Source organism: Xyrauchen texanus, chromosome 24, assembly GCF_025860055.1.
Source record: "Xyrauchen texanus isolate HMW12.3.18 chromosome 24, RBS_HiC_50CHRs, whole genome shotgun sequence".
Classification (NCBI taxonomy): domain Eukaryota; kingdom Metazoa; phylum Chordata; class Actinopteri; order Cypriniformes; family Catostomidae; genus Xyrauchen; species Xyrauchen texanus.
The window spans coordinates 21,142,378-21,719,093 of NC_068299.1; the positions used below are offsets into that span (position 1 = coordinate 21,142,378).

Consider the following 576,716-nt stretch of genomic DNA (forward strand, 5'->3'; position numbering starts at 1 on the left):
TAAAGATCTGTAAAGTTATTTGGATTTTTACAAAATTATCTTTAAAATACATTGTCCAGAAAAAGGGATGTTTCTTTTTTGCTGGGTTAAGTTTGTTGAAGTGCCACTTAGAATGATATGATGTGTTGAAATTTTCACTGCAGAGAGAAGAATGCTCTACACAAGTAATAAAGGGTGTATGTGGACAGTCTTAATGGTGAATGATGAATTTTGGTTTGTATTTTTCAATTTTAAAACAGAGCAAATACTCTTTCAAAACATTCAACATGAGGGTTGGTCTTTGTGTGCATTTATTCTATGATTTGTTTAATTGTGTGTGAGTGAAGCTCTGAAAGCACAGGTTCTGATGAATAATATGTTCTGTATATTGACACTGCTTGCAGTAACAGATGCAAAGCTAACTGAGTCATTTGCTCACAGATGTCATAGTGGCAAAAAGTGGCACAAAAACAAGCTGGTTCCCAGAAAAATACAAGCGAAACAAGCAAATGTTTGGGTGGCATAACAATATTTAACTATATTGTAAGTACAGTAGTTGGTTGCTAGTGGTTTAATATCAACCTAGATTTGAAGGGTTAGTTCACCCAAAAATGACAATTCTGTCAATTTTTACTCACCCTCATGTTATTCAAAACCTGTATGACTTTCTTCCCTGGAACACATGAGATAATGAAATAATGAAAGTGAATGGGGCTGAGACTGTCAGTCCTTAACATTCTCCTTTTGTGTCCCATGAAAGAAAGTCACACAAGTTTGCAACAACAATTTCTCACCACAAGGTGTTACCCCCACTTGTTCCAGTTCTACGGCCTCCAGATTAGGAGCTCTGTGCGCTAGAACAGTTTGGGATTTTGGCTTTGTGTCTGAGAAGATAGGAGTGCGAACAGACTCCGGAATAGTCCTCTTGTTTGTCGCCCTCCCCTTGAGAGAATGCGTGAGTCTCGTCGGACATGCTCTGGGGCCTAGCTCGGCACCCATTTTCTGATGAACAACACGTGCGAAAATCCATGCGCATCGTGAGCAGTCACCATTAAAAAAAAACGCTGTATGAGAGAATTCATCGTTGGACTTTTTTTTTGTGTTGTTCTGGGAGAATGCAATTAAGGCAAATGGAGGAGCGGCCTCGGCCTCTCTCGTTCCTCACTCCCCGTTCGAAGCGCTACTCGTGGCAAAGGTGATCATGCATGGACCGGTGAGCCTGGTCACAGAATGAGGGGGCTGGAACAAAAGAATATTCCCCAACTGAGTGAGCAAAAGTACTTTGTTCAAAATACCAGGGAAAAGGTTTATTCTGTTAGCGTCCCTGCAGTAAATGCCTTTCAGGGTGCTCATCATTTATGCATTATTAAATCCCATTCAACCAGCCACAGAGAGAATGCATTTTATGCATTTCCACTGATCAGTCTGCTGCACACAGTTCTGCAAAGGATTCGGGAGGATCTAGTTCAACTTCTGTTAGTGGTGCCATATTAAGTATGTTTTTTGATTCTGGTCTCTCTCCTGGGAAGAGACGCTTTCCAGAAAGAGATTCCAGTCAGAGCTAACAGCATTTGGAACCCCTGGCTGGACTTGTGGAAGTTATGGGTGTGGCCCCTCAATGGGGCAATTTTTTGAATGATGGGTTATCCCCCACTGTGGTTGATACCATTCTAAATGCTATAGCTCCATTAACGAGGAGGCTATATATGCTTAAGTGGTGTATTTTTGCTTCTTGGTCTACAGCGAAGTGAAAATCCAGTTCACTGCCCTGTCGGCAGTTTCGGGGCGGGGTTGCCCCAACAATGCTTAAAGTCTTTGTCGCATGAGGTTAAAGGGTTAAACCCTCCCATTTAGCAATTTCACATACAGTCATTATGGCGACAATGTAGATGAAATATTCAGACAAACTATCTACACCAGCCATTTAATCCAATTATGTCCTTTTTTGTCTGGTGGGAAAAAAAGATTAAGCAAAAAGAGGATCTATGACCAAGGAATTATTATATGAAAGCAAGATCTTACGGCATAGCATTAAACGTGATTGAGCAGTTATTCAAATTAAATTCAAATATTTGGATCAACATAGCCTTCTATTGCTCCACAGTACAAGGCCTTTCACACTTTAATAGGAATTCAGGGAATTTTTGGATGTGACACAAGTTAACCCTCTGGGGTCTGAGGGTGTTTTGGGCCCTGGAGAAGTTTTGACATTTGTGCTTTTTTCTGTTGCTTAAAAATAAATTAATGGCTAAAATCTGATAACACTGTATTCCGCACAAACTGGGCTACAATAATATGTGAGCATCATGTGTGTACATGTTTGTATTTTTTAAGAAAATAACGTTTATGTGTGGTTTCTGAAAAAACAAAATTTTTAAGTCATTGAAATAAGGCCATATAACACATACTAAACATTTGTCCACAAGAATTTTGAGAACTGGATCTTGTAGCCTAGTTTTTGCAACAAAATGATGTGAAAACCATCCTGATCACTCATTCATACAAAAAAATATAGTAATTGAACTTTTGTAAGACACTTTTAGTGTTAGAAAGATCACATGTGAGGAGGCATGAATGATCATGAATATTGAATGAAATTCACACCTGAGAAGACCCCTCCCCTGGGCCTATCACTGAGGAATGTGACAGGAGGAGACTTAATGATCAAAATCAAGTTTTAAGTTAAAAAGTAGTAATCAGACTATACATTATCTTTACATAAAGACTTAATTTTAGACCTACACTACCATTTAAAAGAAGTTTCTTCTGCTCACCAAGTCTGCATTTATTTTATCCAAAATACAGTAAAATAATTTATATTGATGCAATTTGTGATCAAATCTGTATTTTCAGCATCAATACTGCAGTCTACAGTGTCACATGATCCTTCCGAAATCATTATAATATGCTGTTTTTCTAATATGGGCATATTTACATCACATTTGACAAATTTACACCCAAACACATATTTGCAAGCACAAGCTTCGTTGATGATAATGAGGCAGCATAAACACTAGTTCATATTTTCATATTTTTATATCATATTACATATCATATTTATATCATACAGCATACAATTTGCCCGCTTTAGCTGAAACAACATTTCAGTGTAACTAAAACTTGCCTATTGAGACATATTTTCAGAATTTCAATACTCTGAATCCTGGTTGGCAAGTCTGGAAACAGTCCCACTAGTAAATGATGTACATGTTTATGTAAAATAGCATGTCAACTAATATGTAAGTAAAACTAAATTACTTATTCATCAGAAATTGTATCCTCGGCTTGATAAAGTCCCGCTCTTCTTCTGAGGAAAATGTTAACTCTTCGTCACTATCCAGGAGTTTCCTCGTCTGTGTATCGTGCAATCTTCCAAAAGCACAGAAAAGTGAATGAACTTGATGTTTTTAAGGCACAGTCGGGGGCGTTTACCATTTGCATTGATCGCCTCAGCACATTACCGTATTGAATAGTGCCCTCTGCCCGTGGTTGTGATCACATTAGGGATAATTAGCTGAGCCAGGAGAAACTGTACATCGCTTTGTTTACAGATTACATTTCAGGAGACTATTTGTTTTAAATTTGAATTGTTTTATTTAAAAGTAGACATTTTAAGCTTTTTTACATTTACATTTATGCATTTGGCAGACACTTTTATCCAAAGCAACTTACAGTGCACTTATTACAGGGACAATCCCCCGGAGCAACCTGGAGTTAAGTGCCTTGCTCAAGGACACAATGGTGGTGGTGTGGGAATCAAACCAGAGGAACAAACTTATTTTTAGACATATGTTTCATGTTTGTGTGATAAGTATTCGTGGAGTTTCAGTTCATTTTTGTGACACGTTTCAGAAATATGCTCATGAACACAGAGACTGCGCACCCTTTTTATTTTCTTTATTTTACAAAAGCACAAGGTTTTGTTGTTACTGTGAGTGTACACAAATAAAAGTAGACACTTTATAGTCTCTAATGATGTCTTACACATATCTGTATTCCCCAAAATGATGGAGAATGTTATGCTGTTTCCACTGTAATGACGATAAGTAAGGCATTACTGAATAGGCTAGAGAATTATGTTGGCATTTGTGGAGTTGCATTAGCATGGTTTAGGTCCTATTTAGCAGACCGCTACCACTTTGTCTATGTAAATGAGGAATTGTCAGACCAAACAAAAGTAAAATATGGAGTGCCACAGGGATCACTTTTAGGGCCTCTGCTTTTCTCCTTGTATATGCTTCCCCTGGGAGATATTATCAGGAGTCATGGAATAAGTTTCCACTGCTATGCCGACGATACACAACTTTATATTTCTTCAAAACCTGATGAGATTTCACAATTCTCCAAATTAGCAGAGCGTATCAATGAAATAAAAGATTGGATGGCCAGTAATTTCCTTCTACTCATTTACATTTACGCATTTGGCTGACGCTTTTATCCAAAGTGACATACAGTGCACTTATTATAGGGACAATCCCCCCAGAGCAATCTGGAGTTAAGTGCCTTGCTCATGGACACAGTGACTGTGGGGATCAAACCAGCGACCTTCTGATTAAAAGTTATGTGCTTCAGCCCACTATGCCACCAAATGAGCCACTAAAATATAATTTGACTCTCGATGGATGTACTGTTACATCATCTTCAACAGCGAAGAACTTAGGTGTTATATTTGATACTCATCTGTCCTTTGAAAATCAAATTACCAATGTTTGTAGAACAGCATTCTTCCACCTAAGAAATATTGCTAAATTACGGCACATGCTCTGTTGCTGATGCCGAAAAACTAATTAATGCATTCATGTCCTCAAGACTAGATTATTGTACTGCATTACTGGGAGGATGTCCAGCAAGATCAATAAATAAACTTCAATTGGTTCAAATTGCAGCAACCAGAGTGCTAACGAGAACCAAGAAATATGATCATATTAGCCCCATTTTATCATCATTACATTGACTACCTGTTAAATTTCGAATTCATTTAAAAATTCTGTTAACTACATACAAAGCTTTGAATGGTCTAGATCTGCAGTGATTAAGTGATCTTCTACCACGCTATATTCCATCACGATCGCAAAATTCTGGCCTGCTAATAGTTTCTAGAATATCAAAATCCACAAAAGGAGGTAGATCCTTTTCATATTTGGCTCCTAAGCTATGGAATAGTCTCCCTTACACTGTTCGAGATGCAGACACACTCCCTCAGTTTAAGTCTAGACTAAAGACACATCTATTTAGCCAGGCATACACCTAATTTATCCTCCAGCTCACAATTAGGCTGCTTTAGTTTAGTCTGCCGAAACCAGAACCATTGATCATGATCTATAACTCTGCAATAAATTGAATGGCATCTATGCTTATATAATCTTTTTTGTTTCCCTGTCCCAACCTCGGGACTCCTATCCTGAGGTCACCAGAACCGGCTGGATCCAGCTCCATTCCTTCTTGGTGTTGGACTCCACTGCTACGTGTCGCTATGTGATGATGACTAAATGCAGCCGGTGCCAGCCAAACATCACTTCAGTCTATTATGATGGACTTCAGAGGATGAACTGATGCCAGCTCCAACCATAAGACATGGAATAATTAATATGCCATTGTCTGAACCTTGGACTTAGGATGGACCTCACCGAAATTACCGGCCAGGTTGAACTGAGATCCACCACACTGATCTCTGCCTGCATCACCTCTGTCTATTGATGGACTAGACTCTTGAAATGGAATACATAGACTATCAATTGCCAACAAAAGCCTTCATCAGCCAATTAACAAGGACAATTGCATCTACGTGAACTTTTGCAGTTAATCCAGGATAGACTTCAAAGACAGTGGTCATACAATTCATTCAAAATCTATGTTTAAACACTGACCCTTAACACTTACCAAGTTTAATAATGTTAAACCATGACTTGAACTATACATAAGTAATATTGGCATTATATTCATGATGTTAGCCAGAGGGAAACTGGCCCCCACAGAGAGTCTGGTTTCTCCCAAGGTTATTTTTCTCCATTAATCAACATCTTATGGAGAAATGTGTTCCTTCCACGGTCAACTTCAGCTTGCTCACTGGGGTTATTAATACAATATTTTTTTAATTACTTATTTTTAAACACAATTAACAAATGTAGTTTATCTAATTCCACAATGATGATTCATCAACATTATAGACATTACAGTTTTATCTTCTGTTAATGCCTGATGTAAAGCTGCTTTGAAACGATGTGTGTTGTGAAAGGTGCTATACAAATAAAATTGACTTGACTTGACTGATAAGCAATCCCTTATAAAATGACAGTGTGTCCTTTAACCTTCTGCTTTGGATTCAATGAGCTGATCCAGGGGTAAGGTCAATCTCCTCAGGCACTGTTCAGCATTCATCTTCTGAAAGATACAATCAAACACATTGCTCAAACAAACTCAAATTGAGTTCTTTTCTGCATTAATTCCAGTACACTTTTTATGCTTTTCCACCAATGTCTGCCCCTGTACAAACAAACATTAACAAACACAAGTACAACCGCTCATTTACTGTGAGTTGAAATGCATTTCAAACAATGTTGGCAGTGACCTCGAGAAAGCCCTGTTACTTTGACAAGCATTTGTCAGTTTGATGCTGTTTTCTACAACCCTGCAATTATCTTTGCTTTCCAGAACAAATCTCTTTGCCGACTTTGTGAAGCGCATCGTGTTACAATAATGGCAGAGAATAAGAGCATGTAAGTGTATTCCTGCAAGCAGATGGTGTCATTGAATCACTGTCAAACCCCTGAATTTTCAGTCTGATTGCATTAATTGATTCTTCAATCATACAATCTTCACTGCTTTTGGAGCATGAAAAAAAAAAAACTTTGCAAGAATGAGACTAAATGAAATATTAGCTTTGAGCAATGTAATTTGTTCAAACTTTACTTTTGTGCAGTGATTAGGTTAGGGTGCTGTTTTACTTACAATAGTTTACTTACAGTAAATGAATAGTTTACCCAAAAATTCAAATTCTGTATTAATTTACTGTACTTATCCTCATGTTGTTCGAAACCTATTTTAATTTCTCACTTCCATGGAACACAAAGTGAAATCTAAGGCAAAATAAAAGCCCCAGTTACCATTCACTTTCATCTCATCTTTTCCCCAAACAATGACGATGACAAAAATTTTATTTTTGGGTGAAATATCTCCTTAATGTTCAGAGACTCAAGCATTGACATTGATGATGTATTTTCTCATTCCTCTTGGAAAAAAAATTAGGACCCTTCTGATTATATAAAACTAGATTTTAATCATATTTTGTTTTGGTGTTACTAGCAAGCTGTGACATTCTATATGCAACTTTTTACCCCAAAAAACTGTTGTGATAAAGTTTAGCATATCAGCTACTGTTGTTTTTTTACTGTTTATAATAAAAAGGTACTATTTAAATACTTTCAACAATCATTGCAATTCTGCTCTCTAAGTGTAAAACCTGTAAAACAGAAAAAAAGAGATATAACTAATCATGACATTTAATTTCAGTTCCTTTTTTAAGAAAAGACAAAACAATTATGTAATGCAAACCTAACTTAAAAAGTATCAATAGTTTCTTTATGTTTTTTAAGTTTAATAAATTGTAAAGTGACTGATAATATTGATGATAATGCTAAATGATATCCATTATTATAAGAGTTATAAGGAACAAATTTGTGGTTTTGTGTCAATTAAGGGGTACTTCGTGATAAGGCTTACTGATGGGGCTGTGAGGGTATACAAGACAATAAAAAAACACTAATTTAGTGAAAACATCTCGGGTTACATGTGTAACCCTTGTTCCCTGAAAAAAGTGGAACGAGATGCTGCGCTTTTGCCAAGCGCTTTTGGGAACACTCCTCAGTGTGACCAGCTGTGAATATGTATGCAACACGTCAATGAACATTGACTGGAATTTATAGCCTCTGCCGATGTAATCATTGGACGCACCTGGCGCAGTGGCTATAAATAGATGCTTCACCGGTGCATCATCAGATATTTCGTCTGAAGAGCAGTCCTGGGATGTCCCAGTGCGGCAAAGAAGCGCAGCATCTCGTTCCGCTTTTTTCAGGGAACAAGGGTTACACATGTAACCCGAGACGTTCCCTTTACAAAAAGCTTCACTATGATGCTACGCTTTTGCTAAGCGCTTTTGGGAACGCAATACCCACGCCGCCGCACTGGGGCTGTCCGGACCCCTACGGTTGTGAAGTGTGCTCACAAGAATGCGAGAGGTCTCAGACATGAGCTTGAGATGTCGACTCAAGGGCGTAAGAGCCCGGAGTGGAAAGAACATCCAAACTATAAAAGTCTAATGAATGTGTGCGGAGAGGACCAACCTGCCGCACCACAAACTTGCTGCAGAGGGAGCCAGCCAAGGCTTTAGAGGAGGAGAGCCCTCTGGTAGAGTGTGCCCTAAAACCTACTGGCGAAGCTTGATCGCGCGCCTCGTAGGCCCGGGCAGTAATGTCCCTCACCCAAAGTGACATAGTCTGTCAGGACGTGACCGCCACCCGGTCACGGCTTCCAAGTGAAGAATTGCTGCCCTGAATTTACGGGTACAGACTGGACAAAGTCTGAGAAGTCTTAGCTGCTCCGGCATTACAAACGGCAGGGAGCAGAAGGCTTAGAGAATAACCGGCCAAGGGTCACGAAAGGCACCTTGGGCAGGTAGTCAGGGTGAGGGTGCAAAGAATGCTTTTGGTCCTACCTGGGGCAACTCAAAACAGGCCGGCAAAAGAGACAGAGCCTGTAGGTACCCAAGTCTCCTTAGAGATGTAATTGCCTTAAGAAAAAACATCTTGAGAGTCAGAAGTCTACCAAACCCTGACTCTAGAGGTTTAAAAGGGGGGGTCTTACACTATGAAAAGGTCCTAGCAAGGATGCCTCTTAGAGGGCACCCCGCCCACCAAGGCGTGGCAAACCGAAGTGGAGGCCACATAGAACCTGGCAGTGGTAAGGCAAGTGCCCGCTGACAGTTCTTTCTACAGAAAATCCAGAACTGAAGCAAACTGGCAGTTAGCTGGTTCTGTAATCTGAACTTATTAGAAGGAAACGCATGCAGGCGGATTTGTGCCATGTATGCGCCACCACAATCAGCACCTCCGGGGACTGGGTGGACAGTAAATCTGCTCCCACATACGGGCATCCAGTGATATAACTGCCCTGTGTAACAGGAGCTTACTCTGGGACCTAAGGAGAATCTGACGCGTCAGAAATACAGCTGACAAGAACGTGGATCTCCCTGATGATTTATGTGAGAGGCTACCGCTGTATTGCCCACCTGCACCAAGACATGGCAGCCTCAGGAGGAAGTATTTCAGGGCCAGAAATACAGCCATCAACTCGAGACAGTGACTGTGACAACCCAGCTGACGACCCTCCTATCCCCTTAAGCTGGCCGCTACCCAGCCCATCAGGGAGGCGTCTGTCGTTAGCAGCCTGCGACAACAAGACACACCTAGAGTGGGACCCAAGGTAGAAAACCGGGGTCTGAACCACATAGAAAGGGAACGAAGCCCGAGGCGCGTAACCCTTATTAGCCTAGGGGGTTTGGCCCTTGGAAGAAATCCCCTGGCTTTGAACCACAACAAAAACGGTCCTATGTGCAGAAGGTCCAGAGGGATCACCGAGGACGCAGTCGCCCTGAGACGTAGTAGAACCTTGACCTAGCCTGACTTTGCTCAGCGTATACTGAATGGACTTGATTCTAGTGGGAGACAGTTGTGCCCGCATAGTGATCAAACTCCATACCAAATTGACAGTGTTCTGAGTGGGAGAGAGGATGCTTTTCATGGCGTTGAGCCTCAACCCCATAGAAACTAGATGAGCTAAGACGTGCTAATCACTGTGCTGAACTGCCAGTCGCTGGAACTGCGCTAGGATCAGCCAGTCGTCTATGTAATTCAGAATGCAGATGCCCCAGATTCGCAAAAGGAGCCGGTGCTGCATCCTGCATTTGTGAATGTGTGGGTTAAGAGGGCTAGGCCGAATGGAAGAACCCGATACTGGAAGGCTTTGCCCCCGAAAGCGAAACCTCAGGATCTTCCTGTGTTGCGGCAGAACTTCTAAGTGAAGAAGTGCGTCATAAGATCGATGGTGACCAGCCAAACGTGATGTTGGGCTTGTGACATGATCGACTTGATAGGCAGCATCTTGGACTTGAACAACCAGACTGGGTAGTTCAGGATTTAAGAGCTAATGCCAGACGCAACCCCTCACCCTCCATGGGAACCAGGAAGTATATGGTGTGATAACCTGACTCTCTCTCAGGAAGGGGAACACGTTCTATGGCCCCTTTAACCAGGAGATTATACGCGTGGCCAGTCTAGCTGTAGTCTGGCCACAGCCTGAGTAACCACCTCAAGTAATTTCTCAACTTTATTATTGTGGAATGTAGAGAGGTTCAGCGCCCCCTCGTGAAATGAAGAAACGCCGAGGCGCGCTTCAGAGAAGGATCAGCTGGATCTGGGGAGAGAGTTAGCGAGCGAAATGGGCGGACCCGTCTCTCGCTCCTCAGCCAGATACGTGCGAGAGTAACACGATGAAAGAGTGGGCGCTGACTCCCGGAAGTAAGCGAGGCGAGCGTGAAGCATTTCGCCCGAAAGTAGATCGAAATGCACGCACCCGCCCCAGCGCGAGAGCAGCATGCTCTTCCCCCAAACAAACAAAACAAAACTGATGCGTGTCCGTCTCAGTCATAGAGCGGATACAGGGATCGTTTGCCTTGATTTTCAGTCATTTTTTCTTAAAACAAAAAAATTTCAGAGGAAACAGAAAGGAGAAAAGGTTCACTGCACACTGCCTAACAGCATCTAACTCCTAACAGAGGAAAGAAAGTTTGACAGTTTGTGATAGCACACAGCACAGAATGGCTCTGAAGACGAAATGTGTGATGATGCACCGGTGACGCATCTATTTATAGCCACTGCGCCAGGTGCATCCAATGATTACATCGGCAGAGGCTATAGATTCCAGTCAATGTTCATTGACGTGTTGCATACATATTCACAGCTGGTCACACTGAGACGTGTTCCCAAAAGCGCTTAGCAAAAGCGCAGCATCATAGTGAAGCTTTTTGTAAAGGGAACACGGTTCAGCTTTCCTCTGCCGAAAAAGACAATAACACCATATGTCTAGTCTTGTCTATAAATCTCAAGTAAAGAATATATTTTTAACAAAGAATTAATAGACTCTTGATAAAATCAATTATGTCTGATTTGTCTTCATTGTAGGTTAATCTACCATACAGCAGGTATAATCACAATTTTTATGTGATTGGTATATGTGTGTTTTAGTTTTTTCTCAAATACCAAACTAGTTTATATAGGGTGATCTCATTTGAATTCATCTGTGTACATTTAATATTATTAATGTGTAATGTTTACGTTTAAGATGCTGTCAATTTGTTGATTTTGTTTAAGTGACTTTCCAAACAGTGGTGGTCCATCAGAGGTGGCAAAGGAGGCAATAATTTAATGATCAGGAATATGAACAACATAACTGCATGAGCATTAGAGAAATTAATTAGTCATTGTCATGTCTTCCCATGTCCTTGAATTAATGCGGAAGAATTAACTGTCTAAAACAGCTGTAATTTGAATGAAAAAGATGAAGACATGGGTGAGTGGTAAACTGATTACAAGAAAATAGGTGAAAACATTAAGGCTCAGTGCACTCTAAATTCACAACTAGGCGCTGAACAGTCTGGGAATGTGGCCCCTGGCTTACTTGGCTATAAGCTCAGCATGAGGATGGATCTGTGCAATGTGTCTGCCAAACAGCATAAATGACATTGGGACCCTTTACACCCCTGTAATACTAATGTCCAAAAATAAGCTTTAAAATAATTACATGCTATGCAAACATAGCTGCAACTCTATTTTCCCACATGCTGTGCTCATATAAGCTATAGGAGAGACAAGCGGTGGATGGTTTTCATACTGTAAGAGCAGACAGTAAGAGTCACAAATGCATGTCTTCCTAAAGTGTAAGAAGTGTTTATTAAATTAAGAATGAAGAAGAAAGTTCATTGGGAATCAAACACATGACCTTGGGATTGCTAGCGCCACCAGTTGAACTATTGCTACAGCTATTTTATTGAAAGAAAATGTAGGTTTTCCCCAGTAGACAAATATATTGTATCAGTCTTTGTACGATCCAATTTTTAAATTTTTGCCTCAGATTATAAGTTATGTCCAATATGTAACAGAACTTTAATTTATCCTGTGGTGCACTTGCATTGCTCCCGTAATTGTAGGTTGAAGTGATGCAGACAGGGTAGCTTCCCATGTGTTCATACAGACTTACCTGGCATACATCATCTGCAGTCTGTTTATAAGCAGTTTGTCAGCCAAATGATATGAAGCTCCTCACTTCTTGGTTTTATCAGTATGCTCCACATACCGACTGGAAAGCACCTGCAATGGCAGGGAAGAGATGTTTCTGAGGTTAAACAAATGGAACCATTTAAAGGAGAAGCTGGGAAAAGATTTGCTACTCTTGGCAACATGAAAGGCAGAGAGCTGGATACTGTAAGTGGGATTGTGCAAGTAGCTGATGCAACGTCTGTCATTTAATTGTCTTACCCTCAGAGATAATTTTAGTGACTAAACTTTAACCTGAAGATGATTGAAATGGCTTGAATATGATCAATGTTTACTTAAATAGGTAATGATTACATCTCATTTTTCATTCTCAGGCTTAATGAGAAGATACAAGGTTCATTGAAAAGTATTTAGTGGCTTCGTTTTCAAATCCGAAGAGGTACTAAGGAGCGGGAGCCTCAGACAGCACACCTTTTCATGCCGGAGACATACAAGTCTGTTTAACTGCCTTACAATGGCTTTGACTGAGGAATGACATAGTGGAAAACCAACATCACGGGAAAAAAAAAACAAAATAAGACCACATTTCAAAGGATGAAAGGCCCAACAGACTCATCACACAATATTTCATAGGCTGAACACCAATAAAAAAAAAAATTGGACAGTTTGTCAATTTCTCTTTTTTTTATAGTTAATTGCTTTATGTCCTTAAGATTGGTGTGTCTGCTTTCCAGCTGTTAAAAATCCAAAGCAATTCAATTACGAGACCAGCATTTAATGCATCCCCATACTGCCAAACAACCATTTTAACATTCAGTGGCATGTTCCTTTGTTGAGCACTGGTTAGATTAGCATGATGACATATTTGATAGAAAATGAAGGTATAGTTAACATTTGTTTCCTTTATATTTGGATCTTTTTTAAATCCAGATCAAATACACATGCAAAGAGCTAGAGAAGAGTTACAGTATAAAAAGGAGAGAGGTCAGGAGTGAGTAGGCAGATGGCTTGAAACCAGTGGGACTGTCAGTGTGAACAGATCCAGTCTAGTCGGGTTTCAGAATGTTTATTGTACATCCAAGCATGCATTTATGGGAGTATGTGAATGTGTGGTTTCTAATGGGAAAGATAAAGGAATACAAGGTTTTGGTTCCCAATACTTAAAGCCACCTCAGGGAAATAGCATCTGCAGATATTACATTAAACTGGGAGACTCACAGGCAATATATTTAGGTAAACTAAACGGTGCATGAAGCTACCAACTACATGTACCACAATCCAAATGCATATCTGAAACAACTAAAGCACATGCCTATCCAAGCAGGCAATCTAACAATGGCAGTGCTGAAGGCCAGTTAAATCTTCAAATATAATTTAAAATGTATCGAACATGCATGAAAATGAGAAGCGTATTTAGGCCGAACTCAAGACATACAAATGAATCTTTAAAATACAAAACATAAGGCACTTACATTGTCAATTACGCACACAAAATACAGGATACAAGGGGTACTGATCACAGTTCTCTACACTGTTCAACAAACAAGAAAAAAAGTAGAAACTGTGGGCACAGGTGCCGTTAATAATGCCTGTGAGGTTGTTCTAATTGGCCTGAGATTGAGTGGGGGGAGCTGGGTGCTGCTAGGGAAATGAAGGGACTAAGAGGGACGTGGCACTTGCTTTGAGGATACAGCATAGAAACAAAGGAAAACTTCCAAACGCAGTAGAAAGGTTAATAAAATGTAATCTAATCAAATAGGCAACAAATGTTTGTTGTTGCCGAGGTCAGGTGTGCATAATAAGCAGCAACTTGGTTTTACACAGCTCTTGCTTACCATAGCTCAGAAATCTTCTGAGAGATATACAGTGGCTCCAAAGTATTTGGACACTTGAGACACACTCAATGTATGGATATCATTGTATTAGATACAAAATATAAAATCAGGTGGTATCTGCAAACAAATTATGCTGATGATTTTAAGTCGGCTCACAAAAGTGTCCAATCAGAGTAACACAAGTTGTGGTGCATCACATTATGGACATGTTTTGCTAATTTAGATAACCAGAAAGAGTCCAAATACTTTTTTCTTCAATTTGAACAGTGCATCTATTGCTTTAATCATTTCAAACTGAGACAAGCTTCACACATTTATGAAATGTTTTAAAAGGTTTGCTTGTGCTATCTTAAATATGAATATATTTCTTTTCTTTGATCATTTGTAAAGCAATGACATTCATTCATGTTTAAGTGTGATTTGAGACTCCAAATACATTTTGGGGCCACTGTATGTAATTACTTGTCTTGATTAATTTTGTTTCTTTTAAAAGCAGCAAACACTACCTGGATAGCTACTGTAGGAGAGGTGCTTATGTAGTTTGGGTAATTCTTAATGTATAAAATTGTATTCTTGTTGTGGGAAAGCCAGTAGTGTTTTCTATCATGACTATATAAAAATAAAGTGTTTGGGGCGCAACTGTAAGTCTTGAACACAAACAAGCAACCCCCACTAAATGTGAAAAGATGTGATGATGGCATTCTAAAAGCCCTTTTGTTCAAATGACTCTTCATATCTGTCTCTTGCTCTCCGTGTGATGACCATTTCTGTCATAAAAAATAACAGTCATTTTCCACAGTGATGGAAATTCCACTATTATTTGACAATAAATTGAATTTCTTGCTTGTGAATAACAGTATCCCAGCAGATGAAAACATCATGCATTAATCTGTTATTGTCATTATAAACGCATTCTTTCTCAACACTGAAAACAAATGAAAAGACAAATGTAAAAAGAAAAATGCTTTGTGAAAATTATTGTGGCTAAAAAAGTGAATTTGCCTGTTGCTTATGCTGGTAACACTTCATTAATTTACAGCACATTTGAGATCAGTCGTAAACCCTTTAAGTTTGTTTATCTGTCTGAATGCAGGTCAAACATTCTCTAGCTCTTGTATAATCTTGTTTTAGACTTTCAGCTCTCTCATTTACCATGCTGAGAGGAACAGTGAAGTAAAGAAAAATGAGATTCTATACACCCAAGCTTCAAAGTCCACAGGTGACAAGTCCATGCTTAAGCCACTGCTGTGCAATGGCAAAGTCAGAACCTGTGTGGCACTGATTAAAAGACATGGCACATTTAAATTAGCAAACCTAAAGCCATTCAGAGTCATACCTGTCCACAAACCACAAATTCTGTTTAAATAATAATTTAAAATAAATTACATCCTACTTTACATAAAGTGGCCCCTAAAAGTATATGGACACTTACTTAATATTTAAAATGTACTGCATGAATTCCATTGCATTAACAACATATCAAACTAAGCAGCATCTGCAAATGATTCTAGAACTTTTCTCAAAACTATCAGTGTCAATTTTGTGTATTTTTAATGTATGAAGTTTCACTCAAGTTCACACGTTTGTCCTAGCAGAGTCACCACACTTGTAATTCATCATATATGTTTGACAACCAGAAAGTGTCCAAACACTTTGGTCTTAATATTAAACAATATGTTTATTTTTTCCCCCATAATTTAAAGCCTTACAAAAAAAAAAAATGTATTTCTTTCTTTCTTTGTGTGTGTGTTATTGTGCTATCTCCCTTTAAATGACACTTGGTTTAATATATTGTTATATAGTGTAATGACATTCTTACTTACATTATTAAGTGAGGCTAAAGCATCCAAAAAATAAAATAAAATTGGGGCCACTGTATAATAACTATGAAAACATTTTTATTTCATGCAGACCATTCATTACCATAGCAGAATTAATGCAACTAATAGCTTCTATATCCAACATGATCACATGGTAAATCGACATGCTGTTTCTGAACGCACATGTACCATGAAATGTATCTTATTCTACAGAAATATTGACAAGCTGCATTCCCATCAGACATTTCTCTGTGGTGCTAATAATAGGGCATTTTGTGTATAATCTCCAAGACAAAGGTTCTGTTCCCATGGAAACTAGGAAGTAATTGTGCTTGCATTAATAACGGTAATTGCGATATGGAGATCGCATTTTTGCTCAAATTACATTTTGACTCCACTGCCAGTTAGATTTAGGGTTAGGGTTTGCACTAGGTATACTGTATGCATCCCTGTTGACTGTATTACATCATTAACAACTAAAAATACAATTCACTTTTGTCACCATCCTTTGGACATTTCACCTCATCAACACTTCCATGTTCAGCCACTGGGGTAAGTGGTTTCGAATATCGGTTAAGGACAGACCTGGTATCGCTGAAATCACATTGTGATCAGTCTACGTACAACACCATAGCTTCTTTTGTTTTACCTTTACATTCTTAAATAAGACATCTGATAAGCATAAGAGATTTAATTGTCCTTTGTTGCACTTACAAATGGTTCTCTGAGTGAAAAAAACCCATCTGTTTGAGCATGCCCCTGTCTTGTTCTTAATTAGAAAATAAAACATTGATGACCTCTACAAAATACTTACCAAAATAATGCAACAATTGTCAAAAGATAACATAGTAATTAATGAATAGAATGACTAATATATGAATGCTGGAAGTACAAACAGAACCCAAGCTACCTCAAGAAAATTCTGTTTGTTGTATTGATTACCGTTTTTGTTTCCAGAAAGAGCAGGAAAGGGAAATAAACCAAACTAATTTATTCCAAAAGAGTATGATTTTTTTTATTCTCTTTCTGTTTTTATAGATGATATGCTTCACTTGTGTGGGACCTCCTACAGCACATTAATTCAAAGTGTTAATTACCCAAATGTTCAAAGCATTGTTACTGAACGCCATTTCACCTGAGGTCATACAACCAATGCTTTACACTTTTAATTATGTGTGTAATTAATCTGTGTTTTCAGTTTCATAAGTATGTATATTTTTTTTTGTTTTTGTCTTCAAGCTAACCCAATGGGATGCTCCTAGGCTAAATGGTTTATAAACTGTACAGTCACAACAAAATATTAGCAGATGCTCCACACGCTGACATAAACTCGTTTGCTTTGTGGTGGACCTTTGTTTTTGTTTTTTAAAACCCTTACCCTTTTTCTTTTGATCGAAAACAGTTTTGTGGTCAGGCAGCACAATACATGTGTTATATTGTTGGGCTAGTGATACTTTTGCAGCTTACCAAGTCAGATTCAATCCACAGAATCTCAGCTCACAGCAAGACTGGAACCTGTGGGATTGATAAATATTATTTAAGAAATTGATTTTGAGGCACATTTGTATAATGCACAAAATTATTAGGAGACAATGAGTGAGGATACAAGTCAAGATACATTTCCACTTGCATGCATTATTAAGAAATAAATTGAAATCAGTTAGAAAAGTATATGTTACTATCAAAAAAGTAAACCAATTTGTGGGGTAGGACAAAAGCTGCCAGAGAAGTATATGATTTGAGAGGAGCCATCTTTTCACCGTTTCTGGTTAAAAAGCGTTTAGCTGGTCAGGTATTACATATCAGTTTTAGCTTCTTTTAAAGATGTATTGCTATTTTTTCTTATGTGTAAGTAATTTTTGTAGTCTCTAGTTAACTTTATTAGCGGATTTAGAAGGCCGAGGCATTTATTTGGGGTTAGTGAGGGCAGGTTTACTTTTTGAAGTATAAAGAACTTAATTTATGACTGGCATTCGCAACATTAGAGTTATTATTAGGGTTACCTGCTTAATGTTTAGTCATCCTTTCGTTGTCATAATACGTGTCAGCATTCAGTTCTAATAGTCACAAAAGAGAGTTCAGGTATCTATAGGGCCTTCAATAGTGCTATATAGTGATATTTAAAAGCATTGGCATTACAACACAAATTCAGCCTTCTGATGTTCAATAACTTAAATGGCAGAAGAATATAGGTAACAGAGATAAAGCATTTTAACTGGATCCCATTCACTCCTATGAGTGATGAAATATCAGCCATATTCACATTGGGCACAGTGGCTGAAGGCACATCTTATTGTAATATGGGGACGTTCTTACCTCCTGAATCGCCATATCATTCTCAGTCACGCTAGTGCAGACACGTCAGTCAGAATTTTTGTTTAATGCGCTGAAGCTTAAAGAGTGTGTTAAAAAAATTCAATTTATTGATTTCAATTAACATGTTAAACATTTAAATGGCTAATCAATAGTCAATGAACAGTTTAGAGCTAATGTTAAAAATTATTTAACAAAGTTTAATTGTATTACTGTAGCTTATCTATTATTACACAAAATGACTTGACAATGTCTCTACAGTTAATTTTTGCTGCTTTCCTTTGTTAAACATATACTGTATATATAGATATATAAACATACTGTATTAGCCATTTCCTCAGCTCAAACAGGCATTTACTATAGAAACAAGTACGTAACTATCTAATTTTACAAAAATGATCTCATCCTTATTAGCAAATTATAGCAACACAAGTTTAACAACTATCATCCCCTATTTAGAGAAGCTTGCAAAAGGCGATTTACATCCTTTTTATTACATTTTTATGTACAAATACAAGCTACACACAAAGCAAAGTACTTGTATGTGGCTACATACATAGCCAATTGCTTTCAAAACGAATACTGATATCAAATCAAATGTACAAACTCAGTATTTACCATCATCAAATCAAGATGTATTAAGAATGATGGTATGTACAATGTGAGTTTTGATAACATTTTTGCAATAACAAATTTATTCCCAATGTCAGAGAAGCATAAATAATTCCATTCTTTACATTTGGGGGAAAACAATGGAAAACTAAAAGGAGCATTCCATGAAAAAAGTATAATCCCAAGTCCTTTGCCAGAATTCAATTTCAACCAATGTTCACAAAGTTGTCTTACAAAGAAGTTCACATTGTCAGATAGGAAAAGAAGGGACCATAGGGCTTTTTCCTGGGTAAGGGCGAGTTTAAAAACATGATTGAGCTATCACTTAAAAAATGCTTTTTTAGATGATTTAGGAAATAAGGTTCGCATTGTGCGGTGGTCACAAATTGTGGAGCACCTTTAATATCTACCATAGGGGTGATCTCTGTAGCCCCCTCGAGTAAGTTTTGATGTTGGAGCTTTGAGGTTGGGCCGAGATGATATCCAGTCCTCTTCTGCTGAAAGAAAATTGATTTCAGACATTGTAGAATACTGAGATATTTGTAACAGATGCATGCATGCCTAGTGGATTTTGAATGCAAACTAGTCAACTTCCAAAGAATAATGTTGCATAATTAAGGTAAAACAAATAAATAAATAATACAAATAAAAAACTATATTAAAAAAAGATGTTTAGTGTCTAAAATGCTGTGGAAGTAATCACCAACAGGTCTAAATTAGGCACATCCAATCAAATTGCACATTACTATTTGCTTTAAATTGAAAATTGGGTTATCATCTACACACCCTTATGTCTCTCAAACCTCATATTGCTTTTTTCTAGAACACCAACTGTGTTATATTATAAAAATATAACATATGCTCTTTTCCATACAATGTACTGCAGTGCAAGGGTTTTATATATATACGATTATTACACATATTTAATTAAATGTTCGTTGTTTTTTTGCCTTTGGTAATTTCTCATGTCACAACTATAGCACCTTATAAGACTTCCACTAGTGCCCACAAAATAATAATAATAAAACAAATAAAAATTAGGCACATAACACCCCTGAGATATACAGACACACAAAATATGTGTTGCTGTAACAAAGGAGAGGAGTCTCTTTAAATGGCTGAAACTCACTTCATGTGGCGATGTATATACAGTGAGGAAAATAAGTATTTGAACACCCTGCTATTTTGTAAGTTCTCCCACTTGGAAATCATGGAGGGGTCTGAAATTGTCATCGTAGGTGCATGTCCACTGTGAGAGACATAATCTAAAAAAAAAAATCCAGAAATCACAATGTATGATTTTTTAACTATTTATTTGTATGATACAGCTGCAAATAAGTATTTGAACACCTGTCTATCAGCTAGAATTCTGACCCTCAAAGACCTGTTAGTCTGCCTTTAAAATGTCCACCTCCACTCCATTTATTATCCTAAATTAGATGCACCTGTTTGAGGTCATAAAGACACCTGTCCACCCCATACAATCAGTAAGAATCCAACTACTAACATGGCCAAGACCAAAGAGCTGTCCAAAGACACTAGAGACAAAATTGTACACCTCCAGAAGGCTGGAAAGGGCTACGGGGAAATTGCCAAGCAGCTTGGTGAAAAAAGGTCCACTGTTGGAGCAATCATTAGAAAATGGAAGAAGCTAAACATGACTGTCAATCTCCCTCGGACTGGGGCTCCATGCAAGATCTCACCTCGTGGGGTCTCAATGATCCTAAGAAATGTGAGAAATCAGCCCAGAACTACACGGGAGGAGCTGGTCAATGACCTGAAAAGAGCTGGGACCACCGTTTCCAAGATTACTGTTGGTAATACACTAAGACGTCATGGTTTGAAATCATGCATGGCACGGAAGGTTCCCCTGCTTAAACCAGCACATGTCAAGGCCCGTCTTAAGTTTGCCAATGACCATTTGGATGATCCAGAGGAGTCATGGGAGAAAGTCATGTAGTCAGATGAGACCAAAATAGAACTTTTTGGTCATAATTCCACTAACCGTGTTTGGAGGAAGAAGAATGATGAGTACCATCCCAAGAACACCATCCCTACTGTGAAGCATGGGGGTGGTAGCATCATGCTTTGGGGGTGTTTTTCTGCACATGGGACAGGACGACTGCACTGTATTAAGGAGAGGATGACCGGGGCCATGTATTGCGAGATTTTGGGGAACAACCTCCTTCCCTCAGTTAGAGCATTGAAGATGGGTCTAGGCTGGGTCTTCCAACATGACAATGACCCGAAGCACACAGCCAGGATAACCAAGGAGTGGCTCTGTAAGAAGCATATCAAGGTTCTGGCGTGGCCTAGCCAGTCTCCAGACCTAAACCCAATAGAGAATCTTTGGAGGGAGCTCAAACTCCGTGTTTCTCAGCGACAGCCCAGAAACCTGACTGATCTAGAGAAGATCTGTGTGGAGGAGTGTGCCAAAATCCCTCCTGCAGTGTGTGCAAACCTGGTGAAAAACTACAGGAAACATTTGACCTCTGTAATTGCAAACAAAGGCTACTGTACCAAATATTAACATTGATTTTCTCAGGTGTTCAAATACTTATTTGCAGCTGTATCATACAAATAAATAGTTAAAAAATCATACATTGTGATTTCTGGATTTTTTTTTTAGATTATGTCTCTCACAGTGGACATGCACCTACGATGACAATTTCAGACCCCTCCATGATTTCTAAGTGGGAGAACTTGCAAAATAGCAGGGTGTTCAAATACTTATTTTCCTCACTGTATATCCTAAGGCCATAACTTCATGTGACACCAGCATTTGTTTAGTTTGTTTTTTATTCTGTTTTAGTTCAAAAGCATTGCAAAATGATAAAATGAGCACCAGCTGATGAGATTATACATACATTTCAAGAATTAGATTAAAGCTCCATTCCCATCTCCCATCTAGCTTTGTGCATGTTCGCGATTTGAGAAATATACAATGTCACTTTGCCCAAATTATCAGTTAGTTAGCAAAGGCAGATCAGATGAGGCGTGAACTCCTGGCTGAGCTCACAGTATGACCCTACTGTCATTTAAATACAGTATGCGCTGAAAGCCGATGCTCCATTAGGTTCTCAGAGTGTGATTGCTGGGCCATTGAAGAAACAATCAGTCTGCCTTCAGGGCAAAGAACCTAACCTTCATTGATGCCAACAACTGTTTCTTTCGCAGAACACAGAGTGAAAAACCATTACAGCTCATGACAAAATTCCTTATATTATAGTATTCTTTGAAATAAGCAATATCAAGCCAACACCCCTCCCTTGCACACAGTATATTTAATAGGTTTTCACTTCACATACTCCTTACTATGAAAAACTATCCTCTTGAAAAGACCAACATTGCTCATCACAAGCATTTGTTTTGTTTTGGATGCCTGCATCCCTACCAGGCTTCTTAACTAGCTTAACCAGCAAGCCTCCATTAGTCAACCAGCTTCATCAAAGAGACTAATATCAATGAATGCTTATTTTTACTGTTGAACAACATGGCTATGCTGGTGCACCAGCTACAGTGTTGGGTAACTTGCTGGAAAAAAGTGATCAACAATACATTTCTAATTACATCTATAAAATTGTAAACAGATTAATGTACTGATTAATTCATCTTATAGTAATTAATTAATAATAAGTAATTAATAATTGATGTTTTAAATTATACATAAATAATACTATTTTAGAAATGTTTAAACTAATGTACTTGAAAGTGATTAATTTAATTGAATGCCATAAACTGTAATCTAAATGAACCCTTAACCTAACCTTACTTGATTTACAATGTAATGTGTTACACTGCTTTTTTACAGTAACTGATTACTTTGTAATCAGATTACACCCAACAGTGACCAGATAGACCAGCACCAAACAAAAACAAACAGCATGTAAATTCATGTTGGTCTAAGTCAGTGTTATTATCATAAATTAAACCTAAAACTAACGAAAATGTAATTATATTTTTTTCACCGACTACTGAAAAAAGAAAAAAAGAAATAAAAATGAAATAAGTTTTAAACATGAAGTAATATTAGTTTAACTTTTAGCACCGTTAAACGTACATTTTTACAATTATATGAGCCAATCCATTTAACATTGGCAACTCTAAAATAAAAACTAAATATTTAAATTGAAGCTGCTCTATGTAAGATTTTTTGGTTAAAAATGAACAAATTGCCATTATTTATTGAGTACATAAACAACCAGTCTTCAAAACAATGTCCTTACTTTACCCCAATTCACTACAGAAAGCCTACATTAATTATTTGTATTTTGAACTGTCGGGTTCGTTTTAAAATGAAATTGCTGGCTTATAAGGTACATCCTTGCATCATTATGTCATGTCCTGAAAATATGAAAGAAGAACCAGCTGTCTCGTTCCCATGTAACAGTATATGGCAGTAATGCACTAGTTTACCAGTAGGCGTTAAAAAGAAGAAAGAAACTACAGTTCAGTTCAGTTCAGTCACACTCACGCAGTTCAGAACAGCAACGCTGCCGTCTGCATGAATGTTTATCTGTTTAGCAAAATTGTTTACCTGCTATAATGCTTGGATATGTTTTCTGGTAGGGTTGTTGAAGCTAATATTGCTTGTCATGCTTGTATGAATTGAACATAACTCGTGTTTTAATCGATCGCAATGTATCTACATTGATGGGGGAAGTTACTGTAACATGCTTACTAATATTTATGACTTCAGAAATTGACCTCTTGTAACTGTTATATTGCAGTTTTAAGCATATTATTTTCATGTTTAATAAAGTATATTTTATCCCCATCATGATTGAATCCTTGTTTTATGTTTTTAGTTTACTGTGTTATTGTGTGTATTGCATAAACATACTATTGTAGTATTACAGCTCACTCGCATTATCAACTGAGGCTGTACAATATAATATAACAATAAGAAAGTCTTCCATTGAACTCATATCAGCCATATCACGATTATCAGCTCAATTCAAACATTAATAGTAGATAAAACCCTTGAAAATATTTATTAAAATATACTATATAATCACTATATTGATCTTTTTTTAAAATCACATATAGCGTTCTTCTTTTAATTTACAACCACAGATGCCACGAGAGAACACAAAATAACGCAGTACAGCTTTAACTACAACTGAAAAACTAAAATTAAACTGGAACATGGAAACACTGAAAGAGATAAAACGAAACATCTAACAATTATGTAGTGACTAAAATGTATTAAACGCTATTAATTATATAAACGTTTAAATTGAATGGACAAATTGACAATAAATCAGGAATAAAAACTAAATAAAAATTCTAAACCATAATAACACTACACTGGTCTTTTCAGTAGGCTATATCTGAGCATGGCACCTGTTTGCAATACTATTTGTATTAACAGTAAAACAAGCCAACATGATCTCAATGTACAATAATGAAGTATTGAGAGCATCTAAATGTCATAATTTTACAGATTAACACATATTGAATACAAATGTTTACGTGCAGTGTTTGAATTGATGAATATTTAATAATTTGTAGAATAAATCAGTTAATTATATTTTATTTATAATCAATGAGATTAGTTAAATGCTATCATTTATTTAATGCAGTTGACATTATAATTTGACAGTTTCATTCAGTTCTGTGTGATTTCTGCAGCCCTATACAACATTTTAAAGGATTATATCACTTTAACCAAGACTAAACTTTAAAATGTTAAAATGAATAAAAACTCTGTAATCATTTAATAATTTATTAAGAATTTCATTTTATTTTTGTTTGCCATGGGACACAAAAGGGTTCAGAATATGCCCTTAAAAAAACAAATAAACCACAAAAAGCACATTACAACAATAATAAAATTAATCCATACCTTTGTTAGCTATAATCCAAATCTTCAGACTGCTTTCTGTGAGGAACCCAAATTCTAGCCTTTTATTCAACAATCTCCCTCTCTAACCGCCGCAGTGACATCATGCCCGCTGTAACCATCAACCCGTTTTGGTTTCATTTTTAAAATAAAAAAATTGCCGCCTCAAGCATTTCGACCAGCAGTTTTACGGCAGTGATGTCGAATGCTTATTGGCTCTCAAGTGTCTCGTGACCATTTGCGATCCCTAACCTGCTATTTATATGTTTAAATCAGGTATGACAGAGCTGTTATGGTGTGTATCAGGAGATTTGCAGCGATTATTAACTTAACTTTCACTCTCCACCTCACACTATGCTATTGTATGCCGTTAGGGAGCACATCAGATGCAGCGCAACTACTTTTGTACTGAATTTTGACATTTTCCTGAATACATTTTGATTACAATTATCTGCCTGCTACATGTTTTATATGCTTAATAAATGGTTATGTTAGGTTTAGGAGTGGATGTGGGATTAGTGGCTGTTAAATATAAATGTATATATTGTATCAAAAATGATTGCTACTGTACATTAATCTACTTGTTACATGTTTTATATTGTTGAAATGTGGTTATGATTTGTGGTTGGAGTAGGGTTAAGGGAACTAAAATATTAAATAAAATATAAAACAGTAAAAATATACAAATATATTTATACTCGATTTGTGTATTCAAAAATAGTTGTAATGATTCATCAATATTTTACATTAAAATTTTGATACTTTCAAATGTCCATATTGTAAGTTTTAGTGTCTATCCAAATGTGCATACATGTACATTTAAAAGTTACAAATATTAATGTATAAAATAACTATGGTTTTAACAAAATCTTTGTCAAAAATTGGCAAAATATAAAATTATTCCTGTTCACACAGAGACACTCAGCTGCACAATTTGTCATACTGCAAAATGAATGATCGGGCTCATCTACAATGTAAACTGGTATCAGTGGTATCAGTGGCTGCTGAGCCCTGGGCCTTGGTGATTTAACAACTGACAAATGCTGCTAGGTTTTTTCTTACATTTTAGCTGTAAAAAAAAAAAATTAACAGCAATATGAAAAACGTCTAGGTTACGTATGTAACAGAGGTTACATACGTAACCTAGACGTTCCCCGTCTGTCACTCACTTCGACATTGAGTCGAAGAAGCGACACTAGGGGTCCAATTTAAATCACGCCATGCGCTGAGCCGTGTACGTGTACTGCTGACCCAAGAGCGGACAAGTATTTCACGTGCAAAGGTGACCAGTTGTGTCAGGCTGCACGTACCCTTCCCCAATACCCCATAAAAGTCGTCAGAATCCTTCTGGTTACGCTAAACAGGGGAACAAGGCGATGCTTGCCAACCTGGGAACGGGCCGAGCCTAGCCGGGCCTCTTTTCTCTCTATGTTTCTCGCATAGAGCCAAACGGCTGGGGCCCTTACACGCATCGTGGGAAGCGGGTCTTACCCAGTTTCCTATTCTTTCAGGGGGAAAAGACCCTGCGGAGACCACAACTGCCCAGGGACGGGGAGGTAAAAGGCCACTCAGGTCACATGTGGAAAAATGGCACGGTGGTAGATCCAGCCTCAAGGGGGTGGGAGTTGCTAGAACATGGTGACCGGAGGGCAGCTGGAACTGCCTAAGGGAGACGCGGGTCCACTCGTAAGGGGACCGTACCGTGGAAAATACTAGAGTACCCGCAGTGGATTGGGTCGGCAAATTCCTCTGCTGAATTGCGGACCCATAGTGCTAGGGAGGAGTCATACAGGGATATGATTATACAGGATCTCCTGGGAGAGAAAGCGCACAGTTTTACCTCGGCTGAGGGAAAGGGCGCTAGGTGCAAACGATCCACCCAGCCAGTCCGTCAGCGTGGTACCGAGTTCTACCGGCTTGGACCTGAGAAAACACGGGACGATACTGACTCAACCCTGAGATTGTAAAATCTTGCAAAGGTTTTAGGTGTTGCCCAACCAGCTGCTCTATATATGTCTGCCAGGGAGGTGACCCTGGCCAGTGCTCATGAGGATGCACCATTGTTGAGTGTGCTCGGACCCGCAAGGGGGGCATGGCCTGGGTGTGATAGACCAATGAAATGGCGTCCACTACCCAGTGGGAAAGCCTCTGTTTGGAGACAGCGTTCCCAGGAGCTGCTCAAAACGTCTAAAGTTCTGTGTGCAGTCCAAGTAGGTACGCAAAGCACGTACCAGACACAGCAACGAAGGGGCTGGGTCTGCCTCCTCCCGGGGCAGCTTTTGCAGGTTCACTACCTGGTCTCTGAAGGGCGTGGCAGGAATCTTGGGCACGTAGCCCAGTCGCGGTCTTAGGATCAAGTGTGTGTCTGCAAGATCGAACTCCAGGCAAGTGTCGCTGAGAGAGATCGCGGCTCGAAGGGGGGGGGGGTCTCTGAAGGCCCGAGAGGACCACTGAGAGATCCCAGGTGGGGAACAGGCTTGGCCGGGAAGGATTTAACCTCTGGGCACCTCTTAGGAACCTGATGATTAAGTCGTGCTTACCCAAAGACTTGCCGTCTACTGCGTCATGGTGGGCCGTGATAGCAGCAACATACACCTCCAGCCTCTCCTGCAGGAAGAAGTGCACTGATCTAACTACGCACCTCTGTGGGTTTTCAGCCCGGGAAGAGCACCAATTCACGAACAAGCGCCACTTCAGGGGCGTAAAGTTGCCTGGTAGAGTGGGCTCTGACTAGGTTGATCATGTCTACGACGGCAGGTGGTAGACCAGCTAGATCTTCCGTGTCCCGTCCAGGGGACGGTAATGGAGGTTCCAGAGGTCTGGGTGCGGATGCCAGAGTGTGCCCCGTCCCTGAGAAATAAGATCTTTCCTCAGGGGAATTAGCCAGGGAGGGGCCGTTGCGAGGAGTATGAGGAGTAGGGAGCCACTAAGGTGACTTGTTCCTCGTCCTCCCTGACCTTGCACAGCACCTGTGCAAGAAGGCTCACTGGGGGAAATGCGTACTTGCGCAGCCCCAAGGGCCAGCTGTGTGCCAGTGCATGTGTCCTGAGGGGTGCCTCTTTGGGCATACCAGAGCGGGCAGTGGGAGGTCTCTCGGGAGACAAACAGGTCATGATGTGCAAATGTGCCATGACTGAGTATCAATCTCCCTGTTATAGGAACTACTGCTATGTAAAGATGATGATTCCCTATATGGTGTAGAATTCAGAACGGTTGTGATTGAAACAACAACCCTAATACGAAATATGAAAAGTAAATATGTAATATAGTAATATGAAAGTCATGTAGATTACTTAAATAACTTTTAAATGAGGATCTTACCATAACTGTTGTAGGTTTCATCATTATTTCCATGTCCATACTCATAATACTCTGAGACACTGTCAAAAGGAAAATATATATTTTTTTTACATTTCCACAGTTTCTCAGATTGAGAATCACTATAAATGAGCTCTTTGGAACTGAAAAAACAGTGGCCCCTTAAAGTATTTGGACACTTATGTCACTTAAAAAATGCTTAAATGTCATTGCATTGGATAAGAATATATAAAAACAAAAAGCATAAAACAATTCATAGAAAGATGCTTGTTATGTTTTAAATTATGAAATAAAGGAGATACTGTGTAGAATTAAGACAAATGTATTTGGACACTTTCTGGTTGTCAAACTTAGTGGTCCATATTTAATGTGATGAATTACTCCTGTGGTTATTCTGCTAGAACACCTGTGTGAACCTGAGGGGAAGGAAATTCATACATCCAAGATACTTTTTGGGGCCACTTTACCTGACAAATTATATTTTTTCTTAAATTCTAAAACTAAAAAATAAAATATATAAACGTGTACCTTTTTGACTGGTTGCTGTAATTGTCATCATAGGCCTCATAACTCTGGTCATCGTATTCCCCATCATAGCCATCATCATATCCCTGAAATTACAAAAACACAAAAGAATAATCACGCAGGGAGACGCCAGAGGAATGAATCCATCTCAAACCAGCACTCTAATTGTTTAGGGTTGAAAAATCAATGTTTAATTCCACCGCAAAAGGATTTCTCTAATAAATATACTCCCACAGTGAAGGACTGGCACAGCTGAATCATGTCCAACAGAAAATATTGATCAATGAGTAAAGCAACAATTGTCTCATTTGCCACGTCTGAAGAATGCCTCGATCAATACAGTCTAACCGACAAAAGAAACAATAAACAGATTAAAACTTCATAATTAGATGTTTTTAAAATCCAAAGGGACATCCCAAACAGCACACTTCTGCACTATTTTACAGCATTTTGAAAAGTAGTGTGAGAAGTATGCACTGAAAATGCAACAAAAAGAAGTATACCACGAGTACCCGGATGATGCACTTTTTCAACAATTGTAAATAATGGAGAATATGACAACTAGTGAAACTTCTGTGAAGACAGCACCTTACAAAAGTGAGATCAATGCGATACCATCATACCATGTGTGTGCATATGCATATTATTGAGATACAGGTCTTTAACTGAGGGTTGAACTTAAGTGTTACATTGGGGATGATATTACACTTTGAAAATTCATACACTACATGGCTGAGTGCATAGTACATTTTATAAGTCCATTATGAGGTCATCCATAACCTTTTTCATCCACATAATTAAAACTTGTATTAATATAGAAAGCAATTATCTTGTGTTGCACACTGAATGTGCAGTACATATATTAAAACATTACAAAATTAACCTATTTTTAAAATAATAAAGTTTGCATTGTGACATTATTTTCATTATAATGTGATGTAATTTATTTTATGACATTTAATGGTATCTCTTATTATTTTCTTTGATGTTTTGGGGAAATATGATGTATATTTGTTGACAGTTGTTTTTTTTTAGACTAGCAATTGGACTTCAGACTTTTTGTGCATTAGCTGTTCTGAATATTAAAACTTTCTTTTTTCTTCCATCAACATTTCTGCATATGTACCATGAGGTCTCCAAAGTCCTCTCTTTTTTCTGCATCAACACATTTTATGCAATGCTTGTTTTTGCTAACTAGTCCTGGGCCACTCACCTGTGAAAACATCATATGTTTGGTGAGTGAAAAAATATTCAAAAGAACAAAAGAGTCATAACATCCAATATGGTTGCCTTTTTATTAGGCATGTCCTTTTAGAAAAAACCATGACCAAGCAAAAAGAGCTATGTCGACCCAATATTCTCCGTTAACATTAAAATTCTGCATAACATTCTGGATTTAATGAGTATGAAAAACGGATTAGACAAAATTAAAGTTAAGGATTACGCCAGGGATTAAGTTGTTCAGGAGATCTAACAGAAAAGTTTCCCTCTGTTAGTTTGTGCTCATAGTAATAGGGTCAGAGATCTGTCCTCTCACACTAATTGACCAGTTTGTTAACATATCCTCTCAATAGAGTGCTTAAGCAGCAGAGTACAGAGGAGGCAGCATGCTTATTCCAGAACATGCAATGTCAATCACACTAATACCAAAAGCACTCAATTGAAATAGATTTTAGCAAAAGAGTAAGGGGAAGTGGCTGACATCCTTGTTTAATGGGTCATTTCAAGAGCAAAATGAGTAGCTTTCTTTTCAGCACTCACAGAAATGAGGATGTGATCTGCTTGTTAGCATGACCACATTTAACTTCAAAAATACGTCCAAGAGAAGTCTATTTTATTTATTTATTTATTTTTACTTAAAATGCACTTTATTCCCATGTATGTAGGGCTTGAAGACAAAGCACTCAATCAGCAGAACATGAAAAACACTCAAACGTTTAGTAGTGAAAGCATGCAATCATTTTTATCTACATAAAATTGTTGATAAAAATAGAGATAAAGTAAATGGATAGTAAACTCAAAAATGCATTTTCAGTACATTTATGGAAGTCGTTTCTGATTACACTAGCTAGATTATAGTATGTAAGGGAAAGATCTTGTACAGCCATGCAAAAATGTGACCAGGATACCACTTACTGTAATAATAATAAGAAAGTGCTGATTAAAATGTCCTTGTATCTGACACTTTTGACTTTAACATTCACTTACAAGCCACTCTACATAACTTGAGGAGACTCCAGTTAATGGTGCTTGATCATTACATTTCAACACTCATTTGAAAGAGCAATTAACTCTGGTCTTATTGAGCAAGCTAACAGGAAATAAATCAAGTGGTAGAGAGCCCAGCAAGAGTAATTAATACGTACAGCAGACAGTCAAAGGTCTTCAATACTCAGCTTCATTATCAATTGACAACCACCAAAACCTGTTGACAGTGACTGATCTCTGTATGGGGCAACAGCTTAATATATGTTTTGTCACTAAAGAATGGAAAAGGAAATGGATGGTAGAATGGAAGTATCTTTTGTCTGTGGCTACTATTGAATAAAGCCTTTTTGACAACCATTTGCTTAGTCTACACAGCATTTTCCAAATATTTTCTGCTTGAAGTATGAGCAAACATGGACTTAAGGCCAGACAAGATAAGCAATCCAAATTATACTGACATTCACTATCAAATAGGCTATCAACTTTATAGCCCATTATGATACTTGAAAAACTTAAATGATAACATAAAATGAGATTCAGTGCTTCCCTAATAATCATCAATTTGATATAAAAAGGGAAAGATATAAAAGTGCATTTCATACTGTTGTGTTTGGTGATTGCGAAACGAATTATGCGTTAACTGTTCAGTTTGTAGGACAGATTCTGTAGGCACACTAACAAAGAAAGACCACTGTGAACTTTCATCCAAACACAATGTGGGCTCAGTTTTTTTTATTGTTGTTGTTCTTGTCATTTATTTCATACTGTGTTTAATACCTATAAAGTAAGATATCAAATTAATTGGTCAAAACCTCTTGCCCAACCTTTTGGATAGAATTAACCAACACAGTTTCAAAATTCCTATGAGATGGCAAAATAATAAGTTCTCATACAACTTGGCTCGTACAAAAATGTATGACATTTATTCCCATAGAGACCAACTAAATCAACAAATAAAATACATGCATCAATTTTTAGCTAGCCTCCTTTCCTACACTTCATTTGAAGAAAGGAAACACCTATGAACATATTTTGTTACTCATTCCATTTTTTTATGCAGTTCAAACCAGTAAACTGTAATAAGCTTCCCTCATCATGTTCCAAACCACAAAGTTTTCTTTCTTCTATGGTACACGGAACTTATTTCCTTGTAAAATCATAGTTAGATTTAAGGTTTGGGTAAGGGTAAGGGTTAGTTAGGTATAGATTTGCGTTAAGGATGTAATGTAGCAAAATTTGTGATAACATTATTTGATGGTTCATTTTGTTTTATTTCTATGGGATTAAAAGTTTTCAGTTTTGTTTGAGTCTGTTATGGAGGAAGGTGAGGACCCAAAAGCGATATAACAGAAACAGAGTCTTTTAATGAAGTTCAGGGAATAATGTCAAACACAAAGTCTTCTCCTTGAGAGGTATGCAAACAAACAACCCGCAGAGAGGGCGAATAATAAACAGAACAAATAAGTGCTTCCTGGTAGTCTCAGAGCGAGTCCTTGGGTAACAGTCAGGGTAAGCGGGGAAGCAACTACAGGCTGTGGATCTCTCCCAAGGGCCGACCGGAGTCGAGGGTGGATAGCGGATACCAACTCTCCCGTAGCGTCAGATAACTGGGCACAAATAGTGGAGATGGTTAGCAGCGAACAGAGAGAGAGATGACAGCGGATGCCAACAGGACAGGACTCAGGACAGAGATAACGGGACTGTAGTTTGCTTAGAGTGAGAGAAACTCTAGTGAGAATCTGACAAAGAATGCAGCGAGAGCAGGGAGAGAAGTAGGGAGCTAATCAGAGGAAAGGGGGAACAGGTGGGAAGAGGATTAACGAGGAATTAAGGGGAGATGAGAAACAGCTGGAAGCGGAGGGAAAGGAGAGGGAAAGTAACATATAACGATCAGCAGAGGGCGACAGAGTAGAGGGAAAGAACAGAAACGAGACATACCATGACAAGACAGGACAAGACATGACAGTACCCCTCCCTCAACGAGCGCCTCCTGGCGCTTCCATGGAGGAGACCTGGCGGCCGCGGAGGAAATCATCGATAAGCGAACGGTCCAACACGTCCCGAGATGGGAACCCAACTTCTCTCCTCGGGTCTGTATCCCTCCCAATCCACCAGAAACTGATGACCACGACCCCGAGCGCGCATGTCCAGAATCTTGCGGACCCTGTTGATGGGAGCGCCTTCAACACGAACGGGGAGGGAAGGGGGACGGGTGGGAGCGCGAAGAGCGGGTTTAACACAGGAGACGTGGAAGACTGGGTGGACACGGTGAAGATAGCGGGGGAGAAGAAGTCGCAATCGGCAGGCCTAATAACCTGCGAGATACGGAACGGACCGATGAAGCACGGGGTCAATTTACGAGAGACAGACTTAAGGGGAAGGTTGAGAGTTGAAAGCCATACCTTCTGGCCGCGACAATATCTAGGGCTCTTAGTTCTACGCTTGTTAGCAGCTCTCACAGTTTGGTCCCTATAATGGCAAAGAGCTGACCTGACACCCCTCCAGGTGCGCTCGCAACGTTGGACAAAAGCCTGAGCGGAGGGAACGCTGGAATCGGCGAGCTGAGACGAGAACAGCGGGGGTTGGTACCCGAGGCTGCTCTGAAAAGGGGACAAACCGGTAGCAAGAAAGAAAAATTATTGGCGTAGGAAGCAAATTATGGGCGTATTCTGCCCAGGGAAGGTGCTCGGACCAGGACGCGGGGTTACGGAAAGAAAGGCTGTGCAAGATGCGACCAACAGTCTGATTGGCCCGTTCGGCTTGACCGTTAGATTGAGGGTGGAAGCCGGACGAGAGACTGACGGAAGCCCCAATCAAGCGACAAAATTCCGTCCAAAACTGAGACGTAAACTGCGGCCCTCTATCCGAAACAATATCAGAGGGGAGGCCATGAATTCTGAAAACATTTTCGATGACAATTTGCACCGTCTCTTTAGCGGAGGAGAGCTTAGCGAGGGGGATAAAATGGGCCGCCTTAGAAAATCGATCGATAACCGTGAGAATGACTGTATTGCCCGCCGACGCAGGGAGTCCGGTGATGAAATCTAAGGCGATGTGTGACCACGGCCGAGAAGGGATAGGAAGAGGTCTGAGAAGTCCGGCCAGAGGAGAGTTCCCAAATAAAATCAAATCGGGCGAAAAACAGAGCCCAACGAGCCTAGCATGCGTTAAGTCGTTTAGCAGAACGAATGTATTCTAGGTTCCTATGGTCAGTCCAAACGACAAAAGGAACGGTCGCCCCCTCCAACCACTGTCGCCATTCGCCTAGAGCTAGGCGGATGGCGAGCAGCTCGCGGTTACCCACATCGTAGTTACATTCAGACGGCGACAGGCGATGAGAAAAGTATGCGCAAGGGTGGACCCTGTTGTCCGAGAGAGAGCATTGGGAAAGGATGGCTCCCACACCCACCTCTGATACGTCAACCTCGACCACGAACTGTCTAGACAAATCAGGTGTATCAAGGATGGGCGCGGACGTAAAGCGGTTCTTGAGGAGATCAAAAGCCCCCTGGGCGGAAACGAACCATCTAAAGCACGACTTGACGGACGTAAGGGCAGTCAGGGGAGCAGCCACCTGACTGAAATTACGCATGAAGCGTAGATAAAAATTGGCAAAACCGAGAAAGTGCTGCAGCTCGATGCGCAACTTAGGTACGGGCCAATCTTAAACGGCTTGGACCTTAGCAGAATCCATTCGAATACCCTCTGCAGAAATGACAGAGCCGAGAAAACTAACGGAGGCGGCATGGAAAGTACATTTCTCAGCTTTTAGGTTCTCTAATAGGCGCTGGAGGACACGGCGAACATGCTGGACATGAATTTGGAGAGACGGAGAAAAAATCAGGATGTCGTCGAGGTAAACAAAAACAAATATGTTCAGCATATCTCTCAGGACGTCATTAATTAGTGCCTGAAAAACAGCAGGGGCGTTAACGAGGCCGAACGGAAGAACCCGATATTCAAAGTGCCCTAACGGAGTGTTAAACGCCATCTTCCACTCGTCCCCCTCCCTAATGCCTACGAGATGGTAAGCGTTACGCAGATCCAACTTAGTAAAAAACTTAGCTCCGTGCAACATCTCGAAAGCTGATGACAGAAGAGGGAGCGGGTAACGATTCTTAACTGTTATGTCATTCAGCCCTCGATAATCAATGCAGGGGCGCAAGGAACCGTCCTTCTTCTGAAAAAAAAAAACCCCACCCCGGCGGGAGAGGAGGAGGGGACAATAGTACCGGCATCGAGAGCTACAGATAAATAATCCTCGAGAACCTGAAGTTCGGGAGCCGACAGCGAGTAAAGTCTTCCCCGGGGGGGAGTGGTTCCCGGACGAAGTTCGATACTACAATCATACGAACGATGCGGAGGGAGAGAAGTGGCCCGGGACCGACAGAACACCATCCGCAGATCGTGATACTCCTCCGGCACCCCCGACAAATCACCAGGCTCCTCCTGAAAAACAGAGACAGAGGACACAGGGGGAACAGCAGACATTAAACATTTCACATGACAAGAGACATTCCACGAAAGGATAGTATTCTTAGACCAATTAATAGAGGGGTTATGTTGGACTAGCCAGGGGTGGCCTAAAACAATAGGGGCGAAAGGGGAGTGAAAAATAAAAAAATAAATGGTCTCGCTGTGATTACCGGAGACAGTGAGGGTCAAAGGGAATGTCTCACGCTGAATCTTGGGGAGGGAACTGCCGTCCAAGGCAAACAGGGCCGTGGACTTTCTTAAATCCATGAGGGGGATATCGTGTTCCCGAGCCCAGGTCTCGTCCATGAAGCAGCCCTCCGCCCCAGAGTCAATCAAAGCCCTGCAGGTGGCAGAAGAGCCGGTCCAGCGGAGATGGACGGGAAAGGTGGTGCACGACCTCGAAGGAGAGACCAGAGTAGTAGCGCTCACCAGTAGCTCTCCTCTTACTGGCGAGCTCCGGCTTTTACCGGGCAGGAGGTAACGAAGTGAGTGGCAGAGCCGCAATAGAGGCAGAGACGGTGGGTGATTCTCCGCTCCTTTTCCTTAGCCGAAATGTGGATGCCCCCCAGCTGCATGGGCTCAGAAACCAAGGTGGAGGAGGAGGATGGTAGTGCAGCGGAGAGGGGTGCAAAGGAAAATGTGGACTCCTGGTCCCGAACTCGGCAACGACGATCGAACCGTCTTTCTATGCGGATGGCGAGCTCAATCACGGAATCCATGCTGGACGGAACCTCTCGGGAAAGAATCTCGTCCTTAACCTCCGTGCAGAGACCATCCAGAAAGCGGGCGAGCAGCGCTGGCTCGTTCCAGTCACAGGAGGCTGCAAGAGTACGGAACTCAATGGAGTAGTCAGTAATGGACCGCTTACCCTGACGCAAAGACGATAGGACCCGGGATGCCTCTTCGCCAAAAACAGAGCGGTCAAAAACCCATATCATCTCTGCCTTGAAATCCAGATAACGGTTAGTACATTCAGCCTCCGCCTCCCAGATGGTCGTTCCCCACTCTCGAGCCCATCCGGAAAGGAGAGATATCACGTAGGCGACACGGGCTCTGCTGTGGGAATAAGTAGTGGGCTGGAGAGAAAAAACAACGTCACACTGGGTGAGGAACGCACGACATTCAGAGGGCTCACCAGCATAGCACAGCGGGTTATTAATCCTGGGTTCCGGAGGCTCGGGAGCCCTGGGGGTGACCGGTGGCTCAGGGCGAAGAAGGGGTATCTGCCTCGAGAGTTCGGAGACCTGAGCCGCCAAGCTCTCAATGGCGTGCCGTGCCGCAGACAGCTCTGCCTCGTGTCTGCCCAGCATCGCTCCCTGGATCTCGATGGCTGACTGGAGTGAGGCCGGGGTCGCTGGGTCCATCTTGGTCGGATTCTTCTGTTATGGAGGAAGGTGAGGACCCAAAAGCGATATAACAGAAACAGAGTCTTTTAATGAAGTTCAGGGAATAATGTCAAACACAAAGTCTTCTCCTTGAGAGGTATGCAAACAAACAACCCGCAGAGAGGGTGAATAATAAACAGAACAAATAAGTGCTTCCTGGTAGTCTCAGAGCGAGTCCTTGGGTAACAGTCAGGGTAAGCGGGGAAGCAACTACAGGCCGTGGATCTCTCCCAAGGGCCGACCAGAGTCGAGGGTGGATAGCGGATACCAACTCTCCCATAGCGTCAGATAACTGGGCACAAATAGTGGAGATGATAGCAGCGAACAGAGAGAGACATGACAGCGGATGCCAACAGGACAGGACTCAGGACAGAGATAACGGGACTGTAGTTTGCTTAGAGTGAGAGAAACTCTAGAGAGAATCCGACAAAAGAATGCAGCGAGAGCAGGGAGAGAAGTAGGGAGCTAATCTGAGGAAAGGGGGAACAGGTGGGAAGAGGATTAACGAGGAATTAAGGGGAGATGAGAAACAGCTGGAAGCGGAGGGAAAGGAGAGGGAAAGTAACATATAACGATCAGCAGAGGGCGACAGAGTAGAGGGAAAGAACAGAAACGAGACATACCATGACAAGACAGGACAAGACATGACAGAGCCAACATGTAAAATGTCTTACGATTTCGGCAGCTGCCCAGCTCGTACTATTATTATGATTTGTCATGAGACTGGGTTGAACTAACCATCACATTTTAGCAACTGTAACTGCTCTTAAACAACAGACTAGAATTTAGATCATAAGATCATTAGAATGTAGTCATTCTAGTACGTGCACTGCATTATTATAAAAAGAGTTGTTCTGACTATTCTAATTGGAAGAGCCACTTTCAAAGCTTGTAAAATGCAGTAAACAATAACTGTGACCATACATTTGACATTAATCTGCAAACTAGCTATGTTACTTGGCAACTGTAATCAGCCTGTAATACTATACAGTTAGGCTAATGAATAGTATTAGTTGGCTAAAGCATTGTTTATTTTGATTGTTAACAATAACAAATGTAACTATTAATAAGCACATTTTATTATGTATCTGTTGTCGCCATTTTCTAAAACCATTAACGTTTAAACTCATAAACTCTTTCAGTGTTTTACCGAAGAAAGTCATACAGGGTTGCCACAAGAGTGAACGTGAATAAATGATGATAGATCTTTCATTCTTGAGTGAACTATCCTTTTAAGGGGGACACATTCCCCCAATATTCAGTGGCTGATCAATAAGGCTTTTTTAGTGACTGATTCAACGACTGATTGGTCCCCCACAATATTGATTATTTGGTTATATATCCTTGCTGTAATGCACAGTCACTAATGGCTAACTGCTTTATTAAATATGCCTTTGCAATGTTACATTTTACCCTATGAAGTTATTGTGATTTGCTGAGGAACTGATGTTATTTCCTAAAACAGCTGCTCCCTGAGTTTCTCCAGGCAGATTTGTCATTTACCATGTGCTATTCCATATGCAGAGACAGCTCATATTCAGGAGCAAAAGATTTCAAACTTAAGAGACGAAATTTACACAGTCTTTGCCTCAGGTAATAATTATATCACAAATCATTTAATCAAGCAAATTGTGTGGCCAGTTTATTTATTTATTTATTTATTTCAGTTTTCAGAAAATTCACAAAATTCCCCCCGCCATTTATCATTTATATATGATGACAGCTTATTGAAAATCTTTACACCTTCCACGGACCCAAAAAATATCACATGAATATTTATGGGAATACTGGGAAAGAAGTCTAAAACCACACGTTTGAGTGACAGAACAATAAAATGTACATGCAAAGAACATAATGCAACATTTTTACAGTACTTTGTTTAAGAAGGGGGCAGCTAAAATTTTTTGAGTGGACTCTCCATTGAACTGTTATTAACTAGGACATTTCATTGCCAACCATCTTGTAACATCAATGCAGGAATATAGGAGCACTTGTTTCCTGTTTCATAAACTTTTACAATCACTCAAATAAAAGAACAAATTCAGAAAGCTGATGACAGTCAAGTAGGCCATTACTTTTAACCTTCAGAAGCTGCAATATCTCTTACAGAGTAATCTAGTGGGCATTTGCAAATCATGCAGCAATACATTTAAATAGGGGTTATTTCATACAAAACTAGTAGCTGTGATATCCGTAGCCACTGTTTCCCTGATTTCCCTGGAAAAAGTCTCCAAGAGGTTGTACTTCCTTCACCAGTTGAGGAAGTTCAACCTGCCACAGATGCTGCTGATACAGTAGTATATATATATATATATATATATATATATATATATATATATATATATATATAAAGTCTTATTGTGTATTCTATATATACTTTATTTTATATCCAGTTTTTATTCTTATTCTACTTCTATTTTTTTTTCTTATTATTATTATTATCTCTGTCTTGCTGCTGTATTGTATTGTTCTGCACTGGAAGCTACTGTCAAGGTGACAAATTCTTTGTATGTGTAAGCATACCTGGCAATAAAGCTGATTCTGATTCAGTGTTCACTAAACAGTGAATATCCTGTAGATTATAAAATGCACAAGGCCTGATATTTGCATGTATAAACCAATTTAACTGGTGCTGAATGCCATTTCCCAACCCCCTGCTGTTATTCCAATACCAAAAAAAAAAGTAAGTTCTAGTTTTTCCTCTTTTAGAACTTAGAATAATATGCAGAGCCTTCAGGCATAACACATGCCTCTGTCTGCGCAGGATATTATTAAACATTTTTCTTGAGGTGTGTGTCATACATCTGTTTTATTAAACGAGGGAGTTCTGCATGAAGAATTCCATTTCAATAATTAGTTCACCTCAGAAATGTCAAGTCAGTGGTGTAAGTGAGGCCCATTGTTGAAAAAAAAAACCAATTACAGCAGAGAAGAAACAAGTGTGACCCACCTGCGAAACATGTGTTAGCACTCTCATCTCCTTTAGTGACCTCACTTATAGCATTGTGGGGTTTCTGAACCTCAAAATGGTCTAAAAGGGTCGAGTGGAGGGGTTGGTTTACCCCTGTTTCTTTGGCCTATTGATGAGTTGAATATATTCACTAGTAATTGTTATAATCAAAAGCTAATCAAAGTGTTTCTAATCATGTGCATTTTTTCAGGTTGTGATATAATCATGGATGTTACAGGTAATTTAAGTATTTGATCTCTGAGAGTTTAATTGCGTTTAAGTTTTATGTAGTTAATTACTGACACAAATACATTCTTAGCATTCATCACAAAAAGTATATTTTTGCCTAACTTTGTTCTGTTGAATTTGGATGTATTGCTCTATTGTCACGTTTTTTTCAGCTGAAAAAGGCCTGTATCTGAGTGAGGCCTGACACAACCTTGAGGGAAAGATAGCCTGTGTTGTGTTCTGTCTAATGATGTCATTGCAGGGATTGTTTGTAGTTTTGAGAATCATGTGACTAAGCCTGAGTAAAGAAGCTGAGATCAATGGATAACTAAAAGAAGAATATCTAAATCTAAGGATATCTAAATCCTCTTTATGACAAACCTGCAACCCTTACAATACTTGCTTATGGTTTGTGTTGAAAGATGATGTAGCTCTGAATCATGGCATTTACATAGTGGTAGAGAACATCTAGGTTACTGTCGTAACCTCTGTTCCCTGAGGGAGGAGACATGGTGTCGATGTAGTGACACTAGGGGTAATTCTTGAGAGCCCAAAACACCTCATGCCTTTGAGAAAAGGCAATTTGCATGCCACTACACCAGACATACGGGTATAAAAGGGAGCTGGAATGCAGAGTTTATTCAGGTTTTGTACTGAGGAGCCGAGACAAGGTCCCGGACATTCCAGCTGGTAGTTCAGCCTGTGGCAAGAGGGACACAATGTCTCGTTCCCTCCATCAGGGAACGGAGGTTATGACAGTAACCGATACGTTCCCCTTCTGTCATTCACTCGATTTTGTGTCGATGTAGTGACACTAGGGTTCCCTATATGAAACGCCACAATGGCTGAACTGTGTTACGTGAACTGCCGGTGCAAGTGTAAGCATCAGAACAGATGCACTTGGACTGCACGTAGCCTTCCCAGACGCCCCAAAAAACGTTGTATAGTTCCCCACATCCCAGGGAGGGGACGTATCTAGTATGGGAGAACATTCCTATCTAAGTTTTCTCTCCACTGAGTAATAGATTCGACTTGGTCCATTAAATGCTCATAAAATGCGCCAGGGAAGGCATTCTTTTCCTTTCCCATTCTTTCATGGGGAAAAGACCCTGCATAGACCACACACTGGGGGGTAAACATGTGGCAAATAAATCACAGTGTGGCGTTAGGTCCTGCCTTTCATGGGGAGGAAATCTACAAACACAGTGACCGGGGCAGAGAGAGCTCTGCCCAAGGGACACAAGGGTCTACCGAAGGGATGGAAGACACATTACAGGAGGTTACCAGTGTAACCGACACCTGTGGAGCACTCACCCCAGTACAGGGCACATTAGCAAACTTACTGGGTCAGACTACGAATTCCTCCATTGAATTCGTGATCCAGAGGGCTAGGAAGAAAGACATCCAGGGTTCACGGTCCGCGAACTCGCATGGGAGAAAAGAGCGCACAACTTCACCCTGGTGGAGGGTTCACCTCTAGCCCAACGGCAGTCCGGGCAAGCATGGTGGTCAGTTCCGCATTAGCCTCAGACTGGGCCGGCACACCTGGAGGTGCCAGCCCAGTCAAGTCCTCGGAATCTGACATCACAAAGGCGCACTCCGATACAGCGATTGACATCTCATCCAACCACTGAGGTGAGCAACCTGTCTCATCCCAGAACTGGACGGGAGCAAACGAGCATGTTGGGGAATGAGCAGTCCGTGGGGGACTACTCGGCGGAGCCGTACCCATTGAAGCCTTAACCGGGGTGGCCTCATACCTATAGGTAGAAGGACCAGCAGGGTGACAGAAAGTGGCTTTCCCCCAGAAGAAGGAAAGCTGCAACCGCAATGTTGCCACTGTCATGTTCTCGCAGTGAGAACATGAACCATCCACGAACACTTCTTCAACGTGATCATGACCCAGACACCTGAGGCAGCGATCGTGGCCATCAGAGGTGAAGAAGTAATGACCACACACAGGAACTACACAGAGACAGAAAGGCATCTTTAAAAAGACGTTCAACGTCAATGTGTTTGCTCAAATAGAGGAAATATACTCTTTAGAGGAGAAATACACACTTTTAGCGCTGTCGAAGTGCCCAGGGGCGTACTCTGCACTGAGCATGCAGATGGAGATAAAGCCGATGGAATACGCTGTATATCCAACAGAAAATGCTTCTTGAAGAGGTGAATGGAACAGCAGTGGAATTCAGCATGCTGATACACAACCGCTTGGCTCCGAAGAAATAATCTGAATAAACTCTGCATTCCAGCTCCCTTTTATACCCATATGTCCGGGGGAGTGGCATACAAATGCCAATCGCCAATTCTCATTGGCCTTTTCTCAAAGATATGAGGTGTTTTGGGGCTCACAAGAGCGACCCCTAGTGTCACTACATCGACACAATGTCGAGTGATTGACAGAAGGGGAACACCATGTTTGTAAGATTTCTAGAATGATCTGTACTGTTCCCCAATCAGAACCCTGTACTGGTGTAAGAGATGGTCAATTAATTTGCATATGCCTGTAATTATGGTTGTTTTTGTAATCTAAGTTAAATCCTCATCTCATTTTCTCTTTCTATCTTTTGCCTTTGGAAATGTGGAGAACTTTATCTTCAGTAAACTCTCTCTCAACTGATAAACTTTGACTCATGGGCATCATTGTTCAAACTGGTCTCTTTATTGTGTATAACTCTATTTCCCTTGAGGTTGAACAAACAGATAGTCCCCAAAATCACACCATTAATTAAGGCCACATCCACACTAATACGTTTGAAAACGCATATTTTTCTCTACGTTTTGGCTTTGCGTCCACACTGATGATGAAGATGGAGCCGCAGATGGCCGCCTTGGTGTGGAGCTCTCCACTTCTTTTGTTGTTTTTGTTTGTCCTTTGTTTAGTAATTTTTTTTCAATCAGTTTTACCAGGGATGTTTTTTGACTATTCGGACGTTTTGCTGGACATTTTAGTGGAGATGCAGCTGTGTTATTTAAGTGCGCTATGAGATTCAGGTGAGGGAAGTGAGCTGGCGCGCTGGTCAAGCTCCGACAGCGCAGCTTTCAAACAGAGCTGCCAAGTATTCATCTAGCAAATCTTTGCACTCTCCCTAACAAAACGGACGAACTATATCTCCTCACCTGTCCAAACCAGGACTTTTCAAACTTTTCTGCCTTGTACTTCACAGGCTTTCAGCTGTTCAGAGTGGATTGCATTGCAGAGTTAATGGGGAAAAGGAGAGGTGGTGGATCACGCTTTTACATCAATGAATGTTGGTGTACAGATGTAACAATGTTAAAGAAGTCCTAATTTGGAAGCACTCGTTATCAACTATAAGCCTTTCTACTCTTCGCAGGAATTTTCCTTGTGTATTCTGGTTTATTCTTTATTCACTGCATGAATGCAATGCTGCAACAGCTGGCTGATCAGATTACAGGCACGGAACAACAACACCCATACTCACTTATAATTATTCTCAGTGATTTTAACAAAGCCAACCTCACCCGTGAACTGTCAAAATACACATAGCACATGTCTTGCCCCACCAGGGACAGAGATATACTGGACCACTGCTACACAACTTTAAAGGATGCATTCTGACCACTGTCTGGTTCAACTTCTTCCAACCTACAGGCTGAAACTAAAATCAGCTAAACCTATAGTAAGGACTGTAAATTGATGGACAAACTACAAGCCTGCTTTGACTGCACTGATTGGAGTGTTTTTGAAGCTGCAGACACCAATCTGGATGAGCTCACAGATACTGTGACATCATATACCAGTTTCTGTGAGGATATATGAATTCCTACTAGGACTTATTTAACGTTCAACAATGACAAACCATGGTTTAAAGTAAAACTCAGACAGATTTGTCATGCCAAATGGGATGCTTACAGTATGGGGATAAAATCTTGATAATCATATCAAAAACACACTGTCTAAGGAAATTAAAGTGGCTAAAAGAAGCTACTCTGAGAAGCTGAAAAACAAGTTTTCAGTAAACAAAACTGGATCAGTGTGGAGAGGCCTGAAAGTCATTACTAACTTCAAGACACCATCCCCCAACACTGTAGGGAACCAACAACTGGCTGATGACTTGAATGTGTTTTACAGTAGATTTGAAAAGCCCATCCTCACACTCCACACCCGCTCTTACCTTCACTTCACACAAACACCAACACCTCCTGCAACGCCCCCCTTCCCTTCTACTCAACCTGCTCTTAGCTGGTAACTGTCTGGTTTGGTTCAACTACAAAATAAGACATCAGAAAACTACAAAGTGCAGTTTGGGCCGCTGAGCAGATTTTTGGTTGCCCCTTGCCCTCCCTTCAAGAACAAGGGCTGGAAAAATCACTCTGGATACCAATCACCCAGCCCACTATCTTTTTTTAACTGTTGCCTTCTGGCTGACACTTCAGAGCACTGAGCACCAAAACAGGCACGAGAACAGCTTTTTCCCTCAGGCTATCCATCTCATGAACAGTTAAAAACTATACTATAATTACATGCAATACACAGCCAGTGTCTGATTTTTACTTTGATAGCACTGGTAAAGATAAATGTTACTTTGTACAACATTCACATTGCATTCCTTCAAAGGCGACGGGAAGTTTACCTGGATTTGGTGTCTGGTGATGGAACACAAGGACAATTGCATTTCAGACTGTACATGAACAGGGGATTTGAGCATTTTCATACATTTCAGTGTGGATGAGCAACTTTTGGAAAACGCTTAAAAATGGCAGTGTGGACGGAGAGCGTTTCGAAAATTAAAACGCTGTTTCAAATGTATCCTGATTAATGTAGACATAGCCTGAGCCAACACTGCTGTGTCTTTCTGGTCAGGATGCTCAATAAAAAAAGAGAAATGTTTTGATAGTGCCACAGAGCAACAGCGTTTACACTTTTCATCAGCCAATGAATAGCTCACTTTTAGTCTCCGAATATAAAGCTGGAATTCAGTGTTTAAATGTAAAAAAATTACACACTTCATCTTTAAAGGGCCACAACATAAAGTAATACAGATCAATGAGCAGCTTTGAAAATATTATTTTGAAATGCGAGTCCACAGAAATCTGTATAGTTTTTTCACATAGGCACATTCAGAAGTCTGTTTATCTTGTGGGAAGGAAAGGGGCAGAAGCTCAGACATAGAGGAGTGTCTGACTGGTTTGAAGAGCCCTTTGAGAAAGCACTTGTGATCTCTGAGTAAAGCTGTTGTGCTGAGAGGGAGAGGAGGAGGCAATCTGGCATGGCTCGGCTGATCTACATAAGAGCTGTGATTAACTGGATTCAAATCCCCACCAACAAAAAGAGCAGAACATTGCTAGACAACACAGTGGATGTTCATGCGTCTTTCCTTTCATACATCTTAAACCTGGTTAACAGTTTAAGTTTAAATAATAGCAGTGGGCATATTCATCAAAGAACCAGACAGATTATTTGCTTTGATTTGTTCATACACATCTACACACAAACAATCATATTCTTTCTTCAAAGTCTATTTCTTATTTGTCTCAGTACTTCATTAAACTTCTGAATCAATGTCACAGTTGCTGTGTCCCAAATGACACACTAAACAATAAGCACTCACACATATAGTGTATGAATAATGAATGAAAGAGAAGTATTATCCCACAAATGGAGACTTAACACTTTTACACTACACAAAATAAATAATGGTTGTTTTCAAACAGGTTTCCAAAGCACTCCCCCATATGTCATTCACAGACAAAAATGGTCAGACCCATCCAAACACATGCCACTGGTTAAGCCATAGTTACTATGTCTGGCTGGTCAGGATGCTCAAACAAACAGAGCAATATTTTTATAATGCCATTTATATAAACTTTAATGCTACTATTTTTTAACAAAAATGTCCAAAATTGCTTATTGTAATCATTCTGGTTGTGGGTATGATGAAGTTTATCACACAAGTATGTAATTTAGAAAGCTATTGAATACTCTCAAATTATTTTTACCAATGGTAATCGGTACACATAGCAGTTTCTAATAAATAAAATATGCAAAATTAGATATAATTTTCTAAAAACAAAACTACATGTATATTCTGGAATTCTCAATGTCTATGGAAAAAATACCTGAGAATGAGTATGGCAAGGTTAGCTTTTGAAAGGTGGCTTCAAATAAATGTTCGATGTAAACTGCTCATTTCTAAGTCCACCTCCATCCATACACCTACTCCAGACCCAATTACTCAGAAAAATATCCACGTTCTCAAAGTCTCCGGGAATACAGAGGCTCTCCAGTACAACTCAATTCACTTTGGTAATGAGTCTGTACTCTAACATTTCCCCATGCAGACAGACCAATTTGCCACAATGCTGCATATATAGGGCTTTTGCATTAGGAAAAATCTCAGTGGGAATCCAATACATTATATATTGCTTTTTTTCATTGGGTTGGAGTTTGATGTTCACTTAGGTGCAAATTCTCAAAAATGACCTTGTGCACACCTGGGTGCAATAGCCTGCAATGTGGATTTCATTCTTTAATATAAATGGTAAAAAAATAAATAAAACTAGAGTGTCTATTTGCAATAGCAATAGTTAATAGCGTCAGCATCTGCCACATGGCTGTTTGTACCCCAATAGTCTGGTGAAACCACAAGAATATACAACAGACTAGACAATAGATGTCTCTGCAGTGGTGTGAGGTGTAAAGAAAATGTATGATTGTGTAGTGTTGTCCTTTTGCCTTTTGTCCACTCTTTTTCCCCATCACATTTCCTCTTTCCACTCCTAATATTTCCTTTATTACTACTTAACATAATAGATACAAATTTATATAAATGTTGATTTGGCGATTTGGTCACAGTGAATGTCGAGGTGTGCAGAGAAGGGTTTGATCCAGAGGTGGGGTCTGTCGATTGCACTCATTCCCTCCCACGGCTCGTCATCGCTTGTGTGATTGCATCACTGTATTACTAATGCTAATACATTAGTAACCATGTTTTTCTTTTGGCAGAAACCATAGTTTTAATGCAGTTAACCATTGTGTTAGTACAGTAATATGTTGTTAATATGGTAACCATGGTTCACCATGTGGTTACAGCACATTTAAAACAAAATACTACTTTAGTAAAACCAAGGTTCCCTTTTGATTCAGTTCACTCAACATTGTTGTAAGCACTATGTGGAGTGTCCTTCACACAACCTTGTTGAAACTCTTATACAATCATGCCAATCCTCTGATTGGCAATGGTGTTTGAGCGCCGCCCCTATAGGCACGCAGTAGGCCTAAATAAGCGGGCGCTCAGTCACCATTTCTTCAGAATTTTCTACGAAAACCGTGGCCCAAGCATAAGCACATGCCATCTCAGCGCCAAAAAATGCACAGACGGAAAAACCCCGGCAGGGTAGCAGAAACATTCCTGACATGCCCAGTCCCATGAAGAGGAACACAAAGCTAGCTGCTATTCATGGCCCAGAGCCAAATAATTAGAGGGACACAGTGTTTCTCCTACAACAAGTGAATAAATAAGCCCGCTGTCACACTGTGCCAATGTGTGTCGAGCCCTCACGGGCGTGTCAGACTGGGTGTTAATAACGATCAAGCACGGTTATACAATCCAGTTTGTATGCTGGCCACCTTGCTTCTTGTTTTACCATCTGTAGTCCGACAGAAATAGAGACTTTCCTAGATTGAGACACACACAGCAGAGTTTATAGCCGTTATTTACTTGTCTCGAAGAAAGACGGCAGGCCATTCTAGATCTGAGACGCTTGAATTGCACGCTCGCGAAGCACCTATTCAAAATGTTAACTCAGAAACGGATCTTATCGCACATCCACCCACAGGACTGATTGTGTCAATGATGTGTACTTTCATGTACCAATTGCACTGTGTCACAGGCAGTTTTCGAGATTCGCATTTGAGTATCAGTTCAAAGTCCTTCCTTGCGGTCTGACTCTGGCTCCCTGCACATTCACGAAATGTATCGATGCACCGCTCGCCCCATTGAAATTGAACTGTGTGCGTGTTTTGAATTACTGCGCGATGGTTATTTCTAGCCCAGTCAGAGGACTACTGACAGAACTCAGAGACTTGATGCTTTGCCATCTGAAAAATCTGAGTCTGAATGTGAGCTGGGCCAGCAAATCTCCTTTTTAGGAGTTCATCTTGACAACCTGAGCATGCGCGTGAGCATTCTTTGTCTCTTTTCTCAAACTGGAGAAAACTTTGCCACTGAAGTAATTTCAGAGAATGCTGGGTTTTGTGGTAGCAGCATCCACTGTCATACCATTAGGTCTGTTACACATGAGGCCTCTCCAGTATTGGCTCAAGCGGCACGTTCCTCTTCACGCCTGGGGGCTCGGGTGCATGTGCATTGACTTGCCACTGTCTGGCTGCTCTTGCACCGTGGACAGCGGCGGCCTTCTACCAACAGGGTGTTATGCTGGGCCAAATTTTCAGAAGAAAAGTGGTGACCAGAGATTAATTCAACACAGGATGAGGTGTGGTGTGCGATGGATGCCCGATTTTTGGCACCTGTACAGGTGCGAAACGGGAATGCACATCAACCGCCTAGAACTACTGGCTGTCTTTCTAGCTTTGAGAGCTTTTCATTCTGACATTGTGAATCATTACATCATGATTCATTTGGAGAACACAACAGTAGTGGTGTACATAAATCACCAGGGAAGACTCCAAATGGACCAATTAATGAGCATGACAAAATTCCTCCTCCAATGGAGCGGGCATCATCTCCTCTCATTACGTGCAACACACGTTCCGGGCTGTCTGCATTTCGGAGCGGATCTGTTGTCACACCAGGGAGCATTACCAGGGGAATGAAGACTTCATCCTCAGATAGTGCTGAGGATTTGGGAAATATTCGGCAAAGCGGAAGTTGACCTATTCGCCTCTGCGGAGAACACATTGGTACTCCATGTCCAAAGCTCCGCTAGTCATGGACACGCTGGCTCACAAATGGCCAGCGAAATGCAAGAATGCATTTCCTCTGGTGTGCATCCTTCATTCTGTCATCAGAAAAGTCTGAGTGGACCAAAATGGCCTAATCAGTCCTGGTTTCCGGAGACGATAGAAATACTAGACTGCCCTACATGGAAAATACCGCTGAAGCAACACTTTCCCTCTAAAGCACAAGGCACTTTTTGGCATCCCCAGCCATAACTGTACAACCAACATTTGTTTTCCCTGAATGGAGAACAACGGAGCAGCCAGAATTGGCTCATTCATGATTAACACCATTTTACAGGCTAGAACACCGTCCACGAGACACCTCTATGCACTTTAATGGCGTGTGTTTGCAAATTGAAGTTCTTCAAGTGGCAAAGACCCAGTGAACTGTCCCATTGCAGAGATTTTGTCATTCCTTCAAGAGTGACTGGACACTGGTCTTTCCCCATTAACGGTTTATGTAGATATTATCACAGCATACCACGCCCTTGATGCTGGCTTGTCGATAGGCAAACATAATCTAGTCAAAACGTTCCTTAGGGGAGCGAGGAGTTTGAACCCCCCCTCACACTGCTATGGTGCCAACTTGGGACTTAAATCTGGTGCTGAAGGCACTCACAAACTCCTTGTTCGAGCCATTGGAATCAGTTGATCTGCGGGTGATTTCTTTTAAGATTGCACTCCTATTGGCTTTGGCCTCATTTAAACGAGTGGGTGACATACAGTCGCTGTCGACTGCCAGTTCATGCCTGGAGTTTAGACCACATCTGTCAAAAGCCACCAATAAACCTAGAAAAGGATATGTGCCTAAAGCCTTCTTTCCCCCACTATTTAATTCAGATGAAGAGCATTTTATGCATATGTGATGCCCGGTGAGGGCATTGCATACATATATTGAGCGCACCCGTCAATTTAGGCTGTCGGATCAGCACTTTATTTGTTATGGAGGACAAACAAAAGGAACGTCCATATCCAAACAAAGGCTCTCTCACTGGATCGTTGATATGATCGCCCACACTTGCGATTCACAGGGTGTGAATTGGCCTATTGGTGTCAAGGCGCATTCAACTAGATGGCTTCTTCATGGGCATAGACAAACAGTGTGTCCAGTATGTCTGGCAGCAGGATGGTCCTCACAAAACATGTTCACGAGATTTTATAACCTGGACGTGGTGTCCATCTCCTCACAAGTCCTCTCTGTATAGAGCGCTTCTTACATTCAAGTGGGAGAGCCCAAGCCCTTATTACGGGTTGCTACCGACTAGAATCAACACATCCACCTAATTATATGCTGTTGAACTGCCTCTTTAAAAGTCATAAGCACTCCCATAAGAAATAAAACCTACTTTTCCAAACATGTTGTGAGTGGGTTAATAATAAATATTGTGTATATCTACTGTATATGGTTCACTACATTCATTTCCATCTGGTGTCCGCTACGTGGAACTATTAATAAACACTTTAATATAACATAAATCATCAGCCTGTGGCCTGTGATTCCCTATGAATATCTCTATTAAGTGTAATAACTCTGGGAATGTGTAACGTTGTTGACAAAACAGGCAGAGATGAAGATGATGAAGTTTAGATGAACCCAAGTGCAGTTTATTCTCAAACGTGGAAACCAGTATCCCAAACTATAAAAATTAATGAAACAAAAACAAGAAACCAAGGACCTAACTACACATGACAAAACTAGACTTGACTTGACTTGACTTGACATGACTACAACGAAGACTAGACTAGAGCAAAACAAAAACCACGAGGTTACAAGTACACTGACTTCACTAAACTTGAACAAAACAACAAGGTTACATGTACAGTGGCTAGACTAAACTTTAGCAAGACAACAAGGTTACATGTAAACTGGCTAGACTAAACTTAGGCACAACAACAAGGTTACATGAACAATACCTGACCACCGACAAAGGCAAACATGAGGGTTTAAATACACAAGACGTGTAACAAAGGCCAATGAACAAACAGAACTCTAAAACAAGATAACAAGACAATTAACTAAGACCAATGACAAACTAGAACTGAATCAAAGTAATCAAACAATGAACCAATGAAAACCAGACACATAAACATGGAGGGAAAACAGGACAAATGAATACGACTGGGGAACAGGAACTTTAACAAGAAATTTCAAAATAAAAGTACACAAACAAAAGTCAACTGAGAATATATCACAGAATGAAGTGCAGTGGGTAATAATGTGTTACATTTACTCTGTTACATTTACTTTTTGGGAAAAAATTACTTTTAGAGTAGGTTTAAAATCTCAAGTAAATTTCTAATATTTTTTTTTACTTTTACTTCTTTACAATGTGTGGAGTTACTGTCATTACATTACTGCTTTTTTTATTTTTTATTAATGTGTAATTTATTGAGAGATTATTGAATTGGACTTTTTCAAGAGCGGAAGTTCACAGCTCCGCTAGCCTTGAGTGATGAGACCGTGACTTAATCACTGCTGCAGCATCAAACTCTTCAAAGTTAAACATTTTCTTCGCTCTGCACAGTGAAAAGAATTTTTTTTATCATGTAATGCCATCATTTAACACCAAGACAAGCTGATATTTCAAGATTTAAGTCACAGCTCTAACTTCAGGCAGGTAAGAGGAAAGTTATGGCTCTAATCCTAACGCGGGCTTTTCTGTGTAATGAGATTTTCAGGGTGATTCTGTAACTGGGCTCTTATGACATCAGTTTTTAAGTGTACATTTTTAAATTAGTGGAGCAATATATCAATGTGCTTTTTCCTGCATGTCATAAGGAGTATTTATGCATTTACTCCGCGCCCTCGCAGGGGTACTGGAAACTATCGCAGCTACTTCAGGCGGATTAACTGTATAAATCCATGTAAACATCCAAGTTAAGTGTAAATCACTGCCATTCGCGTGATCAACAACTGGAGTGCGAACAGACATCATATCTGTGTGTGCACAACGAGGTGTGCGAGTGATCGTGGCAACGAGTGTGGCTGTGTCCACAATCGTTCACTTATTCACTATTTCCTATATAGTGAATGGCAGTTAGTGCATTATATCTCAGCAGTAAGTGAACGAAATTAGTGAATTCGGACGAGATTGTCGCAGCTCTGGGGCTGGTGCAGAAACGTCACAGATGAAATTTTAAAATACTTGGGTCTTGCATTTTATTCTTATTAAATTATATATTAATACAAAATCTTCATTCTGTTTGTCATTTTTAATATATAATGTGTGTTAATATAAAGAGTAAACACATTTGATCAAATAAAGAGTACATTTTAAAATGTGTCCGTATGTTTTGTCTCTTTATATGTTATTACGTTATTTTAATCCAGTAATTATTTGTCAAGAAGTAATTTACTACATTCAGCATAAATCATTGCAGGAGTGAAGAAAGCAGTAAACTCTTAGCTCGTACATCTTCCCCCATGGTGGATTGTAAGAAATTAACCATCATGGAGTGTATTTGAAATGTACACTTGAAATTAGAGTGCATTGTGGGTAAGAATGAGTGAACAAAAGTAGGGAACGAGTGGCTCACTCACAATTCAGACACTCCAATAAAATAGCGAAAAGGAAATAGTGCACTATATAGTGGATAGGAGGTGGTTTCAGACACAGCGAGTGTTCCACGATCAGGGTTGTGTGCTCTGCATTTAGAGAGCGGCAGTACTGCTGTACAGAACTAATGATCTAAATACTTACGACACTGAAAATTGTAACTACACTGAAATAAGAATCCACACAGGACTTTAAAAGCTATGAAATAGTGAAAGAAGGCATTATATTTCAGCATTATATATCTATTATAATGTCCTTGTCAGACATTTTCACAGTAATAATTACTAGAAAATTTTCCAAACCTCTCCTCTTATTGACAAATTCATCCAGATCTGACAAGAGCACTTACAGGGTTAGTTCACCCAAAAATTACAATTCTCATTATTTACTCTCCCTCATGCCACCTCAGATGTGTATGACTTCTGCTGAACTTGAATGAAAGAATTTCTCAACACTGTTTGTCCATACAATGCAAGTGAATGGGTGGCAACATTTTAAAGATAAACAAACAAACATAAGTCAGCATAAATATAATCTATAAGACAGTGGTTAAATCAGTATCTTCAGAAGTAATGTGGTAGGAGTGGATGAGAAACAGATCGTGTTCACATTCTTCTTCTTGTGTTTTTGGTGATTCACATACTTCTGTGCATATCGCCCCCTGCTGTATAGCAAAACATTACATATTGATCTGTTTCTCACCCACACCTATCATATCACTTATGAAGACATGTATAAAACCACTGGAGTCTTATGGATTACTTTAATACTGCCTTTATGTGGTTTTTGGAGCATCAAAATGTTGGCCTATAGAGCTAAAATATTCTTTTAAAAATATGAATTTGTGTTCTGCAGAAGAAAGCAAGTCACACACATCTGGGATGGCATGAGGGTGAGTAAACGATGAGAGACAGTTTACCCAAACTATCTCTTTAAAGTTATAGCTCAACCATAATTTAATATTATGTCATCATTTCTTTACCCTTGTGTTGTTCCAAACCAGTGTGAGGCTTTGTATTATGTGGAACACAAAATATGTTAGACAGAATATTATGGACTGACAGTCTCGGTCACCATTCAATTTCAAAATATATATATAAAAAAAAATATTGTGTTGCATGGAAGAAAGTAGGTCATACGGGTTTGGAATAACACAATAATAATAATAATAATTCTGTAATATATGTTCAATGTGTATTATGTAATGGAATATAGGGGAGTAAACGTCTACTATGTCAGTCTATTATTTTACTTCTACTAGAGTAATTATGTTTTTGAAGTAATTGTAATTTTACTGCACAGTAAAAGTTTTTTGTACAGAGTACAGTTTTTGGCTACTCTACCCACCTCTGATGAAATGTCACGTAGTGCAGCGTGATGGGATATCTTTTCCCATAGTGCTTACAACAATGACGTGTGAACTGAATCGAAAGGGAACGTCTCCGGTTACACATATAACCTCGGTTCCCTGAGATGAAGGGAATGAGACATTGTGAAAACTGGCTGCACTACTACGAGTGACTCACTCTTGTCCCTCAGTTAGAAAATTCTGAAGAAATGGTGACTGACACCCGCTTATATAGGCAGACTACGTGTCTATAGAAGCGGAGCTCAGACATCACTGCCATTCAGAGGATTGGCATGATTGTATAAAAGTTTCAACAAGGTCGTGTGAAGGACACTCTCCATAGTGCTTACAGCAATGTCTCGTTCCCTTCATCTCAGGGAACCGAGGTTACATGTGTAACCAGAGATGTTATTTTTTCTAAGGTAAGGTTAAGGGGTAGGGGTTGATGTAGTGTGTCTGTTGGACTTATAAATAAATAATCAAACACAGTGCAGTGATGCCCATACTGTATTTTAGTATTTAAATATGGGTGCAAATAGTATATGACACTATTTGCACCATGGTGCAATTAGAATATAACATTATTTGCACTGGGGTTGGAGTGTAAATAATATTTGCCAGTATTTGCACTGAAGTGTAAATAGCATGCAACATTATTTGTATCAGGGTGCAATTAGTATCTACCATTATTTGCAACGGGGTTGGGGTGAAAATAATAGGCTGATGCTATTTATAATGGTATATACTACTTACACCCCAGTGCAAATAGTGGTAGATATTATTTGCACCCCAACCCTGGTACAAATAATGGTTGATACTAACTGCACCCATATTTTCTAACATACAGTATGAGCATCACTGCATTGTGTTATTGTGTTTATTTACACAATACATTACATTAACCCCTACCCCTAAACCTAACCCTAACCTTCCCTTAGAAAAAAATAACCTTGGTTTTACAACAGTAACTATGGTTTCACCATGGTAATTTGTTGTAAATTTACAGTAACCACAAAATTAACCATGGTTACAATATTACCAACATATAACTGTACGTGGTTCATTACAATAAAACTATGGTTTCTGCCAAAAAACATGGTTATTACAATATTAGTCATACCATGATGCAATCTAACACAAGCAATGCCGAGCCGTGGGAACGAGTGCGATTGACAGACCCCGTCTCCGGATCAAAATCTTGTCTGTACTCCCCGACATTCACTGTGACCAAATCACTGTGATCAAATCAACATTAATATAATTGTATCTATTATTTTAAGCAGCATTAAAGGAAATATTAAGAGTGGATACAGGAAAATTGGATGGGAAAAAGAATGGGACAAAATGCAGATTCCAACTGTGGTTACTGGGACAACACTACACATTCACACATCATCTTTATACCCCACGCCACAGCAGCGACATCTAGTGTGTAGGTTGTTGTATATTTCTGTGGTTCCAACAGACTATTAGGGTGCAAATAGCTGCACTGTGTGCCAGATGTTATTTACACCGGGGTGCAGAATGACACTTATATGAAAATAATATCTGCCACTATTTGCACTGAGGTGTGAATAGCAGGGCTGGGTATCATTCAAAAAATGTTGATATCGATACCGATACCTTGACTTCCATTCCGCTTCCTACACTATACTTTTTTTGATATACATTTTATGAAATCCGTTTTAACAATATTACAAACATTACACATTACCTCAAAAAAACTTTGGTTTCATTTTTTCAGTTTGTTGACTTTTTTTATAAACTCAAAGACTCATATCCTGAGCCTTTTGGTCTCTCATGCTAGGGTCGGTAGGGGCAGAGGCTATAACATTAATGTGAAGAGGAAAAAAAAAACAAGAAAGCTAAACTGTGCCAACCCTAAGGATAAGTACGGTTTAACAAGATAACTAGTTTAATATACGTTAAAGTTACAGTGAACCTTAAAGCATTTTTTGCATCGATTTAGCTAGCTATCTATAGCAATATATCCAAAGAATATCTAACGTTATGTAGGTCCCAGTTTATAGGACTATGTCACCGCACACAGAAACCTTAATTTAACATGTACACAAGCATACCACTACAAGTTAGCCGATTTTGTTTGTTGGTTTGTTTGCTAAACGTTGACCTTACCTGTCGGTGTGTCAGTCATAGCGCCACTGCATTCATCAGTAGTTTTGAAGGAGGACTCGTGTGGTGGGCTTGTTGAAGGAAGCTCTGTGGTATGAGGACGCTGAGAGGATGACTGCACCGGCTCGGTCTCTTACATTCGAAGACGAAGCAACTTTCTGCTCTTAAGTTTATTCCGTGCACTGTCAAGTGCTTCATCAGATTTGTTATGTTGCCGGTCTTGCCAGCAATTATCTTGTTGCATATATTGCATTGCGCACTGTTGGCATCGAGCCTGGTGAAACGTAGCCACACTTTTGATCTTTTCCACATTTTTCCATCTATGGGGATTGGGACACATACACACTACAGCCTCACGTGTGAGCCGTGTCTCTGGGCGTAACCGGCGTAAACTACTGTTGTTCCTTGAAGCCACCAATCACCGGCACTTTTAGATTTGGGCACATGAAGCATGCTACATGCTTATCACTGACGTTGATGAGATTAACCCCTTAGGTATCGAAATTTGGCACCGAACGACAAGACAGTTTTTGATACTCGATTGTTTAGAGGCAGTTCGGTCGGTGCCTAAAATGTATCGAACTCGATACCCAGCCCTAGTGAAAGGCATATACCATTATTTGCACCTGGATGCAAATAGCATGTGATAAAATAAATAAATGGCTTCATTAATCATCACCATCATCAATAATTATATTACTGTATTCATCATTATTAATAATATATAAAAATATCATAGTTATAAATATGCTCTCAAATATTGGGTGGTATTGGGACTATCCCCACAGATAACTGTAAATGGAGTGAGCAGATGCTTTTCTCTTGCAGCACCAAGAAATTCTTTGTCAACATATGGACTAACATCTTGTGGTTTTCTATCTGTCAGAATGGGTTCTCCCTTCACTGATTACTTTATCCTTTGGTAAATATAAAGGACATTCATGTGAGTGTTTTTCCCCATTAACCGCAGTGGATTTGATTTAAGGTATCAAAACCTTTCCCATTTCTAGCTTTTTATTTTGTGTGTGTTTTAGTGTTTTTAGTAATTACCCAAATGTATGCGCAGATACCCCACTGAAGAAATAGCTTAAACCTGTCTAAGCTGGCTTAGTTGGTCTCCCAGCCTGGCCAAGCTGGTCTTCTGCTGATCTAATCAGACTCACAGCCCTGAACAGCTGACAAAAGCTAAAACAAAATATCTAAAGAAACACCTAAAAAATCATTATTAATGAAGAGAAATGAACTGTAGTCAACTTACATGGTCATCGTATGATTTGTGCGTGGCCTGCAGTGGCGGAGGTCTGTATCCAGGGGTTCCTGGGGTTCCTCTAGCCCGTGGTGCAGTCACTCCTCTGGCAAGTATGGGTGTGGGAAGGGAGGTTCGTGTACCCCCAGTTCCTCTGGGTGCTGCTGCTCCTCGTCCCGGTGGAGGAGGTGGAGCTGCCCCTCCTCGCCCTCTAAATATCAGTTTAAGAGATAATGTCAAAATTATGACACCATTGTATGATATCTTTATTGTGATCTCTGAGACCTCTAAGTTAATCACAAAAATCAAATTTTTTAGGGGAGTGGGGGGATTTAATGTTTAAAACATCATTTTTAGTAGGTTAATTTTATGTTAAAAAATGCAGTAGTTTAGCTAATATATCTAAAAATCTCACAGAAAAACAAAACAAAACAAAAAAGTGCTCTATATTAGCAGAAAATGCCAAATAAAAGATATATAAGTATTTAAAAAATGTTATGCACAACATGAGCTGTGGACAAACACAAGAAAGTCTGACAGACAGCCTTTTACAGTGTTACAGTCTGTCCATTACTTTATATATATATATATATATATATATATATATATATATATATATATATATATATATATATATATATATATATATAACTGCAATGCAGCTCTTTCATGGATTCATAATTTCTGTAATGTTGCATACTAAAAGCTTGATGCTGTGGCAACAAGATCAGTGCAGTATTGAAAAATTAGCATTTTGTGAAAAGTCAGTTTCTGCAGTATTATAACAGTAAGCCATGTGAACCATAATACTAGGCAGTAGAGTTTCCAAACATATTTCAATCTTCACCTATCTCAGCTCTTTTAACTCTGGTTACACATTGTAGCCAAGGCAGTGAAGCACATTCTAATAGGCTTCAAAAACCAGCCTGCATCCACCTTTTTCCTGGGGTCTTACTGGGGAAATTAATGTGGGTGGGACTTCCGCCAGAAGTCGTTCTACAACATTCTACAACATTCAGCTCTGGCTGTAGTAATTTTAAGATCCTGTTTGAGCTTGTAACCACCTCTCACCAGTCAATCAACCGACGATCAAATGTTTAAACTTATGTGCGGATTTAAAAGGAAAAATCCATCTGATCGGAAAACTTGGCAAAGTGATTACATATCCAAGTATGAGAACTTCACAGCTCTTCCTAAGTGTGTCTGTCTGATTTGAACATGCAGGGTGACAAGATGACAAGCACACACATCTGAAGCTGAACTAACACAGGTACTCCACAGAAACAACCAATAATTTTGCTCAAAATGTTGCGTTTGTGGTTAGATTAAATCTCAACTGGATTTACTAGAAACAGCATGCCGGTTTTGTTCACGCTTTCTTTGTTTTTATTACTTTTTTGCAGTTTATTATTGTTATGTAACACACGGATATAGTAACTGATAGATGTCCATACAAAATCATACATGCTCTGCTCAAAATCCCAACACCACAACGAAAGAATGAATGGACGTACAACGCAACAACAGCTGTTTTAACTTGACAACGGAGGTAATGCCCATATTTCTCGCTAAGCATCATGGAACATAGGAAAGTGTCTAAAGAAAGATCTATGGGATTTAGTGCTAGAGACCTGTGAAAGGCCATCACTGCAAAAAGTAACTTTTTTTTTTTTTTTAAATCATTTTTTGTCTTGTTCTCCAGTAAAATATTTAAACATCTTTATAACAAGAAACTGAGTAAGATAATAAGACTTATTTTAAGAGAAAATATCTTAATATATCTTACCACATTATCAGATGTTTTAAGAAAAATCCTCACTCAACTGCGTTAGATTTATGCTTAAAACAAGTCAAAAATGTAAGTGAATTAAATCAAGTAAATTTGTCTTTTTGACAAGGAGGAGGGTGGGGCCAGGCAGTGTGAGAGAGAGAGAGAGAGAGAGAGAGAGAGAGAGAGTGAGAGAAAGCCAAATGCAGCTGCATTGTGTGTGTTTGTGTTCTTTGTCTTTTTTTCTCTATGGGGGGAAACGGCAGCATCTCTCAAATCCTCGGCGGCCAGCAGTGGCGTCTCCGTCCCCGGAAGGATGGCCGCGGCTGCTCCTCGGTAGGCTTGTAGTGGCAAGGATTCTACGACAGTGCATTTCTCCACCTTCCCGGGCTTCGGCACCAATGTAACAATGTTCAAAATGGGAAAGGAGGAGGTGGGAACTGGCTGAACTGTCAAAATAATGGTTTAATGAAAACTTAAACAAAAAGACTGAACACAAATGCACACACTCTGCAGTTGCATGTGACACTCTCTCTCTCGTGAACTGACACATTCCGCTGCACTTATCCCTCTCTTCGGCTGATTAGCCTGATTGGGGGCCGGGCTTGCATAGTCATGGCCCAGCCCTGCCCTCCTCCTCATCACAGTCTTACTTTAAAGGAATAGTTCACCAAAAATGAAAATACTCTCATCATTTACTCATTTTCATGCCATTACAGATGTGTATGACTTTCTTTCTTCTTTAAAACACAAATTAAGATTTTTAGAAGAATTTCTCAGCTCTGTTGGTCCATTAAAAGCTTTAAAGCTACAAAAAAAAGCACACAAAGGCTTCACAAAATGTATTAAAATGACTCCAGTCATTAACTCCATGTCTTCAGAAGTGATATTATAGGGTGTATATTGTGGGTGAGAAACAGATCCGTATTTTTTTTACTATAAATTCTACTCCCTGTCGAGTAGGTAGTGATATGCACAAAGAATGCAAACTGCTATAAACAAGTTAAGAAAATGTGGAAGTAAAAGTGGACATATAGTAGGGTACAATGGGGATACAGGCTCAGCGGGGTAAAAGGCTCCTTTGATTTGATTGTATCCCAAAACACTAATTAGCAACAAAATCTACCACAGTACTTTCCTAAACACCTGTTTGTCACTATGCACTGCAAAATATTTGTTGCATGTGGTGTCTAAAGTTTGATTTTGAGGCAATTTGATCGTATTTTTAAACTTCTAAACCACTGTTGTATATGATTTACTTTTATGCTGCCTTTATGTGCCTTTTTGACTCACTTGCAGTGAATGGACAAACAGGGCTGAGATATTTTTGTACAAATCTTTGTTTGTGTTCAGCAGAAGAAAGACAGTCAAACACATCTTGAATTGCATGAGGGTGAGTAATTTATGAGAACATTTTTTTTGGGGGAACTAATCCTTAAAGAATGTTTAGATATTTGTTACTGGAAAGGAAGATAAAATATACTGCCATGCAAAGGCAAAATGCAGTACCTACGCATTGTGTCAAAACTGAATTATGACTGAATTATGATAATAACTCTTAGACTATGATCTGTCTGCTCAGATTCAGAGAAAACAGAGTGAGACAGTGTGAGCGTATTAACTCCGTTTTGGCTTTGTAGGGTATGGTACTGATTAAAAAAAAATAATTTTTTACACTGTTTATCTGAAAGTATAGATTTGTTTTACTCTCATGCCCAGGTGTTTGTGTTAGTATAATAGACAAATACATCCTTACAACACCTTTGTGGAATAAAGGGGTAAAGTTGTCTTTTTCTGGACCTGCAGAATTTCTGTCCTGCAAAAGGCAGAAGATGGAGTTGGCAGCACTGCTGAATGGCAGATGTTGCGGTCGGTAGAGATTTACATTCCATCCATCCAAATCCAAAGATACTTCAGAGACTAATGCCCCCATCAGTGTTGCTTTTCCATGCTGATTTGTGGCAATGACTTCTCAGGGCACCACAAGGAGCACATCAAGGGGATGAGGCCCTTTATAGCTTTATCCGTCAGCAACGACAAGTAATAAGACTGTATTTTTAATCTATTATTACTACCTGAGGTAGTGCAAGCTGTTGTTGTTGTGAGGGAATCCTAGAGGGATCTTCAGAGGCTTAATCAAGCCAAAGTAAGTGTGGAATTTATTAAATAAACATCAAAGAGGCAGAACATGTTTAGGATATGACATTTGTAAATAATGTATGACAGTTATGAGAACAATTATAGCTTCACCTGCAAACCTGATTCACAACACTGAGCCAGTGGGGCTCAGGGCACTTTCATCATCCAATAGTGCACAGATGTTTGGAAGTGAGAATTGGGATTCTGTAAGAGTTAAAGGAATAGTTCACCCTAAAATGAAAATTCTGTCACCTTCACATTGTTCTAAACCTGTATGACTTTCTTCTTTCCATGAAACACAAAAGGAGATGTAAGGCAGAATGACAGCCTCAGTCACCATTTACTTTCATTGTGTGGAAAAAAGATGCAGTGGAAGTGAATGGTGACCAAGGCTAACATACTTCCTAACATCTCTGTGTATTTCACAGAGAATGAATGACATATAGGTTTAGAATGACATGAGGGTGAGTAATGATGATAAAATGTAAAGTTTTGGGTAAACCATCCCTTTAAAGTTTCTAAAGTTCTGAAGAGGGGTGGTGATGTTTAATGTACCGTGTGGAGACGGTGGAGGTCACACGCATGCCACGTCCTCGTACAGTCCTTCCTCTGCTTGGGTCATCTGAGCCGTTTAAGTAAGATAGTTCACGAAGCTGCTCCTGCCTGATTTCATCATTGTAATCCTGTGGGGGTTAAAATGGCATACTTTACATTATACATTAATTTACATACTTTACTTTACATTTTCATTTCCAAAACTTTATATACAAGTTAAAAACCACTCCTAGCCAACTTAAAGTTGTATATGCATATTATTTTGCACACTTGTTTTAAATAATTGCAAAAGGCAATTATAAAACTGGATACACATCTTGCAGACATCAGCGTCAAAGCTATTGAGCTTTACGTTGGCAAGGAGCGTTAAATAGATTACCAGAAAATTTAGCTGACAAGGATAAAAAAAATTTTTTTTACCTGTTTATCTTGTTTATCAGATCTGGAGGAAAAGATGCATTTTTGCACACATATTGACCAAAAAAGCCACCATATGAGACATACTCCAGCACACACTGAAAATATGGTGTAGAATTAGGGAATGTAATGCATGTACATCTCTCATTTGGACTAAGAGAAATGATAGGGGCAGGAGATAAATAGGGAGTGGCTGCTTATTAACTTTGTTTAACATCTATTAGTGCATTGTTGTGAAAGAATAATTCCACTTTCTGCATTTATAAAGTTCCTCTCTCATTTGATTGAACATGACAGTGCCCTGAATCACAAAGCCGATTACAGAGTAGATAGCACTTATTCTATTATCATGTCAGTGCCACAGGCAGATAAACGCAGGCTCATATCCACCAGCCACTTATTTTCCTTCCTGTTTGGCACAACAGCTGGGTACAAGCAAATATCAGACATGGCAGTAAGAAGAGAGTGGCCTTTTGAACAATAAATATAGACTGAAGCGCTGGGATAGAGAGCTGCTTGTATGTCCACTCAGTTGACTTTCTTTTCTTTTTCTTTTCTGTTCAATTCACAAGATACAAGCTTAATGAAGCTTTCATATTTGCATAAAGGACGCATACTCGTTTATGGTAAATTCCAGACCTTTATGGGAAATACAATCATTTTAAAAAGAAAGGTTTGACAATTAAATTCTATATCTTGATATTTATTGTATTTTTCAAAAAGGATATATTTTAATAGCTACAGTATGACTATGAGATTTTGTTCTAAACATCTGTGTGGTAAACATATACTGTATAGAAATATAAAAATCATTAAGATTCGTTACACAAATATCCTTCATACTGTGCAGCATGTAGTCAAAGTACTAGTAAAACTGTTTGGAAATAGGTCTTAGACATGTTTTAAGGGGGTTATTAAGTTGTTTCTTAGTAACCTGAGACATTTAATCGCAACATATATCTCTCAGACAAACTGATATAGGTTTACTTTCATTGCAAGCTGCACAGGGACTCACAAGCAATCTGATTGCATTTTCCCCTTCAACTGAGAAATGACTGAAAAGAATGGACAGACAGTAATGTATTTTATGCTGATTAGATGTAATAAGCATCCTGATGGAATCATTATACAGAGTGTCTGTCTCATGGTGAAGCTAATTATGTTCTGAAAATACCAATAGTAATTTATGATTTATTATATAAACAGGGAGCCTTAGAAACATCAGGTCAGGCTGTGTCCAGCCATCAAGTCAGACTAAAAAATATAATAATTTTTTGTCTCTTTCTGAACATATAACTTTATTGCATAAGTCTGAATATATAATAGCAAATCTTATTGATATAATTTTAAATATATAGTTATAAACCAGGTTGACATGAAACACAAAATTGTGGGACATGCTACAGGATCTAAAACAATGCATTGTAGCAACTGGGGGAATCAATGAAGGAATCATTAACTCGGCCGGTTCCGAACAAACAAGAACTTACTGTTGAAACTCCCCTAATTACTGAAATAGTGCCAACTAGTCTCCACAAGCACAATAAATGTATTGACAAAGAGACAATGAACTATTGACAGAGAACCGCATGTGACATCCGCATGCTCACCACGTGCTTATCATGTGGACAGGAAGGGGGAAACTTTGAACGTAAAAATGTGTGTGTGTGTGTGTGTGTTTTTCAGTTAAACACAGAACTGCATATTGCTAATGAAATACGTGTAATCCCTGTATGTTGTGTATTTCTGAGGTATATCAAACTCGTTAGAACTGTTCCGTTGTGTGTTTTAAACTCTGAGGCCTCATATTTAATAGCCTCAGTGTATATTCCCTTTTTAAGTGTACTAAACACACGTTTCTTGGTATCAAATTAAACCTTACGATTTGTCCGAGCTGAATTCGAATATAAGATCTCTGTAGAATGATATTACGTGATGTTTTACTATCTTTTGAGTCATTCAGCCCAAAATCTCTTACTGTCATAAACATGCAAATGAGCCTTGACAAAGGAACTCTCTCATGCCCAGAGTAAGGGAGACTTTTACGACCTCCAAAGGAATGTTCAGAGAAGTGCTGACCCTCACTTCATTCTCTTACGGAGAAAGAGAAATGAACCCTGTTAATCCTATATATATATTCTATATATCCATGTGATAAATATTGACATGTATCTAATGTGCCATCTCACATTTTCCCTTAAATGTGCTTGATCTATGTTTTCTTGCAAACTAATGGGTTAATGTTTCAGACTTTGCATACCATGGTTACCCGAAATCATATGTGTGGCATATTTGGTCTCTATAACTTGGTATTTCGAAGATTGAAATGACTGTGTACATGATATGTCGATAACAACAACATATTAGTATTACAAGTATATTTCCTAGTTTTCTTTCTTGCACATGCAATGAGAAATGTGAGAACAAAGAGCAATAAACCAAATTCCCGCCTGGAACCCAAACCCTTCTCATTGGTCGAGCCAATGAGAGGTGGGACATGTTTTCTAAGGGTATAAAACTACTGCGCCCACTTCCTTCGTCCTCTTATCTCTTCGCGCTCTTAGCTCTCTCTTAGCCTCTCTTGCTTCCTGCCTCTCTTGTTTTCTGGTCCTCTGAGCCTTGTGCTCTCTCACTCTCTCGCTGAATGATGCCAAACTAGAAGGCCCCAAGGACTCCCAAGCGTGCGCCAGGCTACGTCCTTGTCTCTGACTCCCACTGGTTCTCTCTCTCATCAAGACAACATCATCAAAGATCAACTCAAGCCATCAACAAATTGCATCAGGACAGTTTAATTCAAATGGGACATGCAAGTATCAAACTTAGTCTCATTATTTGATACATTAAGTATCCTTAACCCCTTTCTAAAAAGGGCGTGTCAGAACTAATATGATGGTTTGCTCAGGCTGTTGATCTGCTGAACTTCAAACAATGCTATAACTTCTTGCCTTCCTGTATTCTGCTTCAGCCCTCTTTCCCTTGGTAAACTGTATGAATGTATGTATATGTATGTTAGAGTAGTTTAAATGTTTAGTCTAGTTAATAAAGTCTTGTTCATGTCACATGTAAAGTTGTCTGTGTCTCAAGCTCATATCTAAAGTCACTAATCATAGATTTTGACTACTTGCTCTTAATACGTAGTAAGAAAGACATTTCCCATGCCCCGGAAATGTACCTTTCTATTAATTAATTAATTAATAACCAATATTGAGTGTTCACGGGATGAACCGAGTATTTGGTTGTAATGTTAATGTAGCTACATCAAGTTAACCCGATTAACTGATCCAAATATTCATAATCGATTATAACAAGTTATGATTGATTATTAATATTTCATAGAGCTGATTCGCTACATAATGGTGGAGAATGCGGGCATGATTAAACAAAGGTTATGAGCTTGAACCACTGTCAACCTAAAAGTGTGCATTGAATAATTCCGGTCAGAATAGGACATGACATGCGAAACGGCATTTGCTTCACTAGTTGCTGGCTTGTTTGGATGCGGATAAAGTGATGGCTTGATTTGACATCTCTACTGTAATTGAAAGAGTCTTAACACATTTAAGCATATTTTCAAAAGGCATCAGTGTACGAGTAATATGATTTTAGCGGAGAAACCCTAATTTCAGTATTAAAGTGTAAGTCTGTTTTGATGAAGGTATCTCAGCTCAGCGGCATGTAAATTTTTCCAGAATTGATTGCTTAACCTGTTTCTGATGAAGAAATCTCAGTACAGTGTTATATAAATGTAGATTTGGGCGATGCTCCCCTTTTCACAGTATAAAGGCCTTACAAATTATAGTTAGATTGATGTCCTTCATCTAAACTTTATCTGTGCATCTAAAAGGCTTAGCTTCCTGGTGATCAAAACTGTGTTTCACTCACTGAAACGCTGAAGTGCATTGGTTCCCATGACAACGACTTGTCACAGGAAGTGCTCACTCCAGATAGCACATGTGTTTCCTTCCGACGCCATTTTGTAAACAAACCAGCCTAGGTGGCTAAGCTAACCCAACTTAGCAGCCCCTTAGCTTAGGCTAAGCTAACTAATAGCTTCAACAGTTAGCTGCTAGCATAATTTACATGAAGCCTTTATCTACAGCTTGTGTGCATGCAGAGTGAAGTGATCTAAACCATTTTCCTTTAACCCCATTTCTGGTTTCTGAATTCTCACTTTCTCTTTCCTTAACTTTAATTCTTCTCATCTAACTTCGCCTGCACCTTTCAGGTGCATCCCTTACTGAACGCTGTTCAGCTAAATTTGCAGTTACTTTGTTAATTAAATCTAAAACTTAATTACATGTAAACTGTTTAGATAGAGAATAATTTTTATAGTTATTGGGAACTTTCAATGGCACGTTGACTAAACTTTATAGAGGGACAAACACATTGTGTGGTCTTGAACACGCAACAGCTGTGACCAACTATAGAATGATGCCCAAAGCAAATCTAATTGTTGATCATAAGTGCTATTGATTATTCCCAATACAAGGTTATTCTGCTAATTTAATCACTTCTTCAAGTCTTTTTATTATTTTTACTAATAATAGAAGTCAGCTATTCATTTTCCCATTTAACCCTCTTGGTCTAGTGTAGTTTATTTCCCCATAAAACTGCAAAAGTAACTAGACATACTTTTCTTCTCGATTTTGTGTTTATTTGCAACAAGTTGCTTAAATTTTATGAGCCAGCTACACTAGTAATCTAGACGATTTCTATGGCATAATTTTGAGCACCACTAATAGACACAATCTAATAGGAAAGCTCTTTTCTTCCTCTTTCTTTCTCCTCTTCATGTGTTCAAAGATCAAGCCTGTTGTATGCTATCAGTAAGTGCTGATAAATAATTTGACCCAAAGAAACATCTTAAGTCATTTATTAAATCTAGGCTTACGCTCTTTTAGCAAAGCCACTCAGATCCACACAAATCTGAGCACCCTGCTATTTGCAGCTAAGATAGTAATAATCAGGAACACATTTCAATTGTTAACCACACCTAGCAAAACCTAGCTGTACATTATACACCTTGCTGTCTCACTTTGCCTTTAGCTCCAAATTCTGTTTGATCTTGCATTAGTCTCTTGCCCTTACTCTCACCAGAAGTGTGCCAAAATGTTGCAGATGCTTAGCCTAACTGCCCAGATGGCAGGCCAAAAGGACTGGCTAGGTGTTTTGAGGAACACCCTTTTATCCATGGCTGCTGACGACCTTCAGCAACAGAACAAAAAGCAACTGGAAAACGAGGGAAAATAACTAATGACAGACGACTCAAACCAGAGGTATGAGCACAAATATCTGACTGAGGTTATCGTCCTGGCCCACAACCTCACAGGTTTGAAACAGGAGGTAAACAACCTCCAACGCCAGATCACTGAGTCCCAAACGGAGCTGACACATGCTAAAAACCGCATAGACCAGCTAGAGATGGAGGCTCAGGACAGACACAAGGACCCTGGCAGAAGGGAGTCACAGGAGGTAATCCACAGACTTCAAACAGCTCTGACAGCTGCTAAACAACAAGAGCAGTTGGAAAAGACAGCCAGAGAGCACCTGGAAAAGGTACTTTTTCACAAAGATTCACTGTTAAAAACAGGAAATTCTGAACTCTTGGACAAAGATGCCAGAATCATGGCCTGTGAAGGTCAACTGAATGTGTCCAGAGCTGGAGTTAAAGTGCTGACTCAGCAGCTGGACAACACCAAAGATGAACTTGACATGGTCCAACGAGAACTGAGAGACTCTTACCTGCTGCAAAAGGAACCACAGCAGGAGAGACATCTCACTCCCCCACTTGCAATCAGCAGAGAAACCTCCCCCAGCCAAGCACAGATTTACAAAGGGGGGAGACAAACCCCTATGCTTAACACGTCATCGGACAGTTTCCTTAAAGCTTCTGCAGCCGCAGAAGGAAAAGGATTGATTCAGACGAATCTTGAAACGACACGTGTAGCGACACTCAAAGACCTCAACCGAATGGCCAGACATATCCCTGCATTTACACCAGAGCTTGCAGGAGACCACGACGTCCACGCTTACCTGCGAGACATTGACTTTCACCTGCAGTCTTTGATGAGTGTGAACCATCAAGATAGACTCCATCTGATCTGGATCACGTCCAGCCCAGAGTTGCGACGCTTTCTGGCTCGACAGCCAGAAAACATCCAGTCTAACTACCAGCAGATGAAACAAGCCATCATAAGGGAATTCTCAGAGTCTAACAATGGACTGATCGCTGCCCTAGACACCAAACAGGGTCGGCATGAAACTCCCTATGTTTACTACCACAGACTCAGACGAGCTTACTTCAGAGCTCACAACAAACCTGGGATGGAGGAGGACACAAGCTTCAAGAGCCTTTTCCTCCGAAACCTCCATCCTATGGTAAGTCACCATTTAGGCATTATGGCCTGCCCCCACACAATGCCTATCCAACAACTGCGTGACCTGACACAGAAGGCCTTTAACAAACACAAGGCCTCACCCAGCAAACACCACAGGACGTCCCACAGCAGTCTACAACAACATCCTCCTGTACACCTTTCAAACAGGTGCCAAACAGAGGCTGCACAAAGACAGCTAGAAATGCCTGTTTCTGAGTTACAAGAGCTGCTAGCACTAGCAAAAGAGCTCCTGGAACAGAACTCCCCTGAGGAGTACTGGGAAGAACAAACCTCTGACTCTTGCCCAACACCACTCAGGCAAGCTCAAGTCAGCACTGCTGCCAGAGCAGAGTAACACTGCAGACTTCAGACACCTGGTGACTGGGTGCCGAACCAAGGGCGATTGGCCACCTGCTGCCCTTTTGCTACCAGTACTAGGTCAGTCTGGAACTCTCTCCACCCTACACAATGCCCATAACCACTCCCTGCAGCCACAAACAAGCACCTGCCTCAAACGAACTGACTTCATAATGACAGGTGACACACTGTCAAGGCACCTGCTGCCTCTGCACCTGCTGCCTCTGCACCTGCTGCAGAGACCTGGATGTGGCTACTGTCTACATCACCCACCGTGGAACAACCACCTTCTACAAAACCCTCATGATTCACCTGCCATCCGCCATTGTGATGATTGTCGCCCGATGATGTCTCCAACAGGGACATCACCTGGCGAAAAGGGGGACTGTAGCGACTGGGGGAATCAATGAAGGAATCATTAACTCGGCAGGTTCCGAACAAACAAGAACTTACTGTTGAAACTCCCCTAATTACTGAAATAGCGCCAACTAGTCTCCACAAGCACAATAAATGTATTGACAAAGAGACAATGAACTATTGACAGAGAACCGCATGTGACATCCGCATGCTCACCACGTGCTTATCGTGTGGACAGGAAGGGGGAAACTTTGAACGTAAAAATGTGTGTGTGTGTGTTTTTCAGTTAAACACAGAACTGCATATTGCTAATGAAATACGTGTAATCCCTGTATGTTGTGTATTTCTGAGGTATATCAAACTCGTTAGAACTGTTTCGTTGTGTGTTTTAAACTCTGAGGCCTCATATTTAATAGCCTCAGTGTATATTCCCTTTTAAGTGTACTAAACACACGTTTCTTGGTATCAAATTAAACCTTACGATTTGTCCGAGCTGAATTCGAATATAAGATCTCTGTAGAATGATATTACGCGATGTTTTACTATCTTTTGAGTCATTCAGCCCAAAATCTCTTACTGTCATAAACATGCAAATGAGCCTTGACAAAGGAACTCTCTCATGCCCAGAGTAAGGGAGACTTTTACGACCTCCAAAGGAATGTTCAGAGAAGTGCTGACCCTCACTTCATTCTCTTACGGAGAAAGAGAAATGAACCCTGTTAATCCTATATATATATTCTATATATCCATGTGATAAATATTGACATGTATCTAATGTGCCATCTCACATTTTCCCTTAAATGTGCTTGATCTATGTTTTCTTGCAAACTAATGGGTTAATGTTTCAGACTTTGCATACCATGGTTACCCGAAATCATATGTGTGGCATATTTGGTCTCTATAACTTGGTATTTCGAAGATTGAAATGACTGTGTACATGATATGTCGATAACAACATATTAGTATTACAAGTATATTTCCTAGTTTTCTTTCTTGCACATGCAATGAGAAATGTGAGAACAAAGAGCAATAAACCAAATTCCCGCCTGGAACCCAAACCCTTCTCATTGGTCGAGCCAATGAGAGGTGGGACATGTTTTCTAAGGGTATAAAACTACTGTGCCCACTTCCTTCGTCCTCTTATCTCTTCACGCTCTTAGCTCTCTCTTAGCCTCTCTTGCTTCCTGCCTCTCTTGTTTTCTGGTCCTCTGAGCCTTGTGCTCTCTCACTCTCTCGCTGAATGATGCCAAACTAGAAGGCCCCAAGGACTCCCAAGCGTGCGCCAGGCTACGTCCTTGTCTCTGACTCCCACTGGTTCTCTCTCTCATCAAGACAACATCATCAAAGATCAACTCAAGCCATCAACAAATTGCATCAGGACAGTTTAATTCAAATGGGACATGCAAGTATCAAACTTAGTCTCATTATTTGATACATTAAGTATCCTTAACCCCTTTCTAAAAAGGGCGTGTCAGAACTAATATGATGGTTTGCTCAGGCTGTTGATCTGCTGAACTTCAAACAATGCTATAACTTCTTGCCTTCCTGTATTCTGCTTCAGCCCTCTTTCCCTTGGTAAACTGTATGAATGTATGTATATGTATGTTAGAGTAGTTTAAATGTTTAGTCTAGTTAATAAAGTCTTGTTCATGTCACATGTAAAGTTGTCTGTGTCTCAAGCTCATATCTAAAGTCACTAATCATAGATTTTGACTACTTGCTCTTAATACGTAGTAAGAAAGACATTTCCCATGCCCCGGAAATGTACCTTTCTATTAATTAATTAATTAATAACCAATATTGAGTGTTCACGGGATGAACCGAGTATTTGGTTGTAATGTTAATGTAGCTACATCAAGTTAACCCGATTAACTGATCCAAATATTCATAATCGATTATAACAAGTTATGATTGATTATTAATATTTCATAGAGCTGATTCGCTACAGCATATTACCTCAAATAAACTCTACATTAAATATTTGAACTTAAAAAAATAAATATAATATATATATATATATATATATATATATATATATATATATATATATATATATACACTCACCTAAAGGATTATCAGGAACACCTGTTCAATTTCTCATTAATGCAATTATCTAATCAACCAATCACATGGCAGTTGCTTCAATGCATTAAGGGGTGTGGTCCTGGTCAAGACAATCTCCTGAACTCCAAACTGAATGTCAGAATGGGAAAGAAAGGTGATTTAAGCAATTTTGAGCGTGGCATGGTTGTTGGTGCCAGACGGGCTGGTCTGAGTATTTCACAATCTGCTCAGTTACTGGGATTTTCACGCACAACCATTTCTAGGGTTTACAAAGAATGGTGTGAAAAGGGAAAAACATCCAGTATGCGGCAGTCCTGTGGGCGAAAATGCCTTGTTGATGCTAGAGGTCAGAGGAGAATGGGCCGACTGATTCAAGCTGATAGAAGAGCAACTATGCCTGAAATAACCACTCGTTACAACCGAGGTATGCAGCAAAGCATTTGTGAAGCCACAACATGCACAACCTTGAGGCGGATGGGCTACAACAGCAGAAGACCCCACCGGGTACCACTCATCTCCACTACAAATAGGAAAAAGAGGCTACAATTTGCAAGAGCTCACTAAAATTGGACAGTTGAAGACTGGAAAAGTGTTGCCTGGTCTGATGATTCTCGATTTCTGTTGAGACATTCAGATGGTAGAGTCAGAATTTGGCGTAAACAGAATAAGAACATGGATCCATCAAGCCTTGTTACCACTGTGCAGGCTGGTGGTGGTGGTGTAATGGTGTGGGGGATGTTTTCTTGGCACACTTTAGGCCCCTTAGTGCCAATTGGGCATCGTTTAAATGCCACGGCCTACCTGAGCATTGTTTCTGACCATGTCCATCCCTTTATGGCCACCATATACCCATCCTCTGATGGCTACTTCCAGCAGGATAATGCACCATGTCACAAAGCTCGAATCATTTCAAATTGGTTTCTTGAACATGACAATGAGTTCACTGTACTAAAATGGCCCCCACATTCACCAGATCTCAACCCAATAGAGCATCTTTGGGATGTGGTGGAACGGGAGCTTCGTGCCCTGGATGTGCATCCCACAAATCTCCATCAACTGCAAGATGCTATCCTATCAATATGGGCCAACATTTCTAAAGAATGCTTTCAGCACCTTGTTGAATCAATGCCACGTAGAATTAAGGCAGTTCTGAAGGCGAAAGGGGGTCAAACACAGTATTAGTATGGTGTTCCTAATAATCCTTTAGGTGAGTGTATATATATATAGTCACACAACAGGACCATTAAAAATAGTGAAGACAAAAATGTGATAATTATTATTTTTTTTATCCAGTTGCATAAAACACACGTTTCCTTATATATTCATCAAATATATCTGCTTTACAGATTTAAGACAAAGGAGGCTCCTAATTTTAAAAAGTAGGTCTTAATGCTAAAAGTTTATAACGGTCAGTCAATGTTTCACGTTTGTCCACTTATGATCAGATCACCCGAAATGCATATTTACAAGAAGTGTAAATGGGGCCTATGTCTCAGCAGCATTGCATTTATGGTAAATGAATGAGACTTCCTCCTCCATAATCTAGTCAGTTTCCTTTTTAAATGAGACTCTGAGGAGAACCTAATCCACCTGCTAAAATGCTGTGCTTTGCATGAATCACTTTTTCCAAATGCCTATAGCAATGTGCGATGTTGCATAATCATATCTACATAATGCTTTCTGCAGGCCTCATCAACAAAGGTATATCAGCAGTCCAGACTACAGACCCCCTTTTTTTTGTCAAATGTATTGTAATTTAACAATGGCTAATCTGGAATTCCAAAATAAATTCAAAGCAACTTCACATTTCATAGTGCAATTTAATCTATGACAGAGGTGCCCACACTTTATTGTGTGATGATCTACTTTTAAATGACCAACTCAATAAGATCTACCAACTAAAAAAACACAGTTTCATTTAAAATAAGACAATGCTTGTTGGGACTACTGCATGTATCCCTACATGGAATTCATCTTCTAATTAATAAAAAAATATATAATAATGTTCAATGTTGATATCATTCAGTTTTGCCTAATCCGGGCAGTAGCATCGCAATTTCGCGCTCTGTTCTCAGAAGTCCTTGGAAGTCGCATATGCGCAAACCTAGTTGTCATGGCAACTGAATAAACAAAACCTCGCCTGGTCAATATTTACTCGTCAAGTGCAAGTCAGACAGAAACTAAAAGAAGGAAAGACATTATATTTATTTTTATTACAATTTAACGAAAGTACATTTAAATTTCGTGCGATCTACCAGCATTGCCTTTGCGATCGACTGGTAGATCGCGATCGACGTATTGGGCACCCCTGGCGTAGGACTACTGGTAATCTGTGTGTGGTTTTATTTTAATGACAAAAAGCCTACACCTATGAAAAGTAAATCTTGCAAATCATTTTACTAAAGCAATGCATATCATTGTCAGTGTTGTTTACTGTTTGTATTACACAGAAATATATTTTAACTGATTACCCGTATTTGCAAAGCAATGTCTCTATAAAATGAATATTGGGAACACTTCACCATAAGATTGTATATGTTAATATTGGTTGAAGCAATATTCTGGCTTCAATACAAGTTAAGCTCAATTGACAGCATTTGTGGCATAATGTTGATTACTACAACATTTTATTTGAAAAATAAAAAAGTATCAAATCTGGGTTACAGTAAAGCATTTACAATGGTGAATGGGGCCAATCTGTAAATGGGTTATGCCGACCTACTTACTATTTCAAATGTAAAGCCACAAAAGGTAAACAATATGCATGTTAACATGATTTTAATGTGATAAAATCACTTATTTACCTTTTATGTGTAAAGTTATAGCCAATTTTACAACTTTGTTGCTATGACAACATAATACTTTAAACCATACAACGACCATTAAAACATTGATTTAAACAAATTTATAGAACCAATATGAATGTTTTTGCTTGTATCAAATTATAAGCTTCACATATCTGCCTTTAAACTGTCCAGAAATTGACTCATTCACTTCCATTGTTAGTATGTCACTGTAACTTTGATTTTTGTGTCAAAATTATTTTAGGGAACTTAAGAGAAGCCTGCACAATCTTTTAATCCTGTCAGGAATCAAATAATTTCTGACAATAATAAGTAAATCAGTAGAATACTGTAAACACATTCTATAAGACATTTAGATGGTCAAGGCTTTACACCAGATCAGCATGTCCATTCTGTAGCAGGTACAATAAATATAAATAAAATAAAACATGGAACATGACTGAAAGTATTAAAGATGGGGGATGTGAAAGATCAGTGCTGCGGACGATGCAAAAAAGTGACCCTAGAGGCTAAGTGGTGTGTTGCAAAGGAGAGGTGAAAGCAGAATGGAACAAAAGGGAATTTCCCTTTGAACACTTCCTCCCTCAGGCCAACACCTCATAGAGCTACATTAATATTTACAGTATAAACAAAAAAAAAATTCTAAGATATTCAGTTTACACTTTAATTGCAGAACCTCTGAGCTCCAGGACTTACTAAGACTATCTGATGTTATACATCACTACCTTATGATGTAAGAAAATCGCAAAATAATTTAACTTTTGTCCTAATTGTCATAAAAAGGTTTTTTTTTTTATTTATTTTTTATTTCAACCAGTTTTACAAAGAGAATTCATGCAGACTTAGAAAAAACTTAATCAGCAGCTTAAAGCATTCTCTCAGGTTCCAGTTGATTCCAACTTATCAAATATCCAATTTTCTTGGACTGATCCCCAATGTATATATTAAATCACATGCATAACTCTATAATCTCTTTTTTACTTGTCAATATACATAGACACATTTATGTATGCAGGAGAGCAGGGCGTTTAGTATTGGGATGGGGCAAAGCCATCTCATCTTCACTTCTAGCTCACTATCCCTCTCAAACAAACCAAAAGTATGAACTTACTGGAACGAGGAACTTCTTAATCTCCTCCAGGGCATGGCTCATGCGGGAGTAGGCCTCTCCAGGTGGTGCAAAGACTTCAATTAAAACATGTAGATCGTTGCTCAAATGGGCATACTTTGCCTCTCCACATTTCCTCAGCTCTTCCTCCTGGAAATGGAAAAATATAAAGTCAGGAGTTCTGCCTGATTTAATTAATTAATTAATTAAATCAGGGAATTAATTAATTTATTTAATTAATTAATTAATTAAATAAAAACAGTGCTTATTAAAGGGATTGTTCACACAAATTTGAAGATTCTGTCTTCATTTACTCACCCTCATGTAGTTCCAAACCCACTTTAATATATAATTTTTTTTCAAAGATTAAAGTAGACGTAAGGCTGAAAGTCATTACAATTTCATTGCATATGTTGCCATATGATAGTGAATGGTGATTGAGGCTAACATTTTGCCTAACATTTCCACGTTTCACAGAGGAAACAATGTCTTATGGGTTTCAAACAACATGAGGTTGAGTAACTGACAACAGAATATACATTTTTGAAGTGATTTATTTTCTTATTTTATCATCATTCTCATAAAAGCATGTGAAACCAACAATGAAACCTATCTGCACTCCACAAATAATGGATTTGTAGGTAGTGTAAATTACGCTTAAAGCTTTTTGTCAGAAATAAATGAACATTTTCAATTTCTGACATTCAGAAGAGCAAAAAAAGGTGATAATTCAGAGAGGTACTTAGTTCTTTCTGATTGCTGAATGTGTTCTGTAGATGTTGAGAAAAACTTGAAACTTCAGATAGCTTGTAATTATCGCAGCAAGCATTACTATCTTATGTTGATTACCACTCAACTGTGGCTTCTACTTAAACAGGAAAGCTTTGCTGTATGGGCCATTCACTGTTGCCTGATCACTGATGCGGGCTCTTGTCGCCCCTTCAGCTTTAATATACACTTACTGATGCCATGCCTCTATCATGTCAAAGTGACCCAAACACTTTTTCCATCATCCTTTGAATAGACAAAAGGTCAGTAGACACTTAAGCTTTCACAACATTTCTGAGAGGCATAATCATATTTTGTGAGGCCCTGGTTCAACTGCAGGCAAATTGTGCAGATGAGATGGTTCTGATGGCAAATTTGTGGGTAGACATGCAAATAGATTAGTTAGATATGGATGTACTTGTCAGGGCCATTTCGTTTACATTCTGTGAGGTTTAGAGTAGGACATGGCATAGAACATTAACTCCAAATAATAACTGTTGCATATGAGATGTTCTGACTAATATAGTAAAACAAATATGTGTGTGTGTGGGGGGTCTGCACGTTGACTTCAAAATGAAAAGACAGAAGATGAGGCATGAGACAGCAAAAAGGGTTCCTGCTGCTTCATTTCCAGTCCTCTGAAAAACATCAGGTGACACTTGTTCTGTTTCAAGTCTGGGAGCTTTAAATTTCATTTCATGTCAATCCATGAAGAAATTAAACTGTTTTTTGTTTTTCTTTCTAAATGTAGGGCTGTCTCATTGGATGTACGTCAAAAGGCACTCAAGAACAGCAGAACCTTCTTCAAATATGACAAAATGAAGGGTTTTACACTTACACTTTTAAGCCTGACTGTTATTCAGAACCCCTATGGAGTTAAAGATCTTAGTTATACATTTCAAACAAAGGCAATTAATGAAACATCACACACACACACACACACACACACACACACACACACACACACACACACACACACACACACACACACACACACACACACACTTGTTGTGTTTCCATGTTTTATGGGGACTTTCCATAGACATAATGGTTTTTATACTGTACAAACTTTATATTCTATCCCCTAAACCTAACCCTACCCCTAAACCTAACCCTCACAGAAAACATTCTGCATTTTTACATTATCAAAAAACATAATTTAGTATGATTTATAAGCTGTTTTCCTCATGGGGACCGACAAAATGTCCCCACAAGGTGAAAAACTTCAGGTTTTACTATCCTTATGGGGACATTTGGTCCCCACAAAGTGATAAATACATGCTCACACACACACACACACACACACACACACACACACACACACACACACACACACACACACACACACACACACACACACACACACGTTGTGTTTCCATGTTTTATGGGGACTTTCCATAGACATAATGGTTTTTATACTGTTCAAACTTTATATTCTATCCCCTAAACCTAACCCTACCCCTAAGCCTAACCCTCACAGAAAACTTTCTGCATTTTTACATTTTCAAAAAACATAATTTAGTATGATTTATAAGCTGTTTTCCTCATGGGGACCAACAAAATGTCCCCACAAGGTCAAAAATTTCGGGTTTTACTATCCTTATGGGGACATTTGGTCCCCACAAAGTGATAAATACACGCTCACACACACACACACACACACACACACACACACACACACACACACACACACACAAAAACGTTCTCCTTTTACTACAGTGAATAAATAAACATTCTCCTTTTACTTCTACACTTAATACTCATACAAACAGCACAACAAAGAGGTTTTCCTTTCCTTTCACATACATTTAAGACATACATTAAATATTTTCACTACAACATTTATGTCTGTCCCAAGATTAAAATGATTTACAATTCATAGAAATGCGATTGTAATTTTATGAAATGCTGTTGTTTGATTCAGCCAATTATCTGCCCTCAGAGATATTTATTTACCTGCACAGAGTATCATTCCAAATAAATAAATAACATAATATTTCCTGGTTTGTTGATCCTTTACTGTAGACATTCTTTTGTAGATTGAAGACTTCAATTGGACTATGAGATACCGCAGTACATAGACATAAATCTAGAGCCAAAAAGATGTATAATGAGCATGTACCAACTCAAGGTGACTCTTTATAATGGCATATGTTTGCATAAATGGTTGCCTTTGGGATTTAAAACAATCCAACAGACTCTTGTTTGAGGTTTACCATAAATTTAAATGTAATAAGTTGAGACTGCAGTTAATCTGCATGTTTAAAAAACGTGTTATTCTGATCAAAAGTGTGTTTTTCAAACTGTATTTTGAATTACAGAAGATAATGTTATTTTAAATTTATTTTGATTATATATAAAAAGCTAGAGCTGTAGCTCAAACTAGCATATACTGTATAATGCATGTATGTCTATATTAATAATATGGTTAATTTTAACTTCACAGTAATTAATGTTGTTAAATAATGTTACCAACTGGATCTTTATTGTAAAGTGTTACCCCACAATCGGATTGTAATTTGCATGGAGCAATTAATGGCCAGGCAAATGTATAAACAGACGCAAGGCAAATGCATGTGCATGTCTGTGTATATGTGGAAAACAGATGGTGATAAAAATCTCCAATGGGACAATGGTTTAATATATTGTTCAGACTGTGGGCACTATTTTAAGATTGCTAGCCCTAAACTATGCAATAGGCATGACCATGACGTTTTTGTATTTTTGTGCACTCGTGCATGCAATGTGCAAATAGGCTGGGTGAAGTGCAATTTAATTCTGAGGTTCTTCTCTGGTTATCCCATCATATGGATATAAACAAAGACAGCACATTCATAAGTAGGGTTGGTAGTGTAAATGGACTGTATAAAATTTATTGAAAATGACGTTCTCTTGTGCATTAACTGCATCCTCGATGAATGGCATGCATATTTCTAAAGCAGTGACATAGAAAAGTTATATATTTATATGTGTGGAAAATGTGATTCTTGTCAGAATTTTGATGTGTGCTCCATTACATTATGGAGATTGTAAGTATTATTAATAATTTTCATCTACTGACACAAAAATCAAAGCTAGTATTTACAGTGATTGTATCGTCATACACTTCACTTCTACTGGTCCATTTTGAAAAATGTAATACATTTCTTTTTTTTTTCAAATGTAACCAAAAATGAACAACACATCAAACAAAATAAATAAAATAATCTAAATAATGAAGTGGTCAAAATAATCATACCAAATCCAAACATTTTACCCTCTCCTAGTTCTTCCACCGACCTGTTTTTGCATTGACTCTGCAGCAACAGTTGGAAAAATACCAATACATTTTAGATCATAAATATAATTTTAAATATAAACAGAATAATAATATTTGAAAAATAAACAAAAAATAAGTCCTATAAATAATTGAACGCACATCTCATACATTTTTATTTCATAAAATGGCTATGACAGTGCTTGTCAGTGACTTAATTTGATGTTACACTATATTTTAAGATATTAAAATAGCAAATTGCGCTTTGTGCCGCTTCATTACCATACAATACACCCACAGATTGCGCAAACAATCCCACTCAAGGCCACTTGCACTTCGCGCTGGCACGAAAAATGCACTTAAATTTAGCGAATTTTTGGAAATTAGATTAGACGTTGACCACAGTTATCTTATATGGTGTGACAGGGCGGAGGGCGGGGCTGGGTGGTGATTCTGCACACCCGGTCCCTTATCAGGCTAATTAAGCCTCAGAGAGGGATAAAGGCCGACTGCAGATGGTGATGAGGGAGAGAGAGATAGTTTACGGGCAGCTGCTCCGTCATGTGTGTGTTTGTGTCTTTTGTTTATGTTTATCATTAAAACTATTATTAATATCATCAAGCCGGTTCTCGCCTCCCCCTTGCCCTTGTCCCCTTTACACTGGTGCCGAAGACCTGGAAAGGAGGAGGGATATGCCGAAGTAGAGTTCCCTATCGAGAGGTCTCTCCTATTGCGTAAATAGCTTACGCTATGGGAAAACTCAGTTTCTCGAGAAATATTGAAGTCTTTATGTAAAACGCATTGCAGCTGCACAGCAGACAGTGATGAGTGAGGCAGCTCGGTCATTGGCTGTGCTGCGGCAACTGCTTGAACCAGTGACGGGGCGACTTAGAACGCGCGACTAATGAGGGCGCGTCCCGCATTCGCGCGCTCAGAGCCTGCTGAAATTAGCATATGAGGGCTATATAATGAGCGTCCCGTCACGCCAGTTCTTTTAGATTTAATCTCCTTCAGCGAAGACCTTCTCTTCGCTGGATCCTCCGGATTTTTGGAGTCTTTCGCCGCTGTGGACAAGCTTACAGCGGGACTGCTGAGAGGACGCCGGCATCTTCAGCCGCCTTCGAAGCCTTCTGCTACGCAATCCGGCGCGCATCGCATATCCTTTTACTGAACAAGCGTTTGCCCCGGCGACGCTTTTTAAGAAAGTAAAAGAGTTATTTTCCAGGCGTTGTTTCAAATGCCTTCAGCCTGCACCTCGTGCAGAGGCCCTCTTTCCGACGGAGATCGGCACATCATCTGCACTCGCTGCCTGGGTCTGGACCACGCAGAAGCTGCACTCATTCAGGGCGAAGAAAGCCGCAGGAGCAACGAGGCCCTCGACCCAGAATCACCCTGAACACAGAGCCTCGTAAGTCTTCCTAGCAGCAGGAAGAAAGAGAGGGAGTACGCGTCTCGCAAATGCCGGACCGCTCCCTCGCAAACATTTAAAACATTACCCAGTCCCCTTACAGGCGGCTGGAAATGTCTATACAGCAGTCAATGGGCCAGTCATAAAACTCGCTCACCTGCAATCAAACGCCGTTTTCACGGCGACACACAGAAATCACCAAAAGAGTAATTTTCTGCCTGTGTCACTAAGGGTTCACATGTTCACACTAAAGTGCGCATTCCCACATATCAATACTGTCCAAACAGTGCCAAACACCTCCCCAGCTCAGGCTGGATGTCTCAAAAATGTAGTTCGTGTGCCTATTGTCATGTAAACGGGAAGTGCTATAAGTGTAGCGCGTGTGCCTGCCGTATTGCACGCACCCCTACACACAGCTACCCACACAGTTTCAAAAAGCTATGCCGCAAACATCACAGATGCAATGCGCGAGCTAAGAAACTCCCCGCTAAATGCGGAAAGCTTTATGAATGTGGCGCGCGTGCCCATAATGATGAATGCACCCCCACTTCAAAACACTGTTCATACAGTTTCAAGCACCTCTCCGACTCATGCTGTGAGCATTTCGGAAATAGCGCATGTGCCTGTACTCTCACACGCACCTCTGCACTCGGCACTCAATACGGCTGCTCAGCGCGCACCTGCGCCTCTGAGAGCCGTAGATTCTGTGTTAGCACAAAGCGATATGCCGGCGGGGCCCAGTCACTGCGACACGCCCCCAGCCGGCATTCAGCCCATATCTGTGCGAGCAGAAGCCTGGGAAAAAAATCCCCGACATGCCGAAATGGGTTTTGAACATAATAAAACACGGATACTCACTTCAATTCGCTCACAGACCACCCCGCTTTTCAGCGGTGGTCGAGACGAAAGTGAGGAAAGATGTGTCACATGTTCTACGCACCGAGGTGCTCAAACTGATAGAGAAGGGCGCTATAGAAACTGTTCCTCCCTCTTTGAGCGAGGCGGGTTTTTACAGCCGTTATTTTCTCGTCCCGAAAAAGGAGGGTGGCCTTCGCCCCATCCTGGATCTCAGACATCTGAACAAAGCGTTAATGATTCGCTCGTTCAGAATGTTAACAACCAAACATATCCTCGCGCAAGTTCGCCCCGGGGATTGGTTTCTATCAGTGGATTTGAAAGACGCTTACTTTCACATCCCGATAGCGCCTCACCACAGGCCCTTTCTGAGATTCGCTTTCGAGGGACAGTCATACCAGTACACAGTACTACCATTCGGCCTATCATTGGCCCCCCGTACATTCACGAAATGTATGGACGCGGCACTTTCCCCCCTGAGACAGCGGGGAGTGCGGATACTGAATTACCTCGACGATTGGCTAATCATAGCACAATCAGAGGTTCAGTTAATGACACACAGATCTTGGACTATCAGCCATTTACAATGCCTGGGTCTGAGAATAAATTTTGCAAAGAGCGTGCTATCCCCCAGCCAGAATATTTCTTTTCTGGGAATAGTGCTAGACTCAGTGCAGATGACAGCGCGCCTCTCATCAGAGCACGCGCTCTCTATTCGACGCCTTGCAACATCGTTCAGAACGGGCGCGCACGCCCCCGTCAAACGATTTCAGAGAATGCTCGGTCTCATGGCCTCGGCATCAGCTGTACTCCAGCTAGGATTGTTGCACATGTGTCCTCTCCAGCGCTGGCTCAAGAGCCGTGTCCCCACTCACGCGTGGCGCTCGGGCCACTTTTTGATCAGAGCGAATCACGGCTGTATAAAAGCCCTGACGCCCTGGAAAGCCATAAACTGGTATCAAACCGGCGTGAGTCTGGGCGTGAATACGCGGAGGAAAATGATCACGACAGATGCCTCCAAAATAGGATGGGGGGCCCTTTACGAGGGCAGGCCTGTTTCCGGCTTTTGGTCAAACCCGGAGAAGCGCCTACACATAAACTGTCTGGAAATGAAAGCGGTCGCCTTGGCTCTCAGAGCCCTGCTTCCGTACCTGCAAAACGAACACGTCCTGGTCCGAACGGACAACATGACGGTAGTTTCATATATAAATCGCCAAGGTGGACTCAGGTCGAGCTCCCTGCACTCTATGGCCAGGGAGCTCATCCTATGGTCACAACACCACCTGCGCTCGCTAAGGGCAGCACACGTGCCAGGCGTCCTGAACCAAGGAGCGGACATGCTATCCAGAGACAAAGTTCTCCCAGGAGAATGGTCTCTCCACCCTCTGACGGTTCAGTGGTTATGGCGAACCTTTGGCGAGGCAGAGGTCGACCTCTTCGCCTCCAAGGAAAACGCGCACTGCCCTCTCTTCTTCTCAAAAAGCACGGACGCGCTCGCCCAAGTTTGGCCGAGCCGCCCCTTGTATGCTTTTCCCCCGATCGCGATGCTGCCTCAAGTCATCAGTCTGATCAGGGAGGTGAAATGTGCAGTGCTCCTGGTAGCCCCACTCTGGAAAAACCAGACGTGGTTTCCAGAGCTGGTACAGATGATGCAATCTGCCCCATGGCCGATTCCGCTGAGGCAAGACCTCCTCGGACAGGCCAGCGGGATGATTCTTCATCCCCGCCCCGATCTGTGGGCCCTCCATGCATGGCCCCTCAACGGGTTCCCGAGAACCTCCCCAGTGGAGTTCTGAAAACCATTACTGAGGCGCGAGCCCCCTCTACGAGGCGCTTGTATGCCCAAAAGTGGAAAGTGTTCAGTGACTGGTGTGATACCAAGAGCTTGAACCCCAAAACGTGCGAGATACCAAGTGTACTCGCCTTTTGCAGGAGCTGCTGGAGGCGGGCCGCACACCCTCCACGCTCAAAGTCTATGTGGCTGCCATAGCGGCGTCACACAATCCTGATAAAGGACATTCATTAGGAAAAAACGATCTGATCGTTCGTTTCCTAAGAGGCGCTAGGAGGATGAACCCTCCTCGCCCACCTTCAGTGCCGATCTGGGACCTGGCCACGGTCCTGGACGCACTCAAAGGTGCCCCGTTCGAACCTCTCCAAACCGTGCACCTCAAGCAGCTCTCGCTCAAAACCACGCTCTTGCTGGCACTCGCTTCAGTTAAAAGAGTGGGCGACCTGCACGCGCTGTCATCAAGCGCTGCTTGCCTGGAATTTGGACCTAACGACTGCAGAGTTGTCCTTAGGCCAAAGCACGGGTATATTCCTAAGGTGCTCTCTACACCCTTCAGAGCACAGGTGATATCTCTGGCAGCGCTATCGTCCTCAGCAGACGAAGGTGATGCAAATTTACTCTGCCTGGTCAGGGCGCTCAGAGTATATTTGGAACGTTCTGCCCTGTTCAGACAGACGGAACAATTATTCGTATGCTTCGTAAGCAACGAATATCGCGCTGTATAGTGGATGCTATAGCGCTAGCTTATGGAGCCAAGGGCCTTCAATGCCCCTTAGGCGTCAGAGCTCACTCTACGAGGAGCATGGCCTCCTCGTGGGCATGGTCGAGTGGGATACCCATTGAAGATATTTGTGCAGCGGCAGGCTGGGCCTCGCCTTCGACATTTATCAGGTTTTATAACCTACAGATCCCCTCACTGCATTCCAACATTCTATCAGTCTGACTGTGGAATGAACTGGAGTATGTATATGCTGGGCATCATCTCCTCCCTTATAAGGTCCGTCTCTGACCGACTTAGAGGGTTTATTATGCGTACCAGTACACAAAAGCTCAGTACATGAGATATGTGCTTGTGTTTGTACAAGGAGCGCCCCACCTTGAAGGCAAGGGCGCCCTGTCATACTCCACTATATAGCTCGCCGCTGGCCGGCTCGTAGAATATCACTTTGCTTTAAGGCTCAGGCACCTGCCTCTGGCTTTATAGAGCGAAGTCAGCACGCACGGCATTTTACATGGTGTTCCCATAGCGTAAGCTACTTACGCAATAGGAGAGACCTCTCGATAGGGAACGACTCGGTTACTGACGTAACCTCGGTTCCCTGAGAGGAGGGAACGACTATTGCGTAAGTAGCTTACGCTATGGGAAAACTCCGTTTCTCGAGAAATATTGAAGTCTTTATGTAAAACGCATTGCAGCCGCACAGCAGACAGTGATGAGCGAGGCAGCTCGGTCATTGGCTGTGCTGCGGCAACTGCTCGAACCAGTGACGGGGCGACTTAGAACGCGCGACCAATGAGGGCGCGTCCCGCATTCGCGCGCTCAGAGCCTGCTGAAATTAGCATATGAGGGCTATATAATGAGCGTCCCATCACGCCAGTTCTTTTAGGTTCAATCGACTGAAGCGAACTGACCAAGCACAGACACGGCAGCTTACGCAATAGTCGTTCCCTCCTCTCAGGGAACCGAGGTTACGTCAGTAACCGAGTCATTCTCGCCACTACCATCCACCCAAATGGAGAAAAAATTTAACTAGACTAAACAGATGCACAATTCCCTCCTTTTATACCCGTATGTCCGGGGGAGGGACATCCAAATTCTGTCTGCCAATTTCTCATTGGCCTTTTCTCAAGTTCAGAGGTAACAGAGGCCTTCAAGATAGACCCCTAGTGTCACTTCATTCGACACAACATCTGTAACGCATGGCCTCTCATGTCTTATTATCCCATTCTATTCTATTCTATTCTATTCTAGTATTGACACAAATCCAGTTGTAAATGAATTAGGATCTTTGTTATAACATAAATACAATTGTGAAAGTGTCATATGCTACAAAAAATAACTAACATTTTAAAATTAACACTTTACTGAATTGGGAAATCTAGGATGGCGTATTACGAGATGACAGGAGCAGCAAACTAAGAAATATCACATTTGGAATGACTGAGTAAATGACCAGCATGTCTCTTAGGGCAACTGTTTGGATCAAATCACAAAACTGCATTTCTAAACATTATATTCACTGCCATTAATCCAAATGATTAAAAAACATGTTTAAAAAGATCCACTGACACATTTTTTTAGCATACTGTATCTATTATGAAGTCTGGGGAGCTGGTAGCTGCAGCTACTGATGTTGTGTTTTCAGCATTTAGATGCTATCTTTTTTTTTTTTTTTTTGACAAATTACACAGTTTGTTTAGCTGATGTTAAGCCATTTACCCACTCACAGGGGGATCAACATTGACAATGAAATCAGTAAACTGCTCTATCATGCAAATGTATCTCAGTTATTCTACCAGTCCAATTTATAAGCTTCTAATTCATAGGTCAGATGTGGTACCTATTTGTGATTTTGTTTATCTTTTCAAGAATATGTACAACAGCAGCAAATGCTAAAAATAGCAGCTCCTTCTCCATCTATATGCATTTATTGCAGGCAATGATCTTCAGTCCCAGCATCATCTTACACTTTGCTCTGTCAGCCACTGCTGATGCTGTGTTAGACTCACACAAATGAAAGGTTTAAGGGATTGTGGGTCAGGATGAATAAATGACTGTGCTTGGGAATAAATGCAGAATGCACAGCATGTGCATTATACTCTCTCAATAGACAACATGATAACACTTTACAATGAGGTTCTATACATTACATTGAATAATGCATTAGGTACGATGAACAAACAATCAGCAATCATTCATGTGCTAAAATATATATTAATTAGTCTGATTCTGGTCAAAAATATTATTTATATTGAAATATTATCACTGAATCAACCTGAAACTTGAAACTAGCAAAACTTGACATGCAACGTTCAATATTAAAAATGTACATGCAGAAATAAAAAAAAAAACAACAACATATTTTTCATTCAGTACAAGTACTGCATTATCCAATGTAAATGTATACAAACCTTTTTAAGTGTTATCAGTCTAGCAAGGGAGGATTTTTATTTTCTTCATTAGGAGTCATTTTCAGTTATTTTAGTAATATAAGCAGTTTAAGTTATGGCATTTATGTTTAAAATCAAATCAATATCAATAAAAACAATAGTTACCGACATGAAACATATTAATTTAATTTATACAGTACACAAGAGGACAAAAAGAGACAGTTGTTGGCATCTCACCTTGCCTTTATCTCTCATTGAACCCTTGCCAAGGATGGACATCTTTGCTCCGGTTTCTTCTTGTAATCTTTTCATGGAATTGCCCCTGGGTCCCAGCAGCTTCCCAACAAAATTAAACTATAATAGAAGAGAGAGAAGGCAATACGGTTGGTCTCTCACACTGCCTGCTTCCAAGACGGTTGCCTCAGTTATCTCGCAGTCAATAAAATACATTTGAAATACGTTTGTTTTTCTCATCATGCACAAAACCATTTACAGCTAAAAAATGACAAATGATTTGTCCGGTTCAAAATGTAACCTGTATCCACTCTCAATCCAGCATATTTTGTAGTTTTCACAGGCTTTTGTGAAGTTTGTCAGAATCGGTCAAAAACCCTTCTATGTGAGAGTGCACACCTGTTTCTGGAGGGTACTGTAGTCACTCATGTGCCTAATCAATGTTTGGGGTCAGTGGTTGGGCTCTGCTGCTTTCACAGTTATTATAACATGTACCAAATACTAAAAAGGGATTTTCAAAATGATCCAAAAGTTCATGCTTACATGAGGTGAAACATAATGACTTAGTTTCCAATGCCAATTCAAGTAAAACTGCCCAGATGATGAGCTATCCAATTGCCTTGGGGCAGCAACTAACATTTCGGATGCACAGCAGATGAGCGGTCAATGAGAACACTTGGCACTCACCATTTTTCCCACCTTCTCTCTGTTTTTTTTACTCACGTCTGTGCATCCTTTGCTGAGTACGATGCTATACTTTTAAGGCATTCCTGTGTATTGTAGTGTAAGCAATCAAATTTGGCCTGCTGAAGATTTTCTAATGACCAGGCCATGCTGACTACAGATCTTAAATAGTAAATAAATGCTGTATTTTTAAGAAAAGCATCCTTGTATAAAATTATGCATCAAATTCCCTTTATAACTATTTCACTTCTTCACTGTCTGCTCATCTTCAGTGTTAATCAATTTCTCTGATGTGTTACCACAATCCCCTTTTCCAGCATCCCCTGCAAATTATCTTTAGATTTTACATGTTTTTGAGAATCTTTTCTGAGGACAACACAACAGAAACAAAGGTTAAGCGTTCTCTGTGGAACTGATTCATACAGTCTGATGTAATTGTAGGTCATGTTCACCATGCAGTTAAATACAGTTGTCCCTGAGTGCTCTGAGTACTTAATCCCATGCTATACACATTCAGTTTGCTAAAAGAAATTCTTTGTGTTCTGTGAATGCTATCGGGTAAAGTGTGAGGAAGGGCAGCCGCTAGAACTTTTGGTGCCCCCATAGGGTAAGATGGTGCCTCCCTAAGAGGTTTACTGCATAAACTTGCTAGCAGATTCTGACAACAGTCAGTTTCTTTTTACCATCATTTTTTCAACAAGGTCCAGAGAGAGAACACGCTGTTAAAAATCAACAGCTTAACACATATTTAACAAAATGCGGTACCTCTATTGAAGGTAGTTTACTAAAAATCGGCGAACATTAATAATAGTAGACTAGTATTACTTTGCTCAAAAAGGTGCATGTTAGATGGGTGTAAGTAAGTAAAAGTAAGTAAAATTTATTTATATAGCACTTTTCACAGATAAACATCACAAAGTGCTTCACAGTAAAATGTAATACAAGAACAATTTAAATACATTCCCCAAAATACAAACAACAAACACTACAAACAACCACAATAAAAAAAAAACTTGATTAATCAAAAGCCTGCTTGAAGAGCAAAGTCTTCAGTTGTTTTTTAAAAGAATCAACTGAGTTCGCGCAACGTAAAACAAGAGGCAAAGCATTCCACAGCCTGGGGGCGACTGCCTGGAATAAATGGTCCCCTCTAGTTTTAAAATGAGTACGGGGAACAACTAATAACATCTGATCTAAAGACCTGAGACTCCGGGTAGGAGTGTGCGGCTGTATCAGGTCAGTGATGTAGGTAGGGACTTGGCCATGCAAGGCTCTAAAGAACTAGAACTAGTAAGAACTAGAATTTTAAAATGAATTCTATACTGGACAGGTAAAGGATGGGCAAGGAGGAGGAGGGAACTGGCTGAACAGTCAACATAGAGTTTTAATGCAAAGCTCAACATAAAACAAACATAAACCATAAGACACATAGACACACACACAACACAGTAGTGTGTGTCTCCCTCTCCCTCAAACTGGTGCCTCCGGCTCCCCTTTATCTCAATCTCCTACGGATCAGCTGTTTCAGCGCCGGCCGTGCATCATCACGGCCCAGCCATGCCCTGCTCCTAATCACAATGTCTTAAATTGTTGTCATCAGTTTCTTGTTTAAAGCAGCGAGACCAAAACATTACCAGGGTTATCACTATATCAGTCATCATTATTTCAAGAGTGACTCCTGTATTCCATACACACAGAAAAAACTATTCAGTGAATTCACAGCATTTAAATGTAGTTGTCACTCCCAATATTTGAAATATGTATGAGGCCTGGAGGAAAAAAATAAACCAGCCTAAGCTGGCTTGCTGGTCTTAGTTTGTTTAAGCTGGTCTTCCAGCCTGGCCGAGCTGGTGCTCAGCTGGTTCAGCATGACCAGCTGAAAAGTGCCCAAAACCCCTTTAAAACCAGCCAGGTTAAGAATTATTTAAATAATTATTTTACTGGGTGGCCTAGAGATATGGCTGTTTACTATAGTCTGTTGTTAGTTTCCAGCCCAGTGAGCCAAACATTACTAAGTAAAGAGTTTGCCCTTCAAATGTTTGCAAAGGTTAGCTGATGTGTTGTGGCCAGAATGAAACAGTTGGCTATAAAATATATTGACATACCCTGCCTGGCACATGGCTGGAAACTCCTAAACACATGCTCCTCCTAGCCAGGCTGTGGGTGCAGCTGTAGGAAACTGTAGCTCATGGAACACAGAAGAACTGTCAACAAATTTGGCCAGATCCACAAAGCAAAAGAAGGGAGAGGCGTGGTCAGACCAGTATATTTACACTGCAGTACTGCGCCAAAGCATCATGACCATTTCTCCCTGATCGGGTGAGCTGGAGGTGTGCTGTTTGCCTCCCCTCCAACAGGGTGTGTATGACAGCTGGCTGGGTGCCTCGCAGCAGATGGTTGCCTCAGCTACAGTGTGAAGATGCTTGATGGGTGACTGCAGTGGAGTGGCCTGTTTTCATTAAGCTAATGAATGTCTGGAGCCACTCTCTTACTCCACGGTGGGCAATTTAGGCTATATTAGGGGGCACAGTTCAGTGCTGGATGAAGTTTGAAGTGATGCAAGCTGTCCCTGGCTGAGGCAGACCACAGAATGATGGACATTATGCAGCCTTGATGGGTTAGGGGTGATAAACCTGACAGCCTGAAGCATAAGTGTCAAGCTGCATTGGCTTATTTTGAGCACATGCAACTTCTTGGTGCACATAGTTTGTGTGATGGAAGCTAGGGAGGATTCACTAAGAATGAATTGTGGCCACTGAAAGAGCTGTTTACTCTATTTACACATGCAGTCTGCATTGTTTTAGCACCCAATTCTCTAAAGGTATTATGCAAATCAAGGAATGGCACAACACAGCCAAAAAAAATCTATGCTGAAAGCAATTTGCATGTCGTAATATCTCATCTTGCAGGCTTACTTTGACAGATAGGTTGTGAAAGATGTGGCAGGTTACTGTGATCTGTCATACTTTACTGGAAATGTACATCACTCTACTACCGTGATCTAGGCCCCTGGTGGATGTTAAAAATTATAAAAGTACTTGGTTAGTGAATACGACGCAAGTTTTTGCTCAGAAACCATGGCTATTATAGTATTTCATTTTTATTTTAGTTTTTATTTCTATTTTATTTTCAATTTGTACTTTAATTTTAGCTTAGTTTTGAATTGATCTTTGCTTCATGACTGTTAGTATAAGTACAATTTTAGTTTGTGTGTTTTTTATTTTCAATAAAGAGTGTTTTCAATCAAGTGTTTAAAATGTGGAGTGGTGGTGGTGTAGTGGTCTAAAGCACATAACTGGTAATCAGAAGGATGCTGGTTCGATCCCCACAGCCACAGACAACACAATGGTTGTCCTTGAGCAAGGCACTTAACTCCAGGTTGCTCCAGGGGGATTGTCCCTGTAATAAGTGCACTTTAAGTAGCTTTGGATAAAAGCGTCTGCCAAATGCGTAAATGTAAATTATTGTCTATAAAAATAAAACAAGTCGTTTTAATTTTATTTTATTTATAGTTTAGTTTGAGACATGAAATGTTTTTATTTAGTTGACAATAATAATACTGCACTCTTTTACATGGACAACGGAAAGAAGTATATTGTGATGAATCTGCTTAAATTTGGAATATGCGTTTACAGTAACATGTACTGTGCTATCGGCTTTCCCTTTACTCCCTTATACATGCAGCACGGACAGTAAGCAGCTTTCTCCACAGCAATATATTTCCAATGCAACACTTGTGTAAATAACAAACATGACATCCGAGGAATAATTTTATTCGCTGTTGCCTTGCTTTATATCCAGATATCCTGGAATCAGAGTTGTTGCTGTGCTTGTTTTATTAACTTTCTATTTCTATCTGCAGCGGAATTGTGCAATAGTGGGGTTTCCCTCTTACATCCAACTCGGGGATTCCCCCAATGAACTTGAGCACACCTATTTCTACTTTCTGTAAAAACCCAGGAATAATTCATTTTAAGTGCATGTAGGGGGTCACTGATTCCTGCATTCAAAAGTGGTTCAACTGTTTACTGAATTCATCCCTAGATCCCCAGACTTCCAGCATCTGCAATAGTTGGTACTTCCAATGTCTGAGAAAACTTCAATAAGAATGGGAAAGTACGCACTAGCACAGCAGTGTTTACTGATAACTAAAGAAGCTTGGATGGCTATTCACTGTTCAATTAATATTTTTGGACCCCATAGTGGGTTCAGAGTGTGTGTGGCTGGCTAAACAAATTACTTTTCACACTTGAGTCCCTTTGACAGGGACCTTGACCTATGCTAGACACTCTCTGATGTGCATTCCATTGATTTCCCTTTCAAAATCTAAGTAGAAGCTATTCAAGTCACTTAGACCACTGAGCTCTTGATCACCACCATATTAGCACAATCTCCAAACACATTTTAGCATCATCATATAGAGTAAGATTTTTCAACCTTACAGGATGTGTCCCTTTCCGTTCATCTAATTTGAGCTTACAAGAAGGGAATATGTGCCAACACCAATGACATACAGTACTATTTAAATAATATAAGTAAGGTTATGTATAGTGTATGCAGACCTTTGCTTACATATTACTTTTAAAGGTTAAACTTGAGTCTGTTTCTGCGAGTGAATCACGGCAATCCGTGGTTCAATCACAGGTACAACATCATCCTCCAGTCTCAATAAACCTAAACGGTACTTGATTTTGATTCGAGTTAGTATGGAAAAATGGCTTCGCACTGTGGTTTGGCTGGTCATTGTTAGTTTTACTTGTTTGTCAACCCTGACTCTTTACAACCAACTTATCTTTGAACGTTGAGTATTTGATTTTTGTTTTACTTTAACAGGTTTTAGACCTGCCATTTGCAAGTGCTGGAAAACAAACAACACACTGTAGATGTGAATCAATTTTTTTTGTCAGCCTACTGTTCATTTTCCACAATATCTTTTTCCCCTAGCAGTGTAAACTAATCCTTCTCATTCACTTCCAGCGTTACGGTCGTGAACTTACTGTTTTTTAAACAATCAGTTGAATCAATGATTGGATGGCTCACTTGACAAATAAAAGACGTTCATTTGTCACCACTTGCTAGCGTCAAGGTGTAATCTGCAGGACAAATCCTTTTGGTCAACGGATTCACAAGACTGTGATAAATCAAAATTCCCACCACTATTAAATGCTGTAATATTGCTGGATGAAACCAGAGATATAGAGACAGTCTTTCTCCCTTTTTGTTTTGTTTTTTCTTTTTTGTAGGTTATTTAAAATGGTCTTGGGAACGTTTACAATGCTTTATTTAATTTGATTTAGCTACTCATCAAATGCATTTCATGTATTATACATTATATTTTTTTTGTTTTACCCATGAGAACCACTCTTTACTCTTAAGACCCAGACTTTCAATCTTAAATTATGAAAAGCCAAAACAAAAATATTATTATATTTTTAAAACAACTATAATCTTATCAAAGAGTGAATTATTTGTTTCTCTAACTTTACTGTGAAAATTATTTATATCAATTTATAAAAAAGATTTAATATTATTTAATTGTATTGATGTACATAAAAAGCTATGAAAATAGCTTTAGCAAGATAAAGGAAGCATCCAATTTACTCCCATCCCCACTCATTTCCACCCCTGTATGCTATTAAACACAATACCAAAATTGGAGATTTTTGATAGATAATTCTTTTGATAGAAATGACACTATGGTGGAATTGATTAAGACTTTCAGAAAAGAAAAAGGCTAAAAATTATGGAATTTTTCTGTGATGCATGTACACTTATGTCAACTGTAGGACAATGTTATAAATATAAAATAATAAAATAATCTAGTGAGAGTTAAAGGTGCATTTTTATGTGTTTTTTTTTTTTTCTAAAAGTTCACAGGGCCAAATGAGCTTAAGAAACATCCGTTTCCAGATAATGTTTTCAGCTTACCTATTGGAAATAACAACAGCTACAGAAAAAAAGAATCAATAAAGACAAATCTCTTCTTCTAAGCAAACTCATGTCATATTACCTTGAGGCTAGCATAATTTACACTTTCTCAGAAAGAGTCTTGAGAGTTAAAAATCTGTCTAATACTTTGCAAGGCATTGTATACATCATTCTGAATTTCATTCTGTGGTCCATTAAGAGTGCTGTGTAACAAGGTTTAAAATGGGCAAGGAGGAGGTGGGAACTGGAAGAAGTATCAAAGTAATATTTTAATGAAAACTTAAACAAAAACACACAAACTGCTGCATCTGGCTTGGCTTTGTCCTTCTCCTCCTAGCCTGATTGGGGGCCTGGTATGCGCACTCACGGCCCGGCCCCACCATCCTCCTCGTCACATGCTGTCCTAGAGCATTTTTCTTGGTGACACAATTCCAACTAATATGACGCAAATCTGTCCTCAATATTTATGTATATAAGACTTTGACTTTTTTATTTTTATTTAACAGTACTACGCTGATTTTGTGCATCTCATAATGCTATTAAAAACAACCATATTGCTGCCAATTTATGATGAATGAAAATGATATTGAGTTGGATACATCATTACTTAATCCTTTGTAAATCAAGGTCAAGGTTTTTGCTAAGAGTCATGATGACATTAAGCTGAAGCACAACCCTGTTGTAAATACCACCTCAGATCAGCATGAATTTCCATGCTGGTCCAAGTTGACATCTGCTAGTTAGTGGACCAGCATAGATGTGGTGTTCACCAGAATTATTATTATTATTATTATTTTTTTTAAAGCTGGACAACCAGCATGGTCTGTCCAATGAAGCTAGCTGACCAAGGGAGGCTTGCTGTTTAAGTTACTTAAGAAGCCTGCAGGGATGTCAAAACACAACAAATGCTGGCATCTTACACTTTAAATTACTTTGATGTCTAGGGCCAAAAACATCTAAATATCCTCAAGGCTGTTTCAGCAAAAATGGCATTAAACTCTTCTGGCTTCACAGCAAATGTGCTGCCAATCAAAGTTGGCAAGGAGAACATTTAACATTACCATTAGTAGCAGTTATTTTGTTTGAGTTGGGGGTTGAAACATTGCCCCCTTTGCCATAAGCTGTGGAACCAGATAAGATCAGCAGAGCTGCCAGTTTAGCCAGCTGTGCTGCTAGCAAGGCCTAGCACTGGCTGATAGCAGGATTATTGCAAGGGACTATGACTGGAAGAGAAGTAATAATAGCCAGGAGAGATGCCTTGGCCACAGTCAGTGGACACAGACATTGGCGGTGAATGGTTTAAACAGTGGCAGGGAGCTTTGGTATTAAATAGAAGAGAAAGACAAAGTGCCAGTTCGGTGTTAGTGGAGGCTAATGAGTAGCTAACCAAGAGAGAGAGAGAGAGAGAGAGCTTTGATACTTGTCAATTTCATTAAGTGCAGACCTTTAGCTCAAGAAATCTAAACCTACCAAATTCACAGTGAGATCAGCCAACAAATGTCATTAAATGTCATTTTGTCACTAGTTCCTGCTCTGACATGGATGAGGCCACATTCAAGGCCACTGTACTATATCTGATATACTCACACCTGTGATTGTACATTATTTCAGATGCATATTAATGTGCCAGGGGCAAAGCATAGTAGATTATGTATATATCTGTTATTTGTGTAAATGAAAGCAAATTGTGCAAAAGACAGATAGATCCAATTTACACCTGGTAGGTGTAACACATTAAGATGTGTTATGCATTGTGGTTGCTGCTAAATACAGGTCTAAATGGGTCTAAAACGTTTTGAGATCAGGGTCTGGTTGCATAAAACTGTTTTAGACTAATCTTAAAAGTTAGTTGTCTAATATTTTGGTCTTAACTTTTTCAGTCAATTGCATAAAGGCTAATTTAAGACAAAAATGTAAGACTGCAGACCCATATCAACAGTCAGCTGAACTTGTAGGGGCTTCACGTGAAGGATAGAATGGCTTGAGTTGAGACTTTGAAGATTTTACTTCTACGTTTGTAGTAAAATTTTAAATCACTAATTTGTTCATTGAAGCATTGAATTCTTCTAATTCTTCTAAATATTTTCCAGCAAAGGAAAACTGTGTTGAGCATCCACTGTTGGCCATTTTATTTAAGCTGTTCAGTGTCTTACTATTGCCACAATGCAATGGCATATAGACTGTCTTACTAAAGACAACTGTGAGCTTTTTTTATGCAACAGGCTTTCTATGGGTTCTTTAGCTAGTCAGACTAATTGTTACACAGTCTTTTAAGGTGTAAATGCTCTGTCCTGTGTGTGTCCCAGACAGCAGTAAACCGCCACCCCTCATCTGTCAATCAGCCGCTGCGCTAAAATAAGTTTTTAAACTTTGCCGGTTACATGCTGCTTTAAAAGCAAATAACTGTCCGATACATACACAAGCATGAGAACTTAAAGGATCTTCTCCAGTGTGTCTGATATCAACATGCAGGGACACAGATGAGAAGTATGAACTTCTGAAGCTCCTTTAATACAGGTAATCCACTAAAATAACAGAGATTTAGAGGACAAAGTGTTGTTTGTGCTTAATCATGCAACTGCATGTTTTTGTTTTGCACTTTCTTTGTATTTTCTGACTTTGTTGCGCTTTAATGTCATGCAGTAATATACGGACCTAGTGATTGATATATGTCCTCATGAAATCAGAGACCCTCCCCTCGAAGTCTGAACACAAGTGGTCACAGGAGACCCATTTAGTGACCAGGTGTAAACAGACATTTTTCTTGCCTGACCACATGTGATCAGATCACCCGAGAGACATCTTAATACCAGGTGTAAACAGAACCATTTACTTTACTGTATACAGTACATACTGAACTTTGAGTTTTTATCATGCACATCTGGCACGTAAATACCTGTCAGAAATCATAAATCAACATAGGTGTGCATAAAGTGAATGCATAACAAATGTGTAAGATACAAATCTTACCATGAATGTACCAAACAGTTCTGTTTAGTGCAGCTCTATTAAAGGTAACAGCCTTGCATTCTGAGCCTGAGGAAATTTTATGATGGATTCTTTGCATTACAGAACCAATATTGAGCTCTGACACTATGTGGCTGACTGCACAGATGCGGGAGTAAACAAACAGCACATTAAGACCATCTCAGAGTTGGTTGGCTGTCAGGTTACAAGACTGTTATCCATACAAAAACCTCCACCCCCTTCCGCAGCCTACATTTCCCATGTTACTTTGGCGTCGGCTCTTAAAAACAAACAGTCGCCCTGAAAAGGTAAAAAAAAAACAGAAAGTCATATTTACAAGTTTGCCAAGAGCATAAAGATTTGTATGCTAAAGACTATGGCACCAACATCAAAAAATGAATGCCTCTCCATTGGCTGCTTAGCAAGTATTATCCTGTGGGGTGTTGGTCAGTTTGAAACATACTGGGATAAGCCATCTAAACCGATTAGGGGAGAAGCCATATTCCCATAGGCTCCAAAGAGACGTTTCGTCTCTCCAAATCTTGAACCAACCACTGTGCACCACGAGAAACCCATTTTATCTTAGCCTGTATTTACAGTTATATAAATAACCTTCACAAAACAAATAACAGGGCCTCAGCAGGCTTCCAATTCATTATGAAGACAAAACATCCTTGCTTTTTTTTTTTTTTTTACTTTTCCTTCCCTAATTTTCGATTTTGAATCTGTTCTGCAGCTTATCTATGTTAAACACCTTTGACAAGGTTGATCGGCCTCTGGGACCAGGGAATTCTTTAACAAGACAACAATGGGATTATCTTTGTGTGCAGAGCTTGCCTACACCTCTATGTAAAGGTCACATAACTGGAGACAGATAAGCCAGAATCTATGGGGACAGCAACCACAGGCGTTACTATTCAATGGATTAGTCATGTATTCAAAACTAAAAAGGCAAACCTTAGAGGTGTCTCGAGTTGGTGGTAAATCAGATGTTCTCATATCTGACTGTCTTTAAATGTTGTAAATGATTAGCAGTATACTGAAACAGAAAACCACAACAGGATGTGCGTTACAGTGATTTTACGACAGTTAAGGGGTTTTCTTTAGCACAATGTAAAGGGGAATGCCTAAAACATCTTTAAAGGAATAGTTCACCAAAAAATTAAAATTCTCTCATCATTTAATCACCCTCATGCCATCCCAGATGTGTATGACATTCTTTCTTCGGCAGAACACAAACAAAGAATTTTAGAAGGATATCTCATCTCCGTGCAATGCAAGTGGATGGTGACCAGCACTGTAAAGCTCCAAAAAGCACAGATAGTTGTAGTAAAAGTAATCCATACAACAGCAGTGATTAAATGAATGCTTTGGGTGAGAAACAGAGCAATATTTAAATCCTTTTCAATAGGGCTGCACAATTAATTGTATTTTAATCACAATCACGTTTTCTGCCTCTCACTGTTAATTAAGCATAATCGTCTGTGATATTAGTGATCTAGAATATAGAAGGTGTCAGCCAGGTAAAGTTGCAAATTCTTGATCATTTTCATTATAGGCTGTGTCTACGGATGATAGACCAAATCACAAGCTCTCTCCTAGTCCGATTTCATCTCACCTGACCAATCATGCTCTCTTTAGAAGTTCACTACTGACCAATCACTGTTTCTCTTGAGCATATGCTGAAATACAGCTGCACTGCAGATATTTACAAGTCTCGTGTGTGAGGTACACAAGGATAATGATACGGCATTCTGTGCTCAATGCACATGAAATTAATTTCACCTATAATGTATGTTTTATACAGAACAGCTGTGCTAACGTGCGCTCACCAGGTTATTTTAAAGCGCAAAGCATTTACCTCAGTTGCACATTTGCCTATCTCAAAATATATGTGGCCATAACAAATGTGTAACAAATCTAAAGTAACCCCATGGCCCTGGGGTTGTGTGGAGCAAGGAAAAGTTGAGAGAATTTCTCCATGTATAGAAGGAGCACAAAATGCCACTGTCACCTCTGCTGGTAACACACAGAAACAACACTGTCTTCATTCAAAATAAAAGGCTTGATAAAATAATTAGGCTTCCTTCAAAATAGACGCTTGAGACTGTATAGTAATTCTGCGTGCTCAGTTATTACAGAAATATATTACTATAAGCCTATATATTACTGTAGGGAATGAGGATATAAGAATAATGTTAATAATAATAATTTTAAGTATGGATCTTAAAAGAGGATGGAAGTGTAAACACCTGAGTAACATCATGGTTACTAACGTAACCTCCGTTCCCTGATGGAGGGAACAAGACATTGTGTTGATGTAGTGACACTAGGGGTTGCTCCTGAGAGCCCCATACATCTCTAATCTTTCAGAAATTGCAAACACTCATTCAGATTTCGCACTGAATCCCGGCCACAAGGTCCCGGCCATTTCAGCAGGTAGTTCAGTGTTGTGGCAGGAGGGACACAACGTCTCGTTCTCTCCATCAGGGAATGGAGGTTATGTTAGTAACTATGCCATTTCCCTTCTGTCACTCACTCGACATTTTAGAGTGGGAATACATCACATGGTCTTACCGAGTCCTTGTAAAGCTCTGCATGCGATCAAAGTAGATGTGAAAGCACGCACCAGACACAGCAAAGCAAAGGCTGGGTCTGCCTCCTCCTGGGGCAGTGCTTGCAGGTTCATCCCCTGATCCCTGAACAAAGTCATGGGAACCTTGGGCACATAGCCCGGTCGGGGTCTCAGGATGACTTGAGAGTAACCCAGACCGAACTCCAGGCACAGTTTGCTGACAGAGAATGCCTGCAGGTCCCCTACCCTCTTGATGGAAGTGAGCACCTTCAGGAGGGCAGTCTTCAAGGAGAGCGCCTTTAACTCAGCTGACTCTAGAGGCTCAAATGGAGCACCCCGTATGCCTAAAGGACTACGGAGAGGTCCCATGAGGGAACGAGGGTGCGGTCTGTTGGGGTTTAACCTCTCAGGAACCTGACGATCAAGTCGTGCTTCACCAAATACTTACCATCTACTGCATTGTGATGTGCCGATATAGCGGCTACATACACCTTCAAGGTGGAGGGGGACAGCCATCTTAAGGAGCCCCCCCCCCCTCCTTAAGTCTTAATTAGAATGCTCTGAAAAAATCAGACCACCAACCAAGGTTGTTTGGCTACCTTGTAACCCTGCTTGATATATTGTAGAAATAGCATAAACCAGCCTATTAGCTTGTTTGCTGGTCTTAGCTGGTCACCTAGTCTGGTCAGGCTAGCTGCTTTGCTGGTTTTAGAGGGAGTTTTGGGCACCTGTCTAGTTAGTCTTTCAGCCTGGCCAACTAATCAATTTTCCCAATGATTATAGTTGATCAAAAGAATATCATACCCTATGGGTAAATGTTTTGCAGAAATAATCTGATGTGAAACGCCCTTTGATAGACTGTCTAAATCCATCGCTTTAATTTAAATACAGTGGTTTCTATGGCAACCCTGTGTTTGACTTTCCTAGACGCCAATGCAGGTAAACTTAATCATCTTTTGGCCTTCCTTTTGGTCTGTGTGTGATATTCCCTTGACTTTCCTTGACTATCTATGTCAACAGGGACTATATAACACTAAGGAAAAAACAAGAATATTGTATGGTTTTGTAATGTCACAATGATAAATAGGCAGGTCCTTGTAATAAGATCTAAGGAAGAAGTACTGCAAAACAAGTAAAAACAGGTAAAACCAGCCAGAATAAAAATAACCGGTGGTTCAGCATTTGGTGTAAACCATCCAAAACATATAGTTGCATATAGTAGCTGTACTGCCAACAAGTACCTAATGTGGTGTGCTTTAGCTGGCTAGATGCATAATAGCCATGCAGAACTAAAAATTATTTTAACATCATGACAGGGTCAACTGTAAATATAGCCAATCTCCCTCCATTACACACAGATTATAGCCTCTCATTTATGTCACTCACAAGGAGGGTTGTGGATACTAAGAAAAACAAATAAAAAAATAAACAATTATAATCTATTTATTAGCAAATTAATAAAGTTTGTTTCCCTGGTCTTCCTTAACCTTGACACCCTTGCATGCAGGAGCCTGTAATATCCGACAAAATATTCACTGAATAAATTAATTTAAACTGCGCCTACTGCTAGTCCCAATGTAATTTCATTCCATTTGTAATTTTATATTTCTAAAAAGTTAAAGCCATGCAAAACTTTCGAGGAAATAAAAGGAACATTTCATGAATGTTCAGCATACACACATCATCACATTATATAGCACAGAACAGAGATGTGCAATTAATATCTTGTCATGAAAAACGAAGATCTTCTAACTAAAAGAGCAATGCTTTTAAAACCCTCATAAAATCAAACTTGGAATTTTGTGGCTTTTAGTAGATCTATTAGCTTTGAAGCAATCTATATGCTATATATACTCCTAAAAACTGATTAATAAAGTAACCTTTAACAGATACAAGCACTTAAAAACTGTCTTTCTTTTTCAGGGAAAACAAACCAAAGGTTTTGATGATTCATGTTGCACTACATACATTTATGCCCAATCACATGCTCTCTAGAATAAAAATGGCCCTACTCCTTATGTCATCTTCAACCAACCAGCAAGTGACAAATAATGATTCATGCTGTGCTGTAACTTAAGGCTATTTGCTATGTGAAATTTCAATAGGAACACAGTAAGAAAACTGCTCTCTTAAAGCGAGCTGAAAAAATGCCCAAAATGAGAGATATCATTTACATTTATGTATTTTGCAGATGCTTTTATCCAAAGCAACTTACAGTGCACTTATTACAGAGCAACCTGGAGTTAAGTGCCTTGATCAAGGACACAATGGTGGTAGCTGTGGGGATCGAACCAGCAACCTTCTGATTAACAGTTATGTGTCAAGGACACAATGGTGGTAGCTGTGGGGATCGAACCAGCAACCTTCTGATTAACAGTTATGTGCTTTAGCCCAATATGCCAACACCACTCCTAATATTGAGTTGGAAATTAATTTTAAGGTCAGTATATATAACCAGGGGCAGTTCTAGGGTCATTGGATTTTTTTGGGCTTACCCTACACCTCTGTCGATACATATGGGGCCATATTTTGTAATCCTTTATAAAACTGTTTTAAATTTTACATCTGTGAGGTGTCATTTTTAACTATAAATCTTAAATAATTGCTGAAACTAAAACTAGAAGGTCCCACTAACTTTTGTCTCAGTTTCAGATACACTCAAAATTTAGAAGTTGCTTGCTTATAACACTGTGTACTTTTAAACATGATTAAAATATACATATTTTTTAATAGTCTGTAATAGATTGGCCAGGTGTTTAAATTTAGTTTAGAAGATTGCAAGCTGTAAATAGGCAAAAAATAGGTGATTATGAGAAAATATTGTTTTTGTGGCAGTCAAGATTGAAAGGTTCTTGGCATCTTTCCTAAGCTTTCCTAATAAAGAAATTTTGCAAAATTACCTGTTTTGTTACTCAAAGTTTGCAAATTCCTTCAAATACACTATCGTTCAAAAGTTTGGGGTCACTTGCCGGCAATGTTTTTCATGATCTTAAAAATCCTTTGATCTGAAGGCATATGCTTAAATGTTTGAAATTAGTTTTGTAGACACAAATAGAATTGTGCCAACATATTAATTAATTTAGTTAAAAAATGTAAATTTTTGTTTTAAAAAAATATATATGTTTTTGAAATGGATTACTTGGAGCAAATAATTAAGAAAATGAGCTACTAAGTGCTCAGCATGTAGATGGGAACTCCTTCAATACTGTTTAAAAAGCATCCCAGGTTGATAAGGAGTTGGTTGAGAAAATGCCAAGAGTACATTTATGCAAAATCTAGGCAAAGTGTGGACACTTTGAAGATGCTAAAATATAACACAGTTTTGATTTATTTTGGATTTTCTTTTATTCACAACATAATTCCCATAGTTCCATTTCTATTATTCTATACTTGTGATGACTTTACTATTATTCTAAAATGTTAAATAAATAAATAAAGAATGAATAAGTGACCCTAAACCTTTGAACGGTAGTGTATACATATACACTCACCTAAAGGATTATCAGGAACACCTGTTCAATTTCTCATTAATGCAATTATCTAATCAACCAATCACATGGCAGTTGCTTCAAAGCATTTAGGGGTGTGGTCCTGGTCAAGACAATCTCCTGAACTCCAAACTGAATGTCAGAATGGGAAAGAAAGGTGATTTAAGCAATTTTGAGCGTGGCATAGTTGTTGGTGCCAGACGGGCCAACAGGGATTTTCACGCACAACCATTTCTAGGGTTTACAAAGAATGGTGTGAAAAGGGAAAAACATCCAGTATGCGGCAGTCCTGTGGGCGAAAATGCCTTGTTGATGCTAGAGGTCAGAGGAGAATGGGCCGACTGATTCAAGCTGATAGAAGAGCAACTTTGCCTGAAATAACCACTCGTTACAACCGAGGTATGCAGCAAAGCATTTGTGAAGCCACAACATGCACAACCTTGAGGCGGATGGGCTACAACAGCAGAAGACCCCACCGGGTACAACTCATCTCCACTACAAATAGGAAAAAGAGGCTACAATTTGCAAGAGCTCACCAAAATTGGACAGTTGAAGACTGGAAAACTCTTGCCTGGTCTGATGAGTCTCGATTTCTGTTGAGACATTCAGATGGTAGAGTCAGAATTTGGCGTAAACAGAATGAGAACATGGATCCATCATGCCTTGTTACCACTGTGCAGGCTGGTGGTGGTGGTGTAATGGTGTGGGGGATGTTTTCTTGGCACACTTTAGGCCCCTTAGTGCCAGTTGGGCATCGTTTAAATGCCACGGCCTACCTGAGCATTGTTTCTGACCATGTCCATCCCTTTATGGCCACCATGTACCCATCCTCTGATGGCTACTTCCAGCAGGATAATGCACCATGTCAGAAAGCTCGAATCATTTCAAATTGGTTTCTTGAACATGACAATGAGTTCACTGTACTAAATTGGCCCCCACAGTCACCAGATCTCAACCCAATAGAGCATCTTTGGGATGTGGAACGGGAGCTTCGTGCCCTGGATGTGCATCCCACAAATCTCCATCAAATGCAAGATGCTATCCTATCAATATGGGCCAACATTTCTAAAGAATGCTTTCAGCACCTTGTTGAATCAATGCCACGTAGAATTAAGGCAGTTCTGAAGGCGAAAGGGGGTCAAACACAGTATTAGTATGGTGTTCCTAATAATCCTTTAGGTGAGTGTATATATATATATATATATATTACTCTTTTTTGCATTATCTATATCTAAATATTTGGTACTTTCTTCATCTTGATAGAACAACTCAACACAGTTTCCAATACCTCAACAAAAAAAGGCATTTTTACTATTCACACAGAGCTGCAATCGCCATGTTTGTAAGTTGCCAACAAGACAGCATGTGAGTACTGAATTAAGTCGGTAATTGCATTTACCAGTTACTGGACAAAGCGGTTCAAGGAATGAAAACAAAAACTGAAAACGAACAACTTTTTTAGCAGAACGTAACCGAAATTTTCAATTGTTCCAGAGTGAAAACGCTAATTTAAATGCTGATACTGTAACTGGTTTATTTTTATTCTGATAAATTTTTCATGAAACCAAACACCAATGGGAAATCACAGTTTATTTTTGGAACTACAGCACTTCATGTTGCCTTGAAAAAATAAAACACATGCTTTGATCCTGAAGGAAACTGCTGCATAACAGATTTCTTTGCCTAATTGCCCATTGTGGATGTCACATTCTCTGAATGAAGAACAACTATGAATAATTATTACATATACATACATGGTTAATTCAGATACAAGGAAAACATTATTAGAGGAAAAAAGTACTTTTCTCATCTCAGTTGTTTCCAAGTCTTCACTGAATTATTTTAAGATATGATGCATTAATACAGTTTTGACGCTGCCATGTTTTGACTCAGAAGCAGATCTGTAAATAAAATGACAGTATACATAACTGTTAAAGGTGCATTCAGTAATTTGGGTCTAATTTAAAAGTTTTACACATTAATTAATTAATTGTGTTATCAGTTGTGTACACTCACATGAGATGAAGACTGTACTCATAATGGTTTTCTATAAAAAGCGTTTTTATTATACATGGTGCAGGTCACCCCTTCAATGTGTTTCGACATGATGAAATGACATGACCCACTGTGTTTCACTAAACGTTGAAGAAGAAAATCCTCATTGGCTGCCACCTGTGTATGCGTGTCTATGCTTAGTGCTGTGTTGTTTGGTGAAGCGAAGAGCAAAAAAACACAATGCAACATATTTATTATCTTGCTTTTGAAGCAGAGACAACAGGAGATCCAGTAGCTGTACTGCCAAAGAAGCGAAAAATGAAGCAAGAAGACAGAAAGACCGGCAAAGGCAAAACACTTGGGTAAACATCAATACGGTATACAAAATGTGGAAAGATTTGATGATGGGGAAAAAAATTAGTAGTAATGCTGATGTTGCTTCTTTTTTGTTGGACAGGTATGGAATTATTAATTGTATATACCACTCTCTAAAATAGCATCAGTGCAATTTACAGAAAAAACTCAAATTGTATGTGTAGTCAACATATGTTAGTAATGGACAGTTTTTACTCCCTGATTAAAGGTATACATTTGATCAGTTTGTGCATTACCTGGGAATGTAACCTATGGTCTTGGCATTGCTAATGCCGTGTTCTACTAGTTTAGCTACAGGAACCCCTAATGGTATTGCATTATCAATACTGTAAAAATACCGGAATCATTAATTTATATATTAATCAAAATCAAAACATATATTTAATATACATTTTATACTGTAGCACTGCTGCTTTTAACATCATTACAAAGAGTCAAAGGTCAAGTAACAACCTACCATTCAAGATCCAGAAAGGCCTATTCATCTTTATGCAAATCTATGAAATCCAACCATCCTAGAGCATCAATGAAACCCAGATCAACTCAAACATTTTCTTCTTGTGAGACTATCAAGCATTATTAGCCAAAAGACTGAGACAGCGCTGTCATCACAAGGATTAATTAACGGCACATAGATAAATCCTTTGGAGTTGTAATGGAGAGCATAACATAAAGTCTCGACTCTGGAAGCTTTTATCTGTCATGGCCCACAAGTTCATTGAACTGGTTTTGAGGTAGGGGGTTGCTGCAATTCACTTAAAATGTCTACAATCATGGTAAATTCTGAGAAAAACTCTGCCACATTCAAACAATTAGAAGATGTGTCAAGTGCAATTAGATGTAAAGAATGCAGCGTGGATACTATACATGGATAATCCTATCAACTGGTGGCCAAAAAAAAAAAAGGCTTATAAATTATTATTATCTAATACATTTAGAAGGCAATTTTATCCAAAGCGACTTACAGTGAAATACATGTGTAGCGAACACAAGTTGAGACAGTCACAATGTCGGGGAAAAACAGCTTTATTCACAAAGCAAAGCAACAGTACAAAACAAGGGCAAATCCAGTGAAGAGTAGTCAAGGGGAGCGTGAGGTCGAGAGCTGGGGAATCAAGATATAGAAACTAGTGGGAGCAAAAGACAGGGGAACAAGGGGAGCTGGCAAGCTAAGAGGTAAACAAGAGGAGAGCAAAACTAGACGAGACTAGCGGGGGGCAAAGACACGGGAAACTAAATACAATAACCAACACCCGTGCAGCGAAAGGGTGGTGATATATATAGGGGTGAGTGCAGGTGTAAACCATGACAAGTGATGAGACGAGTGCAGGTGAAACTAATGTGCAGGAGTGCAGATGACGCGAGTGCAGGTGGTCATAATGTTCTGGGGATTGGAAGCGCGTGAGAAACTCGAGGAAGGGAGATTGCCTACGAGCATGTGAGCGAGTAGGAGCAAAGTGGGCGTGAGGGCTCGAGCGAGCAAAAAGAGCGTGAAAAGCTCGAGGGGGCGGAGTGAGGGAGTGTGCGTGTGTGTGCTAGACGATGCGGGGAGAAGCAGAGGAGTGGGGTTCGTGACAGTACTCCCCCCTCTGAATAGGACGGCTCCTGACGGCCGCGGGAGGCGGTGCAGGATGATCGGGGGACAGACAAAGGGAAGTGAGACAGTCCATGGGCAGTTCAATGTAAGGTCAGGGGGAACATAGTGGACAGGCGGGTGGTCGGGAGATCTAGGGGGCAGCCATAGGGCAGAGACTGGGTCAGGGGGTCTGGAAGGCGACTGGAGGACAGGGACTGGGTCCGGGGGTCTGGAAGGTGACCACCGGACAGGAACAGGGTCAGGAGGCCAGGGAAGAGGCCACAGGACAGGGAGAGTGTCAGGGGGCCACCGCACAGGGTCAGGGGGCCAGGGAAGAGCCGTGAAAGGCGGAGCCGTGGAGGACTTGGGAGACGGAGCCTTGGAAGATGGAGCCGTGAGAGACTCGGCAGGCGGGGTACTGAGAGGCTGAGGAGGCGGCGCCATGGGGAGCCCAAGAGACAGGGCAGAGGGAGGTGGAGCCGAAGGAGGCTTTAGGGGCGAAGGCCTGGAAGGCTCAGGAGGTGGAGCCAATGACGGTGGCGCCGTGGGCGGCTCCAGCGAGGTAGGCCTGAAAGGCTCTGGAGGTGGAGCCGAAGGCGGCTTTAGGGGCAAAGGCCTGGAAGGCTCAGGAGGTGGAGCCGATGACGGTGGCGCCGTGGGAGGCTCTAGCGAGGTAGGCCTGGAAGGCTCTGGAGGTGGAGCCAAGGGAGGTGGCGCCGTGGGAGGTCCCCGAGGCGATGACCTGGCAGGCTCTGTAGTCTCGGGGGGGAGAGCCGTAGCAGGCTCGAGGGGCAGAGCTTTAGAAAGCTCTGGAGTCTTTGGGATCAGAGCCATGAGAGGCTCGGGAGGTGGAGCCGTGGGAGGCTCTGGGGTGGGAGCCGTAGGAGGCCCGAGAGGCGGAGCTGTAGAAAGCTCTGGAGTCTTTGGGAGCAGAGCCGTGAGAGGCTTGGGAGGTGGAGCCATGGGAGGCTCTAGAGGGGGAGCCGTAGGAGGCCCGGGAGGCAGAGCCGTAGGAGGCTCGGGAGGCGGAGCCGTAGGAAGCTCTGGAGTCTCTGGGAGTAGAGCCGTGAGAGGCTCGGGGAAAAAGGTCGTGGAAGACTCGAGAGGCTCTAGAGGTGGGGCCCTGGAAGGCTCGGAGAGGCTCGAGGGGGGAGCCACGAAAGACTCGAGAGACGAAGCCCTGAGAGGCTTGGAAGGGGGTGGAGCCCTGAAAGACTCGAGAGGAGAAGCCCTGAGAGACTCGAGAGGGGAAGCCCTGAGAGGCTTGAGAGGGGGAGGAGCCCTGAGAGGCTCGAGAGGCGAAGCTGTGAGAGGCTCGAGGGGAGGAGGAGCCCTGAGAGGCTCGAGGGGAGGAGGAGCCCTGAAAGACTCGAGGGGAGGAGGAGCCCTGAGAGGCTTGAGAGGGGGAGGAGCCCTGAGAGACTCGAGAGGCAAAGCCGTGAGAGGCTTGAGGGGTGGAGCCATGAAAGACTCATGAGGAGAAGCCCTGGGAGGCTTGAGGGGAGGAAGAGCCCTGAAAGACTCGAGAGGGGAAGCCCTGAGAGGCTTGAGAGGGGGAGGAGCCCTGAGAGACTCGAGAGGCGAAGCCGTGAGAGGCTTGAGGGGTGGAGCCCTGAGAGGCTCGAGGGGAGGAGGAGCCCTGAAAGACTCGAGAGGCGAAGCCGTGAGAGGCTTGAGGGATGGAGCCATGAAAGACTCTAGAGGAGAAGCCCTGAGAGACTTGGAAGGAGGGGGAGGAGCCCTGAGAGACTCGAGAGGCAAAGCTGTGAGAGGCTTGAGGGGTGGAGCCATGAAAGACTTGTGAGGCGAAGCCATGAGAGGCTTGAAGGGTGTAGCCATGAAAGACTCGTGAGGAGAAGCCCTGGGAGGCTTGAGGGGTGGAGCCATGAGAGGCTTGAGAGGCGGAGCCCGGTGGGGCTCAAGGGGTAGAGCTCTGGCAGGCTTGAGAGGAGGAGCCCGCGAGGGCTCTGAGGGGCGAGCAGAGGCTGGCAGGTCCGTGGAAGACTCTGGGGGTGGAGCAGAACCCGGCAGAGCCGTGGAAGACTCTGGGGGCGGAGCAGAACCCGGCAGAGCCGTGGAAGACTCTGGGGGCGGAGCAGAACCCGGCAGAGCCGTGGAAGACTCTGGGGGCGGAGCAGAACCCGGCAGAGCCGTGGAAGACTCTGGGGCGGAGCAGAACCTGGCAGAGCCGTGGAAGACTCTGAGGGAACCTCTGCGGTCTTGAGCACAAGACGAGACTGGGGAGAAGGGGCCCTCTTCCTTCTCTGACATCTTCGGCCAACAGGGGATGTGGCCATGGGGGCGGTCGAGGCTACAGGCGCTGGCTGGCTGACCGTGGCCGACATGGGTGCTGGCTCGTTGGCCGTGGCGGGCATGGGCGCTGGCTTGTTGGCCGTGGCGGGCATGGGCGCTGGCTTGTTGGCCGTGGCGGGCATGGGCGCTGGCTCGTTGGCCGTGGTGGGCATGGGCGCTGGCTCGTGGGCCGTGGGCGCTGGCTCGTTGGCCGTGGCAAGCATGGGCGTTGACTCGCTGGCCGTGCCAGGCTTCGAGGCTGGGACCGTGACAGGCTTCGGAACTAGGGCCGTGTCCGGCTTCGGGACTAGGGCCGTGACAGGCTTCGAGACGGGGGCCGTGGTAGGCCTCGAGACGGGGGCCGTGGTGTGGAGCGCTGGTTCAGTATCTGCCTCCCCCACAGTAAACGAGGAACCAACGCACAGCAGGGCGAGGTCAATAAACTGAGCCAGGTTGAGAGAGCAGCGACCACCAGGCATGTATGATGAGGCTGGCTCATTCAGTCCATATTGAAAAATGTCTTTCAGAACCACCTCATCAAAATTCACCTGGTTGGCCAGGGCACAAAAATCAATAACATAAACCTCCAAGGGTTGACTCCCCTGACGCAACCCCAAGAGTCGGGCGGCTGGCTCCTTAATGTCGAGGGCGGGGTTATGAGTTACACAACCGCTGCCTCGCATGAAAACCCCTTGGTCAGCATCCGAAGAGCCATAAAACCTCTCCGGGGGTGGAGAGTGCACAGCGCTCAGAAATGCACTGGAGGCATAAACGGACTCAGGGGCAGACACAGGTGAAATAGGGTGAAACAAATCAGAAATAGCGCATACCTGCTGCCCCTGGGCCGTGAGCGCGTGGTCATCTCTCCACACTGTAGCTCCTCACGCCGAATGTGACGTGCTTCTCCGCTCTAGTGAGCTGCGCGAATCCTTAGCGTGGGGCATTGTGACTGTCAACGGTGAGGTTGGTTATTCTGTAGCGAACACAAGTTGAGACAGTCACAATGTCGGGGAAAAACAGCTTTATTCACAAAGCAAAGCAACAGTACAAAACAAGGGCAAATCCAGTGAAGAGTAGTCAAGGGGAGCGTGAGGTCGAGAGCCGGGGAATCAAGATATAGAAACTAGTGGGAGCAAAAGACAGGGGAACAAGGGGAGCTGGCAAGCTAAGAGGTAAACAAGAGGAGAGCAAAACTAGACGAGACTAGCGGGGGACAAAGACACGGGAAACTAAATACAATAACCAACACCCGTGCAGCGAAAGGGTGGTGATATATATGGGGCGAGTGCAGGTGTAAACCATGACAGGTGATGAGACGAGTGCAGGTGAAACTAATGTGCAGGAGTGCAGATGACACGAGTGCAGGTGGTCATAATGTTCTGGGGATTGGAAGCGCGTGAGAAACTCGAGGAAGGGAGATTGCCTACGAGCATGTGAGCGAGTAGGAGCAAAGTGGGCTTGAGGGCTCGAGCGAGCAAAAAGAGCGTGAAAAGCTCGAGGGGGCGGAGTGAGGGAGTGTGCGTGTGTGTGCTAGACGATGCGGGGAGAAGCAGAGGAGCGGGGTTCGTGACAAATTGTATACATTTGATCAGTTTGTTTAATCCCTGGGAATCAAACCCATGATCCTGGTATTGCTAATGCCATGTTCTATCAGTTGAGCTACAGGAACCCAGGAACCTAGTAACCTAGAAACCTTTTGTGCTCAAATATATTATCCATCCTCAGATTATAGAAGCACCATTCCAGGAATATCACAAGAGAATTTAACCAAAGAAATTACCATGACTACAAAGCATCAGAAATCCTCTGGAAGGAGAGATTTGGAAAAACACAAATCCATTGTTATAACTTGAACAAGACATGTCAAATCTAAACCTAAGGCATGTTTTTTTTTTTTTTTTGACAGCACAAATCTACTAAAACCATCAAACAGTCTGCACACATTTTAATTCTCTAGGGTTTTTTCTTCTTCCCTAAAGCAGAATAAATGTAAACAGTAAAAAAGGCTTCCTAGAGCTGTAAAATACTTGTGAGAACATGAGAAGCTCAGAAGCTTTATGGATTCATCTGTGCTTTGCTCATCTGTGTTTTGCTCATGGGCTTTTCTCTATTCATTTTCAAAATATCAATTTAAAACAGCAATGTGGAATACAAGTGTGCCTTGTATAACACGTAATAATGTTAAAGTGGTTTGGAGTAAATAAACAGTTACTGAAATAAAAAGTCTGTATTTGTTTTTCAGATGACTTATGCTTTCATCAACAATATAGCACTGACTGAGTGCAGAGCTCTATAATTTTTGGCAAAATGTAACCCTAACCCTACAAAGCAGATTTTACTACCCATAGCTGATTTCCCAGAAGCTGAATCTACCTCCAAACAAAGATTGGTACAAAATGTATAGTGTTGGTAAATAAAATGATTTTATGCACTGGTGTTGAGAATCTGAAATATCTTGACAGATGAGATGCAAGAGGCCAGCTGGTAAAACGTAAAACGTAAAATAATAAAAATAAATAACATAGTTATCTTTAAATATTTAAAAAATTATATATATATATATATAATCAAAAATATTCAGATAATTAAAATGTATTACATTCTTGTAGCAGAAGTGTTATTCATTGATAAGACAAAACAAAAAGCGGCTTTAGAATACAATGTATTGTTTACTACCATATTATTGAACAAAAGACAATTATTGGCATACAGTTCACAGCAATCCATTTCACAAGTGAATTTGTCAATCAGTTTGAGATTTATTATTAGGGCTTGATTAAAAGCCTGTCAATTTACACCTTCATCAGATATGCTTGTGTGGTGTCTCGGGTGCGTTGCCTCATAAACACAAAATGTTTAGGTCACTGTTTCAAGTTAAATATAGTTTAATACTCAATCTTTAAACACATCTTGAGATCCCTTAGTTCGCATTTGCACTCCTTCAAGTGTTTTGAACACAAGAACGTAACGCATGTTTGTGTTGTTCTGCCTACTGAAGTGTTTTCTTCACTGTATAAACTACACGTTGCTCATACAACTTAAATGCCACTTACTGCCCTCTGGAGTAAACAGGTGGTACTACAAGTTTGCATTTCTCAGGATCTTCCGTATTATGGTCAGGGGGCATTGCGATTAATTGCGTAAATTTTTTAACGCGTTATTTTTTGTTAAATTAATCGCACTGAATTAACACGTTAAATCGACAGCCCTAATATATATATATATATATATATATATATATATATATATATATATATATATATATATATACTTAAATAAAAAATACTTTCCTGATCACAAAATTAGGCAGGTTATTGTTTGAACAGGTAGAAACAGATGTGGTGCCTGTTAATCTGGGAGAGCAAGGAACCATTTCAACTAGGACAAAATAACAGCAGATTTGCTGTGCAGTACAAATCAGAGTCTGACACCATCTAGTTTACTCCTGCCTGATATAGTACATATTGAGTCATTACCACAAGCACAACAATCCCATAAAATGTATGAATTGCTTTTATCCTCTCTGATCTCCACATGACTATAACATTGATTTGGCTGTCATATCATCACTCCACTTTCATTTCTTTGTACTTTGTACAGGGCACTGAGGTGGATGAGCTCTTACCTTAGGATACTGCTGTACTGGGATCAACACTCTCTCCGACAGCTTGATGTTTTTGTTGCTGATGATATCCAAGTATTTCTTCACCTCTCCATCTTTTCTCAACTCGTCTCCTTCAAACTTTTCAATTTCTGAATGAAAAAAATGGTCTAGGTCAAAGAATGCCATGCTTTGCTCCAATGCCACACGGCAATACACACATAACAAAATAATTAGTTATTTTGCCTATAAGTGATATTTGTACAGCCCAGAAAATCAGATTGGACATCACTACAAAGAAAAACTTGGGGAAGTGAGGAAAATAAGTCTTTACGTACAATGAATGGTGCCAACGGGGTCTCGTTATTAACAACAATTAAATAAACACTGTGTCAATGTAACTTGTCAACATAAGCCTACTAAGCCCTTATTGGCATGACAAACAAAAACAGAAAAGCAGCTGCACAGAACAGTAATATTTTGTGCTCAAAATATTTTATGGTGCTTGAGCAAGAGATTTAGCAGCCACACGACATTAAAGAGCCTTAAAATGAAGCTGTCACCTGAGTTCCTCCAGGGATCCCCTTCTGTTGTCGCTAAATTAATGCTCAGCAGAATTGAAAATGATGAACCTGTGCAACTCTTGTAAGACATGGAATGGGGAAAGGGGATCGGGAAGGGGAAGAAGGGTAAAGGAAATTGGACGAGGAGAAGAGAAGAGAAAAGATGAGAAGAGAAGAGAAGAGAAGAGAAGAGAAGAGAAGAGAAGAGAAGAGGGAAACGAAATCAGCAGGTGAAAGGAGGCCATCATTTCTCATCTCACCTCTGGTGAGATGCTCTCAGCTGCTCAAACCTGCAGAAAATCACGTTCTTTCACTCTCACAGGAGCATACTTTCAGTCTTGATTTTAATGCATTTTTTTGCATTATCGACAACTTATTGTTGTAGTAGCCTGTGTATACACCGCATGTTGCCTGTGGCAGTCAAGAGATGTTAAAGTATTTATAAGGCAACATTGCATCTGTATGCTGCCTCTGAAATTATCACCTCTGTACCTCTAAATAAACAGCTTATTTCCTCAGCTTATAATTGATTTGCAATAAATAACTAAAAATAATTAGAACCTGTCTGGTAAATATGTATTAATAATAATCCAAATGAATTAATAATATAATCTGATGGTATTATGCAAGGTCGGATTGTAGACTGGACCACTGTGGACACTAGCCCAGGGTCTAAGACTACTTAGGGCGTCAAGCTGTTAGAAACCCAGAAACAAGCCACTGCTGATAGGAAGCATGCAAGGGTGGACGGCTGGATGGCCGTCAGACAGACAGCCATATGGGTGGGTTATGATAAAAAATGACTGTAGATTTTGACATTTTATAGGTCACTAATCAACTACAGAAAGCAATTTGTGAAATTGACCATGTTAACTCGTGTATTAAATGTAAAAAGCACACTAGATGCTCTCTGAAATATTATGAAAATCCCCTGCTACCTTATGCTTGCAAGCTCAAACCTTGGTTGTGCTTATTTTTTTATTATTTGGGAGGGGGGATCTACGCCCCTGGGTGAGATTCATGAATGGGAGAGATACAGAGACTGTACTTCATTGTTGTCCCCGTAAGCAAGACACTTAAACTCAGGTGGTTGCAGGGGGACAATACAATAAGTTCAATCCAAGCTACTAAGTGACAAAGGATCTGCAAAGCAACAAGACCAGGAGATGAAATTTAAGTAAAGTAAAGCATGATGTGGCCTAAGTAAGAACTTGCCACATTTTGATTATTGATTTTTGAGACAACCATTTTTATTATTTGCCACATTCTGAATATTGATTTGAGACAACCTTTTTTTGTATTGAGCTATTCTCTCTCTCTCTCTCTCTCTCTCTCTCTCTCACACACACACACACACACACACACACACACACACACACACACACACACACACACACACACACACACACACACACACACACTCTCTCACTCTCTCTCTCTCTCTCTCTCTCTCTCGCTCTCTCTTTCTTCTTTGCCGTATCTCTTTGCCAAAAGGCACCAAAGAAATCAAACTGAGCTGAAAATGAGAAACACTTGGCAAGTGAGACCTTAAAATAAGGGATGCTGAGAAATTATTTCAGGGGGAAGCGTGGAGGGCTGTGGCTATAAACACAACAGCCATACAGCATTAATGTTCCACACAAGAAAGATATTGCACAACATTCAGAATTATTATTTGTTTCTGAATAACATACAGGGGTAAAGTGTAAATTCTCTGTTCTCTTGCTTGTAAATGTGATTTGAGAAAGTCCTTCAGCATTGGCTCAGTAGATGGAAATGTATCTCATTGTAATCCACAGGGGATGGAGTCATATTCTGCAAGTCAATTCAATGCTGTTGTTTTTGCACAAAAAATATTTGATCAGACCAAATGCTGCTCTACTCCTTTGACTTTTTGCATCATACAACTGCTAAGTGAACTGAAAACAAACAAACACAACATTAAACAAACAACAGCTGTAAGACCTCTGTGTTTGTTTCTTTTTTCATTGGTTTTGGATAACCAACACACCCCAAAAGCCATTCCTTGAGTATGCATTGTATGTCTGACAACCCTAACTAACAAACACCTCTGTTGGGTGCTATTTAGGACCTGGCGGTCTGATCTCATTGAGTTAAAGACCAAAAAGTCCACAAATGGGCTTTTAGTTGGTGAATATAACCATTTCAAGGTTGAGTGGCTCTGTAGAATTAGTAGCACATCCTAAGACTTCAATTCTGGTCTGGCTTTTTTTTCTGACATCTGTTACTGTACAACACACCCCAGTTTGTTTAAGAAGTTGCCCTTTACTGATGCATGCATAACTGAGGGGCATTAAAAAGGAAGAGAGAATGAAATATAACACATAAAGAACTGGAATACTAACTGATGTGTTATGAGCATATAAGCCTTTATAAGCCTTGTTGCACAATTTGTTCCATTTGAGATTTTAATAACCATTTCATTAAAATAAGCAGATAAAGATGCACATAACAATATCAAACTGTCAAAATATTTTTATTTTTATTATTATCATTATTTTTATCAAAGGGCTTTGAGAGATTTCACTTTGGTTTTAGTTCATAAGAAGTAGAGAGACTGTACTGTACATAGAATTCTATTATCCTTTCAGCTCAAACCAATTGTGTATAATTTAATGGATTCTGGATTTATCCAAGCTCACATAATGTTTTCAACTGAGAATGATGTTCATGTTGTAAAATACATCAATCTGACCTCATGATCGTATGACGAAATTCAAAACCATCCACTTTAGGAAAATGTGGGTATGAAAAATTGATTAAGGTTAACATCCCTTTTGTTCTCCTAAAACACATGTTCTACAAGATGCTACATTTGTTACAATTCCTCTGTCATCTTTCCTTTGTTCTCTTGTTTTGTATTTTTCTGTGATCTATAACATAATCAGTGCAAAATTGCTTTGTGCTCTCCACACACACACACACACACACAGAAATCTACAAAGATGTATGCTAATAGTGACCAAATACATAAAAAATGTCACAGGACATGGAGGCAGCAACTGGCAAAAGAATGAGAGATGCATTTAAATTTGTTTGGACTAAATCACACTTACTGTATGTTTCTCAAACTAGCCATGCTCTTTCCCTGCAATATTTCTTAAGAACTTGTATGGTTTATAATGTCTCGATTGCTGTTGTAACCTGCGTTCCCTGATGGAGGGTATGAGATGTTGTGTCGATGTAGTGACACTAGGGGTCACTCTTGAGATCCCCAAAACACCACAATCTTTGAGAAAAGGCCAATGGGAATTGGCAAGTGGAAATTGCATGCCACTCCCTGGAGGTTACGACATTAACCAAGACATTCCCCTTCTGTCACTCACTTGACGTTGTGTCGATGTAGTGACACTAGGGGTCCCTATAGAAAAACGTCAAAACAGCTGAACCGTGTTACGTGAACTGCCAATGCAGGTGCAAGCAAGCTGCTGCATGCATAATAGCAGGTGCATCAGACTGCACGTAACCTTCCCCATATCCCTGAGGGGGGGAGCGACGTAACATGAGAAGGCCGCGCCAGCCGTGGCCTTTTCTCTCTATGTTTTCTCTCCACAGAGTATTAGATTCAGCTGGGGCCATCTAATGCTTTTATATGCATCAGGGAAGGTGTTCTTTTCCTTTCCTATTCAATCAGGGGGAAAAGACCCCGCAGAGACCACATCCTGCCCAAAAGGGGAGGTCAACATGTGGCAATAAGACATATGGGTTCACCAGCCGCACATGGAAGAGGCAAGATGGTAGGTCCAGCCTCGAAGGGGAGGAGCTCTACAAAGACAGTGACCGGGTGACGCTGGTCTGATGACAGGGAGACCATACTGCGGAAAATACATCACAGGGGGTTACACAAGTGATACACACAGCCAGCTGTTCTGTATTACCTGTTCGTACCTGAATGTACATGGGACGAAACAAGCTCAACCAGGAGATTGTACAATCTTGCAAAGGTATTGAGTGTTGCCCAGCCAGCTGCTCTGCAGATGTCTGTTAGAGAGGTGCTATTGGCCACTTTCTCTTCCCTTCTCTTCTCATCTTTTCTCTTCTCTTCTCTTCTCTTCTCTTCTCTTCTCTTCTCTTCTCTTCTCTTCTCTTCTCCTCGTCCAATTTCCTTTACCCTTCTTCCCCTTCCCGATCCCCTTTCCCCATTCCATGTCTTACAAGAGTTGCACAGGTTCATCATTTTCAATTCTGCTGAGCATTAATTTAGTGACAACAGAAGGGGATCCCTGGAGGAACTCAGGTGACAGCTTCATTTTAAGGCTCTTCAATGTTGTGTGGCTGCTAAAGTCTTTAATGAGACGGCCTTTAACTCGACTGACTCTAGGGGCTCGAACGGGGTTCTCTGAAGGCCCAGCAGGACCACAGAGAGGTCCCATGAGGGAAATAGGTGCGGCCTATGAGGGTTTAGCCTCCTGGTGCCTCTTAGGAACGTGATGATCTGGTAAGGGACTTACCTTCAACTGTATTGTGGTGTGCTGCTATAGCAGCTACATACACCTTTAGGGTGGAGGGGACAGCCGCCCCTTCTCCTGAAGGAAGGAAAGCACTGACCCGACTGCGCATCTCTGGGGGTCTTTGCTACGGGAAGAACACCATATAGCAAACACATGTCACTTCAGGGAATACAGCTGGCATGTAGAAGGAGCCCTGGCCTGAGTGATCGTGTTTACCACTGAGGTTGGTAGACCACTTAAGTCTTCCATGTCCTGTCCAGGGACCAGACGTGGAGGTTCCAGAGGTCTGGGCATGGGTGCCAGATGGTGCCCCGTTCCTGAGAAAGAAGGTCCTTCCTCGAAGGAATTTGCCAGGGAAGTTCTGTCACGAGGAGCGTGAGGGCCAAGCTGGTCTCATCTTGCAACTTAACGGGGGCAAATGAGCATGCTGGGGAACGGGAGGTCCGTGGGGAATTACCCGGCGAGACCGAGCCCATTGAACACCCCAAATCGACTCAAGGGCCAGCCAGGCTGGCCTCGTACCTGTAGGTAGAAGGTGCAGTGCAGGGGGCGGCTGGAGTGGCTTTCCCCCGGAAGAAGGCAAGCCACGTGGCCATCGGTGGCGGAGAGATATCGACCGCATCCAGGAATCATACAAAGACAGAAAGGCATCTTTATAAAGACTCGTCTTTAAAAAGACGTTCACGTCAACATGTTTGATCTTAAAGAGGAATATACTCATTTAGCAGCAATAGGTATAAGGGGCATAATCTGCACTATGCGCCGTGTATCCAACAGCATATGCTTCTTCAAGGTGCAATCAGCAGTAGTATTCAGCTCGCTGATACACAACCACTCGGCTCTGAAGAAAAAAATCTGAATGAGTGTGGGCATTCCTTCTCCTTTTAAACCCATATGTCCGGGGGAGTGGCATGCAAATTCCACTCTCCAATTCTCATTGCCCTTTTCTCAAAGATTGAAGTGTTTTTGGGCTCTCAAGAGTGACCCCTATTGTCACTACATCGACACAACGTCAAGTGAGTGACAGAAGGGGAACCATAATACCCATTCTATTGGGAATATCCATCCTATTGAGAAAAGTCAGTTCAGGAAGAGCAGCCTTATGGTAATCCACCAGAACACAAATTAACAGAGCAGAAGCAATCCCAGCTGCCAAGGCCCTCTGTGATTTTATTGTCCTATTCCATACCACATAAATCCCCCTTTGAAGGATATGCATGATCTGTAATAAAACCCAGCTTGAATACCTTCATTCCAAAGAACATAGACAAAGGAATTAACACTGAAGTTTGTGAATTGCCCTGCATTCCAAGGAAAAGTCTACTTTACTACTACTCGAATTACTAGTCATTGATACTAAATAGAGCAATGAGCATTTTCATTAAACTCACATGCAGACACACTTTATACTTATAAAAAAAAATTGTCAAGTAATCAAAATAATGTTCTTCATGTGGTAACATCTAAATATACTGGTTTTATTTGATTCAACAATCAACAAATGTCATTTTTATAGATTTAAAATGTTTCACAGATTTTAAAGGTAACAGCTGGTTACCACAGGTTTTCCGTGCAGTATCCATTTCATTTTGGTCTAATTGGAATGTATCTATTAAAAGGTACTATTAAAAGCCAAGCCTGACATATTAAGGTCAAGTATGACACTTTAAATTAAAACAATTAACATCTTTATGAGGTAAAATAAGGAATTGCTTATTATTATTATTGCTTGAAATTTTGAATGAAAAAAAAAAAAAAAATGCATGTAATTGAATTTAAAAGGTTTGAAAATGTAACTTCCCAACACCATGACTATACACAGACTTCGCAACATTTGTTTCAGATAAGTTTGGGAGGGAATTCCTTTCAGTTTCTGCATATTACTATTGTTATCTTCTCTTCAAAAATACCTTAGTCATCACCCTATTTTTATTTTATTCAGAGATAGTATTTGCTGGTGATAAAGCTCTGTCTGAGACATTGATCCACTAATAAAATGGTATAATCTTCTGTTCTCAAAAACAATTAAAACATTTATCACCTTCAAATAAGTACACTTCAAAGTCAAATAAACAGGCTTCTGGATAATAATGTTTTTTCCTAGATGTTTCTTAAGTCACTGTACGTTAACCTCCACACAGTGAAGGATATTCTGTCTTTTGTTCTATTTAAAACAGAACTGAGCCTTACGTGTGCTGCATCATTCCTATCGTTTTCTCTCTGAACTTCTAATAAGGGGTGTAATACACTCTCAGGTCTTCTGGAGAGCTGGTCGACAGATGTCAACACAGTGGGCTCCTGCAACTTTCAGGGGATGCCATAATGAAGTTAGAACTTAGAGCGATGCTAAATGAATCAGCAGGGAAAATACATCAAACACTTTTTTTAGGAGATTAGCATTTGAACATGTTTTAAAAATATCAGAGATTGAAAACACATTTGTTTACAGCTATAACACCAGAATGTGAAATTTCACTCAAAATTCACTCACTGATTTTTTAAAATACAGTTTATTCTTTGTATTTATTGTTTATTATTCTAGGTATTGATCTTTCCATGATCTTCTGTGTCTTTCACATATAGAACAATATAATGATTCAGTGAATAGATTTAGTGAATATCGAGAAACTGAGTTTGGAAAAGTTTTATAAACCAATACATCTGCACAATTTGAGAAAAGACTAATTCGTTCATTCCTTTCAGTATACATATTACCACAGATCACAAAAAAAAAAAAAAGACTGCCCACACATACACTGTATTTCATGCAGCTCACCGATAATGGAGCAGAGACAGAAATAAAAAATGGTTTAAATCATTCTCATGCTTTTTAGCAAATCTAATTTTCCTTTAAAATTAAAATAGCTCTTCCAATCATAATAAGATTCATTAAATGAACTTTTGCCGTGGGCCTCATATTATACACGAATAAGGAAATGAGAGAGCAGTCGTCATGCACCAGAAGGAGAGACTCTGCTCTGCTGGGTCTTCTGGCTCATGGTGTTACAGAAGAGGATAAAGAAGACCAATGTAAAATAGAGAAAGCATTAGTTTTAACTGTCTAAAACCCCCAGCGAATTTAAAAATGAAGAAATCAAACACAATATTACTTTTGTACTTGTGCCAAAATGCACATTACCATCTGCATGCAGGGGTGAACTGGCCATAAGGAGAACCAGGACTTTCCCGTTGGGCCGGCCACGAAATGGGGCCACGATATACTGAAGGGGGCCGTGATATGCAGAAAAGGACAGCAACAAACACTAAGTAAATTCTATACTTCACTCAATTCAAACATGTAAAAATAATGTTCTAGCTTATAAGTAAAGGTTATTTATGATTGTTTGTTACCTTTCAATGTGTCATCATGTATCAACCCTGAAATAGAAAACCTTGTCATACTTTTGCTAATTTGAGTACATTTCACAGGTAAATAAAATAAGTAAATTTAACTTTTCAAAGCTGGTGTTCCCAGAATGCACTGTGATTAAATTATTAATGGGCTTGCATGGTTTCACTGTTTGCAAGATTTTGGGAACCATTTTTTTAATACAATGAATTAATTGGCATATTATGTAATTAATTCAATAAAACATTTTATTCAATTGACAGCCCTGTTAAACACATTTCAAGAGGCCAACATGTTTAAGAATCATGATGCTGAATGGCAAATGTACAGTGAGGTGTACATTGACTACAAACATACATTTTTTTTAAATTAAATAAAATAAAACGCCCCTTATTATTTACAACAGGGTGTCAGGCCATCCATCATTTATAGCTGTGGAGCAACATCAACATATTTATCAAAATATTAAGGTAGCTGCCATTAACCTATTAGCCTGCATGATTACGCTGTGATAGAGAGCTATGGCTTGATGAGTTTTAAAATGGGAAGCTGTTGGGAACAGCTGATCCTATTAACATGCATTTTAAATAGCTCACATTCTACATACTAATGCCCACTCTTTGGAAGATTGAAGTAGTTGGTCTATCAATGTCTGTTATATGCAATCTGCAGGTCATACTTATATTGCAAGAGAAATAAATCAAGTTAAAAGGCTGCATATGAAAATGGAAACATATCATTAAATATTCATTCTATCATGAGACGCATTTCTCTGTCCTAAATGATTGAAGTTTGTCACTAAGAGGTTTGATCACACATTTGATAAACTGCATACATTAGCACTAATTTAAGCTCTGATAGACACTTGTATTAAACCTCAAGCATAAATAGATTCACTTAAATATGAACTATGGAACTTGGATTGCAAACAGCTATTTGGAAATAAAACCATACTCTAAACTCAAAGCAATACGAGCTGGTTATGAACTTTCTAGTAGTGAGAAGCAAACAGTTGAGGGTTTCTTCTTAACAAATCTACAAACAGTCAATTGTGAGTTTGTTTTAATAGTAAAGGGTGATTAAATGATCAAATACAACACATATGTTCCATTAAAGAAAAAAAAATAATAATAAAAAAAAAAAATATATATATATATATATATATATATATATATATATATATATACCCTTGGACTATATGAGCATAGGGGTAGAAGGGGCTATACTGTAAGTGCATAGTGGTAGGATTTGTTTTATGAAACTGCTCAACAAGGACTTTAGGATATTACAGTATAGATTTCTGTAAAGCTGCTTTGTGTATTATGAAAAGCGTTATACAAATAAAAATTATTGACTTTTATTTTCCAATCAGGCACAACAATCCTTCTGAGTCTTATACTGTGGAAATGTTTTTAAACCATATTTTAATCAATACACTTGGTGAAAACAGGAAATAATAGATGTAAAAGCATAATAAAATCCTTCTTTTCTAATTAAACCACCATTAATGTTAAAACAATCTGCTGTGTAAACTCAGCAGTGAAGATTATTGCTGTATTTTTATTTGAGTCACTGTCTAGCAAATTATGACCAGCAATGAATGACTAGTTACTTATATCATATAATAACTATTTGTTGCAGATTTGTTTTCACTGTAGTATTTAAAACTTTTTCAGGGAAGAAACATTTCAGCTAAATCCTACCTCATCTTTATGACCACCATGTAATATCCATTTGTAAATTTGGTTGGTAAGCAATTTTTTGTTTTTATCCCTATGAGGCAAAAAAAGCACAATTTTAGAAAAAAACAGACACTGTCCTTTTCTAAAGTAAGTAGTTTGCATCCAGTCACCTCTATAAAAGCAATTCAGCAATGTGCTTTACAAGATCAAAATGATAGACTGGAACTTTGAGCATCCTCTCGGTTCCCTCAAGAGAAACAGCTATTCCCATTTCTTGCTGAAATGGTTTCACCTGAAATTTGAAGGTTGGAGAAGCTGCATATACTTTAAACAGTTCTGGTCTCATCATGACCAGGTACAAACTGTGATGAGTAAAAAACAGACTCTGGTATTCCATGGAGTTCCTCACAAATTAGGAAGAACCCATATTTATATTCCCACTAATTATAATCTTCTTCAGGCATCTCCTATTTCTTCTAGTTATGTTGTGGGGAGGTAATTTTACAGTACAACACACCCCAATAGTGACAAATTGCACCAACCTGATATTTATATGAAGAAAAAAACTGACTTTTGGTTAAAATCAGTATATAGACGACCCTTGCCTAAATGTATGCCAGTGTGGATTTATGTGTTCACTTGAATTAAATGTTTAATCCCAACATACAAAACCACTGCAAGAGAAAACATAAATTTCTGTAATTAAGCGTTTGACCATTAACAATTGACTTTTGACCATAGAATCATCTTAGTATTAAGATATAGCCCTTGTGACAAACTCCACAAGTGATAACTATCCCCAGATTGTCCCCTATATCAAAATATATATTCATGAAGTTTTAAAAAAATAAATAAATGTACTGTTGTGAAGAGAAAGGTGTACAGATCTTATCTTTAGGAACAAATAAAACACTATTTTTCTAAATAAATAAATAATACGGTAAACTGCACAGGTAGCTTTGTTGCGAGGCAACGCATATTTTCTGATGGAAAACAGCCACAGTTGAGCATATTAACAAAACTGTAAAGGAGATTAAGGGAAATGAGGCGAGAACCGGCTTGACAATATAAATAATAGTTTAATGAAAAAATTAAACAAAAGACACAAACACAAACATGACGGTCAGCTGCCCATAAACGATCTCTCTCTGTCGCACCACCTTCCACAGTCGGCATTTATCCCTCTCGGATACTTAATTAGCCTGATAAGGGACCAGGTGTGTATAATCCCGACCCGGCCCCACCCTCCGCCCTGTCACAAAAACCTTCACTCATTTTCTACAGCTTTGAAAAAAAGAAGCTAAAATGCAACTACAACAGAAAATAACTTAACTCAATACTTTAGAACTAGTTCAGTATGACATGGGATTACCTTAGATATCTAGCAGCCTCTCACACTGAATGTTCATTTATACAGATGCTGGAGTTGTATTGTGAGCAAACCATTCCATCACATAGGAGACAGGGATCAGTGACAGTAATGCACAGTGGCCACAAACATTATATCCTACAAGCAACAAGATACTATATATAAGTAGCAAACATTTAAAGCATATTTAAAAAATGCAATGCTCTACAGAAAGCCAGCAGCTATATTAGTCATAAATGATCCTCTAAAGTCATTGCTTTGTTGCAATGAAATTAATCTTGAAATAAGGATCACTGCTTTTTTCACATTATTAAAACTTTTCTAAAATAAGATATTCTATTATCTGTGCAAATTATGCAAATCTGTTGTACTCAAATTCTGCAGTTTAGGAGATGTCTAGGCATGAAATTTACGCAGCAAGTGTGGGCCATTAGATAAAAAGCTTAGTTGTCAGTTGTTTCCGGGCCGCATGGTGTTTAGGATAAGTTACACTTTTATTGATCACTGCTGTAGTATTAATCACTTCCCTCTTAAAGGCTGTAACAATTTTTGGACCAAAATAACAAGATACTATAAGAGGCTCTTAGCCTGAACTGTGTCCTGATTCACAGAAACTTTGAGTAATAAAGTTTTTGACACTATTTGCCTTCGTCCAAACGGAACAGCAAAACGTAGAATTTTGAATTAAAAAATATACCCTGACAGGGGCGGATCTACCGGGGTGGCATGTGGTGGCAAATGCCACCCTAAGAAAAAAGCATTGATGCCCGATCTGCCACCCCAACATAAGTATAAACATTTATTAAATATAAATGTAAATATATTATCAATGATATTGACACAGTGTAGGGGTTTATTCATGTCAAACTGCCTAAACTCTCACCGTACAAACAACTGACTGCAAACCCATTGATTGATTACAGCAGCAACCAATCCCTTGATTGTTACAGCAGCAGGCAATCACAGCATCTACCAATTGCCTACCTACTATTGCAGCACATGTACAGTGTTTGGGCTCTGGCTGGTTGATGAGCTTATTTCCTCAACAACAATGACCACACGGACAATACGTGAGAAAAAAAAGCTAAAAGATGAATTTCTCAGTTGTTTCCAAGTATTCACTGAATGATTATTAGATACATCACTGTCAGTTATGGGTTGAGACTGGTGGGATGTGTCTTCACCACTTTTTGAAATAGCTTTCGTCAACATAAAACACACAGACACACACACACACACAGTGCGTCTCTCTCTCTCTCCCCCTCTGACGTCCCTCTGACGTCCTTTATCTCTCTCTCGCTGATTAGGCAACTCAGTGCCGTGCGTGCATCCTCATGGCCCGGCCACACCCTCCTCCTCGTCACAGTGTATAATCCAGATGAAACATCTCCAGTTCTTGAGATGGAGTTTCATCTGTGTGTGTTTTGACTGGCGACCAGTGTTCTCACTTCTGGTGTGGAGAGTTTGTGGTTGTGGTTATCGCTGTCTGAACTTCGGAGTTCGCCATTTTTTATATACAGAACTATCAATAAATGTGTCTTTGTTTCCGTTATTCTTGTCTTCCTGCATCTTTTATTGCATTTTACTTTTAAAATGTAACACCCATCCACCGATGTACAGATGCAATCTTGTTTTAAAATAAAAAGCTTAAAAAATATTTACTGAATTAGAATGCAAAACCTCTATAAACTAGAGGCAAAAAGGTACTACTAGATAAATCAGTCATATTTTTTATCAAAGTGCTGATCTATGTGTTCATCTACTGACTAACAAAATCCCAAGACTGATAGTGGCAGATGTAGAAATTAAATGACCATATTATGTGAAATATTTATTTGGGTGCTTGAATCGGTTGACTGTTGAACAAATCATCTTGGTTCTATCGTAACCTCCATTCTCTGATAGAGAGAATGATAAGTTGTGTCAATGTAGTGACACCATGGGTTGCTCTTGGGAGCCCTAAACACCGCTGATCTTTGAGAAAAGGCCAATGGGAATTGGCAAGTGGAATTTGCATGCCACTCCCTCGGACATACAAGTATAAAAGGAGCTGGCAAGCAACCACTCATTCAGGTTTTTTGCTGAGGTGCCGAGACAGGGTCCCGGACATTTCAGCAGGTAGTACAGCATTGTGGCAAGAGGGACACAACGTCTCATTCCCTCCATCAGGTAATGGCGGTTACGACAGTAACCAAGACATTCCCTATCTGTCACTCACTCGACATGGTGTCAATGTAATGACACTAGTGGTCCCTATACAAAACACCACAACTAGCTAGTGTTACGTGATCTGCCGATGCAGGTGCAAGCAAGCTGCTCTCCAGACTGCACTCACGAAATCCAACAAGAAAGGGAGACGCGGGTCTACCGATAGGGAAACCATACCGTGGTGCAGCGAACACAAATAAATAAAAGGGAACACAAGATTCTCCTCCCGGTCCTCCACAGAGGGACGGAGTGGTCTGGACACCAGCTCCAGGGTTCCGGTGGATGTCTTCCTCCCTGGGTCGTCCATCTCACGGCACTTATGAGCCTTCCTCTGGGTCTTAGCGGCAGACCATGAGGCGGGGGGCTCTACGCTGGGGCCGAAGACTTGGCTTGGGCTGCGACGGACCCTTGGCGAGCAGATGGGGTATGGGATCTTGAGCTGTGCCGGGGCAAGATGTGTTGTATCGCCTCTGTCTGCTTCTTCACCACCAAGAACTGCTGGGTGAAGTCATCGATGGTGTTGCCAAATAGGCCGCTCTGGGAAATGGGCATGTTCAGGAAACAAACCTTGTCGGCGTCCCTCATCTCAACCAGATTCATCCATAGGTGGTGCTCCTGGACCAACAAATTAATCAATCAATCAAATAACTTTATTGTCACACGACAATATGCACAAGTGCAGCAGTAGGTGAAAGTCTTGTGTGCAGTTCTGAGCAACATAGTAGTCATGACAGTGACAAGACATATACCAATTACAATAAACAACATATTTACACAACACAATTTACATATCTAATGTACACATAATTACACAACTCAATAATAATATACAATGCACAGTAAACAATACACAATACAGAACACACATACACATAATATAAAATACACATACAAAAATATACAGTATGTTGTATTGTAAAGAGAATATAATTATGACAGTCCAGTGTAAGATTAATAATGTGCAGTGCTGATGTATATTGATCGTGAGAAATAAAGTGTTCAAAAGTCTGATTGCTTGGGGGAAGAAGCTGTCATGTAGTCGACTGGTGCGGGTCGTGATGCTGCGATACCGCCTGCCTGATGGTAGCAGTGAGAGCAGCACATGGTTCGGGTGGTTGGAGTCTCTGATGATCCTCCAAGCTTTTTTCACACACCACATTGTATATATGTCCTGGAGGGAGGGAAGCTCACCTCCGATGATGTGTCTGGCAGTTCGCACCACCCTTGGCAGGGCTCTGCAGTTGAGGGCAGTGCTATTGCCGTACCAGGCAGTGATGCAGCCAGTCAGGATGCTTCTACAGTGCTGGTGTAGAACCGTGTGAGGATGTGGTTGTTCATTCCAAACTTCCTCAGCCGTATCACGAAGAGGAGGTGCTGGTGAGCCTTCATCACAACGGCCTCAGTGTGGACGGACCATGTGAGTTCCTCAGTGATGTGGATACCAAGGAACTTGAAGCTGTTGACTCTCTCCACCGGTGCTCCATTAATGGTGATGGCTGTGTTCTCTGTCTTTCCTCCTGAAGTCCACTACAAGCTCCTTGATCTTACTGATGTTGAGAGAGAGGTTGTGCTCTATCAGGAACCAATCATCAAGCCGCGAGCTTCAGGGGCAAATGAAGTGTTTCAATCCAACCTGACACTCGTGGCGGCCCAGGCAAGCATGGCGGTCAGCTCCGCGTCAGCCTCAGACTGAGTGGGCACACCTGAAGTTGGCAGCCCAGTCAAAGTCCTCGCCATTTGACATCACCAACGCGCTCTCCGATGCTGCTATCGAAACCTCATTCTGTTCGCAAGCTCCGAAAGAGACATTAAGCTGGCACTTAGGAGAGCTGCCTGTCTCATCCCAAAACAAGGCCGGTGTAAACGAGCATGCTGGGGATTGGCCGGTCCACAGGGATTACCAGGTTGAGCCGCGCCCCTTGGAGTCCCCAAATTGCCTCAAGCGTAAACCGACCCAGCCTCATACCCATAGGTAGAAGGACCGGCGCGGGGGCAGCTGGAGTGGCTTTCCCCAGGAAGTCAAGGAAAGTCATGACCGCAACATTGCAATGGTCATGTTCTTGCAATGAGAACATGAACCATCCACAAACACTGCCTCAATGTGATTACAGCCCAGGCACATGAGGCAGCGATCGTGGCCATCAGAATCAGAGAGATAGCAACCACAACTAGGAATTATACACAGACTGAAAGGCATCTTTTAAAAGACGCTATCCTTCACTGCATGCTCTTTTAGAGGAAATATACTCTTTTATTTGCAAGAATATATACTCTTTTAGCTGTCGAAGTGCCCAGGTGCGTACTCTGAATCAATCGCGCAGAGGGAGAGAAAGCCGCTGAAATGCGCAGTATATCCAACAGCATAAGCTTCTCGTTGTGAGGTGAATGGACAGGTAGTGGAATTCAGCTCTCTACTAATCAACCGCTCAGCTCTGAAGAAAAAATCTGAATGAATGGTTGCAAGCCAGCTCCTTTTATACCGGTATGTCCGGGGGAGTGGCATGTAAATTCCACTCGCCAATTCCCATTGGCCTTTTCTCAAAGATCAGAGGTGTTTGGGGCTCCCAAGAGCGACCCCTAGTGTCACTACATCGACACAACATCGAGTGAGTGACATATAGGGAACAAGTAATTTAAAAGAATCTATTACTGGGCATAGCACAATTCATATTCATGAGTTTTGCTGCACTGCCCTCCCACAGTACAATTTTCTGTACAGTTTATTTTTATTTTAACTTTGTGTTAATCTTTCAAATTGATTATTCCAGCTGTTACAAAGGTGATAGGCCTAAAGGACTTTATTATCAGAATAAACTGGGATATGCATGCATTTTCCATCCATGTGTACAGTTAACAAAGTTGGTGAAGTGTAGTCCAGATTGCCGGTTCTAAATGTCAAGCAAAGGAACATTTAGAATTTGTTGATGTGTTTAAAAGACAGTGTCTTGGTGCTCCGCACATTTTGTAACTTATATTTTATTGTGCAAAAAAATACTATATATATATATATATATATATATATATATATATATATATATATATATATATATATATATATATATATATATATGCACACAGGTGCTGGTCATATAATTAGAATATCATCAAAAAGTTGATTTATTTTAGTAATTCCATTCAAAATGTGAAACTTGGATATTATATTCATTCATTACATACAGACTGATATATTTCAAATGTTTATTTCATTTAATTGTGATGATTAAAAATGACAACTAATGAAAATCCCAAATTCAGTATCTCCGAAAATTAGAATATTACTTAAGACCAATACAAAAAAAGGATTTTTAGAAATGTTGGCCAACTGAAAAGTATGAACATGAAAAGTATGAGCATGTACAGCACTCAATACTTAGTTGGGGCTCCTTTTGCCTGAATTACTGCAGCAATGCGGCGTGGCATGGAGTCAATCAGTCTGTGGCACTGCTCGGGTGTTATGAGAGCCCAGGTTGCTCTGATAGTGGCCTTCAGCTCTTCTACATTGTTGGGTCTGGCGTATCGCATCTTCCTCTTCACAATACCCCATACATTTTCTATAGGGTTAAGGTCAGGCGAGTTTGCTGGCCAATTAAGAACAGGGATACCATGGTCCTTAAACCAGGTACTGGTAGCTTTGGCACTGTGTGCAGGTGCCAAGTCCTGTTGGAAAATGAAATCTGCATCTCCATAAAGTTGGTCAGTAGCAGGAAGCATGAAGTGCTCTAAAACTTCCTGGTAGACGGCTGCGTTGACCTTGGACCTCTGAAAACACAGTGGACCAACACCAGCAGATGACATGGCACCGCAAACCATCATTGACTGTGGAAACTTTACACTGGACTTCAAGCAACGTGGATTCTGTGCCTCTCCTCTCTTCCTCCAGACTCTGGGACCTTGATTTCCAAAGGAAATGCAAAATTTACTTTCATCAGAGAACATAAGTTTGGACCACTCCGCAGCAGTCCAGTCCTTTTTGTCTTTAGCCCAGGTGAGACACTTCTGATGCTGTGTCTTGTTCAAGAGTGGCTTGACACAAGGAATGTGACAGCTGAAACCCATGTCTTGCATACGTCTGTGCGTGGTGGTTCTTGAAGCACAGACTCCAGCTTCAGTCCACTCTTTGTGAATCTCCCCCACATTTTTTAATGGGTTTTGATTCACAATCCTCTCCAGGGTGCGGTTATCCCTATTGCTTGTACACTTTTTTCTACCACATCTTTTCCTTCCCTTCGCCTCTCTATTAATGTGCTTGGACACAGAGCTCTGTGAACAGCCAGCCTCTTTAGCAATGACCTTTTGTGTCTTGCCTCCTTGTGCAAGGTGTCAATGGTCATCTTTTGGACAGCTGTCAAGTCAGCAGTCTTCCCCATGATTGTGTAGCCTACAGAACTAGACTGAGAGACCATTTAAAGGCCTTTGCAGGTGTTTTGAGTTAATTAGCTGATTAGAGTGTGGCACCCAGTGTCTTCAATATGAACCTTTTCACAATATTCTAATTTTCTGAGATACTGATTTTGGGGTTTTTCATTAGTTGTCAGTTATAATCATCAAAATTAAAAGGAATGAACACTTGAAATATATCAGTCTGTGTGGAATGAATGTATACATTATCCAAGTTTCACTTTTTGAATGGAATTACTGAAATAAATAAACTTTTTGATGATATTCTAATTATATGACCAGCACCTGTATATATATATATATATATTTTTTTTTTAATGTTGGCAATTCAGTATCGAAATGGTTACTACAATGTGGTTCCTGTGGAAATGCAGTTGTATTACAAATTCATGGATATTTATAATTTGATAGTGACTCCAATTAATGAACTAGTACTTGTTGCAATGAAGCTTGGTACCTTAATCCATAAGAACTATGCATGGGCGCTTGCTTTTATTGTTGCCACCTCTCATAGTCTGCATGCCACCCCATAAAGAAAATTCTAGATCTGCCCCTGCTCCCCGATAATGGGTCGGATTACTTTCCTATTCATATTAAAGTCAGGATTACAGTTCATTGGCCCTAAAGGTACCTCCAGTGACATGACTATACTAAAACATTCTGAAATAAATAAAATATGCTTGGGTAAATAAACACTGGCAGGGTGACAGTATCTCAGCATGAAATGTAACAAACCACTTTTTTTTTAACCCTTATCACTACTGCAACAGTCTTCTAAATGTGTTACCAAGGTGAGAGATAATCAAATTTATCGTTTTTATTTCTTTATTTTCGAGTTAAAGGTATATCACTGTAAAAAAATGATGAAAGCTGAAAAATAACAAAAATACTCAGATAAACAAATGCATATGCATTTCTCTACATGTTTGCACATTGCATTAATATGCTAATTATTAATATGACACTGAATAGGACAATTTACCATTTTTGTTTCTAAATGTCTCTTGAATGTTGATGGTTTCATGCTCTTGGAAATTATTTCTTTATTTATTTACGTCAATAAGCCTATTTATTGTGCTATTCCAATTACATAAAATGATATGGTTAGTTAGATTTTATTTGTTGCATTTAGATTTTTTTTCTTTCTGCCGTCTGCGACACTAGACGTCTCACAAGCTGAGAACCACTGTCTTAGGAGATGTCTTTTAAGACAGTATGTGTACTTCAATTAAAAGTGATCCAGAGGAGAAGAGTCTGTTCCTCCACTTCGAACAATCTTTACTATACTTCCATTGCCGTTAATTCCAGTGAAATAAGTATTTTTGTATAGCCTGCAGAATTTCATATCCATGCAATTTAGTTCATTAAAAAGACAGCATGCAAATTACTTACTGTATCCCTTTTGTGGAGAGACATGTTATCTGCTTTCAAAATGATGATTAATTATTTTGGGGACTCATAAGAAGAAATTATTATTTAGTGCATTAGCTCTAAATTAGCACATTTGTTACTTAGCTACTGAAAATCCTGGTGAGAATTCCCCTTTAAAAAATGAATAGTCTGTTTTAGCTTCAGCTGCACCTTTAGTTTCCCATTCTACCTTTTAAAACAAGGCAGAACAGAATTGAAATACAGCATAAATTACTAGCCTAATCATAAAACTGAATGAGACATGATGTGAATGTTCTAGAAAAAAAAAAAAAAAGATTTAGGCATTGTCATATTAACATGGGTTGCGCTTTGAGAATTAATGGTTTTTGATTGGACTGAAGTATGATGAAAACGTATTTAAACAAGGCATTAACTGCGCGAAAACAAATGCATGTGCTGCAGGTTTTCAGAACACTTACAATTAAGAAACAAACAAACAGTGCATCTTAAATTCCCGTGGCATATCACATATTGTTTAAAAATATGTTTTACTATTATTTACAGTTGACTGATGACTTGGACCAGTCAAAACCATTGTCATTTAATTATATGCATTCTGAATCAACAGTGCACACCCCACTGCGCTCATCTGCACTTGAGCTAATCTGAATCAGTGTGCGCACTTTGTAATAGCCATAATTACCTCTTAATTCCTCTGCTTACTATCCGATGAGTTGTCAAGGACTGCTTTTATCTTATCTCAACTATAATGAGTTCAGATCATATGCAATGTTGCCATGTTTGGACATTATCCTTATGACCTCACAAATTAACAACACAGTCTGACTGGGATAAAGCAAAGTAATATTTTAGCCAATTGCCTGCACTGACAATTAAATCTATAGCCTACAAATACTGCAAACATTTGACAACACAGCTGCTGCAGGAAAAAACGATTAAAAGCTTGACTCCATCATCATTCAAAGTGATCCTCAATGTTCAGCAAATTGAGATCTCATTTAGAACAGATAGGCTAAATGCAATAATCCAGACTTGTTAAAGACAGCAAAAGTGTATAAGGAACCAGTGTACATATTATAGTACATACTACATGGAACGAGTTTAATGCTTGAGGTGCAGTGTGGTTAAACCACTAAAGTCGGGGTAGTATAGTCTTATTTTCGTGATAACATTTTTCAAGACAATTACCCACCTCAGGAGCGCCGCGTTTTTAAGACGTCGCGTCAAGTTTAAAATAATTTAAACCTATCAACGCTGCGTCTAGCTTTTTTTTTTTGTTTTTGTTTTTTTAACGCAAGAACGCTTTCGGTTTGAACGTCTCCTACTTTTTTTTACTTTAAAGCTCTCTTCAGTCTGAAAACGAAGTTGAGCACAGTCCCAATCATTAATAAAAAATAATAATAATTAAGTCACACACAAAACATTATCATAAAGACCAAGCCTGCCTCTGAAACAATTCCCCTATTTTATGAATGATAAACACCATTCTGCCATGGTTCAAGAGCGAGCGTACGTTCTATCTCAAAATGATTCATGAATATTTCATAAACGATATATCAGAACAAACAGGGTACAGCTTCGACGCCACGCCAAACAGATAAAATGATGGCTCAAAAAATCCTAGTTTACCTTCCGCGAGAAGGCGCATCGCATGCATGAACGACGGGTCCAAGCTTTCCTTCTCAGCAAGGAGCTCTGGCAGGTACTTGTCCTGATCCATCACTGGATACCTCTCCTGATCACCGCGAGAGCAGGTGAGACGACCAAAGTGGTGAGTGATGGAATGAGTCGGTGGATGTTGCTTTTAAATAGACTGTGTACTATCTGGGAGGGATCACGCACGGATGAAGCACACAATGTGGAAGATCTCAACGCCGTGTACCTTTATCCTGAAGCACGATATAAACGCAAGTCTCTCATGTAAAACCTCCCACCTCAGTCACAGAATCTACTCCCTCTCCGCCCATCTATTGCTTGGTTGGTTAAGGCAGAGAGCCAACTGCATGCATATATTAGCTAGATATTGTCTGTATAGGATGACTACACGCCAAGGTACTCGTTCAGTGAAGAATTGTAAGCCCTGTCCAAGGTTCTGAAACCCCTATCTTCTATGCAAATATGATGGTTCCCTTAGGACTCAGTACACTTGACATTGCATAACAAAGCATATAGGGAGTGCTTTCTTACACAACCTAGTTGAAACCTCTCTACAATAAAGGCAATATTCTAATATTGGTTATGGTGTTTGAGCCCCGCCTGTTTTGGCGCGAAACTGTCGCGCCAGTATTATGAGCCGAAAATCACAATCTCATCAGGAAAAACGTGATAGAGATTGTTCCAAATTGTCAAGCACAAAAAGGTTTTTACAGCCATAATTTTTGTGTTCCATAGAAAGACTCCAGACTTCGGCCCATCCTGGATCTGAGACTTTTAAATTGCGAACTTATAAAGCGTTCATTCAAATTTTTACTCAGAAACGGATCTTATGGCATATACACCCACACGACTGGTTTGCGTTGGATAGGGAACAGCATATCAATTCAAAGTCCTGCCCTTCGGACTGTCTCTGTCTCCTCACACTTTCTCAAAGTACATCAATGCAGTTCTCGCCCTGCTGAGACTGAGCGGCGTACGCAATTTGAACTACCTTGACGATTTGCTGTTACTGGCGCAATCAGATGCTCTGTTATGCCAGCACAGAGACTTACTGCTTCAGCATCTAAACAGCTTGGGCCTCAATATAAACTGGGCGAAGAGCACGCTCTCCCCCAGCCAACTCACGAGCGAGCACGTTCAGGCCATTCTACAGTGTCTGTCTCAGTTAAAACTGGGGAGAACACTTCCACTGTAGCAGTTTCACAAAGCATTGGGATTTATGGTGGTGGCATCCGCCATCATCCCATATGGTCTCTTACACACGAGTGCTTCAGTGCTAGCTAAAGCATTGAAGCGCCACATGCCACAACATGCTTGGCACCAAGGGCGCATGCACATCACTATATCCCGCCACTGTATAGTTGCTTTAGCACCATGGACAGCTCCTAAGTTTTACCAGCGAGGTGTCATGCTGGGTCATGCAAGCTGTCTGGCGGAAAGTTGTGACACAGGCTGGGGAGCGGTGTGTGATGGACGACCGATTTTCAGCACCTGGACAGGTGCGAGAATTCATTCGCCACCACTGTTGAGACTGACGCGTCGCCTTCTCCTATGGAGCGGGCATCATCTCCTCTACCTGAGTAACGGTTCTCCTCTTTGGGTTGCTGTTCCCCCTCCAGACCAGCAGGGGGTGCGTTCCTTGAACTGATACATTCAGTCATGAAAAAATATTTTGCAGGCCAGTGCACCGTTCAAGAGTGTTTAAAATGGAAGGTGTTCACTGATCAGTGTCTCTTACATGGCAAGGACCCAGTAAACTGCCTCATACATGAAATTCTAAAATTTCTTCAAGAGCGATTAGATGCAGGACTCACTCTGTAAATGCTCAAAAGTGTATGTGGCAAATATATATCTGCATATCATGCACATGAAGCCGGTGTCTCTATAGGTAAGCATAATTTAATCATGAAGTTCCTCAAGTGAGCAAGGCGATTAAACCCACCTTGGCCAGCTACAGTCTCAATTTGGGATTTAACTTTAGTCCTAAAAGCTCTTGCAGGGCCCTCCTTCAAGCCTTTGGATGCTTTGCATGCTCTCCATTAAGACTGCACTACTGCTGGCTCTGGCCTCATTAAAACGAGTAGATGACCTGCATGCACTCATCAGTCGACAATTCACGTCTGGAGTTTTTCAAGAACCAATGTCAAACTCAAGAAAGTCTATGTATCCAAGGTCCTAACCACACACTTGCAGGTGGTTCACCTTCAGGCCTCCATTTTATTCAGATGAGGAACAATCATTGCATTTTTTATGCCCTGCGTGGGCACTACATACATACTTTAAGTGTACTTTCCAGTTCAGACAGTCTGATCAGCTCTTTATATGCAATGGAGGATGCACAAAAGGATCTCTCACTGAATTGTCAATGCAATTACCCTGGCTTATGAGTTGCAGGGTAAGACTCACCCTATAATGCACAATCAATTAGAGATATTGCCTCCTCATGGTCATGGACTAATGGTGTGTCCTTACAAGACGTATGTTTTGCAGCAGGATGGTCCTCTCAAAACATATTTGCAAGATTTTACAACCTAAACATAACATCTCTTTCTTCACAAGTCCTCTCTGTTTAGAGCACTTGCTACTCATTGACCAAATATATGTAGTATGCCCTTCTCTTTAAGTATGGGCTTCCCATCATTTACACAACCACCAGCATTCAGCCCGTTTTAATTTACCGTAAAGTCACAAGCACTTTCATTATAAATAAACTTCCTTCCTGACTGGGTTCATAAGGAGTTAACTCAAACTAAATGACTATATATATATATATATATATATATATATATATATATATATATATATTTGTTATGAGTACTCTCCTCCTGGCCAACATGAGGAACACTCACTGCAGCATACTCATGTCGGTCGCCGTGCCACAAGAATGCGGCACCATGTTTCCTCTGTGGGAAGTCATGTCGTGTAGTGCGGCGTGATGGGATTCTGTTCCCTATATGTGTTGCTACGCAATGTCAAGTGTACTGAGTCATAAGGGAATGTCTCGGTTATGTACGTAACCTTGGTCCCCTGAGATGAAGGGAACAAGACATTGTGAACGCTATCCGTACTACAAGACTCAGAGTTCTTGAAGCATGAGCTATCCGCTCCTTGTTCTCAGTAAAAAATTCTGAGGAAATTATGTCTGTGCACCTGCTTTTACAGCAGACAATTTTGCGCCAAAACAGGCAGGCTCAAATACCATAGCCGATATTAAAATATTGCAGTTATTGTAAAGAGTTTTCAACTAGGTCGTGTGAGAAGGCACTCCCCATATGAGTTGCTATGCAATGTCTCATTTCTTTCATCTCAGGGAACTGACGTTATGTACGTAACTGAGACGTTTCGTGTTCTCAGAGACTCAGCCATCAGTTGCATTGAATTTTCTTTGCATACTTGGTTTGCATTGATGATGTATATGCATCCATTATTAAGGCTTGGACAATGAATCCAACATTAAAAAAAATGGCAGCAGTCGTGAAAATAATTCTGTTAATTAAAAATGTGAAATAATAAATAACTGCAACAAATACATGTTATGCATTGCGAATGGCAGAGTTGGAAGTTAAATTTTGTAACATCCATGGATATTAATCATTGGATTTCCCATTTGCCTCAGTTTGCCAAGATAGATTTAGCTGTAGTGACAGATAGTCACTGATAGTGCAAACACTCACAAATACACACAATAACACTAGCCAAGCAGCAATGGATGTATAGGTTGAAAGAGAGAGGAAAGAGAGGGGGATGGGGCAGGAGGAGGGGCACTGAAAGGAGGAAGAGGGACAGGACCAGCTTGCCTAATTAATAACTGAATGGATTACTGTGCTGTAGGCAAACATCTGCACCCCAAGTGTCATATTTACTGTCTGCCTGTGAACTATGAGCATAATTACAGACTACTGGTCCACACTGAGAGTGTGTTGAGTGTTAATGCTATAAATTAAAAACGTTTGGCCCAAGCACTCATTAAATTAAACATCAAAAAGTCTCATGGGAATACTGATATTGTTTAACCATAATATTTCATAATACATGGGTATGAAAATAATTAGAAGACATTAATAAATAAAAGCCTAAAAGGCATGCACAAAAGGTCTATGTATGCAAGAACTAATATTAAGTGAACTCGAAAAAAAAATCAAGAAAAGATCTGTTTCTGTTTTGCGTTACTATACACATTAAAGGTTTGACAAAATTCCAACATAACCGTCTCAATACTCTGATTTGTCTTAGATGTGGACCTATTGAAATTCTTTCTCGTTCTTTCTCCAACCTATACATATATATTGAAAGTGAAAGCTTTTGAATCCATTGTACTTTAATTTCCAAAATAAATGAGACACTCTCTGAAGTTATATTATCTACACTGTTACAGGAACTGCAGGAGCTTTATTTAAAATAGCAAAAATACTTAGAGACAAGTGGAGTCTCACTTTAACATCTGAATTTCTTCAACTGACATTTGAGTCAGGTAGCTGACTGACTCATGTTATAAGTGCTTTAGCAGTCTGGTTGGAATCAGTTTGGCAAATAGGATAATCAAATGGATTTGGAGCTTCTATATTGATTTTTGAGTGTTGTGAATAGGAAAGGATTAAAGAAAAAGAAATAAGGTTTTGCGGAGGATCGACACCTTCTATACTTCACTCATCCCTCAATATAATTAAATTCTTTCGAAGGGCAAAGGCTATCACTTGCTATGATATTCGCTTCTTTTGTCTTTTTTTTACAAGATGAAAACATTTTCAATTTAAGATTGAGCTTAATCTAAAATCATCTCAATTAGGCTTATTGCTTTCTTCTGTGTTCTCATTTTATTTTCCTGTTTTGTTATATTTGACGTCTTTGATTTATCAGATTTAAGGTGATAACGGTAGTTATTCCACAATTATCGAAACCCTCTACATCAATCATTTCCTGCCTGCTTTGTGTTGATTCTGTAGAAGCATATAACTTCATGCAATGATACTGAACTTTTGAGGCCTTTGATCATGGGATAAAATTAGAGCAGCCTTGATTTATAGCTATTCAAAACAGCTTGGCGTAATTTACTCTATTGCGTCACTTGTTAAACTGGTAAGAATGGCTTTTTGCAGCACTCTAGTGGCCAAATTTAACACTACATGAGCTATTAGATTAGGCTGTTTAATTGAAAATCAATGATTTGCAAGTTCCATTCTTCAACTCCTTTAGGAGGAAAGCAGTCATAATTGCTCCATCATCAATAATATAGTGAACAGTGTTCAACTTGAATAGTGGTGCATTTTAAAAACAAATCTCAGCTTTTTCTTAAGTAATCTTTTTTTACAAGTCCTTAAAGAAAACAAATTGTTATAACATCTGTTAAACAAAGTCTTTGACTTTAATAATCAAACTACAGCTCTAAACATGTGGGACCATTACATTTTGTAAACAGTAAGAAATGTTCAGAAGACCCAATCATTCATTATGGGATAATGACACACCAAGCACTAAAGGATAATTAAACCTTTTTTTTTTTTAAAGGTATTTTTTTTAAATTGCTCTCAGCTAAGAAATTTCTTGAAGTGGTGAATTGCAAGACTTTGACAGTTAGAAACACTCATGCTTATGGAAATAAAAACAAAAAAATAACATTTAAAATACTTAGAACTGGTCACAGTAAATTTAATTTACACCTCAAGAGCAAGATCCATAAAATCCTTATAAAAAATAAATAACATTAAATAGTGTACATGTGTTTTGCATGTGTGTGTGAATAACACTGGCAAACCTGACATTGTGATACATTTGTCTCTGCTACTTTCTTTCTACATTGCTATTGTTAAGAACATTTGAATCTTTCAGGTGTTTGAGACCTGAGCATCACTTTCATGAGAATAAAAAACGCTGAGCAAATCTAGCCAGAATAGGAATAAGAGCTTTGTTATTTTAGCAGAGTCTCCGATTGTGGAAATGCAATAGCTGAGAGTGTGAATTATTAACCAGCACAATGGAGAGAGAAATGAGGAGAGAGGAGGAAATAGTATTGTAACGCAATTCAATGGAAAGGAGGAGGCGAGAACCGGCTTGACAATATAAATAACAGTTTAATGCAGGAATATACTTCAGATATATTTTACTGATAAGAATTTCTAAGGGTGCCAATAATTGTGGTCAACATGTTTTGGAGAAAATGTTTTATTTATTAATGGCTCTATCTGCACTCAGACCTCTGGAACCTCCATGTCTGGCCCCTGGACGGGATGCATAAGATCTAAGTGGCCTACCACCTGCTGCCATAGATACGATCAACCAAGCCAGAGCTCCCTCTACCAGGCAACTTTACGCCCTGAAATGGCACTTGTTCACAAATTGGTGTTCTTCCCAATCTGAAGACCCGCAGAGATGCGCAGTCAGGTCAGTGCTCTCATTTCTGCAGGAGAGGCTGGAGGGGAGGCTGTCCCCCTCCACCTTGAAGGTTTATGTAGCCGCATTATCGGCTCACCACAATGCAGTGGACGGTAAGTCCCTAGGGAAGCACGATCTGATTATCAGGTTCCTAAGAGGCGCCCGAAGGCTGAACCCTCCCAGGCCATGCCTGTTCCCCTCATGGGATCTCTCCATGGTCCTTTCAAGCCACTAGAATCAGTCAATCTCAAAGCCCTCTCCTTGAAGACAGCCCTCCTGATCGCTCAAGAGGGTTGGGGACCTGCAAGCATTCTCTGTCAGCGACACTTGCCTGAAGTTCGGTCCGGCAGACATCCATGTCGTCCTAAGACTGCGACCGGGCTATGTGCCCGGACCAGGAAGTGAACCTGCAAGCGCTGCTCTGTATCAGGTGTGTGCTTTGCATACCTATATGGACAGCACGCAGAGCTTTAGATGTTCTGAGCAGCTCGTTGTCTTTTTGGTGGAGAGCAGAAAGGGAACGCTGTTTCCAAACAGAGGCTTTCCCACAGGGTCTTTGATGCCATCGCCTTGGCCTATCACACCCAGGCTGTGCCCGTGTTCTCTCAGGTCCAAGCACGTAGAACGTGGGAATGCGGAACGTTTGACTGGGTGTTTCGCTTGAACATAGCGCCTTTCCCCTCCAATGAGGTGATCACTCTTTCCCCCCAGGAGAGTCCACTAGATTCACGCTCCCTGGATGTTCTTCCTCCCTAGCCCAATGGTCCGCGAATTCAGCAGAGAGAGATTCCCTGACCAGACCCACTACGGGTACTAATATTATTCTGTACTGAAATAGCTGATCCACAGGATGGGCGGTGGATTAATCCCCCTGTGTGTATTTTCCCTGGTACGCTCACCCTACTGATGGACTCGCATCTCCCTTGGGCAGTCCGTGTCACCATGTTTGTAGCAACTCCTCCCTCACAGCAGGTAGGAGTTGGGGGAAGGGACATAGACATTCTGTCTGCCAAATTCTCATTGGCCTTTTCTCAAGTTCAGAGGTAACCGAGGCCTTCAAGAAAGTCCCCTAGTGTCACTTCACTCAACACAATGTCTCATTCTCTCCATCAGGGAACGGAGGTTGCAATAGTAACCTAGACGTTTTGTGTGCTTAAGGGGATTTTTTAAGGCAATGTTAGGAAAATGCATCAAAATTAGGCTTTCTAAATTAGGAATAAATAATGTCTGCCACTTCCCCTGTCCATAAGAGTATGCAGCCAGTAGGGTTAAATAGTGAGTCTGCACTGACAAGCCAAAACCCTTTGTCATCCACAATAATTTCAACTGTGAGCTCACTTATAATGGAAAGTTTAATAAGAGCCTGTAGGCAAAAATAATTTACATTACCAATTGAAAGCTTTTTTTGAAGCACAGGGCTACCTAACTTCAGCAATTATTATACTTTGCCTGTTCTACTGAGAAAGTTACCCTTGATCAATTAAGATTAACATATTTTACTGCTCCTCAGGCACCTTTAGTACAGTGCTGGATGTCTTACTATTCAAAAAATGTCATGGAAAAAGGATAGGGTAGGATATAGGTTTCAAAATGTATATGAATAGAAGGTATGTGAAAAGACTGATCTTAGCTCCATGAGTACATTTTAAGAATGCTATTGAAATGTCTGAAAAAATATGATTCGATTGGAATCTAAAGTAGATCAGTGGATCTTCTTTTGTGATAATATTATAAAGCCACAAGTAGATTTTCTAATTCATTAGAATTCGTTCAGGAAACTTCCTCCATATTTATAGAATGATGATAAGCAAATGTGTTTTTATTTCTATCTTATTATCAGTGTGTATACCTGGTGAGAGGAATACTAGAAATAAATATAGAAATAATAATAAGGAAAGTCTGCAGAATGTAATTTATGTTTAATACAATTTGGCATCCAGTTGAAGCTTTATCTTCATTGTGTGCTATTGCATAAGCAATACTGATCATCTATAGGAAAATTACAAATTGACAGTATTGTAAAATCATGGTGAAATTTACAGCACGCAGAGGTCAAAAAATAATGAATGGTCACGATTAATGCCATTACGAGAATCACAGCAGCTAAGAAAATCTCTGCCATTTTTTTCATTCACCTGTGGTGGGGGAAGCCAATAAATGTAATTTGCACAAATGCACAACATACAGAATGTTTTCAGAAATATGTGGCATTGATTCTAAAAAAAACCTGAATGGTTCTAGGGTGCAAATTAATTGGTGAGTGGAGAGCAATACATCACAAAGTATATTTCTCCCCATATATCGAATAGTGTATGTCATTGGGAGAGTCTGGCATTAGTTTTGCAGTGTGACAGAAAGGGAAATGAACTTGCAATCATTCTCAGGGACAAACAACAGCTAGTGTTTCCCAACTCATTAGTCACAAACCACATGTAAATAAAGTATCCATAGCTTAAGTGTTTGATCTCCCAGATGTCTTCTTAAATACACAAGCAATACTCCGATCAATGGGTAAATAATCTAGGAGAAATATGATGCGTTAATTCATCATTAACCCAATGAGATTGGGTTTATAAGTGTCCTTTGGACACTTGGCTCTAGTGTATTATTTTTACACTTTTGCTGCAGAAGAAAAATCAGGGTTGTAGCAGTCATTTTACAAGTGTGTGTGTGTTGGGGGGGCACACCTGTCAGTAGGTGGCTCGCACAGACCCAACACTTACAGTGCATTATTTATATATTACAGTATATATTAAAATACAAGTATATTAAAAGTATTATATACTTGTAGTTTTTGTAGAATTCTAGATTAAAATATTGCAAATTAAGTGCAAAATGCAGCAAACTTAGCTGCAAAATAAAGGGCATCTTGTGGAGCGCTTGCTTCTGTTTAACACATGACAATAAAAGATTGATCACAAGATGGTCCTGAATAAATAATTTAATCAATTACAATTATGCCATTTGTGCATGTGCACATTTAAATGTTTTACTCTGTGCTTGTGCATTGTGGGATTTAAATGGATCCAAGTGGCTCAAGTGTTTTGACTATGTTCACCAAAATTAGTCTTACAGATACCTAATATCTTACAGATTGTCGACTGCACACCAACATAGAGTTAAAAAAACAGGAGCTGATATTAAAAATAGCTTTGCATATTTAAAACAGATCTAGTAATTTGATTAAATTGACAAAAACAACCGATCAAACTATTATCTCACAAACATAATGTAAAAAGCATAACTTAATGAAGACTCAGGCACTAATATAAACTCCACTTACAATGTGTGCTTAAAAGAAGGATTGTCCTTTGTTTTTGTTTTCTGCATTGCATTTCATGTAATGCTCCCAATAGTGAACGATATGCCGATAAATAACACTTGTTTGTGTGCTCCTCATCTCTACATTATTAATTTAGGTCAACATCAATGCCGATAAAAAACATGAATAAATGAGCACTGTTGAAAGCAAATTTCACACATTTTGCGCAAAGCATCACAGGGTGTAGGAATAAGGTGGATATGCCTTTTTCATGCTAGCATCATGTTTGATTTTTAATGAGAATGACAATGAGGCTGTGAGGGATAGACTTACCATCTCATCAATGGCACGACCGTTATAAACATCTTAGATCTTAGATCAAATTTGATTTTCCACAGCTAATGCTGTTTGGAATTCTTTGTATACTGAATGTTCTTGGAGAGATTTTTTGTCCTGTTTGGAAACATCATCATGTCTTCTGAAGTCTCTCAAATCATTAGATGATGAGCACAATGGTAAAACTAGAGAGTCAAAGCCTTATTTTCTCTTCAAAAGAGATGTTGTTTGTAATTACCATGAAAGTTAAACAATCTTTTAAATATTTGAGTTTAAATGAGTGTAAAATACACTCAATATATATTTTATTTCTTTATTTATGCAATTTATCTGTTACAATAACACTATTCTTTTGAATATTTTCAACAGAAATTAATGATAGTGTAATTTATACAGCGATGGTGCTGATTCATAACAGCTGCACTTCTTCAACAAGCTCTTTAAGATGTCACAACCTCGTTGTCATTCCCATTACAAATCAAAGATGGTGCTAGCGTGAATAGGCTGATTATGGCTGTGTATCGTTTCAAAGGCTGTGTATATATATATATATATATATATATATATATATATATATATATATAACTGAATTGAATATAGAATTATTAATATTGATGGAGCAACATAAATTGGGTGATAATAAATAATAACGGAAGGCTGTTTCAGTAGTGGCTTTTGACACACAACTTTTAATTATACTGAGGTGATGCCACAGCACCGTTGAGTGAAATGTGATTATTGTTATTATTATTTTTTATATGTTTACAAATATTATCTTCATGATGTAGGATAATTGGTACTGATGAATTTATACGGGAACCGTTAAAGTGTCGTTAAAGGGTATTTGGTATGCTAAATTTAGAAGGGAATTTAGGGTCATGAAATATGTGAGCTTTGAACTAAATTAAACTGTCCTTATTGTACATTATTAGGTAATGAAATGTAAATATAAATATAAAATGTAAATTAAATAAATGGAAAATAACTAGATTAGTTAGTTAGTTGCTGGGCATGGTATGCCATGGTGATGGCATCGATAACCCAGTGAGTGATCCTCTGTTTGGAGACAACGCTTCCTTTCCGCTGGCCACCGAAGCAGATAAATAATTAATTCATGTAGATGCGAAGAGCACGCACTGGACACAGCAACGCCAAGGCTGGGTCTGCATCCTCCAGGGGAAGCGCTTGCAGGTTCACCATCTGATCCCTGAAAGGTTGGGGAAATCTAGGCACAGTTCGCTGACAGAGAACACCTGCAGGTCCCCTACCTTCTTGATGGAGGTGAGCGCCGTCAGAAAGGCGGTCTTCAAAGAGAGCTCACCTGACTCAAGGGGCTCGAAAGGAGCTCCCCAAAGGACCACAGAGAGGTCCCATGAGGGAATGAGGTGGGGCGGGGGGTATATCATCCTCGCACCTGTCACAAACCTGAAAATCAAATCATGCTTCCCCAAATACTTACTTTCCAATGCGTCGTGATGCGTCGATATAGCGGCCACATACACCTTCAATGTGGAGGGGGACAGCCGTCCCTCCAACTTGACTTGCAGGAAGGAGAGCACTGATCCTACTGCGCATCTCTGGGGGTCTTCGCCTCGGGAAGAGCACCACTTAATGAGCAGACGCCACTTCAGGTCATAGAGACGCCTCGTCAGGGAGGCTCTGGCCTGAGTGATCATGTCTACAACTGGAAGTGGTAGGCCACTTAAGTCTTCCGCGTCCCATCCAGCGGCCATATAGGTCCAATAAGGGGCCACTGAGAGGATCTACTCCACGTCTGTGCAAGTAGGCTCACTGGGGGGAACACATATTTCCAGCTGTGTGCCAGGGCATCTGTGCCGAGGGGAGACTCGGGCAGAGAGTACCAAAGTGGGCAGTGGGAGGATTCTGGGGAAGCAAACAGGTCTACCTGTGCTTGGCAGAATCAACTCCAGATCAGCTGGACCTCCATCCTCCCCTGAGCTGTCATGACAGCGCGTCTGCTGTGCTGTTGAGGTGGCCTGGGATGTGAGTGGCCCGCAGCAACTTGAGGCGCTCCAGAGGAGACGACAGGTGAGTTGTGACATTCGATGAGAGCATAAACCACCTTGGCTGTTGATGTATGCAATCATCGCTGTGTTGTCCATCCGGACCAACACATGTTTGCCCGGATCAATGGCAATAACCTCCTCAGGGCAAGTAGTACCGCCAGCAACTCGAGGCAGTTGATGTGCCAAGACAGTTGTGGGCTGGACCAAGGGCCAGCGACTGAATGCCTGTTGCACACGGCACCCCAGCCAAGCTGAAAGGCAATGTCGCAACCACGACGTGCCTGGAGACCTGGCCTAGGGGAACTCCTGCCCGTAGGAATACGGTATGTGCCGTGGCGCCATGCTCATCTCTCGACTTGGGTCTGTAGCCAGTGCTGAAGTGGTCTCAAGGCAAACCAGAGAAAGGGTCTGTGTCGAGGAAGACTCGAGACATGAAAGTACACGTCCTTCCGTGGAAGGGTGGCGGTCTTCGCATGTAAGATAGCGTCATTCTCGATTCTCACCACAGTGAAGGGGATGCCGTTGAACCTGGGCAGGCGCCTAGCAAACTGAATCGCATAGTCGAGTCGGACGGTCCTGATCAACCAGCGTGACGGGTTGGGGAGCACAAGCCATGCCTCTAAGCTCCGTGTGAGAGGGACCAAACGGACTACCGCATCAGACGTACCAGCAGACAGGGCCTTGTGACGGGGCGGTGCCCGAGGTGCTGAGTCTAGCAACATCAAAGCACTTACCTGGCTCCTTGTGACCACTCCAGGAACAGCCTGGGACGTGGGGAGGAAGATGTTCGTCCTCCATCGTGTCCGCCTGCGACTGAGCTACCGCACTCGAGAGTTGGAGTCCAGCCGAGTCCTCAGCGTCAGACATGACGAGCCCGCTCTCCGATGCCGTGATCGATAACTCTTCTTCGTCACAAGCCCTGAACGAAATCACGGGTCTGGCGTAAGGCAACCTCGCTCCAGAGCTCAGTCGGAGCATACGAGCATGCTGGGGAATGGGAGGTCCGAGGAGGAGAGGGTCCCATTGATGTCCCAATGTCACCCCAGTGCTAACCAAAGAATAAGGATATAGGAAAGTTATTTCACTATACACAGAAATAAAAATATTTGCATGAATAAATTAAATAATCAGGGGTGTAAAGTAACGAATTACAAATATTAATGTTACTGTAATTAAGTAGTTTTTCCCAGGAATTTTACTTTTTTAAGTAGTTTTAAAATTGCATACTTTTACTTTTACTTGAGTACATTTTAAGTGCTGCAACTGTACTTTTAATGTGCAATTTTCTCACCATCTGTGTTGGCTACTTCCCTGTCCTGTTTTTATTTTTAGCTATCAACATGATTGGCTAGGGAGAGTCTCATGACTCATAATACGTAAAAAACTTGAAGGGCAGTTGCCGATCTGGTGCCAACTGTTAAGGATGTGGAGGATGCCTCAAGCACAGTTCAACACCTGAACATCACGGCCGGACCTGAATGGGATTTTCGCAGTGAAAAAGGGCAATTGCTTGACTGTTTCATGTGAGTTTAACTTGCTCAAGCCAGATATCAGTATTAATCCTGCCTCTAATTGAAGAAACATACATTTCATAATTCTGTTTTCTAGATTCAGTGTGTCTATAATGTAGCCTGTAAATTAGCTATCTATCACTGAGATTATTGGATTGATGTGAAAGATTAAGGCAATGATATCAATAGGGCTGGGCGATAAAGCAATCTTGATGTTTATCTGAGGAAAAAAAAAAGAGATTTTTTTAGTAATTTTCTATGCTTAGGATATGTTATACATCTAGAACAGGGGTGTTCATTACATCGATCACGATAGCAAGACAACCACTGGTTGGTTGATCTAGATAAAATATAAAAGATAGACTTGTTATTTCCAGGCGTCTGTAGCTGTGTGCTGTTTGGCTAATGCGGCTAATGCGCTAATGCGGTGCACCTAAACGGTCAAATACACTTCATAATTCTGCCAATGCCCATCTTGATGAGGTATTAATGTAAACACAGTCGGATTGGTCTAGTGAACGTAAACAGTGGGACAAAAAGAGTATTTGCTTCAAAATCTCGGATTTGAAGTGTGCACGTAACCGAATTGAGCAGTGTCCATAAGGCTATGTCATATAAAGGCTATTAATCAAACAACAATAACAACGAAATGAGGAAACGAGAAAACACTCACTACTTTTGGCTGAATAGCTTGAGTAGCTTTAAAAATCTAAATATACTAGAATAAAACAGTGACATTTTTAACATTATTAATAATATTGTTAGTTTTTTTAAATAATACCGACCCCTGATGTAGAGATTGTGTTAATTTGTATAATAAATTACAAGGAAAGTAGAGATGATAAAATATTTTATAATTATGCTTAGCCTTTATCATGTTGTTTCTAATGCTTGATAGAAAAGTATCAACCATTGTAGAGCAAGTCCATCTACATTGGGCAAGAGCATCACCCCTGTTATTGTAATCAATTGCCTTCATTACTAAAGTTCATATCTAACTGGACTTGGAGTTGTTGTGTACGTCTCTTCACGGATCCACACACACACATAAGAAGCACAGACGAGCACGACAATATATAAAATCCCATGACTGGAGGCCTATACAGTAGAGTGTTCACTTACCGAAGTATACAAGTACTTATCTTTTTTTTTATTATTGTACCATCCTATGTGTTATTGTTACTATATAAACCATAATTAATTAATTTGAGACCTCCTTCAAACAGTCTTAGAAGCTTTCAGAATCTTTTTATAATTTTTTCTTTATAGATGACAGTGGCTAATAGCAATTTCCACAGCTTTATTGTTGTAACTTTAGTAACAATGGTGTTTTGTCAGTCACTATGGTTACCATGATCAGTTTTTGCAAGGGCGTTCATTAATTTAGGGATGGCATGTTTTGGTTTGTTAAGTTGTTTCAGGTATACCAAATGGAATCGCTCCTTTCATACGACAACTCTCAGAGCCCTCACTTTAATAGAGCTTGAGTAAACATGACATGGGCTTGAAAATCATCTTTCTGTAAACAACCCCAGCCGCCCTTCTCATGGAGATGAGCTGTGAATGTTGCATTTACCCACTCTGTCAGCATTCATCTGAATAAATTACACTACTCAGTATGGTCTAAGGGCAATGTATTACAATGCACTAGCTCTTAGCAATGTTTTCTCTCCTGACAGTACGGGTTTCTTTCTTCAGGGCTATAGGAAGACTGAGGATGAAGACTGCAATTGTGGTGCATGGTGGAGATTGGGCCATATCGGACATGTTAGCCGAAGCATCTGTGGCTGGAGTCAAGGCTGCTGTTTGTGCAGGGGATGCTTTCCTTAAGAATGGGGGGGAGGGCACTTGAAGCTGTAAAACAAAAATCTAGTAGAGGCACTTATTTGGTTCCCAAGCTAAATTTACAATTTTAATCATAGTTTTTTTAAGAACCCATGCAATTACTTGACAAACAGAGCTTTCTTTCTGTGTTGATTATATTTCCTGTTGAAAAAATATGTTTGGGTGTGACATATGGAAGTACTTGTTTCTTGTTTTTAAAAGTAGGCTTTTGTTATGTGACAGCCATGAACCATGATTTTCTACTTGCTAGTCAGTTTCCAGTGGCATTGTAGAGAGAATTTTACAAACAGAAATCTGCATATGTAGTGCAAGATGAGTCATCAATATTTTGGTCCATTTTCCTGGAAGTCTGTGCATTTTAAAAGCATACATCTGTTGAAAACTAATTTTGTTAACACCTAGGAGTGAACCAGCAGATTGATGGCTTCAGCTAATAGACTTTGAACCTGTTTATATGCACACCAATAGAGTGCCGAAGTTATGACGTCACTTTGTAGGCCAAAACGCAGAAGTGAGTTAGCATTTTAGCACTTCCGGTTCCCTCGCCCTAAAGTCTATGGGTTTTTTGAATGGGTTTTTGCTAAATCGCCTGAAATAAGGTCTGTGGTTAACAAAGCCTCTAAATATTTTCACGTTTTGATCTATGAAATAAAACACACCAGTTATAACCTGCTTGTGGTTTTTTAAACTTTATTGTGTCTTAAAAACGGTGATTGCTAACAAGTTGCTAAAAGGGACTACATCCTTTTGCGGGGACTTTAGACGTCATCATGACAAATAGGAAATCTCTCACTAGCCCGCGTTTCAGCCTCACGTTCTTAGAAGTTTACCTTTTCATCTCTCCCTAGTTTTACTTACCGAGACTCGATAAACCTTGTCCCTCATGCTGGCCCTTACAATACCGGCAAGTAAACCAGCATCTAATCTGCACTGTTCTACATGTCCAGATTTATAGTGGTTCTCTCCTCGATCTATGGTTTTTCTATCGTCTAAGAAAAAGGACATAAGATTGGAAATTGATACGGCCATAGCTAACGTTAGTGCTTATGAGATGGTAAAATCGCGGGTTTTTTTCTGGCGAATTAGCAAATGGTATGCAAACATACAATCAAACATAATACTGTGAAAGATAATCTTTAAAGTTTATTTGGGGCACAATGATCAGGCATAATAATCTTAATCACAAAGAAAATAATATTAAGGTTTATATAAACTAACAAAATAATAAACGAATAAATAAAACATTAACAAAAGATTTTTAAAAAATCTCAGAGAGACACGCATAAACAAATTAGTTTCTAACATTTTTGGAAAAAACGAATGGGCAATATTTCTCATGAAAAAGTGGATAAGTGTTCATACACAGCGCGGATCATAATGAGCGAGCGTGTTTTTTTAAATAAAGTTTGAGGAAGCTTGATGATGACGTTGAGCCACGACCATGGTGTGCTGTAGTCCGTTTATAGCCTACCGTTAGCATTTTATATCTGACGGCTTTATTTAGGCTTCAAAATGTATACATTTTGGATTAACTTGTAAATATTATCTTGATAGACAAAACGTGTAAGGGTCACAACTCTTTGTTGAACACAGATCTTATTTTTTGCGATATTCCAAAAGTCTATGGGGAAAATGCATAGCTTTTCGATCGAGGGAACCCATGCGCCGCTAACTTCAGAATTGTCCTACAAAGTGACGTCATAACTTCGGCACTCTATATGCTGATTACTCCCAAAAATAAGCTTATTTAGAGGTGTTTGGAGTTCCCAAGAGTGACCCCTAGTGTCACTACATTGACACAACATCTCATTCCCTCCATCAGGGAACAGAGGGTACAACAGTAACAAAGACTTTTTATTAAGATTTGAAATACTGGTGTTGTTCTCTTCTTTTGACTTCAAACTGTTTAGAGGCATGCAGACAACACATACATACATTGGATAAGCTGGTAAGAAAGCCGCTTATTACACATAATCAGTGAAAGAACGTGCATGTAAACGCACTCAACGTGAGTGGTCATGAAAACACATTAAATGCCTTTCCTTTATCAGTGTAAGTTCATAAACATCTTAAGAATAATCCATCAATACATGCCCAATTGCCCATTACCCCGATTTCACATGTAAACACCTTTACTGGCATTCTCACCTGCTTATCCAATGTACATTCATGTTGTGTGCTTGTCTCTTCACATTTTGATGTCAAAAGCAGAGTAAAACTAGATTATTTAAAATCTTATGTAAACACTGTTTTCTTGCTTTGTTGTTTTTTTTTTTTAAATAAGCTGATTTTTGGGAGTTATCAGTATATTGTTGTGCATGTATTTGGGCTCTGTGACTTCAAGCCATATTGCTTTGATGGGGTCTTTAAAGATAAAGATAAACATTACACTAATTTGTCCATGATACTGATTGTGTCAAACTACCAACTTCATTTTTTCCTTTTAAAGACTTCAATCAAATGAAGTGCAGATCCAGAAGTTAAGAGACTGTAGAGTAAGACAGTATTTCAGCATTCACCCTTGACACTCTGTTCCTGTAATGATCATACAGAGAGTAAGGTGAGAGGTTCTCAAATAATTATCAGATTACATGGAGGAAAGCAGGGGCAAAACAAGACACTTCATTAACACACCCGGCATGTCGGTGCCAATCTAATTTGTGATGGGTAACTGCCACCATAAGTGAAATGGCTAATCCTCTTCATATCAGAGGTGCACATTCAGCACCTCATCAGAGGATCATTTTATTCACTGGGGTAGCCAGAGTCACAGACTGATCAATAGACGACTAATGCAATCCTTTTTAGAGTACAAAGAGGTAGACATCAGAGTGGATAACAGTATGGAGTATATCAATGAAACAGGGTCCCTGGCTGGAACCCAAACCTCTTGACAGAGATAAGAAAGAAAGATTTGTGATTTTTTTTTATTGTCATAATACTCCTGAATAGTGTTTCTCCAAAAACTGGATCAACCAAGCTGTTGTGGTTCATGAATTCTGCCACTTCTTTACCAACACACAATGTATTTGATGCTCTGTTTGTCTTCCTAGCTGTTTGTCTGTCTGTCTGTAAATCACTCTTTATGGGAAATCTAGAGTGGGCTTCTTTTCAGACATCTGAAGATTGAGAATTGGAATGTAAAAGCTTTCTTGTGCAGGTCATGGTGCAGTCCTGAATACTGATGGAGAGGCGGAGCTGGACAGTATCATCATGGATGGGAAAACACTTGCCACCAGAGCTGTGTCCTCAGTAGAAACATCGCCAACCCTGTAAGTCTTGCTCGTGCTGTAATGGAAAAGGTATACATTAAATAACAGTAATATTTGTACAGTATTATTGATGCTATCATTGATGCAAATTGTTTTTGATGCATGATCATTTAAACGAGAAAATGAATTGAAAGATGTTCTGTATATGAAATTCTAAATGCTTTGTGTTTTGTTTAACCATATTTTGCTTAATAACATAATCAAGCTGGCACAGACTCCACTCCACATGTTTGTGCAAAACCTTATGATCCATGTATGTTATTCAGCATGATTTGAGACTGTTCCAAAGAGTGTCTTGTGTGCTTCAATTGAAACAGGGAAATGCCACCTTTGTACAAATTAGTTAACATGGTCGATGTCACAAATAAGCTTATTTGATTAGTGACTAGAAAAAGTGCATAATCTTAAATATTTCATATAAATTTTACATTATACCATTTCTTGGTTAAAACATTTTTTAATCCTAAAACTATCCATTTATTTCCAGGTTTGAATTAAATTTGGAATTCACTCACCAGTAATAGTGTAGTATAGTGAGTATTCAGCAGCGAGATCCTTTCACTGCTTGTTGAGAGTAAAAGTTGTTCCATGTAATGTGTGTCTAAAGCTGAAATCCACACAAATGATTTGTCATTGAATAATGCCTTATAGCTTTTCATACCCTTTCTGTTCCCACAGTCAATATTTTATCAAAAACAATGAAACATATACATTTCATTCTAATCATGCAATGCACAGATGAGATAAAGCCATTCGAGCCCTCTCTCATGCACTCATCTACAGATGCTCTTTTACCGAAATGCTGATTTTGTTAAAGAGACAGTATTGTGTAACAAGGAAGGACACCAGGAGCTGTATTCTTCAAACACAGGTAGGGAACTTTTAATTGACCTTTTCTCTGGTTTACAGCTTCACAATAACTCATCAGCTTCACACTAACTCTTCAGCTTCACAGTAAGGCTCTCAACCCAGTCTCTCTCTCGATCTGGCACAGGCATGGTCCTTTTATGCCACTCTCCCAAATCTCACTACAATTAGAGACAGGTATTAGTCATAATTTGGCTCAGGTGTATGCACACTTACCACTCTCTCTCTCCCGACGGACGATCGAGAACGCTGCCACATAGCGGTTGTTCAACAAATGTAAATCTTTAAAATTATGAAATGAAACAATAAACATGTAACAACAAATAATACTTGAAATATATTAGTTGTTGATTGAATACATGGATTTATTTATTTATTTTTTCATTTTTAATAAAGTCAAAATGTGACAAATTATGAAATACTAATAAAATATAATTAGTCCAATTAATATTTTCGTAATGTACCTAGTTAGAAGGTCCCCTGTATAATTAACAGCATTAGTTATTAGCAGAGGTGGGTAGAGAAAACTGTACTCAAGTAAAAGTACAATTACTTCAAAAACTACTTATTTCAGTTTTATATATTTCAAAAATAATTACTCATGTAGAAGTAAAAGTACTAACATAAATAATTACTTGAGTAAGAGTAAGAAAGTATCCAATTAAAAAAGTACTCAAGTAGTGAGTAACTTGTTACTATCACAAATGACATAATAGACATTTACTCCCCTATATTCCATTACATAATACACATTGAACATGTACTACAGAATTATTATTATTATTAATGGAAATTCTGTCATCATTCACCATCATGTTGTTCCAAACCTGTATTACTTTCTTTCTTCCATGCAACACAATAAGGAGATATTAGACAGAACATTTGCCTGAGTCACTATTTACTTTCAGTGAATATTTATTTTAATATATATATTTTGAAAGTGAATGGTGACCGAGACTGTCAGTCCCTAACATTCTGTCTAACATATTTTGTGTTCCACATAATACAAAACCTCACACTGGTTTGGAACAACATGAGGGTAGAGAAATGATGACAGAATATTAAATTATGGCTGAGCTATCACTTTAAAGAGATAATGAAAATTTTCACCCAAAAATGAAAATGCATTATTTACTCACCCTCATGCCATCCCAGATGAGTATGACTTCCTTTCTTCTGCAGAACACAAATTCAGATTTTTAAAAGATTATTTTAGCTCTGTAGGCCAAATTTTTGATGCTCGAAAAAGCACATAAATGCAGTATAAAAGTAATCCATAAGACGGTGGTTAAATCTATGTCTTCAGAAGTGATATGATAGGTGTGGGTGAGAAACAGATTTTGAATAACAATATTTGTCATTTTTTTATAGACAGTAGGGGGCGATATGCAGAGAAGAATGTGAATCACCAAAAACACAAGAACAATGTGAAAGTGATCTTTTTCTCAGTTTCTCGTCCACACCTATCACATCACTTCTGAAGATACTTATTTAACCTCTAGAGTCTTATGGATTGCATTTATGCTGACTTTTGTTTAAGTTCAGCAGAAGAAAGAAAGTCTTACACATCTGGGGTTGCATGAGGGTGAGTAAATAATGTCTAAAATGTTACCTAGTCTAAAAGTAAAATTTTCCCCAAAATGTTACATAAGTAAATGTAACGGAGTAAATGTAATGAGTTACTACCCACCTCTGGTTATTAGTTAACAGCATTTTGCTTAATATTTACGCAGAAGGGACATTATAACCCATATGAATCGATACCGAGTTGAATTTAATCAAAATCAGAATCAAATTGAAATGAAACGAGAGCTTGTGAATTGGAATCAAATCGAATCTTGAAATCTGTATCAATACCCAGCTCTAAAGTTTTTCTTCAAAACATATATCAAAGTTTATTTATAATTGCCCGCTTGCTTTCGAATCGAATTTCTACCAAGCTTACCTTTTAAGTAGGGCTGCAACAAATGATTATTTTGATAATCGTCTAATCTAACGATTATTAGAATGATTATATGACTTTTTGGGCAATTATTGCAACGATTAATCATTAGCTCTTAATCGACTATTCAGCTTGTGCCTTGATTTTAAATGTTGTATCAAACGTGCTAACTAACAATAAAGAGTGGAAAATCATATTTTAAAAATACCACTCAATGACTCACTGAATTAGAGAAAAAAAAAAAACGTTTTATTAAGTTTAACTCAGTAAAAAATTCACTGCAAACATTTATATTGTAATCAAGTGTTTTGTCCTGTTTTCGATTTAAACATTTCAAAAAATTCTTAAAACAAGATACATTTACTTGAGAAGCAACATATAAGATATTAAGAATTGCTTCAGAGAATGTATCTTGAATATTACTATAAGTGTATTTTGTATATAAGTGTATTATTTAACTGGTTTATACATAAGTGCAGAAAAATAAAAATATAATTATATTCAAGATATAGTCTCTGAAATAATATCTTATATGTTGTTCTGTAATATGTTGCTTCTTAGGTAAATGTATGTTGTTTTAAGGAATTTTAGATAATTTAAAATATTTAAATATTTAATATTATATTTTACATTCTCAGATAACAATTTTTTCTTCTGCAGTATAGCTGCTAAAGAAAATGCATGTTGTTTTAAAAGAGTTTTGGATTATTTTGGAAAACAAGCAAAACAAAAACAAATAATAAACATATTTTGTTGCAGTATAATGGGGCAAAGACTATCCTCTCTCACCTTTCTGTTCACTTTGATCCATCTTTAACTCAAAAAACAAACTCTCTCTTAATAAAGCTGCGTATTGTAGATTTTCTTTATGATAAGATACACACAGTGACACATATATTATGATTCATTACGTAGTGAACCATCACGTTATAGTTTAGCTGCATCAAGCGTGTGAGCGACAAGCTTCTCTCACGCACCCCCATTAGAGTTTATTGTGATCTCATGTTAAGTTAAATGAATATTTTTTGTTGCCCACGTTGTCAATAATGTTGAATAATCATTTCATTCCTATTTGTAAGAAAGTGAGCAGGGAGGAAACAAAACCCTTAGAATACATGAGAATTGATTTGCTGCAGCACCTGTCTTGACTGCCCCAAAAGACCTTGGCCTTACAGTGGATTGGCAGATCTCTTTATTAGCCAATATTAAAAATTCATCAGGTCTTGATCAATGCTCCGATCAAGCTTCACTGACCTCATACTCTTGCTTATGATCTAAACTGCACAGCATATGACATAAAAAAAGACATTAATAACCACTTTAATATTTAAAAGTTTCCTAAACCAGAGTTATGGTTCCTAAACCAGAGTTATAGGTTGTAGTGCAGTTGATCTAGTTCTTTAGAGCACCAGAGAACTGTAGTTTTGCTGAAAAGGTGTTTTGTGGGAGGTGTTTTGTTTAGTTGTTGGTGTTAAAACAGTATTCATGTTTGTTTGTTTGAAAAACAAATTTGTCCAAAATCGCGCACTAATGCAATTTTAAATAAAAACATAATTTTAATAATTGAAAATAAACCATGACCTTTAGATATTTTAACCCAAATCTCATATATTTTTGTTTCATAAGACGGCTTCAACTCTGATCGTCAGGGACATAATTTGATGTTCCAATATATTTTCAAAGTTTGGGCATTAAATTTAGAGTGGAATCTCCAAACTGCAAATGCAGGAACTGAGTTTTGACTTTGCTCTGAAAACAGACATGGTTTTGAAATGGCTTAGTGCAATGATTTCTCAGGCAAATAGTAAATCGCATATTGCGCCACGTCATTAACATACAATACACCCACAGGTTGCATGTATGCCCACAGGTGCAAACAATCCCACCCACGCCCACTTGCACTTTGCGCTGGCACAAAAATTGCACTTAGAATTAGTGCTCTCTCGAAAATTGGATAAGACGTAGTGCACGGTTGTTGCACGTAGTGCTGTGCTATGTGTACTCACGAATACAGTGGTCCTCAGAAAAAAAGTCTAATTATAAAACATGTATTATATGAACACATTATTATATTTTTCATCACTATATGGTATAGTCAAATGCTTTTAGGGCAGTGAAACAGTTGTCCTTTATGACATTGAGGCCATGAGTTGAGAATGGCAACATATTCGCATGCTGCCCCTGTTCAGAGCTCAGGTCATTCCCTGAGGGCCTCAGGCAGTGCAGGTAGAGCGGTGCGGGCTCCAGCAAAGCAGCCTATACCTGCCACCTCCACTTCCCCAGGCTGCGTGTTGAGTAGTGGTGGAGTCAGGGCCATGGTGGGGTGTAACCCCAGCCCCCAAGGGAGTCTGTAAAAATAGTGCTGTGGAGGTGCTAAGTGACAATTGGCTGAGCTACAGCCTTTCATCCCTCTCTACTGTGGCTTTGTTATTGATAGCCTCCCCCTGCTCACCCAGCACTGCCATCATTGGGATTTTAGCACACAGCCTCTAGAACTCAATTACCCTCCACATTCATTTAGGTGATGATGCAGCTTCTCTTTGCCCAGTTGGTTCAGCCTTGCTTTTGTATAAACACAGTCACCGATGTGTCAGTACTTCCCTTTAAAATAGTGGACATCACACCAGATTAAAGTGGCGGTTGAATATAATTGATGTAGTAAATAAGGGCACTGGTGTCATGCAACTATACTTTTGAGTGGGCACCAGTGGCAGTCCTGGCTCACTTGGTGCCCTACACACAGGGCTGGACTGGTAATCTGGCATGAGCCGAACATGAGCCGACTGGCCATCGGTAGTGAAACGGACCAAATGGGCCGCGATAAGCTAAAATGATCCGCAGAAAAGGACAGCAGAATTTTCATTTTAAAGCAAATGATATGCAGAAGATGTGAGTTGATTGACCAAAATTTTCTACTGTTGGTTTAACAGTTTTAAAGCTGATGTGTGTAATTTTTATGTTATTTTTGTTCACTCAGCTCAATACGCCGAGTCAACTATAAGTAAGCTATTTGTAGGTTGATTTTACCTAAAAGTAACTCTGTTGCTCAGTAGTGCTATCAAACATTCCTCTGTTTGATTGGCCTATCCAGTCCGGCCCACCAACATTGGCTCGAGCAATCTTGTGAGTTTGGTACAGTTTGTGCAACAAATAGAAGATGGGGTGAATTTACTGGAATCGGTTTGAATACTGTGATTATATTTGGCATTCTGTTTGGTGATGCACTTGTTGTTGTAGATATTACACACTCCAACTGTAATACATTATATATGTTTAAAAGTATATTTCATTATACATCTTTTGAGATCAGTCTGTGGGAAGTACATTTCTAAAAGTTGAGCCAACCACCTGTTTTAATTCCAAAGTCTGCACACTTCATTATATTGTTTATGGATGTGTGAAGATTTACTGCGAAACTCTGCGATCACTTTCAAGTGTGAAAAACAGACCACCGTCAAGCTGCTTTTCAATGCCATTTTCACCTGAACTGATGAGCAAAATCCAGGCATCGCTGGTGATTTAAAAGAGCAATCAAGCACCTGTCAAAAATGATTGATGCCTCGCTTGTGGAACCTGACATGTGATACTTGGCCAGCTGCTATAGACAAATATTATCCACGAAAAGCTTGTTTGCTCTCCATTTCTCTGAAGGAGAACTACATGGAGGCTGTATTATTTCATTTCACCTTGAACCGACATCCTCCACATGGCTTTAAACTCATAACGCACGCTTGTTTTCCGCAGCATTGGTGCCCTAATCAGAGTTTCATGGGATATAAAGCCTGTGAAATTCAAGGGTCTCTGTTCATCTCACATACTGCTCTCCATCCAATTTCCTTTAAAGTGAACTGGCGGGGAAGAATGATTTGCAGATCATAAGAATTGTGGTCTTTTGTAAAGAACAATGCATACTTTTTGTCTGTCTGTTGGAATATCAGAACTGATGCAATACTTTCTCTGCAATCTCTCTGTGTACTTTGCAAGACTAGCGACAGTGATTCCGGGTGATAAAGGGCACTTATCGTCGCTCTCTTCTTTTGTTGACAGGCAGATGGTGATGCATGCAATTTGACAGGCAATTTTGGTTGTGCTGGCACACTTAAAAATATTTGTGAGGCTGTCATTATTGGGCTCACTTTCAAACATCTCACACATGACCAGAAATGTAAAGTGTGCATTTTTGGGGCAGAAAATTCCAATAAAAACAAAAGTAATTGCTCAAAGGCTAAATTTGAAAGAGAGTCTGAGGCTTTTAAATTCTTTTATCTTCTACTTTATAAATGTACCATATTAGTTTGAATTCTGGGACTGAAGTCTGTCTGACAAAGAGGGACTGAGCTTCAGGCACATCTTGGAGTGTGATGAATAATAATGCTCTCTCTTCAAAGCACCTTTTTTAAAATACCATGTCTGAGACCATAAAATTATAGATATGAGGAAAAATAGCAAGGCTAATCTTTTATTATTCAACCTTATAAAAAGAAATTCTTGTAATTATAAGGGGCATGATACGGTTGGAGCCGTGGCGCTGGACTCTTTTGGTAATGTGGTGTGTGCTACATCCACTGGTGGAAACAGAAACAAAATGAAGTAGAAGAGTTGGAGATTCTCCTATTATAAGATATAAGATAATCTCAGTGTCACAGTAACTTTAATTCTGAAGCAATAGTATCACGGTAGAATGAGTCATTTTAGTTTGAAGGTGTCAGCTCTGATCAATACTCAATTGTCAGTGTTTTCTCCTGAGGTAACACACATTAAGATCCGACTCTGTGTGTCCTGCTGTCTTTTCTTGTGCGATAAGAATCTGGTGGATATGCAGACAGTAGAAGTTGCATGGACCACGCAGTTTCCTGTACTGGTCACGGAGAGTCTATTCTCAAAGTCACCTTAGCCAGATGAATCCTCTTTCATATGGAGTAAGGTATGAGCTAATCTTAATGTGTATGTGAGTGTGTATGCAAACTTGAATACCTTTAGGGGTACAAACAGTAAGTGTACATATATAGGTTTCTTAATTAATTCTTTGTCTTATCTATTTTTGGGGGATAGAACTGCTCAATTACATTTTCTTGGGTAATATGGTAATATTAAATACAATGCAGTTGAAATTAGTCACCTGACAGAGACATGGCACATTCCGTGAATTATTGAACTGGAATACAACAAATGTTTTTACACTGAACTTAAATTAAGTTCCAAGCGCAAGTTTGGGAGAAGCTTGTTCATCTAGGGCTGGCAATCATATCCCAAGAGTGTAGAAGTGGCTGCATCACTTGCAACGTTGACTATTCTTCTGGTATTCCTCGACCTCCACATCTCCACCTTTGTTTTTCATAATGCCTATACCAATTATTTCTAAATTGCATTTTTATTTCTTGCTTTAGTCAAATGGTCCAGGGGAATCTCAGAGCTCAAGCCCAGTCCTGTGTTTTGCTCCTAAATAATTTAATTGTCATTTTACTCTAGTCATATCAGTAAACTTATAAAAGCTGTTTTATTCTACATGGGGCAGGTGTGCCCACATGGGGGTTGCCATTTAAGAATCACATGAGCAGCTGAATACAGCTCGCTTGATCTCAGTAACGGTCTTGTTATTGGACACTTTCAAGCTTGGATTAAATGAAGCATGGTTGATTATGAATAGTGAATTTCTGCAATGGCTGATAGTAACTGAAAACTATTGGTTTTGAATTACGCTGTATCCACACAACTAGGTGCCACTGTAAGTCCAAGATGACACAAACAAAAAGTTACTGAGGAAGGATTCAAAGAGGAATTTTAATTCCAAATTATTACAAAGTAGAGAGAAGAGGTCAAGATTAATATGGCCTCCTCATTACCATCTTGATCATTTGTCAGCTCTGTGATGGATAGATTGTCTTCCATCTCATTTCGTTTATGTAACAAAAACAAATATGCAATCATGTTTAAATTAATTTCATTTTCATTTTGACACATTTTACAAAATGTGTCTTCTTTGTTTTGAATTACAATATGTTTATTTCTTTATCTCTTATTTCTTTATCCTTTAATTGTGTTTTTCCTATTATGCAATTTGTGTTCATATTGTTTTAGTTTGCAAGGTCTCTGTCATTTCTTTCGCTGTCCTTTCACCCACATTCTGCTATTATTATCAGATTTTGTATAACCAGGCAGAGTGAATGTCAAACTGCACTGCAATCTGTTGCTGCTATTGCCAGTCATTTTAATTGGAGTGTGAGGCAGGAAGGATCGGATGGGCTGCCACAGTGGGCAGATGATAATGAGGTGTGTGTGTAAACAGTGTTTAGGGGTCAGCAGGCTATTGTTCGCTTTCGTAGTCCATGTTAATGAACACTGCAAGTGTGGCCTTTCTGTTTTTCAATGGCAGTTCAAGTTTATTCTATCAATTGCTACACTTGCTATATAAAATAGAACCATTTCACCTAACTTTGACTAATCTGAATGGCTACATGTGGAACTCTTGTGTTTATTAAAAATACAGTTTCTTGGGTTATTTTATTTTCAAGTGGACAAAAATGCTGAGGTTACCATTTCTGGAGCCAGTAATGGTAAGAGTGATGGAAAGAGCAAACCACGAGAGCAGCATGGTTTTATTTTGTTCACTACGTGACCTGCTACATGTCCAAGGACACTAACTATGTGCAGTACTTCATCATACAGCACACAGAGATCGAACTCTCCAGAGTTAAATTCTGTTGTGCAGCATTCTAGGAAAATAATAATGCAATGGAAAACTGTTTTAAAGGAATAGTTCACCCAAAAATGAAATTCTGTTGTCATACTCTTACCCACATGTTGTTTCAAAAAACCGGTATGACTTTCTTTCCTCCGTTGAAGATAAAGGAGATGCTAGGTAGAATAGGTGGCCACTGTCATTGTATGGCAAAACAATGACTGAGACTAACATAACGCCTAACATCTTTTGTGTTCCACAGAAGAAAAAAAGCAATACGGCTTTGGTACAGTAAAATTATGACAGATTTAAAAAAAAAAGTAAACTCTCCCTTTGAGTGTGTGAAACTGTCTGTTTAAGAGAATATAATCAAACATCTCCAGGATGGACAATCAGAATGCATAAGCATATACAGTATAATAGTTACAGGGATGCCAGAATAACAAATGTTATTTTGTTCACAGCCTCATTTTAATCATAAACTTTTAAAATGTATTTATTCAGTTTGGTTTATACAACATGACCCAAAAGATGTTTTTGAGGAAGTACAATAAAAGTTAATTGTTTGTTAAAGCCAGCCAGATAAATTCTTTCTAAGTTTACTGATACTGTCAAACACTTGGGTGTTGTCTTTATGCAATACAGGGAAATCACATGGGATGCAGTAGAACTTCACATGGGAGAGAGAGTGCAGGGAGGTGGAGGGGCTATTGTTGTGTCACCCACGGGGGACTGGGCTGCCAGGTTTACTACACCACGTATGGCTATGGCTTCCAAAAATGGGGTTGTTCTGTGCTATGGGTTAAATCCTGAAGAAGAATTTAAGGAGATGCTGAAATGACAAAATAGTTTTCTTTCCTTCTTAATAGTTTTCTTTTCCATTTCTTAATTGACTGACATTCTGATTATTTTTGATTTCTTAAGACTTTATTTTTGTTCAGTGAATTTAATTTACAATTAGTTGATTCCAATAATTTGCATTAGTTTGTCTTGACTGACTGAATTAAAAGTAAAAATAAAAATAATTATTATAAAAAATAAAATATAGTACTTATATGATGTCTGAATGGTTTTTTTCATTCTAAAACTGACATCAGAGACTTTCTTCAGTAAGATAGGAAGACATAAGAAATCTGAATAATATAGCAAATAAATATAAAATAATGAATATTTTGCAGCATTCAGTTAATCAAATATCAGTTTCATTACATTTGTCAAAGTCAGCTTTATTAAAAGTTAATATGGCGGATACTAACCTTTTTGTCTTAAGTCACTTCTTTACAGATTTTTATATGCACCACAAAATTGTTGTTACTTGAGGATAAAATGTTTTTTAATTTTTTTTAATTTTTTGTGTTCCAGTTGTGGTGGTAGATCACATCATTCCTGTGCATACTTAAACTATTTTTGTTTTGCTTTTGTTTGTCTATAGAGCAGTGAAAATATTCTGCAATAGAAATGAGGGAAAGCTGTTAAATTATTCTCGGCATGGTAGCTGAATGATGAATAATATAATTATTTCCATAATTGTATTTCTCTATTGGGAAAAGAAGATTTTTAAAAATGAATTCAAATTGCCTCCTTAGTTTCACCTCCCATAAAAAAATAAATACAATTTTCATAAGGGTAAAATAAAAAATCATACAGAGAGTGAAGGTTTAAAAGAAAAAAAGTACATGCATGATATTTAATTCGAAAATCGTCATTCCCCGTCTGTTGCTCACTTCGACGTTGTGTCGAAGAAGCGACACTAGGGGTATCTCTTGGGCGCCGAATATACCTCTGATCTATGAAAAAAGGCCAATGAGAAGTTGGCAGACAGAATTTGCATGTCCTGCCCCCGAACATACGGGGTATAAAGGTGGGGAAATACGTCTGTTTCATTTAGAAATTTTCTCCGGAGCCGATGGTCGTGTATGCAGTGAGCTGCGAGTCACACACACCTGTTCCTCTTACTTCTGGCGATCTGCTGTTGGATGCACGGCAGTGCAGTTTGCCCTTGGGCGCTTCGACAGCGTGAACTAAAAGAGTTTATAAAAGAGTTTAATTTTCCTCTAAAAGAGCAATACACAGCGTCGTTGAACTTCCTTTTTTGGACGCGTCTTTATAAGGATGCCTTTTCGCCCCTGTGTAGTTCCTGGATTCGGTAGAGTGCTCTCCGCTTCATACGGCCACAGGCGCTGTCTCATGTGTCTGGGCTGCGATCACACCGAGGCAGCTGCGAGAACATGACCATGGCAACATTATTGTCACGGCTTTCCTTCAACCGAAGGAACGCCACTCCAGCCGCCTCCCCGCATCGCTCGGGTACACGGCGATTCCCCAGGTGGATAGGGTGGTTGCGATCCACCTATTCTCCGAGAACGCCACCACCTGGCGGGGTCACCCTGTGCTCCCATCCAAGGCCTGTAGGACGACGTCATCATTGGCCGCCAAAGCCTACAGCGCCACCGGACAGGCCGCTTCTGCCCTGCATGCCATGGCCCTCCTGCAAGTCCACCAGGCCAAGGCACTCAAAGATCTGCATGAGGGTAGTCGTGAACCCGACGTGCTGCAGGAACTGCACTCAGCGACCGACCTCGCCCTCAGTGCCACGAAGGCCACAGCGCAGTCACTCTGGCAGGCGATGGCCACACTTGTGGTTCAGGAACGTCATCTGTGGCTGAACTTGGTCGAGATGCGCGAGACGCCCCTGTCACCCAGTTCGGCCTCTTCGGCGACACCGTCGAGGACTTCAACCAGCAGTTCTCCGCGGTGAAAAAGCAGACAGACTCGGTTACGCAATTCAGTTTGCAGTACCCCCCCCCTCCGCCCCTTCGGGGGCGTCCACTTTACCGCACTAATTTCCTGCAGTAATTTTCCCTGCATGCAGAAATCAAGACCCTCTTACTCAAAGACGCGATAGAGCCTGTCCCTCCAACCGAGATGAAGAAGGGTTTCCACAGCCCTTACTTCATCGTAGCCAAGAAAGGCGGTGGCTTACGACCGATCTTGGACTTGCAAGTTTTCAACCGGGCTTTGCACAAACTCCCGTTCAAAATGCTCGCACAAAAACACAGCTTAACTTGCGTCCGGCATCTAGATCTGATGGACGCGTACTTCCACGTCTCAATATTGCCTCCACATCGACCCTTTCTACGGTTCGCGTTCGACGGCCAGGCGTATCAGTACAAGGTCCTTCCCTTCGGCAAGTCGCTGTCCCCTCGCATCTTTACGAAGGTTTCAGAAGCAGCCCTTGCCCCATTTCGAGAAGCTGACATCCGCATACTCAACTACCTCAACTACTCAAGTCGCTGCGTGCCACTCACATCCCCGGCAACCTCAATGTGGTGCCGGATGCGCTATCATGACAACGCTTGCCCAGTGGAGAGTGGAGGCTTCATCCCCAGTCGGTCCAGCTTATTTGGGAACGGTTCGGCAAGGCTCAGGTAGACCTGTTCGCCTCCCAAGAGACCTGCCACTGCCCACTCTGATATGCCCGAACAGAGGCTCGCCTCGAAGCAGACGCACTGGCACACACCTGGCCCACGTGGCTGCGCAAGTACGCATTTCCCCCAGTGAGCCTTCTTGCACAGGTGCTGTGCAAGGTCAGGGAGGACGAGGAACAAGTCACTCTAGTGGATCCCTATTGACCCACCCGGGCTTAGTTCTCGGACCTTGTACTCCTCGTGACAGCCCTCCCAGGCAAATTCCCCGGAGGAAAGACCTTCTTTCTCAGGGACGGGGCACGCTCAGGCATCCGCACCCAGACGGCCCCTGGACGGGACGCGGAAGATCTAGCTGATCTACCACCTGCTGTCATAGACATGATCAACCAAGCCAGAGCTCCTTCTACCAGGCAACTTTACACCCTAAAGGGGCGCTTGTTCACAAATTGGTGTTCTTCTTGGGCCGAAGACCCACAAAGGTGCACAGTCAGGTCAGTGCTTTCATTTCTGCAGCAGAGGTTGGAGGGGAGGCTGTCCCAGTCCACCTTGAAGGTGTATGTAGCTGCTATCGCAGCCCACCACGATGCAGTAGATGGCAAGAACATCTAAAGCTCTGTGTGCGGTCCAAATAGATACGCAAAGCACGTACCAGAAATAGTCCTTAGGTAAGCACAACTTGATTATCATGTTCCTGAAAGGCACCCAGATTCTGAACCCTCCCCGGCCTAGCCTATTCCCCTTCTGGGATCTCTCAGTGCCTTCAGAGACCCCCCTTCGAGACGCTTGATTAAGTTGAGCTCAAGGCCCTCTCCCTGAAGACGGCCCTCCTGATCGCGTTAGCCTCCATCAAGAGGGTTGGAGACCTGCAAGCATTCTCTGTCAGCGACACCTGCCTGGATTTCAGTCTGGCACATTCTCACGTTATCCTGAGGCTGTGACCGGGCTACGTGCCCAAGGTTCCTACGATCCCCTTCAGCGCTGCCCCAGAAGGAGGCAGACCCAGCCCTTCCGTTGCTGTGTCCGGTATGTGCTTTGCTTATCTATTTGGACCGCACGCAGAGCTTTAGATGTTCTGAGCAGCTCTTTGTCTGCTTCGGCGGACGGTGGAAAGGCGGAAAGGAAACGCCATCTCCAAACAGAGGTTAGCTCACTGGGTCGTTGATGCTATTTCTTTAGCTTATCACACCCAGGCCGTCCCCGCCCCCTTGTGGGTTCCAGCACACTCTACGAGAAGTGTGTCATCTTCGTGGGCACTGGCCCATGGCACCTCCTTAGCAGATATCTGCAGAGCAGTGGGCTGGGCAACACCCAATACCTTTGCTAGATTTTACAATCTCAGGGTTGAGTCAGTCTCGTCCTGTGTTTTGTCAGGTCTGAGCCGGTAGAACTCGGTAACGTGGTGTTCCGCTTGCACACAGCGTCCTTTACCAAGTTGATCTGGTGCGCCTTCTATCCCAGGTTAGTCATTAAGCATCGCTCCCTGGATGTTCTCCTCCCTAGCCTTCTGGCCTGCGAATGCAGCGGAGCAATTCGCGTCCAGACCCACTACGAGTCACAGGTGCTCTGTACTGGGTTCGGGCTCTACGGGCTTAGTTCCCTTTTCAGGCAAACTCCCCGTGATCTATTTCCCACGGTACGTCCACCTGTCGGAGGACACACGTTTCCCTTGGGCAGCCCCGCAGCCCTGGTCGGCGTGCTTGTAGAGTCCCCCCTCATTAGGCTGGACCTACCACTGCGCCATTTCACAAGTATGCTTCACAATCCTCGTGGTGTATTTGCCACATGTTACCTCCCCCTAGACTGGGCAGGATGTGGCCTCCGCAGGGTCTTTTCCCCCTGAAAGAATAGGACCGGGAAAGACCGCCTTCCCTGACGCATTTCATAGTGTTAAGATAGCCCCAGCCGGGCTTGCTCCCATGCTAGTCATGTAGCACCTGTTCCCCACCTCAGGGGTGCGGCGAACCTAAGGTCTGTATGTGACATCTCTTTGGGGGTGTTGGGGAGGGCTACGTGCAGCCGACACAGTTGCCTCCTGCTTGAACCTGTCTCGACAGTTCACGTAACATGGTCAGTGCATGGCGTTTTTAGATGGGACCCCTTGTGTCACTTCATTCGACACAACATTGAGTGAGTGACAGAAGGGGAACATCATGGTTACTGTTGTAACCTCCATTCCCTGAGGGAAGGAAGGAGACGTTGTGTCCCTCCTGCCACACCACTAGACCTACCACTGTAAACGGCCGTACCTTATTTTCGGCTCCTCAGGGCAAAATCCTGACTGGCACTCACTGCCCTGCTTCCATTTATTCCTGCATGTCTGGGGCAGGGCTTGCAAATTCTGTCTGCCAACTTGACATTGGCCTTTTCTCAGTTTCAGAGGTACGTTTGGCATCCCAGGAAGACCCCTTGTGTCACTTCATTCGACACAACGTCTCGTTCCTTCCCTTGGAGAACGGAGGTTACAACAGTAACCATGACGTTTTTTGAAACAGTCTACTCTAGAATCATTTATTTGCAGATAAGATGCCACTTGGTGTGATATTTTGATGTCAAATGCAGTGAAATTCATACATTTTAAGTGTTACTTTAGCATCCAAAAGTCTCCAAAATACTTTGTGGGGCCCTGTAATTATGTTTTAACTGCATTATAAAACAGAAGAAACTATTTTAGTACAAACTATGTAGCGGAGCAAAGGAATGGGGGAATTTCAGAGCCAGTAGATCTTTTCTTCATCTCCAAAAGCAGTTTCACACCTCTTCTTATTGTAGAGAGAGCTGAATATTCCATAATAATTCCCAACCTCCTGCTGAGTGCAGTACCTCTATACAGCAATTAACATTTTACCATGTTTGAACAGTCATTCAGACTACAAAAGAAAAAATAAATAATTAGTTCATGAATATTAGCCTGGATGCCTTCATTGCATTTGATCAACAGAGTGCCATTATATCAAAGCAACGCACAAATTATGGAGCGCAGGCATTTCAATATCTACCCAGCAGTGTAAAACAAAAGTGTGCTTTCTAAACTATAAAAGATAAACATTATGCAGAGAGCAATCCCTCTGTGGCACTTTTAAATGAACAATTCTAACTCAAACAGGGCTGAAGTAGGTCAGTATGGAATTTCTTGTTTCACACAGCAAGCAAGACAAGTTGATATGGAAAATACATATTGGATTAAACTTAAAATCCCTAAAAGACACGTTTTGAATAATACAAATTATGTATGAATTCTGCTTAAAAATAAGATTACAGCCAATATATATTACATCAAAGCTTAAAATGTTTTATTTTAAATATATGTGTCAATCGTTATTGAAACAGTCTGTTATTTTGGAAGGAGAGGATTGAAGACATCAAATGGCAATTGTGAGATTATTGTGCATAAATTCTTTACCAGTTCTACATTTATACTGATCTTTGCATTTATCAGGTTATCCCCTACTTTTTCAACAGTTATGGATTAAATGTTTGATAAAGAAATTGAAGAATTAATTAAACATAATCTCCCACCTTTGGTTGGGGTAAATTAGTTGGTAGTAATACAGTCACAAATCAGTCCCCTACTGTGTATGTTTTCGCCTTCTGTCAGTTTACAGTTCCCTCAATTATACTTTCATTGCAAACATTTCAGACTGCAGGGGTATTTACAGTATGACACACCACCCTTATCAATTGACTGTGTTTTCATTAAGGCCTAATTAGGGCATGTTTCTATTTTAAGCTCACTTTGAAATACAAAGGTAGTTACTTTACATGTTAAATAAGTTCATTTCTGTGAAAGATCCAGTTCAGGGAGATTAGCTGTATTTATTTGTGTGCCTTTGTATGCGTTGTTCAAGAAGTTATTTTCTTATCTGCGGTGCCCCTAAGTGGTGTTGGGTAGTATTGCAAATCCTATTGTTGAAGTAAAATGAGCTAATGCAACACATATTATTATTGTTTTGTCACAACTTGATTTCATTAAGATTCATTTACTTGAATTCAATTATTACATGAGCACCAGAAGCCATAACAACAACAAAAAAATTGAAACCTTAAATGCAGCCTGATGTCATTAACGTGATAGTTCACCCAGTCCCTTATGTAATTGTCATCCCAGATGTATATGACTTTCTTTCTTCTGCAAACATGTTATTGTTTTTAGAAGAATATCTCAGCTCTTTAGTGGATGGTGGCAAGAAATCTGAAATTCCAAATTATGAAATACAGGCTGGGGTTAAATTGGGATTTCAGAGGTGGGGGAACCCTAATATCAGGTGATGCCACAATCATTTATAAACTTTTAATAAAATATATTGCAGTCTAATTATGGATTTTTTAATAGGCCTGTATATTCATAGAATATATCTATTTTTTTCTTTCAGATGAATACATTTGTCTGGTATAATGATTTGTCCGTCATTATTTATGTATCATTTAAATAATCAACTTGATTATAAAAAAATACATAATAACGTGGAATATATGTTTGTACTGTTTTACATTAGGTGACAAAAAACTTGATTAAGAATTGTATTTTATACATTTTATAAAAATCAAATGACAGCTGGGACAAGTTACCTTCTTCTTGCCCTAGATTGGGGGCTATCTTATAGAACATGCTAAACTTAGGCCTAAATCTATTTATGTTACAATTTAAAAGTAAATGCACATTGTTCTTAACAGGGGAACAAACACCGACAAAATGACCTTTTACTCGAATTGTTGTTCTGTTATATCATTTGTAATGAAAACATTTGCATTAAATTATAAAATAGTTTACAATTCTACACTCACATATTTGTAAGAATTTTTTTTCCAAACAAAAAAGAAATCACACACACACAAAGTAAACATAAGTGCTGAATCAACATTTATTGAAGTACACAAATAAATATACAAATAACTTAACAAATAATTTTACAATGTGTTGGTCGAGTGGTCTTTTCATCTGAAGTGATATTTTGATCTAAGTTGATATTGCTTTGTATGTGAGTGATTCTGGATTCAAAACCCCTTCGTGTATAGGCAGCTTTAGTAACACAATGGGCATTATTATAGTCATTGTAATTGATTATTCAACTCTGTAATTGATGGATTAAAGTTTCAGCATAATCTACAGATGCATTCTTACACCCCTAAATTTATTAAGTGTAAAAACTAATTTTTAAATTGGGTGTGTAAGCTTTCATTGTAGTGTAAGCTGAAAATGTTTATATTTTTTACTTTTTGCCTGGATACCGTATGTGTGGATAAGCAAATGGATAATGTACATGTGGATAAGTGCCTGGATAACTTATGTATGTTTAAGCGCATGGATAAAGTCTTGCCTCCGATAGCATAGCAGTACATTAGCCTATATTAACCTATTAGCTTGACTTAGAGATACACTATAAGTAAAAGTCCTGTAATCAAGAACGTACATTATCAGTTATAAAGTATATTATAGTACATTATATATTATAATACATTATCAGTTAATAAGTATACTTTATATACTTAGAAAGTATTTAAGTATTATCAGCTAAATGTACTTAAAGAATTAAAAGTAAATGTACTCATTGCACAGTAAAATGGTCCCTGACAGTGTGTTACTATTATAGCCTGTATGATATTTAGGGATTAATATCACTGCTGCATAAATGTTGCATTTTACTGTTGTATATGTTTAAGTTGAGTTAATTGTAACTTCTTTATATACTGTGGGGTAGTTTAAACTAAAGAAATGCATCATATTCTTCTGTATGAGATCATCACGTTTATGAAAAATTGTAATCCGAAAAGTAACTAGTAACTAAAGAGTTCAGACAAATGTAGTGGATTAAAAAGTACAATATTTGCCTCTGATATAGTGGAGTAGAAGAATTAAGTTTCATGAAATGGAAATACTCAAGTTATTTATGGTCAAATTGCTTGTAGTTGCTGTTGTGGTTAATATTTTTTACTAACACTGTAACCTAGTTTAGGTTATGTTGTGTTAGAATTCTTACATTTATGGTATTTTATATGTGGCCTCGAGTGTGCTATAATGGGGTATTAGGGCAAAAAGCAAAGGCCATCCTCTCAAAATGTGCTCACTCCCTTAACCCAGACCTTTAATTTGTTACAATCTGGTCCACGTTTTAGTGCCCTTGTGGCCATGAACAAAAGTTGCCATCAGGGCCTTAAATGCTACTGGTTGAGGAGACAAATGCTGCCAGTAGTTTGTAGTAGCGATGATGATGATGACTAGGGCCGGGAAAAAAATCCATATGAAATCATTTAATTTGAATCTAATTGTAAAAGGGTGATCCGTACGTTGGTATCTTTCATGCAGTGGAGCCGTTGGAGTGATCGTGCAGATTTTTACCTCCCCCCTGCCTGGGCAGTTTGTGGTCCCCGTGAGGTCTTTTCCCCATGGAAGAATACGATATGGAGGGTAGGCTATCCCCCTTCACCTTGAAGGTTTATGTAACCGCTATATCGGCTCACCTTGACTCAGTGGATGGTAAGTCCCTAGGGAAGCACGATCTGATCATCAGGTTCCTTAGAGGTGGCTGGATGCTGAACCCTCCCAGGCCATGCCTGTTCCCCTCATGGGATCTCTCCATGGTCCTTTCAGGCCTCCAGAGAACCCCCTTCGAGCTGCTAGAATCAGTCGAGCTCAGAGCCCTCTCCTTGAAGATGGCCCTCCTGATCGCGCTTGCTTCCATCAAGAGTGTTGGGGACCTGCAAGCATTCTCTGTTAGTGACACTTGCATGATGTTCGGTCTGGCAGACACCCATGTCATCTTAAGACCTCGACCGGGCTACGTACCCAAGGTTCCTACGACCCCCTTCAGGGACCAGGTAGTGAACCTGCAAGCACTGCCCCGGAAGGAGGCAGACCCAGCCTTATTGTTGCTATGTCCAGTGCGTGATTTGCGTACCTATGTGGACTGCACACAGAGCTTTAGATGTTCTGAGCAGCTCTTTGTCTGCTTTGGTGGACAGCGGAAAGGGACGCCATCGCTTTGGCCTATCACATCCAGGCCATGCCCACCCCCTTGTGGGCTCACACTCGACGAGAAGTGCAGTATCCTCGTGGGCACTGGCCAACAGCATCACAATACCTTTACGAGATTTTACAATCTCAGGGTTGAGTCGGTCTCGACCCATGTTCTCTCAGGTCCAAGCAAGTAGAACTCTGGAATACGGAACGTCTGATCGGGTGTTCCGCTTGCACACAGCACCTTTCCCCTCCACTGAGGGGATCACGTGCGCTCTTTCGCCTAGGAGAGTCCACTAAATTCACGCTCCCTGGATGTCATTCCTGCCTTGCCCTCTGGTACCCGAATTCAGTGGAGAAAATCCCCAACCAGACCCACTACATGTACTAATTACGCTGTACTGGAATAAGTGCACCACAGGATGGGCCTTCATGGATTAATCCCCCTGTGTGTACTTTCCGCGGTACAGTCCCCCTACCGGTGGACCCGCGTCTACCTTGGGCAGTCCCCTCTGCCCCCTGGTCGGCGTGTTAGTAGCAACTCCTCCCTCGCAGCAGGTAGGATCTACCACCGCACCACTCTGTGGGGTTTTTTCCCCATGAAAGAATAGGATATGGAAAAGAACGCCTTCCCAGATGCGTGTTATAGCATTAAATGGCCCCAGCCTTGCGAGAAACATAGAGAGAGAAAAGGCGCAGCTGCCGCAGCCTGCTCCCATTCTTGGCGTCGCTTGTTCCCCCCCTTTGGGATGCCGGGAACCTAAAAAGTTTATGATGTTTTCTATGGGGCGTTGGGGAAGGTTATGTGCAGTCTGCAGTGCGGGGTGGGGGTTCCCACAGATATTTCAGATCATATAGAAACTGTTCTATTGATCAAGTGTATCGAGCTTTGATACAGCAATTTACAGTATAATACATTATGTAAAAAACTGTTCTCTGAAAAATCTTCAGCATGAAACCAAACTAACGGTGCACTTTCCAGTGCACACCGCCTGGTGTCAAGTTTCAAATTATGAAATAGATATTGAAATAAATATCCATTTTTCCTATTTTTATTGTTTGGACATTTTATTCAGTGTACAATTACTGTACATTATAATTTAAACCAAATTCTAAACAATAACTTATGTGTGGTAAAAGACAATTTAGATTTAGTGGTGCTTTTAAGATTATTTGCGGTAGTTCTTCGAAATACAACCGCATCTACTCAAACTTCTCTTAAATTTATCTCATGGGATTGAAGCATCTTGCTTAGGTGTGTGTACATAGGCCCTGATTTCATTTTAGAATGGACCTATTAATAGTAAATATTGTTCACGCTATTATAAAAAGTACAAAGATGTAGCGTCTGGAGGAATCAATGAAGGATAATCATTAACTCAGCAGGTCCATGAAAACAAGAACTTACTGTTCCAACTCCCCTAATTACTGCAATAGCGCCGACTAGTCTCCACGAGCACAATAAATGTATTGACAAAGAGACAAGGAACTATTGACAGGAAATCCTCGTGACTGCTAAGCCCCCTTTCCCATATGACTCAGCCTCACACCGCGTGCTTTACCATGTGAGATCTTAAACGTAAAAATGTGGGTGTGTGTGTTTTTCAGTTTTAAACTTAGAAATGTATGTCTAATGAAATATGTTTTAATCCCTGTGTGTTTATTTGTCTGATGATAGATCAAAAGTGGTTGAAATTAGTTAAGTAGTGTAGTAAAACCTGTTATAGTTAATAAGGTGATCTTATATTTAATAGCCTAACAGTGTATATCCATGTCTAAGTGAACCAAGTACATCTTTCTTGGTATCAAATTAAACCTTACAATTTGTCCTAGCTGAAAATAAATATAAGGTCACCTTAGAATGGTATTTCGGCTATGTTTACCATCTTTTGAGAAATTCAGCCCAAAATCTCTTACCTTCATAAACACAGTCATAAACATGCAAATGAGCCTGACGGGACAAAGGAATCATTCTCCTGCCCAAAGGAAGGAGAATTTTACGACCCTCAAAGGAAGGCTCAGTCAGGGCTGATTCTCACCAAATTCGTACTGAGAAGGAGAAATGACCCCTTTTAATCCTATATATATATATATATATATATATATATATATATATATATATATGTAATCCATGTGATAAAAATATTGACATGTATCTTATGTTCCATCTCATAATTTTCCTAAATGTTGTTTGGTCTATGTTTCTTGCAAACTCTAATGGGTTAATGTTTCAGACTTTGCATACTATGGTTACCCGAAATCATATGTGTGCATATTTGGTCTCTATAACTTGGTATTTCGAAGATTGAAATGACTGTGTACATGATATGTCGATAACAACAACATATTAGTATTACAAGTATATTTCCTAGTTTTCTTTCTTGCACATGCAATGAGAAATGTGAGAACAAAAGAGCAATAAACCAAATTCCTGCCTGGAACCCAAACCCTTCTCATTGGTCGAGCCAATGAGAGGTGGGACACGTTTTCTAAGGGCATAAATTGCACCAACAACGGACCTTCGCTCTCTTACTTCCCTCATCTCCTTACAGCATAGTTCTTCCTCTTAGCTCTTATCTTCTTCCTCTCTCTTCCTTTTCAGCTTCTCTCCTCTTACTTCACTTCTGGACCTCCCTTGGACTTCTCCCGGATGTCTTCAAGCCATCTTACATTTTTCTCTTCTCTTCTGCTGAACATTGCAACTTCTCGGAACAACCCTTCAACTCTCTCTCAACAAGTGAGTTTCAACTCCACGCTCTGGAAACACCGAACCGAAATCCTCCGTCTCAAAGGACGCCACGAGGACCCGACATACGTGCAGACTTGCTCAGCGACACACAGAGTTCCTTTATGCAAGTATTATTTCACCTGAAATTCAAACGCGTTAGAGTGTGTAATTTCCTTGCTGGCTTCAAAGGGTTAATTGTTGTAATAAGTTGCTATCCTTAATAATCTCTTTATTTTCCTTATTGCTTCTACTCTGTTTATTTTATGTTTATTTTATGTTACATGTTGAGTGTCTGTTTGTCAAGTGTAGTGATATATTCTAGTTCCTTGTATTAAACCCAATTATATGCTTGATTGTCTGTGTTTGTTGATCATAAAACAAGGCCTCTTTAATGTGCGATTTTAAGCTACGAGCTGATATTATCAAAGTAAGTTAACGTGCTTTGATGAGTAAGCTTATAACTAAGAATAAACCTTCAAGAGAACTGATCAGAAATATTTAGCAAAGCTGTTCAGCTGGACGAACTGACTGGTTCGTGTAGCCTCACGGGTCAATTCCATTGAGGGTCTAATTAAATTAATATAGCCTGTCTGCATATAATGTATATTCCTAATTAATTATAATTCGTGGTATTTAATTATCTATATATATTTGAAGCAGACTCCTGGACTATATAAGCCCTTTTTGGGGCGTTTTTACAATGTGTATGGTATCCGGGTCAAATCGTCTGATTAATCATTGATTACGATCATTGAAATTAATTATACATTTCCCCAAACCTGACCTGCATACCCTACTTATTAATGGTGGAGATTAATGCGGGCACATTTTAAGCTTTGTTTTGTGAACGAATGCATTGTCAATTTTGTGTATTTTTGTTGTTAATTTTGTACCCGAACGTGCCGAACTGAAAGGCACAAAAAGCCTGTCTCAGTTCAGCATGATTAACAAGTTGCTAAATAATGTCTAAACATTTGGTGCCACTGTTGAGTGATAAAGTAAACTGCAGTTCATAATATTAAAATTGCTTCTGTGAAGACGCGCTATATTTTAATATTACAAACCAGCCCTGTTCAGAACGATGCTCTTCTGTCAGGGCGATAGAAGATTGGGTGAAGCGATGCTCCTTCTCTCATCTTAGTAAGGCCTGAGATTATAAACGTTATAAAAATTACTCCTGGTTTACATTGACGTAGCTAATCAATCGAAAACCTAATACATTTTGAATAAGTGCTATATTTCTAATGTGTATGGGAGCCGAACACAGACGTACAATTCCTGTTGTTCCACATTTACTCGTGCAGAAAAAAATAATCTGCCACGCCATTTATGTAAAGCATAGCACCAGAAAGAAAGAAAAAAACAGACCCGCCGAGGTCTCAATTGAATAATTGTGATTTTGCAGAAAATCACAGCATAACACGCGCCCAGACTTGAGTCACACTGAAATATAGGGTGTTATTTTACTAACAAACAATAGAGGGCAGCCTGTAAAAGCTTGACTAGTTTTCAAGTTACTCCCACCCCATGACGTCATCTTGCGCATGCGCAAGTACGCCATCGTGTGGGCATTAACAGACAGGTCATATATATTTATTTAATTTGCTTTTTCAAATTACTCCCACCCCATGACGTCATCTTGCGCGAGCGCAAGTACGCCATCGTGTGGACATTAACAGACAGGTCATATATATTTATTTAATTTGTTCCCAAATTACTCCCACCCCATGACGTCATTGTGCGCGAGCACAAGTACGCCATCGTGTGGACATTCATTGTAGGTCATTTTTTTTTTTCCTCAAACCCTTTCTCCTTGTGAAGATTTACAGGGCGGTTTTGACTGTCAATCCATGTTTGCAGTTACAAGCTTTGCTTGTGCTAATATTATTGGATGTTAAACAATTCTTCTACCTCCGACTGTTACACTTAATTGGTTTCAAACAAAATTTGAATTTAAAATTTAAAGTTAAGTCTCATTCCAGTTGGGTCATTTCAGATACCATCACTGATATCTCACAGCAATCTGATTATCATCGGACACAATTCTGATCTCTAACTTTTCTTACACTTATTCAAATTTGGTTTGAAACAAACAAATTTCGAATGTAAATTTGAATTAAGTCTCTCATTTCAATTATTATTAATTAATGTGATTTAATTATTATTAATTATTATTAATATTATTTTTAATTTTTTTTAATTTAAAAAAAAAAAAAAATGTCCTTTATTTCTTTTTTCCTCTCCCTCTTTGATACTTTATTACGACTGTATCCTTACTATCTTAGATGATACTTGACATCCTTTTACACGCTTATTTAAATTGAGTTTAACAAGTTTAAATTTAATTTAAATTAAGTTTGTCTGTCCATTGTTTACTTCTGTCTTTTCTTGTGGTTGGATTGGTCTGATAATTAACATCATTATCAAATTTCCCCTTTATTTATCATTATTTGGTAAAGCTTTTGCCTGTTATTTCTACGCACATAATTACTCAATTTGGTTTAAACAAGGAAGCCTTAATTCACTTTAAGACTTTCACTGGCTAAATCCTGTTCTGTATTTGCATGTAGAATTCCCTAGTGTGCTGTGGTGATTCGACAGTCATCTCTGGTGGTTCCCAGCAAGCTGGTTTGTCCGACCGGCGTTACCGACGCTGGCTGTATGTGAATCTCGAACTCTTCTGTCTCTTTTCATTGGTGCGGCACGCAACGACATCAGCAATTTGGCACTCCAAAGAGAGTCAACCCCGTCAGTCGACACACACGGCAAGTTGGAATAATTACCTAAACCAGGGCCTAAAGAGGGGCCACTCTTACGAGGGTTCTAGGGAAAATCCAATCTTGTTGTGCCGTCTGACAGTTGACACCTTGGTGTTGCCGGTTGTGTTTAAAGTCAAGTTGTTTGAGAGGGCGCACCGTGATAATAGCAGAGGGCCCGGGGACACTGCGGTCCAGTGTTCGGGACCGTTGGAAAGACTGACTACACGCTGGTCCCCAGCAGAGTGACACCGATTCACCCCAGGCAAACTAAAAGAAGGTAAAATCCATCCACCAGTATAGGCCACATAATAGTAGACATTCCCCCGGTCATTTAAGCATTTGACCCATTTCTTTTCTGTTCTTTCTCTCCCCTAAGCCACACCATCTTCCTGGGCTTTATACCTCGATAGCGCCCCACCCTGTTGGTCCTATCATAAACCCTAAAAGTAGTGGTAGACTTAGGCCCTTTTTTCTCCTGCCTACCTATTCCTAACATTAATTGTGCTCTATTTTATTCTGCTGTTCTGTTCTGTCGTAGTGTGTACTTCCAGTTCACATTAGGACAGAGCCTACAAGAGCCATCAAGGAAAACTGAATAAAGAGACAAACAGGCAGCCCGCATCCTCAGATAACCCTTGTGGGCTGCCGCCTTGTCAAAAACCTTTATTCAGACCTGCACTGACCCGCGAAATTAGGCCCACCTAACCACCTAACTGTCTACCCCAGTTAGTCAAAATTACGGCTTATAATAGCCACTTCATTGTAACTCGCTAACCCTACGCGTACTTGCATTGGCCTCTTTGTGTGTGCTGTTCTTTTCTCTCGCCTACAGTAAGCCAGTATGTCCCGTTCGTCCAGTCCCGCAGCCCACTGGGATCACCTCGAGACCTGGTCGAGCGCAATGACGGACACCGTCCTACCCTAGGTCAAGAGCAACTGGACACTGAATTGGACAGCCTGATGTCCCACGATCCAACACAGAGCTACAACCACAAAGAATGGACCAAGATCATCGGAAGTCTTGCCCACAATCTCATCGCCCAGGCACGGATAAATGAGCAAAGCAACCTCGACCTGGAGCAGGAGGCCGCAGCGCTAAAACTCCAAGCTGAGGAGGCCCGTAGGAACCAAGCCAAAACTCAGAATCATCTAGATCAGCTACGCCTCGAGACCAAGGAACAGCAAGAGGAAGTAGAGAGACTTCAAAATGCCCTGGAAAATCTTCTCCTGGATACAGACCAAAGAGAACAGATGGCGAGAACAGCCAGAGAGGAACTCGATGAAAAGCTGCAACAAGGCGAGTCTCTCCTTGCAAGAGCAGAGACTGCACTAAAAGACAGAGATGCTAAAGCCAGAGCCTGTGAAAAACACCTGAACATGGCCCGAGCTGAAATCCATGAACTTATTCAGCACAGAGACCATCTCCAATATGAACTTGACACTGTTCACAGAGAACTGAAACATTCTTATAGACTGCAAAGCGAACAGAAAAGGGAAACGCACACCACAGAGTTTCCCCTGACCAGTGGGCCCAAGCTTTTCAGCCAAGAGCTCAGAGCTGAAAAGGGGGGTGAAAGCCCACTGTTCAACATGTCACCAACCAGCCTCCAAGAACCCCCGTCAGCAACAAAAGGGTGGGAGCCCGCACACCAAAGCCTGGTCACTAACCACGGCATGGCTCCCAAAGAACTTGACAAGCTGGCCAGAAACATCCCTACCTTCACCCCAAATCCTGCAGGAGGCCACGAAGTGCACGCCTACCTGCAAGACATAGACTTTCACTTGCACACTGTACCCCACGTGACCATGCGGGACAGATTGTACTTGCTCAGAATTACGTCTAGCCATGACGTATGCAGCTTCCTAGACCCTCAACCAGAGACTGTCAAAACAGACTACCAACAGATGCGGCAGGCTTTCATCAGAGAGTTCTCTGATCCAGAAACTGATCAAGGACTCACCGCTGCCATGAACCTCAAGCAGGCTCGGCGAGAAACGCCACAGGCCTACTACGAACGAATCCGACGAGCCTACTTCGGAGCACGAAATGAACCGGCCATGGAAGAAGATGTCAACTTCAGAACCTTGGTTCTCCGAAATCTGCATCCCACAGTGAGTCATCACTTAGGGGTCCTGGCCTGTCCTCACACCATGACTACCCAACAACTGCGAGACTTGGCCCATACAGCTTTCATCAAGCAGAAAATTGCTTCTGAAAAGACTGTAAAAATTCCATCCATTTGCCCTGTCACTGATCAGCGCTCAGAGCTGGCACCAGAGGGCGCCCAACAGTACCACAGTAACAGAACTTTTAACAACAAGCCAAGACCATTGCAAGCCAGAAGAGGGCACCGCAGCTGTGATGGTGCTCGTCCTAAGCACCAGAGCGGGCGCTTTGAAACATCCTATGGCAGCCCACGGCCCCCCCACAACCAAAAGGGTGGAGCCACGTGGGAAGCCAGCCAACGGCCCAGAAAGAGCCGAGCCCCATCGACTAAAACATCCAGCCCAGACAGCCCGCAGCGGAAACCCTTCCGGCATGCCCCAGCCAAGTCCAAGTCTGAGCCTACCCCACAGAAAAACAGTGAGGCCACGGCGGAGACCGCAGAGATCCTGAAGGTTCTGAAAGAGCTTCTTCACAGAACACCTCACAAGAAAGACAAAGAAGGCAGGCCAGACACCTCATGACTAAGTGTGAGGCCTGAAACCAACACCCTGCCTGACTGCCCTCCTACTGAACCAAGCACCCAAATCACCGCTCTTCAGAAACAGACTACCGAACCAGCTATCACATCACCAAGTGACAGCGACACCCACTCACTGCAGTTGACAACCACACATCCTGCAGCTGACAACACAATCCTTCACACCAGTGACCAAGCCCCTAATATACCAGAAAGTGCTGTTTTGGTTGTGTGTCTCTGCACCGAGTCACCCGACACCGACCCTAACTGCTTATCGATCACCACACAAGCCCCAACACCAAAACTCCTGGGGAATCTGATCGAAAAGGGGGTAGCACAAAAACTCTATCTCGCCATCACTGTGGAACATGAGGTGAGACTCGAAGCCCTGGTAGACACCGGAGCAGACCTCACCTTGATGTCAGCTGAACTTTTTGAAAGACTCAAATTTGAAGCTAAAACACAAAATCGAACTCTAAAATATCAGAATTGTGTGCTGAATGTCCAGTCATACAGCCAAGATGACATCCGGCTTGAACAGGTAGCTCCCATTCACTTGACAATTGGTCCTTTGAGTGTGGTACACCCTGTGTACATCTCGCCGATGAACACATATCCCCTCCTTATCGGGGAACATCTACTAGACCGCTTCGAGCCCCTGCATGGACTTCAGACAGCTGAAGATGTGGGCTCAAGTGCGAGAACCTCTCCCCCTTTCAGTCACTCCGAACACCTGAACCAGACTGTCAGGTCACAAAGGTCACGGGAACTCTCACAGCCAACCACAGTGACACAGCATCAGCACCAGAGCGAGATTCAAGTTCGCTACTCTGCACATTTCAACTCACCCAAGACTTTGACTCCTTCTGCCCCAAGGTCACAGCTGACCTGTACTTGAATGGTGTAACTGCCACTGACATCATACTAGCACTATGGGCATACAACTCAGCCATCAGCCTCTCATTATACAATGCTCTCATTGAAGACACACCGGACCTTCCATCTGCCAGCAAGCGCACCCGCTTTCCTTTGAACTCATGCCCATCAACAATGGTGACAGCCAAAAGGATCTGCGCCTTGAACTTGAACTGGAAGAACTTCCAGTTCTGCCCCACGATGTCTACATTGGAGCAGACATTCTGATTCACCTCAACGCTCATGTAGACATTATTAATGAGGTCTTGTGGGCCCCACTGACTTTACAGCCTCCTGTGATTCCAACCAATACTGCTAACCTCTGGTCAGGCCAGACCATTCCAGAGGTCTGCACCTTGGTCAACGAACAGGAAACTGTAGTACCAGCATACACCAAAGGGGGCGCTGTTCGGCTCAACATGCGCTGTGGTCAAACCCTAAACCACACGCTGGGTTTCTTTCAACCTTCACCCGAATGCGTTGAACTTGGACTCACGCTGGAAGCCACGCCCCTCACTGAAGTGTCATCCCGTGCTGTTTACATCCTCTTCAACAACTGCATGGCAATGGACATCACAATTCCAAAAGCCTACCGGGCAGGATGGCTAGTGAGCCACGACTTTCATGACTTTGAACTAACAATACCAATTATTGGGCCCATCCCAGCTTCAATGATACCCGAAGGGCACACAGACAACACCGTGCTCACAACCCCCTTCAAGATCATCTCCATAACTTCAGTCATGCCAGTGGACAAAGACCAGGTATGCAGAACAGAACTGACAAAGGACCAACACCTTGCAGTATACACAGTCTCCAAACAGCCTACATCGATGGATGTTCCTACAACCAAGAGGGCATTCGTCAAGCAGGAGCAGGTGTAGTATGGGTAAATGACCTGCCGTGCCCACCACAACACTTCAAGCTGGGCCCGCAGTCATCACAGAATGCGGAGGTTGCAGCCATTCTCATAACTCTGCAAATCGCATCGACCCATAACATCACAGAACTCCTGATCTGCACAGACTCCAACTACGCCAGACTCAGTTTCACATGCCACCTTCCAAACTGGAAACAAAATGGCTTTAAAACTTCGAACGGCAAGCCTATCAAACACCAACACCTGTTCCAAGAATGTGATGACATCACAAGAAATTACAACATAATTGTCTACTGGAAGAAAGTGAAAGGACACTCAAGGCAACCAGGCCTCGACAAAGACTTGAATGACCAAACCGATGCACTTGCCAGGACTGGCGCACTGCACGGTACTCTATGGTCACCTCCAACCCTCCCGACCACCTTGAATATTGCAGTGATAACCCGTAGCAAAAGAACTTTTCCTGCAACAGTACCACCCTCACAGCCTCTAACGCTGGCTCTGCAGATGTCAAACAACGACATAGCGGACATGCAAGCCTCTGACACATCCATAAAGACTTTCCTAAACCACCTCTCTGACCCCACCAACCACCCTCTACCGCCGTCTGACCTCACTGACAACCCGTGCCTGGTACGACTACATGACATAAAGCACATGCTGCGTGTGATACACAACATCTTGTGGTATGCACCTGATGACATCACAGCGCCACGGCTTGTGGTGCCACAGTGCCTAAGGGGGTCATGCTAAGTTATGCCCACAACGCACCATGTGCCGGGCACCACGGCACCAGAGCCACTTATGAGACACTGAAGCAAGTGGCATACTGGCCCCACATGCAGGAACATGTGACAGAATATGTCAGAGAATGCCGGGTTTGCTGCCAGTTTCAACCGGCAAACCCAAACCACAGAGCTCCACTGCAACGCAGGAGAGTAACATTCCCATGGTCAGACCTCCAAATCGACTGGGTAGGACCTCTGCCCAGGTCGACGAGGGGCAACAAATACTTCCTCACAGTCGTGTGCCAGTTCACAAAGTGGGTAGAGTGTCTTCCAGCACCCAACGACACTGCCCAGACCACGGCATACCTCCTGATGAACTACATCTTCTCCAGGTTCGGACTGCCCCTGAGAGTCAACTCAGACAGAGGCATTCACTTTACGGCCGAAATTCAGACTGAGATACCACAGCTAAAAGAGCAACTCACCACACAAAGTGCATCCCTGCAGACCATCGGCAAGACCTTGAGCGGAACTGTGGTAATTCTCAACACTCACAGCGTTATGCTGAACCAGACAGTGAACTCCATGAAACAGCTGTTTACTGTCTTCCAGAACGACTTTGCTCAAACGCAGCTGGTCACAGCCCTGGTGACAGACATGCTGCGGGAGGTGAGCTCCTCCATTGACAGCCTAGCCATGGGTAGAATTCCACCGTACCTGATACCCTTAAGCCTTGTACAAACCGTGCTGGCTTCCACCATCACCACCACAACTGACCCGTTACAACTACACCTTGCCTACTCTCTGGGCAGCGCCATCCCACTCTATGTCGACCCCGAACAGAGGAAATTGGGTTTCCTCCTGAACCTACCCATCATAGAGTCAAGCCAAATCTACCGGCTCAAGGACATTGTCAACATCAGGTTTTGGAAAAGTAACACGCACATCAAGATCCACACCCCAGACGTGGTATCACGACAGCGACACACGGCTGTACCTGGCCCCAAAACTGCACATGTGCACGTTGACCAAAGACATTCACTACCTCTGCCCCAGTAAACCCTTCCTCAGAGACAACACTGACGGAATCTGTGGGCTGCAACACCTGGGCAGCGATACCCGCTGCCCCGCCGATGCCAAGCCTCGCACACAAGTCACCGAGACACAAGCAGAGATTGTAGGCGACAGGTGGCTCGGTAACACTCCGGTGCGCACAGCTACACTCACCTACGACCAGCATGACTCCGCCACCCATCTCACCTTGCCCAACCAGAGCATGTGGATTCAAGTCCTGAAAGGTGCCATCCTCCACCTCGACGACCTGGCACTGTACCATCTCCCAGGCAAAGAATACGAAACAGAACTGGAAATCCCACCTTTTTCCAGAATCAAAACCTCACCCTAGATCCAGAACTTGAACTATGGATCGAAAGAGGGGGCTCCCAGTTAATTGACATTGCTCCTATCGACACAGCCCTCCAAGCCTTGTCACGAATGCCCATCTTGACCACCTCACCTGCTGTCCGAGCCTGGACCGCAGCTGACACTGCGCTGTGTATCTCTATGGGAATCAGCCACCTCCTGACACTAGGCCTAGCCTTCCTCCTGTACAGGAGGCTCAACGAGATGCAAACCATCCACAGTCAAGCTCACGAAAGCCATGTCTGTAGGTTTCCGACGGAACCCCCGGAAAGAGGGGACCATGACAGAGACCACTTTGAACCTCATCGAATTGAACCCTCCGTCCGAATAACCACCTGCTACAAAACCCTCATGATTCACCTGCCATCCGCCATTGTGACGATTGTCGCCCGATGATGTCTCCAACAGGGACATCACCTGGCGAAAAGGGGGACTGTAGCGTCTGGAGGAATCAATGAAGGATAATCATTAACTCAGCAGGTCCATGAAAACAAGAACTTACTGTTCCAACTCCCCTAATTACTGCAATAGCGCCGACTAGTCTCCACGAGCACAATAAATGTATTGACAAAGAGACAAGGAACTATTGACAGGAAATCCTCGTGACTGCTAAGCCCCCCCCCTTTCCCATATGACTCGCCTCACACCGTGTGCTTTACCATGTGAGATCTTAAACGTAAAAATGTGGGTGTGTGTGTTTTTCAGTTTTAAACTTAGAAATGTATGTCTAATGAAATATGTTTTAATCCCTGTGTGTTTATTTGTCTGATGATAGATCAAAACTAGTTGAAATTAGTTTAGTAGTGTAGTAAAACCTGTTATAGTTAATAAGGTGATCTTATATTTAATAGCCTAACAGTGTATATCCATGTCTAAGTGAACCAAGTACATCTTTCTTGGTATCAAATTAAACCTTACAATTTGTCCTAGCCGAAAATAAATATAAGGTCACCTTAGAATGGTATTTCGGCTATGTTTACCATCTTTTGAGAAATTCAGCCCAAAATCTCTTACCGTCATAAACACAGTCATAAACATGCAAATGAGCCTGACGGGACAAAGGAATCATTCTCCTGCCCAAAGGAAGGAGAATTTTACTACCCTCAAAGGAAGGCTCAGTCAGGGCTGATTCTCACCAAATTCGTACTGAGAAGGAGAAATGACCCCTTTTAATCCATATATATATATATATATATATATATATATATATATATATATATATATATATATATATATATATAATCCATGTGATAAAAATATTGACATGTATCTTATGTTCCATCTCATAATTTTCCTAAATGTTGTTTGGTCTATGTTTCTTGCAAACTCTAATGGGTTAATGTTTCAGACTTTGCATACTATGGTTACCCGAAATCATATGTGTGGCATATTTGGTCTCTATAACTTGGTATTTCGAAGATTGAAATGACTGTGTACATGATATGTCGATAACAACAACATATTAGTATTACAAGTATATTTCCTAGTTTTCTTTCTTGCACATGCAATGAGAAATGTGAGAACAAAAGAGCAATAAACCAAATTCCCGCCTGGAACCCAAACCCTTCTCATTGGTCGAGCCAATGAGAGGTGGGACACGTTTTCTAAGGGCATAAATTACACCAACAACGGACCTTCGCTCTCTTACTTCCCTCATCTCCTTACAGCTTAGTTCTTCCTCTTAGCTCTTATCTTCTTCCTCTCTCTTCCTTTTCAACTTCTCTCCTCTTACTTCACTTCTGGACCTCCCTTGGACTTCTCCCGGATGTCTTCAAGCCAGCTTACATTTTTCTCTTCTCTTCTGCTGAACATTGCAACTTCTCGGAACAACCCTTCAACTCTCTCTCAACAAGTGAGTTTCAACTCCACGCTCTGGAAACACTGAACCGAAATCCTCCGTCTCAAAGGACGCCACGAGGACCCGACATACGTGCAGACTTGCTCAGTGACACACAGAGTTCTTTTATGCAAGTATTATTTCACCTGAAATTCAAACGCGTTAGAGTGTGTAATTTCCTTGCTGGCTTCAAAGGGTTAATTGTTGTAATAAGTTGCTATCCTTAATAATCTCTTTATTTTTCTTATTGCTTCTACTCTGTTTATTTTATGTTTATTTTATGTTACATGTTGAGTGTCTGTTTGTCAAGTGTAGTGATATATTCTAGTTCCTTGTATTAAACCCAATTATATGCTTGATTGTCTGTGTGTGTTGATCATAAAACAAGGCCTCTTTAATGTGCGATTTTAAGCTACGAGCTGATATTATCAAAGTAAGTTAACGTGCTTTGATGAGTAAGCTTATAACTAAGAATAAACCTTCAAGAGAACTGATCAGAAATATTTAGCAAAGCTGTTCGCTGGACGAACTGACTGGTTGCGGTAGCCTACGGGTCAATTCCATTGAGGGTCTAATTAAATTAATATAGCCTGTCTGCATATAATGTATATTCCTAATTAATTATAATTCATGGTGTTTAATTATCTATATATATATTTGAAGCAGACTCCTGGACTATATAAGCCCTTTTTGGGGCGTTTTTACAATGTGTATGGTATCCGGGTCAAATCGTCTGATTAATCATTGATTACGATCATTGAAATTAATTATACATTTCCCCAAACCTGACCTGCATACCCTACAAAGAGCACTTTGTAGTGAGCTGTTTATAATGATATTTAACAGAATCGAAAAAATTTGTCTGGAATCGACTCTTGCAATCCATCGATTACAAAACCAGGAATCGGAATCTGAGTCGATTTCCCAAATTTCTGTAATTGAACAGCCCTATGGCAAAGTGACCTGGAACAACTTCATAGCCCTGAGTTTACTTGAAAAATAATTGCAAACCTTAGAATTGTGTCAACCAATCTGAATCAAGCATTCAACAGACCAGTTGTATAAATAGTAGTCATTTGTATGGATGTAGTACTCATTTGACTTGTAATAAATATAGAAATATATACCATGTGATAGTAAACTTATATAAAAATTAAATATCTATTCTCACATTCCTTCTCAACATTTTATTATAGCACTTATCTTGTTACTGCCTCCTTAGGATGAATCGCTTCTAAAGACCCGAGTTATGCAATAAAGTGTTAAAGATATATGTGAAATGAAATGAAATTCTGTATTTATTTATTTTATTGTATTTATTTATTTTTGAGTACAGACAGGCAGACAGATAGATAGTAATATTAATAAGGATAAATTCAAACTCAAAATGTAGCTCAGTTCCTACTCAGCTTAGCTGAAGATAAATACATATCTTGCATAGCTCTGGCTTCCAAATATAATAAGTTACAGTTTTGTGGTATGAAACATTATTTTTGCACACAACTTCAATCTTTGACTAAAGGTGTTATCTACAGTTCTCTCTGCTGGACATACCTAGTATTGCACACAAATAAATTAATTGTACATCAAGACAAATAAACAAACTGTATCAGTCAAAAGCTGTAATATTGTTTATTAAATATTGCATAACGAGGAACTCACAGCAGTAAATAGTGTTTTAAATTAATTGTAATTGTAACAGCACTGCAAATAAAACAAACAAAAATATTGCTAAATTTGCCTCTACATACAGATCACAAAGTAATAATTATACATTACACATCTTGGGTGTCATCTCACACTCTTGAATAACTCAGGTGATTGCTGTAAAGAAGATTTTTATTGTCTCCTGTGACACAATTGGGCCAAAACACTAATATCCTTAAACATAACCTCTATTTACCTCAAGGCAGAACATAAAATGAGGCACAGTTCAATGAAGCCATGAGACAGAAAGGCATTTAAATCCCAACAGTGTCAGAATAACTCGTTCAGTCACATGAGACAGCCTGTGTTAAGCAAATGCTTTCCTAATATTCTTCATATCATATAAACTGTAATATTTATAGAGGTTGCTGCAACTTCAATCACTTCCATTTATTTATACTTTACATATTTACAACTATTATAGAATAGGAAAACTTTGAATTTCAACTTTTTTTCATGTCCAAGTTTCAGGTATCTCAGAAAACTACATTCATGTATACTATGCAATCTTATAAGGGGCCAAAACACATATTTTCAGGTTCATATTCAATAGAGATCATAACTGTTTCTAATACATGATTACTACTTGACAAATGTTTAAGCAGCAACATTTGATTTAAAAAAGCACAAATATGATCATAAAATACATGTGTCTGCTCATATGAGATTTTCCTATGTCTCTTTTTGAACTGGACGGAAGGCTTTCGCAAGTGTAAGGGTCTCCGTGTAAGAGTGAGTTAGACTTCATTCGCTCTAGCAGCACATTTCCTGGCATTATATGGAATGGACCATATAAAACTTAAGGGGAATTTCAAAAAGATTAAATTATCAAAAGGTTCAAGAGGATCATCAGAAGAAGGAAACTCATAAGACTTATGATTGGTAATTCTTCTTCTTCTTAAACGGAAGCAAAAGCAAATCTACAACCAAAGTAGATGTAAACTATACATTCAGGTAAGGAAGACTAAAATCTAATCAATGGAGACTATTCCACATCAGAGTTTCAAACAGAACACAACGGTCCAGATATAGCATCCTCTACTGTTAATGGCACTTTAAAAATGAGGTACGGACAGTCTTATATGGATCATCGATTCCATATTCTGACATATTACAAGTCATAACACTATGTAAATGTCAATTTCATTGGGTACCTGGATTAAGATCAAACCTTGTTTTAATAAAGGTAAGAACACTGCTCACCAGACTCTTAATTCACTCTTCAGAACAACCAAATCAAAAATGGAAGATTAAAATAGAAAAATATACACCACTCAGGCAAATAAATAGTATATTTTGCGCCTAAGCGAACCATCTAAATATGAGTTTGGTTTAGTTTAGTAGGGTTTAGTTATAGCCCTTCATCTCACTACATTACATAGTACTCAAAAAAGCTTCGCTTTCTCTCTCTCTCTCTCTCTCTCTCTCTCTAATAATTACTAAAATGTATTTAGATCTGCAGTTTTTAGAGTTGGTCAATGATTTGTTGTAATCTCATGAACCTTAAAATGTGAGAGTACAGGAAATGCTGTTAAGCTGAAATCATGCTGCATCAAAACTCTCCCTCAACGGGTTGCGAGTCTGCAATGCAAGTTGCAGTTGAACATCATATGAGCTAAGAGTCTACTATCCTTAACATTACTAACACTAATAGACCTTTCATCATGTTGATGTCTACAAATGGCTTTGCAAATACAGTGCAGGAATTGTTGTCTCTTCCAATACTTTAAGAGCATTTTGAGGCCACATCGGAATACAAATTCAAATCAAGCTCTTTAAAAGAGTGCACCATAAATCTGCATTTCAAAAGCAATGGCTGTGAAAAATGTAATATATACACTTAAAATTATGTTAAACCTAATTCCAGAACCCATCTCTGTAACCCCTAATACAGACATCTTCGGGTGCTTTCAATACACTGTCATCACCACATATTTATGTCAAAAATAAATTGTAAAATGTCATTCATTTTTTGTAATCTTTTGTAATGTCAGGTATGTGAAGGTAAAGTTACACACTGTATTTCAATACAGTCTGCAGCTGTAAATTTCTATTTTTCTTTGAGTCAGATATAAATGGATTTTAGCTGAAACTGGGCATGGCAAAAAAAAAAACAACAATGAATGTACATAAAACTAATAGACATTCCTTTTTCTTCTAAATTAAAATGCTTTTTTGACACTATATGTTCTTTATCAACATGCCTCAAACCTTACTGATCACATAACAAAACATTCACCTGGGCAAGATACAGTTTTCAAGGGGAGGAGTAGTCTTCATTTGTTGTCAATAGGTAGCGTCCCAAACAGGTCAGGCTGCTTAAGCATAGAGCTAAAACATCTATGAACCATAATGTGTTAAATTATGTCATGACTCATGTCATAAATTTACAGCTTTTACATAATTTCCTGGGAAAGTGCCAAACCGTTTTGTCCTCTTTGATGTACCTGAACAGAAAAGACAATATATACAGTATATGACAGAAATATTTAAGTCTGTGGCCAGAAAATAAAAATTAGGAAATTGTACAACTCCCAAAACAAAGCTTTAAAACAATGTTCTGATTTAGTAGCACTATAGTGATATGGTAGTGAAAAGGTGCAAGGCATAGATTTAATATAAGAGAGATGACTCTCTCTGGAAAATGACACATACCCACAAACCAGCCATCATCACATTTCTCCATGACGTTGACAAGGTCTCCTTCCTGTAGCTCCAACTCATCATCATTCTGAGGCACATAATTGTACAGAGCCTGAAATCTACACCAGAGAACAACACTTCATTACATATGGAGCACATACTGGAACCTATAGCACAAATCACCTTTTATTGACCAAATGTAAAGGCATGTTCAGTATTACATCATTTGACCACCTAAGCATAACCATTTTGTCAGTTTAAATAAAATAAAATAAACTTTTTCAGATTCAATTTAAAAGCATTGCGCAAATACTAGTGTCTAAAGATAATGTGATTTGTATTATTTGACGTCACTTTTCCCCGCAGCCGCCATATTTGTGACCATAAACGGGAGGAAACAATGGCGGTGAATGGAAAAACGATATCAAGAAAAACATAAAGAATTTCTTTTGATCCATGCCAAATCCCAGGAAAAGTTCATACAGGTCTGAAGACAGCTCAAATATTGCCAAATTGAACTTTCACGAAGATTTAAAAATAATTTATCCACGACTCATCTCTGTATGCCGGCGAGTCTGATGTGCGACCGGTGAGTACACATGCCCACCTGTACATCACAGTAAACATTATTCAATCAGAAGTTACAAATGTTTTTGTGTTGTTTTCTGATCTGATTTAGTCACAGTATTAAAAAAAACATCCTACCTGTATGAATGTAGGAGCTGCTTTTAACTCCTAGTGAAGGTTTTTGTCGCATCTCACAGCACAATGGAGGTATATGGAATATTGGCCACAAACATGGTAGCGATAGTCATACAGTGATGTCACATGAAACAAATCAGTAATTCTGTATAGCTGATTAAGCGTTGAAACTTGTAGTATTAATCTTTGAAGAGTTGAAAAGCATTATTTTAACGTTAAGCATCAGGGCTGTTTCTAGCTATAAGCGGTATAAGCAGTCCGCTTAGGGTCCCAAAAAAAGCAAGGGTTTTTTTAAATATACTACTAACTGCAAGTAAGACTCAGACAGATATAATGGATCAATTCGACCATCATAGGGTGCCCCCTTGTGGCCCGAGATGGACGGGAGAATGTAACTGCAATGAGAGAGTTGTAGCTAGATGTGACAGGCACGTATGTGCACAGTCAAAGGGTTTTTTGTCATCATGAAATGTGTAATTACGTCAGCGTCATCATTTTTTTTTTTAAATGGGCAGTGAAAGGAGGTGCTTAGATATTTGAGCTCTTTTATTTTCGATTAATTTGATTGAATAGAAAATACATTTTTGCAGTTCTTTCTACCGTTACAATTTGGGACATATCTAATTTTAGTTAAATTAAAAAGTTTATAGATAAATAAAAATTTTTAAAAACATAATAATAAAAATAAAAACATATACCAGAACTGCTATCAAGTAACAGGGTTGCAAATGCATCCTAAATTAAGCTATTACTCACTAGAGGTTAGCTAATTAGGGACGAAAAGTTGGTTTATAGTTATTGATAATCTTACATTTCCCATTAAAGAATCATTAATAATTCTTCTTACAGTAACTTGGGTAACGGTTGAATGGTTTGAATTGACATGATGGAATAAATGTTTTGGTGTGCAGGTCAGTGAAATCTCCGGAAAACCACATCAACCCAAAAATGCACAAAAACACACAGAGGTAGATCATACTTACATCCCACAGCTCATGCGTCCAGGCTCAGGGCTGCTGCTCTGCGACAGGGGTTGCTGGGAAATGATGAGAGAGTGTTTACTGGGAGGAGGCAGGAGTCTGTGGGTGGAGTCTACAGGGCTTGACAAAGTGCTGCAGTACCTCACTGAGGTCTCTGCAATATTCATGATCTCATTACATACTGCCTTCTATTGGTGGGAGAGGGTCGGCAAAAGAAGTGGCCACAAACCAGGATGTGGGGTCAGTCATTCAGATGGAAATTTGAGTTTGAGGGAGGGGCATGTGGTTAGAGGAAATAGGAATGGAAGTCCGGTGAGTAACAGGGCAGAAAGGAGGAAATGTCCATTAATACCAGGAAAGCCAGAAGTGATGGTAGTGTCCAGTGGATAAGCATGGAAGAGTGAGACAATAGAGAGAGTGCATATGGAAAGAGTGAAAGATAGGCCAGAATCATAAAGGACAGGTTTATTTGCAAGGCGCATAACGAAAGAGTTCATTCATCGTGCATTATATGGGTGAGTTTCAGGATTAGATATCACATAAAATAATACATTAGGATGAGCCTGATGATTGGCTGATCTGTGTTTAAGGACCAGTCAATATAGATCATGAAACTGATATTCACCATTCATATTCACTTAATACAGGTGGCATCAAGAAATATTTATGGACCAGTAGCAGGGCTGGACTGGGAAGAGAAATCAGCCCAAGAATTTACATAGCAACATCGCATGGGGGGGGGTTCGCTGTCCTTTTCCAGCTTATCACTGGCCCATTCGGCCCGTTTCACGCTCGACCCACCGGCCCCCTCGGTTCTCCCGATGGCCAGTCCGCTCCTGATCGGCCACAAGTGCGTCTGCCCACCGGGAAAATGCCCAGTATGCCAGATTACCAGTCCAGCCCTGACCAGTATGTGTCATGTAAGTGGATTTACTATTACTTCATGAAAGTCAATTTACCGTAAATGAATTGGCATTCATGTTGTTGTCTTGGATGTCAAACAGCATGATAGGACTTCTTGAGGATCGGCCATAATATTCTACATCATTCTTCAATGGCTGTGGGGGAAAAGGACATCAATGAAATAATCTGCCACTTTTTCAGACTTACACCTTTAAATTAAATGAAAAACAGTTAATGTTCATTCTTTCAGGCTTAGTTGTGAAGTATGCACAAAATTACAGTATAGTTTGAATTTTTTTTATCTCTGTTCAGAGGAATTAACCATATCAACCAAACAATCAGAATAAAACTGAGTTTGTAGCAATCACAACGTTTTCTATAAAACTGCAAACAAACATTAAACAAACATCAGTGTCAAACCATGCTGGGATGCTTCATATAATACAAACAAGAGGATTTTTTTCCCCATATCAACCTACTCATCATCAACTGTCACAAAAATGTAGCATTTCTTTTAGTTTAAGCGTAGACTCAAAATTTTGGAATTTGTTGTCAAACAGATAGGCACGTTGTTGTTTTTTTTTTTGTTGTTGTTTTTTGTCTATTTATCAATTACCAATTGCAGATTCTTGCTATAAATATAATTATTTTTACATTAATCACTAAAAAACAAAAACCTGAATTTCACTGGATCACTGAAGATATCACTCCAGAAGTGCTGTCTCTGTTTGGCGCAGTAATGAAGAGGGTAATTAAACACACCTCTATCTCTATATTTGTATCGGAAATGCATATTTTCAACAATCAGCAACAGGAAAATAAATATCCACATTCAAGATTCATGCTAGCAGAATTAGAGGTTCATGCAGTAGTTCCCATTTAATTGTGTTTCAGCCTGTTAGATCAACTTGTGCCAAATGGTGACCTTCCATAGGGATAGTTCACATAAAAATGAAAATTCTGTGATCATTTACTCAGCCTCCAAACCCATATGACACTCTTTTCTCAGTGGAACATGAATGAAGGACAATTGTAAGGTCAAAAGTTGCAATGACAATGAATGGTGTCTCATCTTCTTTTGTGTTCCACAGAAGACAGAAAGTCATAGTGGTTTGGAACAACATGAGAGTGAATAAATAAACTATCCCTTTTAGTTAAGGTATGACTGGCACCTTGAAGAAACACACCACACCATGCAGAAGATACCTCTGCTGGGCTATTGCCCCTGCTGTATGGAGCCTTGCGGAGGCTGCCAGCCCTGTCTATTTCTGCCCCATCCCCTTCCTGTAACTCCTGATCCAGCCTGATGCCCCTAGTAAGCCAACCCTCAAGCCCAGCACCCCCACAGGGACTCAGGCTGCGGGAGAGGCGAGGAGAAGGTGGGGAAAGTAGAAAGTCCTCTGTTTGAGGTGGAGTAAATGTAAGGAATGGGGTGGCCGAGCTGGGGCGGGGTGGATAGGGTGGGGGTAAAGGAGAGCTGGATGGAGAAGCCATTGGGGAGATGAAGTAGGGGCTGCTGCTGATGGGAGGCACAGGGCTGGCGGACAAGGAAGGGGGCAAGTATTCACCCAAGCGGTATAGAGTGCTTGGCAGAGGTGGAAGTGGTGGGGTGGGTGCGGCTGGGGGGCTGCTGCTGACTCCGCCCACAGTGAGAGAAATCCACTCATTGGAGATGGCATGGACTTCAGGGGAGATAGATCGGCGAGGAGACCGCGGCAGAGGGAGGGGGGAGGTGGTGAGACGATTGCGGATTGGCTTTTGGGGGACAAGGCCAGGTGTCAGGAGAAATCAGATGGAAAGAAATAATAAAGAGAAAGTTGGAAAAGGAGAAATGAAACATAAAATGTGGTGAAAAACAGGAGGTTTTAAAGCTGAAGTATGTAATTTCTGCGTCTCTAGCATCACCAATGTAATTGCAGAAATGATTGCTTTCAAACAGTTTTCCCAATTATTCCACCGGATCTGCAAATGGTCAAATAAACAGATCGTCACGCCCCAAACTCACATGAATGAGTAAGATCATAAATGTTTTAAGCAAAAATTTCTATGATTTCACCATGCATGTGAAATCTTTACTGCCTTAACCAATGTGTACAGATTTTGTGTGCATGCCTGTTTATTTTTTAATGTCGAAAGCAGAGAACAACCTGATCATTTCAAGTCTCATATAAACGCAGTTGTTATGTTTTGTCTGATTTTTTTAATAAGCTGATTTTTGGTAGTTATCAGCATATTGGGATCCATTAAACATGCTCAATGTCAATGTTGCTGTGTCAGTATGATGAAACAAACATTTAAATTAAAAGTTTTAAATGTGCCAAATAGGCAGTTTTTTCACTTCTCTGGAAAGTCAACCTTCAAATGGTTTACTTGTAGTTGTTGGGATAGAAGAATGTATTTTAACATTAACAAAATTACATACGTCATCTTTAAATATATAAAAATAATGGGAAATGAGTGATGAAAATTATTCACAGAACCTTAAAGAAAATGATCCTCTGGTTGGGACAAGGATTTTTTTTACCTGTGGAGAGGCATTAGTGCTCCGATTTGGTGACTGGCTGATAGGGGGATCTGGGTAGTCCACTCCATTTTTAACTCGGGGTCTCTTGTGCACCTCTATGTAGGTGACTGGGAAAATGCCCTGCCGGTTAGTGCCAGAAACTTTGCCTTCATACCAGTTTTCATCAACTCTACGAATCAGTATAATACGCTCCCCCTAGAGTCAAAGAAAAAAGTATGAATCAGATCTAACAGACTACAAATATATTAAAGTACAAATTATAATAAGATCCAATAAAATACAAAAACAGCATGGATTACTTTTTTGAAAGACATCTCAACTGCAGTGTCACCATTGAAATTGAAACGAGCAAGGGCTTCTCCATATTCTAACACCTGGACTGGAGCACTCTTTTTGGGCTGAGCCTTCTCTGTTGGGGGCAAGAGCTGGAGAAATAGCATGACAGGAGTGAGAGAGGTTACTCTACACAAAAACACTCTTTAGATATTTATAAATGGATAAAGTGAATGTACCTCAACATAGCTGCGTGGAAAAATCCCAACTCTCCCATGATGTTCTCCTTCAAACCAGTTCTGGTCAACCTGCCGGTAGATGTATACAATATCTCCCTTTTGAAATGGTAATTCCCTGATAAAAGAGAATCAGGATCTGGTTAGATTACATTTCTAATGCAGTGTAAACAAAATGACACTCTTGAATGTAAGACTATGTGTCAGTATTTACAGGTGAAACTCGAAAAATTAGAATATCGTGCAAAAGTTCATTAATTTCAGTAATTCAACTTAAAAGGTGAAACTAATATATTATATAGACTCAATACAAGCAAAGTAAGATATTTCAAGCCTTTATTTGATATAATTTTGATGATTATGGCTTACAGCTTATGAAAACCCCAAATTCAGAATCTCAGAAAATTAAAATATTGTGAAAAGGTTCAGTATTGTAGGCTCAAAGTGTCACACTCTAATCAGCTAAACACCTGCAAAGGGTTCCTGAGCCTTTAAATGGTCTCTTAGTCTGGTTCAGTTGAATTCACAATCATGGGGAAGACTGCTGACCTGACAGTTGTGCAGAAAACCATCATTGACACCCTCCACAAGGAGGGAAAGCCTCAAAAGGTAATTGCAAAAGAAGTTGGATGTTCTCAAAGTGCTGTATCAAAGCACATTAATAGAAAGTTAAGTGGAAGGGAAAAGTGTGGAAGAAAAAGGTTCACAAGCAGCAGGGATGACCGTAGCCTGGAGAGGACTGTCAGGAAAAGGCCATTCAAATGTGTGGGGGAGCTTCACAAGGAGTGGACTGAGGCTGTAGTTACTGCATCAAGAGCCACCACACACAGACGGGTCCTGGACATGGGCTTCAAATGTCAAACGTCTTACCTGGGCTAAAGAAAAAAAGAACTGGTCTGTTGCTCAGTGGTCCAAAGTCCTCTTTTCTGATGAGAGCAAATTTTGCATCTCATTTGGAAACCAAGGTCCCAGAGTCTGGAGGAAGAATGGAGAGGCACACAATCCAAGATGCTTGAAGTCCAGTGTGAAGTTTCCACAGTCTGTGTTGGTTTGGGGAGCCATGTCATCGGCTGGTGTTGGTCCACTGTGCTTTATTAAGTCCAGAGTCAACGCAGCCGTCTACCGGGACATTTTAGAGCACTTCATGCTTCCTTCAGCAGACAAGCTTTATGGAGATGCTGACTTCATTTTCCAGCAGGACTTGGCACCTGCCCACACTGCCAAAAGTACCAAAACCTGGTTCAATGACCATGGTATTACTGTGCTTGATTGGCCAGCAAACTCGCCTGACCTGAACCCCATAGAGAATCTATGGGGCATTGCCAAGAGAAAGATGAGAGACATGAGACCAAACAATGCAGAAGAGCTGAAGGCCGCTATTGAAGCATCTTGGTCTTCCATAACACCTCAGCAGTGCCACAGGCTGATAGCATCCATGCCACGCCGCATTGAGGCAGTAATTAATGCAAAAGGGGCCCAAACCAAGTACTGAGTACATATGCATGATTATACTTTTCAGAGGGTCGACATTTCTGTATTTAAAATCCTTTTTTTTTTATTGATTTCATGTAATATTCTAATTTTCTGAGATTCTGAATTTGATGTTTTCATAAGCTGTAAGCCATAATCATCAAAATTATATCAAATAAAGGCTTGAAATATCTTACTTTGCTTGTAATGAGTCTATATAATATATTAGTTTCACCTTTTAAGTTGAATTACTGAAATTAATGAACATTTGCACGATATTCAAATTTTTCGAGTTTCACCGCATAGTATAAGCACTTAAAGACTACATGAAATTGTTAGACGAGGGCAGTTTTCTATCCTGTTGATTGATCTCCTATTGAAACAGGAAGCTGAAGGGCTTGTCCCTTTTAAAAAAACAAAATAATAATAATAATAAAAAATGCTTTTAGTTTACCTCACAGCTATAAACCATAATTTGCTACTTGTTATTGCTAGTCAGAAGTAGCTGATATTGGGGATGTTTCCATAATAAGAGCATTTAATTGAGCAACAATTGTCCAATTATGCAAGATGTGTCTTGCATAATGTTTGCTCTGTTTCTCTGGAAGAGAAAGACTGTACATTTTAAATGTGTATCTACTAAAGGATAATTTTGTCATATTCTAGGAAATGAGCATTTAGAAGACCTAAAAGCTAACAAACATAGACTAAATGTCACACACACACATACAAAAAACCCCAAAAAACAAACAATTGGCATCCTTAAATCAGAGTAACGAGACACTTACTTTAGAGTCTCTGCTCTGAAGTCAAATTGTGCCAGAGCAGGAGTCCTCTGAAAAAAGAGGCATTTTAACCATTAAAACTATAGAGTGCAATCATTATTTTAAAGAAAATCTATTTGTAACACAAAAAGAGAGTAAAACAGAATCATAAAAAAAATGAGAGAGATGATATCTCACCTCTATGGTTTTCCTCTTCTCTTTCTCATTAATAACCAGCAGGTCACCAAAGCGGTCATTAGTGATGAACTGTTGATGAGTCACAACAAGCCCAGCATGTCTCCGAGCGGCTGTGTCTGCCTCTTCCTGCTCGCGCTTCAGCCGTCTCTGCTCTTCCAGTATTTTCTGTACAAAATTGGATTTTAAATCACTTAAAGATGTTATGCCTATTATTGTACATTAGCAAAACAATTCTCCACAAATGTGACACAAACCATTCATCATACGTCCACCCTTATCATCAGATTGTTGATAAATTAATTAATTTAAATACAGTGGCCACAAATACGATTTGGACACTTATGCTATACTAAAACTTTATGAATGTCATTGCATTACATAACAAAATATTTTAAAATAAATATAGCACATGTACACTTTTCAGCAAATAATGTCACAAACATTTGTTAGGTTTTAGTTTATAAAACAAAATATATATTCTATCTTTAAGATATAAGATTACACTGGTTGTCAGACTTCTTGTCCACAGGTAATGTGTTGAACTAGACCTGTGGTTACATTGTAGTATTAATTATTACTTTATTTATATCCGCAGGGAAAATGTTTCAGTGAATTTCTAAACATGGGCATTATTGACAGTAAACAAACAACTGGTCAACATAGAAACACATCCAACATCTCTAAAACATGCATAAATATTATGTACACATTCCACAATGCACTGTGGACACCTGTGTGAATCCGAGGGAAACTTCATACATCGACTAAAAATCACTTTTCAACCAGCTGTTTAAATGTAATTTCAAAAATGCCTAAGAAAGGTGAGAATAGCTCTAGTTTACCGATGTCACTTGGTTTGACATTTTGATAAAGGAATGAAATTCAAATATTTTTGAGTGTGTTTAAATACTTATTGGCACAACTGTATTTCCCAGAGCTAGATCAGAAGATCCACAAATCAGAACCTAAGGAGTTTTATATTTTAAGAAATATATATATTTTTTTTAAAAACAACAAAAAAACAAGCTTGCTAAATTATTCATAAAAATCACTAAAAGCCTGCAAAAAAAGTCATAACAATTATGTCACCTCTTTATCTCCGTAGCGTTTCCGGACTGTCTCTTCTGAGTTTTCTCCATGATCTCCTTGGCTTAAAGGCTGTGAAGAATCCGAGTCTGTTTGAGAAAACACAGAATTCAGTTTCTGTTCTCATGATAAGCACAAATACTGTACATGAAGTATTTTCAGTATGATAAGAGTAATTGTCATGATTTAAGGCAGTCATTGTGCAACACTTGATTTCTTACAATGTAAATGCCATTTCACAAAGAGCATTGAAAGAGTCTGTGTGGATGAAATAGTTGTGGACACACTGGATAGGACAAAAATAAAACAAGATGTTCAATAAAAAAATATCCAAATTATGTGAATGTGCAATGGCTTACACATTTTATACTTATAGCTTAAAATGACAACAATCCATGCATCTAAGTATTTATTTATGTATTTAGTGTTTTGAGATCTATAGGATAAATATAAGCCATGGTCTGTCACAATAAAATGGTTGAGAGAGTGCATCAAAACTTAACAGTATGAGGAGGTATGGAGTGGCTTAACAGTGTGCAAAACCACAACATTATGACAATCCTTTCACAAATGTGATGTGGTGTGTGTTATGTAGTTTTGGAAATAGAATCTTAAGTGTGACCTCAAGTGTGTAATAATAATAAAAAATAAATAAATAAAAAACAATTTCCATTTGAGTGCACTGGCCGTATCCAGGTCATTGCAGTTACACTCAAATAAAATATTTTAACCTATTTTCAAGATGTATCCATTTCAATTTAATAACAAATTTCCATCTAAGTGAATTGCCTATTCTTTTTTTTTTTTATCTTTTAAAAGTTTTATTTATTACATTTTCTTCAAGACTATTCAATTCAATTTGATGGAAATTTGTTATTAAATTGAAATGGTTACATCTTGAAAATAGGCTAGAAATATTTTTGATGTTTATTTATTTATGTTATATTTATGTCTTTTCATTTCATATCAAAGTTGTGAGGCTGTTATTTGCAAGTACTGTGATCACACCTCTGAATTAAGGACATTTTTGTAAGCTATTAAAGTTGTAAGTACATGGAGTAATGTTATGATATATGTCTGTTTTATGTACATACTGCATCTATTAAGGAGTAACATGGGAGGCCTGAAATCTTTTCTCAAGCTGACAACTAAATGACAGGTGGATCCAGGCCCAAAATTGTTCTACGGTTTCATTATTCTATGAAAGGGTGACAGACTATGATGTGTTTTTAAACAGAAATTCTGGAATATAGTAACAGTTTGTAAACATACTGTCAACAAGGATATATGATACAGATTCTGTCATCATTTATTTACCCTCATGTCATTCCAAACCCATCTGATTTTTCTCTGTGGAACACAATAGAACACAATAGAATATTTTAGGCAAAAAGTAAGCCACACTCACCATTCACTTTCCTTGTATGGAAAGATTATGCAATAAAAGTGTATGGGGATGAGGTTAACATTCTACCAAACATCTTTTTGTGTGTTCCACAGAACAATGAAAGTCATACAGGTTTGGATTAAACTATATGGGTGAGTAAACATTTTTGGGGATAGACCAAAAATGAAAATTCTCTCAACATTTACTCACCCTCAATGCCATCCCTGATGTGTATGACTGTCATTCTTCTGCAGAACACAAATTAAGATTTTAAGAAGAATGGGTGCCAAATAATTTATGCCACAAAAAGCACATAAAGGCATCATAAAAGTTACTCATACAACTTCAGTGTTTTAATCCATATTTTCAGAATTGATATGATGTGTGTAGGTGAGAAACATATATATAATTACAATATATTAAATATAAAACAATATTATCAATATAAAAGTCATTTTTTTATTGAAATTCTTCTCCTTGCCCAGTAGGGGGCGGTATCCATGAAGAATGTAAATAAAAAACAGCGATCTGTTTCTCACCTGCACCTATCATATCACTTCTGAAGATATTGATTTAAACACTGGAGTCTTATAAATTAATTTTATGCTGACATTCTTTATTTTATGTGATTTTTTTTTTCAAAATTTTGGCACCCATTTACTTGCATTGTATGGACCTACAGAGCTGAAATATTTTTCTAAAAATCTTAGTTTGTGTTCTGCAGAAGAAAGAATGTCTTACACATCTGGGATAGTATAAAGGTGAGTAAATGATGAGAAAATGTACATTTTTGGGTGAATATCCCTTTAAGTCTCATCTTAGTTTGTTGCTAATTTTTAGACACAGAACTGTAAATAAATGAAAATCAAATGATAGTATTAAATGGCTGACGTGGAAGTTTGAAAATAAAAGAAATGATATGACACACAACACAACACAACAAAAATAAATAAAAACCACTTTGTTACAAATCACACAAAGTTGGCCGCATACTGCAGAAATTGAAAAAGTAAAGTAACTTGGTGATGACAGAAGAGCAGACAAGAGAGGGAAAGGCTGGAGGAAGATGAGTGGTCACAGACATAGTCATGCCCGAACATGAGTGTGGAGAATCTGACACTCAACACTCTCAGTATAGCCACCTTCAGATGGATCTTTACTGGCTTCTGTGCATTCCACATCTGTAAGGTCATCTGAGTTGCATCCCTCACAGGGAGAGCTTTCTCCATTACTGAGCCTCTCCAGAACCTCCAAGGAGGATAGGCGCTGCGGAATGACAGGCCTTGGCCTGGGAGAGAAGAGACTGTTCTCCATCGTGTCTCCAGCCATTGGCTTCATGGCGGAGAGAGCAAAAGTATTTTTGGCCTGTTGACTATGTAGTGATCTCCTTAAGGAGAAAGGGGCTGGGCCCATTAAAAGCAAGTTCCTTGGAGGAGAAAATCTCTTCTCTTGCAGTGTATTGGTCTGTTGGCGCTCATGCCTAAGGATTGTGGTGAAACGTGTGTAGGAAGCTGGGCAGGTGCCTTTGCATTTGCTTTGTTTGAGGTGGAGCGGGAAGTGATCGTGAAGATATTGGTAATGGTGGCCAGTGTGTTCTGAGGGTGTGTCTTTGGCAGCATCATGTATCCAACTGTCTGTCTCCTCCGATTTGTTCTCATTTTTCAAAGGAGAGTCAGTTCTTGAGTTGTGAAACTGCTCAGAGGTGATTAAGCACTCTGCTGAAACAGAAGCTTCCTCTTTGGGGGCTTGGTCCTCTGTATCCATTGCTGGGAAATCCTCAGTGTGTACAGGCCCTGGCATGACCAGAGTCTCTGCTGAGACAGCAGGTTGGAGGAAACAGGATGGTGCAGGGCTATGGCAAGGGCTTGGGTTACTAGGGAGTATAGGCATTGAGGCAGAGCGGGTGGGGGCAGAATTGGTACGCTGAATGATGCGCTCAAACTCCATCACCCGGAACGTCACGGTTTCCCGAGGGATGATCTCAGTCTTCTCCATGGTAATGTCACCCCCTGGCTTCTCGAAAAGGGAAGCCAGGCAGAGGACACTTCCATGGGAACCAGAACCTAGGGAGCTTGACCTCTGAATGTTATGCATGTTCCGATAGAGAGCAGAGAACTCAGCCGTACTCCTTACAGATCCCACAGCAGGTCCATTTTTATGAAGGTTCCTGCTTTCGGGAGAACACTTGCCCTTGGATGCTGAATTTAACCAGTGATCGCTATCTGTTGTATCTCCATTCTGATGCAGATCCACACAGCTGTGCGCTTTGGGCCGCTGTGATGGCTCAATCCTTCTCTCCTGGCTCTCATCAGTAGAAGGCGATAGCTTGGGCTTAAACTTGGAGGGAAGAATTTGAGGGATGCCGGCTTTGGCGGCGGATAAGGACTTTTTAGCCTTATATTGAGAAGCTAGTGCATTACTGGCAAGAACTGAGTGACTATTTACAGAAGAGCAGGCTGAAATCACACAGCCATTCCCACCTTTATAATCCACTGGCAGGCATGCAGGATAACAGAACAAACAGTGCATTAGATTTCAATTGGAACAAGCATAAACACAACAGTATCATACAACTACAGTATCATACAACTAGTAAATAAGGTAGAAAATAGCACATTTTCTTAATTTGAGGAAATATGAAATTGCTAAAGAAATATTCATATTAAGCATTGCTTTACTCATTGCCAATCAACTGCTGCGCTAAAACAAGAGTTTAAACTTTGCCGGTTATGAGCGTCTTTAAAAGGAAATAACTGTCCGATTGTAAAATTTGAAAAAGCGGATACAAACACAAGCATGTGAACTTCACGGATCTTCTTCAGTGTGTTTGATATCAACACAGATGAAAAGCATGAGCATCTGAATCCCCTATAATACAGGTAATTCACTAAAATAATAGATAATTCTGCTCAAAATGTTGCATTTGTGCTTTGATTAAATTTCAGCTGTATCTGGGAGAAATAATGCACAGTTTATTTGTACTTTCTTTTTCTTTTATGACTTTGTTCTGCTTTAATATCATGCAGTAACACACTGACATAGTGATTAATGTATGTCGTCAAGAAAAAGAGACCCTCCCCTCCAAAACCAATCACAAGCCATCACAGGAAACATATTTAAGCAACCAGGTGTAAACAGAGATGTCTTGTCTGACCACATGAGTTAGGATCACCTGAGATGCATTTTAATACCTGGTGTAAATAGGGTTTCGCTTAGGGATTAAATTAATCTTGGCTAATTGTGAAAAGTAAATTTCAACAATGGCATCATTACCTAAAAATTTCTGCATTTAAATGATGCTTCATCCATGCCCTTAGGTGTCAGTGTAAGACCAATATGACATAAACAAAAAATTACTGAGAGCACCTTTAAGGCAGGGTTCTGTAAACTTTAACTGAGTTTAGCCTTAATGTAAGAGATGGTATAAGAGGTATCAAAATAAAAGTTTTTTGGAATGGTATAGACTGAGTGGAATACACACCCATTACTAAGCAAATTAACATTTATAACAGTGGAGAAACACTAGCTCACCTCTGTTGTTTGTTGTTTTTAACAGTTTTTTTATGTTGGATATTACATGACAGCCAATAAACTATTATACAGAAGATAATGTTTTCCCCAGAGAACTATCTTTCCCTTCCCAAATGCAACAGCATAGAAACTATGATCTTTCAATCTGGACAGATTGAACAGAATGTTCTGTATCTAAAATTAATTTGACATTAACTGTCATAAAACCATACAAATATATCTCCCTTTCAACCAGAGTTTAAAATAGACACTGTACAATACAATACAATACAATGCAGAAATAGTAATTATTGCTGCTTTTGCTTACAACACTATAGCTCACTGAATTTGTCCCACTAACTACCAAATCAGTTGGAAAAGGTTATACTTTTGCAAAATGCATGTGACTTGCATGTTTGGCTGGGCGATATGGCGATAATATCACGATAATCTTTTTCATTACATTTACACATTGCACTTTCTTTTTTTTTATTTCAAAGTTGACGGAAGAAAAGAAGAAAAAATATATTCTAAACAGTCAAAATAGTCTCTACAAAACTGCACAAGGGGTCCAGAGACAGCCAAAGCAGTGGGGTCTGTGGGATCTTTTACCAATTTTACCATCTTTTACCATTTATCAATTGAAAATGAAATTAAAAGATCATCTGTTTGTTCTGAAGCATAGTTGTCATGTTTATTCTGTTGGTTCCTTTTTTTCATGTCTCTTATTTTGAAAAGTTCATGTCATGTTTTGTTCTTGTTTCCTTGTCATGTGATCTTCCTGTTTCCCTCCATGTTCATGTGTCTTGTTTTCATTGGTTCATTGTTTGATTACTTTGTTATCAGTTCTAGTTTGTCATTGGTTTTAGTTTATAGTCTTGTTATCTTGTTTAGAGTTATGTTTGTTAATTGGCTTATGTTTCCCCATGTCCATGTATTTAAGCCTTCATGTTTGCCATTTTCTCTTGTCTAGTATTGATATATGTATATGTAGTCATGTTTAAGTCAAGCCATGTTTAAGGCTAGTCATGTTTATGTTTAGTTTATTTCATGTTTTGAGTTAGGTTTTTCACGATTGTAAATAAACTGCACTTGGGTTCTTCAATTCACGTCATCGTGTCATCATCATTGCCATTGCCAGCTACAATCGTTACAATAGTGACAGCAGTCCAGTATTTGTTCAAATATTTTTACATTAACATGAAATATTTTTTATATTTCTTTAGATTCAGATACCCAAGTATGGGACATAGAAGCCCTTGTGATGTGGGTTCAGGGGTGTCCCAAGAGAAAACATTTTAAACTTTTTTTTTTTATTTAAAAAAACGTTTGTATATTTTCATTAAAGTGAGAGACTAGTCTACCAACTAGTAATTTTAGTCTTTCCTTATCCATTCCAGACATCTATTGATTTTCACCAAATTAGAAAAGAAATCGATTTGTTTATTCATTTTGTTTATTATTAAAGGCTCATAACATGCTGATTAAAAAATATACATTTAGAAGGGAAAAACGTTTTGGTCTAAAAGGTGCTTCGAAACCATGCTAACTCATGTGGCGCTTCATGTCTACACACATGCAGGGAAAAGAGGCAACGCGTGTGGACCGGGACAGGGCAGAAATTATGCATGTTTTGTGCTAGAGAACAATATTCAAGATTACAGTGCAGAAAGATCAGAGTTGTTGTCCACATCACTGTTGTTCTGTCGCGCTCTTCACTAGAGACGATGAGAGGGCGCAACCGTTGTCGTGAAGTCTTGCGGTGCTGTTGGAATCAATCCTGTGTCCGACGTAACCTAATTGTTAGCAGCTAGCATTAGCAAGTTTATCCAGTCTGACCCTACGTTACCACTGGCGCATTGTGAGCGAAGCTGAGATCATTTTCAATTCATTCCTATGAAAGCTGAGCGTCATGCTCGCAAGGTGGATTTGCAGCGGTTAGGAGCAAGCTCTCTCCTAGTGCTGTGAGCGCCTTTGAGCGGATTTCGTCCGCCCCAGTGGAAACGCAGCCTGAGAAAGCCGAACTGCTTGTGTTTTAGCGGCACGCAGTAATTCCTCAAAAGCTAATCGTGGATTTTCTTTATCGTGATATATATCAATATTGTTTTATCACCCAGCCCTACTTGCAAGGTAATGCATTAATTCATGTGTCATGCACATAATCTTTTTTATGTTCAAAGTCTGCTAAATATTGCATTTACTTGATGTTTCTGACCTCCAATTACCTAGTCTAATCAAATGCATCATCTGTTTCCTATTCCAAAGTTCTGTCCAAATGAGCATATTTGATTTCTACTTTGAACTTTCAGACACCTCCAAACCATTCCAAGGCACTTACTCCTAATGTTGTCAATTGCTCATGTAAGTGCTACTAGAGAGCTCCACAAGTCTTGGGATTTCTCACCAAAGAGCCTCTAGAGTGCTGTGAAGTCACTAAATCCACAGAATATCCACAGAAAATACAGGCAGAGTTCATAAATTAACTTGGAGTACAACACAGACCTGAGTAACCAATTTTTTTTAATCTACATTTATCTGTACTACTGATCACACAGAGTAGATCAGTTCAGACAATTAAATATGTTGGAAACACCTAAAAGTGTTCCTTAAAGCTATACAACAACAATGCCTCCTTACCAAAACATCAAGCCCAAAATTTTTTTTTGGAAACATATATTAAAGTTTTTATGCAAGTTCTTTGCATGAATAAAACAAGATAAACACTATAACTTCACTGTATGTTCTGTATGCAAAACATGTTCTCTTACTCATTCAAAAGAGAACAGAAACAACAGTTAAAAAAGATCTTCACAAAGCCACTGTCTAAAAATGTGGGTCATGTTTGCTATTAACAGATTCAGTCATCATCGTCAACCCTTGTGTGTGCCGCTTTCTTCCCCCCTGCATACACAAGCAGCCCACGCGCCAGGTCATATGTGCTAGCATTCCAGTCACTGACCTTACTCGTGCCAGCTGACCCCTCATGCCTGACGACCCCTGAACAACACCCTGCATGTTTATCTACTCTGCAGGGTGAGTCTCCACCCTCAGATTGCCCCATTACTCTCTATGTTAGAGCAGCACAATTAATCACATAAATAATTGAGAGTACAGTTACAGCTGCCACAATTCACTAATTATGAAAAGAGTCAATTACGGCATTCTATTTAGTTCTACTTCTGCTGTGTCAAAAACATGTTTTTTTTTATTTATTTTTTTTTGCAACAAAGCAATCACAGACATATTGCTTGCTTTATGTGTGTAATTTATAAAATGCTTTTCATGCAGCTAAGTGAATTGTGAAACAATGTGAAGTTCAAAGTTTATGTTGATTTACTGATATGTAGAACAGCAATTAAGTAATTCAGGAACAGCCTTCTCAGCTTGTTTTGGATGTGTAGCCTAAAAGAATGTGGCATGCATCTGCCCCAAACAAAATAAGTATTTTAATGTCAATTCTTTAAATCTAAATTGATCAAAATTTCATCATCAAAGGAAATAATCGATTAGGAAATTATTTTATTTATTTTACATTATTATTATTACACTCCTTTCCTCTTCATCCACAACCTGGACTGCTATCAAAGCAGTTGGACACCCAACTGAGCAGAGCCTCATGTGCTCATTCACTCAACAGACCACAACAGCTTGTGTGGAGAGAATGAATAAAGGTCAAACCTTACATCTGTTATGTGTCAGGGGTGAAAAATGGCCAGCTTCAACAAAACACAGAAAGACAAATGAGTGTTATTTGTGTTGTATTGTGAAGGAAGGAATGTGAAAAATGCTGTGAAGGATTGGCTTCACAATAATGCAGCTATCATAGTTCAACCAAAAAAAAAGAAAATTTGATCATGATTTGCACACCCTCGTGTTAATTTATTCACACAAAAGAAACGTTTTTAAAATGATCTTCATGCATCTACATTCATGGTGCTTTGTGGTGTTTTATTGTTGTGAAGAGGAGGGGGTGTGGGGCCGGGCCGTGAGTGCGCACACCCGGCCCCCAATAGGGCGAATCAGCCGAGGGGAGGATAAAGATGAGCCAGATACGGCAGTTTGGGAGAGAGAGAGCCACACGCAGCTGCCATATGTATTTATGTTTGTGTCTTTTGATGAAGTTTTCATTAAATATTACTTTGATGGTTTGTCCGGTTCCCCCTCCTTTCCTATTTTAATCCCCCCTGTTAAAATTGTCATTTTTGGAACTTAACAGATCCAGTGGACACTTTGAATTGTCATTTAACATGAAAATAAAATGTTTTGATGTACATAAAAAAATTATTAAAGTATTTTCATTTTGGGTGAACTATTTCTTTACAAAACAGATAATTAATACCTAAAATCATAATAACTTAAACTTGAAAGAGTTTTAGAGTGTCAAATTATAATATACTAAATTAATCACATAAATTATGAATGATTAACATTAATTACTCAATTAACCTCTTGAAATTGTTCATACTTAAATTTAAAAGCTCCTCATTCACACATACAGTGGACTAATTTCACAAAAATTAGCATTTTATAGATAGCTCCCTAAATTTTAAGAAATGTAAGAAATTGAAATCATTAATAAACAGCATTTTAAATGTTTACAATTCTATGATACAAATATATATATTTTTTATTATTTAAAAAAACAATTTTAAATAATCTTTTTTTTTAATGTCTAAAGTTTAAAAGCATGCCTTTGCAGTTCTGTGTCCTCAATTTTTAAGCAAAAACTCTTATTTTTTTCCACTGGATGGCAGCAAGTGCTAGAATTTTTTTTTTCTCCTCCATCACCTTCCTTCACATTATACTGATCTGAAATATAGGTGGTGCTCTAAAGCAATTTAGCCCTCACTCATAAACAACCAGTAATTTTTTGAAGTGCTGAGATCTTTCAGACTGTCATGGCATCTGTGTTTTCTAGAAGCCCAATCTAGGTGTCATTGAAAGGCAGAGAATCCCAGCTTTACAATGATGTGTAACACTTCATCTTCTTTAGATGATAACCTCGTTTCTCATAATTTAAAAACTTCATATTTTGTTATAAATGTTTTTGACACAACATTTGATTATTCTCCCAAGCAAGCTAACAAACAAGTGAACAAGTAACTCATTGTAAAGCTAACAACCCACGGTAAGATTTGATATACATTTTAAGGCTATTTGAGGCTTACAGATCAGTAGTCAGCAAAGAAAAGAGACTTTGCATTTTATGCCTTACCGAAATAAAATTGATTAAATGATTCAAACTGTGGTATTATGGCAACAAAATAAACTTTCATTTCATATATGACTTGTCTATTTAAGGGCTATGTGAAGGACTTATGTCTAGTGGGGTCAATTTGTGACACAAATGTTTTCTGGCCTTATTTTGTTATTTTATGTTACTAAATGTAAAAGTTATGGGGTTCTCTGAAAATGTCAGATTCTAAGCTTTCAAATGATACCACATATGCCTAACTTATGCATCCATGGACTTTAGGGTATTAATTCATTAGTTCAAATATTAGTGTTACAATAGCACCCCCAAGGGCCCGCCGGTGGGCCCGCATGTTTTAAGAGGTTGATTACTGGAATCCTACCTTTTGAAGACGTGCTGGGGTGACGCTTGTTAAGTGCTCTCAAGCCCTGCAGTGGGATATCGCCGCCCTCCAGGACACTCTTGTAAATGTGACGATCACATTCCGGAGCTGCCTGCCCACCGGCAGACAAGCTGTCCTTCTCTGCTTCACTGTCGCCTACTTTACAGGCTGAGCTGGGCACAAATAGAGATATGAGACTGTGACCAACATCAATCATCATATTCACACGACATATCTGAATAGAACAGAGTTCTAGAGTTCTTTATTAGATTGCAGAAATTGCTATTAAAAGAAAAGTTATTAAAAGCAGAGACTTTAATGTACACTGATGATTTATTTGAGTACACACTAGGTAAACCACCTTTAAAGTGTGACCTTATAATCCTTTTAAACATAAGAATATTTTGTACTTTCCCCTATTTTTAATACTTACATTTTGTGTTTTTAAGTGTATTGTATTCTTTTTTATGTATCTAAATATATATATTTTTATAAAAAGTTTAATATATAAAATATTAATTTATTATTTTATATTTCTAAAAATATAACATACCATTTTCTACATAAACTTTGTATCAAAACTTTTGTTACTAAAACAAATAAATCAATAATAGAAAAAAGTTTTTAGTTTTTTTTACAGTTATGAATTTTCAGATAAACATGCAAATAACTTGGCATACTTGTAATGTTGGCTAAACTATTTAAACCAGCCTGAAGTTTGTCTCTGTACATAGTCAGCCTGTGTTTCCTCTTAGATATAGATGAGACAGCACCATCTGTTCTGGCCCTTATCAGAGCATTCCACATAGGCCTGTGTGGCATCCTTTTCAAAGCATGCTTGAAGCTTTGCACATGGAGCAAAATGATAATATAAAACTATGCTCTTACAGGAAACCATGAAGCCAAGTAATATTTCAGGGATGCACATGCTAAATAAGTTGCCATGGGTCTGGTCTGCAGTCACAGTGTAATCTTTACAATTGAGTATGTGGTGGAAAACTGAATTATATCATGCTAACTTATCTATATGACACTTGGCAGAATGCAATAAAACAATAATAAAGCCTGTATTAAGCCAGGCAGCAGAATTTTAGAACACAACAAACTCACATGGGCTACATATTTACAAGTGATTGGGGAAGGAATTTTAAACATGACAAGAATTTTAAATGGTCACAATGGTCTTACACATAAGCATTCCTGTTTCGGGGGGAAGCATATTCACAGTCACTAGTCAACATGCAAGTAAAATCCAAAGGGCCCTAGCATACTTTCCTATTTTTTATAGTTGGTACAAAGCTATTCAATCATACTGTATATACAGTATATACTGTTAAAGTAATCATGATTGACATAACTCCAGGAATGCATCAGATGCTTTCCGCTGGAGAAGTGTGAGGTGGACACATGTCATTCCAGACTCCACTGGCTCCAAACTCAGCAACCTGAGCAGCTGTCTGACAACTGCTGGAGCAGAGATGGTCTAACCAGATTTATTTGACCATCAGTATTCCCAGCTGCAAAGCATTCTCATGCTATTCAGCTCATTTTCAAGAATAGCACCTCAATCTGTTAGGCATAAAGTAGAACTATGTTTCTCTCAGGGTTTCACTTAAAACAGGGTTTGTCTCTCAAGACATTCCTCAAGTCATGAGAGCATATTTTTGGTTGAGTGTTTTGGCTGGACGCAAGCTTGCCTCCTGGTTTTTAACAGGATAACTGAACTGAACCATGTGGCTTTAGAAGAAACAATAAACTACACATCCCAAAAAACAAACAAAATAACACATTAAAGAGAAGAGCACTAAGCTAAAAACCACATGCCATGGATTCTTAAAAGAAATGTAAATACCACAAAAGTGTTTATTCATTAATTTGTATGTTTTAACATTGCATTTTTGGAGATGCAGTAAATAATAAATTGTAAGTCTGGTTTAACTACTGAATATATTTATGTTCTGTTAAAAGTGTAACAGTATTATTTTTAAAGTACTAGAATGTAATGAGGCAGCTTACATGGCATTAAATTGATTGCATTTTTGCTGGGCATGCTTTAGATGTTACTGTTAGTTTTTTGTAAATATTAACATTGAGAATGGCATATTCTGCCCACAGGCACTGTAAAATGTTTCAAAATCTTCAAAAGTTCAAAAACTTTTAAATAATACATTTTGTCCCAGCAACCACGAAATCAAATCAGCAAGCCTGTAAACAAAGTTAAGTAAAGGACATAATAGTGTCCACCTAAATGCCACATTTCAAGTACACCTCCAATGAAAAATAAGCTACATGTCACTTTCACAAATGACACATTTAAATTTAAGGGTATTTCTGCTAACAAAGTGGGGTGAGGTTTCTCTCCTATAAATTATCACAATATGCCCATGCCCTCTCCTCCAACTAACCCCCTCCAGAAGCTTTCGAACACATGTATACAAATATATATTCACATGCATGCATACAGTGGACAGCCTGTAATGCAAATGGTCGCTCAGGAAACAGAAAGGGAAACGAGGGAAATCTGCACAGCTCCGTGACAGCTCTCCCCGAGAACAGATGGGTGTAGAGCGATACAGACACACACACACACACACACACACACATTCTACAAGGGCGTAAGAAAATGGTGGAGAAGAGAAACATTTGTATAGGAGAAAAGGAAGCATGGACTTACTATTGCTGTAGATCGGAAGATGTTTCCAAGGGGGTGAAAGAGGGGGCACTCTGCAACAAACCAAACAAAGAAGTCATTGATAGCTCCACTGGCTTGAATCTCTGGCAGGCTAGAAAGGGAGAAGGCGCATTAATCAGTCAGGCTTGCGATTGCCAATGCCTCTGGTCTGCTGTGTCCAAAGCTCTGAAACTCTTAGGTCCTCTGGACGAAGCGTAGCATGGAGAAGTAAGCAAGTATTTTGGCCTGCATGCAAGTTAAGTGGGGAAAACAAGCGGCTGGAAGCAAGGGGTGGGATAAGAGGGGGCTGTGAGGGGCGCCCATTTTGGGAGGGGGCTGTCAGCTACTCCACCAATTGGCTGCTGTCTCTTACTGAGGCTCTCTTTTGTCTTTTATTGAGTCACTCTTTTTACTGGCTGACCAGACTGGGAGACAATTAGCCAGCTGGTGTGGGAAGCAAGCCAAATTACATGGGCAGACACAGGCACACACAAATAGATATACACACATGTTTTGAGAAGATCACAAGCATTGGACATGCTGTGTGATTTCACAGGGGTGATATTAATAGTGTCAAAGGAAGTTCACATAATGAGCGGTTGGCATATGCGCCGAGCCAATAAGGAGAACGGCTGTTATTGTCGGGCAGCAACTCCAAACGGCAGATCAGAGAGAGCCATTCACTGGGGCCGCTTATACCCCTTTGCATTTTGAATGGTTTAGAGCTGTCTAATTTTAGGCCACTGTTTCTGTTGATTTTCTCCAAGTGCACGTCACTGACTGTAAAAATAGTGTCCGTTACAGCACAACTCCGGAAAAATACACAAGTGGTGTTTGCAAATATGATTGCACAATCCCAGCCTGTGTGTCCCTTTGGAGGAATGCTACACGCATACCTACACCTCCTGGCAACAACAAAAGAAAAGCATAACTCCTGACCACAAAATGCTCACCTCATTGGTTGCTAGAGGGGAAAAAAGATCACAAATAACCTTCGGCAATGAATACAAGCTTTATATGTGAATATCAATGTCAGGTGTATCGACTACTATTTATACAGCATCATGTTCTAGAAGTTTTGTTCCAGAGGAACACCCATTGACATAACACATTGCTATTACGTGTGCAAGTGTCCCCTACTATTTATGTTCTTTTTCCTTCCCATTTTGCTCTCTCAAGTAAGCAGCCAGCTCTGCATCCCAAGAGGCTTTCACACGAGACTTGGCACAAATGCAGAGTAAGCAAACAGGAAACATGCATGAAAGCCTTATCTAAAGTGGCACACTTGTCATAATTTAAATACTTGTGACAGCCAGTACAATACCTTAGTGTGATGCATCTGATGAGATTGAGAAGATGTGATAAGTGAAATTGGGTAATAATGTTTGAACAGCGATTGTGGCAGATATAAACACTCTCTTACTGCACGTTATTAAAAAGAGCATTATAAGTACAGAAAACCTTATACAAACCCATACTGTACTAGACAGCAGATAAATCTGTGTTTAAAACAGTATGGTATAAAAACAGTGGAAACAGGCCAGTTGATTCCTTTTCTTATCTATGACTTGAGGGTCCTTGAGTTTACAGGCCATAGACTCACAACCAAGCAATGCAGCAAAGCTCAGCAGTGATGGGGAAGCTACATTAAAACTGTAGATTGACAAGCTACTCATAATTTTAAGTAGTTAAGGTACATCAAGCAACTTTAAAAAAAAAAAAAAAAAAAGGTTAGCTACCCTACAAGTTACTATCAAATATTACCAACTACATTTAAGCTAATTAATGAGGCAATATTTTTTAAATGTTACTATCAAACCAATAATATTAATAACAAAATTTACACTAATGACATTTATTAATTAATGTATTAATTAAAAAAAAAATGTGTTTAATTAAATATATAAAATGTATTTAATACATTTATGAATAGTAACATTAATACAGTTAATAATGACCATAAAATAAAATTCAACAGTATAACATTTCTTGACATGACCATGGACAGATGTGGGTAGTAACGTGCTACATTTACTCTGTTACATTTACTTGAAGTGGGTACTTTTTACTCTCACTCAAGTAAATTTCTAATGAATTGTTTTAAATTTTTACTTTGTTACAACGGGTGGTATTCCTATCGTTACATTGCTGGGTTTAATTCATACGAAAATTATTAAGAGATTATTGATTGGAACTTTTACGACAGCAGAGGTTCACACAGTTGCACATGCTGTCACAGTCACTCAAGCCGAGTCCATCACTGCTGCAGCATCATACTCTTCTAACTAAGGTAAACACAAGAATAGTTTCGTCATGCAACACCATTTTACACCAAGTCAAGCAGATATTTCAAGATTAAAATTGAAGCTCCAACTTAAGGCATCACGTTGAGTTGAATATGTGCTAATGATAACGAGGACTTTTCTGTGACATGGTGTTGGTCATCTTCAGGGTGATTCTGTAAATATGGGCTCTTGTGATATCAGTTTTTAAGTGCAAAATGTTTAATTTGCTGAAATATATCAGTGTGCTTTGTCCCATATCCCACACGTCATTAGCAGTATTTACCCCGCACCCTTGCGGTGGTACTGGAAATTATTATCGCAGCTACTTTGGGCTGATTAACAGTATAAATCCATGTAAATATCCACGTTAAGTGTAAATGCCTTTTGCTCTGCTGAACATGTAATTGACAACTGGAGGGCGAACAGACAGCATTTCTGCATGTGATGCCCTACGCAGGGTGCATACTCTGCATTTACTAGGGAGTGCAGGTACTGTGTACAGAACTAATCATCTAAATTCTTTCGACTCTGAAATATGTAACTACACTGAACTGACAACTAAAAGCTATGAAATAGCGAAAGTAGGCATTTATAAAACATGATCTTGCTTTGGTTTATATTTCAGCATTTATATAAATTTTCATCATAATAATTATTAGAAAGGTTTCAAAACCTCTCTTCTTATTAACAAATTAATGCAGATCAGACAAAAGCCCTTAAAGGGATAGTTCACCCAAAAATACAATTATCTCATCATTTACTCACCCTCATGCCAGATGTGTATGACTTTCATCTTCTGAACTCAAATTAAGATTTTTAGAAGAATTCCTTAGCTCCTTTGGCCCATTCAATGCAAGTGAATGGGTGCCAACATTTTAAAGCTAAAACAAAATCAATATCAATATAAATCAATATCATCAGAAGTGACATTCTTCTTTTATTTTTGGAGATTCACATGCTTCTCTGCATATTGCCCCCTGCTGGGCTGGGAGAAGAACCTTTAGCAAATAATTACTTATCCCACACCTATCATATCACTTCTGAAGATATGGATTTAACTACTGGATTACTTTTATTGTACGTGCATTTGCTTTTTGGAGCATCAAAATATTGGCACCCATTAATTTGCATTGTATGGACATACAGAGCTGAAATATTCTTCTAAAAATCATAATTTGTGTTCTGCAGAAGAAAGGAAGTCATACACATCTGGGATGGCATAGGGGGAGTAAATGATGAGAGACTTTTCTTTTTGGGGTGAACTACCCCTTTAAAGTGATAGCTCATCCATAAATTAATATTCCATCATCATTTCCCTACCCACATGCTGTTCAAAACCCATGTGACCTTTTGTATTCTGTGGAACACAAACTATGTTAGACAGAATGTTAGGGACTGACAGTCTCTGTAACATTCACTTTAAAAAAAAAAAACACACACATTCACTGAAAGTAAATACTTACTAATGCTAATATTCTGTCTAAAATCTCCTTTTTGTGTTGCATGGAAGAAAGAAAGTCATATGGATTTGGAAAAACATGATGGTGAATGATGACAGAATTTCCATTAATAATAATTATAATAATAATGATTTAATACATGTTAAATGTGTATTATGTAATGTAATATAGGGAGTTAAAGTCCATTATATCATTTGTGAAAGTAAAAAAAGTTAGTCACTACTTGAGTATTCTTTTAATTGGATTCTTACTCTTACTCAAGTAATTATTTATGTTAGCACTTTTACTTCTACTTGAGTAATTATTTTTTTTAAGTAATGTTACTTTTACTTGAGTACAGTTTTTGGAAACTCTACCCACCTCTGCCCATGGAGATGGTGAGTTAAAGTGAAGTGCAATGTATGTCACAGAGGATAATGTTTCAAAGCCTTACATTATTTTAAATGCTATCCAAATATAGCATTTATCATTAAATTTATCATTAGTTTTGCAATTGCGCACAGAAATTATACACTTTCCCTTTAAAATAAGCATAATTTGTTCCAACAATGTGTATAGATACAATTATCAATGAAATCAGTGTTGATGCCTGATGGGGTTCATATACCTCATAGATAATATGCATAATGAACTTCAATATGTTTACCACAATATTTCCTAGGACATAAATTCCTTTCCCCTGGTTGTTAAGGCTAGTCAGTGGAACAGTGCATTAATATTGTTTGCTCATTTTCATGTGCTTGTTTCCTAACAGGTGCAAGAGATGACTCAAGGAAATTTACAACTTTTCTGTTATAGAAATAGCATACAATGTGAGTGAGGGGGCTATGCAACTTAACCACATGGCCAAATGGGGCCTATGACATGTTTTAAATTACTTAAATAAGCACAGTTTTTCTTTCATTCTGCTATTAACTGCTATAATCAAAGTGATATTCCTACACCATATTAACAACGAATGTTGCCATGAATTCAGATACTACCGTGCAAGTTAATATGAACTCTACCGGACACATATCGGAAATGGAGAAGTATGCACCAGAGATAGCGTTACATATGATGGTAAACACAGGGCACGTCATTTAGGCCACTGGTTGACTGTTTGTCACTGTCATAGGGTCTGGTGTGTCGATCACTGTGGAGGCCAAGTCACATGCTTTCTCAAATAACCTTCGACACACTTAGACACACACACAACTTCACACTTAAAGAGTCATAGAGCTTTGGAAGTCTCGTTCTTGTGAACTTTGAGACTTATTTGAACAAGTATAGTATATATGATTTACACTTCTGGTATTTGTGATATTCTGACATAGTGATTGACCAATATCGGTCTGGCCAATATATCAGGTCGAGATCTCAAGCCAAATAATTGGCTAATATTACGTTATATTACGATTATTTCATTGTCTAACAACATGGCCATTTGGCCAATTAAGTGGTAGAAGTGGTACCTCCCATTAGCGTCAATTCCTTTATCTTACCGACCTTGTAATTGGATAATGCACATATTCTGTTTTCAAATATTCTTAAATAAATATTATGTTAAAGAAATTAACACATCTTATTTGCAATGTTTAAACACAAGAATGCATCGAAATCATTTGCTGTCACTAGAGTTTGTCAAGCAAGCATGAGCGTGGCATATATTGCCTACATAGCTAGAGATTCACTTACTGCCCCCAGCTGAAAACGGGTAGTATTTCAACCTTGAATTGCACTGATGACAGGAATATTCCTTGTTATGGTCCAAAGACATAATTAATTATGTTTATTTGTGTGTAGTTTTTATATAATTTATAGCACTGAATGAATGCGTTAAATCAACAGCACTATTATATGTATTAAATATATTAGATATACAGACTTGGAGACACCCACTCTCAAGGGAGGTGACTCCTCGCTTTCTTCTCTAAACAAGATCTGGGGAGAGAGGGGGGAAAATTATATAGCTTAAATCATAACACTGATGGTGAAATGTATAAGTTTCCCTATCCGGAATGCAGCCTGTTACTCAATGATTTGGTTTCACAGTCAGAAGAGTTCTGAGGGCTTCACGTACACTCACTAGAGGCAGGCTCCAGTTATATCAGTAGCTTCATAAAAGCTGATTTATGCTACATTCCAATTCCAAAAAATTTTGGGCAGTATGGAAAATGCTAATAAAAAAAATAGTGATTTGTAAATTCTATTCCCCATTTTGCCATATTGAAAGCACTACATCAGCACATTATTTGATGTTTTTCCTTGTGAATTTCATTGTTGTTGTTGTTGTTTTTATGGACAGTCATTTTACATCAGATTATAGCAACGCTCCAAAATTTGGGACAGTCTAGTGTTTACCACTGTGAAACATCACCATTTCTTCTAATAACACTTGTTAATCTTTAGGGCAATGAAGACACAAGTTTTTTAAGTTTAGCAAGGGCAATTTTCCCCCATTCATCCATTATAGATGTCTTCAGCTGTGCAATTGTACGGGGCCATCATTGCCGTAATTTGTGCTTCATAATGTACCTCACATTCTCAATTGGAAACAGGTCTGGACTGGCCAATCAAGCACCCGCACTCTCTGTTTATGCAGCCATGCACTTGTAATCTTGGCAGTATATGGTTTGGTGTTGTGCTGCTGGAAAACTACTTCTGAGTGCACAAGATCTCCAATCCCTCAGACATCATGGTCTTAAAAACCGCCATTCATCTGTAATGGACTGTAACAAGGTCTGGTCGGTGTAGGACAGAGGGAGCGAGATTTAGGTAACTATTTCTTAAAGAATGATAAATCAGCATCAGTCAGCTTTTCAGAACATCTGTACACAAACGCGTCACATTCTCTCCCTCCTCCTCTGGCGTGGGCTCTACCTTTATCACTCTCCCTGGATTACTGCAATGAAAAACAACTGTTAGATATAATTATCACCCAGGGGTGCTTACCGCTTTCCCTCTCCACAGACGAATGCTTAACCACGCCCTCGCCGCCACATAGCACCCCCCCATTAATGGAGAGGAAATCCACGACAGCCATCTGTGCCCCTGGCCTATGAACCACCTGGAACTTAAAAGGTTGTAACGGCAGATCCCAAAAGGTGATCCGCAAATTAGTATCCTTCATGTGGTAGAGCCACTGGAGCAGGGCGTGATCTGAACAGAGGGTGAAGGCCCACCCCAACAGGTAGTACTGGAGAGTGAAGATGGCCCACTTGATGGCTAAGCACTCCTTCTCAATATGCTGTATTTAGTTCTCTCAAGGAGAGCTTCTGACTAATGTACAGCACTGGTCGTTCCTCCCCCTTCACCACCCGTGAGAGCACCACACCCCAACCCACCATCCGATGTGTCTGACTGTAAAACAAAAGGGAGAGATAAGTCAGGTGTACGTAAAAGCGGTCCACCACCAAGTGCAGCTTTCACCTGCATAAATGCCTGTTGACACCGCTCCATTCACTGGACCGGATCTAGTGCTGCCTTTTTAGTAAGATCATTCAGCAAGCTGGTGGTGGACAAATAATTAGGTACAAACCTATGATTGTAGCCAGCCAGCCCCAGGAACTGTTTCACCTCCTTTTTGGTCTTAGGTCTCAGGCAAGCTGCAATCACTGGGGTTTTATCAATTTGGGGCCACACCTGCCTGTGACACAAGTGAAAGCCCAGAAACCGTACCTCCACCTGCCCAATTGCACACTTCTTTGGGTTTGCTATGAGCCCTGCTCACCCCAACGACCTCAGGACAGCCCTCAGATGCTGCATGTGCCTATAGATTAGTCTATATGATATAATCTAAATAGGCAGCGGCATAAGCAACGTGCGGTCTGATGATTCTGTCCAAAAACCGCTGGAACTCTTCCAAACCGAATGGAAGAGTCACAAATTGGTGTAATCCAGACAGTGTGGAGAAGGCCGTTTTCTCATGGAACATTGGGGTTAAGGGCATCTGCCAATATCCCATTGTCAAATCCAGTGTTGAATAAAATCGAGCTGTGTCTAACCGATCGAGCAGTTCATCAATACGAGACATTGGGTATGCATAAAATGTAGACACCGCTTTTTCTTTCCCGTAATCCACACAGAACCGGACCGACCCATCTCACTTAGGGACCAGAACAACCAGGCTGTACCATTCACTGTGGGATTCTTCTATTACTTGCATATCGAACATAGCATCCAATTCTAACCGTACCACTTTTTTTGTTTAGTAAGTCAGTAGGGACGACTACTTACCACTACCCCCAGGGTGGTGCTCTATGAGATTCGTATGACAGAGTAGAGGCGAGAATATGTCTGAAAACTCTATTTGCAACTTGCCCACCTCCATGATTTGAGACGGCGAGAGGTGGTCTCCGCAAGGTACCGGGGTGATTTGACTTGTGATTTTGGACCTCACCTCCGGCCCAAACTCCTCCTTCTCCAGAACTACTGTTGCCAACATCACAGGCACCATCTCCCTCCATGCTTTCAGGAGGTTGAAATGGTATATCTGACGTGCATCACCTCTATCTGTTCGTTTCACCTCATAATACAGATCTCCTACTCAGCATGTGACCTCAAAGGGCCCTTCCCACTTGGTGAGTAGTTTAGAGCTCGATGTTAGGAGTAATACTTTATCTCCCAGTGCAAATTCCCTTTGTCAAGTATTATACAGCCGGCTTTGACGTTCTTGAGCCTGGAGCAAAAACGAACGCTCAACCACCCCATCGCTGTCACATGGACATCATGACAAGGGCTCAGGAATACTTCAGTAAAACTGTCAGTCAACACTATTTGCCGCTGCATCCACAAATGCAAATTGAAGAAACTATGCAAAGCTGAATCCATACATCAACACTGTCATGAAGTGCAACTGACTTCTCTGGGCTCAGTCGCATTTGAGAATGGAAAGTAGAACATTGAGATATTTTTTGGATAAAACAGCTTTTGCATTCTCCAGGCCAAAGAGGAAAAGGACCATCCAAGCAGTTCTCAGTGTCTTGTCCAAAAGCCAGTGTCTGTCATGGTATGGGGGTGTGTCAGTGCCCATGGGATGGGTAACTTGCACATCTGTGAGTGCAATATTAATGCAGAAATATATGTACACATTTTGGATCAACATATGCTGCCATCCAGATGCTGTCTTTTCCAGGGACGTCCCTGCATTTTCCAGCAGAACAACGCCAAACCTCATTCTGCCTGGATTACAAGTGCACTGCTGCGTAAACAGAGAGTGCGGGTGCAAGATTGGCCTGCCTGAAGTCCTGACCTGTCTCAAATGAGAATGCTTGGTGCATTATACAGTCTGATATATGGCAACGAAGGCCCTATACAATTGTGAGGCTGAAGACCTACATGGATGAATGGGGGAAAATTCTGCTTGCAAAACTTACAAACATGTGTCTTCAGTGCCCAAATGGCCAAAAATTTATATAAAGTGATATTAGAAGTAATAGTTATGTTCCACAGTGGTAAACACTCGACTGTCCCAACTTTTTGGTGTTGCAATCATCTGATTTGAAATGAGAGTATATTAAAGAAAGAATAATAATTTACTTCACAAGGTAAAACACTAAATAATGTGCTGTTTTAGTGCTTTCAATATAGCACAGGGTGAGTAGAATTTACAAATCACTCTTTTTATTTTTATTAGTATTTTCCATACTGTCCTAACTTTTTTGCAATTTGGGTTACTCATGGATTGATTCACCCCACAGGGGCCGACATTTTGAGATAACATGTCCAGGCAAATTCTGTCAAATTATCGGATGCTTTCGGTTGCAAAATAAATAATCATGGCTGACTGCTAATAGTGCATTTCCACAATGGCACAGCTAACCAGAAACTTTTGCTTTTGCATGATGCTATATCCATGCCACTAGGTGTCAGTATAAGTCTAAGACATCTGCCATGTCAGCCTGCGCAACATAAACCAAAAATTACTGAGAGCACATTTAATACCTAATTAATAAAAGATTAGTGAGACATGTGTATGGAATTCAAAGAGTCAAGCATTAGCACATCAGGTTACTAAGAGGCATCCATAGTGCACTCCTAAAAAACAAAAAGCTGCAACAACCCAATCACCTTGGACTGTATCACGGTACGTGTCTCTAAGCAAGTAAGTGTGAACAAATGTGCCATTTACGCACAGGTGTTGAGTTGATGACAACGCTGAGCAGACTCTGTGCCACTGATCTATCTATCTGGCCTATCTATCTGTCACTGAATGCACTGACAACATGCCAACAGTACTTTACAGTCCTTTACTTACACACAACTGGTGTCAAGGTCAGAAAAAAAGTTTACCCAGCTAAAATGTAATCACCGTGACTGGATGCTGGCAGGATGCTATGTCCATGAGTTTAGGTGGATGGAGAAAATCTGACAACCAATAATCTGATAATGCAGAGGCCAACTTTTCAGACAATGTTGCCAGGCAAAAGGGTTAAGGGATATTTCACCAGAAAATGAAAATGTTGATGTCATGTCCTCACCCTCATGTTGATCCAAACCTATGTGACTTTCTTGCCTCAGCAGAACACAAAATGTTAGGCAGAATGTTTGCCTCAGTCACCATTCTTTTTATTGTATGAAAAAAATTATAATAAATAAATATGAGTTTTGACTGAGTCTAACATTATGCATAACATCTCCTTTTGTGTTCCTTATTTGAAAGAATGTAATGCAAGTTAGGAATAACATGAGGGTAAGTAAATTACTTTTCACTTTTGGGTGAACTATTCTGGGAATCATTGGTATGTAGAATGTGCACTCAGTAACTGGCTCTTACAGGTTCCAGTGGTCTTATACTTTATACAGGTGCAGACATTTTTGTCTATAAGACACTGCTGCATCCAAAATATGTCCCTTCTCTTTATTAATATTTGTATTTATTTCCTATGTAAAATAATGTTCCATGTATATTAATTGCTAGGCTAATGATATGGAGTCTTCATCTGATCAGTGTACATATTTGTTTGGGTGATATACCTTTTATAGGAAAAAATACTTACGATAACTTACTGTTATCTTTACAAAACTAGTTGCATCGCAACTTGCTATCGATTTCAGTCTGAATGCTCAATAAAACCTACACAACGTCTTCTGTGTCATCAACTAGAATGACTAACAATAATAAAAAATGCATAACAAACATAAGAACTCAAAATAGAGGCCAAAATTGCAATCGCAGATTAGTTTTAATTAATTTAGACACCTATTTAATATTAAATCACTCAAAACAAAAAGCTAACAGATAGAGAGATACAAAATTATTTGTATAGAAAAGGCAAATATGAGACAGAAATTATAGGTAAAAAATAAAGAGACACACTTTAGATTAGGTGGCCTTAACTATACTAACATTGCATATATACAAGACTATGTATTTACTGTTTAACTACACGTTGTTCTGCAAAATGTCCACAATTGCTGCTACTGAGATTGAGGTACAGGTAGGTTTAGAAGTAAGATTAGGATTAGGGGTTAGATTTAGGTTTTGGGGTAAAGGTTGGGTTAGGGTTAGGGGTAAAGTTAACAATGTAACTACAAATGTAATTAAATGCAAGTACTTTAAATGTAATTGCAATGCAACCACATGTATGTACATAATATGTACGTTGTATCAAATGGTTAAGTACATACTGTAGTTAAGGCCACCTAATATAAACTGGGTCCAAATAAAGTTCAGGCAGATCAAGACATTAGAAGATTATCAAAAAGCATACTGGGAAATTAAAAGGTGGTCTAGTGGTCCAAGGCACTCAGAGTATGGTTTACATTTTTGAAAGCCTTTATTAAGTCATGGCTATTGGATTAAAATACCACAAACCTGGGGCGGACTGGCCATAGGGAGAACCAGCAAGTTTCCCGGTGGGCCGGCCACAAAACAGGGCCGAACAGGCCGCGATAAGCCCCGCTCAACAATTTTTGGGCCAGTTTCTATGTAAAATCTAGGGCCCCAAATCCACAAACCAACGCGTTGTAGCTTACAAAGCCGTCATCAGGGGATAAAGTGCACTCAGTTGTGGTTTTCCAGCATTAAGAGCTTGTGCTTGTCATGTTTAACAGCAAACATTTATCTTTTCACTTATTATTCTCTTTTCTCTTTCTCTTATCTCTTATTAGAATTCCAAAGCACATAGACAGGTTTCTACACACTGCATGTGTGTAGAAACCTGGAGAATGTATTTTACAAATGTTTAAATGTATACAAGTTTTATTAATTTTAAAACAGAACCTCTTCTATACAATGTGCATGTGCTGCAAAGAATTTCTGTTTTTGAGAAAAATGGGCTAGAAGAGGTACATACAAATTATGGGGACTGTGCACATTTACAGACAAGAAGTGACTTATGGATGGTTCTAACAGACAGACATAAAAATATTGAGGGTAATGAATAAAAAAGGGATGACATGCAGTATTTTGAATTGGGTCGCTTTAGTACCACCAACTTACCGCTTTGCCAAACTCCATCTCTGAAAAGAACCTATACCAAGGCTCATTCTCTAAATCTACATCTTCTGGACTTAAGTCCTGATTCTACAGAAATACGGCAACAAGGAAAGGAGGAAAAAGAGAGAGAAAGAGGAGGGTTCAGAATACAAAGACAATGAGACTGAATGATGATGTTATATGAACTGTCCCATAATGATCTCATAATCTCAGACAGTGAGAAAGGACCCAGGCAGAAGAAACAAATGTAAAATTGATTTGTTTCCCTCTGGATGACTTATTGTAATTCTAGTCTGGTTCAACAGGAAGAATTCACAGAAGCATAGTGGAAACCGGATCCATCTGATCTAGGCTGAAATCTATAACATAAACTGTTACAGAAAAATACGTATATATTCAAATATTAATTAATACTAATAATGTTTTGCATTGTTGTTTGTTTGTTAAATATTATATTAAATAATATTTATAACATAATTAAACAATTTCACATAAGTGAGAGTAAAGTTGAATATATTGAATGAAAATAGTTCTATATGAAATCAAAGTATGATCAACTGTTTCATGTCGCCGAACAACACACAGACTGGCAGCCTGTTTAGAACATTATGAAAACAAACATAAAAAACTGAGTGATACAAACAGTGAAGGTACTCAGTGCTGTTATACTATAATATCAGTATTCTTGGAAAGCAGTTTTCTTTAGACTAGAAGACCAAAACTATCTGCTGCATGATAAATAATATTCAAAACATAATATGGTATACAGTACATACTCAATAACATTATATAATGTTTATAGTGTAATACTACCTATAATACAGACCTAATCATATGAAGAGGCACAGGCAGCATATTATCTTCTGCCCTATAAATTGGGCCTGACTAAGAGCCATTATTTATTACTTTTCCTAACTATTTTAAAAAAATGTTGCACTTTCTCTGTTTCAGTTTTTTCATTGACAAGGGTAAAAAAAATGCTTTTCTTGTTCTTCACAACAAACCCATTACATCTGTATGTCATCAGAAAGACATTATGTAATAACTAAAGCTCCCAGAATGAGTCATGCTTCCAAGATTTGAATCATACTATCAAAGCCTCCATGAAAAAGAGCAGTCTACAGACACACACAAGGGCGTAGATTTGGCTTGAACATTGGGGGGGTTGCAGCGTGAAGCATTTACATATTTCCATTTATCATGGTATAAATAATGGGGGGGTTGTACTTGCTTGTTTTGATTATTAAGGGGGTTACCTACCCAACATCCTCCCTGGAATCTACGCCCCTGCTGGAGTTTCTATTCTCAACTGAGTGTGGTTAATACAAGTGTGTTCAGTCAGCATTACTTAATGATTATCTTTTGAATTGAGGAGTCCTCCTCCTTTCTGTATTTGTGTCTTTAAAAGGACAGTTCGCCCAAAAATTCAACTGTACTCACCCTCATGTTGTTTCAAACCCATATGACTTTCTGTCTTCATTCAAATACAAAAATAGATGTTAGGCAGAATGTAAGCCTCAGTCACCATTCAATTTAATGGCCTACACTGAAAGTGAATGGTGGCTAACATCTTCTATATGTTCCACAGAAGATTGGAACACATGAGAGTGGTTAAATGATGACAGACATCTAATTTTTTTGTGAACTATCCCTTACTGTACTATACTATAATGATATGTGTGCACTGTATTCATCAACATAGTGTATGAAATTACAACATGTATGCTTTGTATATGTTGCACTAGTTCCGACAAGGTCATGTGTAAGGCTAATAAGATTACCAAGAGACGCAGCTATGTGTGCTGTCCTTGTAAGTGAAACAGGCAGTAACCAGCGTTTGCAGCATCACAAAGCATGCACAGATCTCCACCACCATTAAAAGCACTTGGACAACATGCATGTAAAGAGCATCATACCGGTTTCTCCAGCCTCAGAACAGAAGACTTTCCTGGCTCATACTCAAATATGCTCCTGGGCTCGGCGCGGTACTTCCTAGTGTCTACTTTCTTGTCAGGGGGCTCCCATTCATTCCTGCAGGGATGCATGGAGAGAGATATGGAGAGCTATAGCAAGGGAGGTGGAGAGTCACCATGGCAACCAACAAGGGCATGTTTTGACTGAGCGTTCCTGTATATGCAGCATATGTTTTCAAAGCACAGGATTAACTCAAATAATCTAAATGACAATGATGAATTTGAGGACAATACTGCAGGGTTTACCCACAAGCAAACACAAAAAGAACACAAAAAATCACACACATACAGTGGTGCAATTATACAGTATAGTATATTGTATACATTGTAATAATAATAATAATAATAATTTGGTTATTCATTAAAATATTTACATTTAACATATTGTATATTAAATAATTTGATATGGATTTTATACATTAAACAAATCTACAAAAATACTTTGTAACAAAACTAGGTAAAGTGAAAAATAGCTATTGAAATAAAAAGGTATCTATCGTGAAAACAGCCAGGTCTCAAAGATAGCACATACTTGTTATGGCAGTATGACAAATGACAAAATATAATGTTCACATATTGTGGTCCGGTGAAGAAATATTCTCATCTCTATTATGGGCAACACAAGCATGGTGTAAGAATTCACACTCTAATATGAAAATGTCAGTACATCAGTCACTAAATGTCTCCAGTGCTAAAATCTACTTCATAAATCATCATATTTGTTTAACTCACCTTTGGGGTTTTAGGGAAGATGTGCGTGTTGGCACAGGCAGCTGTCCTCTTGAGCTCCCCATGTCTACTGCACTCTTTGAGCGAGGAACAGTCCGCACTTTAAAATAAATACAAATAACAGACACTCATGCATGATGAACTGAAACAGAGCTTTCTTCTATATAAGAATACATTGTGTACTATGCATTATACTTCTCTCAAAGTATAAATCACAGCCACTTACCATCTTCAGCAGCATATGATGGACTGTCATCTGAATGAGAAAAGACGAGGCTTGTTATGTGCAACGCCAATAATTAATAACAATGAGTGATTACAGCACTATAGAAAAACAAGAGCTGATTATTATTTAAAATTTTGTGAAACTTGTATATGGGTGGTTTACATTAAAAACGTTTGGGAATACTCCATCTAAAGCTAATTTATACAGCATTTTGTTAAATATTTATAATGATTATGCATGCAGATTTATTTCCTCTCATATTAATTGAGAGACTAATTTGATTTAATATTTTTACTTAAAATCGTTTGAAAACGTAAAAGTACAAAATCTGAAATTGACATACACTTTCCCTTACATATTGATTTAAATCTTAATGTTGATTTAAAAACAGTTAATAAAAAGACAACTACCCATTTACAAAATGAAAAGGGTACAAAATATTTAATGTATCAAACACATATTTAAATGTAGCTTGTAACATGTTACACGCTAATGCAGCTTCTCCGAGGGGTATTCCAAGCATCTAATATATAGTAGGTGAAAATGACAGGGATGAGTGTGCAATATATAGAAGTCATTATCAGCTAATTAGCAGCACCGGGACAAGGCCACATTACGTCTTCTGTCTAATCCAACCAATAGATGGCACTAACATCACAGCAATGTATTTTTCTGATGCTGGAATATATTGTTCAAATCACTCATTACTAAAATTTACCAAGGATAGATTTATTATATATTTACAAGATATATATACAACTGAGGTGGGAGATTAGGAGATTAATACACTTCTAGTTGATTTTTTTGTATTTTTATTTTTTATTTTATTTTTATCACACTCAACATAATGCAGGCATTTCAACAAAGTAGTGTGGAACACACCATTACAAGCTGAAAATATTTTTTCAGACCAGTCCATCGCATAGCTAACTTTACATCCTTTACACACCCAATGGAATCACAAAACCCATTAGGTGTGATGTGGCTGCTTTAATAATTTAGCAGAATGGCTCTCTAAAAGCAGACCATCAAACACACCACAGAGGCATAAAAGCTTTTCAAATGGATGTAATCAATCTATAAGTTTTAAGTATAAGTTGGTGTGGTCTTCTTCAAAATAACCCTATTACCACATCACACCTTGAGTGCTACGATGCCTCTGTAGAACACTCTATTTGTTGACACTGCGTTCACACTGGAATTAGTGACAGAATGGAATTTAAGTGTAATTAAATTCTTAAAATGTTAGTAGTATTGCATAGAGAACTAAGCCTGGCCAATCTGGCATTTTTTCTAAAAAAAAGAAAAACAACTTATTGATTAAAAAGAACTGTGAGACTTTTAAAAGAATTTGGAGACTTTCAGAAACAGAGTTCATTCATAGTTTTGGTGGGTAACAAGTGATCTTTGATCTTTGTTTCAGTAGATTACACAAGCGTTCTAGTGTTCATTTATTTAGCATTAAGTTTGTTGTTGAGGGTACACCTATTAATACTCTATTAGTACATTATTTTTGTTTAACATATCAAGTAATAGCAAAAAACTTGAGTAAATACACAGCGGGGTCCAAAAGACTACTGGTGAAAATAGATACATTTTAATTTTAATTTTACATTTTTTTGCTCATTACATTATGAACAAAACACTAAGTGAAAATGTGCATTTAAAATTTATTGGATTTGACAAATATTAGGAGCAAAGAGCATTCCAAAAATAATTTTGTGTGCTTTTCTGTAAGCAAGGAAACCTGACCTTTTGTACAAATGTTAACATGGTCAATGCCATATAAACAATATGTACAGGTATAAGTGCTGTACATAAAATTTACTTGACTTGAATGTTTGTCCACATTTGATGTCACCAATAGTGCAGAATCTTAAACATTACTTAATCATTTACATTAAAATAATGATAATGAGCAACAGTTTACTTGAAAAAAGTCCTGGATTTACAATGTGGTCTCAGACTTTGGACCCCACTGTAAACAATGTCTTTTACTAAATGTTCCCCCACAGACAGTTATCCTCAGATGTGGCAGGGAGGCATTTTCTTAAAGGTGTCATGACATGAAGAATAACATTTTCCTTGATCTTTTAACATACAAAAGGCCATTGTAATATAAAAAATACTGTAAGTTTCTCAACTCAAAACTTAATCACTGCAAAAAGAGCATGTGTTGAAAGCTGTTTTTTGAAGCTGTTGTTATTTGTTGAAGCTACCAAAATGATGTCACACTGTGGAAAATATTAAAATCTGACCGCCTCCAAAACAACAACACATCAATGCCTACTTTACCTTTCGTAGGTGGTGAGCAATGATATGGTAAGGAGAGAGCAGGTCAATCAAGAGCAGAGAGCCAATCATATCAGTGGGTGTTTACTGTCAAGTCTTGAAGGAAAGTTTTGAACCAAAACCGACCGTTTCTGACAGAGGGTCAGAATGAGGGTGGAAAATGTACATTTTTTACAAATAGAAGTGCAAAAATCTTTACTAATATTGTAAAGGAACCTAAAGAAACATATTAAAATAATACAAACGGCATGCCATGACCCCTTTAGAAGATAATATTATAACTATGACTAAGGTACCTCTGGTTCTCACAGGCCTGTCATTGCTCTCAGGGAACATATAGGTGGGACGATATGGATTTTCTTCAACGGTCTCTGAGTAAGTGAGTGAAAGGCAAAATACACACTAACAAAGATGAGTACGCACACAGATACATGACTGAAATGCAACCTGGACACATTCTGACACATTACACACACAAAGGTGATACACAAACGTGTTGAATGCATGTGATACCTAAGGAACAGCTTTACCTGGGATTTTGTGGATCTGTTTAAACATGTTTCTGTACCAGTCCTTTGATATCTCTGTGTTCTACAAAAGAAAAATATCAAACAATTACACATGGTCTTTTATTATTATAACACTCTGTTGACATTGCGACATTTGGATTCTTAAGCCGAAGTATGTCATTTCTGCACTGCTTTAGACACAAAACGCAATTGCAAAAATAATGTTTGTTTACAGTTTCCCAAACACATGTTGCGCAGACAAACAGAGATCCTGCCCCAATCTTGCACCAGTGGTTGAGCTGGTTGGTTTTGTTTTAATGCTAAGACAAACAAAGCAATGTTTTGATAACACCAAAGTGCTTGTAGGGGAAATCATCCTACAAATGGCTTCCTTATAATAATCTCTGCACATTAAGCTGGGATAAGAAAAAGAATGCACACTTCACCTTTAATACAAGTAGTCAAAGCTCTCACGTGTTTCAAGAACACTAGATGTGGGCATGTCTCAGGGCTGTAGCTAATGAGGTGAAAGGTGGTAAAGACTCTGGGGCCCATAACACATTTTAAATTGGATTCTTTTGTGTGTGAAAGTGGCACAGACCAATGTACAGTCAAGGGGCCCAGAATTCCTTTTCTACGGCCCTGCAGTGTCTTACCCGTATTGGGACTCTAGGTGCTGGTAGAGCAATATGTTCAGACAGTCTCAGTGTCTTGCCTTCCATGTCTGCTGAAGTCTCAGTGGGAGTTCTGTTCTGTATGATGACAGGGTTGCGATTAGGGCCGCTGCGCTGCTCCCCAAAAGCTTCTGGAATACACAATTATAAATTAAGATTACAAACAATCAGAACCAAGATGAAACGACCTGGTACTTTCAGATGACAGTCATCTAGGAATCCCAGACTAGGATTGTCAATATAATGCCTTCAATGGGAGTGTTTGAATGATTAAATAATTTAATGTTTGAATGAATAAGTCATGGCTACATCCCTACTCAGAAAGTATTAGTTTTCCTGAGGCGGTTAGGTAAATTTGTGTTTCACAGACGTACTTTGTGATTTTAGTTCCGTATGAATCAAATAAAAAAAAATAATAATAAAAATAATGAAGTAAATTACATACTGTTTTATTTGTTTATCTATTGCAAACTTACTGTATCTAATCCTATGTCTGTAAATGTCTGTTATTGCATTTTATTCTGGTTTCATAGCCATTTCTATTATTTTGACCTTTGTTGAATACCATTACAATTAAAGCTAAATTTCTCATTGCACTGCCTGGTGCGCCTTCATTGTGGATTTTGACATTCTAGGTAAATCAAAAGTGGGTATGGGCATCCCGTCTAAAATAAAAAGGTAACTGAATCAATAAGGCGAGACCATTAGTGATTTTATTATTATTATTATTGATTGGATAAGAATGGCTAAAGTTGTCTCAGATATGTTCCTCACCTTAATTTAGTATTTCATGTAATTATGTACTTAACGTTATAATTATATAGTTAATCAAATACAATATATGCACACATCCAGAGCACATGACCTTCAATATCCATACAATACTATACCACTCCCACCTTAGTAATCACTACATAGATCCCAACCTCGTTTGCATCGACATACATTAAATCAGACATGTTATTTTAATAATTGTCACTAAAATGTCATTTAGGATCCTATCCAAATATGGCTTAAGAATGTACTTGAGCCACTCTATCCTCTTTCCCTTTATATATCATGAAAGCATTTTGCATGTCAATCCACTTAGTACTTTTCAATACCACCTGAAGTATTGAGAGGCTAGTATTTACAATACCTCTGTTGTGCTGCAGCAGGACGATTGTTGGATTCACACTGCTGGTGGGGGGATAAGAAGAGGTCACTTTGGCTGATGAGGTAATTGCACTTAGTGGATCAAGGCAGGATGTGAGCTGAGACTCACTCTCATTTACAGGTGAGTCCACCTGGGGAGGATACACAAAAGCACAAAGTCTTTTATCACATCTTAGTTGTGCGATACAAACTACTTTGAATTTCCCAGGATTCCCTTTGCACGAGATTTGCTTCACTTAACTTTTCTCTCCAACCACATGACTGTTACAAGCATTCTCTTGCAATGCTGCTGAAAGCAATGATGATAAAATAAAACAGCATTTCACTCATTTTTACTTCCAATTATGTATCCTATCTTGAGGATTTCATCTACACTATTAAAGAAGATGTAAACTATTAAAAGTGAATGTAAAACAAGAAATGCCGTCTTGATTGTGTAACGTTGATGACTTTTCAGTGAAGTCAAACATTTAAAAAGTATAACCTCTGTTTGAAATGAAGGGTGAGGTGTTTGTCAATCAATTAGATAGGACAGTGTTTCCCAACCTTTTTTTTCTGCCACGGCACACTTCTTACACCTAAAAAAAATTATACGGTACACCACTATCCCACATACGCTAACCATCATCAATTTTTTCCTTATCAAGAACTTGTCCATGTTTTCTGTCTGTCTCAGTAGCGTGTTTACTTGTAATGTTTGAAATTCGGCTATGCAAATTTTTTTTACATTAACAAGTCACATAGGTAGGCTAATCTGTGTGAGGATACAGGTGGAAAGAGTGCTAAATGGGTAGTGATTTTCTAATTTGTAGATTTGTTCTTGCAATGCCACAATAAATTACAGGGATGCAAACTCATCCCGAAAAAGGGGGCGAAAAAGGTAAGACAATCAATGGTCCACAAAAATGATTTCTGGGGATATTTTTTTTAAAGAATAAACTAAAAGCATCAATTCCAGCTATTTTAGTGATTCAAGTTTATTAAAAATTACAATTGTGCAGAATTAGCTGCAAAATAAAGAGTATTTTGGTGAGGCTTGCTTCTGTTTCACACATTTTTTCAATTTTATGAACTGATTAGTTCAGTGACCCGTTCTGGAAATGTCACAAGGTGGCAGCAAATGAGTGTCTTATGTGCAATGAGTGAGTCAGTGAATCATTTGAGTTGTTCATGACCAAAATCTACCAAGAGACTTTATAGTGTTTAAGCATTAAAAGAACAAAGCAGATCTATAGTCTTTCCTTCAGACTGAGCATTATTTTTCATCCAATAATAGTGAGTTTCAATAACACAGACTTCCATATAAAATTATAAACACAAAGCAGATCTACGGTATAATTTTCCTACAGTATCCTATTTAAACTGCTGAGCATGGCTTTTATCAGAAAATAGTTCTTAATTTAAACACAATAATAGATAAATAATAATAATTTTAAGTTTCATTAAAGTTCTTTCGTCATTGTAAAACGCATTTCATGAGATGAGTCGAGGCGTCAACACTCCATTCAACGGCAGTGTCAAGCGCTGCATTGCACTCCACATGACAAGAGTTGCAGAAAGTGTCACAAAGGGGCGATTTTAAGAGTTTGCCACATAAAAATGTGGGAGGTGTGCACAATAAACATTGAAAACATGTATTTGGAAGAGAGAAAAAAAGCATGTAGTTGCTTTGAAAGCAGAAAGTAATAAAAGGACTCGTTCATGTTTAGGTCGAAACGTTTTCTTGGTGAATTTAAATTAGTTCAATAACTGGGGTCTCTGATATGCATAAACAATAAGGTAATATTTAATTAAAAGAAATTATGAGACATTCAATTTCTCTTCACAAATTTGGACAGTTTTTAAATATTTCTTGTTGCTTAGTACTCTCAAAGACATTACTGGTGAAGCAAAAACATGTGTGTGAAAAACACTTTGGTGTAAAGTCACTTCATAGACTTCAATGTATTCTGCAGCTCTGATGAGAGTCATGTGAAAGACCCTTAATGTGTATAAATATCACTCACATATGCACATTAATCATTGCTCTTCACAATCACAAAAGTGACCAATTATGGTTTCAAAACAGCTCGGATCCCTAAAATAGTTTTTTTCATACATTTATTTTGTGGAATTTTATAATTTTACACGGCACACTAGTGTGCGCACAGTGGTTGGGAAACACTGAGTTAGGAATTCATTTGTGTTCAAGTTATACTACAGTGATATGGCTTGCAATACCAAAATGTTCCACAGTGCTGTATCAAGTCCAGAGAGATCAGGAACTCTCACATTAATTTCACATATCTTTAAATGACTTTTATTTATTTATTTAATTTATTAATATTATTATTATTTTTACAGCATTGCTAAAATGGAATGTGATTTTGAGAGGCTGACTCACCTTTGTTGGTGTCTCATTGACTTGTGTTGAATATAAATCAGCTCTTGTGTTGTTTACACTTGTCTCAGCCAGACTCGTTTCTGTGGCATCTCCATTGACCGCACCAAACCAACCACCTGTAAAGAATCCAAACAGTTTAGATTCTAAAAAGATCTGTAAAGGATCACCAAGGAACCTCTGAAAACCCCAAAAGACATTAGCATGAAATAGAGCTGCACGCACTTGGCAATGAACCTGTTTGTTTTCAAAGCTAACCGCAAATTATGCCACACAGATTCCTTAATCCTTCATTATCCAACGAATCACCAGCCAGAATCTCTCAGAACTGAACACCACAGAATGTCTTCATCCACAGAGATGCTAATTTATTACTGGGAAAAAAAGATTCTCTGAACTTTTTCACGAGAACAAGAGGATCATTGAACCCACTGTACGAAATGTTTGTTTCAATGGCCTTTTTATTCAGGCACAACAACAATTAAAGCATCTCTCTCTCCCAAGTGTTGGCGGTCAGCCAGGATAGTTATAACATGGAGATGGTGAAAATGTCCACGCTGAAAGTTCCCATTTCCAGAACTCAAAGTGGGCGTGAGGACAAAAGACATCTTTGATTTTTCCCTGCAAGTGTGAGTGCTCACTGAAAGTTATCTGGGAAATGAAGTTGACTGTCAGACAATGTTGTATATGTTCTACATCAAAACACTTGTAAAAATTGTAATGCTCAATGTATCCTGATTTAGCAACTTGTTGAACCTGGTCCATCGATGTAAAAATAATATCAATATCACACCATTAAATATGTAAAGCCTGTCATTAATAGGAAAAGAGGAAACTCAAGAAATCACTCTTCCTGTAAACAGAGATCTTTCTGGTTAATAAGGGTTAATGTGCATTAAAGCCTACATTATCTGCAGCTAAAAACACTAGAAGTACCATTATTATATAGGACAATTAGTCTGCCACTGCTTTGTACAATATATTCAGAGCACATGCACTTTTATTGATGAATAGCTTGCATTCTCCGTTTCCAACTCACTTTTGGCAGAGTTCATGGACAGCTCTTGGCATATGCCGTTCTCATCATCAATATGCACCAGTGTGGCTCTCAAAGTAACAGCACCCTTTCCTTTGCAAACACAGGTAGAGTCCAGTTCTGTGTTCAGATTTAGAGAAACATCATGTAGTTGCAAATAAAATTATTGATTTTATATTTTAAAAGTACTAAAAAAGGATAGTTCACCCAAAAATGAAAATTGGGTTATCGTTATCCTTACCCTCATGTTGTTCTAAACCAGTTTGACATTCTTTCTTCTATGAAACAAAAAAGGAGATATAAGGCAGAATGTTACTCAAAGATTCAGTCACCTTTGATTTTGTATATTATTTTTCCATACAATGAAAGTGAATAGTGACTAAGGCTGTCATTCTGCTAAAATATCCTTTTGGGTTCCACTGAAGAAATTAATTCAGGATTGGAACAACATGAGGGTGCATACATTTTAATAGAGGTTTTATTTTTGGGTGAACTATGACTTTAATAACCCCACATAAATAAATCTGAAACCTTAACTTATTGCTCTTACCAGTAGGTATGAGATCAGGGGAAGTCTTCATGGCTCTCAAAGGTGTTACTCGCACAGCAGATACAGTGTGTTGACAGGCTGAACGGGCTTCAAGACAAATACAATGATGAGCGAGTTTTTAAATAGTGGAGAATAAAATTAACTGTCAAATTAACTAAATATGCCTTGTACTTTATTGAGAATAAAACATTATTGTGGACTAATAGAACTTATTCTCTCTTCTAATGCTATAGGAATTATTGTAAATACGAGTTTCCTACTTGGAAGTTGCACATGAATGCTCCTCAAGTCATACTTACTGGGAACTGGGAAACTCTGAGATCATTTAGATCATTTTTATAATTTTTTGATTGTCCAAGTTGGTAGAAGACATAAACATTCAACATTTCGGGGGGGATTGCAATTACAGTATTCTCTGCTTGCTGGCCCAAATATCAAGGAAAGATTGATGAACGGAAGGAAACAGGGGTCCTGGCAGTGAGAGTAATGATTCAACAATGACTCAAGCCAGAGAGGAAGACAGAGGGAGTTTGTTTCTGATTGCTTACTCATGAGTCTCCCTGAATCAAGGCAGACGGCTATTATTCTTTGCTACTGCCATTTATGTAATGTTGCAATGTTTTAATATGGGCCTGGACAATGCTCTATAATGCAATATTTTTAAATAAAAACACATGTACACTAATCTGCTATTCTGAACAATAAAATGATATACAGTTCATTCATAAAGTATTCAGGCCCTTCCATTTTTTTCACATTTTGTTATGTTGCAGACCCTTAACGAAGAACTTAGTTGAAGCACCTTTGCAGCTATAACAACCTCAAGTCTTTTGAGGTATGATGTGATAAGCTTTGCACACCTGAATTTGAGGATTTTCTGCCATTCTTCTCTGCAGATCCTCTCAAGCTCTGTCAGGTTAAATGGGGACCATCGGTGGACATCCATTTTTAGGTCTCTCCAGAGATGTTAGATTGGGTTCAAGTCCGGGCTCTGGCTGGGCCACTAAAGGACATTCACAGAGTTTTCCCTAAGCCACACTTGTGTTGTCTTGGCTGTGTGCTTAGGGTCATTGTTCTGTTGGAAGGTGAACCTTCGGCCAAGTCTGAGGTTCTGAGTGCTCTGGACCAGGTTTTCATTAAGGAAATCTCTGCATTTTGCTGTGTTTATATTTTCATCAACCCTGACCAGTCCCCCAGTCCCTGCTCCTAGAAAACACCCCCACAGCATGATCCTACCACCACCATACTTCACCAGTGATTGGTGATGAGCATTGCCTGGTTTCCTCCAGACATGATGCTTGTTTCTCACAGACTGAGAGTCATTTAGGTGCTTTTTGATGTCTTGCACTGAGGAGAGGAAATCCTGTCTCTGAGCTCTGCAGGCAGATCCTATGACCTCATGGCTTGGTCTTTGCTCTGATATGCATTTTCAGCTGTGAGACCTTACATTGACAGGTGTGTGCCTTTCCAAATCATCTCCAATCAGTTGAATTTTCCACAGGTAGACTCCAATCAAAGTGTAGAAAGATCTCAAAGATGATCCAGAGGAATGGGATGCACCTGAGCTAAATTTCAAGTGTCATAGCGAAGGGTCTGAATACTTTTGTCAATGTGATATATCAGTTTTTTTCTTTTTAATAAATTTGCAAATTTATAAAAAAAAAATATTTTTTTGCTTTGTCATTACGGCATATGGAGTGTAGATTGATGTGATTTTTTGTAAAGCATTTTAGCACAAGGCTAAAACAACAAAATAAGAAACAAATGAAGGGCTCTGAGTACTTTATGAATGCACTGTATTTTAAACAGGCATGTAGACAATAACAGTGTCTATTGAATAAGTTTTGTTGTTTATATCTTTCAATTATTTCATTTTGTATGTTTTGCTCATCCCCATATTATTCTAAAACAAACGTCAAGCTAGGCCAGTTAACCACATAGAACTGGATGGAGATACAATAAGTGTGGCATGCTTACCAGGGGCTGCATCAAATTTCACTGTGCCCTCTGCTGGAGAGCCCTGTAAATGAAATCGTGTTAAAGCAGAGATGCTAAGAAATAAAACGTTGCTTTGCATGTCATTTTAAAAGAGAAAAAAAGAATATATAGGCTATAGTTTGGCAATCAAGATGTGAGACTCCAACAACAACATATTCTCCACACTGCCATGGTATGTTTCTTTGTAACTAATGTGCTTAGAAGTTTTTGAATTGCAAAAAGCTGTTGCCAAATTTTTATTTATAAATGTTTTTATTTATTTTATAAGTTGAAGTGTGCAATTCTGTTACTTCACCTTTAATTGAGAGAATCATGTGACAAACAATCCTACAAACATGGTGAGCATGAGAGCACTAATGCATAAGGAGTCTGATTGTCCTACACACTCTCACAGTGAAATCGTAAGGATTCATACGACCTTTCTAAATTCATATGATATCGAATGACTTACACTTCAGCTAATGACGTCACTGTATATTGTTCCATATAATGCATGACAATGACTTGCTTTTGTCACACACACCAGCTTCGTATCATGTTTACACACTCTACTGATCGATTAGGTTTATAAAGGGTTTGGGTAAGGGCATAATATTAATAAGCATGTCCTTAATGCCTCAAGCACGAAACCCACGCTTACTTCCACATTAGACATCCAAATAAATAAAAATGTTCTGTTACTATAGACTGTACTTTACTGTTACTGTAGACTGCGTAATCTGTGTATAGAGATCTGTGGAATTACAACTATGTACATATCGTAAATGGGTCATTCCTACAATTCATTGACATTCCGAAAAATAAATCATACTTTTACAAGTTTCTTCATTTACATTTTTCATCATTACAGAGACATATTATAGATTGTATTAGTCATACTGGTCAAGCTAAATTACTAGAAAATTCAGATGTCCATCCAGTTAAATGGGCAGCATCAGGGTGGACAATAACAGGGTGGACATTCAGTGGATAAATGAGCCACTAAATGGCCTGTGATTGACATCTAGGAAACATATTTTTAAACAAATATTTATGATTTCATTTCTATTAACATAAATAGATTTATTAGTACATTTAGAGAATGTAACAATAAACTCTTAACTGTATGTGGGGGATAGAAATCCAACGATTTAGCATTTATTTTTGTCAAAGATGTTTGACATGCAGTTTTAGGTGGCACACTGCAAAAAAAAAGGATTTAAATTATTTAAAATTGAACTTTTAAGCCCACAGGGTCACTGTGAAGTTTTAAAGGACTCTTATACTGTATGGTTTTTGTCCTCTGTCTTTAATTTTCCCCCAAACTATGTTTCCCATGATACTTTGCACCCATCATAGCCATGTGTTCCCCATCTTTGTTCCCAAGTGTTCTGTATTCGTTCATTACCCTAGTTTGTATATATACCCTTTAGTTTCTATCATGCTCTGTCAGATCTTGAACGCATGTCTTTTGGTTCCTGAATATCTGTCAGTTTACTTGTATATTGATATGTAGTTTATAGTTTATTTGGTTCTTTGTGTTCTCCTCGTTGTTTGATATCTTCACTACCTGCATTAAAAGCCTGCGAATAGATCCTTGCCTCTCATCTACATAAACCTGACAGAAGAACTGACCATACAAAATGGATCTAGCGGCATTGTTTATTCTGTTGAGCCAGGAGCGTTTACCCATAAGGGAATACTCCCTTCGTTTCTGGGCACTATGGTGTTGAATGCTGAGCTGTAGTCTACAAACAGCATTTGCCACATATGTGTTCCTTTTTTACAGATGGGAGAGAGCAGTGTGTATTGTAGATGCAATGGCATCATCGGTGGAGCGGTTGTTGCGGTAGGCAAACTGCAATGGGTCCAAAGAGGGGGGCAGAACAGAGCAGATGTGATCTCTGATTAACCTCTCGAAGCATTTGCTGATGATGGGGGTCAGAGCAACAGGACGCCAGTCATTTAAGCAAGTGATTATAGCTTGCTTCAGAACAGGCACAATGGTTGATGTTTTGAAGCATGTGGGGACTACAGACAGGGAGAGGGACAGATTGAAAATGTCCGTAAAATCACCAGCCAGTTGGTTCGCGCACGCTCTGATGACGTGGCCTGGAATGCCGTCTGGACTCGTGGCTTTACGGATGTTCACCCGTCGGAATGATCGGGTTACAGCCACAACAGAGACGGAGAGTGAATCAACCTCTGTAGCGTCAGCCGCGAGTGCTCTCTCCGCGAGGGCGGTGGTGTTGTCCTCGAAACGAGCATAAAATGTATTAAGTTCGTCCGGGAGAGATGCAGCGGTGTTCATGGTGGAGACTTTATTCCGTTTGTAGTCCGTGATTGTGTTAATTCCCTGCCACATACTTCTGGAGTCAGTAGTGTTGAACTGACCTTCAAGTTTGTGCCTGTACTGGTGTTTGGCTGTACTGATAGTGTTACGGAGGGCATAACTGGCTTGTTTACGCTCCTCCGTGTTAGAAGAATTAAAAGCGGAGGTCCGCGCAGTGAGTGCTGCGCGAACATCGCCGTTAAACCATGGTTTCTGGTTGGCGTATAGTTTTGGTCGGAACAATGTCCTCTACGCACTTCCTGATGAAACACGTTACGCTGTCAGCGTAAACCTCGATGTCGTCATCAGAGGCGGACCGGAACATCTCCCAGTCTGCGTGATCAAAACAGTCTTGTAGCGCAGAGTCTGATTGTCCGACCAGCACTGGATCGTTCTGAGGGTGGGTGATTCCCGTTTTAGTTTCTGCCTGTAAGCAGGTAGAAGTAGAATGGAAGAATGGTCCGATTTGCCAAATGGGGGGCAAATAGTGGAAAATGACATCTGTTTTGTTATATAAAGCAACTAATTTGCAGTTAATTGTTATTTCTACCTCTTTCCAGTCACAGAGCACTTTATTTTGAAAGTTGTTTAAGTGAGAGAAGATCCTGTAACTTAGTGCAGTTTGGGGGAATTGTAATGTTTAATAATTTATTTTATTATGAAAATCAAATTTTGCATTGAAGAAAAGTAGATTTTTGTTTGTATATGCTGTCAATTATAGTTCATAAAAAGAAAATCGGAATTGGGAAAAATCGGTACTGGCAGGTCACACTTACAAAAGAAATCGGATAAAGGAATCAGCCAAGAAAATTGCATTCGGTGCATCTCTAGTCCTTACGTTACCTTGAATACCTTAAATGCACTGCAAGTCACTTTCGATAAAAGAGTCTGCCATATCATATGTAATATTTGTATAATAAGTCACTTTGGATAAAAGTGTGTGTTGAACTACTAATTGGCAGGAAAATTAAAACTGATTAAAACTTGAGAGATCCAAGATTCCATAGAGGCCCTAGATGATTGCAGATGTTCCTGTTACATTTCAGAAAGATCTGAATGTATACATTAACCATATGTCTTTAGTGAGATGGCTCCTGTCTCATTGACTTATTATGGCCTAACGTTTCTATCAATACAGTTGGAAAGTCCACAAAAACTCATAGCAATCAGAACAAACAAGGAAAACCAGAGAACTTTCCATAGACAATTTTATATAGCCTGATTAAAAATAACACTACTACAAGGCTCCTTCTCAGAAAAATCTTTTAGCATCTGTTTTGCCCCACCTTGAAAATGGATAGCATTCTAAATTTGGAAGTCTTGTTGATTAGTTATGTAACAGCAATTTTGTAATCCAAGAATATACAAATATGCTGTTTATATTACATGTTTATGTCTCTCGTTCTGCATTATGAATCACATTCCATTGTAAATTAAAAAAAAGTTCCAACAATGACAGCTGCATCATTCAAGAGCTCAAGGTTGGAGTATCCCTAATACACTTAATTCGCTATGGTGCTCAACATGTATGCAGTATAGAAGATATTCTACTAATCCTTTAGTTTCTTAATCCAAAAGCCTATAAAACAAATTGGTGTCTAAACATATAAATCTTTTTAATGCATACTCATCTTATTATTATCATACGGACTCACAATTACCCCTAAAAGCAGCAAGTTTAAACCTTTGATTGAAAAGACATTCAGCTGAGGTTAACTTGGTTTAAAGCCCTAACAAACACCCCAACATGGAGGGCCCTCCTTTAAATGCCCTTTTATTGTGGCCTATTATACTAATCCAAGCTATCATGTACTGCTCTCTTCAAAGACATCAACCTTAACCATGCTTTGCCTCTTTCATCACCACGACTACCAAGATGGACTGGTCAACACCTGCCACATGGGAATGTGGCACCCACTCAGTGTGTAATGAACGAAATACAGCATCCTGCTTTCCATCCACCTCTTCAACCCTGGCATGCCATGGGGTATGAGGCTATGAACTAAACTGAGGTAATTGTACGATAATAAACCAAATATTAATTTGTCCTCAACATCTGGACTTTTGTCATTCTTATATTAAATGTTATGCCTGTTGATAGTGGCACATTTGAAGTGTAACAGAAAAGGCCACAGGCCAGGCTGGACAAGATGCAAACCTTCTCAAAGTTAACAGTGACCTGAGTGGTCTTGTCAAGGTGAAAACCAGCCTCTCATGAGCACTGACAGTTTAGGCCCCTCTAGTGTATTAGAGACACGTATGATGATTTTTGTCTGATACAAAAAAAAAAAAAAAAACAATGGATATAATGTAATTGTACAAATAGATTTAAAGGTGAAGTGTTTCATTATTGCACCAGTAGCGGCACCAAATGGAATAGCAATATGTTTGTTTGAGTGTCATGACTGAGCCACACATAATATTTTCTCAACCAATGGCTTAATATTTGGGTAGGACTACCTGTTTTGGCTGAACAATGCAAGACAGGGTGTGTGATTGAAACAACCCAATCTCATGGCAAGTTGTAATAATGGTATGCCCAAAGTTTAATAAAAGGTGTAATAGTAAAATATGGTGAAATCATAATAAATTGGCTCATACAAAATTGACTATTCCTGCCATAGAGAAAAATAAACAAACCAATGAACAAAGTCTACCCCCTTACCCAAATCCTAAACCTAACCTTGATTTTAAGAGGAAAATCACTGTTGTGTACATGTAAGAAAAACATTGGAGTTTGAAACGAGACGAGGGAAGAATTTAACAGGTTATCAAAGTGATTTCTCTCAAGCAATAGTGCTGTATGGCAATTTAACAGCATGGCTGTGATTTGGCTGTAGGCATGAGGCCACAGGCTGATACACAGTAATGCGGAAGCTGTTAGTTTAGCTCTGTTTCTCAGCAATAGTGTAGTATTAATCCAAGCAATCAGGGATTGAAAGACAATGCTGTATGAAACTCATGCACTGACTAACAATGCTGTTTGTCAGCATCAGCTCAACTCGCTCATGGCACACACAAAAGACGATCTTTTGTTGCCACCTGCTGGCTCAAATCTTTAATGCCACATCTACATGCTCTTACACACCTGCACTGCTCTTAAGGGGGTCGCACATTAAACGTGTCTGGCAAACGACATGGCACGTTCTAAAATTCGAAACAACTGTTTTCAATGCAGGTACGCACACCGCCCCGGCGCTTGCCGTCTGTCGCCGGTGCTCAGCTATGACTCCGGAAGCTGATTCAATTTCTGCCACACCACGGAGCGCATCTATACCTGTATAGCATTTGATACCTGTGCTGTGTCTTAGCTGTGACGCGACTCGCTGTGGTGCTTCTCATCCGGTGTTTGGCTGCCTTTACAATTTCATTTGGAACACCAAGAACACAAGCAGGGTGATACAAACAGTAAAGCATTCCAGTGCTGATGGTCTGAGCTGTCAGCGCTCTTGGAACACCTCTATTCCAATCAGATTTGAGGACCAGAATGAACTGTTGTATAATGACATACATCAGTTTCATTTGTATTGCATTAAACATAATGGAAAAAGTAACTAAACTTGTTCACAGATATTTCCTAACTTGAAATAAAGCATTGGATCAAAAGCCAGCAAAAATGTGATGCCTATATCATATTGATTTGAAATTCTTTTGTTTGGCTTTTCGTATGAGCAAATGTGTACAATATATTGCAATTTTACCATCTTCTACGATTTATTACAAGTTGTCATGAAACTGTGTTGGATTGAATGTAAACAGATGTGGCTGCATGCATTAAATAATCACACTGGTTCAGCATGTTGGCACTGTGTGTATATGAATTTTAAACTGTTATCGTGGTGCTTTTGTGATAGTTTCGCTGTCTATTTCAGAAAACAAATGTATTATATTCCAGAAAAGACTGTTTAAGTTGCTGTTTGTGTGAATGAAATTAGATTAAGTAGACGTGGCTGCGTGCATGGGAAGATCGTGTTTAGATACAATGGCTGGTCATATACAAACTGTGAACTGTTAACGTGGTACTTTGGTCCAATTAGGCTGTTTATTACATAAAATAAACATATTATGTTCTTGAAAAGACTCTTTGAGTAGCTGTTTGTTTGACAAATGACAACCGCTACTAATGTAAACAAATGGCAGCATGCATCAGAGGAAGATTGCGTTTGATGTACTGACTGTGCGTATAAGAGCAGTAAACTTTTTATTGTGGTACTTTGGTGACAAGTTGGATGTATGTATATAAAATACATGTATTCTGTGGTTTAAAAGACTGTATGAGTAACTGTTTGAGTGAATATAAATGACAGACCCTTGACTAGGGAAGCCTGTGTCGGCATGAAAGCTGACATTTGAATCTGGCATCTTGTAACGTAACTGGCTGTTGCAGAAACACATATGTGTGAGGCTACTTTGTGGGGTCCAGTTATTACTTTTGAAAAAACTAGCATACGGAACAGAGTTGTCATAACAAACTAGTGGAGAGTTTAGTACTACTTAAGATATTTTTGGTTAAAAATGAACAAAAGTACATAATAGCAAGTATAAAAAATCTGTTCAAAACCCTGCCCTTGCCTTACCACTATTAACCATGGTAAGTCAACAAAAATGATTGAAATTTTGAGCTGTTGAGTCGAATTTGGTGACAAATTGCAAGGATACCTTATTCGCCATTGCATGTCTACGTAATGTCCAGAACCACAGAAAAAAGGCCGGCTACTTTGTCACGCGTGTGTGTGGCAGTTGGAGAAGCTTGACAGTTAAGATTTAAGGATAGTAGTGATTGGACAGCATTCTACGAAGTTTAATTGTTAACTTTTTGGTGAAGTTGATTACTTGCTATAATGCTTGGATATGTTTTCTGGTAGGGTTTTTGAAACTTATATTGGTTGCCGTGCTTAAATTAATCAAACATTACTCATGTGTTTGCCAATCGCAAAGTTTTAAATAGACTACCTTTTCCAGTGAAGTTACTAAAACATGTTTACTAATATTCATGACTTTAGTTGTAGAAATACACAAGTTGTTTTATCAATACTCATTGCCCTGTTAGCAGATTGCGGGCTCTTTTTCATTAGTGCGCTAGGTGCAGCACAACCTGAAATGACATTGCGAAATGCCTTATCACATTTTTGTGAGAGCACTAATTCTGAGAGCAATTTTTGTGCCATAACAAGTGGCCATGGCTGGGAGTGTTTCCACTATATGTGGTGTATGCGTGCAAACTTTGGGTGTAGTGTATGTTAATGAAGTAGTGCAAAGTGCAATTAGCTAGTTTCCTGAGAAAACGTCTTTATTGCAAAGTCTAAAATCAGTTCCTGCATTTGAATTTTGGAGGTTCCACCAGCATGTGGTAATACAGTTAATGTCCAAACTCTGAAAATATAATGGAACATCAAAATATGTCCCTGACAATCACTCTTGTAGCCATTTTATGAACTAAAACTTTATGGGATTTAAGATCTAGAGATGTAGAGGGCATGGTTTATCTTTCATTTATTATCATCATTATTATATTTATTTTTGTTTTATTTCTGTATTTATTATCTAATTTGTATTCATATATATTTTTTACCCCTGTTGTTTTATTGATTTTCATGTCACTGGAAAAGAGGCCGGTGGAAGAAATTGTATTATAGGCTTATGGGATTATTTTTACCACTACATTATTTGGATTATATTTTATTTTGTTTGAAGTGTAAATTGAAATAAGAAATATATTTGGTTTAATATTTTTTTGTATGTGTTTCAATAGTTCAATAAAATTTTTAAAACAAAATCAACTGGTAGAAGTGAAACAACTGGAAAGGCTGACACAGTCCCTGTTACCGTGTGTCAGTTGATTAACAATCTCAATAATGTCTAAATCCAAATCCTGACTAGAACCACATTTTCCATGTGTATAAAGGACCGTGTCACTGTCAGTTTAGGATGCAGTTTAACTACCAACTTCTTATGAATGTGCTGTCTTTGTTTATATTGCTGGTGCTTGACATGTAATTGACTATATAATATGATGCTGAAAATGAGAAGAACCTCCGAATTAAATTGCAATTGACCCAGCCCATAAGTTCTTTGCACACCCAATTTCAACAAGCCCACTTGTGCCTAGATTTAGTGCATATTTGCTCAAAAATACCCAAACTTAATGGCCATACCCTCTGACTTTGTGCGTTGACTTAACGCATAGCCCTGCGCTTAGCGCTAGTGCTCTTAAAATAGGGACCTGCCTGTTTAAATAGAGTGGACCATTTAAAATAACATCTAAAAGCCACTATATACAAGGTACTACAAGGTGTAACCTATGAATGCATACTCATCTCAAATTGTTGAAAATGTTCTGATTTCATAGCACAGTATTACACATATTCATTTGTTTAGCATGTAACCATCTCTCTGTTATAACTTTACTGGCAAAAAAATGCTTAAGAATTAAGGAAACTGTTTAATATAATTGTTATGTTGCATAGTTCTGCATATTATTTAATGTTTGATAAAGTAAAATGTAGTTAATAATTTGATCGATTAAGCTTATTGATTGTCAATTAATTAATTTCAGGATAAATGAGTTCTGAAATCAACCCAGCAGACCTTGATTAGGCTGTCTATACAGTCCCCCGCCACTAGAGGGAGCTTGCAGGCAGCATGACATTATCCGGTTCACAGAAGAAAACGCACAGATGCGAGATGAAGCGGGATCAATGTAAACAGTGTTGGAGCGTTTCTCTTTAAATGAACATTAATGTTTTCTGCACACACCATGATAGTGTGTTAAAGTACATGACAACATGCACAGTTGATCTTCTTGTTTCATCCCAAACTATAATTATGTCAGCGATCAGCGGGAAACCACGAAGGTACATTCAGCTAACATCTCACCATAGTCACCTTAGAAACGGTATGTTAGGTACTATGTTTACGCAGCAGCGTGTTATGATTTGACTAAATTTCAAATAAAAAAATAAGCCCAAAGGTCGAAAATGTCCACGATCCACAACTTAAAGTTTTAATGAACTCAAATATGCATAACCCTTACAAAAAATATAAACTAGCTGCAAACTTGCTGCAAATTTGTCACTTGTTATTTTCACATGCAAATTAGCATTAATTATTTTGACAAACATGTACAAAAATCTAAAATTAATTTGACTTACCGCAAATGTTTGCCAGAAGTTTGCAGCTCCTCACCGGTAGTGGTGAACCTCCAACAAACCTTTGGCAACAATGGACAGTTTGCTGTAAAGCTCATTTGCATGAAGAAATTATCAGTGGCGAATTTGTGGCAAGTTTGCAATTAATTCTCGATTGTTGTAACAGGAATGATATAGCTTGTTTACAAGTTATTTTTAACAGTAGCCTAATTAATTTACAGTAATTAAACAATTAACAAATTTGTACTAAATGCAGCCTAAATGTATTAAAATACACTGAACTAAGAATATTTTAAGAGGAAAATGCCAATACTTGCATTAAGTGTATTAATGTAAATTATATTTAAATAATATGCTACATGCACATATTATTTGGAATCCTCAATGTGTGTTTTGCAATATTAAAGATAACAATTAATCAATTAATTGATCATTACTTTCCACGACAATCGATTATTAATATGTCCAAAAACTGACATCCCTATTTCTGAGTTACTTGCAATTTTAGGTTTCAACCACAAATGGCGATAGAGATACCAAAGTTCTGTGTTGCAGCTTTAAAGGGATAGTTCCCCCCCCAAAAAATATTTTCTCATCGTTTACTCACCCTCATGCCATCCCAGATGTGTATGACTTTCTTTCTTCTGCAGAACACAAATTAAGATATTTAGAAGAATATCTGAGCTCTGTAGATCCATACAATGCAAGTGAATGGTGACCAGAACTCAAAAAATGACATAAACAAGGCATAAAATGATTCCATATGTCTCCAGTGGTTAAATCATAGCTCTGTTGGTCCTCACAATGTAAGTGGTGATCAGACCTTTATAGCTCTAAAAAACACATAAGGGTAAACATAAAAGTAATCCATATGACTCCAGTGGTTAAATCTATCCTCAGAAGCTATATGATAGGTGTGGTTGAGAAACAGATCAACATTTAAGTCCTTTTTTACTCTAAATCTCCACTTTCACATTCACTTTCAGATGTGAATGTGAAACTAAACAGGCACCACATGTTACTTTCAGATGTAAAAGTGGAGAGTTAGAGTAAAAAAAGGATTTAAAGTGATAGTTCACCCAAAAATTAAAATTCTCTCATGCCATCCCAGATGTATATGGCACTGGAGTCATATGGATTACTTTTATGTTTGCTTTATGTGATTTTTGGAGCTACAAAGGACTCCGAGGTGGATCTGGAAGAGAAATTGGCCTGGTATTTTCCATAGAAACTGGCTCAAAAGTTGTTGAGCGGGGGGGAAGAGTGTCGCTGTCCTTATCTGCATATCGCTGCCCACTTCGGCATATCACGGCGCTGTTTTGTGGCCCATGCTGAATAACGCGGCAGCTCACTTCAGCTTGCCAGTCCGCCCCTGATTGGCCCCAAAGTGTGTCGGCCCACCGGGAAAATGACATGTATGCTAGATTACCAATCCAGCCATGAAAGGTCCGATCACTATTCACTTTCATTATATGGACCTACAGAGCTGAGATTCTTCTGAAAATATTTGCTTGTGTTCTGCAGAAGAAAGTAAGTCATACACATCTGCATGGCATGAGGGAGAGTAAATGATGAGAGAATTTTCATTTTTGGATGAAACTATCCCTTTTATACTGTGTTTTAATACTAAGACAACAAAATATAATAATATTAAATACTTTAATACTAATAGTAAAATTTCTCTGTGATTAACACATTGTTTCTTGGCAAAGACTATGAATTTTAATTATAAATGTAATAAATAGTTTAAAATTAAACAATAATTTACTGAGCACAACATTCCAAAAACACACTAGGGGTATAGCTGCTGAGATCTTCACAAACATACAAAAGAAACTTGGATCACATCCCCTAAAATAGGGTGGCATTTTTAAATGACAGTACAATATTACGTCATGGAACACAGAAGCCCATTATGCCTGGAAGATGTGAGCAGTTCACAGCTGTGTATAGATGAGTCAAAGTCTCCTGGCTTCGCCATCACAGGTCCCAGCATTTGATGATCAGGACAACATACAGACAGAGGGAGTGGGATATGGGCACATGCACACCATCGAGCCAGAAAAAAAGCCTTTGTGCACAGCATGGATGTTCCAGAAGGACAGATGGGACAATGATAATGAGTTTCACACTTGTGCTACAAAGCAGTGCGTAATGAAAGGTCTGTCATGAGGCTTTTGATATAGAATGACGGACAAAGCTCATAAGGCACACAAATATTTATTTTGTGGGTAATGAGAATAAAAATGGACCAGACTGAGATTTGGCATACTGAATTTTGGCGCCTATGTGTACAGCTCAGTATGTGAAATATAAATGTATGTGTACTACAGACTATATTTGTATATTTAATATCACACAAGCAAGAGTGATGTTGTAATAAATATCAGCATGGTTTTGAGATTATTACAGGTAATGCTTACATACAGTACAAAAGCATGATTGAGGATTTATTATTTATTTTATGTAACCCAGTGGTTTTCAAACTTTTTGTTGACTCGCAAATATTGCAAGGGACCACCTTCCAAAAATATAAATATATTTTAGACTAACATATACTATGTGAGAAAAAAGGTAAGTGTGCCTTATAAAGGCAACAGATGTTAAATAAAATAATTTTGTTCTTTTAGGTTGGTTATTTTCCATAAATCATTGAACCAGTTCAAAAAATTAGTCGGAGTCCATTAACATTTACATTACATTTATTCATTTAGCAGACGCTTTTATTCTAAGCGACTTTTCAAAATGAGGACGAATACAACATAAGCAGTGATTCATTAGTAAATCAGTCTGCATCAAAATGTGAAGTGTCCTAGTGCTGTTATACTGAATATCATCACTCTTGGAATGCTTGTTTAATCAGGTTAAAGGACCAGAACTAATTATTGTATATTAATTTACATAACTCTATGCATATAGCATAAGTTGCTATACTGTATGTTATGCACACAAAGCATACACTCAATGAACAGTGTAAAGCATTATAAACAAAGATATTTATCTCTATGAACATCTCTATGGCCGACAACTCGTCAATAATATTCAAACCATTGGAGATTTCTGGAGTCACACTTGGAATGCAGACAGAAGCAACTGTTTCAGACCTCTCAGTTGTGGCTGGTGCCTGATAATTTTGTCAGGGGATGTCAACTATTCCACCACACCTAAAAACAGCTCTGTGATAATCCAGACATTTCAAGTGCTTCCCTAATGGTGGCCAACTTGGCAGGATGATGGAGGACCCTAAATCTCAGTGTTGAGCAATACCACCAACAAAGCCTTTATAAAGAATGCTAGGCCCATGCTACCGCAAAGCCATACACATTTACAAACACACACACACACACACACACACACACACACACACACACACACACACAAACAAACAAACACACAAACAAACACATACACACAAACATACACATATGTGGGCTTTACACACTCTTGAAAGGTCACAGTTCACAATGATTTGGGAGAGGAAACAATATTAAAATGTTGTTGATACATCATCTCGATATTCATAATGTGTCCTAGCTATGTGTTAGCAAATATCTAAAGGAATAGTTCACCCAAAAAGGAAAATTATCTCATCATTTACTCACCCTCATGCCATGCCAGATGTGTAAGACTTTCCTTCTTCTACAGAACCCAATCAAGATTTTTAAAGAATCTGTCAGCTCTATAGGTCCATACAATACAAGTGAATGGGTGACAAAATTGTGATGAAAAAAGCACATATAGCCATTATAAAAGTAATCTATATGACTCCAGTTGTTTAATCCATATTTTCAGAAGTGATATGATAGGTGTGGGTGAGAAATAGATCAATATATAAGTCCCTTTTTGCTTGAAATGCTTCTCACTGCCCAGTAGGGGGCGAATGTGAATCACTAAAAACACAAGAAGAAGAATGTAAAAGTATCTGTTTCTCACCCACAATCATATCATATCACTTCTGAAGACATTGATTTAACCACTGGAGTCTTATGGATTACTTTTATGTTGATTTATGGGATTTTTGGAGCTTAAAAATTTTGACACCCATTCACTTGCTTTGTATGGACCAAAAGAGCTTAGAAATTCTTCTAAAAATCTTAATTTGTGTTTTGCAGAAGAAAGAAAGTCATACACATCTGGGATGGCATGGGAGTGAATAAATGATGAGAGCATTTTCATTTTTGGGTGAACTATTCCTTTACAGGGATAAATCAGTCAAAATTTAAATTCTGTTGTTATTTACAGCGGAAATAACAACAGTCCCATTTCCAATCCCATATTACTTTTTTCTTCTTCTTTGGAACATAAAAGGAGATGTTAGGCAGAATGTTGAGGACTTTGAGACTCAGTCACCATTCACTTTCATTGAAAACAGATGCAATGAAAGTGAATGGTGACTTAGACCAACATTCTGCCTATACCATCTCCTTTAATGTTCTACGGATGAAAGTCATACAGGTTGGAACAACATGAAAGTGAGTAAATTATTAAATAATTAACTATACCTTTAAACACAGCCATATATTTTAACATTGGAATGTAATTTGAATTCAAATTATGAATTCTCATCAGGCAAACATCATCATAACACTGACCTCATGCCAGCTGGTCAGCAATCTGTCAAACCAGCAAGAGGTGAAAAGAAAAATCTATCAGCATCACACAAACTGAACCATAGTCTGCACAAGTTCTTGTTTGCATTAGCATGCTGTTTTGTGCACACAGACCTTGAAATGTGTAGCACTAACAAAACATTCAGACTCACACACACTCCCAAGTACCACTCAAAACCACACTGCAGCCAACAGGGTTTACGGAACGTAAGGGGGAAGATGTCGGTTGCTGAGCAACACGGGGTAGCATTGTGGATGTGTCTGGTACTAACATCCTGTCAGACACTCCTCAATCATGGAGTTGATGTATATTTACATTTAGAATATAAAAAAACATCATGCAGAATCTGTACTCTGTATTTAATGGGAAAACAATAAAACATCTTTATCTGTTACTGGACATTCATGATTGAATCATATCACAAAGCATTTGAAATCACAATGATGCATTAGGAATTGCACCAATTTGCTGGGGAATCTTTTTTACAATCATTAAGATTCATCTGTGGGGTGTCTGACAAAGATCACAAAACACATAACCTCATAATTAGGCCAGAGTACGTACAGTATAACCAACAAAACCAAAATACTATTAATTGGTAATCCCCTCAATCCCATGGTTGTGAGTGGCTCAAGGACTCCATACACCAACATGAATGGGAAGCATTAAATTGTAATCCCACTCATAGCTCTTTCTCTGTCCACTGTCCACTTTTGGAGCTCTGTTATATGTGTATGTCTGCCCTTGCTCTCTAACCCATTCCTGGCTGTGTGTATTCAATTTGAGTGAGCAATTTACAAATACGTGCCTAAAGCATACAATGACAAATAAAAGGATTCATTTTTGGATTGCGAGTGTCTGAAATAGAAGTGAAATGTGAAGTGAAATGGTAGCACATTACGCTAGGAGAATTGGAATAATGGCACTTCATGCGCAGTCAATTCATGCTTGGGTATTACTGTGGTGCTTGAAGCAAGGATTTGGCTGACTTTACTAACATGTAGAATATTATTATCAGTGCATATAGGCCTACTTCAAACTCCTGAAATATCAGGGCCAACAGAACCAAGTTGTAACAATCTTATGATCCACAGGTCTTAGAAGGGCACAAATGCAACAAGTATTATAGTTTGTCATTCATTCTAAAGATAAATCATTTTAACATTTAAACAGTGTTTCATGATTAATCTGTTGGGTGCCTGTTCTCCACACTAGACAGTAACATGATTCTACACCAAGGTTATAAAATATTAACCACCCAACACAAATTATTCATTCTCTTTGTAAGGAGACTACTTTCAAAGTTGATGGCAGGAACTTCTCCCAAATGTTGCAGTCTCTCCCCTGCTTAGGAGTTTAATGGCATTCACTTCCCCGTTGCTGAAATACTATCACCTGTGCCAGAGGAAGATGATAACGTCACTATATTTTAGGCACAGGTGTTGAGTTGAAACATCTATAAACATAGATTTTCAAAAGAGTGCGGGTTTAAGGTTTCTCTATTTGTACAGTGCCATCTTCTTGCCAATGTACTTTTACTTGCATTACAACTACATTACAATGACACAACTGTAATAAACCATTTCATAAGGTATACTCTCTCTTTTCTAGTGTTTGTCCCACGAAGGTGCAGGGTCCGCATATATATATATATATATATATATACACACATGTATATAAAACTTGTGCCAAATCAAATATATATATATATATATATATATATGCCCTTCCATCCTGACACAACCCCAAGTGGCTGGGAGACTCTCACTAACACACATACACAACCAGAGCAAACCCACACAAACACAGGGAGAACATGCAAACTCCACACTAGCTGAGCCGGGACATGAACCCAGGACTTTGCTGTGAGGCGAAAATGCTAACCACTGAGCCACCATGCCACCCAAGAGCCCATAACATTTTGCACGAACCACACAAATACTGCCATTTCCACTGATCCCACACATCCACTTTATGATAAACTGACAGTGTTATGACAAATCTGATACATAATTTCCCACACATGTACAGCTCATGTTAAGAAGAGATGATTTATTTAATTAGATAAGATTTATGTTTTTTTTCTTTTCTTCTTTCTTTTTAGGATTCTTTTATAGGAATATTCCAGGTCAAGGGAGCAATGCAATATAAACTTTACAGTTCAAATAATACACCAGCATTAACAGAAAATGTATGTACTTTTATAAAATTATAAACGTTATGCCTTTAACCCCTCCATTGTAAGTGCCTCACTGTAACTTTATTAAGATATTTTTTAAAGTAAAGGAGGGATGAGTCAAAATAATTTTTATGGTAACAACATTATGCCACAAATGCTGTCGATTGAGCTAAAGTTGCATTTAGCCTGAAATATTCCTTTTATGAATTCTAGAAATTTGTTTAAAAGAAAACAGTTTTTAGAATTATTTTAGGGGATTTAAAAATGTTGGTTAATGTGTGGTATCAAAGTCAGTTTATTCTGGCAAGTTTAGCCTACACACATTCTGCTGCATAAACAGTATTCCAACTCATCCTAACATTTACACCTCTAGTCTCACATTCATGTTTTAAACACAGGCAGGCATGCTATTGCACTGTGCCAGCCATCGAGTGCTGGATAAACTGCCTGATGTGTCCTGTTTAATGTTTCACTCCATCTAAAATGCAATGGATTAAACTAAAGTCTCGTATAACTTTCCATTCCCTTGTCCGCACATCGAGTGAATCCTATTCCTTATTTGGATGTCAAGCGCAGCGCACAGATGAGCAAAGCTCTTTTGGCAAATCACGTACATCGTTTTCCTTGCTGAATACAAATGGACGGAATCCTCGTCCCATCTCCTTCAACTGACACTCTCAAGTTGGCCTTGAGCTTCGTAACATATTTCAATAAGAATCGCCATTCTCACATTTTCAACACATACATCCTTCAATATGCCAATTATGTCACTACATAAAATAATAATAACAACACTAGTGCTCAACTGAAAGACAAACCCAGTTCTGCAAAGCACTGCAAATTGGTCTGTAATGGATGGCCGCTGCGGTTACAATAAGCCCTGGGGCAAATAACATAGTAAACACGCAAACTTTCAGTTTCAGTTAAATGTTATTCAGGCATTCAAATATGGAGAACATGAGTATGCATGTGCGGCGTGTAATCCTCACCTTTCCAAGGAAGCGGTCCAGGTTTCCGTATTGATAATTCTGCTGCTGCACGTTGCACAATTGAGTGACCGTCACTGCACGCTGCGAGCCCGTGCTTGGAGCCTCTCGTGCTGTCATTACAGTACCACGAGCTCTGCAGTCACTGGAGCGGATGGAGAGGGGCGTTCCGCACCGGCATATACGTCTTTACATCGCACAATAACGAAACTCAAAGTATATAATTAAAATGTATTACAGTATACATTTAAAGTCCATTAAGCGCATTATAAATTACAATTATACGTTTTTATTATATATTTTATAATATAATCTAATTTTTATAACATTTTCCTATTCTTACAGTAGGCCTACCCAATTTAACTAATTTCTTTAACAACCAAATACATTTTTATCAGTTTATTCCCCAATACTGGAGTCTATAGGTAACCTACAATAAAAGCGAAACGGACCTGTTTTTGAATTTGAGAATATAATACAAATCACATTTTTAAATAAAACATCTAATTTAATATTACTTAGACAATAAAATAATACTCTTTCTGTTGCAGCAAATTGGTTGCTCGGTTTCGATTACGTATGTAAACTCGGTTCCCTGAGACGAAGGGAATAAGACATTGCGTTTATTAATGCATATGGGGAGTTTCTTCTTACATGACCTAGTTGAAACCTCTCTACAATAATGCCAATATTTTAATATTGGCTATGGTATTTGAGCCCAGCCCGTTTTGGCACAAAACTGTCTGCTATAAAAATAGGTACATAAACAACATTGCCTTAGAATTTCTGACTGAGAACAAGGAGTGCATCGCTCGTGCCTCAAAAACTCTGAGTCATGTAGTGTGGCTAGCGCTCGCATGTCTCGTTCCCTTCGTCTCAGGGAACTGACGTTACGCATGTTACCGAGACATTGGGGAACAGAATCCCATCATGCCGCACTACACAACTTAAACTCCCAGAAAGGAAGCATGATGCCGTGCAGTCTCGTGGGACGGCATCATGCAGTCTCATGAGTATGCTGCAGGGAGTGACCATCGTGTTGGTCATGATGGCCAGGAGGGGAGCACTTAGAATGAATAAATGAACTATAGTCATATAGTATGAATTAACTCGTTCGCGAACAGGGGCGGCGCCAGGAGTTTTTCACAGGGGTGACCAGGCAGGGGCCAGCGATCAGTCTGTGGTGGCACAGAAATTTTCGGCCAGAACATGTTAAGTCTTGTGCTCAAAAACGGCAATTGCGAGTGGGGTGACCACTGTTCACAAACCCAGTAGGGAAGGGAGTTTATTTATAATGTAAGATGGGGAGCTCGTCCTTAAATGGAGGAGCATAAGTATGAATGTGTGAGCACATTGTGCATTTGCAACGAGTGCTGTATTCTTTATGCTGTATATTTTTTGCATTCATTGCAATTTATTGAATTCTGTATGTGCAAGACACAGAATCAACATTTTTAACAATATTGTGAACAACAATATTCCTTTCCCACCAAACAGCATTGAGGAGATGGGAACAGTGTTTTGTGTCTCCAATTGAGCCTTCTTTGGGGCAGACCCGGAGGGAACCACGGGCTCTGCTTTCTGCTGCATAGGGCTGTGCCCATCAGGGACGCTTTTACTACACGGAGGGGTTTGTTCTGCTGGCTCGAGGCAGGTACTGACACAGCTGCTTCCGTTTGGGCCATGGCTTGCATGGCCTCACCGGTGGCGGCAGGTGTCAGCGCTGAGGCAGCAGGAATGGAGATTATAGTCAGGCGCTGGCTCTAAACAGAGTGAGGGCGAACCGGCTGTGATGTACTCCATTTGGGCATAAAGTGTCTCATAGCCTGTAACTGCAGCTGAGTCGTGACGTAAAGCTCAGCAAACTGCTGAGCCGCCAAAAAGGCCAGCTGGAGACACTGGAGCATCCAACAGAGTGGCTTTTTCACTATCACTCATTTCTGTGAGGGTCAGCCATATATTTTGATTCAGAACTGCCAGGTTGCCCATTGACTTGCTGATGGCCTGCGCAGTGAATTTTGTGGCACGCAGCGCTAAGTCTGTAGTGGTGCGGAGCTCTTTGAATGTCTCTGGATCTAAGGATTGCTCGTCCATTTGCTTGAGGAGCTTGGCTTGAAATACCTGGAACACTGCCTCTGAGTAACCTTTCCTAACCAGAGTGGACGTATGTCAACATGGCTTGGACGGATGTATGGGGCGTGATTTCCAACCCCAGTTACTCGCTGGGCAGAGGTGTGCCACTACCACCTCCCCCACAGGGGGTTGTTGGGCATAAACGTTTTCTTCCCCATGATCCACTTTAGAGAGGATGGCGTCACTGCATGAGCGTGCTGAGAGGGGCGCGTGCCAGGACTTAGACAGTAAATTATGAACTTCGGGGAAGAATGGGGCAGGAGTTGCAGAAAGCGGCCACTTGACGATGTCCGGACTACAGCAACCGTTCATTGAGGCGAGACTGTTCAGGTTCCTCTGGGGACACCACTGGAGGTTAAGCTCTATCGACAGCCCTTGTAAGGATGCAGAGCATTTCCCTGTCAGTGGCGCGTGCATGCTCCTCACCCTTGCAGGGGGAGGGGCGGCAGCATCATCCACTGACTACTTGCTTGATGCAGCGAGATAAATTACATCGTCTTTATCATTCCCAGCATCAGAACTGCGGAACGAGACGAGGCCGCTCGCTCTTTCAGAGGAACAGAACTCGTCTCACAAATAAAAAAACATGCATTTCCTAAAGATTGAAAAAAAAAAAAATGCATATACATGGTGAAATTATTTATTTTTCACATATCCCAGCTAAGCTGGGGTCAGAGTGCAGGCGCCCCTGGAGCAGATAGGTTCAAGGGCCTTGCTCAAGGGCCCAACAGTGGTGTCTTGGTGGTGTTGGGGCTTGATCCCCTGACCTTCTGGTCAGTAACCCAGAGCCTTAACCACTGAGCCACCACTGCCCATTTGAGGGGCTCGCGGGGCGTGTGCCGGCACAAGGACCACCTCAAATTCATCCTGCTCAACCTCACGGCCCCACCGTGCCTCCTAGTGAATCCTCAGGTATCACACAAGAAGCGGTTGGGAGGGCGCAAGGCTGAATCGTCCCTCAAAACGAGGGCGATTCGTGAGCAAAGCGTCTTGAGACTCATGCCCATTCAGTGAGGACAGTCTGACTCCATGAAAGCTAACTCCATGGCTCAGACAGTAAAACGCAACTCTCATGCTGTTCTGATGGCGGAATGTGACTCTCGCACAAAGAACACTTACAGAATGACATCTTTAAAAAGACGCGGACACATAAGTGACTCTTTTAGATATATAAATAAATATCTATTTATACCACACAATATACAATACACAATATACAATTGCTTTGTAAAGATACACAACACCTGCCATAGCGCTGCGGGGAATCAGGATGCTGAGGCCCGTTCACCAGCGAAGCGTCATGTGGCGAGGCCGAGTGATGTTCGCCGGAGCACTACGGGGGAATGGGGAGTCTTCTTGTTGCCGAGAAGATTACACCCACTGACTCGTGTATATCGACGGCGAATGGTATGGGGTTTCTAGACAAGAGATGATTGCTGTCTTGAAGGAAGAAATTCTGTGGAAATGGTGATTCAGATATTAGAATATTGGCACTAATATTGTAGAGAGGTTTCAACTAGGTCGTGTTAGAAGGCACGACGTGAATATGCGTTAATAAATATGAAATGTACTGAGTTGTAAGAGAACATATTCTGTTATTGTTTGGATCAATATTAGCGATTTAGCTTGACTAAGAATGTACCAAATAGCCAGTAGCACGCAATTGCATGGGGCCCCACACATTGTGGGGGGCCTGCCCCTTTGGGAAGCTCAGGAAAAAACGCTTGAAGGGTGATGTTATTTTGGGTACAGGTGCGGTGCGAACACGATGTTGTCCGCACTCTCACAGCGGCCACTTAAGAGGTCCGCCGGGTTTTCAGTCAGTTTTTCAAGTAGGATTTTGTAAAAAAAGTGAAAAGTTGATTTTTGTTTGCTCAAAGTGAATTCATCTTTGCAAGGAGATACATTGCTTTACAAAACACGCATGCAAAATACATTTTTGTGTGCTCAAAACATAATTTTGCACACCCAGAACATTTTTGTGTGCTCAAAATAAAATTTTGCACTCTCAAAGTATAATATTGTGCAAAAATTTAATTGTTGTACTATCAAAATAAAACATTGAACGCTCAAAGAATAATTTTGCGCACACTTATGAGCACAATTGTGCTCTCAAAATATCATTTTGTGCGCACAGAAATGTGGCACACATATAACTCCATATTGGTGCACTTCCTACAAATTTCCACAAGAGGTCCCAAATTACCAACTCATCCTCGATGAAAAACAGTATTTTGAAAATCAGGCAAAATAAAAATCCAAAATGCATGAAGCCAAAATCACACCAGCTGATCGTGTAAATTAAAATAATTATTTATATTATATTTATATATCAATAACATATTAAAAACAACAATAATATCACTTATAATAATTCTTCTTATTATTTAATCCTTGTGTTTTTAAAACCCTACACACGCACTTAAAATAGTTTTTATGTTTATTTTCAGGTTCATCCATTCAGGTTTTATATTTATCCATCCACTCCGGGCAAACACAGAAAACATTTTATTAATCAGTCATCACGGATCAACAAACATTAACAAACAGAACAGTAACACATACACAGACTGTCCCTTGTTTTCGTCACACTATGCACTCACACATTTTGTGCTGTAAAATGCACTACTTTCATTTTCTGCTTAGTTTCACGCACAATGCTCAGTTTAAGGTGATAAAAATACTGTAGCCAGGAGTGAAAAGTTCATTCATTAATAAATGTTGAAAATCAATCAACTTTAAATCTGATTTCCACTGAACACAGTCAACACAAAGAGTACTTCATTGCACAGAGTTCTAATAAAAAAGGTAGGTAAGTTCTTGATTTTGATGTTTGCTATAACTAACTGTATGCAGAGAGCACAAAATGAAAAGCTGCATATTGTAGCAAACAAGCAGCCATATCAGTGAACCCAAATTGCATTGCTTTAGCTGAAGACATTTTATAAATTAACACTTATAAAAGTTATAATGGTTGTTTTCATTGTAAGTCAGTCTAGATCAGCTCAAACACTTGAAGAATTGGACACTGATCCATTGTCTTTTACCCCTTCTTGAATATACTTTTTCAGATTTGAAAGGCTGGACACAAAAATTGCACAGTCATACAGATCGAAAGCCACCCATTTTGAAGAAGACCATCACCACATCCGTCTTGGTAGTGGTGGAGGTATCATAGGCCTTTGAGGGGGTGCCAGAGGAACAGGACGGGTAGGAGTTGATACATAGCGCTCGTTCAGCATGCTCTCCGTGTTCCTAAGAGACAGTGGGTTAAATTTGAATGAATTCTTGCCATGAATACTTTATTTTCTAAATGAGCTCCATTCAAACTTTATTTTGTAGATAATTTCAGCTTTTTCAGCCTTAGGTGTGCAGTATATTTTAGGGTTTGTAAACCTGATACTTAAAAAAAATAAAAATAAGATTACATTTTGAAAATCTCTCTTTGACTTAAATTGATAGAATTTGTGACAGTGATGACCTCATAAAAATATTTGAATGTTCTAAAATTAGAATCTAGTTATTCTTTACTAGCAATTAAATTGTGATTGGTCTTATCTCCCTTGTTTAAGTATTTAAAGCCGCCTCTAAACTACACAGTGACTATGTGTTTATCCGTGTCTGCAGCTGACAGAAAGCAAGGTGCATCTGCATTGCATTTTGTGGAACCAAACTCACCTCTTCACATAATTTAATGTTTTATGTGTATACATGATAAAGTTACTGATGGAAAGTTAAGCAAACTCTGAGTTTGTGGTTGGAAGAGTTTGATTGATGCTGTGGTTTGTCACATGGGGAGGTGTAGAGTTTCATATTTGAACCATCTTTGCTTCACCTACAAACTTATATCCAGTAATCTGGTACATCAGATAATACTTCTCGAAACTTTTCAGAAAAAAAAAAGTTCAAGGCCAAAACTCTCTGTTAACAGGTTCCCATCTGAAGACTCGCTGTGGAACATGGCTCTTCTGTTTTTAACTTACTTCTAAAGTGTAGTTACAAGAGCACTTCACAGTACTGCCATGACAAGACTAAAAACTATGTCTTAACTTATAAAGTGCAGTTGTTTGTAACACATACCGCTCTGTTGTGCGTGGCGGGACTCTGGGTGGAGGGAGCACTGGTGGAGTATCCACTATAGGGCGGGATGGCCGTGGTGGAAGAGGAATATCTGGAGGCTCCTTAAATCATGCAAGTGAACACATTTTAAACAGAAAAATATATATAAAGGCATAGCAAATATTAAGTGTACTGCAATTTCTTATATGGTTCATTCAAATTTGTCTTTACTGCATTTATCTTCATGCAAAATCAAGGAAATCCTTCTCTACTGTAAAATGATCTGTACACATTCACCAGATGAAATACATTTTAACAATACAGTCTAAACCTTGATTCAGGTAAAAGCACTTATAATTATTGTAATCATCCAAATGCTTGAGAAAAATTATAAAAGTATATGAGTTTACCTCACATTCACCATCTGCCCCACTGCTGTTGCTGACAGTGCTCTGAATGCTCAATCTGTGACTGCCACAACCTGCTCATGTCAAACACTTGGAATTACATTGTTGAAATGCTCTATAGTTGTAAACATGAGTTCTGTGACTTAAAAAAAAATGGTATACCCAAATATAAAAATGATGTCATAATTTACTCACCCTCATGTTTTGGTAAAGTCATGCTGTATGACTTTCTTTAAACACAAAAGGAGATGTTTTGATGAATATCTCGGTTCCATCTTTTCTAGATTAGGAGAATGTTAGTCTCAGTCACCACTCACTTCCATTGCATCTTTTTTCCACACAATTAAAGTGAATGATAACTGAGACTAACATCTAATATCTTTTGTGTTTCATGGAAGAAAGTCATACAATTTTGGAAGAACATGAGGGTGTGTGAATGATGAGTGAATTTCATTTTTGAATGAACAATTCAATTAAGTTTTAATAAGACAGTTTACAGATAACCTGTTCTGCTAATACCTGTAGAAATAAAACATAAAGGCCATGCTATTCATCTCTGGTCACACTTCTGTACTTTATGATATTCATCAGGTAGAAAGATCCAATAAGTCTCCACTAAAACCCATATCTGGACATTCTACCAAATTAAATGGCAGAATGTCTGTAAAGAATGGGCTGTAAAGCAGGGTAAATTGCACAGTTTCTGTTATTACTAGTATAATTTTCAAACGATATTATTGTGTGAGATTAAAGAAGTTATTCATTACATACTAGAAGTGCTGGAGGTGCTTCCTGTCTGCCAGGTTCCTCTCTGCAGCGGTCTACTAACAGGAGGTTGTTGGGTAACCAATCGAGGTGCATGTTCATATACCGCGCAATTAATGTTCGTATGAGACACCCACTGAACATTTGTTTGCATTGGTGGTGTAATCTTAAGATCTAATGGTACAAACATAAAAAACTGTAGTGAGATTTGCTAACAAATTCTGTTGTGCCTTTACAAAGTAATACTGAAAATTCTTGCACGCTATAACATAATATAATTACCAGATATTGTTTACAGTGGTGTTCCAAAGTTAAATTCTGACAATACTGTTAGCATTTTTATAATTTAATATATATTTTTATTATAATTAATATTATCAGCTCCTCATTTGCTTTAATGCAGGGGTGGGGAACGTCAGGCCTCAGGGCCGTATACAGCCCGCGAGAGACCATTTTACCTGGGCCGCGAGGACATTAAAAGCAAAAAAAAAAAAAGGCCTTGATTTTTTAAATTAACTATAACAAAAAATACAATTAAAATAATTATTATAATAATTTTAATTGAGTGCAAAGCAAAATATTGTAGAATAATAGGTATGGGAAAATATGTTATCGAATTTGGATATATCGCAAACCAAAAAAAATGACAAAACATATCGCGGCAAAACAGTTTTTTATTTTATTTGGTACCTTGATCTCTGTCCATGTGATCATAAATTGAATGACCTGTCAAATATAATAATCTTTCTATCGCTTGATTTTACCCCTACCGCTCCATTTTCCAACACTGTTTACTGAAGTGCTTAAAGTGCTTAAATTTAGTTTTAGAAATATAAGTACTGGAATAACTGGAAAATCGCCTTGTTATTTATTGAAAAGTGCTTGAGTTTAAAACAGACCATTTCTTCCATGTAATGTTTGTCCATCAAAGATAAGATACTGCACTTCACTTTCCTTGAAAAATTTGTCTTTTAATATCCTTTCTGTTCTTTACTGTCAGATAAAAAAGTAAAAAGAAATATTACTTTAATTACAGATGTGTTAAAAAAAAATTGGAAATTATAATGTGCATTTTGTGCAATGGGAGAAAGGTTCCCTACCCCTGCTTTAATGAGAGCATGCATTTGAGTGAGCATGATTCTACAAGTTTGAGAAAAATGTTATGATCTATTTTTTCCTGGCATGATTTCAGAATATTCAAAAAAATAAAAAACTTCCTGTGCAGATGCAAAAAAATCATACTTTTTGAACAAAATAACAGTCAATTTCAAAAATTTGCTTAGCTGAAAAAATCGTATTATTTTGCATCAAAACGTTAGTTTAAATGTTTTCAAAACTCTAAAACTTCACATTTATTTCCAGGTTTTTTTATTTAGATTTTGAATGCCAGATGTGGACAAAGACTTTTGAACCCCACTGTACATAGATAAAGAACATGTGCGACATAAGTGTCCTGTGTTTCCTTACCAGTTGTCCCCTTGTCTCTACAGCGCCGGGTGATGCTGTTTCTTAATCTCTGCAAATTTTCCTTGAAGTAAAATGTCACACATTTGCAAGGTTAAAAGTTGCTGTTGTCACAGAAATTGCAGAAACAACAAAAAACACACACACATAATTCATTTGACAGACTTCTATTTCAACAAATATCATGACATTTTTTACCTGTTGAAAGCGGAGGGAGTGTGATCTTTTATCTTGATCAAACTGCCAAGCCTTGAACTCCTGCACTGCCTCTTCAACGGTCAGCTCACCCACCTTGACCCTCTCCTGCAGAGAGATGAGCTGCCTCTGTCCAGGGGTCTTCATGCCTGCAAAGGGGTCATGGTGACTGCTCATGTCCCTATCTCGCACCAGCGGTACAGGTTCTAGAAAAGACAAGTGTGACAATTCATCCATCTTCTATAGCCGCTTGTCCTATGTACGGTCACAGGTAGTGCTGGAGTCTATAGCAAATATTGCCACACATAGGCCCAGTCGGACTCAAACTCAGGACCTTCTTGCTGTGATGCAACAGTGCTACCCACTGAGCCACCATGCTGCCCCCAATTGACAATTAATTATCATATTATACTTTTATTTTCAACTTAATGAAGCCATGCTTATGCACACCTCCCATAACATATGGATGTCATTAAGGCTGATACACTTTCATACCTAAAGACGAATCTCTCTCTGGCTTTTTACTTAATGTGTATACAGAGTCCTTGGGGGAAAACACTGTAAAAGATGACAAATGTTATTTTCTCATAGTAAAAACACTGTTGTGAATCACAATTGTGAATCTTAAAAAGGTGACTAGTACACCTGTTTTTCAAGTGTCAATAACTTGAAATTGTAGCAAATCAAATTAGATCAGCTGTACCTGAACCGTGGTTCACTTTTGTTTACTACCTTTAGAAATGTAGGTTGCATTATCAGGCTCTGGCAGACTGGGTGGCCGTGGAATGGGTGCAGGTGGGCGTTTGAGAACTTCAGGACCAATGCTGAAAGGAGGCTCCACGGTGTCATAAATTTGCTCACTGTAGCACACGTTATACAGGTCGTCCTCCATTTCCCCACTGATTTCCGGATCAATGCCCATGTCATGGTAATCATCACCATCCATGTCAGGATATCCACCATTGACTGAATTACGTTCCAAGGATTGTAAACACTTGTCCGGTTGTGCTAAAAGAGACTTCAAGACTTAGTAAGGTAACAGTATGTCACTTTGGTTTTCAAATTAAGAAAGTATGGTGTCATATTATTTGACAGTTAAAACGTATAAAAGGCTCAAAAATGGTACATAACAGGTTGCACACTGTGCAAACTTAGATACAGATTCAGTAAGGCTAGGCCAACAGTCTAATCTAATCAAGTTTTGATTGATTCCTCATATCCCTGTGTGTTGCTATACAAATATGAGGATAATATTGTGGGACTTCACAAATTATGCTTCCTTGGTGATGTTTTTAAATAATAGGTTTCCAGAGGCTAGAAGAATTTAGGCATATTCATATCTACATTAAGGACAAGTGGAAGGGCGTTTGGACATTTTTGTATTATGCCCTTATTAAATTATAGATGCAATTCCATGACAATGTTAGATCTTTGCAGACATAAATGACTATTGTGTCCAATGTCTCGTATTGTTGTACCTCCAAAAAAATTTCTCAGCATTGTCTCCTCAGGGTTGGAGTTCTTCAAAACACATTCTAAGTCATCATCTGTAAAAATATGGATTGTTTGTATGTACATATTTAATTACACCTTTTCACAACATCTTAAATGTATTTACATGCAGTAAGCCTATTAAACATGTCCCGTCATGTCTACATATGTGACTTTATTATCTGCCATTTGGCATGTGCATTTGATGTATAAAATTGCAAAAAATGTATACTCAAGTTTTGAATGAGAGTGCCATACCCAAACCCATATTAGGATTCAGATTCTTCATGCACTCGTAAATGTCCTCACTCTCCCCATAACTTGTGATGAAATTATGGGAAGTTGTCAACATATCCTCATAGACATCTTCATTTCCAGGGGTATTCTGGGACTCCTCCATATGGGCCTTCATTAAGTCCACTGTCTCCTATTTAGTTTAATGAAACAAATAAATAGCATCATGGAAAAAAAACATTTAAAAATAAAGGATATCTCAGAAAATTGCTATAGGCAATAATCAATCAACAAATATTGCTGTATCACTGTATATTGATTATAAAACAATCATATAGAGTATATAGCGTAACGGCATATTAAGATTTCCATTACTAATATTCCATGCAATGAACTTGCCCATAATACTTCTTTCGAATTCTAATCTAATCATGTTGTGTCAGGATGTCTTTTGCATGACAAGGATATTTAGTTTAGCATGCATTGATGTTATTAGTTGCAGGAGTCATCATGTATTCAAAGCATTAAGCCAAATATTTATAAAAAATGTACTCAATGAACTCACAACATATTCATCCATAAACTGTCTTAAATCTGAGAAGCCACTCTTCTCTGCCAGCTTGTTAGGGTAATCTCCATCTTTGTTCATCACGCTGTAGGCCTGCAAGGCTCCAGGGCACCGCATTAACAAAGATGTCAATTTCTTTAACCCATACTTGGCTGAGAAGTGAAGCAGTGTTGGGAGTTCCACGTCACGGTGATCTGAGGGGCAAAAGATAAAAATAAAGGAAATGTCAATGTTTCCTGCTTTTGAGATAATTATCCATCCGGCCACCGTTCTTGTAAGTCACTAGACTCTTATTAGACTTTGGCGAAAACAGTCCACAAAACAATTGCAACATCTCATTCTTGCTTTCTCCAAATTTCAAGCCAAATCCCAAATCATTTTGAAAGGTGATGTACATATATCATTTACTGATACGCTTTTTTCACATTTTAAACAGCCTCTGCAAGCAAATAACTAAATTTGACATCTGACAAACACAAGAGGTTTGAAAACATTCCTTCTGTTGACACGGTTTATTGTCAATGGCCTTGAAAATAATGTCTTTGATTAAAAACAAATAAGAAGTCCAGATAGAACAAATAAAGTGTTAACTTAGTGTTATAATCAATCTACCTTCATAAGAAGTAAATACAAAATTAGCATTAAATCACTTACTTGCTGATGTGTTCTCCTGTGCAATTTGACTAATTCCAAATATTTGTAATCCATTCAGAGGCATTAGTTCTTTGAGAGAGTCAGCAAGCAAATTATCCAGGGAATCTGGCACATTTGATGTGATATCAAATGCCTGAAAATTTCATTTTATAGGATCAAAACATATTGTGAAAAAAACAAATCTCCATTGAAATAAAAGTTATTAGCAGACGTTTCCTAAATGAAAGGATTAAAAGGTGTTAGGAAAATCTTATGGTGGAAATGTGTACACAAAATAATTTATAAAACGTTTTACAGTCTTTTTAATGTATTTTTAATTTTTTATGATAAGCTGTTTATTTTTAACAGCTGTTTCTTTGTTCCTGTTTCAGGACAGAAAAGTATTTATGGACTTTTATTGTTATAGACTAATCAATTAATTATGCAGAACTGATCAGAGTTACTGAGCCATCCAGACATCTGTTGTTCAATGCCAGGCCACCTTTGAACCTGAGGGCTCTGTCACTTTTTAAACTACTTCAATATTACAGGGTCTTTGTAGATTATGTAACCTATTTTATTGCAAGAAAGACTTTTACTGAATGTTTTTTACTAACTGTTTTGAAGTTTCATCATTACCTGACACATGAACTGCATAGGATCAGTTGCTTTCTCTAGATATCTGGAAATTTCCTCAATTTCTGTGTAATAATTTACTGTCGTTGAGCAGATCACAGACTCGTTATTATAAAGAGTTAAAGACACATTTCCAGCTGGCATATCTAAACGAAGTAAAACAAAACAACAGAAACTTTAGAAAACAAACAACATATATTAGAAAACAAAACTAGACAAACTTTAGAGCACAAACATAAGCAGATTATTAAGAAAACAAACATCAGATGAACTTTAGAAAAGAAACAAATGTTGTTTAGAAAACAAAAAAATTTCAAAACCTCAAACACACTGCTTCTTTTATAGTCAATGACCACATACACAGGAAACAATATTTAAATTCAATTGAAAGTGAAAAATGGAATGGAGGAACTGACATAAAAAGTTCCTCTTTTTGGTGCATTTGGTCTTACCAGGTGACTGTACAGTAACAATGCACTCGTTTACAAGAGTTCCAGGCATTCGTTTAGGTGTTGAGTGCTGAGAGTGAAACTCCACCTCCACGCTGCCCTCACCAGTGAATTTCTTAACCAAGATTATATAAATAATTATGCAAGTCTATATAGGGACAGACAAAAGATGGGAAAGTCATGAGAAACTGTGGTTTGAGGTAGAGTAACACTGGCTAATCCAAAATTAGTCTAATGTCGATTCAGCAAATGCTTTTAAATGCTGAGTGAGCAAAGAGCTAGTTTACAACATCGTAAACCACTTGGATTTCCCAAATTTCAAAAAGTAAAAAACATTTAAAATATTTTCTACCACATACTTTTTAATTGTAGAGAAAACTGAAAAAAAAAAAAAAAACAAACAAACGTTGACACAATGTTAACAAACCATCTAATAAATGTCACATTAAATGCTGAAATTCTGTCACACCGCATGACCTATAAAGCAACTTTTCTTTTATGGAATTAAATTAAGCATTTAATTTAAGCATACATTATCACATAACCAAAACTATTACAGATCAAATATTAAAAAGTACAAAATTACTTCATGGTGTATTTTAGAGATTAATAAAAACACAGAGGATAAACTTTGGCAGACATGAAAAGAAGACAAGAATAATGTCTACAACATTATTCTTTCATCAAATCATTGAAACGAGCGTCGCAAATCGTCTCATTCAAGCCTCTTTTAGCCAGAGGTCCCAAAAACCAATGTTGTCTTTCAATCTGATTTGAAATGCACAAAAATATGTGATCTCAAACCATGTGAGTTATATTTAGAATTCGCCTGTGCCACCTCCTTATGTGTTAATGACATTTATACTCCCGTCTTTATTTAAGGAAGAGTCTCTTGTGCTAACCATCAACATAATTTGAACTTGAATGCAAAATAGAGTTGTCACTCATCTTCAAACTGCTAAAGATAATTCTTCAAAAATACTTCAGCACTCACCCCACAAAGTATTCTGTCTGGTTGGACGGTGAGGCAGGTCTGGTCGTCTTGTGTCTCAGGGGTACTTAAATAAGTTTGCTCATGAGTGGGACAAACATCATCATCGTTCACCTCATGCCGCTCTAGTTCATCAGGTAAAGTCACGCTCTCAGGAATGTCAGATAATTTGAACTCATCCTTGTGTTCTTCCAGTTGAATTTCACCTTTCATCTCCTGGCCATGGTGTTGAATTACACATGCTTGAGTGAGAAATGATATGTTAAACATTACAGTAAATCTGGTAGCACTTTATAATAAGGTTACATTTGTTAACATTAGTAAATGCATTAATATCATGAACTAACAATGAACAATACATTGTTTACAGTATTTATGAATCTTTGTTAATATAAGTTAATGAAAATGTAATTGTTCATTGTGCATTCAGTAATGTGTTAGTGTATGTTGACAGGTTAAAATGAATAAATGCTGTAGAATTATTGTTTATTGTTAGTTAGTTCATTTTAAATAATTTTATTAACTAATGTTAACAAATAGAACTTTACAATATTTAAGCGTTACCGTAAATACTAAATTATTAGTTTATAGGTGATTTATTGTTTTGAAATCATTAATACATTAATAGGATTTATACGGATAAAATAAAATTAATTCATATTCAGTGTAGTAAACTATTTTATAACTGTTTATAAAGTGAAAATAAACTACTACTTTATAAATAATTTATATTGTGTAGTTATTATAAAATGTTATGTATAAAGTGTTATAAATTGTACTTTTTTATGATGGATATTTATCTTACAATTCATTCAAAAATGTATTACAATTAAATAGTATTAAAATAAAATAAAATATAAATCTCTCATTTAAAAAGAAAACACGAAATGATATTCATGTGCACTCTTTAGCAGGGTGTGAGTCTCTGCTTCAGGCAAGCTGCATGATGTAAATGGAGAGATGAAGTAATAATAATAATATCCAGGTATTAGATAGTTATCTGAGGTGATCCATATTGCAAATGTTAATATTGTCTTATGCTGAATGAGGCATTCTACTGTCAGAGAATGTTTAGAATACATACCATCATTAATGCACTCAAGGACTGTCGAAACATATAATGAAGGATCATCTTCTGAACTGAGTTTTCTCCAATGATCCCAGTGTTCAAAACAGTCTGCTGAAATTTCACTTTCTGATACTCCACACAAAAACGCAACAACTTTTTCAGGGGGTTGAAGAAGTTCCCGGAAAGTCTCCAGCACTTCAAGATCTCTCTGCATGTCCAAAAACACAGTAGACAGCAAAGGCATGATGCACTTGCTGACACATGCAAAGTCAAATAGCTCCTGATTTTCCAGCAAATTCTGGTCAAAAACATCAATCAAAAGAATGGAGCCTTCTATAAAGTTACACGATGCCACTAAGATTTGCTGCAGATACTTGGCCCATTCATTGGCCTCACTGGTATGAACAATTAACACCTCGCACATTGTGAAGTATCCAGGGTTTCCTGCAAAACAATGCAATATGCTTTAATTTAACAAATGCCACTTAACCTTGAATCTGAAGCACATGTGGAGCACATGAGCCTAAATAGTGCAGAAGATATAGTATAGTACAGTAATTCAGAATAGTCTCTTGGTTAGACTTTACTACATTTAAAAGCTATTTAAGCCCCTTCAAATGTTAAGGGAACTAAAATTCATTCTTTTCATTCTTCAAAACTGGGTAGCTCAGTTTGTAACCTGTGTTTTGTCACGAGAATGAAATCCTCATTGTTTTAAAATTAGAATATATGCTACAGTTGTTTAGAATAAAATACACTCCAAGCCATTTATTTATTTTGTGATTAATTCATTTTTGAGGAACTTCTGCTTTGTTAAGGGGTCTCAATGGTGAGCTGTAGGTCTACACTTTCTGTCATGTGAAGACGGAGGAATAAGATGGTTTCTTCAACCAAAAATATAGCCACAATTTAATATATCATCTTCTGTCTGCTAAAATCCAGGCTCTGTCTGACAGTTTGTCTCTGTGTTAATTTGGATACACAATTTTTAATCCAGATGCTCCCAGTGAAATTTCAAGCTTGCTGACCCTGAAAGCATAGCAAAGTAAGGGAGATTGGCACTTGGATCTTCATCCACTACTAACCACATCAACATAACAGATGTACGCAAAAGCAGAGCCTATTTATTACAGTTAGAAAAAAAACACGAAACTACACCAAAACTAATCAACTGTGTTCCTGCACTATGTTATAGTTGAGGTACTTGAGGGAACTTAAATGATTCCTAAGAATCAATTTCCATGTACGACTTCGAACTTCAATGGGGTTCTCGCTGTTGTTCTTTTTTCCGCTGCTTTGAAATAATCAGTTTTTGTGTCACGTTTATCTATTTTAAATATTCTGACTAAAACATGTCTGTACTTTTATTCAATTTGTTTTTATTTTATTGATTTTATTTTATATTTTATCTTATATATATATATATATATATATATATATATATATATATATATATATATATATATATATATATATATATAAACTGTAAAGCTGTAAAGCACCTTGAATGACTTCTGTGTGTGATAGGTGCTATTTAAATAAGCTTGCACTTGCACATTAGATGTCCTGCAGATGTAAATACTGCTAACAGCAATTGAATTTGCATTGAGTTAGACTGCATACAAAAAATATGTATCCTATGAAAGGAAAATAGATTTCATTTAGTTTTGTATCATACTCAAAATAAGCATTTTTGTTTATTTCCATCAAAACTTTAAAAGTTACAGTGTGGCTACAAGTAAGCAATAACTTCCTTATTGCTTTCACTATAATTTTTGTACTGTATAAACACTGTCTACGTATTCTAATCTTTATCACTTTCAAAAGAAAACAAATGACATTTAAGTCTTCTAAAATTAATTCAAAGCTAAAACATGTACATTTCTTTGGTTATAATCGAAAGCTGTAGTGACTGCCTTATTTATTCAAACATAACTTTTTAGCATTAAATTAGATCTACACATATAAAATTACTCACCTTGATAAGACACTCAGTGTAATAAATGCTGCCTTCCTTCAGGCAGTGTACAGTTGTTGCACCTTCCTGCAGTGGTTTTATATTTATCTCCTTTCTCGGTCTACCTTATGATCAAAATACTTTCTGTATTTGACTGTGGTACATGACCGATCTACCCTTCCAACCATGACTTACATTTACTAAAAGAAGCAGTCCATTTCCTGATGGTGGGTGGTAGCGTCACTTCCTAAAACACTTTGCAATGCGCTGCCTGAACTGACAGCTAGAGCTGCTATAAGCTACTGTAATTGTGAAAACAGTGAGCAATGTCCTAGAGAAGTTAAAATACTGAAGTTATACACCCGTTTAACAACATTTCACTGTAGGCGTGGCATAACCATTCTTTTACAGTTTCATACAGCATTGGTTTGCATTCAGTTGAGGACGTGTACAGTTCTGTAGACTAAAGTTACTCAAGAAGGTTTCAAATAAATTTCCAATATCTAAGTATTGGCATTATCTTAAATGTTATCCTTTTTCTTTTCATCATTTGCATTATACCATTATTATTATAATTTACTAGATTATTGTGGACCCTAAAAACTGCTTGCCAGGTAATAAGTATATGCACTGATTACATTTAAAAGAGCTGCCCTGTAACTGTTTAACTCTATGGGCAAATAAAGATGCAGCACTGCACTGAAAAGTCCCTGGCTTGATTAATGCCATTATTCAGCCCACCATTGACTAGAAAAAGGAAGTAAAAACTAGCAGTCTCTGCCATGACCAGGTACTTTTGAGTCAGGTTATAGCAAAATAAGGAAATTAAACATACTGTAGCTTAAGACACAGTTTCACCATCACTGTTCTGCTGGCAAGTGTCCCTGTCACTGTGTACAAAGTAATATGGACAAAATGTACTATATATGATTTCACATAAAGTAACATAGGCATTTCTACTTTAAGAAAAATCTTGAAGTTGGCTCACTAGCTTATGGCAGTTGAGGATGTCATTGACCCCATAAGAGAGTCCAAGAGAGAGGGTCAAGTGAACAATCTTTTTTTTTTATTTTTTATTGATGTGAAACATCAATGGTAGGTGTTATGGGAGACTGACATTGCATGGAAAGGATAACCTTAAATGGCTAGGGAACATTTTAAACAAAAACACCTCAACATAAGAAAACCAAGATACCATATTTGGCAAATAGGCAGCAGAATATAAAGAATATTTGTATAAAACATGTTACACCTACACACTCTCACAGCGAAATCGTAAGGATTCATATGACTTGGCTAATTCATATGTTATTGTACTGCACTCATATGAATTTGTACGACTTTCACTACAGCCAATGATGTCGCTGGACATCGTTTGCATCTAATAAGCGACAATGACTTGCTTCTGTCACACACAACAACTTCTTATCATGATTACACTCTACTGATCAGTTAGGTTTAGAGAAGGAGTTTGGGTAAGGGCATAATATTAATAAGTATGTCCTTAATGCCTTGTGCGTGAAACTCATGCTTACTTCCGCATTAGACATCCGGGCATTTGCATGTGATGAAATCGTAAAAATGTATATGAACAAACTCGTACGAAGTCATACGAAATTGCCAAGTCATAAAATATGTCAACATTTTTACGAGATTGGGTTGGTTACACACACAAATGCTGACAATCTACTTATTCATAAAGTGCCTGGCACATATCGTGCTACATTTACTCAGGGATCTTGCAGTTAGAAATGATGGTTTTAATCATTTCATAAAACTTTGTCTTTGCTGGTAACTTCCGTAAATACATTTTCAAATAAATAAATTTCTCTGGATTTAACATGTTTCGAAGTGTCACCATCAACCTTTATAACTTTCACACTAAAGACTACATTTGACCAGTTGACCTTAACTACAGGTTAAGCTAACATTTAACAAGTTAATATTTTACCACTGTACCATACAATTTTACAGGGATATTTAACTGTCAATAGAGGCAATGAATGTATTAAAGGTCAAATGATTTAACCACAGCATGGCTACTACAATGAAAGCAGTTAAGCTTTATTTCAGTGCAATTTGAAAACTACTGTCAACAACAGTGCACAGTGCAAAAGAAGAGTAATAGCACCGTCATTTTGCAGAGTAACTGTTTAGTAAGCCTGTTTTTGAATTGGATTGAACAACAGTTCCACTTCCTTGAGCTTAACTTCTACTGCACTGAACTTAAGTCCTAAAGCTATGCTGCAAATGTCTTACAACTAGCTATATTTGTACTTGAGTAAACTGGGGACAGTTCACTAAATGGCAACTGTACTGCAATGTACTACAGGTTATACTATGGTGGATTACCAGTATTCTTTAGATATGAGTACAGCTTAAGTACAATCACAGTATAGTTTTTCATTGTGTAGTCATGGAGACAGCCCAGTCATGTAGATTCAGAATATTAAACCTTTCCTACTGACCATGCAACACACAGGGTTGAGCATTTTTAATCCTTTAACATGGGATGTTATACATGGTCACACCGAGGGACAAAAGCATGAGATTTTTGCACCGTTAGAAAACAGCAACAATAGGTCAAATTGGCTCTTCATTTCAGCAAAAGTATGGGACATCCAGTCTCTTATAATTCCTAGACTGAACAACAGCAATGCTCCTCTCGGTGGGTTTCCTGGATTCTGGTGCATCGGGTCTGCCAATTGCTGCTCACATCATATTAAAGATACTGAGCTTGCTTTTGTTTGCATATCCACCCTTTTCCTGAAGTGTTAAATTATTCATATTCTGTTTTCTTTTGCCGACCTCCAGTGTTTTCAATTGCATTGGCATATTTTCTTAGTGCTGCATTGGCTCCACGGTGCCAATCCTTTAGACAGTCACAATGGCTGTTTATTGACAGTACCTCATCCAGCAAAGTTTAAGAAGTGGGTGGATAAAGCTATGAACCAAGATTAATTAAGCTGATACCATAAACTGAGTTTTTATTACAGCCAACAACTGAAAAGTTGGGCTTGAAGTAATTTTACTCCAACTAACACATAATGGTTGTTGTTCTCCATCTGAAACACTTGCATTGTTCGTTTTTACATTGTTTCTTATGCAGGCCAGAGGCCGCAACAAATAAACAGTCCAGCGGCAATTAGAATCATCATGGCGGCACCCAGTGTTTAATCAGGAAAACTTTAGATAGAAAACCCACTGGTTCTGCACCCTCCTTACTCCACTCTCTTTTGAAAATCTATGTTCTCTCCATAAGTTTGCGATCTGTGAGTGAGTGGCACCTTTGGTCCAATACAAAAGGGCAAAAAATCACTTTCCAGAACATTTACTTTCACAGTCTGATTGCAGGTTTTAAGAAACACCCAGAGACATCTCTTCTATGAGCAATTTGACTCAATTCTGTTAATGCAATAACTTGTTCAAAACTTTCAGGGACTTCCCAGGCCAAAAACACCATTTACTGAAAAGCTTCAGTAAAGTTTCAGTAACTGCTAATTCTGAACTACCGCAACTTTGTGATGTCACAGATGAATACATTTACATATGACCAACATGTTTACATGTCAACAATGCCTGCTGAGAGATCAGAAACACTGATTACGCAGTCATTTGTGGTGATAGGGAGAAAGGAGGATACATCCTATTATTACTAAACACCAGAGGACTGCTGATACACAAGTAAAATAAGGAAAAGGAGTGGTGGTGGTGTAGTGGGCTAAATCACATAACTGTTAATCAGAAGGTCGCTGGTTTGATCCCCACAGCCACCACTAGAGGCGTTTCCAGCATTGAAGGACATCTGGGGCTTAGCCCAGACAATTTTATTTGCATACTAGCAACCACTTCTCTGTAGTCCAAAGCCGGTGGAAGGGTATTCTTTGAGTTTTGCGCTGGCTGGGCCTGTTTCTACAGTTCCTAAATCTTCCAATCTAGTACTATCCTCGACTAACTCATTCTCTCTCCTCCCCAGAGGCGTTTCCAGCATTGAAGGACATCTGGGGCTTAGTGTATATTTCAAAAATCAAAGTGTTTATTTAATACAAACTAATATCACATAACAAGTCACGCATACATTTTATGTTAATGCTTATTGGTTATCCTTAGAGAAAACAACACCTTATAAACAAGAAAAGTACACTCCGAACGAGACTCGAACTGACGTCTCCGGCGTGAGAGACATATGCGCTAACAAGGAGCGTCAGTCATTTGTACACCTTTTGAGGTCAGGAGAGTGAGGTTTACACACTGCACAACTATCTACCTGCTGGCTCTCGTTACAAGTGCAGTGTGATAAAACTAGTGTTCCTGGTTACCCACTGACTTCTTTTGGAAAAATCCCCAAAGCCTCATTTGCTTCATTTTTGCTGTCTTTCCTGCTAACTGCTGTTAACTCGCCACTAAGTAACGTTAGTTGATGTCAACTCCTCCCCTACCTGCTGCATATTCAACAGAGGGAAGAAACGGAGTAGCCCATAGGCTACCGACAGCAAAGAAACTTATTCTATAGGCTAGATTATTTTTAAGACCTATATCTATTTTTACAGGCTGTATGCAGTATGTGCAAAGCCAAAGCACAATGAAATAAGGCAACTTGTGATTTCGGGGGTTTACTATTGTCCGGTTTCATATTTGTCAGTCAACATTTCAAAATACATTCGGGGCTACACTCAAAACACTTGGGGCTGAAGCCCCGGCAAAATCGGCTGACGCCGTGTCTGGCCACCACCATTGTGTCCTTGAGCAAGGCACTTACCTCCAGGTTGATCCAGGGGGATTGTCTCTGTAATAAGTGCACTGTAAGTCACTTTGGATAAAAGCATCTGCCAAATGCATAAATGGAAAAGTCAAACCTTTTGTGCTGTCTCTGGCTGGGTGTGGGGACTACTGCTCTGCATACAGTATCCTTTTGAAATATCCCAATATTAGAAACAAGTGGTTTAAAGGTGCACTCAGTATCTTTTTTTAATGTATTTTTTTGTGTCATCTTGCACTTACACTGACACCTAATAATATATATTTTAGTCACTGATGCCATTGTAGACATTTACTCTTCACTCTCATCCATAATTAATTTAATCCATGAGTGAAAGTGTCCAATAATAGGGTGTTTATGCTGAAATTAAGCAAGAAGTATTCAGCTGGTCATGTGATCGAAACATGGCCGCCCCAATGACTAGACCCTTTCCATGTAAATTAAAACAGCTTTTATTTGGTTACATATACAACTAGAGTGTGAGTGATCATGTCTTTATACACATGTTTCAAAATTACTATTTATTTCTTTAGGAGTAAAACTTTTTTTTAAAGAAGAAAACACCTTTAAGTTTTTTCTAACAAGGTCCCTGATCATTTCCGTCTGGTTAAATAGGAATGGTTCACTAAAAAATTAAAATGTTCATTATTAGTGCACATCACCACCTAATGGGCTGTTGTGCAATATGATTTATTTATTCTTTACCTTTTCTTCATCCATCCTTTCTTTCTTTTCTTTCTCCTCCTTGCTCAGTTGGTTGATATATGTATGAAGTATGCAAATCACCAAAAACAAAAGAAGAACTCCAAGGAGAGAAGAGAGCACTTAGGAGGGCTGGTCGAAAGTGGAGATTTATAGTAAAAAAGGACTTAAATATTGATTTGCTTCTCATTCACTCACTCACTCACTCACTCACTCACACATATCATATCAATTCTGAAGATATGGATTTAACTACTGCAGTCGCACAGGTTAATTTTATGCTGCCTATAAATACTTTTTAGAGCATCAAAGTTTTGGTCACAATTAACTTGTCTACATTGTATGGACCTACAGAGCTGAAATATTCTTCTAAAAATATTTGTTTGTGTTCAGCAGAAGACAGAAAGTCTTACACATCTGGGATGGCATGAAGGTGAGAACATGATGAGAGAATTTTCATTTTGGGGTGAACTATCACATTATCAGTTTAAGTGCCCTATTTCAGTGTGGTTTGTTTTGTGAACCTGTCACAATGTTGTGCAGGCTTTGCGAAGTGTTACTGAAGGGCCTGTTAAAACTATGTTTGACATGACAGTGTGGCTTGGACTTGGACCCTACTGTATATAGAAATAGATAGATAGGTAAATATATAAACAAAAATAAAACTCCCCACTTCCAGCAGATGGCGACAGACAATAAGCCTCTGATATCATCTTTTGGTTGTCCAGCAGCACTACTCATCACTGACCTCTGCTGGTGAACACTTGTAATAATTATAGCTAAAGGAAAACATGGCTGCCTACCAGAGTGCCGAGTGGAGGGTGGTGTGCGAGAAATTTCGCCATGCCCAAAATCTCTCAGAAGTAGAGTCAAGAAAAGACCCTGAGAATAACCCTTTCCGATCGAAATACAAAGCTAGAGAACTACTGAAGGAAATCCACTGTTCTTTAAAAAAAATCAAGACCGAGGAAGGAGGAGGGGAGGTTGACAATGAAGCTGACAGTGAGTCCGATCAGATGGTGCATAGAGAACCGGAGAATGATGCTGAGAAAGCGTGCGCCGAAGAGTCTCCAGCCGGGCTGCGAGCGGCGAGGCTCGCGGTGCTCCAGTACTATCTCGGCGTAAACCACATCGAGACAGAGGAGCTCTCCGCCGGCGAGCAGCACCTCATGAACTGCATGAAACTGATCGACAAGTGCACAATAACACGGGAGAACGTCTCATTGTTTATACAGGCCCGGGTAAATACGTATCCACGGCCTATCCGTATATTTCTTCATAAAAGCTTCACAGTTATATTAATTTGCAGTATAGCTTGCTGGTTTACTACTACGCCTTGTTGTTTATCTTCGCAGAACCAGCTTGGGATTTTGTGGGCTGGAAGAGATGAGACCGAGAAAGCGCAAGGATTTTTGGAGAGCGCCGAATCAATGTATTTGCGCTACATGAAAGAGGTGTGTATGATCTCGAAATGTAACCTATAGCTTTATAGTACTTACCCACTCATGCTCTCCTTACGAAACTTTTAAACTGTGTAGCTAAGTCGTTTTTATTTGCATAGCGCCTTTCACAATCGTTTTAAAGCAGTTTAACAGAAAGTCATGGATTAACAGAATATTTTACTGTAATATGTATAATGTCTTGGAGTGATCGTTGTGTAGTTTGATAAAATACGATTGTGAAATGTGTTTAAAAATAAAGAATTCAATAATAATTGCATTAATAACCCAAGTGAGCAAGCTGAAACTGTGGAAGGAACACAAATCTCCATAAGATGTTGATTAATGGAGAAAAATAACCTTGTGAGAAACCAGACTCACTGTGGGGGCCAGTTCCTCTCTGGCTAACATCATGAATTTAATGTAAATATTACTTATGTATAGTGCAAGTCATGGATTAAAATTATTAAACTAAGTAAGTGTTAAGGGACAGTGTTTAAACAGAGTTTGTATGAACTGGAAGATTAATGACTAATGTCTTTTGAAGTCCATCCTGGATTAACTGCATAAATTCACATAGATTGCAATGGATTTGTTGGCAAATAATTGATAGTCTATGTATTCCATTATAAGAGTGTAGTCCATCAAAAGACCAAGGTAATGCAGGCAGAGATCAGTGAGGTGCATCACAGTTCAAACTGGCCCGTAATTTCGGTGAGGTCTATCCAAGTTTCAGACAATAGACATGTCTTATGGTTGGAGCTGGCATCAGTTCATCCTCTGAAGTCCATCATAATAGACTGAAGTGATGTTTGGCTGGCACCGGCTGCATTTAGTCATCATCATTCAGCAACATGTAGCAGTGGAGTCCAACACGAAGCAGGAATGGAGCTGGATCCAGCCGGTTCTGGTGACCTCAGGATAGGAGTCCTGAGGTTGAGACATGGAAACAAGTAAAATAATATTAGCTTAGATGCCATTCAATTTATTGCAGAGTTATAAATCATGATCAATGTTTCTGGTTCCGGCAGACCCAACTAAAACAGCCTAATTGTGGGTTGGAGGATAAATTAGGTGTATGCCTGGCTAAATAGATGAGCCTTCAGTCTAGACTTAAACTGAGGGAGTGTGTCTGCATCTCGAACAGTGTAAGGGAGACTATTCCATAGTTTAGGAGCAAAAATATGAAAAGGATCTACAATATTTTGATATTCCAGGAATTATTATCAGGCCAAAATTTTGCGATCGTAATGAAGGACACTTAAGTACTGCGGAGCTAGACCTTTGAAAGCTTTGTATGTAGTTAACAGAATTGTAAAATGAATATGAAATTTATCAGGTAGTCAATGTAACGATGATAAAATGGGGCTAATATGATCGTATTTCTTGGTTCTCGTCAGCACTCTGGCAGCTGCATTTTGAACCAATTGAAGTTTATTTATTGATCTTGCTGAAGTTTATTTATTGATTACTGATCTTGAAGTTTATTTATTGATTACTGATCCTCCCAGTAATGCATTACAATAATCTAGTCTTGGGGTCATGAACGCATTAATTAGTTTTTCGACATAGAATCGGACTCTGAGCTGACCATGGTTCAAAACTGAAGCGTGCTGCTTATAGACCGCATTATTGTTGCACTTTATGGGCTGCTGGCACGGCACCTCAAGATTCACAATAGTATTTAACAGTCATGATGGTTTGCCTAAATAAAAATCAAAACAGAGCTACATTCCATATTTTGTCGTCTTTTGTTGACATATTTTACACTTAAGGTCTTAAAGACTTACAAACAATACAAACTACTGCACATTATTTGCAGCTAAACTAACAGTAGTGGCAAAACCATTTGGCAGCTGTTTTACATGAATTAACCACTTATTCTCTTTTGACTTAACTGTGCGTTGCATTTATATTCAATAAGGGGATTCATTAAATGCATTATAATTTATTTCATTTAAAATCCGTTAAAGGATAGTTCAGCAAAAATGTAAATTCTCTCATAATTTACTCACCCTCATGCCATCCGTGAATTTATTTTTTCTGCAGAACACAAACCAATATTTTTATAAAAATATCTCAGATCTGTAGGTCCAAGTTCCAGCCACTGTTTTTGTTCTGCAGAAGAAAGTCTTACAGAAATGGGATAGCATTAGGGTGAATAAATTAGTGAATTTAAATTTTTTAAGAGAAAGCTATTAAGCAAATAGTTGTTCTTGGTTTCCGGAATTTTGATAATGAAATAGTGCCTACATTAAATTAGTAAGATTGTGCCAACATTTGTTCCCTTTATGCATATTAGGATGGTCAACCACCAATGGATCTTCAAGATTTTTTTGTGGCAGAGGGAGATGAATTATCCCAACAAGAGAAGATAAGAAGGTAACATCCATTCCCTTAATCCACTATCAAATATTATTACATTACCAGGACCTTTCTCAAGCCTCCTTTTTCACTTATCTGCCAACAGGTTTGAAATGGCATATACTCACACACTTTATTACCTTGCTCAAGTGTACAAGAATCTGGAGGAGTATGAGAGAGCTGGACAGTACTGTCACAGCACGCTACAGAGACAGCTGGAGTACAAGCAGTTTGTGCCGCTCGAGTGGGCCATTAATGCAGCCACACTGTCTCAGTATTACATCACCAAGGTATGAGTAATGTGTGTGTTTATTGAGCTCCCCATGACGCTGCAGGTCAAGATAAAAGTAATTAATTGTATGTTTCTGTTGTTATTGAATCACAGACACGATACATGGAGGCTCGTCACTGTTTGGCTGCGGCTAGTGTCATTTCTACACTTGCTGGAGAAATCCCCTCAGAAGCAGCTGCCAAAGAAAGTGGGTTCTTGAGTGGTGTTTGTATATTATAAAATATTGTTACAATTAGTTCTGCATTTTCCTCCCTTGCTTTACTGAATGCTCTGTGGGTGGTTAATAAAGAAAAAAAATATTCCTTGTCAGTTCACATGTGGCCTTAGTTTCACTCATATTGAAACTTTATCTGTAAAGAGACTGTCCTTAACTTTAACTCTCAGAGGTTGACGGAAGCGCCGGCACATCATGCTGGATTTATTTCCTCATAACAGCAGAAACAACTTAAAATACTCTGTCGTTTTTGAACATACAGATAGGTGTAAGACATCATTAGAGACTATAAAGGGTCTACTTTTATTTGTGTACACTCACAATAACATGGAAATCTTGTGCTTTTGTAAAATAAAGAAAATAAACAGGGTGCGCTTTCAGCCAACTCTGTCTCCTCGAGCATCTTTCTGAAACACGTCACAATAATGAACTGAAACTCTGCGAATACTTATCACACACACATGAAACATATGTCTAAAGAAAGCTTAAAATGTCTACTTTTAAAATTTAAAACAAATATTCTCCTGCAATATAATCTGTAAGAAACAAAGCAATGTACAATTTCTCCTGGCTCAGCTAATTATCCCTAATGTGATCCCACCCACACGCAGAGGGCGCTATTCATACGCTAATGTGCTGAGACGATCAATGCAAATGAGAATGTATGAATGAGTAATCAAATCATTTTGTAGCAAAAACTCTAGGTTACAAGATCAGTTCTCCAATGTCTTGTCAACAAATGTTTAGTATGTGTTATATGACCTTATTTCAGTTACTTACATTTTTAAAAACCATACCTAAACGTTATTTTCTCAAAAAACAAACATTTACATATATGTTGCTCACATATTATTGTAGCCCAGTTTGTGCTGAATACAGTGTTATCAGACATTAGCCATTTATATGTTTTTAAGCAAAAAGCACAAAAGTCAAGGCATGTCAAAACATCTCCAGGGGGCCGTCTCTTGTGATATTCTGATGTGATTCCATAATCATGCTTGTCAGTTATCTTCTATTTCACCAGATCCTGAATTGGTAATGAGCCTAACTGTGAATGTTTGAGTATATGAATGCTAAATACTTCGTAAGAGAGTGTTTTTGGCCTATTTCACAGAACCTTGTTGATATTAAGAGATAAATGTACAGGTAAGTTAGGTGGCTGAGACTTCATGAAGGTTCATATATATTACAGCAACTAAATATCTTTGAAATTCAAAGATATGGAGAAGTTAGCAAGAAACAATTGAATGTATTACAACTGCATATAATTCAAAAACATGTCTGAAGTACTTATTTTGTTTAAGTCTTTTTCTGCTTGCCTTCTATCTTAAGTGCTTTAAACTTTTTAAAATGTAGATCATTATTAAATCCAATAAGCTTACAACTGATCTTTCCAAAGGTGAGGCTGAATGTGAAAAGCGTGAAGAACTTCTTCAGAAGCGATCTGAAATTGCCAGATGCTGGATCAAATATTGCCTTAATCTACTGCAAGATGCTAAAAAGCTTCTGGAGGTAACCCATGCATTCTTTTAGACTTTGCATGAATTTATGGACTCAAATTGACAGTTATTGTTTTGTATTTTATTTACTTATTTTCCATTGCACAGGATAATATCGGAGAACTAGACTTGGATCGGCAGGAGGAACTTAAGAGAGCACATCGGAATGAAGAGGAAGAAAAAGAGAAGGGAAGAAAGAGCGCCATCCTTTTTGGTTCAAGTGATACATTCGACTCCATTTGCAGCCTAGAGGAGAAAGTAAGCAGTGTCCTTCCATTGGACTTTGAAGAAGCCCGTGCCATCTTCCTGGTGGGTCAAGGCTACATAGCCCAAGCCAAGGAGTATTTTGCGATGGATGGTCACGTGACTGATCATATCGAAATCTTGCAGGACCATAGCGCACTCTTCAAGGTCCTAGCCTTCTTTGAACAGGACCTGGAGCGGCGCTGTAAGATGCACAAGCGTCGTGTTGACATGCTGGAGCCAATCTGCAAGGATTTGAATGCTCAGTACTATCTGTTAATTTGCCGGCAACTGCAGTTTGAACTTGCAGAAACGTATTATGAGATGATGGACTTGAAGTTGGCTGTGGCCGACAAGCAAGATCAGCCAGATGTGCATACCATTAAAAAGTTTAACCACTTGTGTTCCTCCTCTATAAAGTATTATCAGATGTTTCTTGACTCCATCCGCTCCCCAGAGGGCAAATTTCCAGAGAAGCTTGAGGATGACGTGCTGAGGCCAGCTTTAGTGGCCAAATTCCGTGTGGCCAGATTACAATCCAAGTTTATCTCCAGTAACCTGGCTACTCAGTTGGAGAATCTCACCCTCTCATTAGAGTCTTACAACTTTGTTGTGCAATACTGTGAGGAACACCCAGAAGCCAAGAAGGCAGTTGAGACAGAGTTAGAGCTGAGTGAGGAGATGGTCTCACTGCTACCTCTAAAGATCAATAGAATCAGATCCACGATGTCCACCTCCAACTAAATGATAAGCTGTAGATTCTGATGTGTATTGAGTGTAATGCCCTCACATAAATATGAACCACTGACACATACACTACCCTTTGTTTTGTGCCTGTCATTATCCCATGATTAGATGTATCTAATGAGCATTCACAGGACAACATTGGAAGAAATTCCTTCATGCTTTGCCTTTGTAACCCTGGGAACATTTATGAGAAGTCTTTATGAACTGATGTATTTGCATGATTTACAGCCACTAATTTATTTTTAATGTGCAATGTAAAATTATAATTAAGAACAATGTTCTAATAAAAACAACGTATGTTTACTTAGCCTAAAATAAATAAATGCAAAATACAAAATTGACTTTCTTCCGTTTGTCTTATTCAGTCAAAACCAAATTTCACATTATACATTTACATTAGTCCATACTGTATAAATATATAAAATACTCATTCCATGTATGTATGTTTGTTGTTGGTGCTCAGGAAGTTGTTGTCTTCCTGTCAGGCTGTAGTTCTTAAATAGTTCACCCAAAAATGTAAATTATCTTATCATTTACTCACCCTCTTGCCATCCCAGACGTGTATGACTTTCTTTTTTTCTGCAGAACACAAATGAAGATTTTTATAAGAATATTTCAGCTCAGTAGGTCCATACAATGCTAGTAAATGGGTGAAAAAATGTTGATGTCCAAAAAGCACAAAGGCATCATTAATGATCCACATGACTCCAGAAATTGACTGAGCAAGGAGGAGAATTTATATTTATAAAGAAAGGCCTTAAATATTGATCTTCTTCTCACCCACACCTATTTAACCTCTGGAGCCTTAAGGATTACTTTTATGCTGATTTTTGCAAGTTTTGGAACTTAAAAATGTTGGCACCCATTCACTTGCATTTTATGGACCAAAAGAGCTGTAACAGGATTCTAAAAATCTTCATTGGAGTTCAGCAGATGAAAGAAAGTCATACACATCTGGTATGACATAAGCGTGAGTAAATAAATAGTGCCATAAATAGTTTTCAGTTATCAATTAATGTCAAACAAAGTACAGAAAACATTAAAAAAAAGTTCATATCAATATTTGGTGTGATGATCTTTGCCTACAGGTACACAGTTTTTCTTGGTTTTTGGCAGGCATGTCATGATGTTCCAAGCTTCTTGAAAAGCTTGCCACAGTTTTCTCTATTTAGTCTGTCTCGTTTGCTTCTGTCTCCCTATGTAATCCCAGACTGACTCAATCATGTTGAGATCCGGGCTGTGTGGGGGCCATAACATCTGTTGTACTTTGCAAAGTGAATATTGAAATCTAAAATTGATATTTCCTACTGATACACTAAAAGCAAGATAGATCAAATAACCATTTTAAAATAACTGTCTTGTGAAAAATATAATGCACCTAAGACTTTTGCATAGTACTGTATACACACACACATACATACACAAACTTGCAAAGTAGCCATCAGGATTGTGCAGCCACAATCATTATAACTAGTTAGGCTGAATGCAATGAGGAAAGTACCTACAGTGCCATATTGATAACATTTAATTGAATTGCAGCTAAAACTGAGACAGCGAGAACTTTTAAGCAGTTAATGTTTAAGTACATTTAGTTTCATTATTTATCAAGGATGTGGTTGTTGTAGCAGGTGATAATTCTGCATTGGAACATGAGTCGCATGTGCTCGTTTTTTTTTTTTTTTTTTTAGAGCAAGCTGTGCAACTAACGGTTATTTTCAATAGCCTATTGAACTAGAATATGTAGAGCAGTTGACCCACAGAGTATAATCCAAAGTTATTGCACTTCCTAAATACTGAAGGAATCCCATGCTGCTGTTTCACTTTCTTATAACTTTCTGGCATGCATTTAGAATCAATCTTGTACATTAATATGATGAATATATATATATATATATCCCTTAGTTTCCATCCATCCATCCATCCATCCATCGTCAACCGCTTATCCTGTGTACAGGGTCGCGGGGGGCTGGAGCCTATCCCAGCTAACATTGGGCGAAAGGCGGGGGACACCCTGGACAGGTCGCCAGTCCATCGCAGTCCCTTAGTTTCCCAAAATTGAAATTCAGAAGACCAGTTGTTTGCAGAAATTCTGTCTATAATTAATACTTTCAGTGTGTATTATCAATAAAAAGGAAGGATTGGGTATTTCTTGCCTGCTTGGGTTTGACAAGAAATAACATCATACACAAGTTTCATTTCTGAGCAACAGAAGAGAAAATACAGAAAGTACAGCCTTCCCCTCAGAAGTAATCAGACTTAGCCATATAAATAATTTAGTCGGGTCTTAAAAAAAGTACAGACCATATGAGCTAACTAGTTCAGTGGAAGATCAAGCCAAAATTGCACACTCATTTGTCTGGGGATGTAGCATCTCATCATTATATTTGAAATATGAGAAGTAAATCCTGTGGATGTGTGTGCATGCAACATTCTCTTTGTCATTTTCAGTCTGAGAGACAAACAAATCGCAGACCCTTTACTTAACCAAAAGTAAAACCTAAAGTTCGACTCACTACAAACTCATTGTACATTCCATGTCAGTGCCTGTTGAAAATGTGAAGGTTGTTTTGACTATCTTTTTGAAACATACCTTTTTCATTCATAAATGGATCTTTGAGTTTTGAACTGGGGCTCTATTGTACTTTACTATCAGAATCTAATGTTACATCACTATCGTACTGTACATTAGATTTTCAATTAACTAATTTAATTTAATTACAATCCACCGATCAATACACCATGAAGGCCTGAATAGATATGATAATGTTTTCTTAGAAAAAATAAATTATCTGTATGATTGCTTTATAGAAAAAATAGCCATTTAAATAGAAATGTGAGAAACTCCACTGGAGCCACCTATGTAAAACAATCTTTGTAATTAAAGAGAATTTCCCACACTTTCCTTTAGCTTATGTATGCAATGGAACACTCCTCTCTGTCATGCCATACTGTGTACAATAAAAGGAGAAAACCTTGTCATTTCCTGTGTGCAAAACCACTTCCTGTAAATTCTGACAGCTTTCTATCAGCTAAAATTGTGTTGACATGTTCATATTGTAATAGAATAGGGCATGCACAGCACTGTTCCACCATACATTCCCTTTCACAAACCACAGTAATGTATTTATGTTTGTATACATAAATATCACATATCCATGTCACAAAAGAGAAAAATTATATTTCTTATGTATGTAATTTCTTGCCAATGACTCATATCACCCAGTCTGTGTGTTCAATCAAGTTTTGAGTATATCATTGGCAGGGTTGGGAGCAACAAAATACATATAATGGGATTACATATTTAAAATACAAAATATAAGTAACTGTATTCCACTAGAGTTAAATTGATTACTGAAGAGATTACTTTGCAAAAATAATATTCTTGATAATAATTTGTAGTATTGTTTTCCTGTAAAATATTTTAAAATCCTTAAAACAAGATCAATATGATTTATTTTGATTTAGAAACGACACTGCATAAGATATTTATGTTTTTTCAGAGAATGTATTTTTAACATGTGTATTTTGTCTTACTGTACTGGCAGAATTTTTATTATCAAAACATGTGAAAAAATCTACCAGTGCTGAGAAGTAATCCAAAGTATTTAGAATGCGTTACTGACCTCGAGTAATCTAACAAAATGTTACAAATTAAATTTTACAGCATGTATTCTGTAATCTGTAGTGGAATATATTTTAAAAGTAACCCTCTCAACCCTGAACATTGGATAGTTCAGTCTTTCGTGGCAATGCACGGCTCTCCCAATGACTGTTTTCAGTACTGACTATAAGCCAAGACCTGACCATGTGTGAGGTCTCACAGCAGAAACAAAGAATACAATGGGTTATTATTCATTTTTTAAATGTTTCAAATTGTGAACTATTAAAACAAAGTAGCCATAATTACCATTTAATTCTCTGTAAATCTTTCATAATACACATCAACATCGAATCATGTCTCTCAAAAGCTGATACATCTGCAATCACTCTTATATTTTTTGAAAATACACAGTAATTGTGACATTTGTACATGTATTGAATATCACATCCATCTTAGTTGAAGTAAGCCTAGTGAGAATTACTATACTAACTGATTCCCACAGAAGGGTTAGGTCTTAGATGTGAAAATAACCTTGTACTATCAATTAATGCGTCATTCGGGACAATTTAACCCTAGCCCCTTTATTCATAGCTCAACATTCCATGCAATTTACAGAAGTCTACAAAAATAAAATGTGTGATTTGGTATGAACGGAATATCACAGAAACTGTCAAATGTCAGTGTCCTTGCATGGGGCAGTGTCCTCCAGGATATGACAGCAGACGATTTGCAGCATGTGTTGCTTAAGTCTGGGCCTTAGTGGTGGAATAACTAAATCAAGGCACCCAAGTACTCTTCAAGGGGGCTAGCTGTTAAAGGGACATGAGCAGAAAAATAATTATATAACTGGATCGCTGAGGCAACGGTAAACTCCCAGCAGGAGGTAAAGCCACCTGAAGTGTTTGAGCGGCCATCTTTGTATGCCCAAACTGTCATAGTGCATGAATGACTGACAAACACCCCCGTTTCACTGTCTCTGACTTCAAGATAGAACAGTCGCATTTCACCTTCTAGTGACAATCCTGTTTAAAGCTTAATTTGCTCGTTCTGGATAATAATCATTATGAGAGAGAAGATAAATTTAGATTGCGATGTCAGAGCATTCACCTGCCATGGTGTTCAGCCTATCAATGCAGCACAATAATCACCCAAAGTAGGTAAAGTGTAATAAATTACATGTTTGTTTGCCATTTTAACCAAGCGTATCAGTTTAATTTAACTGAGAGGGAGCGAGTACGCGCTCTTATTCAAGTGACCGTGAGAACAAGGACACTTTGATGAAAACATAAAACTAAAAATTTCTGAAAACGTCTGTTTGTTTACATTCAGCTGATCTGTTCGCCAATGAAGTTTGTTAGAGGTAGACTGTTTGATATAGATACACATAACTTGCTCAGGCTTTCAAGAAACAGGAACATTTCCTGATTTTAAATAAATAAGTAATTACATGTGTAGGACGTTTGCATTGTAATGATGTACATGCAGATTTCAGATTTAAAATCAGTGATTGAATGACTGTTTACTTGCTGAAATGAGATGATTTCCTGTTAAGTCAATAGGGACATTGGCAGGGATGGATTACCGACCGGGCCAATGGGGCCAGGGTATGGGCTGAAATATGTGCCACCAGAAACTGAATTTGAACCATTTATATTTGAATTTGAATGGCTAAACTTAAATAATTGCATTGAAAAACTGAATTTGAATCACATAATTTGAAATTGTATTGTTTAATTAAAATTGAATTTATTCAAAAACTGAATCTGAATTGTATCATTTGAAATTGAATTTATTCGTTTGGAACTGAAGTCCAATAAAATTTGATCCTCACTGAAAATTAAACTCTCTATATATCTTCACATTCACTTCTCACAATTCAGATTCAGTTCTCAAATTCAATTTCAAGTTACTGAGACAGACATCCGGGTAGTTGGAGGATGAAGGAAGAGCAATCGAGCGCAGATCGATAGATAGCGTTCATTGGCGCACAGGACTCCTCTTGGGCCAATCAGCACCAATGTTTTGGAGCACAGTACGTTACCCGCCATGAAACAAAGAAGAAGTGCTTGCCTGACTTGCGTGACCACCACCACCACAATGGATTCGGCTGGGACAAATACGGTAATGATTTTTTTTTTTTTACGATCTAACGATCTTTTGTTTAACTGTTGTTAATGTTATAGCTATTTTGTAGAAACAGGGGAAATTAAATCTTTCTCCCGACGTTGCAAACAGTAGCTATAATCCCACGTTTTTATGGTAGCCTACTAGCTCTTGTAACAACATTTTTGCCTGGTGTTTATTATTTCTAAGCGTTTGCCTCTTCCTCCGGTGAAAATGTTGTTGCAAACGTAGCTAGTGTTAGCCGCCAAGTAGACTGGTCATGTCTTCAGTGTGATTTTTTTCCCGATAACTTCTCCTCGTGGTTGTCATTGTCAGAGTAACGTTACTGAGAGGGAGAGAGAGAGAGAGAGAGTAGTAAGCGTGTAAGTTATGTGTCGCTGTGTTTGGCAGGTGCTAGCATAATGTAAGGCCATAAACTTCAGGGCAATTACACCATAGCACTAGCCCTATTCATTTGAATTGAATGCATAAGTTAGTTAATTCCGTTTGACTAGAACACAAAAATAGCACATTTACACTTCGAAAGAAAGCGATACAGCTTCCTGCACAACAGAGCAGTGCAAGTGGCTGATGCCATCACATGTAAAAAGGTAAGGTGACACTGTATTTTTTGGACACTGTAACTGTAGGCTAAATTATGATGTTAAATTAATGTTTATATTGTGCCCCTTTGGTTACTTAATCAGGCAGATTGCTTGTCTTCATCTAGCCTACATTTCATCTTCTTTTAGGGGATTTTCATTATATTCCATCATACCTAATGTTGGGGATTATTAAATTATTTCTATTCTATATTCTGCCTTAACATGTGTAGCTTGTGACAATGTGGTCAGTCACAATTTCCCTGTTGGACAAAGAGAAGCTAAGACAGCAAAGACCCACATAAACACAGTTTGGCATCTCAATCCTGTGATGATAGCCTTACCTGTTTTGCTCACAGCCATAGGATAAACGCCAGATTTATACTGCATATAGATATGTTATGGTTATGGACCACAGAAATGTGGACTTAATGATCTTCTTTGTGTTAACTTATTTTCAGATTCCTGCTGCTCCAGTAGCTCTGATCGACTTCTCTGCTAAAGCCAAAAAAAAAAAGCTTGACCGTTCTATTGATGGCAGGACAACTGAAAACCAGGTTGGGAAATCACTTTCATGCCCAAGAGTGAAGAGAGGGTCAGAAACATATGCTAGTTTTTTGAGACTTTAAGCAAAAACTGTCCAAGGAGTGCAGCACTGATGGCTAGGGAGCCTTACTACAAAGAATTCATCCCCAAATCTAGTATGCTTCCTAAAACTGTTCTTGAATACAGAACACCAGAGACTCTGCAGCTACCCCCAAAGAGCTTGGAGAGCTATGCCAGGTATTCCAGCTAGAAGAGCTCATCATGTCCCAGGTCCAGGCTGTAGAGAGGGCAACTCGAAGTCAGAGTGCAAGCAGGATTTGGTTTAGGCAAAGAGCTGGACGCATAACTGCTTCCAAGCTGAAACAAGCTATTAAGACCAACCCCAGCAACCATCCAAGAGCTTGATCAAGGCCATATGCTACCCAGAAGCATATAGGTTCACCACAGCCGCTACAAGGTAGTTAGGGTTTGAATTAGGGTAAGGCAGAGGTAAGGCCTCGTGTAAACAGTGTTTATGTCCAGAAAAAGAAACACTGACAACAGAGGGTATAATTTGGATAAAAAGAAGCTTGTCTATTAAGTAAATGTATCTTACTGGTGGAATATTAAATGAAATGTATAGTAACACATTGCTTTGGTGCACGTTAGTTATTAGTTATAGGGTTATAAGACTATGGTTATGCAGGAGTAGAACTAAGTATAGGGGTTAGGGAAATGGCATTTAAATCACTGAACTGGCTCTACACATCCAATACTAAGTAATCATTTCCTTTTCATGTTTTGCATGTGTACTGTGTACAGTTATGGATGCAAACATGAAGCACAAGCCAGAGGAGTCTATGAGAAGCTGATGGGTCGGGAGCATGCAGGCTTCTCCTGTATGGACAGTGGTCTCTGGCTGAACCCCAAGTGGCCATACATGGGGTCCTCCCTGATGGGATTGTTGCTTGTGACTGTCACGGAACTGTCATCTGCAAGATTAAGGTAATATTACAGTCTCTGTTGTAGTAAAGTCCCTAAATCTCGAGACTGAGTGCGTGTCTCAAGTCCTAAACTGAGCAAAAAGGCAGAAAATATATTTGTTAATCTATTGTTCACGTGTCCTTCTCTCTGTGATTTTAGTGTCCACACTCTCACCAAGATGAAGCCAATCTAAGCTTGTGTGCTGGGGAAAAGGGCTTCTGCCTCATCAATGATGGGGATAATGTCATGCTGGACCGGACTCATGACTACTACTACCAAGTTCAGGGACAGCTTCACATTGTAGATGCTGAGTACTGTGATTTTGTTGTGTGGAACCACAATGACATTTTTGTTGAAAGGATTTTGCCCGATCTTGAACTTTAGGATGATGTTAGGCTTTTTTAGAAACGGTATACTTCCAGAAATACTGGGACAGCAAGTTACAAACTCACATGTGTAATGTAATGAAAGGATCCAGGCACTCTTGAAAGTGGGCTGTGTGATATTGCTGTTATATCAATACGGTTGTATGAGACAAGATTACATTTTGACTATTGTATAATTTAAATGAAAAGATTAAATGCCATTGAGAAGACAGAATTATACATGGTGGTTTATTTACAAGATTAGATTTTTCAACAATTGTTATAATAACAAGAACATGGTGTGCAATAACAGATTAGAATCCATTTCATTACATATAATACATATAGCCAGTACAATTGGACTAGTGGATAAAAGTATTACACTTGTTGAAAACATATTAACAGACTGATATGTGTCGGGGCTCAGGTACTACTACTCCATGTCCTCTTACTTATCATCATCAGAGCCAAGAAGCAGGGATCAGGTATTGACACTACATGTGTGAGGGCTCAGGTACTGGACTGACTGATTATTATCCCTCTCCTCCTCCTTACTCCAATGGGACAATAGACTCCGAAAGATTAGACAAGCGCTAGGGCAACCTAAAAGCCCCAATCAAGTCCATATTAGACTACCGGTAACTTAATAAGCATTACTAAGTAAATGAGCATTTAATGACAACCTAATGCTATATAAACACAGACACAAAAAACACGTTGGCTAGCTAACATACCTCCGACGAAGTGGTCGCTGCAGACACGGGCATTAACAGACTCTGCTCCTCCCGACCGCAGACGTACGTTAAAAATCAACTTTTACGGCGTTGTTCTGTGAGCTTTTACATTTCTCACCTTTATGAGTGACAATCTTCGGTACTCTATAAAAACCCTTTCCCTTTTCTCGATTAGAACGATTGGAGCAGCCGTAAACTACACAAAACATTGGCATTTTGCCAGACGGCAGATCCTAAGCTATTTCACTTCCTGCCCTCCATCTGAATTGCGCGCTCTCGCGATGCAGCAGCGTGACGTCACGTGAAACCAACCTATGAACGCTATCTATCGATCTGCGCTCGATTGCTCTTCCTTCATCCTCCAAATACCCGGATGTCTGTCTCAGTAACTTGAAATTGAATTTGAGAACTGAATCTGAATTGTGAGAAGTGAATGTGAAGATATATAGAGAGTTTAATTTTCAGTGAGGATCAAATTTTATTGGACTTCAGTTCCAAACGAATAAATTCAATTTCAAATGATACAATTCAGATTCAGTTTTTGAATAAATTCAATTTTAATTAAACAATACAATTTCAAATTATGTGATTCAAATTCAGTTTTTCAATGCAATTATTCAAGTTTAGCCATTCAAATTCAAATATAAATGGTTCAAATTCAGTTTCTGGTGGCACATATTTCAGCCCATACCAGGGGCCCTTGACTGCCCAGGAAGGCTTTGTGCTTCAAGGTTGCGTGATCTAATTTGCCGATCCCACCACTTGAAAACCCATCAACAATGAATATGAGATAATTGGCCCCGGGGCCTTTGCATGTCATAATCTGTCCCTGGACATTGGAACATATGGCAATATAGCAGCGCAGTGGCTTCACTGCTATGATGTCATGAGCAATCCAGTTCTATATATATATATATATATATATATATATATATATATATATATATATATATACAGTATATACTGTATCAGTGATTTGGACACTTTCTGGTTTTAGAACTTTGTAGAACATGTCCAAATAATGTGATGAACCTTACCTGTGTGAATTTAAGAACAATTACTGCACATATACAAAAAAATGACCATGGCACCTGTTATTTAAAACTAATAGCAAAAATGAAAGAAAATAAATGTCTGGCATCATGTATTTGCAGATGCCATTTTGTTAGATTTTTTGTTGTGTGGTTTGTACATCCTAATAGTGTACAACAGGCACCCCTTAAGGAAAATAGCTTTTTTTTCATGGTCACAGTGTGTATCAAGATTAAAAAAATGTATTTCTTTTTTGGACATGGAGCAATGTAATTTGTGTGAAAATAAATAATAACAGAATGATGTTTTGATTAAAATAAAAAGTAAAAAAAGGTGGCGAAGGGACCTTTTACCCCAGGTATATGGGGTAACAAAAACTTAATTGGGGTAAAAGGACTTTAAGGGTTTTACAGTGAAATTGTGTATACAAGGGCAATAGTAATAGGACAAAATATGACAACTTATGCAAATACTTTTAATAAAGCTAAATGCTTTTTGAGTAAAATATTAACAGAATGATTATTCAAAATAACTTGTTCAGAAAAGTGCGCCCCATTTCCTGTTAATTTTCATCACATTTGGCAATTCATAAAATTTGGAATATTTTGAAAGTCCATAGTGACAAACAGGTGTTTAGGAAAGTGCTGTGGCATTTGTTGTTGTTGTTGTTGTTATTTTATGTTTTGGGAGATGTGACCCACACACACACACACAAGACGAGACAGTCACAATGAGAATCAAAACTGCTTTATTTGCAAAAAGCAGGCGAAGGTACAGTGGGGAAAATCCAGATGGAGAATGGTCGAGGAAAGCGTAGGGTCGAGAGCCGGGGAATCAAGATATAAACAAGGGGGCAAATCCGGGAGAGAGAAGTGAAAGGGAGAGTGAGGTCGAAGCCGGGGAATCAATATACAAACAAGACAAGCGAGAGGAAAAGACAGGGGAACAAGGGGGGCTGGCAAGCTAAGGGGTAAACGAGAGGAGTACAAAGCTAGACGAGACTAGCGGGGGGCGAAGATGCGGGGTAAACTAGAACAATAACCAACACCCGTGAAACGGATGTGCTGTGGTATTTATAGGGGAAGGTGCAGGTGTAAACAATGAAAGGTGATGAGACGAGTGCAGGTCAAACGAATAAAGGGGTGATTGAGACGAGTGCAGGTGGTCATAATATTCTGGCCATAGGAGCGTGCATGAGAGCCCGAGGGAGCAAAACGAGCGTGAGAGCTCGGGGGAAGAGATAGCGTACGAGCATGTGAGCTCGAGGGAGCAAAACGAGCGTGCGAGCTCGAGGGAGCAAAACGAGCATGGAAGCTCGAGGGGGCGGAACGAGCGTGTGAGCTCGAGCGAGCAAAACGGGCGTGGTAGCCCGAGGGAGCAAAACGAGAGAGGAAGCTCGAGGGGGCGGAGCGAGGGAGCGGGGTTCGTGACAGGAGAGAACATTATCAAATGTGCCTTTTACCCTGGGGTCCTTCAGACCTAAACTCTTGAGGCCACTGTATCCTATATAGGGTCCTGACATTACTTCAGTTATAAAACTTATAAAACAATGGCCGATTTTGTCACTAATTTTAAATTAACCAAACAAAGTATTCCAATATGTATGAATAAATTAATAACATATTAAAAGGTCTAATTCAAAAACAGAAAGAGTTTATGTCTGTTCTCTAATTGCAATTGTCTTTTTACAGAGTTTGTTTTCTTTTAATCTGATTTCTTTTGTCATTCTTATAAATTGTTGTGCTGTATCAGCAGTTCATGGTTGTTGAAATCACTCTTCATGTGTAGCCCCATCCTTTTAGCATGATGTTTTCCGAAAACATTTCTAAACCAAGACGAGGTTGATTTCAGGAAACAATGACGCACATACAGGGGCAGGTTCTTTTACATATTGTACTGTGGATAAGCTCTTGTTTGAAGTTCGCTGAGACATTTTCTTTCGCATCTTCTGCTCGACAGGGAAATAAAATGAGATTTTACTACATTATAACTCTGGCACTGGCAATAATATGCCTTTTTGGGGAAAGTGGAATTGGTAAGTTAAAAAAAAAGAAGTATTTTTTAGCTTTTAAAATTCGTTGTTTTATTAGTTCCATAATGCGATATTGGAATATACGATATTATAAAACGTCACTTGACGGAAGAAGCAGATTATTGTTAACGCAGACATCGCAATTATCTGTAGAGAAACTGAAAGTGTCTCTTCAGGATGTCAAACTCGACATTATATTTATATATTTATAAAAAAATAAATAATAATTAAGCCATTCGTGGTAGTTAACTGTAATAAACAATTAAACTGCCAGAGGAATTTACAGTAACACCGTTAGGGGCCGTTCACAACGAACTTGTTTTTGCGTTGCGCGGATGACGAGGGACACTTCTAGACCACCATTTGTGCTAATGACAAATAAACCTAGTCTTACAGTGATATGATTTGGTGTAATTTCTTCATCAGGCCTATAATAAAGAGATTTCATACTCACGCTGTCATTGCTAAGAATGTCTTAAAATATTTTTTTGGTCAGATGTTTTGTGAATTTGGGGAACAATTGAATGATATCTGAAAAGCTCCTCATCTGTCCCTCTGTGTTTTCCCTGAGCACAGGAGCCCCAACCAATGGCAGGTGCAGGTCTGATAACCCACACTGTGCCACACAGGGATCCTTGATGCCACCTCCTGCAGCAAAAGCCAAGTAAGTTACTTATGTATTCATATATAGTTTTATTGAGAATTTAGTACAGTATTATGCCATTATGATTTTGAAATGATCAGTCTGTTTCTTCATGTATAGGTGTAGTGAAAACTAAAGGGTTGAGTGTTTGTTTAGGAAATGTATTATGTTGTAACAGGATGTCACCAGGGTAAACACTTGATTAGATTTTATTTCAAATTCATTTTCAAAATTATCATTATTAAATAATAATTATTGTTAGAACTATCTGGACAATGAGAGGACAAGCCACTCCAAACTGACAAGACTGTATCACAGGACTTTTTCTCAAAAAAATGTTCACCAGCAATGCAAACGTAATTTGATTTCACAACCAATAATCATGATTATGAATGGGATGACTGGGGTTACATTACAGCTTAATATAGATATTATCTTAATGATTTCAAAACCTGCAAGAGAAAGCTGTTTTTTTTTTTTTTAATTTTATTTAGGGCATAGGGATTCCGTAAGGTGTCAAACAAACAGCAAGGTTTTAATCTAAAGCTTTGAGCAAGGGGAATGAAAGTAAAATTGAAAAGTCAGACGAGGTCTTACAGACTGCTGTCTCGGAAAGTATCAATCAGAAAATTGTGACCACAATGTAAAAAAAAAAATTTTTTTAAATAGGTTAAATTTATGGTAAAATACCAGGTTTTTTTCAGTGATTGCCAGAAATTTACCGTAAAAAATATAGTGACCATGTTTCAGGCTGTATGGGATGTAATTTTGATGCCTGCATATTTTATGGTTAACTACCATATATATTATAAAATTATATAAACTTGATATACTAAACTTCTGGAACTACAAAAGTTTACTTTTCATTTGCGTTGTTAATCACGGCCATATAATGACTTAAAGTTTATCAAGAGTGGCCACAAAACACCATCAGGTTAACACATGTGACACAAAAATAATCCAATGAACGTTAACTAAACTACATCAAATATAACACTGAAGACCCCAATGTGCGTAACTGAAATGTAAAAATAAGGAGCAACATAATTATTCCCATAAAATATAACACAATGAAATGTAATGGGTCATGCAGGGACATCTGGGAACGCCCAATTATTGTTTTTCAGCATAATTCTAACAGTAGTTTACCATTTACATTTATTATTTGTTAAACATAATATATATTTTCTGTTAATTATACAGAAAATCATACTTTTTTCATCTAAAACTTTTTTTTTTACAATGTTTTCTGTCAAATGTTACTATTTACCCGTAAATGTTAAGGTTAACCAATCTACTTTTACTGTAGCATTTATACATGTTTTTAAATTAAAAAATATGAAAAGAAAATGAGTTTCAGAGATCTTTCTTACCAAAATATTTGTGAGAAGTTCTTCTTTATCGGGGGTATTTCCTGAATCATTCATATGCAATGACTTTGTGAATTTGACGCTTTATCAAATGTTTCAAATCTCTATAATCTTTTTCCTGGCAGTGCAGCTCTTAGGAAAGTGTTTAAAGTCTGTGTCTTTTATCAAAATGAATATATTCAAAAGGCTGTACAGACATTTCCTTAAAGGTCTTTGACTTGTAAAATACTTGTTTTCATTGCTAGAACAAAATATTTGTGTATTAGATAACTGTAGGCTAGTTTCTTTAAGGCACTTGAATTTCTCAGAGATGTGATACTCGATTTTATTGGATCAACTTCACTCCATTAGACATTATGAGAATATGGTCTCATAGATATTTACAACATCACATCAATGATAAACTTCCTTTTTTTTTTGCTTTATAATTTTTATCTACCTGCGGTGTGGATCGTTTTTTGCTTAGCATAAAATCTTTATAATTTTTCATGCTGGGTCACTTCCTCCATATTGACGTCAGAGCACAAGTAACTGTAGTATCTCCTCAAATCTTTTCTAATAGATCAACAAGATCTCACACATTAACATGTCACTCACTTTTTGCTAAAGCTCTGAATATCATCTTTACACCTACTTACCAGAAAATGTAGACTAAAAGTAGACACTTTAAGAGACATGCGTATAAGAAAATAAATATTTTTGGGAACTATTTTATTTTTTAAGAAACATATTATTTAGGGAAAATGCCTTTATGCTGGATTTAGTTCAGATTTGTGGATAATGTGTTTTGCTTGTAACAAAGCATAGAGTGGAGAGGAAGAAACTGGCCCTTTATGTTCTCAAAAAAATACAAGAAAGGCTGAGAGGATGTCAGACTATTTTTGAATGACTCTGTGCTTTTGTTTTCTAACAGAGTCCCAGTTAGCACAGATGAAGCCACTCCTGAGATGGAGGAGCAGTCAGGAGAAGGTTTGGGCAACTCAGACACAAATCAGCCATTAATGAGCAATGGTCCAGTGCAGGCTGACAAGAATGAAGAGGAGGGCTCAACTGTTGGGGAAGAGACCAGTGCAGACATCAGTTACTCTCAATATGTCTTCCCTAAGAAAATAGATAGGCTTTCTTCAAAGGATCTGAAAGAGGAAAGTATGATTCCATAAAGACCTACTTTCCCTCATATGTTATTAAACATTTTTGACAGCACAATGTGAAACATGCAGGATACTGCTTTTTGGTTACAAATATAATTACAAAATGTATATTCGTAATTGAGTTTTCTGCAAAAGTGGATTGTTTCCCACTGTACATTGAAAGGATCATATAGGATATATATATATATATATATATATATATATATATATATATATATATATATTTGCACATCAAACTTTTATATTATTATTTTATTTACTCTCATTGTCTGCAGTGTGACCCATGATGGCATCTGGCTTAACGATTTCATTTTCAGTTTTTGGTAATGGAAATACAATTGTGTTTGGATAATAAGTAGTGAAATGTTCCAAAATCCAAGCATATTTCTTCTTTTTGACAATATTGTATTGTTTTTTTTTAATATATTTTGGCCATTATAAAAAACTTTTAAACTGTATTTGTCTCTCATTGTGACCATGTTACATCAGCAATAGGAGGAATGAACTGTATGCCTTGTGTTCTGCAGACGAGATGAGGTCAGCCATTCAAGCTTCCTGTGTTAACAAGAGAGCTATCACACTCAGGCTGACTATATCTTGTACATTTCCTGACTCCTACATCATGACCTGTTTCTCAGCGTCTGTGGCATAAAAAGCTGTAATATTACATTTATTTAATAGCCTATAGTCTGAAGACATACAGCTTATAATGAATTGGCAAAATAGGTTAACAATTCACTCATGCAAAATTTTACATAATGTTTACACACAACAGAAGACATACATCATACATCTCTCTTCCTGAAAATGTTTCAGCCATCTTAGAGTACGAGTTACAAAAGTTTGGGCACCCCTGATCAAATTTTCAGTTGGTGTTAATAGCTAAGCGAGCAAAAGATGGCCTGATTTCCAAAAGGCTTAAAGTTAAAGATTAAACATTTATTTCATATTTTAAGCAATTTTACTTTTTTATATTAATCATTTACAGTTTCAAAATAACAAAAAAGGAAAAGGGCCCGAAGCAAAAGTTTGGGCACCCTGAATGGTCAGTATTTAGTAACACCCCCTGGCAAGTATCAGTTTGTAAAAGCTTTTTGCAGCAAGCTAGGTGTCTTTCAATTTTTGTTTGGGGGATTTTCACCCGTTCTTACTTACAAAAGTCTCCTAGTTCTGTAACATTTTTGGGCTGCCTTGCACGCACTGCTCTTTCGCGGTCAATCCACAGATTTTCGATGATGTTTAGGTCGGGGGACTGTGAGGGTCATGGCAAAACTTGAGGTAGTCCATTGTGGATTTGAGGTGTGTTTAGGATCATTATCCTGTTGTAGAAGCAATCATCTTTTCATCTTCAGCTTTTGCTGATATGTAATTTAATCCATTTTTTCCTCTACCAGTGAAATGTTCCCCTGTGCCACTGGCATCAACACAAGCCCGAAGCTTGATTGATCCACCCCTGTGCTTAACAGTTGGAGAGGTGTTCTTTTCATGAAATTCTGCACCCTTTTTTCTCCAAACATACCTTTGCTCATTGCGGCCAAAAAGATTCTTCATCTGTCTGCAGGACTTGTTTCCAAAATGCATCAGACTTGTTTAGATGTTCATTTGCATACTTCTGATGCTGAAATTTGTGGTGAGGACGCAGGAAAGTTTTCTTCTCATGACTCTTCCATGAAGGTCACATTTGTGCAGGCATCGCTGCACAGTAGAACAGTGCACCTCTACTCCAGAGTCTGCTAAATCTTCCTTAAGATCTTTTGCAATCAAACAGTGGTTTTGGCAAGACCTGAGGCCTTTCTAGCAATCCTACAAGGAGTTCTCGCTGAAAGTTTTATTGGTCTTCCAGACCTCAACTTGAACTCCACCATTACTGTTAACTGCCATTTCTTAATTACATTACAAACTGAGGAAATGGCTACATGAAAACGCTTTGCTATCTTCTAATAGCCTTCTCCTGCTTTGTGGGGATCAATTATTTTAAATTTCAGAGTGCTAGGCAGCTGCTTAGAGGAGCCCATGACTGCTGATTGTTGGGACAAAATTTGAGGAGTCAGAGTATGTATAAAGCTTTGCATCACCTGGCCTGTCCAAATGATGATTGTGAACATGCCATAGCCCTAACAAGCTAATTAAGTCCTGAGACCTTGGTAAAAACTTATCTGAGTGCTCATATCTCTTTGGGTGGCCAAACTTTTGCATGGTTGTACAAAATAAAAATAATACACTAATATTGCTTAAAATTTTGAAAAGAATGTTTCATCTTTAACTTTATGCCTTTTGGAGATCAGTTCATCTTCTACTCACTTAACTATTCACAGCAACAGAAATTTTGACCAGGGGGGCCCAAACTTTTGCATGCCAATCTATTCTTCTCCCAGTTGTCTCATTTGCTATTTTCACACTAATAGAGACAACCATGCCACCCAATCCAATTTGCATTTAAACACTGAAATATTTAAAAAGGGGGCAAAGAGAAAAATATGGCAATAATTGTTTAAAACAAAGGTACAAAGTTGTATTTAAAAGTATTCAAGTATGTCACATAGTTATAAGATGATAAACAGTACCTTTAGAAAGTATTTCAAATATCAAAACAGTGAAATAATTTTCTCCAATATCACACATTCAATAGCCTACTTCAAAAACAGAGTTAACCCGAACCCTAATGGCACCAAAATTAATAATTGAATACATTTAATTTAATGAACTGCCATTTACAAAAGTATTTACACAAAGAGAAATATCCATTCTAAATATCCATACTTAGAACATAATTTTAGCTATAACTGTGTGAGTCCTTTTGTGTGAGTGTGTGTGGACTTTAAAATTCATTCTTCTAGCAACTAAAAAATGCACCTGTGAGGCATTCTTAAAAGAGGCTACTTGGGGTGCCTGGGTATCTCAGCATGTAAAGATGCTGACTATCACACCTGGAGTCACAAGTTCAAATCCAGGGCGTGCTGAGTGACTCCAGTCAGGCTTCATAAGGCCTGGTTGCTATAGCGTTTATAGAGTCATGTTGGGTTAACCTCCTCGTGGTCATGTGGTTCTCGCTCTCAGTGGGGCCCGTGGTGAGTTGTGTGTGGATGCCACAGAGAACAGCATGAAGTCTCCCCAGTCGTCATAATCCAACTACCATATTTTGATGGTCTATTATTAATTTATTAACATGGCTTATTAATAGCTCTGCCTCACAGAAATCATGCTCACGGACATCACGCAGTTACTAATTACCAATTACTAGTGTGACCAAGGATAATCTCATACTTTGACTGACTGACTGGCAACGAACTAACGAACGAATAGATGGACGAATGAATGGTTCCATTTGGTTATCTAAGGAGTAAAATACCCCAAAAATAGGAGTAAAATGTACCCACTTAGCTGGGAAAAAATCAGGACTAAATGGGTTAAGAATTGTGGATACGATACAACATATTTAGTGCAGATGGTTTAATTTAATTCGGAGATTCATTATAAATATTAACGAATACACGGCCAAAACCAAGAAACTATGAACGAAAACATAAAGTACCATCATCGTAATATTTCCACAAAAATGTATAAATGAACGATGACTTTTATTTTGAATTTAAATGTAGCGCGCTCGCAATGTTTCAGTGTTCACTGTGTTCCTGTCTGTCCCAGTTCAGCTCAGAGAAACAGGAATCCAGCGCGAAGCGTATTCAGGAACACTACTGCTAAAGCCACGGAGCTGAAATGGTGAGCAATAAATCAGACTGCATTGAGCGAGTGAGATTTTTGCTCGCTTTACACCAGTTGCCATTCATCTGGAGCAAAAGCATGTTTTTAGTTCACTAAGGGAAAAGTAGGCCATGGAAGTCGTGAAGGATTTGTTATGGGTGGGAAGAGGGTGGGTCAGAGATAACACACTGCTAGTAAACTCAACTGTTCTGCCCCTACAAATGGGCCCTCAGTGAGAAGTTATGCAATTTGTGTTTGAATAAGGAACTTAAATCCACGGAATACCTACAGGACCTTTAGAGAAAGATGTAAAGATGAAGGCTCATGCAAACTAGCTGTTGATAAGAGTCCTGTTAACGAACCGCTATCAAATTCACGTTGTTTCTCGTAAAATAAAGATGTTTGGTAACTAAGCATTTTGCACCCGATGCTGTTTCAACAGTGCACATGATTGCTAAAATGTTTTTGCACTGTGTCAGCATTTCTTTGCAATAAGGGAGCCTTTCTATATTGTCTGTGTGTCAACTGAAGTGTAAAATTACTCCGATGGACGTGGAATGGTCCACTTTAGCGCTAGGTTGAAGTATGATGTATTTATTTACTAATGGTGAAGTAGGACCAACAATTGGCAAACCATATAAATATAATAATAATAAAATAATGTCTAATGGTTCTTCTTAGATGATTTTATTTCATAGGACACATTGGACTTAATTGACTGCTTCTTAAGATATTGGAGATTTCATCGGATTTCTTCCTAACACACCAGAAGACTTTGAATGAAGTCTGCCTCAGCAGCTTGCACATTTGTTACCACGAGAATTTGACTGTTTCAGAGTTTTCTTGGTGGTCTGTTTGGTCCTGTGTGTGAAGTCGATGTCATTCTGAATGACGCTGAAAGCAGAAAAACAGCAGAGCTGAAGACGGAGGATGGGAAACTGGAGAAGCATTATCTGTTTTATGATGGAGAATCGGTTTCTGGAAAGGTGAGCAGACATCAGCTCAACTCTTTTCTTAAGTCTCTTATTTTGAAAACAAACTGACACAAGTTGTCTGTCTTATGTCACCCAAAGGTAAATATCAGTGTAAAGCAAACAGGCAAGAGACTTGAACATCAGGGAATTCGCATTGAGTTTGTAGGACAGATTGGTAAGTTAACTAAAACATTCTGTTATTCTCTTGCACTCATGCAGTAATCAGGACTCAGTATCTCAGTTCTCATATGCCGAGGGCTTAGGAGAGCATGTGGTTGTCACATGGAAGGGAGCTAGTGTGCTACACATTTTCAGAGAGGGAGACAATCTGTGATTGTGCCTTACAGCACAGTTGGATGTAGTGCTACAGAACAGAGGTGGGTAGAGTAGACAAATTCTGTACTAGAGTAAAATACAATTACTTGAAAAAATTATTACTCAAGTAAACTAAAAGTATTGGTGTTAATTACTTGAGTAAGAGTAAAAATGTATCCAGTTAAGAAATACTCAAGTAAAGCACAGTGGCTCAGTGGTTAGCACTATCGCTTCACAGCAAAAAGGTCCTGGGTTCAAGTCCCGGTTCAACTAGGGCCTTGTTTGCGTGGGTTTCCTCCGGGTGCTCCGGTTTCCCCCACAAGTCCAAAAAACATGCAGGTTAAGTGAATTGGAGACTCTAAATTGCCCTGTATGTGTGTGAGTGTACGTCCCCCAGCCACTGGGGGTTGCGTCAAGAAGGGCATCCGGCGTAAAACTTGTGCCAAATCAAATGTATTTGTGGACTATCATGAAGCGTACCCTGCAACTACGTGGGACAAATACTAGGAAAGGGAGATATCTTGATTTAGATTGTGTAAGGCTGAACGGTCAATGCAATAAAAATACATGTTGTTTTTGTGTTATTTTGGGATGCATGCTCTTTGTATGTCATCACATTCGATTCAGACTGCAAGCTCACAACTTGGATATCATTCTTTGGCATGGTGCTGGAGATTTAGTAGCAGCAGTATTTAACTTTATTAGTAGTTAGAATTGGGGCAAGTCTAAAAAAGATTTCCTTTATACATTTTTAGTATATCATTAGTGATTTTGATGGGACATTCATATTCAACTTTTATGTAGTCTCATAAGACTGGTGTCAGATTGCTTGGTTTTAGCAATCCCAAGATTGCTGCATGTAATTTGTAAAAAGCACAGAACTTTATTTGTCCAGCCACTACATAAGAGGTTGTCTTTATTTCACATGCAGAGCTCTTCAGCGATAAAAGCAATACTCATGAGTTTGTAAACCTTGTAAAGGAGCTTGCTCTGCCTGGGGAACTTGCACATAATCGCAGCTATGACTTTGAGTTCATGCAGGTGGAAAAGCCATATGAGTCTTATGTTGGAGCGAATGTGCGACTGAGGTTAGTGAACTCTTTCTTTGTTTGCATAGTTCTGCAGCTTTAGGACTAAGTTGAACAATCACTATTGAGATGTTTAAAATAAAAACATTGCCATTCGTTTGCTTTAAGAAACGATAGTACTTGTTTTTCCAGAGTAAATTTGTCCAGGTTTTCATTTGTACTGTTTAGCTGTGTTTTATAACAACTGTTTATATGTGTTTAAATCATACAATGTGGTGTGCTTTTGATATCTCTGCAGGTATTTCCTTAAAGTTACAATTGTGAGGAGGCTATCTGATATGGTAAAGGAGCATGACCTCATTGTCCATCAGCTGGCCACTTACCCTGATGTCAACAATTCTATCAAAATGGAAGTGGGCATTGAGGACTGCCTACATATTGAATTTGAATATAATAAGTCCAAGTAAGTGCACTTTTATCTCCCAGCATGAACTTCGCTATAGTCGCTTAACTCATAAGCTAAGGTGGTGGAAAAGGCAAATAATAGTAAAGGAAAGGAATGAAAAGAAATAGGAAAGGGACTATAGTTTTTAAAATCAAGTTAAAGAATATTAAAAAATGTAGTTTTGACAGGCACAAACATTGAGGCTACAAAAGTCTAAAATGAGAAAAATCCCAGATGCAGTTTGTTGGGCAACAAAAATAATCAGAAAAGAATTGGAGCATAATGCGGGATTACGAACACACCCGAAATACACTTACTTATTTCGGAACTCTTCTTTTGAAATGACAGAGACATTGCTCTGTTGTAATGAATGTAATGCAACTGTAAGTCGCTTTGGATAAAAGCATCTGTTGTAATGCATTTACATTTATGCATTTGGCAGATGCTTTTATCCAAAGCGACTTACAGTGCACTTATTACAGGGACAAACAACCTGGAGTTAAGTGTCTTGCTCCAGGACACAATTGTGGTGGCTGTGGGACTCAAACCGACAACCTTCTGCTTACCATTTTTGTGTTTCACTATGCCACCACCACATCACAAAGCTCTTTTTTTTATTATTATAATTTTTAACAAGATACGATGTATGTGCTGATGGGGCATGTTTCCATATAGTCGCATTTTTCATGCCTTCGCTTCAATTTAAAATACTTGATTATCTAATAAAATGTAACAAAAAATGCACTGAAGTGAGAGTAAAAATATTGACTAATTCTGTCAGTCAGTTTTATTTCTCTTGAGGTGACTGTTATACTGTAGAACCAATGTTTGATGATAACTGACTTTTGGCACCAATTAATCTATAAAACCAATGTATCTGTCTACCTTTAATGCTAAGTACTAATGGCTTTTTGATAGAATTTACAATTTATAGATTTTTGGCCTAAATTTGTTATTTCGATTTTGAGCTAACAATATTCTTCTTATAACATGTCAGGTACCACCTCAAAGATGTAATTGTGGGTAAAATCTACTTCTTGCTTGTACGGATTAAAATCCAACACATGGAGCTTCAGTTGATCAAGAAAGAAATGACGGGAATTGGTATGATCTGAGTATTTTAATCTTTCTGTAATTCAAGAATGACTGTTTGGATTGCAATATAATTTAATTAAAAAGAATTCTGATAAGAAAACTGACAAATTACTGAAACATCTTCCCCCTCAAGCACTTAAAATTCTTTAGTTTCTTCCTTTTCGCTGAATATGTGAAAGATTTATTAAATGCATCATTTGACATGCCTCTCTAGGGCCGAGCACAACTACTGAGACAGAGACTGTGGCCAAATATGAAATTATGGATGGGGCACCAGTCAAGGGTGAGAACTGCACTAGATAAAAAATAATTTAGACAGTTTTAATAAGCATAATATGCTGTTGGTATTATCAATCTCATTATTCTTAATCTGAAAATGCTTTCCTTTTATGATCTGACTTATTATTAGGGGAATCCATTCCTATTCGTCTTTTCCTGGCTGGTTACGACCTTACACCCACAATGAGAGATGTAAACAAGAAGTTTTCTGTGAGGTACTTTTTAAACTTGGTGCTTGTGGATGACGAAGACAGGAGATACTTCAAACAGCAGGTACATCGTGTTGAAGATAATTTGCCATTTAAGTAAACGTACAAGAATCGTCCTCAAAGTGTTATAAATATTACATTTCCTGATTGACAGGCTGCTTGAATTGTTATATAAAGTGATAAATATCCTTTTAAAATGGCTCCTATTTATCAAGCAAGAAATGTTTGCTTAGTTTCAGAAACAAAGAAGCTGAAAGCCAATGTTTCATATTCCTTTGTAGGAAATTGTTTTGTGGAGGAAGGCACCAGAGAAAATCCGAAAACAGAACTTCCATCAGCGCTATGAATCACCTGAGCCTCGGCCGAGTCTATCTGCTGAGCAGCCAGAAATGTGACCGGGGTTTAAAGAGTAACCAGCCAGGGGCACGTGTGCTTCTCTGAGACCAGTCACAGGAGAGGAGAACAACAACTTACACTGAATATACATACAGATTGCTGTTCACATGGTCACCCTGAATTGGCTCTATCCACCCTGCCATCCACAACAAGCAATCTGTTAGTATACAAGGACACTTTTTTTTAGAAAGCACTGGAAATAATAATGCAAATCTCATAGCACATCTTTAAGGTTGCACGCCTCCCTAGAAGAGGATATGTTTTTAAGAGTGCACTCACAGGTATACTCCATGATCCACATAGAGTGAAAACAAATAGGCCTAAGACACATTTTTAAGAGCTTCCTGATGCATGCTGGCTGGTTAAAGTGAAACAGAGTTCATAATAACAGTTAATAAAGGCTATGGGGCCAGTTTAAAACAGGCAAAGAAATGTATTAACATGCATTCTGGACATCACCCAGGCCATACTGTATTTGCAATCAAAAGTTGTAAAACATTTCTACTTAACTTATTTAGTGTCTTCTTTGTTATTTTCTTTTTTCTTATTTTTTTTGTTTGTCTTTATGTGAAGAGAATTCTGTTTTTGAAATAAAGTATATGTCTACATATATATATATATATATATATATATATATAAGTATTTAAAGAGGCTTTAGAAGGACGCGTTGGCCTAGAAGCTTATACAAATTTGGTAGTTTGAGTACAGTATATGCAGCTTCTTAGCACAGTTATGGATAACACACTGGCTTAGTAGTAAAAGAGGGATACTTGAAATTCCTATTTAGTTTTCTGAATGTATTAATCAACCTCTAATTTGACACAAAATATCAGCTGCATTGCACTCACATTTCATATTGTCTAAATTTTTAGACACCCTGTAGAGAAACTATGGAATTGTTTTGTTGTATCCCTTGCATGTCATCCTGTTTGAAGGTTTCTTAACAAGAGGGGATGTTAACAGTTTTTCACTGTGCAAATGTGCTCTGCATATTTTGTGGGCTTTGAGGAGTAAATTATTATTATTTGGAGTTTTCAAGACAATGTTCTCTGCCCAATGGGCTTAAAATGTAATTCTGAAACTGTTACATTTTCTTCTAATGTTATGATTTTAAAATTCACTCTACATTACTAATGGAATGTTGGAGTGCCCTATGTTAAAGATATAATGGTGAGTGTTTGGGAAAACGGATCGAATAGTTGCGGTTAGGCAACCAAGTCATTTGTATGTCTTGAAAAATTGTACATATCCAGCCATAGTTTGTTTATCTGCAAATCTGTCAAATAAAAAAATGCAACTTTATACTTAAAGGTGCACTCAGTAACTTTTTGTCATTAAAAAAGTGTTACTCCTATAAAAATTATTAATAATTTTAATAAATATGTGTAAAACCATGAGGTGAAGACTCCAATCGTAGATCAGTAACATTATGAAAGCTGATTTATTTTACATTCAAACCGTTTCAGCTTTTATTCATTCACAGGATATGAGTTGTTGATTTCAACAATTCAGTTTCCACTAGTAAAAATCATAAGTTATTGATACTGTAATTTAATTTTCACAAGTTGAATTGAATTTCACTATGATCTCTGATACTTGCAAGCCAAATATACTTAATAATTTGTAGGATATGTATTGTTGATATCAACAATTACATTTTCACTAGTTAGAATTCTAATACTTGATCTCAGGAATGTGATTTCTACTAGTGGAAATGCCAGTTGTTGATATCAATAACTACATTCCCACTAGCAGAAATCACATTCTTGATATCAAAAATGTGATTTTAACTATAGTTAGAACCATAATTTTTTATATTTATCATTTAATTTTCACTAGTAAAGTTTTACACCAATATGTTATTCACTCCTATTCAAATCACAATTATTGATATAATAAATATTTGTTTCTAATTAGTTGTAATTCAAATTTCACATATCAACAATTCAATGATATCAAGAATGTAATTTCTACTAGTTGAAATACCCATTTTTTATATCAACAATTGAATTACAACTAATAAAAATGCACATTTTTATATTAGATATTCAATTTTCACAAGGAACATTAATTTCTGATATCTGTAATGTAATTGTTACTAGTAAGAAATACATTTAGATATCATTAATTACACTTCAAATTATTGATATCTGAAATCAATTTCCAGATATCAGAAACACCAAATGTTGAAATATATTTACTGATATAAAAAATTACCATTTTCACTAGTTGTAATTCAATTGCTGATATCAAGAATGAACATTTTACTAGTAACAATGTAATTATTGATATCAGGAAAGGGAACTCTTCTAGTAACAATTATTGCCTTGATATCTAAAATAGCTTATACAACTAGTGAAATTAGAATGACTGATATCTTAAATGTGATTTTAACTAGTAAAAATACTACTATAAATGTCTAGAAATACAATTTTAACAGGTAAGCTATGGTAATGAGTTTATGAATATTAATGAGGCCTGGTTTTCCCATGATTCACTTTTGGCGCCAGTAGTAGCAGGTTAAAAATGAAGGGAGACATGTCAGTTAAAACAGCTGTTTTTTTTTTTGTTTGTTTGTTTTTTTTAGAAATGGAAAATGAGAATTAAATTTACATTTTCTTTTTTATTTACTGTTAAAAAAATTTAAGCAATATTAGATTGGCATATTTGGGCGCCAATGCAACGCCCCTTTCATCTGATTGGTCTTCTGCACTGCCTTAATCCTTTTAGCCATAATAAGGCCTTGTCCAGACTGCTGCTAAAAATGTGAATTCAGATTTTTCCAAATCTGATTCAAACCACATTGGGAGGTGTTTTCAAATGCGATTGAAATCAGATTTTCTTCAGATGCGTCTTAGTCCGGAAGCTCTGGCTGCTCAATTCGAATTTCAAATGGTCTTTTGCATTACTCAAAGCAATGGTTAATCAGTATCTAGAGCAGAATTAATGCTTACAATTTTTACTATCATAACAGCTATAAAAGGGAAATGGCAAGAACTTTGGAATGAGGTGGGAAGAGGAAGACATCTTTATCATATTAAAAATCAAGTTGGAGGTGAAAGAGGGAATTTTGGTAGTAGAAGAGAAGACACAATCATTACATAGCCTTGAAAGAGTACTACTGTTGGAAGAAATAAGAGAAATGGGGATAGGAAATCTTACTCTTAAAACACTGCTGCTTAATGACTTGAATCATCATAAAATATGTAATGCATTAATGAGATACTTAAGAAAGGTAGAACTGTTTTATAGGATTTAAATGGTCCATCTGGAGTTGGGCTGGAGTGTGTCCGTCAATGATCCACACTCCAGCCCAATAGGTGGCGGGAATGCGCCTATCGTTTGTTTGAAAACCACCATAAAACGCCAAAAGAAGAAGAAGAACGCGACACACAACGATGACGTCAAAAATCGGTTACTGCAGCACGGAACATCACAATATCATTCACAAATCTAAGTTCTCCAACCATAAACCTTCCTTTGCCATCTTTGAAAACGAAATCAAACAATACATTAAGACAATCCTATACTCTAGAAACAGGAAAGCTATCAAGACCTTGCATCTATTTACCCTGTTTAACATCTTTCAGTGCTGATTTGTGATTTTTGTTTGGTATTGTCTGCCTTTGTGAGTTATATGTTTTCCATATTGTTTATCAATGAATGCATCAATAAAAAATAAAAATAAATAAAAAAAAAACATCACAATATATCTCCTCCGTTGCTGAGTTTTTCTTGCACGAGGTAGTTCTGCACCGACACTGGACAGGGCGCTTATTTCGAGAGTAAGATGATGCGCCTCCATTTTTCCCGCATCTGTTTTGAAAGCATTGTCACGTGGGTACGCCTACGTCATTACCAAAGCAACCCATGCTGATAGGTTGGTTCCCTCTCGAGAGGTCTCTCCTATTGCGTAAGTAGCTTACGCTATGGGAAAACTCAGTTTCTCGAGAAATATTGAAGTCTTTATGTAAAACGCATTGCAGCTGCACAGCAGACAGCAATGAGCAAGGCAGCTCGGTCATTGGCTGTGCTGCGGCAACTTGCTCGAACCAATGACGGGGCGACTCTGAATGCGCGACCAATGAGCGCGCTTCACGCCCACGCGCTCAGAGCCCGCCAAGATTGCCGTGCTAAGGCTATATATTAGGCGCCCTGTCATGAGAGTTCTTTAGATTTAATCTCCTTCAGCAAAGACCTTCTCTTCGCTGGATCCTCTGGATTATTGGAGTCTTTTCGCCCGCCGTCGACAAGCCTACAGCAGGACTGCTACTCAGCCGCCTTCAAAGCCTTCTGCTACGCCATCCGGTGCTTATCACCTTATATCCTTTACTAAGCAATAACTTTTCAAGTGTTCGTCTCTGCGACGCTTTTTTGTCCTTAGTAAAGAGCAAATTCGAGGCGTTGTTTAAAATGCCTTCAACCTGCGCCTCGTGCAGAGGCCCTCTTCCTGACGGGGACCGTCACATTATCTGCGCTCGCTGCCTGGGACCTGACCACGCAGAAGCTGCTCTCACTCGAGGTGGATGCCCCGAATGTGACTCCCTGGGCCTCACCGAGCTGCGCGCTCGCTTTGCCGCCTTCGCCGCGAACAAGCCTGCTACCACCGTGCTGCCATCCCCTCTGTTCGAGCCGCGCAAGAAAAAGCGCCGCTCACGGAGGCCGCCAGAGCACGCGGACTTCAGTGATGTCACGCCGGGCCAGTCTCCGCGTGCTTCACCACCACCCGAGGACTCCCTGCCGCCAGTTCTATTCACGCAGGCAGACCAGCACCCCTCCGGAGCGCTGAGTCTCGTCTCGTTCAGCGCGTCAGGGGACGACGGTGAAAAGGATGACAGCCTTTCCATTGACGCTGCATCCGACGACTGGCCGGGCTCGGTTTTCGACCCAGCGCCGTCGACACTAGCGGACACGAGCAGGGGCACCAGCATGGACTCAGAAATCGTCCCCATACTGGCCAAAGCCGTGGAAGACCTCGGGCTCGACTGGTCTTCTCCGGAAGAACCCGCCCGCAGCCAGCTGGACGAGTGGTTCCTGCAAGGGCGCCGGCAGGCCCCTCGACAGAGACCCTCCCCTTTCTTCCCCGAAGTTCACGACGAACTCACAAAGTCGTGGAAAGCCCCACACTCTACTCGCCTGAAGCCTTCTTTCTCTTCCTCGCTCTCCTCGGTGGACGGCGCGAGAGAAAGAGGCTACGAGGGAACCCCGCCCCTCGAGGAGGCTATGGCCAACCATCTGTGCCCACCCTCCACCACTGGATGGAAAGCCAAAGCTTCTCATCCCTTGAAGCCCTGCAGATCTACCTCAGCTCTAGCCGGTCGCACATATGCCGCCGCCGGCCAAGCTGCGTCAGCGCTTCATTCCATGGCTGTTCTGCAGGTCTATCAGGCCAAACTTCTCCGCACCATGGACGAATCTGGACCTGAACCTGAGGCTTTCAAGGACCTGCGCAGCGCCACTGATGTAGCCCTGCGAGCCACAAAGGCCACCGCCCAATCCATCGGCCGGGCCATGGCTAACCTGACTGTCCTTGAGCGCCATCTGTGGCTGACGCTAACAGAAATGAAGGACGCGGATAAGGCGCCATTCCTTGACGCGCCTATCGCCCCAAGTGGCCTGTTCGGACCGGCGGTAAAAGAGTTCGCTGAACGCTTCACTGAAGCCCAGAAGAATTCACAGGCTATGCGTCACTTCCTGCCTAAGCGCTCCAGCTCGTCACAGAGCCGCCAGAGACCGCCTCAGCTGCAGCAGTGAGCCAGGGCGGCGCCTCCCGTCTCCCAGCCCAGACCTGAAACGGACGCTCGATGCCGCTCGCGTTCCGCTAACCGAAAGCAGCCGCCTGAGCGACTGGACCTCGGCCCAAGATCGTGCTGAACCCGGAGCCTCGTAAGCCTTCCTAGCCATAGGAAGAAAGAGAGAGAGTGCGTGTCTCGCAAAAGCCGGACCACTCTCTCCAAAACGTGTAAAACATTACCCAGTCCCCTTACAAGCGGCTGGAAATGTCTGTACAGCAGTCAATGGGCCAGTCACAGAACTCGCTCACCTGCAATCAAACGCCGTTTTAACGGCAACACGCAGAAATCACAAAAAGAGTAATTTTCTGCCTGTGTCACTAAGGGGTCAAGTGTCCACACTAAAGTGCGCATTCCCACATATCAATACTGTCCAAACAGTGCCGAATACTTCCCCAGCTCAAGCTGGACGCCTCATAAATGTAGATCGTGTGCCTATTGTCATGTATGCACCACTACACACAAGCACTGTTCCCACAGTTATAAACACTTCCCCAGTAAAAGCAGGAAATACTATAAAGGTAACACGCGTGCCTGCTGTCATGCATGCACCCCTACACACAAACACTGTATGAATGCCCAAAAACCCCCCGCCGCGAGCGGGAGGCTTTATGAAAATGGCGCCAGAATATCTCTTTTCTGGGAATAGTGCTAGTCTCAGTGCAGATGACGGCGCGCCTCTCATCAGAGCGCTTCGCTATTTGGCGCCTTGCAACATCATTCAGAGCGGGTGCGCACGCCCCCATCAAACGATTTCAAAGGATGCTCGGTCTCATGGCCTCGGCATGAGCTGTACTCCAGCTAGGATTGTTGCACATGCGTCCTCTCACTCACGCGTGGCGCTCGGGCCACTTTTTAATCAGAGCGAATCACGGCTGTATAAAAGCCCTAACGCCCTGGAAGGCCGTCGACTGGTATCAAACCGGCGTGAGTCTGGGCGTAAACACGCGGAGAAAAATGATCACGACAGATGCCTCCAAAATAGGATGGGGGGCCCTTTACGAGGGCAGGCCTGTCTCCGGTTTTTGGTCAAACCCGGAAAAGCGCCTACATATAAACTGTCTGGAAATGAAAGCGGTCGCCTTGGCTCTCAGAGCCCTGCTTCCGTACCTGAAAAACGAACACGTCCTGGTCCGAACGGACAACATGACGGTAGTGTCGTATATAAATCGCCAGGGTGGACTCAGGTCGAGCTCCCTGCACTCTATGGCCAGGGAGCTCATCTTATGGTCACAGCACAACCTGCGCTCGCTGAGAGCAGCGCATGTGCCAGGTATCCTGAACCAGGGAGCGGACATGCTGTCCAGAGACAAGGTTCTCCCAGGAGAATGGTCTCTCCACCCCCTGGCGGTCCAGTGGTTTTGGCAAACCTTGGGCGAAGCAGAGGTCGACCTCTTCGCCTCCAGGGAAAATGCGCACTGCCCTCTTTTCTTCTCAAAGAGCACGGACGCGCTCGCCCAAGTCTGGCCGAGCCGCCCCTTGTATGCTTTTCCCCGATCGCGATGCTACCTCAGGTCATCAGGGAGGTGAAATGTGCAGTGCTCCTGGTAGTCCCACTCTGGAAGAACCAGACGTGTTTTCCAGAACTGATGCAGATGATGCAATCTGCCCCATGGCCGATTCCGTTGAGGCTGGACCTCCTCAGGCAGGCCAACGGGATGATTCTTCATCCCCGCCCCGATCTGTGGGCCCTTCATGCATGGCCCCTCAACGGGTTCCAGAGAACCTCCCCAGTGGAGTGTTGAGAAACATCACTGAGGCGCGAGCGCCCTCTACGAGGTGCTTATATGCCCAAAAGTGGAAAGTGTTCAGTGACTGGTGTGATACCAAGAGCTTGAACCCCAAATCGTGCGAGATACCAAGTGTACTCGCCTTTTTGCAAGAGCTGCTGGAGGCGGGCCGCACACCCTTCACGCTCAAAGTCTATGTGGCTGCCATAGCGGCGTCACACAATCCTGATAAAGGACGCTCATTAGGGAAAAACGACCTAATCATTCGTTTCCTAGAGGCGCTAGGAGGATGAACCCTCCTCGCCCCCCCCTCGGTACCGATCTGGGACCTGGCCACGGTCCTGGACGCACTCAAGAGTGCCCCGTTCGAACCTCTCCGAACCGTGCACCTTAAACAGCTCTCGCTCAAAACTGCGCTCTTGCTGGCACTCGCCTCAGTCAAGAGAGTGGGCGACCTGCACGCGCTGTCATCAAGCGCTGCTTGCCTGGAATTTGGACCTAACGACTGCAGAGTTGTCCTTAGGCCAAAGCACGGGTATATTCCTAAAGTGCTCTCCACACCCTTCAGAGTACAGGTGATATCTCTGGCAGCGCTATCGTCTTCAGTAGACGAAAGCGACCCTAATTTACTCTGCCCGGTCAGGGCGCTCAGAGTATACTTGGAACGTTCTGCCCCGTTCAGACAGACGGAACAATTATTCGTATGCTTTGGCGGCCGCACTAAAGGTCTCGCAGTTTCAAAGCAAAGAATATCGCGCTGGATAGTAGATGCTATAGCGCTGGCTTATGATGCCAAGGGCCTTCAATGCCCCTTAGGCGTCAGAGCTCACTCTACGAGGAGCATGGCCTGCTCGTGGGCGTGGTCGAGTGGGATACCCATTGAGGATATTTGTGCGGCGGCAGGCTGGGCCTCGCCTTCGACATTTATCAGGTTTTATATCCTACAGGTCCCCTCATTGCATTCCAACATTCTATCAGCCTGACTGTAGTATGGACTGGAGTACATATATGCTGAGCATTATCTCCTCCCTTATAAGGTCCGTCTCTGACTGACTTAGGGAGTTTTTTATGCATATCAGTAAAAATAAAAATCAGTACATAAGATATGTGCGTGTGTTTTTACAATGAGCGCCCCACCATGGGCCACCTTGGGGCAAAGGCGCTCTGTATTATCCCATTATATAGCTCGCCGTTGGCCGGCTCGTTGAATAATCACTTTGCTTTAAGGCTCAGGCATCTGCCTCTGGCTTTATAGAGCGAAGTCAGCACGCACGGCGTTTTGCATGGTGTTCCCATAGCGTAAGCTACTTACGCAATAGGAGAGACCTCTCGAGAGGGAACGACTCGGTTACTAACGTAACCTCGGTTCCCTGAGAGGAGGGAACGAGTATTGCGTAAGCTGCCGTGCTTGTGCTTGGTCAGTCGCTTCAGTCGATTGAACCTAAAGAATTCTCATGACGGGGCACCTAATATATAGCCTTAGCCACGCCAATCTTGGCGGGCTCTGAGTGCGCGGGCGTGAAGCGCGCTCATTGGTCGCACATTCAGAGTCGCCCGTCATTGGTTCGAGCAAGTTGCCGCAGCACAGCCAATGACCGAGCTGCCTTGCTCATTGCTGTCTGCTGTGCAGCTGCAATGCGTTTTACATAAAGACTTCAATATTTCTCGAGAAACGGAGTTCTCTCATAGCGTAAGCTACTTACGCAATACTCGTTCCCTCCTCTCAGGGAACCGAGGTTACGTTAGTAACCGAGTCGTTATGTCTGAATGCGCAAATCTGATTTGATCACTTGCAATTAATAGTGCGGACAGTCTGCCTGAAAAGATCTGATTTTGAGAAAAAAATCGGATTTTCCTGCAGTCTGAACATAGCCAAAATGACGCGTAAGAGATCGTAAGCCTCATCAGCTTGACTGGGAGTTTAGTCTTACACAGATCTGGAAAAAATTAAGAGACCACTCCAAATGTTTCTTAAATCAGAATCTCTACTATGGCAGCCATTCATTTCCAGTGTCTGTTGAATTCCTACTTTAATTTTTGCACCAGGAGTGGCGTAAAATCACCCAACATTTATGTTAAAGAATAGTAGAGATCCTGTCAAGACACGTGAAAGCTGTGATTGAAAATCAGGGTTATTCCACCAAATATTGATTTCTGAACTCGTCCTAAGTTAAAAAATGTGTATTGTGTTTTTTATAATTAATATTAACTTTTTTCTTTGCATTATTAAAGGTCTGTGTGACAGGGCGGAGGGCGGGGCCGGGTCGTGATTATAGACACCCGGTCCCTTATCAGGCTAATTAAGCATCCGAGAGGGATAAAGGCCGATTGCGGATGGTGGTGAGACGACAGAGAGATCTTTACGGACATAAGTGTGTGTGTGTGTGTGTGTGTGTGTGTGTGTGTGTGTGTGTTTGTCTTTTGTTTAAGTTAATCATTAAACTATTTTTTATATCGCCAGGCTGGTTCTCACCTCCTCCTTTCCACTGAACTGCTTTGCAGTCTGAAAACACTGCATATTTGTTATTTTGACCAGTTGTAATTTTCTGCAAATAAATGCTGTAAATGACAATATTTTTATTTGGGAGAAATGTTGTCAGTCTTTATATAATAAAACAAAAATGTTCATTTTACTCAAACACATAGCCTACCTATAAATAGCAAATCCAATAACTAATAATTTGGAGTGGTCTCTTAATTTTTTTCTTGAGCTTAATATAATATATTATATTTATATTGAATAACATGTATGATTTTGTAATAATAACTTTTTCGTTAACATATTGATAAATGTATCAGCAAATGGGATTAAGTGGGTACAGAATGAGCAGGTGTACATTTTATTCATTCCAACTAACATTTTATAAACTAAAACCTTCATAAATAATGGTCATTGTGAGGTCCGTGTGCCGACGGATTTACAGCTGCACTGTTAAAAATTTAGTTTTAACAGTAAAGAACTAGCAGCAGGGTTTCCAGCAAGTTACTGTAAAATTAACGGTATCTTGCTGTAGCTGAAATGTACAGTTTGCTACTGTTTTTGCAAATACAGCTTAAAGCTGGTATTTTTATTCATTTACAGTAAAATACTGACAAAAGGATCAGCAGATAGTTACTGTTTATTTGTACTTTTTACAAGAGGTATATTTGCAGGATTTTACTGTAAACTACCTTACAAATACAATACATGCTACTGTATAAGCTATTGAGAAATGGACTGCTAGCAAAAAGGACTACAATGTGTTCACTTTTTTCTAAACCTTTTTAATACAGTGTATAAATGTAGCATTTGATATCATGACTTAAATTTTTAACACAAATAATACAGCTTCAAAGTGTCTTCTCAAAACATGTCTCTCTTTATTTGCAAAAACCCATTCTTGTAAAACATCTGTACAAAATTAGAAGGCAATTGGTAAAACAAAACCCAAAGCTGATTCTAGTAAATAAACTTATTTCAGTTATATAAATAATAAATACATATTATAACAAATAATGTAAATAACTGAGAAAGTGTCTGAATGAATGACTAAAACTGTGTGTCTGCCCTCATTCCCACCCACTCCAGCACCGTCCACCACCCATCCATCCAACCTTGTGTTGCTCACTCACTCACTGTTTAGGGATGCTAGTCTCTCTCAGTGTACCTGCTCTGCGTGGTGGGGATGCTTGTCTCTCCCTCAGTGTCTGATAGAGGGTGATACCAAAGGAAGAGATATTTTCTTGCTGACTTCAGGCCTAAAAATGAGCTAATTGTAAGCTTTAGTAATGAGAAGCAGGTTGCAGTATAATTGCCTTATAAGTAGGGATGGTATCGTTAGGATTTTATCAATACTATTACTCTGATCGATACTCCTTATCGGTTTGTTTTTTCTTAATTATTAAATAATTGATAAAAATGTATATTCTTTTAAAAGAATGTTGTTTCTACTGCAAAGTCACTATATAAACTCAGAATCTCACTGGAAACAAATCTGAAATGTCAATAAAATAATTGTATCCAATGGCTGTGAAGAAAGCAGGGAAGGCTGTCATCAAGGGGCTGTGTTTGATGTCAATCAAACTGCGCACATGTGGGTGAAGTGCAGGTGGGCCTGTCACCGTCTTAGCTGCCTACATAGCGCTGGGGAAAATTGTGATGTTTATTTTTTTAATTTAGACTTCTCAGCATTGGTAACATGTCCCAAATTAACATAGCTACTCTTTGTCCCACATTTGGTTTGTTGGGATCTGGTCACCCCTGTGTGTGTGTGTGTGTGTGTGTGTGTGTGTGTGTGTGTGTGTGTGTGTGTGTGTGTGTGTGTGTGTGTGTGTGTGTGTGGAGCGCAGCTCTGAATAGAGAGGCTGCAGCAGCGTGATACCTATCTATTATATTGATATCTTATCTAGTTAAGTGAACGTGCTAACGACATTTAAATGTTACGCTAGCTAGCTGCAGTTTTATTTGCTAGTCTACACTCGCTCCTCGCATATGTCCACATGGAGGCAGTGTAAGATTTCTAAGCATGGGTACACTGTAAAACCCGATAAATTGAGAATACTCCAAACTTTTGTTGTAAATGATTACCCAAGAATATTTGAGTACCTGTTATACATTTTTTAATTAAACTGTCATTAAAAAAATGAAATTCAGCTATTTAAGACATTACATTAAGAAAAGTTTATTGTTGGGTCAACTAAATAAATGGTTTTGATTGCTACACCGATAATGTTTATAAGTTAGTAGTACTGTTTAGGTTTACAGTGTAGAAGGCTTAATTTTTAGTTTAACTTTGGAATCAATTTTTATACCATTCTTTTAGAATTATATTTGTGTATTTTATTGTATTTATTTATTTGATGCAATAAAATGTAGAATCAAATAATCTTGGAATGGGTCTGTCAAATGCTTTAATGAATTTAGTTTTTATTTCTTGAAATATTATCAACTATAATATATTTTAAAAAAAATATTAAGTAAGTTATTGACAATGTGTCAGATTTAGCAAATAGAGCCAAATGTTATCCTCTCTTGTTACCAGATTTGAAAAGATGACCAGCGGAATGTATTTGGGAGAGATTTTAAGTCAGGTCCTGACTGACATTACAAAACGAGGTCTTCTGTTTTGTGGTCACATCACAGAGCCACTAAAGACAAAAGGCATCTTTGAGACAAAGTTCCTCTCACAGATCGAGAGGTAACCATTTTTGACATAGAATATATTGGCCACATGACTCCCTCACATGACTGTTGAACTCAAATTCACAAATATTTTGGCATCTACTTTAGCTCACTTTTTGTTTACATATTTGTTTATGAAACCTTTAACATTTAAATTCAGTTAATCTTCTTACTTTATTACTGCTTCTTGTATATAGTTGGCAATTATTTACTTAAGTGGCTGTAGAAGATTTATATGATATATTTATTATGTCTCAATGGCCTTTTCTATTTACTAAGTGACCATTTAGCACTGTAAGTGAGTCCATTCTGCAGCATCTGGGCTTGGACAGCACATGCGATGATAATATTATCGGAGCAGTTTCCCGCAAGACTGACCAGCACTGTTGAGCAGGAATGGCTGCTGTTGTGGACAAAATTCGAGAGAACCATGGGCTCGATCATCTGGAGATTAATGTGGGAGTTCATGGCACCCTTTACAAGTTGCATCCACAGTAAGTAAGATCAGTGGCTCATTTCACAAAAATAATTTTGAAGTGTTGGATTCAAATTCTAAACTTGACATTTCCCTTCTCATGACAGCTTCTCCACAATCTTAAAGGATACAGTCAGACAGCTTGCCCCTAACTGTAAGATGGATTTCATCCTGTCAGAGAATGGCAGTGGGAAAGGTGCAGCCTTGATCACAGCTGTGGCATGGCAGTGTAAAGACAAACAAGGACTTTACTAGACCTTCAGACTGCTTTTCTGAGAGTACTGCTGCTTTTGTTTAAAGAGGATTTCTAAAAGTAATCAAAGATGATCAAATGTTGATGTTTCACATCTTTATTAGGTCTTTTTCCATATTAAAATAAGTTCCATCAAGACCATTGGCAGAAAGGTGTTCATTTATTATTATCATATTATAATTATTATTTTATTTTGAATGTCTTGACAAGTGCAATAAAGATTGCATCAAAATGAGCCTGTTTCATGCTCATGTTCTCTACATTGGCTCTTTGCGGGGTATTTTTTCATTCACTCTCCTATTGTTCAGACTCAGTGAGTGGTTTTGCATGGGCAGTCAGAGTGAATGGTTTACAGAGGCCAAACTAGAGAGGGTGGTAGCTGTGTGCAATGGAATGTCATGACAGTATTTGGCAGTAGTGATGCTCTGTGGTTGTGACGGAAAATCTTGGAAACTATGCACCCGGGGCAAACAAGAACTACACTTTACTTTAAAAATGTATTTAAGCATTTGATTGTATTTTTTCTACTAATACATTTTTTTCTCTGGATAATATTGTGTATCTTAAAGGTGCACTCATTAATTTTTTCCACATTAAAAAAGTTATACTCCTAAATAAATTAATTGTCATTTTGAAACACGTGTATAAAATCATGACCTCTCACATGAGATGAGGACTCTAGTCATATCAGTAACCTTATAAAAGCTGTTTTATATACATGACCAGCTGAATACTACACGCTTATTCTCAGCAACCATTTTGTAATTGGACACTTTCAATCATTGTTTAAATTAATCATGGCTGATTGAGAATAGTGAATTTCTACAATGGCATCTGTAACTGAAAACTATTGATTTTGAATTATGCTGTATACACACCAATAGGTGTCATGGTTAGTCCAAGATGACACAAACAAAGAGTTACTGAGTGCCAGTGGCGGGCCATGCATTAAAAGTCTAGGCCTTCAGTGTGATTCATGCCATTAAGAAAAGTTTCACAAAGAATAAGAAACCCTATGTCTTTGGCCATCATACATTCTTTCACAGCTAACTAGTAATACCAATTGACATTTTAAAAACACGTCCACACACGAAAGCCAGAACTTGAAACGACACTTAATGGTCAAGCAAGCCTAATTTTAACTGCAGCCTGACTGTTTTGTGAAATGAACAAATCTACCAAGGAGGTCCATAATACCTGGAATATCTATCTAATAATATTTGCGATCTAAATGTTGCTTGCAATACATTTTATATCATCAGGGTACATGGTTATGCGGTTATGCTGCGTTCCATTCAAGTTGGATGATATATTCCTACTTGATATCTCTGACCGTAAATGCATTCCATTCCTCGATATTCGGAACTGCAATGCTCCTGTTAGCTTAGCAGGGGTTTGACTCTCATTCGTGATGTCTCCTAACAACCCAACTGATAAAAAATGCTACAGCGCTAGCATTTGTGCTTCAGGTGTTCGATTATAAAAAGAGATTATAATGTTTTATACACCTGTTTCTGCAGGAATTTCTTAAACAAGCTTTAATATCATGTAATGTGGAAATTACTTAATAAAATTAATATTTATCACTTTGTATATCTCCCTGTGTTGACATGTTTGTGAGACATCATGCCCCTGCATCTCAGCCAAATCGGAGTTGAGAGTTTCTGCATGAGCCTACAAGTTGTAATTCTGACTTTAAGATGCATTCTGCTGCACTTTTCCTAATATGAATTTGTAAAATCTGACTTTCCGAGTTGAATGGAATGCAGCACTACTTTTCAAAACTTGATCTGACACTGAATGCTCAAGCAGCCTAATTTACACTTAAAAAAACTCCTGTCCTGATGTTCCTATAACAATACAAAAATCACTTACCAATTTACTTGAAGTGAAAATCAGCCCTTCTTTCCTGTTTAATAAATTAAATCACACGGTCATGCAGAACATCTCGTGTTTTTAAATCCATAAGGATCTCAATGGCAATAACAGCAGTGATGACAGCCGAGTCGCCAGACAGCTTTATCTTACACTTTTCGCTCTTGATTTTTGTATATCAATTAAAGTGTGATTGTGTCACTCAATGCCAGCTAGAAGGCCTCAACTGGGAAATATCCTAAAGATCACACCCACCAAAAACAAATAATTAAATCTGGTTGGCTGATGAATCTGACTTTAGTTGCCCATTATTTTACACTGTTGAGGGATTCTGTGGAAATTCTGAAGGCCTGACAGGGTGGAGCTCAGACTCAGGAGGGTGTAAGAACACAAAAGAATGCACACTGAGACAGCCTTTCTCTCAGACTTAAAGGTGCTCGCAGTAAATTGCTTGTCAGAAAGTATGTAAAAGTGGCTTACATTGTCTTACACTGACACCTAGTGGTCTGGATACTCCATCATTCAAACAGCAGTTTTCAGTTACCAATGCCATTGTAGAAATTCACTATACACAGTAAGCCAGAGTTAATTGAATCCATGAATGGAAGTGTCCAGTAATAATAGGACAGTTACTGAGATTTAGTGAGTAGTGTTCAGCTGGTCATATGATCCTAACAGGACTGCCCCCATGAAGTGCCCCTGCCCCATGTAGAATAGACAAGCTTTTATAAGGTTACTGATATAACTGAACTCTTCATCTCACATGAGTGGTCATGATTTTATACATATGTTTAAAAATGACTGTTCATTTACTTAAAAGTACATTTTTTGTAATTTTTTTTGGGATCCGGCTGAACAGTAAACATAAACTTTAATGGTAAACTTAAAACCAACATAAACAAATGTGCAGTGCGGCCGCATGCATCTCCTCTCTCTGTCGAACCAGCGTCTCCGACCGGCCCTTTATATTGTATTCCTGCTAATCAGTTGATTCAGCGACCGAGCTCCATCACGGCCCGGCCACGCCCTCCTCCTCGCCACACTCCTCCTCCTCCCGATGCAGGTCGGGGAGATATATCCAGCTGCAGACCCACAGCACCACCAGTTTCAGAACCCCAGCGCCAGAACCTGAAGTGAGGGGCGGAGTTATTGACATTGAGACAAGCATGGCGGAGAGCAAGGTGAGTTGTGTAACGTTGTCTAACGTTTTTGACATCAGGTGGTGAAAAATTATCGCATATATTAAGTTCAGCGTTTATCTGCTAAATATTTAATTTGTGCATAACTTTATCATCTTATTGAAGCTTGAATATGTTGTCATACTTTATTGTATTAAAAAAAAAATTCTACGGATTTTCATTCGAATGAACGAAGACGACAAGGAAAAGGCCCGCAACAATCTCCTGGAACAGTCAGAAGCTTCCAGAGAGCCCTTTCTATTTCATTTTGTGTTCAGGGATGACATGGAGTTATTTTTGCAAGAATGTAAGGACAAAATGGGCCTGAGAGTGAATTCCTCATTTGATACATTTTACGTTTAATTTATACAGGATTGTCATGATAAAATGGGCCTAGGGGTGAATTGGTCATTTGTTGTATATATTTTTATTGTTTCTTTTAAAATTATGCTAAATTTTCTCTCTTTTTTAGTTTTTTGACATGTTTTATTTTACATAAAGAAAAATGCATGCTGCACATGTTCTTGTGAAATAAAGTGTATTTTATATAAAATGCCCATAAGTTTCAAGCATTATTTTTCACCATCATGATCAGGAAGTAACTCTCATAATACAATGAAACGGATAACTATATACAATTATATTACACAAGATCAATGTTTTAAAATGCTTATTGTACTGTACCTTAATGTATCATTATAACATACGAATAAAGTATGATGTTTCGTTTGTAATAAAAGCAAACTACGCTCCAAAACGTTAGGTGGCGCTACTCGGTTTAGAACGTAAGCTCCGCCCCTCACTTCAGGTTCTGGCGCTGGGGTTCTGAAACTGGGGTTCTGAAACTGGTGGTGCTGCGGGTCTGCAGTTGGATACTATTGGGTTGGGGAGCGCCACCAGTCTGACTAACACTGGTCCTCAACCACTCCTCAACCCTCTGGCAGATGCCAGATCACACCTCCACCAGCAGACGGAAGGGAGTCCTCTAGCCACTGGCGGATGGAACCGCTCACCCCCTTCTCAACAGACGGCCGTTGATTTTCCGTCTCTCAGCGGCTGGCAGCAACCCCTCCGTCCCCAGGCAGAGGGCCTTGGCTGATCCCCTGGCGGATGGCAGCGTCGAGGACTCCGCGACAGCAAATCCCTCCTCCCGGAGGGATGATTCAGTTCTGGCTATGCTCCACCATGGCCCAGCCACGCCCTCCTCCTCATCACAATTATGTTTTAGTACACTTTTTTCCCGTTTTTTTTTTTTTCAACTTGCAGTTCAGGTCTTCCGTACTACAGCAAAGTAACATTACAAAAGGTGTGATTTACAATGCTTAGAAAGTGAGTTAATATCTTGGAAACATAGTATAATCAGTGTTTTGACTTCAAATATATGATTTAATAGATCCATTAGCACATTTCTCTTTGTGTTTGCTAATTTAATCCCCTAAAGGATTAGACAAAGCAGTTAAACCAGGCCAGCTCCGTCACAAATCCTCTTGGAGCAAGAGAGGAAAAGTTTACTCACTATAATCCTTCCTGTTAATACTAACTAGCATCCCTGCAGAGGAATAGTTTGCTGAAGCTTAAGCAACAGAGAACAGTAGCCATGCACACCAGCACGTCACCATACCTGTACAAGCCAAAATGCGTGCTCACATTCACATGTACAATCATACGTGCATGCAATCACTAAAGGAGTACTTATCTTAGGTTGGTAGTTGCTAAACTCTGCTAAAGTTAGCGTAACAACAAAGAAAAAACTATGCAATTGATTTCAAATCTTGATCTAATATTTGCACACTGTGTCAGCCAAGCAGTATAATATACATAGTACAGACCTCTTAAATTAATGTTGACTAGAAAATAATAGCAAAATATTGAAAGGATAATCAGAGATCTGTAAGAGGCCTTACAATATAACACTTTTCAGTGCAGTGGCATTTGTTGGGTTATGTAAAGAGCACATTTTTAATCCTGATTGTTCTCAATAATGAGTCAAATGTTTCAACTGATTTTGAGATTACCTAACCGACTTTGTACAGTAACCTACCTGCCTTCAGTTATGGAAAGTGATGAGGTGACTGAAACTTCACAAAATGTACCAGAACCTCATCTATTTGTCTGTTGTTATCCTAGTCTTGTGTAGCCAGACCTTTGACAACTTATTCTGGCCAAGAACCACCCACTTGAACAGGAAAAGCCACCTGACTGGCATGCAAAGCGATCAATCACAGTTTATATAGTTTTTAAGTGTGGTTTATGGGAGGGGTTATCTGAGATATATTATAACATAATAATAGACATTAGTGGAAGAAAAAATATTCAAGTAATGGTGTGGAAGTCACTGTGACTGATTGCTCAGAAAACACATGGAAAAATAACAGAAAATGTGTAATACAATAAGACAGTTAGATTAGCACTTAATAGACTGCAGAAATGTTTTCCAGTTTTGTGGACAATATGCATCATTTTTTGAATTATTACATTGTTTTATTTATATTTATTTTATATGCAATTTAAATTAATTACTATCTTAAAACATTTTATTATGTTCCGGCATTTACCATAAACCTCATGTGAGTCTAAAGTGAATGATGAAGAAATAAACGTATTGACATTAAATAAAAGGGACCTTAAATTGTAACATAATGGCTAAAACTAGTGTGTCTATCCATGAACAAAATTGACCTTTTGACTGCCCTTGTGACTTTGCTAATTCATGCATGAACCTTTTGCACTCAAGGACTGTCGTCCCTCCTGGGTAGGTCATTTATGAATAGAGCTTTGCCAAAGCGAGACATTATTTCCCACTTCTGCTGTAACAGAGTCTAAGTAAACACAAACACTCCCAGTATATCTGCAGGAAGTGATGTCATTATTCCACCTTGTAAAGTACTTTATCAATTGTAAGTTGTTCCTTTGTTAATGATTTTTCAGGGATGTAAGATACAGCATTTGATTGTGTTACATACAGTCAATTTTGTTTGTAGTTAAGTTACATTTCCTATAGCAGAAAATGATGTGACACTGCGTACTGTAAATGAGACTTTAAATTACCTTCAGTTATTTATTTATTTTAACAATTTTATTTCTCCCCTTTTCTGCCCAATTTGGAATGCCCAATTCCCAATGTGCTCTAAGTCCTCTTGGTGGCTTAGTGACTCGCCTCAAGCCGGGTGGCGCAGGACGAAACACAGTGGCCTCTGCATCTGAGACGTCAATCTGCACATCTTATCACGTGGCTTGTTGAGCGCGTTACCACGGAGACATAGCATGTGTGGAGACTTCATACTATTTTTTGCCGTATCCATGCACAACTCACCACGTGCCCCACTGAGAGCGAGAACCACATTATGAGAACCCATGTGACTACCCTCCCTAGCAACCGGGCCAATTTGGTTGCTTAGGAAGCCTGGCTGGAGTCACTCAGCATGCCCTGGATTGGAACTCGCAACTCCAGGTCAGCGTCTTTACATGCTGAGCTACCCAGGCCCCAAGTACCTTCAGTTATTAATGTCATGAGAGACTCTAGTGTCTGTCCACTATAAACATTCTTGTAATGTCACTAGGAATCACTGTTTTCCTCATCAAAAGAAATTTCAGGGTAAATTGTACATTTTGAGTACTAAGGGAAATCGCCTCTGTTATCTTTCAATATATTTCGGAATGAATCAATATGTGTACTTATATCAAAATGAGCAATAATACATTTTTACACTACACAAAAACACTACATTTTTACATACCACACACATTTTCTTCATGAAACTATTGCTCTATGATGTAAAATAACAATGTTGCTCTAAAATATATATATACTGTATATATTATATATATATATATATATTATATATATATTTATATATATTATATATATATTATATATATTTATATATATATATATATATATATATATATATATATATATATATATATATATATATATATATATATATATATATATATATATATATATGTGTGTATATGTGTGTGTGTGTGTGTGTATATATATAACCTATTAATGAAGCAAAAATCTAATCTATGTTTGTTCTGTGACATATCTCTGGTGAAACTCTGCTTTGATTGGCTGGACTCAGAAAGAGGATGTTAACAGTTCACTCTCACATGCCGCTCTGAGGGGGGAGGATGGGCACGTGCCTTGGAGCACGACACACCAAAAGCTCATCATCTGCCTTGTGTTATCACTTCACCCGCTACTGTAACATTCCCATGTAATAATGTGAAATATGTCCTAGCACACATTTGTTACTTTCTTCTGCGTTGAAGGTGTTCAGAAAATAATAAATTGTACAAATGATTTTTGAATAATTTTGGTATTGTATAGCTGTTTAATGTTTAATGTAAACATTATTAGGCTAACATTCTAGCTAATATCTTCTTTTGTGTTCCAAGGAAGAAAGAAAGTTGTACATATGAGAGTGAGAAAATTTCACTGAAAATGTTTTCAGAAGAAAATGTGCAGGTAATAGCAAGAATTTAGCAAACCAAGTTGGAGAATTTATTTGCAGGTAATAGCAAGAATTTCGCAAACCAAGTTGGAGAATTTATTGCCACAGTATTTTTAGAACCTCAGATGTTGTAATGACCATTGTAAAGAGTGTTTTAATGGTTTCAGTGGCAATTGCATTGCATAGTGACATACTGTAAAAGAAGGAATACATCCTGTTCATACATTTCGGTCCTGTTTGACCCCCCCAATGTCACTTTTTGTCTCCCTGCAAAACTACCCCTGAAATTACATCACAACCCTTGGTATCTCCTTATTTTGTCCTGCTTCGTACGAATAGGCTTCTTTAAATACCTATGCTGTCACTGAACTGTTAAGAGCGCAAGCAGGAAATTGTGAAATACATGGCTCTCTGTTGCTATGACTTTGACTGGAGAATTACTCAGCATTTTTACATAACCTGCACCAGTGCTGAAGACCTCAGGCTATGTGTCCCTTTGAGGATGTGACACAGTGGGGACGTGCTTTACGTGCCCCTCCAAGTAAAGCTCCTTTTTGTCCTCAAGTCTTCTCGTCTTAAGACAAAAAAGATGAGAGAGCAGTTGATTGTGAGCAAAGAAACAAGAGCAGAGGGTGACTGAAAAGGAAAGACAAGGAATAAAATGGAAGGGGGAGGAGGTATCTGAAGGATAGAGGAGAGAGAAAGAGGCAGGAAGAAGAAGAGGGAGGGGTGCCTGTCAGCTGTGCTTTACCTCACAAGCCTGCCCATGTAGCTCAGCCAATAGGAGAGGAGTAAGTAGGCAGGGCTTTAGCTGTTCCCCATCCTAGCCTCTGCATCTCATGCAAGCGCATTATATGCAGCTTGACTTCCTAGGCCAAGGAGAGACAGCCAGTACCTTGCTATATTGCTGGAAAGGAACATCTGTACATGTCAGCTTCTCTTTTTACAGCTGACCCACATTGCTTATGAGCCTCTGATTGTTTTCTCACCCTATTGGAAAGGATCGTAAGGTTAATCTTCTCCCTTCTGTTGCTTTTTCACCAAAGAAGAGAAGCAGGATGATAGCTGCACAGCTTCTGGCCTACTACTTTACTGAGCTAAAGGATGACCAGGTCAAAAAGGTGAGTTTCCATTATTTATGTTAACCATTGCAGTTATGGTAAACATACGTTTCAACTCTTACTCTAATCATTGGGGTGAATGACAACAGTTCTCATGTACTGCCATAGAGTCGTGAGATGTGCCCTGTCTCACGTCTCCCTCCTGCTGCAGCGGCTTACGTCACACTCAATGCGACGTGATGAGGGTTGTATGAGGTATATTCTTGTGGGTGACAACACGCAGGCCTACTCAGTAGAGTGTCGAGTTTGTGCTGCAATGTCCTTGAAAGCAGGATGTGGGGCATCAGGGAGTTGCCATGAGGAGAGTCATTTTGCTCACTGGAGACTATGACTCTGCGTGGGGGAAGGTGGCCATGATCATCTGAAGCCCCTCCCCCGCAGGAAGAGTCTCTGGTTACAACAGTTGACTGGCAGCATGCCTTTATGGGATATTTTTGACTGTTTGAACGTAATTGTGGAGTTAGGGAAAGACATGTAAACAGAGAGAGGAAATACATGTATGCACATGTCTAGGAATCTCAGTTTGAGGCTGTGTATTGTTTACAAGTTAACTCTTTAAGTGAGTTATAGTTTTAGATATGAATGTGTCATAACTTGAGTATATAAAGTTGTAACTGAAGTAACTGAACTGAGGAGTTATGTAAAAATTTTATAAATACTAATGTAATAAAATGAGAAGTAGAGAAGCCTACTCTAATATGAGAATATGAAATCTTCTTTGTAAAAAAAAAAAAACTATTACATTTGTTAAGTAGAAATTCTACCATTTTAATTGCCTTATTTTGTGGTGAATTCTTATATATGCTAGGCTACTACATAGAAAATGTATCCAGCCAATGCACTGAGGACTGGATGTAGCCTTCCAAAATCTTTAAATTTTGTCAATTAGCAGACACTTTCATCCTAAATGACTTAAAAATGAAAACGAGGAACACATTGAGCAATTTATGATTCCTATAGTAAATAGTAGAGTCTGTGACACTTCCTCAGTTGAGCAATATTTGTGCAATAAAATTACATTTTATTGGTTCCATTATTAACTTCAACAGAAGCACATTTTGGCTTATCACAACGTCAGTGGCAACAGTTGCATTGTGTAACAACATGTAACAACATGACAAATCAACATGAAACCATATCCTATGCAGTGACACAGCTTTACACCTGGGTGCTGCTCTTGCCTGATAAGAATTTTATGACCTCTGATGACCTATGTATAATTTGACTGTAACAACTTTTCTTTACTAATGTGATTACAGACATGTTTCGTCAGCAGGTGAACATCTTCCATAGTGCAATTAAACTTTAGAAATGAAAATACTTTTTGTAATCTTTTTTCTTCTTATTACTTTTCAGTGTTATCTCACATTACTGTGAAAAGTTTCAAACGATGCCAGTGCTCTTAGCATATAAAAAGATAATGCCACCATTCAGGATTTAGGCAGCTTTTCCACTGTTTTTACCAGGAAGCTGGGATTTATTTGAGCTTGTTACAACCTGTCTTACACACCCTAGTCATAGTAGTTCATTTTAACATACCAAATGAAAGAGCTTGAGACAGACTGTTTTATTAGAGTGTTTGATCTTATGCAGAGAATCTTTATGCAGACATATACATTTAAATACACCCTGTTGTGGTAATGTTACAATACTGCGTGTTTGGTATTTGTAAACAGTAATGGGTTAAAAAATGTCAATTTCTCTACAGTTTAGAAGACAACAACTATGTCTGATTAACATTTATTTTTAAAATAAAACAAAAACAAAATAAAATTATGCTTGTCAGCCACATCACTATTTACAGTGCTGTTTTTAACAAACCAAATTCCTCATAAGTAACTACAGTTATATGGGCCAAAGAAAACTTTGAAAGTACCTTGTGTTATTACTATACTCACATAGGCTTATTATTAATCTTTATATTGTATATTTTCATCCTAATGAAAAGCATCACCAAGTAAAGCACGTAAAGAAGTTAATCAACAATATTGTGTATCAGCTATGTAAATATTTATTCTACCATGGCATCACATACAGAGACCAACCCATAATCTGTGCTTATTAATCACGAGTCTGCAGACGCAAAAGCAGGTGCTCGCATTTACTGCTTTAATTCCCTCTCATTCCATTAGACTTCAGTGAAACGTTTCATTAGCCTTTTTCTTGACAAATATCATCTGTGTTTATAAATATTTCCCAAAGATTTCTGGTATGTCTACACATTTCAGTGACATACCCATATTGTTGCTAACTCACTATATATTTCAAGGGCAGACTGACCGTGCCAGAGACAGCCTGCATTTTTACCTCAGTATTGGGAGAATGTGTCACGAAATGCATTGGCATAAGTCAATAACATTCTGTATTCATTGCTATTGATTACTATCAAACACATGGGAACATAGGAAGATAGGGGGAAAAAGTCAATGGCAATTATTTTTAATATAACACACAGATGTGCTCTAACAATGCTCCCAATGATTTGACTCCATTTGTTTATTGTGCCACCATTTGCATAGATTGACAAATACTTGTACTCCATGCGGTTCTGTGATGAGACGCTGCGAGACATCATGTCCCGCTTCCGAAGGGAAATGGAGAATGGACTGTGCCGAGACACCAACCCGACAGCCACCGTCAAGATGTTGCCCACCTTTGTAAGGTCCATCCCTGATGGATCAGGTAAGCTATTTAAAAATAAATAAATCTGTTTCATGTATAATTATATGTACACACAAAAATTTGACTTCTATTGTACCTCAAAGTCCTTAAATAATTCCAAAATCTTACTTCTGAAGTAAATTTAATATGTGGGTTTAATTCATTTATACCATTTGTGTTTCTTTTGAGTACAATTTTTCCTTTTCAAATATGCATATGCAGTGTATAGCAGAAAAAGAATTGGCCTGGGCACAAGGTAGTGTCAAGCAAATCATAAAATCTGCAATTATGTCCTTTAGAGCTAGTCTCAAAAACCAATATCAGCCTTCTTCATTGTACCTATTTTAAATGCTTTGACAAAAGAATTAACAAAATATGTTTTGAATTGAAAAAGTCAAATGCACACAGTTGAATTAAAGCCTCAATGGAAAGGAGCACTGCAATCAAAAATTGTTTTTGAGTGTGATCACAAAAGTTTGTGTTGTGTATTTTGAGTAAAGTTGAACCTCAGAAGGTATTCATTAAAAGCTGTTGAGAAAGTTGTTAAGAAAACTAGTTTAACCAGTATTGCTGCAGGTGTAGACTTACTAAAGCACAAACATTTTTGTTAGTGACCTACTTGTTTATAACACTATTTGTTAATTCCAATATTAAAATGCATATCTAGTACCCTGTACATACAACAAACATCATCACTCAGGATGTCTGGCAATGAGGGCTAATTTTTTACTTAAAATATTTATCGTAATTATACTGTACATAAGCCCCTGATGTCATTAGAGAAATTATATTTGAAACGTCACAATTCTGAGTTGTCAAAGGTTAGATTTTCTTAACTAGCATTTAGGAAGAAAATTGCCCACCCCTTAATGCATTTACCATGCAAACTTTACCATAATCTTTGTAAAGCACAGAATGGGGTGAACCCTGTTGCACTGAGCGGTCACAATATTGAACCAATTTTCCCTGAACCACAACACTTTCTGAGCTGCACTGACATGTGATTATTCCTTTCTACATGCCCTGCAGCCTCCAACCAGTAGCACAGGATTACATCACAGATTATATGAGCTGTAATCCCTCTATCAGATTGGTATGTGAAAGTTGACTTCAGGGCACTCTGTTAGCATGCCTACATACTGCCTTCTACAAGCAGTTGTCTCTGATTGTGAGTGTGTCCTCACAAGGATGACAATTAGGTGCCTTTTTAACATTCTTTGTGTTATTGCATGACAGCTACATTCCAGTTAATGCTGTCCTGTACCAACAGAGTAATTGTTTAAAAACATTGACAAGAAACAATCTGTAGCATATATATATATATATATCAAAAGTATAGCTGTCAAGAGTGCTGCTCCCTGGTCCTAAGGTATAGGACACTGCAATATAAGCAATTCTTAAATGTATATATAGATTCTGACCTTCAAGCATTCCACTGATAAAATGTCTTAGTGTGTACAGCACTAAAGTCTGTTTTTTATATATGAAAAAATTCACCAGAACAGAGATTGCCCACATGTATTTGATTGATTTTATTTAAATTTCAATTGCAATTCTATATATTTTAGTGTACATTCTACTGTTTTATTAACACTTCATTCATAGAGCAAATGGGAAAGGTCACATTTTGCTGTAAATTGCACTTTACTGTGTGCATCCTATTAAATCTATGCTAGTATAGGTTGTTTAATGGCCGATGTCAATGTCTAGAGAGCAGGTTGGCTGATTGCGATACAGTGTGTTGCTGATAGAAGCAGTAACTAAATGATAGCAAATAAGATACATTTGAAGTTGTTGAATATTAACAGTTTAAATACTACAGTTATTGGCTGATGCATCTCAAAATTGCCAAATATCGGCAGATTAATTGGTCTGGCCCATATGCTATGTAAATTAACAATTCTTCTAGGCTTGGTTTTATCAGTTGTTAAAACAACACATTAGGTTTACAAAAGATCAGTTGCCATACAAATTGTAAATGTTCACAGAGCACTTCTCTTGACACTTTTGATACTGTATGTATTCCTTTAATATTATTAACATTTTACTGTAGTAATCTGGAACTGCTATAAGGTAACGTCTCATAATTGATCTCCTGAAATTGATTTTAAAATCGTTATTCTCTCAGACACCTTATGTCCAACCAAGAAACAGGAGGCATGGAAAAAAGACATGCATTTGATTTTTGTTGTTGCTAGGCAACAAGAACTGCAAATAATATCGACAATATGACACGTCGCGGTACCCTGAGAGCCAAAAGAGATGGTTATAGAGAATATTTAGACTTAATGCAAACATGCTGACTCCTGCCATTACTCTTTCTCTGTTTAATCTAAGGCACAAACAGACTTGTAAATCACTGTTTTATTAGAAATATTTACTTAAGAATCTATCGGCAAGTATTCATGGCTAATTGGGTTTTCTTGCTGTCTGTGCTCAGCTCAATAAAGCATTCCTGATAAAGCCCCCTTGGTCACGACCAAAATACATTTTGTCTCACAGTCTCGCCATTATGGAATAGTACACTGTATAATCATGACTTGGTCATGGTGTAATACAAACACTGGAAGTTTCTATTTACATTGATTGAAAATGGCATATGACTTTCAATTTTATACAGAACAAAAATGTCTAAATCTAGTCGCTTTTGGCGTGCTCATTAGGGGCCTAAAGACTATAATTTTAAGGTGTGGTTTTTAATATCATTATTTATTATAAACACAAAATGACTTTAATAGCATCGATTTTTGTTACAGCATCATTTTCTGTAAATCTGCTTTGAAAGGATGTGTGTTGTGAAACGTGCTATACAAATAAACATAACTTGACAAAAATTATATTTGTGGTGAACTTCTGTATTCCTTTCATGTCAAATTTTGAATTTCATCATTAACATTCTATGGTTACTCATAGTGTAGAAAACAAAACTTGTAATGTTGATGATTTTTGAATTTTCTTTTCAGAGAAGGGAGATTTCATTGCCCTGGATCTGGGGGGCTCAAATTTCCGTATTCTCCGGGTAAAAGTGTCACACGAGAAGAAACAGACAGTGCAGATGGAGAGTCAGATATACGAGACTCCAGAGGACATCATCCATGGCAACGGATCACGGGTACACATCCTTAACAACAGCATCAGCAAACCAATTTTTGGGTTCGATTGCAAATGTTGAGAATATACTGTACATTGGGGTTCAAAAGACCACATTAAAAACTGGAATTTCAAAATTAACTGAATTCTGGAAATAAACAAATTTATAGGATTTATTTTAAACAATGAAATGGTATGATGTGAACTGATATGAATAATGTTTCTTTTGAACCCCAAAGTATCTAGAATAATGTATATAAATAAACATTTAACTACAAACCAGTCAGTGTTCTGAGCAGCTGAGCATTTTCTTTTAATTATTATTTTTTGTGTGAGATTAAAATCTTACGATCAACAATTTTGTGTGTGTTATAATCTTTATTGCAATTTAGATAACTTAAATGAGGTGTTTTGATCATCAGAGGTCCCTTCCTTAACCTTCCTTGTCTCTATTTTGCACCTGCTTATTATTTTTTGCAGCTGTTTGACCATGTTGCAGAATGCCTTGGAGACTTCATGGAGAAACAAAAAATTAAAGACAAAAAGCTTCCTGTGGGGTTCACATTCTCATTCCCTTGTGCTCATCGTAAACTGGATGAGGTAATAGAGCATTAAAGTCTATACTGCATTGGTATAGTTTTATTGCTGTGTAATATAGATCCAATTAATTTTTGTATTAAATTCTGCATGCATTCTCATGACAATAACATATTTATACCTGTTGTATTTTTGCAGGCTGTTTTGCTGACTTGGACCAAGCGCTTCAAAGCCAATGGGGTTGAGGGAATGGATGTAGTAAAGCTTCTAAATAAAGCCATCAAAAAGCGTGGGGTGAGCTTTATTTTCTCCATAATCCTTGATTTTTAGCCTACAATTAAATCAATACTCTGCTTAAATACCAGAATGAGATTAACTGGTAAAATTCACAATCAGGACTATGATGCAGATATCATGGCTGTTGTCAATGACACTGTTGGAACTATGATGACCTGTGGCTTCGATGATCAGCGATGTGAAGTTGGCATCATCATTGGTAAAAAAACAATCCAAATGTCACATTCTTACAATAGTTTTTCTCATGTTAATGAGACCAGGCATTCATAATTGGACCATAAATTAGTAAAAGCTCTGTAATGCTCATTTGAATTATTATATACATTAACGTTTTGCTCTCAGTAATGTTGTGAAATGTAATTATTATTTCCTTAAATGTACTTGTGGAAAGCAAATACCACTAATATACTTGATGTTAAAAATATTCTTAATCAAAGATTCTGGATTCTTTAACATCTGTGATGTTCCTGTTGTCCTACAGGTACAGGTACTAATGCATGTTACATGGAGGAGCTGAGACACATCGACCAGGTGGAGGGAGATGAAGGCAGGATGTGCATCAATACAGAATGGGGGGCTTTTGGAGATGATGGCACATTGGAGGATATCCGAACTGAGTTTGACAGGGAGATCGACCGTGGGTCCCTCAACCCAGGAAAGCAATTGTAAGCAACTGAAAAAAGACTTGTTTACATGGATTGCTTAGTTTGGAATTCTAGTCTTCCTCTGCACAAGTAAAGCTTGTTAGTTGTCAGCCCTTTAAATCAAGTTTGGTCAAGGTGAATGTTGTCTGTTCTCAGGTTTGAGAAGATGGTCAGTGGGATGTACATGGGTGAGCTGGTGAGACTGATCCTGGTGAAGATGGCTAAAGAAGGGCTGCTGTTTGAGGGGCGCATCACTCCAGAGCTGCTCACAAAAGGAAAAATTGAAACCAAGCATGTTTCTGCAATTGAGAAGTGAGTCATCAAATCCATCAGAATGGAAATAAAATGTAAATAACATTTATCCAATTAAAAAATTATTCAGACATAATAAATATAGTGTTCAAAGGAAAATGTGGGATTTCAAATATATATATTTTTTGCAAGTGGACTCAGACTACTGCACATATTGATGACACAAAACATAGTTACAGATTATTTTGTACATATATTGAAGCAAAACATGAAAGCCAAAACAAATAGTCCTTTTTGACCACAAATCATGCACCTAACCTCACAGATCTACCACTGTTTCTCCAGGAGCAAAGAGGGACTGACCAAAGCCGAAGAGATTCTGACCCGGTTGGGTGTAGAGCCATCTGAAGATGACTGCATTGCTGTGCAACACGTTTGTGCTATTGTTTCTTTTCGCTCTGCTAATCTAATTGCTGCCACTCTGGGTGCAATCCTCACACGCCTGAAGGACAATAAGAATGCCCCTCGACTCCGCACCACAGTGGGCATTGATGGCTCCCTCTACAAGATGCACCCACAGTGAGTATTACAATCAGATCAGCAGGTTCAAATTAGACTACAACCTGATCCGCTGATGTCTTGAAGCCAGAGGAACATTTTAGATGTCAATTTTGTCTGAGATGTTTTTTCCTAAAACTCTTTACAGGAGAAATAAGTTGACATACATTAAGCGTATTCTGCTATAAAGTTAATGTGGATGATATAGGCCAGATATTTTTGTTTAGGAAAATTAATATCAAAATCTGGACATTTAATTACAGACTTATGGTTGTTTTGCAAATCTGATTACAGTTTGAGACATTGTTGAGATCTCTTCTGAAAAGCCAGAATTTTTGTACTAGGGTCTATTTCTCAGGAGAAAAATCTGACTCATTTGTGATTTTTCTTGATGATCAGAATGTAGAAGCAACACAAGAAGAATATGATTTTAATATCATTAATTTTCATTCAAACTGCATTGCTTAATGTAACAGGTGTTTTAGCCTTATTAACTCATAATATATAGCCATTATGCATAGTAAGCACTCACAGAGAATAAATTGTGAATAAAACTGCTGGTGCATTTGACACTCTCAAACCCCTTAAAGGGAGTTCTGAACCCCCTTATGAGCTCTTCTAACAAAGACAAGGTCTATTAATATACATTGTGTATGTTTCCATAGAAGCAGCTGTGCCTCCATTTTTTTGACATTATGGACATACTCATTAACCTTATTAGTGTTCACACTGCACACTACTACGGTTAAAGAAGCAGATATTTAAATTGCAGTTGATATCAGATGAACTTCAATGCCATTAATGTCACCTCGTTCATCTTTTCACAACAACTCACAGTGCGAATAGACAGTGGGTCTTTAAATAGAACCTTTGAAAGAGATAGCAGCTCTCTATACTCTATGAACTTGAGAGAGATATGTAGGCAAGTGAGATATGACTACAGGACAGTGTGTTATTCAAAAACATTGCCATTCAGCTTCCTTGAACAGTAATGGTCAACCTAGGCTATCACTAAAAAGGATCTTTTATTCAAATGTCTTAAAACTTTAAGTTGTTCAAACATCACTTTGCTTAACATCACTGTTCTCCTATTATTATTATTTCTTTAAAATAAACTATTTTGATTGGGCAGTTGTGGCATTCTGCAGTAAAAGTTTTTTTTCCAATGACCAATTAACTGCACATTTGACTTGTTCCAGACAACCAATCTTTCTTCTCACGTCAATTTCATATCTATAAATTCATTTATTTGGTAAGTAGTAAGCTATGTAAAAGCAGAATAATGTTCAGTCAGACTGAATGGCTGGCTGCCTCTACAACATTATCCTTTATTTGAGTGGTTCTTTTCAGTTTTAAATCTCTCATTGTGATCTACATCCTTCTGTGTGTCATAGGTATGCTCGCCGATTGCACAAGACTGTGCGCCGTCTAGTGCCGGAATCTGACGTCCGCTTCTTGCTCTCTGAGAGTGGAAGTGGCAAAGGTGCTGCAATGGTAACAGCCTGGGCTTACCGCTTGGCCGATCAGACCCGTCAGATTGCTGAGACGCTTGCAGAGTTCAGGCTGACCAAAGACCAACTGCTGGAGGTGAAGAAGAGGATGACAATTGAGATCCAAAATGGATTGAGCAAGAAAACCCAAAGCTCAGCCACAGTCAAGATGCTGCCAACCTATGTGCGGAGTACACCGGATGGGTCAGGTATAAGATCTATGATTATCAAATTAATAATGGAACATCCTCTTTAAAGGTGAAGTGAGTAATTAATAGGGGTGTAAATCGGATGTTTCATTCATGATATGATCTTATATCGATTCTCCTGGCCTGCGATCATATATTCGCAGATACTTTAAAGTCTGCCACGATTTTGGTTTGATTCGATTCAGGGCCCTGCGATCGATATTCTAATATTATGTGCCTTTTTTATCATTTTTTTTGCCCTCAAATGGAACCAAAATATAATTTGAATATTTGATGAAGCTCTCTGAAAAGTGCAAATTTAGGATCCACATTTGGACATCCTAGCAAAATAAGGTAATTCAGATGTTGATAACAATTACACAGATAATAATATAAAAAATAACATCACAAAAAGTGATCATCAATCGTTTGATTACAACTTATTTTTCAGTTTAGTCCATTCAAAATACTTACATACGTCTTGTTTCCAACTATCCGTGCCATCCGCGTATTTCTTGGCTACAACTTCCCCAGTTGTAATGAAAAATTCTGTTACGGGGGGGCCTGGGTAGCTGAGCAAGTAAAGATGTTGACTACCACACCTAAAGTCACAAGTTCGAATCCAGGGCATGCTGAGTGACTCCAGTCAGGCTTCCTAAGCAACCATTTGGCCCAGTTGCTAGGGTGGGTAGAGTCATGTTGGGGTAACCTCCTCATGGTCGCTTTAATGTGGTTCTCGCTCTCGGTTGGGCACGTAGTGAGTTGTGTGTGGATACCACAGAGAATAACGCGAGCCTCCACATGCACTAGGTCTCCACAGTAACGCTCAACAAGCCACTTAATAAGATGTGCGGATTGACTGTCTCAGACACAGAGGCAACTGAGATTCGTCCTCCGTCCGCCACCCATATTGAGGCTAGTCACTACGCCACCACAAGGACTTAGTGCATTGGGAATTAAGCATGGAAAATTGGGGAGAAAAGAGAAGAAAAAAAAAATATATATATAAGTAAAATCTGTTACAGTTAACTAAGATAAATGTTAGTGAGGGTGTAGATGTGTAAAGTCTTTTGACTTTTAACTGATGCTAGTACTGGGCAGATGTTTCTCTTTCCCTCATTAGTGCTGTTCAGAATGTCAGCATTGTCGAGATGTTTCACATGATGGTTGAACTGCTCCATGGAACTTTTAAATGGCAAATTCCCATGTAAAATTCAAATGGGACACATGCGCAAGGAGACCTCACATTTTAAGAAGCACCAGGTTAATGTGCTCGCATGGATAACAGAGCGCAATTTATCTTCACAGACCACTTGTCTCACATGAAAAGTGGATTCAGTGCTCTTAAAGTTAAATGAATGTAATAAGGTTGCTTCATCGCTTGACGGAAATGCATACGGAACTGGCTGATGTGAGAGAATTTAAATAAAGGTGAATCTTAACAGAAATGTCTATATCAATATTTACGCATTGTATCGATAACATTGGATCGTTGGTTATTGGATCGATGCATCGTTCCAGATCGATGGATTGTAATTGCAACATTGGCTCAACCAATGGTGGGATTGTCTGTTTTTTGATCAATCGAATATGAGAGGAGTGTTTGGCCAAACAGTTTTTCAAATTTAAAAAAAAATAATTTGCAATTCCCAGATGGTGATGCTGGTGGTGCAAAAATGAAACAAATCACCTTTAAATTGAGTTGACTTCATGCATTTTCCTAAAAATGGCCAAATAGGCCACGGTAATCCTACAGATGCAATGATTCTCCTGATATGATCTGACTTTTCCCCTCTTACTAAGAAAATGCCATGTCATGTGTGGCCACAGAATAATTGCATTCAGCTAAATAATAAATCCATTATATTTCAAAGTCATCTGACTCAGTGTTCCCCTGTTATAAGCAAATTAAATTATCTTTATCCCTGACCGTTGAGTTGCATCAAAATATAATCCTAAACTTATTCAATACAGGCACATGATGTTGTATTGTATCCCTAATGGTGATTTTAACTAAAGGCTTTCAAACTGAAGCCCAACTAAGAATTTAACAAGCTAATGCAATAACATTTTAGTTCTCACATTCAGATGGATTTTGCCATTGATCAGCAAATGTGCAGAGAATTCACAACTGTCAGACAGTAAAAAATGAAAAGAAAGCTCTAAGCACAAGATGTTTTTTAAAGTATATTAAGCCACTATGACTTTATTCTGTCATCTGTGGGACTATTTCTGATTCTTGTCCATCTTTGATCTTCCATCATTTCCTTCATAGTTGCAATTCTTTTCTCTTTGTGTATGCATCATTTAGTTATTGTCCTTTATTTATGTCAAGACTAAGTTTCTGTATATTCTCTGTTATACAGAAAATGGGGACTTCTTGGCTTTGGATCTTGGAGGTACAAACTTCAGGGTGCTGTTGGTAAAGATTCGCAGTGGCAAGAAACGAACTGTGGAGATGCATAATAAAATCTACGCCATTCCAGCAGAAGCAATGCAAGGAACTGGAGAGGAGGTTCATAATCACTATTGCATAATTAAACCTAGTTAGAAGATTTGCGTTACGAAAAATGTATCTTTTTAATGTTGCATAGGCGCTGAACTACACTACATACAGATATAGAAATCCTAAATATATTTTTATGGTATTTGATTTGCTGTTTAATAATAGTTAATGACATTTAATGATTTTTAATGCTTAATGCTAATTCATATCTTGAATTGAATAACAGCATATGCAATATTTCAACATTAAATTATTAAAAATACATCTCCACAAACACCTGCAGCTCTTTGATCACATTGTGGCCTGCATATCTGACTTCCTGGACTACATGGGAATGAAGAATGCTCGCCTGCCTCTGGGCTTTACTTTCTCCTTCCCCTGCAGGCAAACTAGTCTGGATGCGGTGAGATGCCTTTTGACTTTTTTTCTATTTTGCATGTGCACATCTATTGAATTAAATCCTGATGATATTTTCCTGCTGTGCTAATTGCAGGGAATATTGGTAAATTGGACAAAGGGCTTCAAAGCCACAGACTGTGAAGGGGAAGATGTTGTCAGCCTCCTGAGAGAGGGCATCAAAAGGAGAGAGGTGAGTTATAGTATACTGCCACACAAGTGACATGACCATAAATTATTTGATTGATTTTTAAATCTTGACTCAATCTTTGTTACTTTGCCTGTGCATTACAGGTTGTGTGCATGTGTGTGTATATGTGTATTAATTCTAATTCATTTTGTGTATGCTTTACGGTTCACAGGAGTTTGACTTGGATGTTGTAGCTATAGTGAATGACACAGTGGGTACAATGATGACCTGTGCATATGAGGAACCCACGTGTGAGGTTGGGCTTATCGCAGGTAAATTCATATTTTTCCATCATATCATTCACTAACAAACTTAATCAATAATTTTAAAACACACTAGCAATATTCATAACAAGCGCTTATGATAAAATTGAACCTGTATTTTTTAAAGATTTGTATCAAGTAGAAAACACAATTATAGCTAGGAGTGATTAAACTGTCAATTTCAGTGAATAAACAGTGATGTCTTTTAAACAACTTTAACTTTGTGTGTGTGGTTTTAGGAACGGGCAGCAATGCCTGCTACATGGAGGAGTTGCGAAACATAGAGACAGTGGATGGAGAGGAGGGCAGGATGTGTGTGAATATGGAGTGGGGAGCGTTTGGGGACAATGGCTGCCTGGATGACATTAGGACTCAGTATGACAATAATGTGGATGATCTTTCTCTCAATGCCGGCAAACAGAAGTGAGCACTTTTTTTAACCAGTTAAAGGTGTGATTGAAAATAAATCGGTGCAAATAAATGAATGGATGAACAAAATGGATGATTAAGAAATTTTAAAGAAATAGTTCTCCCTAAAATGTGAATTCTCTCATCATTTACTCAACCTCATGCCATCACATATGACTGTATGAATATTTTTTTAAGAATTTCAGCTCCATATGTCAGTACAATGCAAGGGAAATGGGTACCAAAATTTTGAAGCTCTGTAAGCAAATAAAGGCAGCATTAAGTCATTCATATGATGGTGTAATCCATGTCTTCTGAAGAGATCTAACACACACACAAAGGTGTCAGACAGCTGTCCTTAAATCTCTCTCTCTCTCTCTCTGTCCCACTTCAGTCTCCAGTCAGCCTTTATCCCTCTCTGAGACTTGATTAGCCTGATTAATTGCTGGGTGTGTGGAATCATGACCCGGCCCGCCCTCCACCCTGCCACATTCCTCCCGCATTCTCTCAGGCCGGGGAGCCCCCTCCCCCCTCTTTCCCTGGGGAGGGGCGTGCCTTCTGCCCCATCTGCCGGCAGGTCATCCCCGCCTACCTGGATGAGGGAGTGGACAAGCGTAGGGAAACAAATAAAAAATGTGGCACCTACACACCGTAACGGCGATTGTGCCAAATTAACAAAAATTTTTTAAAAGAGAGGGGAAGGCCAACACGGAGCGGCAGTAGGAGAGAGAGAGAGAGAGAGAGAGAGAGAGAGAGAGAGAGAGTAAAAAACACTTACTATGCCATAGCTTGGTCCTCGGCCACTCCTCAAACCTCCAATGGACGACAGCCGCGCCTCCCCGGGTGGATCGGAGGCAGTCCTCTGGCCCCTGGCGGACAGAACGCACCGCCACATTCTTGCGTAACAGAAGGGTTCTCTCCTGCCCCTGGCAGCGGTACTCCCACTCCAGGCGTTTGGCCGGGAGCCCCTCCCTGTTCGTGGTCGGCGGTCATCACGACCCCGCCGCATTTAGTTTGTCTCCCTCCGCCCCTGATAGTGGCTGTTCGTCCGCTCTCAGGCGGCCGGGCTCCTCCGTCCCCTAGCAGATGGCCGCGGCTGCTCCGTTGGAGTGGATGGTAGTGGCGAGGACTCTACTACGGCGCATCCCTCCTCTTTCCCGGGTTTCGGCACCAATGTAAAGGGGTTACAGGGAAAGGAGGCGGCGAGAACCGGCTTGACATTATAAATAATAGTTTAATGAAAAACTGAACAATAAGACAAACACACACACAAAGGTGTAAGGCTTGATAAGCCTGATTAGGCCGGGTGTGAGGAATTACGACCCGGGCCTGCTCTCCGCCCTGCCATATGGATCTTGACCCCATTGAGATTTTGTGGGATCAGCTAAACTGTAAGGTACGTGAGAAGTGCCCAACAAGCCAGCCACATCTATGGCAAGTGCAACAGGAAGCATGCAGTGAAATGTCACATGAGTATCTGGACAAACTGACAGCTAGAATGCCAAGGATCTGCAAAGCTGTCATTGCTGCAGGATTTTATGATGAGAAATCTTTGAAGTAGTTTAACTTTCAAATTTTAATAGTAATTGTTCATGTTATGAATGTCCTGACTATATATTGTGATCAGTTGAATGCCACTTGGTGAATAAAATGACCAATTTCTTTACATTAGAGCAATATCTGTACATTATTCCAAACTTTCGTCCGCCAGTGTGTGTGTGTGTGAATAGATAGATAGATAGATAGATTATTTAGTTGAAAATGGCAAAATCATGTTTTCCATATAACTGAAATGTTTTGCATTTGAGATTTAAATGTTATTTTGTTTGTATGTTTGTTTGCACTTTTAGATATGAGAAGATGTGCAGTGGTATGTACCTGGGTGAAATTGTACGCAACATCTTGATTGACTTGACCAAGCGTGGTTTCCTCTTCAGAGGACAGATCTCCGAGACACTGAAGACCAGGGGTATCTTCGAAACTAAGTTCCTTTCCCAAATTGAGAGGTACTGCAGCAATTTCTAATATTTGATTATCACATTTCATCATGAAAACCAGACATTTCCATTAAACAAAGATGTTTTTCTCAGTACCAGTAATGCACATTTTAAAATACTGAAATCCCAAAAAAAAAAAAAAATTCTCTCATCATTTACTCACCCTCATGCCATCCCAGATGAGTATGGCTTTCTTTCTTCTACAGAACACAAACAAAGATTTTTAGGAGAATATTTCAGCCCTGTAGGTCCATACAATGCAAGTGAATAGTGGCCAGCCCTTTGAAGCTCCAAAAAGTAGATCAAGTCAGCATGAACATAATCAACCAAACAAATTAAATCCATGACCTACAGAGCTGAGATATTCTCCTAAAATCTTTGTTTGTGTTCAGCAGACGAACGAAAGTCATACCCATCTGGGATAGCATTAGGGTGAGTAAATGATGAGAATTAAAATTTTTGGGTGATCTATACCTTTAAGGCTAAACCTGTTGATCTTCCCTCTAGTGACCGATTGGCGCTACTGCAAGTGAGATCCATTCTGCAGCATCTGGGCATGGACAGCACATGTGATGACAGTATTATCGTGAAAGAAGTGTGTGGAGCAGTTTCCCACAGGGCTGCCCAGCTCTGTGGAGCAGGAATGGCTGCTGTTGTGGACAAAATTAGAGAGAACCGTGGCCTGGACCACCTGGACATCACTGTTGGGGTGGATGGCACTCTTTATAAACTCCATCCACAGTAAGTGTTTGCAGAAAGGATATATTTACAAGTATAATTCATATTCATACACCCACATGTATTTGTGCTGTTGTGATTTATTTACATCCAATATTTTTCTTAAATAGATACAAATCAACTGACAGTGGCCCATTATTTGGTGTGAATTTGATTTGAGTGTGAATTTGATTGGAATTCACTTCATACATCCATCCACTAAAAATCACCTTTACACCAGTTAGTTAAAAGTAATTGCAAAGCGGTTTAGTGAAGATAAATTTTATATATAAATTTTATAGTATATATATATATTTTTTGCAAATGTAATGCAATGCCATTCATACAAACTGTAAGTGTGTCTTAAGTGTATTTGGGAAATTGGTACCACTGTAGGTATTCTGTATATTCTTCTAGTAATATTTTTTAATTGGTCTGAAATGAATTATTTAACTGCTGACTCCCTCCTCTCAGTTTCTCACGGATTATGCATCAGACTGTGAAGGAGCTCGCCCCCAACTGCAACGTAAACTTCCTTCTCTCAGAAGACGGAAGCGGGAAAGGCGCTGCCTTGATCACCGCTGTTGGGTGTCGTCTGCGTCAGCAAGAACAAATGGGCTGAACTCTCATCAGAACAAGCCCTTAGCCCTTTCTGTGGCTCTTTGAGAGCCAATCAATGTCCCCATGCAGCTGTGACTTTGCTCTCTTCCATTGAATCCAGCACATCCATTTGCTCATGCTCAGAGCTGTTATTTGACCCCTTCTTGCTTTGTATTTCACTCCTTTTCAATGTTCTCGTTACTGTTCACCTTTCTCTGTGTACGTCTAAGTGTGTTACTAGGGGTTGGTCAATTTCTGTCCACCCAAACTAAATAAAGATGTTCTTTAAGATGTTCAACTGCTGTTAAAGTATTTATGGATGTATATTGGGAAAAGGGAAGAAATGTAAACACATTACAATCATTAAAAGTTAAGATATTACCATAAGTTAAGATACACCAATATTATGAAGATATTATTTATTTTATTTTTGTATTTGATAGGTTCATTGTAACATACTAGAAGTGGCAAGAGTGTATACTTGAGCGAAATTAAGTATTTTGTTGAGATTATGCCAAGCTAATTACAAAATTTTGTGTATCGTCATTTGAAGGTATATGACAGTTTGTGGTGTCAATATTGAGAAATGCACAATGTACGCTAACCATAACAGTCTCCCCGTGATATTGTCATGGTCAAAGTGGGGAAGACATGCAACTTCAGTCTCACAGTCGCAGCTGCCTTCCTGTTTCTTTCTTCCACGCTATCAGCATCTTTTTGTCTAATTCTGGGATACCCTCTTATAATGGGCACACAAATGAACAAAGAAAGGGAACCATATGCCTTTGCTTATACACCCTCTCTGAAATAGTTGTACCCTTACCTGAAGGCTTTAGCAGATTGTACCATGTATATTGCTTTTGTCAGCTTTTTGCTGTGTATGTATGCAGGTTATCAGCTTTGTAAACAGCGGTACCAATAGCCAGTAAATGTCTTTCTGTGTGCCCTGGCTGGTTATTTGTGAGTGATCGTATGTAGTTAATGTGAGTGAATCTGTGTAGTGGCTCAGAGATTATGATGAATGCATGCCTTATTTGTTAACTGAGGCCTAGCATCCATTGATTTTGTATAAATTCATAGTTGCACTGTATAAATAGATGTTCCTGGAAAACCTATAGGAGAAAACCATAAAAATATTTTGATGAACAACTGATTTTGTGTTCTGTGGTTTCCTTTGGGTTGACCAAACATTGTTGCATTGTTCATTATTTAACTCCTGTATGATATTTGTTTGTGCAATAAATTCCTTTTTCTATCTAAAGTCAAGGTATGTACTGACTGAGGATTATTTGCAAGGTGATAGATACACAGTAAGTAGACCTGAACAAAGTGGTAAAATGTTGGATGTATCCTAATATCACACAGGCCAAATATTCCTGACTGACCAATTTAGATAAATACTTTATATTACAATTTATAGATCATTATTCATGTCCCCATCCATACCAATGCTTCATCTGTGAAACAAAATCTGAAGTTTATATGAAATTAAGTTTTGAGGGAAAGCTGCTATTTCACTGTTTGTTCTGGAATTTCAGGTAATTTTCTTTTTATTTACACATTTACAAAAACACAGACGAAATTTGAACAACTGGTTTTAAAACCAACCACATTTTATTACATTTTTTTAATTCAGTAAATAAAGATTCAAACTTTACCTCAAGGAAGCTGAATGTGAGCATTATTGCTTGGAAGCCACAAGGTGTCTGCTCCTGAGACTTGTGTAAATGACTTCAAATCAGATTCTTTTTTACCTCATCTCTGGGGTATGTCCCATTAACAATGTTTCATTGCTGTAAAATCAATTGCGCCCCCCTATGGTGTTTTATCTATATATTGTCTAACCACCATATACTGTCATTGAATTCATTGTCTTAATGACAATCATAACAATTCATAACATCATAACAATTTGTTTTTGCCCCAAACAGGTTTATCTACAGTGGTGGCCAAAAACATTGGTAAATACGCACAAAGACTGTGAAAAGAAATCTGCATTGTTTATCCTTTTGATCTTTAACCTTTAATTGAAGTAAAACAATTGAAAAATGGAAATATCTAATTATTAAATATATATTTAATTTTCTCCTAAATGTATTGGCCATCGTTATTGGCACCCTTTTATTCAAAACATTTTCAGACTCTTTTTGTCTAGATCAAACGGCTCTGAGTAAATGCCTAATGAGGTTGGAGAACACCTGGCAAGGGATCTGAGACCATTCGGCCATACAGAATCTCTACAAATCTTCAAATTCAGAGGTCCATGTTGGTGAACTCTCCTCTTCAGATCACCCCACAAATTGTCTATGGGATTCAGGTCAGGGGACTGGGATGGCCATGGCAGAACCTTGATTTTGTGTTCAGTGTACCATTTTTGTGATGATTTTGATATTTGTTTTGGATCATTGTCCTGCTGGAAGATCCAACCAGGGCCCATTGTAAACCGTCTGGCAGAGGCAGTTAGGTTTAGATTTTTATTTTTCTGTTGGTATTTGATTGAGTCCGTGATGCCATGTATCTGAACAAGATGTCCAGGACCTCTGGCAGAAAAACAACCTCACAACATTAAAGATCCAGCACCACATTTAACCATGGGCATTGGGTACTTATTCATTTCTGTGTACACCAAACCCATCTCTGGTGTTTGCTGCCAAAAAGCTTTTGTTTCATCTGACCATAGAACCCGGTTGCATTTGAAGTTCCAGTAGTGTCTGGAAAACTGGAGACGCTTGAGTTTGTTGTTGGATGAGAGTAGAGGCTTTTTTCTAGAAACCCTCCCAAACAACTTGTTGTGATGTAGGTGATGTCTGATTGTCAGTGTGTGTGGAGAAAATATAGACATGCGTCCTTTTCCAGGCCAGTTCTTCACATCTTCATTTGATTGGAACTTGTTAATTATTGCCCTGATGTTGGAAATGTGTATTTTCAATGCTTTGGCTATTTTCTTTTAGCCACTTCCCATTTTGTGAAGCTCAACAATCTTTTGCCGCACATCAGAACTATATTCTTTAGTCTAACTCACTGTGATTTATGATTAATTTATGATTTGGCCTGTGTGTTACCTCATATTTATACCCCTGTGAAACAGGAAGTCATGGCTGAACAATTTCTATATAATTATACTATAATACTAAAATGTATTAAATATGAATGGGATATACTTCAGATATATTTTTCTCATAAGTATTTCTAGGGGTACCAGTAATTGTGGCCAGTGTGTTTAGGAGAAAAATATTTAATAATGAGATTTTTCCCCTGTTTCAATTGTTTTACTTCAAATAAAGGTTAGATATGTGTGATTTTGTTTTTAATGAAAAATCAAAAAGATAAACAATGCAGATTTTTTTTCACAGCCTTCTTTGCTCATATTTACCAAGGGTGTCAACATTTTTGGCCACCACTGTACACATGTTTAAGAATCAGTGTGCTGATTTGGAATGTGTTGGATGATGAATATTTTTTTTATTTATGTGTCATATAAATCAAATTAAATCTCACTTAGATCTTAGAATTAATCTCTGGGCTAAAATGGAGCTAAACTTCACTAAGAAGTCTCTTTAATCAATCTAACAAAATACTTAATTTACATCAAAACAGTATTTGTATGTACATGCAAACATATATTAAATGAAATACATGATGTATACGGTTAGTACCACCGATTTATGAGCTTGCTTGTCTGTACAGTACAAGTACAATGTGAAAATGTCTGTTTGGTTTAATTTATGTGTTTGCTAGCCTTTATATGATTTTTTTTCTCTATAGATAATTAAGCAAAACATCATTTCCCTCCTCATTTTCTCTATTTTTTTCAGCACAACCATATAAACTGATGGTCACAGTACTATTTATTCTTAAATGTACATCAGTCAGCAGTCCATAAGCTTGACCTAGGGTATAGGTGCACAGACAAATCTAATGTTATATTTTTTAACTTAAACCAGTATTTACAGATAGAAAAATGAATTGTTATATGGTTTATGAAACAACAATACTGGGTACAGTATATTTTATATAAGCCAATGCGGAACACAAATATGCTAATACTCTAAGCAGCAACAAAGAAACAAATAAGGCTTGGTGCTCTTGCAATGGGAATATATTAATACACCACCTGTTAAAGCCCATCACAGAACACTATTAACAGAAATACAAATTCTGAACGTACTGTGAGGTATTGAATGCAAAGTGAGGTCAACAGGCGTGTCTCTCTCTCCCTATCTTTCCCTTCCCATCTCACCATCGATATGGTTATGGACCACCACGCTGGTGGTCTCGGTACGATAACTACGTCTCATATGGAAAGTTCTCATGTGTTGCAGCTCCATGTTGTCCTCCTCAGAAATCTTGATGAAGGGGCACCACTGGAATGCTTTGCAGAAACCTGAGCGGAATCTACAGAGACAGAAGGTCCTAGATGTAAACTTCCTATGCATTAAAAGAGCCATTGTAACCATATAACATGCACTGATAATTAGTAGTCGACTGATATGGGTTTAACTAGAGAGCAGGGTGGGAGATGGCAATTGAACATACAACAATTGAATAATGGTAAATAAGATGTATAAAAAAAATTCCTGAAGTAGAATGAACACTTGTCTTACACAATGTTTACCTAAAATTCATCAAAAATGTTGATTATCCAGTTGACTTTGTGTATAGATTTGGAACTGACACTATAGGCAGAAGGACCACTTCTAATAATTAGACAATTCTGGACAAATATCGTCCAATCCCGATAATTGAAACAGCCATTTAAAATGTTAATGTAAATTAAATAGTGCCCATTGTATTAGTCTATTACTTCTGATAGTATTTTAGTAGTAACACTTTACATATTGTTTGCTTTGTTAAAGGGATAGTTCACCCAAAAATTCAATTCAGTTTTTGTTTACTCAACTCTGTGTTGTCATAACCCCATATGAAGGGAGAAATTGTGAAAATATTTTGTGCTCAGTGATGTCATACAATAGCATTTTATGGTGACCATCTCTTCAAGCTTCAAAAGGACATACAATTATAATACAGAAGTCTAATAAATTAATTCATGAGACTCGTGATTGTTCTGAAAGCATGCACAAAGGTTTGGTGAGAAACAAACCAAAATATATTCTATTATTTAGTGGAACTCTTGACCGAGCGTTGCTGTCCTGTGCATGTTCATAAAGACTGCACGAGAGCAACAGTTATGCTGTACTTACTCATGAGATGGGGTGTTCAAGTGAAAACTCATTTTGTTTATTTAACAATAGGTTTGCCACAGCGATAGTGACAACAGAACACAACACAGCTGTACACAAACCATATAACAGAACTTACTAAACATGTCTGAAGAGTGGTAAAAGTGGTAAAATATTTGCATTTCTATGCCCAGCCTTATTAATTTGAAACAGAGTACTCTATCAAACAGCGAGATATAGGAGGGTGAAGGCAGCTACAAAGACAGAGTGAACTGAAAGAACCCGAGAGAAAGGTGGATGATGGTGCTGGTATGTGTCACCTCTTTTCCATGCTGAACCACTCAGACTGAAGAGAGCGAGACCTCAGCAAAACATTCTGTAAGTATAAAATGATCAGCCAAATTCGAATCATTTTTAAATGGCTCATGAGATGCCGGCATCAATATACTGTTATGAGAGATTTTGGACCGGATCACAATGGACAGGCTTACACGGCGCAACGGCACAAATACAAAACAAGCGATCTGCAGAATGTCTCGCCACTTGTCACGGCTGATTGGTACAAAATCTCTGATTAACTTGGAAAATATAACTTTTATCATGTGTCGTTTGGTCAGGTTAGGACACTGTGTGACTGTGGCTTCCTCAGCCTCATCAGTCCCTCTCAGTTTGATTTCTGAGTACTCAGTTTCAAACATAAAAGGCTGGCCATAGAAATGCATCTATACTTAGACTTTAAACTCTTCAGACATGTTTAGTTCTCTGGTTTGTGTGCAGGTAAGTTATGTTCTGTTGCCACTGTCGTTGTGACGGTAAGGTTTCTCACCAAACCTTATGATTTCAGAACAGTCATGAGTCACATGTAATAATTTATCAGACTTCTGAATTATACTTTTGCATCCTTTTATATCTCGAAGAGGTGTTCACAATAAAACTACCGTTGTATGACATCACTGAGTACAAAATATTTTCAAAATGTCAAAGTTTATTTAAGAAAAAGAAAGAAAGTCATATGGGGTTATAACATCACAGAGTCAGTAAACAATTACTGATTTATTTTTGGGTGAACTATCCCTTTAAGTAAAGGCCAGTTCACACTGCACCGACAGACACCAAAAGGTTTTGTCGGATCAGTATGTTAACCCTGTCGGCATCTGTCGGCGATTGTTGGCATCTGTTGTCGGGTCGTGGAATGTCTGAGCAGTGTGGTAGGATTTTCCAACAAACTCTGAAATAATTTGATATGGCCACGAACTGTTGCCATGACAATGAGGGAAACGTCCCCGAAAACACCATGGAAACGAAAGCGTGTGAGCTAGGTGCTAGCAGGAGGTGTGCTAAATCTCTGTTTAAAATATAAAAATGGCAGATTTCTGGATGTGAAATTACTTTGTTTTGTTCCCAACACATATAAACTGTAAAATTGTGTTAATAGCAAAAAGGAATGAAGCATTTGGTTACAGCATTTGGAAGTGTGGTGCCATTTCTCGCCAAGTGTTCAGCTGACATTTCTTTCTTATGAAGTCCTTATGACGACATCACGTGTAATCACATACCATGCATTCATATAGCATGCATCATTGATCTCTGTGCATAGAATAGCATTAGCACTATTATTAAATGACATAGTGCTGAAAGCTTTTACCTTGTTCAGCACCACTGGACCTGACAGCTCCGTAACGATGCGCATATTTAAAGCACAAGAGCGCACACCAACATATTATTTGAGAAACGGTAATTATGTATTGAAGTGTTATTTAAATAAATTTGTTTATTTTGGTACCTGGTAAAGATCATCTCTTGTGTTTTGGTATCAGTCGGGATCATCCACTTAACCGTATGCCATTTTTAGTATTCTGATGTATGAAGTAAGAAGCGACATCGCAAATGTTAAATGTTTATAACTTACAATGTATGATCTAACAATGATCGTATCTTATCACATAACCTACTGTAAAGGGATTAATGTAAAGGAGGAGGCGAGATCCGTTTTGACAATATAAATTATATTTTATTAAAAACTTTAACACAAACACACACATATGATGGACAGCTGCACGTAAACGCTCTCTCTCTCTCTGTTGCACCACTGTCCAGTCGGCTTTTATCCCTCTCGGAGGGTTGATTAGCCTGATAAGGGGCCAGGTGTGTAGAATCACGACCGGCCCCGCCCTCCGCCTGCCACACCTACCTTAAGAGGTCTTTCTTGGATAACATGGTAGATGGCTCTACATGTTTTGGGAATAAGTTCAGTTAAAGTTGATCATCCATTAGGAAACAATTAGAGCAGGTTACAAAAATTTTCCAATAGGTACAACATAGCTGTTTTTCCACTTAAATAGCTGTTTTTCACTTAAATAGCTTAATTGATCTTGATTAATTACTGTAATAAATACTGTTATTTGGTTAAATTAACATTTCAAGGGATAAAATATGAGATTATTACCTGTTGCCAGGAAACAAAGTGTAATCATTAGGAGTTCACAGAGTGAAATGGCATCTCTAAAATGTGTAGTTTGCCTCTGAATTATTGGTGTTACCATCTGAAGTAGTTCTTGAAACTGATTGGGGGCATACCGAGCAAAATTTTGAAAGATCTGGACATCATCTGCTTGCAGTTCTCTGCATAAATTTAAATAAGTGCACTGTCTCTCACATCACAACTACCAAGGCTTCACCCACAACCTCTTTCATTTCATTTGTTGTTTTTTCAGGTAAAGAACGACACAAAGACATAAGACATCCACTCTGACTCTCCGTAACGAAGTCTGTTGGTGCAGTGTGAACATAACCATTATGTTTCCAACATTCTAAATCCAATGGCCAACTTTAGAATGTTGGTAATTGTCGGCGTTGGTTGGTGTAGTGTGACTTGACCTTAAAGTAGACACTTTTAATGCATGTTGTTATAACCGCATGTCAATGATTTATAATACATTTTAAAATAAATTACGAACCCCTTCATAAACCCTTCACAAAGGGTAAATTAATGTAAAGTTTTACCACTTTAATGTATATTTAGATCACTTGTGACACCAAGCCTAGTTCGACATTAAAAAGTCTATTTAAATTTTTTATGTAAATCTATTTTAAAAGAGATGAATAAATGCTTTATCAACAGTGTACCTTCAATTCAAGACTAAGTTCTTGAAGTCCAACCTTATAAAAAGAGTTCTTAATGAATACATTAAGGCAAATGCTGCACTAAATATCCACTTGTTTATACGACCAACATCTGATTTCTCACAAAGGAGGTACTATAGTGTGTCATTACCTTTGGTTCAGACAGCAGTAGATGATGGGGTTATACATAGTGGAACTCATGGCCAGCCAGAAGATGGACAAATAGACCTGCTGGATATAGTGCTGCTTGTATATATCCCTGTTGAAGCTCCCCAGAATGAAGTAGATGTGGTACGGGAGCCAACATATTGCAAAGGTCGTCACCACCACTATCATCATCTTCACAACCTTTAACAAATTGCAAAAATTGCATGAGTCTTTCTTAGCCTTCTACACTAAGAACTATAATCCAATAAAAATGCAGTGGCAGGAGCCAATGATGAAAATGGCCAGTGGATGGGCTTATCATTACGGGCACAAAAGAAAGAAAGAAAATGTGAAAGATGAAAAAGCGAATTTCCTGGCCAGAAGCCATTTTAATGTTTTGTGTCCGTTTTGTGTCCGTTGTAATGTTCCGTCCGTTGCAGATGTGGTTATTTTAACACAGTAGCGCAGACACTGTGAACAGCAATCTAGATGGATACTAGCATATTTCTCCTAAATACACAGCAGAAAACAAGAATAAAGTAAAGTAAAACCATCTTCATCTGTCTGATTTATGACTCAGCTAAGGCAGGTTTGTGACATGACAAGTTAACTATAACCTATAAGGAATTTATCTTGGTGGCAGAAGCTTCCAGTGCATAAACAATACAACAACAAGACAGAGATAATGATAAATTATATCAGACTTTTTGCACCTTTAATGTAACAATTACAACCTATGCAATGCCACTGAAGCCAATGTGATACTTTTCAGAGAAAAAACAAATAAATAAAACTTAGAATAAGCTAACTGCATAAATGTGCACACCCTGAACTAATAATTAGTTGAAGCACACTTTGATTTTAATACAGCACTATTTGGATAAGAAAAAATCCAAATAACTTTACAGATCTTTATTGTAAAGTGTTTAAACAATGTTTTAATGCTTTTTCAATAAACCATAAAAAATTAATGCGACGGTAGGCAATTAAAGTCACAGTTATAAAAACTTAGGACACTATAGAGACCTTTCTACTGACTCTAAAAAACACCAAAAGTAAGATGACCAGGGTCCCTGCTCATCTGTGTGAATGTGCCTTAGGCATGCTGCATGGAAGCATAAGGACTGCAGATGTGGCCAGGGCAATAAATTGCGATGCCCATACTGTGAGACTCCACGACAGTGCTACAGGGAGACAGGAGGTACAGCTGATCATCCTCGCAGTGGCAGACAACGTGTAACAACACCTGCACAGGATCGCCTGAATATCACACTTGTGGGACAGGCACAGAATGGCAACAACAACTGCCCAAGTTACACCAGGAACACACATCGGACTGAGCTTGTTGTCATTGCAGGTAATCTCAATGCTGTACGTTACAGGGAATACATCCTCCTCCCTCATGTGGTAACCTTCCTACATGCTCATCCTAACATGACACTCCAGTACCACACATACTTAGTTCTGACAGGAATGTCAGTCTTCTGCCATGGGAAAGTGAGAGGGCGTTTCTTTTTTGCTGAGTGTATATATACATGTATATGGGAATATATATAAGTATGTGGGAATTATAAAAAAATACAAAATAAGTAAATACAGAAGTACTCTCATTGTGAAATAAAGCAGAGCTGGAGCTGCAGTTCCACTGAAGCAAAACTTGCGTGTTGAGCATCTTTAAAGGAAACACCTGCTGTTATACATTTAATGCATCCTTTATTATAGTTCAAATAATAAGGAAGCAGGTCATGTAAATTAGTGCAAACTCCAAAACTGTCATTTCTCTGTGCAGTCAGCGCCGCTTCTATGAGTTGCGTGAAGTGACCTGATCTAAGGGGGAGAGAAAACTGCATCCCAGCTGATGCACACTCTCTCACATGCTTGCTGCAACTAGATTATAACGTGATGGCTTGCAAAATATTGAATCATAATATATGCATCACTCTGTGTTTCTTATCTTAAAGAAAATTGGCTATATGCAGCTTTATTACAGTTTTTCTCAATCGCTTTGGCTCATTTTTTGAAACAGTCTTAACATTCTCTAAACTGTAAGTGCAATTGTCACAACTGTTTTATGGGGCATCACAACTCTATTGCATGTCTGCAAAATGTAGTAACTCACCAAAAACATTTAATTAATTCTTCAAAACCTAGTTATTGTTCAGCAAATTGGCCAATGCCAGTGAGCCGTACTGAGGAAAATGTTTAGTTGTTTTTTTACCATGGCAGTCAACCCTGGAAATGTTTGTTATATACAATTTCATTTTTTGTTCTACTTCTTTGTTGACACTGACTGATTAATGTACTTTACAAGAATGCCAGTATAATAGCGGAATGCTATTGTGTATCACACTGAGCTTTTTAGATACCGATTTCAACAGTAGATAAAAACTTACGTGGAAAAGTCAATACTGTACAATACTGTAGTACACCGAAAAATGATATGCACATTTGTATGTATACAGTAAATTTATTTTTGTAGCAATGTGTTACATGTAAACAGAAAATTCTAATTTGCATGTTAGAATATTGCCACAAAATGACATCCATGCAAAAAAAAAAATTTAATAACAAAGCAAACCCCCTGCAACAATGAAAAAACCTGCAGTAGTTCTGTCAAAAACAATAAACTGTACCTCCTCACAGTACATACACTACAAGTTCCCATCTTCTTGGTCGACATCCTGTCGCTCTTGTTGGTCTGGCCAGAGATTCAGCAGACATCACAAACTTTCCATGTCATAGATACAGTATTTATGGAATGTACATGCATAGCTGACAGATTTCGATAATTGAATGGATCATTTTGCATGTGATGGCTCACACGATGAAGAATTTTTAGAAGTTGTGAAGAGTATGAAAATTTCACTGAGAATCAACTCATGAGTTTTTGTCAGCAAGCCATGTGCATTTAGTCATTGTGCAAATTGTACTTACTCTTTTGCACACGTGCCAAAACATGTGCAATTTCTTTAATATAATAAGAAATTAAAATCTGTTGTGAACAAGAAACTAAATGTTCAGAGATTTGAACGTATTGTTTTGAAAAAAATTATTATCATTCGAAAATTGAGCCAGAGTGACTAAGTAAAAGATAGATTGAAGTGAACAAAAAGGTGAGAGGGTAGTCTTCACCCCATTATATACTGCAACAAAATACGTTTTTGATTTGTTTTGGCTTATTTTCCAATATAAATATCTTAAACTATTTTACTTTAGGAGCTATACTGCAGAAGAAAAATTGTTATCTGAGAATATTGAATGTAATATTACAATTTAAAATATTTAAAAAATATCTAAATCCTTAAAACAAGATACATTCACCTTAGAAGAAGCATATAAGATATTTGGACTAGCTTTCAGAGAATAGATCTTTAATGTAAGTATATTTTGTCTTTACAGCACTGGCAGAAGTATAACCAAGTGAAAAAAATACACATATACAAAATATACTTATATTCAAGATCAGTTCTCTTAAAGCAAGTCTAAATATCTTATATGTTGCTTCTACAGTAAATATAGCTTGTTTTAAGGATATTTTGACAATTTTAAACAGAAAACAAGACAAAAACACTTGATAAAAGGATTCATTGCAGTGAATTTGTCACTGAATTAAGCCTAATAAAAAGTATTTTCCTCCCTTTCATTCATTGAATGTCATTTAAAGGTATTTTTAAAAGAGGATTTTGTCCTCTTTATTGTAAGCACGTTTAATACAACCTTTTAACTTGGTGCACAAACTGCATAGTGGGATAAGAGCTAATGAATAACAGTTTAAATAATCACCCTAATAGTTGAATAATCATTGTTATAATCATTAGATTAGTCGATTATCAATGTCATTAGATAGATGCAGCCATAATGTGTTGTTGTGGAGGCAGTCAAATACAAATGTATACCACAGTGTGACATCACAATATGGAGGAAGTAGAGCACGAGTCGTTTTGGCAGCTTGGTTTCAACAAATGCTCTTTTTGCAATAAGGAGAAAGTTTTGAGTTCTGAAACTTAAATAACATAGAGTACTCTGACATCAAGTTATGTTTGTTAGGTGTATTAGTGACTTAGGTTAGTTAGGTGCTATTCAACAATTTAATAAAATTGAATATGCAAATATAATAAATAAGATTTAAAGTCATAAATAAATAATAAGCTAATTAAATAAAAATAAAACTTTTAAATGATTTACAAAGTTTCATGTGCAAATACAAGCATTGCTGACCTTGCGTTTAGCCTGGATCTGGTTCTGGTAGTGGTCTGATGCTTCTCCTGGGATCTTACTGCCCCACAGCTTCTGGCCCACCAGACTATAGGTCACCAACATCACCAGCAGAGGGAGCAAGTAGATCAGGATAATCACAGCAATCTGATACCTAATCAAATTAAGCACCACATCATCAGTCAAATCTTTGTTTGAAATATACCTCATTAGCACAAGAAAAAGGTCATTGTTATTAACAATGACATATGAATCAAGGGGAATGGAGCAGCCATAAAAAATAGAAATACACTTTAAATTGTTAGTGAAAATTTTGTGACGCAATTTAAATGAATAAATATTTTTGGTCAAATTACTTACGAGAGCTGATGTTTTCCTCCATAATCGTCAGGCCATTCTACCATACAGACAGTCCGGGGGAAAAAGAACTTGGTACTGGCGTAATAACATTGGGGGAAAGCCAGTGAAAATGCCACAGTCCAGATTATGCCGATCAGAACTCTAGTAGTGGTGGAGGAGAGCCTGGGCTTCATGGGGTGGATTATCGCCATATATCTGTGGATGTCAGCCAAACATCTTAATGGAAGTGAATGGTGCCCTTCAAAATGCTTCCAGTAAGTTATACAACAAAAAGTGACATAATTGTGAAGGCTGCCAATAAAACAACAAAATTCACCTTGCTTGCTAACATATTAACATTCAATGTATTACATGGCTGTTGAGTTTTTCTACTGCATGCTAAATGTTTTGCTGGAGCACAAACACAAAAGGAAAATTGATTGGTTGAGTTATTTGCTGTGCTTAAGGAGTGGTGGTGGCGTGTAGGAGTGGTGGTGGCGTAGTGGGCTAATGCACACAACTGTTAATCAGAAGCTCATTGGTTTGATCCCCACAGCCACCACCATTGTGTCTGAGCAAGGCACTTAACTCCAGGTTGCTCCAGGGGGATTGTCCCTGTAATAAGTGCACTGTAAGTCGCTTTGGATAAAAGCGTCTGCCAAATGCATAAATGTAAATGTAAATGTAATTATCATCTAGTAGTTGGTCTCACGCTCTAAAATCGGATTTGTCATCAATGTAAACAGATTTTGATGTCATTAGTACAGACAAACTAAAAAGTCAAAGCAAAACTGTTTTGCAAGTGTGCTGCAAAACCCTAATTGACCATTTGCAAATATAAATTATTGGATCTGCAGTCAGATCAACACCAGCTTGACTTACTACGTACAGAAGATGGTAATGACATGGCTTTAAATGCAGGCTTTCTCGCTTCCTCTGGACAAAGACTTAATTTGTACATTGTAGATTATCTATGATGGTGACACATTTACATTTACATTTATTCATTTGGCAGACGCTTTTATCCAAAGCGACTTACAAAAGAGGAAGAACATCAGCGAATCATCTTAGGGAGACAGTGGTACAAAAAGTGCCATATTACAAAGTTTTACTATCATCATAATAGTATACAAAACAGATTTAAGTGCAACAAGAAATGTAAATATATATATTTTTTTTTTTTTTTTTTTTTTTTTTTTTTTTTTTTTTTTTTTTTTTTTTATTATTATTGACCGGTTAAGTGCTTTTGGAAAAGATGTGTTTTTAGCCGTTACAACATGGCTATAACTGTTAGCAATACCTAGTATCAAATATGGGCTTAATATATATTGAAGGTGTTGACAAAAGTGTAAATTATTAAAATGATAACCTGCAATTGTTACCTCAATGTGCAATTTCTTCTCAATCTAACCATTAAAATTATTTTCTTGGTTTTTAAAAATATATATTTTTGACTTTAGATGTTACCACTTAAAGCCCATTTCTTAAAGCACATGTCAGTGTTTTTTTATGTATGGCATCTTGGACTTACACCGATACCTAGGGGTATGGATGCAACATAATTCAAATGCAATAGTTTTCCATTACAATGTAGAAATTCATTCACAGCCAGTCATGATTACTTTAAGTGTCCAATATCAGTAAAGTTACTGAGATTAATCAAGTAGTATTCGGCTGGTGTGATTCTAACATAGCATCCCCCATGAGGGGATCCTCACCATGTAGAATAAATGTAGAATCACCGCTTAGGTGCTTATAAGGTTGAGTTTTCATCTCAGAAGTAATGGTTTTATACATTTTTATCAAAATTGCTATTTATTTCATTAGGAGTAAAACTTTTTTAAATGGTAAAAAAAAGTGACTGAGCGCACCTTCAAGTTCACTTTTTTTTTCAGTGTAGTTGAAAATTAATAATTCAAATCACTCAAGAGACGGAGCACTAATGTACTGTAGAATCTGACCCCTTTTTGTGAATATGCAGATCAACGCAGACTCAAACATCTAAGCTCTAGACCTAGTTCAGCATTTTAAGTGTGCATCTCTCACTATCCTTTTATGTCTGCTTAGCTACATTTATGGTTCCACATATATTCTGCAATATTCAACATATAGGGGAGAGTTGTCATTTGGGGTAATGAAAAGACAAGTTATGGTACACAAAGGTGTTTTTTCTGTTTTTCTAGCAGTGGTTTATGTTGTTTTTAAACAACATAAACACACTTAAATTAGAATCATTTATGTGAAATCTATCATCCAAGCTAAAATTCCATCACCATATTTTTTCTATAGTTGTTGCGAATCAAGTGAACACACTAGCAGCATACACTCAGGTAAGGGTCATACTTAAAATGAACTGTTCTCAGGACAAGGGTATTTTCATAAATGTTGACAACATGTGATAACATAGTTGTCAACAGCCCACTATTGGGTTTAATGAGCTGCATATCTTTTCAGGACTTTACTGTGTCTATATACACATTTACTTTCAAACATGAGAATGAGAATATTCACTAGAGTAAAAAGTGTGACAACTAGCCCTGTTCTCCCCTATGTAATAGCTTATTAAATAAATACAGGCTGGAATGTTAATGTTGCAGGTTATATGTTTGGGGGATATGCTGTTTTATACGATATACATGCACACAGGTTTTCAGTCAACAAGTCAGACCCACTGACAGTTAAAACAATATGACAGTCCTTGTTCAAATCGAAACATCATTTTAGAATTTACATGAGCCTAACATTTTCATGTATTAACAATGACTAATCTATATAACTAAAGGCTATATGAAATACATATAAGATTTTATTCCTCATCAAAATATGATCCAAATGCCCACACCAGTGTCATTCCATACTAGTTTAGTATATGCTAAATTTAAGTGATGGAATTAAATAGGCTACATAATGATACAGTAGATGATTAAACTTACATGTCCTACTTCACCTGTATTCAAACAATATTACTCTATAAGCTATATGACATATAAGTTGTTTTATTTCTCATTAGCAGGGGCCAAAGTGATGATAATGTAAGATGATGATGATGGAAATATTAATTTAGATATTTAAAAGTAATAGCCTATGTATAAATGCTTTGTCGTCCTCCTTACCTGTCAACAGCAATAGCTGCCATTGAATAAATGCTTGAAAACATAGCTGTTATTGGAAAGAAGTTTTGAAATTTACAGTATCCTAAACCAAAATACCAGTCATTGTGCAAAGCATACACGAAATTGAAGACCGTGTTAAAAGTTGCCATTGACGCATCAGAAAAGGCGAGATTAACAATAAAGTAGTTGGTCACTGTCCTCATTCGTTTATGTACCACAATGATCCAAATAACAGTGACATTCCCAACGATGGACACGATTACGATTAAAGTATATGCAATCGCCCAGAGTGCCACTTGCCAGTCAGGTTGCTCGAAAAGATTGGTGGAAGTCTCGTTTCCATCCTCCTCGTCGTAAAGAAAAGATGTTGAAAGGGGATCCAAAGTAGTATCCATTGCACTTGTCCGCAGTCACAGGGCATAAATCAATTGCTTACAGTATTTTCCATTTTTTATATCTGCGGAAGTGCGTTAATAGTCTGCAGTGATCGCAACACTGAAACTGAAGGAATGTGTGTGTGTGTGTGTGTGTCTGTGTGTGTGTGCGCGCGCGCGCGTGTATGCGCGTGTGTGCGCGTGTGTGTGGAAGGGTTTACGAGGATATTTTTTTAGGTTACAAATTGGTAATTACAAGGGTATATGCTATGAATGTGGTTTATAAGGACATTTTAAGTGTCCCCATAATTTAAAATACAGAAAGATGTTTGTGAGGTTAGGTTTAGGGGTAGGGTTATGTCTATGATATAATTATATCTATGGAGTAGGCGACCACCGCTCCTTACAGGCATCATACGCAGACTGTAGGGCACCAACTCCCTTAGGGGGTACCATCTTAACCAAGGAGTGCAGAAAGTCCATCGGCTGCCCTTAATCGCAAATTATACGTTATTAATGGACCCGAAAGCAGTTGCGTGACACAAACGATCGCTTCACGCTCATATCACGCGAAGGCTTATTTTTGGGAGTTTTTATTTGAGAGTTTTTATATAAAATATTTAATCCATATAATGTAATTCTACTCCAAGACCATTTGACTTAAAGATGTCAAACCAACAGCAAATTACTCAGAATGTTATTCTTTATATAGCACAATGCTTATTTTGGGGAATATTAGGCCTATTTGGTATTTGTTAGGATAGAATATATTTATATTATAGAATATATTTAAATAAGTTCAAGATCTTTTTACAGATTTGCAGAAGGTATTTAGGTATTTTAATATTTAGTGTTCAAATCCATGTTTAATTAATTGGTCTAAGACGCGTGGATTGATGGTCTCAGATGTGGAGGCAACTGTGATTTGTCCTCCGCCACCCAGATTTAGGTGAGTCAATTTACCACCACGAGGACTTAGAGCACATTGGGAATTGGGCATTCCAAATTGGGGAGAAGAAAATACAATGTCCCACAAAATTGTATCACATTTATAATTTGCAAGATATGATATATGCTTTATGCACATATACGTGCTATAAAGATATAAATTCATAAATACATCATATTAACCTCAGCCGTCCTGCCATTTACACTGTTATCAGTGTATTAGTTCTGTGGAGGAGATGATGGGTTTTCGGTCACCCGTTAAAGTCATGCAACTTTTGCCCATGTGTAGTGTTTTCACAAGAAGGATCAAAGATTTAGTCACTGAGTTAAAGATTTGATTATTGGCTGAGAGAACAGACTTGACTAAATCGGCTGTGATGTGTAATATACAGTAGGTAGATATTAGGCCTAATCTGTGAATTAACAATGTGTATATAACATGAAATCAGACAACTCAAACAAGACCTACACTGACTTGAGACATGTATCAGGTGTTTTAAGAGGATGATATGAAGTAGACTGTTTCAAATATTCATCTTCACCCTGCAGCTGAACAGCTCTAATAATAATAGCCTAATAGCCATAGTGATCGTGCTTCTTTTCACATCAAATGACATTATAATGTCAAATTAATGTTTACGTTTTGAAACATTACCTAATTAAATGTATAGGCCTACTTACATTTTGGTTATTGAGCAGCTCGTGATTTCCAGACACGTGTATAACTGGGGTTTAAAAGTTTATTACATCTCATTCGGTGCTTTATCTCTAAGGGTGAATAAATGAGAAAATGTGCCTTTACGAGAGCACATGCATGTTAAACAGACTACGCTGCTTGGAGAGAGATGATGATGAGACATATGCAAGGAGAGACATGGATTTTTCTTCATATAGAAAGAAACTGTTGATTTCTTTTGTTCGTGTGAATTACACATTTTCACCAACATGTAAAAACAAAAAATGTGGGGATTTTGATCTCTGTGACCACGGAATGTGTGGATACTTAAAATGTTGCACAGTTAAATCCCACTCTGAAATTCATTAAGTGGGTTTTTTTCCTGCTATTTTCTACACATTGGTATAGCTGCTGCTAAGACACTTGTAAAAGAGCGAGGACAGTAGGAGAGTGCGCTCTGTGTCTGTGTGTGTGCACGCGACAGTGCCTTGATGCGTCCAGTAGCCTATATTATGCATTTGAGCATCTTTGCAATATAAATATACTCGCACTCACTCCTTGGTTAGAAGACTTTGTTTGCTAAATGTAATTTTTGTGCTCTCTTGCTTGTTGTTTGCTTGCACTAATGTTATGAATGCAGCACTGGACCGACCGGGCAAGTGACAGTTCTAGCAACTGGCCCGAATCTCTCTCACACTGGCCCCAGGCCATCGGGCAGTCCTTATTGTTGAGCCCTGTATGTGTATGTGTATGTGTGTATATATATATATATATATATATATATATATATATATATATATATATATATATATATATAATACAGGGCCTAATTTACTGTAGTCTCTGTTTTCAGCAAACTTGAAGAGAGAGAGATCACAAAATCAGAGATTTTAATGGAGCTTACTGAAGAGTCCATGGCAGATTTTTATGGGCGCTAAGATAAAAAAACAGGGAGGCAATGAAAAAAGGGTCTAGCTACGCCTATGAGCGCTATGATTATTGAACCTGTTATACCCTATTGAAATTAAATATACATGCCAATAGAGGGCGCCAAAATGCTCATTATTGTAATTTAACATTTTCACTGTATAGCATTTATTATCACAGATAGGCTACTTATTGTTTTCAAACTTTCATTTTTAATTCATATTACAACATGTATTGAATATACAAATTGGCGATAATTGTCAACCTTTTTTTTTTGTATTTAGACCAAAAGCATAATAGAGCATTTTTCTCAACTATCATAACAAACTTTTCTTAATTTAATTTGAGTAGGCCATAGGAGGAAATAGAAATATCAAAACATCATGTTTAGATTAGAAGTTAGAAAAAACAACTTCGACATTCTCATTTTATAAAAGTGCCTAAAACTTTTCACAGTACAGTAGATTTACAGGTAGATTCATCCAAGCATCTTGGAGATGTTGTCACAGTTCTTCTGGATGTAGTCTGTCTCACTTGTTTCTATCTCTTCTTATAAAAAACATTTGGGGTGAAGAATCTAACATGCTTAAGATTTCTGCACAGTACTGTACATCACCAGAGAAGAGATGTTGTTGAAAGGGGTTGGTGCACGTTACTGTAGATTAAAGGTTAAAAGAGCAAACAATTATACAAAAAAAACCTTCTATACATCTAATATGAAAAAAGGATTGTGAATTTTCATTTCACAGTGACTTAAATGTTACAGTTTTAAATGGCTTTAACTGACCATGTTTTCCTTCTAGGTTAGTGTATTATATAAAATTATAAATGCTCGCATTATTGTATTGCAGTAAAGTAATAAAGTGAAATAAAACACTGAAATAATATTTCCGGAAATTATCTGAATCTTTATACATTTTCATAATTATTTTAATGTTCTGGTAAACATTTTGGGGCAAGCTATAAATGCATTTGTTGGTCAAAGTAAATCAGAAAACACTTTTGGTGTGGGAATAGGAACTTTTTATTTTAACAGTGTTCCAGGTGTCCTTACTATTGACAGTAGGGCTGGGTATTGTTAAAAATGTTCAATAAGATAACTTGAACATAAACTAAAGTAAAAAACTCCCAGGAAAAAAGAAAGGTGGTCCTATGGGGTAATTTTCATTAAGCAGGGTTAGTGTTAAGCTTACACAATAAAGCAAGACAACTTGATTTCAAACTTTGAACTTTATTTTTTATTTATTTTAACTAAAATGAAACTGGAATGTGTTGTTCAACTTTTTGAAAGATGGCTCTTACTGGTTTTTCCGACACATTCAGAATCATTACCGCTTTTCCCGGTGTCGCTGTGGCTCACTTCATGCGTGTGCTTGTAAAAAGTATATTTTAAAGGCTCATTATTATGGTTTAGTATTTCTCTGTAATGTAGAACAGTGTTCGCAATGTTACTGATACTTTCTCAGCCCTGGAACTCAAACCATTTTCTGATACCAGCACTTTTATATTTGGGCACATCCAGCATGCTACATGCTTTTCACTGACGTTGACGAGATTAACCCCTTAGGAATCGAAATTTGGTACCAAACGACAAGACCTATTTCGATACTCGATTTTTTAGAGGCAATTCGGTCGGTGCCTAAAATGTATCGAACTCGATACCCAGCCCTAGTTGACAGTGATACTTATGACCTTAAATTAGTCAAATGTGGCAATCATTGCAATTATAAAGGTCCAACGAAATGTAAAAACATTGTGGATGGGTCATAAAATAAGACAAAAATATGAAGACAATAATGTATATTGAAGCTATTTACCTGTGGTTACTCTCATCAGACTTATATGTTTAGCTCACCCAAAAATAAAAATGTAGGTAATAATTTACTCATCTTCATATTGTTTCAAACAATGGGTGGGACAGAATGTAGTCAGAATGGCTTATGTAATATATAGCTCTATCTACTATCTTGATCTGTGATCTTAACTAAAAGTTAGTTATAATTAATAAAGGCTATTAAATACCCATAAAAAGCTAACTTGCTAGAAAAAAGATTAATACAATATCACTATTGTAGCATTCCTGGACAATGCTGATGCTTTTTGCAACAAGGGATGCTTATTAAATGATGTTGTCAGCCACACCATATGCCAGTTTATTCTCAGACAACCACTCTTGAACCAGCGGGGAACTCCTCTGCACGGCTCCTGTTTTTGATGTCTTCATTTAATGTATATTTGAAGAGATTGTCTAATTCTGTAAAATAATGTCTACAAGTCATGCATACTGGTAAAGAAAAATCTGTTGTGTTCTTGCCTTATTCTGTTTTGTAAATCAATGGGCCATCAAGTCTTATGTTACAAAATGCAAATCTTTTAATGTGCCACTTACCTTGTTGTCCATGCTGCCTGTACGTGTTAACTTCTGCTATATATTCTGTTATGTCATGGAGTAACCGATCTGATTGCAATGCAAAATGAAGTTTCTTCTGGCCATCTGGATGTGTTTGTTTGGATTAAATTACCAAAATGATCAGTGATGAACTTGTCTGGTCTGACTCAGTTCATTGTTGATTGGGTGAGAACAGTTCAAACTTACTGGTTGTGGAAATCAACGGGCGGGACTCATTATACTATAAGGAAAATGCCGCAAATAATGCGCGTATTTGGAAGTACAGCTCGCTGCATCCTACGGTGGATATCCAACCCGGCCACATCCAAGTGTGACGTCAGAAGTCAAGTGATCAGCCGCACCGCACTGACCTCATTACAAATTATTATTAAAGTGATAAGAGCTGCTTTCAACAGGTAACATCTCATTCTCATACAACTAATTCGTATTATGTTGAACAGTGTTTATACTAAAACTGCAAGTGTGTTTTCTTCTAGTCTTCTCTTCTCGATGCTTCTTCCTGTTTTTAAATGTTAACGTTAATGAGAATGTGTCCAATTTGGGCACGGGCGTGGTGGCTTCTGACGTCACACTTGGATGTGGCCGGGTTGGATGTCCACCGCAGGATGCAGCGAGAGGCTACTCCGTATTTGTGCAACCAAAACGGCGTTTTAAACTGCGTGGTGTGGCAATCCAAACGGAGTTTAAAGAGGCGCTTTTCATACACAGGAAAACGGCGTGAAATACGGCGTTTTTAACATTTTTCGTTAAATCACTAATTTGTTTGTCACTAACGTAATCCATTTGCAATCACTACAGCGTATTTTACGGTGCCAAAGTCCCTTAAAACGCTGTTGAACGTGGGTGAAAAAGCAATTAGTTTATTGCGTATTGTGAGCATTTTGGCTTGCCATACCATACAAACAAACCAGAAAGTGTTTATGAGAACATGTTGAGCGACAGTTATGATTTGCGAAAGGCGCTCGTACCTCTTTCTCAAGTTCTTGCTAAACGTTTATGCAACACTCTTCTGGGTGAGTTTGAGTACTTGTTTTTTTTCTTCTCATTCTCGCCTGTGTGCTAAATCACTGAGGTATGGCCATGATGCTACGTCAGCAAATGTGTGCAATTTGTGTTTATAGTCTAGGAAAGGAAAGATTATATAGTTGTAGAATATTTGAAGTTTCCTAATAGTAGCATTTATAGTTCTATATTGGTTTATACAAATTAAACTGTTCCAGGGTTCTTGACCACGCCCTCCTCGAGACTAGGAGGCTAATTGTGTTTTTACTCATTTATTTATTTATTGATCTTTTTAGTAACTTGCTGCTGAACACACCAACTGTTTTTTTTCACTACATTGTATTTATTTGTTAATTTAAATAGTATTTTGGAAAAATTTAACAGAATTATATTATGCAATAAAAACCAAAAAGTGTACACTCAATGGCAAGGCCGGATTTACCACCGGGCCGATTGGGCCGGTGCCCGGGGGCCTCCGAACTGTAGGGGGCCTCCAAGACCCAACTAACTGTGTGTATGTGTGTTAACAATAATTTATTTGCATACAAAAAAGTATAATGATCAGTTTTTTGGCTGTGTCGGCTGTGTCTGATGATGACAATGAGTCAGGTTACCGCGGAAACTGTTGATAGTGGCAAAACCGCCGGTAGAAGATAGTGTGAAAGAGAATTGAGGACATCGAAAAAACAAACAACATGGATAAAAAACGGTGGAGCAGTGGAGCCACAAAACGGAAAGCTAAAAGGGAGAAGGATAGCAGATTTAATTAGGATAAATATTCCAACCATCTCCACTTTTCTCAAAAGTCGGCTCCTATTCGAGTGCCCCTCCAACACCACAGTCTCCGACTCTACTTGAGACCGAAACCGAAGCAGGCGCTTCGGAAGCTGCTGAAGGCGGCAGAGACCCGGCGGTGACTGGTAGGATAATGTACATTACCAATTTGTCTAACTATTACTTTTTCCCCTCATAAAAAACCCTGATTGCCCTTCTGTCGCTCTCTCCACGTTGTGTCAGAGAATCGAAACTAGGGGTCTCTCTTGAGCGCCGATATTCACCTCTGAACTATGAAAAAAGGCCAATGAGAGTTGGCAACCAGTATTTGCATGTCCCGCCCCCGGACATACGGGTATTTAAGCGGCGCAATACGGGAGTTCATTCAGAAAATTTCTTCGGAGCCGATGGTCGTGCATGCAGTCTGCTGCGAGTTACACACCAAGTTCCTGTTTAATCCTCTGATGCTCTGCATGCTGTTGGATCTGACGGCGCATAACAGCGGCTTTCTCATTCGTGCACGGCTGTGCATTCTTGCCCCTGGGCGCTTCGACAGCGCAGACAACTCGAAAGAGTTATTCTAAAAGAGTGAATTTCCCTCTAAAAGAGCAAAACACAGCGGAGTTGAACGTCCTTCTCAGGACGCGTCTTTTTAAAGACGATTTTCCGCCTCTGTGTAGTTTCTGGGAGCTCCCCGGCATTGGATGATGACATCACCGTTGCATCGGAGAGCGTAACAGCGGCGCCGGATGCGGATAACTCGCCTGGGCCGCCACCTTAGGGTCTCCGCCCAGTCTGAGCCTGACGCAAGAAGGTCCGCTATGCTTCCCCGGGCTTAATTGGTTCCGCGGGCATGTGCGCCGCTCACAGCCGCCCCCCCCGGATTCCTTCCCGGACGTGCATGACGAGCTGAGCAAGCCCAGCTTCCTCGCTCCTCCGCTCTCGCTACCCTCAGTGGTAGAACGGTCCCAGACCGCTCCCCCCTGCACGCCATGGCCCACTCCTGCAAGTCCACCAGGCCAGGGCACTTCAAAATCTGCACTTGGGTGGTCCTGTTCTTGACGTGCTGCAGGAACTGCACTCAAACAGGCGATGGCCACTCCGTGGTCCAGAAACGCAATGATGGACAGGCAGTACAGGAGGCAGACAAAGCACGCTTTCTCAAACGCCCCCGTCTCCCAGCTCCGTCCATTCGGCGACACCACTTGACGACTTCACCCAGCAGTCCTCAGTGGTGAAGAAACAGACGAAGGCTATTTACAAGCAAAAAAAGCATCCTGCCCTGCCGCAAACCTGCCGCCAGGGGCCATGCCCTGTCTGCTCGCCGAGGGCGTCCTCCTGCGGCTTTCAAAAAAGAAAGAAAGTGGTCCTCCGCCTCAACTAACAAGTGAGTGGGCCCAGCTCTCAGCCCCAGAAGTTGGATGCCCATCGTCTCACGGACCCCCTTGAGGACCCAGAAGGCTCCCAGGCACTCCTGAGATGACAGACCCAGAGACCGAGACGTTAGCTCCGGAGCTGGTAAGACCACTCCGTTCCCCGGTGGAGGGCCGGGAGGAGAATTTTTTGTTAAATTCTTTACACTCTATAGAGCTATTTATTTGTTGTCTCTGGGGTCACCTGGCCCGCAAATGCCATTCTCACGGCACTCTGCTTTCAGGCCTCAACAGTCCCGGCTCCATGGACGCGGTGTCCCCGCCTTCAGCCCCACGACTGTTCCCCGGCCGGCCGGTTCAGACGAGTCCAGAGGACGCCAACATCAGACCGCAAGCTACCCTGTACTGGTATAGGTGCTCCACAGGTAAGGCCTCCTTCGGACTCCCCCTGTGTGTAACACCATGGTTCTGTCCCCTCTGGCGAGCGGACTCCCGTATTTCCCTTAGGCAGTCACGGCTGCCTCGGTTGCCGTGCTGTATGTTCCCCCCTCTATGAGGCTGGATCCACCACCGCACCAACTTTTCAACATAGGCCCTAAATCAGGCCTCTGATGGTTTTGCCACTTAAACTTACCTTCCCTCTCGGGTAGGCGTGGCCTCCGCAGGATCTTCTCCGCCCTGAATAAGGGCTAAGACCCCCTTCCCTCAATGCGTGTAAGGGCCCCGGCCTTAGTTGCTCTATGCGAGAAACATAGAGAGAAAAGCGGCCCGGCCAGGCTTGGCCCGTTCCCAGGTTGGCGGCCAGCACCTTGTCCCCCCCCCCCAGGGTAACGATAAGGAATCCTGATGGCTTAAATGGGGCATTGGGGAAGGGTACGTGCAGCCTGATACAGTTGGTCGTCCTGCACGTAAGAATACCTGCTCGCTCCTGTATCAGCAGTTCACGTACACGGCTCAGCGCATGGCACTTTTATAAGTGGACCCCTAGTGTCGCTTCTCTGACACAACGTGGAGAGAGCGACAGAAGGGGAATGTCTAGGTTACGTATGTAACCTCCGTTCCCCGATGGAGGGAACGAGACGTTGTATCTCCCCTGCCACATCGCTGAGCCGAGCCACTGTTGTGACCGGACCATTTCTGGCTCCTCAGAAAAATCCTGAATGAACTCCCGTATTTGCGCTGCTTAAATACCCGTATGTCCGGGGGCGGGACATGCAAATACTGGTTGCCAACTCTCATTGGCCTTTTTTCATAGTTCAGAGGTGAATATCGGCGCTCAAGAGAGACCCCTAGTGTCGCTTCTCTGACACAACGTCTCGTTCCCTCCATCGGGGAACGGAGGTTACATACGTAACCTAGACGTTATTATAGATCGGCTCCGAAGCCTTCCGAATCTGCGTGCACCGACCCACCTAAATAAATATTTTTTCTGATTTAGCTAGAGTCCAGCACCCGCATTTCACCACCCCTCTGTCCCCGTATGATAAGTTGCATTTTAAATCATGTAACGTTGTTGAATTAATGTGGACTGTTCATTTTTATGAACAGATATGTGGTCTAGGTTTATCAATGCATAATATGTGGGAGTCATTCTCTAGTTCAGGGTACTTTAACGCAATATTTCACATAATATTTTAAAAGTAGCCTATATCTTTTGTCTTTTTCCTTCAATTCACTGCAGAGAAGATTGTTGATCATCTGTTTCTCCATGAAGGGGAGAGACAGTGAGAGAGAGAAAAAGGTGCTCAACAATCAGCTGTTTTTCTGAAGTCAGCTCTTTAGATAAAATTGTGGTCAATGTGGGAAGCTAGTTCGATTTTGACAGACTGTACAGACAACATACAAGCCTATAGTTATTCTTAGTTATGTTATTAGGCTGTATTTTCATAGATTTGAATCTGCTTTATTGCAATAAATTCTGTTGATTTTGTTCTGTGATAGTTTCCATTTTGTCTTTTTGTTTTATAGGTATTTATAGATCTCCTTTGCTGTCACTGTTAACATCACAAGAAATGGAGTTGGACAAAGTGGTTTTGTTTTAAACTAAAGACATTTTCTGTAAAGTTGTTTTGAAACAATGTCTGTTGTGAAAAGCTCTATACAAATAATAATGACTTTGCTTGACTTGACCCATCTATCATATTCCATTTCATTTGTATATGGTCGCAGCATAGGCCTACATTGTTGTATCAGTACACCATGAGATGAGCTTTGGTATTCAATATAATTTTAAAGGAATATTCAATATAAGTTTCAATATAAGTGAAGCTCAGTTGACAGCATTTGTGGCATAATGTTGATTAACACAAATTTTATTTCGATTCGTCGCTCCTTTTCTAAAAAAAAATAATAAGAAAAAAACTTCTAGGTTACAGCGAGGCACTTAAAATGGAAGCGAATCGTTAAAGCTGAAATACGTTAAAGTATGTCACTTTTTTTGTTTAAATACTTTGTCCTATCTCAGCCTAATGTGCAGAGATGACTATCAGTAAGCCGTTCATAGGTTAATTTTCTCGAAAACTGTATTGTCTCTATAGTCTCTATAGCGCTATGTAAATCTTCTGTTTGTTTTTAAGGGACCCATACAAACACAATTACATTGACTTGGCCAGTGGAGTGAGTTGGGGACGGGCCTATCAATTTGTTTGACCAATGGCAGACAGGGCGTATTTTTAAAGAAAAAGAGGGTCGAGTTGAAATGGCCATTCTCTGTTGACCTCTCTCATCAACAAGGCATTTCCATCCACAGAACTGCCACTCACTGGATGTTTTTTTGTTTTTGGCACCAATCTGGGTAAACTCTAGAGACTGTTGTGTGTGAAAATCTCAGGAGATCAGCTGCTAAAGAAATACTCAAACCAGCCCATCTGGTACAAACAATCATGCCACGGTCCAAATCACTGAGAACACATTCTTTTCCCCATTCTGATGGTTGATGTGAATATTGACTGAAGATCCTATCTACATGATTTTATGCACTGCACAAGAGAGGGCGAAGGAGCTAAAATAATTGATTGGCTCAAGGGCATAGGAGTGTGTGCATAAAGTCTGGATTCTGGATGCTACTTGAAATGTTTAAATTGTACATCTTTGCAGCTCTAAGTGGGAGTTTGATGCATAATGTGTCATGACATGTATTAGGAAAGTGTATATTTATTTTATGTTTTTAACCATTTTAGTCTATTTATTCATTTACTGAGTGTTGTGTCAAAAAATGCTATATACGTGTAATGTTCAATCATTCATTCATTTAAAATAAACTAAAGTGCTTTACATAGTAAACAGGTGGATCTCCTCAACCACCAACTATGTCCAGCATCCACCTGGAAGATGCAACTGCAGCCATACTGCGCCAATACGCTCACCACATAGCAGCTATTGGTGGAGAGGAGATAGTAGAGTGATAGTGCCAATTCATGGAAATGGTTCTGCTGTGTAATAAATATGCCATGTATTCTTTCAGTTAATATGAGATCATAAAAGCTGCATGTATAGGCGTAATAATTAACTAAATATATTACCAAAATGCAGGGAGTGGTGGTGGTCTAGGCTCCATTGACCTTTGTGCTGTCTTAAAAGTTGGCTATAAAAGGTCATAGCTCTGGTTGACACTTTCCAAAAAGGCCTTTGAAACTTTATTGAAGGATCTAAACATAAGACGCTTTTTGTTTTCATTTGTTTTTCAATCTATCTGTAGCTCCCACAGGGATTTCGTCACTGACATGCTTCTAAGTGTAAGCAACAGAAGGCAATAAAGGCAGTTTTGAAATATCTCTTTATATCCTGCATTAAAAATGCATTAGTTTGGTATTGAACCTTAAAATAATGCTCAAAGTTTAACACAGAATAATGGACAACAATTATATCATAAGCGTTAATTACACTAACTTCATAATAATTCTATAATGCCTGTAATTTTTTGACTATTTATACTTTAGTGAGTTAAACAGAGCTGAGAGTATTATGCTCTTATTAGTGGCCTAAATCATAATAAAATTAGCTAAAACATTTCATAAACAAAAACCTATGAGGCAGGGGGTGAGTAATGTGAATGAGGGGCAGACAAATTCTGCTGAAATCTGCAGTAAAATAGGTAGTTCAAGGACAGCTCAGAACAAGAAGGAATGCAATAGCATTTTGTATGCATACACACACTTGTACACACAAAGTGTGTTAACAGGCATAAAGGGGGTTTACTGCAATTATGAGTGTCCCATTATGTTGGGCTTTATTAGATTATGCCATTAAGCTATATCAGTGGAGCTTAGTGTTTATTCCACAAGTGCATTTGCTGTTCTCTGCCATTGATGCACATCTTCAGTGATATCTGTTTTTCACACATCTACTTTTCACGTAACACATTTCACAAAGAAATGCTTTGAGGTTCAGGCCATGCTTTAAATATTTAATTAGTGACTAACAGCTCAAGACAAGTAGAGTATGATAATCATGCAGAATATTTTTAAATGGAAATCAAACTTACCCCATCAGGGCTCAGGAGGTCAACATTTATCATAGCTCTACTTTGCTATTGTTTTACCCATAGATACTTTAAATGTATAAAGGAATACTAAAGAATATGCTTTTTTTAAATGGATAGTTCATCCCAAGATTAATGTTCTGTCATAATTTATTCACCCTCATTTTGCTCCACACCTATATGACATTTTTTCTTCCATGGAACACAAAGACGTTAGGTGTAGGCTTAATGTTAGTCTCCGTCACCATTCACTTTCAATGTATGGATAAAAAAGTTAAATTATAAAAAAAAATTTTTTGAGGCCCATGTAACCAAATTACAGTTTCACACTGCAGCTTGTGGTTTTTGACCCATGTGCCTTCGAAAGATTCTCGTTTCACTGAAATATTGTTGATCATCACCACTTCTCTGATCTAGTTTTGTTTTAATGGCAAATTCTGAGTTATCTCAGTTTATAGGAGGTTTCATTTTGACTATTGGCATTTATTCAGCATTGGAGCGGCAATGCTACAAAACCCTGGAGGGAGCATTTCTGGCTCCTGCCCTTATCCTCATTGTTCTGGGTGTGATCATGTTCATTGTTTCCTTCACTGGGTTCCTGGCATCTCTCGGAGACAATTTGTGCCTTCTCAAAGTGGAAAGTTTTAATTTTTCAATCAGATTTTTCGTGAATTTTACATGAACATGACAATATTACATGCTGTATGACACTTTTGGCTGCAGTTTTACAGTGAAATGTCCAGCTGGGGGTGCCAAAAGCAAGTAAAATGGTGTCAAAATCAGATGTGGTTTTAAGGTGAATTTTAGATATTATTTTTTAAACATATCTCCCTAACCTAAGACTTTTGACTGAACCTAACCTAATGTGCAGAGATGACTATCAGTAAGCCGTTCATAGGTTAATTTTCTCGAAAACTGTATTGTCTCTATAGTCTCTATAGCGCTATGTAAATCTTCTGTTTGTTTTTTAAGGGACCCTTATATACAAAAACAATTACATTGACTTGGCCAGTGGAGTGAGTTGGGGACGGGCCTATCAATTTGTTTGACCAATGGCAGACAGGGCGTATTTTTAAAGAAAAAGAGGGTCGAGTTGAAATGGCCATTCTCTGTTGACCTCTCTCATCAACAAGGCATTTCCATCCACAGAACTGCCACTCACTGGATGTTTTTTTGTTTTTGGCACCAATCTGGGTAAACTCTAGAGACTGTTGTGTGTGAAAATCTCAGGAGATCAGCTGTTAAAGAAATACTCAAACCAGCCCATCTGGTACAAACAATCATGCCACGGTCCAAATCACTGAGAACACATTCTTTTTCCCATTCTGATGGTTGATGTGAATATTGACTGAAGATCCTATCTACATGATTTTATGCACTGCACAAGAGAGGGCGAAGGAGCTAAAATAATTGATTGGCTCAAGGGCATAGGAGTGTGTGCATAAAGTCTGGATTCTGGATGCTACTTGAAATATTTAAATTGTACTAAGACTTTTGACTGAACCTAACCAATAGTGTTTTAAAATATAAATGAGATGTTTCAAAAAGACATCATTACCAAATCAATGCCTTAACCTAACCAATAGTGTTTTAAAATATAAATGTAATGCGAGTCCTCAACTAAGTTTAAAGTGCAAGCATACTCTAAATCTAAAGCATAATATTAAGATATTAAATTAAATAGCTACTGTTAAGGAAAAAATATGTTGTTATTTCACCCTCTGAAACTATGCAAGTCCAGACATCTCTTCACACAATTGTAATGCTTATTTTCACATAGCCACTGGTGAACCCATTATAATTATTGCTAAAGAGTAAAAGATGAAAAAAAAAAATACTGGTAAACCCACTCAGACATTTCAGATTTCTGTTTTAGTTGATAGCTTAAATCAACTTGAAAACCAGTGGCCATGAAGGGTTAGTATGCATTCTATAAGAGGTGTTCTTTAGGGATTTTTATGAACATAAACCAGGAATCACTAACTCTGCGTGCATTCGGCAATAACACATTTAAACCATCCTATTGACATTTGCTTTAGAAATAACATCTTGGTTACTGTCGTTACCTCCATTCCCTAATGGAGGGAATGAGACTTTGTGTCAATGTAGTGACACTAGGTGTCGGTCTTGAGAGCCCTGAAACACCTCAATCTTTGAGAAAAGGCCAGTGGGAATTGGCATGCCATTCCCCTGGACATACGGGTATAAAAGGATAAGGAATGCCCAGTCTCTTTCAGGTTTTGTCCTGTGGAGCCGAGACAAGGTCCTGGGCATTTCAGCGGCTAGAACAGTGTTGTGGCAAGAGGGATTCGCCGAATTCGCGAGCCACATGGCTAGGGAGGAAGGATATCCAGGGTCTACGACACATTTTCAACTCAGGGGAGTTGAAAGGCACTATATATGCAAGCTATACACCCGGCCAGCTGTTCCGTATTACCAAACTCTACCTGTTTGTACCTGAAAGAACACGGGACGAAACCGGCTCAACCCGGAGATGGTAAAATCTTACGAAGGTTTTGGGTGTTGCCCAGCCCGCTGCTCTGCAGATGTCTGCTAGAGAGGTCCCATTGGCCAGTGCCCATGAAGATGCCACACTCCTTGTAGAGTGTGCTCGAACTCACAAGGGGGCAGGCACGGCCTGGGTCTGTTAGGCCAATGCGATGGCTTCCATTATCCAGTGGGCAAGCCTCTGTTTGGAGACAGCGTTCCCTGTCTGCTGACCACCAAAGCAGACAAAGAGCTCCTCAGAGCGTCTAAAGCTCTGTGTGCAATCCAAGTAGATGCACAAAGCACGCACCGGACACAGCAACGATAAGGCTGGGTCTGCCTCCTCCCGGGCAGCGCTTGCCAGCTCGCTACCTGATCCCTAAAATGGGTTGTGGGAACCTTGGTCACATAGCCCGATCAGGGTCTCAGGATCACGTGAGAGTCTTCTGGACCGAACTCCAGTTTCGCTGACAGAGAATGCTTGCATGTCCCCAACCCTCTTGATGGAAGTGAGCGCGGTCAGGAGGGCAGTCTTTAATGAGATGGCCTTTAACTCGACTGAGCCTAGGGGCTCGAACGGGGATCTCCGAAGGCTCAGCAGGGCCATGGAGAGGTCCCATGAGGGAATGAGGCATGGCCTAGGAGGGTTCAGCCTCTCAGGAACCTGATGATCAGGTCATGCTTACCAAGGGACTTACCTTCAACTGCGTCATGGTATGCTGGTATAGCAGCTACATACACCTTTAGGGTGGAGGGGGAAAGCCACCCCTCCAGCTTCTCCTGCAGGAAGGAAAGCACTGACCCGACTGCGCATCTCTGTTGGTCTTCGCTACGGGAAGAACACCACTTAGCCAACACACGCCACTTCAGGGAATACAGCTGCCATGTAGAAGGAGCCCAGGCCTGAGTGATCGTGTTTACCACTGCAGGCGATAGACCATTTAAGTCTTCCGCATCCCATCCAGGGACCAGACGTGGAGGTTCCAGAGGTGCCAGATGGTGCCCCGTCCCTGAGAAATGCAAGGTCTTTCGAATGGCTGAATAAGTGGAGGCAGAGGGGCGTAACAGCCACGCGATGTGTGCCGCAGCGCCATGCCCATCTAAGGACTCGAGTCTGAAGCCAGTTCTGAAGCAGTCTCATATGCATCAACCCGAGCGGCGTGACCGCCGCTGAGTATGCAATATGCCCCAGGAGCCTCTGAAAGTGTTTAAGTGGAACCGCTGTTCCCTGCACTGACGCTTGTGAGGCACACAATCATCAACACCGAGTCTAACTCCATGCCGAGAAAGAGATGCTCTGATCCAGGGAGAGCTTGCTCTTTTCCCAGTTGACTCAAAGCCCTAGATGGCTGAGGTGCGTGAGCACCAGGTCCCTGTGTGTGCACAGCCAGTCTCGAGAGGGTGCAAGAATCAGCAAGTCGTTGGGGTAGTTGAGTATGCGGTGTTGTAGAAATTTTCGATAATCAATGGTCAAAGACTCAGTCAGCGCACAGGAATGCCATCTGGTCGTCCGATCTGGAAGGAGAGAAGACATTGGGAAATTTATGTTCGAACAAGGGACAGTATTTACGACTGAAAAGCAGAACAGAGACACCTCGGTCCAGGCTGAGTGGGGACCTCTGCCCTCTTCAGGTCAGAGGTCATGTAGTACAGGGGGGTACGTTTGGGCTGGTTAATAGTAAATCAGGCCTAGTAGCCTAGTCCCTGTATCAGAGGGAGAGAAGGGGGGAGTAAGATCTGCTTCTGCCAGTTGACCTCGGGGGGGAGAAATGTATAAGAACGGCAGCCCTGCCTGATAAAAACACTCTCTCATGACACAGACGAGTTGCTGTGTACTGACTGGGTCTTCTTGCAAGAATAAATAAGTGAAAAGACTGTTTGAGTCAGAGTTTCTCTTACGCAGTGATAATGGTTGGTTGATAATTTTTTGCCTCAACAGCGGACACCCACTTCCCTTAACGGGGCAAGAGCTGCCTCTGCGTCTTTCATGAAACGCAAGGGGACAGGGACAGGCTGAAGGGGAGGACCTTGTACTGATACGCCCGGCCGTCCAAAGCAAACTGTAGGAAGGGTCTATAAATATATATATAAAAACTCTAGCACTATATTTACTCAATTTCACAAGAAAAAATGTTTTTTATATTTTAAATGGTAGATAGCTGTTTCTTCAGATTTCTGTTTAATCATCATATTTTAGTAATTTATTTGCACATAAATTTGCACATATATTAGGAAGAAGGAAATTACAGTGCACACAGTAGTCCAGCAACCATGGATAGCATGTCCACATTAGCAATCTCATTTACTCAAATACTGAATCAAACCAATTGTACATACAGTGCATTGTGAATAAGACATTTACTCATACCACACGTGAAACGCCTTTACCTTGGGCTGCATCTGAAAACGTAGGCAGCTGACTTGTTACCTTGTTACCTAATTGGTTAATGGCTTAACTGACAGCTGTTTTGATTACGTGGAACTCTTAAGGAAAATGTTCTCCAAACAGTTGGAAAAGCACATTATTTTCATCCTACCTCCATATACAGGCAGCATCTTCCTGGTTTCGGACGCAGCCTTGCAGTTACACATACGTGCTCGTGCTGATCCAGTGCAAGCCTCAATCTCCTGACAGTTTAAACGGACTGGTTTGCCTGCTTGGATTGTCATAGGTCAGACCATCATGATTTGTGAATCAGATCAACTTTTGATCCTGATCTTGAAGTTTTGATTTTGGCTGATAGATTGTGCTTCAGAGGAAGCTATTAGATGAGACGATTTTCATGAGGTTTGTGAATTACATCTGTTTTAACAAGATATCTGCATATTTGCAAATGGTATGTAATACAAGTTTTATTGATATTTGCCTTTTATCATTAGAAAAGTTAAAGGTGACAGGGTAATGTTTAGGAGTGACTGTTAGAATAGAGGTAAATAAATAAGCACTCCACAGGATGCAGGATTTGCTGAAGTTGTGTGAGGTTGGTTTATTACATCTGTTTAAATGAGATATGCTCATATTTGCAGATGGTATATGATATTTTTTTTATTGATATTTGCCTTTTTATCATTAGACTAGACAGTTAAAAGTTAAAGGGGACTGTTGAGGAGAGGGAGGAAGCATGAAACAGGCGAGCACTTTAACATTATGAGCTCAAACGTGTCTGCTATGCTGACTGTTTAAATGTGACTTTGTTGCACACCGGTCTATTATTGTAGTAACACGATGGCATGTAACAAGAAAACAAACTGTGACTGGTCGTTTACATGTCTCAGTCACTTCATATACAAGCGGGTGATTCTCAGAGCCGTAAAGAAACATATCGGCCAAATGGGAAAATGTTACGATGTGATAATGAAAAAAGTCAGAATATTGGCCAATTTATCGGTCAACCACTAGTTTTAACCACCTTCACTACCTGCCACAGCTGTCTTTCACTGTGTTTTGTATGAGTTTTGTTCACATCTTTTTTCAGTATGTTCAATTCTTTGAGAATTTTTGAACTTTTTGCAAGGGCTGCTTTCAAACAGAATGCCCATAAGTCCAAAGCAACAAACAGTGTATTCAAGGTGTACATTTTATCCATTTGTATGTTCCATGGGATACAAACAAACAACCTCGGCTTTGCTACAGTAGCACCAGGCCATACCAGTTAAGCTACAGAAACTAGTGTTTTCTGCCAAATGGGACGGTGGCTTCACTCCTAAAGGGGTCTTTTTCATTTCTTATTTATTCATTTTCTGACATGCATCCCAAGCTGCTTAATTTTTTATTTTCTATCTGCAATATGACATGATCAAACAATTATATTCTCTGTTTAAACTGATAGTCATGTAATTCCCATGCATCAGTGAATATGTGTTTCTGTTGAAAGAATCAACCAATTGCTTAAGTAATTGCCTCAAATGTTATTCAGTTCCATTTAAATGAGCTAAAGGTCTGGAATATGAATTGTGCCATACAGCTAAAGAATACTGGAGCCCAATATTTATTCATGCTTTTCCTCTGAAAGCTGTTGGCTCAATAAATGAATGCAAAACAACTCAGATTATTCATATAACCTCACATTTGTTATGCCCTGTCAACCTAGGTGGAGTTTAGCATAACAACACTAAAAATTTCAACCCTGAACATATCCAACTATTTGCACATTACACAAAAATGTTTCTTTAAAAAATGCACTGTACAAATATTTTTCTATAGTCTTGTATTTCTTAATTATTGATAAGTGTGTTAGCAAAGCATAGCCTCAACAGACCATGTAAGGGCCAGACAAGAAAACAACCAGCTATTCCAAAAACAATGGCCTGAAACAATGCTGATATTTCCATTGAGAAGTTGTTTAAATGCTTTTTTTACCAGTTCAAATGTTGTGAGGGAAATGACTACAAGGACTGGGAGGTAAACATGTATCATAACTGCTCTGCTCCTGGCCCTCTAGCCTGTGGATTGCCTTACACCTGTTTTGTGAACAACTAGGTTTGCGCAACTGTCTGAATATTTTTAATTTTCTGTCCCAAAGTAAACATGCACCTATACCAATACATATGACTCAAATTATGTTTGTTTTTCACTCAAATTTTAAGGATGCAACAAGAGTCATTTTTATAGTATACAGTATGTCTCAAGTTGTCGTAAAACATGCACAAGTTACAGTTAGTTAGTCTAGCTAGAGTAAATGTACTTGGACACGGTCACATTTAAAGATGTTTGAATTTTATTGAATTAGGTAACAAAATGTCAATGAAAGTGGTGTTTGCAAACAAATGCTGCAAGGCCTTTTTCTCATGTAACCATTTTTGCAAATACTTTTAACCAACTGGTGTCAACATGTTTTTAGTAGATGTCCGTTTCCCTAAATTTCACACAGGTGTTCTTCCAGCAGAGTAATCACAGGTGTTGATCATAACATTAAAGGAACGTTCTGGGTTCAATTCAAGTTAAGCTCAATTGAAAGCTTTTGTGGTATAATGTTGATTACCACAAAAGTTAATCCCTCACATCCCTCCTTTTCTTTAAAAAAAAATTAAAAAAGGTTACAGTGAGGCACTTACAATGGAAGTGAATTGGGACCATTTTTGAAAATGTAAATACTCACAAGTTTTAACAGAAGAATTAATGTAAGTGCTTTTATAAAATAAGCTTCAAAAAAATAAAACATCGATTTTTTTATTTTATTTTGTTTTTTAAAGAAAAGGAGGGATGAGTTATGATTAATTTATGTGGTAATCGACATAATGCCATAATTGCTGTCTATTGAGCTTCACTTGTATTGAACACGGAACATTCCTTTAACTATGGGCATGCTCCACCAAAGTTTGTCCAAATTCATGTCTCAATTTTAAATGTATCCAAGTTGTATTTTTTAAATTATTTAATAGTATTTTAGTTAAATGGTTTGCTTGCTTGTGCAATCTTTCTGTAAAAAATGCCTTTTGGTTTGATATTTTGTTATATAATGCAAAGATATTCACATATTTTTATGTGCCTTAAAGGTCCAAATATTTTTGGGGCCACTGTTTGTGTCTAAATATAGCTGGATAATATAATTATTTTAATTTTCATTGGATGTTTAATTAATAGATTAGCTCATATAACTAAAGCTTGTTTCCCACAGTCCTAAGTCCAATATCTGATTGCAAGAGTTGCTTCTTAAAACATTTGCCTCTCTTTGTCATGTCCGTAAACTTTGTGGGTACAAGTTTGCCAAAAAAAAACAACTAAATATACAACTCGCTATAAGTTCTGAAATGTAATCCTGTGATAAAATGGACAATTGTGCCATGCCATATTTATCTATATTTATTCTGCTAATTTTTAGCTTGAACATTACAGATAGTGTTCACTTGATGAAAACCAGAAGCATTCAATGCTTTATAGTTAAGTCTTTCATTAAGTTACTGTTTGCTCACCTGAAGGGAGACTGAAGGAGTAAAAGGTAAAAGTGTGGGCAGATGAAAGGAATAAAATAAAAAAAAATTCACTTTGTGTTTCATCATTCCTCAGTCTTGTTCTGTTAATTGCTGAATTAATTAGCACATGCTGTACTTTACACATTGTACAATGCTGTGAATTTGGCTAGTACTTGTCATTATACAGTTCCACATTCTGTTTGTGAAATTATGTTGAATATGAATTATGTTCTTCTCGGGCTTTCCAGCTTTTATAACAGTCAATCATTTACTTTGATTTACTGTAAGAAATCTTTAAGTTAATAATATCACTGCATAATTTGCAGGATTTTTAGTCGGGGAGATTCGACAATGAAGATGCTGACTATTTTTGTTTATGTGATTCCCCGTTTATTTTCTTGTTAAGCATTCTTAACACTGCTCTGGGCATGCTCAACACAACCTTGCAGCTTGAAATTGGACTAACATGAATATTGTAAGAGCTCACTTTTAAAGTTACTAGGGACAGTTGAAAAACAGGACCCTTGTAGAACAATGCCAAAGCAGACTGGGATTTTGTGCAACACAACAAAGAGAACTTTAATTTTACATTATCTTTAGAACAAGCACTGAGCCTGTTTTCCATTGTCTAGCTCCAGCTGTGTGCAGATTACTTTTGGACAAGCATTACCTCATAATTTCCTCAGTCTAGAGAAAAACAACATATCAGTCACTAAACTGAAAAGATTACATCAGAATGTCTTTGCTGAAATTGAATGTTAGAATCTAATCTTTAATACTTATGAAATTAGTATGAATGCTACCCCCTTTGAAGAGAAGCCTGTTGGTTTAAAAGAGGGGGAAAGCAATTTGTTAATTGCTATTTCTATGCTCCTAAGCCAAATCACAATATGTGAAAGCATTTACCCAATGAGATCTAGAAATATTGTACTTAAAACAATAATTTAGCAAATAAAATATTAAAGCCTCAGTACGCATGCAAAGTTGTAACACAAGTAATACCATCCAGCTGTTATTTTTGTATTGATTAAAATTTTTAAAGCCATTATATCTCACCTTGTATACCTTTCTCTTAATATATTTATTAATGTTACCAATCAACAATGTACTGTCAACCATCTAATAGAGTAATTGTAGGATCTATGTTGCTGTGTTTTTACAAGTTAAATATTTTCTTAAATGGATAGTTCACCCAAAATGTTTTAAATTCTTTCATCATTTACCTTCTGTGGTCTCAAACACATATACGACTTTCTTTTTTCCAGTGGAACACAAATTAAGATATTTTGATGTGGATATAAGATGTGAATGTATTCATACAATGCAAGTCAGTGGGGTCCAACACTTTCAAGATCAATTATAATCAAATTTGCAGTGAAAAAGGAGTTATATTTTTGTTAATCAAAACCAATGGTATTGTTTGAGAGGACATGGATTAAACTGCATGAGCCATGGATTACCTTCGTGCTACCTTTTTGGAGCTTGGTAGCACGGGTCATTGTGACTAACATTGTGAGTAAATCCAGTTGAGCAGAGTAGCAAAGAACGACTCGGTTAATAACGTAACCTCGGTTCCCTGAGAGGAGGGAACGAGTATTGCGTAAGTAGCTTACGCTATGGGAGAACTCCGTTTCTCGAGAAATATTGAAGTCTTTATGTAAAACACATTGCAGCTGCACAGCAGACAGCAATGAGCGAGGCAGCTCGGTCATTGGCTGTGCTGCGGCAACTTGCTCGAACCAATGACGGGGCGACTCTGAACGCGCGACCAATGAGCACGCGCTTCGCGCCCGCGCGCTCAGAGCCAGCCAAGATTAGCATGGCTAAGGCTATATATTAGGCGCCCCGTCATGAGAGTTCTTTAGGTTCAATCGACTGAAGCGAACTGACCAAGCACAAGCACGGCAGCTTACGCAATACTCGTTCCCTCCTCTCAGGGAACCGAGGTTACGTTAGTAACCGAGTCGTTCCCTATCGAGAGGTCTCTCCTATTGCGTAAGTAGCTTACGCTATGGGAACACCATGTAAAACGCTGTGTGTGCTGACTTAGATCTATAAAGCCAGAGGCAGATGCCTGAGCCTTAAAGCAAAGTGATTATTCCACTAGCCGGCCAACGGCGAGCTACATAATGGGATAGTATAGAGCGCCCTTCCAAGGTGGTCCATGGTGGGGCGCTCATAGTACAAACACAAGCACATATCTTATGTACTGAGTTTTCTATGTACTGATATGCATAAAAAATCCTCTAAGTCAGTCAGAGACGGACCTTGTAAGGGAGGAGATAATGCTCAGCATATACATACTCCAGTCCATTCTACAGTCAGGCTGATAGAATGTTGGAATGCATTATTCTATGTACTGATATGCATAAAAAATCCTGTAAGTCAGTCAGAGACGGACCTTATAAGGGAGGAGATAATGCTCAGCATATACATACTCCAGTCCATTCTACAGTCAGGCTGATAGAATGTTGGAATGCATTTTTCTATGTACTGATATGCATAAAAAATCCTCTAAGTCAGTCAGAGACGGACCTTATAAGGGAGGAGATAATGCTCAGCATATACATTCTCCAGTCCATTCTACAGTCAGGCTGATAGAATGTTGGAATGCATTTTTCTATGTACTGATATGCATAAAAAAATCCTCTAAGTCAGTCAGAGACGGACTTTATAAGGGAGGAGATAATGCTCAGCATATACATACTCCAGTCCATTCTACAGTCAGGCTGATAGAATGTTGGAATGCATTTTTTTTTATTATTTTTTTTTTTTATATACTGATATGCATAAAAAATCCTCTAAGTCAGTCAGAGACGGACCTTATAAGGGAGGAGATAATGCTCAGCATATACATTCTCCAGTCCATTCTACAGTCAGGCTGATAGAATGTTGGAATGCAATGAGGGGACCTGTAGGTTATAAAACCTGATAAATGTCGAAGGCGAGGCCCAGCCCGCCGCCGCACAAATATCTTCAATGGGTATCCCACTCGACCACGCAAAATTTACTCTTTTACTCAATCACTGACGCTCGCGCCTCAGTGATGGTTCTCAAAACTCCACTGGGGAGGTTCTCGGGAACCCATTGAGAGGCCATGCATGGAGGGCCCACAGATCGGGGCGGGGATGAAGAATCATCCCGTTGGCCTGCCTGAGGAGGTCTAGCCTCAACGGAATCGGCCATGGGGCAGATTGCATCATCTGCATCAGTTCTGGAAACCACGTCTGGTTGTTCCAGAGTGGGGCTACCAGAAGCACTGCACATTTCACTTCCCTGATCCGACTGATGACCTGAGGTAGCATCGCGATCGGGGGAAAAGCATACAAGGGGCGGCTCGGCCAGACTTGGGCGAGCGCGTCCGTGCTCTTTGAGAAGAAAAGGGGGCAGTGCGTGTTTTCTCTGGAGGCGAAGAGGTCAACCTCTGCCTCGCCAAAGGTTTGCCATAACCACTGAACCGTCAGGGGGTGGAGAGACCATTCTCCTGGGAGAACCTTGTCTCTGGACAGCATATCTGCTCCCTGGTTCAGGGCGCCTGGCACATGCGCTGCTGTCAGCGAGCGCAGGTGGTGTTGTGACCATAAGATGAGCTCCCTGGCCATAGAGTGCAGGGAGCTCGACCTGAGTCCACCCTGGCGATTTATATACGAAACTACCGTCATGTTGTCCGTTCGGACCAGGACGTGTTCGTTTTTCAGGTACGGAAGCAGGGCTCTGAGAGCCAAGGCGACCAATTTCATTTCCAGACAGTTTATATGTAGGCGCTTTTCCGGGTTTGACCAAAAAGCCGGAGACAGGCCTGCCCTCGTAAAGGGCCCCCCATCCTATTTTGGAGGCATCTGTCATGATAATTTTTCTCCGCGTATTTACGCCCAGACTCACGCCGGTTTGATACCAGTTGACGGCTTTCCAGGGCGTCAGGGCTTTTATACAGCCGTGATTTGCTCTGGTCAAAAAGTGGCCCGAGCGCCACGTGTGAGTGGGGACACGGCTCTTGAGCCAGCGCTGGAGAGGACGCATGTGCAACAATCCTAGCTGGAGTACCGCCGATGCCGAGGCCATGAGACCGAGCATTCTTTGAAATCGTTTGACGGGGGCGTGTGCACCCGTTCTGAATGATGTTGCAAGGCGTCGAATAGAGAGCGCGCGCTCTGATGAGAGGCGCTGTCATCTGCACTGAGTCTAGCACTATTCCCAGAAAAGAGATATTCTGGCTGGGGGATAGCACGCTCTTTGCAAAATTGATTCTCAGACCCAGGCATTCTAGATGGCTGATAATCCAAGATCTGTGCGTCGTTAACTGACCCTCTGATTGTGCTATGATTAGCCAATCGTCGAGGTAATTCAGTATTCGCACTCCCCGCTGTCTCAGGGGGGAAAGTGCCGCGTCCATACATCTCGTGAATGTACGGGGGGCCAATGATAGGCCGAATGGTAGTACTGTGTACTGGTATGACTGTCCCTCGAAAGCGAATCTCAGAAAAGGCCTGTGATGAGGCGCTATCGGAATGTGAAAGTAAGCGTCATGCAAATCCACTGATAGAAACCAATCCCCGGGGCGAACTTGCGTGAGGATATGTTTGGTTGTTAACATTCTGAATGAGCGAATCATTAAAGCTTTGTTCAGATGTCTGAGATCTAGGATGGAGCGGAGGCCACCGTCCTTTTTCGGGACGAGAAAATAGCGGCTGTAAAAACCCGCCTCGCTCATAGAGGGAGGAACAGTTTCTATAGCGCCCTTCTCTATCAGTTTGAGCACCTCGGTGCGTAGAACATGTGACACATCTTTCCTCACTTTCGTCTCGACCACCGCTGAAAAGCGGGGTGGTCTGCGAGTGAATTGAAGTGAGTAACCGTGTTTTATTATGTTCAAAACCCATTTCGGCATGTCGGGGATTTTTTTCCCAGGCTTTTGCTCGCACAGATATGGGCTGAATGCTGGCTGGGGGCGTGTCGCAGTGACGTATGGGCCCCACCGGCAAATTGCCTTGTGCTAACACTGAGTTTACAGCTCTCAGAGGCGCAGGTGCGCGCTGAGCAGCCGTGTTGAATGCCGAGTGCAGGGGTGCGTGTGAGAGTACAGGCACGCGCGCTATCTCCGAAATGCTTGCAGCATGAGTCGGAGAAATGCTTGAAACTGTATGGACAGAGTTTTCGGGTGGGGGTGCATACATCGTAATAGGCACGCGCGCCACTTTCATAAAGCTTCCCTCTCTTAGCGGGGAGTTTCTTGGCTCGCGCGTCGCATCTGTGATGCTCGTGGCATGAGCTAGAGAACTGTCTGGAACTGTATGGGCAGTGCTTATGGGTGGGGGTGCATATACTGTAGTAGGCACGCGCGCCACTTTCATAAAGCCTCCCGCTCGCGGCGGGGTTTTTGGCCATGCATACAGTGTTTGTGTGTAGGGGTGCATGCATCACAGCAGGCACGCTCAAACCTTTATAGTATTTCCCGCTTTTACTGGGGAAGTGTGTATAACTGTGGGAACAGTGCTTGTGTGTAGTGGTGCATACATGACAATAGGCACACAATCTACATTTATGGGGCGTCCAGCTCGAGCTGGGGAAGTATTTGGCACTGTTTGGGCAGTATTGATATGTGGTAATGCGCACTTTAGTGTGGACACGTGACCCCTTAGTGACACAGGCAGAAAATGTGATTTCTGTGTGTTGCCGTTAAAATGCCGTTTGATTGCAGGTGAGCGAGTTCTGTGACTGGCCCATTGACTGCTTTACAGTCATTTCCAGCCGCCTGTAAGGGGACTGGGTAATGTTTTACACGTTTTTGGAGACGGGAGGCGCCGCCCTGGCTCGCTGCTGCTGCTGAAGCGGTCTCTGGCGGCTCTGTGACGAGCTGGAGCGCTTGGGCAGGAAGTGACGCATAGCCCGCGAATCCTTCCGAGCTTCAGTGAAGCGTTCGGTGAACTCTCTTACCGTTTTAGACAGGATTCGGACGATCTCTGAGTCCATGCTGGTGCCCGTGCTCGTGTCCGCTAATGTCGACGGCGCAGGGTCGAAGGCCGAGCCCGGCCAGTCGTCGGATGCAGCGTCAATGGAAAGGCTGTCATCCTTTTCACCGTCGTCCCCTGACGCGCCGAACGAGACGAGACCCACCGCTCTGTAGGAGGGGTGCTGGTCCGCTTGCGTTGAAATGGACTGGCGGCGGGGAGTTCTCGGGTAGTGGTGAAGCACGCGGGGACTGGCCCGGCGTGACGTCACTGAAGTCCGCGTGCTCTGGCGAAGGCCGAGCCCGGCCAGTCGTCAGATGCAGCGTCAATGGAAAGGCTGTCATCCTTTTCACTGTCGTCCCCTGATGCGCCGAACGAGACGAGACCCACCGCTCTGTTGGAGGGGTGCTGGTCCGCCTGTGTTGAAATGGACTGGCGGCGGGGAGTTCTCGGGTAGTGGTGAAGCACGCGGGGACTGGCCCGGCGTGACGTCACTGAAGTCCGCGTGCTCTGGCGGCCTCCGTGAGCAGCGCTTTTTCTTGCGCGGCTCGAACAGAGGGGACGGCAGCACGGTGGTAGCAGGCTCGTTCGCGGCGAAGGCGGCAAAGCGAGCGCGCAGCTCGGTGAGGCCCAGTGAGTCACATTCGGGGCATCCGCCTCGAGTGAGAGCAGCTTCTGCCTGGTCAGGTCCCAGGCAGCGAGTGCAAATGATGTGACGATCCCCGTCAGGAAGAGGGCCTCTGCACGAGGCGCAGGCTGAAGGCATTTGCAACAACGCCTTGAAAATTTACTCTTTTACTCAATCAAAAAGCTTCGCAGAGGCGAGCGCTTGCAGTAAAAGGATATAGTGATGCGCGCCGGATGGCGTAGCAGAAGGCTTCGAAGGCATTTATATTTGGTCAGACACTCCTTATCTGTATGCTGTTTCACAGGAAATTATGTTGGGAGAGTTTGATGTATGATAAGCACAGGTATTATTGAGAAAGAAGTAGATTAAGAATTTCCAGTAATGTTTTGTCCATACACAGACGATCTCTGCAGTGCACCAGTGCAGAGGGGGTAGAAAGCTGCTGTAATGCACCATCAGGAATCTAGCAGAGGTGAATGGGAAGCCGTGGGTATTCTGCTCAACGAACATCGACCGCTCAGCTCCGAAGACAAAATCTGAATGAGTGGTTCGCAAGCCAGCTCCTTTATACCCATATGTTCGGGGGAGTGGCATGCAAATACCACTCGCCAATTCCCATTATCCTTTTATCAAAGATCAGAGGTGTCTCGGGCTCCCAAGTATGACCCCTAGTGTCAATTCATCGACACAACTTCGAGTGAGTGACAGATAGGGAACTAATGTTAACAAAAGTTTACCCAAAGTTTTTTATTATTTCATAATTTACTCACCCTCTTGTTTATGAATACTTATTCAGAACACAAATGAAGATTTTTAGAAGAATATTTCAGCTCTGTAGGTCCATGCAATGCAAGTGAATGTGTGAATCTTGAAGATCCAAAAAGCACTTAAAGCCATCATAATGTAATCAATATGACTCCAGTTGATTAATTTATGTCTTCTGAAGCTAAACGCTTTGTGTGTAAGAAAAAGATAAATGTTTAAAACTTTTTTAAGTATAAAATTTCACTTCCGCCCAGCTCAGTCATGAGGTTTGAATACACGCTGCCTCTCGCATGACGTAAGCGCATTGGGAAGTTCACGTGAGAACTCAAGCGTGAAATACGCAACATAAGGAAGCGTTTTATTGTTTACAACAGAGGAGGAATGTTATACAGAAACTGAATTGGTTTTGCTATAAATTTGTATTTATATCTGTGTCTTTTTCAAGATGGGGCTTGCTTGTGCTTATTCTGGATGTCTCTCTATTGAAAAAATTTTGATTACATCTGCGGGTATAATCGCAAGAGGAAAGACTAACTTTCCATTTGTTATCTTCATATAAAATGACCTATTACCAGTATTAAATATCATTGTCATGTTCAGATTTTTTATTTAGTAAGAAATTAAATAGAAAGTTGTCATATTGCATATGCTTTGGTCACACTTATATTACAGTGTCTGTGTTAATGTGTTTTTACATAAGTAAAAATTTACATTTTATTGTATTGTTTATGAATACTCAGGGGGATACTTTAGTTATATATTTAACAAATGTAACCGAGCCTCTTGTTTTTTTTTAATGTTATTTTTATTTATTTTTTTTGCATGCACTTTACCTGGATGTACATCACTCGTGTGGAAGATGCCATCGAGGAGTACGGGCACTATATGGATGGACTGCTGGACATCGGGCCGCAGGACCACAAGTGCCAAAGCAAGTGGCCAAAATGCTGAAAATGCATGCCATTGATTGAGACCAATACACTCAGGATTCAATATTACAACAAGCTGGAAATGGGTAGACAAAGTTTATATGAATTCAGTGCTATTAGGACTGACCTCTCATCTCATTCTCTCAAGATCATTCTACTACTGTATATCAGGCCGTGAGTACACCAAAGATGCCATATATTTTCATGAAACCAGGTTTTATAACTCCATGTTGACTAATTGCAGTCTCAGTACGTTTTTGAAACTGATTTGAAAATTGGCACTCTGTGATTTTCAGGTGAACAGTGCAAGCTTTCCTTTTTACAACTCAAACTTTGCACTTAGTTTGAGTGAACCTGAAAGGCCTTGGGAACTGCAGCCACATTGATCACTATAAGAGGGCTGCCTTTTTTATTTGTAATACATTTTTCTAAAATGAGTAATGATTGAATAAATCCTTACCATAAAACACTTGTACAATACACTGAAAAGCTTTGAAAATCCAGTCCCTTAGTAGTTTTCTCAATATTTACTGTAAAATATGCTAGTTTCCTGTTTGCCTATTTGTATTTCTTTTTTCTTCTATTAATTATGTCAGAAGATTGTTATTACCTCAAAATGTTGACAACTATATGTTGAAACGGTGATTGTTCTTTTCATTTTCACGAATGCTGCTCACCATGGGCTGCATTATCTTTCTTTACATTTTGATCATCTTATGATATGTAATATTTAGGATTTATCCAGTTTTAACATCTAGTTTAACAAGATGTTAACCATGTTCAACAGTTTATCTCAATATATTAGTGGCTTAATAATCACTTATTTTCTATTGTTGCAAAATGGTGATGGATTTTATATTGTATTTTCCTTTATTGTGTACTGTATATTTTTCGTTCTTGTTCATTTCTTTTTTTTTTTTTTTTTTTTTGTATAAACATAATCCAGGTCAACCAGTAAAGTAGTACTCTAAGCCTCTGACCTGTGTTCATGCTAAATGCAATTGATGTTATCCTTTTGTCTTTAAATGACAGCAGACTCATCAGAGTGCATGTTTATTTTATAATTGCAACTGAAAATGTGGGCATATTACCTAAATGAGTTTTTATGCAAAGTGCACTAAATTTTGCATTGTGCAATTAAAGATAACTGTAAACAAACCGGTTGAATTGAGTATTTATGTTATAAAATGTCTTAAAGTGCAGATACCTTAATATACTTTTTTTTCTGATGACCTTTTTGATAATTTGTGTGTGTTAGTATGACCTCACTGATAAAAAAAAGGGTAAAATAAATAAAATATGTTTACAGAGCTATGTGTGCTGCCTCTTTAGTGGATTTTCTTATTTGCTCTCTGTCATGCTGGTTTGGCTTTGCATGGGGGCTGCCTCACTCTGAATATTTCAATCATACATGGGGAGGTATAACAATAAGTAAATGTGCAATGGTCTGGTTCTCCATCTTATTTGTGCCGGTTGCATCATCTTTTTTTACAGTGCCTTTACAACTCGGCTGGATCAGAATTGAATACCACTAAAGCTGTATATGCTTCCTCCTCTACAAACTTAAGGTTTAGGATTGAAAGAAAGATATGACAAATTATTTGACAAATGTGCAAATGAAAATCCTTTCTGGTCTTAAAAGGATTTATTTCAAACATTTAGGCACAATGGGGTATTTCAGTACTCATAAACATGGTTTATGAATTTAACGTAAACAATTTTTGGTTCTTTGTGGCACCTTTATTTTTAAGAGTATACCTTCTTATGATTGCTTGGTCATCTGACACAAGACCAACTTCAAGGTACCCCTTTTCAATATGGATCTCAGTTTGTTTATGAACTTTATCCTCTCCCCCACTGTATACTACCATATATTTAGCTGCTTCTCCAGGAAGGAGGAAATATGAATCAACCCCCCTGAGTTTGATGGTACTTCCACTACAAATTCTCATCAAGCAGCTGTTTGCCCAACAAGCAGAGAGGTGTTGTGCATTTGCTCCAGGGTGTCAAAAAGCAACCCATTCACAAACATTAACTGTTTGTTTCTGAGTGCTAAGGTTGAAATCTTGTGACGGTATTGGCTTTTATAGGTAACCCGGCTCCAGACATTATTGGAATTGTGATTAACATTATTACTTATTTTATTTTATTTTATTATTAGGATGTATTTTAAAATATTCCAAAATTATTATATTTTGACTAATTTATGTGTGTTTTCAAATCAAAATATATTACAAATATTTTTTGTCCAAATTATCTTTCAGTTACATTTCAGCAAGAATAGAAATCAGTTGCTTTATCCCAATGTTTTGACTGTTTTTCTTGCCCGTAGCACGTTTTATAATATATGTTGAAATTTGAAGGTTTAAACAAAACCTATTTGCATGAATATTTTTTTTTAAATCATACAGGGAGGGAGTAAGAGAAAAGGACCTCCTCTGCTGTTGTTTGGAACATTGGTGCTCCTATTTATTTACTGTATTCATTGATTAAATAGTTTACATAGTAACAATGAACAATAATTTTACAGCACTTATTAATATTGGTTAAATGAATATTCTGGGTTCAATAAATTAAGCTCAGTCAGCAGCATTTGTGGCATCATGTTTATGATGCAGAAAATATTTTTGACACTTCTCTTGTTTATTTAAAATAAATAAAAGAAGCAAAAATTACTGTAACAGTAAAGCATTTACAATGGAAGTGAATGGGGCCAGTCCATAAACATTCAAACAAAAATAAAAAACTTTTCAAAAGTACAGCCATAAGATGTAATATTTAGTGTCATATGAATTTGATCAAATCTCTGTTTTACTTGATTTTAGCGTGATCAAATTGCTTCCAGGGCTGAGAATAGTTGCCAGCAGACAGAGACAATGGTCAATTATACTGTACATGTTTGTACAACAATATTTGGCCACAGAATGTTGCAACTGACCAATAAGAATCAAGTATTTCAGAGAGCCGTGTGATATTCATAGTGCTGCTTTGCCAGCACCTCTTATTAAAGAGTAAAGTCTGCTTTTCCATCTATTTCCTATTTCAATCCTGCATGCACAAAATATGGTGTCCAAAATAAAGATATTTTTGAGATATTTAAGATCAGAAACATTTGAATTAAAGGTGTTGTGTCTAAAGATACAAAAGGCAAGCATTACCATGCCAGCCCATAAATTACAGCAGGAGGTCTTTATTTATTTAATAAGTTGAAGTCTTCCTCATTTGAGCATGTTCTTTAAATAGATGAAGTCATAATTACCTCCTTGGGCTCAGTTAATAATGAAGTAGGTGAGGACTGAAGGTCCTGCAGTCTTCACCCCTCGCTGATCTAACAGGGGCTTCCTCCAACTCATTTATCATTTCCTATGGCAACACATATAATTCTCTCAGACAATTTCACATATTACTTAATGTAAGGATCTGCACGCACACAAATCCTTTAGAGATATAAATTCCGGGCTATTGTCACCTCGTCGTAATGTCTAAGATAAAAACTATTCCCATATGAGCACTGTGAGCACAATAAAAATCTCTATCACCTACCTTAAGTTCAAATAAAGCTCTCACTGACCTTTCCAGAAAAATACATTCGCAGACACTTCACTGAACATGATTGAAAGGTTTGTTGAGAACACAATCTAAATGGGAACACCAGCCTGTCATCATGTTGTGTGTACACAACAGCTATGAATATTAAACAACAAATCCATTAGCATCTTCAAACTTTCACCATTTCACTGCAGGAGCCGAATGGTTTTCACTGTAATGGTGGAGTGTCTCTTTATGGCAAATAAGAAGTCTTCCCAAGGGGACATAATATGCACTCATCATACTGATGATTCTTTTTGTGAAAGATCAATGCTATTTATAACTGACCAAAATCCATTGGCAAGAGTCAACTGAAGAGAGAAGCAAAGGGCTAGCAGTTAATCGAATGTTGTTCACTGGTTTAATGTCCTTCAAACTCAATCAAATGTGATTTCCTAATCATAGAGCCGACAATGATTCACAATCCCTGCCAGTGGCATCTTTTGAGATATGAACCAATTTCGAGTGCCATAAAGGATGCAGCTAAATCAATGAAAAAGACCATTGGGCAGTTTCTGTTCAACAGTAGAAATATACAGTTTGACGGTTCTTAAAATTGTACGAGAAAGCACAAACACTGCAGGGTTTTGCGATAATGAATTTCTAAGCAAACCCTGGTCACCTCCCCTCACCCCTCATAATGGCTATGAGGACTAGTTATACATAATGAAGATTTGTATTTACATAAAATAACACCTGGATGGAAAGCTAAAGGATGTAATTACATGTAAATTTTGAGGCACTTTAATGCTTGAAACAGCCCATGAATGTGTTGCGATCCAACCTTACTGTTCAGATCACAACACATAAAACTGTTGGACATAACTAATAGAGAAGCGAATGCATTATATTGAATAATTATTTAATTATGCACAGTTTGAAGATGGTGCAATCTTTGGTCACTTAGCCAATTCAATTGATAAAAAAAAAATAAAATTAATCCATAAGACTCCAGTGATTAAATCCATTTCTTTGGAAGTGATATGATGTGTGGATAAAAACAGATCAATCTGTATGTCCTTTTTGCTTTTTTGCCATAAATCTCCACTTTCACTTTCAAAATGTGAAAAAAAATGTGAAAGTGAATGCGGAGATTGATAAAACTCTGTGTTCTGCGGAAGAAAAATTGAATGCATAGACAATAAATTAACTGCCAACCAAAGCTTCATCAGCCAAATAACAAAGGACACTGCATATACATGTATTTCCACAGTTAATTCAGAATGGACTTCAAAGACTTTGTCACTAATCTTATAGTTCATGCTAAATTCTTTAGTTTAAACATTGGCCACCAACATATTCTCATTTTACTAATTCAAACCATTACTTAAATTACACATGGATAACTAATACTGGCATTACATTCATGCTTTTAAACCAGAGGGGAACTGGCCCCTGCAGTGAGTGGTTTCCCCCAGTGGTTTTTAAAAGGTTATTTTTCTCCATTAACTACATTTTATGGAGTTTTGTGTTCCTTGCTACAGTTGCCTTCATCTTGCTCACTGGGGGCTATAATATATAAAATAATATAGGATTTACTCTACAATCACTTTTTTTTTATCAAAATGCAAAATATGGACTTTAAGACATTACAGAATAATTTTCTGTTACAACATAATTGTTGGCAAAGCTGCTTTTAAACTAAGCGCTATACAAATAAAAATGTCGACTTGAAAGAAAGTCATACACATCTGTGATGGCATGAGTGTAAGTAAATTATGTGTCACGAATGTAAGGCAATGAAGGCAGACGAAGGTTGAGGATCCAAATGCAGCTTACTTTATTACTAACAAAATACAAAGAAAAGCCCTCAATGGGGAAATAAACAAGAACAGAGAACTCGGGCAGGGACCACAGACCAGGCTAACTACATTCACAAACATTCAACAATAGACAAGGACTGAACCAAAAACCGGGGTATAAATAAATGAACAAGGGACAAAGGAGCCAATGAACAAACAGAACTCAAAACAAGATAACAAGATGATAACAGAAGCAAATGGCAAACTAATGAGGACAGGTGAAAACAATGACAGAAAACACGAACGCTAACAAGACTGTGTAGCTACAAAAGGGACAACAGTCAAAACTATGGAATAACAAAAGGGACAAAAATGGAAAACAAAGGGGCAACGGTAAAACAAGACAAGGTCATACATAACATTATGAGAGAATATACATTTTTGGGTGAACGATTCTTTTAAATCGTAGTGCCTTCAATCATAGCAATCTTAAAACATTCATTCGCCACATTTCTCAAACAAGGATTTAATTTATTAAATGGTGACCCATAATAATACAAATATAAAGTAGCAAAGCCAGAATTAATAAAAAGCCAGTTTGTCAAACATTAATGCAAGAATGATGGGTTTATCATTAGCCTTTGTTGTGATATAATTATTAAATTATATTTATTACTACTCTCTGTTAACTACTGTAAACTAAAGTGAATGAGTGCCTTGGAATGAACATTGGCTACTCTTTTGGGTTGCTCTTATCTGTTAGACAATGATAATAATTACAGGTGTACCACCACACAGTATGTCTACTGAAGCTCAGTTTATGCATTTATCCTATTAGGCTGAAGAATTTTTTGCATAAAAAAACCCACAGGGCCCAACAAGTGCTATCACAACTCCTATGTTATACAAGTTTGATACACAGCATATCAGAGTTTAATGCATAGCATCTTTACTGACAATTGACTCTCTTGGTGCCAGTAAGCTCTTTTCTTTACTAGCTTCATGCTGGAAGATCACGGTTGTTAAATCCACCCCTGCAGATTTCAATCAAGCCTGACTCAAACCAGCAGGAAGGAAGCATTTATATAAAACTGGTGATAATATTTTAATGACATGTGATAGAGATTAATTAATGATGATTGTGCATATTGAGAGGCATTGGGTGTTTTCTCTTCAGGAGATAGCGAGAGATCATGAATAATTATTAGATGTGTTGTGGTGTCCAGCATGTTTGTGCTATCTAGTCTTTAATGAAACTGACAATAATTTGACATGCTTCTTGTGTGTTTTTTTGCTTCAAGATATAAACACCTAAATTTAAGATATGTTTTAGAGACACTCTCAGTTAAATTGTGGTTTTAAGGAAAGGCCACTCCACCTTTTTAAGAAAATAATATTGCAAGATATCAAGTTTAGAAAAACAAATGTCTTAGATAAAGGTTCTCAAGAGCAATGCTAACTTAGTTCTACTCTTTCGAGAGGACACTGCCATCTTCTGGATAATGAATGAGGGGGAGAGATTTAAGTATTAAAATTCACGAGTCACTTAAAGGGATATTTAAAAAAATTCAAACATAATTTACTCACCTTCATGCCATTCCTGATGTGTATGACTTGCTTTCTTCTACAGAACACAAACAAAGATTTTTAGAAAAATATCTCAGCTCTGTAAGTCCATACAATGCAAGTGAATGGCAAACAAATCTTTGAAGCTCCAAAAAGCACATAAAAACAGCAGAAAAGTTATCCATACTAATCCAGTGGTGCAATCCAAGTATTCTGAAGTGATCTAATATGTTTTGAGTGAGAACAAGACCCAAATGTAACTGATTTTTCACTGTACATCTTGCCATTGCTGTATTTAGGCACAATTAGGATTTCAAGATTGATTATACTTCCTAGTGCTTGACGTATGCACAGAATGCTAGATGGTGCTAGGAAGTATAATCAAGCTTGAAATCATGATCGCCAAGGAGACTGCTGATGTTAAGATTTGTATATTGAAAAAGGAGTTCTATTTTAGAATGTTCTCACTCTTTGATTGCTTCAGAAGACATAGATTTATCCACTGGAGTCTTATTGTGCTGCCTTTTTGAGCTTTTTAGACCTTCACATTTTGACCACCATTCACTTGCATTATGAGGACTAACAGAGCTGAGATATTATTCTAAAAATCTTCATTTGTGTTCTGCAGAAGAAAAAAGGTCATACTCATCTGGGATTGCATGAGTGTGAGTAAATTATGAGAAGTTTTGTTTTAATGTTTTGGATGAACTATTCGTTTAACAGAAATCAATAAAGACAGTACCATCTTTGATTAAAAATTACATGTCTGAATGCAAATAAGTTTGAATTTGGCATCCACGGTGAACTGGAATCATATCAGTGTGTATAAGAGTTTTTAGATCATTTAGGTCTGTTTTTATTTATATGATTTCCTATGTAATGTAAATGCATTATACATTACACATACACAACATCAGACAAAATAACATATTGTTGCAATTTTCTATATGGATAATGCATAATCCTCAGTGCTATGCCTGTCACACAAATGTTCATGTGTTCAGCACTTTTCAACCTCTTAGCCTGTCAATCCATTCATATCCTGTCAGTGCAGTATCTTTTAGAATCCCACTTCCTGAGTAGCCTGTAGCTCCACATTTATTGGAAGATCTGTCTTTTCACATGTCCCACCTCTTTTGTTTGACCGCCTCTGCTGCCCCGCACCGAATGCACTCTGCTGTTCCAGCACAAGACATATCCTCTCCACCAGCCACTAATGCAGCAAATGGTTCACACTCAACTAATCAGCATTTGTCAGCTCACCCAGCCCAATAGTACCAGCAGAACAACGGCACAGGGTGTGGGCTTAGCAGGGGTAAGTGTACTATTTTGCTCAGCATCACTAAGAGATTCATTTAGATTTTAGAGCAGACTCTCAATGCCTAACCCACATGACAAGGCATAAACTCTTTGAATTGATGACTGTTGTGATTATTGTGATAGATAGTCCAACAGGAGGGACAGTGATGCAGGAAATTAGAGTCATATGATAGCCAGATCCTGAGTGCAGATCAGCAGAAAACAGCAGAACATGACATTAAGTCAAACTAAGAGCTGGATGTAGGTCAGTTTAAAACATCATGTTTTTTGTTTGTTTTTGTATTTCAGGAAAATTCAGTCTGCCATGAAAAAAGGACAATAGGTTATTAGTTTTCTTTAAAATAATTAAGTGATACTCAAATATTAACCATGAGATGGTAATAAAGTATGTTAGTTTTCTGTTTGTGCACAGTGGAGCAGGAAGAAAGGTCTCACGAGAAACACAAAGTTCATATTACTCCTGAAAGAGGTTGTGGTGAACTGCAGTCATGTATTCCCCCCAGAGCCTTCACCGATGGGGCATCACCCACAGCGAAAGTATGGAGCGTCTGGCCTACAGTCAAGGTAAGAACATTGCTATAATAGTAAGTTAGTGATGTTTGAGACTTGGCTTAACTTGAAGTCCAGTAGTGTAATGACACTCATTGTTTAGAAGGAGAATAATCCTCAGCACCAGTGCTGTGGTTTTCAGCAGAGTTATTCATGTTCATGAATAAGGGCAAATTCCTCAGTGCATGATTTGTTAGAGAAACCTGAAATGTGTCTGTAACATAACAATAAGCTTCTTTAATTAAAACATTATTCCGGGTTTAATGTAAATTAAACTCAATTGACAGCATTTAGGGACATAATATTGATCACCACACAAATGATATTCTAATTGTCCCTCCTTTAAAAGAAGCAAAGATCTGGGTTACAGTGAGGCACTTACAGTGGAATGAATGGGGCCAATCCGTAAACATTAAAATACTCACAGTTTTAAAGTTTTACAATTTTACAACTTGATTGCCATAAAGACTTAACGCTGTAAACCCTAAACCCTAAATTGACTGCAACAAGTTAAACAACTTTAAAGCCTAAACAGTACACATGTTAAAGGTGCAATATGTAACAATCTTCATGTAATATTCACCTTTTTCTTTTCTTTTATTTTTTTGCCAATGTGTGAAAGGCTTGTAACACAACTTAAAAATTAGCCCTTAAACTTCCTAGTTTGCTTATTAAAGCCTGTAGACTGATTTTCTTGTGAAGGGAGCGGGTCGCTTTTGCCGGGAAAATCCAAAGGTCGTGATGTTTATGCACGCTCCCGAGAGCCTTGCCTCAGTGCTTCTCTTCCACAATTTCAACAGCGACAACAAACTGCAACACAAGGTAATGTTATCTTAGAGATGGAATCCAGTAAATGGCTAGCTCCCAGCACAACACAGACTCATACATAAACTCAGAGTATGTCAAAAAAAAATAACAAAAAATTAAAAAAAATAAACATTAATCTACTGAATCCAGTCTGTCTAAGCGGGAACGTGATTGTGGTTGAGCGAAAACTAGAGTGAACATCAGCAGGGAATTTTATATCTGGAAGGACCTTCGTTTGGTTTTGGGGATCAAAATCGACCCTGAATTGGCATTCTTCTTAGTGGACAGGTAAGCTTACATAACTGCAAAGCATGTGAAATATAGTGATGAAATATATCAACTACAATAACACATGAAATAAATGCTAGACAATGTGCAAGATAATGCAAAAAGACCAATTCATTGGTGTAACGTAAAACAATTATAAAACAATGGATATATATTGTTCGATATATCAACATGATATATCGCATCGATATATCAGTGGAATCACATCAATACTGAATTGTGTCAACATATTTATAAATGTACAGTTTATTTTATAAACAGCTACTGTCATCTACCAAATTTAGCAAACAGCTATTGATAAAGCTGGCTAGCTAGCTAACACCGACATAGGCTATCATATAAATGCAGTCAATGTTTCACAAGAAGAAAAGTGATAACTTCAAACTACAGTCGCGCATAGTCAGACCTATATCCACACTTTTTTTAGCCCTGTTCCAGCACGGGAGAGTCAAATATAATATATAGTCTTAAAGTTTGTAGTAAAAAAAACACAACTGTGTAATTTTAATTATGTTACCTCATCTGTCAGCATGCAGCCAGTGAATCACGTTGTCTCTGTACATTATGTCATTGTTTTGGTCCTTGCTCGCTTGAGCCCCTATGGAGTGTGCACACAAGCTCGAGCACGAGCAACAGGTAGCTGGCTGCAGTTCACTTAATGGCCACGGGTGTCAGGGTTTCTGAGTCTTACATACTGCACCTTTAACTGAAGAATTAAAGTGTTTTTATAAAATAATAAGCTTCACATTTCTGCCTTTAAACCCTCCAAATTTTTCCCCCTTCACTTAAAATATAAAATATAATTTTATTCATTAACATTAGTTAGTGCAGTATAAACTGACATCAACTAGCAATGAACAATTGTTTTTTTTTTAGATGAATTAACATGAACCAAGATTAATAAATGCTGTTAAAAAATATTGCTCATTGTTAGTTAATAATACCAAATTAATTTACTAACATTAACAAATAGAACCATATTGTAAAGTGTCACCAATAACTCTTCGCAGTTTATTCAAAGCAGCCACAGGCAGGTGAGAATAAGTTTGCAACAACTATAAAATTAGATTTAGTCAAACTTTTTTATTTATTAAATTCAAAATTTCCCCCTATCATCCTTACTATTTAAGGACAGACATATAAATGTTAAAACTTCCTATCAATTGTTGTTGCTGTGCAAATGAAATATTTCAGGGTCCAGACAATCTTCCACTTAAGCAGTAGAGGGTGGTATATCCATACTGTTCCACTGAATTACGTCTTTTTCGTGTTTTGACACCACCCCTTTGCTACAAACGGAATCGTGCAGGAGTGCTCGGGTGTAAACAAAACTAGAATCCGGCCTTGCGTTCTGCTATGATCGGATGCTCATATGAATGGAAAACACGCGTCGCCTCTGGGGCGTTGACAACGCACACCGCTGAGAAAAGCGCTTGAATCGCGTTGCTCATTCTTTATCAATGCCGTTCAACACACAGTCAACGCGGTTGTTAGGTGAAGCGTTATCCTAAACTGTATGATATTCACTACGATGGCGACTCCTGCAGAACAGGACCTTGCGTTGGCAGAAGCAGCAGAGAGCAACAAAGAGAGAGCGCAAGTGTTCGGTGTTCTCAGACTGCAGGAGGATAAAGCGGCTAGCGAGAGAGCCAGCAGCCCTGCCATGAAATCTGGAGACGGAAGATGGCAGGCGCCCATATTCGCTTTAGCCAGAAAAGCGTCAGAAACATTCTCGGGCGGCATTCACGTACTGCCCAAAATGACAGATCCGAAAATTTCCGAGGAATGGGGTGCCAAGGGTAGGTTACTGTTGACAATATAATTTATAAAGTCGTTGGCGGCTGTTGGAATCAGTTGCTCAGATGTACGTAATAAGAATGATGTCATAACTGCATGATGTCATACAGAATGCATTGGTGTGGATCCATTTGTGAGTCCAATAAATCTTGGCGCGTTAACGGCACCTAGCACAACGTCATAGGTATTATTTATACGTTTGCTATGCCAACGCATTAAAAAGTATTTTAATTACGAGGCAGGACTGTCTGTCAAATCAGTACCCCGCTGGGTTGTCATGATAACTCGTGATACTTGTCCCCCTCTCTTTGACAAAAAGCAAGTAACTAAGGGGCGAATTATTAAATGATTCGTGGTTAATTATTAATACATAAAATAGTAATTGCAGGGAGAGTAGAAATGTGATTTCATTATCAAAACCTACAAACGTTTAAAGTTATTGGCCTGACAGAATGAAGCAGACGAGATTAATCATTTACCCAGACCAACTGAAGTGGCACTGGTATATTGGGAAGTAGGTTACCACACACCGTCTACTTGTTAGACAGTGCTTGTATGAATTTGGTTGGATTAGCCTGAGTAGTGAGTCACTGATATTCAAAACTGATAAGTGATCAATTCTCCCATTTCTCTGTGCTGTTTTAGTAGTTGAAACACTAAACAAAAAACATGGAATGGCTTTGTTATGGACTGATGAATGACAGTACAGTTTAAGGAATAGTTCACTCCAAAATAAAAATGCTCTCATTATTTATTCACCCACATGCCATGTCAGATTTGTATGATTTTTGTTCTTCAGATGAACACAAACAAATATTTTTCAAAAACATATCTCAGCTCAGTGCAAGTGAACTTGAAGCTCCAAAAAGGACATAAAGGTAGCATAAACTTAATATATGCGACTCCTGTGGTTAAATCCATGTCTTCAGAAGCTGTATGACAGGTGTGGGTGAGAAACAGATACATATTTAAGTCATTTTTACTATAACTGTCCACTTTCACTTCCACACTACTCCTTGGTAATTTTATTCTTACCTACTGGGTAAGGAGCAGAATTCATTGTAAAAAAGGACATTATATTGATCTGTTTCTCACCCTTTGTGCTTTTTGGAGCTTCAAATTTCTGATCACAATTCACTTTTATGGACCTACAGAGCTGAAATATTTTTCTAAAAATATTTGTGTTCAGCAGAAGAAAGAAAGTCATACACATCTGGGATGGCATGAGGGTGAGTAAATGATGAGACATTTTTCATTTTTGGGTGAACTACCCCTTTAAAGCCAGTAGTGGTACATTAAGGGCTTGTTAAAATTTACCTTGCTTTTTAGTTAACGCAGCCATTAACAATGTGGTCACATGATAGCCTTAAGGAAACAACCAGAGGTTAAAGTGCTGTTGTCAGTGTTTAGTTTTCTGTTTAGCTTGATTTTTGTTCTTATTTTTGTTATGATTCTTCTTGAATCACAAAAGCAGACTTTGTGTTAATGCTATATTTTCAAGGTTTTGGATATATTTGTTGTGTCTTCTAGCCTTGCGAGATCCCATGGCAATGGAACGAGCAAACTTGCTAAATATGGCTAAACTTAGCATCAAAGGTTTGATTGAGTCTGCTCTCAGCTTTGGACGAACCCTGGACTCTGACTATCCACCACTACAACAGTTCTTTGTTGTCATGGAACACTGCCTGAAGCATGGTCTCAAAGGTATGCTTAGACATCACCAAAGAGAGCCACAGATAACAATCAGCTGACCAGTCATATATGCAGTTTCTAATCTTTACTTATGCTTGCTTTTTGAATAGAATATCTAATGTAGTTTATTCTCAGTATCTACTGTGTGACATATCTCTTTATGGCCTATGTGAGTGTTATTCATAGACACCAGACAGATAGCAGTGACTGTTATACCATGTGACTCTATAATCAGAAACAAAGGGAGACATTTTTGTTTTTACAACTCATTCTAAGAAGTATATTAGACCATATGAGTACTCTCTTGGATGCTTGGTGTTTCATCAAAATGTGCATACTCTGTGTGTCAGATCTTAGCCCTGAGTTGTTTAGCAAACATGTTTGTCTCCATCTCCAAGTGAAGAAATCGTTTCTTGGATACAACAAGTCATTGTGGGGGCCTCTGGAGATGGTTGAAAAGCTGTGCCCAGAAGCAGGCGAAATCGCAGTCAGTGTACGAGACCTTCCTGGCCTTAAGTATGTGCAGTGCTGAAGACAATATGAGGCTTTACAATTCATTTGTTTACTTTGTTGATAAATGACAACACCTCAGATTGTTTGTCTTAATTAGTTTTTCTGATCAATCTCAAAGAACATGGAAGCTCCAGATTCAACTAGAAAAGAAGTCTAGTTTTCTAACACTCTTTCACCTGTATTCCTCAATACATTTTGAGAATAGGGAAGTGCTATTCAAAAAAGGGAAGTGCAAATTTTAGTTTTAGTTCCATGACAAAACTGAAATTTGCAACTGTGTGTAAAACCAGTTGCAGTCTACAAATCATGGTTTGGATAGACAGTCTTTGGCAGTGTAGTCTTTTTGCTTCCTCTTTAACAGGTTTTAAGCGGATAAAAATAATATTATATCCAGTTATATCCTCTATATCTCTGTCTGTCTGTCCAGCTATGAGTCAGTTTAAACATATTTGTATATGTAGTTAGTTTCAATACACAGTTTTTGACTGATTGCTGTTACTGTGTCTGTTTGTAATGTTTGCCAACTGTCACAATAAGCTTTTCCATAAAAATGTACGTGTTTGTTAGGACGCCTCTGGGCAGAGCCAGAGCATGGCTGAGACTGGCACTCATGCAGAAGAAACTGGCAGATTACCTACGTATCCTTATCACCAGGAAATACATACTTAGGTTAGTTTTTGTATATCCAACATCTGATATTCTTCCTTTCGTTCTGTCTTTCTTTGTCACAACAGTTGTGCCAGGCATAGTGATAAGAGAAGTTATAAGGTGTGCCTGAAACAAATGAGTGTTGCATTTCCTGTTTAGAGTATCAGAGTGCACTCGCTAGGGGGTGTGCATTATATATATTTCTAACATGTGGTACCATATTTAACTTATGAGAACCTATTTTTGATTTAATTCTGACTAATAAAATGTACTTGCACAGTATTAATATATATTAACTTTGTGCATTCTGTCACAAACAAAGTAATGAAATACGCATATACTCTATGTAATATCATTCATATACTGTATCAGTGTTGTCATTTTTAGTGCTTCAGAAAAACAACAAATGCTACATAAAGCAGTTTTGTTACAATGTAAAGTAAGCACATTGCAATTCAACGTGGCACTATGTCATTTGCAAAGATACAGTATTTACATTTTAGACCATGCAGATTCTTTAGAGGTTTGTTTTTAGACTATGAAATAATATAGCCAGGGTTTAGGCAGTTATAATAGTGAAGAAGCATTCATGCCATTAAGGTGCATGATTGGGAGAGGTGTGAATTTGTCCACATGTGGCCAGGCTTGGGTGCATGAAAGTATGAATTGCAGCTATCAAGGTATGCTGTCACAAAGACCTTGAGAAGTATTTTGCTTGACGGAATAGTCTGGGAAGGTAAATGTTCCTGTGAATGAAATGCAGGATAATGCAAGACCAAGATGTTGGAATGAGGTCTAGCCGGCTATTAAAAATCAACTATGAGGATTAAATAGCATAAATGTTCTCTTTAGTATTTTAAGTCAGCCAGATGCAGTATCAAAGTACAACTGTACTCAAAGTAGACTAAAGTAAGTGATAGTAATTTGCTTCGGTATAGCTTATAACCCATGTGTGCCACATTGCTGTGAGACATGTGACAATGACTGAGGTTTAACCATTCTGATGCATAACAGATGTGTTTTTTATTTGTATTGTTATACATATAAAGAATGATATATGATAAAACACATATGTACATGTGCAGTGAGTTTTATGAGAGCTCAGCAGTGATGCTGGAAGAGGAGGGAGCAGTTATCGTTGGTCTCCTGGTAGGACTTAACGTCATAGATGCCAACTTATGTGTGAAGGGCGAGGACCTCGATACACAAGTATGAACATTGTACATTGGCCATTTTTAATAACTTCGCTTGTGGTTTCTGTTTGAGTACTATGAATGCCTTGTATTTGAATCCACAGGTTGGTGTAATAGACTTCTCCATGTACTTGAAGAATGACATGGATGACTACAGAAGTGAAGAAAGGTAGAAATTATACTTGGTAGAAAGCTTGCTTAATGTACTGAACGTTTTAATGGCCACTCATCCGTTGTCTGTAAAGTGGGGAAAATATATTCCAGTAAATCATTATTATAATACTTAATACATTATTAATGCATTACCATTATTTATTTTTCTTTATTAATGGCATTCATCACATTTTTATTTGAATAGAAATGGTCAAATTGCAGCCATTTTGGATCAGAAGAACTATGTTGAAGAATTAAATAGGCAGCTGAAGTAAGTTCATGCTCTTTCTAAAGCAATTGTGATATATGGAGAATGAGCAATTGCAAAACCAGTGCAAAGTATTAGCTATAATATGGATGAATGTGTTTTTTTTTTGTCAACATGAAATCAAAATCAACCCTATTAATTTCTAAATGCATGTTTCTGGTCTGATTCTGTACGATTCTTCTATGTACGCACTTTATTAAAAAAAATCGAATTGACTAATAACTTGATCAGCTTTTGAAACAATTTCTAATAAAAATACTTTTTCAACTACGCTCTAACAATTCTGGTATATAATGCCCACTGTTCATGAATCAGTCAATTCCCAATGGATAAATCAACTTTCGTCCCACATTTTTTCTGTTGAATACCCTGTTGCTCTCAGAAATATGTGGGATTATAGAAGTAAAATGGGTTGCAAACAGCAGTTAATGTTGACTTTTAAACTTTGATATAACCTACTGCTTATGATGTTAATCTAAAACTTTGTTTTGGTCAGTTCCACACTTCAAGGATTACAGGGACGTGTGGAGTCATTAGAAAATTCCAACTCCAAACTCATTGAAGAGGTGCTGTTTGTTTTCAGAATTTAGAAGAATTAGTATTACCCTGTGAATAGAGATATCTGATACCAACTTTTTGTTGGCTTTTTTTATTACAGTTGGCAATAGCAAAAAACAACATCATTAAACTACAGGAAGAGAACCACCAACTCAGGACTGAAAATTCTGTAATACTAATGAAAGCACAACAGCATCTTGAGGTATTGTAATTTGTTTTTAGATATTTGTACACACATGGCTTACGGTGCCCATCTGACACACCATTCAGAAAAGCTGACATTAGTCCATCATAATGTTCATCAAAACTTTATATCATGTGTCCTCAAAAACATTTCCTATTTGTTATTTACGTGATAATAATTGTTGCATTTTATAATCAAAATGCAAGCCATGCTGTTCTAATTGTGTTTACAAATAATGTGTTAAGTTAAAGGGATAGTTCACAAAAGTGAAAATGTTCTCATCGTTTACTCACCCTCATGCCATCCCCTATGTGTATGACTTTTTTTTTTCTTTTTCTGCTGAACACAAGTGGAGTGGTGGTGGCGTAGTGGGCTAAAGCACATAACTGTTAATCAGAAGGTCGCTGGTTCGATCCCCACAGCCACCACCATTGTGTCCTTGAGCAAGGCACTTAACTCCAGGTTGCTCCGGGGGGATTGTCCCTGTAATAAGTGCACTGTAAGTCGCTTTGGATAAAAGCGTCAGCCAAATGCATAAAAATGTAATTGTAAATGTAAACACAAACAATTATTTAGAAGAATATCGCAGCACCGTAGGTCCATACAATTCAAATGAATGGTGACCAAACTTTAAAGGCAGCATAATAGTAATCCATACGACTCCAGTGGTTAAATCCATGTCTTCTAAAGTGATGTGATAGGTGCAGGTGAGAAACAGATCAATATATACATACTTTTTACCATACATTCTCCTTCCTGCCCAGTAGGTGGCAATATGCACAAATCATTTGAAACACCAAAAACAAAAGAAGAATGTGAGTTGAGATTGATTATAAAAAAGGAATGAAATATTGATCTGTTTCTCACCCACACCTATCGTATCGCTTCTAAAAACATGGATTTAACATGGATTGTTTTATGCTGCCTTATGTGCTTTTTGAAGCTTCAGAATTTTGGACCATGTTGACTTGCATTGAATGGACCTACAGAGCTGAGATATTCTTCTAAAAATATTTGTTTGTGTTCAGCAGGGGGGAAAAAAGTCACACTTCTGGTATGAATGGGTAAATGATTAGACATTTTATATTTTTGGGTGAAATATTTCTTTAATGCAATGTTGCACTCAGTATGTACTGTGTGTATAGTTTATTTATTATTATCTAATTATACAGTAATTAGATACACCCTGGTCTATAACTTTGCAAGGCTTTGACTAGGCTAATTTAGTTAGTAACAAATTGATCAGTAGTGCTAAAAATGTCTAACCACTGGTACATATTAATGCAATATGTTCTCCATTCTGAACAGCTGGCAGAAGGAGATTTGAACTGTGAACTGGACACGTACAAGCAGTCAAGGCAGGGCCTAGATGAAATGTACAATGAGGCAAGAAGGCAACTTAAAGAGGAGTGTCAACTCAGACAGGTCTGTGCTCACCCACATAAAAGTATTTGCTTTTTAGATTGAGCAGTGGTGCTTGGCACAATTAAGAGGTCAAACCTGTTTTTAGTATGTAACCATACCTTGAATCGCTCTGTTTGTTCCAGGATGTGGAGAATGAGCTGGTTGTGCAGGTGAGCATGAAGCAGGAGATGGAGATGGCAATGAAACTGTTAGAAAAGGACATCCATGAAAAACAAGACAGTTTGATTGGACTTCGGCACCAATTAGATGAGGTTAAAGATATCAATATGGAGATGTACCAAAAAATGCAGGTAAAACATTTAAATTTTATTTACAAAATCTTGCTGACATAAAATATGTTTAATCAAACAATCTGTAATTATCAACAGTCTTCAGATGACAACATGAGACAAAAAAATGACATGATTGCAAGATTGGAGGAGAAGACTAATCAAATAACGGCAACTATGAAACAGCTAGAGCAAAGGTGAGAAGCGATTACTAATTTATTTTGGATCATGTCAGGCATAACGTTCTAGCCCAAAGTATACTTTGGTTTTTAGGTGCTCGTTAGCACACATGTATAGTGGAACCATCTTGTATACTCCATTTGACCGTGAATGAATACACATTATTTATCTTAAGGAGTTTAGACACAAAGAAGTCTTTATAGTCTTTCAGACTCAAGTTTTTAAATTTAAGTATCTCCTGAGTGTTGTTGTTTCCACCTTCGACTCCTGTTGTTCATTGGCATTGATTCAAGTCGTTTTGTGCTACTATGTGAACGCAATGGCCCAACTGTGAGTGTTGCCACCTTGTGGACACAATAATTAGTGCAAATAATTCCTCCTTATGGTGCGTTGAGACCATATGCGTCGAGAGTGTCAAATCGACAGCAAGTCATTCATTTTCTATGGCAGCCAGCGTCTCTTGGTGGCAAGAAGCGGCACAGCACATCTTGGGTGGTGTGGGTGTCAGAGGAAAATTTCAAGTGCGGGCAACATTATGGTAATGTGCTTTGACGTGGTTCGGCGGCAACCTATTGCAGTATATAAGTGCTCCGCTCTAGCGAAGTCTAGAGAACACAACAGTGTCAATTTTGGTTCCCAACAAACATTAGTTCTGAAGACAAGAAAGAAGAGAAACTGATTATTGCCGTGGCATGTTTTCCAGTAATATATGATCTGTCCCTGTTTGCTTACAGGGATATAAATAAAATTTTAAAAACTATGCGTGGACAAAGGTGTCTGAAATTGTTGATGAAGTGGATATTATGGTTTATATAATATACAACAGTTAGTTCCGGTCCTCAAATCTGATTGGACGAGAGACGATCCATGAGCACTGATGGTCTGACAGGATCAGCACTCGGACGCTTCACTGTGTATATCATTCTGCTTGTGTTAGTGCCATTCTAAACTAAGGCGTAAGAGCAATGCATATCTGTTAGGAGTTACTGTCTGTATTTTTGAAATTACATATGTTAGCCAGCAGGTGGTGGCAAAAGATAATTTTTTTGTGTAATATGAGCCAGTTGGTGACGTAAAGTGAATCCGTTAGTCATTGTTTACATAGAACAGCGCTCTGTGATCTCTAGTATTACTACTACATTACTTAAGCTAGGACATTGTTTTAAATGAACAATTTCAGGATTAAGGCTCATTGCAGCTGAGACACACAAAAGACTGTTTGATTACAGAATTTGAGGCACTTACTGAGTTTCCACATTGGATACACACTTTAAAAATGGAGGAGGACATCGCTGTTTCTATAGCGATCAACTCTTGCATAGCTACCACGAAATAGGGAGAAATACCCCCTCTTGGACGCTATTTTTCAGCTGAGAAAGCATACCTTCAGAACGCTGACAGCATCCCTGCTTGGGAGTGGCAACAGATGATCACACTCTCTCTCTCTCTCTCTCTCTCTCTCTCTAACACACATACACAGACACGCACGCACCCATCAATCCATCCTTGTTTATCCAATAACTTGTTAGAAACAGCACAAGCCGTGATACTATTTCTGAAGTGAACTTTTTAAATTACTAATGGAGGTTTGGACACATAATTTGTTTTGAACCAGCAACGGCAGATTCTGATCCGTAGCGTAAGAAGGTAGTTCTGTGCACAAATGCGTTTTTATGACCTTACTCGGTTTTTCCAAATTTTTTTAAATGTACTTGTTCATTGAACTGTTGTATATAAGCAATATCACACTCGCAATCATGCTATATGGCCCTAAATCAGCCCTGCTGTAATTACCTACGCTGCGGCCGAATCACAGCAGTGCTGATGTAGGGCCATATTGCACTTTTGCTCGTGTGATATTTCTTAAATAATATATTTAAAGATTTCATGAGGATATACGTTACTTGTGATATGTCTGCAAAAAAGATACCGGCCGATATGTCTGGATAATTTACGGCCCCTTTAAATATGGTTCACAAAACCAAGCATTCTGAACGAACGTTGCCGCCTATTTCAACTACATCAGAGCATCCACGAATCTTCCATAGCGTTGTTGGCAGGGCAGCCAGAGCGAATTTTGACGCTCTCGCCGCCTCTGATCTGAACGCGCGGTAAGTGCTCGTGTACCCCGTTGATCTAGAAATCTGTCACTTCCCCTGGACATGCTAGCATACACGTAAAAAACGAAGTATAATTTGGGCTTCAGTGGACTCATACACCTCAAATGCATTTAGCTTATTTTTTAGCAGTACTGCATAATATGTTTGAGTTTTTTTAAGCTTTAATTTCACCTTGCTTATATCAGAAATATTTGTGAACAATACTAAGTAAAGGAAGGTTTTGGTTGCCAAATTCAGATGAAGGTTATCTGCAGAAGGTTGCATATTACATATATAAATTGCACCTCAGGATCTAATATCTGTTTTTGTAGACACAGTCTAATTAAAGTACATTAATGGTGTTAAGAACTATCAGGGGTTTTGTTTTATGATTGGAGGCATTTTTCTGAGGGTTAGAACTCAAGAAGTGCCTAGCTACTTGATAGCATGCAAAAGGACTTTGGTCCAAATCCAGCTTCTCATAACAGTACATTAAGCATTAAATATGATTGGCTGTGATTGTGCTACGTCACAGCAGTTCAGTGTGAACACACAAATTGCTTGCTGCTGAAATCTAATCACATCGCATCTGGTTAGGACATGGTGGAAGAATGCATTGAATGACTTTCTCTAATCTAACCACTCATCCTTTAGCATTTGTGTTGTTTCTTGTTGTTATGTGGTGCTTTCAGAGCTGTCATATCCACATGAATCATCCTTCCCGTTCTTCTCCATTGATTTATTGCCATCGTATTTCTGATGTTTGTATGACTGCACTGCTTAACAAGTTCTTTGGAAGCTTTGGGATGAAATTGAAATTCACTGATATTTACATCCTCTTTCCCTTTTTGTTCCCCCTTTTCATTTCTTTTTTTCTTCATCTTCTCCCTTCATCTAATTCCATTTTTTTTCTCAATCAACAAATAGCGACAAGGACCTACTCAGCCAGACAAGAACTCTTGCCATGTCATTTGTCAAATGCGCTAGCACAGATACCGAGCACCAGTACAAACTTGTCAAGGATATTTCCTTCTGATATTAAGATACATTTGCTATTTGTCACTTAACAGTAGTTGTGTGGCAAAATGCGGTGTCTTAAAAGTTGATCGCTCTTCACTAGTCCTCTTATAAGTTTTATTTAATGATGGTTTTTCCACATACTATTTAGTGATCCCAGCAAGTCTCTTTCTTGTGGTACTGTAGCATAAATATTTATCTGTAACATTTAACACACATAATTTCACAAATATGACGTGTCTTTTATCACAATCTTCAATAAATTTGATGTTTTTAACTACTCTTAACTGTCTATTCAGTGAGTCATTTGTCAAAAACATAAAAGTTTACAAATCAAAGTAACCTTGACCCCTAAAGGCCTTAGTCAGCGTAGACAGCATACTGTATTTCATTTTTCATGAAAGAAAACAGTGCTGTGTGGGATAGACCTACAGTTGTATTGTTCTCTGTTGACGTTGAATTTTCAAAGCCCATGTTTTCCACTTTTTATTCACCATATTTTTTTAAAAAGATGTTTCGTCAACAGAACGATCGATGGCTAAGTATACAGTACAACCTTTTCAATGCAGTGTATCCCTCACAGCCTCGTTATTATTTGTGAAAAATTAACTGAGGTCCATTGCTTAAATTGCCCACTCGTGTAAATTTTCTGTCTTTTTCTGCAGCGCAAATCTTTTCTGTCGTCTGGCTGTGTATTTGTTCCCACTCTTTTGTGCCTGTTGAAATATGGCCATCTCTTTATTTTGTATCCCATTTGTTCCAATACATTCCCACACATTCCGTCACATTCAGATCCGTAGTTTTACCCAGTTGGTTTGAATTACACCAGATTGCAGGATGCAGAGAGGGAACGTTCCAGTGCTGAAGCCGGAGTGCGCAAATTCAAGCAGGACTTCACTAACAAAGCTGACAGTCTCCAAAAGCAGATAGCCCAGAGAGAGAAGCAAATGTGAGTTTTGCAGCATCTATCATTCATTTTGAATAGAATCTGACGCCAGTTAGGGAAGTGTAAACCAGTGGTAAGCCTAACATATTTAATGTTTGTTAATATTAGTTAATAAAATTGTTAGTTCATAGTGCATTAACTAATGTTACCATATACAATGATTTTGATTTTAAAAATGTGTTTGTATATGTTCAAATTAACATTAAACGAGATATTAATATATGCTGTAAAAGTATTGTTCATGTTAATGTAACCTTATTTTTAAGTGTTACCAAATCTTCATTTTTAGCATTTTAAGAATTATTATAGCAGTTCCGATTATTATATTATAGTTTATTAATTATTTGTTGGAATGATTATGATTTCCTTTTCTTCATATGTGGCACACCAAGGCGTGATCTGAGACTAAAATGTTTCCAATTGAGCAATCAGCAGCAGATGAAATGAGGGACTTGGATATAAAAACAAATCTATTCTAGAGTAAATCTTGGATTGATGAAAATAATGTATAGTCCCTACCAGATGGGTTCAAAAGTCTCCAAATATCTGTAAGACCAAGATTTTTACACATCCTTTGAAGCAGCAATGTTGCGCTAGGTGGAAAAATCTTCAAACAGTCAAGTGAATGTTCAGTGAGCCGGTCCACTCGGCTGCAACTTGAGTACAATGAGATGACATGCTTTATAAAGGATATCGCTTGCTGTAGTCATGTGAATGTTTTACGGCCATCCTTAGCATCTTAGCATTCTCAGTTTGGCCGGGATTATCAGTGCAAAAGTGACCTTCCATTGGTGTAAAGGTTTATTGCATTCCTTGAATCGATCGCTTTTCTCTTATCGAATTTTTAAAGTCTGGGAAAAAGAAAATGCTGTAGTTCTTCCAAGAAAGCCTTCCTTTACTCCTCGCCTCACATAACACAAATTCTTTGTGGCCAGAAATTTGGCCAGAATTGATCAGTCTCCCTCTGCGGATCGACGAGTAGGATCCCTGTGAGTGCGCTCGATTTCCATCTTATGGCCTGCTATGTCGAGCAGATTTGGAAAGAGCCCATCCAGGAATTTCACCATATCCTGTCCCTCTGCTCCCTCAGGGATTACAACGATACAGACTTTACTCCACTGGCTACGGTTCTCCATGTCCTCCAACATCTCCCAGTCACGCCCAAAATCCACCTTGGTCGCTAGCAGATTAGCAGATAATTCCCTCTCCGATGACTCCTGGTAATCGATCCGTTTCTCTACATCCCCCACTCTTGTAACCACATCAGTGAACTTTGCCTCCATGGCAGTTATCCATCGACACAGCACAGTAAGATCCCCCAAGTCAGCAACAACCTTCGTTAGCATTGCCGACATGTTCAGCATCTCTCGCCGCATTTCCCACACCTCTCCAACCAAATCGACTCCCAGGCTTGCAGCCTGTTCGGGGGCATCAGCTTGAGCACATAAGTGTCTTTTAATGTCTCCAGAGCCTGAGGATTTTGAATTCTTTGACATATTGTCCTCCTAGAACAGTTATTGAATAAGAGTGTATCGAATCTCACTGGTTTATGTCAGAAAAAGTATTAAAACTAGCAAAGTGCGCAGAGCTCGCCGTTCAATCCTCGCATGACATCACGTGACTTCCCATAGTCTATTAATTATTACATTGAAGCTTCCTTGTAAGTATGCCCCCTCCTAAAAAAAAGCACACTGGTGTAAACTGTACCCCATTCTTTTATTTGTACCACACCGAATCTCATTTACAGTATTTACAGTAGATGCTGGTGTGGAAAATTGGAAGAAATTTAATGGGAAATTTATATGACACTCTAATATGTTTAGTATGCAGCTGGAAACAGACTTCAAAATAGAGAGAGAATGGCGGCAGACATTACAAAATGAATTGGAAAGAGAACGAGAGACCATTGCCCAGCTCACTGCTGAGGCCCAGCAAATCAGCGGACTCAAAAAAGTAAGATGAATTTCTCCATTCTCAGTTACAATGTCCACAGTAAGTCTGTATGAGGACTTAGGTACTGCTATCATTTAAAGGAATGTTTCACCTAAAAAGTTAAGCATTTATTCATTTATATGTCATTCCAAACCCTATACTTCCGTGGAACAAAAAAGGTGAATTTTTGAAGAATATTCTGGCTGCTCCTTTTCATATAATGTGAGAATGAGGACGGGAGATGTCAAATTCCAAAATCTCTACAGCAGAGGGCAGGATTTGCAGTGAATAATGGGTTAAAGCTGAAGACTGGAACTTTTTCAATGTTAAAATACTTTCTTTCATCCCAGCTTATTTTGCAGAGACAACTATAAGTAAGCCATTTGTTGGTTCATTTCCTAGAGAACTGTAAACACTGTCTCTTTGGTGCTATAAAATTGCTTTTTGTTTTGAATGGCTTGTCAAGCCCGACAGAGCAACATTGGCTTGACCAATGGATTGAGTTTGTGACTGGACTATTGGTTTGTTTGATCAACGGCAGTTTTCGGATAAAAAAATAATTGCAATAATGGTGCAGACATTACACACTTCAGCTTTTAATATTTGTTTATTTGTCACAAAGCTATTTTATGGCTTCAGAACAATGGCATATAGAGTCATATGGAGTTATGGACCACTTTTAAGAACATTTGATGGTGCTTTTTGTAATTTTGGAGCTTGATCAATTACTTGATTATTATAATATGAAAAAGAGCAGCTTGGATATTAGTAAAGATTTCACCTTTTATTTTCCAAAAAGAAAATAAAGCAAGAAAGAATTGCAGGGTCATATTATGAAAGCCATAACAAAATAATGGTAAGTAATGATGAAATTTGTATTTAATATGAAATTAAATTTTGGTCTGAATGCTAGAATGAGATTTTAGAAGAATAGAACAATCCAGTCCTACAAGCTCTGACATGTCTTTTTGTCCTCTCAGGAGTTTCACAGGTTGCAGGATGAGAACACGCAGCTGAAGGGAATTTGTGAGGAGCATGAGCAGGCACTGGAAGAGTTGGGCTGCAAACTCAGCGAGTATGTATGATTGAAATCAATCCTCCACTCACCACCAAAATGTATGTTTTTCTTGTACTGATACACGCACATTTCTTTTTCAGGTCAAAGTTGAAAATTGAAGATATAAAAGAAGCAAATAAGGCACTTCAGGTTTGCATTCAAAAATTGTTACCATAACACTAACAAAAAGTTATTTTTTTGTTTGTTTTGTTTATACATGGTACAATGGTTGGTCTTTTGGACATGTACCATGGTTTTACCATCGGATACCATTACTGTACCATGGTACCGCCACATTACTTTTTTGTAAGGGAATTATCAAAGTTCAGTCCATGTGTGTGTCGAGTCTTTTAACAAGCTAATTTTTAGCTTGCCTATATTATTAATAAACTATTTATTTTAGGGTGGACAGGTTTGGCTGAAGGATAAAGATGCTACACATTGCAAGCTTTGCGAGAAGGAATTTTCAATTTCCAGAAGAAAGGTCAGAATCAAAAATGTAATTCTGTGATATACAATGTAATCTGTATTACAGCTTGCCTCCATTTTCACATATTTCTGAATAAAGCAATTTTAAAATGAGAGGAAAATGGGTTTGGTACTGGATTAATGCACTGGAAAACATTTCCACATAAGAATTAGGTGATGCTGGAATATGAAGGCAAATCAGTAGCAAAACGCGAGAGCTTGCATATTTGGATTTGAGAACTTGTAAAATAAATATTCATATGCGTAAGTTGAAATTTACACTTGCAGAACCGATGTGAAAACTTATTTGAAGTTGAATGATGCAATCTGCACTCACAGACTGTAATTCAAAGCTAGTGTTCTGAATTCACAATTGCAGACTAGTAGTCACAAATGAGCAAAATTACATTCACATAAATACAACTACCGACACAAAGTTGTATTACACATTAACTTTTGTTCTTTAAATGTTTGCAGTACAACCACATATCGGCACTTACAACATCTCAGATCTGGCACTGCAACTTTACATCTTCATGCCTTGACTGTAGCAAAACTCACTTGTGCACTTGTAAAATCCTGGTGCGAGACAGCAAGACCAGTGTTCGGCGGGGAGGGGGCAATGAAGTCGTTTTATTGGTTGATGCCTCGCCAAAGAAATGGGACATTTTTGTACACAATACAAAAATGTGCCTGCACCTTTTTGTTAGAGCAAAGCAGGACTGGTGTTATGGATCAACTGGTGGTTGTGACTAGTCTGCAATTGTGAATTCAGAACACAAGCTTTGAATTATTGTCCGTGTGTGCAGATTGCAACATTCAACTTCAAATTTTTATTTTACAAGTTTTCACATCGGTTCAGTAAGTGTAAATTTCAACTTATGAGTAGAAATGTTTATTGTATAAGTCTTAAAATCCAAATATGCAAGCTCTCAATTTAGTTACTGATTTATCTTCATACTTGAATGAAAGACTGATTTGCCAAGTGATGCTCTGTACCCTTAAAGGTGACTTCACTAACAAATCCTCAGAATTTGCCATTTACGGTAGTTATTTTCTTAGGAGACAAGTTAAAGTGAAAGTTCACCCAAATATTTTTATTTAAAAAAAAGGGATAGTTCACCCAAAAATTAAAATGTTCTTATCATTTACTCATCCTCATACCATCCCAGATGTGTATGACTTTCTTTCTTCTGGAAAACACAATTGAAGATTTTTCGAAGAAGATATCAGCTCTAGTGGCCATCAAAATGTAAGTGAATGGTGACCAGAACTCAGAATGTCTAAAAAGGACATAAAGGCAGCAAAAAAGTAATCCATATGACTCCAGTGATTAAATAAATGTTGCAGTTATATGATAGGTGTGGGTGAGAAACACGTCAATATGTAAGTATTTTTTACTATCAATCTCCACGTTTGACCAGCCCCAACCAGTTGGTGGCTGAATGTGAAGGTAAAAGTGGATTTTCAGTAAGAAAAGGACTTAAATATTGATCTGTTTCTCACCAATGATATAACTTCAGAAGATATGAATTTAACCACTGTAGTCATATGGATTCATTTATGTTGCCTTATGTCCTTTTGGGGCCTTTTGCATTCTGGTCACCACAATTAATTTGCATTGTGAGGACCTAGAGCTGAGATATTCTAAAAATCTTTTTTAGAATGTTTGTGTTCTGCAGTAGAAAGTCAGTCATGCACATCTGGAATGGCATGAGGGTGAATAAAAGATGAGATAATTAAAAATTTTGGGTGAACTTTCACTTTAACTTATCTCCTAAGAAAATAACTAAATGGCAATTCCCCAGGGTAACTGTCAGGTTGAATCCTAAAATACAGTTGTGAAGTTTCCACTGACTCACTTAAAATACAATTGAAACCAAAAACAAACCCCCTTAATTGAAATTATCTTGTCTGTCTTTGTTTGAACAGCACCACTGCAGAAACTGTGGAGAGATCTTCTGCAATGCTTGCTCAGATAACGAGCTGCCACTCCCTGCTTCACCCAAACCTGTGAGAGTCTGCGACACCTGCCACGCTCTGCTTCTGCAGCGATGCTCCTCCAACGCCACATAAGCCAGAAATAGCAGTGCAAAATAAAAAAAGCTAATATGAACTTTATTTTGGACGTTGCACGGTCCTACATTGTGTCACGCTATAACAAAGTGACCAAAATTGATACAACTGTTTTTCATGGTTGAAGTTTACATTTCACAGAGGAATAAGCCTGTTGTCCCAGAGCAGATTTTATGACAGCTCTATAATGTTTGTGCAGTTGGCCAAAGCAGTGTTTCGTACTGTGTGCGCCCAAAGAAATTTGAATTGTAGTTTACAAAATGGTTATAAATCATGACTCTGGGCAGTAAGTAGCTGAATTTCAGATTGGATTATTTAAGCACAGCATTCATACACATGCTGGAAGTATACTTTTGATACATGAAGGGTGAACAGGATTCATTCTTCACGTCACATCGAAAGTTAACAATTATTAAATAGGATATTTTCTAAAACATTATTTTAAATTCAGTTGAAAGACATTCATTTGTGCCATTTCATTTGTGTTTAACAAGCCAAACTGACAAACAGGGATTTTACACAATTGTTTCCCTGGTTAGGTGCGAGTTGAGAAATCTGTATGCACAAGTAAAAATGTTGTCATTGCTGCTCAAGTACAATTGAGATGGATTCACATCAGATAGCACAGAAAATCTAGGTGTTAATTCACACTACCAGGTTTACCTTGGTACAAAATGGGAATGCTACTCACTTTGGAGTACTTTGCTGACTTGCCTTGAATATGCTGACATTTCTCTTGAATAGTTGAAGCTATTCAAAATCCAGTGGTTAACTTAATCAGTTGTGGGCAAAAGTTTACATACACTTGTAAAGAACATGTATATCATGGCAGTCTTGATTATCCAATGATTTCTACAACTCTTTTAATTTTCTGTGATGGAATGATTGGAACACGTCTTTGTAACCAAAAACATTAATGCATTTTGGTTCTTTTATTAATTTATTATGGGTCTTCTTTAAATATGACACAATCTGAATATACATACAGCAACTTGAATTTTGGTGATGTAGAAAATTTGCTTTGTGGCATAGCCTATTAGCTTCTTTAAAAGTGATTATGATTGACTACAGCTGGTGACTTCTCTGAGCACATTTAAATAGGGCTGGTTTGATACACTCGTTAGACTCAGCCACAAAAGCTACAGTGGTAAAGTCTAAGGAGCTCAGCATGGATCTGAAAAAGCAGATCATTGATTTGAACAAGTCAGGAAAGTCACTTGGAGCCATTTCAAAGCAGTTACAGGTCCTAAGATCAATTGCAAACAGTTATTTTTAAGTATAAAGAGCATGGCATAGTTGTGTCACTGCCATGCTCCGGAAGAAAACGCAAGCTATCACCCGTTGCTGAGAGAATATTGGTCAGGATGTTCAAGAGTCAACCAAGAAATACCAAAAGGCAGGTCTGCAGTAAATTAGAAGCTGCTGGAATACAGGTGTCAGTGTCCACAGTCAAGTGTGTTTACATCACCATGGGCTGAGAGGATGTCGTGCAAGATGGAAGCCTTTTCTCCAGAAGTGGCACCTTAATGCTCGACTGAAGTTTGCTGCTAATCATCTGGACAAAGAAAAGGCCTTCTGGAGAAAGGTTCTGTGGTCAAATGAAACAAAAATTTAGCTATTTGGCCACAATGACCAGAAATACGTTTGGAGGGGAGAAGCTGAGGCCTTTAACCGAAGAACACCATACCTACCGTCAAGCATAGTGCTGGTAGTATGCTTGGGGATGTTTTGTCGTCAGCAGATTACCTCCAAATTCTTACAGAAACCCTAACACCATCAGCCAGAAGGTTGGGTCAAACACACATCAGCATTGGTAAAGGAATGGCTAAATCAGGCTAGAATTAAGATTTTAGAATAGCCTTCCCAAAGTCTTGACTTAAACCCCCATGTTCTCATTAACTGCTGAATAAACAGTCCGTGTCAGAAAGCCAACAGTTAGTTTAACTGCACCAATACTCTCAAGAGGAGTGGTCAAAGATTCAACAAGAAGTTTGTGGATGGCTACCAAAAGTGCCTAATTGCTGTGAAAGGGACATTCAACCAAATATTTGCATTGCTCTATTTGGTCACATTTTCAGAAGACTCCTAATAAATTAATAACAGAACCAAAATGCATGAATGTTTTTGATGACAAAGACATGTGTACCTGTCATTGTCATTCCATCACAGAAAAATACCCACAAAAAAAGATCTTTACATGTGTATTTAAAATTTTGACCACAACTGTAAATGTGATTATGTATTAAAATGTACATATGCCTTAATCCAAAGTTGATTTTAATTCCACTTTGTGTGTGATGGATGTTTTGAGATATAAACATTTAGTACATACCCAAAAAGGTACAAAAAATCTACACAAACTGTCTGTGAAATGCATCATGCAATACTGGAAATATATAATGAAGAATGAATGGAGATGTGTTCCATCTACAGTAACTCATCAAAAGCGAGAAATCACACTTTATTTTTTGTTATATTACAGTTTCCTTCAATGAACAAAGAAACCTTTCAACATTCTTTGGTCAAAAGTACAATATATCAATAAAGTTTTGTTTTTTTCCATAGATGTGTAAAATTCACAGGTTTCAATTTAGAAATTTTATGGAGCAGCAAAAACGGATGAACATCCAAAATGATGTTATTGCTTAGGGAAAGGAAAGGAAAGATAAAAGTCTCTTCAGTGCAATTCCACACACACAACTCTAGCGTCAAGCTATTCATCATCAATTTTGAGTCAAAACACATACAAAGTGCTAATTTTTATAGTTAAGATTTAAACAGAAATATTTTATATAAAATTGAATAGGCAAAACATACAGTAGCCGGTCAATCTATGCAACAGCTCATATATATATATATATATACACAGCTCTGGAAAAAAATAAAAAATTAACAGAACATTGCAAAGAACTGTCAGTTTCTCTTGATTTACTATTTATAGTTATGTGTTTGAGTAAAATTAATATTTTTGTTTCATTCTATAAACTACTGACGACATTTCTCCCAAATTCCAAAGAATAATATTGTCATTTAGAGCAGTTATTTGCAGAAAATTACAACTGGTCAACTGGAGAGCATGCCAAGACTCATGAAAGCTGTGATTGAAAATCAAAGTTATTCTACCAAATAATGATTTCTGAACTCTTCCTAAGTTAAAACATTAGTATTGTGTTGTTTAAAAATGAATATTAACTTGTTTTATTTCCATTATTCTGACCAGTTTTCATTTTCTGCAAATAACTGCTTTAAATGACAATATTTTTATTTGGAATTTGGGAGAAATGTTGTCTGTACTTTATAGAATAAAACATAAATGTTTATTTTAATCAAACACATAACTATAAATAGTAAATCCTGAAAAACTGATAATTTTGCAGTGGTCCCTTTAATTTTTTCCAGAGCTCTGTGTGTGTGTGTGTGTGTGTGTGTGTGTGTGTGTGTGTGTGCGCGGGCGTGCGTGTATGTATTGATTTATATAGATTTACTTAGAGATAATTATCTTTGAGCCTGGAAAATATTTTGGGCATATTCTCTATGAACATGTGTAAACATATTCGTACAAAAAGATTTTCCAAGCTGGAAGCTCCAACTTTGGGTTCAAATGTTTATGCATCTATTGCAAGCATCCTCACAACATTCTCCTTGATCCACTTCCTCGAGAACCCATGCCTCCAGAGTTGCCATAGAAACTTCCTCCACGACCTGCAGTGTTTTAATCCGCCCAAAACATGACACTTACATTTGAATGTTGGCTTTACACCTTTTCATCCATGCACTTAAATGAAATGAAAATATATTATATAATAACAGAAAATCCATGCAGTGATACTAACCCATTTCTGACGGCCCACTTGAAGTTGAATTCAAGAAAAGCTCTATGTACCTATGCTCTGCAAGGAGGATGACAAAAAATAACTTACAAATGAATCACAAGGACAGTGGTGCATTTTGATTTAGACATGATGCAGTAGGTTAACAGTACTGATAATAAATGGAGACAACTCACGCATATGATTCTTGTCTTTTGACATGGCAGACACAGCATCTTTGTGAGATCTAAACTTAACATCTGCCTCTCCTGTGGACTTTCCATTGGGCCCTACATCAATGTGTACCCTCACAGGAATTAAAGGGGCAAAGAACTGAAAAAGATGACAGATCCTCTGACACAAGGGCAATAATACCTTTGCTTTGAAAAAAAAATCTAAAAGAATCAATTCACAAGAAATAACAACATTGCGATAGCTTTCTTACATTCGCGACATCTGCCTCTGTAGCACGAAAGGGAAGGCCTCTCATGTGCACATAATGGCCACTGTGAAAGCCCGAGTTTGAATCACTGCTGTAACCATGATCCCCCATTCCTCCTCTTCCTCTATCACTCCGCACACGCTCCTCAAACATTCCATTACCAAAGCTGTAGTTGTTGAAGCCATTGTAATTGTCAAACCCACCATACCCTTTTGAATGAAATAGATAAATAAGTCACATAATAGGGTTGTCAATGGATTAAAAAAATAGATCATTTTGAATCAAATTAATTATGTCACATGATGATTAATTCATCGAATTAATTGCATTTCAATATTTGCAAAGAAAGGCAAAAAGTAAAGGCAATACAAAAAGTGGCTTTAAAAAATGAAATATATTGTTCATTTCCAGATCACTGAACAAACCTTTTATTGGCCCAAAGTACACAACAATTTATTTTGTGACTGAGTTTGTAAATCTATCTGTTGTAGACTTTTTAAAAGAGCTTTTCTTAGGATGTGTCTACATACAACTTGACAGATGCTTTTGACACATCTAGCTTTGGTTGTCGCATCAACAGCATTTTTAGGACGTGATATCAAAGGGATAGTTCACCCTACAATGAAATTCTCTCATCATTTACTCACCCTCAAGACATCCCAGATGTGTATGACTTTTTTCTTCAGCAGAGCACAAAGATTTTTAGAAGAACATCACAGCTCTGTAGGTCCATATAATGCAAGTGAATGATGATCAGACATTTGTAACTGCAAAAATCACAAAAACTAAAGTAATCCATATGACTCCAGTGTTTAAATCCATAGCTTCAGAAGCGACATGACATGTGTGCGTGAGAAACAGAGCAAAATGTAAGTCCTTTTTTACTCTAAATCTACACTTTGACTTTCAGATGTGAAAGGGAAACTAAACAGGCCACACATTGATTTTCAGATGTAAAGGATAAAGAGGAGATTTAGAGTAATAAAAAGTAATTATATTTTGATCTGTTTCTCACTCACACCTAGTATATCACTTCTGATGATATTGATTTAACCACTGGAGTCTTAAGGATTACTTGTCTCCTTTATGTGATTTTTGGAGCTACAAAGGTCTGATCACCATTCACTTGCACTGTACAGGACCTAAGATATTCTTCTAAAAATCTTTGTTTGTGTTCTCCTGAAGAAAGAATGTCATACACGTCTGAGCGTGAGTAAATAATGAAAGAATTGTAATTTTTGGGTGAACTATCCCTTTAAGTTAAACGTAGTTTGAAACTTAGAAAAAAACATCTGGAGACCCCTGCATTCTGAGTTGTGTTTGAACGTGTCCTCATCTTGTGCCGTCTGCTGTCAGTCAGTAAGTGTGGTTTGCCGCCTATACAGCTGGAGATGTGCTTACCGTCCCCTGCTGGCTCATAAAAACATGGCCCATCAAGCTTGAATTTCTCTTATGGTAGGACAATTCCTTATTACAGTCCATAGGCATGAGTAATTGCATTTTTTCTTTTTTTTATATTGTTAATCACACTGAATTAGCAAGTTAAATCGACAGCACTATTACATACTACTCCATTCCAGCGAATATAAAGCCATTCTTTACACACTATGGTTATTACAGTATATTTTCCTGAACCCACTCATTGCCAATCTTTAAAACAAACCCCAGTAAGAACACTAATAAAATACCATACCACCACTGTAACCGCCTCCACTGCGCATCTGGTCCAAGACAGCATCTCCCCTTCCAGGCCCGAAGAAGCCCCCGCATCCCATTATAGGTCTGTCATATGGACTAGGCCTCTGTCCCATCATTCTCCTGGGTACTTCATAGTATGCAGACATTTCATTCCGGCTGCTCTTGAATATCTCTATGTACCTGAGTTTGTTTAAAATGTGGAATGTTAATGAACTAACATATATAAGCTGTTGAAAGAGTTTAACAGCAATGAGGAAGACTTAGGGGAAACAGTAATTGAGAACCGACTAAATTGACTAATCATTATGGTATCACTATAACAGGCAGTTTATTGTCAGTTATTGACAATTTATAACCAATGGGAGGAAGTAATAAGGTGCCTAAATGCTTCCCAAATGAGCAGAATATTTAACTAAAAGCCATTTTCAGAAAGAAACTGAATTCTATTCTCATCATGATGAAAAATAAAATGCTCTGAAGTATTTTACAGTGGCTGTTTTAAAAAGGCTCCTTTGCTTCTGCAGTATATGTTGGCCAAAGTCATTATGACATCATATTTCTGCTGTCATTATCAATAGCACCATTCATTTTGTCCCCCGTGACACTGTTTTAACGTGAAATTCAATTATGCACTCCAAGAAAGATGCATGACCCCCCACACCACAATAGAGATAGCATTATCACCAAACCCAGTCTTGCCGGCCCCACCTGTGCCCTATTCTTTCCTTGTGTTTCCCCAGAGCCTTTTCTGCTATCTCCTTTGAGGCAAACTGCACGAAGGCTTCCCCTGTGCTCCTCCCCTGGTAGTCCATCGGCAATGTTATCCCATTTGGCACGATTTTCAACCCTTTAACCCAAGGACAAATAACCCCACATGGGGAGACATGTTAAAGAGCCGCAACATTCTCATCTGCAGAAAACAAATCCCCACCCAATTTAGCCCCTAAATCATTCCCTATTTCAGACAAAAAAGCCCTAGAGCACATCGCTAAGGATATTATTCGTCCATACATATTTTCAAAGTTTTTGAACAAGAGAATTACATAAAAAGAGAATCGACACAGATCAAATAATGTATCACAGAAGAGCTGCTTCAGGTTCTGGTGACATTCTTAAATTAACATTAAGTAAAACAACCAAAACAAGCTCCAAATTTTGGTTTATATGAGAGATATAATGTTAAGCTTAGGCCTATATAAAAAGAGAAACCATCAAAATAAGAGCTGACTGATTCTATAAAAGCATAATAACAACTGATATCACTTAAGATAAACTTGCATATTAAAAATGTATTGTTATGCAATTATATTGTTGTAAATAGACTGGTTTTCCAGACAATGGCTGCAAGCATGGGATGTGTTACAGCAGTGAAACAACAGATATACCTGAAAAGAACTGCAAAATTTCTTCTTTACTGCAACCGAAAGGCAGTCCTCTCAGCCGCAACATGCTACCACTGCAGCTATCATAGTCTGTTGGGGCGCTTTGTTTTAGCACCAAATGCATCTCACTGCGGTTGGACTTAAACACTATGGGAAAGGTCAAGTAATGCATAGGCCTAATCAACAAAACAATGCAATGAATAAATATTCAAATAATAATAAATAAACTAACACAAGCACAAATTACATCTCAGATGCTTCAATAGTGTTGTCCGTGCTATAAAACATGATAAGAGTTTTCTCCAGATAATGAGATAAAACAACTGATAGAAGTCAAGTGTACCTTCGATGTAACGATGACCCATGTATTTGCGGTCTTTAGCCAGAGCCTTTTTAAAGTCTTCTGATGTCTTTAGCTCCACAAATGCCTCTCCACTCGGCCTTCCCTCTTTGGAGAAGGTAAAACACACCCCATTCACTTTCCCCAAAATGTCACAATCTGTCAAATTCAAAATAGAAAATAACGATCATCACAGCTCTTTTTCTGTACACCCACATGTATTAATGCAGGTTATACTTTCTTTAACCAGATGGGTGTATAACCAAAGAGAAAACTACAAAAGATGCCTTCAGTTTAAGTAAATGAATACCAGAGAAAAAGGAGGCCACTTCCTCTTGTGTGCATGACCAAGGCAAACCACGTATCCGCACCACATATCCTTCATTATGAGACATGTTTATCAGGACTGTAACTGGAAAAACACAAGCACACAAAAACTGATGAACAACCATGGTGTAAAAGGCATCTTATGTCTTTTGTTAGTGTAACATACACTCACCAAGCCCTTTATTAGGAACGGCTGTACAACTACTTATTCATGCAATTATCTTATCAGCAATTTGTGTTGCAGCAGTGCAATGCATTAAATCATGCAGACACGGGTCAGGAGATCCAAGTAATATTCACATCAACTATCAAAATGAGGGGAAAAATGTGATCTCAGTGATTTGGGCCATGGCATGAATGTTGATACCAGACAGGCTGGTTTGAGTATTTCTGTAACTGCTGAAGGATTTTTACGCACAACAGACTCTAGAATTTACTCATATTGATGCCAAAACCAAAAAGCATCCAGTGAGCTGCAGTTCTGCGGACAGAAACTCCTTGTTGATGAGCGAGGTCAACTGAGAATGCCAGACTGGTTTGAGCTGACAGAAAGGCTACGGTAAATCAGATAATCCCTCTGTACAATTGTAGTGAGCAGAATAGCATCTCAGAATGCACAACATGTCAAACCTTGAGGCGGAAGGGCCGTAATGGCAAAAGATCAAGTAGGGTACTTTATTAGGACCATAGTGTTCTTAATAAAGTGCTCAGTGAGTGTATGTGCTGTAACAAAACCAAAACCTTGTGAAACGTCGGCCGCACCTTTGATAGAGAAAATGCAGTCTAGGTAGGCAGATAAATAGGTTTTAAAACAAAGCCATGTTGTCAATCGTTAAATGTCAATTTGTTAGCTAGCCAGAGAACCACTACCCTGTAGGTCAAAATACTGGAGGCTTTATAACTTTAGTAGGTAGCTAACATAGGTTTCTAAAAGCCACATAGAACCAGTTCGGTCAAGTGTCAAACGGAACCGAAACCGGCTTATGTACTTCAAGCTGAAGGACTTGAACATACGCGAGATGTTCGCCTGACAGGAACCAACCGACAAGTTCACAGATCTGGTTTGCAGGACGAAAACCAGTACTTAAACGATCCAAAGTATGACATTTATATTTACAATTGAATAAGATTTGTCAAATAATGCATGAAAATTGTTATATAAAGAAATATCACCACAAATATCTTTAATGAAGAGCTTCTTGCCGTCAATCGCCTGTCCTCTCCTGCAGAGCAAAACGTCGGAGTCTCGCGAGAACACGGCCTGTAGAAGGACATCGACCTCGCTGCAGGCACTCAGAACGGTCTGAGGTGTGAGGATGGGATTTCAAGCAAAACTGCCAAATGCATTAAGGATAAGGCGTAAAACCTACAGTCAATAGACATATGTTTAATTCTGGACAATATTGCAGCGTGTCTCATTCGAACACCTCGCACACCATATTATGACACGTGATGGGGACGTGTGTACTCACGCGAGGGAGTTTTCTGCATGTCTGCAGATCTACGCAAACATATGTGGCCATGGCAGCTTTTAAATGGATAGTTCACCTATAAATGAAAATTCTTTCATCAATTACACATCCTCATACCATCCCAGATGTGTATGACTTTCTTTCTTCTGCAAAACACAAATGAAGTTTTTTAAAAGAAAATTCAGTTCTGTTGGTCCTCACAATGGGAATGGTGACCAGAACTCAGAAGGTCCAAAAGACAGTATAAAAGTAATCCATACGACTCCAGTGGTTAAATCCATATCTTCTGAAGTGAGCTGATTGGTGGGGGTGAGAAACATATAAATATTTAAGTTATTTTTAAACTTTAAATCTACACGTTCACTTTCACTTTCACATTCTTGTGTGGAAGTGAATTAAACTTTAACATTTAGCCACCTACTGGTCAGGTATTATCAAAGGTGTAGCTTGATAGTAAAAAAAAAAAAAGACTTAAATATTGACCTGTTTCTTACCCACACCTATAATATTGCTTCAGAAGATATGGATTTAACCACTGGAGTCTTATGCATTATTTTTGTGCTGCCTTTATGTCATTTTTGGGCCTTCTGAGTTCTAGTCACTGTTCACTTTCATTGTATGGACCTACAGAGCTGAGCTAAAAATCTACATCTAAGATGGCCTAAGGGTGAGTAAATGATGAGAGAATTGTCATTTTTGGCTGAACTATCCCTTAGCTAATTATTGGTCAATTCTAATTATTAACCCATCCTGGAAATAATGTAATGTTTAAAGGTCACTTAAATGGTCTTCTGACATTCTTTTGTGCAAAAGGACATTTTAAATAATAAAGAAGAACAATTTAAAAAAAAGTTATAGATTAACACAGTGCAAAGTATTGAAAATAATTTCAATGAGCTTAAACACACAATCCTATAGCATATAGAAATATACTGAAACTTTATGTCTGTAACTTTAAAATGAGGCGTTACACCACCAGGGTCAAAGTCTCAACAAGCCTCAAAGCACTGGGCTACAATTTCCTAAGAGCCACGAGACAAAACGTTTGACAAACGTTTCAATGGATCTTCCAATATTTATTGTTGATGCTTTTACCAATATACGTTTCAAAGGAAATCCTGCTGCAGTATGTCTTTTAGAAAATGTAAGTAGGCCTACTGCATCACACAGGCCACATTCGTATTAGTTCTGTTTCTTAAATGTGTTGTTACTTCACAATATTTTGAAATGTGCCTTTTTAATAAATGTAGGAACTGCAAGATGAACTTTATCAGAACATTGCTGCTGAAATGAATTTATCGGAGACTGCTTTTATCACAAGACAGGATTCTTTGGATTTTTCCTCAGGTATTCTGCTGTTTGTGCAGTTTAGACACATGTACAACAAACAAATCTGATTAACATAAGTCTGCTTTTGTGTTAGATACCATTTGGCATCTGCGTGTATTTTACCTATTGCTGCTGGGGCCTAGCTAGAGTCTGTGTTTGTAGCCTGCTAGTTTTTTTAGCATCGCTTATATATCTGTTCCCTCTCGAGAGGTCTCTCCTATTGCGTAAGTAGGTTACGCTATGGGAAAACTCCGTTTCTCGAGAAATATTGAAGTCTTTATGTAAAACGCATTGCAGCTGCACAGCAGACAGCAATGAGCGAGGCAGCTCGGTCATTGGCTGTGCTGCGGCAACTTGCTCGAACCAATGACGGGGCGACTCTGAACGCGCGACCAATGAGCGCGCTTCACGCCCGCGCGCTCAGAGCCCGCCAAGATTAGCGTGGCTAAGGCTATATATTAGGCGCCCCGTCATGAGAGTTCTTTAGATTTAATCTCCTTTAGCAAAGACCTTCTGTTCGCTGGATCCTCTGGATTATTGGAGTCTTTTCGCCCGCGTCGACAAGCCTACAGCAGGACTGCTACGAGGACGCCGGCGCCTTCAGCCGCCTTCAAAGCCTTCTGCTACGCCATCCGGCGCGCATCACCTTATATCCTTTACTAAGCAATAACTTTTCAAGTGTTCGCCTCTGCAACGCTTTTTTGTCCTTAGTAAAGAGCAAATTCGAGGCGTTGTTTAAAATGCCTTCAACCTGCGCCTCGTGCAGAGGCCCTCTTCCTGATGGGGACCGTCACATTATCTGCGCTCGCTGCCTGGGACCTGGCCACGCAGAAGCTGCTCTCACTCGAGGTGGATGCCCCGAATGTGACTCCCTGGGCCTCACCGAGCTGCGCTTCGCTTTGCCGCCGCGCCTGAGCGAGCCTGCTACCACCGTGCTGCCATCCCCTCTGTTCGAGCCGCGCAAGAAAAAGCGCCGCTCACGGAGGCCGCCAGAGCACGCGGACTTCAGTGACGTCACGCCGGGCCAGTCTCCGCGTGCTTCACCACCACCCGAGGACTCCCTGCCACCAGTTCTATTCACGCAGGCAGACCAGCACCCCTCCGGAGCGCTGGGTCTCGTCTCGTTCGGCGCGTCAGGGGATAACGGTGAAAAGGATGACAGCCTTTCCATTGACGCTGCATCCGATGACTGGCCGGGCTCGGCCTTCGACCCCGCGCTGTCGACACTAGCAGACACGAGCAGGGGCACCAGCATGGACTCAGAAATCATCCGCATACTGTCCAAAGCCGTGGAAGACCTCGGGCTCGACTGGTCTTCTCCGGAAGAACCCGCCCGCAGCCGGCTGGGCCAGTGGTTCCTGCAAGAGCGCCGGCAGGCCCTCGACAGAGACCCTCCCCTTTCTTCCCGAAGTTCACGACGAACTCACAAAGTCGTGGAAAGCCCCGCACTCTGCTCGCCTGAAGCCTTCTTTCTCTTCCTCGCTCTCCTCGGTGGACGGCGCGAGAGAAAGAGGCTACGAGGAACCCGCCCCTCGAGGAGGCTATGGCCAACCATCTGTGCCCACCCTCCACCGCTGGATGGAAAGCCAAAGCTTCTCATCCCTCGAAGCCCTGCAGATCTACCTCAGCTCTCGCCGGTCGCGCATATGCCGCCGCCGGCCAAGCTGCGTCAGCGCTTCATTCCATGGCTGTTCTGCAGGTCTATCAGGCGCTCCAGCTCATCACAGAGCCGCCAGAGACCGCCTCAGCTGCAGCAGCGAGCCAGGGCGGCGCCTCCCGTCTCCCAGCCCAGACCTGAAACGGACGTTCGACGCCGCTCGCGTTCCGCTAACCGAAAGCAGCCGCCTGAGCGACGGGGACCTCGGTTCATGCTGAACCCGGAGCCTCGTAAGCCTTCCTAGCCATAGGAAGAAAGAGAGAGAGTACGTGTCTCGCAAAAGCCGGACCACTCTCTCCAAAATGTGTAAAACATTACCCAGTCCCCTTACAAGCGGCTGGAAATGTCTGTACAGCAGTCAATGGGCCAGTCACAGAACTCGCTCACCTGCAATCAAACGCCGTTTTAACGGCAACACGCAGATATCACAAAAAGAGTCATTTTCTGCCTGTGTCATTAAGGGGTCACGTGTCCACATTAAAGTGCGCATTCCCACATATCAATACTGTCCAAATAGTGCCGAATACTTCCCCAGCTGAAGCTGGACGCCCCATAAATGTAGATCGTGTGCCTATTGTCATGTATGCACCACTACACACAAGCACTGTTCCCACAGTTATAAACACTTCCCCAGTTAAAGCGGGAAATACTATAAAGGTAACGCACGTGCCTGCTGTCATGCATGCACCCCTACACACAAACACTGTATGCATGCCCAAAACCCCCGCCCATGGCGGAGGCTTTATGAAAATGGCGGCGTGCCTACTACGGTATATGCACCCCCACCCATAAGCTGCCCATACAGTTTCTAACAGTTCTCTGGCCCATGCCGAGAGCATCACAGATGCGTGTGCGAGCCAAGAAACTCCCCTAAGAACGGGAAGCTTTATGAAAGTGGCGAGCGTGCCTATCACAATGTATGCACCCCCACCCGTAAACACTGTCTATACAGTTTCAAACATTTCTCCAGCTCATGCTGCAAGCATTACGGAGATAGCGTGCGTGCCTGTAATCTCACATGCACCCCTGCACTCGGCACTCAACAAAGCTGCTCAGCGCGCTCCCGCGCCCCTGAGAGCTCAGTTTTAGCACAAGGCAATTCACCGGCAGGGTCCATACGTCACTGCGACACGCCCCCAGCCAGCATTCAGCCCATATCTGTGCGAGCAAAAGCTAGGGAAAAAATCCCCGACATGCCGAAATGGGTTTTGAACATAATAAGACACGGTTACTCGCTTCAATTCGCTCGCAGACCACCCCGCTTTTCAGCGGTGGTCGAGACGAAAGTGAGGAAAGATGTTTCACATGTTCTACGCACCGAGGTGCTCAAACTGATAGAGAAGAGCGCTATAGAAACTGTTCCTCCCTCTTTGAGCTGGCGGGTTTTACAGCCGCTACTTTCTCATCCCGAAAAGGACAGTGGCCTCCGCCCCATCCTAGATCTCAGACATCTGAACAAAGCTTTAATGATTCAGCTCGTTCAGAATGTTAGCGACCAAACATATCCTCGCGTAAGTTCAGCCCGGGGATTGGTTTCTATCAGTGGATTTGAAAGGCGCTTACTTTCACATTCCGATAGCGCCTCATCACAGGCCATTTCTGAGATTCAGCTTTCGAGGGACAGTCATACCAGTACACAGTACTACCATTCGACCTATCATTGGCCCCCGTACATTCACGAAATGTATGGACGCAGCACTTTCCCCCTGAGACAGCGGGAGTCGCGAATACTGAATTACCTCGACGATTGGCTAATCCTAGCACAATCAGAGAGTCAGTTAACGACGCACAGATCTTGGATTATCAGTCATCTAGAATGTCTGGGTCTGAGAATCAATTTTGCAAAGAGCGTGCTATCCCCCAGCCAGAATATCTCTTTTCTGGGAATAGTGCTAGTCTCAGTGCAGATGACGGCGTGCCTCTCATCAGAGCGCACGCTCGTTATTCGGCGCCTTGCAACATCATTCAGAGCAGGCGCGCACGCCCCCGTCAAACGATTTCAAAGGATGCTCGGTCTCATGGCCTCGGCATCAGCTGTACTCCAGCTAGGATTGTTGCACATGCGTCCTCTCCAACACTGGCTCAAGAGCCGTGTCCCCACTCACGCGTGGCGCTCGGGCCACTTTTTAATCAGAGCGAATCACGGCTGTATAAAAGCCCTGATACCCTGGAAGGCCGTCGACTGGTATCAAACCGGCGTGAGTCTGGGCGTGAACACGCGGAGAAAAATGATCACGACAGATGCCTCCAAAATAGGATGGGGGGCCCTTTACGAGGGCAAACCCGGAAAAGCGCCTACATATAAACTGTCTGGAAATGAAAGCGGTCGCCTTGGCTCTCAGAGCCCTGCTTCCGTACCTGAAAAACGAACACGTCCTGGTCCGAACGGACAACATGACGGTAGTGTTGTATATAAATCGCCAGGGTGGACTCAGGTCGAGCTCCCTGCACTCTATGGCCAGGGAGCTCACCTTATGGTCACAGCACAACCTGCGCTCGCTGAGAGAAGCGCATGTGCCAGGCATCGTGAACCAGGGAGCGGACATGCTGTCCAGAGACAAGGTTCTCCCAGGAGAATGGTCTCTCCACCCCCTGACGGTCCAGTGGTTATGGCAAACCTTGGGCGAAGCAGAGGTCGACCTCTTAGCCTCCAGGGAAAATGCGCACTGCCCTCTTTTCTTCTCAAAGAGCACGGACGCTTCGCCCAAGTCTGGCCGAGCCGCCCCTTGTATGCTTTTCCCCCGATCGCGATGCTACCTCAGGTCATCAGTCGGATCAGGGAGGTGAAATGTGCAGTGCTCCTGGTAGCCCCACTCTGGAAGAACCAGACGTGTTTTCCAGAACAGATGCAGATGATGCAATCTGCCCCATGGCCAATTCCGTTGAGGCTGGACCTCCTCAGGCAGGCCAACGGGATGATTCTTCATCCCCGCCCCGATCTGTGGGCCCTTCATGCATGGCCTCTCAACGGGTTCCAGAGAACCTCCCCAGCGGAGTGTTGAGAACCATCACTGAGGCGCGAGCACCCTCTACGAGGCGCTTATATGCCCAAAAGTGGAAAGTGTTCAGTGACTGGTGTGATACCAAGAGCTTGAACCCCAAATCATGCGAGATACCAAGTGTACTCGCCTTTTTGCAAGAGCTGCTGGAGGCGGGCCGCACACCCTCCACGCTCAAAGTCTATGTGGCTGCCATAGCGGCGTCACACAATCCTGATAAAGGACGCTCATTAGGGAAAAACAACCTAATCATTCATTTCCTAAGAGGCGCTAGGAGGATGAACCCTCCTCGCCCCCCCTCGGTACCGATCTGGGACCTGGCCACGGTCCTGGACGCACTCAAGAGTGCCCCGTTCAAACCTCTCCGAACCGTGCACCTTGTGTCTGGTTGGGGTATATCCGTATAGTTTTGGTTGGAACAACATCCTCTACGCACTTCCTGATGAAACACGTTACGCTGTCAGCGTAAACCTTGATGTCGTCATCAGAGGCGGACCGGAACATCTCCCAGTCCGTGTGATCAAAACAGTCTTGTAGCGCAGAGTCTTATTGGTCCGACCAGCACTGGATCGTTCTGAGGGTGGGTGCTTCCCGTTTTAGTTTCTGCCTGTAAGCAGGTAGAAGTAGAACGGAAGAATGGTCCGATTTGCCAAATGGGGGGGGGGAGGGATTTGTAGCCTTCCCGGAAAGGAGAGTAACAATGATCCAAAACCCGGTCCCCTCGTGTGTTGAACTTTATGTGTTGGTGGTATTTTGGAGCGATTGTTTTGAAGTTGGCTTTGTTAAAGTCCCCGGCAACAATGAACGCAGCCTCAGGGTGCGCGGTTTCCTGCTCACTTATATTCCCATACAGTTCCCTGAGTGCCCGGTGTGTGTCGGCTTGTGGGGGGATGTACACAGCTGTGATGATGACCGCTGTGAATTCCCTCGGCAGCCAGAATGGTCGACACAGAAGCATGAGAAATTCCAGATCAGGAGAGCAGAAAGACTTGATTAAATGTACGTTCCTCTGATCACACCATGATTTGTTGATCATAAAACATACACCACCACCTCTGCTTTTACCGGAGAGGTCTTTCGCTCTGTCCGCTCGGTGCACGGAGAAGCCCGTGATTTCGATGGCCGAGTCTGGAATCTCCGTAGATATCCAGGTTTCTGTAAGGCAGATAACACAGCAATCTCTCGTCTCTCGTTGGAAAGAGAGCCGCGCTCTCAGCTCGCAGAGCTTGTTGTCCAGAGACTGAACATTTGCCAGTAGTATACTGGGTAGCGGGGGTCGATTTGCACGACGTCTTACTCTGATGAGAACGCCGGCTCGTTTTCCTCTTTTCCTTCTGCTTTTACGCGGCCGAGCAGCCCAGACAAAGGGCTCCGCCGGCGTGTTTGTAAACAGCGGGTCGGCATTAAGGAATTTGAAGTCCGGTTTCCGATGTGTAATTGTAGAACCAATGTCCAAAAGCGTTTGTCTGTCGTAAACAATAAGGCAGACAACATCCAAAACAAAAAAACAAAGAACTGTAAACAAAACAAACAATAAACCGCAGTGTTGTAACGGAGCTCGCAACGCAGCAGCCATACTCGGCGCCATCTTGAGACCAAATCATCTTCTACAGCGAAGAACTTGGGTGTTATGTTTGATACCAATCTGTCCTTTGAAAATCAAATTACCAATGTTTGTAGAACAGCATTCTTCCACCTAAGAAATATTGCTAAGTTATATATGCTCTCTGTTGCTGATGCCGAAAAACTTTCATGCGTTCATGACCTCAAAACTAGATTATTGTACTGCATTACTGGGAGGATCTCCAGCAAGATCAATAAATAAACTTCAATTGGTTCAAAATGCAGCAGCCAGAGTGCTGACGAAAACCAAGAAATATGATCATATTAGCCCCATTTTATTATCATTACATTGACTACCTGATAAATTTCGTATTCGTTTAAAAATACTGTTAACTATGTACAAAGCTTTGAATGGTCTAGCTCCGCAGTACTTAAGTGACCTTCTACCGCGCTATATTCCATCACGTTCATTATGATTGCAAAATAACGCCTGTTAATAGTTCCTAGAATATCAAAATCCACTAAAGGAGGAAGATCCTTTTCATATTTGGCTTCTAAACTATGGAATCGTCTACCTAACACTGTTCGAGATGCAGAAACACTCCCTCAGTTTAAGTCTAGACTAAAGACTCATCAATTTAGCCAGGCATACACATAATTTATCCTCCAACCCACAATTAGGCTGCTTTAGTTTAGTCTGCCGGAACCAGAAACCAAAAACATTGATCATGATCCATAACTCTGCAATAAATTGAATGGCATCTATGCTTATATTATTTTATTTCTATCCCTGTCTCAACCTCGGGACTCCTATCCTGAGGTCACCAGAACTGGCTGGAACCAGCTTCATTCCTTCTTGGTGTTGGACTCCACTGCTACGTGTCCCAATGTGATGATGACTAAATGCAGCCGGTGCCAGCCAAACATCACTTCAGTCTATTATGATGGACTTCAGAGTATGAACTGATGCCAACTCCAATAAGAAATGGGATACATCATATGCCATTGTCTGAACCTTGGATTTAGTATGGATAACACCGAACCTCACCGAAATTACCGGCCAGGTTGAACTGTGTTTCACATCCCTGGTCTCTGCCTGCATCACCTCGGTCGATACTTAGTTTAATAATTTTAAACCATGACTTGAACTATACATAAGTAATATTTACATTATATTCAGTTAGCCAGAGGGGAACTGGCCCCCACAGTGAGTCTGGTTTCTCACAAGGTTATTTTTCTCCATTAATCAACATCTTATGGAGTTTTGTGTTCCTTCCACAGTCGCCTTCAGCTTGCTCACTGGGGTTATTAATACAAAAATTATTTAATTACAAATTTTTAAACACAATTAACAATTGTATTTTATCTAATTGCACAATGATGATTCATCAACATTATAGACATTACAGTTTTATCTTCTGTTAATGTCTGATCTACTGTAAAGCTGCTTTGAAACGATGTGTGTTATGAAAGGCGCTATACAAATAAAATTGAATTTAAAATTGTGCAATTAAAATAGAGCTGTTTCATAATTATTTTTAAAAGTGGCAAAAGTGAATGTGCTTTGCATAAATGTGCCATAAATGTTTGTCGTAAAATTGTTTTTATGTATTTTCATAGGAGCGCGGTTTGGATTGCGCTGGTTTACCCCGAAAAATGAGGTTGCACTTTGTGGACATGCCACACTGGCCTCAGCAGCAGTGCTGTTTTATCTTAAAAGTAAGAAAAACTCATACTTAACAAAATCTTTTACCAAAGATGAAACATTAAAATTTTTTTTTAAAACTATCCTAAAACCACAATATAATCACGTAGACAATGTCAACCCTGTTTTGGTGTTTGAGACAATGAGTGGTGAACTACATGTGCGTCAACATGGAGAATCCCTAATAATGGACTTCCCCCTAAACAAACCAAAGCCCCAGGTATGACCACAGGAAACCTCCTTCAACACAATACAGACTCTCATGACTAATCAGGTAGCTGATTTTGGTCTGAATTAGCTCATTGTTGTGTGCTTAATTTGCAGGACCAACCTGAAATCAAGGACCTTTTGAAGGCAAGTTTGCCATTTAGTAATTTAGTATCATAATGTTGAGTTGATTAATATGACCCAAGTAGAAACAAGAATCATTTTCTTTTTTTTTGTACATCTGCAGGCTGCTGTAGGAGACTTACCCATTCACGATGTGTACTACTGTGCAACTACAAAGAAGCTGATGGTTCGTCTAGCTGACACTTGCAATAGGTACTGCTGGATATTTCAGAGGCATTTCTGAAAATAACAAGAAAGGAAATGCCACAAATACCACTGTTTGTGTGGGCATTAAATGAGGGAGGGTAGAAACATTAAATGTCAAGAGAGAGTGGAACAGGGAAAGACTGGTTCAAAGTAGAATAAAATAAAATGAAAATTAATCTACTGCAAAAAGTATGTGAAGTCCATTTTTTAAAAACGTGATGTTGAATTGTACCAATAATAATATAAAAAAAGGCTGTTCTCTGTTGTTTACTTACCTAGAAAATGTTTCCAGGTTTCTGACTGTTAGTTGTTGGTAGGTCTGAACTTACATCTTTGAAGCCAGAAGCAGAAGCTCTGCTGAAAAATGAATCAACAGGGAAGATTAGAGGAGTCATTGTTACAATAAAAGGAGCACCAACCGAACAGCCTGGATATGACTTCTTCTCCCGTTACTTTGCCCCTTGGGTTGGGGTTCCTGAAGATCCGGTCACTGGTAAGCTTATTGTAAATGGTCACAAAGTTGAAACTCAATTTGATCAGTACATAATAGAAATAGAAATCAGTACCTATTTGCTGTCAGCATTCTGTTATATAAATATATATATTTTTGTATCTATTTCTAAAAGGGTCTGCACATACAGTTCTTGCTGGTTACTGGTCTGAGAAACTGGGCAAAAAAAAAATGTTGGGTAATGGACTTCTTTTCCTTCACTGCACTGTTTTATTATCATACGTGTATATTGCACACAAAATACAAATCAATTAAATATGGTGAATTTAGTTAAGGTGGGACTCTTTTTAATGGCAAAAAGTGTCCCACTTAACCTGTATTCACTCTTCATTAGGATTCACTTTAAATGGAAATGAATACTGATATTAGGCTAAATAAATGATTTTGTTTAAAAGTTTCCTCACATAATTTTACAGTATGTAAGTATAAGTAAATAATACTTACATTAATAAAATGGGGCGTTACTTAGAATAAGGGACTAATATTTGTTATATTTGTTTTTCCTGAGAAGCATACCAGTGTTCCAGTCGTGGTGGTGAGCTGGTGCTGGAGATAAGAGATGATGGTCGACTAGACATCAGTGGATCGGGCGCAGCTCATTCTTCAAGGAACTCTCAAAATATAGACACAGTTTTCTCAATGAATTTAAGAAAAGTTTTGAAGGAAATCTAAATCTATTTTCTCTCTCACTTAAGAGCTGTAAACTAATGAAATGTTTGATTGCTTTCACGTAATGGGTTGATACATTTAGCATGTGCTATATAAGAACTCCAAGAAAGTATTGCATCTGAGATTAAATCTGTTGGAACAGGAGACTTACATTTTGTAAACATTTGATCACTAACTCAAAATGTCAATTGAAATATAAACATTTTAATACAGCTTTTTTTATTTTGATTTTTTTAGCATTCTTTCAAAAATAAAAAGTACATACAAAAACGGTCATCTTGTTTTCAATGAAAACACAACAAATGACATGTTTGGCCCATGGAGGAGCAGATATACAAGTAACAAGGTGGCCTCTGTCTGGCTGCTGATTTCACCTGTCTCGGGCAGGAACCTGCAGAAATGAACAGAGATTAATGATGAAAATGAATGCCAATCCAGTATAGAATTCTGTGACAAAGTCCGAGAAACAAGTCTAAGAATGTTAGCAAAGGTGTCAAGGAAATCAGGAAAAGTGTAAATGGACTTCAAGCTGTGTATGACACTCATTGCTCATGGACATTATCACACTACAGGGCATAAGCTGCAAATTGTTACACCCACATGGATGCAGCCGTTGCTTTATGTGAATATTCCCTCAAAAGTATCATAAAATCATCTGTTTGTGTTTTGCTTAAACATTCACTATATAAGGGACATTTAAAATCGATTGACCGTTTTAGTCCTCCCCCTAGAATTATATTACAGTCAGTTAAGAAAATATTAAATATATAAATAGACAACTAAAGATATAAAAATTTGTTCTGTTTTTATACACAAGTTTAAAATAAAAGTGAAAGATATTTGATGAGCTTTAACCCTATTTTAGGGATAAAAGGACAGTGGAAAAGCCGAAGCTACCATTAAAAACTCAAGAATAAGCAGGCTATACAAACTACAAAGGGCTATCCTGAAATCTTAATATCTGTACCTTTAAAATGAGGTGGTTTATCATTGGGGTCAAAGTCTATTTTGCCTTCAATTACTGCTCTACATGCTCTTAAAAGTCACAAGACCCAAACCTCCACCGATTAATCTATCGCTTCAGTGTAAAAGAGTGCAAATCAATGGAGATTCCAATTTTTATTGTTGATGCTTTTACCAATGTACCTTTCAAGGGTAATTCTGCTGCAATATGTCTTGTAGAGAATGTAAGTATTTCATTACATAAGACTTCATTGTTTCTCTTTCCACAGTGAATACATTTATTCCTTATTCATAATGAAAAGGTCCAAATGTGTGAGCACTTGATATTATGAAATGGCTCTCTGTAATAAATGTAGGAACTGCAAGATGAACTTTATCAGAACATTGCTGCTGAAATGAATTTATCGGAGACTGCTTTTATCACAAGACAGGATTCTTTGGATTTTTCCTCAGGTATTCTGCTGTTTGTGCAGTTTAGACACATGTACAACAAACAAATCTGATTAACATATGTCTGCTTTTGTGTTTGTAATCATGCTTGATAGTGGTCTGTGGTGGAAAGTTAATTCATTTATTAATAGAAAAGCAGTACATGTAAATATGCTTTTCGATAATAATAATTAAAGAAAATGTATGTATTTTCATAGGAGCACGGTTTGGATTGCGCTGGTTTTCCCCCCAAATTGAGGTTCCACTTTGTGGACATGCAACACTGGCCTCAGCAGCAGTGCTGTTTTATCTTAAAAGTAAGAAATGATTGTCCTAACACACACACACATATATATATATATATATATATATATATATATATATATATATATATATATATATATATATATATACAAAGACAAAATATGTAATTTTATGAAAACTTTTGTAAAACCACAAAAATATTACATAGACAATGCCAACCATGTTGTGGTGTTTGAGACACTGAGCGGGGAGCTATTTGTGCGTCAACATGGAGAATCCATAATAATGGACTTCCCCCTAAACAAACCAAAACCCCAGGTATGACCACAGGATACCTCCTTCAACACAATCAATACAGACTCTCTTGACTTGTCAGGTAGTTGCTCTTGGTCCCAGCTTTCAATTCTTTCATTTGCAGGATCAACATGAAATCAAGGATCTTTTAAGGGTAGATATGCCAGTTAGTAATTTTGTACCATAACATTGCGTTTCTAATGACATAAGCCTAACTGGAATCAAGATATTTTTGTACATCTGCAGGCTGCTGTAGGAGACTTACCTATTCACGATGTGTACTACTGTGCAACTACAAAGAAGCTGATGATTCGTCTAGCTGACACTTGCAACAGGTACTGATGGACATTTCAGGGGCATTTCTGAAAATAACAAGAAAGGAAATGCCACCAGTGATGCCACTATGATTATGGAAATTAAATGAGCTGATGCCAAGAGAGTTGAATAAATTAAAGAAATATTCTGTGTTCAATACAAGTTACACTCAATCAACAGCTTTTGTGGCATCCTGTTGATTACCTCAAAAATGAATTTCAATTATGAAAAGTGAATTCCCCCATTCACTTCCATTGTAAGTTCCTCACTGTAACCTCAATTTTTGCTTTTTCAACAGCAAAAAAAAAGTCAAAATAAACTGTGGTAATCGGTATTATGCCACAAATGCTGTCGATTGAGCTTTACGTGTATTGAACCCAGAATATTCCTTTAACAGTTCAAAGCAATACAAGAGCAAGCAGGAAACAACTTTGCAGGTTCAGTGCACTGTGTGCAATGAGACCAACTAATGTTTTTGAACAATTATATTCACAGTATATTATTCAGGTTGCTTTCTCCATTGTTTTTTACCTTCAGATTCTTTTTTTTTTTTTTTTGCCATGATGTTGATTTATGATTGTTTGCAGGACTGAACTTACATCTTTAAAGCCCGAAGCAGAGGCTCTGCTGAAAAATGAGCCTACTGGGAAGATTAAATGTCTCATTGTTACATTAAAAGCACCACAGACCACTCAGCCTGCTTATGACTTCTACTCTCGTGTCTTTGCACCCTGGGTTGGGGTCCCTGAGGATCCAGTCACTGGTAAGCTTGCACATAAAAAAAGTACAGTTTGAGAAACAGAAAAAAATTAAAATAATAATATTAAACATTTGAATGTTTATCATGGTAGTTATACAGCCAACCCATATTTTAAGAAAGCACTAAATCAAATGTGAGCTGCTGTGGAGATGCAGACAAAATGGAAATCATACAATGTATTATATGAATGTAATAACTGCTTTAAAAAGCTAAAAGCTTTTTCTAAAAGGGTCTGCACACACAGTTCTTGCTGGATACTGGTCTGAGATACTGGGGAAAAAGAAAATGTTGGGTATGTCCATTTCCTTCAATGCATCATTTTAGCATGTTATTTATTTAAAAATTGGCAGAAATTAAGGTCCATGTTACATCATACGCAATGTGAAATAAAATACAGAATCCACATTAAAAGGGAATTATTAACAGATGTCCACATAAGTTTCGTCAGATGTTCAAGGATGAGTAGCATGAATATACCTAAAAATACAATAGGCTGTGACACAGAATAAGAAATCTTTTTTTTTATTCTCCCCGTGGTAGCCTTCCAGTGTTCTGGTCGTGGAGGTGAGCTGGAGCTGGAGATAAAAGATGACGGTCGAGTGGACATCAGTGGTCGGGCGCAGATCATTCTTCAGGGAATTCTCAAAATTTAGACGAATTTGCACAATGAATTTATTGAATTTGTTAATAGTTTTGATGGCAATAAAAAGTGGATTTAAGTGTCTACTGCCTCATCTATACTTGAAATCAGTCATCACACATTGACTATTACTTTAATGTGCTGGAATTTATAAAACAAAACTTAACATTAAAAATAATCAAGAATACAAATACAAACATAGATAAAAACCACTTACTGCTTATAAAATGTACATAGAAAAACATGACACCAGAGGAATACAAATACAGGATTTATGGCATTTAAAAGTCACATGAGATAGGAATTGGCAGGCAGAGACAATGTATAATTGAATCTGGAGTTAAATGTTTTATGGACAAATCCAGCATTGAGGAAAAGTGTCCTCAATTGTCAGTCCTGGGCATCACTATCAATGAAGAGCTGTCAACATTGCTTTTAACAACTTGTATGGCATCCAGCATTAAAACAAAATAAAAGGTCTACACAATCTGAAGCAAGCATATGCTTACTTTTTTACTCAAGTTTTGTTCAAGTAATAGGTTGTTTAAGAGCACCTTATGCTTTGGACCAGGAGAGAACATCAGATCACAAGTGAACTGTGGGTAGTGCTTGATGGGTGGCAGGAGGCAACTGTAAGATGTGAATTATATTAAGGTGAATTATAGTAATCAAGTTTACCTCTAACAGACTTGATTGGATCTTGAAAGTCAGGTAGTGTGTGATGCCAGTTTTTGTCTGTAGCGATTTTTTTATGTCCGTAAGTGTATGATGCATGTTTTTTTTTAGATACGTTCAGAATTTAAAAGTTGTGTATGTAAGCCAATAAAGAGTTTGTCACCTTCAAGGTATCCCAGATGTGTATATTTTCTTCTGTTGAACACAAATTATGGTTTTTAAAAGAATATCTCAGCTCTGTAGGTCCTCACAAAGGAAATGAATGGTGACCAACATTTTGAAGTTCCAAAATTAAATAAGCATAAAATGAATCTATAAGACTCCAGTGGTAAAATCAATGTCTTTGTTGCAGGCCCGGCCCTAGCATTTTCGGGGCCTTAAGTAGATTTTCATAATGGGGCACCCCCACCATCAAGTACACAAATAAATTGTGCAAATAAGCAAGTCTACTTATTTAAAAGTGCTTAAAAATGCAAAAATATCAACTGTATCAGAACAGGTATAACTAAAGAAGTACAAAAAAAGAAAACTAAATTATTTAAACTAACCAAACACATGTCACATGAACAAATTAAGAAATATATTAAATCAAATTCTGAGCAAATGAGAAAGAATTAAATGACCAAATTAAGGTGTGGTACAGAACACTTGCTGTAAATAGTGGTATATGGTATTTGCAGCTTGGTGTATAATATAACAGTATAATCTAATATGTACGCTATTGTGACGGAAATTTACATCGCTGGCAGCGGGAAGAAATTAACCTGATGTGTCACGTGTCAAATTCACATCTCTCCCTGTCTTCAAAGCATATGCAATATTATTAATAGTTTTGATATGTTCCATTGGACTATTGGCATGCATATAGTGTTCCCAGTGCCATTTGCACTTATTGCAAATAATTATATGGCTGTGTTGAACCAGTGGTAGGGGGCCCATGGTGGCAGCGGTGGCACTATGCAGCCACATACGTTGCTTATTAGGCAGGGCTGGCTCCGCTTCATCGTGCATATCTCCACCTACTGGGTAGGATGGAGAATTTATAGTGAAAAGGGACTTAAATGTTGATCTGTTTCTCACCCACACTTATTACAGGTGAAACTCGAAAAATTAGAATATCGTGCAAAAGTTCATTAATTTCAGTAATTCAACTTAAAAGGTGAAACTAATATATTATATAGACTCATTACAAGCAAAGTAAGATATTTCAAGCCTTTATTTGATATAATTTTGATGATTATGGCTTACAGCTTATGAAAACCCCAAATTCAGAATCTCAGAAAATTAGAATATTACATGAAATCAATAAAAAAAAGGATTTTAAATACAGAAATGTCGGCCCTCTGAAAAGTATAATCATGCATATGTACTCAGTACTTGGTTTGGGCCCCTTTGCATTAATTACTGCCTCAATGCGGCGTGGCATGGATGCTATCAGCATGTGGCACTGCTGAGGTGTTATGGAAGACCAAGATGCTTCAATAGCGGCCTTCAGCTCTTCTGCATTGTTTGGTCTCATGTCTCTCATCTTTCTCTTGGCAATGCCCCATAGATTCTCTATGGGGTTCAGGTCAAGCGAGTTTGCTGGCCAATCAAGCACAGTAATACCATGGTCATTGAACCAGGTTTTGGTACTTTTGGCAGTGTGGGCAGGTGCCAAGTCCTGCTGGAAAATGAAGTCAGCATCTCCATAAAGCTTGTCTGCTGAAGGAAGCATGAAGTGCTCTAAAATATCCCGGTAGACGGCTGCGTTGACTCTGGACTTAATAAAGCACAGTGGACCAACACCAGCCGATGACATGGCTCCCCAAACCAACACAGACTGTGGAAACTTCACACTGGACTTCAAGCATCTTGGATTGTGTGCCTCTCCATTCTTCCTCCAGACTCTGGGACCTTGGTTTCCAAATGAGATGCAAAATTTGCTCTCATCAGAAAAGAGGACTTTGGACCACTGAGGAACAGACCAGTTCTTTTTTTCTTTAGCCCAGGTAAGACGTTTGACATTTGAAGCCCATGTCCAGGACCCGTCTGTGTGTGGTGGCTCTTGATGCAGTAACTCCAGCCTCAGTCCACTCCTTGTGAAGCTCCCCCACACATTTGAATGGCCTTTTCCTGACAATCCTCTCCAGGCTACGGTCATCCCTGCTGCTTGTGCACCTTTTTCTTCCACACTTTTCCCTTCCACTTAACTTTCTATTAATGTGCTTTGATACAGCACTTTGAGAACATCCAACTTCTTTTGCAATTACCTTTTGAGGCTTTCCCTCCTTGTGGAGGGTGTCAATGATGGTTTTCTGCACAACTGTCAGGTCAGCAGTCTTCCCCATGATTGTGAATTCAACTGAACCAGACTGAGAGACCATTTAAAGGCTCAGGAACCCTTTGCAGGTGTTCTGGATAATTAGCTGATTAGAGTGTGACACTTTGAGCCTACAATACTGAACCTTTTCACAATATTCTAATTTTCTGAGATTCTGAATTTGGGGTTTTCATAAGCTGTAAGCCATAATCATCAAAATTATATCAAATAAAGGCTTGAAATATCTTACTTTGCTTGTAATGAGTCTATATAATATATTAGTTTCACCTTTTAAGTTGAATTACTGAAATTAATGAACTTTTGCACGATATTCTAATTTTTCGAGTTTCACCTGTATATCACTTCTGCAGATATAGATTTAAGTACTAGTATAGAGTCATATGGATTATTTTTATGTGGACTTTAAGTACTTTTTGGAGCTGCAAAATGTTGGTAATCATTCTCTTGCATTGTATGGACTTACAGAGCTGAGATATTCTTCTAAAAACCTTTGTTTGTGTTCAGCAGAAGAAAGTTAAACACATCTGGGATGGCATGAGGGTGAGTAAATGAGAGAATTTTTGAGTGAGCTATACCTTTAAAAACTCTTTAGATAAAACCTTCTGCAAAGTGAATAAATGTAAAATTCTCTAATTTAAATGAATGTGTTAAGAAAAGTAATCATGTACCTGCAATGAGGTATTTATTAAGGAGAATTGTAATTGTATTAGTAAAGGATATCATATTTTTCTGCTGAAGGTGACCTAGGAGTATTTCTAGCAGTGCATACAGGGTGGGTGCAGAGCCAGCATGAGCAGCTTATATTTGGCTCTAGTGATGGCCACATTCAGCCTGCACCAGTCCTGCAGCAACTCGCCCAGCTGTAAGACAGATTTCTGAATAACAAAAAGCGCTAATATAAAAAAAGATAAATAAACTGGCTATATTGTGCTCAAAATTACTTTTTCAGCTTATATTTGGCTCTAGTGATGGCCACATTCAGCCTGCGCCAGTCCTGCAGCAACTCGCCCAGCTGTAAGACAGATTTCTGAATAACAAAAAGCGCTAATATAAAAAAAGATAAATAAACTGGCTATATTGTGCTCAAAATTACTTTTTCAGCTTATATTTGGCTCTAGTGATGGCCACATTCAGCCTGCGCCAGTCCTGCAGCAACTCGCCCAGCTGTAAGACAGATTTCTGAATAACAAAAAGCGCTAATATAAAAAAAAGATAAATAAACTGGCTATATTGTGCTCAAAATTACTTTTGTGTTTAAGGAACCGTTGAATAAATATTTGCAATATCATGCAACAGTTGTACTGAATATCAGTTCTATTGTGATATCAACTTACGGCCAAATCACAGTCTTTCTGATATTTAGTAAAACACTTTTGCATGTGTGATATTTCCCTGTTCAATTATAAAGGAGCAGTTTATTACACTTATGTTGCCCTCAGTGTTTCTCCTAACAAAGGACACAATGATGATGCTCTTATCACGGCCCTGATACTTGTCTAGTATTGACTTTCTAGAGCTCTATATTCCGCTCCCTGCAGCAGACTGGAGATGGCTTTCAGCTGCTGCCGATATGGGGCAATGACCCCAATGTCAGCTGATCTGCATCCAGCCTACAACACAACATTGAAAATGTAATTTCCAGTTTGTTTTCTTTGATATTTTTTCCTGATGCACAGATCTCGCACTTTTCTAGCACTTTGTTACTTCTTAGAAATCCAAGTTCTACACAGATTTCATTCATGGATAAAACATGTATTGCACAACAAATGGCATATTCTTACCTTCAACAGCAGAGTGACAAGGAAATGTACCAAGATGGCTTCCATCTGGTTGCTGATTACACTTTTCTCCACTGTCTCTGGGCGGGGAACTGGAGAAATACAGTGCAGAAAGGGACATAATGATAAAAATGTCAGAAAGACAGATTTAGGATAAGTCAAAACAAGAAAAAGACAAACAGTTACGCTTTGTTTGTTATATGTTTCCTTATCTGATTTTATTTTCTGTTCAGACTGCAGTTGTCATTGTAACAATACAAACTTACTTTAGCAACGGATGATTTGCCATTGGTTATATTTTTCATATTAACACATTCGTTACAGAATGTGTTAATATGAATATGCTTAATATGCTTAAAAACGGGAGAGGTGGACTTTGCAATGTTTGTTGAAGCTTGGGTTTACATCTGAACTGGGCTGCATTTCCCAAAAGCGTTGTAAGCTTAAGTTGCTCGTAGAAACCATGGTCTCTTCGATCAACTTAGGCTTACGATGCTTTAGGAATATGCTGCCCTGTTCCATTTTAGCCAGGACGTCCCATATTTTTGGCAAAAATTACTATGTCCCATAAGGGATGCCTATTGTCCTGCATTTTAGCAAGCAGTGAAACATTCCGCATTGATGGTTTAGTGTCCCGTATTGAAGCATTAAAGGGTCGGACACAGAAACTTTTAAAGAGGACACCCATCCTGTATTGAAGCACTCAAAATGCTCAAACGTACAGTATTCACGTTAGATATTCGATACCTTATTACGCTGTGGATCGCAGCCAGTGCATTAATGCACGTTAGTGCATCTCTTTAGGTGGGTAAAACCAATGTCAGTTTTATTTAAAATTAGGTTTTTTATATTTGCACTGCTTTGGCTGCCCTCTAACATAAACATGACCATTCAGAAGTGCTCGACCCTATGCCCCATTACCCTCAAAGACTTTACCTTCCATGGCAACAGTTTCAGATTGCTGAAAGGTGTAATAAATGGTCATTCTGAACTCACTTTTTAAGTCATTTTTATTGAAAATTCTGTTTGCAATGATCCTACAGCATGGCCATCATTATGTTTTACGTTTGAAGTGCCCTGTGAAGACATAATTTATGCCATTCAGAACACAGCATATGTATTGCATTGCAACACCTGATGTAATCAACAAATTATGGAAAAAAAATCTCCCCGCATAAAATCTGATTCCAAATTGCCTATGAATGTAGTGAATGACATATTAAAAGTGATGATGGCTAGTAAAAATCTATTTTTTGTTTTGTCCTGTTCAGACTACAAAAACCTAAATGGATTTGAGTCAGATAAGACAAAAAAATGTGTGACCATATCATTAGACTGAACTAAGAGGTGTCCAGGAAACACACAGGGTCATTGGGCTTCAGTGCAGCCTGAACCCAAGCCCTGTAAAGTGGTTGACAAACATACAGCTCCAGCTCCTTCTCAATCTGTGCTCTATTGGGCAGCTGTAGTAATGCACTGGCTGTCTTCTCAGAGCCACACTCCAGTCTGCCCTCATACATCAGAGCATTGCTCAGACACATAATCGCCCTGCAGGGGACAAACTTTAAAGTGCAAGATTAACAAGGTTACAGCTGGTGGTTTATGTGAATATTCACATGTTTGTTGTATGTTTCCCAGTGGACACAAAAGGAGAATTTTAAAGAATCTTCACACACTTTTTTCTTCCATTTAACAGTTCATAGTGACCACATTTGTCAAGCTCAAACAACAAGTTTGAAATGAAATATGGTGCAGGTTTGATGTTATAAAGTTTCGTTACATGCACTTGCAAAACTATGTTTAATGTTATTGATGTCTAAAACTTGCATCATACACCATGTTTGATTTTATAGCTGCAGAGGAAGTGATGATCATCAGTTAAAAATTCAGATAACTTGGAATAAAGTGCATTCCATGGAGAACAAAAAATAGAACAAGGAACAAGGTTGAGTAAATAATTACATAATTGTTATCTTTTTGGTGAACTAATTAATGTACCTTTATCAATCAAATAGGTTAATCAAACTCACCACCTGTTCATTCGGTATTGAACATTGAGCTGAACAACTGCATCACTGTGGGCTCCAGACATTTGAACAAACTCTCATCCATGCCCAAGGCCCTGAGGAACATTTACAGTAGCACAGTAGTAAGCTCCATGCAAGATGATTGTAAAATAATGGTTTAGGAGGATGATGATGATCTCAAAAGGGCACGTGTATTGCAAGGACATTTTTAATTATTCATCAGTGTGTGGACAGTGGTGGAACTGAAAATATTCCCTTGCTTCAGTGTTCTGCACAATAGGAGGCAGCTGCTGGTGATCTACCACCAGGACAAAGCGCCGGGCATAGAAAGTGGCCCCAAACATACCGGCTGACTGATCTGAGATGCCTCATCCACTATGTAGAAGTCAAAGCATCTACGGCTGAAAATTTGGTGCTTCACACCCATACAAGTGGTGGCCATGATGAGCTACAAAGGACAGTGGAAGAGTTTGGATTTTCTTTTTTTATTTTGATGACGTATCATTTGCAGAAAATATTAATTCTGAGAGCTCAGTCAGAGACTCTAATGGATAAAGGAAAAAATTATCCCCCTAAGACATGTTGACAAAATAAACATGCTTTTGTATGCTTGAATTTATCAGCAGCAGTTCTTCAACTAATGTCTAAATTTTCCTACTGCTTTGTTGTAGAATTCTGCCAGCTCTTCCAGTGTTTGGTTGGCTTTGGCCCAACCCGACTCCTCTGTGAAGGGCAGTATGTCATGGTGCACTTTTTGAACATGGCCCAATCAAAGGAAGCCAATCTTAAACCTGCAAATATCATGTCAGTAATGTGGTAATTGCAGCTTATAAATATCTATTTTTAACATGTCAGCAACTATGACAACGATTCAACGGCATTTTATATCTGACCTTTTTATATCTGACCATTTTATTTCTCTTGATGAATAAAAATAAACCGGTCTTGCTTGAATGAAGTCCTGACGGCAAAAACCAGGAGCCTCCGTCTGGCACGTTCTCAAGTGTGTGCATGACGCAGAAGCAGCTATGAAGTTTGAGTGAGTGAAGTTTTTCCGAGGGAAGGTCGAATGACACTTGTTCGTAAGAAAAATGCTAAAAAAAAGTTTTTTAGCTTATTAAACGTGACGAAGGCCTGTGTGCTGAACCATGGTGTTTTTATTAAAATAAACTTTCACCCTATAACAAGAGTTTCTGTATTTATGCCCTACATTTGTATTGGCTCTATCTATGCACCTTGTTTCTTGGTGAAGTTGTACCAGACTCATTACCCAAATGTTCTGAAATAAAAAAAATAAAAAAATAAAAACACCTCTGGTGGGAGGTCTGTAGCCAGATATTACGACGGCCTCGTTTGTTCTCCATGGTGAGAGCCTCTAGTGAGCAGAGCAGCAGTCAGTGGATGAAGTACTGGAGGTGCACCTGCTTGAGGTGCTGGCTCTCCAGCTGCACAAATGCATGTGAATCCTCACCAAAGTTCTCCCTGGTATCTTTCTCTAGAGCTCAATGTAAAAAGACAATGATGCGTTTCATGCTTAAAGGGTTAGTTCACCCAAAAATGAAAATGATCCCATAATTTTCTCACCCTCAAGCCATCCTAGTTGTATATGACTTTCTTCTTTCAGCCAAACACAATTGGAATTATTAAAAAAAAAATATCCTGGCTCTTCCAAGCTTTATAATCGGAATGAATGGTACCTTAGATTTTGAAGCCCAAAAAAGCGCATCCATCCATCAAAAAAGTAAGTAGTGTAAGCTCCGGTAAGAAGTGACAAACGCGGAAGTGCAGATGATAGAGGAAGCCAGTGAATGCGTGGATGGTCGTTATCGGATGCCAGTGATTATAGTTTATAAAGTTATAAATATGGATATTTTTCTTACAAAAACGCATCGCTTCAGTTCAGAAGGCCTTTATTAACCCCCTGGACCCAATGGATTACTTTTTTGATGGATGGATGTGCTTTTTTGGGCTTCAAAATCGAAGGTACCTTTCATTCCGTTTATAAAGCTTGGATGAAACTCTGAATGGCTGAAAGAAGAAAGTCATAGACAACTAGGATGGCTTGAGGGTGAGTAAATTATGGGATCATTTTCATTTTTGGGTAAACTAACCCTTTAATTAAATCATCTGTAAAAAACACAAATGCAGTTGTAATGGAAGTAGGGATGTCCCGATCAGCTTCTTTGGCCCCCGAGCCCGATCCGATATTTAAATATTAAATATCTGTCGATACCGAGTCCCGATCCGATTCTTGTATTTGCTTAGATAATAGAGCTGCAGACAGTTTTTTTTTTTTGTTTGTTTACAAAAATAACTAAGTAAACAAATTAACTAAAAGATGTCTTCAGCTTAATGCATTTAACTTAGTGCAGCTAGCATTTTTATAAAACTCAACTTCTACTTAGAATGGTGTAATAGCTTATTTTAGTGTAACAGTGTAATAGCTTTAATATTCAGGTACAAAAACTAAATCACAAATCCACAGTTCTGAATGGATTAATAGAAATCTTACATACACTTACAAATGGTGTAAACAGCTTGACTTGTATAATAGAATAGTCATAACAAAAAATGTATTCTATAAAAACTAATTCAAATTACGCAATTCCGCTTAAAAGTGGCATAAACTCAGTTACACTTGAACAGGCCCAAGTTCAACAATAATGAAACCGTTATTAATAGTTCTGTTGTCAATATCAAAATGCTATTGTGACATACTGACAACCAGTAAAAACCATGAAAGTATCACACACCTCAGAGATGCAAAAATATATTCATAACAAGAACTAAAACTGCTCCAGTGAGAAATCATTAATATCTATGGTCTATTTACTGTATTTGAGTTTTGCTGTAGCACAAATCACTAATTATTAAGCAAATGCATGAAGACGGTGTCGTTATTGAAGGTTAAACAGTTATATTTATTATTAGTGGTATTGTGACCAACATTAATCTGATTTAAATTGGGATGATTGACTGATGAGATATCGAGAGCACCTAAAGAGTGCACATCTTTGATTGACATAGAGAGTGCTCATGTTAAAGAGAGTAAAGCTAAAAGTGCTCATGATTGCGCAGTCTCTATAACTCAACACAACTTCTGACTCACATCATGTATTTGCATGTTCATTTGTGGTTTAATTTGTTTTTAAACCTGTTAGTAGCCTCTATATCCTCTTCCTGTTCACTGTGAAAAGAGGCTAAATAACTACCGTAATGACTCTAGAAAATGGGCAAATTAATATTCACACACACATGTAATTCTTACCCAATTTTAAAAACAAACCGGCATATTCATCTCAATTACATCATGTCTGAAAGTTGAAATTCGTGAATGCTTAGAACTGCCAACAACTCACCCTCCATAGGCCAATCTGTCATGGTGCAAGGGCTGAGAAAGCACTCATTCATTAGAGGAGCAGTGTATGTGTGATTGCCTGCATGCTGCAAAAAATATCGGCCCTAAATCTAGGCACGATCGGCCGACTGCCGATTTAAGACGAATATCGGCCTATTCTGATCAGCGGCTGATCAAACGGGACATCTCTAAATGGAAGATAACATACTTTATAAGGATAAACAGCCATTACCTGTTGTAACCTACAGTTTCTTCTCTGAAGACGGTACTTGCAACCCTGCTTGTCAGACATCATGGCAGGCAAAGGGGTCAATTGACCTCTTCCATCCACCTTGACCAGGCTGCTGCCAATGTGATGCACCAACGTGTTACTTATTTTAATCAGCTCTGAAATGGATTAAATATTAATCAGTATAGTCATAAGCAGGATAAAAGCTTAGCATATTTTTGGCACTTGGTTACATTGTTATTCCTAGAAATGTGGTACACTGGCTCTTATGCGATACATTTGTATAAAATGACATGGTGTCGAAAAAAATAAACAGCCTGACAAAAAAAACAAAAAACAGAAACAAACCTCTCTTGTCCATGTGGTTGCCTTCAACAGGATGTAAACTGCCAGTCTTTAAGTAGATAAGGAAACCTGCCCCTGGATCACAACATCTATCTGAGCTCATCAATGTGTACAGGATAACCTAGAATATGGAAAAATATTTCATTACTATATTTAAACTAAGGAAGAATTATTTAACTATTTGAGTGGAATCTTTCTATATTAACAATATATTAATGATTTTGCAAGTGATTTAAAAAAGCTATTTTTATAACACTAGTATAAATATTAGTAGGTTAAACTGTCTGTTTCAATTAATCTTTTCAAAATTCAAATCAATAGACTTTATTTGCACCAGCGTGATTATTGACAGGAATGACAACAAGGCTGTGAGGTATAATGTACAGTCTCTTCAATGAGCTGTACCTCAGTTTAAAGTGCTTTTGGATCCTTTTGCGGACAAAACATTGAAAAAATATCTTTCCAAGAACATTCAGTAGACAAAAAACTCCAGACAACATGAGCTGTAAAACATCAGATGTGATCCAAGAGCTTTATATAGCTTTATGCCATGCATGAAGAGATGAGAAGTCTAACATTTTATTTATTGAAAAGAATTTCAAATCAAATCATCGATTTGAAATTCTTTTCAATAAATAAAATGTTTTAGTTAAAATATATGTTAAAAGTAAATATTGCTGTTCACTACTATGAATTTTTCTTTTGGTGCATTTAAATGAAAATTATTAATTATCATTGTTTCTTGTTATGAAAAGTATGCCTTGATTACTATATAAGATATACCTCTTATAGCTTGATTATTTCCACCCAGCCTACATATCAAACAGTTACACAGCATTTATTACCTGGCTGCAATGCTCAATGGAGTGGGACTCTTTGCCTGTTTTCAGCTCCAGTGGCACAATTCTATCTATGGGCTGTCTGCCTCTGCGATGAATCATAACTCAAGCGGTCACATCAATCTTCCCCTTCAAGCCAAAGCATGGGGACCAGATGTTCTCCTCAATGTCCACAAAATCTGTGACTGTCACACAAGAGGCTGTATCTTGCTTGCTCAGAGCCCCATCATTGGGCTGATAATAAATAATCACACACACCGTTAGGCTCATATAAATATAGAAAATGAACAAACCAGTTGCATTTTTAACTTAAAAGGAATAGTTGACACAAACATTACAATAATTATTAATTATACTTTACTCTCCCTTATGTCGTCTCAAAATCATATGACTTTCTTCAGTGGAAAAAAAATAAGATATTAAAAGGGATAGTTCACCCAAAAATGAAAATTGGCTTATCATTTACTCACCCTCCTGCCATCCCAGATGTGACTATATTTTTTAGCAGAACACAAATGAATATTTTTGGAAGAATATCTCAGCTCTTTAGGTCCATGCAATGCAAGTTGCTACTGATCAGCACTTTAGCAAAACAAAATAAGCATAGACAATCATAATAAAAGTAATCCATATGAATCCAGTGGTTAAATATATGTTCCTTTGACACTATAATTGTTTACATCCGGTCACTCTCCAATGCGTGTTCATGAGAGGACCCTGTTCACGCTGCTTCTCGCATGACGTAAGCACGCTGGCATGTTCAAATAAAAGCAAAGCCAATAAAGAATGTGAACAGTGTTCTCTGGTAAACAAATCAAGCTGCACTACCGGATGTATCGTGTCAGTTCCCACGTTAGCATGCCAACACGCTTGCATCACGCAAGAGGCTGCATGAACCGATTCCCATCATTGGAGAGACCGGAAGTAAACAATTATAGTGAAAAGAACTAAAATATTGATCTTTTTCTCACCTAAAGTGATCATATTGCTTTAGAAGACATTAATTTAAACACTGGAGTTGTATGGATTACTTTTACTATGACTCTCTGTGCTTTTTGAAGCTTTAAAATGCTGATCACTATCCAATTGCACTGTAGGGACCAACAGAGCTGAGATAATATGTGTTCTGCAGAAGAAAGTCATACACATCTGGGATTGCATAAGGGTGAGTAAATTATTTTTTTGGGATTGCATTTTTGGGCAAAATATTCCTTTAAATCTTGCCATCTGCAGTCTCCTTGGTGATCACAAGTTGAAGCTTGATTCCGCTACCTTGCACTTGACGCATGCGCAGAGAGCGTGTACAGCACATGCACATCAGCAGAGCACTGAAGGGGTTATATTTGGTCTGTCCAAATCTGATCGTATTACATCAGAAGACATTAATTAAACCACAGGAGTTGTATGGATTATCTGTATGCCCTTTTTGGAGCTTCAAAGTGTTGGACCCCATTGACCTGCATTGTATGGATATATTCACATCATATCTCCATCAAATTTCTTTGTGTTCCACAAAATAAATAGTCACATGAGTTTGACCATGAATAAATGAAAGAATTGTTATTTTTGGGTGAACTATTCCTTTAAAAGTGCAGTTTTTGCTCATGTCATATTGAACTTACAGTGACACCTAATGGTGTGGATGCAGCATCATTCAAAATCAATAGTTTTCAGTTTCAGATGCCATTGTAGAAATTCACTATTCACAATCAGCATGATTAAATTAATCCATGAGTGAAAGTGTCCAATAACAAGACATTTACTGAGATAGAGCATGTTGTATTCCGCTGGTTATGTGATTTTAAAATGGCAGTCCCTATGAGGTTGCCTCTGCAGAATAAAACAGCTTTTATAAGGTTACTGATATGACATGAGTCCTCATGTCATTTGAGTGGTGATGATTTTATACACGTTTAAATGACAATTAATTACTGTCCCATAAAACCAAATTTTTATTTTCTTCCATGAAAATTAGCTTTGAAGTCATCTATATGATAGTATACTCCTAAAGGTTTACAAAAATAACATTTAGCAGATTTATGGTCTTTTCTCTTTTGTTAAAACGGACAAAAAAAATTGTTCAAGCAACCCAACCTCTCAATATCTTTAGAGACCACTTTAAATAAATAAGAGACTTCGCTGTACACTCACAGATTCATGGTGATTGTTTGTGTCCAGCATGTAGAAGTGTATAAGATATAAAAGATAAGTCTTTTGCCCACTCAGATAAAGAGGGGAGATATTGTTTCATGTCATCCTGGGTCAGTTTAATCGTGTTGATACGTGTTGTCAACAACTCTTTTAAAGTACTTGCATAACACAAAAATATTTTTTTATGGTCTTGCACTGTATAACCACAACAGTAACAGCATCTACTTGTATAATAGAACAACTAATAACATTCTGCACATCTGAATTTGGAAATTACGTTGCAATATAGCTCTTACATTTGTCTGAGGTAGTTGGAGCTCCTCTGTGGCAAATATCTGTATTCTCTCTGGGGAGAAGTCTGACGACATGACTGCTTTTTGAAAGATATAATGAACTATGATGCCATTTAACATCTGCTTGGATCCACCGTTGAATGCCTGATTGAAAATCACAAGCAAGCCAGCAAATAGTTTGATTATTTAAAGCACTAAAACTTAGACATTTAGAATACAGTGAGGTTTGAATCATCATTTAGCAGAAATAAATAAATGCATAAGTGGAAAACTTTGAAAACATTAATATTAGCAGTAGACATGAGCTAAAATACATAATAAAGTGACAATATACAAGCAGAATAAAGTACGTTTGGTTTATTTTTGTTCCGTTATCATAAATGTTTCCTCTTCTGCATTATTTGTGTAGCCAGCACCCCTCGCCTCATGCAGCGAATACTGCTGGCAATGCTGGTACCAGACAGCAGAAGATCAGGCCGGAGAAAACCGGAGTCCCTATCAATTGTCCACAAGCCAGAAACACACTTCCCTTCCAAGTGAATGATGTCCCCCTCTGCATTTTGGAGTACTCTCCCTTAAAATTCAATAGACAATAAATAAAAAAAGACAATCAGAGAGAAAAAACAAAAAGTTATTGTTATGCAGGTTAACAAATATTAAAACACTTTCAAGGAAAATGTTGTACCAGCCATCTTTAAGAATACAGGTCTCTGTGGTCCGTGTCTTCTTTGAGCAGGTGATGGTTATAAGTGCTTCTCAGTGTAACTACGGGATGAGGTCACCTACTTTATATCGAGAACCTAGTATCAGTTGTGAGCACCAGAGGACAGTATAACATGTTCTGGTATGCCTTTGTTTTTTCTAAAAGTCAAAGAAAAATAGGTTGTTCCATTTTAATGCACAAAATAATATGTTATAAGCCAACTCCAAATCACATATGATAAAAAGGGGCAATGGGCATTTTATTTAAATGTGATTTTATTCTAAAACATGTTTTTGACTGTTTTGTGTCATTTTATTTTCGATCACAAACTCATTGTAAATGTTATCATGAAATTCAAACAATAAATGTTGCTTTGAAGCTTCTTAGAGTGGTGACAAATCATGAGAGTCAATTCAAAAGGATGCACTGCATTGTGCTCTCTCGGTGGACTCACTAGTAACGTAATTATATGATTAGAAAGCAAAGTGTCTTTTTTTACTTTGACCCAGAAACACAATTTGATTATTATGTGCTAAAGCGAGGAGTGGGTAACAAATATTAAGCATTACAACATTATAACGGTTGATATGACAGTTAATGTCCTTAAACTAGCACATCTCACACACTTTACATTTTAAAAATTATCATGAAGTGCTTGCTCAGCAGGAAACCGATGGAGTGCGTACTCTGGGTAGGGAAGGAGGTATTGCCCCAAGTGAAGGAGTTCAAGTAACTCGGGGTCTTGTTCACTAGTGAGGGGACATTGGAGCGGGAAGTTGGCCGGAGAATTGGGGCAGCGGGGTTGCACTCGCTCTATTGCACCGTTGTCACGAAAAGAGAGCTGAGCCGAAAGGCAAAGCTCTCGATCTACCGGTCAATTTTTGTTCCTACCCTCACCTATGGTCATGACCGAAAGAACTAGGTCGCGAGTACAAGCGGCCGAAATGGGCTTCCTCAGAAGGGTGGCGGGCTTCTCCCTTAGAGATAGGTTGAGGAGCTCAGTCATCCGTGAGGAGCTCGGAGTAGAGCCGCTGCTCCTTTGCGTCGAAAGGAGTCAGTTGAGTTGGTTTGGGCATCTGGTAAGGATTCCCCCTGGCCGCCTCCCTAGGGAGGTGTTTCAGGCACATCCATCTGGGAGGAGGCCTCGGGAAGACCCAGGACTAGGTGGAGAGATTTCATCTCCACACTGGCCTGGGAACGCCTCGGGGTCCCCCAATCAGAGCTGGTTAATGTGGCTCGGGATAGGGAAGTTTGGGGCCCCCTGCTGGAGCTGCTGCCCCCGCAACCCGACTTTGGATAAGTGGTTGAAGATGGATGGGTGGATGGATGGTGAAGTGCTTGCGATTAAAAAAAAAAAAAAGGTTAATGGATAGATACATTTATTGTATCGATTTACCAGTGTTTACCAAGTTTTTAATTTGTTATATTAGACAATGCAACTTTATTAGCGGACTGTCAATGTCTTTGAATCAATAATTTTGTCTTTTACTTGCAGCTCATCAGCACCCATCAAGGGTCTCTTCTTAGTGACAGGACAGTAAAGAATGGTCTCTTTTTCTGTATTGGAGTCACTTTGTATCCATGAACTGCCGAAACTTGACTCAGAAACTACACAGATGTCTACCACTGGAGTTAATTAATTCTCTTTCTCTGTGCTGCTGAAGCTCAGATGGTGAGGAGGTTTTTTGGAAAGCTTTGAGATACCATTCGTTTATCCTTTCATTTTCACACCAGTCCCAGATGTCAGTCATCCATTCTAAAAATCAAGCCTCTGAGGTTTAATTTTTTTTTTCTCTAGACTCTTTGAAAATGCTCTCTGTAATGACATAGGCCATTCTTGAGCTCAGGAGAATACCTGGCTCTAGACGGCTGTTTTTCTGTGGCAGGATCAGCTTACGTGCCATCAGACTGGTTTTACACCCGACACCTTTGAAATGTAGACCACGTGAGATCAGTGAGAGGTTCTCATATGGGGAGTCTGGACGGGCGTTTTCTGTCCTCAAACTGCCAGGCGTCTCTGGAACAGCAGAAGGATTTGGAGAGCAGGGGACATTTTTATCCTCAACAAAACAAGTCTTCAATGAAATGGGCTCCTGGAATTCCAGCTTCTATTCTTTTAGGAGACTTTGGTGAAACCTGAAAATATATAAAGTTGGTCATATTAACATATACTAAAATAAACAATCCATAGATATCTACACATACTCAGATATTAAAATACAGATTAATGTAAACTGATAAAATAATTACATATTAGATGGCAATTTATGAAGAATACACAACATATAAATGAAATTCTAATAAAAAAAATTCTCATTAACTTTTACATGAAGGACTAGTATCATGATCTTACCTTTGAATGTGCATGAACTCCATCTGCAACACCATAAGACAATGTTAAACATGGACTTCCCATTTTATTTTCACTAAATTTGATTCACGAAAGATTTTCGAAATCGTATTTAGATATCTGGACGTTTACTGTCTGATAATTAAGAACAAAACGTCAAACAGTTGGTGATCGAGTATTTACGGAGGATCTGTTGGATTTACACTTCATCACGGAACAGAAATGTGAAAACAAAATGGGTAAATGGTGATTTTCCCTTGGAGAGTACAAATGTGAAAACTCTTGTTTCAAACTTTAAAAATCTTTCATGTTGCGATGAGAACTGGACATTAGAGATGACCGCTGTGACTCAAAAGTAATATACCAGAAACAAATAATCTCACAAAACAACTGACATCCAAACCGTTTCACGAGTCCAAACAATGTTGATTTATAAATAATAGTAGATCTCTTGCATCAACATCATTTGCAGCAATAATCCAGTCCCCAATACGTTTTAGTGGTAGTTCACTAAAATTAAATGTTAAAGCTATTTGCAAGACGTTGATATGTCCAATTGAATTGAATTAAAATTATCATTGCATTAAAACAATCTTTATAATAAAAAAGGTCTTTGTGGCAGACAACCCTGTCGATCATTGGGAAAGGAGGAAGCAGGAACCGGATTAATAGACAAAAATACTTCAATTCAATATAAAAGAGCACACGCAAACTCTGCAGCACGTGTCTCTCTCTCTGGAGTCCCCAGCTCCTTTTATATCTCTCCCGCTGATTGGGCAACTCAGCGCCGGGTGTGATTTCTCTCAGCCCAGTCACGCCCTCCTCCTCGTCACAGTATTCATTCTATCTTATACCCATACCTGTCAACATTTGGGTACCAAAATCAGGGAGACCTCGAGCGGGGGGGTTGCAGAGGCAGGCTAAATACATATACATTTCAGCCGTTGTGATTTAATGTGTTGAGTAACGTCAAGTTTTTAAGACTCTGTGTCAAGTTAAAAATAACTTTAACTGTTAAAAAGAATATCGAGACACCTGTGTTCTGCTCCATTCAATGTGATACATCAGAGGTCTTTTAGCACAAGATGGAGCACTTGTATTTAAATGAATGTGAGAAACTGGAACACCTAATAGTGTGGAAGAAAGATAATAAATAGATAAGTGGATGGAAAAGGAAGTCCTGCTTTTAATAACCAATCGCCTTTTAGATACAGACATCGCCTGTCAGTGTACTTGAGAACACGTATGCACATTAGCTGGACCAGCCTGACAAATAGCCTAACATTTTTAGCATGGTCTGGGCTGAAGAAGCACAATTTATGATAACATTGTTGTACGATTTTACTGCTGATTTGAAATATGTTATTTGATTGTAATCTTGACCAACCATTTTAGAGTTCCCTTTCGAATACAGTTCACTTGACATTGTTTCATCACTGACACTTTTGGGGAATTCCTTCTCTGAAGACCTAGTTGAAGCCCTTGTACAATCCTCTGATTGGCAATGATATTTCAGCCACGCCGCTTTAGGTGTGCAGTTGGCCAATACAGTATATCAAACCACCATTCCCTCAGAATTCTTTCCTTCAAGACAGCAACTTCATCTCTTGTCATGACAAGCCCTCTCATCTCTGCTTTTGTGGATGCCTCGTCGCCTTGACAACTCAGTGCATGCAGCGAGATGACAGACCCAATCCCCTGTAGTGTTCCATCAAAGTTGTTTTTCCACCTCACCGTCGAAGATGCTTCACAGTGGATGGGCTCTTCGTTACAGACTCATCACCTTGACAATGCGGTACCTGCAGCAAGACGACAGGCCCACTCCCCTGCAGTGTTTGGCAGAGATCCTTCTGTCCTTTAAATATAATTATATATATATTTAAATAATTTAAGAGCTGCTTGTGTGCAATGTGTCTTTATTAAGATGTCGTTCCACAAGTGTTACTTGTGTGCATCCTGCTGTCAGATGGGCATGAGAACTGCATCCGCTGCCTGGGCTGAAGGACAATCTAGAGACTTCCTCGTTTTAGGGACGATTCTGCCTCCTCGACACCCGTGTCACCAGCTGGATTGTTCGACGGTGCAGTGTAAGGTTTTGCAGAGCACTTCATTACGGCACAAAAACAGTCAGAGCATCTGTCTTTTAGCGTCAATAGATCTAAGGGACGCATACTTTTATGTACATATTGCACCTCATCACAGGCTGTTTTTGAGATTTGCGTTCGAGGGAACAACTTATAAATTCAGATTCCTTCCCTGGTTACCTGCACGATCAAGTGTATCGATGCATCGCTCGGTCCATTGAAGCTGAGCGACATGCACATTTTGGACTACCTCATTGATTGGCTATTAATAGCCCAATCAGAGGGTCTGTTGTGCAAGCACAGGAATTTACTACTCTGCCATATATACAGCCTGGGCCTCAATGTCAAACTGGGCAAAAAGCACACTTTCTCCCAGCCAACAGATCTCCTTTTTGGAGGTCCGACTAAACTCTGTGTGCATGCATGCACATCTCACATGCGAGTGCATTCAGACCATTCTTCAGTTTCTGTCTCAGTTCATACTGGGGAAACACTTCCACTGAAGTAATTTCAAAAGTGCTGGGTTTCATGTTGGCCGCATCCGCCACCACGCCGTTAGGCCGTTTACACATGAGACCTCTCCAGCCCTGTACATATCCTTCCTCATGTGTCTATGCCACTGGTGAGGCCACTCTGTGGGCTGTGACGTCATGTCAGTATTGTGGTGTGATTGGATGCATTCCCCAAAAGCGTCAGCTATGATGCAATAACGAGTGAACCGTAATAGAAAGGGAACGTCTCCAGTTATGAATGCAATCTCGGTTTCCTGAGATGAAGGAATGAGACATTGCGTAAGCTTGCCATACTACTTGCCAAGAGCTTCGAGGTGCGAACAATGCGCTTCTTGACCCTCAGTCATAACATTTTGAGGGAATGCTGATTTCACACCTGCTTATCTAGGCCAACTGCAAGCCTAAAGGGGCGGAGCTCAAACACAATTGCCAATCAGATAATTGTTGTTATTATACAAGGGCTTTAATTAGGTTGTCCGAAAAGGAATTCCCCAAAAGCATCAGCTTTGACGCAATATTTATATGTTCCCTTCATCTCAGGGAACCGAGATTACATGCATAACCGGAGACGATTTCAATCTTTCCATGTTCAAGTACTGTAAATAGGAACTGTGCTTGAATGCCACTTGTATCAATTGTACCTGTACCTTGGATCTGTTGTAGCTGCCCAGGATGGTGGCAGAGTTGACTGACTTGCCTTGAAAGGGACTTTTGCTGCTTCTAGCTTTTTTTGTAGTGCAAGAACACATTCAGTCTGAACGGACCCCTGACATGATTTTCATCTGGATCAAACTTTGTGTGTGCCAAGAAATGTGATTATCTTCAATCTTAAACCAAATGAAAATGGGTGAAAGACAACATCACCCATATGTCATAGTAACAAACATTTTATGTTTATGAAGTGCTGTTGAATTGGTAGACATCAGTACCGCGGCTCCTATATGCAGACTACGCACTCTGCGTAGTGTACCACCTCCCTAGGGGGGCACCATCTTACCCTAAGAGGGCACCAGAAAGTCCACCGGCTGCCCTTACTTGCACGTTATACATTATTCAAGGACCCGAAAGAGGTTACGGAGCACAGATGTTCGATTTGTGCTCATTTCAATGAACTCCCCCCAATCCCCCCGATCCACCTTGTACACTGCGTAGGGCATCAATTTGGCCAGTGGCCCTGGTAGACATGCACAGTTTTTTGTAATGTAAGACACTTAAAACATTATGGCATTGGAATCTGAGCCTCATCTTTGAAATATTCATGACAGGCCACCACAGACAGACAGTAGAAGGTCTGCTGACACGGATGCCGGAGAAGGACTAAAATGTCCTGTTTGTGTAGAGCCCTTCGCAGACCCTGTATTCCTTCTATGTGGACACAACTTCTGTCAATCCTTCATCCAAATGGTTCAAAATATTTACAAGAGGTACTCTATGCTGTCAAATCATCTTGCCTTCTGACCTTCAGCTTGAGATCAACTAAGATCTTCAAAGGAAAGTTCAAGATGCCTTTACAAGAGGACGTATGCTAGAAGCATGATCTCAAACGTCACCTAAACTATTATGTTTGACCACTGCATTGAGAACTTAGACTTAGATGGCAGTGAAAAGCAGCCTCAGTAGTGATGCTTCTCTTTGTTCTGCTCATTCACTCATCTACTAGCAGAGAGAGGTTTTAAGAGGGCACACACTCATCGAGGTAACCGAGGACTTGATATCCTTCAAGTGCAGGGAGTATGGAGAGGAGCTGAAGCTGAAGCTGTACTGTCAGGAGGACCAGACTGCTTTATGTTTTCTGCACATTGTGGTTGGGTCACAGAAGAACCACCAAGCTGTCAAGTTGCAAGAGCCATGTTCAGAATTCAAGGTAAGAGCTTGAATGAATAAAAATGGGGTTTAATGAGCGAAAACTTGCTTTTATTATTTTGATATATTATAAATTACATAAATTATTATTATTTTATAGAACACTATTATGCCACTGTCTTATAGAACACTTATTTTCCATTATTTCATGTAAAATAAGAATGCACTGGAAACTAATTACATTTCGATATTTATTTTTTATTATTTATTTTAGAAAGTGCTAGAGGCCAACAAATCACTACTTCTACAGAGAAGAGATTTGGCTGGGTGTGTTACGCAAAGTTTGGAGCCATTATTTTCAGAAGTGTTGGTGGGAAAACTTCTATTTAAGACCTGAAAGACTGAGATGCTGTATGACAACAATGAGTTCCCAATACGAAAATATAATATCATACTGATAAAATGTTTGCTATTGATCAAATATAACAAAGGGATAATTCACCCAAAAAATAAAATTCTCTCATCCTTTATTTATCCTCATACCATATCATATGTGTATGACTTTTTTTCCCTGCAGAATACAAACAAAATATTATTAGAAGAATATCTTAACTGTGTTGGTACATTTAAAGCAAGTAAATGGTGGCCAGAACTCTGAAGGTCCAAAAAGGAGATAAAAGCATCATAAAAGTAATCCATTCAACTCCAGTGATTTAATCCATGTCTTCTGAAACTATATGATTGTGAAGGTGAGAAACAGATACATTTTAAATCCCTTTTAACAAAATATTTCCACCTTTGTCCAGTCCCAACCAGTAAGTGGCTGAACGTGAAAGTGCAAGTCACTTCCACACCAGAATGTGGAAGTGAATGTGTTTTTAGAGTAAAAAAAAAAAAAAGGACTTAAATATTATCTGTTTCTACCACACCTATCATATAGAATCAGAAGATATGAATTTAGCCACTGGAGTTTTATGGATTATTTTTATGCTGCTTAGGTCTGGCCACCATTCACTTGCATTGTATGGACCTACAGAGCTGAGATATTCTTCTAAAAATCTTAATTTGTGTTCTGTAGAAGAAAGAAAGACATACACATAAATGATGAGTGGTAAGTGAATTAATTTTTGGGTGAACTATCCCTTTAATTAATTAATAAAGCAAGTGGCAAAGACATCCTAATTCGTGATAGCAAGAGCTGTTAATTTGCAGTGAAATAGTATTTTGTGTCCACACAAAAGCCTATGAAATTTTCTTTCAAATTTGTTTCAATTTCTAGAAAACAGTAGAAGTATACCAACTCAAAAAAGCTGAGAAATACAACATGATAAAATCCCAGATTGAGAAGGATCAGAAAGAGTGAGTCACTGGAGTGTCATGTCAAGAGATATTAATGCTGTCCTAAGATCATATCAATCTCCTCCAGGAAGAGAATGACATCATATTTCTGCAAGTGGATACTATAGTTTTGCAGTTTGTGGTGTTTAATTTGGAGTACACAAATTACTTTTTCCTTGGTATTCTACCAATAACAGCAAAAACCATTTATTTTATAGACTTGGGTGAGTTAATTTTACTGCATTCTCTTATATGTTTACTTATCAGTAGAAGAAATTATTTATAGACACATCCATAAAATAATAAATAATTTCTGGGATATTTTTTTAAATGATCAGTGTAATGCTTTGTAGTGATTTCCCCCCAATTTGCAGTGATAAACTGGTACCAAAATTAATATTTAAATGATATTAATTAGCTTATCCTGGTCCTAGGTCCCAGGTGGAATTGCCACATATGCCTTTAATAGAGCAAGAGTTCAGCACCCCAGACAAGATGAAGACAATCGAACAGTTGGTTGATAACTTACATGAAGTTGTTCTTCAGAACACTCAGCGGCTGTAGTCTAGTAAGAGTGACCATGCAACCCATTATGTTGGCACATTATTGTTATGCCATCCTGTACTTGTTTTCCCATTATAAAAAAAATATACATAAATATACATTTGACCTTATACCACATTATAGTACACCTCACCATCCACAGGTCTCTGGGTCCAATGAGTTTGGACGCAGAGACAGCACACCTTGATTTACATGTCTTAGAAGACAAGCTGGAGGTACACTGAAGTAAGAAGTCCACCCCAGAGAGTAAACAGAGAATGCAAATCACCTCTCAGTACAGGTTCCAGGGTAAGGAAAGTATCTCCTGTGACTCCCAGTACTGGGAGGTGGCCATCTGGGATAAACCCTATTGGTTGATTGGCCTGTCATATGTGTCAACTACTGCGAAAAGAATTCAAAGGACTGCAACTTTGGCTATAACAATGTGTTTTGCTACATCTATCATGGTAAAGAAAATATCTTGTTTGTCAGGATTCTAATGAAAAGGTGCTGGAAATTTTGAAAATGATCCAGAAATTTGGAGTGTGTGTAGATATACAGAAAGGGGCTGTGTCTATCTATGATGGGATACACTCACCTTGCTCCACGCATTCTTTGTTGAATTTTTGGGTCCAGTCTTACCAATATTTAATCCTTGTATTGAAATAAACGGGCAAAATATTCAGCCTCTTGTCATTGTTCATCTAAGAAACAAAATGCTCTTCTCAGTTACAAAAATAATACACAGTGTATTCTATGTATCTGTCTATTTACAACATATGTAATATGATTGGATTTGGTGTAGCTATCACAATATTTTAAAGAGTATTTTATGACACATCTCACATTCCATTTTTGCTCTTTTCTTTTTTTATGAGAAATATATCTATATCAATAAATCCATGTTTCATTGTGCTCTGGGATAGGTGTCAAGAGGAAAAGAGGTGTGAAAATAGGATCAAATTAATAAGGATAATTCTACAAAATAACACAATTACTACCACAATTTAACACAATTATTAAAGGTGCACTAAATATGACACTTATTATAAGGATTCATATTAATTTGGAAAAATATTTAAAAATGATCTTAGCTGCTTTGTTCTAAATGGTGCTGGTCGCACATTGTCAATTGCTGCCATGTTAAGATCATATGACCAGCCAAATATTACTCGCTTTATCTCAGTGTTCCCTAATTTAACACTTTTACACATGGAATAATTCATCTGATTATGATTAGACCATCTGGGTTTTCATCCACCTATTTTTATGCAATGTTTTACAATATTGCATAAAAATCCTGGAATAAAATTTCCAAAATATGCATAAAAAAACGTAAGAAGACATGCGCATAAACTACGATGAAAATACATTTAACAAATACATTCGATGCACATAAAAAAGTAATTATGACTTTCCCTCAAGTCATGTGGCTAAAAAAAATAGCTCAGTACAAGACTGATCATAGGATCAGTATCATGCTCTGGTCATTCTGAAATGCCTGTCACAGTAAACAAATAAATCACCATTCTCTTTTAACTCTGTGCTTCTGCAATTCAATGTTGAAAGTTAAATATTTAGCTCAAAGGCAATTTCAACTGCGGTCAAGTGGGCCGCGCATTGAAAATACACGGTCAAGCCAGCCGCACATTTTTTTAGGATGCGCGTCTACTCGTGTACTTACGGTATGGGTGCTGGAAGCGGTCGACATTGTTTTTAAGACTCTATTTTCCGCTATTTTACATTTTATTAGGACACAAATAATATCCATCCATCCATCCATCTTCAACTGCTTATCCGAAGTCGGGTCGCGGGGGCAGCTGCTCCAGCAGGGGGCCCCAAACTTCCCTATCCCGAGCCACATTAACCAACTCTGACTGGGGGACCCCGAGGCGTTCCCAGGCCAGTGTGGAGATGTAATCTCTCCACCTAGTCCTGGGTCTTCCCCGAGGCCTCCTCCCAGCTGGACGTGCCTGAAACACCTCCCTAGGGAGGCGGCCAGGGGGAATCCTTACCAGATGCCCAAACCACCTCAACTGACTCCTTTCAACGCAAAGGAGCAGCGGCTCTACTCCGAGCTCCTCACGGATGACTGAGCTCCTCACCCTATCTCTAAGGGAGAAGCCCGCCACCCTTCTGAGGAAGCCCATTTCGGCCGCTTGTACTCGCTACCTAGTTCTTTCGGTCATGACCCAACCTTCATGACCATAGGTGAGGGTAGGAACAAAAATTGACCGGTAGATCGAGAGCTTTGCCTTTCGGCTCAGCTCTCTTTTCGTGACTAACGGTGCGATAGAGCGAGTGCAATACTGCCCCCGCTGCCCCGATTCTCCGGCCAACCTCCCGCTCCATTGTCCCTCACTCGTGAACAAGACCCCGAGGTACTTGAACTCCTTCACTTGGGGCAAAACCTCATTCCCTACCTGGAGTACGCACTCCATCGGTTTCCTGCTGAGAACCATGGCCTCAGATTTAGAGGTGCTAATCCTCATCCCAGCTGCTTCACACTCGACTGCCAGCTGATCCAGTGAGAGCTGAAGGTCACGGACCGATGATGACATGAAGACAACATCATCTGCAAAAGCAGCGATGAGATCCCCAGCCCACCGAACCAGCACACCTTCCCCACCTCGACTACGCCTCGATATCCTGTCCATGAATATCACAAACAGGATTGGTGACAAAGCGCAGCCTTGGCGGAGACCAACCCCCACATGGAATGAACTCGACTGCGTGCGAGGACCCGACACAGCTCTTGCTTTGGACGTACAGGGATTGGATCGCCCTAAGAAGGATCCCCCACCCCGTACTCCAGCAGCACCTCCCACAGTATCTCCCGGGGACCCGGTCATACGCCTTCTCCAGATCCACAAAACACATGTAGACCGGATGGGCATACTCCCAGGCCCCCTCCAGGATCCTTGCGAGAGTAAAGATCTGGTCCGTCGCTCCACGGCCAGGACCGAAAACCGCATTGTTCCTCTTCAATCCGAGGTTCGACAATCGGCCGAACCCTCCTCTCCAGCACCTTGGAGTAAACTTTACCAGGGAGGCTGAGAAGTGTGATACCCCTGTAGTTGGCACACACTCTCTGATCCCCCTTTTGAAGAGGGAACCACCACCCCGTTCTGCCACTCCTTAGGCACTGTCCCAGATTTCCACGCAATGTTGAAGAGGCGTGTCATCCATGACACCCCTCCACATCCAAAGCTTTCAGAATTTCTGGTCGGATCTCATCAATCCCCGGGCTTTGCCACTGCGGAGTTGTTTGACTACCTCAGTGACCTCCCCAGGAAATAGAATCTGATCCCCCATCATCCTCCGGCTCTGCCTCTACCATAGAGGGCGTGTTGGGATTTAGGAGTTCTTCAAAGTGTTCCTTCCACCGCCCAATAACCTCCTCAGTTGAGGTCAACAGCGTCCCATCTTTGCTGTATACAGCTTGAATGGTTCCCCGCTTCCCTCCTAAGGTGGCGGATCGGTTTTCCAGAAGCACTTTGGTGCGGACCGAAAGTCCTTCTCCATGGCTTCTCCGAACTTTTCCCACACCCACTGCTTTGCCTCCCTCACGGCCGAGGCCGCAGCCCTTCGGGCCTGTCGGTACCTCGCAACTGCCTCCGGAGACCTCCGGGACAACAAATCCCGGAAGGCCTCTTTCTTCAGTCGGACGGCTTCCCTGACCACCAGTGTCCACCACGGTGTTCGAGGATTACCACCCCTTGCGGCACCTAAAACCTTGAGGCCGCAGCTTTCCACCGTGGCTTCGGCAATGGAAGCTTTGAACATTGCCCACTCCGGTTCAATGTCCCCAACCTCCGCAGGGATGCCTGAAAAGCTCCGCCGGAGGTGTGAGTTGAAGATCTCGCGGACAGGGATCTCCTCCAAACGTTCCCAGTTCACCCGCACTACTCGCTTGGGCTTCCCAGGTCTTTCCCCACCCCCTGACCCAACTCACCACCAGATGGTGATCGGTTGACAGCTCTGCCCCTCTCTTTACCCGGTGTCCAAAACATATGGCCTCAGATCCGACGACACGATTACAAAATCGATCATCGACCTTCGGCCTAGGGTGCTCTGGTACCACGTACACTTATGAGCATCCTTATGTTCAAACATGGTGTTTGTTATAGATAATCCATGACTAGCACAGAAGTCTAATAACAAACATCCACTTGAGTTCAGATCAGGGAGGCCGTTCCTCCCAATCACGCCTTTCCAGGTGTCCCTGTCATTTCCCACGTGTGCGTTGAAGTCATCCAGCATCACTATGGAGTCCCCTACTGGGGCCCTATTCAGGACTCCATTCAGGGTCTCCAAGAAGGCCGAATACTCTGAAATGCTGTTCGGTGCATATGCACAGACAACGGTCAGAGTTTTCCCCCCACAACCCGTAGGCGTAGGGAGGCAACCCTCTCGTCCACCGGGGTAAACTCCAACGTAGTGGCGCCAGCCGGGACTCGTGAGTATCCCCACACCCGCCCGTCGCCTCACACCCTGGGAAACTCCAGAGAAGAATAGAGTCCATCCCCTATCCAGGAGTACGGATCCAGAGCCAAAACTGTGCGTCGATGTAAGCCCCACCAGATCCAACTGGTAACGCTCCACCTCCCTCACTAGTTCCGGCTCCTTCCCCCCCATTGAGGTGACATTCCACGTCCCCAGAGCAAGCCTTTGCTGCCCGGGTCTGGTCCGTCGTGGCCCACGGCCTTCACTGCCACCCATATGACAGCGCACCCGACTCCTGCGGTTCCTCCAATGGGTGGTGGGCCCAAGGGATGTAGAGGGGGGTTCCACGTCACTTCTTCGGGCTGTGCCCGAACATTTTCATAATTTTTTTTAAAAGTATGACTGTTTTATTATTATTTTAAAGTGTGTAGGCCTATGAGTTACATTAATTATTACATAATATATTCATGTTCATAGTAATGTCAATTAACATTAATAATTTTTACATTTTTATTGTTAATTTTAATGTTTTTTAGAAACTATTTTCTGCTATTTTCCATCTCATTAGGACACAAATAATTCAGTTTCATGATTTTTTTTTTTAAAAAAACATTACTTTTTTTATTATTATTTTAATGTTTGTAGGCCTATATGTGATTCATTAATTACACAATTTATTCATGTTCATATTAATGTTAATTATCATACATCATAAATTCTTTTACGTTTTTATTGTTAATTTGAATGTTTATATATATATATATATATATATATATATATACAGGTAAAACTCGAAAAATTAGAATATCGTGCAAAAGTTCATTAATTTCAGTAAGTCAACTTAAAGGTGAAACTAATATATTATATAGACTCATTACAAGCAAAGTAAGATATTTCAAGCCTTTATTTGATATAATTTTGATGATTATGGCTTACAGCTTATGAAAACCCCAAATTCAGAATCTCATGAAACCAATAATAAAAATAAAAAAAAGGATTTTAAATACAGAAATGTCGGCCCTCTGAAAAGTATAATCATGCATATGTACTCAGTACTTGGTTTGGGCCCCTTTTGCATTAATTACTGCCTCAATGCGGCGTGGCATGGATGCTATCAGCCTGTGGCACTGCTGAGGTGTTATGGAAGACCAAGATGCTTCAATAGCGGCCTTCAGCTCTTCTGCATTGTTTGGTCTCATGTCTCATCTTTCTCTTGGCAATGCCCCATAGATTCTCTATGGGGTTCAGGTCAGGTGAGTTTGCTGGCCAATCAAGCACAGTAATACCATGGTCATTGAACCAGATTTTGGTACTTTTGGCAGTGTGGGCAGGTGCCAAGTCCTGCTGGAAAATGAAGTCAGCATCTCCATAAAGCTTGTCTGCTGAAGGAAGCATGAAGTGCTCTAAAATGTCCCGGTAGACGGCTGCGTTGACTCTGGACTTAATAAAGCACAGTGGACCAACACCAGCCGATGACATGGCTCCCCAAACCAACACAGACTGTGGAAACTTCACACTGGACTTCAAGCATCTTGGATTGTGTGCCTCTCCATTCTTCCTCCAGACTCTGGGGCCTTGGTTTCCAAATGAGATGCAAAATTTGCTCTCATCAGAAAAGAGGACTTTGGACCACTGAGCAACAGACCAGTTCTTTTTTTCTTTAGCCCAGGTAAGACGCTTCTGACGACATTTGAAGCCCATGTCCAGGACCCGTCTGTGTGTGGTGGCTCTTGATGCAGTAACTCCAGCCTCAGTCCACTCCTTGTGAAGCTCCCCACACATTTGAATGGCCTTTTCCTGACAATCCTCTCCAGGCTACGGTCATCCCTGCTGCTTGTGCACCTTTTTCTTCCACACTTTTCCCTTCCACTTAACTTTCTATTAATGTGCTTTGATACAGCACTTTGAGAACATCCAACTTCTTTTGCAATTACCTTTTGAGGCTTTCCCTCCTTGTGGAGGGTGTCAATGATGGTTTTCTGCACAACTGTCAGGTCAGCAGTCTTCCCCATGATTGTGAATTCAACTGAACCAGACTGAGAGACCATTTAAAGGCTCAGGAACCCTTTGCAGGTGTTTAGCTGATTAGAGTGTGACACTTTGAGCCTACAATACTGAACCTTTTCACAATATTCTAATTTTCTGAGATTCTGAATTTGGGGTTTTCATAAGCTGTAAGCCATAATCATCAAAATTATATCAAATAAAGGCTTGAAATATCTTACTTTGCTTGTAATGATTCTATATAATATATTAGTTTCACCTTTTAAGTTGAATTACTGAAATTAATGAACTTTTGCACAATATTCTAATTTTTCGAGTTTCACCTGTATATATATATATATATATATATATATATATATATATATATATATATATATATATATATGTATTATACATTATTGTACGTTATTTATTAACTTTAATGAAATGTAATATTAATGTTAATTATCATACATTTATATTGCATTTTTATTGTTGATTTTAATGTTTTTATATATAAAGTATACATTAATTATTATACATAATGTATTAATGTTTATTTATTTATTTTCTTACATTTTTTATGTTAATGTAAATGGCAAATATTTGGCAAATAAATGGAAAATAAATACAACAGGCTTTTGGTGGCTTTTAATCTGTCAATTATAATTGAATTGCATATATAAGCTATAAACACCTTTATACAATCTATGAAATATACATTCATACCTGAAGTATGAAATATGATAGGCTACTCAAAACACACACACACATACACACACACGCATGCACACGCACACACAAACACACACATACATTTTATATATAATGGGAGTTTTGCCATTTTACTTCAACTTCTAGCACTTACATCATGTCCCATATTCAAACATTCATAAAAAGTGTTCCTTCATAGGTTTGCCCATTCTTTCATTTGATTACTGTTCATATTGACTCTGAATATTACTGTATTTATTTTCAAGTCATTTTACTGTATAGTTTTGGAGAAAAGTAAAGGCAAACTCAACCCCATCCATCAAAGTGCATTATAGCACTTACACCATGTCCTATATTCCAACACTCATAAAAAGTGTTCCTTCATAGGTTTGCTCATTCGTTCAATTGATTACTGTTCAGACTGACCCTGGCTATTACTGTAATTATTTTCAGGTAATTTGACTGTATAGTTTTGGAGAAAAGTAAAGGCAAACACCCCAATCACTTTCTATCACTTACACCATGTCCCATTTTCAAACACACATAAAAAGTGTTCCTTCATAGGTTTGCTCATTCGTTCATTTGATTACTGTTCATATTGACTCTGACTACTACTGTAATTAGTTTCAAGTCATTTTACTGTATAGTTTTGGAGAAAAGTAAAGGCAAACTCAACCCCAAACATCAAAGTGCTTTCTATCACTTAACACCATATCCCATTTTCAAATACTCATAAAAAGTGTTCCTCCATAGGTTTGCTCATTCTCTCATTTGATTACTGTTCATAGTGACTCTGGCTATTACTGTAATTAGTTTCAAGTCATTTTACTGTGTAGTTTTGGAGAAAAGTAAAGGCAAACTCAACCCCATCCATCAAAGTGCATTATAGCACTTACACCATGTCCTATATTCCAACACTCATAAAAAGTGTTCCTTCATAGGTTTGCCCATTCTTTCTTTTGATTACTGTTCAGAGTGACCCTGACTATTACTGTATTTATTTTCAAGTCATTTTACTGTATAGTTTTGGAGAAAAGTAAAGGCAAACTCAACCCCAAACATTAAAGTGCTTTCTATCACTTAACACCATATCCCATATTCAAACACTCATAAAAAGTGTTCCTTCATAGGTTTGCCCATTCTTTTAATTGATTCCTGTTCAGAGTGACCTTGGCTATTACTGTAATTATTTTCAAGTCATTTTACTGTATAGTTTTGGAGAAAAGTAAAGGCAAACACCCCAAACACTTACTAGCATTTACACCATGTCCCATTTTCAAACACTCATAAAAAGTGTTCCTTGATAAGTTTGCTCATTATTTTTATTGATTCCTGTTCAGAGTGACACTGACTATTACTGTAATTATTTTCAAGTCATTTTACTGTATAGTTTTGGAGAAAAGTAAAGGCAAACACCCCAAACACTTTCTAGCATTTACACCATGTCCCATTTTCAAACACTCATAAAAAGTGTTCCTTCATAGGTTTGCTCATTCTTTCAATATATTCCTGTTCAGAGTGACTCTGAATATTACTGTAATTATTGTCTAGTCATTTTACTGTATAGTTTAGGAGAAAAGTAAAGACAAACACCCCAATCATCAAAGTGCTTCCTAGCATTTACACCATGTCCCATTTTCAAACACTCATAAAAAGTGTTCCTTCATAGGTTTGCTCATTCTTTTAATTGATTCCTGTTCAGAGTGACCTTGGCTATTACTGTAATTATTTTCAAGTCATTTTACTGTATAGTTTTGGAGAAAACTCACCCCAATCATCAAAGTGCATTCTAGCACTTACACCATGTTCAAACACTCATAAAAGTCAGTCTGCCACAGCCCCTCCTGCAGCTTATCCTGTAATATATTAATGATAATAATCATACATTTTATTTATAGGCACCTTTAATACTCAATGACACCTAACAAGCACCGTATTGAATGGTTATCAGAAGACTGCAGTAGGCTACAACCTAATGAAATTTAAACAAGAGTTTTATAAACAGAATTACAGAAATATGGTGTGATAGGTATTATGTATCCTGTGTTATGACATTTCACAATAGATACAAATGCAAAAATGTAATTTTAAGTAATAAAACAAAAACCTAATATGAGAAGATTATTTTAGGTGTGTGCATTAGTGTGCAGCAGCCAGTCAATGCCCGCGAGGTGCCAAAGCCACAGTAGACACTTGCAGTCTGATGGGTTGTACATGAGTACAACAGCATGCCGAAAGTGGTGTTGCAAGATGGACATAGTTGTTTTCTGAAATAAGAAAAGTAAATAATTAATAAAAATGTGATCATATTCAAGGACAAGGACATGACACTGCATAAGTTTCATTTTTCTTTGTGTTATCAACTCTTTCTCCTTATCTCTATGATGTGACACTTGCTGTATATGGATTTTCATTTAGAAAGATCATTTTAAAGTTCATCTCAATACCATATGTTTGTAATGATTCTGTCAAGGAGGAGGGGATATGACAAATTCCAGTTGAGCAGATTCAATAGACTGCAGATTAAGGTAAACATAAAAAAAAAAAACAGTTTTGCAGACTTAATCATCATAAACAAAGAAAAAAACAACAACAAAAGAAACATAGACAAGGATATAAAACATAGACATAAGAAACTAAAGGTGAGGTAGTAACCATTGACAAAAAAAAAAATTACTTCTCAAACGGATGATGAACATAATCATTTCTTATAGTTAAAAACAAGGTTTTCACTAAATTAAAATGACAATAATACGTAAAATGCAAGAAGACATTGTGTATATGATGTATTTCCATGTAATTTTGTCCACTACTGTACATTAAATACTGTAAGTTAATTATGAAATACAAAATAAGCATGGTATGTTTGCACAACAATGCCTTCAAAAATGAAAATAATTTAGTGTTTAACAATGGTGCAATGAAATGAAAATTGATACAGTAATAGTCAGGGTCACTCTGAACAGGAATCCATTGAAAAAATCACTTTGATGTTGGGGGTGAATTGGTCTTTTCTTTTCTCCAAAACTATACAGTAAAATGACTTGAAAATAATTACAGTAATATTAAGAGTCACTCTGAACAGGAATATATTGAAAGAATGAGCAAACCTATGAAGGAACACTTTTTATGAGTGTTTGAAAATGGGACATGGTGTAAGTGCTATAATGCACTTTGATGGATGGGGTTGAGTTTGCCTTTACTTTTCTCCAAAACTATACAGTACAATGACTTGAAAATAAATACAGTAATAGTCAAGGTCACTCTGAACAGGAATCAAATGAAAGAATGGGCAAACCTATGAAGGAACACTTTTTATGAGTGTTGGAATATAGGACATGGTGTAAGTGATAGAAAGCACTTTGAAGTTTGGGGTTGAGTTTGCCTTTACTTTTCTCCAAAACTATACAGTAAAATGACTTGAAACTAATTACAGTAATAGTCAGAGTCACTATGAACAGTAATCAAATGAAAGAATGGGCAAACCTATGAAGGAACACTTTTTATGAGTGTTGGAATATAGGACATGGTGTAAGTGATAGAAAGCACTTTGATGTTTGGGGTTGAGTTTGCCTTTACTATTCTCCAAAACTATACAGTAAAATGACTTGAAAATAAATACAGTAATAGTCAGGGTCACTCTGAACAGTAATCAAATGAAAGAATGGGCAAACCTATGAAGGAACACTTTTTATGAATGTTTGAATATGGGACATGATGTAAGTGCTAGAAGTTGAAGTAAAATGGCAAAACTCCCATTATATATAAAATGTATGTGTGTGTTTGTGTGTGCGTGTGCATGCGTGTGTGTGTATGTGTGTGTGTGTTTTGAGTAGCCTATCATATTTCATACTTCAGGTATGAATGTATATTTCATAGATTGTATAAAGGTGTTTATAGCTTATATATGCAATTCAATTATAATTGACAGATTAAAAGCCACCAAAAGCCTGTTGTATTTATTTTCCATTTATTTGCCAAATATTTGCCATTTACATTAACATAAAAAATGTAAGAAAATAAATAAATAAACATTAATACATTATGTATAATAATTAATGTATAGCCTACTTTATATATAAAAACATTAAACTCAACAATAAAAATGCAATATAAATGTATGATAATTAACATTAATATTACATTTCATTAAAGTTAATAAATAAAGTACAATAATGTATAATACATACATATATATATATATATATATATATATATATATATATATATATATATATATATATATATATATATATATATATATATAAACATTCAAATTAACAATAAAAACGTAAAAGAATTTATGATGTATGATAATTAACATTAATATGAACATGAATAAATTGTGTAATTAATGAATCACATATAGGCCTACAAACATTAAAATAATAATACAAAAAGTAATGTTTTTTTAAAAAAAATCATAAAACTGTATTATTTGTGTCCTGATGAGATGGAAAATAGCAGAAAATAGTTTCTAAAAAACATTAAAATTAACAATAAAAATGTAAAAATTATTAATGTTAATTGACATTACTATGAACATGAATATATTATGTAATAATTAATGTAACTCATAGGCCTACACACTTTAAAATAATAATAAAACAGTCATACTTTTAAAAAAAATTATGAAAATGTATTATTTGTGTCCTAATAAAATGTAAAATAGCGGAAAATAGAGTCTTAAAAACAATGTCGACCGCTTCCAGCACCCATATCGTAAGTACACGAGTAGACGCGCATCCTAAAAAAATGTGCGGCTAGCTTGACCGTGTATTTTCAACGCGCGGCCCACTTGACCGCAGTCAATTTCACTTAAAGGCTATTTAAATGAATGAGAGAAATTGGAACAACCAATATGGTGGATGTAGAAAAGGAAGTCCCGCCCTACAGGGAAAGGAGCCAATCATCGCCTGTTACTTAACTCGAGAACACACATGCGCATTAACAGGAACAGCCTGAAAAATAACGATATAACTTATTGCTGCCATAGGTTTGTCATAAAGGTATTTGCTTGTAGCGGCAGGTTTGCTGCAGGTTCATCACTACCAGTGAATAGCTGCAAACTTTTTGCAATAATTTGCGGTAAATCGTAAGCTCATATTCATGTAAAAATAATAAGTGGTAAATATGCAACAAGTTTGTCAGAACTCTTGATTGTTTTTGTGATGGCATAGTTTCAAACCAAATTTAAGAACATTTTGCTGTAATGTCTAATGTCCCCATGAAAGCTGCAGGCTATATGATAAAAACACTTCTTGACAAAGTTGTAGGCTACTCAACCTTAATCGCTACGCCTGAAGCTTAGATGGGCTTTCCCAGTGCTCCGTTACTGTGATACTGACACTCCCTGAAGGCTCGTGCTTGAGAGAAAATCGACTGCTTCGCCTTCTGTTGGAGTTCACGTTTTTCTGATCACGGTGGAGCTGTCCACTTCAGCACCGCGCACACGCCAATGCAACGATGAAGCATCAAATATCTGCCGCATCGGCGTCTCTTCATGGACACCATCAGATATGTGAAGTTGCTTGTCATATTCCGTTTTCTTACAAGTAAAGAATGAGGCATGGCAAATATCTTCGCAGTCACGCTAAATCATACAAATACATGGTGAGTAGCCAAACCAATATTTTAAGCACTAACGTTATTAAGAGAGGCTCAGAGTCGGTGTCTGGTGTGAAATGAAAGAAAGACACATCGATTTCGTGCGAGAAAGAGCGAGACAGTGTTTCACGTTTTTTTTTTTTTTTTTTTACGATTTAATTTTTGAATTGTGCGCTGTTAATTTGATTGATTCTGGGAGCCTTGTCCTCTTTGGTTTAGCTATACTGTTTGACTTCAGTTGCCTTTGCTGTGCACACAATTTCCCAGTAAATACCAGTAGAAACTTTTGTTTACAGAGAACACATGTATATTTGAACCCATGTGCTCCAAGCCCTGATCACCTACATATACCTCGAGTTTCTTAGTCATCAGTCACCATAGAAGCTAATGACTCAGAGCAGCAAGTCTCAGTAAAGCATTCTCTATTAAGCATTCAGTTAACACAGTAGATAATGCAGAACTGGCAATGCCCAATGTCTCAGCATGTGTAGGCAAGAGGTCATTGTGTGGTCATATATATATAAATAAAGATAAGATGTAGTAAATTAGCATTGCTGTCACTGCTTGACATGTCACGTCAACTACCCATATAGCGCTAAGAGACGATAACAAATTACCGGGAGAGAGAGAGGGTGATTGGGACATATTATTAGGTGGATTCAAACCTGTGTCACAAGCATGATTACCATGACTCAATGTGTCTGAAGCACATACTGTATGTTAACCACTATACTGGCTTTGAACAATGACAAGTTTTGCTGATTTATTTAATACAATCCCCTCTGTGGTATCAGGCACTGTGCCATTTGTCCATGACACACATAAAAGTGTCCAGTTTATCATATTCAAACAAAGTTAAGTCTTGCCAAGATCTACATTTGATGTCAGAAATGTACATACATCTTAGCCAAATACATTTAAACTCAGTTTTTTACAATTCCTGAGATTTAATCATAGAAAACTTTCCCCATCAAAGGTCAGGTAGGATCACTATTTTAAGAATGTGAAATGTCAGAATAATAGTAGAGAGAATAATATATTTCAGCTTTAAATAATTTAATCACATTCCCAGTATTTGGTAGCATTGCCTTTAAATTGTTTAACTTGGGTCAAATGTTTTGGGTAGCCTTCCACAAGCTTCTCACAATAAGTTGCTGGAATTTTGGCCCATTCCTCCAGACAGAACTGGTGTAACTGAGTCAGATGTGTAGATGTGTAGGCCTCCTTGCTCACACATGCTTTTTCAGTTCTGCCCACAAATTGTCTATCGGATTGTGATGGCCACTCCAATATCTTTGTGATGGCCACTCCAATATCTTGACTTTGTTGTCCTTTAGCCATTTTTCCACAACTTTGGAGGTATGCTTGGGGTCATTGTCCATTTGGAAGACCCATTTGCGACAAGCTTCCTGGCTGATGTCTTGAGATGTTACTTCAGTATATCCACATAATTTTCCTTCCTCATTATGCCATCTATTTTGTGAAGTGAACCAGTCCCTCCTGCAGCAATGCACCCCCACAACATGATGATGCCACCCCCATGCTTCATGGTTGGGATGGTGTTCTTCAGCTTGTAAGCCTCACCCTTTTTACTCCAAACACAACGATGGTCATTATGACGAAACTGTTACAATTTTGTTTCATCAGACCAGAAGCCATTTCTCCAAAAAGTAATATATTTGTCCCCATGTGCACTTTTTATGTTAGTTTAGGAGTAGTGGCTTCTTCCTTGCTGAGCAGCCTTTCAGGTTATGTCGATATAGGTCTTGTTTTACTGTGGATATAGATACTTGTCTTCCTGTTTCCTCCAGCATCTTCACAAGGTCCTTTGCTGTTGCACCCAACTACGTTCATTACTAGGAGACAGAATGTGTTTTCTTCCTGAGTAGTATGATGGCTGTATGGTCCCATGGTGTTTATACTGGTGTACTATTGTTTGTACAGATGAATGTGGTACCTTCAGGCATTTGTAAATTGCTCCCAAGGATGAACCAGACTTGTGGAGGTCCACAATTTGTTTTCTGAGGTCTTGGCTGATTTCTTTTTGATTTTCCCATGATGTCAAGCAAAGAGGCACTGAGTTTGAAGGTAGGCCTTAAAATACCTGTATTTCCACAAGTATACCTCCAATTAGCCTATCAGAAGCTAATTGGCTCATTGCCTAAAGCATTGACATAATTTTCTGGAATTTTCAAAGCTGCTTTCAGGCACACTTATCTTACTGTATGTAAACTTCTGACCCACTGGAATTGTAATATAGTCAATTAAAAGGGAAAGAATGTGTCTGTAAACAATTGTTGCAAAAATTACTCATGTCATGCACAAAGTAGATTACCTAAATTACTTGCCAAAACGATAGTTTGCAAATTTGGAATCAGTGGAGTGGTAAAAAAATTACTTTTAATGACTTCAACCTAAGTGTATGTAAACTTCTGACTTCAACTGTATGATTAGAGAAGTATTTTATAACATGTTTTTTTTTTCTAAATATCTCTCTGATCCTCTTTATATTTTCATTTTCAAAGCCACGTGCATGAGTTTTATTTTATGTGATGGCCTTGATACCACAATCTTTATTAATTGATTTGAATTTCTGTCCTGTGGTGAGAGTTTGTCTGCTGAGACTCAGGATTGTTTCTGTTTGGATCACAAGTTGTAATCCCAATGCCCTTTTCCCAAGCCTTGTTACTGTATATGTCTATTTAAAAGGGGCCTTTCCTCAGCTTTAGCCATCTGTCACTCTGTTACTGCAAAACGCATTACCTTACAGAACAGACTGAGAGGAGGCTCACCTGATTGGCTTAATTCTGGATTGAGGTGGGTCTTAAGTACATAAGTGACAGGGTGAGTGCAGGAAGTCTTGTTGGACTAAGACAGGCTTTAAGTATATGTGGGTGGCTTAAATCTAGTATGAGTGAGCTAGTAGGGCAAACCAGATTTGTTTGTCTGTGGAGAAGACAGGAGAGGGAGGTACAGAGACTACATACAAATGAGTAGGCTTTTTTCTGAAGGCTCTGTAGGAGGAAAAATACTCTGTTCCCACTGCTGCTGTGAAGCTGATTGGAAGGAGCAGTTGAACAGGTCAACAGGTAAAGGGAGAGGTTTACATGTAATTGGTTTCTTTGTTCTTGTTTATGTAATAATTACTGTAGTGAGGACTAGAGGAGGGGGTGGGGGAATCCTATTAGCTGGAGCACAGAAAAAGTAGGTCTAAATGGCCTCTGCAACAGGATGTGAAACGTAGTTGAGTGAATATAAATATATTTGTTTGAAAGACTTTGTGAAAATTTTTTCCCTTTTTTGGGAATGAACAAAATACTACATATGAATAGTGGATTTCAATTATAAAAATTGTGAGAAAGCTATTAACTAATGAACAAGTTATACCAGTGCTCTCAAGTGGACAAAAGTCAGCAAGATTAAAGATTATAAAAACAACTGAAAGGGCCCTATCTACCTGTTTGTTTGGGAACTGAAGTATATATGACTTTGTGACTAAAGCTTTTTTTATCTAAACTTTAAATCTTTTTCTATAAATTAACTAAAATATATGTTTAATTTTACTGAATTTTGTGGTGATTGCAGAAGCAAAAATAACTTACAGGCATACAGCTGCAACTTTTATTGTTTTTACATTTAACAATTTTTTATTATTATGTTAAAGTATCTCCATAGAGTGCAATATAGATATAAACTACATTTTATTTTTGCTTCATAAATATTTCCAGTTGCAAGAGAAAATTCAATACAAACATCTGAAAAGGCATTATGTCAGGAATATAGCATGTTCTTTCAGTTAAGGAATTTGATCCAAAGACTTAATTAAAGGGGTATCAATTTCAAGTTGTTACAGGTTACATTGGAACATGTAAAACAGATAAAGTTACTTCTATAGTATGGCTTGTTAGCACATAATCAAGCTGTATATAGTCAGTATATTTGGGGCTAAATGGCAGTAAGAACACTGCAGGCCTTAACTGAACATGTTGAATTTGTTATTCCTGTCCCAGGAATAAGCTTCAGCTTTTGGCAACTGTCTGCACATCACAGAAAAGCTTTATTTACTCAGCATTCTGATGACGATGCAGTGTTGCTCAGATTTTCAACTATTAGTTGTCTTACCAGGCTTGTGTGGTTTGGCTCAGGGGTATTGTTAGTGTAAGGTGTGTTAATGTAAAGAATAACCTTTTACAATTACAAAGGAAGCATTTGTTTAGTGTATATATGTATGAGTAAGAGAGAGTGAGAGAGAAAGAAAGAGAGAGAGAGAGACATATAGGTAGAGAAAGAGAGAGTTTGTGGTCTCTGAGGCCAAGTATCCACTATCCTTTCCCACCTCCTCCCCCATAACTGCAGTGGTGGTCATGCGGCTGGGTGCATACGACAATCAATTGAGCACAACACCTGGCACACGTCCAGCTTCAGCCACACTTCCCCACTCTTAACACAGTCAGACCAGTATGTGAGAGGTTAGACTGGGTAATGTGCATCAAATACATTGAAGCCTCAAAAGCAGTTTGTACAGTAATGTCTCTCCTCTGAGTTTCTGATGTATTTAGATTAAAGTCATCTGACTTTGTGGTTTTGTACAGGTGGCTACAGTCTAAATTAATGCATAGGTCAAGGCCTTTTTGAAAACATTACATTAGAAAGATCTTTAAAGGGTTTAACCTACATGTAGTGGCTTTATACGGTAGGTGGTTGTTCAAACCATAAAATGTCAGCTCATTTTAAGTCAATTCAAGTCAATCATCATGACAGATTGTTTAGATGATTACATAAGTTGATAGCATTTATAATACACATAAATACAACATCACAGGTGTTGATACATTTAAATATTATAAACATATACTTTAAGACATTTGACTACTTTTTATCTCCTTATGATAAACTTAAAAATGCATGCCACATCCACTCATGTCTGTGTGTATCTTTTCCTAGATGTTATTGTCCCCAACTTCAGATGTCTTTAAAAATCCACTAGTTTTCATCTAAGATTCATTCATTCATTCATTCATTCATTCATTCATGACATGCTTTCTCTATGTACAGTAATCACATTATCCCTAACTATATCTGTTTTGAGAGTTTATCAGTAATTTTTAGTCCCCCCTACATACAGTATGTAATATGAACAGGGAATGAGGCAGAAATATTGACTGCCAGAAGCAGTATTTAGGTGTTCTTGTGACAGACAGTTAGTTCACATGCCCAGCCTTGAGCTGGAGGAGAAAGAGCAAGAGGAGTTCAAGTAGTTAGTTCAAAAGTTTCTTAAAGCAAGATTTCTGCTTTAGATGTCTTTTAGTGTTTTCCTCCTTTTAAATACATTTTACCCCAAATGAGAGTTCAAAATGTAAGTTTCACACAGCATAAAATAGTTAGGTTTAGGGCTAATATGTAGATAAATGTATAATTCTCATACTGTATAGCAATGTGTCATGCAGTATTTACGTTTTATTATTATAAATTATTTAATAAATATGTACCGACTGGAATTAAAGATAAGTAAGATATATTGTTTTTTTATTATTATTATTTTTTTTTATCTTTGATAGATAATTGTGAAGATGATGTTGGATCCCATCCAGACTCTTTCCCTTATGCAAATGCCCACACAATTCATGAGAAAACAAGATGACAAGTCTAATTAATCAATTACAGAGAACAAGCTTTGTGCTATAGTACAATCTGCATGTTGCTCTGTGTGGATCATGTCTCAGTCAGGAAAAATCCTTCACCTGTATGTGGAGGTGAGGTCTGTAGACGAAGAGGCAAAAGACCTGGGAAATGTGGAGAAACCGGACACCCTCCTGTTGCCAGCACCGGATATCCTACATCAGTCTCAGTATAGTTTGCCCAATTCCCCACATGGCCAAACCTCCCCACGCGGAGTCCTGCATAAAGCTGGCAGCAGCACCCAGAGCCTGGCCTCCAGTAAATCAACATCCAGACACTCAGTAAGTTTTCATCCACAGCCAGGGCATGACCAACCAGCCGTCCAACACAGACAAAGTCTACATTATGATGAGATAAAACAGATACACTCTGCCCTTCAAACAGGGCCCACTGGCAATACATGTCACCTGGTGTGTGCTCCATCTGAACGTGGCCCCTTCTATGGGAGAGAGTCTCACTCCTCAGGACGGTTTACTGCCCCTCCTACACCCAGTGGAACTCGTAAGGCCAGCAGCCCAACTAGACGAGTAGAGGAAGGGAAGAGATCTTTTGCCACTTTTAGTTACATTGAAAAAGCTAAAATTAAATCTGTCGAAGGTCAGTATAGCTCTTTGTGCCAAAGCGAGCCTCAGAATCCATTTAACAGAGCCATGGAAGATCGAGCTACCTCTCTCAACCTCAGGAAGCGTCTCAGTGACCCAGTGTGGTTCAACAGCTTGGAGTCCATGAACAGCTGTAGCTCAAAACACCATAGTCAACATTTTGGAAACTCGCATTTGGGCACCCCCAACTTCATTGCCAGAGAAGCCACCCATCGTGCATTGGAAGAATTTGGTTCTCCACAACTAAGGAAAAGACTGGCCGCCAACAGTCCTGATAGAGGACATGACATTAAGAGAGGACAGCAACATCGCTGTCGATCTTGGTCTGGGTCACCCGTACTACCATGCAGTTCTAGAACTCTGTCCTCTAATGCTACACTCATGGACCATGAGCAGAACAGTTCATTGTACAGATTTCCCAGGAGTCCTGCTACAGAACAATTGTCAAACCATACTAAACATACCTACTTTACCATGTCGCCCCTCAGCAACACCCAGTCCCACCCACAAGGATATAGGTACCACCCTAATTTACCATCTTGTAAGCCTACAGATATTCAACATGAATTGCCTGCTATGATAGTGACTCAACCACCATGCTACCAACGAAATGGTCATACCATGTGTGATAGTCCACGGCAAGCACACAGAGTTAATTTCAACCTGGCCAACTCCCAAAATAAGGTAGAAGTAGCTAATCAACGAATTGGAAGGAGGAGTGTAGCAGTCACAAGTCCTGAGATGGCTCATAAACTAACGGAGGACGCCACCAAACTCTCCATAATTATGGAGTCCAGGAGGACTCCATCCCCAACCCCTTCATCATCAGACACAGTGAGGTCTGATAGCCCCAGGTCAGGTCACCATTCCAGAGAGGCTCAACTTTATGCCAGCTTCCAGGGCTCTGGAGCACAGACTCACTCTTACTGCAACCCTCCAGCTCAGGAGCACAGCTGGAAGCAAGAGTCTATCAATTCCGGTCAGAATCTTTTGCCCCACATAGAAAGTACATCCCCTGCAGCTCCAGCAATGGTGCACCATACGGATGTAATCTCTCCCTCTCCTATACCAGACCTGCGGATAGGGAGAACACTGTTGGGTGGAAAGGACAGTCCTACCATGCATCGGCACCAGCCTCCCCAGTACACAAGAGACAATCATACACCTGGCAATGAGCACAGGGAGTTTGAGACACTCTACGACAGGGTTTTCAAAGACAGACAAGATAGCAGCAGGAGAACTTTCACAAAGTCTGACACTGAGACACCAGTGAGTTGGACATCTCAGCAAATGCATGAGAGAGTTGAATGCTCAGCCAGAGATAAGGAAAGCTTTAGGGAGGTGGAAAATCATAAAAGGAACAGTCCAGTTACACCAGGCTGTCAAGAGTGCCATTTTAAGATCTCAGTACAGTGCAATGAGCTGAAAAGTGAGTGGAGTGGTACAGCATCACAGAGTTCCAGTGGAGTCATGGACAGCCTTTTAGAGAGCACTCTGCATGAGAAGGACTGTATATCCTCAGAGACATCTAGCAAAACCAGCCAGAAGATTTCTGACTCTGGAAATACAGGCATACAGGTGATATTACATCTCTGTATACATCTTTTGGTCTGTTTTAATCAGCCTGATCTCATGAAACTTTGGTGACATTTTTGCAAAATGGTATTGCGTTATTTATGAAAAGTATCTCGGCAGATCTTAGGTGAAATTTCCACAGTGTGGCGCTAAAAGAGAGTTAAATGTTCTCCCAAAAAGATGAGGTTTTTAATATGTATGTGCACAGTTACCGTTTTTATCATTCAGTTAAGCGCGAGGTTTCACAAACGGTTAATCGTTTTTTTGTCGGTAGTTGGGACGTGGGAATAAAGACTGTTTATTGCTATGGAATTTTCTGAAACACTACTCAAAACAGCAGCAAATAAAGTGCACAGTGAGCTATGGGCCTAAATAGCACAATGCTTAGATCTTCAAATGATAAAAATCTCACATTAAACTAAAAAAAGAATCAACTGACTGAATATTCGTTCTGCCTGGGCGGGTTTACATTTCCGTGAGGAGCGAACGGAAATATTTTAATGTGAGTGGAGTTACACTGCTGCGGTTAAATAGCCTCTTGGGGATGCTTTGATTTTTAAATTAGTTAAAATCAAATGGCATTTAACTCGTCTCATTATTATATGTAAATATGCACACCAGAGCAAAAAAAAAAAAAAATGTCTAACCGTTTATAAAAGTTTCCTTGTTGAAAAACAACCTGGAATCATGTTTATTGCTGTAACATATGAAGTGTGTGCAACTTGTTCAGAAAGCAAATTTCTGTTTAACTTCACTTGGTGTCTAAAAATTTGGTGATCCTGTGCAAGATGCTGAAAGAAAAAACTGAGATTTAGCGAAAGAGTCAAAGACGTCCATCCAGCGTGTGTTAACAGTATATAGAAAAACAGTACAGACTCTGAGAAAGCATGTTTGAACAGTCCCTAACTCAGCCTATACTTGTGTGTATGTGTAGAATAACCAAGTAGTTATTTTGGTATTTGAATAGTGGCGCGTTGAGCGGTTTACTGAATGTCGATTATCCTTGCACATCCTGTCAGGAATCAGCAGAGGCAGGACCCAAACGCAGAGTAAAAAGGGAATTTAAACAAAAAACAAAAAACTAACATAAACTGCCCAGAAAGGGGGACACACTCCAATGCAGGCACCCTCTGATGCGGGACTGGAGCAGATGAATAGGGACCAGGGCCACGCGGAACCGACAGAATAGATCAGGTACAGGGAAAAGGACCGACATGAGATGCGAAACAAAACGAACTCGCACTGGACAACAGACATAAGGAGAATAAAATAGGGAGAGAAATCAAATGAGTTAACAAGCAGGGCAGGTGTGACTAATTAACTAATAATAAACAAACATGGAGGCGGGATATGACGCAAGATTTAGAGACACGTGGCAATGCAGAAACAAAACAAAGCCACGTGCTCTTACAAGACACAGACACCCGAATGGCATGAGCACATATCGCCAAGACAATAATGCAACATGTGCTCATCCCAACAGGCAAACAAGATGAGACAATGCATGGCAACTGCAACAAAGCAATGCCGTGCATTCTCACACTAGACACAGCCTGATGCACACAAAAGGCGGCAACACGAGACAAGACACCTGTGTGAGAGTTCGGCCAAAAATAAACCTGACATTTCAGATCAAAGTGACCAAACCTCAGCACAACATGAAGACAGATAGCGACCCGGGTGTGCAACGCGACATGAAGTGTGCCCGTGGTCATGAGAAACAGATATAAATGATTGACGTGAGTGCATGCCACCAAGATGACATAAGATCAATGTACTCACGCCAATAAAAGACAGAACATGAAGCACGTGTGTCCGGATTTCGACACTGAAACCGAACCAGACAGGGAAGTCAGGATCCAGACACCATGCTCTGGACATGAAACTAGACCGACCGAAGAGCGCACGGCTTTGGTTGTGGTTTTTCTGCCGTGCGCTCTTCGGACAGTCTTGTTTCATGTCCGGAGCATGGTGTCTGGATCCTGACTTCCCTGTCTGATTTGGTTTCGAGATCCGCACAAAGACTGAAACCAAAACAAGACAGACATAGAATAATGGTTACGATCATGTCACACAAAAACCAAGACTGACAGAGTGACACGATCGTGACACATCCCTAGATTTTAAGGCTAATGGTCTATCGAATTTTAAGCAAATGTGAGGTGAAAAAAACAATTACTACATTAAAGACGTAATTCTGTGGTTCTTCTAGGACACTTTCCTTTCACGTACCCTGGTCCTTTGCATCGCAAGTGCAACACGATCAGTTGAGCTACTACGCAAGTTGATTGTAAATGGTACAAATTTTGTTGCCCATCAATGTTCAAATGTATTGCCTTACAAGTCATGCGCTACAGTAAAAGTTTTTTGATGTCATAAGATAGCATTGAGTGAAGAACATGGCGAAAGTACAGGTTGTGAACTAATAATCTGACATTTTACTTGTGATTTGTGTGAAAGGGAATAAAAATTATTGTTGTTGTTGTGCCTCAAGTTTATTACATCAGAAAACTGCAGTGATATGTACAACGAGCTGCATAAAGATTATTTGCAAAAATGTAGGTGTAGTCCCATGATTCTGTTAGATCTATTTTTATGAAATATTTTAGTTTTTATCATTGTAGATTTATCTAATCCTCTGTGTACCATTCAATTCATCTATTCACTCACTTTCCATTTGTACACAGAGACATTCAGGGGCATCATGCACATCTATGTTTATGCAGAGGCAGTTGCAGCTCACTGGCTCACTTCCCTAGGCAAGATAAGACATGAAACATAAAAGACATAAAAGCTTAAGATGTGTATGTATAGTGGTACAGTTTGTGGTAACATGCAAGGAGACTCTTAGAGCAGCAGTTCTTAAAACTTATAATAACCAAATCAAAATTTAATCTGAACATGAAATCCAAGAACTCTGTGTTACACTGGAGAAAAAGTCTGGAAAAGGGTTTGGAGTGACATGAGGATGGGTATTAAACTGAGAATTCCCTGATATATATAATAATCTGTGAAAGGTGTGACAAAACTGAACTGACCAAATTTAGACATGCGATGTGTCTAACTTCTGCCACAGCATTATAGAAAAACACTTTTTTTAATCTACAGCAATGCTAAAAATAAATTATTTTATAATAATATACAATTCCACTTGCACGCCTCAGTTTGAATGGGCATGATGCATCTGTTAATTTATGAAGGTCTTTGTTTGATGCAAAGTTGACACTTCAGTTTTGGGTTGTAGTCTGAAAGTGGAGCTTTGCAACCTTCCTCGCACTCTCAGAAGATTGCTCGTGCCAAGTGGGAGTTCCTGTTTGGGACCCATTCAGAGGACCAACATAAAACAAAAGGTGAGAATTTCCTAGAAAAGCCCATCCTAGATTTTTATAAGCCAATTCCCTGAAATAGTGTCCCTCTCTATTTGATTTGCCTCTACTTGTAAACAAGCCTCATAATTAATGTGTAATCTAATTATGCAACAAGACTCATCCTCCATGGCATGCCATCAGGCATGATGTGTTCGAATTTTCTGAGATTCTGAATTTGGGGTTTTCATAAGCTGTAAGCCATAATCATCAAAATTATATCAAATAAAGGCTTGAAATATCTTACTTTGCTTGTAATGAGTCTATATAATATATTAGTTTCACCTTTTAAGTTGAATTACTGAAATTAATGAACTTTTGCACGATATTCTAATTTTTCGAGTTTCACCTGTAAATGTAATTTTAACTTGATATCATTCTTTAAAGGCCCTTCATGAAAATTTTTACATAACGTATATTCCAGGTCTCAGAAATTAATAAAAAAAAAATTGAATTGCTAAGTTTCTCTGACTGGTGAATACACTGTAGAGGTACACTCCTGTCAGTTGAATATTTTGAATAAAGTGTGTTGTTTGCTGGAATAGATACTAGTCACATTTCTTTTTTTATTTACATTTTTTATTTTATGCCATTTCTCCCAATGTGGAATGCCCAATTCCCACTACTTAGTAGTTCCTCGTGGTGGTGCGGTTACTCACCTCAATCCGGGTGGCAGAGGACAAGTCTTAGTTGCTTCTGCTTCTGAGACAGTCAATCCATGCATCTTATCACGTGGCTTGCTGTGCATGACACCGCAGAGACTCACAGCACGGAAGGCTCATGCTACTCTCTGCAATCCATGCACAAATGACCACTCGCACCATTGAGAGCGAGAACCCCTAATTGCGACCACAAGGAGGTTACCTCATGTGACTCTACCTTCCCTAGCAACCAGGCCAATTTGGTTGCTTAGGAGACCTGGCTGGAGTCACTCAGCACACCCAGGATTCGAATTCGCGACTCCAGGGGTGGTAGACAGTGTCAATACTCGCTGAGCTACCAGACCCCCACTAGTCAAATTTCTGAAAAGTACATGCCTACTTTTTTACAAATCTTAAAGAAGGGGGAGTCACATTATGCCATGCGTGGTTCAGACATGTGAATGTTGAGCTCTAAGCACTTTGCTAGTTTTAATAAATGTATGTCATAAATTGGTGAGATTCGGCACACCCTGATCCTTAAATATTCTAGGAAGACAATATGTCAAAGAAATATCCTCGGGCTCTGGAGACATTAAAAGACACTTACGAGCCCAAGCTGATGCCCCTGAGCAGCAGGCCGCAAGCCCAGGAGCTGAGTTGGCTGGAGAAAAGAGGGAAATTCGGCGGGCATTGCTGAACATGTCAGCAATGTTGAAGAAGGTTGTTGCTTACTTGAAGGATCTTGCGGTAATACATTGATTGATCATTGCCATGGAGATGAAATTCAGGCTCTGGCTCGCCGATCCGCTTTCACTTGACCATCCAAGGAAACTGAGTGCCTTTTTTGTTTCTTTTTGTATTGGTTCTGCCTAGCAGTTGGAGTTGTTTTGTGTAGTGGCACTCCTTTGGGACAATGGGAGTATTTCTTGCAGGACATTGGAGTGACTGTGCTATTTGTTGCACTCATGTAGCAGTCGAATGAGCCAGCTCACTGAACATTAGTTTGACTGCCCGAGGAAACTGAAAGGCCTTTTTTTCCTTTGCTTGTTCCGCTAGCGGTTGGAGCTTGTTTTGTGGAGGAACACACTTTCGGGAGAGTTTTGTGGATGAATCTACACATTATTTGTTTATTCCGCCTATTGGCTGGAGTTTGTTTTATAGATTATCTTCTGTTGGGTAATTCTGTCTCACAAAATTTGTATAGAAACACCTGACTTGAGCAATCCGACAGCAGAGTTGTTGCGGAGGCTCTCGTAGGAGGACATGGACTGTTTGAGTTTGGAGGGATGGATGCCAGATGGCACTGTCGTGCGCGGTGTTAATGCGCATGTTTTTTTTCTGTTTGTTTGGTTTGGGAGAAGTTTGGGGTTTGATTGTTACACTAATGTTGGAACGTGGTCTTTATAATTTTATTTTTGACACACAATCTATTTTTCTAATATGTCAAAATGTCATATGTCAATATGAGTGGATTGTCTCTCTCTCCACATGGAATGTGAATGGGTTGGGGCACCCCATAAAAAGAAGGAAGGTTATTTCTCTTCTTAAACGTGAGAAATATGATATCATATATGAAATGCATCTTTTACCCCAGGAAGCTGAAAATTTGGGAAGATATGGGGTGGACATGTTTTCTTTAGTGATGGCTCAAGTAAGAGCAGGGGAGTCATTTCACTGATAAGTAAGCATCTACAATACAAATGTCTCAAACAGATTAAAGATAAATTATGCCTTGTTTACACTACACGATTTTAAGCCCGATTTTTGTGGAGATTGCCGACAAAAGCCTGAAATCTTAGGCACATCGGAGCTCGCTCCTGTGAGCAATGATCGCAATGTACGAATGTATGATGTGAGAGAATCGCATAATATATGATGCCTTGAGGCAATTAAAAACATTCACATCATATTCTAAAATGCATAACATATGATCATGCATTTGTGAAACTTAATTTGGAGTCAAGGCAGAGTCGTCTGGGATTTGTCAATAGTGAAATATTTTGTAATGTGTTCACCCCTGTCGCAGATTCGTCCTGTAATTTGAAAACGCTATGAAGTCAGTGACAAGACAGACAGTTGTGTAATATGATTGGTACCATGATCCGATGTCTTTGAAAGTCGTGTAGTGTGTAGGAGTCATTAGGAAGTGTAATTATTGTTTAGCAAAGGTTGTTATGGGGCAAAGGTTGATTTTGGCTAATATTTACACACCTAATGCTGATGATCAGGGCTTTTTATAGATCTTGAAGGGATGTTGCAAGCCGCTGGCACCCCTCATGATATAATATTGGGAGGAGACTTTAATCTATTGATGGACTCAGTCCTTGATCATAGTGAAGCAATAGTGTATAAGCCCCCTAAAGCAACATTGACAGTTCATAGGATGTGTAAAAATCTTGGTCTTACAGATATTTGGAGACTTTGAATATATATATATATTAAAGGCTGAAATCAGTGTTTATATGGAGACCAACTGGTCCTCAGTATCCTCTGTAGGCGTGGCTTGGTAGGCAATTAAGGCGGTTCTTAGGGGTTGGATCATACAGTATAACTCATTCACAAAAAAATCCAAAACACGAGAACTCTTGGAGTTGGAAGTGAATATTAAAAGTGCAGGGGCAGAGCTGAAGTGCTGAATATCGTCTGATGGCCTCAGAGAATTGACCCAATTGAAATACAGATTAAATAGTATTTTGTTGTGGAAGGTCATACTTTGAGTCAGGGGACAAAGCAGGGAAGCTTTTGACTAGATATATAAAGAAGAGAGAATCTTTTTCTTCCATTCCCTCAGTGAAATCTGCTGGTGGTAAAATATTTACCTCGGGCATTGATATCAATAATGCTTTTAAATAATTCTATCTTGATCTGTATAGTTCCATGTCTTTGTATACTCATTATAGAATGGAAAGCTTCCGCCAACCATGACACACGCCCGGATCAGTCTGATTCTTAAAAAGGACAAAGATCCAAGCGAGTGTAAGAGTTACATCCAATTTTCCCTGATCCAGCTAGATGAAGAAATATTGTAAAACATTTTGGCTAACCGATTAAGTAAAGTTATGACATCTCTTATATGTATAGATCAGGTGGGGTTTATTCGGCCCATAGCTCTTCTGATAACATTAGGCGTTTCATCAATATCATGTGGTCTCCAGTCGCTGCCATCTCACTTGTCGCCGAAAAGGTGTTTGATATGGTAGAATGGGATTATCTTTTTAAGATTTTGGAAATATATGGGTTAGGGAATACTTTTATTGAATGGATTAAGTTACTTTATAGACAACTGTAGCGGTGGTACAAACAAATTTATTAATTTCAAATTATTTTACTCTGGATAGGGGCACCTGACAGGGTTGCCTTCTTTCCCCAATAGTGTTCCGTCTTGCCCTTGAACCATTAGCAGCTGTGATAAGAATGGAAGATGATTTTCCATGGGTGGTGGTGGAAGGCATGGTGCATAAGCCTTTGCTTTACGCAGATGATATTGCAGTACAATCTCTCAGTGTATTTGTCCCCCTCTCTTATTTAAAGCAATTTGATAGCATAGCGAAGTCCTTCATTTGGAATGCTAAGCATCCCAGATTACATTACAATAAGTTACATAGGCCGATTGACAAAAATGGGCTTGGCCAACACAAGATTTTGTTGTATTATTATGCATTCGGTCTCAGACATTTGGCTCATTGGTCACTTTAAACTGAGAGAGCCCCTCTCTAGTTTTGTATAGAACAGGAAATTCTTGCCCCTATTTGGTATGGGGCCTGAGGAGTTGGTCTCCCCGTTCAACTCGTCATGTTCTGGCATCTTAAACATTGTGGCTCTGTTACAAATTAGCAAGAAAAAATGCTCAGCCCTGGTTGAATAGTAATACCTGTGCTCTTATGCAGGAGTGCAGGAAGGCTGAGCGAAAGTGGCTTAAATATACATTTCTATGAAATTTTGAGGGACTGTTTGAATAAATTTCAAAGAGCAGTTACACTTCAAGCATGCTGTCATTCAGCCTCTTCCTAAGAAAGCAAATCTTGATTCGTCTGATTTGAACAGCTTTCGACCTATATCAAAATGATCCATTATGTCAAAACTTTTAGAGAAGTCTATGCTTGCACAATTAAATGATTTTTAGCTAGCAATAATTTGCTCGATAAATTTCAGTCAGGTTACAGAGCCGGTCATAGTACAGAGTCAGCTCTGTTGATAGTTTTAAATTATATTTTATTAGGTGTGGATTCTGGTAGTCCTGTTGCTCTTCTGCTGCTGGATCTTATTGCCACTTTCCATATGGTTGATCATTACATTCTCATCGATCGTGTTGAGAGAACAGAGACCATTTTGGTATTCAGGGGTTAGCCTTGGATTGCGTCTCTTCATATTTCAAGTGTAGAACAATTTCAGTCTGTTTAGTGAACTGTTCTTCATCAGTTGTTCCTGTAACGTGTGGGGTTTCTCAGGGCTCCATCTTGGGACCGGTTTTATTCTCCCTCTACATGCTTCCATTAGGAAAGGATAATCATGGCATACACTACCATCTGTATGCTGATGACTTTCAACTTTACTTTACTATTAAACATGGGAAGCAACCCTCTTTTGAGTCTCTGTATAAATGCATGGCCGATGTGAAGTGTTGGTTGGCAAACAACTTTCTCGAATTAAACAAGGATAAGGCAGAGTTTATTCTTTTTGGTCAAAGGGGATGTGGGGTAAATTTAGATGGCAACTTGTCATTGCTTCCAGGGAAAAACTTTCCAATGTGAAAAACCTGGGTGTTATTTTTGACACTGAGCTCAAGTTTGATCGGCAAATAAATGCTGTTGTTAAAAATAGCTTTTTCCATCTTAGATCTATAGCAAAGTTGAAGTCCATCCTCTCTTTTGATGATTTGGAGAAGGTTGCGCATACCTTTGTGTCTTCTCGTTTGGACTATTGTAATGCTTTGTATCTGTGTGTGAGTCAGGCCTCTCACTCTCGCCTGTAGCTGGTCCAGAATTCAGCTGCTAGGCTTTTAACTGGAACCAGGAAAAGAGACCATATTACCCCAGTATTGATTTCCCTACATTGGTTACCAATCCAATGCAGAATCCAGTACAATGTGTTGCTATATGTATTTAAGGCTCTCCATGGTCTAGCACCAGAGTACATCTCTGATTTAAGAAGTTTGCATCAACCTTCAATGTCTCTCCGCTATGTGATCAGCTGTGTCTGTCGGTTCCTCGATCTCACCTTAAAACTCAAGGTGATAGAACTTTTGTGGTGGCAGCCCCTAGACTTTTTAACAAGCTTCTGTCTGCCATGAAATCATCTCCATCTATAGTTAATTTCCAGGGGGCCTTAAAAGCTTATTTATTTTCCCTAGCATTTAATTAATTGCATTATAAATTGTTCTATGTCAATTTCTCTTATCCTGTCTTTCTCGGTTTTAAATGCTTGTTGTATTCTTAAGCTGTATGTATGTGAATTTATTTTGTTTGTAACTCTGATTGATTCTAAAAAAAACATCAACTCTGTAGAGATGCAAGGGTGCGGCTTATGCAATTCAAGATTTTACATAGATTCTATTGGACCCCCTCTAGATTGTATAGGCTTACAGTAGTCTTAAAAACACACCCACCTGCTGACGATACCAATCAGAAGATGGAGACGCAACCCATGTTTTTTGGTGGATTGTTAAGATCCAAGAATTGTGGTTGAAGGTTCAGAATTTTATGTGTGACGTATTGGGCAAATAAACACAAAAATAATTGGGTCCTGACCAGTGTTATGTTAGGCAGACTGATTATTTTAAGTCCATAGAAGTCGGCTGGAGCGCCCTCGTTTCAGGAGTGGTGCACGGATATGGGGAGGGTGGCAGCTTTCGAGGAGGTGTCATGTAAAAGGCTGGGGATCTGGGATTTGTTTGATGTGAAATGGGGCAGTTATTTGGCATTTTTGGGGGACTCTCGGGGAGAGGCTATGGAGCAATAAGTATAGTTTTAAATGTGTTTCAAATAGTTTTAAATATATTTTGTGTGTGTGTATTTATATGTGACCACAGGGATGTCCGTTGGGGGTTAAATATTAATTCAGTGTATATATGTTTTGTTTTTCTTTGTTATATGTACGAATTAATAAAAAATATTAATCAGAAAGAAAATCTAATCTAAAATACTGCCTGCTAGTTTTTGATTAGGTCAGAAGAACACATGAAAAGTATTTGAAGAGAAAATTAGAGATTCACTTTTTATTTTTTATTTAAAATTGTATTATTTTTACATGCAAATCATGGGGATTATTGGACCCCAAATAAAAAAAAATACAGTATTCTCAATAGAACACAAGGTTGTCTCAGTTATGATATTCTCCATCCATTAATTTTCCTTTGTCTACACATTCCAGGCCCCTCCACTGCACTCTCCAGTGGCTGTTCCAATGAGTCTCCTACACCCATTCAACCCTCATCTACATCTCTAAGGCATGTAACAAAACACTCAAGACACTGTCAATCAATCGGCTCCCTGAAATCCTCAAGCCATAATGTACAGCAAGTAGAAGTGGAGTTGATCAACCCTGCCCCTTCGAGGGGGTCCTCTCCTAAGACCTGCATCATCAAACGAACTGTCAAATATTCTGAGACAGACATAGATGCAGTACCCCTGCGCTGTTACAGGGAAACAGACCTTGATGAGGTGATGCTGGCAGAACAGGAGGAGGTGGACTCTGCTTTTGGTAGTAATCGCAGTGTGCTGGGGACCTCAGGCACAAGCAGCAGCAGCCCACTGGAGGGTGTGCTGTGCCCACATTCAGATGGTGAGGAGGAGCTCCAGGATGAGGAGGTGGTGAGCTGGGCCAGTGTGAGGATGCAAGGCGACAAAAAGAGGAAAAATGCAGCATCTGAGGCGGATGATGTTTTTAGCCGATTGCTGAGAGGGTGAGTGTGGAAAAAGATTACATTACAGCAGTGGTTGTCAACTAGTGGGTTGTGACCAAAAAGAGGTGGCAGCTCAAAAAAACAAAAAATACATGCCAAATGCAACTAGTTTTTAAAAAGTAAGACAAAACTGTTTCCATATCTGGTTTTTTTTTTACATCAAGGGCGGAGCATCCAATCAATCTCAACAATATTTTGGTGCAAATTCATCAGTTCTTGATCATTTTAATACATTTCTTTGTTTGATTTTAAGATTTGGTTTACTTTAGTACAATAAACTAAATTTGATACTGTGCTGGATCGCCACTTGTCATATATAAAATCCTAAAGGTTCCTGAAGCAAAGCCAGATGAGAACCACTCTCCCCTACAAAGCCAAAATGCAGTAGCTAAGTCAACTCTGAAACTGAGAAAAAATGGCTTGAAGGTTATTTGTTTGTTCATTCAAAAGTAAATTGTAAAATGGCCTCTAGTGTAAATAATGTTTTTATTTTAAACTTAAATGGTAAAGTTTTTATCTGAGCATTATTGATCCAAACCAGTCTGTCACAGGACAGATCATAGTCTTAGACAGTGGTTCTAAATTGTTGGGTCACTCACAACCCAACAATGGGTCATAGGTCTGTTCTGATCAGGTAAAATGCTAAATTTCGAACCATCAAATGCAACTTACCCTATAATTGTGCATAGTAGGATAGCAAAATTAGTATAGTTAGGATGCGGGAAACTCTTCACATGTTTTTTGGTGTTGACGTCAAAAGCTGCATGTCCATTTTGGCCCAACTCATTAAGAATATTTTTGTCTGCTTTCCTACAATAGCCTAACCAACTGTGTGTTACTGTGTTAATATGAACACTTGATATCCAGTGGAAAAACTAGGTCCTGAAGCAAAACCAATCGAGAACCACTGGTCTTAGAGACACGATTTCAGTCATTATAAAATGTTGACCAAATCTGTAGTTACTGCATTTTGCTTTTGCATGTCAGCACTGCACTAAACTAATTCACGTGTGAAATTACACACATATGCAGACACACCACTCATATGTGTGATGTCATCAATGACATATGTTCATCTTGCAGTCCCCCAGACAGCCAGCCTGACAGCCACACAGCTTTGAAATCTCCCGTCTCTGTGACCAGCCCCTGCAGGACCTCATCAGATGGCTTGGACTCTTTCAGTAGGCACTTTGAGAGTATTATGGAGTCACACCGTGCCAAGGGTACCTCATACAGCAGTCTGGATAGTGAAGACATCACCCCCAGCGGCCCACATGTCTTCACTTTTGACTTCCCGACCCTCACGCCTGAGATCCAGAGCCAGATCTGTGAAAGCGCTAAGCAGATCATCGAACTGAGCTTTGCTCCTCTGGCTTGCCCTGAACCACCTGCAGTGTCTGATCCCAAAGAGTGCGTAACCTCCCAGGGCCTGCCAGATGAGATCCAAGCCAGTGTCTATGAAGAAAAGAGTATATCCTGCAGTGGATCTTGCTCTGATATAGCCCTCTGGCCTGATTCTGACACAGATGCTGCCATAAGGTTAGTTGCCATCTGGCGAAACTTTTCATGAGATGTGAAATATGTCATCAGTTCATCTCAGATATTTTACTCTTAAATTGCAGACAATGTAAACACCCCCAAACCATCTGGCTGTAATAAAGGCTTAGAGGAATAATAATTGCATGAATTAAGTGCATTAGAAGAGAAACAGCTGGCAGTGCAGAAACACACTAACAAGCACTCTCAAACACATAAGACAAATTCATCATTGTCTGAAGCATAATAAAAAAGTCTAGTAGTTACTTATAAAATGCAAAGACAGCTGTTTGATAACAGCTGGTACTCACAACCTCTGCAATTTTCTCATTTTGACTCATTGAAGTCACCCAGTTGTTCACTCAAAATGACTATATTGGGCTATTCTTAGTAGAATAGGGTTACAATGAATACGGTGAACTGTATTTATTCAGCTTTGTGCATTTTTTAAATGTATGTCTCTGTATTATATATGGGGCTGCATAAAATCATATTCAGCTATCTGGGCTATTTACATTATTGACCAAGTAATAATGATGTAAGGATAAAGTTGCACACCAAACAAGTTCTCCTTGAAAATGTCTTTGTAAGGTCCTTCTGGGACATGACTGACCCACAATCTCAGGCTCAGATTTGTGGTTAGGCCTATAATCTCTTACTAACTCCTGTTTGCTGTGAAAATATTTTGAGTGCAGCCTGCAGTCCTTAGTCTACACTCCAGACAAAGACAGAAGACATGCTTTTAACATAAGACCATTGAAAACATGGTCAGTAGTATGCAGCAAGAGTGGGTTAAAAGCACAGTCCAAAGTTCACAGACATTTTTAAATGTACTGTCAGGTTTATTTTCTACAAGGACACATACGGTATCCTGCAATAATGGTAATCAGCTTGTAGGTAGCTGTGCAGTGTAAACCTCACTTCCCTACCCTCAAGAGGAGCACTAGCGACCGACATTTGTAGCTTTTAGCCTCCTTGTTAGCGTGCACGCCTACCATGCTGGAGACACCAGTACAATTCATGGTCTGAGCAGGTCGAGCAGGACCGATAACAGTGGTGCCGTAACCCAGATGGGAGTGAGGTTTATGGGGGATGAGTGTAACAGTAGCCAACTGTGCAGTATGTACACCTCACTCCCCTAGCCTCAAGAGGCACGCTAGTGACTGATACTAGAGGCTGTAGCCGTTAGAGCTCTCACTTCCTATGCCAGAGATGCCGGTTCGAATCCCGCTCTGAGCACATTGAGTAGGACCAGTTATATTTAGAGGTTTCATCTGAGCTTTAGTGTGGTTATTAAGAGTGACTGAAAGCCGACACTGTCTGCTTTGTAACCTGGCTCATCCACTGCATTCCTTTTCTTGCCATAGGGCCCGTTGATCTGGAGCTGAGCCAGGCACATTTGGTCGCCATGGCGAGAGCAGATTAACTTGAAATGTGATTTCAGGGTTTTAGAGAGTAGGAAACTATTAGGGCTCTGTTTTTTTACCTCCAAACACTCAAGTGACTATTATTCAAACACACGAGTGGATAATAACTCTATGTGACCTTTATTATTTCCTCTGGACATATAGGCCAATTATTTAAAATGCCATATTTTATAATAAGACATATGTACAATATTTAGCAAGAGATAGGAATGGAGTTTGAAAAGACTAATGTGTGGGACAAAGTTAAAATGCAAGACAAAGAGCGGAAGAGAGGGTTGGAGAGAAGGGAAAAGGGGGAGTAAACTGTTGTGTGACTAAAGGAAATACAGAACATATCCACCAGCAAAATATAGCTCAGCTAAACAGAGGAGAGGAACACACAAATAGGCACCCATAAACACACACAAGCAGGCAAACATTAAGAGGGAGCTGCTGGTGGGGATTGGGGAGAGAAAGAGAGCAAGAGCAGAAGGACAGATGAACACTGATAGTACCAAGCATCCTATGCTATGGGCACAAAAACAGTTTGTGAAAGTTTTAAATAGGATAAAAGAATCTACAACAATGACACAACAATTTGAAAGTCCAGGGACTTTTAGCAGCAGAAGCCTTTTCAGATTAGTTTTCAGCAACAGGAATTTCAGTAAAGGGTTAAAAAAAAATTGCAATGTTGGATGTTGTTTTTATGAGCAAGCTTGTCTCGTCACAGTTTGTTAGTTGTGAGGGGCCGGGCTAGGCTAATGGCTCATTATGTGCTCTGCTGGGGAGGTGGTTCCTTGGAGGATAATTACATGTATGCACCCCACCCTGCCATATATCGGTGAGTATAATAATGTCAATTACTTATTATTTTTTGTTTATATATCAGTCAGTATTGACAGATCAGACACAGTAAAAGCTGAGTTCTTTTCTTCATATTAAAAAGGATTAAAAGGATAGTTCACACAAAAATGACATGTTTGTCTTTATATTCTCACCCTCATGTTGTTCCAATGCCATTTGACTTACTTTCTTCCATGTAACACAAAGGGAGATGTTAGAGGCAGAATGGTAGTCTCAGTCAGCATTCACTTTCATTGCATTTTTTCCCCCATAGGCTACAATGAAAATTAATGGTGGCGGAGACTAAAATTCTGTCTAACTCCTGTGTTGCACAGAGGAAAGTAAGTCATATGGATTTAGAACAACGTAAGGGTCAGAATCCTTCCAAACATATGGGTTTGGAACAACGTAAATTATGTCAGAATCTGCGGTGGGGAAGGTAGGTTATGTTTGGGAATCCTATTTGAAAACTACCTTTTTTTTTATCTGCTTTGGTGCCACTACTAGCACATAAAGTACAAAAATCACCTTTAATTATGAAAGTATCTGAATTAAAAGGAATATTCCAGGTTCAATACAAGTGAATCTTAATCAACAGCATTTGTGGCATTATACTGATTACCACAGAAAATTATTTTGACATGTTCCTCTTTTTCTTAGAAAAACAGCAAACATCTGGTGAGGCACTTGCAATGGAAGTGAATGGGTCAAATCCGTAAATGTTAAAATGTTCACTGTTTCAAAAGTACAGCCACAAGACATAAACAATGTGCAACATGATTTTAGTGTGATAAAAATCACTTACTAAACTTTTATGTGTAGAGTTATGGCCAATATTACAACTTTGATGCCATAATGAAATAACGCTGTAAACCCTAAAATGACCATACAATTATAATATTTATTATATATTTAACATAAAAAGTCATTTAAGAGCTTTTTTATATAAAAGCTTCACATTTCTGTTAAAACACTCCCCTTTCACTTTCATTGTAAGTTCCTTACTGTAATCTCAATTTTGCTTCTTGTTATCAACATTATGCCAACTTGTATTGAATCCAAAAGCCTTTTAGGGGCTGACTCCTGAGTGAATGATTCTCATGAATCCAGTCAATAAAGTGCCCAGGTCCTATTTTACTATAAAATCAAAAGAACTTGCTGAGTGGTGTTTGGTGGATATTTTATCACAGTATTATAGGATAGGTACTCTCCCTTGCTTTGTACAGTATGTTACTTTATGCTTGAATATAATTTGTTATAGTGCATTTGAAGGTTTGCATGAGGCCTAATATTGTCTCAGTTTTTTCATAAACAGTTGACTATCATGCTATGAAATTCTAATACAGCTGATTTTCAATGCAAGACCATTTTCAAATCCTCGTAACATGTTTCCCTCTATTGAATGTGTCCTTTTTCCTGATTTTTTTTTGTGAATCTTGTCATTCACCGTTCAAGGGGTGTGTTTAAAGCTTTTTTACAAAGCATCGGAATGCTTTAGAGACTCCGTACAGGTGAGCTGATTGTTTACCCCTATGCCTTCCTTTGCAATTTCAACGCACTGATTATACTAAGTGGGTGTGTACATCCTCCTTTGTGAACGTGTCCACTAAGAAGCATTTATTCATACAAAGGGAAAATTATTGCTTCTACAATTAAATCTAATGGCATTTCCTGCTGCATAATTTTGGCATTACAAGTCTTGCATATTTCTCTCATGTTTCCACACCAAACAAGTTATGATCTGGGTGTTATGATATGCTTGTCATATTATTTTAATAATTACTGTGCATAGCCTACATTTAACTGTTCAGGAAAATGTATCTAAATATGCCATTCAACAATGATTATGAAAAGGTGTCTTTGTTAGTCACTGTCACTTTGTAGTAGAACGTTCAACATTCTAGCTGGAAATGTTCTTTATTTGTCTTCCTGGATTGTCCTTCATGGTTCTATCTGTCCATTGTTTGAAGAACAGTCTGTCATAACGTTCAGTCTTCAAGTCTCCTCCCCTGCCTTATTTGTGAACTATCCTGTTGGAGGAGTTTGGAAATGGAGAACTTCTGTGATACAGAGGGGTGATCTGTGGCAGGAGCTTTATGGTGCTCTTACATACATCTAACTAACATTGGAATGTGGTGGTTTAAAGGCAGAGTTGGGTCACTGAGGTAGAGTAGTATGCTTTTTAATCCCTTTTTTGAGAAGGCAGCTCTTGTTTTGTTTTGTCGGAATTAGAATGTCAAAGTTAGGCTTTAAGTTTACACTTTAGTTGTTTACACTATTCTAGACTGAATGAAATGTGTACATGTAATATTTGTAAATAATAAGTCATAATGAAGTCATATTGCATCTTTCTTTCCTCTTGCTATGTTAATATGAATACAAGCCGATGTCCTTGATGTTTGTGTACACATGCCGTGTGTATATATATATATATACATGACCCATGTATGACAAGTTATGTATTATTTGCTTTAGGTTTTAATTTGTCCCTCTGTATAATACACAGAGCGGCAAAAGTTTTTTTTTTTTTTTTTTTACTGCATTCACAACACTTTTCCATGCGTCATGTTTTAGTGATTAAAGTCTAACAAATACTTGTTTATATTTGTCAGGAATCATGCTACAGATTCAGTCTGACAATGCTTTTATAAATAGTTTAGCTGTATAAAGGCTTATCAAACTTTTGAATGTTGTGAACAACGTGTCGCGCCCACGCAATATTTACACCAGCTGTGTGCACTGCAGAACACGGAGTCGATCACCATGTGACTTCAAGTTCTCCGGTTACTTGAAGCGTGTCATCAGAGTCGGGATGCGCAAAAGCGCATTGAAGCGCGTCATTCAGCGTCTGGAATGCGCATAAGCGTTTTTTGTGCCGTGGAGCTTTTTTTACTTTACTTTAGTAGTTTTGTGGGATAAGAGGTTATAGTTATTTAGACTATTTAATAGTTGAATATCTGTTAGTTTAGCTATTACATTGCTATACTTGCTTCTATGTGTCCTTATGAATCAAATCTGATTGGGTAATGTGGACAAATAATGCAGCCTAATTGCATGCGTTCCTTAAAACTGATTAGTCAACTAATAGCTCAGACAATGCACAGACTGGTCAATTAGTCGTTTTAAATTGGTAGTTTTCACATCCCTACCTGCAAATTCTGTATTACAGGGTGAAACAAAAGTAATTTCAGACACAACAGTTCTTCTATAGACATTTCTTCCTGAGAAAAAGGAGCTAACTCAGCTAAATATATAAAAACATCAAATTGCAATACTTACAGAATTGCAGTACTTAAAAAGTTGCAATACATATTGAATCGGCATGAAAATATTGTTGTAATATCAAATCAGGAGGTCTATGGCATTTCCCAGCAATACTGATTAAGAGATAAGAGATGGCAGGTAAACAAATTTAACCTCATGATTTGACTGGTTTGACAAACAGTCAGTATTCATACATAATAAGGATACATTTGTGTCGCTAGAAATAACAAACAGTAACAGAAGCTTTTTATTGACATACATGACTTTTTTTCATTTAGTTGTCATACTGTACTTTTCTTCCAGAGAGAGGCCATCACGGCCTGTGGCTGATTCTGATCCAGATGTGGCTGAACGATTGGCTCTAGGTAGCACTGAAACTCTGACCAATGGCAGTAAAGCTGACCTCCAGGCTGCTAAACGGCTGGCCAAACGCTTGTACAATCTCGATGGATTTAAAAAGTCAGACGTGGCACGACACCTGAGCAAGAAGTGAGGATCATTTTAATCATTAATAAATATTCATTATCTTCTTCAGTTTACATTCATGTTGGTTCATTGCTCTTTCATGGTTCATCCCCCGTGGTGCCAATTTCTCTACTTCTTTTGGATAATAGTAAACACAAATGTAAAGTGTGTGATTGCTCTTGTAAAAATGCAAATCATTTTTCTGATTTAATGCAGTTTTTTATTCTTAGAAACTGGCCTGCCACATTTTTGCTTTAATTACAGCGTTCATTCAAGCTTGCATGAACTCAGGTTTGCACAAAACCTGATGATATGCCAGCATGAATTAAGAATGTTCTAAAGAGCATATTGAATATTTCAATATAAGCAAGAAAATCAGAACTTTTGTACAAGGGTGTTAACGTTATGGCAGTATGACAGTATGGCATTTTGGCTTATATTATAAATTACGTAGATATACTAAAGAATTGTTTATATTTCTTATTCATTTGACTTTTTTCATTTTCAAAATTCTAAATACAATACTTTCAAATTTGATTTTGTATCTCAGATTTTCAAAAAGTCTCACAAGACATTTGAACCCCACTGAACAGTATATGATTATCAAAAGCCCCTGTTTCTAATGCTTTTTTCTTTTCAATGTACTTGTGTAGCAATGATTTCAGTCACATGGTAGCAGAGGAGTATCTGAGTTATTTCAACCTCTCAGGGATGACAGTGGTTCAGGCACTGAGGTGAGAACTTGGAGAGCCCAAAATGAGTTCTATTGAAATTTTTTTAGTTATGTAAACATTTGCCCTCAGTTCTCATGGTCTACATATTTGTTTTCTTTTTACCTGCTGTCTGTTTTTCACTTTTTGTCTCTCAGAGTGTTTTTGAGAGAGTTTGCCCTAATGGGTGAGACACAGGAGAGGGAGAGAGTACTGTCCCATTTCTCTAGAAGATATCTCCAGTGCAACCCAAACATGATACCAAATGAAGGTAATCCATCCATACATACAGTACCAGTACCAGAAAAGTCTGTGAATGAATGTGCATTTGTTTTGCACCTGAAGTTTATTTGAATTAGTAACACTAGATGGTGCTCTTGCTCTGTTTTGGTGTGAACTAACTGGAGGTCTGTGTTTCTGTTTCAGACAGTGTTCACACATTGACTTGTGCCGTGATGCTGCTCAACACTGATCTGCATGGACATGTGAGTGTGGGAAATGTGCTGTACATTTGATCTGTTATAAATACATAACAAACTATGAATATATATATTATACTTTATTCACCAAAGTGGCATCACAATGTATAGTCAGTACATGAATAATGTCAAAGTACTATAACGATTTGAAATAATTTTGAGAGCTTCTTAAACCACTACAAGGTGTTCTCTTAAAAAAAATCCTCCACATGCATTCTAGCTGTCATTTTGTCCAGATACTCAGGTGACATTTCACCCCACGCTTCCTGTAGCACTTGCCATAGATGTAGCTGGCTTGTCGGCACTTCTCACGCACCTTACAGTCTAGCTGATCCCACAAAATCTCAATGGGGATAAGGTCCATAACACTCTTTTCCAATTATCTGTTGTCCAATATCTGTGTTTCTTTGCCCACTCTAAACTGTTTACTGTGGGCAGAAAAACAGTTTTTCTGTTTCAAAAGTGGCTTTTTCTTTCCAATTCTTCCCATAAGGCCTTTACACCGGTCTTCTCTTTAATGTTGTACATGAAACTGGTGTTGAGCAGGTAGAATTCAATGAAGCTGTCCAGGTGTCTATTTCTCAAACTAGAGTCTCTGATGTACTTATCCTGTTGTTTAGTTGTACATCTGGCCTTCCACATCTCTTTCTGTCCTTGTTAGAGCCAGTTGTCATTTGTCTTTGAAGACTGTAGTGTACACCTTTGAATTAAATCTTCAGTTATTTGGCAATTTCAAGCAATGTATCGCCTTCATTCCTCAAAACAATGATTGACTGATGAGTTTCTAGAGAAAGCTGTTTCTTTTTCTTTCTTTTTCTTTGCCATTATTGACCTTAAGACATGTCAGTCTATTGTATAATGTGGCAACTCAAAAACAAACACAAAGACAAAGACAACGTTAAGCTTCATTTAACGAACCAAATAGCTTTCAACTGTGTTTTATATATTGACAAGTGAATTTTAAGTACCAAATTAGCAATTTATCATGATTACTCAAGGACAAGGTGTTGGAGTGATGGCTGCCTGAAAGGGGGCCTGTCTAGATTTGATAAAAAATATTTTTTTCAAATAGTGATGTTGCTGTTTTTTTACATCAGTAATGTCCTGAGTATACATTGTGATCAGCTGAATGCCACTTTGGTGAATTAAAATACTAATTTCCTTCCGAAACAGCAAAATCTGTACATTATTCCAAACTTTATATATATATATATATACCCCCTGTGCTGCTCACCACCCTGAGTGTATGAGGAGGAGTGCCAGTTTTACAGTTAGAAATAAGAATATAATTTATCCATAAATTTCATTGTTAGAACTTTTCTCAGGGGAAGGACCATTATTTGTTGCATAGAATATTAAGACCTTTAATGCCCCATTAAAGACCTTTAATGGTTTTGTAATTGTTGTTGTGTGCACAGAGACTGTGAAATATGTCAGTGCATCAGCTGATAGTGAATTTTCATGCTGTCATCTTTTTCTTCCTCAGAACATAGGAAAGAGGATGACCTGCACACAGTTTATTAGTAACCTGGAGGGGTTGAATGATGGCCAAAACTTTCCGAAAGATCTTCTCAAGGTTTGTAGAGTTTTTAAGGCATTTACACATGAGAAGGCCTGTGTGTGTCTCAATCCATGTAAAGCAGTGTTTTTCAACTGGAGGGTCGCAGGTCTGCTCTAATATAGCCATGAATAACATGTAAAATCAATGCTAAATCCAAATAATGATATGTGGGATAACAAAAATTAATAGGAATAAAAATCAACTTGTAAAAGGGTCGAATAAGCACTTCCCATCTTTTGTTGTGGACATCGAAGCCTGTGTCCAATCAAAGTCTATGAATTTTCACATATATTCACCTTTCACTTCTGGAAGCTAGCCAGGCAGAGGCCAAATGCCAACATGGACATAATAATGTAGTAAACATAAAAGGACATTTGACCCAGACAATATTAAATAAGGGATCACTTGCAGGATAAATATGGTATATACTGTATCAACCACAGGGTGCTTTGTGCAGTAAATTATTGTCTTAAAAGTAAATAATAATAATAATAATAATACATTTCATATTATTTTATTGTTTACTTTAGTACAATAAAAAAATGTAGTACTGTGTTGGGTTCCCACTTGATATTCAATGTAAAATCTGGGTCCTGTAGCAGAATAGAATAAAATTGAATAGAATAGAATAGAATAGATTAGATTAGAATAGAACAGGACAGGACAGGACAGGACAGGACAGGACAAGACAGGATGTGCTAGGATAGGATAGGATAGGACAGGACAGGACAGGAATGGATAGGATAGGATAGGATAGGATTTGATAGTTAGGATATGATAGTTAGGTTAGGATAGGATAGGGACAGGACAGGACAGGACAGGAATGGATAGGATTGGATAGGATTTGATAGTTAGGATATGATAGTTAGGTTAGGATAGGATAGGACAGGACAGGACAGGAATGGATAGGATAGGATAGAATAGGATAGGATAGGACAGGACAGGACAGGAATGGATAGGATAGGATAGGATAGGATAGGATAGGATAGGATAGGATAGGATAGGATAGGATAGGACAGGGCAGGGCAGGACTGGACATGACATGACAGGATAGGAGAAGACAGGATATAATTGGATTGGATAGGGTAGGGTAGGGTAAGACAGGACAGCATAGGATAGGATGGGATTGGATGGGATGGGATAGGATAGGATAGGATGGGTCAGGAAAGGACAGGGATGGGACAGGAAAGGACAGGATAAGATATACAGGATAATACATGATTGGACAGGATAGGATAGGATAGGATAGGATAGGATAGGATAGGATAGGATAGGATAGGAGAGGATAGGATAGGATAGGATAGGATAGGATAGGATAGGATAGGATAGGATAGGATAGGATAGTTAGTATAGGATAGGATAGGATATGATATGATAGTTAGGAGATGAGAGGATAGGATAGGATAGGATAGGATAGGATAGGATAGGATAGGATAGGATAGTTAGGATAGGATAGGATAGGATAGGATATGATATGATAGTTAGGAGATGAGAGGATAGGATAGGACAGGATAGGATAGTACAGGACAGGACTGGACAGGATGGGATGGGATAAAACAGAATAGAATTGGGTAGGGTAGGACAGGACAGCATAGGATAGAATGGGATGGGATGGGATTGGATAGGGTGGGATTGGAAAGGACAGGGATGAGACAGGAAAGGACAGGATAGGATAATACAAGATAAAACATGATAGGATAGGACAGGAGAGGATAGGATGGGATGGGCGGGACAGGACAGGACAGAACGGGATAATACAGGACAGGATAGAATAGAATAGAATAGGATAGGATAGGATAGGATTATTAATCCTCAAGGAGAAATTGAGGCATTACAGCATTAGACATAAATCACAGAATGAAAAATAACAATAAATTCAGTCCAAAATAATACAATAGAATATGATAGGTTTGAAATATTGTAAGAGAATAGAAATACAATTTATATTGTAGAAATGTTTGGAGAAATGCTCTCTTGTACTTTTAAGTTGTAGTAGAATCTTGATCACAGACCATAGCATCACAATCCCACCATAATATTGCACTAAATGCATATATGTATTTAATGATTTATTGTCACTGTGGTGTTCACCTCCAAAGCAACACAGTTCAAATAAAATCAGTAATTAAGGGGATTACATTTGCTGCTAAAGTCAGTGAACCTGCCCTGTTCCAGTGTGCTGGTGCTCCAGCTTTATCTATTTTATTCCCTCCTCTAGGATTACAGGGCACACTGCACAAGAATAATAGCCACATGATGACCGCACCAGAACCACTCTGCTGATATGTGCTTTACAATCACATAGAGCCTTTCAAGTGTGTGGTCCTCTCACTCTGCCTCTCTCTCTCTCTCTCTCTCTCTCTCTCTCTCTCTCCTCTGGCCATCCGTCATTCTCTCCTCAACCCTCTCACTCTGTGCCTTGCTCTATTCCATCACCTTCCCTTCCCTCCCTCCTCTCTCTCTCTAGCTATTTAATTATATTCCATCTTGCTCTTTGTAACTCTGCAGAACTGTACTTAGCCCCTGTCTTTCTAGGTTATTTCCATATCTATATAATCCTCCCTATCTCAGCCTTTTTCTGACAAATGGCATCCTTCTTTTTTCTTAGTCTCTGCTTCTTAGTTCTTTTTCTCTCCTCCAACCACTATGTGAGTGTGTGAGGGCCATGCAGTTGCTGAGTAAAAGACAGTCTACCTAACATGGTTCTGAGAATGAAGTGCTGATATCAGTAAAAGTTCACCCAAAAACAAAAACTATTATTATTTTCTCACGCTTATGTTGCTACGAACTGGTTTGACTTTCTCTCTTCTGTGGAAAACAAAAGTTTAATTTTTTAAGAATATCTTTGAAACACTTTACCATATAAAGAAAGAGAAAAGGACTGGGTCTGTCAATAATGACAAGAAACTATCATAAAATGATCACAAACGGATTCCATATGAATTTTATTCTAAGTCTTCTCAAGTCATTTGACAGGTTTGTGTGAGGAACTGAAAAATAACCTAAAGCTCTAAATTGAGTACAAGTTTTGCCAGTTGTCTGAATGGGAGCAAAGTCCTGCTGCCATGTTACTTTATAGAGTTTAGTGGTAAGTATTCTCAGAAGAATGGAAACTGTTATTGTGGCAAATGGAGAATTGATCCCTATGGTTTTGAAACTAAATGTTCATCAAGCACATATTATGCCCATAAACTTTTGTCCAGGAAGTGTAGAATACATGGCACTCAAGTTGTTTGGACTACTATTTGAATATATTTTATGGTGCTATTTTCTGGCATGTTGGAGCTTTTTCCCTTCCATTTTCATTAAATAGAATAGAGTGGCCAGGATTATCTCCAAAAAAACTTTTATGTTTCACAGAAAGAGAAATTAAAAGATTTTTTTACATGCTGTCACGAGTTGTTCAGATATCCCTTCCCATATTTCGGTTCTTTTAGCCTTATTTTTCATCATCTTTTCTGCCCAAAATAACTACAGGTTTTGGGATTAAATATACCATAGAGAGAGAGAGAGATGGCAGCTGAGAGATATCTAGAAGCCAACAGGTTAGGCTCTCAGTGCCTGTGTGGTTCATGAATGTTAAGGGCAGTGAAAAACCTGTGTGAAGCGTGTCTTATGCCAGCAACAGCAGGGTGGCAAGGAGGACAAATGGGAATTTGGCTGCCACACAACTTTCCACTGAAATTAGGGTTTGGCATGGTATTTTCATAAATGTGTTACGAATTGCTCACTCTCTGTCTCTCCTCTCTCTTTTGTTTCCTGTCTTTCAATTCGCAAATAATTTTCCTGTTTTTTTTCATGCAATTGTGTGAACAACATAATTCCTTTTTATCTCCCAGGTTGAAATTAATGAGTATGTGCATTTGCATCACTGCAAACTGTATTATGTTCCTCCCACTGGTCACTACTCCACTTACAGTGCAGAACTGCAAAATGCTGTTTGGCATTGGCATCATAATCAGTAACAGTTTTTTACAGAATCTGTGTAAATTCTATTGATTTTCACCAGGAGTCATTTTCTTTGTGAACAACATTTTATCTTAATTAAGCAATCAGGTATGTGAGGCCGTGCTATATTGTAAACGTAGTCATGACTAAAGCATGTTGTTAGACATGACACACATTGCCTGCAATGACTGTATTCACAAAATAGCACAGCCTCACGTGCCTTATTGCTTTTATTAAATTGTTACCATATAATGAAATAATAAGCTCACAAATTTCCATCAAAATTGTATTTTATTAGAAAATTGATGATATAGTTCCTTACATGTAAATAATAACAGAACATTATTCTATGGGTGCTGTGCAGTGATATACAGTACACAGTACATTTTACTATACCTGTATTATTTATGGTCCCTTTTCATAGACTTTGTTATTTAGCAACACAAATCTATTTTGATATATATGTTGCACAGAAAAAAAGTTTTAGGCAGTTGTGAAGAATGTTGTATAGTGAGGATGTGAGAATGCAAAAATAATATTTGGTCTACCATGTACCTCTGTAGTAGTTTACCACGCTATATTTTACCTTTGTTTTCCAAACTCAGAAATGTGAAAAGGATCTGTTAAAATGGATAGTTACATAGAATAAAAGCAATACGGTACTTAAGACTGTGCTATATTATGAATATTGTCAGGGCTAAAGGGATTGGTTGCTTAACAACACTTTTTAGCTTATATGCATAAAAGATCAGAACTATCCTTATACAGTATACTGTAGTTTAGGTTATAGTAAACAATATGACACAAAACTATGTTTTACTGCGCATAGCACTGCCAGACACCCATATAATAACTTTCTGCTATTAATTACACGTCAGATACTATTACATCAATTAGTATTCTGGACTGGTACTTTAAACTGTAACTCCTTCATTAATGTCCTTCATTAATGTCCTTCATTCACCATTTACTGTATATTGTAGCTGCCTTTGCTCATGGATATATTCCATTTCCAAGCTTTTATTTTTACATATACTCATATTGTTTTTTAAATAAAAGTTGTATTTATTTGGGGCTTGGGTACCTCAGCGAGTAAAGATGCTGACTACCACCCCTGGTGTCATGAGTTCAAATTCAGGGTGTGCTGAGTGACTCCAGACAGGTCTCCTAAGCAACCAAATCGTACTGGTTGCTAGGGAGGGTAGAGTCACATGGGGTAACCTCCTCATGGTCGCTATAATGTGGTTCGATCTCAGTGGGGGGTGTGGTGAGTTGTTCGTGGATGCCGCAGAGAATAGCGTAAAGCCTCCACACGCACTATGTCTCTGCAGTAATGCACTAAACAAGCCACGTGATAAGATGCACAGACTGAAGGTCTCAGACACAGAGGCAGCTGATATTCATCCTCCACCACCCAGATTGAGGCGAGTCACTATGCCACCATGAGGACTTAGAGCGCATTGGGAACTGGGCATTCCAAATTGTGGAGAAAAAGGAGAGAAAAAAAATTTGTATATACTAATGTTAGTTAATGCTTCACGAACTAACATGAACTCACAATGAACCATTCTATTTTTATAAATTATCATTAACCAAGATTAATAAATTCTGTAAAAAATATATTGTTCATTGTTTGTTCATTATGCCTTATGCATTTACTTATGTTATCAAAAATAATCTTTTTGTAAAGTATTACAAAAAACTGTTTATCTAACATATCTAATAGTCCTCACAACAAAAGACATGGGATTTGTTCCTTAATGCTTTAAGACAAAGTAATTGGACTGTGATTAGTGGAATGTGATAAACAATACTGTTGATGAACTTACATTTGATAATAACGTATTACTTATATACTTAATACTTAACAGGCTGATTATGAATGTATTGCATGTTCAACAAACCTATTTTATAGTCTGTGAACCAAAAATGAGAGTGTGTGTCAGTAATGCATAATGCATGTGAGGATTTGCATGTTTGAGAGCCCTGAAAATGTATTGATATTCACCAGAAGGTGGGATCACCAAATATTCAAGTGCCATGACTTGTCAGTCATGATGAGAGAAGGGTACAATTAAGAAGTAGAATGAGTGAGAAAGAGAGAGAGAGAGAGAGAGAGAGAGAGAGAGAGAGAGAGAGAGAGAGAGATCAGACGAGATTGTGAATGCAAGAACGAGAAGGGAGGGCAAGCTCTCCTCCCTTCCAAGATCTCATTCTCACCGCACAGCCCATTTTTTTAAATCTGCATCACGGAGGAGGCATAAGACTTTGAACTGAAGAAGAAGGGGAGCACAGAACAAGGGCTCCGACGCCAAACCTCAATTGTTCCTTCAGCTGTGCAGCAAAGCTATGTTTTGTGGAAGCGAAAAATAGATGCAAAGAGGGCAGTCACACAAAGGTGTGAAAGATTCAGCAAATTGGATAACGGGGTGTGAGGATACAGGAACAAAGAGGAAGGGATAGATGAAAGAGAATTGTGGACAACTTCTAATACATTCAACGTTTTAGCATGGAATAGAGAAAACAGCACAAAGCAACAGGATTATCTTGCTTTTTTGCTAATTTTCTGCATTACGCTCTTTCTGTCTCTTTGTCTCTCTGTCTCTCACACATCTGTCTATTTTTCTGTCCCAGAGGGGGACATCTGGTGACGTCATAGTTGCTGGAAATTTTGGGATGCCAATTTGAGAGTGGGCGGAAGTCAAACACTTTCAGTCTGTTCCCTACATGAGCTTCAGCGATGGCAATATTTTTCCATCTGCGCTCTTCTCTCAAATGATCTTCTTCCACCATCGTCTCAGTCCTCTCGAGCCATCTGCAACACACCTGCGAATATGTCAGCATGCGTTGGTGAATGCATGTAGGTGTGTTCAACCCAAGGATGACTACAAGGAAACAACTGGATGTTGGCAGCAGATCCTGCAGATCTTCCTTGATCATCTTTGGCTTCTTACTCAAAGCAGAAAGTTTTATGCAAAGTGGGACTGGTGGAATGTTTTTACATTCATAATGTATAGGAATGGATCCATAATGCAAGAGTTGAAGGCCTGATGCCCATGTGACACTCTCAAGGATCTCCTCAAGAGCTTCACCACTGCCAAAGACTTCAGATCTGCCACTGTGTCATCTGACATGTTCTTTGAACTCATCTTTTCTACCTGTCTGCCTTGGAGATTTTACTCCACTTGTGGAGCTTCTTTTAAGAGAATTTGGGTTCCATCAGTTTAATCTTCAGCCATCACTTCTGTGGATCCCTATAAGACTCTGTTTGAATTTGGACTATATTTTTAAACTTCGAATTGTTTTGTTTCCTCATTTGTGGATTTCTTAAAAGCCGCTGTACCACTTAGCTAATAAAATCATGATCAGTGTAAATAGTATTCACTCTGCCGGCCGTCTCCGTTCTCGTTCCCTGTGCTCGGTGCGATGTGGGCGGGATTTCAGTGTGATGGACCCATTCCGCTACACCAAAGCCCCCCGCTCTCGCTCCTTAAAGCCCCTAGCCTTCCCCGATCTGCTGGGCAAAGTGCAAGATGGCCAGAATCACCCACAAACCCGCAAGAAAAAAGAAAAGGTAAAGTTTTGGGGAAATTACAGGTGAATTACATGATTTGCCCATGGTAATTTAGATGGAAAGATAAAATAATCAGCGAGTGAAGAAGAATTGATGGGCTAATGGTTTTCCTTCTGCATCTAAGATTGTTTGAGTTTTTATCCATGAGATTACAAGAGTCACAATACTGTGGTCTGCAATACCTGGTTCATGGTAATTGTAAACTTTCAGTTTTATTTTTAGTGACATCAGTGGGATGTTTGAGTACACGCACACATATATACTCACAGAGTGAATATTGATGGGTTTTTGTTATTAATGGTGTTTCTTTTTCTTTTTTTAACAGGCTCTTTACAACTCTATCAAAAATGAAAAACTGCAGTGGACAATGTAAGTCAGATCCTTTGCAATGCATCTTTAATTCAATGTCATACAAATTATTTTAGAGTGATTAGATGCCTCTAAATGTGTTTAGTTATTGATTTAAAAGGATATAGCAGCCAAAAATGTTAATTCTGTCATCATTTACTCCCACTTATTTTGTTCCAAACCCGGATGACTTTCTTCCATGATCTTAGTCACCATTCACTTTCACTGTATGGGAAAAAACATGAAAGTGGATAGTGACTGAGGCTGTCAGTCCCTTCCATTCTTCTTAACATCTCCTTTTGTGTTCCACTAAAAAAAAATTTTTTATGTGGGTTTGGAACAACATCAGGGTAAATAAATAATGACTTTTGATGAATGATGAATTTTCATTTTGGGTGAACTATCCTTTAAAATGTCATTAAAGTCATTAAATTGCTTTAGATTTATTGATTTTTGTTGCCATGGTTACGGCAAGTTGCCTCTTCATAGTTTGGCTAACACACCCTTGTTCTGTATATATATTGCTGTATATATATTGCTGCAGTAGCCTTGTTTATGTATGAATGAGAAAAGGATGAGAGATTGTTTTATTCTCTTTCAACCACCAGAAGATCTTTCATCTTCAACCATCCCAGCGTCCCCACGCTCTCCCTTCAGTTCTCCTCCACGCTCACTATTTCTTTTTTCCTCTCTCCCCTCACTTTCGCACTCCATCTATCTCTGAGTTTGATTCACCTCATTGCACATTCATTTATTTAGTATTGTGTGATTCTCAGCTAAAGGACATAATTCACTGTATGAATCAAAGCCACTATTTTTTATGTTCCTGCTTTTTCTCCCTCTCTCGTGCTTTCTCTCTCTCCCATATGGTGCTCCATCTTCTCTGCTGGCTCTCTTGGTTACCAGTGTGGAGGCCAGTAGTTACTAAGCAACAGATGAGAGCATTATCATGTGAAGGCAAAGGCTATGTGCTGTACTGTAGCAGTTAGTGAGGAATGTTTAAAGGTCCAAGCCTCTGGCACTCTCCAGGGTGTCTTGACTGCACTCCATGCACATCTGTCACTCAGCTGGAGATGTGTACATACTAGAGATTGTTTTTTAAGACCCCATCACTGACTTTTATCAGCCTTTTTTCTCTCTGAAGAAAATGTATTCAGAGAAAAGCAGCATTATACTATAATAAGTGCGAGAGGGTGCATGCAAATATGCAAATTACACTTCAAAAATAGTTATACACTTCCGTGATGTACTGTACTTTCATTTCAAACCAAGTTTTCAAGCACACTCGGATGTCAGGCTCGTTGGGATGCTTAAACAAACAGAGCAATGTGTTGATAGTGCTACAGTGTTTAGACTTTCAGGGGAATCAATCAATTAACAAATGGTTTTCTTAGAGTTGTCTCTGCATATTGATTAAGCCGGAATAGGGGGAAGTATTTTAACACTGAAAAAAAAAAATACACTTCACCTTTAATCAAATACTTGATTAAGGGTGATATTACAGAAGTACTGGGTTTGAAAGCTACTTGATGATGGTAGTCACATGTTTAACCTGTTGATATGCAATCGCCCGCATGCGGTGGTGACGTCACTCTGCTTACATTTAATATAGAATTTACCATCTATAAATGTCATTAATGTTAACAAATTATACATCTTTTCAAAGGTCTAAGAGTTCAACATTGATATCCGATCTCTGTTTCATGAAAGCAATGCTCCAGAAACAGCAATTTAGTTATTTAGTTATTTTGTTATGAAAACGCGTTCGCCAGATGAATCCAGTTTGCCACACTTGGGTCAATTGTCCATGACAGGCGTTCATTGAAAAACATCCAATAGCACTTTTTGTCCATAAATGTTGATATATTCTCTATTGTTTACATGAGATCCTGCCTGAAAAAATTACACTTCATCATCGTTCTTGTTGTAAAACTGTATATTATCTTATATATTAGAGTCTCATAAACAAAACAAGCCTGTCTCTGAAGTCTATGTTTTAAAATGGGGCGTAGTTTTATTCATAATAGCCAAGCAGTGCAGTCAGATTTTGTGTCGTCTTGAAAGTGGATTTTGCTCTGTATGCTTCCAGCGATTTTACAGAGAAAAAAGCTTGCAGGAACCTCATTATTTGTTAGATCATCTTCTAATTTGAAACGTAACGTCTTTAGACTTGTGACTTTGAGAACATTGCATTTCTGGGTTGTCTTGGTACTTTTATTATTGTTTTTATAGATTATAAAAACATGTTCAGCACAAAATATTTGAAACTTCAGCTTCTCTAACTTTAAAAAATAACAACATATATAAATTCCGAAACTTTGGGGATAAAGCCCAATGTGTCTTCTTTCAAAATATACTACAAATATGTCCATACTCCAAAGGGTCCAGTAAATACAACCATTTAAGTTCAGGTATGTAATTTTCATGGTTTGTGCTTAAAAAGGGGGTGCGTATCAACAGGTTAACATTAGGGCAGATATAAAGGTTAACGATTCATATCCAAGCAGCACTAATCAAGGATACTGAAAGAGATAACGGATTTGTTTGATCACGGTTTTTTTAAGCAAGCCCCATACATCCATCAACCACAAAATGAAAACGACCTGCCTAATATTGTGTTGGTTCCCTTCGTGCTGCCAAAAGAACGCAAACCGCATCTCACTATAATTGTACAGAAATACTCAAACCAGCCCGTCTGGCACCAACAGTCATTTGGTTTGAGTATTTCTGTAACTGCTGATCTTCTGGGATTTTCACACACAACAGTCTCTAGAATTTACTCAGAATGGGGCCAAAAACAAAAAACATCCACTGAGCAGCAGTTCTGTGGACGGAAATGTCTTGTTGATGAGAGAGTTCAACAGAGAATGGCCAGACTGCAGTAACTCGGATAACCACTCTGTACAATTGTGGTGAGAAGAGTATCATCTCAGAATGCTATTCTGAGATGCGGGTTGGTGCTGTTTTGGCAGCATGAGGGGGACCTACACAATATTAGGCTGGTGGTTTTAATGTTGTGACTGATCGGCGTAATTAGCAAGAAGTTTCTGTTAAATGTCAAGTAACCTCACCATTGCAGTTCAATTTCAGTTTATTTTGTCTTGATGCTTGCATATAAAAAAGTAGGCCTATGTGTATTTTAATGCAAAAAAGTGAAGCATCAATTGAACGTAAAGATTTGGAGATGCAAGTTTTATGCTTTGTGGCTATATGAGAATGCAGACTTCCCTTATTAACAGTGCTCTTGTGTGTGTACTCCACAGCGATGAGGAGGAACTACGGAAATCTTTCTCTGAGCTGGACGGCAGGAAAGACTCTGCGTCGCACACCATGAAGCGGAACAGCAGTGGAGGAAACCCCCTAGTCAGTGTCGTGCAGCTGTCCAACACTCAGGTCTACAAGAATGGCGTTCTTGTGCGCAAAGTTCATGCTGATCCCGATGGCAAAAAGAGTATGCCATGCTTCAAATACAGCCTTTTATATCCTGTTGCTGACACAATGTCCTTACCATTTCTGTTTAATGCAGCCTAGAGCATAGAAAATAAGACAAGAATTCTGCCCTTTCACTACAAAAACATCAATATTTTTTCCTGTTTTCTATTAAAAAAAATATGTAAACATCCTGAAAAAAAGATACATTTGGATGATAAGCGAAATGTTTCTTTGGAGAGAATGTATCTTGAATTAATTTGATATTTTTTACCACATTGGATAATATTTTTTTCTTGTTTTATGCATAAATCTAACAAAAATAGTGAGGTTTATGTTTAAAACAAAACAAGAAAAAACTATTTGCCAATGGGAAAAAAAAATATCTCAAAAAATAAAAAATGTCAAATGATCGTATACAATTTTTAATCTCAAATAAATGTCTTGTTTAAAGGACGTAAAGAGATGTACTGGAAAACAATACAAAAATACTAATTTTCAGTGTATTTTATAAATATTGTCACTTATAAATATAATTTCCTTGTTGTAGAATGTTTAACTTGAACTATTGTATGTTTAAGTGTTTATTTTTCTTTAAGCTCCACGAGGTAAAAGAGGTTGGAAGACATTCTATACCATCCTTAAGGGACTGATTCTCTATCTGCAAAAGGTAGATTTATTTTCCCACCGGATTGTTCAGTGATCACTCTGATTTCTCATGCTATGTGGACGATTGCTTTAAGTCTTTTAATTGAACATTGTGATTTGTCTTTCCTCTGTGATTGGTCTGTAGGATGAATATCATCCAGATAAACAGCTGTCTGATGAGGACTTGAAGAATGCAGTATCAATCCATCATTCTTTAGCCATGCGGGCAGCAGACTACAGCAAGCGGCCCAACGTGTTTTACCTTCGCACTGCAGACTGGAGAGTCTTTCTCTTTCAGGCCCTGTAAGTCTCCTTACCTTGTCTGTTCTACATGGGTGAATCTGTTGAGAAATGTCTGGCGATATTTTATTTAAATATATTTTACCCCAAAATCATAAGAAATTTGAATAACCTTAAAAATAATTATTCTTTTTGAGCAATAAAACTATTCTTTTAGCAACCTTTCACATAAGGTTTTGGGGACCCACATATGGTTCTTCTGTAGCACTGCTGCAAAAAAAGTCTTTTTGGAACGTTTAATTTAAATTTTTATTGTTGAAGAAAATTAAGTCTATTTTTATCGGTGCTGAGGGTATTATTTTCATATTTTCAATTGAGCACATTTAAATAACTTTTCCTACATTGCTCATTAACCTACTGTAATGCCAAAAAATAATGACATATTATTCAAAAGTAGATTTGTAAAATACAATTAAATTTGTAAAGTACAATTAAGGATCATACTAGTATTTCTATCGGGAAGACACGCAGGCTTGAGTGAGGTTTAAGATGCCATTTATTTGATGAATGTAAAACAGAAAAGTAATGTCTCTCTCTGGCGGTCCGAGGGAGTTGTACTCGGAACCATCACATCCTGCCGGAGATAGGAGGCAGGGGCGAGGAGCCTACCCCCGTGCAGGATGGGGCTCAACTGGTGCTGGTGGGGTGGTGGAGGTTGCCGTGTTAGCACACTGAAGCAGCAATGTGATAGATTGTGAGCAGACTTATAAACCAATGGCTTACATTCGACTGGCTGGGAATTAACCAGCTAATGGTGCGATGATTTACAGCTGCTAGTCTTCCCGCTAGAACTACGCTGCGCTTCCATTTACTGTATAGAATTTTATTTATTCTGATTTGTGTCTTGACAAAAAAAAAGATAATTTCTACTACTCTATTACAGTAATATGAACGATAATTGTTTCACATCACAGTAATGATAATGAGGTTTTATTTTTTGTGCATTAAAGTGAGGGAACATTTTTAATGTCCCTAAAATTATTTTCTTTTTGCAAAATGTTTTTTTTTTCTTGTGTGAAATATGACCCAAATATGTGATATTTATCCATAAAGAGTCAAACAACATCATGTAAGTAATATGAACACTATATCCATCATTAAAGGAATAGTTCATCCAAAAACCTCATCATTTATGCACCCTCATGCCATCCCAGATGTGTTTTTTCTGCAGAACACCAAAAAAAAAAAAAAAAATTAAGAATATTTCAGCTCTGTTGGTACATTCAGTGAATGATGACTAGAAATCAGACTAAATACGGTCTAAAAAGGCCGTAAAAGCAGCATAAAGGTAATCCATATGACTCCAGTGGTTAAATCCATATATTCAGGAGCATAATAGGTTTGGTTGAGAAATAGATAAATATTTAAGTCCTTTTTTACTATAAATCTCCCGCTTTGACCAGCCCCAACAGCAGAATTTAAAGGTGAAAGTGACTTCAACACCAGAATGTGGAGGAGAAAGTGAAGTGTAGATTTACAGTAAAGAAGGGCTTAAATATTTATCTGTTTCTCATCCACACCCATTATATAGCTTCTGAAGACGTGGTCACCATTCACTTGCATTGTATGGACCAACAGAGCTGAGATATTCTTCTAAAAATCTTAATTTGTGCTCTGCAGAAGAAAGTAAATCATACACACCTGGGATGGCATGAGGGTGAGTAAACGATGAGAGAATAAAAAAATTTGGTTGAACTATCCCTTTAATTAAATGATCTTAAAATAAATATATTTTCACTTAAAGGTTTCTGGATTCTGCATCCACATTCAAATTTCATCAACAATTTTGAAGCAGTGTTTAGTAACTTCTACAGAACTTTGACAGGAAAGTTTGACAGTGAGTATTATTGATTAGCTGAGGCTGCTTTGTGGTTTGGAAACAGACCAGAGCAAAAATACACAAATTCAAATTCTCTCTCTCTATCTGTCACACACACACACACACACACACACACACACACACACACACACACACACACACACACACACACACACACCTGAGAGAACTCAATGAACTGGTTGGCTGTTGATTAAATGCAGGACTGGTAACGCCCTTGTCAAAGTGTTCTCATCTCAGATGAATGACTCGACATGAATCTCCCAAGAGGATGGATACTTTTCAGCTATTCCATCTGTCCCAGATAGACACTGGAACTCACTCTTTCATTCTGCTCCATCTGTCCCACTGGAACTCTTCTGCAAACAGCTGGCTGCTAATTGCTCAGTTTTCCAAGCTGTGTTAACTGGATTAAACATAAAGAGCACAGCTTCTTTGAGCAGAGAGAAAAAAAAACATCTTTTTAATGAAACTCAAGATACTTTGATCCATCTTCTGAATCTTTATATTTTGCTGACCATTGTTCCTGCTTTTCACTCTCAGCAATGCAGAGCAAATGCAGTCCTGGATCACCCGCATCAACACAGTGGCAGCCATGTTCTCTGCCCCTCCCTTCCCAGCAGCCATTGGCTCACAGAAGAAGTTTAGCCGCCCTCTTCTGCCAGGCTCAAGCACCAAGCTCTCACAGGTATCCAACATTTCCCTCTCTCTCATTCAGGTTCATAATATCTTATAAAACCTGGACAAAGCTGGTTAATCTGCCCATAAATCTCAAACAGGTCCAGTAATATCAGTGGCAGTTGGTACAGGATTTATTATTCTCTACTCATATCTACCTAATAATCCACGATATGTTATTTAGTTGTTTTTATTCTGTTAAAATACATGGCTACATTTGAAAGACCATAGATTGAGAAAGACACTTCAAGTGGTGTAGTTAAAATAATCTACTAGCTGGGATTAACTGGGACATGCTAACAAGCCATATCTTGATATCAACCCCTCTGCTCCTTACAGACACTCATTAAATCATACTTTGTATTGTCAGGAAGAACAGCTTAAGTCTCATGAGACACGGTTTCGAGCCATTTCTGCTGAGCTCCATGATCTGCGCTCTTCTTCTCAAGACCGCAAGACCAAAAGCAGGGACCTAGAAGAGTACAAGCAAAGGGAAGAGTATCTGGACTTTGAGGTACAATACTTCACATTTTACACCCTTCCCCCCAAACCCCTGGTGGCTTTGTTAGCTCTGAGTCAGTATTTTGATGTGAAATCCAAGCATGACTATCATGAGGCATTACCCTCAGGTAACTATTATGCTATTTTAGAATTGAATAGAGTCTTCACACAGGTTTTTTGCAACAACATTTTATAGTGACCATCTGGTTCAGCTCACAGACTCAGTGATCCAGTCACAGCAGTTCTCAATTTAAATGAATAGTTCACTCAAAACTGAACATGTTCTCATCATTTACTTACCCTCATGCCATCCCAAACTTATTTTACTTTCTTCATTCTGCGGAACACTAGTGAAAATATTTTAAAGAATATATTATGAGTTTTTGTCCATATACATGCAAGTCAATGGGGTCCAAAATTTTCAAGCCCCAAAAAGGATTTAAAGGCAGCATAAAAGTAATCCATATGACTTGAGTGGTTTAATGTACATTATCTGTGGTGACATGATTGCTTTGGGTGAGAAACCAAACAACATTTATGTCCTTAGTCACTATAAATTTGACATCCGTAGTCTCCTTGGCACATTCACGAGAGAGGTTCGTTCATAAAGTTACTCTCGCTTGATGCATGTGTAACAGTAGCCCTTGGTATGTGATAGCTGTGCACTGTGTAAACGTCACTCTCCTACTTTAAAACACCCACTAGTGACCAAGGCTAAAGGTCATGGCTTTTATAGCCTCCTTGCTAGTGCATCTTGCTCCCTTGCCAGGGATTGCCGTTTCAAAACCTGCTCGGGGTGGGTCAAGTAGGACCGGTGACACTGGTGCCGTGACCCGGATGGGAGTGAGGTTTAGGGGAGTGAGTGTAACGGGAGCCAGCTGGTATGTAATAGCTGTGTGGTGTGGGTAAACCTCACTCCCCTGGCCTCAAGAGGCGCATTTGCGACTGACACAGTAGCTGTAGCCTTTAGCCTCCTTGTAAGCATGCTCGCCTCCCATGACGGCATCCCGCTTGGAGAGGGTCGAGCAGGACAGGTTACACATGCGCAGAGTGCCATACACAGTGTTGCCAGGTTTGCGGTTTTCACGCCTAGATGTTTTTTTTTTGAAAATGCAGATGTCAGTTAAAATGATAAATACTTGAATTCTGAAAAAAAGTTTTTCAGGATATTTTTCAAATGTGCCACAATCACCAAAAGGTTGACAAACACAAGAAAATTAAATTACAACATCTTATTGATATATAATGATACCACAGTGAATTACCTGGTAATCGCATGCAGCTTCAAAGAATCATCGTCTTGAAGCTGCACTATGCCTTTATATCCTTTTTAGAGCTTGAAAGTTTGGACCCTATTGACTTGCATTGTATGGACAGAAAGACCTTTAAATATCTAAATATCTATTCTTCTAAATATCTTTATTTGTTTTTCTTAGAAGAAAGTTATACAAGTTTGCGATGGCATGACGGTGACTAAATGATAAGAGAATTTTTATTTGTGGGTGTATTTATTAATTTATTTGTCTTGTAGAAAACACGCTACGGAACATACGCAATGCTTTTGAGGGCTAAAATCCGAACAGGGGTAACAGACCTGGTTGCATTTGAGTCCCGTTTGTTTGACGACGGTGGCCTGCAGAGGGCTCACTCCAGCCCCACTCTACCCCAGGACAACAGCCATGCCAGAAGCAATGAAGAGTCTAGCAGGAGCAGCAGCAGTGCCGCCCGCAGCAGCAGCACCAAGAGAAGCAAGCGCACAGATGCTCATAGACACAGCTACAGACAGGCTGTCAAACAATGAGACATCATGTAGCAAGTGGGCCACTTATCCCATCAGGTATAATATATCTCTATTCAGGGGATGAATGAAGAGTGTAACTGGTCCAGGACACCTGGAGATTACTCTGATGATTCCTCTCAAGTCATTTTGAATTATATACTGTGCTTGGTAGGGGTTGCTAAAATCTGGAGAAATGACCACAATAGCTTACCCATATATGGCCACTGGCTCCGAGAACTGGTAAAGCATGCATTTCTAGCCAATAACCACAAGCCCAAATCTGCAAGTGGGGCCAGATGAGGAGGAGCACCAACCTCATGGTATTTCTGTCAGTCTTTGTTTTTGCCACAGACCTGTTCAGTTTATCTTGTACATTATGCTTGTTTAATGTTGGTTAAAATCATAGCACTTGTGTGCCGTTTTTTTCCAGTCGCTTTATTTATTTCTGGTGGCCCCTGGGAGCGATAACCAAAAGAGAAGGAAACCTCTTTATCAAATGAACATATGTTGTTCACCTTATATATTTAAAGCATTGTAGATTTAGCTTTTTAGACTGCAGTTTCTTTATTGGAGGCTAATCAAGACATGTAGCTTTAAAAGAAAATCTGAGAATTTAGTTTGTACGGTCCTTTATGTTCTTAAAGCATGTGTCAAAGCATGCCAATGGTTGAAGACAATCAGTTCCTTGTTTGGTACAATTACTGAGAATATGAATGTGTTTATTTGGTTATACCATGACTATTGACTAGTGATTATGACACTGGGCATTTTTCTTGTCAGAATTATGCAAATGAATTTGCTCCGTGCACACTAACAAAATGACCAAATCTCTTTGTGAAATGATCATTATAAATGATCATCGTAATTGACCCCATTGTATTATTTGGTATAATGTAAGAGAATTGTGTATGTTAAATATGTACTGAGCTTGAGAATGATGTGATTCAAATCTTTGTGTCAAAACCATTTGATCATGGCCAAGCCATTTCATTCTCAGGCACTCGTATTCAAATTTGATTCAGAATGTGCTACGGCGACACATTCTGCCACCAGAGAGGGCACTAACAGCTGGTTTGTTCTGTATAGCTACGTACACTATAATACCTCAATTGCATTGAGAGATTTTTTTCAAAGAAGTGTCATTTGGTCAGAAATACTAGTACCTGTTTAATAACTGATGGTCAAATGTTATTTTCTTATGATCCAATGAATTCCTGTGTGGTATTGCTTTGTTGACAACAACAAAAAGAAGCTTTTATTCCGCTTATCATCACCTCATTAATTAACACGAAGAATCCAAGAAATTGTAAAACATTTATTGTAAAAAAAACACACCAGTGCAAATCCAGGTTGTGAAGATCTAAACTGACTGTTATCACTGCCAGCATACAGATCAAATTCAGACACTGAGAAAATAAAATACACAAAACAAATTAAGAAGTATTTTTATCAACAGATTATTATATGGATCTGGGACCCAAACTCTGGTGGCATTTCAAAAGTGTTCTGCTCCTCTGCACTATGGGTAATAGGTGTATTTAATGAAAAGAGCTATTTATATATTTTTAAGTTTTATTATCTGTCTTGAGAATTTGTTTATGACTGAAGCATATTGACATAAGGGTTTATATACAAGATTTTATAGGGAACACTCAACCACTCAAAGTAGTTTGGTGTCACCCAAAGATTTTATTGTACTTGTAACATATTTCTATAGCTTTTTTGTTTGGGTTGTTGTCCATTCTAGCTGTATATAATATGAATATTATGTTACTGCTCGGCAAGAATAATGCTATAATGTTGTATGTTTTGCAGGTATAGACAAAATAAATCAGTTTTGAAAGGATAGCTTTTTCAAAATACATTTCTTTAGTCTAAAACATGTCTATATGCATGTTTTGTAATTATATAAAGATATGAATTTACAAGGTGTACAACGAGGTATAAAATGGTATAGGCACTGAATAACGAAATAATAGCTTTATTAAAACAAACAAACAAACAAACATATTTACTCATCCACTGCACAAGCACATAACTGCAACCACAAGTACACATAAATAAACATTATCGTATAGAGGTCTTTAGAAGTATCAGAAAATGAACTGAACTAAATAGATTTGACAAGCATCACAATGAGATTTGCATTTTATTTTGCATTTATCAAAAAAAGAGCTTACTTCATCCTTATTAGAACATTTCGCAGATATATTCCAAGGTTACAGTTGTGCTATGGAAATGACAAGTGCATTTCTGTTAAGTCACTGTTCGAGAGTTGCTCTTAAGGTACAAGTGCTGAAATGTCTGCAATAAAACTACAGCTTCACTTCAAACCTTGGGGAATCTGTGTCTCAAAGCAACTGATCTCCTTTGTAATGTTTTCTTACTCAGTTATGCAATACCACTGAGGGCTTTTGACCTCAGAAAAATCCTTTACAATCTTTCTCTGTGATGAAAAAAGCACTGTAATTCCACTTGATTGAGATGATGAACAGCCTAATCCATTAGTTTGCAAAATAAAAATCGGTCCGAGTAGAGGCTGCCAGATAAAGTGCCAAGTTATTCTCAATTAACATGTCCGGCTAATCAGTGATTGGCCACTGCAGGATTTGCTATATCCTCTCCGATGGACTGACTCCCAAAGCCGCTGTCCTCTGTAGAATCTGGGAGAAAGAAAAAGGTGATAGGTGTGTTTTATTTGCAATTTACTGCCCAAAGTTTGCATATAGTGTAAAAACTTGTCTTGTATTGGCAAGTTTCTCAGTGAAAGATTGATGTAATTGTTCACAATCATTTCATATTTAGACTCTTCTTTCACCAGCTGTGTGTGTATACCTGTGCTCTGCTTGTCCTCTTTGGGTTGGCTGTCTCTTAGCAGTCTCACTCCTTCACTCACACCCAGTGACTGCAGCGCCTCCACCAGGCCGTCCACAGGACCACCACTTAGCTGAGCACAAACATAAACACTTAAACCATTCCTATCTGAAGCTGACAGGCAATAGGCTTAGAATTCAACAGCATTTCAACCTTTACTACAATCCATTTAAAAAAAAAAGAGAGAGAGAGAGAGAGAGAGAGAGATGAAAATTCTCACAAAATTGTCTTCTGCTATCCCAGATATGTATGACTTTCTTTCATCTGCTTAACTCAAATGAAGATTTTTAGAAGAATTTCTCAGCTCTTTTGGTCCATACTGTACAATGTAAGTGAATGTGTGTCAAAATTTTGAAGCGCCAACAATCACAAAAGTCAGCATAAAAGTAATCCATAAAACGCCAGTGGTTAAAGCAATCTCTTCAGAAGTGATATGATTGGTTTGGGTGAGAAACAGATCACTTTTACATTCTTCTTCTTGTGTTTTTGGTGATTCATATTCTTCGTGCATACCACCCCCTGCTGGGCAGGGAAAATAATTTCTAGCAAAAAAACTACCTAAATATTGATCTGTTTCTCACCCACACATGATATCACTTCTGAAAATATGGATTAAAACACTGGAGTCAAACTGATTACTTTTATGATCCTTTAATGTGCTTTTTGGAGCGTCAAATTTCTAGCACCCATTTACTTGCATTGTATGGACCTACAGACCATAAATACTCTTTTTAAATCTTAATTTGTGTTCTGCAGAAGAAAGAAAGTCTTACACATCTGGGATGGCATGAGGGTGAGTAAATGATAGAATTTTCATTTTTGGGTGAACTATCCCTTTAATACTGAACAGTACAGACTGCACACTGCCTACTTTTTCTTAAAAAATAGTAGGCATATGTCTAACAGAACACATTATGCAACAATAAATGGTTCAATCAGTAGTATCATATTTTGCATGTTTAATTTGGTCAATTATAATTTATTTTTTTTAAAACTTGCAATAAAATCTGGTTATTCAGGAATCAAGATAATTTGCATATACATACTAAATACTGCAGAAATAGTATATAGTATGGTGAAAAGATTAAGACATAACATGAAATAGTCTCTTACCTGATAGTTCTCGAGAAGCTTCTGGCAGGGTGATGGACTCTCCTGGTACAGGTGAGTAAGTGTGAGCATGCCCAGTTTTTCTGCCAGCTCTTTCCAGGGTACATGGTCTTGAATAAGAATACTACACAGTTTTGTGAGCACCTCACTGTCCAAACCGTGGCTCACTGCAGGAAGGGCAGTACAAATCAGTCTGAGCCCAACTACTATATATGCCAGAAGCTATGGGTTTGAGAACATCGGCCTATGCCTCATTACCTTCATCTGTGCATATTTTGGTCCTCTTGGGGGAGTGTGAACTGGACTTGGGACCTTTTCTGCCATCTAATAGATCTCTAACCTGTGGAAGACAATGGTATTACAAAAGGTTAAATCTATTGCATACAGTATATTTACTTATTCATCCACCCCCAAAACAAACACTATCTGTTATTATGATATACAAAAACTGTTAAGTATAAAACCTTTTGGCATTTGGCCAGGTCAAATGGTGTGTGTCCAGCAGCAGGTCTCTTGCGCAGGTTAAATGCACCTCTCTCAGATGATATTGACATGCACTGAACTTGCTGAACGACGTCATCTTGAGGCTGCCTGTCGGAAACATTATTCATTTCATACTCCTCATCTTCATCAGAGGAAGAAGAGCTGAAGAAAAGAGGCTCATCGTTCTCCAAGCGTTTATCAGCACCTAGAAATGAAGACAACGGGAGATGGTTAATCCAACTAATATAAGGTAACGGATCACATGTAATATGTATTGTGTAATCAGGTTACAAAAATCAAGTACTTAGTAATTCGATTAAATTACATTTTAAAATATTTTACTAAATACTTTATGGATTACATGACTATATACTAATCAAGCAATTGCAGTAAATTATTCACAATTTATTGATCCCCCAATTTTTTTAAATCTAATTTTTCACACTACAAAAAATACAGTATATTCACTGTAGAAATCCCCATGAATTTATTTAATTTGCATGACTTTTCCAGGCCTGGAAATTCCCCGATATTTCCAGGTTTACCATGACTGTGTTTACAAAGTCTATTCATTTCATGTGAATGTGATCAAGATATGCAAAATCAATGTGAATTTACATATACATACAGTACATTTATAAACTGTAAGTGCAGTATATATCCTTTATGACTGTCAATGTGGTGCCTCCAGACCCTCACAGATATCACTGTATTAAATTTAGGAAATGAGGTCTCTTTGTTACCTGCAGCAATCAACATGGAGCAGAGAGGTGGAGATCCCTGACTGACAGCAAAGTGAAGAGGACTGTTGCCTCCATAAGTACATGCATTCACGTCAGCTTTCAGCTGTAACAGAAATTAGAAGACAAACTGTTTTCCTGAATATGAAACATTTCTGATGTCTGCAAGCTAAAGCACAGTTCTAGCAACAGCTAATTTTACCTCAGTAATAAGACTACAGGCCACTTTTAAAAGGTTGTCCCTCACTGCCAGATGCAGTGCTGTGCAGCCACTTTTCTGCTCAGGCATGTTAATCTTTGCTCCAGCATCGACCAACAACTGAAGACAGCGTTCTCTGTCTTTCCTCACAGCAAGATGGACTGGATATTGACCTGAGAAAGGGAAGAAGAGGGAAAAAAATCTCAGCATGCTATTGCCTCCATGTAAAATTCTACATGCAATGTTGTAAAATTTTCACTCCAAAACTATTTCTTACTCAGTATTTTTGCCTTGTTTTCTAGTAAAAATATCAAGACATCCTTAACAAGTTACATTTACAAGTGTTTTCAGAGAACTATAACAACATTTTGTGAAGAAAAATAACTATTTGGGGCCAGAAATATAAACTTCTTTTACCTTTATTTCCAACCCCATTGGTAAATAGTTATTTCTTGTTTTAAGAACAAGCCTCACTACATTTTGTAAGAGCTCATACCATTTTACTTCTAAAATAAATGTATCTTGTTTTGGTCACCATGAATTCAAAATTGACAATTCTTATTTTCTTATTGGATGTTGTTGTTTTTATTATAAAAGCATCTGTGCACGTTTTCTTAAATAAATGGCTTGCCCTCTTAATATTTGATAAAAAATTTGTTCAATCAAAAAAGCAAACCGAACAGCACTTGTGTCAAGGCACTTCGGGGTGACTTTAAAGATGTATAGATATTTTTACTGAAAAACAAGACAAAAAAATTTAGAGTAGGAAAATGAGTTCAGTTTTAATGATTATCTCTCACCTGAGAAGTCAGCACAGTTTACTAGATGGGCATAGCACTCTCCCAGCAGGCCTAAGACCACTTGTAGTAAGGTCTCATCTCCAGTGTAAGCGGCCAGGTGAAGTGCTGTCCGCCCGTCTAGGTCTAGCAGGCTCGGGTCTGCACCAGTTTTCATCAACATCTCAACTAACTTAGTTTGCTTTGTGATTACAGCCAGATGCAATGGAGTCTAGAGAGGGAAAGAATATTTAGTGTTTGCATATGATACCTATAAAATAAACATTTATAATTTGATTGAGAGGATTAGATAAAATTAAAAGAGTACTTTCACAGCAAATAGATGTCGAGTTACCTGACTGAGGTTATTGATTTTGTTGATGAACTTCTGCTGAGGCGTTTTCATCATGGCTTGAATGAGCTGTTGCACCACAACAGGTTGCTGGTGGATTATAGCAAGGTGTAGAGGCCTATAGGGAAATAAGTAAATGTATTCATTAAGACGCTTTAATCCAAAGCAACTTACAAATTGGGAAAAAGAAAAAAGGAATTCCTCATAATTGAACACTAACTACTCAGTAATAAAGGTTTAAGAGGTAGCACACATATTGCATAGAAAGTAACTGATTGGACACAGTACTTTAAGGCAGGGGTACCCACAACCTTTTTGTTAGCTGTACCCCTATGATGCAAAACATTTCCTTGATGTGCTTTTTGAATGCAGTAAATCTAAATTTCACAACATTTTCACATGTAATTGTGTAAATTTTATACAATCATGTAAACGTTCTATTTTCATAGTTTTTATTTTATACATTTATAATTGCAAGTGGTACATTTTTATTCAATTTAAATTTGCATTGCCATTTCCATCACAATCTCAACTATTACAAACACCTAGTTGGGAAACCCAGCCTAATTCATAAAGACTGTGTACATACTGAAATGCAGAAATGTGAAAAAACCCTTACGTGTCTCCGTTCTCATCTTGCACTCCACATAGATGTCTCTGCAGAAACACCAGGGGCCGTACATCCCCCGTGCTGCAGTATTCTAACAAAGCACGAGCAGTGCACTTTGCAGTCAAAGTGGCGTGATTCTGCAGAGCTGTGGCTGGAAACATTATTGAGTGCATAAGCATCTAAAATCTGAATGACTTGTACATTATGTGTCAGTTTCAAGGCAGCTGAGAACTGGGTTAACTTAAAGGGATAGTTCAACCAAAAATCATTATCATTAACTCACCCTAATGCTATCGAAGAGGTGTATGATTGACTTTCTTCTGCAGAACACAATCAAAGAATTTTAGAGGAATATCTCAGCTCTGTAGGTCCATACAATGTAAGTGAATGGTGGCCAGACCTTTGAAGCACCAAAAAGCACATAAAGGTAGCTTTAAAGTAATCCATAAGACTCCAATGGATTTATCAATGTCTTCTGAAGCGATCCAATCGGTTTTGGGTGAGAACAGACCAAAATGCAACAGATTTTTCACTATACTGTAGACCTTGATTGCAGTCTCCTTGGCGATCATGATTTCAAGCTCGATTACACTTCCTATAGCACCATCTAGCTTGAAATCAAGATTGTGCATACTGTAGATTGTAATAGCAAGATGTACAGTGAAAAATAAGTTACATTTTGGCCTGTTCTCACCCAAAATTGTCTGGATCACTTCAAAACACTTTGATTAATCCATTGGAGTCAAAAGGTCTGGCTAATATTCACTTGCATTGTATGGATATACAGAGATGAAATATTCTCCTAAAAATAAGAATTTGTGTTCTCAGGCTTCCCACTCTTTTCAAGGTACAATTTTCAAAGACATTTTAACAACATTTCAACAGGACATTTACACCCAACAAGTGTAATATTTTAGCAGAAACACGTGTCCATTTAAATCAAGCATTTTGGCATTTCTGTTTGTTTTTGATGTTAGTTTCTCACCTCCAGACAGTTTGCTCCATGCCCAGTGTGATTATCAATCCCCTTAAAGCTGTGATTTAATTAAACAACTACATAGTCTGTATGTGCTGTGCACTTCAGAGTGCTCTCTGTCTCTGATTAGGATGAGGTGTTTTCAATGTATGAATGAGCAGCCATCTCTACACATTCATTTTGAAACGCGCATCACTTGCAGATTATTTATTTATTCAATTAAATTCAATTTTTTTTTTGTTTAATTATCACACAAGGACATATTCAAATTTTAATTTGATTAACTGTACATACATTTTCACCCAAATACATCATATTCCATGACATTCTACGTTTTATTGCTAATGCCATTCTTATGACTAGATTCTTTGTTTTACGCGAACTACGTGTGGTAACTGCGGTATAAGCTGACTTCAATAGTTAAATTTTTTTTTTATTAATTTACATCCCAAAGTATTAAGGCCATATCACCATGCTACCAACACAGTGTAAATTAATTTAAAAATATCTGTGGTCCAACTGTCATTGTTGTCTAAAATGGATAACTCACAGGGATGGTGAGACAATCACTGGTTCACAAACATGTTTTCCGGGGAATAAATTAAAAGCACCAATTTAAGCCATTTTAATGTTTCAAGTATAGCAAATAATCTGCATAATTGTGCAGAATTAGCTGCACAAATAAAGGGTAATTTGTTGTGCCTTGCTTCGATTTCACAAATGTGTTCAGTTTAATTAATTGATTAGTTTAGTGGCCACATCTGGAGATGCCACTATGTGGTGACAAATGAGCATCTTATGTGCAATTTAAAAGTCATTGAATCATTTTGAGATGTTCAAGACTGAAATCTGCCAAGAGACTTTAAACATTATAAGAACAAAGCAGATCTATAAATTCCACTCAGTTTGTGAACTGCCAAGCATGACTTTTCATTCAAAAAGACAACAATAATAGTCTAACAATATTAATGAGTATTAATTACGTCTTTACCGTCTCTATTAAAATTTGCATGTCAAATCTACTGACTTCAGTAGAATGTTTAAGCATTATAAGAACAAAGCACATGTACCGGAAATCTACAGCATTTAAAATGCTGAGCATGACTTTTGTCCGAAAAGACAACAGTAATAGCCTAATAATAATCATTTTGAGTTTCAATAATGTTCTTTCGTCACTGTAAAGGACATTTCACATGAGTTGAGTCGAGGCATCAACGTCAATTTTGGAAAATGTAATTACTGTAGTTCAATAACTGGGGTCTCTGGATATTTGGAAACAATAAGGTAATAATTTAAATAAATTCAATATCTCTTCATAAATTTGGACCGATAAAAAATATTTCTTGTAGCTTTGTACTTTCAAAGACATCATTTGTGAGGCAAAAACATGTGTGAAAAACACATTGGTGTGAAGTTTGAGCCAAGGTTGCACTGACACGTCACTTCATAGACTTCAATGTATTCATGTGATTGCCCCTCAAAGTATATAAAAATCAGATACTTTATTGCATTAATAGCTCTTCCGCCCTATTCTCTCAGAGAAAAACAAGGTAGACTCACATGCTGATGCTGAAGTAAACAAACAACATGCCCCTCTCATTCAGTCGGCCGGTACATAAACTAGGTTATTCAGTTTGTTTATGAATGAGAATGTATATTGTATATGGAATATGAATGAGAGTGCTGCTTCTCACTGTGAATGCGCTGCTGTAACCAATCAAGCCATCTGACTCGGTTGGACCGCAATTGCCAAGCACACGATTGGCCTCTGCTATAATCAATCACAAGGGTGTAAGCACCCTTAACCTTTGACGTTGTTTTACAATGCACAGCAGCCGGTAGTGACAATGATGACTCCTATTCAGAGTCCCGGACTTTACCATGTTTTTGTACATGTAACAATATCCTTGCTAGCGACACAGTCAAACCGTTTTATTATACTAAAATATTTTCCAGGGCATTTATGTATTTTTCTAATTTTGCATGACATTTCCATGACTGTAAAAAATGCATTACAAAATTTCTGGTTTTCCAGGACACATTGGATCCCTGGTTCTGCAGAATCTGGGATGGCATAAGGGTGAGTAAATGATGAGAGAATTTTTATTTTAGGTGAAGTAACACTTTAAAGATTGTGTAGTTTAAAAATCAGACAAGACTTTAGATTTAGGTACCAATTTGTGTTTCCTGATACTTACCAATCTGAATGAGCTGCTGTTGCATTGGAGAACCAGGCTGGGTTTGTGTGTTTGTTGGCTGATTGGGAGATCTATCCGTCTGTGGAGTGGAGCCTGACATCTGTGCCCCTCCCCCAAATCCACCACATCCACCAGCATAAAACCCTGAACCATCCATTGTATGGTTATATTGAAAACCTATATGCATAATTAATAATTTTAATGTTTGAACAACAGAATAAATTTAGACTGATTTAATTAGTACAATCCACATGTAGAGTCTCTCACTTCCTCCCATTCCACCTCCACCTCCTCCTGTTCCAGCTCCAGGACCGCCAAAGCCCCCTGCTCCTCCTTGAGGTCCTCCCCGCCAATGATCATATGGCTGAGGAAGGGCCTTCAACCTCTTCCTCTGAACTTCTTCTTTGTCTAGGGAAAAAAAAATAAAAGCGCTCTCACATGTTAATAACATGAAGCCATCATGGCTAACACTTTTCTACTGTTGAAGAATAAAACATTCAATGCAATATGAAATGTAGCAACATGTACTGTATATTAGGCTTGCATTTCATTCTGTTGTTTCAGAATCGTATATAAAGTCATAAGGACTGATGTTTTGGTCACCACTACTAACCTTGATTGTGTGGAATATATGTGAACTGCTTGGGTTCACTGCAGTCACCACCCTTCTTCCTCTTGAGTTGCAGGAACACCGTGACAGGGCGTGTGATATCTGTGCAGCGGTACGGTGGTGTCTTAAACACGATTGCATACTAAGCGATGAAAAAGAATATTAGGGTTGATGTTTTTAAAAGACTTAATTGCATCCAATGGCCAGTGACTGACCTAATAAGGGCAATCAATCATACAAGGATTGAGAATCATATAGCTTGTAACTCACCTGTTTGTGAACATCAGTGGGGGAGAAGTCTCCAAATGCCTCCCATCCTCCATCCTCTTCCTCCTCATAAAAACGAATGTCAATATCATCTGGAAATGAACAAGTATAAATGTAATTTGATGTAAATAAAAGTTTGTGAAGTTCTGCAAATCTTTTTGGAGGTTGAAAAATGAGAATAACCTTTTTGAACTTTATCACAGAGAAGAAAGACCTCTTCTCCTCCCAGCACTGATCCAGAGGTTTTATCCATGCGGGAAATCTTCAGATTGGAAGCATTTGGTGATTCTAGATAAAAAGAGTTTTCACATTAGTTATAATAAGAACACTGCATTTGCCATTCTTTTCTTCATTCCAATTTTAATAATCAGCACATGTAAATTGACAGCATGTTACTGACATTCCTTTAAGGCTTTTAATTAATTTACAATCTCTTTAATTTACCAACGCTGCCTAAATTAGCAAGTTAAAATTAATTTTTTCAATACATAGAAAAATTGCTCTTTTACTTACAGTATGGAAAAAGTATTTAATTTTGTTTTTCTTTTAAATCACAGTGCCTAATGAAATTGGTTTCTTTTGGTAACCAGATTTGACTGTTTCTTCCCCTCCAAACTTCAAGACTGACCTCAGTTTGTGGTAGATGTGCAAGTCTTTTTTTTTTTTTTACCAACATTATTTTTTTTTTTTCATGAATTCCATTCATTCTTATGATATATGGGACTTACTACTATCATAGATGGGGTTGGAGACAACATGCTTCAGGGCTCTGGTGAAACCCCCATTGCTGTCCTGAAGATAAGCTGTAAATTTTAATCTTACGATGTTTAGATCCATGGCTTTGCCCAGTTCCTTGGCCTCTTGAAAAATAGCCTGTTCCTCTGCATCTGTATGATTTCACAGGGCAGTGAAAAAGAGCAAAACAACATAAGAAGTGGAAAATGGTTGATTCAATAATTCAGTTTGATAATTAAATCACTGTCTTACCAGTAAACTTATATCCAGGCGTTTTCATTCTTCGCTTCTCTTCTCTTAACCTTTTTGTTAATATTTCAACCACACCTCTCTTAGTGACATGGAGAATGCCTAAATTGCTGAATCTAGTCAAAGAGGATGCCAGAATTAGCGACAGACCATGTTATGTCTAAGCTGGTCCTTGGACATTCAAAGATTATCGTCATTGGCTGATTACCAGTGGGCCAAATCAGCCAATTAACAAAAGTGGTTATTCTGCCAATTGTCAGTTCAAAGTCAACCGATAGCCTTGTCAATTAAATTAATTTATTTAATTGCTGAATTCAAACTCTTTAAGTGAATTTGGAGTAAATATGTTGTAAAACAAGAGTTTGTTTCATTTAAGAAATGTACTTACATTTCATTTGATAACATTAAAGTGTGGTGTGTATACTGTATATCGGTATTATGTCAGCTATCGGCCACTGAATAACCCATATTGGTCGGGATGAATAAAGATTTCACTGATTTACAGTAAGCATTGTATTGTCACATACAATCATATGACTCAAATCAAAAACATCACATGATGATAAACTTAATATGCCTTACGCAATTCACTTCAATCATAATAACAAGGAAAGAGAACATATGAGAATGATCATTAGTAGTTGTGTAAAGGGTATTTCACTCACTGTGCTGTGAGATCGTTGGGCCCCACATCAATGGTGCATATACCGCTGTCGTTACACTGGCGTCCCACAAGGCTGTGTGCATGGACACGAGGGGGGTCTGTGTGCGTCACTAACTGTACTTCTACACGAGCATGGCCCGCATAGTTTGACACCTTTAGATGTAGAAAAGCATCTGAGTGTGCTGGGCTGTTTATCATATATATATATATATTATCATTTCATATTCATTGAATGGCAATGACCATGTAACATAACCAACCTTGACTGTGGGATATGTCCTTCGGTTTCTCTCGCTGGAGGCACCAGGCAAGCCTCCGTGGGATGGGCCCTCACATTCATAACGAAATCTGAATCCCCTCTGCAACACACATTATCATTACCATAATATCTTACAGATAAAACATGACTTTGGGGGAATTCCAGTGCATACTTTCTGGAATTATCCCAAGTCATCTGCAAAGTAAATACAGCATGGCTCATTACAATGACATTTGTGATGAGTTTTTACATTCAAAATGACGATGAAATACACACATTTTAGATTTTAACATTAACTCTTTCCCCGCCAAACACGGAATAAACGCTTCCCCGCCAAACACGGAATTTTCCGGGTTTCCGTGTTTTAGGTGTTATACGGTAAGGAAGACCCCTGCGCATGTTTTGAAAGAGTACGCAACTCTTTGATCAAAGAAACAGACTGCGATCGTCTCAAACATGAAGAAGTGGAGTATGAGAAGCTCAAAATATCAGACATAAACATGCCTTTTTCTCAGCTTTTTGTCTGAAATGTTGTTTTTTGACAAAACCTACCTCTGTTCAAGTCGCAATAAAAAAAGAACTTTTTGCCTAAAAGCAGAGGCTCAGATCTTTATTGTGATATATAGCATCTTCATATATTCATGGAAGAAAATATTCTGCGGGCCATTAAAGTTTAGCGAAAATCGTCAAAAACCCTGGCGGTGGCTGGCAACTTTTTTTAAAAAACGCTGGCGGGGAAAGAGTTAATATTTAAAATAAAAAAATTCATAAAAAACAAAATACCCATGGCACTCTTATTATATTAAAAAGCTTATATTATCTAATTAAACATGAGTGATATGGGTGTTTTGCGTTTCGGGGCTATTTTGAACCCTTGACCATATAATCTAACCGCCTAAAATCTACAACCCAATTTTGTAGCACACTTTACTTTTGTAAAGTAAGTATTAATATATTAATGTTGACAGTTATGTCAAAAACAGTGTGAAGACTTATGTGAACACACCTGCTTTGGTTCCTCAATTATCTGCAGATAAGGTCCATGAACTGAAATATAGAAAACCCACATAGCAAACTAAATAAACAACAAAAGCAAACCATCAATAAAATAATCAATACGGCAAGACATATAGGCACATTGTTAACTTACCTGTCTCTGGCACATAGGGTTCAGTTTTGACCTCAAACGGTGATTGTATATATGGGAGGCCCACCATAAACTGTAAAGACTGAAGATGCCATATGCAAACAGTTGGTAGTGTTATATTAAATAGGTTATATATTTGTGTGTGTAAAGGCAACTTAACAAGTCAAATCTTTAGCATACTGTACAGTGCAATGTGATTGACAAAAAAGCTAAAGATATAAAAAATGATTAAAGATAAAGATTCAATGTAACAGAAATCTGAATATCATAATCATTATAATGTGGCTCACCTCACTGTCAAACTTCATTGCATACTGTGTATCATCCATCCTGTAATGTTGAAGCAGAGAAAACGTATTAAGACCGTCTCATTCAGAAGAAAGCTTTCAACTCTAAAAAGCTTAAGTAACAAGCAAGCTGTTGTCATACAGTCGCCATGCTGAATCAAAACACACTGTTAGATTCAACTAAGCTGCAAACCCCCTCAGATACAATTAATTTCCCCAGTTTTTCCCCCACAGCAGTATTCTGACAGGAAGGTGTAGACGTAGCCTACCAGACAAACAAAATGCAGAGGAAGAAATGCTCTCAGTTTTACACAAACGACCTGCGCAGTATGTTTCACTTTCAGCGTCAGAACAAGGATGTATGCATTTATTTTTTTGTCTCTCTCCCCCTCCCTCCTTTATTGCTCACTTGCTCGCGCTACTTCCAGGAAGTACGGCACTGAAAAAACAGAGGAAAGCCCCCAGAATACCAGCTCTCTGCTGCCATAGATGTCAAATCCTGAGAAATGCAGGTACATGCATATTCTCACCCTGACATCAAGACTTCCCATTTCTGAATTTCCTCAACTTTCCACAGGCTTTTTTTTGTTGAATCCCCTAATCTTCCTTTTAAGGTACTTTTAAACAAAATTCATATTATGATTCCCATTCATTTTTTTCCTTCAAGATTTAATCGCAAAATCTGTGACTTGTGATTCAAAGAATGACATGCAGAAAGAAATCCACCTGTGAGTGATTTACTATAATGAATGCATTTCTTGTTGAAAGAGCAACCGAATTAGTCAGATATCTAGATAGTGCCATCAATACACATGCCGTGTGAACGGCCCAAAAATATGGGGAATTCCCCTATCCGTTGGCCCACAGATACTTCCACTCTATCTCTGAATAATATAATTAATTATATTTACTTGTTCACTAGGATAAAATATGAAATAGGCATTAGAAGTAACTATGTTTTATTTGAGTATTTTTCAGTGTTGATAATATTGGTTATCCATGGCTTTCCAAGATGACAGGATTGCACAAAATGTTCTCTTCAACTTTTACTGACAAGAAAGAGGAAGTTTCTTACTGAGTTTACTTAGATTGCTCTAAAGTGCCAAATGCCCCAAGCCCCCACCCCACCCCACCCATGGGACAAGTGGAAGACTAAACTATGTATTTACTTCTGAGGTGTCAGAGCTCATATTGTGGCACTATGATGAGTGAAACTGCAAATCCTGACGTCACTTAAAAGAGAGTAAATCTCCTCTGGATCACAACCACATCCTGTCCTTCTTCTGTGAAATGATAGCATCTTAACTTCTGGCAAGCAACCCCAAAATCCCCAAAATTAAAAAAAGAAGAAAAAAAAAACAACAGCTTCATCAGGCTAAAGGAGTTTCATAAACAGAAACAATCTCAGGCAAACAAGTTTGCACTGCTTGAAGACCAACCACAAATAAACCTCACACCTCCATTGATAAAAATGCACAAAATCTGACTTTGTCTGTAAATTCTTTGTATGCATGTAGAAATGTGAAAGAACTATGTAATTATTCACTGACCACTGCAATGACTCTACCATGGACAAATGGTACCTGTAATATAATCTTACTGGAAACATTTTGAATCTAGTAATGCAACTGCAATTTAATGTTTTCAAGAGACCAATGCAAGCTTCAGCAAAATGCACAAAACAAAATCCTCCAGTTAGTGGCATACTGCATGCTGAAACCAGCTAAAATTCCATAAGTAACACGTAATCATGTCAAACCTTTAGGAGTACTTTGAAGTAGGCACAGTCTGAGCTGCTAGCAAATACATCAAGTTTATGTCTACATCATAAGCAGCTCACTAGATTTAAAGTGTAATGTACCTGAGTGCTCCTGCCATTCTGTGTTCTGCAGGGTCATCCGAACCGACTCTGGGCTCTCTGTCTGAAATTAATGGAAATTTTAAGAGTAACGGTGTTTGTGGGGTTGTTATTTCCCTGTTGTACAGTAACTCGGCACCAAAAAGTACATCTGACATTTGACGGGACTTTCCCGCAGACTAGCACAAACAGCACCAAAACAGACAGGACAAACCTTACATGTACAATCAATAACTTGAATTTTCGTAAACCAGGTTTATGTTTTATCATTCTTTTGCAAAAAAATATGCACGAGGGTCATCCTGTATAAACCGAGCTAACATTTTTTGGTTCCCAGAACGTTGGTACATATAGTTATAAAAATGAACCTGAAGAGAACGTTCATAGAACATTAGGAATTGTGTGAAAAAATAACTAAATGTGAACCAATTGCTAACGTTAACATTTTTACTATGCACTATTTAGATATGTCATTACTTTAAAATATTTCTACAGGCCTCTACTAATCTAAGACTTACATATCACAAAAACGTACATATGATAATATTGTTACACATAATACATATCAAACTTACCTTGGATAGCTGTGATGTTTGTTATAAATCTCGTGCAGTTTCAATTTATCGTCGGCGACAATAAACAATTGCTAAAATGTTAGCAAAAGTCTAACAAATCGTACACGAAAATATACCATCCATCAAGGAAACGTATGCTTTAGCGTCATTCAGTACTTACTCTCAAAACAACTTCATACAACTGTACACGTTCATGAATTGAAAGGCTCGGGTCCTGGAAAGCCCCTGACTCTAGGGGAATTCCTCTATCACGCGATGCCCTGGAAGAAGTTTGATTGGTGTCAAAAGTCTCTCTAGCAAGTCAGTCCACTGTCGGCCATTTTGGAACTCTCTCGGGAGGCTATTTCCAGTCATGCCAGTGCAGCTCCTATCTAATTGAATGGAGAAAGACCGAAATCTAAAAAAACGGTTAGTCAAAATTACGATCAAATAAAATATTTCAAACCAGCAATAAAATATGACAACACATTCATTGTGATTATATGCCTCATATTACGTTAAAAAAACAAAATTTCCCCGGCATTTAATAGCTAATACGCGTGCGTCTTCCAGTGTTGATTGGCTCTTTTAACTGTAAGGCGGGACTTCCTTTCTACACCCGTTGAATGTTGGGCGTTCAGAGCTCCGTGGTTAAGCTTGGTGTTAAGGGGGACATGTATATGCTTAAAAACTTCCGCTCAAATATAAAATAGTCTAACTAACTGATAATAATAATACAAATCCTAAAAATGCTTATTGACAAGTTCAAGACTATGATCTGTTAACAAGGCGTTGTTTGAACTTGCATAAAAATATATGGTAAAAATACTAATTTATTGCCAGATTTTTTATAACTTGCATTACAAATTACACCACAGTTCATTTTATGCCTAAATACCATACTTTATTTTGAGAGAAGCAGCCCTATTAGCCCTGCTGGAGAAGAAAAACAACAACAAACACCTATAACCTGGTTGGCTAGTCTTTGCTATTTTAAGCTAGTCTTGGATATTTCAAGCTGGCGCTCATTTGGTTTAGCTTCGAGGCCAGCTGTTCTCCCAACCTGACCATCCAAATATATAATACAATACAACTTTATTGTCAGCCGCAGTTGAAATTAGTCTTTGACCACACCTGCATCATTTATGACCAACATTAGAAAAAAATACAATAACATTTGTTAAAACAGTAAAAAAAAATTATATTAATGTTTGTCTGTCACTTGAGGGTAAAAGTGCAACAAAATTTTATTTATTATTAATTAATTAATACATTCAGGCAAATACCTCAGGCAAAAAAACACTTAAGAAAATAAAAATAACTAGTTAGTAGTACAGTGAACAAACAAACACAGGTGTAGTATAGGGTCAGCAGCAGAGCCGTGCCCCTGGAAGTTATGAGAATGGCCTCTGATGGAGAAGTAAAAGGGGAAGTACCTCACCTATGGACTTAAGCAGCTTTTCTGGGGGAGTGTTCGGATCTTCTGCACAAGAGCAGGAGGGACATGCACACAGATCTATCTCCATCTCTCACAGTTAAAACAACTGGCCTAGAAAGACATGTTATGAGGGTTTAACAGGAGAGAGAACAGACTGAGAAGTGATCCGCTAACTGGTTAAAATCAGTTGTACTTTACTAATGCAGTATTAACAATATAAATGTGTTAGCTCTGAAGTAAGTTTTATAAAATTTGCATTTAACATTTTTAAAGTGCAGCTTGAAGGAATAGTTCCCCCCAAAATGAAAATTCTCTCATAATTGACTCATCCTCCTGCCATCCCAGATGTGTATGACTTACTTTCTTCTGCGGAGCACAAATTAAGATTTTAGAAGAATATCTCAGCTCTGTCGGTCTGCACAAAAAAGCACATAAAGGCAGCATACAATTCAAGAGTCAAGCACTAGGAAATATAATCAGTCTTGAAGGATCATGCCTAGAGACTGCACTTGCAAAATGTACAGTGAAAAAGGAGTTATATTTTGGTTTGTACTCACCCAAAACTGATTTGATTGCTTCAGAAGACATGGATTAACCACTGGAGTCTTATGGATTACTTTTATGCAGTTAAGCCGTTTACGGCAAACTTTCTTTATGTGCTTTTTGGAGCTTCAAAGTTTTGGTTACCATTCACTTCTTCATTTCTGCAGAAGGAAGGTGACTTCACACATCTGGGGTGGCATGAGGGTGAGTTAATTATTAGAAAATGTTCATTTTTGGGTGAACTTTTGCTATAAATGTAAGAATATTTTTTGGGGCCAGTCCCATTCAATAATTTCAGAAATTAGAATTTACTTGATTACATGTCAATGAATGACACACTATAGGATATCCAAAAACAGACCTAAAGTAGCGCTGCACTCCTGTGTGTGGCAGGCAGGAGTAACGGTCTATAGATCCCATTCTCATCAGTTTGCAGCTCTACAAAGCACTTCCCACATCCAGTGAAAGTGACGTCACCAGAGACTATATCCAGAATCCTCTCCAAGGGTGTGTTACCATCTATTAACAACAAGTCTTCCTGGGATTGACCGCTCTGGAACTGGAATGCATTTTTAACTCTCAGTTCTACATCACCTAATGAGCACATAAAAAGGAGAGCATCAAACATTACTCACCATCTTGCCATCTGGGATGGTAAGAGGTAGAGTAAATTATAAGAGAATTTTCATTTTTGGGTGAACTATCCCTTTAAAGGAATGAATCTCATCACATTAAATAATATTATCAAACCAAGTGGCATTTGCAAACAAATTATGCTAAAATGTTCAGCGCTAAGTTTTATTACAGTTTTTGAAATTACTTTTAACCAAAGGTTCCCAAAGTGATTTATTTTTTGAATGTCATTTCCCCTCAAATGTACACGTTCTAAGAGAGTAAGCACAGGTGAAATGTATAATTTCCGTGACACTAGCGCCCACCAACAGAAACGCAATAATAAACTTTGTTTTCAAAACAGCTTTCTGAATACTCTACCTGTCCTCCGTTGGTCAAACAAAGAGATAGTCCCGCCCCCCAACTCAAGCCATTGGTTGAGTAACGATGTTGGGGAGGGTCTAAGCGGGTTGTTCAAAATAAACAATTACATTTAGAGACAAAAGTGTTTACAGTTTTCAAGAAAATTAACGGCTTACTTATAGTTGTCTCTGCATATTAAGTGGAGATAGAAGAAATTATTTTAACAATTAAAAATGTACATACTTTAATGGGCACGTCATACTAAGTTTGACAACCAGAAAGTGTTCATGTACTTTTAGTCTTTATTATGAACAGTATATATGTTGTTTTCAAATGTATTACAGAACGAAATTACTATAGGCCTATATATATTTAGCATTCGAATACAATGACATTCAAACATTTTAAGTGTATGCAAATACATTTAGTGGCCACGGTACATATAATTTTACCTCAAACACATTGGATTAATAATGATGTTCCATTCCGATAAATAAATTACTTTCTTTTACTCTATGCAGAGCATGAACCAATGTATCCGGGCGTAATACTCCAAGGCGAACAGTGGGGACGGACGGAGTGCACATTCTGAGGCTTGTGAGGAGGCAGAGACACCAACAGGGGGCGCTTCTCAAACAAATGTGTACACAGCATGCTGAGTGTGTGACAGTACAAATGCTGAGGGTCTAGACAAGATCTAAATTGCACATGCATTACATAATAGAGTAGAATCTGAGAAATTGTAAATAGACATGGCATCCCGCATTTGACTTGTTATCAGACAAAAATGCTTATGTACAAATGTTAAACCTCAGTAGTTGTCAGATCAACATTGTGCCTTGTACAATTACATTGTGGAATACATTCCCCTGTGACCTGGCCCAGATTCAGCAGTTTACTAGTGAAGGATAACTGCAGTGCAGTCTCAGTCATCCACTTAGCTATGTGTACAGTCCATCTCCCAAACCAACACATCTAGACAACTGTATGACCAGCAGACCCTTAGGACATTATAAATGTATATACTCAGATACACATTCAAGTAATTGTAATTGGATTAAAATACATTTAAAAATATTCATAATCAGACTACAGTAACTTTTTTATAGATAAAATTATTGCATATTAACAAGGCAACAGCAGTTGATTGGTTGACCTAATCCTTCTCTTTTTTCAATCTTTTACATTTTTCATTCTACATCATTATACATCTCTGATAAACGTTTGGTAAGTCTTTGAGTGGGGAGGGTTGTGTGTATTGCACTCAGAACTGATACAAGTTACAAGCCAGCCAGGTGAAGATGGAGTGGTCTACCTCAGCATTTAATCACTGGATCTACAGAGATAATTTCATTTTTAAGAATGAAATTACACCAATGGTATGCAGCTCGCACATTGAACTTAATTGCTTCAAAGAATCTAGTGGATGCCATCTCTAAGGGTTCTGTTCGCAGGGTACTGTTAGGGGTGTAACAGTTATAACCCGGACCAGATATTAAGAAAGAAGACCAGGAGTCGAGAAGTACAATTAAAGAATCCAAAATTTACTGAAGAATAGTTTGCAGTGAAATTGGTAGAGCCAGCGGCAAAGCCTCACGAGGAGATCGAAAGCTAACTCGTACATTACACAAAATCTTACATCAATTATACCATTTGCAAGGACGTACATTCCATTATTTTACTCCTGATTGGCTAAAAGAACATAAAGTCACAACATATAGAGAGCTATGCGGCCTATCAACATTAATCAGCGCACTTGTCGTCAGAGCCCGAGATTTACATCTGCACACACAAAACACTGACGAACAACAGTTCTTCTCTGGGCACAGGAGAGCCAGAGCACACATTATCAGGTCATTTAAGCCAAAACAAGAGAGATAAAATTTTCACTCCTCAGGCAGAGGAGAGGGGTAGAAATAACATACCTTTCTTCCCTAAAGAAATAATAAGAGAAAATCACACTTCTACTATTCAGGTAGTATTGCATAGGATTTTAACCCATATAATTAGTCAGGAAAGGTAACAATCAAAACACAGAATACATCTGGAACATATTCAACACATTCTCCCTGCCCCCCTCTCATCACAGCTAAGCTTATTCCCAAGAGACCTTCAACCTACCTGCAGGACAGAGAGAAAAAGGCTTCTGAGAAATGTGCAGGAAAGCAAAAAGTTAACTCTTAACACACATATGATTCAAAATATATTTCAGTTATGCATAAGAAAATAGAATTGATTATGTGATCATGCATATAGTTAATTCATCATTTTATTAAAGAAGTTAAGCAACAGAATATAGATAGATATTGATATAAAAGGATATATATATATGTAATGATATATCTGAAGAGACAAGGGATTTCTGACCCTCACCCTTCAGTCCCCCGTTTTAGACCAATGTGGGGTCCAATACCGCCACGTCTGGTCTACCAAGTGAGGTCACTACGGAAGGTGGAGTGGTGACGCATGCTCCCCTGACGGGTCACACTTGTCTCTTTGCCTCATTGTGGACATGCTGGATACTAAAAATTCCCAGTCCCCACGCAAAGGCTCTCCCCCCTTCCACTCACAACAGGGCATTGATGTTATCCTTCTTAAGTTTCTCTTCCAAGCGTGTCGTCAGTTTTCTCAGTCGGTTCTCCTCCTCGGAAGGGTTCAAGTTACTGCAAGCAGACCTGCATACATAAGAAAAAAAGAAACGAACACACATCCACACACACAGACAGAGGACACCCACTCCCAAAAGAGCTCCGAAAGCATATAACACATATTTAACAGCTCCCATGACCAAATCCTCTGACGCAGCCACAAACTCCTCCCAGGCTTCCTCCACATATTCCTCCACTGTTTCCGTCATGTCAGTAAATATTGCTCCTACCGAAAAAGCCAAAACCAATGCTGCTGCTATAGCAGACGGAGGTTCCGAATCAGTATACCATGGAGTGCCCTTAGATTTAAGCCATACAGAATTCAAATACTCATAACCTGCAAATGGATCATTAGTTTTTATCTGTTCCAGAAATGCAGTGATAAATTTCTGCCGAGCTGGTTGCGCCTTCAACCGAGGAAAATATTCAGTCTTCTGCTTCAACTCTGCAACACAAAGAGACAGCTCTGCTTCGTTAGTTTTCTTACTCTTATCAACTGGACACCATGCAGGACCCATGGGGTGTGTCAACCTGTGTTTAGCACAGTCCTTTGATGGAGTCTTAGACTCTAGATCTCTGATTTCCTGTACTGAAGGAATTGGACTCAGAAATTGTCTAAATTGTTTTGCCCTGTCAAACCACTCATCTCCAATAGCTACATCGGACAACTGAGGCCACATCCTCACCTGAAATGATTTATAATTGTCCCACAACAGCTCCTCATACTTCAAAGGTACCAGACTAGTCTTTGCTCGAGTATACACTATTTCAATATTCAGTTTAAACACTTGCAAATGCATCCATGCTGTCACATTATAAGCCATCGATGTAGGACTATAACATTTATCTTCAAGGTAATCATGCAAGTAATCCATGTGGAAAACAGTTTTGTTAGCAAGGTTCCTAGCAAACTCATACTGGTGTAACACATCAGAAAAACTAGCCCAAGTGTAACCTGACTTAACAAAAGAAGCATTACACACCTCCCAGGGTATCTCCATCATTTTCACACCGGTGAGCTTCTCAGCAATTTCTTTACATTTATCAACATCTCCAGGAGGAAACATCTTAACAAACCACTTTTGAATTTCTTTACCTAAACAACGCTCTACATGTGCAGTCTCCTTCCAAGGGTCATCGAATCTAGTGTACCTGGGCGAAGAGAGGGACAAAGCATTAATAACAGGCAAACCATTTTTACTGCCATTCAGATCGAACTTATCCTTGTCAGTTTTATCTATCCGTCCTAACCTATCACAGACTGCACCGTAAGCCCTATTGATGTCCCATCGGATCATGTGACATTTAGTTGGGACTAACACTCCCCATCTCATCAAATCCTTATCATTTATGGCTGTTTGATACTCATCAGTCCCCGGTTCTTCTCTAATCACAATATTGCTATATATATAGCTTAGGGCTACATCTTTAACTACTTTGTTGTAACCAAGTTCATTCTTAGCTTTGGGAAGATAGTATGACATGATGTGGCGAGGATCAGGAGCACTTGGGTATAACGGAAGTTTCATCTGCTACCTGACGCCTCCTTCGTTCTGCTCTACTCTCACCTTTTCTAGATTTTAACAAATATCGATTAACCATATCCATTCGTATAGAGCATGCACTCATGTTTTCACGAGCTATGTGTTCAGGGATCCAGCTCATTGAACTGAAATCTCCTTCAAACAGGTCAACGCCTCCACTCCTCATCCACGACCTTTCTGCATAATGAGGGTAGTATCGGGATAATTTGGGGAGTGACCAAGCCAATAGGTCACTGTCTCATTTCCGTCCAGACGATAACAACGATCATTTACCTTTTGGTACATAGTCAGAATTAAATTTAGACCCTCAGTTGAATTTAGACATGGGTATTGTACCCATGATGGACGGTTATCGATCTCCACACAATCCCAATGAGTTGAAAACGCATGGAATCTCCCTGTCCAAATTGAAATTTGAATCCACATCAAAAATGATAAAGCGATCAGAATTAAAAATACCAACGAGAGCGGAAGTACCAATCGGATGAAAGCTCGTTTCACTTTCAGTCGTCTCTCACTATGCACTTCTTCTTGAAGAATTAGTAGCTTCAGTATGTCGTCGGATTCAGCCATCTGTAATAATAAAACATTTGTTCTAGAATTCTAGAATTTTAACATACACGACAGACATTTAATGATCCCGAGGTAGTAAGTTGTTACACTTTTCAAGTGGTTTCACCTGTGACCAATGTCTCCATCACGGTACCCAAAACCCCCTGTCCAGTAGAACAGAGGTGTTAGTGGTCAATACCACCTGATAAGGCCCATCAAATTTCGGAACTAAGGGGAAACTATCTCCGCTGTAACATTACATTGTCACCTATTTCAGGCAAAGCAGGCATGTCTTTTTGCTCAACATTATCTCGATCTGCTTGTCGTGTGCTAACACTAACCCGTGTGTCTCGCAGACTGTCATCCAAAGCTTTCAGATAATTTTGTAAAGTGTCTTTCAAAGGCCTGGATGGTCCCTCGTGTTGCAAGGGGGCATCCCAGGGCAGCCGCATGTAGCGACCTGTCATTACCTCAAAAGGGCTGAGCTGTGTAGTCTTGTTAGGGCTGGCTCTCATGCTTAACAAAATCGCTGGGACAGCTGCATGCCACCCTTTCCCCCACGCCAACAATCTCTTTCTCAATGAAGTTTTAAGCGTACGATTAGTGCGTTCAATAGATCCGCTAGATTGGGGCCTAAATGGAATGTGAAAGTGTTGCCCCACCCCCCATCAACCTCATGACATTTTTCATCACCTTCCCAGTAAAATGTGTACCCTGATCTGAATCAATTTGTAAGGGCAAACCCCATCTTGGGAAAACTTCATTCAACATAATCTTGGCGGTTGCATCTGCGGTGCAGTTTCTCAGTGGAAATGCCTCAACCCATCTGGAAAACAGATCAACAATCATTAGAATGTATGTAAAACCTCCACTAGGGGGAAGTGGACCTATGAAATCAATTTGGAGGTGTGTCCACGGCCCTTGAGGTCGAGGGGCATGTCATAAGGGAATTTTCAGCTTAGAAGAAGAATTAACCTTAAGGCATACTAGACATCTCTTACAAAAATCATTGCAAGAAGCCCTCAGTCGGGGCCACCACCAGGTTTTGGAAATCAGAAATCCTCTGCGTCTCCACACAGGGCTGAAGTCATGAACAGCACCATATGCATAACGGCTGTCAGTGTAAACATTGACTCGTTTCCCCTGGCCATACTGCAATGCTCGTGTCAATGCGACCAGCTCGGCCACTTGAGCCCCTCCTCCTGAAAGAGAACCACAGTCAACAGTTTCACCATGTTCATTTACAACAGCCCAGCCAGTGAAGCGTTTTCCCTGTTCATGAAAGCTGGAACCATCCACGAACAACGTCATGGCATCAGAAAGTGGTTCAGATTGAAGAGGGCTTTGGCTGTCCGTCTCGATCAGTCGGGCACAGTTGTGTGCAGTTCCTTCTTCTGGAAGCAAGGATGCAGGGTTGATAGCAGTTTCAATGTCAATATTTATATCCACATTTTTACTCAAGAGAGTGGCCTCCCATTTAGCTCGTCTTGATTAGAGATAGAGCCTAAACGAGTGTTTGTTAACAGTTTCAGAATCTGGTGTCTAGTGTGCAGTATCACCTTCTGATGAGTCACAATGTCCTCTGTAACCTTTACAGCCCACTCTGCACAGTCGCATATCAACAGGCACGGATGCTGTCCTGCCATTGAAACAGGAATAGGAGCAGAATAATATCCTACCATCCCATAGGAGTTTCTTCCTGGAACCCTTTGACCCAGGGCCGCTGAATAGGATCGAGTTCCCACCCATGTCCATAGATGGAACGGCCTGCTGGCATCGGCATGACGTAATGCTGGGGAGGAAGCAAGAGTTTCTTTGATACAAACGCCTCCTCCATCTCCTCAGTCCAGTCAATCAGCTCCGATCCAGGTTTTCCTCCTTTCAGCACCTCTGTGAGTGGTTTAGAAAGTTCAGTGTATTCAGAAACATACTGGCGGCAATAATTCAAAAGACCCATTACTTGCCTTAGACCAGTGACCGTGTTTGGTTTTGGAAGTTCAATGATAGCTTTAACTCGTTCAGGAGTGATGCGTCTGCCGTGCACACCCACAATTTGCCCCAAATAAGTCACTTCAGGCAGTGCTAGCTGTGCCTTCTTCAAGTTAACCTTGAATCCCCCGTTTTGGAGGGCATTCAAAACAGTCTGTACAGCAGTCAAATGTTTAAACTTGGTTGGACTAGCAATTAAAATGTCATCCACATATTGTAGGACAACAGATCCGTCATATTCAATTTGTTTTCTTACCGGATCGATGAAGGATGCTAGTACCTGATGAAACAGTGTGGGTGAGTTGCAGAAACCTTGTGGCAAACGACTCCATGTCCATTGGCGACCCCTGCTGGTGAAAGCAAATCTGCCTTGATCCTCCTTGGCTAGGGGACAAGTCCAAAAACCGTTAGAAATGTCTAAAGCAGTAAAAAGACAATGTTCAGATCCTATCTCATGTAAGATAGTTGCGGGGTTGGCCACCAGAGGGTGCATTTTCTCAGACACTGCATTCAGAGAAGTGTAATCAATAGTCAAACGCCAGCTCCCATCCGGCTTTTTGACAGGCCACATAGGGGAATTAGTGGGAGAGGAACAGGGAATCACAATCCCCCGTTTGCATAATTCATTTACAACAGTCTCAGCCCCGTCGAGCTTCATTTCTCAAAGGATATTGTCTTTTGGCTTCATGCAAAGGACCTGGGATGCTCAGTGGCTGAATCTGTGCTAAACCACAATCATATTTATCTTTTGCCCATACCTCAGGAAATTTGGAAATTATAAACTTCCACTCAGGGCGAGTTTCAGTTAGAATAGCATGTTCAGCCACTGCACATCTCTGCTCATGGTGGGGGCCACTCTGAGATAAGCGAATGGTTTCATTGCAGCCAAGCACTAGCTTTGAAATGTTAAGAAGATTGCTAGAGACTGATCACCTCAGACCACATTTTGACATAAATGCTCCTATACTTTTGCTGTGTTTCACACTTGCACTTATTTAGCCCAATCTGTCGCTTTAATGCATTCTCTCACACAGGGGCCCACATCTGCTCACAGCAGACCACATTCATTTTCATTGTGTTTTTTTTTTTCAATGAAAGTGAATGGTGACTGAGACTGAACGCTCTTTGGCCTTGATCACTGATAAAGTGTCTCAGTGTTCCCTGCTATCAAAATAGAACTGCATTTGTTTTTCTGTCAGGCAAGCTGAGAGCACACATACACACTTTTTCCCAGAAAATCTTATCACATTTCGCAGTATTTTCTGCTTTTTCACAAACAGCCTCGAAACCCTTACTCAGACTACACAGATCACAGCCGACTTCCTGCCCAATAATTTTTGCCACTCTATCACGCTGGGCAATCAAACTAGACCATCCGTCCATCACATTTGGAATTGCCTTTTCATGGTTTAACGGTATATCACCCAGTTTACAAATCCATGAATAGGCAAACACGGATAAATATTTCGCCCTATCAGCGTCTTTTTTTGTTCTGCAGCCAGTCAATCTGCTGCATGACTTTCCAATCAGAATCAAACCCCTGACTGACCATTTTTTTAATGAGTTGTGCACATTTCTTTGATTTGAGCTCGTCAGAGCAGAGCTGTTTACGGCATGTGCCCTCCTCGTTTTGGTCAGAACTACTCAGAAAATTCACTTTATCAGACATTTTTCTTGGTCACAGTTGAAAATCACTACCGAAAAGATTTTAGCAGCAAATATTTTACGCGGATAAATTAACTATAACAGCAACAATACTGGATTTCTACCAATTTCACCACAAAGTATTCTTCACAAACATCCTGGTCACATATACTGATCCATACCAATTAGGGTCACAATTTATTTATTTACTTGGGACCGCTCCTGATGCATCCCTGGCAAAACAATCCCTATTGTATTTTATTTTATTTTATAACTAATATCTGAGCCCTAACTGCCTGATTCACTAAGCTCGGGGTACCCCTATCTGAGGTGGAAGAGATTGAGCAGGTTTACGGTGCCACTGGACCTCCCGTCCAGGGACGCATTCTGCCGGGGTGGTGCTTCACCCATGCCCACCTGGGCCCCCTCACAGAGCACGTTTCACTTGCGCTGTTTGCTGTTGCCCCTTAAACAGCTCTCTCAGCAACTTCTTATACTTTCAATAGTATAATTAAATTACTGTTCACACGCCTCGTCGGAGTGAAGCTCTCCCGCTCCCCTTCAAAATCTCTTCCAGTCAGACAGCCCTAACAATTAATAAAAGCTTCCTACCTTGTTTGCTGATTTGCCAGAGATGTCACCACAGAGTGATTGCCCGCATCCTCCACCAAACTGTTAGGGGTGTAACAGTTATGACCCGGACAGGATATTAAGAAAGAAGACCAGGAGTCGAGAAGTACAATTAAAGAATCCAAAATTTACTGAAGAATAGTTTGCAGTGAAATTGGTAGAGCCAGCGGCAAAGCCTCACGAGGTGATCGAAAGCTAACTCGTACCTTACACAAAATCTTAAATCAATTATACCATTTGCAAGGATGTACATTCCATTATTTTACTCCTGATTGGCTAAAAGAACATAAAGTCACAACATATAGAGAGCTATGTGGCCTATCAACATTAATCAGCGCACTTGTCGTCAGAGCCTGAAGTGACCTCGCAGATGATCGCGGGCGTCTTCGAGTCGGCCTGGTGTGCCTTCCTGGGTTCAAAACCTGGGTAGAAGGTCAAACGCACACACAAAACACTGACGAACAACAGTTCTTCTCTGGGCACAGGAGAGCCAGAGCACACATTATCAGGTCATTTAAGCCAAAACAAGAGAGATAAAATTTTCACTCCTCAGGCAGAGGAGAGGGGTAGAAATAACATACCTTTCTTCCCTAAAGAAATAATAAGAGAAAATCACACTTCTACTATTCAGGTAGTATTGCATAGGATTTTAACCCATATAATTAGTCAGGAAAGGTAACAATCAAAACACAGAATACATCTGGAACATATTCAACGTATTCTCCCTGCCCCCCTCTCATCACAGCTAAGCTTATTCCCAAGAGACCTTCAACCTACCTGCAGGACAGAGAGAAAAAGGCTTCTGAGAAATGTGCAGGAAAGCAAAAAGTTAACTCTTAACACACATATGATTCAAAATATATTTCAGTTATGCATAAGAAAATAGAATTGATTATGTGATCATGCATATAGTTAATTCATCATTTTATTAAAGAACTTAAGCAACAGAATATAGATAGATATTGATATAAAAGGATATATGTATATATGTATTGATATATCTGAAGAGACAAGGGATTTCTGACCCTCACCCTTCAGTACACAATAGTTCAACTTCAAAATGTGCAGCAATAAGGAACAAAGCCCATCACTCTATTGTTGCTGCTGATACAGTCCACTGCATGAAACTAGACATAAAACTCGACACAATTGTTCCTTGTGTGACTCGGTGGAACTCTGCTGTCTTAAAATATTCTGCTCTTTTTAGAATCCAACTCAAAGTTAACTTGATGTCTTGATGTTAGATTTCATGTTTATTTCATTCATTTCAACATGCACTTTTTAAAAATGTCATAAGGAGCTCTTTTTATGAGGCTCTTTTTGTTAGTAATAAAGAATGGAATATATTTTCTTTCTCTTTGTATTTTTATGTTAAAACGATTATCCTATTAAAAGGCATGTGACATAAAATACACTACATTCACTACATTTAGCACTCATTACCCACATTATTACATGTCCATATGTGTATTCTATGTATATTGTTTGTGGATATAGTATATTGTATACACACACACACAACATATATATTGGATAAAAGCATCTCCTAAATCTATTGTATATAATAATTGTTGTTGTCCGGTATTGTATATTTATTTTTTTACATTCTTTATATCATTTATTTGTATATCATTATGTGTATATATTGTATCTTGTGTGTAATGTAAAATAATGAGTAGACTAATAGATAATGTCATAATTACTGTGTCCTTTAGAGCAAATCACCAAGTCATATTCCTTGTACTAGAGCACAACAGTCTGGTTCTGGAAGTAAAAATCCCATTACATTTTTCCATAGACAAATTTACATTTACTGATCAACTAACTTCCAAAAATTTAAAGATAGACCAATCATAAGTGCTGAGGTTGTTCATTGGTGGTATATGCTTCTTTTGAAGCCATCAGTCCATGTTATTTCAACTTCATTGTTTTAAAATCATGCTTAATAGTACCTTAGTACCTGGCGAACAATTACACTACCCATGGTCCAGCAGAGAATTATGCACATATCAGAGAACTCCATCCAAGAAAGCCTGTCAAACAAGCCCAGAAGCAACCACCCACTCCCATTATGTACTGTTAAAATCAATAGTTTTATAAATAGCCATAATTTCATATTTGATTACTTCATTCACAGTGCGTCAAGAGATTGTAGTTGGAGCCCTCGTGAAAGATGGTAGGTACACAGTCTTGTTCCTTTTGTCTTTTTGTCTGATTTTCAAAGTTTGTAATATTGTAATTCATCTCATAGCTAGTTGGTTTGGTTCATGACTCACAACTCTTTTATGAAGGATTTCATTATAAGGCTATTAAAGAAATTACTAGGAAAAATACTTCCGGAACCCGGGCAGCTGAAAAGTGGGTGAGCACTGTTGCTTTCTATTCTATACATTTTTATGAACATTTGTCACTTCTAAGACAGATATATTTACACAAATTGAAATAGTGATAGGGCCAAACTGAGCAATCGGGGGAGAAGGGCCTTAGTCAGGGAGGTGACCAAGAACCCGATGGTCACTCTGACAGAGCTCCAGCATTTCTCTGTGGAGAGAGGAGGACCTTCCAGAAGAACAACCATCTCTGCAGCACTCCACCAATCAGGCCTGTATGGTAGAGTGGCCAGATGGAAGCCACTCCTCAGTAAAAGGCACATGACAGCCCGCCTGAATTGCAAGCATCATGTCTGGAGGAAACCAGGCACCGCTCATCATCTGGCCAATACCATCCCTACAGTGAAGCATGGTGGTGGCATCATCATGCTGTGGGGATGTTTTTCAGCGGCAGGAACTGGGAGACTAGTGAGGATCAAGGGAATGATTAATGCAGCAATGTACAGAGACATCCTTGATAAAAACCTGCTCCAGAGTGCTCTGGACCTCAGAATGGGGCAAAGGTTCATCTTCCAACAGGACAACGACCCTAAGCACACAGCCAGGATTGTATCATTACAGCTGTTATCATACTCAAGAAGACCCGTCACACATGTCTGTCTCATCCGTACTTCTTTTTATTAATCTTTTTCCCCTTTTGCCCCCCACTGCCCATGCATTGTGGATATTGTAGTCTCTATCAGTACACCTCCCCCTTTTAGCTAAGCAATGCATTCACTTTCACTTATGGAAACTTTGAATATAACATTAACTCTGTTAAATCTTAACATTAACTTGTTTTCATTTCCACAAACAGTTTCTTAACATTTTCCTTTCAACAAACAGTTTCTTAACACATCCCATCCCACATTTTTTCATTTATTTTTTCAAAACTTTCTTATGTTTTTTTTCCATCAAAGCATTGTATAGCTTTTCCCCTTTTCCTTCATTATATTATAGGTTTAGTCTATCAGGAGGTTTGTAAACTCTGCCCAATCTAGTGACACCTCTAATGGGGCGGAGATGTTTTCTGTTTCTCCGCAGCATTCCTCTCTCTGTCTGCACCAGGTAAGATCTTGGTGTATGAGCTGGTCCGCAGACCAATCCGTATATCTTTTTTGTGGCGAGCCACACTTTCTGTTCAGGCTGAAGTTGTGGTAAGGGATGTGACTTATGGCGGTAATTGTAATTCACTGCCTGGCGTTTCCTCCCTTTGTCATCCTTTTTTCTGAACTCGTGCATGTCCGGCCACCTGGGCTCCAGCTTCCCTGTGATTTGAGGTAATGTGGTGCGTAGACATCTTCGCATGAGTAACTGGGAAGGAGAAAACCCTTGCTCCATAGGTGTTGCTCTGTATGTCAGCAGGGCTTTGTGGTGGTCTTTTTCCTTAGCCCACAGACCTTTAATTGTGCGTACAGCCCTCACAGCCTCTCCATTTGCTTGGGGACAATGTGGGTTGCTTGCAAACTTTTGGAATGTGTGTGACACAAACTGAGGTCCGTTGTCTGAAATGACCTCTTCTGGGATGCCATGGCGTGCAAAGGCTTCTTTGATTGCTGTTACTATGACCTCCGAAGACATAGTTTTAAGATGAGCCACCTCAATATATCTAGAGAAATAGTCTACTATGAGCAGGTATTTGTTCCCTGCCCACTCAAAGAGATCCATGCCCACCTTTTCCCATGGACGTGCTGGAACTGAAGAAGGTAAGAGTGGTTCACAGTGAAGGACCCTGTGTTGATTGCATATGTGACATTGCTCGACCATCTGGCGAATGTCTGTTGATATACCAGGCCACCACACTGAGTGCTGTGCTCTGGCATGACACTTTGTTATTCCTTGGTCGTGTATTTTCATCAGCATCTCTTTCTGTAGAAGCTCTGGAATTACAAGTCTGTCTCCTTTTAACAGCAGATTGTCAGGCAATGTCAATTCTGCTCTCACCTGCCAATAAGGCCTTCTGTCACTGGGAGAGAAGACACAACAGCATCTACAAAGACATGTACATCTTTTTCTAACTGCAGGTCTGCTTGTGAGGGATCCCCCCTCAGAGGTGCATGTGAAAGCGTGTCTGCTGTGATTCAATTTTTACCTGGGACATGTTGGATGTCATAACTGAATCTCAACAGACGAAGGCGGAATCTGAGGACTCTGGGTGGTAGCTCATCAAGTCCTCTGCACCCCAGCAGTGGTATAAGAGGTTTGTGGTCTGTGAGTATAGTGAAGTGTAGACCTTGTAGATATGAAACCAGTCTTTCACACGCCCACGTCACAGCCAGTGCCTCTTTTTCAATTTGCGCATAGAGCTTCTCTGTGTCTGTTTGACTCCTGGATATGTATGTGGCTGGTTTCCATGTGCCATCATTTTGTTTCTGTGTCAATACACCCCCTACCCCATAGGAGGATAAATCAGCTGCAACTTTTGTCTCTCTTTTGGGGGAGTAAGCAGCCAACACTTTTGGTGAACTCAGTTCCTCTTTCAGATTGCAAAAGGCACGTCTCTGTGGTTCATCCCATACCCATTCATTTTTCTGTCTGAGCAGTTCTTTCAGTGGCATGATGAATGAAGCCAGTTGTGGTAAACATTTTGCGAGATAGTTGGCCATCCCTAGTACTCTGCGTAAATTTGCCACACACTTTGGTTCGAGCATATGGAGGATAGCACTGATTTTGCTTGGGCTCAAGGCCATTGGCTGGGATTTTGTGGCCCACAAAAAGCAGTTCTCTCTTAGCAAACTCACATTTTTCGTTTAGTCTGAGCCCCACTGACTGAATTTTTTTCAAGACACTATGCAGGCGGTAATCATGTTCAGCCTTGTCTCGCCCAAAGACGAGGATATTGTCAGCATGACAAATCACTATGCTGTAATCCTCCAATAGCTGGGACATTCATCTTTGAAAGTATCCGGGTGCTGAAACAATTCCAAACGGGAGACGACTGAAGACATATCTCCCAAATGGAGTGATAAATGCAGTGAGTGGTCGTGACTCATAGGTGAGGGGGATCTGCCAGAAACCTGATCGTGAGTCTAGTTTTGTGAATAATTTGGCATCTGAGAGCATGGCTAAGGATTGATCGACGGCTGGAAGAATGTGGCGTTCTTGTTTAACCCATTTGTTAAGGTTTGTTAAATCCACACATATACGGATCTTTCCGTTTGGCTTGGGCACAACCACCATCCCCGCACACCATTCTGTAGGGCAGCTCACCTTTGAAATGACTCCCATTCTCTCCATTCTGTGTAGTTCCTCCTTCACTTTTGCTCTTAGAGGTATGGGAACACGGCGGGGTGCTGATAGGGAATATGGTGTTGCATCCTTCTGCAGTTTGATGTTATATGGCTCCTGTAGCAACCCTAGACCTGTCATTGTCTTGTTTTGTGACTTCTTCAATTCGGTGAATCAGGTTTAGTGCCTCTATTGCTGGTAATCCCAAGAGTGGTTTCGTGAGTTTATTTACAACATATACTTCTTGGTTGCAGCTGTGTCCTTTTGCACTCAACACGCTCTGAAAACACCTTTTACATCCAGGATGTTGCGCCCTGGCCTTTTGATGGTGTCTTTAACTCACCAAGTTTGTTTGCATTGAAAATGGTCTCTGGTACAGCAGTCACAGCCGCCCCAGTGTCAAGTTTAAAATTGACAGGAGCCCCATTCACTGCAACAGTTTCTGTCCATTCTTTAACCGGAGCTGTAAACATTTCTCTGAGAAATGCATAGTCCTCCTCCCCAGCATATTCAATCTCTTGTTGTGAGACAGAGTAAATTTTGTATGTGCGACATTTAGCTGCAAAATGACCCTTTTTTCTGCATTTTCGGCACTCTGCGTCTTTCACTGTGCAATCTTTCCAAGAATGTCCCTGCCTTGCCCCACATCTGCCACAGTCTTTTTGTGTTGGTTGTTCCCTTTTCTGTCAATGTTTTTGTCTGTTTTTCTTTGTCTGTCATGTTGGAATGTTTTGTTGATGATCCTCTTACCTCTGATTGTATCTAAATTCAAGCTATGTGTAGCCGTTGATTCTGCCCCATGTAACACTGCTTGTTGTTTTTTTACTGTTTTGTTTTGCTGTACTTTCTGTATTGCTTTGGCTAATGTAAGATCCGGATCTAGTTGCAGACGTTCAGATAGTCCCCTATCTCTAATCCCATCAACTATTCGATGTCTGATCAGCTCTTCTTTCAATGTACCAAAATTGCAGTGTTCAGCCAGCTTGTGTACCACTGTTATAAAAGTCTCTGTGTTTTCTCCATCTTCCTGACATCCTCCCATTTCCAATTAGTTTTTTGGTGTTATGTTTTGGAGCGCCAGTAGTCGCTCCTTAAAGGGATGGCTATGACACAACTGAGACTTTTGCCCTAGTGGCCTCCAGAGGTTGCTAGTTGTTTAAGAGACTTTTAGTTTGAAGTTTTGTTTACCTTGTGTCTCTGATCCTGGTTCCTGCCATGATTGTTCCCAGCTGTTTCGCATTTACCTTGTTTGCCCCAATTTATTTAAAGTCCTTGTGTTTGCTTGTGTCTTTGTCAGTTGTTGTTTCCTGTTATCCCATGGATGTAATGTTTGTTCAGTTCCTGAGTTTTAGTTTTGTTTTGTTACTGTGTTTTCCAAGTTTTGTATCTGGACTTGTTTTCTTATTAAAGTAAAGCTGCACTTAGATCCTGCTCTCTTGACTCTTCCTGCATCTGTTACAGTATTCCTAGAACAGTTATGAAACAGGGTGTGTCAAATCTCACCAGTTTATATCATTTAAAGAATTTGAGGTGTGTTAACTGCTTTGTCATTATAGAAATACTTAATTTTTTAAACTTTATAGCATAATGACAATAGTGTCAATAGTGTCATAATGACAAAGTGTTCTTCCAAGAAGAATGTCTCGTTTACGTACGTAACCTCGGTTCACTGAGACAAAGGGTATAAAACATTGTGTTTATTATTGCATATGGGGAGTGCCTTCTTACACTAACTAGTTGAAACCTCTCTACAATAATAATATTGGCTGTGGTGTTTTAGCCCCATCTGCTATAAAAACAGGTGCACAAGCACTTTTTCCTCAGAATTTCTGACTGAGAGTGCATTGCACTACACGACATAACCTCCCAGAAAGGAAGTATGACTCCGCAGTCTCGTGGGATGGCGACCGACATGAGTATGCCGCAGTGATGTCATGTTGGGCCAGGAGGGAAGCACTCAGATACTGTATAGTCATATAGTATGAATTAACTCAGTTGGGAAGGGAGTTTATTTATATTCTAAGTGCTTGTGACTTATGGTAAATTACAACAGCCTGAATGTAGGCAGTTGTGTAAAAAGATGGGGAGCTTCTCCATAAAGGGAGGAGTATAAGTAGATATATTTGGCCAAACAGAGAGGACTTGTGAAGAGAGAGACTTTACGTCTAGGTTGTAAAACCTTGTGAATTTGTTTTGAGAAGACCATCCTGTTTCAAAACACATGTCTTGTAAGTACACACAACTCGTCTATGCCCATGAGGAGGCCATGCCTCTAGTTGAGTGTGCTTTAACACCAATTGGGCAAGTCTTACCCTGTGACTCATAAGCCAGGGCAATTGCATTGACAATCCAGTGAGAAAGTCTTTGCTTGGAGATGGACATTATTTTCGGGCATCCTCCATAGCATATAAAGAGCTAATCAGACTGTCTGAACTGGTGTGTATGCTCAACGTATGAGTGGAGCGCTCGCACAGGACATAACAAATGCAATGATTGTTCCTCTTCTGAATAAAATGGAGGAGGGTGAACCACATGTGTTCTGAAGGGTGTGGCTAGGACAGTGGATTTTGAAAGACCAGGGCCAAACTCCAGACATGAATTGTCGATTGATAGTGCATGCAGGCCATCAACACATTTTACTGAGGCCAGAGACAGCAGTAGCGCGGTCTTAATGGAGAGCATGTGCAAATCAACAGAGTCCAAAAGCTCGAAGGGAGCCCCTGCGAGAGCTTTTAGGACTAAAGTTAAGTCCCATGTCAGGACTGTAGCCTACCGAGGTTGGTTTAATCGTCTTGCTCCTTTAAGAACTTTATGAATAAATCATGCTTGCCTATAGTGGTGCTGGCTTCATGGGCATGATACGCAGATATAGTCACCACATACACTTTGAGCGTTGATGGAGTGAGTCCTGCGTCTAATCGCTCTTGAAGAAATATGAGAATTTCATGTATGGGGAAGTTTTCTGTGTTTATGCCATGTGAGAGACACCAATCAGTGAACGCATTCCATTTTAGCATGTAGGGGCATCTCTTGGACATATATTTCTATTTCTATCAGTGAAGTGTCAAGCGGCGAGACAGAGTTATGTTCACCGGAGCACTGCAGGGGAGTGAAGAGTCTTCTCGTTGCCATGCAGATTCCACCCGCTGACTTGTGTATATCGACCGCCAAGGGTAGAGGGCTTCTAAACAAGAGATGATTTTAGACCCATATGTGGTGAGGAAAAAATTCTGAGGAAATGGTGTTTGTGCACTTGTTTTTATAGTGGACAGTTTCGCGCCAAAACAGGCTGGGCTCAAACTAAAATATTGCCGTTATTGTAGAGAGGATTCAACTAGGTTGTGTAAGAAGGCACTAATAAATGCAATGAAATAAAAGGCAGTTAATGAACGCAATGTCAAATGTACTGAGTTGTAAGGCAACAATCAAACAGATTGTGGCTGTGTTGGTGAGTCGGTGCCCAGAGCCTTCACTGTCACTGACAAAGAGCACAGTGTTTATGAGAACAGGAAAACAAAGCGCCCCTGTATTTTCCCTCCCTCTCCTGACAAACTCTTTCAATACCATTTGCCCTCCCATGGCAGTCAGTTGCTTTGTCTGGGTAGCTGTGATGTTCTGTTCTGTTCTATTCATAAGCTGGCCTGTAGAGAGATGAATTAAAGGACATGAGAGGTATGAGTATATAACACCTTGTTGATGTGATATACTCACATCTCTCATGATAAGCTGCCTCAGAGAGCTTATTGCATCATTTGTGTGTTTGGCCTTGCACCTCATACTTCTGTTGTTAATTATTGTCAAAGTTTAGGTCATTCCACTTAAATGCAAACAACATTTTTTTAAATGCTCAGAAAACATATTATAATTTGTAAAAAAATATATATTCTTCTTTCTTTCTTAGGATATCAGTGCTCATGCCTGTGTGACTGGGAAGCCCATCAGCAAAGGTGGGATCCACAGTCGCATATCTGCCACTGGCAATGGTGTCTTCCATGGAATTGAGAATTTTGTCAATGAGGCTGCTTACATGAGCCAACTGGGCCTAACCCCTAGCTTTGGAGATAAGACATTTGTTATTCAGTTTTGTGCACAACCACAATCCAAGACCAAGTAATTGTTTGTGTCAGGGGTTTCCAATGTTTTTTTGTCAACCGAACCACTATGTCATAAATTAATATGTAATTAAGTACCACCTGAGATTATTTACATTTATGCTTTTGGCAGACGCTTTTATCAAAAGCAACTTACAGTGCTCTAATTACAGGGACAATCCCCCCTGAGCAACCTGGAGTTAAGTGCCTTGCTCAAAGACACAATGGTGGTGCTTTGGGGATCAAACCTACAACCTTCTGCTTACTAGTTCAGTGCTTTAGCCCACTACGCCACCACCAACTATTAAAATAGTTGAAATTGAATGACTGATATTTAAATAATTGTATAATATAATAGAAGTTTACTTGTTTTATTTTTATAATTTTTATTATTCAATTTGTTAATATAATTAAAATTATATTTGCCATTTTTATTATTATTAATATTTTACATGATTGTTCATGGGAGATTCTGTCAAAATCACACAAACCCCTTGAAGTTCTATTTTAAACTCAGATTCCAGTTTGAAACCCTCTACATTACCTGATTAGATCCAGCACTCAGTGTATGCTGACACGCATCATTCTGAGATTGCTTACCTAAGGACTTTAAATATTCAGCACATGCCACTGTGTGCTCTAGAGGCTCAATCGATATTGGTAAAGAATTTAAAAGAACAGAGGACTGAAAGAAAACTTTTATTTTTTAAAGTTTACACATATTGGGACAATTTTCTTAAATTGCAGTGAAAAAAATATCAAAACAAATATTTTTTTACAGGTTATAAGGACATGATTTGATAATTATTTTTAGATATATGTAAACATTGGAAGACATTAGACATATCTCTCCATTCAAGCTCTTTCTCTTACTGATATCATGCAATTATGCTAAGGTTTACGACAAGGTGGTGCAAAGGGCTAATAGTTAAGTGGCATGCGGAGAAGAGATTGCTTAAGACTTTTTATTTCATTACCCCCTGGAGTATAGCTGGGACGATGGTGTTGAAAGCTGAACTGAAGTCCACAAAAAGTATTCTTGCATATGTCCCTGGTATGTCCAGATGATGACTGCATCATCCACAGACCTGTTTGCTCGATAAGCAAATTGAAGGGGATCAAGAAAGGGTCCAGTGATGCTCTTCAGGTGGGCCAACACCAGTCTCTCAAATGATTTCATGACCACAGATGTCAGGGCAACAGGGATAATGATTGAGCGTTTGAAGCAGCATGGGAATTCACACTGCTCCAGTGATGGACTCAAGATGGCGCAGAGTATGGCTGCTGCATTGCGAGCGCCGACACAACACTGCAGTTTATTGTTTGTTTTGTTTACAGTTTTTAGTTTTTTTGTCTTGGATGTTGTCTGCCTTATTGTATACGACAGACAAACGCTTTTGGACATTGGTTCTGCAATTACACACCAGACTTCAAATTCCTCAATGCCGACCCACTGGTTACAAACACGCCAGCGGAGCCCTTTGTCTGGGCTGCCCGGCCGAGGAAACTCAGAAGGAAAAGGAGAAAAAGAGCCGGCATTCTCATCAGAGTAAGACGTCGCGCAAACCGACTCCTGCTACCAAGTATACTACTAGCAAATGTTCAGTCTGGACAACAAGCTCTGCGAGCTGAGAGCACAGATCTCTTTTTTCTGTCTGCAGAGATTCCAGACTCGGCCATCGAACCCGCGGGTTTCTACGTGCATTGAGCGGACAGAGTGAAAGACCTCTCAGGTAAAAGCAGTGGTGGTGTATGTTTTATGATCAACAAATTGTGGTGTGATCAGAGGAACATACATTTTATCAAGTCTTTCTGCTCTCCTGTTCTGGAATATCTCATGCTTCTGGTTCGACCATTCTGGCTACCGAGGGAATTCACAGCGGTCATTATCACAGGTGTGTACATCCCCCCACAAGCCGACACAGACCGGGCACTCAAGGAACTGTATGGGAGCATAAGTGAGCAGGAAACCGCACACACTGAGGTCGCGTTCATTGTTATCGGGGACTTTAACAGAGCCAATTTTAAAACAATCGCACCGAAATACCACCAACACATCAGCTTCAACACACGAGGGGACCGGGTTTTGGACCATTCCTAGATCTGTGTGAAGATGGGTGTCAGCTGGTTAGTACAAGATCGAAGACACGCTGGTGAGACGCCATCTGTGCCTGAATCCTTCCTCGTCTTTTGTTTCCGGAAAACCCGGCACATATCTTCACAGATCTTAAATAGGACTCACATCCATGCAGTAAAACAGCAATGCTACATAATTAATATACCATGTGTTTGCTATTAGATATTTCCTTAGTTAAAATCAGACCACAGTGGTCGACTAACAACTGACTAGTTGATTATTGAGGTCGACTACTAACATTAATATTTTAGCGGTTGTGGTTTTCAAGGGAGATGCCATTTTCAAATTACTATAGACACATCACTTTTTGGAGAGTGTTTTTGCGTTATTATACCTTGCTATGCTAAGTGAATAACAGTCAGCACAGCACAGTCAGCAACCTTCTTCAAGACGTTTCCTCTCTGTAATGCTTTAAGTTTTGTCCTTTTATACACCACTGCTGTTTCAGCCATCAAAGCTGCGCATCAACAATACATTACAAGACGAGCAGTTCCAGCTGTTAAAATCTCTGTAATGAGGTTCCTGTGTTTGTGAGGTGCTTTGGAGAGATTAAACTCTTTTGCTGATTCTGTCTGGCGTTGCTTAAATAAAACGTTGTCGTAAAAAAGGGTTAAACTGCTGGATATCTAGTGTAACGGTTACCCTGTCTTGTCTCACTGTTGCCCTTTGTTTGTCATTTTGCCACTTTTGTTATTCCTTAGTTTTCACTTTTGTCACCCTTGTACCTCCATAGTCTTCCTGTCAGCCCTCGTGTTCACTGTTCATTGTTTTCACCTGCCCTCGTTAAGTTTGCCATTTGCTTCTGTTTGTCATCTTGTTATCTTGTTTGGTGTTCTGTTTGTTCATTGGCCCCTTAGTTCTATGTTCATGTATATATACCCTGGTTTTTGGTTCAGTCCCTGTCTTTCGTTGATTGTTTGTGAACGTGGTTGTATGTAGGTGATGTTCGTTCAACATGCCTGTGTTCCCAGTTCCAGTGTTTTCGTGTTTTGTTGCCTGTGTTCCCAGTTCCAGTGTTTTCGTGTTTTGTTTTCATTTTTGCCCATCGTGGTAGTTTTGTTTGTTCATCTCTGTTTGTTTCCATTCGTTTAAATAAAGTTAACTGCACTTGGATCCTCAACCTTTGTCAGCCTCAGTCCGAACTAGATGTGTATCTGCATCATTATTGTGCAGTTCTGCACTTTTTAATGCTCAGTGAAGATCAAAGATATATTTTGGTTCGATATCTGTTAGTTACCATGTTGTAGTCCCATACTTACCATCTGTTTATCCCTCTGAAACGTGTCTGATCAGGGCTACATGATAATGGACATAATGGAGCCTAATTAGACATTATTATCCTTAACATACGACTAGTCATTTCAACAACCGGCTGACTAGTCAATTATGAAAATTGGTAGTTTTGGACATCCCTAGTAAAAACGGTTTGACTGTTTATAAATTGGATACCGGCATTACGGATAAAAGATCATTTGTTTTTGTTATCTGCGAGGGCCTGTTTTCCAGTGCTAAACAGTATCTTCTAATTGCTCTACACTGTCAATGGTACAGGCAGGCTGGGATAATTGGTTATGTGGTAATGTTGTTCACTTTGTTTATTCTGCTCCCTTATTCTGCAAAGACAGTGGAATTGGTGCACCACTAAGAGCTTTTGGCCATGCTTATGCACACACATGCATATACACAAACATTTGCTCTATCCCATCTTTCTGTCTGGCCTGGAATGACCTTACATAATTGCCTCATAATTGCCACATAATTGTCACATGGTACAAATGTTCCAGGAGGGGAACACACAGACAGAAAGCACCGACAGTCAATAACCTGTCTATAACTCCTCAATTATCTCATGTAGTTTCTGTGTAAAGTAAGGTTATAATCATGTTATCTATCACAAAGATGAAAACTAATGGTGAAAATGGATAAAATTAATTTCATTAACTAAAATAGAAATACAAATGTGAGATTTTTAAAGAACAAAACTAAACTGACACTATAAATGTGCTCTAAAATCTGAACAAAACTCAATAAAATGAAAAAGACTTAAGTGTTTGTATTTTCAGGCAATGTTGGATGCTCTGATTTAATTAATCTCCTCTCCAAAGCCTGACTTTTCATCAAAAAGAATCACCCAAACAAAAATTTGTCATTTTCTAAAGATACAAATGTAAAAAAAAAAAAACTTTTACTGTAACTATTAACGAACAATTAAAACAAACTAAAACTAAACTGAAATCGAAAATCAAAATATAAAACAAAATAAAAACTAGCACTCGGGGTACTGGTCAGAGGGTCAGCCATTTCTATCGCAAAATCGCAAAATTGTCCCAGTGCACTGAAACATTTGCTTCCTAAAAATTCCTAAAATGCACCGTTAAAAACTATGGAGCATCATTGCTTACTATGTTCCCTTATTGGAATCGTCTTCTGAAGTCATTCAAGTTGTTAGAAGTGGACACAAGTGTAAACTTAGGAAGTCAAAGCCTTATTTTCTCTTTAAAAGAGGCAATATCTTTGTAATGACTTTCATCTATAATGGCCATAAATGGGACACAATCTTTAAATATTAGAGTTGTTAAAAGAAGGTTGAAAATACACTATTTTATATTTCTTTATGTCATCTATCTTTCATTATTTATTTTCTCTCTTGAAAATTAGTCTCTAGTAGTGTTCCGGGTCAGAAAGCTCCATGAGAGCAGCTTTTAGCTGCAGTTGTTGGCAAAATAAAGTAATAGGTGCCAGGTGGTGCTAAGTGTTATATACACACACACAGGTATTATCAGAAATGTTGTTGCACCCTTATATTGTAGAAAATGTAACTAAATCGCACACATAATTGAGTTAACCCACAGCGAAGCATTTTGTAGTGGAAAACATTGCATTGATCATTACTCTCCTACACCATGTCCTAATGTATTCTTTGGCAGTGTCTGTCCAGGAGACTTTAGAAAGAAACTATGGGAAACATGGTGGAACCATATCTGTCATTCCCACTTATGAGTTTCAGGCCAGGATTGCTGTGAGTACAAATACACATACATATACACATATGTGCACAAGCTCTTGTCTTCTCTCATAATCAGTATTGCTTTAATTTGTATAAATTAGACCACCAGACCTTCATGGGCTCTTATTGTTTTACCGGTAGGGAGGTTCTGAAAAGGACATTGCACATTCTGGATTGGCTTACACAATGGAGCGGTCTGCCAGAGTAAGTAGATGATATCAGACTGCTAGATGGCACGATTTACCAATCAGAATTCAGTATTCTAGAGAGCTTTGTAATAAGTAAGGGATGAAGTACAGTCAGAAGGTTAATTGTTATCTCAAAATATATCATGACAGGATGATCAGGACCCCAACACGAAGCAGATAGGTCTTGTATCACCCTGAAGGGGTTTATTTAGCTGCTATACAGAAATTAAACATATTTCCTATCACTGTCCCCTCCAGCACATTCATTTCTATCATCCAACCATAGACACAAACAGACACTCATATCTGTTACACACCCAACTACTGCTTTTGTGTAAGACAGGGATCTGGTAACCAGAGACCAGCATCTGTTTATTCATGTGCTATTGCTGTTTTCAATCATTTGTTCCAAACTGGAAATGAGATCCCGAGGAAAACAATTTAATGTTACATAATTCTAAGCCATTAACCACACCCAAGAGATGTGTTGTGATTAAAGCATGTGCTCAATGCAGGGTCAAAATATATGTTTTTCCACACCTGCCAATGGCAAGTGAATTGAGAAACTATATGGTCCATAAATACTTCATATCAGTTTTTCTTTTTATTATTATTATTAATATTTTTCCTAAAGATGAATATTGAGCTGTTAGTGACATCATACTGTAAATAAGTCAATCTCTGTCTCTCTGTTAAACTGCATTCTGAAGCCAGTTTTTTTCCCCTCATATTAATTTTGGTGGCTTAAAGGTGCACTCAGTAACTCTTTGTTTGTGTCATCTTGGACTTTCAGTGACACCTAGTGATGTGGGTGCAGCATCATTAAATATCAATAGTTTTTAGTTACAGATGACTTTGTAGAAATTCACTATTCACAATCAGCCATGATTCATTTAATCCATGAATGAAAGTGTGCAATACCAAGATAGTTACTGAGATTAAGCGTGTAGTATTCAGTGTAGTCATGTGATTCTAAAATGGCAGCCCCCATGTAGAATAAAACAGCTTTTGTAATGACTGGAGTCTTCATCTCATGTGAGCGCTCATGATTTTATAGATATTTTACAAAATTACAATTCATTTCTTTAGGAGTAAAACTTTTATAATGGGGAAAAAATTCATTAGTGCATCTTTACTGCAAGAAATATCCCACTAATGAGTTGCCACAAAGTGTTCTGGAGAAAGAAAATTTTAGCCTCTTCAATTTTATTCACTCATTGCGCTTACATCAACAAGTGTCAAACCAACATTCTTTCAGTTTGGTTTAAAGCATGTTGAATTAACTTAAAGGAATAGTTCACCCAAATGTACTAATTTACTCATGTCACAGTCCGTTTCCCTCATGTTTTACAAGGACTCTTATTTTGAAGTTTCCTCCCAGACTACATCTCCCATAATGCACTGCCCTCATCACTTACATCTGTTCCCCATCACCCTCACCTGTATTCCATTCCATCATTAGTTCCATTTGTGTATAAAAACCCTCCTATTTTGTTCATTGACTGTCAGTTCTCATCTGTGTAACATTTGTGATAGTTTGTTTAATTGGTTCATGATATGCCATGTTGTTTTATATCTTCTTCATTAAAGCCTGCCAATAGATGCATTGCCACTTCATCATCTCTACTATGCACTTACATGACAACTTACCCTCATACCATCCCAGATGTGTATGACTTTCTTCTGCAGAACACAAAAGCAATTTTTTTTAGAAGAATATCTTTGCTCTGTTGGTCCACACAATGCAAATTAATGGTGAGCAAAACTTTGAAGCTCCAAAAAGCATGGAAAGGCAGCATAAATGTAATCCATTTGACTCCAATGGTTTAATCCATGTCTTCTGAATCGATCCAATGAGTTTTAGATGAGAACAGACCAAAATGTAACTACTTTTTCACAATAAATCTGGACATTAGCAGTCGCTTTGACCATTATGATTTTAAACTATTACACTTCCTAACGCCATCTAGCGTTCTGTGCATGCGTCAAGCACTAGGAAGTGTAATCGAGCTTATCAAATGATCATCATGCCTTGTGACTGCAATGGCCAGGTGTACAGTAAGGAGTTACATTTTGGTCTGTTCTCTCCCAGAATGCTTTAGAAAACATGGATTAACCCACTGAAGTCATGTGGATCACTATTATGCTGCATTTATATGATTTAGTTTTTCAAAGGTCCTGGTCACCATTCACTAGGATTGTATGGACCTACAGAGTGGATATATTCTTCTAAAAATCTTTGCATTGTAATGCAGATGAAAGTCATACGCATCTGGGCATGAGAGTAAAAAATTTTAAAAGTTACTCAGCAAAGCCTGTTTTTACTCTCATTTGGCTCTTGAAATTGTTTTATTTTGGACCCTGGTGCAGTGTTTTTCGATGCCAGAGCCCGGACTTTAACCCAATCTAACATCTCTGGAGAGACCTGAAAATGTTTGTCCACCGACGGTCCCGATCCAACCTGACAGAGCTTGAGAGGAGAATGGCAGAAAATCCCCAAATTCAGGTGTGCAAAGCTTGTCACATCATATCCAAAAAGACTTGAGGTTGTAATAGCTGCCAAAGGTGCTTCAACTAAGTTCTGAGTTAAAGGTCTGAATACTTATGTCAATATGATGTTTCAGTTTTTCCTTTTTAACAAATTTGCAAAGTTATCAAAAATCTGTTTTTTGCTTTGTCATTATGGGGTATGGAGTGTAGATTGATGTGAATAAATAAATAATTTAAAGAATTCTAGCATAAGGTTGCAACTTAACAAAATGTGAAAAAATGAAGGGGTCTGAATACTTTATGAATGCACTGTAGTTTGACTAATTAACCTGGTTTTGATTTTTTAAATAAAAAAAACCTAAAATGTTTGATTTGCAAACTAATAATAAAAACGCAATGAGCAGGTGGCTAAAATTAGATATTTTTTATTCAGTAAACACATTCTCACATAATATTAAAAACAAACATACAAGACAGTTATATTAACATAATAGCTAAAATAAATGTAGTTTTATAGTCATTTATAGTAGTGATCCAGCTGATGATGTTGAATGGCCATCCGTTCAAAATTCTTTTACAAAATATACAAAAATATATTTTTATGTTGTTTTAGTCCCTGAAAACCCTGTTGATGTTAGGTAGAGTATCCTGGCTGGAGAACTGTGTAGGGATGAGATTTTCCCCAATTGACAGATCATCATTTATCTCCAAACCCAGTAGCAAGGTCCTCCAGTGCATCATTGAAACCTAATCAAACACAAACATAGAAATTAGTTATTATATTTGTGCATGGTGGCTTTACGTTGTTTTTTCTTATAAGATATCAGGCTTTGACTTTTTGACATAGTGCTTGACCATCTTTTATATCTCTAGAATTTGAACAAATATAAACAGTCATATATGGAGTCATAAATATGTCATTTTTCATTATTTGCCAAGGAAGGGTAAGTAAACTCACTACTGTCTCCTCCACTGCTCTTCTCCTCTTTTCCTGGTTCTGTGTTAAGGAGGCCACCAAACAATCCACCTCCTGTCTTTTCCTTTGGTTTCTTGTCCCCCTCAGATGGGAAAAGGCCTCCCATGCCCCCTGTTTTATCTGGCTGATCTTGTTTCTTTCCAGTAATTGTTTCCTTCACCTTCCTTTTGGCCACAGTAGCTATGAGAATTAAACCGGAACATTATTACAAGGCACTTTAGATGCATGACATTTTTGTAAGTGTCAGGGGAGATCAGATTGTGCCTTTTTTCCTGCCCAAAAAGGGTCTAATTTTTTTTTTAGATGTCTAAAGATTGTTTAAAAATAAGTTTCCTTGAACAAGGAACCTTAACTTTGCTTACATCAAAGGCTCATTCCATCCATATTCCTTTTAAGGCCTTAGACTGGCATGGCTACAGGACTGACTGCATTTTCAAGAAATATTTTAAGTAGTACCTTTTTAGGGAACAAACATTGCAGTCATATTTATATAAGATGAAAAACAGAAAATCATTTTGAAGTACTGTAGGTGAAACACTGCTAAAACTTTTTGGATGAGACTTGCCTAAAGGAAAGTTTATTTCATGTTTTAATATATCTTACTGAGTTGAATAATAAACAGTTGCAAATTAAAAGAATAAAAGGTTAGCTAATTAGGAAAAAAGAAAGAACAAAAGTGGAAACACTTTATTTTAAGGTGTCTGTGTAACACATATGTTACTATTATTAAATAGTAATAACAATATGTAAGTACAAGCAGCTCTCAAAAATAATTAAGCTGTAAATACATGTATTTAATTAGTTTTACTTACTCAGTAATTGCCTATGCAAAATCACAGCAACATAAACACTGAAATAAGGTGTGACCAAAAAAGTTTGTTTTAGGTTTTCATCTATTGATTCTTGAAAGAATCTCGACAATCTTGAGTCTATTTTCAGATAAAACGTATAAACAAAATAATGTTTTACAATTAAGTGACCAATTAATTATCACTTTTGTCCTTATACTTGCTTAGCAAAATTTTAGGAAATGTCTACATTTGTAGTTTTGTCTCCTTTAAATTTGAAAAGTAAAGTAAAATCCAAAATTTAGCTAGTTAAACGAGGACACAAAGTGTCTTGGTACACAAAGCCAAGAAAGAAACAAACAAAAACAGAGAGAATTTTCAACACAAAAATTGTTTTAAGGTTTCTTTAAGGTCACGCATGTGGGACTCACCTGCTTTGTCCACAGCCTGGTCCACAAATGAGTCTGCTGCTTTATTACCCAAAAAGCCTGAAAGGAAAGACATGTTTGTGGAGTCCCCAGTTGTTTGTGCACTGCCAGTGAGTGTAAATGTATCTATGTTATGGAGCAGAAGTGGGCAGTTTTTATTTTAAGGCTGGTGCTCTGTGAAAGCACGTCAGAGATATGTGTGCCTATTGGCTTCTTGAACTTGGGTGGAGTAGAAAAATGCCCTCATCATGAATACTGTGATCTTGCTTGACTGGTTAACCTTGTTTCATGTCCCAGCATTAGTGAGGGTTTCAGTACAACCCATCTGTTGTTAAAATATGAGGACAGAGTCACTTGATAATGATGCATTCATTTTAACATGTTATGTAACATACTTTCTAACCATTTTTTCTTTAAGGGGTTGGAGCAAGTAAGAATGATTTTGGGGAATAGTTGTTTTGTTCTGACAACAGTAATATTGATTCTCAAATGAAAATGTCTTAAGTTTTTCATTAATGAAATCCAACAAAATGCTCAGTCAAGCAGAGCATGGCCGCTTAGATACAGAAATGTTGTTAGCATCCCTGATATCAATAGAATTGTTTATGTTTTGGCGTACACGGCCCTCTGAGCAATTGGAAAATTATGGGCAGTGGCAGACATCTCCGTCTCCACCCATAATAGGAATGTGGAAAATGCTGAATGACTGTAATTTTAAAAGCTTGGATAACACATGGACAGCATGAATTGTATAAAGTTTGACATTTTGCTAGAGGAACAATGCTTTTCAGTGTATTACAATGGCCATATTATATTTTTTTGTTTACACCATGAACTGTTTGTTTGTTGGTTGGATGCATATTTAATATCATGTGCAGATATGTTGAGATGAAGAGAGGGATGGGTGTGCATGACGTACCTTGATATTTGATGGTATTCTTAAACATTAATTCTTAGCTTTACAGTATATTAGGTGGAGCTTGCCCTTCCTCTTTTGTAAATAACTTTTTTTTGGATTGAGGGGAAAAAAAATAAATCAT

General features: G+C 39.0%; 15 protein-coding genes across 24 annotated transcripts; 9 read left to right on the forward strand and 6 right to left on the reverse strand.

The window, feature by feature from the left end:
* Positions 1–18,615: 18,615 nt before the first annotated feature.
* LOC127618057 (KH domain-containing, RNA-binding, signal transduction-associated protein 2) lies at positions 18,616–133,154 on the reverse strand. Its single transcript, XM_052090291.1, has 9 exons — positions 132,944–133,154; positions 111,906–112,033; positions 86,404–86,520; positions 74,980–75,126; positions 61,493–61,620; positions 57,043–57,241; positions 28,577–28,659; positions 28,052–28,110; positions 18,616–19,379 (listed from the first exon to the last, which is right to left on the reverse strand). The coding sequence occupies exons 1-9, from the start codon at positions 133,032–133,034 to the stop codon at positions 19,285–19,287; spliced, it is 1,047 nt and encodes a 348-aa protein (XP_051946251.1). The 5' UTR covers positions 133,035–133,154; the 3' UTR covers positions 18,616–19,284.
* Positions 133,155–186,756: 53,602 nt separating this feature from the next.
* On the reverse strand, positions 186,757–255,099 carry LOC127617731 (sorbin and SH3 domain-containing protein 1-like). Of its 7 annotated transcripts, XM_052089816.1 has the most exons (27): positions 254,971–255,099; positions 237,712–237,754; positions 235,735–235,821; positions 235,188–235,304; positions 234,152–234,267; positions 231,752–231,899; positions 230,596–230,744; positions 229,961–230,021; positions 229,727–229,801; positions 227,139–227,168; positions 226,916–227,012; positions 226,127–226,241; positions 224,214–224,297; positions 212,047–212,096; positions 209,373–209,545; positions 201,447–202,778; positions 198,903–198,988; positions 197,814–197,978; positions 197,640–197,686; positions 195,385–195,499; positions 195,172–195,297; positions 194,873–195,067; positions 193,555–194,103; positions 192,405–192,503; positions 191,449–191,633; positions 189,776–189,882; positions 186,757–189,567 (listed from the first exon to the last, which is right to left on the reverse strand). In XM_052089816.1, the coding sequence occupies exons 1-27, from the start codon at positions 255,085–255,087 to the stop codon at positions 189,500–189,502; spliced, it is 4,536 nt and encodes a 1,511-aa protein (XP_051945776.1). In that variant the 5' UTR covers positions 255,088–255,099; the 3' UTR covers positions 186,757–189,499. The 7 variants fall into 7 exon arrangements, with proteins under 7 accessions (XP_051945776.1, XP_051945770.1, XP_051945771.1 ...); XM_052089810.1 differs by lacking the exon at positions 201,447–202,778; XM_052089813.1 differs by lacking the exon at positions 201,447–202,778 and having other exon boundaries at positions 186,758–189,567; positions 191,449–191,501.
* Positions 255,100–259,518: 4,419 nt separating this feature from the next.
* LOC127617425 (phosphoinositide 3-kinase adapter protein 1-like) lies at positions 259,519–272,321 on the reverse strand. 2 transcript variants are annotated; one of them, XM_052089387.1, is made up of 17 exons: positions 272,214–272,321; positions 270,077–270,505; positions 268,996–269,234; positions 268,005–268,149; positions 267,556–267,698; positions 266,938–267,070; positions 266,281–266,477; positions 265,740–265,908; positions 265,469–265,537; positions 264,723–264,998; positions 264,486–264,548; positions 263,994–264,196; positions 263,799–263,859; positions 262,338–262,505; positions 261,570–261,640; positions 261,181–261,281; positions 259,519–260,355 (listed from the first exon to the last, which is right to left on the reverse strand). In XM_052089387.1, the coding sequence occupies exons 2-17, from the start codon at positions 270,483–270,485 to the stop codon at positions 260,241–260,243; spliced, it is 2,562 nt and encodes an 853-aa protein (XP_051945347.1). In that variant the 5' UTR covers positions 270,486–270,505; positions 272,214–272,321; the 3' UTR covers positions 259,519–260,240. The 2 variants fall into 2 exon arrangements, with proteins under 2 accessions (XP_051945347.1, XP_051945346.1); XM_052089386.1 differs by having other exon boundaries at positions 272,040–272,306.
* A 5,948-nt stretch (positions 272,322–278,269) lies between these two features.
* Positions 278,270–284,600, forward strand: LOC127617861 (KIF-binding protein). The gene is made up of 7 exons (XM_052089973.1): positions 278,270–278,720; positions 278,835–278,933; positions 281,221–281,300; positions 281,389–281,572; positions 281,668–281,761; positions 283,188–283,300; positions 283,396–284,600. Exons 1-7 carry the CDS (start codon positions 278,271–278,273, stop codon positions 284,272–284,274), a joined length of 1,899 nt encoding a protein of 632 aa, XP_051945933.1. The 5' UTR covers position 278,270; the 3' UTR covers positions 284,275–284,600.
* A 17,108-nt stretch (positions 284,601–301,708) lies between these two features.
* Positions 301,709–309,160, forward strand: LOC127618060 (vacuolar protein sorting-associated protein 26A-like). Its single transcript, XM_052090293.1, has 9 exons — positions 301,709–303,139; positions 303,958–304,107; positions 304,195–304,270; positions 305,342–305,498; positions 305,737–305,901; positions 306,881–306,987; positions 307,193–307,261; positions 307,388–307,530; positions 307,748–309,160. Exons 1-9 carry the CDS (start codon positions 303,137–303,139, stop codon positions 307,859–307,861), a joined length of 984 nt encoding a protein of 327 aa, XP_051946253.1. The 5' UTR covers positions 301,709–303,136; the 3' UTR covers positions 307,862–309,160.
* A 5,606-nt stretch (positions 309,161–314,766) lies between these two features.
* LOC127617436 (uncharacterized) lies at positions 314,767–436,649 on the forward strand. Its single transcript, XM_052089402.1, has 2 exons — positions 314,767–314,841; positions 435,679–436,649. Exon 2 carries the CDS (start codon positions 435,903–435,905, stop codon positions 436,647–436,649), a length of 747 nt encoding a protein of 248 aa, XP_051945362.1. The 5' UTR covers positions 314,767–314,841; positions 435,679–435,902.
* LOC127617437 (hexokinase-1-like) lies at positions 320,906–321,414 on the forward strand. The gene is made up of 2 exons (XM_052089403.1): positions 320,906–321,039; positions 321,128–321,414. Exons 1-2 carry the CDS (start codon positions 320,942–320,944, stop codon positions 321,273–321,275), a joined length of 246 nt encoding a protein of 81 aa, XP_051945363.1. The 5' UTR covers positions 320,906–320,941; the 3' UTR covers positions 321,276–321,414.
* Positions 329,631–347,962, forward strand: LOC127617431 (hexokinase-1-like). Its single transcript, XM_052089395.1, has 18 exons — positions 329,631–329,907; positions 332,427–332,589; positions 335,532–335,680; positions 336,139–336,258; positions 336,394–336,489; positions 336,592–336,691; positions 336,974–337,157; positions 337,293–337,448; positions 337,734–337,967; positions 339,341–339,645; positions 341,991–342,139; positions 342,414–342,533; positions 342,624–342,719; positions 342,889–342,988; positions 343,219–343,402; positions 345,238–345,393; positions 345,892–346,125; positions 346,576–347,962. Exons 1-18 carry the CDS (start codon positions 329,845–329,847, stop codon positions 346,721–346,723), a joined length of 2,757 nt encoding a protein of 918 aa, XP_051945355.1. The 5' UTR covers positions 329,631–329,844; the 3' UTR covers positions 346,724–347,962.
* LOC127617527 (neuromedin-K receptor-like) lies at positions 350,919–363,213 on the reverse strand. Its single transcript, XM_052089487.1, has 5 exons — positions 362,819–363,213; positions 359,727–359,921; positions 359,370–359,520; positions 355,156–355,352; positions 350,919–351,096 (listed from the first exon to the last, which is right to left on the reverse strand). The coding sequence occupies exons 1-5, from the start codon at positions 363,211–363,213 to the stop codon at positions 350,919–350,921; spliced, it is 1,116 nt and encodes a 371-aa protein (XP_051945447.1).
* Positions 403,423–423,351, forward strand: LOC127617432 (RUN and FYVE domain-containing protein 2-like). Of its 2 annotated transcripts, XM_052089396.1 has the most exons (18): positions 403,429–404,111; positions 405,640–405,813; positions 406,200–406,317; positions 406,882–406,983; positions 408,048–408,171; positions 408,260–408,324; positions 408,514–408,579; positions 409,073–409,142; positions 409,235–409,336; positions 410,627–410,743; positions 410,866–411,033; positions 411,112–411,209; positions 415,138–415,257; positions 417,078–417,207; positions 418,167–418,261; positions 418,345–418,393; positions 418,647–418,727; positions 420,644–423,351. In XM_052089396.1, the coding sequence occupies exons 1-18, from the start codon at positions 403,829–403,831 to the stop codon at positions 420,785–420,787; spliced, it is 2,106 nt and encodes a 701-aa protein (XP_051945356.1). In that variant the 5' UTR covers positions 403,429–403,828; the 3' UTR covers positions 420,788–423,351. The 2 variants fall into 2 exon arrangements, with proteins under 2 accessions (XP_051945357.1, XP_051945356.1); XM_052089397.1 differs by lacking the exons at positions 415,138–415,257; positions 417,078–417,207; positions 418,167–418,261; ... (1 more) ...; positions 418,647–418,727; positions 420,644–423,351 and adding an exon at positions 414,219–414,597 and having other exon boundaries at positions 403,423–404,111.
* LOC127617433 (heterogeneous nuclear ribonucleoprotein H3-like) lies at positions 423,235–430,020 on the reverse strand. The gene is made up of 10 exons (XM_052089398.1): positions 429,959–430,020; positions 428,769–428,870; positions 428,462–428,617; positions 428,122–428,265; positions 427,445–427,583; positions 426,732–426,916; positions 425,042–425,247; positions 424,794–424,929; positions 424,621–424,677; positions 423,235–424,489 (listed from the first exon to the last, which is right to left on the reverse strand). The coding sequence occupies exons 2-10, from the start codon at positions 428,851–428,853 to the stop codon at positions 424,416–424,418; spliced, it is 1,182 nt and encodes a 393-aa protein (XP_051945358.1). The 5' UTR covers positions 428,854–428,870; positions 429,959–430,020; the 3' UTR covers positions 423,235–424,415.
* On the forward strand, positions 431,236–441,517 carry LOC127617434 (phenazine biosynthesis-like domain-containing protein). The gene is given in 10 exon segments (XM_052089400.1): positions 431,236–431,401; positions 431,508–431,604; positions 439,426–439,524; positions 439,621–439,730; positions 439,835–439,864; positions 439,965–440,053; positions 440,365–440,540; positions 440,674–440,736; positions 441,070–441,143; positions 441,145–441,517. Coding segments are annotated over 10 exon segments (861 nt in total). The 5' UTR covers positions 431,236–431,317; the 3' UTR covers positions 441,184–441,517.
* A 751-nt stretch (positions 441,518–442,268) lies between these two features.
* On the forward strand, positions 442,269–445,724 carry LOC127617435 (phenazine biosynthesis-like domain-containing protein). The gene is made up of 9 exons (XM_052089401.1): positions 442,269–442,414; positions 442,547–442,643; positions 442,838–442,936; positions 443,092–443,201; positions 443,302–443,331; positions 443,424–443,512; positions 444,080–444,255; positions 444,482–444,544; positions 444,793–445,724. Exons 1-9 carry the CDS (start codon positions 442,331–442,333, stop codon positions 444,903–444,905), a joined length of 861 nt encoding a protein of 286 aa, XP_051945361.1. The 5' UTR covers positions 442,269–442,330; the 3' UTR covers positions 444,906–445,724.
* A 59,842-nt stretch (positions 445,725–505,566) lies between these two features.
* LOC127617700 (PH and SEC7 domain-containing protein 1-like) lies at positions 505,567–528,877 on the forward strand. Its single transcript, XM_052089755.1, has 13 exons — positions 505,567–505,706; positions 507,109–507,294; positions 507,924–508,004; positions 508,139–508,251; positions 508,407–508,465; positions 509,946–510,035; positions 517,868–517,911; positions 521,154–521,341; positions 521,919–521,989; positions 522,113–522,270; positions 524,648–524,792; positions 525,153–525,296; positions 526,815–528,877. The coding sequence occupies exons 1-13, from the start codon at positions 505,672–505,674 to the stop codon at positions 527,082–527,084; spliced, it is 1,584 nt and encodes a 527-aa protein (XP_051945715.1). The 5' UTR covers positions 505,567–505,671; the 3' UTR covers positions 527,085–528,877.
* Positions 528,878–529,028: 151 nt separating this feature from the next.
* Positions 529,029–544,566, reverse strand: LOC127617699 (nuclear factor NF-kappa-B p100 subunit-like). 2 transcript variants are annotated; one of them, XM_052089754.1, is made up of 24 exons: positions 544,193–544,566; positions 543,461–543,521; positions 541,603–541,642; positions 541,316–541,394; positions 541,172–541,212; positions 540,167–540,265; positions 539,908–540,059; positions 539,246–539,358; positions 538,987–539,145; positions 538,442–538,546; positions 538,262–538,350; positions 537,995–538,133; positions 537,649–537,789; positions 537,382–537,558; positions 534,217–534,358; positions 533,601–533,715; positions 533,270–533,477; positions 532,473–532,642; positions 532,274–532,376; positions 531,512–531,735; positions 531,306–531,387; positions 531,051–531,214; positions 529,899–530,010; positions 529,029–529,726 (listed from the first exon to the last, which is right to left on the reverse strand). In XM_052089754.1, the coding sequence occupies exons 2-24, from the start codon at positions 543,475–543,477 to the stop codon at positions 529,650–529,652; spliced, it is 2,748 nt and encodes a 915-aa protein (XP_051945714.1). In that variant the 5' UTR covers positions 543,478–543,521; positions 544,193–544,566; the 3' UTR covers positions 529,029–529,649. The 2 variants fall into 2 exon arrangements, with proteins under 2 accessions (XP_051945714.1, XP_051945712.1); XM_052089752.1 differs by having other exon boundaries at positions 544,033–544,565.
* Between the last annotated feature and the right edge of the window lie 32,150 nt (positions 544,567–576,716).

What these genes read in the sequence shown, in the direction of transcription:
- LOC127618057 (XM_052090291.1), bottom strand. Translation starts at nt 133,034, where the DNA reads ATGGATCAGGACAAGTACCTGCCAGAGCTCCTTGCTGAGAAGGAAAGC. An exon ending in TTAAGAAGTTCCTCGTTCCA is followed by an intron (nt 61,621 to 74,979) that starts GTAAGTTCATAC and finishes TAACCCCCACAG; the next exon opens with GATTACAATGATGAAATCAG. An exon ending in TGAAACCTACAACAGTTATG is followed by an intron (nt 19,380 to 28,051) that starts GTAAGATCCTCA and finishes TTCTTTCAGCAG; the next exon opens with AAGAGGACTGGATATCATCT.
- LOC127617425 (XM_052089387.1), bottom strand. Translation starts at nt 270,485, where the DNA reads ATGTGCGAGGTGTTAATTGTTCATACCAGTGAGGCCAATGAATGGGCC. An exon ending in GAATCCTAATATGGGTTTGG is followed by an intron (nt 265,538 to 265,739) that starts GTATGGCACTCT and finishes ATATTTTTACAG; the next exon opens with ATGATGACTTAGAATGTGTT. An exon ending in TAGAGACAAGGGGACAACTG is followed by an intron (nt 262,506 to 263,798) that starts GTAAGGAAACAC and finishes TTGTACCATTAG; the next exon opens with ATCTTAAGATTACACCACCA.
- LOC127617433 (XM_052089398.1), bottom strand. Translation starts at nt 428,853, where the DNA reads ATGTCTCATAATGAAGGATATGTGGTGCGGATACGTGGTTTGCCTTGG. An exon ending in AATTTTGCAGTTCTTTTCAG is followed by an intron (nt 427,584 to 428,121) that starts GTATATCTGTTG and finishes CTTGGGTTAAAG; the next exon opens with GGTTGAAAATCGTGCCAAAT. An exon ending in AAAAGACAAGAATCATATGC is followed by an intron (nt 424,678 to 424,793) that starts GTGAGTTGTCTC and finishes TCCTCCTTGCAG; the next exon opens with AGCATAGGTACATAGAGCTT.
- LOC127617432 (XM_052089396.1), top strand. Translation starts at nt 403,829, where the DNA reads ATGATATTCACTACGATGGCGACTCCTGCAGAACAGGACCTTGCGTTG. An exon ending in AAGCACAACAGCATCTTGAG is followed by an intron (nt 409,337 to 410,626) that starts GTATTGTAATTT and finishes CATTCTGAACAG; the next exon opens with CTGGCAGAAGGAGATTTGAA. An exon ending in AAATCAGCGGACTCAAAAAA is followed by an intron (nt 417,208 to 418,166) that starts GTAAGATGAATT and finishes TTGTCCTCTCAG; the next exon opens with GAGTTTCACAGGTTGCAGGA.
- LOC127617435 (XM_052089401.1), top strand. Translation starts at nt 442,331, where the DNA reads ATGGAGATTCCAATTTTTATTGTTGATGCTTTTACCAATGTACCTTTC. An exon ending in AGTGCTGTTTTATCTTAAAA is followed by an intron (nt 442,937 to 443,091) that starts GTAAGAAATGAT and finishes AATATTACATAG; the next exon opens with ACAATGCCAACCATGTTGTG. An exon ending in CTAGCTGACACTTGCAACAG is followed by an intron (nt 443,513 to 444,079) that starts GTACTGATGGAC and finishes GATTGTTTGCAG; the next exon opens with GACTGAACTTACATCTTTAA.
- LOC127617436 (XM_052089402.1), top strand. Translation starts at nt 435,903, where the DNA reads ATGCGCACTGCCCTCTTTTCTTCTCAAAGAGCACGGACGCTTCGCCCA.
- LOC127617437 (XM_052089403.1), top strand. Translation starts at nt 320,942, where the DNA reads ATGGCTGCTGTTGTGGACAAAATTCGAGAGAACCATGGGCTCGATCAT. An exon ending in CTTTACAAGTTGCATCCACA is followed by an intron (nt 321,040 to 321,127) that starts GTAAGTAAGATC and finishes TTCTCATGACAG; the next exon opens with CTTCTCCACAATCTTAAAGG.
- LOC127618060 (XM_052090293.1), top strand. An exon ending in GGAGCGAATGTGCGACTGAG is followed by an intron (nt 305,499 to 305,736) that starts GTTAGTGAACTC and finishes ATATCTCTGCAG; the next exon opens with GTATTTCCTTAAAGTTACAA. An exon ending in TTTGAATATAATAAGTCCAA is followed by an intron (nt 305,902 to 306,880) that starts GTAAGTGCACTT and finishes ATAACATGTCAG; the next exon opens with GTACCACCTCAAAGATGTAA.
- LOC127617431 (XM_052089395.1), top strand. Translation starts at nt 329,845, where the DNA reads ATGATAGCTGCACAGCTTCTGGCCTACTACTTTACTGAGCTAAAGGAT. An exon ending in TCCATGGCAACGGATCACGG is followed by an intron (nt 335,681 to 336,138) that starts GTACACATCCTT and finishes TATTTTTTGCAG; the next exon opens with CTGTTTGACCATGTTGCAGA. An exon ending in CTCAACCCAGGAAAGCAATT is followed by an intron (nt 337,158 to 337,292) that starts GTAAGCAACTGA and finishes GTCTGTTCTCAG; the next exon opens with GTTTGAGAAGATGGTCAGTG.
- LOC127617699 (XM_052089754.1), bottom strand. An exon ending in CAATGAAGTTTGACAGTGAG is followed by an intron (nt 541,395 to 541,602) that starts GTGAGCCACATT and finishes TGGCATCTTCAG; the next exon opens with TCTTTACAGTTTATGGTGGG. An exon ending in AAATCAATAACCTCAGTCAG is followed by an intron (nt 533,478 to 533,600) that starts GTAACTCGACAT and finishes TTCCCTCTCTAG; the next exon opens with ACTCCATTGCATCTGGCTGT.
- LOC127617700 (XM_052089755.1), top strand. Translation starts at nt 505,672, where the DNA reads ATGTGGTGGTTTAAAGGCAGAGTTGGGTCACTGAG. An exon ending in AAACATGATACCAAATGAAG is followed by an intron (nt 508,252 to 508,406) that starts GTAATCCATCCA and finishes TTTCTGTTTCAG; the next exon opens with ACAGTGTTCACACATTGACT. An exon ending in ACACTGATCTGCATGGACAT is followed by an intron (nt 508,466 to 509,945) that starts GTGAGTGTGGGA and finishes TTTCTTCCTCAG; the next exon opens with AACATAGGAAAGAGGATGAC.
- LOC127617731 (XM_052089816.1), bottom strand. Translation starts at nt 255,087, where the DNA reads ATGACAGCACGAGAGGCTCCAAGCACGGGCTCGCAGCGTGCAGTGACG. An exon ending in CCTGCTGCAGCACAACAGAG is followed by an intron (nt 230,745 to 231,751) that starts GTATTGTAAATA and finishes TGTGTATTCCAG; the next exon opens with AAGCTTTTGGGGAGCAGCGC. An exon ending in CACCTAGAGTCCCAATACGG is followed by an intron (nt 230,022 to 230,595) that starts GTAAGACACTGC and finishes TTTCTTTTGTAG; the next exon opens with AACACAGAGATATCAAAGGA.
- LOC127617527 (XM_052089487.1), bottom strand. Translation starts at nt 363,213, where the DNA reads ATGGATACTACTTTGGATCCCCTTTCAACATCTTTTCTTTACGACGAG. An exon ending in GGAGGAAAACATCAGCTCTC is followed by an intron (nt 359,521 to 359,726) that starts GTAAGTAATTTG and finishes TAATTTGATTAG; the next exon opens with GTATCAGATTGCTGTGATTA. An exon ending in AGATCCAGGCTAAACGCAAG is followed by an intron (nt 355,353 to 359,369) that starts GTCAGCAATGCT and finishes AATTTGTTAAAG; the next exon opens with GTTGTGAAGATGATGATAGT.
- LOC127617861 (XM_052089973.1), top strand. Translation starts at nt 278,271, where the DNA reads ATGGCTGCCTACCAGAGTGCCGAGTGGAGGGTGGTGTGCGAGAAATTT. An exon ending in CTCAGTATTACATCACCAAG is followed by an intron (nt 281,573 to 281,667) that starts GTATGAGTAATG and finishes ATTGAATCACAG; the next exon opens with ACACGATACATGGAGGCTCG. An exon ending in ATGCTAAAAAGCTTCTGGAG is followed by an intron (nt 283,301 to 283,395) that starts GTAACCCATGCA and finishes TCCATTGCACAG; the next exon opens with GATAATATCGGAGAACTAGA.